General features: G+C 46.3%; 12 protein-coding genes, 2 long non-coding RNA genes, 1 other non-coding gene and 4 pseudogenes across 40 annotated transcripts; 14 read left to right on the forward strand and 5 right to left on the reverse strand.

The window, feature by feature from the left end:
* The first annotated feature begins 62,782 nt into the window (after positions 1-62,782).
* On the forward strand, positions 62,783-64,023 carry LOC139183891 (protein SET-like; annotated as a pseudogene).
* A 1,142-nt stretch (positions 64,024-65,165) lies between these two features.
* Positions 65,166-135,934, forward strand: LOC139184057 (adhesion G protein-coupled receptor E2-like). 3 transcript variants are annotated; one of them, XM_070792653.1, is made up of 18 exons: positions 65,166-65,500; positions 79,797-79,850; positions 80,163-80,282; positions 80,822-80,977; positions 85,996-86,142; positions 86,229-86,275; positions 86,389-86,466; positions 86,866-87,043; positions 89,114-89,221; positions 89,404-89,624; positions 89,815-89,994; positions 91,608-91,805; positions 92,080-92,315; positions 116,527-116,593; positions 116,865-116,956; positions 117,847-118,015; positions 118,097-118,207; positions 125,795-135,934. In XM_070792653.1, the coding sequence occupies exons 1-18, from the start codon at positions 65,470-65,472 to the stop codon at positions 125,798-125,800; spliced, it is 2,199 nt and encodes a 732-aa protein (XP_070648754.1). In that variant the 5' UTR covers positions 65,166-65,469; the 3' UTR covers positions 125,801-135,934. The 3 variants fall into 3 exon arrangements, with proteins under 3 accessions (XP_070648754.1, XP_070648753.1, XP_070648752.1); XM_070792652.1 differs by having other exon boundaries at positions 132,115-135,934; XM_070792651.1 differs by having other exon boundaries at positions 134,815-135,934.
* Positions 135,935-162,746: 26,812 nt separating this feature from the next.
* Positions 162,747-193,896, reverse strand: ZNF333 (zinc finger protein 333). 7 transcript variants are annotated; one of them, XM_070792648.1, is made up of 12 exons: positions 193,287-193,895; positions 185,973-186,016; positions 184,815-184,938; positions 183,743-183,841; positions 178,308-178,390; positions 176,983-177,162; positions 175,472-175,559; positions 170,673-170,761; positions 169,798-169,924; positions 169,281-169,376; positions 168,506-168,582; positions 162,747-167,356 (listed from the first exon to the last, which is right to left on the reverse strand). In XM_070792648.1, exons 2-12 carry the CDS (start codon positions 185,973-185,975, stop codon positions 166,238-166,240), a joined length of 2,085 nt encoding a protein of 694 aa, XP_070648749.1. In that variant the 5' UTR covers positions 185,976-186,016; positions 193,287-193,895; the 3' UTR covers positions 162,747-166,237. The 7 variants fall into 7 exon arrangements, with proteins under 7 accessions (XP_070648749.1, XP_070648748.1, XP_070648751.1 ...); XM_070792647.1 differs by having other exon boundaries at positions 183,743-183,844; XM_070792650.1 differs by lacking the exon at positions 185,973-186,016 and having other exon boundaries at positions 193,287-193,896.
* Positions 171,082-171,519, forward strand: LOC139183865 (large ribosomal subunit protein uL15-like; annotated as a pseudogene).
* Positions 188,919-188,991, forward strand: TRNAG-CCC (transfer RNA glycine (anticodon CCC)). The gene has a single exon. It is a non-coding gene; the product is annotated as a tRNA-Gly (tRNA).
* Positions 193,897-208,129: 14,233 nt separating the features above from the next.
* ADGRE3 (adhesion G protein-coupled receptor E3) lies at positions 208,130-272,584 on the forward strand. 4 transcript variants are annotated; one of them, XM_070792655.1, is made up of 16 exons: positions 208,130-208,195; positions 219,350-219,400; positions 221,430-221,552; positions 224,796-224,951; positions 229,003-229,040; positions 237,475-237,652; positions 242,553-242,669; positions 253,893-254,077; positions 258,827-258,994; positions 260,405-260,602; positions 260,872-261,107; positions 261,819-261,885; positions 262,301-262,392; positions 265,010-265,178; positions 267,210-267,305; positions 272,383-272,584. In XM_070792655.1, exons 1-16 carry the CDS (start codon positions 208,183-208,185, stop codon positions 272,389-272,391), a joined length of 1,896 nt encoding a protein of 631 aa, XP_070648756.1. In that variant the 5' UTR covers positions 208,130-208,182; the 3' UTR covers positions 272,392-272,584. The 4 variants fall into 4 exon arrangements, with proteins under 4 accessions (XP_070648756.1, XP_070648758.1, XP_070648755.1 ...); XM_070792654.1 differs by lacking the exon at positions 208,130-208,195 and adding an exon at positions 210,109-210,432; XM_070792657.1 differs by lacking the exons at positions 208,130-208,195; positions 260,405-260,602 and adding an exon at positions 210,107-210,432.
* A 2,928-nt stretch (positions 272,585-275,512) lies between these two features.
* Positions 275,513-277,051, forward strand: LOC139183892 (thyroid receptor-interacting protein 6 pseudogene; annotated as a pseudogene).
* A 3,063-nt stretch (positions 277,052-280,114) lies between these two features.
* CLEC17A (C-type lectin domain containing 17A) lies at positions 280,115-307,102 on the reverse strand. The gene is made up of 12 exons (XM_070792658.1): positions 306,986-307,102; positions 306,769-306,846; positions 303,827-303,859; positions 303,694-303,744; positions 303,569-303,610; positions 302,972-303,013; positions 301,621-301,758; positions 301,377-301,439; positions 299,053-299,148; positions 298,675-298,826; positions 292,558-292,667; positions 280,115-287,299 (listed from the first exon to the last, which is right to left on the reverse strand). Exons 1-12 carry the CDS (start codon positions 307,026-307,028, stop codon positions 287,164-287,166), a joined length of 984 nt encoding a protein of 327 aa, XP_070648759.1. The 5' UTR covers positions 307,029-307,102; the 3' UTR covers positions 280,115-287,163.
* An 11,698-nt stretch (positions 307,103-318,800) lies between these two features.
* Positions 318,801-323,273, forward strand: NDUFB7 (NADH:ubiquinone oxidoreductase subunit B7). The gene is made up of 3 exons (XM_019963997.2): positions 318,801-319,017; positions 322,555-322,723; positions 323,078-323,273. The coding sequence occupies exons 1-3, from the start codon at positions 318,906-318,908 to the stop codon at positions 323,208-323,210; spliced, it is 414 nt and encodes a 137-aa protein (XP_019819556.2). The 5' UTR covers positions 318,801-318,905; the 3' UTR covers positions 323,211-323,273.
* Positions 323,274-323,339: 66 nt separating this feature from the next.
* On the reverse strand, positions 323,340-350,931 carry TECR (trans-2,3-enoyl-CoA reductase). 2 transcript variants are annotated; one of them, XM_019963990.2, is made up of 13 exons: positions 350,793-350,931; positions 326,352-326,402; positions 325,613-325,664; positions 325,265-325,309; positions 325,067-325,170; positions 324,877-324,992; positions 324,691-324,796; positions 324,509-324,581; positions 324,346-324,389; positions 324,192-324,249; positions 324,024-324,112; positions 323,680-323,725; positions 323,340-323,589 (listed from the first exon to the last, which is right to left on the reverse strand). In XM_019963990.2, the coding sequence occupies exons 1-13, from the start codon at positions 350,805-350,807 to the stop codon at positions 323,462-323,464; spliced, it is 927 nt and encodes a 308-aa protein (XP_019819549.1). In that variant the 5' UTR covers positions 350,808-350,931; the 3' UTR covers positions 323,340-323,461. The 2 variants fall into 2 exon arrangements, with proteins under 2 accessions (XP_019819549.1, XP_019819548.1); XM_019963989.2 differs by lacking the exon at positions 350,793-350,931 and having other exon boundaries at positions 326,352-326,585.
* Positions 350,932-350,937: 6 nt separating this feature from the next.
* DNAJB1 (DnaJ heat shock protein family (Hsp40) member B1) lies at positions 350,938-364,092 on the forward strand. 4 transcript variants are annotated; one of them, XM_019963995.2, is made up of 4 exons: positions 350,938-351,294; positions 352,122-352,189; positions 361,806-362,386; positions 362,685-364,092. In XM_019963995.2, the coding sequence occupies exons 3-4, from the start codon at positions 361,895-361,897 to the stop codon at positions 362,913-362,915; spliced, it is 723 nt and encodes a 240-aa protein (XP_019819554.1). In that variant the 5' UTR covers positions 350,938-351,294; positions 352,122-352,189; positions 361,806-361,894; the 3' UTR covers positions 362,916-364,092. The 4 variants fall into 4 exon arrangements, with proteins under 4 accessions (XP_019819554.1, XP_019819551.1, XP_070648760.1 ...); XM_019963992.2 differs by lacking the exons at positions 350,938-351,294; positions 352,122-352,189 and adding an exon at positions 360,381-360,659; XM_070792659.1 differs by lacking the exons at positions 350,938-351,294; positions 352,122-352,189 and adding an exon at positions 360,705-360,874.
* LOC109560894 (small EDRK-rich factor 1 pseudogene) lies at positions 358,043-359,575 on the forward strand (annotated as a pseudogene).
* A 12,072-nt stretch (positions 364,093-376,164) lies between the features above and the next one.
* Positions 376,165-389,278, forward strand: GIPC1 (GIPC PDZ domain containing family member 1). Of its 5 annotated transcripts, none has more exons than XM_070792663.1 (10): positions 376,176-376,318; positions 376,877-377,001; positions 380,080-380,134; positions 381,677-381,761; positions 385,331-385,651; positions 386,500-386,685; positions 386,789-386,969; positions 387,738-387,850; positions 388,197-388,278; positions 388,422-389,278. In XM_070792663.1, the coding sequence occupies exons 5-10, from the start codon at positions 385,364-385,366 to the stop codon at positions 388,571-388,573; spliced, it is 1,002 nt and encodes a 333-aa protein (XP_070648764.1). In that variant the 5' UTR covers positions 376,176-376,318; positions 376,877-377,001; positions 380,080-380,134; positions 381,677-381,761; positions 385,331-385,363; the 3' UTR covers positions 388,574-389,278. The 5 variants fall into 5 exon arrangements, with proteins under 5 accessions (XP_070648763.1, XP_019819547.2, XP_070648764.1 ...); XM_019963987.2 differs by having other exon boundaries at positions 376,877-376,931; XM_019963988.2 differs by lacking the exon at positions 376,877-377,001 and having other exon boundaries at positions 376,170-376,318.
* Positions 389,279-391,955: 2,677 nt separating this feature from the next.
* PTGER1 (prostaglandin E receptor 1) lies at positions 391,956-398,813 on the forward strand. The gene is made up of 3 exons (XM_019963356.2): positions 391,956-392,079; positions 393,073-394,049; positions 394,948-398,813. Exons 2-3 carry the CDS (start codon positions 393,093-393,095, stop codon positions 395,212-395,214), a joined length of 1,224 nt encoding a protein of 407 aa, XP_019818915.2. The 5' UTR covers positions 391,956-392,079; positions 393,073-393,092; the 3' UTR covers positions 395,215-398,813.
* PKN1 (protein kinase N1) lies at positions 395,864-424,542 on the reverse strand. 3 transcript variants are annotated; one of them, XM_070792661.1, is made up of 22 exons: positions 424,378-424,542; positions 419,389-419,692; positions 416,744-416,895; positions 414,509-414,644; positions 410,237-410,382; positions 409,835-410,048; positions 408,645-408,839; positions 406,210-406,319; positions 405,978-406,121; positions 402,057-402,132; positions 401,825-401,966; positions 401,638-401,731; positions 399,957-400,036; positions 399,806-399,881; positions 399,613-399,704; positions 398,044-398,220; positions 397,843-397,905; positions 397,623-397,699; positions 397,287-397,429; positions 396,693-396,800; positions 396,522-396,602; positions 395,864-396,144 (listed from the first exon to the last, which is right to left on the reverse strand). In XM_070792661.1, the coding sequence occupies exons 1-22, from the start codon at positions 424,396-424,398 to the stop codon at positions 395,941-395,943; spliced, it is 2,835 nt and encodes a 944-aa protein (XP_070648762.1). In that variant the 5' UTR covers positions 424,399-424,542; the 3' UTR covers positions 395,864-395,940. The 3 variants fall into 3 exon arrangements, with proteins under 3 accessions (XP_070648762.1, XP_019819544.2, XP_019819545.2); XM_019963985.2 differs by lacking the exon at positions 424,378-424,542 and adding an exon at positions 420,938-421,062; XM_019963986.2 differs by lacking the exons at positions 416,744-416,895; positions 424,378-424,542 and having other exon boundaries at positions 419,389-419,579.
* Positions 424,543-438,154: 13,612 nt separating this feature from the next.
* Positions 438,155-444,398, forward strand: DDX39A (DExD-box helicase 39A). 2 transcript variants are annotated; one of them, XM_019963983.2, is made up of 10 exons: positions 438,164-440,099; positions 440,228-440,355; positions 441,533-441,625; positions 441,989-442,172; positions 442,844-442,962; positions 443,292-443,423; positions 443,519-443,628; positions 443,729-443,873; positions 443,985-444,132; positions 444,248-444,398. In XM_019963983.2, exons 1-10 carry the CDS (start codon positions 439,445-439,447, stop codon positions 444,262-444,264), a joined length of 1,731 nt encoding a protein of 576 aa, XP_019819542.2. In that variant the 5' UTR covers positions 438,164-439,444; the 3' UTR covers positions 444,265-444,398. The 2 variants fall into 2 exon arrangements, with proteins under 2 accessions (XP_019819540.2, XP_019819542.2); XM_019963981.2 differs by having other exon boundaries at positions 438,155-440,099; positions 443,729-444,132.
* Positions 444,399-444,501: 103 nt separating this feature from the next.
* ADGRE5 (adhesion G protein-coupled receptor E5) lies at positions 444,502-462,417 on the reverse strand. Of its 4 annotated transcripts, XM_019963979.2 has the most exons (20): positions 462,272-462,417; positions 457,792-457,842; positions 457,454-457,573; positions 456,748-456,903; positions 453,384-453,515; positions 452,697-452,843; positions 451,687-451,833; positions 451,553-451,599; positions 451,345-451,422; positions 449,180-449,357; positions 448,988-449,095; positions 448,365-448,579; positions 447,635-447,817; positions 446,470-446,661; positions 446,029-446,255; positions 445,859-445,925; positions 445,631-445,722; positions 445,379-445,547; positions 445,184-445,288; positions 444,502-445,094 (listed from the first exon to the last, which is right to left on the reverse strand). In XM_019963979.2, exons 1-20 carry the CDS (start codon positions 462,309-462,311, stop codon positions 445,065-445,067), a joined length of 2,484 nt encoding a protein of 827 aa, XP_019819538.2. In that variant the 5' UTR covers positions 462,312-462,417; the 3' UTR covers positions 444,502-445,064. The 4 variants fall into 4 exon arrangements, with proteins under 4 accessions (XP_019819538.2, XP_070648766.1, XP_070648767.1 ...); XM_070792665.1 differs by lacking the exon at positions 453,384-453,515; XM_070792666.1 differs by lacking the exon at positions 452,697-452,843.
* Positions 451,739-452,389, forward strand: LOC139184060 (uncharacterized). The gene is made up of 2 exons (XR_011567487.1): positions 451,739-451,853; positions 452,072-452,389. It is a non-coding gene; the product is annotated as an uncharacterized lncRNA (long non-coding RNA).
* Positions 462,418-462,428: 11 nt separating the features above from the next.
* On the forward strand, positions 462,429-463,062 carry LOC109561486 (uncharacterized). The gene is made up of 2 exons (XR_002181053.2): positions 462,429-462,550; positions 462,816-463,062. It is a non-coding gene; the product is annotated as an uncharacterized lncRNA (long non-coding RNA).
* The last annotated feature ends 101,065 nt before the right edge of the window (positions 463,063-564,127 follow it).

Genomic DNA, 564,127 nt, shown 5'->3' on the forward strand with positions numbered 1-564,127 from the left:
ATCATAAACCACTCCAAACATGAGAAAACATCAGACTACTTCCTGTCAATGAATGTTTTATAAAATACCTGATCAGTTCAGTTTAGTCACTCAGTCGTATTCAACTCTTCGTGACCCCATGAATTGCAGCACGCCAGGCCTCCCTGTCTATCACCAACTCCTGGAGCTCCCCCAAACTCATGTCCAACGAGTCAGTGATGCCATCTAGCCATCTCATCCTCTGTCACCCACTTCTCCTCCTGCCCTCAATCCCTCCCAGGATCAGGGTCTTTCCAATGAGTCAACTCTTCAAATGAGGTGGCCAAAGTATTAGACTGACAGCTTTAGTGTCAGTCCTTCCAAAGAACACCCAGGACTGATCTCCTTTAGAATGGACTGGTTGGATCTCCTTGCAGTCCAAGGGACTCTCAAGAGTCTTCTCCAACACCACAGTTCAAAAGCATCAATTCTTCGGCACTCAGCTTTCTTCAGAGTCCAATTCTCAACCCATACATGACTACTGGAAAAACCATAGCCTTGACTAGACGGACTTCTGTTGGCAAAGTAACGTCTCTGCTTTTGAATATGCTATCTAGGTTGGTCATAACTTTCCTTCCAAAGAGTAAGCGCCTTTTAATTTCATGGCTGCAATCACCAATTGCCTGATCAGTACTCCTCAAAATTTAATTCATTGAAAACAAGGGAAATCTGAGAAACTGTCACTGGCAAGAAGAATCAAGAAGAAAGAAATGTCTAAATGTAATGTGGTATCCTAGACAGAGGCTACAAATAAGGGAAACTGGGTATGGAGTTTATGAAAACTCTGTGTGCTATCTTTACAATTTTTCTTAAGTCTAAAGCTGTTTAACAAATAATGTTTATTTAAAATTTTAGTGAAATGTAAGCACCTTGGAAACAGCAGGTTCCGAATTCGACTCCAGAGTCTAATACTTGCCTTGGACAAGCAATATCACTGCAGTGAGTGTCACATTCTTTACCCATAAAATTGGAATAATGACATCCAATTCTATAACGTTATTGCAAGAAAAGGGCTTCCCAGGTGGCTCAGTGGGTAAAGAATCTGCCTGCCAATGCAGGAGATGCAGGAGACATGGGTTCCATCCCTTGGTCAAGAAGACTCCCTAGAGGAGGGCATGGCAACCCACTGCAGTATGCTTGCCTGGAGAATACCATGAACAGAAGAACCCAGTGGACCACAGTCTGTAGAGTTGCAAAGAGTTGGACATTAATGAAGCAACTGAGCACTGCAAGATATAAATAAAACAACTAATATAAATGCCCTTGTATGACTACTATTAATCAGTGAATTTTCAGACATACTGTTTCAATCACTCACAGATCTGTTTCCCACCTCACAATCTTACATCCATTTTTCTATTTCCACTCATCATCTATATATATAGCTTTGACAGCCTCAGTACTCTGTTGCTTACATTGACCTGAGTGATCTTTACACAGAGTGAGCTGATCATGAGCACCACCCACTATAAATCTTGCCCTGACTCCCCTAACTTCAGAATTATCAGGACTGGCTTCCCAGGTGGCTCCAGTGGTAAAAAAAAAAAAAAAAAAAAAAAAAAAACCACCTACCAATGCAGGAGATGTAAGAGATGCAGGTTCAATCTCTGAGTCAGAAAGATTCCCCTGGAGAAGGGCATGACAACCCACTCTAGTATTCTTGCCTGAGAAATCCCATGGACAGAGAAGCCTGACAAAGTATCAAACATAACTAAAGCAACTTAACATGCCCTGATGGTCCAGTGGTTAAGATTCTGGGCTGCCAGCGCAGGGCCATGGGGTTCCATCCCTGGCCAGGGACCTAAGATCTCACATGCCATCCAGCAAAAAAAAAAAAAAAAAAAATTAATTAAAAAAAGAATTAAGTATCGATTCAATAATGAAAATATAAGGTCTCTATTATCAGCCTGCTGCTTCACTGGCCCAACTCATGCTTTCAGTTTTCTTTCCCGGCCCTCTTTATTGGTCCAGTATTAAGAACTATTTGCAATTTCCTCCAGTACTTTGGCCACCTCATGCAAAGAGTTGACTCATTGGAAAAGACTCTAATGCTGGGAGGGATTGGGGGCAAGAGGAGAAGGGGACGACAGAGGATGAGATGGTTGGATGGCATCACTGACTTGATGGACGTGAGTCTCAGTGAACTCCAGGAGTTGATGATGGAGAGGGAGGCCTGGCGTACTGCAATTCATGGGGTCGCAAAGAGTCAGACACGACTGAGTGACTGATCTGATCTGATCTGATCTGAAAACACTTTACAATTTAAGTAATCTCCACATTTTCCCCCTGACACCTCACACCCTTTCCCCACTGGAAGAATTCAAGTCCTACTTTAAAGTTCAGTAAAAGTATTTGCTTGCTTGTGAAGCCTTCACTAATTTCCTCAGAAAAAGTCAAACACTCACATCCACTGAACCAGGATTGCAGCACTGGCTTAGGGTATAACTTTCTTTTCATGTCTCTTACCCCTGTTTCAGCTGTAAGCTCCTTGAGAGAAAAAGCAATGTTTTCATTGTTTCCTTCAACTCTAGAATACAGCTTGGCGCCTAATATAGAGTAATTACTAAATAAAAATTTGTTGAACATCTGAAAGGACAAGTAGTGGAATGAGATTAGATGTATATTTCCATCAGTGAGGGAGAAGAAGAAGCAGTGAGGCCAGAGGAAATATTCTGAGGGAGAACCAGCAACCAGAGGAGACAGATTGAAGAAAAAGGTTATTTTAGTGCATATGGAATCTCTATCTGGAATCAGGGCCAGTAGCGCCACAGGGCTTTGTATCATCAAGGTTTTACTTGTCTCTGTGGATTACCCCCAAGGTTACTACCAAGAAAAGGAGTCCCTCGTGCTATGCCACACCCCCAACACCTGTGAAAATTCTGTACCTCACCCAGAAATTATCAGGTAACAGCCTGAATTCAGTGATCCAGTTTCTCTCTTGGATGATGGCTGAGGTTGGTGGCTCTACACTTAGCAAGGGCAGCAAGATGGACCCACTCATAAGCTCCTGGAGCTTATGAGTGTTGAGTTTTCTCACCATCTGATATTAGTAAAGTAGTCCTAAGGGAATGTAGCAGAAACATTTACAGTTTCTGTAACTTTAGGGGATGAATTCTCAAGAGTTTCAATAATGAGGTGTGTTTTTTGTTGTTGTTGTTGTTTTGTTTTTTATCTTCTACTCTCTGAGAGACCTGGTTCTCTGGAGGAAATAACTATAGAATACATACTTGTGACAGTTTTGAACCTTGGTATATATCTTTGGAACTCATGTGCATTTCTTATCCCATTGGGCTCTTCCCTCCAAAGAGGAAGTTACTTTTCTTTAGGTGTGATCTCTAATATGCAGAGTACTCCATGATTGCCCTATCCAACTCTGAGGAGCATTTCCTTCTCCAAAGATCTAAAGAATAACGTTGGACATCTCAATGTTGTGGAAAATATACACTGACAAAAGAATGTCCATCCAAATGTCTAGCCAAATATCTAACAGTTAATACATCATTAAAGAAAAGTTGGTATATCCATATGATGAAATATTATCAACAGTAAAAAAATAAAGTGCTGATAACACACTGTTCTTCAGTTGCTAAGTTGTGTCTGACTCTGTGACCTTATGGACTGCAGCATGTTAGGCTTCCCTGTCCTTCATTATCTCCTGGAGTTTCAGTCACATTCATGTCCATTAAATTAATGATGCTATCTAACCATCTCATCCTCTAACATCCCCTTCTGTTTTTGCCTCCAATCTTTCCCAGCATCGGGGTCTTTTCCAGTGAGTCAGCTCTTCACATCAAGTGGCCAAAGTATTGGAGCTTCAGCTTCAGCATCAGTCCTTCCAGTGAATATTCAGGTTTTTTTTTTTTTTTTCCTTTAGCATTGACTTGTTTGAGCTCCTTGCTGTCCAAGGGACTCGAAAGAGTCTTCTCCAGCATCACAGTTCAAAAGTATCAAATCATAGGTGCTCAGGCTTCTTTATGGTCCAACCCTCACATCCATATGTGACTATTGGAAAAACCATATGTTCCACAACATGGGCAAATCTCAAACACATCATGTTAAGTGAAAAAAGCCAGAAACGAACATAATATTGTGTGATTATACTTATAGGAAATTCCCTGAAGAGGCAGATGCATAGTGACAAAAAGAAAATTAGTTATTTTCAGAGGCTGGGAGAATGTGAAAATTAAAAAGGAAAGCTATTGTGTACTGAGTTTTCTTGAGGGTGATAAAAATATTTTGGACTAGATAGACATGAGGTTGAACATTATGAATGTACTGTCACTGGGTTGTATACTTTTAAATGCTTAATTTTATGTTTTGTGAAATAAATGGCATCACTCTGTATATATGATTCAGAAAATTGTTTTGTTTTTCACTCATACTTTCAAGATGTATCTATATTCTTATAGTTAACTGTAGATCATAGGCTGGAACACTGCAGTGTATGGGTCAAATTGAGCCCACTGCCGTCCCCTCCACCAAACCCTTGGTAACATTCTCTAAAAGAACATTGATGGATTATTGGAATCTCTAGGTGGGCTTTTGGTTGTTTAAAAATTAGAACAGAACATAGAGGTCAAGTGATTTAGTGATTTACATCTTGTGTGGAAAACATTATTTAATTGCCACTAAAATAAGACTAGTCATATTTAGCAGAATCAGAATTATTTAAATGTACCTCCAGTAGATTGAGGTTTTCATTTTCTTTTTAATCTGAAGACACTGGACTACTAGAAGCAAAGAGGTGATGAAACTTGGCTGTCTTTTTTTTTAATTTAAATTTATTTATTTTAATTGGAGGCTAATTACTTTACAATATTGTATTGGTGTTGTCTTAACTTTATCTTTAAGGGAGTATTAAAGAAAATATTCCACCATAATGGGGCTATATCAAAGAAACATAGAAGCAGTCTTAACTTTAACTTAATTTTACCTTTAAAGTTGACAAGTGTGACTCACTGATAGATTAAAGTTCAGAAATATAGTCTAGCCAAACTTAGGGGTAATAATTTCATCAGAGTTAGAATAGCAGGATCTACAGTTAGACTGTTTTTATTGTTGTTAAGTCGCTAAGACCTCTCTGACTCTTTGTGACCCCATCGAATACAGTCCTTTAGGCTCCTCTGTCCATGAGATTTTCCAGGCAAGAATACTTGAGTGGGTTGCCACTTCCTCCTCCAGGAGATCTTCTCCACCCATGGATCAAACCCTAGTCTCCTGCATCTCCTGCATTGGCAGGCAGATTCTTTACCACTGAGCCACCAGGGAACTGTTTTCTCTGGAAAGTCCAAATCAGCAAAGGATGTGGCTTTTCAAATGACATATCGGTCAAGAATCCACCCACAAATCAGGGGATGCAGGAGACTCAGGTTCTAATCCTCAGTCTGTAAGATCCCCTGGAGGAGGAAATGACAACCCCTCCAGTTTTCTTGCCTGAAAAATCCCATGGACAGAGGAGCTTGCTTGACTATAGTCCGTAGGGTCACAAAGAGTCAGGCACGACTGAGCAATTAAGCAGGAGCACATGGAAAAAGTAAAGAAGTGAGTTGAATTCTTTAATTCAACTCAGAGAATTCTTCAATTCTTCTGAGTGCCGAAGAATTGATGCTTTTGAACTGTGGTGTTGGAGCAGACTCTTGAGAGTCCCTTGGACTGCAAGGAGATCCAGCCAGTTCATTCTAAAGGAGATCAGCCTTGGGTGTTTTTTGGAAGGAATGATGCTAAAGCTGAAACTCCAGTACTTTGGCTACCACATGCGAAGAGTTGACTCATTGGAAAAGACTCCGATGCTGGGAGAGATTGGGAGCAGAAAGAAAAGGGGACGACAGAGGATGAGATGGCTTGGTGGCATCACCGACTCGATGGACGTGAGTTTGAGTGAACTCCGAAAGTTGGTGATGGACAGGGAGGCCTGGCGTGCTGTGATTCATGGGGTCACAAAAAGTCGGACATGACTGAGTGACTGAACTGAACTGAACTGAGGTTAGTCATAACTTTCCTTCCAAGGAGTAAGTGTCTTTTAATTTCATGGCTGCAATAACCATCTTCAATGACCAACCTAGACAGCATATTGAAAAGCAGAGACATTACTTTGCTAACAAAGGTCCATCTAGTCAAGGCTATGGTTTTTCCAGTGGTCATGTATGGATGTGAGAGTTGGACTGTGAAGAAAGCTGGAGTGCCAAACAATTGATGCTTTTGAACTGCGGTGTTGGAGCCCCAAAAAACAAAGTCAGCCACTGTTTCCACTGTTTCCCCATTTATTTGCCATGAAGTTATGGGACCGGATGCCATGATCTTAGTTTTCTGAATATTGAGCTTTCAGCCAACTCTTTCACTCTCCTCCCTCACTTTCATCAAGAGGCTCTTTAGTTCTTCTTCACTTTCTGCCATAAGGGTGGTGTCATCCACATATCTGAGGTTATTGATATTTCTCCCAGCAATCTTGATTGTAGCTTGTGCTTCTCCCAGCCCAGCGTTTCTCAGGATGTACTCTGCATATAAGTTAAATAAGCAGGGTGACAATATACAGCCTTGGCGTACTCTTTTTCTTATTTGGAACCAGTCTGTTTTTCCATGTCCAGTTCTAACTGTTGCTTTGCGAACTGCATTGTAAATAATCTATATATTTAAGTAAATATATATATATATATATGTGTGTGTATATATATATGTGTATATATATATATATGTGTGTATATATATGTATATATATACACACACACATCCAAATTAAAAACAATGTTTTGGGGAGTTCTCTGAGGACTCTAAATTTTAGTAGTCTCAAAAAAAATAATAATAATCCGACCTCAATGCTTGATAAGATTGGAAAGTTCTTGCAGTGTAGCCTGTTTGCTAATAATTGAAGTTCCTACAGTTTGTAGAAAAGGATGCTCTATCAAATGTAAAAAATCAGAATTGTTTACAGTTCGTTGTACTTTCCAATTACTTAGATTCTTACTTTTTTAACTAAAATAATTCTCAATTTGTTTTAAATATTCAAGCTGCTGCTGCTGCTGAGTCACTTCAGTCATGTCCAACTCTGTGAGACCCCATAGATGGCAGCCCACCAGGATGCCCCGTCCCTGGGATTCTTCAGGCAAGAACACTGGAGTGGGTTGCCATTTCCTTCTCCAATGCATGAAAGTGAAAAGTGAAATTGAAGTCTCTCAGTCATGTCCAACCCTCAGCGACCCCATGGACTGCAGCCTTCCAGGCTTCTCCACCCATGGGATTTTCCAGGCAAGAGTACTGGAGTGGGGTGCCATTGCCTTCTCCGAAATATTCAAGCATCCATTCATTTAAAATTGTCAAAATACATTAGGATATATCTCTATGAATAAAAAAGAATAAAATGCATATATCTGTGACATAGCTTCTATAAAGACAAGAAAAGGTCTTCAATATACCTAGCTGAGTCTAAAATAAAGCAATTTGAAATACAATGTGCACAGTATTGTTCAGTTAATTTTGTATAAAGTGTAAAATATTCTATTTTTACAGGTGCAAAGTAAAAACCTTAACTTTGGGGCAGTGATTAGAGGCATGTCAACTTTTGCAATGTCCGAGATGTTTCAGCAAGAATATACTTTACTGATATGATTAACAGGTTATGTATTAAAAAGCAGAGACATCACTTTACAGACAAAAGTCCCAATAGTCAAAGCTATGGTTTTTCCAGTAATCACATACAGATGTGAAAGTCCTCTATAAAGAAGGCTGAGTGCTGAAGAACCGATGCCTTCAAATTGTTGGTCTGGAGAAGACTGTTGAGAGTCCCTTGGACAGCCAGGAGATCAAACCAGTCAACCCTAAAGGAAATCAACCCTGAATATTCATTGAATGATCTGATGCTGAAACTGAAGCTCCAATATTTTTGCCACCTGATGTGAAGAACCGACTCATTGGAAAAGACCCTGATGCTGGGAATGATTGAAGGCAAAAGAAGAGGGCTGTAGAGGAGAGTTAGTTAGATAGCATCACTGACTCAATGGACCAAATTCCAACAGACAGTGAAGGACAGGGAATCCTGGTGTCCATGGGATCACAAAGAGTCAGACACAAGTTAGCAATTGAACAACAGAGCAACAAATTTTGTCTTAAGCTTATAAGATAGAATACACATTCTAGCTGTAAAGGATAAAAATTATGCTGTAGGTCCTGGGATTGGAACAGTGTTCAAGAAGCAGTTTGGAACAATTTCTCAGTTCTAGTAAGTTATTTAAAATTACAACATAAGCACTTAGTGCCTGTGTGAAGTGAAACTGTTAATCACTCAGTCATGTCGAACTCTTCATGACCTCATGAACGTAGCCTGCAAGGCTTCTGTATCCAAGGGATTCTCCAGACAATAATATTAGAGTAGGTAGGGGAACTTCCCAACCCAGGAATTGAACCTGGGTTTCCTGAATTGCAGGAAGATTCTTTACAATCTGAGCCACCAGGGAAGTCCTAGTGCTCGTGTACTTTACAATCAACAGAGTGTAAAGAACAAGAGATATCTTCTGAGTGTTTGCATAAATAGTTCAAGTATTCTCCTGACTACTGATGTTTTGACATAAAGATCAAAGAGAAAAGATATATATATGCTAAAATATATAAGGAAGAGCAGTACACTGGGAACACAGACATCTCTGGCGTACCAGGTTTATCTGTGTGGTTGTAGACAGCCACAATTCTCAACTAAGTGTGGGAGTTGTGATGCTCTGGGCAGGGGGAACCATAAGATAATGTTGCTGAAAGGAGTGTGGGGGGAAGCCCTGGCTGTTCGTCACTCAAAAGCCAATAAACAGGCCAGATTGGTGGAAAGGAAAGTTTGCTTTATTTCAGATGCAGCAACTGGTTGGGGGAAGGTGGCAAACATCTGTTCAAAGGCTGACTCCTCCCCACCCTATTACTAGCATGAAGTGAGAGCTTCTATAGACAAATGTGGGGGTGGGGGTACATGCAGAAAGAGCACAGTCACCTCTAAGAGTCATCTTCAATTTGGTCATCACTGGTCTTACCAGCATCATTTTGAATGTTTTATGTACAGTTCATCTTCAGTTCCAGGGTCCATTTGTTCCCATTTCTTTGTGGTCAGTTCCTGGAATTGTGGTAGCTCATGTCCTGGATAGAGTCTGGTCATCATGTAGTTAACTTTTCCATCTGAGGTTTTAGTATCTATAAGACAGCTCACAGGATATGGTTCAGAATATTATCTACAGCACTTGAGAAAGAACTAATTGTCTTGACAATGCTTAATGACTACATTATTATAATTTAGTCTCCTTTAACTGTTTTCCCTTGTTTGAGAATCTCTCACTTCTCTGATTAAACTTATTATTTGACTGAAGTCTTCCACAAGCAAAACGAAGGCATAGAACATGGTGAGGGGGGGGACAGGGCAAGGACTAGACGGTCCTGCTATGTTTCAATAACAGTGTCCATAGGATCACCCTCTCCCTGCTCCCTAAGGAGATTACTCTCCTGAGCGATTCAACTTTTCCTGCCTTCCAATACATTCAGAAAACTAAGATCATGGCATCCGGTCCCACCACTTCATGGCAAATAGATGGGGAAACAGTGAAAACAGTGGCTGACTTTTATGTTGAGGGGCTCCAAAATCACTGCAAAATCAATAAACTGTGGGAAATTCTGAAAGACATGGGAATACCAGACCACCTGACCTGCCTCTTGAGAAATCTGTATGCAGGTCAGGAAGCAACAGTTAGAACTGGACATGGAACAACAGCCTGATTCCAAATAGGAAAAGGAGTTCGTCAAGGCTGTATATTGTCACCCTGCTTATTTAACTTATATGCAGAGTACATCATGAGAAATGCTGGATTGAAGAAACACAAGCTGGAATCAAGATTGCCAGGAGAAATATCAATAACATCAGATATGCAGATGACACCACCCTGATGGCAGAAAGTGAAGAGGAACTCAAAAGCCTCTTGATGAAAGTGAAAGTGGAGAGTGAAAAAGTTGGCTTAAAGCTCAACATTCAGAAAACAAAGATCATGGCATCTGGTCCCATCACTTCATGGGAAATAGATGGGGAAACAGTGTCAGACTTTATGTTTTTGGGCTCCAAAATCACTGCAGATGGTGACTGCAGCCATGAAATTAAAAGACACTTACTCCTTGGTAGGAAAGTTATGACCAACCTAGATAACATATTGAAAAGCAGAGACATTACTTTGCCAACGAAGGTTCGTCTAGTCAAGGCTGTGGTTTTTCTGTGGCCATGTATGGATGTGAGAGTTGGACTGTGAAGAAGGCTAAGCGCTGAAGAATTGATGCTTTTAAACTGTGGTGTTGGAGAAGACTCTTGAGAGTCTCTTAGACTGGAAGGAGATCCAACCAGTCCATTCTGAAGGAGATCAGCCATGGGATTTCTTTGGAAGGAATGATGCTAAAGCTGAAACTCCAGCACTTTGGACACCTCATGCAAAGAGTTGACTCATTGGAAAAGACTCTGATGCTGGGAGGGATTTGGGGCAGGAGGAGAAGGGGATGACAGAGGATGAGATGGCTGGATGGTATCACTGACTCGATGGACGTGAGTCTGAGTGAACCCCGGGAGTTGGTGATGGACAGGGAGGCCTGACGTCCTGCGATTCATGGGGTCGCAAAGAGTTGGACACGACTGAGCGACTGAACTGAACTGAATTGAACTGAACTGAACAGAAAATCACTGCTGACGGTGATTGCAGCCATGAAATTAAAAGACGCTTACTCCTTGGAAGGAAAGTTATGACCAACCTGGACAGCATATTAAAAAGCAGAGACATTACTTTGCCAACAAAGGTTCGTCTAGTCAAGGCTATGGTTTTTCCTGTGGTCATGTATGGATGTGAGAGTTGGACTGTGAAGAAGGCTGAGCACCAAAGGATTGATGCTTTTGAACTGTGGTGTTGGAGAAGACTCTTGAGAGTCCCTTGGACTGCAAGGAGAACTAACCATTCCATCCTTAAGGAAATCAGTCCTGGGTGTTCATTGGAAGGACTGACGTTGAAGCTGAGACTCCAATATTTTGGCCACCTGATGCGAAGAGCTGACTCATTTGAAAAGACCCTGATGTTGGGAAGGGTTGAAGGCAGGAGGAGGATGGGACGACAGAGGATGAGATAGTTATATGGCATCACCAACTCAATGGACATGAGTTTGGGTAAACTCTGGGAGCATATCTGAGGTTATTGATATTTCTCCCGGCAATCTTGATTCCAGTTTGTGTTTCTTCCAGTCCAGGGTTTCTCATGATGTACTCTGCATATAGGGTAAATAAGCAGAGTGACAATATACAGGCCTGGAGTGCTACAGTTCATGGGGTCACAAAGAGTCGAACAAGACTGAGCAACTGAACGGATACTGATACTGAATACTGAAGCCCTGTATTTCTACAGTTGATCATGGGCCTTTTTTTTTTTTTTTTTTTTTTTGCCTATCTTTGTAAAAGCTCAAGGATTTCACAGACAGATATGGGGTCTTTGTCCTCCTCCACGCTGATATCATGTCCATATCAAATCTGCATCTGCCTGAAATGTGTAACTCTCGTTTAAAATTAAACATTTGCTAAAAAGGCAGAGTTAAATCAGAGTTCAATTATAATGTGCTTAGTTGCTTAGTCATGTCTGACTCTTTGTGACACCATGGACTGTAGCTCACCTGGCTCCTCTGCCCATGGGATTTTTCAGGCAAGAATACTGGATTGGGTTGCCATGCCCTCCTCCAGGGGATCTTCCCAACCCAGGGACTGAACCCAGGTCTCCCACATTACAGGTGGATTCTCTATTATCTGAGCCACCAGGGATGTAATAGGAAAAGATATACAGATAGGAATAAAAATCAAAGGCATGTATACATAAAAGGAATATTTTTGTTATTGTTGTTCTTGTTTCACTTTATTTTTTTAATTTATTTATTTTAATTAGGGGCTAATTACTTTACAATATTGTATTGGTTTTGCCATACATCAACATGAATCCACCACGGGTGTACATGTGTTCCCTATCCTGAACCCCCGTCCCACCTCCCTCCCCATACCATCCCTCTGGGTCATCCCAGTGCACCAGCCCAAGCATCCTGTATCCTGCATCAAACCTGGACTGGCAATTCACTTCTTATACGATAGTATACATGTTTCAATGCCATTCTCCCAAATCATCCACTACCTCCCTCTCCCACAGAGTCCAAAAAACTGTTCTATACATCTGTGTCTCTTTTGCTGTCTCGCATACAGGGTTATCGTTACCATCTTTCTAAATTCCATATATATGCGTTAGCATACTGTAATGGTGTTTTTCTTTCTGGCTTACTTCACTTTGTATAATCGGCTCCTGTTTCAACCACCTCATTAGAACTGATTCAAATGTATTCTTTTTAATGGCTGAGTAATACTCCATTGTGTATATGTACCACAGCCTTCTTATCCATTCATGTGCTGATGGACATCTAGGTTTCTTCCATGTCCTGGCTATTATAAACAGTGCTGCGATGAACATTGGGGTACACGTGTCTCTTTCAATTCTGGTTTCCTCGGTGTGTATGTCCAGCAGTCGGATTGCTGGGTAAAAGGAATATTTTTATGTGAAAAATGCTAGTTACATACTCTTATGTATCATATCAGATCAGTCGCTCAGTCGTGTCTGACTCTTTCTGACCCCATGAGTCGCAGCATGCCAGGCCTCCCTGTCCATCACCAACTCCCGGAGTTCAATGAGACTCAGGTCCATCGAGTCAGTGATGCCATCCAGCCATCTCATCCTCTGTCGTCCCCTTCTCCTCCTGCCCCCAATCCCTCCAAGCATCAGAGTATTTTCCAATGAGTCAACTCTTCGCATGAGGTGTCCAAAGTGCTGGAGTTTCAGCTTTAGCATCATTCCTTCCAAAGAAATCCCATGGCTGATCTCCTTCAGAATGGACTGGTTGGATCTCCTTGCAATCCAAGGGATTCTCTAGAGTCTTCTCCAACACCACAGTTTAAAAGCATCAATTCTTTGGCACTCAGCCTTCTTCACACTCCAACTCTGACATCCATACATGACCACAGGAAAAACCATAGCCTTGACTAGACGAACCTTCGTTGGCAAAGTAATGTCTCTGCTTTTCAATATGCTATCCAAGTTGGTCATAACTTTCCTTCCAAGGACTAAGCATCTTTTAACTTCATGGCGCAGTCACCATCTGCAGTGATTTTGGAGCCCAGAAAAATAAAGTATGACACTGTTTCTGCTGTTTCACCATCTATTTCCCATAAAGTGGTGGGACCAGATGCCATGATCTTGGTTTTCTGAATGTTGAGCTTTAAGCCAACTTTTTCACTCTCCTCTTTCACTTTCATCAAGAGGCTTTTGAGTTCCTCTTCACTTTCTGCCATAAGGGTGGTGTCATCTGCATATCTGAGGTTATTGATATTTCTCCCAGCAATCTTGATTCCAGTTTGTGTTTCTTCCAGTCCAGCATTTCTCATGATGTATTCTGCATATAGGATAAATAAGCAGGGTGACAATATACAGCCTTGACGAACTCCTTTTCCTATTTGGAACCAGGATGTTGTTCCATGTCCAGTTCTAACTGGTGCTTCCTGACCTGCATACAAATTTCTCAAGAGGCAGATCAGGTGGTCTGGTATTCCCATCTCTTTCAGAATTTTCCACAGTTTATTGTGATCCACAGAGTCAAAGGCTTTGGCATAGTCAATAAAGCAGAAATGGATGTTTTTCTGGAACTCTCTTGCTTTTTCTATGATCCAGCGGATGTTGGCAATTTGATCTCTGGTTCCTCTGCCTTTTCTAAAACCAGCTTGAACATCAGGAAGTTCACGGTTCACATATTGCTGAGGCCTGGCTTGGAGAATTTTGAGCATTACTTTACTAATGTATGAGATGAGTGCAATTGTGGGGTAGTTTGAGCATTCTTTGCCACTGCCTTTCTTTGTGATTGGAATGAAAACTGACCTTTTCCAGTCCTGTGGCCACTGCTGAGTTTTCCAAATTTGCTGGCATATTGACTGCAGCACTTTCACAGCATCATCTTTCAGGATTTGGAATAGCTCAACTGTTATTCCATCACCTCCACTAGCTTTGATCTTGGTGATGCTTTCTAAGGCCCACTTGACTTCACATTCCAGGATGTCTGGCTCTAGGTCAGTGATCACACCATCGTGATTATCTGGGTCATGAAGATGTTTTTTGTACAGTTCATTTGTGCATTCTTGCCATCTCTTCTTAATATCGTCTGCTTCTGTTAGGTCCATACCATTTCTGTCCTTTATCGAGCCCATCTTTGCATGAAATGTTCCTTTGGTATCTCTGATTTTCTTGAAGAGATCCCTAGTCTTTCCCAGTCTGTTGTTTTCCTCTATTTCTTTATTTTTTTTTAATTGTATTTTTTTAATTATATTTTTTTAAGTAAAATAAATTTTTTTTAATTTTATTTTATTTTTAAACTTTACATAATTGCACTAGTTTTGCCAAATATCAAAATGAATCCACCACAAGCATACATGTGTTCCCCATCCTGAACCCTCCTCCCTCCTCCCTCCCCACACCATCCCTCTGGGTCGTCCCAGTGCACCAGCCCCAAGCATCCAGTATCGCGCATCGAACCTGGACTGGCAACTCTTTTCTTACATGATATTCTACATGTTTCAATGTCACTCTCCCAAATATGCTTTTCTGGAGTTTAGCAAAGACACACACAAAAAGGCAGGAGCCTCTAAATTAGATTTTATTTTTAAACTTTACAATATTGTATTGGTATTGCCATATATCAAAATGAATCTGCCACAGGCATACACGTGTTCCCCATCCTGAACCCTCCTCCATCCTCCCTCCTCCCTCCCCATACCATCCCTCTGGGTCGTCCCAGTGGACCAGCCCCAAGCATCCAATATTGTGCATCAAACCTGGACTGGCGACTCGTTTCATATATCATATTATACATATTTCAATGCCATTCTCCCAAATCTTCTCACCCTCTCCCTCTCCCACAGAGTCCAAAAGACTGTTCTATACATCAGTGTCTCTTTTGCTGTCTCATATACAGGGTTATTGTTACCATCTTTCTAAATTCCATATATATGCATTAGTATACGGTATTGATGTTTTTCTTTCTGGCTTACTTCACTCTGTATAATAGGCTCCAGTTTCATCCACCTCATTAGAACTGACTCAAATGTATTCTTTTTAATGGCTGAGTAATACTCCATTGTGTATGTGTACCATTGCTTTCTTATCCATGCATCTGCTTATGGACATCTAGGATGCTTCCATGTCCTGGCTATTATAAACAGTGCTGCAATGAACATTGGGGTACACGTGTCTCTTGCAATTCTGGTTTCCTCCGTGTGTATGCCCAGAAGTGGGATTGCTGGATCATAAGGCAGTTCTATTTCCAGTTTTTTAAGGAATCTCCACACTGTTCTCCATAGTGGCTGTACTAGTTTGCATTCCCACCAACAGTGTAAAGGGTTCCCTTTTCTCCACATCCTCTCCAGCATTTATTACTTGTAGACTTTTGGATCGCAGCCATTCTGACTGGTGGGAAATGGTACCTCGTAGTGGTTTTGATTTGCATTTCTCTGATAATGAATGATGTTGAGCATCTTTTCATGTGTTTGTTAGCCATCTGTATGTCTTCTTTGGAGAAATGTCTGTTTAGTTCTTTGGCCCATTTTTTGATTGGGTCATTTATTTTTCTGGAGTTGAGCTGTAGGAGTTGCTTGTATATTTTTGAGATTAGTTGTTTGTCAGTTGCTTCATTTGCTATTATTTTCTCCCATTCTGAAGGCTGTATTTTCACCTTGCTTATAGTTTCCTTTGTTGTGCAGAAACTTTTAAGTTTTTCTTTTTCTTTTTTTTTCATTTATTTATTTATTTATTTACTTTTTTGTTGTTGTTCAAGTTTTATATTTTCATATTTATTTTTTTTAATAATTTTTAACATTTTTAAATTTCAGGTATACACATGCTCCCCATCCTGAACCCTCCTCCCTCCCCCCTCCCCATACCATCCCCCTGGGCCGTCCCAGCGCACCAGCCCCAAGCATCCAGCATCGAGCACTGAACCTGGACTGGCATCTCGTTTCATACATGACATTTCACATGTTTCAATGCCATTCTCCCAAATCTTCCCACCCTCTCCCTCTCCCACAGAGTCCATAAGACTGTTCTATACATCAGTGTCTCTTTTGCTGTCTCGTACACCGGGTTATTGTTACCATCTTTCTAAATTCCATATATATGCGTTAGTATACTGTATTTATGTTTTTCCTTCTGGCTTACTTCACTCTGTATAATGGGCTCCAGTTTCATCCACCTCATTAGAACTGATTCAAATGTATTCTTTTTAATGGCTGAGTAATACTCCATTGTGTATATGTACCACAGCTTTCTTATCCATTCATCTGCTGATGGACATCTAGGTTGCTTCCATGTCCTGGCTATTATAAACAGTGCTGCAATCAGATAAAATAGACTTTAAAACAAAGGCTGTGAAAAGAGACAAAGAAGGTCACTACATAATGATCAAAGGATCAATCCAAGAAGAAGATATAACAATTATAAATATATATGCACCCAACACGGGAGCACCGCAGTATGTAAGACAAATGCTAACAAGTATGAAAGGAGAAATTAACAATAACACAATAATAGTGGGAGACTTTAATACCCCACTCACACCTATGGATAGATTAACTAAACAGAAAATTAACAAGGAAACACAAACTTTAAACGATACAATAGACCAGTTAGACCTAATTGATATCTATAGGACATTTCATCCCAAAACAATGAATTTCACCTTTTTCTCAAGCGCACACGGAACTTTCTCCAGGATAGAACTTTTAAGTTTAATTAGGTCCCATTTGTTTATTTTTGTTTTTATTTCCAATATTCTCGGAGGTGGGTCATAGAGGATCCTGCTGTGATGTATGTTGGAGAGTGTTTTGCCTGTGTTCTCCTCGAGGAGTTGTATAGTTTCTGGTCTTACATTCATATCTTTAATCCATTTGGAGTTTATTTTTGTGTATGGTGTTAGAAAATGGTCTAGTTTCATTCTTTTACAAGTGGTTGATCAGTTTTCCCAGCACCATTTGTTAAAGAGATTGTCTTTAATCCATTGTATATTCTTGCCTCCTTTGTCAAAGATAAGGTCTCCATATGTGCATGAATTTATCTCTGGGCTTTCTATTTTGTTCCATTGATCTATATTTCTGTCTTTGTGCCAGTTCCATACTGTCTTGATGACTGTGGCTTTGTAGTAGAGCCTGAAGTCAGGCAAGTTGATTCCTGCAGTTCCATTCTTCTTTCTCAAGATAGCTTTGGCTATTCAAGGTTTTTTTGTATTTCCATACAAATTGTGAAATTATTTGTTCTAGCTCTGTGAAGAATACCGTTGGTAGCTTGACAGGGATTGCATTGAATCTATAAATTGCTTTGGGTAGTATACTCATTTTCACTATATTGATTCTTCCAATCCATGAACATGGTATATTTCTCCATCTATTAGTGTCCTCTTTGATTTCTTTCACCAGTGTTTTATAGTTTTCTATATATAGGTCTTATTTTCTTTAGGTAGATATATTCCTAAGTATTTTATTCTTTTCGTTGCAATGGTGGATGGAATTGTTTACTTAATTCCTCCTTCTGTTTTCTCATTATTAGTGTATGGGAATGCAAGGGATTTCTGTGTGTTGATTTTATATCCTGCAACTTTACTATAATCATTTAGTTCTAGTAATTTTCTGGTGGAGTCTTTAGGGTTTTCTATGTAGAGGATCATGTCATCTGCAAACAGTGAGAGTTTTACTTCTTCTTTTCCAATCTGGATTCCTTTTATTTCTTTTTCTGCTCTGATTGTTGTGGACAAAACTTCCAAAACTATGTTGAATAGTAATGGTGAAAGTGGGCACCCTTGTCTTGTTCCTGACTTTAGAGGAAATGCTTTCAATTTTTCACCATTGAGGATAATGTTTGCTGTGGGTTTGTCATATATAGCTTTTATTATGTTGAGGTATGTTCCTTCTATTCCTGCTTTCTGGAGAGTTTTTATCATAAATGGATGTTGAATTTTGTCAAAGGCTTTCTCTGCATCTATTGAGATAATCATATGGTTTTTATTTTTCAATTTGTTAATGTGGTGTATTACATTGATTGATTTGTGGATATTGAAGAATCCTTGTATCCCTGGGATAAAGCCCACTTGGTCATGGTGTATGATCTTTTTAATGTGTTGTTGGATTCTGATTGCTAGAATTTTGTTAAGGATTTTTGCATCTATGTTCATCAGTGATATTGGCCTGTAGTTTTCTTTTTTTGTGGGATCTTTGTCAGGTTTTGGTATTAGGGTGATGGTGGCCTCATAGAATGAGTTTGGAAGGTTACCTTCCTCTGCAATTTTCTGGAAGAGTTTGAGCAGGATAGGTGTTAGCTCTTCTCTAAATTTTTGGTAGAATTCAGCTGTGAAGCCGTCTGGACCTGGGCTTTTGTTTGCTGGAAGATTTTTGATTACAGTTTCAATTTCCGTGCTTGTGATGGGTCTGTTAAGATTTTCTATTTCCTCCTGGTCCAGTTTTGGAAAGTTGTACTTCTCTAAGAATTTGTCCATTTCTTCCACGTTGTCCATTTTATTGGCATATATTTGCTGATAGTAATCTCTTATGATCCTTTGTATTTCTGTGTTGTCTGTTGTGATCTCTCCATTTTCATTTCTAATTTTATTGATTTGATTTTTCTCCCTTTGTTTCTTGATGAGTCTGGCTAATGGCTTGTCAATTTTATTTATCCTTTCAAAGAACCAGCTTTTGGCTTTGTTGATTTTTGCTATGGTCTCTTTTGTTTCTTTTGCATTTATTTCTGCCCTAATTTTTAAGATTTCTTTCCTTCTACTAACCCTGGGGTTCTTCATTTCTTCCTTTTCTTGTTGCTTTAGGTGTAGAGTTAGGTTATTTATTTGACTTTTTTCTTTGAGGTATGCCTGTATTGCTATGAACTTTCCCCTTAGCAGTGCTTTTACACTGTCCCACAGGTTTTGGGTTGTTGTGTTTTCATTTTCATTCGTTTCTATGCAAATTTTGATTTCTTTTTTGATTTCTTCTGTGATTTGTTGGTTATTCAGCAGCGTGTTGTTCAGCCTCCATATGTTGGAATTTTTAATAGTTTTTCTCCTGTGATTGAGATATAATCTTACTGCATTGTGGTCAGAAAGGATGCTTGGAATGATTTCAATTTTTTTGAATTTTCCAAGGCTAGATTTATGGCTCAGGATGTGATCTATCCTGGAGAAGGTTCCATGTGCACTTGAGAAAAAGGTGAAATTCATTGTTCTGGGATGAAATGTCCTATAGATATCAATTAGGTCTAACTGGTCTATTGTATCATTTAACGTTTGTGTTTCCTTGTTAATTTTCTGTTTAGTTGATCTATCCATAGGTGTGAGTGGGGTATTAAAGTCTCTCACTATTATTGTGTTATTGTTAATTTCTCCTTTCATACTTGTTAGCATTTGCCTTACGTATTGCAGTGCTCCTGTGTTGGGTGCATATATATTTATAATTGTTATATCTTCTTCTTGGGTTGATCCTTTGATCATTATGTAGTGACCATCTTTGTCTCTTTTCACAGCCTTTGTTTTAAAGTCTATTTTGTCTGATATGAGTATTGCTACTCCTGCTTTCTTTTGGTCCCTATTTGCATGGAAAATCTTTTTCCAGCCCTTCACTTTCAGTCTGTATGTGTCCCCTGTTTTGAGGTGGGTCTCCTGTAGACAGCATATGTAGGGGTCTTGTTTTAGTATCCATTCAGCCAGTCTTTGTCTTTTGGCTGGGGCATTCAACCCATTTACGTTTAAGGTAATTATTGATAAGTATGATCCCATTGCCATTTACTTTATTATTTTGGGTTCAAATTTATACACCGTTTTTTGTGTTTCCTGTCTAGAGAATATCCTTTAGTATTTGTTGAAGAGCTGGTTTGGTGGTGCTGAATTCTCTCAGCTTTTGCTTGTCTGTAAAGCCTTTGATTTCTCCTCCACATTTGAATGAGATCCTTGCTGGCTACAATAATCTGGGCTGTAGGTTATTTTCTTTCATTGCTTTAAGTATGTCTTGCCATTCCCTCCTGGCTTGAAGAGTTTCTACTGAAAGATCAGCTGTTATCCTTATGGGAATTCCCTTGTGTGTTATGTGTTGTTTTCCCCTTGCTGCTTTTAATATTTGTTCTTTGTGTTTGATCTTTGTTAATTTGATTAATATGTGTCTTGGGGTGTTTTGCCTTGGGTTTATCCTGTTTGGGACTCTCTGGGTTTCTTGGACTTGAGTGATTATTTCCTTCCCCATTTTAGGGAAGTTTGCAACTATTATCTCCTCAAGTATTTTCTCATGGTCTTTCTTTTTGTCTTCTTCTTCTGGGACCCCTATGATTCGAATGTTGGAGCGTTTAATATTGTCCTGGAGGTCTCTGAGATTGTCCTCATTTCTTTTAATTCATTTTTCTTTTTTCCTCTCTGATTCATTTATTTCTACCATTCTATCTTCTAATTCACTACTCCTATATTCTGCCTCTGTTATTCTACTATTTGTTGCCTCCAGAGTGTTTTTAGTTTCATTTATTGCATTATTCATTATATATTAACTCTTTTTTATTTCTTCTAAGTCCTTGTTAAACCTTTCTTGCATTTTCTCAATCCTTGACTCCAGGCTATTAATCTGTGATTCCATTTTGATTTCAAGATTTTGGATCAATTTCACTATCATTATTCAGAATTCTTTATCAGGTAGATTCCCTATCTCTTCCTATTTTGTTTGATTTGATGGACATTTATCCTGTTCCTTTACCTGCTGGGTATTGCTCTGTCTCTTCTTCTGGTTAAATTGCTGAGCTTGGGGTGTCCTTTCTGTATTCTGGCAGTTTGTGGAGTTCTCTTTATTGTGGCATTTCCTCACTGTGTGTTGGTTTGTACAGGTGGCTTGTCAAGGTTTCTTGGGTAGGGAAGCTTGTGTCAGTGTTCTGGTGGGTGGAGCTGTATTTCTTCTCTCTGGAGTGCAATTAAGTGTCCAGTAATGAGTTATGAGATGTCTATGGTTTTGGGGTGACTTTGTGCAGCCTGTATCTTGGAGCTCAGGGCTGTGTTCCTTTGTTGCTGGAGAATTTGCTTGGTATGTCTTGCCCTGGAACTTGTTGGCCCTTGTGTGGTGCTTGGTTTCAGTGTAGGTATAGAGGCATTTGATGAGCTCCTGTCAATTAATGTTCCTTGGAGTCAGGAGTTCCCTGGAGTCAGGGTTTGGACTTAAGCCTCCTGCTTCCAGTTATCGGTCTTATTTTTACAGTAGTTTCAAAACTTCTCCTTCTATACAGCACCATTGATAAAACGTCTACTTTAAAGATGAAAAGTTTCTCCACCATGAGGGCCACCCAGAGAGGTTCACAGCATTACATGGAGAAGAGAAGAGGGAGGAGGGAGTTAGAGCTGACCCGAATGAGATGAGGTGGAATCAATAGAGGAGAGAGCAGGCTAGCCAGTAATCACTTCCTATGTGCACTCCACAATTGGACCGCTCAGGATGTTCACAGAATTATAAAGAGAAGAGAAGGAGGAAGGATATAGAGGTGACCAGGAGGATAAAAGGGGGAATGAAAAGGAGGGAGACAGATCCAGCCAGTAATCAGTTCCCTAAGTGTTCTCCACCATCTGGAACACATAGAAATTCGCAGAGTTGCATAGATTAGAGAGGAGTTAGGGAGGAGACACAGGCGACCTGGTGGAGAAAAAGGAGACTCCAAAGAGGGAGAGAGCAGTCAAGCCAGTAATCTCGCTCCCTAGTGAAAAATGGGTACTGAAGATTGGGTTCTTAAAGGTACAAAATCGGTAACAAATACATAAAAGCAAAAGTTAAAAATCTAGAGTAGAGTCTGGAATTTGAAAAATACAATGTTAAAAAAAAAAGGAAGAAGAAAAAGAAAGAGAGAAAAAAAACAAAAACAAAAACAAACCAAATCGCAAAATTATAAAGAAAATATAGGTACAAAATTGATAACAAATACCAAAAAGCAAAAGTTAAAAATCCTGAATAGAGTCTGGAATTTCAAAAATACAATGCTAAAAAAAAAAGAAGAAGAAGAAGAAAAAGAAAGAGAGAAAAAACAAACAAAAACAAACTAAGTCACAAAAATTATAAAGAAAATATAGGGACAAAATTGATAACAAATACCAAAAAGCATAAATTAAAAATCTAGAGTAGAGTTTGGAATTTCAGATATACAATGTTATATAAAAGAAGAAGAGAAAGAAAGAGAGAGAAAAAAAGTTACAAAAATTATTTTAAAATATATATATATAGGTATAAAATTGATAACAAATACCAAAAAGCTAAAATTAAAAATCTAGAGTAGAGTTTGGAATTTCAAAAATACAATGTTAAAGAAAAGAAGAAAAAAAAAAAAACAAGATCACAAAAATTATAAAATATATATATATATGTTTGCTTTTAAAAAACAATAGGGTCTTTTTTTTTTTTGCAAAGTAATAGTAGGTTTTAAAAGTGAAAATTAAAGGAATAATAGAGGACTTAAAATTTTTTTTTAATTAAAAAAAAAGAAAGAATGATCATAAACATAGTAAAAATATATCTAGGACTTTCTCTGGTTTTGTTTTGGGTACTGTGGGGTCAGTTCATTTTCAGCTAGTTCCTTGGTCCGACTTATATTTCTCAAGATCTATAGGCCCCTTCCTATGTGTTCCGTTCTAACCACAGGGTTTTAATCTATTGCCTGTAGCTTCCAAGGCAGTTCCCTCTGTTATAGCTTCTTCTGTTTGCTGGTCTCTTCAGTGTCTGGTTTCCGCCCTGACACAAAGGGGACAGTGGTGGACACTTTTTTTTTTTTTTTTAGGCTCACTTGCTCAGTCACGCTGTGGGGAGGGAGGGATGCTGCAAACAAATAACACTGGTATGTGCTCGCAGTGCCTCAGCCACACTGGGGCCTATCTCTGCTCACAGCGCGTGTAGCCTCCCTGCCCACACTGCTCAGGCTCTAGGTTGCTCTGCCAGGAACCATCCGTGGCCGGCCCTGGGCTGCTTGCACCTCCCAGGTCTAAGCTGCTCAGGTTCAGGCACTCGGGTAGTCCTCAGAGGTGTGGACTTGGTTGGGCCAGCGTTTTGTGCCCTTCCCAGGTCCAAGCAGCTTGGTGATGAGGTGTTTGGCAAGCATGATTGCTGCGACTTATCACCTCCCCGCCACTTGGTTATCCAGGTGTACAACTGGCGCACCTTCTCAGGCGGATGTTGACCATCCAGACCCCCAAGAAGTTTTAGTTAGCAAAGAAGCCTGCTTACAGTTTTGTAGATAATGTCTCTCTGAGGCTGTGATTGCCCCCTTCAGGTTCTGGCTGCCTGCCACCAGAGGGGGATGGTCTGCAGCCGGCTATCTCTGTACAGTCCTTTGTTACATGCGCGGGCCTGGTGGTGTCTTAGGTTAGGGCTGGCTTTTCACGTGGTAGATATCCCACAGTCTGGTTTGCTAGCCCAAATTATTTTGCTCAGATAGCGCTCAGGGTATTCAGGCCAGATCCTTATTCTAAGTGATGCAGCCCGCGCCGCTCCTCCCTGCCCAGGCCCCGCTTGCTAATGGCGGATGCAGGCGTCTGCGCTGCTTCTCCACTGGGGGAGTTACCTTAGGGCTCGTAATCTGCGGGTTTTAATTGTTTATTTATTTTCCCTCCCTGTTATGTTGCCCTCTGTGCTTCCAAGGCTTGGCACAGATTCAGCAGTGAGAAGGTTTCCTGGTGTTTGGAAACTTCTCTCTTTTTAAGACTCCCTTCCCAGAACAGAGCTCTGTCCCTCCCTCTTGTGTCTCTTTTTTTGTCTTATATATTTTTTCCTACCTCCTTTCGAAGACATGGGTTGCTTTTCTGAGGACCTGATGTCCTCTGCCGGCATTCAGAAGTTGTTTTGTGGAATTTACTCGGCGTTTAAATGTTCTTTTGATGAATTTGTGGCAGAGAAAGTGTTCTCCCCGTCCTACTCCTCCGCCATCTTAGCTCCTCCGCCTCTATTTCTTTGCATTGATAGCTGAAGAAGGCTTTCTTATCTCTTCTTGCTATTCTTTGGAACTCTGCATTCAGAGGTTTATATCTTTCCTTTTCTCCTTTGCTTTTCACTTCTCTTCTTTTTACAGCTATTTGTAAGGCCTCCCCAGACAGCCATTGTGCTTTTTTGCATTTCTTTTCCATGGGGATAGTCTTGATCCCTGTCTCCTGTACAATGTCATGAACCTCATTCCATAGTTCATCAGGCACTCTATCTATCAGATCTAGGCCCTTAAATCTATTTCTCACTTCCACTGTATAGTCATAAGGGATTTGATTTAGGTCATACCTGAATGGTATAGTGGTTTTCCCCACTTTCTTCAATTTAAGTCTGAATTTGGCAATAAGGAGTTCATGGTCTGAGCCACAGTCAGCTCCTGGTCTTGTTTTTGCTGACCATATAGAGCTTCTCCATCTTTGGCTGCAAAGAATATAATCAATCTGATTTTGGTGTTGACCATCTGGTGATGTCCATGTATAGAGTCTTTGATACAAATTTTTAAAAATATAGATACGCAAATCCATGTAGATTAATATTTAGAAAAAGTAATGGAAAAAGCAAGCGAATTCCAGAAAAACATCTATTTCTGCTTTATTGATGATGCCAAAGCCTTTGACTGTGTGGATCACAATAAACTGTGGAAAATTCTGAAAGAGATGGGAATATCAGACCACCTGACCTGCCTCTTGAGAAACCTGTATGCAGGTCAGGAAACAACAGTTAGAACTGGACATGGAACAACAGACTGGTTTCAAATAGAAAAAGGAGTATGTCAAGGCTGTATATTGTCACCCTACTTATTTAAATTATATGCAGAGTACATCATGAGAAACGCTGGGCTGGAAGAAGCAGAAGCTGGAATCAGGATTTCCAGAAGAAATATCAATAACCTCAGATACGCAGATGACATCACCCTTATGGCAGAAAGTGAAGAGGAACTAAAAAGCCTCTTGATGAAAGTGAAAGAGGAGAGTGAAAAAGTTGGCTTAAAGCTCAACATTCAGATAACTAAGATCACTTACTCCTTGGAAGGAAAGTTATGACCAACCTAGTTAGCATATTGAAAAGCAGAGACATTACTTTGCCAACAAAGGTCCGTCTAGTCAAGGCTATGGTTTTTCCAGGGGTCATGTATGGATGTGAGAGTTGGACTGTGAAGAAAGCTGAGTGCTGAAGAATTGATGCTTTTGGACTGTGGTGATGGAGAAGACTCTTGAGAGTCCCTTGGACTGGAAGGAGATCCAACCAGTCCATTCTAAAGGAGATCAGCCCTACATGTTCATTGAAGGACTGATGCTAAAGCTGAAACTCCAATACTTTGGCCACCTCATGTGAAGAGTTGACTCATTGGAAAAAACCCTGATGCTGGGAGGGATTGGGGTCTGGAGGAGAAGGGAATGACAGAGGATGAGATGGCTGGATAGCATCACTGACTCGATGTACATGAGTTTGAGTGAACCCAGGAGTTGGTGATGGACAGGGGGGTCTGGCGTGCTGCAATTCATGGGGTCGTGAAGAGTCGAACACTACTGAGCAACTGAACTGAACTGAACTGAATGTGTTATTATGAAGTGTAAATCATAAGTACCTTCATAAGTGAGAAAGAAAATGCAAGTCCATTTGTGACTGTGTTTTGGACAGATTAGCAGTGTAAGGGATATTTTGTATCTTGTTGTCATCAGCTGTGTGTAAGATAGTTTTTTGTATTTTGCTGTATTGATACATATTTAACTTCTTTGAAAGAGAATATCCATATTTGTGGTATGACAAAATTGTTTATTGCTATCAAAGAAAAAGAAGCACATTTATCAATAACTTTCCACTTCTCAGTTTAATGTGTTCGCATCTAAGAACATATGTGTTTCATATCCACCAGGAGCAGAACTATTTCTTGGGTTCTCAGCATCCCCGAGGATCAAGCCTTAGATTCCTGAGTCATGCTTCTGGATTCCTGGAGGCCCAAGGCTGCAATTTCAATTCCCCTTAGTCTCAGGTTTCCATTTACAGGAAGTTACAGTACGTGGTTCCCAGTGTCCTCTACTCACAAACTCCTGGTTTCCGGATCCCTGAGAATACCAGCTTCTGGCAATCAGCAGAATAGATGTGAGATCTTAGAAAAGATCATTTTTATCTATCAGACAATAGGAAGTCTCTGCTCTCAACACTTCTAAACTAGGGAGCTCATGGAGAAGATTGGTTCATTGCAGCATTGTAAGAAGAAAACACAAACTACTCGAATGAACCATTAATAAACTATAGCAAAATGAAAAGTCATCTCAGTTTTAAGGAATACTGGCCCATGGACTCAAAGACTGTATTATTTCTACCTATATTGACATGGAACAATTTTCACGTACACTATAAAGAGAGTTCAAATTTTTGGGTGATTTTTCAGTAAAATACCTCATAATTCTAAAAGTATATATTATTAATACTTGAATATTTACAGACAATCTTATATAACTTTCAAGATGAAGATTAGATTCTATGTTTACCAGAACAAATTATAATTTTGTGATAGTAGATGATAACTATTTAAGAAAGCCTAGATCAAGGTAGTAATCAACCATATGTCTTTTGTGTTTTGGGTATATTTTTTTCAACCAATATTTACTCATGTTGTCGGTATCAAAAATGATTTTTTCAATTTTGATAAGGCAAGAATATAATTACTGAAAAACACCTTCTAAGGCATGACATATTCTGAGGCACAAACATATTCTGTTTGTGCTCTACCAACAAAACTTCTTGAAATTCCTCATGCATACAAAACATCTGATATATTTTCTTAAATTACAAAGCAATTGAGCTTTTATCATTGTTAGGAAGCAGGATTTATTGTGGTGAAACCTCATGGACCATATGATAAATGTTCATCTCAAAATATTTTGAACACTGACAATTGTGTTCACTCACAAATCTTTATTCCACCACAAAACGCACACACATGCAATGAAAGAAGAGAAGTACAAGTGCTTGAAAGAAATACACAAAATAGACACTATTTGTAGAAGGCATAGTTGTCTACAAAAGAAACTTCAGAGAGTTTATTGAAAAATATAGAGAGTTCTACGTCTATATCAGACTTCCCTGGTGGCTCAGACAGTAAAGCATCTGTCTACAATGCAGGAGACTCAGGTTCGATCCCTGGGTTAGGAAGAAGCCCTGGAGAAGGAAATGGCAATCCACTCCAGTACTATTGCCTGGAAAATCGCATGGACAGAGGAGCCTGTAGGCTACAGTCCATGGGGTTGCAAAGAGTCGGACATGACTGATGGACTTCACTTTCACTTTCACGTCTATACCAAGATAAACATGGAAAGCCCACTGGTTTTCCTATCAATGGAAAATCCAATTTTAATATAGGAAAATTATTTGAAATTTAAGAATAAAACTAGGAAGAATCCTCCGTTGTTGAAATGCTGTATTTCTCAAGGAGAAAACTATAAAGTGTAAGTAAAAGAAATCATATGCTTACATAGAGAGCTATACTGGTGGTGTTCGGAAATCTTAGTTTTATAAGGAATCAATTACGTTCAAATTAATCTACACAACCAGTTCAATCAAAATCAAAGTCCAAAGGACATTTTATGGAACTTATTAAACTTATTAAAGTTTCTAGAAGAAAAATGTGAAAGGGGAAATAGCACAGTTGTAAATAATGACATTGATTAATTGTTCATAACTGATATTTCTTACCCTCTGCCTTACCAGTGATCAAACTTGAAACAGGTGTTTCTCTTTCTTATAGGTCCCTGAACTAAGTTTATCCACAAGCCTGTGTAAGCACCAAAATAAAGTGGAACATGCCTTAATTTATAACTTCTCCTGGAAAATGGCTGACCACAGTAAAACGCATTTCCTGTCACAAACCAGGGGTAATTTCCCCTTATTTGTCCACCAGCCCCATAAAATTAAGTTTATTTTTGCCTGCTTCCTCATTTACCCTATTAAAAAAAAACAAAAATCTATTTTTCTGTATGATTTTGAGATGCTCACAGATTTCTGAGATCAGAGCATTCTCCCTATTGCAATAGACTTCTTGATGAAAGTCTCTTCTTATCCAACCAGATTTACAATAATTTAAAAGAAAATACACAAATTTGCCTCATAGCATCTATAAAAACAAAATTAAAGCATTTTAAGCATGATATTGGTCTGGAAATGGAAAAATGGATTCATGAAACAGAATCACAAATACATCATGTATAGAAATTTAATGTTTGGTAGATATAATATTTTAAATCTATGTTATGAAAGAGTACATGTGAAGTCAGGAAAGTCACAATAATTTCTCTAATAAATCACATCAAGACAGCAGGTTATTTATTCAGGAAAAAATTATTGATTGAACAAGTTCCAGGGGCACTAAAAACCTACCAAATAAACATTGGAAGATGAAGGACAATGTTCTAGGCAAGACTAAAGCAAAATCCATATAGTAAATAATTGAAAAACTAGACCAAAATAAAAGTCTGTAATGACATAACTGCCAATTTCATCTTATTACAATTGTAATAGGAATGATATTTACCCTGTTTGCTATCAACATGAGCATGGACATGCATCATCATCAACTGAGCCTGGTGTATCTAGATACTCCTGTGCATAGAGGTCAGAAAATGTGCAGTGAACAGAGTGTGAAAATCATCTTGGACCCACTGCACAGCATTCAAGTTTTGACTGGTTCATCCTCAGTATCTGTCTTTCCTGACAACATACTTACTGATTTCCATACCTGGAGATAGCTGTGAGCTAGAAAGGCCATTGGTAGTCATATCCCAATTTAGAAGGGTTGACTGGATTGTATCTGGTTGACTTGATTGTAATGCCTTTGTTCGAAAATTTCACAATTCGTATGGAAACAGAAAAGACCCCAAATAGCCAAAGCAGTCTTGAGAAATAAGAATGAATCTGGAGGAATCAACCCTCCTGACTTCAGACTATACTCCAAAGTTAAAGTCATCAAAACAGTATGTTTCTGGCACAAAAACAGAAATATAGACCAATGGAATAAGATGGAGAGACAAGAGATAAACCCATGCACCTACGGGTACCTTATTTTTGGCACAGGAGGCAAGAATATACAATGGGGCAAAGAAAGCCTCTTCAATAAGTGGTGCTGGGAAAACTGGACAGCTGTGTGCAAAAGAATGAAATTAGAACACTTCCTAACACCAGACACAAAGATTAACTCAAAAAGGATTAAACACCTAAATGTAAGACCAGAAACTATAAAACTCATAGAGGAAAACATAGGCAGAACACTCAATGACATAAATCAGAGCAAGATCTTCTATGACCCACCTCCTAATGTAATGGAAATAAAAACAAAAATAAAAAACTGGGACCTAATTAAACTTAAAAGCTTTTGCACAGCAAAGGAAACTACAAACAAGGTGAAAAGACAACCCTCAGAATGGGAGAAAATAATAGCAAATGAAACAACTGACAAAGAATTAATTTCCAAAATATACAAGCAGTTCATGCAACTTAATATCAGGAAAACAAACAACACAATCAAAAGGTGGAGGAAAGACCTAACAGATATTTCTCCAAAGAAGGCATACAGATGGTTAACAAACTGATTAAAAGATGCTCAGCATTGCTTATGATTAGAGAAGAGCAAATCAAAACTACAATGAGATACCACCTCACACCAGTCGGAATGGCCATATCAAAAAGTCTACAAACAATAAATGCTGGAAAAAGTGTGGAGAAAAGGAAACCCTCTTGCATTTCTGGTGGGGGTGTAAATTGATGTAGCCATTATGGATGGTGGATGGTACGGAGATGCCTTTAAAAACTAGGAATAAAACTAGCATATGACTCAGCAATTTCATTACTACTCATATACCCTGAGGAAACCGAAACTGAAAAGAGACACATGTACCCCAATGTTCATTGAAGCACTATTTACAATAGCCAGAAAATGAAAGCAACTTAGATGTCCATAGACAGATGAATGGATAAAGAGGCTGTGGTACATATGTACAATGAAATACTACTCAACCATAAAAAAGAATGCATATGAGTCCGTTCTAATGAGGTGGAGGAACCTAGAGCCTATTATACAGAGTGAATTAAGTCAGAAAGAGAAATATAAATATCGTATACTGGTGCATATACATGGAATCTAGAAAGATGGTACTGATGAATTTATTTTCAGGGGAGCAATGGAGAAACAGACATAGAAAACAGACATAAGGACATGGAGGAGAAAGAGGTTGAGACCCATGGAGACAGTAACATGGAAATTTATGATACCATATGTAAAATAGGCAACCAATGGAAATTTGCTGTATGACTCAAGGAGCTCAAACAGGGGCTCTGTGACAATCTAGAAGGATGGGGTGGGGAGGGAGATGGAAGGGAGGTTTCGGAGGGTGGGGACATGGGTGTACCTAAGGCTGATTCTTGTTGATGTATGACCAAAAAACACAAGATTCTGTAAAGCAAATGTCTTTCAATTAAAAACTAAATTGGCAAAAAAAAAAATTAAGAAAAAACTAATACCTTTTTTCTTCAGGCTCCTACTATGGGTAGGAGACCAACTGAATTCAGAGGAAATAGAACTATGACTTACACACATATTTTCATTAAAATAATCTGCATTTGAAAGAAGTAACCTGGTGCTAATTTCTGTGTTAAAACCCCATGTAGTGTTATTGAGCTTGCTTTTCTTCATTCTTTTATCTCAATGAAAATGGATCGTCTTGCTCTAGTCTCCAAAGATGATTCAGCATTCCCTTTACTGCTGAGAATATTCTTAGGGATTTAAAATGGTTGATACTTTTGCTTCCAACACAGCTGCCTCTCAAATTAAAGTGAATAGCTTCTCTCTTTTGTTTACTCTTCTCCAGGAATAAAACAGGTAACAAATTTTCAGGGAAAAAAAATATGGTAACAAAAGACACCACAATCAGAGTTTGAAGACGTGATACCGTTAAAAAATTTGCATTATGTTTTTTCCAAAAAAAGACATATACACACAGCATGCACATGTATATATTCTTAACAATGTAAGTAAATACAATGAATAAAATGGAGAGTTTGCAAAAGATATGAGTATATAATTCACAGAGTACCATGAAAATACAAAAATACATGAAAATTTCAACTATACTGGTAATCAAAGAAATACAAATTTTTCTGAGATTAAAATAAATTGTTTATCCATTAAATTGAGGGAGTTGAAACCATGTGATAATGTACAATATCAAGATTCCTAAGTCTCCTAATGTTTAAATGCAAGCCTTACAGAATATTATAAATGTAAAGTTGAAAGTTTCTCTACAAATTATCTAGACTGGTTCTTTACAAATTATATACTGCCATTCTGTTGAGGGGGTGGGGGAACTGTGCTCCTTCAGAGACAGTGGCTCATGAGCTTGAAGTTTTGACCTTTTTGTATCCACAGACATGTCGGGCCAGTTTATTTCTCTCACTTTGGTTCTTGTCTCCTCATAACAAAGATTAGTAATGACAGACTAATTACAGTTCAAGCAGGCATGATTTCTTGACTCTTGTCTGGTCATAGCAAGGACTCAAGACAATAGCCTACTTACAGCTGAACTAGGCAGGATTTGTTAAGAAGACAGCAGACTGCATTTTCAGGATTCTCCTCAAGGTTCTCCTCTCATCAACAGACTAGTTATACCACAAGTAGGCTAGTTATAACTCAAGTAGGCAGGCTTAATTAAGGAGGCTGCAGACAGTGTACCCTCAAGGTTCTTGTTTCATTGAAACAGAAGTTAAAGTTCTAGTAGGCTAGTTATAGCTCAAACAGGCAGCAGGCAGCAGATAGTAAACTCTTTAAGATGTGAGAACAGACAGACTCCATAGGAGAGCCTTGATCCCTCTTGCCTTCCACTTTTATACTTCTGTCTCCTCCTCCTCCAGTGTGATGCGTTCAGCATTACTCAAAATAGTGCTTGTCAGATCAGATCAGATCAGTCGCTCAGTCGTGTCCGACTCTTTGCGACCCCATGAATCGCAGCACGCCAGGCCTCCCTGTCTATCACCAACACCTGGGGTTCACTCAGACTCACGTCCATTGAGTTAGTGATGCCATCCAGCCATCTCATCCTCTGTCGTCCCCTTCTCCTCCTGCCCTCAGTCCCTCCCAGCATCAGAGTCTTTTCCAATGAGTCAACTCTTCGCATGAGGTGGCCAAAGTACTGGAGTTTCAGCTTTAGCATCATTCCTTCCAAAGAAATCCCAGGACTGATCTCCTTCAGAATGGACTGGTTGGGTCACCTTGCAGTCCAAGGGACTCTCAAGAGTCTTCTACAACACCACAGTTCAAAAGCGTCAATTCTTCGGTGCTCAGCCTTCTTCACAGACCAACTCTCACATCCATACATGACCACAGGAAAAACCATAGCCTTGACTAGACGAACCTTTGTTGGCAAAGTAATGTCTCTGCTTTTGAATATGCTATCTAGGTTGGTCATAACTTTCCTTCCAAGGAGTAAGCGTCTTTTAATTTCATGGCTGCAGTCACCATCTGCAGTGATTTTGGAGCCCAGAAAAGTAAAGTCTGACACTGTTTCCACTGTTTCCCCACCTATTTCCCATGAAGTGATGGGACCAGATGCCATGATCTTCGTTTTCTGAATGTTGAGCTTTAAGCCAACTTTTTCACTCTCCTCTTTCACTTTCATCAAGAGGCTTTTGAGTTCCCCTTCACTTTCTGCCATAAGGGTGGTGTCATCTGCATATCTGAGGTTACTGATATTTCTCCCTGCAATCTTAATTCCAGCTTGTGTTTCCTCCAGTCCAGCATTTCTCATGATGTACTCCGCATATAAGTTAAATAAACAGGGTCACAATATACAGTCTTGATGTACTCCTTTTTCTATTTGGAACCAGTCTGTTGTTCCATGGCCTGTTCTAACTGTTGCTTCCTGACCTGTATATAGGTTTCTCAAGAGGCAGATCAGGTGGTTTGGTATTCCCTTCTCTTTCAGAATTCTCCACAGTTTATTGTGATCCACACAGTCAAAGGATTTGGCATAGTCAATAAAGCAGAAATAGATGTTTTTCTGGAACTCTCTTGCTTTTTCCATGATCCAGTAGATGTTGGCAATTTGATCTCTGGTTCCTCTGCCTTTTCTAAAACCACCTTGAACATCTGGAAGTTCACAGTTCACATATTGCTGAAGCCTGGCTTGGAGAATTTTGAGCATTACTTTACTAGCGTGTGAGATGAGTGCAATTGTACGGTAGTTTGAGCATTCTTTGGCATTGACTTTCTTTGGGATTGGAATGAACACGGACCTTTTCCAGTCCTGTGGCCACTGCTGAGTTTTCCAAATTTGCTGGCATATTGAGTGCAGCACTTTCACAGCATCATCTTTTAGGATTTGGAATAGCTCAACTGGAATTCTATCACCTCCACTAGCTTTGTTCATAGTGATGCTTTCTAAGGCCCACTTGACTTCACATTCCAGGATGTCTGGCTCTCTGTCAGTGATCACACCATCATGATTATCTGGGTCCTGAAGATCTTTTTTGTGCAGTTCTCCTGTGTATTCTTGCCATCTCTTCTTAATATCTCCTGCTTCTGTTAGGTCCAGACCATTTCCGTCCTTTATCGAGCCCATCTTTGCATGAAATGTTCCTTTGGTATCTCTGATTTTCTTGAAGAGATCTCTAGTCTTTCCCATTCTGCTGTTTTCCTCTATTTCTTTGTATTGATTGGTGAAGAAGGCTTTCTTATCTCTTCTTGCTATTCTTTGGAACTCTGCATTCAGAGGTTTATATCTTTCCTTTTCTCCTTTGCTTTTTGCTTCTCTTCTTTTCACAGCTATTTGTAAGGCCTCCCAAACAGCCATTTTGCTTTTTTGCCTTTCTTTTCCATGGGGATGGTCTTGATCCCTGTCTCCTGTACAATGTCATGAACCTCATTCCATAGTTCATCAGGCACTCTATCTATCAGATTTAGGCCCTTAAATCTATTTCTCACTTCCACTGTATAATCATAAGGGATTTGATTTAGGTCATATACCTACCACCAATTAGGAAAGGGAATGCAAATGGGCATATACTCAAGGCCAACCAAAAAAATGGGATGTGCTCTGGGCGTGTTTTCCTACCACAGGTTCTCACCCCTATCCTCAGGCTCCTCTTTTACAGGCTTTTTTTCTTACTTGCTGTTTGCGTGACACTTTTAGCCACCATCTTGGACTCTTTTTTTCTATCTAATATATAATGAATACAACTTCCTAAAATTTTTAAGTTCCTCTATCTTAGTCTTCTATTCATTTTCTTCTAAAGGAGATAAATGGTGAAGTAGTACGTATAAGTCACTGAAGCCAAATGACAACAAAAATTTTTATATTAAGAATGAAAAGCGAAAGAAGTATATTAGCATAAGTTTTAACTGAATATAGGAAGTTGATTCTATCCTATAACACCTGGGTAATGCAGTACCATTAAATAGAAGACGTGTAGAATTTATCACAATGTAATATATATTTATATGCATATATATTTATATAGAGAGAGAAAGAGTAAATATATATATTTACTTATTTAACTTATATGTAGAGTACATAATGAGAAATAGAGGGCTACTTGAAGCACAAGCCGAATCAAGATTGCCAGGAGAAATATCAATAACCTTAGATATGCAGATGACACCACCCTTATGACAGAAAGTGAAGAAGAACTAAAGAGCCTCTTGATGAAAGTGAAAAAGGAGAGTGGAAAAGTTGGCTTAAAGCTCAACATTCAGAAAATGAAGCTCATGACATCCAGTCCCATCACTTCATGGAAAATAGATGGGAAACAGTGTCAGACTTTATTTTTCTGGGCTCCAAAATCACTGCAGATGGTGACTGCAGCCATGAAATTAAAAGACGCTTACTCCTTGGAAGGAAAGTTATGACCAACCTAGACCAACATAAAAAGCAGAGCCATTACTTTGCCAACAAAGGTCCAGCTAGTCAAGGCTATGGTTTTTCCAGGAGTTATGTATGGATGTGAGAGTTGGACTTTAAAGAATGCTGAGCACCAAAGAATTGATGCTTTTGGACTGTGTTGCTGGAGAAGACTCTTGAGAGTCCCTTGGACTGCAAGGAGGTCCAGCCAGTCCATCCTAAAGGAGATCAGTCCTGGGTGTTCATTGGAGGGACTGATGTTGAAGCTGAAACTCCAATACTTTGGCCACCTGATGCGAAGAGCTGACTCATTTGCAAAGACCCTGATGCTGGGAAAGATTGAGGGCAGGAGGAGAAGGGATGAGAGGATGAGATGGTTGGATGGCTTCACCGACACAATGGACATGGGTTCGGGTGAACTCCAGCAGTTGGTGATGGACAGGGAGGCCTAGTGTGCTGCAGTTCATGGGGTCGCAAAGAGTTGGACACAACTTAGCGACTAAACTGTACTCAACAACCCAAAGTTACAACTATATAATATCTATTCTATGGAAAACAACAAATGTTCTCCTAGTGCTACTTTTGAGACCTTCACTGCAGCATTATTGTATGGGCACAAAAAAATAGAGAACAGAAAAATATAATTTCTTCATATTGAATAATCTAGATATATGCAACAGCAGCCAAAAAGAAAAGTGTGGATTTACATTCAATGACATTAAATAACTCCCAAAAACTATCACTGACTAAAGGAACTTCAAGGACAAAGTTTATAGCATAAAAAAATTTTATTTTAAAACACAGAAATAGCTAAAATATGTACAAACATTTCATACATCAGACAAAAAGAAGGCTTTAAAAGGTGGAGAGAAGGAAGATAAGACCAAAAAAAAGCTTTTAAATACAGAGGACAGAGGCCAGGAAGGGGGAGTGGGTGCACTGGGTAAAAGGGATCAAGAAGTCATGCAGATAATAACGTGCAGTGAACTGACAATAGTTAATAATGCCGTATTGTAAATTTTCTAACAAAGTAAACCTCTCTTTTTTTTTATTTTAATGTTCCATTGTAAATCACTCTTATCTATGGACAGTAATCACAGTGATGGACTCTCTCTCTCTCTCTCCCTACTCCCCAGCTTAAGCAATAGGGAAATTTATTATCTTACATATTGGGAAGTTCTGAGGCCAAACAAGCTTCAGCACTGGGTGATTTAGCTGGTCAACAGTGTCATCTAGGTCCATTTTTCTGCTCTGCCTTTCTGACTGGACTGGTGCCACCTTCAGGCTGCTGGATGGAGCCTTTCCAGCATTGCATCCAGACATAAAAATGTCTAGAAAGGGAGGGGCTCTAAGTTTTTTCTTAGGAAGGCAGAATCTTACTAGAAGCCCCATGGATTTTTGTCCTCATTGCAAGAATGAGTCACCAGTCCTTTCTGAAACCAATCTCTGACTGGGGATGAGGCACCATAATTGTTTATGGTCAAACAGAATGTACCTTAGAAATGGTGCAGGAGATGGTGGTGGTTGTGCGTAACTAGAGATCTTGGACCTTGAGGACTAAGAAAATAAATGTGAGGGACATCAAAGAACACCTGCTTGTGAGTTAACTTGCCTAATTTAGTTAAGCTCTGGTAAAGAATTGGCCTGCAATGCAGGAGACCTGGGTTAAATCCCTGGGTTGGGAAGATCCCCTGGAGAAGGCAACAGCTACCCACTCCAGTATTCTGGCCTGGAGGAATCCGTGGACTATATAGTTCACAGGGTCACAAAGAGTCGGACATGACTGAGCAACTTTCACTTTCACCATGCAAATAGTTTAAAAATAAGACTGGAGTTTCTAAGAAGCTAATAAGAGGAGAGATCAGGGAGAAGAAAGAATCCAGATCAGCGTTTTCCTAAGTCAGCGCCTCCAGGGTGCAAGTTAGACTTAAAACAAGAAGCCTTTTCAATACACACAGACCAAGATCAGATGTCTTTCGTGGCTGGGCTTGCTGGTCTCTACAACACTAAAAATGCATGCATAAGATTGCTGCCAGATGTCCAGAAATATAACATGGGGGATAGACAAGTAAAACTGTCTGAGAACTGCCTATTCAGTCTGCAAATATTATCTCTTCTTTCTTTCTTCCTTGATATTTGACTTGCTTTCCCACTATCTCTATAAGGGAATAGAGAGTAGAAATTTTAAGAATATTAGCACATGTATAGCAAGTTTAACCAGTCCATTCTGAAGGAGATCAGCCCTGAGATTTCTTTGGAAGGAATGATGCTAAAGCTGAAATTCCAGTACTTTGGCCACCTCATGCGAAGAGTTGACTCATTGGAAAAGACTCTGATGCTGGGAGGGATTGGGGACAGGAGGAGAAGGGGACGACAGAGGATGAGATGGCTGGATGGCATCAGTGACTCAATGGACGTGAGTCTCAGTGAACTCCGGGAGTTGGTGATGGACAGGGAGGCCTGGCGTGCTGTGATTCATGGGGTCGCAAAGAGTTGGACACAACTGAGCGACTGATCTGATCTGATCTGATAGCAAGTTTCAAAGGAGAAAAATGGTGAAACTTACTTCTAGACAAATTGGAGACTTAAAGATTCCTCATTTTACCACAAGCATTAGTCCAGGTTCTCCTGATAAACAGACATCACTAGAATGTGTATAGAGAGGAAGAGAGAAAGGGATTTATTTAAGGGATTGGCTCATGGGATTGTGGAGACTGGAAAGTTGAAAATCTGCAGGGCAGAGAGGCAGGGATGACCTGATGCTGCTTCTCAAGTCCAAATGCAATCTGGAAGAAGAATTGCCTCTTCCTCGGTGAGGTCAATCTTTTTACTCTGTTTTTCAACTGCTTGAAAAAAGGATCACCTATATAACGGAAGGTAATCTGCATTACTCAAAGTCTATTGATTTAAATGCTGTGTGTGTGCATGTGTGCACAGTCCCTCAGTTGTGTTGGACTCTGGGACCCCGTGGACTGTAGCCCTCCAGGCTTCTCTGTCCATGGGATTTCCCATGCAAGAATATTCCAGCAAGTTTCCAATTCCTTCTTGAGGGGATCTTTCCAGCCCAGGGACTGAACCCACAACTCCTGCTTGGCAGGTGGATTCTTTACCACTAAGTGACATGGGAAGCTCTGATTTAAATGTTAATCTCATTTAAAACACACACACACACACACACACACACACACCCTCACAGCAACATCTAGGCTAATGTGTGACCAAACTTCTGATACTATGGCTGAGACAAGCTGATAAAATAGCTGTTTTGTTTTGTCTTGTTTTTCACAAGAGTAGGAAACCATACTATTTGAAAATTCTAATGGAATAAGAAAAATCAAGATTACATAGTCTATAGGCTTTATGTGGGATGGAATGATTTGAAGGAAACCAGTCCAGTATTCCTGCCTGGAGAATTCCATGGACAGAGGAGCCTAGCAGGCTACAGCCCATGGGGAGGCAAAGAATCGGACACAACTGAGAGACTAATACTTTCAACAGTGAATTGGTGAAAAAACTGTATCAGGTCAGCTTAATTCTGATGTGTCTTTATTTTTTTCACTGTTTAGAATAATTCCTTTTACCTAGTAAGTCATATTTTCTTGCTTGGCTGTAAATTGCTTCCTGGTTTTTATGAGAATAGCCATATTTCTTATCTTCTGATAAGTGGAACATTACATTTCTTAATGCTGGATACATTTGGGGGAAATCCTGTAAAGACTCACAAATTATAAGAGGTTTTCATAGGGTTCACTGGGTCATATGGATATGATGAAAGATTCTACCAAATGGTACACATATTGCCTCTAAGAATAAATTCTATTTATTTGCACCCATAGTTGTTTTCTTTCTATTTATTTCTTAAACTTTTTATTTTGTATTGTAGTAAAGCCAATTAACATTGTTGTGATAGTTTCAGGCGAACAGTGAAGGGACTCAGCCATACATATACATGTATCCATTCTCCCCTAAACTCCCTCCCATCCAGGATGCCACATAACATTGAGCAGACTTCCATGTGCTCTGCAGTAGGTCCTTGTTGGTTATGCATTTTAAATATGGCCATGCATACATGCCCATCCCCAACTCCCAAACAATCCCTTCCCTCCATCGTTCCCCCTGGAAACCATAAGTTCATCTCTACAAATATGAGATTTTGTGATTTATAAGTTAGCTCATTTGTACATTTCTGTTTAGATACCACATATAAGGGTTGTTTTCATAACAGAAACCTTGATCAGTAACTCATTTTCTCAGACTGAACTGGGAGATCAAGGAAAAAGGCTGTGCCCTGATGCACAGGACCAGGAACTCACTTGGAAAGAACCAGGGAGGTCATTGGACTTCTCTCATGGCTCAGATGGTAAAGAATGTCCTTGCAATGCAGGAGACCCAGGTTTGATCCCTAGGTTGGAAAGATCCCCTGGAGATAGTGGGAGGGTAACAGGCAGGAAGGCCAGGGATCTCCGAATGGAGGAAATAGGCTTCAAGTGTCAGACATTTTTTATCTCTCTCTTAAGCAGCAGGAAGAAACAAACTACAAGTGTCAGATTTTTTTCCTTCTCCATACAAAATTAAAAGAAGGTTTCTCTATGGAAATGTTTTTCTTAAGCTGTGTTAATGAAACTATGCATTTGCTTTGGAATTTGCCTTTCTTTAAAATGGTTCCACCTAAGACTAACTTTTTTCTTTTCTCAAACTTTGGACTAATAATAGCTCAACAAACCAGTATTCATATCAATTGTTTTATGGCTGGGAGATGGCAAACCTCGTGCCATCCTACCTCAAAAATGCATATTGTAGGAGAGGGGCCTGGTGAAACTCCTTCAGCCTTGAGGTGGCTCTCTTATCTGATTAATAGCTTTCTAACAGACATAAAACAGCTTGCTAAAACTAGCAGGGGGGGGCACTCTCCGCCCCCCTTCTGATGTCTATGTCAGATGCTTTCTCTGCCCCTTTTTATAATTTAATAAAACTCTGCTATACAAAAGTTCTTGAGTGATAAAGCCTGGTCCCTGGTCCCAAAGTTAAATCTTCTGTGGAGATCATGAATCTGACACCGTTACCATAAGCTATCAGTAGGAATGGCTACCCCCTCCAATATTCTTGCCTGAAGAATTTCATGGACAGAGGAGCCTGGTGGGTTACAGTCCATGGGGTCGCAAAGAGTTGGACATGACTGAGTGACTAACATTTTCTTTCAGTTTCATAGAAGTCATTTGTGCTATACATGGAGAAGCCACTTAACCAGGGGACAGTGACTATACCTTAGTTATTCTACCTTAGAAGTTGCCTTAGTTCTTACTTCTCACCTGTCCTCAACTCCCTGTCTCCTGATTCCAGGAGTCCATGCCCTGCTGACATAATTGGGAGCTCGAGCTCAAACTCAAGGCTGTTTCACTTCTACTGTCCATGCTCATCTTGTGTCATGTATCTTAACCTGAGGAAAGATCCTGGAAGAGAAATCTTCAGAGCAGATTGCTGCCATTGCCAGAGAACAAAGAACCTAGGTACACCAATCTAAAGAACTTTCTCCTCTACAGTCTAACACTTCCACTGGGAGAGGGTGGAATTTCTAAGATATGCTGCTGATATCAGCTATCAGTCTATGTATGCTCTATCCTTTACCTGTAGCATCTGAAGTTCTATGAGGACTGTGTCCATTGCTGACTGACTCCTCAGGGAGTCCCAAGAGTTGGAGGTGAAAGGCTGAGTTCTTGATTCTGAGTACAGTACAGGAGGATATGGGGTGCCATTGAAGAAGAAGGATGCAGGGCCCAAAGCCACCTCCCCAGGAGGCAATGGTTATAGGGACAGGAGGTGAAATTGTGTGTGACTCTACTATTTTTGTCCTCTTTCTGTTTATCTGTCCCAGGATTCTTGATGCTGCTGTTTTTGCAATTGGAATCCACATCCTCAAACAAGAAACATAAGTCTGCTCAGCCAGGCCCATTAGGGACATAAACTGTGACGTATTTGCTGGGGTCTACGTCCTCTTACCAACAAAGGAAGAGGAAGGTAGGACTATCCTGAATGTAAGGCTCAGACACAGTTTTATGAATGTAAGAGAAGTTATTCCTCCCCACCCCAACATGCTCCGAAGTTCTTGTCTCTTCCTATTCCAACAGAGGGCTTCCCAGGTGACTCAGTGATAGAGAATGTGCCTGCCAATGTAGGAGACACAGGTTTAATCCCTGGATAATGAAAAGCCCCCGGTAAAGGAAATGGCAACCCATGACAGTGTTCTTGCCAGGAGAATCCCATGGAGTCTGGCGGGCTAAAGTCCATGGGGTCACAAAGACTCAGACACGACTTAGTGACTAAACGACAACTTCTAATGGAAGTCACCCCATCCATTCCTTCCCTTCCTCTACTACTATATCACCAGCTTGAAGTGGGCTTTGTTCATTCCTTGACTTTCTGACTAAGTCTCCATCCCCACTGCTTCTTCCCTCACAGCCTGTGCTTGCTGGTGCCCTCCAAACCCTCCATGTGTCAACACTGATGCCTGCCACTGCATTCCAGGATTCAGCTCTGCATCTAAGGACAGCTTCACCAGCCCCTTGAAGAGTTGCCATGGTACAGAGCCTTGGGGTGGTGGAAATGCTCAGACATATTTGGGGAGAGGCTGTGGTACATCTAGAGCATTCAGCTCTGAGGACAGCACAGAATCACTTTGTTGAGAATAAAAAGGAGACACTTTAAGAAAGCATGAAGGAACTGAGCAGGCCCAGAGGGGCTGCAACTTTAATTGATACCAACAATGGAAAAAAGTCCTTTCCTCCACATCATCGCTAACACTTGTTCTTTCTTGTCTTTTTGATAATAGTTATTCTAACAAGTGTGAGGTGATATCTGATTCCGGTTTTTATTTCCCTTTCATTGATGATTGGTGATGTTGAACACATTTTCATGTACCTGTTGGCCAACTGGTAGTCTTCTTTGGAAAAATGTCTCTTCTGGTTATCTACCCATTTTTGACTCAATCACTTTGTTTATTTTGCCATTGATTTGTATGAGTTCTTTATATATTTTGGATATTAACCCCTTGTGTATATATGATTTGTAAATTATTCTCTGAAATTGTAGACTGCCTTTTTATTTTTTGATAGTTTTCTTTGCTGTACACAGCTTTGTAATTTGATGGAGTCCCACCTCCCTATTTTTGCTTCTCTTGTGTTTGCTGCTGCTGCTGCTGCTAAGCCGCTTCAGTCGTGTCTGACTCTGTGTGACCCCATAGACGGGAGCCCCCCAGTCTGCCCCATCCCTGGAATTCTCCAGGCAAGAACACTGGAGTGGGTTGCCATTTCCTTCTCCAATGCAAGAAAGTGAAAAGTGAAAGTGAAGTTGTTCAGTCGTGTCTGACTCTTAGCGACCCCATGGACTGCAGCCCACCAGGCTCCTCCGTCCATGGGATTTTCCAGGCAAGAGTACTGGAGTGGGGTGCCATTGCCTTCTCCTGTTGTGTTTGCATTTGCTGTCAAATAAAAAAAAAAGTTATTGCCAAGACCAGTGTCAAGGAGCTTACACATTTTGATTTTTTTTTTTAGAATTTTATGATTTCATGATAGTCTTGATTTGTAGTTATCAAATTCAGGCTCAAAGAGATTGACTGGTCCAAAGTTATATAACTAATAAGGTGGTAGAAACAGACCATGCTTAAAGCCAAGGAGTTTTTATTCTTCAACAAAATAGAATCAGAAAAGGAAATTATTAAACATAAATGTTAAGATGAAAACTTTTGCTATGGGCATTTTACCATAATTATTTTTTAAATGAGGGGGGGAAGTTATATGATTTTTCATTGTGAAGTACTCTTCATCTACTTAAAATAGTCTTTATTATTGGTAATAAAATAAATTATTCATAGTATATTTGAAACAATGAGTTACAAAAAAAAAAAAAAAAACCCTACAATATTCTAGGATACTAGACTTCTGGGTGATTTTTTTTTCCATTTTTTTTACTTTTTCTCTGTTTTCCAAGTATCCATGTATTATTTAAAATTGGGGAGAAAGTAAATTTTATAAAAGAAAAAAAAAGATGTTATGGTTACTGCACAGCCCTTACATGACCCTGGAGGTATCCTAAAGATTCCTTTGTGCACTTAGACAAAGTGTGTGTCTGTGTCTTACAGAGATATGCAGACTTTTGAACATGGAGAGGAAATCTGGCTGCTGCTGTAACTGGATTCCTGCTCCTTCCTTGGACTATGCTTGTCAGGTTGAGGAATCTCCCATCCTCATGTCTTCCCCTTCTGGCACTCATTCCCATATGCCCCCATTCACTCCTTTCTATCCCTCAGCCTTTAATACGGGTCTCCAGCTATTGCCATCATCTGAGAGAAGGAAGTTTCAGCGCTCAGATGGGGGCCGAACAGGAATTCCTCAGCATCCCTCCCACTTCCATTCATATCCTTATGTTAATACTACCCACAACCTGGACCTGGGGCCTTAGAAGGGAACATCAAGAGTCTGGATAAGAAATTCTGACCTGGGGAACACCAATTGTCTTCCCTGACTGATCATGACCCTGTGAGTCCTTCCAGGCTCCAAAAGTCTTTAGTCTCCTGACTGCAAGGAGCTCAAACATGTACAAAGGCCAAACATCCTATCCCTGCATTTTTACTAAGTTGTTGTTGTTCTTAGCATTGGTGTCTAACACTTGCTGTATGGTTTCCTGGCCTACTCCAAGGAGACCTGGGTCATGGGCACCTTTTTTCTTATGTTTAGGAACAGGAAGAGGTAAGATGCCAGAAAACACTCAAAACAACTCAGCTATGAGCATTCCTGTTGCTTCCTCATCTCCCATGCATAACAGGTTCTGATAAAATGGGATTTTTCCAGGAGTGGAGACAGCAAGACTCCCCCAGAGACTTCCTCAAGCATCTTGAGAAGTCTTAACATTGAGAACTGGGCAAGTGCCTGATGAGGATTTCAGGGTATTCTAGGGATTCTATAGCTAAAGGGGAGATGGAGGAGAGCAATGTGTAGGAGCCTGACCACCTAGATCTAACCTCAGTGCAAATGATTCATATTACTCTGGATAATCCCCAAGCCGTAACTTCCCTCCATTTCCTCAGCATCGTGGAAAGCCTTAAATGTCACTGTCACTCACACTTAGGACTGACTGGAGCTCATATTCAGGTCCCTGATGATGCAAACAGTACCAAGAGGATGGTCTGGAACAGAATCATGGCCTCTGTCTACCCCAAAAGGCCTACATTGGGGATGCAGGCTTCCTTCTAACCCCCATATGGGTGTCTGAATTGAGGTACACTCAGATACGACCAGAGAGCAGAGATGAATGGAATAGTAAGCCAGCTTTCTAGAGCAGCTGGTTCTAGCTCAGTCCAACTCCAGGAGAGCTATTGAGGAGCTGAGTCAGTTCAGTCCTTGTGTCAGGATCAGGATGGAGGCCAGAGCCATGTGAATTCACAATGGAATTCACACCTTTGTAAGGTGACCTTTCGTTCTGTGTGTTCCAGACATCAACAAGTGTGGAACATCATGGAAACTGTCCTGTGGAATTTATATAGACTGCCAGAACTTAAACAAGAGCTACCGTCAATGCAGAGAAAACAGATCTCTTTCTCAAGTAGTGTTTGAGAATGAGTGTACTAACACATGTTCTGGTAAAAAGGAATCCGTTCTTTCATTTCCTCTTTCATGAGATTTGGCCACTTACTCCAAGCCAGAGAGGTCTGTTCTCAGCATCTACTGGTATCCCCTCTCTCTCCAAACCCCAAGGGTCAGAACCTCTCACAGATTATCATTTCTGCAATTTTGGAATGCCCCCTTGACACTTGGCATCTTATTTTCTTAAAACAAACAGAGGGGTGGTATTAAAGACATTTCAGGAGTTGACCTCCAGTGCAATGAGCCCTAGGGCACTATCTGTGTTCTTCATCAATTGCCAAGATGAGACCATCCTGCACTGGATCCTATACAGGTTTGGGTAAGTCAGGGGTCCTTTCAGACTCTGCTGGGATGATGGACCCAAGAACTCTGTCTAGAAATGTGGGAAGGGGGATATTCAAGGTGGCCCCATGTTCCCCAGCCAGCCCTGTCCCTGGACAGCAACCACATCTGGCCCCTGGCCCAGTTCCTTGGCCACTCAGCCTTTGTTTATTTCTCCTGGCAAGGATCCGCCATGCCCCTGACCAATAATTTCAATTCACAGGCCTATGGGAAACTCAAATGACCTGGGAGGATGTTATGTCAGAATGGGTGTTCATGTCAGAATGACATGAACCACACCACACATACTCAAAGTGGCTCCCATCTGAAGCAGATGGAAAGAGAGAGTGTCACTGGGCTTCATTACCCTAGACCACTCTCTACTTAGGAATTCAACAAAGGCCCCATATTGACCCAGACCACTTGAGCCTTCTGCAGAAGGAGCCCACAAGTTTGCATCCTTAGTTGGATGCCCAGGGCTAAGAAAACAGAAGCACCAGCCACTCCTCATCCATCACCACCTGCTCCCTTGTTTGGCCACCCAGCCCTCACACAAAGCTGGCCTCACTCAGATGATGAGTCTTACCACTTCATTTCCATTCAAAAAAACCCCTGTAGTATAAGTTTTGGCTTGAATAACTGTTGAATAAAGTTCTTTGGGGCACATAATAGTGTTTAAAATTGCTTAGTGATGTGGTAGTTCTATTTTCAGCTTTTTGAGGAAACACAAAACTAGTTTCCCAAAGTGGTTATTTCTCCATTTTATATTTTCAACAGAAATGCACGAGGGTTTCAATTTCCTCATCCTCAGCAACACTTGTTACTTCCATTTTGCTTTCTTTTCCTTGTAGCCATTCTAGTGTGTGTCAGGTGATATCTCATGGTTTCATCTACATTTCCCTGTAACTAAAGATGTCAAAGCATCTTTTCATGTCATTGTTGAATCTGTCTATTTTTATTGGAGGAATATCTACTCAAGTATTTTTTTCTTTCTTTTCAAATTCAGTTATTTGGCATTTGGGTTTTTTTTTTTTTTTTTTTGGCATTTGGTTTTTAAGCTGTAGGAGATTTTTGTATATTCTAATAGTAGATCCTATCTGATATGTCTTAACAAATATGTTCTGTAGGTTGCCTTTTCACTTTTTTGTGATCTTTTCACTTTAAAAAATAAATGTTTCCATTTTGATGAAGGTCATATAATCTATTGGGACTTTTGCTGTTCTGCATATTTTTTCATATCTAATAATCCATTTCCTAACCCAAGGTCATATAGAGTTACCCCTGTGTTTGTGTCCTACTTGTTCTAGTTTTAACTTTTAAATGTAGATCTTCAATCTACTTTGAGTTAATTTTTTAAACATTTATTGTGTGAAGTAGGTCATTGAATTCCTTCATTTGCTTATGAAAAGCCAAATGTCTCAGTATCACTGTTGAACAGATTTTTCTTTGGCCATTGAAGGATCTTGTTATTGCTTCTTGAAGATCAACTGACCATAGATGAATGAATTTATTACTGGATCCTCAATTCTGTTTTACTGGTCTGTATTCAAATGGTAACTTCACACTGTTTTGAATACTGTGGGTTGGCAGTAAGTTTTGAAATCAGAAATTATAACTCCTCCAAATTTATTTTTCATTTTTAAGATTGCTTTGTTTTTCCAGGCCACTTGTAATCATTTATAGATTATAGGATGAACTTTCCATTTCTAACAAAAAATTAATTAAATGATGTCAGAATTTTGATACAGATTACATTGAATCTATAGATTATTTCAGGGACTTTTGAGATATATGATGGTTCCAATCCATAAATATAGGACGTCTTATGACTTATTTAGAGTTTCTAATTTCTTTCAACAGTCTTTTGTAGTTTTCAATATACAAATCTTGAGTTTCCTTGAATAAAAATTTTCCTTGTATTTTGATGACTATGTGTGTATCTATGTTCATAATAGATACTGGCTTTCTATTGAGATTTCTGTGATATATTATCTTGTTTTGTTCTTTGGTAATGATGGTCTCATAGAATTATTTAGGTAGTGCTCTTTCTCTTCTATTCTGTGGAAGAGTTTACAAAGAATTAGTGTTAATTCTTTTATGCATGGCTGGGAAAATTCACTGTAGAAGCCAGATGTCCTGGTCTTTTCATTTTGGAGAGGTTTGGATACTGATTCAATGTACTTACCTGTTACTGAATTGTTCTGATTTTCTAATTTATTAAGTCACTTTTTGGTATACCATGTCTCTAGGAATTTCTCCATTTTACCTAGGTTTCCTAACATGTTGTTGAATAATTGCTTATAATGTTCTCTTACAATCATTTGTAAATTCAAATGATATACACATATGCCATTATTATGTGTACTGAATGGTATTACTTATAATAAATAATACCATTATGTGTATATAAAATGCATTATGTAATATATAGCATGTTTACATATTTATAAAATTTTTATTTTTATGTATGCAAATAATGGAAGTATGTGTTCCACTATTGACACAATTACTAATTTAACTTCCTTCTATAACCTTCACAACTCTTAGAAATGTCACTGAAGGGACTGGATAAAGAAGATAAGAATGTCACCTTGATTCAGAATAACATAAAGATGATACTGATCTGGGATACAGTGCATGAATCTAATGACTCAGGTAATGGTTGTGGCAGGGTACAGGTTCCTAGGGATTCAAAGTAGGACACAATACTCAAAGAAGAAATAAACAGAAATGTATACTTTAAAGGGAACTATGGGTAATGGTGGGGCCACAGGGAAATGCTTCATTAAAAGAGGAGTCATGTTGGATACCCCAAGATATCAACCTTGCCCTTGTCCTGCAGGTCCCATTGTGGTGGGCCTTATCTCTACATCTGGGATTGAAAAGTTGCTGAATAAGCCCCCCAATCATGGGTGCTGAGGAACAGGCAGTTCCACATGGGACACACAAGGAAATGCTGCAGGAAATCCCCCCTACCCTGCTGTCTGATGTCATATCTGCCTTTATCAGCAACAGTAACACACAGAACCTCAGTTCTCCAAATTTGTCTTCAAACATCTGAGTCCTGGGGGGATGAAGCTGTGGGTGTGGGAGAGACCTGAGTCCTGAGCACAGCCTTTGTGCTTCAGGGATGTCCGTCACGGGTGCATCATATCCCAAGGAAAGTCCATCATGAGCTAGATTTGGGTCAGCATTTCTGAGCAACAGAACCACCAGCTCAAACCTACTTCCTGTTTCTACAGTCAAAAGGACCTCTGAAACAAAGGAGAAGGTGCACTGTGTCTTCTGGGAGCAGGGCCAGAATGGAAGTGGCTATTGGGCAACCAGAGGCTGCAGGACAATGGACAGCAGAGACGACAGCACCACCTGCCAGTGCACACACTTCAGCAGCTTTGCTGTCCTCATGGCCCACTACGATTGCAGATGACACCCCTCAGGGGGGTTGCATTCAATATCTTGATGTGGAACAAATTCTCACACATGTAAAACTTGAAAAAAATACTGTCTCCCAGTTATCGCAGGTCAGTGATCTGGCATGGTATAGCTGGATTGTCTGCTCAGGTTCTTCCAAGGCTGAAATCATTCTGTCAGCCTGGACTGCATTCTGATCTGAGGTTTGGGGTCCTCCTCTAACCCTTGAATTTTTGGCACAATTCAGTTCCTTGTGGTGGTAGGACTGAGGTCTCCTTGACTTCCTATCTGTCAGCAGGTCTCCATGTTTAGCTCTTAGGGCTACCTGCATTTCTTCCCATGTGAACCTCTCTTGGGAACTTTAGTACAGTACAAAAATTAGTTTTATGCAATAAGCCAAGTATTCTCAAAAGTTAAAGTGCGTCAGAATCATCTGGAGGGCTTGTTATTTATTTTTAAACATTTTATTCCTAAAAAAAAAAATTCAAACATAGAGACATGCTGCAAAAATAAATTTGGTGCTACCATACTCAATTGCTTTTTATCCAGAAGCACCTAATTTGCAGGTTTTAACATTCATTTTCTTCATCCTTTGTGCATCTATTTCTGCCTTTCTCTGTCTACCTACCCAGACTAGTAGTAAAAGGCAATTGGCAGGTATTTTTTCCTTGTCCTCAAGGACTTTGGATGATTTCCAAAAATAGGGGAGCTTCCCAGGTGGCTTAATAGTAAAGAATCCACCTACCAATGCAGAAGACGCAGGAGACTCAGGTTCAAAAACCTGGGTTGGGAAGATCCCCCAGGGGAGGATATGGCAACCCACTTCAGCATTCTTGGCTGGAAAATTCCATGGACAGAGGAGCCTGGCAGCTTATAGTCCATGAGGCTGTAAAGAGTCAGACACAGTTGAGAGACTGAGCATGCATCCAGGCCAAAAAGAGACAGACAATATGAATTTTAGGCTACCGCCATCATCTAAGTATAGTAGTTTTCCTCTTTTACCCAAGAATTTAGTTCTAAATCTGTAAGAATCAGTGGCCTATTTTACCAAAGAATTTAGTTCTAATTCTGCAAGGATTAGTGGCCAGCCATGAAGAAGTATTACAGGGATAAAGTGTGTTGAATTCAGAGTTAGGAGTTGATACTTGCACATCATGACTACAGGTGGTTTAGTTCAGTTCAGTCTCTCAATCGTGTCCAACTCTTTGAGACCCCATGGACTGCAGCATGCCAGGCCTCCCTGTCCATCACCAACACCCAGAGTTTACTCAAACTCATGTCCATTCAGTCAGTAATGCCAACACTTTTTTTTTTTTTTTTAATGCCATCCAACCAACTCATCCTCTGTCATCCCCTTCTCCTCCTGCCTTCAATCTTTCCCAACATCAGGGTCTTTTCAAATGAGTCAGCACTTCGCATCAAGTGGCCAAAGTACTGGAGTTTCAGCTTTAGCATCAGTCCTTCCAATGGACATTCAGGACTGATTTCCTTTAGGATGGACTGGTTGGATCTCCTTGCAGTCCAAGGGACTCTCAAGAGTCTTCTCCAGCACCACAGTTAAAAAACATCTATTCTTCAGCTCTCAGCTATCTTTATAGTCCAACTCTCACATCCATACATGACTCCTGGAAAAACCTTACTAGATGGACCTTTGTTGGCAAAGTAATGTCTCTGCTTTTCAATATGCTATCTAGGTTGGTCATAACTTTCCTTCCAAGGAGTAAGTGTCTTTTTATTTCATGGCTGCAATCACCATCTGCAGTGATTTTGGAGCCCAAAAAAAGAAAGTTTGACACTGTTTCCACTGTTTCTGCATCTATGTACCATGAAGTGATGCGACCAGATGCCGTGATCTTAGTTTTCTGAATGTTGAGCTTTAAGCCAACTTTTTCTCTCTCCTTTTTCACTTTCATCAAGAGGTTCTTTAGTTCTTCTTCATTTTCTGCCATAAGGGTGATGTCATCTGCATACCTGAGGTTATTGATATTTCTCCCGGCAATCTTGATTCCAGCTTGTGCTTCATCCAGCCCAGCACTTCACATGATGTACTCTGCATATAAGTTAAATAAGCACAGTGACAATATATAGCCTTGACATACTCCTTTTCCTATTTGGAACCAGTCTACTGTTACATGTCCAGTTCTAACTGTTGCTTCCTGACCTGCATACAAGTTTCTCAAGAGGCAGGTCAAGTGGTCTGGTATTCCCATCTCTTTCAGAATTTTCCACAGTTTATTGTGATCCACAGTCAAAGGCTTTGGCGTAGTCAATAAAGCAGAAATAGACCTTTTTTGGGAACTCTCTTGCTTTTTCAATTATCTAGTGGATGTTGGCAATTTGATCTCTGGTTCCTCTGCCTTTTCTAAGAATAGCTTGAACATCTGGTAGTTCATGGTTCACGTATTGTTAAAGCCTGGCTTGGAAATTTTTGAGCATTTCTTTGATAGTGTGTGAAATGAGTGCAATTGTGTGGTAGTTTGAGCATTCTTTGGCATTGCCTTTCTTTGGGATTGGGATGAAAACTGATCTTTTCCAGTCCTGTGCCACTGCTGAGTTTCCAAATTCGCTGGCATATTGAGTGCAGCACTTTCACAGCATCATCTTTCAGGATTTGAAATAGCTCAACTAGAATTCCATCACCCCCACCAGCTTTGTTCATAGTGATGCCTTCTATAGCTCAACTAGAATTCCATCACCCCCACCAGCTTTGTTCATAGTGATGCCTTCTAAGGCCCACTTGACTTCACATTCCAGGATATCTTCCACTAGGTGAGTGATCACACCATTGTGATCTGGGTCATGAAGATCTTTTTTGTATAGTTCTTCTGTGTATTCTTGCTACCTCTTCTTAATATCTTCTGCTTCTGTTAGGTCCATACCATTTCTGTCCTTTATCGAGCCCATCTTTGCATGAAATGTTCCCTTGGTATCTCTAATTTTCTTGAAGAGCTCGCTAGTCTTTCCCATTGTGTTGTTTTCCTCTATTTCTTTTCATTGATCACTGAGGAAGGCTTTCTTATCTCTCCCTGCTATTCTTTGGAACTCTGCATTTCACAAACCTTACCATCTAGTGGGAAGACAAATACAGTGGTATTTTATATTTGTTAATTATATTTGACAATAGTCAATTATATTTGTTAAATGGGAGATCCCTCTGCCCTTGTCCCTTCAATGATGTCCCTATCTTTTTCCTTTCCATGAATTGACCTAGACCATTCTTTGTTTAGATGATTCACTCTATGTAAATGAAAAGAAAGCAAAGGACATACCTAGCCTCTTAGAAGATGTGATATGTGGATATCAACCTGGTTTTACCAGGTGGTTTGTGAAATCAGAAATCTTCCCTTTGTTATTGTTTATGCACAGGGCCAGCACAAGACATCTACGGTAATATCAGTTGATTGAAACAGAATATTCATACAACATCGTATTACTGAAACTCACATTATGAAGTGTCACTACCAACTTCAATCCAAGATAAATGCCATTCTGAACCCAAAGAAACATTTAGAGAATCATTCACGGTAAAGATCAGAGTGGCTACAACCGAGTCAGAGACATCCAGCAGTAGAGAAGAAAAGGCCTTGATTGTGTTGCTCAGGGTGCATTGTGAGCCTCTTTTCTCCTCCTACGGATGCTGACATTTAAAGCCACAGTTCAGTTCTTCATCTTGGGATGCACGTGGTGGCTGGAAATCCTGCAGGTGGGACTGGTTGCCCACGTCATGGCCTACCTCTTCACCATCATCAACGGTCTGCAGGATGTCTTCATCTTCCTGATGCACTGCCTCCTCAGCCAGCAGGTACCACTATCTGACTCCACCCCAGGACTCATCCAATCCTCACTCCTCTCTGTGAGCTGATCCAGAGCATGATTTGCCTCTACAGGTGCAAAAGTAATACAAGATAAGGTTCAAAGTACACACTCTCCAGCAGGGCTATGTCAGAACCCTCTAAACACAGTGAGGTAAGATCATGCACTGTCCCCCAGAGCACTTCACTCACTGATCAATTGAGCAGCACATGCCTATTACACTGGACAATTGGGTATAAAGGGGGCGATACCCTATTATGACTCACAGTGGTTTATATCTAGGCTCACTCAGGACATTTCTCTGTCATGGAAAAAGGTCTTCCTCTACTTCTGCTTATTGTGTTTCTATGCTCATCTTAACCCTTGTACATAACTATCTTCTTATTCTCCGCCTGGGTTGAGCACCCATTTTCTGTAACATGCTGCATGGACTTTTTCATGCACAAAATATGTAAAAAAAAAAAAAAAAAAAAACACAGAGAATGTTCCTATGTTAGGCTCAACTTAAACAGTAACTCGATCTGAAGCAGAGATGCACAAGCAATCCAGAGACACTCATGTCAACCACGGTACCCCTCTATATGTGTGTGTTTCTGCCAAATCCCTTCAGTTGTGTCTGACTCTTTGCAACCCTATGGACCATAGACCATCAGGCTTCTCTTTCCATGGGATTCTCCAGTCATGTATACTGGAGTGGGTTGTCATGTCCTCCTCTAGGGAATCTTCCTGACCCAGATATCAAATGCTTGTCTCTGGCATCTGCCTGCATTGGTAGGTGTGTTCTTTACCACTAACACCACCTCTATATAGAAAACAGTAAATACGTGGTTTAGTCATAAAAGTAAGGTGACATAAGCATTACGTTAGACTGGAGAATTTCCTTCAAATTATGTAGTCATTCCTGGGATTTGCAACACACACAAACAATGCATAACAGGTTGATAATCACAGGGTGCATAGGAGAGATCCTGGCAAGGTGAATCTTACCAAGCAATTTTATTTTTGTGTTTAAAAAAACAGTTGTCATATTTTTGTTTTATATATTCTTCATATGACCACTTGAAGGTAAGGTAAGTATTATTATGTTTCCCTTTGATAGGGGAAAAAACTGAAACAATGGGGTCTATATAAATTGTGCAAGGACTTTAGCCCATCCTTCCTCCCAATATTGTTACTCTCTTGATGGTGTTCATTGATGCACAGAAGTTTTAATTTTTAACAAGTCCAGTTTCTCTATGTTCACTTCACCTTTGGCTGTCTTATTTTAAAGGCAATGACCTACCACAAGACCACAAAAATTTACACTTATGTTTCTTCCAAGACTTTAGTAGTTTTAGTAACTGCATATAGGCATATCCATTTGGAATTAACTTTTTATTGGTATGAGTTTCATAACTTTTTGTGAAGTCCACCTTCAGCATATGGTTATACAGTTGTCCCATCATCACTTGTTGAAAAGATTACTCTTTCCCCAGGGACTTGTACTGACATCCTTGTTAAAATAAGTTACTATCAATAAGTTTTTATGCCTGCATCCTTGGCTGTTACACTCATCTATCTTGAGTCATGTTGTTTTGTAGTAAATTTTACTTTGGAGAATTGACTCTACCAATTTGTTCTTGTCAAGATTTTTCAACTATTTTGGATCCCATGAAGTCCCATGTAAATTCAAAGATATGCCTGTCAATTTCTGAAAAAAATAACTGAGATATTGATAAGGATTGTATTGAATCTACAGGTCAATTTAGTGGAATGCTGCCATATTAACTGTATTATCTTCTGATCCATGAACATGGGATGTTTATCTATTACTTTGAGTCTTCCCTGGCTTCTTTTGGTGATCTTTTATAGTTTCCAGTGTAAAAGTCTACTACTTTCTAACAAGGTATTATTTTTCACACATTCCTTCTCAGAATTGGATTAACCAGTAAACCACATAATTTGCTGTCTTGGATGATGAGGAAAATTCTGAACCGTCATCTTTGTGGGAAAAAAAAGATACTTTTTCATGTTTTTTACAAGTGACTCTTCATGGAACCATTGTGGAAGAAAGCATGAAGGGAATGTCTGCTATTCAGATTGCTGGAGAATTTTAGTTTTCTGCTCCACATGGTATGCTCACTTCACTCCCAGCATAGTCAAGGAGTTACAACCCAATTTCCCAGTTTCCTTGGATTAAATCACCTGCTTCAATCTTTTTTCCTATAAAGTGCCTCTAATTGAAGATATATGACAAGGAAATTGAGCTTCAGAAGTCTATCTTAAAATGCAGTAAGAGAGGAAATAAGGTCAAACCCTACATGGAGGGTAAACAACTAACATGGTTTCCCAAGATTTTTCTGGATTATGTCCTAAAAAAAACTTGAGTCACACGCAACCTAGGGCAGTTGGTCTCCATACATGCATGCTTCAACTTCACTGTCCATTTCTAAAGATTACTAACATTTTCATTAGAAAAATATATTTTACTACTCATCATACACTGCACTAAATTGAGAGATTAGGATTCTAATTTCACAGAGCTTAAATGATAAATAAAATGCTTTATCAGAGTAAAATTGGAACCCTGTGATTCTTACATCTTATAAGCTGAGCTGGATAAAAAATATATATTGCTACAGCACAGTTTTGTTTTGTTTACTTATATAACATATTATTACATATATAATAAATTATTTCTTTCTCAGAATGTTACCTAAGCAAGATCTAAACCAAAAGATTTCACCTACAATGAATGCCCTACAAACAGCCACTGACCCCTTTGTATCTCTTTAAACCAAATGGAAAATGACTGGAAATGATCATAATATACTAAATTTAAAATTCCCTTCAGTTGCTGTTGTTTGTCACTAAGTCATGTTCAACTCTGTGGACTGCAGCCCACCAGGTTCTTCTGTCCATGGGATTTCCCAGGCAAGAATACTGGAGTGGGTTGCCATTTTCTTCTCTGGGAGATCTTCTCATCCCGGGGATCAAACCCATATCTCCTGCATTGGCAGGCAGATTTTTTATCACTGAGTTACCTGGGAAGCCTCATCAATGGGTATATGTTGTTCAGTTGATATGTCATGTCTGACTATTTGTGACCCCATTGACTGCAGCACACCTCACCATCTCCTGGAGTCAGAAGATGTCCCTCACCATCCTGTCCTTCACTATCTCCTGGAGTTTGCTTAAGTTCATATCCATTGAATTGGTGATGCCATCCAACCATCTCATCCTCTGTCTTCCTCTGCTCTGTCTGCCGTCAATCTTTCCCAGCATCAGGGTCTCTTCCAATGAGTCAGCTCTTCACATCAGGTGACCAAAGTGTTGGAGCTTCAGCTTCAGCATCAGTCCCTTCACCATCAGCATTCAGGGTTGATTTCCTTTAGGACTGACTAGTTTGATCTCCTTGCTTTCCAAGGGACTCTCAAGAGTCTTCTCCAGCACTATGGTTTGAAAGCATTAATTCTTTAGCACTCTGCCTTCTTTGTTGTCCAGTTCTCACATCAGTACATGACTACTGGAAAGACCATAGCCTTGACTATACACGCCTTTGATGGCAAAGTGAAGTCTTTGTTTTCAACACACTGTCTAGGTTTGTCATAGCTTTCCTGCCAAGTAGCAGTCATCTTCTAATTTCATGGCTGCAGTCACTATCCACAGTGATTTTAGAGCCTAAAAAGAGGAAATATGTCACTGCTTCCACCTTTTCCCCTTATATTTGCCATGAAGGGATAGGACCATATGCCATGATCTTAGTTTTTTAACATTAAATTTTAAGCCAGCTTTTTCACTCTCCTCCTTCACCCTCATCAAGAGACTCTTTAGTTCCTCTTTGCTTTCTGACATTAGAGTGGGTATCATCCACATATCTGAGGTTGTTGCTATTGAGTCATTTCCTAGGCAGATAAGAAGTCTAGGGGTCCCAAGGAGAGAGGGGTCTGGAATTCTCAAGGGGGAAGAAAGGACAAACTTTTTTTTTCCTTCTCTACATTCCTTAGGATTATATAACAATAATGTATCCTGCCTGAGGACAGTCTCTGGATTAAACCTTCTGGCTAATTCTATTATCTTAGAATGTAAATTATGGAAGTAGGTCTGGTAAGGTCTTTACAACCTCCAGACATTCTTTGGATTCATTGCAGAGTATGTATTCACCCTGCTTATTTAACTTCTATGCAGAGTACATCATGAGAAACGCTGGGCTGGAAGAAGCACAAGCTGGAATCAAGATTGCTGAGAGAAATATCAATAACCTCAGATATGCAGATGACACCACCCTTATGGCAGAAAGTGAAGAGGAACTCAAAAGCCTCTTGATGAAAGTGAAAGTGGAGAGTGAAAAAGTTGGCTTAAAGCTCAACATTCAGAAAACTAAGATCATGGCATCCGGTCCCATCACTTCATGGGAAATAGATGGAGAAACAGTGGAAACAGTGTCAGACTTCATTTTTCTGGGCTCCAAAATCACTGCAGATGCTGACTGCAGCCATGAAATTAAAAGATGCTTACTCCTTGGAAGGAAAGTTATGACCAACCTAGATAGCATACTGAAAAGCAGAGACATTACTTTGCCAACAAAGGTTTGTCTAGTCAAGGCTATGGTTTTTCCTGTGGTCATGTATGGATGTGAGAGTTGGACTGTGAAGAAGGCTGAGCGCCGAAGAATTGATGCTTTTGAACTGTGGTGTTGGAGAAGACTCTTGAGAGTCCCTTGGACTGCAAGGAGATCCAACCAGTCCATTCTGAAGGAGATCAGCCCTGGGATTTCTTTGGAAGGACTGATGCTAAAGCTGAAACTCCAGTACTTTGGCCACCTCATGCAAAGAGTTGACTCATTGGAAAAGACTCTGATGCTGGAGGGATTGGGGGCAGGAGGAGAAGGGGACGACAGAGGATGAGATGGCTGGATGGCATCACTGACTAGATGGATGTGAGTCTGAGTGCACTACAGGAGTTGGTGATGGACAGGGAGGCCTGGCATGCTGCAATTCATGGGGTCACAAAGAGTCGGACATGACTGAGCGACTGAACTGAACTGATATAACTTCATTGCTAACACTAGCAAGGGTGTACTCTTTCGGCCCCCTTCTGATGCCTATGTCAGAAGCTTTCTCTATCTCCTTTACACTTTAATAAAACTTTATTACATAAAAGCTCTGAGCGATCAAGCCTCGTCTCTGGCCCTGGATTGAATTCTTCTCTTCCGGGGGCCAAGAATCCCCATGTCTTCGCGTGATTCAACTACAACCTTTCACTATTTCTCCCCGAGAACTTAATTCCAGCTTATAACTCATCCAGCCTGGCATATAGCATGATGTGCTCTGTATATAAGTTGAGTAAACAGAGTGACAATAAACAGCCTTATAAAGTGTCGCAATCCTTTCTCAACCCTGAACTAGTCAATTGTTCCATACAGGGTTCTAACAGTTGCTTCTGGACCCATATTCAGGTTTCTCAGGAGACAGGTAAGATGGTCCCATATTCCCATCTCTTGAAGAGTTTTCCAGTTTGTTACAATCCACACAGTCAGGAGCATGGTCCATGAAATAGAGGTAGATGTTTTTCAGGAATTTCCTTGCTTTCTCTGTGATCCAGCAAATGTTGGTAATTTGATCTCTGGACACTCTGCCTTTTCTAAACCCAACTCAAACATATGGAAATTCTCAATTCATGTACTGCTGAAGCCTAGCTTGGAGGATAGATATTAGTAAAATACCTGCCAATAAATATAGAAAATATGACAGAACTAGATCATGATAACTTTTCGGTAGTAAATGCCCACTAAATGCACTGGGAGAAATTTTGTTGAAAGACAGGTCAATCCCACAAAATTTCCCAAGAGATTACTGATTAATTATGAGGAACAAAGTGTTGTTTGTTTTTTTTTTAAATAATGTTAGATCAGACAGCCACCAAATGAACTAATGATCAATCTCAACATTAAAAATATCAGTGTGACATTGAATATTTCCTGATAAGACATGAAGTAGAAGCATCTCGTTTGTGATAAATAAAGGATTGTGACAAATACATCTGTCCTAAAGCTAATCCAGCCTTTACCCCAAGGTTTGGCAAATTACAATTTTCAGGAAAAATCTGGAAATAAACTGCCTGTTTTTGTAAATAAACTCTGATTGGGTCCTAACCACACCATTCACTGGTTCATTGCCCATAGCTGCTTTCAGGTTACAATATCAAGTTGAGTGCTTGTGAAAGAGAATGCAAGAATACCAAGCCAAAAATATTTACCTTCTGGCTCATTCTAGAAAAAGCTTACAGGAACCTATTCTTTGAGACCAGGTTTTCAGTACACTTGAAATACAGGGGGAAAGCACACAAGTTAAATGACATCACGAGGAAACAATCAGGCAATTACAGAACATAGGAAACTCTTCTAATGTCAGTATCCTTGTAAAAAGTTCGTAAGGTTATTCTAGATCAAAGTGAGAAAAGTGACATGACAATCAAATTCAATGTCAATCTTAGTAGGACTCTGGTTTGGATATATGCTATAAAAATATTTTGGACACAGTTGGGATAATTTGAGTATGCCTCAGATATTTAAAGTTACTTATGAAACTATTGATTTTCTTGGGTGAAATAATAGTATTATAATTATGTAAAGCATATTCTATAAATTTTTCAATGTTTGATGAAGATGTATTAAAGAATAAAGTGTTGCAAAGTCTCCACTGAAAACCACTACGAGGTACCATTTCACACCAGTCAGAATGGCTGCGATCCAAAAGTCTACAAATAATAAATGCTGGAGAGGGTGTGGAGAAAAGGGAACCCTCTTACACTGTTGGTGGGAATGCAAACTAGTACACCCACTATGGAGAACAGTGTGGAGATTCCTTTAAAAACTGGAAATAGAACTGCCTTATGATCCAGCAATCCCACTGCTGGGCATACACACTGAGGAAACCAGAAGGGAAAGAGACACGTGTACCCCAATGTTCATCGCAGCACTGTTTATAATAGCCAGGACATGGAAGCAACCTAGATGTCCATCAGCAGATGAATGGATAAGAAAGCAGTGGTACATATACACAATGGAGTATTACTCAGCCATTAAAAAGAATACATTTGAACCAGTTCTAATGGGCTGGATGAAACTGGAGCCTATTATACAGAGTGAAGTAAGCCAGAAGGAAAAACATAAATACAGTATACTAACACATATATATGGAATTTAGAAAGATGGTAACAATAACCCGGTGTACGAGACAGCAAAAGAGACATTGATGTATAGAACAGTCTTATGGACTCTGTGGGAGAGGGAGAGGGTGGGAAAATTTGGGAGAATGACATTGAAACATGTAAAATATCATGTAAGAAACGAGTTGCCAGTCCAGGTTCGATACACGATACTGGATGCTTGGGGCTAGTGCACTGGGACGACCCAGAGGGATGGTATGGGGAGGGAGGAGGGAGGAGGGTTCAGGATGGGGAACACATGTATACCTGTGGCGGATTAATTTTGATATTTGGCAAAACTAATACAATTATGTAAAGTTTAAAAATAAAATAAAATTTAAAAAAAAGAAACAAAAGAAACAAATTTATAATCAGTTAATAATTCCTTAAAAACATGCATACTCATGAATTTTTAGGTAGACAAAAAAATGTCTTTTTTAATAAAAAACTAACTTAGTAAATAGATACCTTATAAATATATGAATTGGTATGGCTATGTGGTGATGATTTAAAGTTTAAAACTTAGAAATAAAATAAAATTATTAAAATATAGAAGAAAATAGAGAATACTTAGATTTCTGGCTAGAAAATGGAAACAGGTAACACCAAACTAGTAATGAGAAATATTCATAGAAACTACAAAGTCATGCCTTTCCTTGAACCCAGAGAGAGCTGATATACAACAAAGAAGCCTAAACTCTAAGAAAAGATCATCCACAAATATACCATCAGGAACACTGGCTCACACATACAGTGCACACACACACAAATGATATGACTGTTACAGAAATGATGAAGAGGATTCACCAAAATTTTCTTTTTTTTAATTTTATTTTATTTTTTAACTTTACAATATTGTATTGGTTTTGCCATATATCAACATGCATCTGCCACAGGTATACACGTGTTCCCCATCCTGAATCCTCCAAAATTTTCTTAATTAAAGAAAGTGCTCTCAGCTTTTCACTGTTGAGTATGATGCTAACTGTGGGTTTGTCTTAAATGGCATTTTTCACAAAACTAAAACAGAAAAAATGTAATTTGTATGAAATAGCAAAAGCAATCTTGAGAAAGAAAACAGAACTAGAGGGATGAGGGTCCCTGAAATCAGACTATACTAAAAATCTACAGTTATTCAAAGCAGTATGCTACTGGCACAAAAACAGAAATATACACCAATGGAACAGGATATAAAGTCCAGAAACAAACACATACACCTGTGGTTATGTACTCTATGACAAAGAAGGCAAAAATATACAATGGAGAAGAGACAGTCTCTTCATTAAATGGTGCTGAGAAACTGGACAGCCACATTAAAAAATAAATAAAATTAGAACATTCTCAAATACCATGCAGAAAAATAAACTCAAATGGTTTAAACACCTAAATTTAAGGCCAAATAGTATAAAGCTCTTAGAGGAAAACACAGGTAGAACACTCCTTGACATAAACTGTAACAACATCTTTTTTGGTCCCTGGTGGTCCACTGGTTAATGCTGGAGAAGTGGGTTCAATCCCTGGTTGGGGATCTGTGATTTCACATGCTGGGGGCAACTGAGCCCACATGCAACTACTGAGCCCACATTGCAATGAAATATCCCACATGATGCAATAAAGATCCCACATCCCACCACAATTTTAAGATCTGACATAGACAAATAAACAGACAAATAAACATTTTTCAAAAGAAAGACCATTTCAGAACTGGAGAAACTATTTTCCAAGTGCAGCTCAATACTAAAATAAAAGAAAACAAAAATGGGCAGAAGATCTACATAGATATTTCTCCAAAGAAGATATGTGTAGGTGTGTGCTCAGTCACTTCAGTTATGTAGGACTCTTTGCACCCCCATGGACTGCAGCCCACCAGCTTCTTCTATCCATGGAATTCTCCAGGCAATAATATGGCAATGGAATGCCCTCCTCCAGGGGATCTTCCCAAATCAGGGAGTGAACCTGGGTCGCCTGCATTGCAGGAGCATTCTTTTCCCACTGAGCCACCTGGGAAGCCTACCCCAAATACCCCACATCAGATCAGATCAGATCAGATGAGTCGCTCAGTCGTGTCCGACTCTTTGCGACCCCATGAATCGCAGCACGCCAGACCTCCCTGTCTATCACCAACTCCCGGAGTTCACTGAGACCCACATCCATCGAGTCAGTGATGCCATCCAGCCATCTCATCATCTGTCATCCCCTTCTCCTCCTACCCCCAATCCCTCCCAGCGTCAGAGTCTTTTCCAATGAGTCAACTCTTCGCATGAGGTGGCCAAAGTACTGGAGTTTCATGTTTAGCATCATTCCTTCCAAAGAAATCCCAGGGCTGATCTCTTTCAGAATGGCCTGGTGGGATCTCCTTGCAGTCCAAGGGACTCTCAAGAGTCTTCTCCAACAGCACAGTTCAAAAGCATCAATTCTTCGGTGCTCAGCCTTCTTTACAGTCCAACTCTCAAATCCATATATGACCACAGGAAAAACCACAGCCTTGACTAGACGGACCTTTGTTGGCAAAGTAACGTCTCTGCCTTTGAATATGCTATCTAGGTTGGTCATAACTTTCCTTCCAAGGAGTAAGCGTCTTTTAATTTCATGGTTGCAGTCACCATCTGTAGAGATGGGCAAAAGGGATATGAATGATGCTCAACATCACTAATTATTAGAGACATGCAAATCAAAACTGTAAAGAAGTATCACCTCACACTGGTCAGGATGGCCATCACCAAAATTCTACAAACAACAAGTGCTGGGAGGATGTGGGGAAAAGGGACCCCTCCTACATGTTGGTGGGAATGTAAACTGGTACAGCCACTATGGACAACAGTATCGAGATTTTGCGGTGTCAGTGACACTAAGGAGCAGCACAGAAGCACTTCATCAGGGGAATGGAGGCCAAGGGAAGAGTGAGGGAATAGGACACCGGTGTTGTCATGTCCAAGAGATGTAGCACGAAGAGCTCAAGCTTTAGAACTAGAGGACACCAGTGATCACTGCCTTTCCACATAGATGGGAAAGGGTCATATGAGGACACAGTGAGAACAGGGCCAGGTACAAGCCCAGAGAGGGCTTTCATCAGAAACCAAGCCTACCAGCACTTGATCTTGGGCATCCAGCCCCAGAATTGTGAGAAAATAAATTTCAGCTCTTTGAGACACTCATTCTATATTTTGCTGTGGCAGCTCTAGCAGAACTGATAATCATAGCCACATAGAAAACAGTAAAAGTTTAAAAATGCAAACAAAGAAAATTATCATAATTCCATTACACAGACTTCCAGAAAATTTGAGGGATATATTTTTCTTATCTTTAAAAACATACCAGGAATATTTTCTTTCATCATCAAATATGAATCTCAGACTCTGTTGAGCTTTGTTGAAGAATAAAATCCTGAGTTTTAGACCTGCCAAGGTTTAGGGATGCTGGGGTGGCATGAGGGAAATCTTTGTGGTGATGGAATATTGATGGATCTTGATTGTGTGACAATTGCAGGAATCTACATATGTGATAAAACGACATGGAGTTACACACACACATCGTACCAATGTCAGTTTCTTCATTTAAATATTGGACTATCATTATATAAAAATGTCATCTTTGTGGGAAAATGACTGAAGATTACACAAGACTGCTTGGTACTCTTTTGCAACTTCCTCTTAATCTATATTTCAAAATAAAAATTAAAAGGTCTGAGTTCTCTGAGCTTGCAGTACCGCTCTCCTCCCCTGGGAAGATTCTTGGCTTCTTTTTTTTTTTTTTTTTTCCCAGCATGGCCACCAAACACCAGTCTTCACTTCCACCCCAAGCGAAGAAACCAAAGAAAGCGAGGCCGACTCCTGCCTCCAGGCCAGACCAGGCATGTGCTTCTTCAACTTTGCTGAAGGAAGAAAAAGAATAGCAAGAAGCAATTGAACATATTGATGAAGTGCAAAATGAGATAGACTTAATGAACAAGCCAGTGAGGAGATTTTAAAAGTAGAATAGAAATATAACAAAATTCACCAACCATTTTTTCAAAAGAGGTCAGAATTGATGGCAAAAATCCCAAAATTTGGGGTAACAATATTTGATAACCACCCACAAGTGTCTGCACAGCTTGGGGAGGAGGATGAAGACGCACTACATTATTTGACAAGGGTCAAAGTGACAGAATTTGAAAACATTCAATCAGGCTTCAGAATAGATTTTTACTTTAATGAAAACCCTTACTTTGAAAACAAAATTCTCTCCAACCAATTTCATCTGAATGAGAGCGGTGACCCATCTTCAAAGTCCACTGAAATCAAATGGAAATCTGAAAAGGATTTGATGAAATAATCAGATCAAACACAGAATAAAGCCAGCAGGAAGAGACAGCATCAGGAACCAGAAAGCTTCTTCACCTGGTTTACTGATCATTCTGATGCAGGTACAGATGAGTTAGGAGAGGTCATCAAAGATGATATTTGCCAAATCCATTACAGTACTACTTGGTTCCTGACATGGATGATGAGGAAGGGGAAGGAGAAGAAGACAACAATGATAAAGAGGATGAAGGATTGGAAGATACTGATGAAAAAGGGAATGAGAATGAAGGTGAAGAAGATGAGGGGGAGGAAGGAGAGGAAGATGAAGGAGATAGATGACTAATGAAAGGAACGATGATGGATTCCAACCTTTTTTTAATTTTCTCCAGTCCCTGAGAGCAAGTAGCAGTCTTTTTTGTTCTCTCCTCTTGTTCTCAGTAGCCCTGCTTTTGAAGTCTCTTTTCTCTTTATACTATGGTTCAAACTTATTTGGGGGGTGGGGGGGGGGAATACCTTGAGCAGAATTCAGTGATGCTAGAAGAATACTAGATTCTTCAGTAAAGAATCTCTACCCATTTCTGTTCCAAATTCATTTTTATCCTTTCCTGTCTCAACAAAAATTTTATGGAATCAATACCACCATGCTCTGCGAGAAAAAAAAGAAAAACCTTCTGCTCTCTTAGCTCTGCTGGAAACTGGACGTTGCTAGGCCCCTGTGTAGTAGTGCATAGAATTCTAGCTTTTTTCCTCTCTTCTCTGTATATTGGGCTCAGAGAGTACACTGTGTCTCTATATGAATGTGGACAGTTAGCATTTACCAACATGTATCTGTCCACTTTCTCTTGTTTAAAAAAAAAGAAAAAATACTTTAAAAATGGGGTTTATAGAAGGTTAGCAAAGGGTGGGTTTCAGATGTTTGAGTGGTTTAAGTGGGCATTTTGACAACATGGCTTCTCCTTTGGCATGTTTAATTGTGATGTTTAATGGAAATCCTTGCAGTTTAAGATGACATTTTAAAATAAAATTCTCTCCTAATGATGACTTGAGCCCTGCTGCTTGCTGGGAGAATCAGCAGAACCTGTAGGATCTTATTTGCTATCAAAGTTCTCTATTGTAATTTTGCTCCTGTTTATTCTTAAACTTTTCTTTTTGTTTCACTGGAAAGTAAAGATAATGCTCAGTTTTAAACGTTAAAAGTGTACAAGTTGCTTGGTTACAATAAAACTAAATGTGTACACAAAAATATTTTTTAATCTGTTAATATATAGCAAATAAATAATTCTATTCACTCTGAACCAAGGTCCTCATACATGCAAAAAGACCAGTAAAATGAGTCTTCATGTTTGATATAGGTCTTCATATATCAAAACAATATAAAGACCACTTTTGAAGAGTCTTGCACTATAAATACCAGTAATGTTATGCAAATGCTTAGAAATTTCAGAGATGTAATCATCAGGCAAAACAGGAGGAAGAAACATCCAGGCCAGTGATTTCCTGTTAAGTAATGAAAAGCAGCATGCATGTGCGCTAAGTCGTTTCAGTCATCTCTGACTCTTTGTGACCCTATGGGCCGTAGCCTGCCAGGCTCCTCTGTCCACAAGATTCTCCAGGCAAGAATACTGGAGTGGATCACCATGCCCTCGTCCGGGGGATCTTCCCAACACAGCTATCAAACCCATGTCTCTTGAGTCTCCTGTATTGGCAGATAGGTTCTTTACCACTAGCGCCACGTGGATGAGCCCCATGAAAAGCAGAAGTCATACTGAAAGCCAGAAGTCCCTCCCCGACACACAGAGAAAGATAAGACATCTTCTGTGGCTGGGCTTTCTGCACTCTGCACCATGAGAAAAAAGTATCTAAGTTTGCTTCCAGGTAAGTAGAATTATAACGATGGATTTAGACAACTAAAGCTGTCCGAGACTCATTGTCCAGTTTGAGAATTTCCTCTATTCTTTACTTTTAAAAGCTTTTGCTTTATTTCTGGTTTTCCCACTATCTTTACAAAGGAAAGCAGGGAAGGAAATTTAAGAGGGTATTAACTCAATTATGTTAAGTTCTCAAAGGAAAAGGTTGGTGAAACTTTTAATTAGTTAGTTAATTTATATTTTTGGTTGTGCTGGGTCCTGCTGTTGTATGTGGGCTTTCTCTGTTTGCTGTGCATGGAGGCTCCTTTTGGTTGCAGTGCAAGGGCTTCTCATTTTTTTGGCAACTCCCTCTTTTATTTTTTTAATATAAATTTATTTACATTAATTGGAGGCTAATTAATTTACAATATTATAGTGGTTTTGCCATACATTGACATGAATCCACCATGGGTGTACATGTGTTCCACATCCTGAACACGCCTCCCACCTCCCTCCCCATCCCATCCCTCTGGGTCATCCCAGTACACCAGCCCCGAGCACCTTGTCTCATGCATTGAACCTGGACTGGCGATCCATTTCACATATGATAATATACATGTTTCAATGCCATTCTCGCAAATGATCCCACCCTCAACCTCTCCCACAGAGTCCAAAAGACTGCTCTATACATCTATGTCTCTTCTTCTGTCTCGCATACCGGGTTATCGTTACCACCTTTCTAAATTCCATTTATATGCATTAGTATACTGTATTGGTGTTTTTCTTTCTGCCTTACTTCACTCTGTATAATAGGCTCCAGTTTCATCCACCTCATTAGAACTGATTCAAATGTATTCTTTTTAATGGCTGAGTAATATTGCATTGTGTATATGTACCACAGTTTTCTTATCCATTCGTCTGCTGATGAACATCTAGGTTGCCTCCTTATCCTGGCTATTATAAACAGTGCTGTGATGAACATTGTGGTACATGTGCCTCTTTCAATTCTGGTTTCCTCGGTGTGTGTGCCCAGCAGTGGGATTGCTGGGTCATATGGTAGTTCTATTTCTAGTTTTTTAAGGAATCTCCACACTGTTCTCCATACTAGCCATACTAGTCTGGATTCCCACCAACAGTGTAAGAGGGTTCCCTTTTCTCCACTCCCTCTCCAGCATTATTGCTTGTAGACTTTTGGATAGCAGCCATTCTGACTGGCATGAAATGGTACCTCATTGTGGTTTTGATTTGCATTTCTCTGATAATGAGTGATGTTGAGCATCTTCTCATGTGTTTGTTAGTCATCTGTATTTCTTCTTTGGAGAGATGTCTGTTTAGTTCTTTGGCCCATTTTTTGATTGGATCATTTATTTTTCTGGAATTGAGCTGCAGGAGTTGCTTGTATATTTTTGAGATTAATTCTTTGTCCTGCAGAAGCTTTTAAGTTTAATTAGGTCCCATTTGTTTATTTTTGCTTTTATTTCCAATATTCTGGGAGGTGGGTCATAGAGGATCCTGCTGTGATGTATGTCGGAGAGTGTTTTGCCTATGTTCTCCTCTAGGAGTTGTATATTTTCTGGTCTTACATTCATATCTTTAATCCATTTTGAGTTTATTTTTGTGTATGGTGTTAGAAAGTCTTCTAGTTTCATTCTTTTACAAGTGGTTGACCAGTTTTCCCAGCACCACCTGTTAAAGAGATTGTCTTTAATCCATTGTATATTCTTGCCTCCTTTGTCAAAGATAAGGTGTCCATAGGTGTGTGGATTGATCTCTGGGCTTTCTATTTTGTTCCATTGATCTATATTTCTGTCTTTGTGCCAGTACCATACTGTCTTGATGACTGTGGCTTTGAAGTCAGGCAAGTTGATTCCTCCAGTTCCATTCTTCTTTCTCAAGATTGCTTTGGCTATTCGAGGTTTCTTGTATTTACATACAAATTGTGAAATTATTTGTTCTAGTTCTCTGAAAAATACCATTTGTAGCTTGATAAGGATTGCATAGAATCTACAGATTGCTTTGGGTAATATACTCATTTTCACTATGTTGATTCTTCTGATCCATGAACATGGTCTATTTCTCGATCTATTTATGTCCTATTTGATTTCTTTCACCAGTGTTTTATAGTTTTCTATACATAGATCTTTTATTTCTATAGATAGATATATTCCTAAGTATTTAATTCTTTTTGTTGCAATGGTGAATGGAATTGTTTCCTTAATTTCTCTTTCTGTTGTCTCATTGTTAGTGTATAGGAATGCAAGGGATTTTTGTGTGTTAGTTTTATATCCTGCAACTTTACTATATTCATTGATTAGCTCTAGTAATTTTCTGGTGGAGTCTTCAGGGTTCTCTATGTAAAGGATCATGTCATCTGAAAACAGTGAGAGTTTTACTTCTTCTTTTCCAGTTTGGATTCCTTCCATTTCTCTTTCTGCTCTGATTGCTGTGGCCAAAACTTCCAAAACTATGTTGAATAGTAGTGGTGAGAGTGGGCACCCTTGTTGTTTTCCTAACTTTAGGGGAAATGCTTACAGTTTTTCACCATTGAGGATAATGTTTGCTGTGGGTTTGTCATATATAGCTTTTATTATGTTGAGGTATGTTCTTTCTATTCCTGTTTTCTGGAGAGTTTTTATCATAAATGGATGTTGAATTTTGTCAAAGGCTTTCTTTGCATCTATTGAGATAATCATATGATTTTTATCTTACAATTAGTTAATGTGGTGTATTACATTCATTGATTTGCAGATATTAAACAATCCTTGTATCCCTGGGATAAAGCCCACTTGGTCATGATGTATGATCTTTTTCATATGTTGTTGAATTCTGATTGCTAGAATTTTGTTAAGGATTTTTGAATCTATGATCATCAGTGATATTGGCCTGTAGTTTTCTTTTTTGTGGCATCTTTGTCAAGTTTTGGTATTAGGGTGATGGTGGCCTAATAGAATGAGTTTGGAAGTGTACATTCCCCTGCAATTTTCTGGAAGAGTTTGAGTAGGATAGGTGTTCAGTTCAATTCAGTTCAGTTGCTCAGTCATGTCCGACTCTGCAATCCCATGAATCGCAGAAAGCCAGGCCTCCCTGTCCATCACCAACTGCCGGAGTTCACTCAAACTCATGTCCACTGAGTCGGTAATGCCATCCAGCTATCTCATCCTCTGTCGTCCCCTTCTCTTCTTGCCCCCAATCCCTCCCAGCATCAGAGTCTTTTCCAATGAGTCAATTCTTTGCATGAGGTGGCCAAAGTTCTGGAGTTTCAGCTTTAGCATCAGTCCTTCCAATGAACACCCAGGACTGATCTCCTTTAGAATGGACTGGTTGGATCTCCTTGCAGTCCCAGGGACTCTCAAGAGTCTTCTCCAGCACCACAGTTCAAAAGAATTAATTCTTCGGCCCTCAGCTTTCTTCACAATCCAACTCTCACATCCACACATGACCACTGGAAAAACCATAGCCTTGACTAGATGGACCTTTGTTGGCAAAGTAATGTCTCTGCATTTTAATATGCTATCTAGTTTGGTCATGATTTTCCTTCCAAGGAGTAAGCGTCTTTTAATTTCATGGCTGCAATCACCATCTGGAGTGATTTTGGAGCCCAAAAATTAAAGTCTGACACTGTTTCTTCTGTTTCCCCATCTATTTGCCATGAAGTGATGGGACCAGATGCCATGATCTTAGTTTTCTGAATGTTGAGCTTTAAGCCGACTTTTTCACTCTCCTCTTTCACTTTCATCAAGAGGCTTTTTAGTTCCTCTTCACTTTAACCCTTCCGTAAATTTTTGGTAAAATTCAGCTGTGAAGCCGTCTGGTCCTGGGCTTTTGTTTGCTGGAAGATTTCTGATTACAGTTTCAATTTCCGTGCTTGTGGTGCATCTGTTAAGATTTTTCTATTTCTTCCTGTTTCAGTTTTGGAAAGTTGTGCTTTTCTAAGAATTTGTCCATTTCTTCCAAGTTTTCCATTTTATTGGTATATAGTTGCTGATAGTATTCTCTTATGATCCTTTGTATTTTTGTGTTGTCTGTTATGATCTCTCCATTTTCATTTCTAATTTAGTTGATTTCACTCTTCTCCCTTTGTTTCTTGATGAGTCTGTCTAATGGTTTGTCAACTGTATTTATGCTCTCAAAGAACCAGCTTCAGATCAGATCAGTCACTCAGTCGTGTCCAACTCTTTGCGACCCCATGAATCGCAGCACGCCAGGCCTCCCTGTCCATCACCAACTCCCGGAGTTCACTCAGACTCACGTCCATCGAGTCAGTGATGCCTTCCAGCCATCTCATCCTCTGTTGTCCCCTTCTCCTCCTGCCCCAATCCCTCCCAGCATCAGAGTCTTTTCCAATGAGTCAACTCTTCGCATGAGGTGGCCAAAGTACTGGAGTTTCAGCTTTAGCATCATTCCTTCCAAAGAAATCCCAGGGCTGATCTCCTTCAGAATGGACTGGTTGGATCTCCTTGCAGTCCAAGGGACTCTCAAGACTCTTCTCCAACAGCACAGTTTAAAAGCATCAATTCTTCTGTGCTCAGCCTTCTTCACAGTCCAATTCTCACATCCATACATGACCACAGGAAAAACCATAGCCTTGACTAGATGAACCTTTGTTGGCAAAGTAATGTCTCTGATTTTGAATATGCTATCTAAGTTGGTCATAATTTTCCTTCCAAGGAGTAAGCGTCTTTTAATTTCATGGCTGCAGCCACCATCTGTAGTGATTTTGGAGCCCAGAAAAATAAAATCTGACCAGCTTGGCTTTGTTGATTTTTGCTGTGGTCTCCTTTGTTTCTTTTGCATTTATTTCTACCTTAGTTTTTAAGATTTCTTTCCTTCTACTAACCCTGGGGTTCTTCATTTCTTCCTTTTCTAATTACTTTAGGTGTAGAGCTAGGTTATTTGTTTGACTTTTTTCTTGTTTATTGAGGTAAGCTTGTATTGCTATGAACCTTCCCCTTAGCACTGCTTTTACAGTGTCCCATAGGTTTTGAGTTGTTGTGTTTTCATTTTCATTCATTTTTATCCATGTTTTGATTTCTCTTTTTATTTCTTCTGTGATTTGTTGGTTATTCAGCAGCGTGTTGTTCAGCCTCCATATGTTGGAATTTTTAATAACTTTTCCCCTGTAATTGACATTTAATCTTACTGCATTGTGGTCAGAAAAGATGCTTGGAATGATTGAATTTTTTAAATTTACCAAGGCTAGATTTATGGCCCAGGATGTCATCAATCCTGGAGAAGGTTCCATGTGCACTTAAGAAAAAGGTGAAATTCACTGTCTTGGGGTAAAATGTCCTATAGATATCAATTATGTCTAACTGGCTATTGTATCATTTAAAGTTTGTGTTTCCTTGTTAATTTTCTGTTCAGTTGATCTATCCATAGGTGTGAGTGGTGTATTAAAGTCTCCCACGATTATTGTGTTACTGTTAATTTCCCCCTTTTTACTTGTTAGCATTTCCCTTACATAATGTGATGCTCCTATGTTGGGTGCATATATATTTATAATTTTTATATATTCTTCTTGGATTGACCCTTTGATCATTATGTAGTATCCTTCTCTGTCTCTTTTCACAGCCTTTATTTCAAAGAGTATTTTATCTGATATGAGTGTTGCTGTTCCTGCTTTTTTTTTTTTTTTTTTTTTTTTTTTTTTGGTCTCCAATTGCATGAAATATCTTTTTTCAGCCTTTCACTTTCAGTCTGTATGTTTCCCTTGTTTTGAGGTGGGTCTCTTGTAGACAGCATATATAGGGGTCTTGTTTTTGTATCCATTTAGCCAGTCTTTGTCTTTTGGTTGGGGCATTCAACCACTTTATGTTTAAGGTAATTATTGATAAGTATGATCCAGTTGCCATTTACTTTGTTGTTTTGGGTTCGAGTTTATCCACTTTTCTGTGTTTTCTGTCTAGAGAAGATCCTTTAACATTTGTTGGAGAGCTGGTTTGGTGGTGCTGAATTCTCTCAGCTTCTGCTTGTCTGTAAAGCTTTTGATTTCTCCTTCATATTTGAATGAGATCCTTGCTGGGTACAGTAATTTGGGTTGTAGGTTTTTCTCTTTCATCACTTTAAGTATGTCCTGCCATTCCCTTCTGGCCTGAAGAGTTTCTATTGAAAGATCAGCTGTTATCCTTATGGGAATCCCCTTGTGTGTTATTTGTTGTTTTTCCCTTGCTGCTTTTAATATTTGTTCTTTATGTTTGATCTTTGTTAATTTGATTAACATGTGTTTTGGGATGTTTCATCTTGGGTTTATCCTGTTTGGGACTCTCTGGGTTTTTTGGACTTAGGTGATTATTTCCTTCCCCATTTTAGGGACGTTTTCAACTATTATCTCCTCAAGCATTTTCTCATGGTCTTTCTTTTCATCTTCTTCTTCTGGGACTCCTATGATTCGAATGTTGGGGCATTTAACATTGTCCTCGAGGTCTCTGAGATTGTCCTCATTTCTTTTAATTCTTTTTTCTTTTTTCCTCTCTGATTCATTTATTTCTCCCATTCTGTCTTCTACCTCACTTATCCTATCTTCTGCCTCTGTTATTCTACTTTTGGTTCCCTCCAGAGTGTTTTTGGTCTCATTATTGCATTATTCATTATATATTGACTCTTTTTTATTTCTTCTAGGCCCTTGTTAAACATTTCTTGCACCTTTTCAATCCTTGTCTCCAGGCTATTTATCTGTAACTACATTTTGTTTTCAAGATTTTGAATCATTTTTACTATCATCATTCAGAATTCTTTGTCAGGTAGATATCCTATCTCTTCCTCTTTTGTTTGGTTTGGTGGGCATTTATCCTGTTCCTTTACTTGCTGAGTATTTCTCTGCCTTTGCATCTTGTTTATATTGCTCTGTTTTGGGTGGCCTTTCCGTATTCTGGCAGTTTGTGGTTCCTCTTTATTGTGGAAGTTTCTTGCTGCGGGTGGGGCTGGAAGGGTGGCTTGTCAAGGTTTCTAGGTTAGGAAATCTTGTGTCGGTGTTCTGGTGGATGGAGCTGGATCTCTTCTCTCTGGAGTGCAATGAAGTGCCCAGTAATGAGTTTTGAGATATCTATGGGTTTGGTGTGACTTTGGGCAGCCTGTATATTGAAGTTCAGGGCTATGTCCCTGTGTTGCTGGAGAGCTTGCTTGGTATGTCTTGCTCTGGAACTGGTTGGCTCTTGGGTGATGCTTGGTTTCAGTGTAGGTATGGAGGCTTTTGATGAGCCCTTATCGATTAATGTTCCCTGGAGTCAGGAGTTCTCTGGTGTTCTCAGGTTTTGGACTTAAGCCTCCTGCCTCTGGTTTTCAGTCTTATTCTTACAGTAGCCTCAAGACTTCTCCATCTCTATAGCACCAATGATAAAACATCTTGGTTAATGGTGAAAAGTTTCTCCACAGTGAGGGCCACCCAGAGAGGTTCACAGTGTTACATGGAGAAGAGAAGAGGGAGGAGGGAGATAAAGGTGACCAGGAGAAGAAGATGGGGGATCAAAAGAGGAGAGAGCAATCTAGCTAGTAATCATTTCCCTATGTGCTCTCCACAGTCTGGGCTGCTTAGAGATGTTCATGGAGTTACACAGAGAAGAGACGAGGGAGAAAGGAGACAGAGGTGGCCAGGAGGATAAAAGGGAGAATCAAAAGGAGAGAGACAGATCCAGCCAGTAATCAGTTCCCTAAGTGTTCTCCACAGCCTGGAACACACAAAGAGATTCACAGAGTTGGGTAGAGAAGAAAAGGGGGAGGGAGGAGATAGAGGAAACCTGGTGGAGAAAAAGGAGAGTCAAAAGGGGGAGAGATCAGGCAAGCTAGTAATCTTGCTCCCAAGTAAAACTGGGTACTGAAGATTGGGTTCTTAAAGGTACAAAATTGATAACAAATACCGAAAAGCAAAGATTAAACATCTAGGGTAGAGGCTAGACTCTCAAAAATACAATATTAAAAAAACAGAACAAAGTCACAAAAATAATAAAATATATATGTGAAGTTTGCTTAAAAATAGGGTCTTTTTTTTTCAAGGTAATAGTAGGTTATAAAAATGAAAATTAAACGAGCAATAGAGACTTAAAATTTTTTAACATTTTTAATTTAAAAAATGATAATAGTAAAAATATATCTAGGAATTTCTCTGGAGCTGTTGCGGACAGTGTGGGGTCAATTCGTTTTCAGATAGTTCCTTGATCCAGCTTATACTTCTCAAGATCTATAGGCACCTTCTTATGTAGTCGGTGCTAACTACAGGGTTTTAATCTTTTGCACCTGTCACTTCCAAAGTGGTTCCCTCTGTTTATTTTAGCTTTTTCTGTTTGCTGGCCTCTTCAGTGTCTAATTTCTGCCCTGACACAAGGGGGCGATGGTGGTCACTTTTTTAGGCTCACTTGTTCAGTTGTGCTGTGGGGAGGGAGGAACACTGCAAACAAATATCACTGGCATGTGTGGGGAGTGCTCGCAGTGTCTCGGCCACACTGGGTTTGCCTCTGCTCACAGCGTGTGTGCTTTCATGGTCTACACTTCTCAGGCTCTAGATTTCTCTGCCGGGACTGTCTGAGGTGGGCCCTGGGTTGCGTGCACTTCCCAGGCTTAAGCCGCTCAGGTTCAGGTTCTCAGGTACTCCACAAAGGCACAGACTGGGTTGGGCCTGCATTCTGTGCCCTTCCCATGTCCAAGCAGCTCAGATGATCAGGTGCTTGGCAAGCACAGTCACCCCTAGGTGGGGGGTGCGTCTTATCCCCTCCCCCATCCCAGCCACTCAGTTTTCTGGGTGCACAATGGGTGCACCTTCTCAGGTGTGCCGTGTGTCTCTTCTGGGGAGCTGATCTCTGGCTATGACCCTCCTGGTGAATGTCAACCATCCAGAATCCCAAGAAGTCTTGGTTAGCAATGAAGCCTGCTTTCAGTTTGGTAGAGATGCCTCTTTGGAGCCAGGATTGCCCCCTTCCAGCTCTGGCTGCTCCCGCCTGCCTGTCTCCTGCGGGGGATGGGCCAGTCCACAGCTGGCTAGCTCTGCTCAGTCCTTTGTTCTGTGAGCAGGCCTGGCAGTGTCTTAGGTTAGAGCTTTTCATGGGATAGTTCTCTCTCTCTCTCTCTCTCTCTCTCTCTCTCTCTCTCTCTCTGGCTATCCCCCAGTCTGGGTTGATATCTTATGTTAGTTCCCTCAGATTGTCCTTGGGGCATTCAGGCCAGGTCCTTACCCTAAGCAATGCAGTCCTCGCCTCCCTGCCCAGCCCCCGCTTGCTAGCGGTGGATGCTAGCATCTGGGCTGCTTTTCCACTGGAAGTTGCCGTTAGGCACGGAATCTGTGGGGTTTAATTAGGTATTTATTTAGTTTTCCTTGCACTTATGTTGCCCTATGAGATTCCAAGACTTGCCACAGACCCGCAGGTGAGAGTGTTTCCTGGTGTTTGGAAATTTCTCTCTTTTTTAAGACTCCCTTCCTGGGACAGATCTCCGTCCCTACCTCTCTTGTCTCTCATATCTTTTATATTTCATCCCATCTCCTTTCAAAGACAATGGGCTGCCTTTCTGGTGACTGATGTCCTCTACAAGCATTCAGAAGTTGTTTTGTGGAACTTGCTCAGTCTTCAAATGTTCTTTCCATGAATTTGTGGGGGGGAAAGTGGTCTCGCTGTCCTATTCCTCCACCATCTTAGGACCGCCCCCAACTCTCTCTTTTAAAAAAAACTTTGTATTACATATTGGCATATAGCTGATTAAGGGATAGGCTAGCTACTCCAATATTCTTGGGCTTCCATTGTGGTTCAGCTGGTAAAGAATCGCAAGCAATGTGGGAGACCTGGGTTTGATCCCTAGGTTGGGAAGATTCCCGGGAAAAGGGAAAGGCTACCCACTCTACTATTCTGGCCTGAACAATTCCATGGACTGTATAGTCCATGGGGTCCAAAGAGCTGGACACAACTGAGCGACTTTCACTTTTACTTTTCATAGCCTATTAACAATGTTATGATAGTTTCAGGTGGGCAGCAAAGGGACTCAGCCATACATCTATATGAACCCATTCTCCTCCAAACTCTGGTGGCTTCTCATTGCAGAGCACGGGCTCTATGTGTGTGGCTGTGGCTCATGGGGTTAAGTTGTTCTGCAGCATGTGGGACCATCCAGACCAGGAATTGAATTTGTGTCCCCTGCATTGGCAGGCAGATTCCTGCCCACTGGACTACCAGGAAAGTCCCAAGTTGGTGAAATACATTCCTAGTGAAACTTAACTAAGATTTCTCATTTTACCACCTATATTAGCCCAGGTTCTCAAGAGGAACAGAACCAATAGGATGAATCTATAGAGGTGAGAAAGGATTTTATTTAAGAAACTGATTCATGAAGTTGTGGAGGTTGGAAAGTCCAAAAATCTCAAGAACCAGCAGCACACTGGAAACCCAGGATGATCTGATGTTGCATCTCACATTCGAGGGTCACCAGAAGCTTTTTTTTCTTCTTCAAGGAGGTCAATTTTCTTTTTCCTCTTAGGCCTTCAACTGATTGGATGAGGTTCACCTAAATTATGGAGGGTAATGTGGTTTATTCAGAGTCTACTGATGTAAATCTTAAATCAGAAACAGACTCACTGACTTAGAAAATAAGCTTATGATTACAGGGGGGAAGTGAGGGATGAGAGATAGATTGGGAGTTTGGGATTCACATGTACCCACTTCTATATTTAAAATAGATAATCAACAAGCACCTATTGCATAGCACAGGGAACTCTATTCAATATCCTGTAATAACCTAAATGCAAAAACAATTTGGAAAAGAATAGATATATGTATATGTATAATGAAGAGAAGCGAAAAGCAAAGGAGAAAAGGAAAGATATAAACATCTGAATGCAGAGTTCCAAAGAATAGCAGTAAGAGATAAGAAAGCCTTCTTCAGCGATCAATGCAAAGAAATAGAGGAAAACAACACAACGGGAAAGACTAGAGATCTCTTCAAGAAAATCAGAGATACCAAAGGAACATTTCATGTAAAGATGAGCTCGATAAACAACAGGAAATGGTATGTACCTAACAGAAGCAGAAGATATTAAGAAGAGATGGCAAGAATACACAGAAGAACTGTACAAAAAGACCTTCACGACCCAGATAATCATGATGGTGTGATCACTGACCTAGAGCCAGACATTCTGGAATGTGAAGTCAAGTGGGCCTTAGAAAGCATCACTACGAACAAAGCTAGTGAAGGTGATGGAATTCCAGTTGAGCTATTCCAAATCCTGAAAGATGATGCTATGAAAGTCCTGCACTCAATATGCCAGCAAATTTGGGAAACTCAGCAGTGGCCACAGGACTGGAAAAGGTCAGTTTGCATTCCAATCCCAAAGGCAATGCCAAAGAATGCTCAAACTACCGCACAATTGCACTCATCTCACATGCTAGTAAAGTAATGCTCAAAATTCTCCAAGCCAGGCTTCAGCAATATATGCACCGTGAACTTCCTGATGTTCAAGCTGGTTTTAGAAAAGGCTGAGGAACCAGAGATCAAATTGCCAACATCTGCTGGATCATGGAAAAAGCAAGAAAGTTCCAGAAAAACATCCATTTCTGCTTTACTGACTATGCCAAAGCCTTTGACTGTGTGGATCACAATAAAATGTGGAAAATTCTGAAAGAGATGGGAATACCAGACCACCTGATCGGCCTGTTGAGCAATTTGTATGCAGGTCAGGAAGCAACAGTTAGAACTGGACATGGAACAACAGACTGGTTCCAATAGGAAAAGGAGTAGGTCAAGGCTGTATATGGTCACCCTGTTTATTTAACTTATATGCAGAGTACATCATGAGAAACACTGGACTGGAATAAACACAAGCTGGAATCAAGATTGCCGGGAGAAATCTCAATAACCTCAGATATGCAGATGACACTACCCTTATGACAGAAAGTGAAGAGGAACTAAAAAGCCTCTTGAGAAAATGAAAGTGGAGAGTGAAAAAGTTTGCTTAAAGCTCACATTCAGAAAACGAAGATCATCGCATCCGGTCCCATCACTTCATGGGAAATAGATGGGGAAACAGTGAAAACAGTGTCAGATTTCATTTTTCTGGGCTCCAAAATCACTGCAGATGGTGACTGCAGCCATGAAATTAAAAGACGCTTACTCCTTGGAAGGAAAGTTATGACCAACCTAGATAGCATATTCAAAAGCAGAGACATTACTTTGCCAACAAAGGTTCGTCTAGTCAAGGCTATGGTTTTTCCTGTGGTCATGTATGGATGTGAGAGTTGGACTGTGAAGAAGGCTGAGCGCTGAAGAATTGATGCTTTTGAACTGTGGTGTTGGAGAAGACTCTTGAGAGTCCCTTGGACTGCAAGGAGATCCAACCAGTCCATTCTGAAGGAGATCAGCCCTGGGATTTCTTTGGAAGGAATGATGCTAAAGCTGAAACTCCAGTACTTTGGCCACCTCATGCAAAGAGTTGACTCATTGGAAAAGACTCTGATGCTGGGAGGGATTGAGGGCAGGAGAAGGGGACGACAGAGGATGAGATGGCTGGATGGCATCACTGACTCGATAGACGTAAGTCTGAGTGAACTCCAGGAGTTGATGATGGACAGGAAGGCCTGGCGTGCTGCGATTCATGAGGTCGCAGAGAGTCGGACACGACTGAGCGACTGATCTGATCTGATCTAATCCGATAATTGAATCTCTTTGCTATACATCTGAAACTAACACAAAATTGTTAATCAACTGTGATCCACTATAAGATAAAGATGAAAGAAATTATTTTTCCTGCCAAACAATGCTAGTTCATGTAAAACCTTCACAGCAATATCTGGAATAGTGTGAGACCAAATATGTGGGTACAGCGGCCCAGCCACATTGATACATAAAATTAACCATAATATCAACTAAACCTTATTAGTCTTCAGTCATCTACAACTGAAATAAAGCTCATGCTATTATGCTATTACTACCATTGCACTCATTTGATCAAACCAGTCAGTTCTAAAGAATATCAACTCTGAATATTCTTTGAAAGGACTGATGCTGAAGCTGAAGCTCCAATACTTAGGCTACCTGATGCAAAGAGCTGACACACTGGGGAAAAAAATGCTGATGCTGGGGAAAATCGAGGGCATGAGGAGAAGGCGGCAATAGAAGAGGAGATGTTTGGATAGCATCATTGACTCAAGGGACATGAGCTTGAGCAAAATCTGGGAGGTAGTGGAGGACAGAGAAGCCTGATGTGCTGCAGTCTATGGGGCCACAAAGAGTTGGACACGACTTAACAACTGAAGAACAACTCATTTTGCATTGGGGAAATTGTGCTCCAAAGGACAGGTGACATTTCCAAAGACAAGTGGCCACCAAGTGAAAGTTTGTATGCAGACTTGGGTCTTCAAATCCATTCTCCACCAGGATCCTCTGTCACATAACAGTGTTGAAGTGGCAGTACAGCCTGGAGGAGGAATTCTTTTTTATCTTTCCTAAGAAGAAAGATCCTGTAAGGCACACAGCTCTGAAAAGATTTTCTTAGGGTTCAATTTCTCACTTGGATGGGATGACAGACTGGGTACTGTTTGTAGGTAGACTTGATCCCTTTACACCCACAGTGGTTTCATATCACAAAGCCTACTGCTGTCAGTGATTCATTTCAGGCCTGGACTGAGATCAAGGAGAGGAGCTGTGCCCTCAGTGCACTACAGAAAGGCCAGGAGCTCATCTGCAGGGAACCATAGCAGCCACAGCTGCTGAACCTAGAGAGGCCACTTATCCAGGGCAGACTGGATCTACCTGCAGATACCTTAGTTCTCATATCTACCTGTCCTCACCCTCTCCTGATCCCAGGGTTCCATGTCCTACTGACATCATCATGAGGTAGGGCTTGGACTGTGTAACTCCAAACTTGGACCGCAATATCCATGCTCTTCCTATGTGTCCTGAAACATGTAACTTCAACAGAAGAAACCATCCTGGAGAGAAATCCAGAGAGATTTCGGCCACTGCCAGAGGACCAAGAACCTGAGTATGGGCAAAGGCACCAATCTGAGGACTTTCTTCCTCCTTCAAATATGCACCTTCATTTGGGAGAGTTTGGGGTTTCTAAGATGTGTCCTTGTCATCAGCTCTCTGTGTATACTCTGTCCCTTTACATCTAGCACCTGAGGTTCCATGAGGGCTGTGCCTGTCAGTAACTGATTCCTTGGGGAGTCCCAGGAGATGCAGGGGAAAGGCAGAGTCCTCAGTTCTGTGCAAAGCACAGGAACCTTGGGGAGGCTGCTGGAAAGTGGTGGGCAGCGGAGACACCACCATCTCCCCAGGAGGCAGGGGCCACATGGAAAGGCTTGAAATTGAAGCTCCATTTTCCTATGTTTGTCATCTCTGTCTTTCTGCCCCAGGACTCTTGGTGCTGCTGCTGTTTCCAATGGGACCTACAGCCCAGAACAGTAAAGGTGAGTCTAGGGAAAATGGAGAATGCATGCCAGGGTCTGGGTTCTCTCACCGACAAGGGAGAGAAGGAAACTTATTTTTCAAGTGAGGTTCAGAAATGGTTTTCTGGGAACAAGAGAAGTTGTTTCTTCTACCCAAATGCCCAGAGTGTTCTGAGCTCTTCCCCTTGGATAGCATTGTCTCTTCCCCTTCCTCCCTCCCTTCCTCCCATTCATGCTTCCTTCCATTCTGCCCATGGACCCCCAGATGATAGCTTTCTTTCATTCTCTGGAACTTCTGATGACGGTCTCCATCCCCACTTCTTCCCCCCACAGCCTGCGCTCTGCAATGCCCTCCAAACTCCTCATGTGTCAATGGTACCACCTGCCGCTGCACTCCAGGATTCATTTCTGTTTCTGGGGAGATCTTCACGGACCCCTTGGAGAGCTGTTATGGTATGAAGACTTGGGGTGGTGGCAGGACATGCAGAGAATGTGGAGTACAGCCCAGTACCCATGGGAGACATGGATATTTGGTGGGTGCCTCAGGCTTTGTCCTCAGAACTGTCAAGCACAGAAAAAAGAAAAACAAAATGATACAAAGGTGGAGAGACGAGACATGAATAATCCTGGCTTCCTGGAGAGGAGCTGGGTCTTCAGGAGTCTGGAGTCTGAGCCTCAGTTTGTCCTTTCAGGACTGAGGAGGGAGATGCAGAACATCTACCCACTCCCCACTTCAGCACTGCCCACTGTGTCCCTATCTGGGCTGCCAGTCAGAGGGCTAGGAAGATCAGAGCTGACTGCACAAGCTTCAGGGATGGCTTGTTCCAGCTGCATCCTAGACTCAGCAGTATTGACCAAGAGTCTAAATTGTTCCAAAAAGACATGGATTACATATCAGGCCTAGTGCTGCAGAGTCAGGTAGGGGATGGGGATCTCTGTCTTGAGGGGACACACATCTTTGGGAGGTGACCCTTTGCCCTGTTGTGTTCCAGACATCAATGAGTGTGGACCGCCCTCACCAGTGTACTGTGGAATTTCAGCAGACTGCCAGAACCTGGAAGGAGGCTACTACTGCACATGCAGCCCAGGATATGAGCCTGTTTCTGGGGCAACAATCTTCAGGAATGAGAGTGAGAACACATGTCGAGGTAAGAATGAGGCTGCATTTCCTGCCTCTCATTTTTGACGTTTCAGGGCCGAAATGCTGAGTCATTTCTGAAGCATCCAGGGGACAGGACCTTGGTTACAGGTGTAGCACCCAGGTCTGAGTTGGGACAGTTTATGGGTACCTGTCCCACCCGCACAGAGAGGCAGATGGTACGAGCCAGGGACCCAGGTCCCGGCTTTGCCACCTGAGAGCTGCATGTGTGACACTGGCCAGGACTCTTTTTCAGAAATCACTGTTAACATGGGAGATGTGATAATATTATTGTGATTTTCTGTTTTCTTTTAAGTACCCCTATCTTGCACAAATAAAAACAAAAGCAACTTTGCCAAGATCACTACGTGACCTTGGACAAGTTAATTCACCTCTCTCTGTGCCCCAGCTTACCTGACTATAAAAAATGGGGGCAGGAGGAATTATGATGTTTACCTCATAGAATTGCTGGAAAGGTATATGAGGTCAAAAAGCACAAAACACTGATGGCTGTTGGGATTTTAAATTATAGTCATCATGATCTAACATACCCTTTCCATCATGGGCATCCCTGAGGGCTCTGCCCCAGGTGGGTGCTCAGGAGCAGCTGTCCTGCCCACTCCCTCACCAGGACCAGGAGGAGCATGGCCTCCACACATCACCAGGCTTTGCCCCACTTCCAGGGGGAGCAGGCAGGTAGGGAAAGGGGCAAGGGGCCAGCAGTGGGTCAGACAGGACTCCAGAGAGGGGTCCATGAAGAGGGGTACACCTGAATACTGAGGGTGAGGAGGGGAGGAGAGAGAAGGTGGGAGGTGAGAAGAATGCTGAGCTCAGGGTACAGAGGACTCTGAAGAGGGTTCTTTGACCACCCTGCTACAGGGAGAAGAGCCAGCGACTGTGGGCCCAGTCCCTTCCTTCCTGCCCTGCAGACAGAGGGCAGCAAAGCCTCCCCAGTGGGAGGGAAGAGGGGACCTGCATCTGTGTGGAGTCCCTGCTAGCCTATAGCAGCCTCGGTGGGTGGCTGTTGTGCTTGAACTCATGACCTGGTCAGAAGACAGAGCCTTCAGTAAATTAGTAATGGTCCCTCATCTCCAGGCCTACTGTGTGTTTGGGGAATGGAGACTGAGTTGACTTTCCACCCTCAATTTGCCTCATTGGCCAGATACTCTTGTGCAGTAAGCAACCTGCACAACTGCACATGGTGATCATTGATCACACTCAGTATGTCTGCACTAAGGGGGCTGCTCACCCATTGTTGTGAGACCCTCCAGAGACAGAGATGTAGAAGACTGATGTGGGAGGGGACCTCAACAGACCTCAAGGTGGATGACAGGGAGAGAGCCACCTGCTGGTTTGCATCAAAACCTTCTGCCTGAAGACCTAGATCTGTGACAGGCTCAGCTGGATTGTCTTACACTCCCCACCTCAGCATTCTAGCCCTCACTGCACCCAAGTACATCTCCATCCATGTTCAGGCCATGAGGTCTGCCATGAGAAGAAGACCTGGGCTGGGTCCCTGGGCTCCTTGTTCAACTTTTCCAGGCATCAGATGGCTGTCCTGTGTGCCTGTCTAGTCTCCCAACCCTCTCTGAACCCCAAGACTCAGAACCTCTGCAAAGGGTCTCTTCTGGATGTTCAGAACATCCCACTGTCACATGGCCTCTTATCTTCTTAAAACAAAAGAGGGAGTGACATTCAAGATATTCAGTGTGGTCACAGCACCGTGTGTTTCATAACACTATCTGTCCTCATTGCCACTGTTAGTGCTGTCTGGGAGAAGACCTGCGCCCACTGGGGCTTCTGAGACCCTGGGTCATGGTGGACTCTGGGGCCCCATCCAGAAATGTGAGAGGAGGAAGACTCAAGGAATGCTCCCCATTCCTTGAGTCCCCACCCATCACTGACCCTGCCGGCAAACTGCCTGGAGAAGATGTCTCCTGGCACCCTGATGCAACATCTCAACTGCTCAGCTTCCATTTATTTCCCCACACAAGGTTCCACCTGACCCTCTCCCATAATTTCAGTTCATGGGCCTGAGGTAGCTCTGATGACTGCGGCCTGGGAGGATGTTGTGTCAGGGGTGTGGCAGGATGACATCAACCCCCAACTCACTGGAAGAATCAGGTAAATGAAGAGGTTTTCCATCTGGTCTCAGTGATAAGCTGTCACCAGGGACCATTTCCTCCGGTCTGACCCTCTACTAAGGAGGTCAACCCAGACTGCACAATGACCCAGACCATGTGAGGACAGAAGGTGGAGGCTGAGCCCCACCCAGCAGTGTGCACATGTCCACATCTCTAGTGGGAGGCCAAGTGTCAAGATGGCAGAAACACCTGCCACCCTTCACCCATGAGCACCTTCTCCCTGCTCCAGCCACCCAGCCCTCGCCCATCATGAGCCTTGCTCAGCTGTGGATTCTCATCACTTCCTGCAAGTCTGGGGTATGCCTTCATGGGAATCAGATAAAGGCACCTTCACAGCCCTAAAGCTGACTATCCAGACAACAAACCCAATGTCCAGCACAGCCTGGTGCCCACTGAGCTTCCCTGGTAGCTCAGAGGTTAAAGCATCTGCCTGCAATGCAGGAGACCTGGGTTTGATCCCTGGGTTGGGAAAATCCCCTGGAGAAGGAAATGGCAACCCACTCCAGTATTCTTGCCTGGAGAATCCCATGGACAGAGGGGCCTGGTGGGCTAGTCCACAGGGTCGCAAAGAGTCGGACATGACTGAACGACTTCACTTTCACTTTCATTTTCTATGCAACTGCCCACAAGCCTCATCATTGAGCTGCATGACTCAGGGGTGGGTCTTCATCCATGTCCACAGAGCTGGAGTCTCAGAGTTAGCATGAATGGAAAAGCGCTGTCCTGCCAGGGTCAGCAGGATCCAAGGAGAACTCAGTGGCAGCATTGCCCTGGGGAAGTCAGAACAAAGTGCATCACTGGGAACCAAGATGGGCCCTGCTCAAGGAACAAAGCTGTACTCAGTTACGAAGAAGACCCACCCAGGCCTTTGTCCAAATCTTTAGCCTTGGACACGGGCAGCTGTGATGCCCCCATCCCAGCTGGGTTATTCCCCGGGAGGCTCACGAAGTCAGAGATAGCAGATTGGGTAACTGGGCCACTTACGGTCACTTCTAGACAACAGAACTTCCGGGTCACCATGCTCATCCATAGCATAATTCAATCTGAATGAGGAGAGGCCCCCACTCACCAAAGAAGAGAGAGCAGGCCCTTCTAGATGCTTCTATGCTGAGAAACGTGGCTGACATCCAGACCAGAAGGCTGTCCACAGCAGCAGGTATCCATCACACTCTCCTTCCCCTTGCAGACGTGGACGAATGTCAGCACAGACCCCGAGTCTGTAAAGACCTCAGCGTCTGCATCAACACCGAGGGCAGCTACACCTGCCAGCGCCCACCCGGCTTGGAGTTCACCCCAGAGGACCAGAGGCATTGCACATGTAGACCCTCGGAAGACAGTGTGAGGCAGGCCTGGAGCTGGGGAAGGAGCTGAGGTGGTTCAGGGACCCCAAGAATGATGGAGACGAGACTCAGGCTCCTGTGACACCAAGGGCCTGCTGGGGCCCTGTCCAAGGATCACCTCCTCAAATGGTCCCACCACAGACCAGGGAGACAGCAGAGCCTTCTGGGCCTGGGGTTTCTTTGTAGAGTTCCCTGCCCCCCAAGAACATCCCCAGACCTCACCCCTTCCGCATCTGCTACATTCGAGCAGAGGGAGGTGTCACCTCTGGTTTTTAGAGGGGGAACCTCGGTCCAGGACTAAAGAGAATGTGAGTAAGAGCCTTGATGGGGAAGTCGAGCTTCCATGACTCAGTTTCTATCTTCGCCTCATTTTTCTTCTTAAAAATAGGAACAATGTCCCAGCTGGAGTCATCTTAAGGGAAGCTGCCATGACAAACTTTGGCAATGAAGAGGCAGCAGCACTATGAGGAGAGCTGTGTCCTCAGCACAGTGAGGAGCTAGGAGACCTGGGCTGCACAGGACTGGTCCTCTGGGTTCTGTTCTAATAAAGGCAGGGATGCAGCTCTAGATGGCAGTGGTGCCTCCCCCTCACCCACCACATCACACGTGGTCATGATCAGTGCTACAACCTCCCTGGTTAGAAGCCCACAGAGCCTCCTGCACCAGACATGAAAGGATTCAGCTTGGTCTGAGATTACACCCGCACCCACAAAGTTGTCCCCATCCACCCTGCAGGGAAGATCTGAGCTTATGGAACTTTTGCATTAGAAAATGCTATCACACATTTGTAACCCAGCAGGCCAAGTAACTTGCAGACAGAGGGTGTCCTCAGAGCGCAGTGCTAAGAAATCTGAGAAGGGGCTTGAAGAATGGGTGCAGTGAGTGAAGGTGGGTAGCTCTGATCTGGGTTTTTCCTCAGATGTGAATGAATGCACGTCTGGGAGAAACCCATGCCACAGCTCCGCCCACTGCCTCAACTCCATGGGCAGCTTTGAGTGCTGCTGTCGCACTGGCTGGAAGCCGATCCAATGGCCCAAACAGCACAGTCTGTTTAGATTGTTTAAAGGTTTAGAGCTCAGGGGCTACACTCTTGGAGACCCTCACTCAAAACATCTAATTATATACTCATTGGTACCCACACAAACCAAACAGAAAGATCACTGGGGGTCCCCTGCTGTGTAAGGTGTTATGCATTTTGAGGCTAAATGTGAAAAGATCTTGGAGGGGTGTGGGGGTCCTAGAGAAGGAGCTGGGATACCAAGCAGAAGGCTCCCAGGGACCCCAGGCAACAGCGAATTACCAACTGGAAAGAGGATATGTCAGTATTTTCACAAGCTGTACTTGTCTCATCTGCTGTCTGTCAGAACTCTACACACTTCCTATATATATTTTCACAGCATCCACTACTCAAGGATGTGCTGTCCTTGATTCTAGGAGGTGGCGTCACCTCCTGGGGAACTAATATGGGAAAAAAGAGGGGCACAAGGAAGACAGGGGCCTCACAGGACTGAGGCAAAGTCTGACCCCCTCCTTCTTGTCCCCAGATGTGGATGAGTGCAGCTCCGGGCAGCATCAGTGTCACAACTCCACCGTCTGTGTCAACACTGTGGGTTCATACAGGTGCCACTGCCGGCAAGGTTGGGAGCCTAAACCTGGATTATGGTATAAGCAAATGAACACCATCTGTAAAGGTACCTGTCCTGCCCTGATCTAAGACCCACCCACAGCAAACACAGACACTGCCACACCTAATGAGTTGCTCACCTGTCCCCTGCAGAGATCTCCTTCCCCACCTGGACTGCTCCCTCTGGAATCAAGAGCCAGGTGAGTGGCCCCAAAGGGACAGGCAGCAGGAAATCTCTTTGCAAAGCCCATTCATTTCCCCCAAGCTCCCACACTCACATGAGGCTCTCTGACCACCTTGTCTTCTCCCCTAGGCGCTCTCTCACTTCTTGAACAGAATCCAGGATCTGGGCAGAAACTTCAGTTCAGCCTCTGTCCTGAACACTGTTGGGGTAAGGGCCAGACCCAAGGGAGGCAGGCAGAAGCATCCCATAGAAGCCTTGGGAAAATTTGATCTGGAAAGGGACACCCCAGCAACAATGGTGCACTCTCCCACAGGGTGGGTGGGAACAGTGGACACGTGTAGTGACTACTGAACACCATGGCACATCTACTAATGCCCTTTCCTTTCCCTATTTCTGGATATTGGGTTTACATCATCCTTGACACTAATGAAAAAGTTTGACCTCTGAGTGGCTGGATTGAAGGGGCAAAAATCACCCAGGGAATCCCATCCAGTACCACCTGTATCACCCAGACAGTCTCTTTAGTCTGTTCTCTGTGACTGGGTCATAACTTCATACGGCCTCTCAGATGCATGGGCTACTGGCTTTGTGTCCCCATCCCCCCAGGACCTCGTACAGGAGACGGGTGATTTGCTGGAGACCCCCGGGGACCTGAAAACCCTGCCCTTCTCAGAGCAGCACTTTGTGGTCCCTAACCTGCTCTTTGGCCTGGAAAATGTCCTGAGAGGGGTGAGCAAGGCACTGCCTAAAGGGTCATTTACCTTCAATTCATCTGCAGGCATAGGTAAGTCAGTACCTGAGTCTGACCGCAGGTTCCTGCTTCGCTTGTTCCCTGCCTCCTTGCTCTCCCAATCCCACTAGAGCAAAGTGACCATGCCTATATCTCCCTTTAATGTCATAAACAAATTAAAATAAAAGGTTAAGGGCAAAATCGTTGAGAGGGATTAATAGGTACAAACTTGTAGTTGTGAAATAAATAAAAGGATGTAAGGTACAGAATCTGGGGAAGGAAATGGCAACCTGCTCCAGTATTCTTGCATGGGGAATCCATGGACAGAAGACCCTGGAGGGCTACAGTCCAGGGGTTTGCAGAAGTCAGACATGACGTAGTGACTAAACCACCACCAATGATGTTCAGCATAGGGAATGTAGTCAATAATATATGGAAATGAGTGGTAACTAGAGTTAGTGTGCTGATCATGTTGTAATGTATGATAATATCAAATCATTGTATCATACACCTGAAACTATTATAATATTCTAGTTCAATTGCACTTCAGTGAAAAACAGAGAGAAAAAGAGGTTAAAAATAAATGAAAAACTAAACTTTCATTGTAAAATGAAGTGTCAGCAAAGGAAATAATTATACTGAAGAATTTATGATAAAATATAAATGGCTTCAAAACAAGACCACCTGCTGTCTCAGATGGTAAAGAATCTGCCTGCAATGCAGGATACCTGGGTTCAATCCCTGGGTCAGTAATATCCCCTAAAGAAGGAAGAGGCAATCCACTCCCAGTACTCCTGCCTGGAGAATTCCAAGGACAGAAGAGTCTGGTGGGCTACAGTCCATGGGATTGCGAAGAGTCAGACAAGAGTCACTAATACTTTCACTGTCTTTTCAAAAGAAAACAAGGTATTAAATTTGGAAGTGTATAAATTTAGTATTATTTGCTATTTAAGTCTGATTTGTTTTATTAAGTTGAAATGCACTTAATATAAATTCACCATTTTAACCAGAGTGTACAATTTGGAGACATGTAGTAGTGTATTCACAGAGGTGTATAACCTTCACCTCTATTTCTAAAACATTTTCATAATCGCAAAGGTATTCTCTGTCCACTAAACAGTCACAAATTTCTCCTTTCCTTCAGCCCTGGCAATCAGTTATTGGTTTTCTGTCCCTATGGATTTCCATCCTGGATAGTTCCTATAAATAGAAATATATATATTATATTTCCTATAAATATTTGGGTTGTTTCTACCTTTTGACTATTGTGAACAGTGTTACTGTGCATATTGATGTATAGGTATTGGCTTGAACATCTATTTTAATTCATTTGAGTCACAAATGAATTAAAAGCTAGGAGTGGTATTGCTGAGTTATGCAGTAGTTCTACTTTCAACTTTTTGAGAAACTACCTATTTTTGCAAAGCGGCTATTTTTCCATTTTCCATTGTCAACAGCAAGGTACAAGAGTTCCAGTCTCCTTATTGTCAGTGACACCTGTTGCTTCCTTTTTTTTTTTTTTTTTTCTGTCATTATAGCCATTCTAGTAGCTGTCAGGAGAGATTGCATCACGGTTTAATCTGCATTTCTCTAGTACCTAAGGATGTTTAATTTTTTTTTTATGTCATTGTTGAGCATTTTTGTACCTTTCTTGGAAATATGTCTATCTACTCAAGTCCTTTTGCCTATTTTTTTTTTCTTTTGGCCATGGCATGCAGCATGCAGGATCTTAATTCCCTGACCAGGGACTGAACCCAGGTCACCACAGTGAAAGCCCAAGTTCTAACCACTAAATGGCCAAGAATTCTCCATCATAATAATTAAACAGATATACTATATAAACACATATAGTATATCTGTGTCTCATTGAAAAAGACCCTGATGCTGGGACAGATTCAAAGCAAAAGGAGAAAGAGGCAGCACAGCATGAGATGGTTAGATAGAAATCACTGACTCAATGGACATGAATTTGATCAAACTCCATGGGTTAGTGAAGCACTGGGAGCCTGACATGAAACAGTCCACGAGGTTGCAAAGAGTTGGACACGACTTAGCAACTGAACAGCATGGTGTTATAGTCATCAAAACAATCACAATTACTAATCTAACTCCCACAATTCATAGAACTGTCACTGGAGGTGCAGGCGCCAAGCTACAGGAATATCACCTTGATTCAGAAACAGACAAAGATGATGCTGACCTGGGATGCAGTGCGTGATTCTGGTGACTCAGGTAATGGCTGAGACAGTGGGTAAGTCTTCACTGTGTGTCAAGATGCCCAAGGATATGACAAATGGGATATTGAAGTTTAAAGGGAATTATGGGGTATGGTGGGGCAAAAGGAAAGAGTCCATCTGTAGAAGAAGAGGTCCTTTCAGACACTGCAAGATGTCAACCTTAGCCTTGTCCTGCAGGTCTTGCTGTGGTGGGCCTCCTGTCCACTCCAGGGATGGACAGATTCCTGGCGGAGGCCCCTCTGGTCCTGGATGCTGAGGAACTGACAACTCTACATGAGACACACAGGGGTTTGCTGCAGGAAACCTCCCACATCCTGCTGTCGGATGTCATATCTGCCTTTATCACCAACAAGGACACTGAGAACCTCAGGTCCCCAGTCACCTTTGTCTTCCAACATGTGAGTCCGGATGGGATGGAGTGGTGGGTGTGGAACAGGCCTGAGTCCTGGGCCCAGCCTTGGGCTTCAGGGGGCTGTGCCATGGGTGCATAAACTGTTTAGGAAAGCCCTTCACAAGCTAGCTTTGGGTCAGCATTTCTGAGCAACAGAACCCCGAACTCACACCCACTTCCTCTTCCTGTTAACACAGTCAGTGACCCCTGGGCCAAGAGAGAAGGTGCACTGTGTGTATTGGGAGCATGGCCAGAATGGAAGTGGTCATTGGGACACCAGAGGCTGCTGGGTGACCAGAACCAGAGACAACAGCACCACCTGCCAGTGCAGCCACCTCAGCATCTTTGCTGTCCTCATGGCCCACTACAGTGTTCAGGTGAGAACCCTCAGACAGGCAGCATCCAAGGGCTACTGCTGTGTAACAAATTCCCCCACACACAGCAGCTTTAGAAACATAGATTTATTACTATCTCATAGTTTCTGCAAGTTAGCAAATAGCCGTGGTTCAGATGAGCTTTCTGTTCAGGTTCCTACAAGTCTTATAAACCTTTCATCAGAAAATTGGGGTCGTCCCTTAACTCCCTGATTTATGGCAGATTTCAGTTCCTGGTGTTAGTAGGATTGAGGTAGTGTTTTCTTTATCTCTGGCAGCAGAGAACCAGGCTCAGTTCCCATGGCTGCCTGCATTCCTTCTCATCTGTTGCTGTTGTTCAGTTGCTAAGTCATGTCCCACACCTTGCGACCCCATATACTATAGCAGGACAGGTTCCCCTGTCCTTCAGTATCTCCCAGATTTTACTCAGATTCATATCCACTAAGGCATTGATGCCACCCAACCATCCCATCCTCTGCTGTCCCGTTCTCCTTTTGCCTTCATTCTTTCCCAGCATCAGGGTCTTCTCCAATGAGTGGACTCTGTGTGCATCAGGGGCCAAAGTATTGGAGCTTCAGCTCAGTCCTTCCAATGAATATTCAGGGTTGATTTCCTTTAGGACTGACTGGTTTGATCTCTTTGCTGTCCAAGGGACTCTCAGCAGTCTTCTACAGCACCACTATTCAAAAGCATCAATTCTTCAGTGCTCACCCTTCTTTCTGGTCCTAATTCTCCTCTGGGACCTCTCACAGTGCACCAGTGAATCTGTCTGGAGATCAGCAGCAGAAACTCCCTCATGTCAGAACTCTCTCAAACTCTGAATCATTTTATCCAAGAAGAGCCTACCTCTTCTGAAGGCTCTTCTGGTTACAACAGGTCCAACCAGGATAAACTCTCTAAGTCAGTTGATGGAGGGCTTGAATTTCACCTGCAACACTCTCTTCACAGCAGCACCTGGGTTGGCTCTTGACTGAACATAGAGCAGAAGATGGAGATGAGGCTGTGGTTGCCAAATTAAAATTCCGTTTACCCCAGGGGTCTTCACAACAGGGTGCTCAGGGGCTGCAGAAAATATGAATTTTATGCTACCACCATTGTCAAAATATAGTAGACGTCCTCCATAAAGGGTTCAGTTCTAATCTATAATCATTAGTTCCCTTCTAAGAATGGATATTTCAGGGATGGGTGAGTCGTGTCCAAGGCAGGTGGTTAATACCTGGACAGAGAGTCTCAGGTACAGACTCTATCACACACCATCACATGGTGGGGATGGAGGGTGGTGTTCAGCATGAAGTTTCATGCCTCTGTGTACCTACTGTGGTAACTGGGAGGCTGAGTCATGCACAAAAGTCTATAGGAAAATAAACCCTTGTGAGTTCCAGAGTTTGTTCTTGACTAAAGATTCTCCTGTCCCTCTGTCCTTCCAGGGACAGAATTCATCATTCAGATCCCATAAAATTCTAACATTCAGAAGCTGGAGAAAGCTATCCACAAATATACCAAGTCTATCTAGGTCTTCTATTCTGATTTTTCTATTTCTAAAAAGAAAAATGGTGGGAGGGTCATTACCCAGAGCAGGAAAGCGTGACTGTGGTCCCCTCTCTGCTGGGTCCCAGGAGGAGGATTCCGCACTGACTGTGATCACCTACATGGGGCTGAGCCTCTCTCTGCTCTGCCTCCTCCTGGCGGCCCTCACCTTCCTGCTGTGCAAAGCCATCCAGAACACCAGCACCTCGCTCCACCTGCAGCTCTCACTCTGCCTCTTCCTGGCCCACCTGCTCTTCCTCACAGCCATCGACAGAACTGAGAGCAAGGTTCGTATACTTTTCCAAAATACTCCTCCCCCAGGGGATTCTGAGTTTATGGAGCCACACTGCTTTGGACACTTTAATAAAATGACTTGGGTTTCAGGTAAGGTTAAATTGGTAAATAACCAGTCTCACATTGACTGCCATGACTAGAAGACAAACACTCTGTTGACAACTTCTTCATATACATCAAAGTTCTCCCTAGTGGAAAGTTATAGAAGTACCGGGGCCATGCTCCACCCTGACAGTCCCTCCTCGTGACACCTTCCTCCTCCCGCAGGTGCTGTGCGCCATCATTGCAGGTGCCTTACACTATCTCTACCTGGCCTCCTTCACCTGGATGCTGCTGGTGGGCCTGCACCTCTTCCTCTCTGCACGCAACCTGACGGTGGTCAACTACTCCGGTATCAACAGGTTCATGAAGAAGGCCATGTTCCCTGTTGGCTACGGAGTCCCTGCTGTGATTGTGGCCATTTCTGCAGCATCCAGGCCTCATCTTTATGGGACTTCCACCAGGTAAATTAACTTCCAACTGTTCTTATCTCTCCAGCACAATCATGTGTTGTAGAACAAATGTAGTATTTGACTATGACAGATCCCAATACATAGACACTAAGTAATAATCCCTAGGTCATCTTTGGTAGAGGATGATAATAATTAAGGAGAATGCCTTCAACCTCTGTTCGTGAAATAACAAAGAGGAAATCAAAAGAAGTGCTTAGGGCACCATTTAGAAAAATATAGCCTGCTTTTTTATCCTAATTCTATAGGATGTTTCAATTTTTCATTTGTAATAGTAGACACTGTAATTCACCCCACTTTACAGATAAGTAAACTGAAGCACAAATAGTTTAAGTAAATGCAGAAACGTGCACAGTTTAATTCAGTTTAGTAGGTAGCCAAGCTTAATTCAAATTCAGAGTCAAGATTCTTAGCTTACACTTTTATTTTCAGCTTTTAATACTAGACTTACTGTTTTTGCATTTTGTTGACATATGCTACATATATTGTAGGGCTTCCCCTGTGGCTCAGCTGGTAAAGAATCTGCCTGAGATGTGGGAGACCTGGGTTCGATCCCTGGGTTGGGAAGAAACCCTGGAGAAGGGAAAGGCTACCACTCCAGTATTCTGGCCAGGAGAATTCCATGGATTGAATAGTCCAGGGGGTCACAAAGAGTCAGACGTGACTGAGCAACTTTCAATTGCTCACTGCAAAATTCACCCTTTAAAAGTGTACAAATCAGTGGGTTTTAGAATAGCCACAGGGTACTGCAGCTATCATCACAGTCTAATTTTACAACATTTTCAACTCCCCAAAGAAACCTCATACACAATAAAATTCACTTCTCATTCCTTCTACCCACTCCTCTGCCCCAACCCCTGACAAATGCTTATCTACTTTCTGTCTCTATTGGATATTTCACATAAATGCAATTATGCATGTGTTCTTTTGTGGATGTTTTTACTTAGCCTGAAGTTTTCAAGGTTCATTCATATCGTAGTATGTATCATGACCTCACTTTTTGTTGTTGTTTTTGTTGCTATCATTTTGCAAATAATATTCCATTATATGGATATGTCACATTTTATTTATCCAACCATCAGCTGATAGACATTTAGCTTATTTACCTTTTTGTAAAGCTATTATGAATGAGATCACTACAAACATAAATGTACAAGTTTCATTTTTCCTAGTTATATATCTACTCTACAAGTAGAATCTTGGGGTCAAAGGGAAGATCTGGTTAGCCTTCTGACAAACCACCACTTGTTTTCCAAAGCTTCTGGACCATTTTACAAGCCAACTAGCAATATAAGAGGCTTTCAGTTTCTCCATGTCATTATCAATAGTTATATTCTATGTTTAAAAATTTAGCTATCCTAATGAGAATGGAGTCAAATTTCATTGTGGTTTCAATTTGTGATTTCTCCAATGACTATTGATGTTGAGCATCTTTTCACCTGCTTATTGACCATTTGCATATTTTCTTTGGAGAAACACATATTCAAATATTTTACCTTTTTTTGAAACTTTTGATTTTATTAATATTGCCATTGAAAATACCAGGTAATGCCTTTTCAGAAAAAAATGGCATTGGATTATCATAAAATCGTGACATGAATCCAACTCTCAAGGAAGAAATGTCTATAGGGTCAAGATGATACTACAAAGCAGAACAAAGCAGGATGTTATTGCAGTCAACAGGCAAAAAGTTAGTAACTTCTAGAATCCACTCCTTGGGCTCCTTAGAACTATGTACATATTTCTACACATATTTGAAGATATCCACATATCCATCATCAACAGCAATATAGTTTTTGTTTCTACCTTATGGGATGCAGTCATCCATCTTAAGTGAAAATGATTTTCACTCTTCTCAGAATAAAAAGTCACATCCTCCCAAAGGGTATTATATTAATTACTGGCCTATATTAAGTATTTCATTATTTCTTTGGTTTATTTTTAAACTGAAATATAGTTGATTTACAATGTCATGTTAATTTCTTCTGTACAACAGACTGATTCAGTTATATATGAACATATGCATATATATTATTTTCAATACTATTTTCAATTATGCATTTTTTAAAATTGGAGGATAATTGCTTTACAATGTTGTGCTGGTTTATGCCATACAACAGTGTGAATCAGCCATGATTACATATATATATACTCTGCCCCTTTGAGTCTCCCTCCCTTCCCACCATCCCACCCCTCCAGGTCATCACAGAGCACCAGGCTGGGCTCCCTGTATTAGACAACAACTTCTTATCAGCTATTTGTTGTACACATGGTGGTGTATATATGTCAATGTTATTTTCTCAGTTCATCCTACCTTGTTCTTCCCTCACTGTATCCACAATTCTATTCTCCACATCTGCATCTCCATTCATTCCCTGAAAATAGCTCCATCAGTATTATTTTTCTAGATGCTATATAACCACATTACTATATGATATTGGTTTTCTCTTTTTGACTTACTTCACTCTTGGTAACAGTCTCTAGGTTCATCCACCACACTACAACTAATTCAAATTTGTTCTTTTTTACAGCTGAGTAAGATTCCATTATATATTTATACCACAACTTCTTTATCTATTCATCTGTCAGTGGATATCTAGGTTGCTTCCATGTCCTGGCTATTGTAAATAGCACTGCAGTGAACACTGCAATGGCACCCCACTCCAGTACTCTTGCCTGGAAAATCCCATGGATGGAAGAGCCTGGAAGGCTGCAGTCCACGGGGTTGCTAAGAGTCAGACATGACTGAGCAACTTGACTTTCACTTTCACTTTCATGCATTGGAGAAGGAAACGGCAAGCCACTCCAGTGTTCTTGCCTGGAGAATCCCAGGGATGGGGGAGCCTGGTGGGCTGCCGTCTATGGGGTCGCACAGAGTCGGACATGACTGAAGCGACTTAGCAGCAGCAGAATACTGGGGTACATGTGTCTTTTTAAATTATGGTTTTCTCAGGGTAATTGCACAGTAGTGAGATTGCTGGGTCATATGTTTGTTTTAATTCTAGATTTTTAAGGAATCTCCATACCATTCTCCATAGTGTCTGTATCAATTTACATTCCCATCAACATGCACCCACACCCTCTCCAGCATTTTTGTTTGTACATTTTTTGATGATGGCTATGAATTTAACTCAGATGACCATTGTATCTACTACTGTGGACAGGAATCCCTTAGAAGAAATGGAGTAGCCATCATGGTCAACAAAAGAGTCTGAAATGCAGCACTTGGATGCAATCTCAAAAATGACAGAATGATCTCTGTTCGTTTCCAAGGCAAACCATTCAATACCACAGTAATCCAAGCCTATGTCCCAACCAGTAACGCTGAAGAAGCTGAAGTTGAACAGTTCTGTGAAGACCTATAAGACCTTTCAGAACTAACACCCAAAAAAGATGTCCTTTTCATTATAGGGGACTGGAATGCAAAAGTAGGAACTCAAGAAACACCTGGGATAACAGGCAAATTTGGCCTTTGATTACGGAATGAAGCAGGGCAAAGACTAATAGAGTTTTGCCAGGAGAACGCACAGGTCATAGCAAACACCCTCTTCCAACAACAAGAGAAGACTCTATGTATGGACATCACCAGATGGTCAACACCAAAATCAGATTGATTATATTCTTTGCAGCCACAGATGGAGAAGCTCTATACAGTCAGCAAAAACAAGATTGAGAGCTGACTGCGGCTCAGATCATGAACTTCTTATTGCCAAATTCAGACTTAAGTTGACGAAAGTGGGGAAAACCACTAGGCCATTCAGGAATGACCTAAATCAAATCCCTTATGATTATACAGTGGAAGTGAGAAATAGTTTTAAGGGACCAGATCTGATAGATAGAGTGCCTGATGAACTGTGGACGGAGGTTCATGACATTGTACAGGAGACAGGAATCAAGACCATCCCCAAGAAAAAGAAATGCAAAAAAGCAAAATGGCTGTCTGGGGAGGCCTTACAAATAGCTATGAAAAGAAGAGAAGCAAAAAGCAAAGGAGAAAAGGAAAGGTATAAGCATCTAAATGCAGAGTTCCAAAGAACAGCAAGGAGAGATAAGAAAGCCTTCCTCAGAGATCAATGCAAAGAAAGAGAGGAAAACAATAGAATGGGAAAGACTAGCTGCTACTGCTAAGTCGCTTCAGTCGTGTCCGACTCTGTGCGACCCCAGAGACGCAGCCCATCAGGCTTCAGCGTCCCTGGGATTCTCCAGGCAAGAACACTGAAGCGGGTTGCCATTTCCTTCTCCAATGCATGAAAGTGAAAAGTGAAAGTGAAGTCACTCAGTCGTGTCTGACTCTTAGCGACCCCATGGACTGGAGCCTATGAGGCTCCTCCATCCATGGGATTTTCCAGGCAAGAGTACTGGAGTGGGGTGCCATTACCTTCTCTGGGGAAAGACTAGAGATTTCTTCAAAAAAAATTAGAGATACCAAGGGAACATTTCATGCAAATATGGGCTCAATAAAGGACAGAAATGGTATGGACCTAACACAAGCAGAAGATATTAGGAAGAGGTGTCAAGAATACACAGAACTGTACAAGATCTTCACGACCAAGATAATCACGATGGTGTGATCACTGACCTGGAGCCAGACATCCTGGAATGTGAAGTCAAGTGGGCCTTAGAAAGCATCACTATGAACAAAGCTAGTGAAGGTGATGGAATTCCAGTTGAGCTATTTCAAATCCTGAAAGATGATGCTGTGAAAGTCCTGCACTCAATATGCCAACAAATTTGGGGAACTCAGCAGTGGCCACAGGACTGGAAATGGTCAGTTTTCATTCCAATCCCAAAGAAAGCAAATACCAAAGAATGCTCAAACTACCACACAATTGCACTCATCTCACACACTAGTAAAGTAATGCTCAAAATTCTCCGAGCCAGGCTTCAGCAATACATGAACCGTGAACTCCCAGATGTTCAAGCTGGTTTTAGAAAAGGCAGAGGAACCAGAGACCAAATTGCCAACATCTGCTGGATCATCGAAAAAGCAAGGGAGTTCCAGAAAAACATCTATTTCTGCTTTATTGACTACACCAATGTCTTTGACTGTGTGGATCACAGGAAACTGTGGGAAATTCTGAAAGAGATGGGAATACCAGACCACCTGACCTGCCTCTTGAGAAACCTATATGCAGGTCAGGAAGCAACAGTTAGAACTGGACATGGAACAACAGACTAGTTCCAAATAGGAAAAGGAGTACGTCAAGGCTGTATATTGTCACCCTGCTTATTTAACTTCTATGCAGAGTACATCATGAGAAACGCTGGACTGGAAGAAACACAAGTTGGAATCAAGATTGCCGAGAGAAATATCAATAACCTCAGATATGCAGATGACACCACCCTTATGGCAGAAAGTGAAGAGGAACTAAAAAACCTCTTGATGAAAGTGAAAGTGGAGAGTGAAAAAGTTGGCTTAAAGCTCAACATTCAGAAAACTAAGATCATGGCATCTGGTCCCATCACTTCATGGAAAATATATGGGGAAACGGTGGAAACTGGCTGACTTTATTTTGAGGGGCTCCAAAGTCACCGCAGATGGTGATTGTAGCCATGAAATTAAAAGATGCTTACTCCTTGGAAAGAAAGTTATGACCAACCTAGATAGCATATTAAAAAGCAGAGACATTACTTTCCCAACAAAAGTCTGTCTAGTCAAGGCTGTTTTTCCAGTGGCCATGTATGGATGTGAGAGTTGGACTGTGAAGAAAGCTGAGCACCAAAGAATTGATACTTTTGAACTGTGGTGTTGGAATAGACTCTTGAGAGCCCCTTGTACTGCAAGGAGATCCAACCAGTCCATTCTAAAGGAAATCTGTCCTAGGGTTCATTGGAAATCTGTCCTAGCTAAAGCTGAAACCCCAATACTTTGGCCACCTCATGGGAAGAGTTGACTCATTGGAAAAGAAACTGATGCTGGGAGGGATTCGGGGCAGGAGGAGAAGGGGACGACAGAGGATGAGATTTCTGGATGGCATCACTGACTCGATGGACATGAGTTTGAGTGAACTCCAGAAGTTGGTGATGGATTCCTGGTATGCTGTGAATCATGGGGTCACAAAGAGTCAGACACAACTGAGCGACTGAACTGAACTGAAGTGAACTGAATTCTGACTAGTGTGAGTTGATACCTCACTGTAGTTTTGATTTGCGTTTCTCTAATAATGAGAGATGTTGAGCATCTTTTCATATGTTTATGCTGATAAACATATGAAATCCAATATTCGATAGGATATTGAACAGAATTCTCTGTACTATGCAACAGGGCCTTGTTGTTTATCCATTCCACATGTAATCACAACCCCCTCCCCCTTGGCAACCACAAGTCTGGCCACTACGTCCATGAGTCTGTATCCATTTCATAGATAGATTCATTTGTGTCATATTTTAGATTTCATAGATAAGTGATGTCATATGGTATTTATCTTTCTCTGTCTGACTGACTTCTCTAGTGTGATAATTGCTAGTTGCAGCCATGTTGCTGCTAATGGCACATTTTCATTATATTTGTGGCAGGATAGTATTTCATTGTGTATATGTACCACATCCTCTTTATCTGTGCCTCTGAGAGACACTTCTCCTTTTTTTTTTCCTCTGTATGTAGCATATTTTCCTGTTTCTTTGTATGTTGCTTAGAAGTAAGTCTCAGTCATGTCCATCTCTTCGCAACCCCATGGACTATAGAATACATGGAATTCTCCAGGCCAGAATACTGGGGTGGGTAGCAGTTCACTTCTCCAGGGGATCTCTCCAACCCAGGTATTGAACCCAGGTCTCCCACATTGCAGGCAGATTCTTTACCAGCTGAGCCACCAGAAATATTATAATTATTGTTTAAAACTAGATGTTTTAGATAATACATTGTAACACTCCAGTTATCAGATCTCTCTGCCTTCGAAGATTTCTTGTTTTTAGTTTGCTGCTCTTTGTTTAATAGTTTAATGACATTCCTAGACTAGTTCTGTGTATTGATAATTGCCTGCAGTGTGTGGCCTTTGAGTTCTAGTTTAGGTTCTTGTTTTTAGTTTTTAGTTCTAGGTGCCTAGGATCTCATATTTGGTTCAGTATTATCTAGTGGCCAAACACTGGTTGGCCATAAGATTTCCTTTTTTTTTTTTTTTTAAATTGGAGATTTCCTTAAATGCTTTGCCTGTATGTTTTGCACACTTCCACAAAGGCATCTGTGTGAGAAGCCACATCTTCAGACTTCAGGAAGATTATTTAACAGTGTGGGCTTTCACTTCCTGACTGCACAAGCCTCAAGATCAGCCAGAGATGAGAGACTGTTGTCTTCTTTCTCAGGTCTTCACTGAGCATGGGCATATCCTTGTGCATCCATGGATTTCTGGGAATATTTCAGAACTTTTCAAAGTTCCCCATGTCCCTGATTTTCTCCAATACTTCCTTTTAAATTCACAATCTAGTTGACTCCACCTGAGATCATATCTTTGGGAAACTGGAGATGTGACAGTAATTTGTATTATTTTGGTAATGTCCTAAAGGTGGGCTTTTATTATGTCCCTCACTAAGATGAGCTGTCACCCAAATCAAAAAACCACCAAAGTTGGAGACTAAACAGTTCTCAAGGAGCCAAAATTGAAAAAAATAAATGTACCCCAATGTTCATTGCAGCACTATTTACAATAGCTAGAACATGGAAGCAATCTAGATGTCCATCAACAGATGAATGGACAAAGAAGCTGTGGTACATATACACAGTGGAATATTACTCAGTCATGATAAGGAATGTATTTGAGTCAGTGCTAGTGAGGTGGATGAACCTAGAACCCAGTATACAGAGTGAAGTAAGTCAGAGGAAATAAAAATCATATATTAACACATATACATGGAATCTAGAAAGGTGGTACCGCTGAACCTATTTTCAGGGCACCAATGGCTTCCCAGAATCTGCCTACCAATAAATGGGACACAGGTTCAATCACTGAGTCAGGGAGATCCCCCAGAGAAGGAAACTGCAACCCTTTCCAGTATTCTTGCCTTCTAAATTGCATGGACAGAGGAGCCTGGTGGGCTACAGTCCAGAGCATCACAAACAGTCAGACATGACTGAGTGACTAAACAGCAGTCGGGACACAGATACAGAGAACAGACTTATGGATGGTGTTGGGGGGAAGGAGGTGAGGATGGAATGTATGTAGAGTGCAATATGGAAACATACATTACCATATGTAAAATAGATACTCAGTGGGAATTGGCTGTGTGGCTCAGGGATCTCAAATCGGGGGTCTGTAACAACCTAGAAGGGTGGGATGTGGTGGGAGAGAGGTTCAAGAGGGAAGGGTCTTAGGTATACCTATGGCTGTGTCAACTACAAATCGGCACTTACCAAGAGCATTGCTAATGACTGAACAACAAAGGCATTTGCCATCTGCTTCTATGGAGATGGAACCCCATGCTGCTATAGTGTTGACCTTCAACAATCCCTGAGGGAGTTTAGGGTGGAGTGAGGCACTCTGTGCTCCAGGGAATCTGGTGGGACAGGTCTTTAGATAGTTGGATGTTTTTAGGAACAGATTTTATGATCTCAATCCTTGCATCTCCTTATTTAGTGCTTCTCCCTTCATGGTGACATCCTCATGACTAACAAAAGCCGTTTGTAAAATAAGTGCTTCATGGCGTTGAACTCCCCCTTCACCAAAACCTTATATATTGACTTTCCCCCACTGCCTCTTTGGAGCAGTCTCTCAGAGCTGTCTGAGATGCTGCCCCCACCCTCCTGGGCTGCAGTCCTCATTTTGCCCCAAATAAAACTAAACTCACAACTCTCAAGTTAAACATCTTTTTTTTTCAGTCGACAGCTGATTCATGTTGATATATGACAAAAACTAACACAATATTGTAAAGCAATTATCCTTCAATTAAAAATAAATTTAGTTAGTTTAAAAAAGAGTTCCCAGGGAGCTAAAGGGTCAGAAAAAGATATTGACTGTGCTCTGGGTATAATATGATGCTTTTAATGAAGCTCCAAAAACAGTCACACATCTTTACTGCCTGCAATGCTATTAGCGTTTGGCTGCTGCACCACTTAGCTGGGGAGAGATGGAATGGAAATAGTTCAAAGGGAAACATTACAGACTTTTTCCCCCCATCTTATTGGGGTTCCACAGTTTCTCTTGGATCAATGATTTTCAGTTTGTTCTGTGGCCTTGGATAACTGCCAGAGTTTTGAAATGGTTGGTTTTAGTTATTTTGCTTGTATTTTTGTTGTTTTCGGAGGAGTTCAAGTTTACCAAGGTCTTCAGTCTCCTTTTCAGGAAGTCATTCTCCCAGAACGTGCACCCTTAACCATACCATGCTGCTAAAGTTGATGCTTATCTGTGTCAACTGAGCTCTCTCCAGGAATCCTTGAACACTTCAGTTTTTTCAAGCTTAATGCAATGAAATGTACTTCACTTTTCTCAGTGGCTGCTATATTTTCCTGAAATGTCCTACCATGCTCTCTGTTATTCTAGAATGTCTCACTCTCTAGTCTACCATACTGTAAGACCAAGAGTGATTTCTATCTGCAAAACCTTGGGCAATAGACTTCAGTTCTCTATACTTCAGTTTCTAATCAGTTACTCGATAAGAGAACTTCTGTTTTTCACTGTTGTTAAAATTAAATTGAATAACTCAACAAGAAAAGACAAATAACTCAATTTAACAATGGACACAGCATTCGGGAGTTGGGAGAGGAGAAAGTCCTAAGACTTCATAATACCCTCCACTGCCAAGTCATGACTCTCTACCCACATTCACCACACAATCTTTCCCAGGATGGGATCACTCTCCAGGCTCATAGTGGGAACAGCCTCTCACTCCAGACTTGGCAGTGCTGGAACCTAAGACAAATTAATCCATTAGTCTCTGTGGACATGCTCATTTTTAAATTTTACTTATTTTAAATGAAAGAAACATTAATATTTTAATGATAAAAGGTACAATTCACAAAGACAGTAGACATCATAAACCATTAAACACCTTTTCAACAAAGACAAAGACACATAAAGCAAGAATCAAAAGAAATATAAAGAAAAAGAAAAAATATATAATTGTAGTGAAACATATTAATATTTCTCTGAGAATATTTTATCAATTGTGTAAAAAATAATAGAGGAGCATCTTGAATGATGTCTTAATAACTTAAATAGTTCAGTTCAGTTCAGTCACTCAGTCGTGTCCGACTCTCTGCAACCCCATGAACCGCAGCACGCCCAGCCTCCCTGTCCATCACCAACCCCCAGAGTTCACCCAAACCCATATTCATCAAGTCAATGATGTCATCCAACCATCTCATCCTCTGTTGTCCCCTTCTCCTCCTGTCCTCAATCTTTCCAAGCATCAGGGTCTTTTCCAATGAGTCAGCTCTTTGCATCCGGTGGCCAAAGTATGGAGTTTCAGCTTCAACATCAGTCCTTCCAATGAACACCCAGGACTGATCTCCTTCAGGATGGACTGGCTGGATCTCTTTGCAGTTCAAGGGACTCTCAAGAGTCTTCTCCAACACCACAGTTAAAAAGCATCAATTATTCAACACTCTAAAGCTTTCTTTATAGTCCAACTCTCACATCCATACATGACCACTGGAAAAACCATAGCTTTTTAATATACTATCTAGATTGGTCATAACTTTCCTTCCAAGGAGTAAGTATTTTTTAATTTCATTGCTGCAATCACTGTCTGCAGTGATTTGGGAGCCCAGAAAAATAAAGTCAGCCACTGTTTCCACATCTATCTACCATGAAGTGATGGGACCAGATGCCATGATCTTAGTTTTCTGAATGTTGAGCTTTAAGCCAACTTTTTCACTCTCCTCTTTCACTTTCATCAAGAGGCTCTTTAGTTCCTCTTCACTTTCTGCCATAAGGGTGGTGTCATCTGCATACCTGAGGTTATTGATATTTCTCCTGCAATCTTGATTCCAGCTTGTGCTTCCTCCAGCGCAGCGTTTCTCATGATGTACTCTGCATAGAAGTTAAATAAGCAGGGTGACAATATACAGCCTTGACGTACTCCTTTTCCTTTTTGGAACCAGTCTGTTGTTCCATGGTCAGTTCTAACTGTTGCTTCCTGAGCTGCATACAGATTTCTCAAGAAGCAGGTCAGGTGGTCTGGTATACCCATCTCTTTCAGAATTTTCCACAGTTTCCTGTGATCCACACAGTCAAAGATATTGGTGTAGTCAATAAAGCAGAAATAGATGTTTTCTGGAACTCTCTTGCTTTTTTGATGATCCATCAGATGTTGGCAATTTGATCTCTGGTTCCCCTGCCTTTTCTAAAACCAGATTGAACATCTGGAAGTTCATGGTTCACATATTGCTGAAGCCTGGCTTGGAGAATTTTGAGCATTACTTTACTAGCGTGTGAGATGAGTGCAATTGTGTGGTAGTTTGAGCGTTCTTTGGAATTGCCTTTCTTTGGGACTGGAGTAAAAACTGACCATTTCCAGTCCTGTGGCCACTGCTGAGTTTCCCAAATTTGCTGGCATATTGAGTGTAGCACTTTCACAGCATCATCTTTCAGGATTTGAAATAGCTCAACTGGAATTCCATCACCTCCACTAGCTTTGTTCGTAGTGATGCTTCCTAAGGCCCACTTTACTTCACATTCCAGGTTGTCTAGCTCTAGGTGAGTGATCACACCATCACGATTATCTTGGTCATAAAGATCTTTTTTGTACAGTTCTTCTGTGTATTCTTGGCACCTCTTCTTACTATCTTCTGCTTGTGTTAGGTCCATACCATTTCTGTCCTTTATTGAGCCCATCTTTGCATGAAATGTTCCCTTGGTATCTCTAATTTTCTTGAAGAGATCTCTAGTCTTTCCCTATTGTTTCTCTATTGTTTTCCTCTATTTTTTTCATTGATCACTGAGGAAAGCTTTCTTATCTCTTTTTACTATTCTTTGGAAATCTGCATTCAGATGGGTATACCTTTCCTTTTCTCCTTTGCTTTTCGCTTCCCGTCTTTTAACAGCTATTTGTAAGGCCTCCTCAGACAGCCATTTTGCTTTTATGCATTTCTTTTTCTTGGGGATGGTCTTGATTCCTGTCTCCTGTACAATGTCATGAACCTCCATCCATAGTTCATCAGGCACTCTATAATTCAGATCTACTCCCTTAAATCTATTTCTCATTTCCACTGTATAGTCATAAGGGATTTGATTTAGGTCATACCTGAATGGTCTAGTGGTTTTCTTCACTTTCTTCCATTTCAGTCTGAATTTGGCAATAAGGAGTTCATGATCCCAGCCATAGTCAGCTCCCAGTCTTGCTTTTGCTGACTGTGTAGAGCTTCTCCATCTTTGGCTGCAAAGAATATAATCAATCAGATTTTGGTGTCGACCTTCATATTTAATTCATTTATATTAAGCATATGCTACACACATATATTTAAAAGTTTGAATCTTATACGTTGTTCTTAGATGTCCATAGGACATTTAGAAAAACTGGCAAAAGGATAAACATTACTAAATTTCAAGAGTAGAATTCTTTTTTGTGTGTGTGATTCAGTTATACATGTACACATATAATATTTTTTAAATTATTTTCCATTATAGGTCATTATACAAGATATTGACTACAGTTCCCTGTGCTGTACAGTAAACCTTTGTTTCTTGTTGCATATCCTTTTTTTTAAATTAGAAACCTAGCATTCTCTTCATACTAAGTCAAGCAAGTGGAATCAAAATGTCATAAACTTTTTAGTTAGGCAAAAATTAATGTTTTTGAAAATATATATTACACATATTATTTATATGTGTATTGTTTATATGTGTATTATTTATATGTGTATGGGTTAGCTAAGAGTCAGACATGACTGAGTGACCTCACTTTCACTTTTCACTTTCATGGATTGGAAATGGCACCCCATTCCAGTGTTCTTGCCTGTAGAATCCCAGGGACGGGAGAGCCTGGTGGGCTGCCGTCTATAGGGTCACACAGAGTCAGACAGGACTGAAGTGAATTAGCAGCAGTAGCAGCATACCAAACCTTTTGAACTACACTTGATAAAGGCCTGAGAAAGAATGTCAAAAAAAGAAGAGATGAAGAAATTGGAAAACATAAACTAAATGAAATGGGAGCCATGAATATGAAATAGAAAAAGTGAAACAAAAGATAAAAGTAAAAGTTCCAGTTGTTTTTAAATGTGGCTGCTCATTAGAAACATATCTGGAGCTCTGGCCAAAAAAAAAGAAAGAAAGAAATGCAATACCTGGGAATTAGTATTTTCAAATATTCCAAGGTAATTCTGATATCAGTTCAGTTCATTTCAGTAGCTCAGTCGTGTTCGACTCTCTGCGATCCCACGGACTGCAGCCCACCAGGCTGCACGCCGGGCCTCCCTGTCCATCACCAACTCCCGGAGTTCACACAGACTCGCGTCCATTGAGTCAGTCATGCCATCCAGCCATCTCATCCTCTGTCGTCCCCTTCTCTTCCTGCCCCTAATCCCTCCTAGCATCAGAGTCTTTTCCAATGAGTCAACTCTTCATATGAGGTGGCCAAAGTACTGGAGTTTCAGCTTTAGCATCATTCCTTCCAAAGATATCCCAGGGCTGATCTCCTTCAGAATGGACTGGTTGGATCTCCTTGTAGTCCAAAGGACTCTCAAGAGTCTTCTCCAACACCACAGTTCAAAAGCATCAATTCTTTGGCGTTCAGCCTTCTTCACAATCCAACTTTCACATCCATACATGACTACAGGAAAAATCATAGCCTTGACTAGACGGACATTTGTTGGCAAAGTAATGTCTCTGCTTTTGAATATGCTATCTAGATTGATCATAACTTTTCTTCTAAGGAGTAAGTGTCTTTTAATTTCATGGCTGCAGTCACCATCTGCAGTGATTTTGGAGCCCAAAAAAATAAAGTCTGACACTGTTTCCACTGTTTCCCGATCTATTTCCCATGAACTGATGGGACCCGATGCCATGATCTTAGTTTTCTGAATGTTGAGCTTTAAGCCAACTTTTTCACTCTCCTCTTTCACTTTCATCAAGAGACTTTTTAGTTCTTCTTCACTTTCTGCCATAAGGGTGGTATCATCTGCATGCCTAAGGTTATTGATATTTCTCCCAGCAATCTTGATTCCAGCTTGTGCTTCTTCCAGCCCAGCTTTTCTCATGATGTACTCTGCATAGAAGTTAAATAAGCAGGGTGACAATGTACAACCTCGACATACTCCTTTTCCTATTTGGAACCAGTCTGTTGTTCCATGTCCAGTTCTAACTGTTGCTTCCTGATCTGCATACAGGTTTCTCAAAAGGCAGGTCGGGTGGTCTGGTATTCCCATCTCTTTCAGAATTTTCCACAGTTTATTGTGATCCACACAGTCAAAGGCTTTGGCATCATCAATAAAGCAGAAATAGATGTTTTTCTGGAACTCTCTTGCTTTTTCGATGATCCAACGGATGTTGGCAATTTGATCTCTGGTTCCTCTGCCTTTTCTAAAACCAGCTTGAACATCTGGAATTTCATGGTTCATGTATTGCTGAAGCCTGGCTTGGAGAATTTTGACCATTACTTTACTAGCATGTGAGATGAGTGCAATTGTGTGGTAGTTTGAGCATTCTTTGGCATTGCCTTTCTTTGGGATTGGAATGAAAACTGACCTTTTCCAGTCCTGTGGCCACTGCTGAGTTTTCTAAATTTGCTGGCATATTGAGTGCAGGACTTTCACAGCATCATCTTTCAGGATTTGAAATAGCTCAACTGGAATTCTATCAACTCCGCTAGCTTTGTTCATAGTGATGCTTTCTAAGGCCCACTTGACTTCTCATTCCAGGATGTCTGGCTCTAGGTCAGTGATCACACCATCATGATTATCTGGGTCGTGAAGATCTTTTTTGTGCAGTTCTTCTGTGTATTCTTGCCACCTCTTCTTACTATCTTCTGCTTGTGTTAGGTCCATACCATTTCTGTCCTTTATCGAGCCCGTCTTTGCATGAAATGTCCCCTTGGTGTCTCTAATTTTCTTGAAGAGATCTCTAGTCTTTCCCATTCTGTTGTTTTCCTCTGTTTCTTTGCATTGATCACTGGGGAAAGCTTTCTTATCTCTTCTTGCTATTCTTTGGAACTCTGCATTCAGATGCTTATGTCTTTCCTTTTCTCCTTTGCTTTTCACTTCTCTTCTTTTCACAGCTATTTGTAAGGCCTCCTCGGACAGCCATTTTGCTTTTTTGCATTTCTTTTCCATGGGGATGGTCTTGATCCCTGTGTCCTGTACAATGTCATGAACCTCAGTCCATAGTTCATCAAGCACTCTGTCTGATATACATATGGACTTTAAAAACTTATTACAGATTTTCTAATTAATACTAGTTTTGGTGATATAGAATTCTATAATTTTCTGTTGACCAATCATGATACAATAATACTAAGTGAGTAATCGTGTAGTTCAGTTCAGTCGCTCAGTCATGACTGACTCTGCACAACTTCAGGCTTCCTGTCCATCACCAACCCCTGGAGCTTGCTCAAATTCATGTCCATTGAGTCAGTGATGCCATTCAACTGTCTCATCCTCTGTCTTCCCCTTCTCTTCCTGCCTTCAATCTTTCCCAGCATCAGGGTCTTTTCCAATGAGTCAATTCTTAGCATCAGGTGGCCAAAGTATTGGAGTTTCAGCTTCAGCATCAGTCCTTCCAATGAATATTCAGCACTGATTTCCTTTAGGATGGACTCATTGGATCTCCTTGCTGTCCAAGGGACTCTCAAGAGTCTTCTCCAACACCACAGTACAAAAGAATCAGTTCTTTGGCGCTCAGGTTTCTTTATGGTCCAACACTCACATCTACACATGACTACTGGAAAAAGCATAGCTTTGACTAGAGGGACCTTTGTTGACAAAGTAATGTCTCTGTTTTTTAATATGCTGTCTAGGTTGGTCATAGCTTTTCTTCTAAGGAGCAAGTATCTTTTAATTTCATGGGTGCAGTCACATTCAGCAGTGGTTTTGAACCCTAGAAAATAAAGTCTGTCACTGTATCCATTGTTTTCCCACCTATTTGCAGTGAAGTGCTGGATCCAGATGCCATGATCTTAGTTTTTGAATGTTGAGTTTTAAGTCCGCTTTTCTCTCTCCTCTTTTCACTTTCATCAAGAGGCTCTTTAGCTCCCCCTTTGCCTTCTGCCTAAGGGTGGTGTCACCTGCATATCTGAGGTTATTGATTTCCCTGCAGTCTTGAATCCATCTTGTGCTTCATCCTGTCTGGCATTTCACTAGAGGTACTCTGCATATAAGTTAAATAAGCAAGGTGACAGTGTTCAGCCTTAAAATACTCCTTTTCCAACTTGGAACCAGTCAGTTGTACCATGTCTGGTTCTAACTGTTACTTCTTGACCTGCATACAGATTTTTCAGGAAGCAGGTAAGGTGGTCTGATAATCCCCTCTCTTTAAGAATTTTCCACAGTTTGTGTTGATCTACACAGTCAAAGGCTTTAGTGTAGTTAATGAAACAAAAGTAGATGTTTCTCTGGGATTCTCTTGTTTTTTCTATGATCCAACAGGTGTTGGCAATTTAATAGTTACAGAATCACAGAATGGATGCTCATAAGTTTTCACAATTGATAGCCAGACAAAAAATAAAAGATGATTACAATTGCAAACCATAGTGGGAACATGATTAATCTAACAATATAAAATAATTACATACAATTGGGGGGGGGGGTGTCAAGCAGAGTGATGTGGTAAATGGAAGTACATACCTGGACATGTTTTCATCTGCTCAGCCAGTCTATGTCTTTTGGTTGGTGCACTTAATCCATTTACCCTTAAGATAATTACCGATATATATGATCCTATTATCATTTTCATAATTGTTTGGGGTGCATTTTCTCTATGTAGGGCTTTTCCTTTTCTGTTTCCAGCCTACAGAAGTTCCTTTACCATTTGTTATATAGCTGGTTTGGTGGTGCTGAATTCTCTTAACTTTGGTTGTCTGGAAAGCATTTGACTTCATCAAATCTGAAGGAGAGTCTTGCTGGATAGAGTATTCTTGGTTATAGATTCTTCTCTTTCATCACTCTAAATACTTCATACCATTTGCTTCTGGCTTGTAGAGTTTCTGTTGAGAAATCAACTGATAGCCTGATGGAAGTTCCCTTGTATGTCATTTGCTATTTTTCCCTTGTTGCTTTTAATATTTTATCTCTGTCTTTAATTTTTGCCAATTTGATTACCATGTGTCTCAGTGGGTTCCTCCTTGGATTTACCCTGCCTGGACTCAATGTGCTTCTTGGACTTGGTTGACTATTTTCTTTCCCATGTTAGGGAAGTTTTTAGCTATTATCTCTTCAAATATGTTCTCAGGTCATTTATCTCTCTCTTCTCCTTCTGGGACCCCTATAATGTGACTGTTTGCGCATTTAATATCCCAGAATTCTCTTAGGCTGCCTGCATTTCTTTTCATTCTTTCTTCATTCTTTCATTCTTTCTGCCTATATTCTGTTCTATGGCAGTGATTTCTACCATTCTGTCCTCCAGGTCATTTATCTGCCTCAGTTATTCTGTTATGGATTCCTTCTAGGGTATTATTCATCTCTGCTTCTTTGTTCTTTAGTTCTTGTAGGCCTTTGGTAAACATTTCTTGTATCTTCTCAATCTTTGCCTCCGTACTTTTCCCAATATCCTGAATCATATTCATTATCATTATTCTGAACACTTTTTGTGGACTGTTGCCTACATCCACATCATTTAGCTGTTTTTCTGGGGTTTTATCGTGTCCCTTCATCTGAGATGTAACTTTCTGCTTTGTCATGCTGATTAACTCTGGTGTGGTTTTGTTTTGGTTGCTGTGGGATTGTGGTTCTTCTTGCTTCTTCTCTTTGTGTAAGCTTCCTAATGGCAGGGACTGGTGGTTGGAAAACCTGGGTCATGCTTTGGTGGGCAGGGCCTTACTCAATAAAGCTTTAATCCAATTATCTGCTGATGGATGGGGCTGCACTTCCTCTCTGGTAGTTTTTTGGCTGAGGTGACCCAACCCTCAGGTCTATGGGCTCTATGGTCACGTTAATTTCTCCAAGAGGGTTTCCACCAAAGGAGACATTACCAGACAGCTGCTGCCAGTCCCCTCTGTCCCTGTGATGAGCCCCTGCTGACCCATACCTCCACAGGATACCCTCCAACATTGCAGGTAGTTTTGGTTCAGTTTCCTGTGGAGTCACTGCTCTTTTCCTTTGAGTCTTGGTGCATGCAAGGTTTTGTTTGTGCCCTCCAAGAGTAGAGTCTCTGTTTCCCCCAGTTCTGTGGAAGTCTTGTAATCAAGTCCCACTAGCCTTCCCAGTCAGATTCCCTGAGGATTCCCAGTTCTTTTGTTGGGCTCCCAGGCTAGAAGTCTGACGTGCGGTTCCCAACCTTCACAATGGTGGGTGATCTTCTTTTGTATTATTGTTCTCCAGGTTGTGGGTTACCCACTCGGTGGGTATAGGATTTGATTTTATCGTGATTGTGCCCCTCCTACCATCTCCTGCCATTTCTTCTTTATCTTTGGGCGTGGAGTATCTTTCTTTGGTAGATTCCAGCGTCCTCCTGTCTGTGGTTGTTCAACAGCTAGTTGTGATTTTGGTGGTTTTGCAGGAGGAGATGAGAAGAATCCTTCTACTCCTCCATCTTGAACCAGAAGCCCTGGACATGCTCCCTTTCACTTGTAGGTCTCTTCTTGGTTGTGACTCAGAAAGGCCAAGTCCTCATTCCGTATGACTCCAGGTCTGTCTCTTCAATTTTTCTGCCTGTTTGCTAGTTATGATCCTCTCCTCAATCTGGTTAAGTATTCATGTCAAGTATTGTTCTTCTGAAAACAGAATTTCTGTCTCTAATACCAAGTTCAACAGTGATTCCTTGCCTGCTTGCTTAGTCACTAAGATGTATCCAACTCTTTGCAACCCCATGGACTGTAGCTTTCCAGGCTCCTCTGCCCATGGATTTCCCAGGCAAGAATATTGGAATGGGTTGGCATACCCAGGGAATCTGCCTGACCCTGGGTCAAATCTGAGTCACTTGCATCTCCTGCATTGGAAATCAGATTCTTTACCACTCACCACCATTCCCCAAAAAAGGACACTAATTTTAAATAAAGATTTCTCCAAAGATAAGTAAATGACAATAAGTGCATGAAAAGATGTTCAACATCATTAGTCATTATGAAAATACAAATCAAAACCCACAAAAGAACACGTCACTTCATACTCATTCACTTAAATGATTAAAGGAAATAAAGACTGACAATTAGAAAAATGAAAAGTTATGGAACAATTAGAACCCTCATATATTGCTTGCTGAAATGAAATTAGTGCAACCACTTGTAGAAAACAATTTCTCAAAAGTTTTGATATGTAGGTACCAAATGACCCAGCAATTCCACTCTTAGGCATATATCCTAAACACATGAAAATCCACACAAAAAATCACATCAGTGTTCATTGCAGCATTATTCAGAATACCCAAAGCCTGAGAATGACATATGTCCATCAGCTGATGAAGGCATACCAAAATGTAGCATAGCCACATAATAGAATATTATTCAGCTATGAAGAAAGACTAAAAATGAGTTTTCAGCCATAAAACCATGTTGCAACATGAATGAACCTTGAAAACATTAAGTGAAAGAATCTAGTCACAGAAGACCACGTACTGTATGATTCCATTTATGTGAGTATCCTGAACAGGCAGGTCCACAGTGACAGAAAGTTGATTAATGGTACCCGGGGGCTAGGATCAGGGTTGGATGCATGGAAGTGGGAATGAGGATTTCCTCATGCTATTGTGAATGCAGTTTCTGTTTGAGGAGTTGAAAGTGTTCTGAAGTTAGACTGTGGTGATGGTTGCACAACTCTGACTATCCAGAGATCACTCAACTGTACAGTTTTAATGGATAAATTTCATTGGATGTGAAATCATATCTCAATAAAACCATAATTTAAAAAAAAAAGCAGTGGATGAGTTTTACAGTAGACAAAAAATTAAATTGAATAATGCAAGAAAGGCTCTTAAAACTATGTTAGGTTCCGAGGACTCTCAAAAACTAACACATTTACAGACTTCCCTGCTTCAACCCTGATTATCTCAGAAACATCTATTCATCGGTCTTCTTTCTACTGAAACATGATTTCTTTGGGAATCTTCCTTAACCCATTCTATTTCCTTAGACCCAAAACTGAGCATTACATTCAAACATACATTGTCATAACCTCCCTTTTTTATCATTAAATTGTGTATCTCCTGCCAATACGGGATTTACATGTATAGTCTCTTCACCACTTTATTGTCAGAGAAAATCACAGAATCTATCAAAAAAGAGATGCTCAATACGTGTTGAATAAGGAGTGAATTATATAATTATTATAGATCCCTAAGGATAAATGCATTTTTTAAATTTTTTAAGGGAGTCACTTTTTAAATATCTGGGTCTTTTTATTTTTTATATATTATATTTTATTTTTTAACTTTACAATATTGTATTGGTTTTGCCATATATCAATATGAATCCACCACAGGTATACACGTGTTCCCCATCCTGAACCCTCCTCCCTCCTCCCTCCCCATACCATCCCACTGGGTCGTCCCAGTGCACCAGCCCCAAACATCCAGTATCGTGCATCAAACCTGGACTGGCGACTCATTTCATATATGATATTACACATGTTTCAATGCCATTCTCCCAAATCATCCCATCTTCTGCTTCTCCCACAGAGTCCAAAAGACTGTTCTATACATCTGCGTCTCTTTTGCTGTCTTGTATACATGGTTATTGTTACCATCTTTCTAAATTCCATATATATGCCTTAGTATACTGTATTGGTGTTTTTCTTTCTGGCTTACTTCACTGTGTATAATAGGCTCCAGTTTCATCCACCTAGTTAGAACTGATTCAAATGTATTCTTTTTAATGGCTGAGTAATACTCCATTGTGTATATGTACCACTGTTTTCTTATCCATTCATCTGCTGATGGACATCTAGGTTGCTTCCTTATCCTGGCTATTATAAACAGTGCTGCGATGAACATTGGGGTACATGTGTCTCTTTCAATTCTGGTTTCCTTAGTGTGTATGCCCAGCAGTTGGATTGCTGGATCATAAGGCAGTTCTATTTCCAGTTTTTTAAGGAATCTCCACACTGTTCTCCTTAGTGGCTGTACTAGTTTACATTCCCACCAACAGTGTAAGAGATTCCCTTTTCTCCACACCCTGTCCAGCATTTATTGCTTGGAGACTTTTGGATCGCAGCCATTCTGACTGGTGTGAAATGGTACCTCACAGTGGTTTTGATTTGCATTTCTCTGATAATGAGTGATGTTGAGCATCTTTACATGTGTTCGTTAGCCATCTGTATGTCTTCTTTGGAGAAATGTCTATTTAGTTCTTTGGCCCATTTTTTGATTGGGTCATTTATTTTTCTGGAATTGAGCTGTAGGAGTTGCTTGTATATTTTTGAGATTAGTTGTTTGTCAGTTGATTCATTTGCTATTATTTTCTCCCATTCTGAAGGCTGTCTTTTCACCTTGCTTATAGTTTCCTTTGTTGTGCAGAAGCTTTAAAGTTTAATTAGGTCCCATTTGTTTATTTTTGCTTTTATTTCCAATATTCTGGGAGGTGGGTCATAGAAGATCCTGCTGTGATGTATGTCGGAGAGTGTTTTGCCTATGTTCTCCTCTAGGAGTTCTATAGTTTCTGGTCTTACGTTTAGATCTTTAATCCATCTTGAGTTTATTTTTGTGTATGGTGTTAGAAAGTGTTCTAGTTTCATTCTTTTACAAGTTAAAGATCATACACCATGACCAAGTGGGCTTTATCCCAGGGATGCAAGGATTCTTCAATATCCACAAATCAATCAATGTAATACACCACATTAACAAATTGAAAAATAAAAACCATATGATTATCTCAATAGATGCAGAGAAAGCCTTTGACAAAATTCAACATCCATTTATGATAAAAACTCTCCATAAAGCAGGAATAGAAGGAACATACCTCAATATAATAAAAGCTATATATGACAAACCCACAGCAAACATTATCCTCAAGGGTGGAATATAGAAAGCATTTCCTCTAAAGTCAGGAACAAGACAAGGGTGCCCACTGTCACCATTATTATTCAACATAGTTTTGGAAGTTTTGGCCACAGCAATCAGAGCAGAAAAAGAAATAAAAGGAATCCAAAATGGAAAAGAAGAAGTAAAACTCTCACTGTTTGTAGATGACATGATCCTCTACATAGAAAACCCTAAAGACTCCACCAGAAAATTACTAGAACTAATCAATGAATATAGTAAAATTGCAGGATATAAAATCAACACACAGAAATCCCTTGCATTCCTATACACTAATAATGAGAAAACAGAAAGAGAAATTAAGGTAACAATTCCATTCACCATTGCAACGGAAAGAATAAAATACTTAGGAATATATCTACCTAAAGAAACTAAAGACCTATATATATAAAACTATAAAACACTAGGAGAAGGCAATGGCACCCCACTGCAGCACTCTCACCTGGAAAATCCCATGGACGGAGGAGCCTGGTGGGCCACAGTCCATGGGGTCGCTAAGAGTCAGACAAGACTCAGCGACTTCACTTTCACTTTTCACTTTCATGCATTGGAGAAGGAAATGGCAACCCACTCCAGTGTTCTTGCCTGGAGAATCCCAGGGATGGGGGAGCCTTGTGGGCTGCCGTCAGTGGGGTTGCACAGAGTCGGACAGGACTGAAGTGACTTAGCAGCAGCAGCAGCAGCATAAAACACTGGTGAAAGAAATCAAAGAGGACACTAATAGATGGAGAAATATACCATGTTCATGGATTGGAAGAATCAATATAGTGAAAATGAGTATACTACCCAAAGCAATTCATAGATTCAATGCAATCCCTATCAAGATACCAACAGTATTTTTCAGAGAGCTAGAACAAACAATTTCACTATTTGTATGGAAATACAAAAAACCTCGAATAGCCAAAGCGATCTTGAGAAAGAAGAATGGAATGGGAGGAATCAACCTGCTTGACTTCAGGCTCTACTACAAAGCCACAGTCATCAAGACAGTATGGTATTGGCACAAAGACAGAAATATTGATCAATGGAACAAAATAGAAAGCCCAGAGATAAATCCACGCACCTAGGGACACCTTATCTTTGACAAAGGAGGCAGGAATATACAATGGATTAAAGACAATCTCTTTAACAAGTGGTGCTGGGAAAACTGGTCAACCACTTGTTAAAAAAATGAAACTAAATATCTGTTTTTAATTGGAGGATAATTGCCTTGCAGTGTCCTATTTGTTTCTGCCATACAACAATGTGAATCACCCATAAATATGCATACATTTCCCCTTCTTGATACTCCCTCCCACCCACCCCCATCCCATGCCTCTAGGTTGTCACAGGGCATTGGGTTGAGTTCCCTGTGTTATGCAACAATTTCCCACTAACTATTTTACACATGGTAATGTACACGTTTCAATGCTGCTCTCTCAATTCACCCCACATTCTCCCCTCATTGTGTCCGCAAGTCTGTTCTCTATGTCTGTGCCTCTCTTCCTGATCTACAAATAAATTCACCAGTACCATTTTTCTAGATTCCATATATATGCACTAATATGCAATGCAAATTCACTTTTTTTTAAAACTTCACATAATTGTATTAGTTTTGCCAAATATCAAAATGAATCTGCCACAGGTATACATGTGTTCCTTCATTGGAATATAGTTGATTTACAATGTTGTGTTAGTTTTTGCTGTACAGCAAAGTGAATCAATTATCCATATACATATATTCAGCCCCTTTTCAGATTCTTTTTGCATATAGGTCATTACAAAGTATTGAGTACAGTACCATGAGCTCTATAGTAGGTACTTATTAGTTATCTGTTTTAAATATAATAGCGTGTATATGTCAATCCCAGTCACCCAATTTGTTCCCTCCTTTCCCCCTTTGTAACTATAAGCTTGTTTTCTACATCTGCGACTTTATTTCTGTTTTGTAAATAGGCTCGTTTATATACTTTTTTTAAGATACTGCATATAAGCAATATCATATGATATTTGTCTTTCTCTATCTGACTTACTTCACTTAGTATGACAATCTCTAGGTCCATTCATGTCACTGCAGATGGCATTATTTAGTTCCTTCTGACTGAGTAATATTCCACCGTAAATATGTACCACATCTTCTTGACCACAAATGCATTTTTTATTCTCTCCCTTCTCAGCTGCTGGCTCCACTCAGAAAAGGGATTTAAATGGGGTTTCCTTGGACCAGTCTGTGCCATCTTCTCTGTGAGTGATGACATCAAAGCATCTTTAATACTCAGCTTAAGCATCATTTAAAGAGAACTAAAAGTGGGGGGCATGGGTTGGTGACAGAGGTGACAAGAACAGGAGTGTTCCTGGGTTATCAAGGGTTTGGTTGCATTTTCTAAGACCATTCTTAAAACTTAACACACTAATATGGTTAAAAATAGAAACTACTTAAGTGTGGAAATGATGTTGGACAGGCTAGACAAGGGACTGAAATTTTACTCAATAAATCTTTTCTGGTTTCCTGAAGGTCAATTTAGCCTTCTTTCTGATGACCCTTTGGATTTTGAAAAGAAAACTCTGTTCCCTCAATAGTGAGGTGTCCACCCTCCAGAACACGAGGTAAGATGGAGAAGAGACTGACAGCCCTGCAGATGTGTGGTTGCAAAAGTGAAGGCATGTGCCTGAACAGGTCCTTGTGTCCATTCTCAGGTTTTCTAAGGAAAGCCAGAGTAAAATGAATGGAGGTGTCCTAAGGCAGCAAGTTCAGACCCAGTGGTGTTCTCTATCCATCTCTAATTCCAGTTTGTGACCTTGTGACTCCCTCAGCAACATTCTCTGGACTTTGTCAGCAGTCCTATGACAAATGTGCAGAGAACAATTATGTTCCCATGAAGCACTTAGAGGAATATGTGACCACTTCCACATATTCTAGTACACTTTCACACCCCACATTTCAAGCTCATTCTCACCTCTCTCCCACTCCTCTTCCTGGTAAAAATCCCAGTGAACATTAAATCTTCTAAGAGGTTTAGGCAGACCTTTGTTCCAGGAAATCTTGTGCATATCTGATGCTCTTTCTTTTGCATTTCTACCATTATCTTTTCTAAATTATGCATCTTACTGTTTTGTTGTATTAGTCATTTGAGTAGATCATGAGCTTTATGAAAATAGATATCTCGCCTTTGTGATGTTTAATGCCCAGGACCCAACACAGAGTGTGATGCATGGTACTTCCTCAGGAACATTGGTTGAATGAAATTAGGTATCTCCACAGAGGATCATAAAGATTTTGCAACTTATGAAGTGTCGCTTCCCTCTCCATCCAAATCAAAATGTCATTCTAGACCTCAGTGGCATTTCTATTGTGGAGCATCATTCACAGCAAAGAATAAAACCAATCACAACCCAGTCTGAGAAGTCATTACCAACAGGGAAAGGAAGGAGCATCCATGAGTGAAGATGAGAATGGCTCTGGTTGTATCAGGAACTTACTTTCTCCTCCTACTCAGGATGCTGACATTTAAAGCCACAGCTCAGCTCTTCATCTTGGGATGCACGTGGTTTCTGGGAATCCTGCAGGTGGGACTGGCTGCCCGCGTCATGGCCTACCTCTTCACCATCATCAACAGCCTGCAGGGCGTCTTCATCTTCCTGGTGTACTGCCTCCTCAGCCAGCAGGTACCACTGTCTTGACTCCCTGTCAGGACCCATCCCACCCTCACTCCTCTCAGGTGAGCTGACTCAGAGCATGCTTTGCAGGTCCGTGAGCAATACAGGAAGTGGTTGAAAAGAATCAGGAAAAGCAAAGCTGAGTCTGAGAAGTACACGCTCTCCAGCAGGACCATGTCTGAAGGTTGCAAACACAGTGAGGTAAGATCATGCACTGCCCCCAGAGCACTTCACTAACCAATTCATTGATCAGCACATGCCTAGCACACTGGACAGCTGCATATGAGCTGTTGCTGTCTTAGGATGGCTTACCCTTTGTTTACTGTTTCACTCATTCTCAAGTGGCATTGGTGGTAAAGAATCTGCCTGTCAATGCAGGAGATGCCAGATACCTGGGTTTGAACTCTGAGTCAGGAAGATCCCCTAGGTAGAAAATGGCAATGAACTCCAGAATTCTTGCCTGGAAAATTCCATGCACAAAGGAGCCTGGCAGGTACAGTCCATTGGGTTGCACACAATCGGACACTACTGAGCATGCACGCATGTGTGCATGCGCACACACACACACACACACACACTAACCATTAGCAGTGGTCTCAGTTTGTTTACAAAATGTATTTCACTTGTATTCCTTCGGGGAACTGTGTCCATCTTGACTCATATCAGTATTCCTAATGAAAACTTACTATGTGCCATGCATGGTCAACTAAATAAGCAACTAACAATGATCTGAAATGGTGAGGTACATTCTATTCAGAGTCACATTATCCTACCATTTTGCTGTACACCTGTCTCTGTGTAACACTCAGCAGCACCCCTCAAAAATGCAGAAAATGGGGGGAGATTATGTACTTATCTGTGCACCAAAGAGAAAGGTGTTAGCTGGAATTTTAGACTTTCTTAACAAGATTGCCTGATATTGGGGCACTCTCTGTGCTATGCTGTGCTGTGCTGTGCTGTGCTGTGCTCCATCGCTTCAGTTGTGTCTGATTCCGTGCCTTCCTATGGACTACAGCACGCCAGGATCCTCTGTCTATGGGATTCTCTAGCAAGAATACTGGAGTGGGTTGTCATGCACTCCTCCAAGGGATCTTCCCAATCCAGGGATCAAATGCAGGTCTCCTGCACAGCAGACAGATTCTTTACCCCTGAGACACTGGGAAAGCCCCTTGGTTCCCTCTACCCACCACAGAACCGAAAAAGATAAGCAGTAGTGACACAAGATAATTCATGAAAGTGATGACCAAGAAACAACACTTACTGGTTTAGACTTACAAACTTATTTTCCTTATATTTTCTGACCTCTTCCATCTTCTATTTAATGCCTTCAATCTTCCATCTCACTAAAAGGAAACTACTATTTGCCTGGAAGCCCTTCTGCATTTCTCACATTACCTGTCCCCCCAACTTCCATAAGCACTGATTCCACCATTGAATCTTCTACCACTTTGCCCTTTCTCAACAAATGTTCTCAGAACTTATTTCACAAAGAAAATCAACCTTGTCGTGATGATACTTTGTGAACTCTATGCCATAAAAACTATCAGTGTGCATCCTCTTATATCATTGAGACAATGAACCTTCTCCTCTCTGAAGACAATTATTCCACCTCTGCTTTGAATACCATTATTAACGCTTATCAATTTCCCTTATACTCTTTTTCACACATATTCTCTCATTCTCTCTTCCCCTTACCCTTCTTCCCTCACTCTTTCCTCTCATTTTCAACAGTATTTTCCCCGTAGCTGTGGATACATGTTTGGTTCTCTTCTGTCTTACAAACATGTACTACTTGGCCATCTTCTAGCTACCAGCCAAGAGTTGACATTTCTGTCTTTATTTCCCTGCCTTAAACTCATGCCTTCAGCCTACCGGGGCCCAGCCCTGGTTGGATCCAGGGATTCCCTCGGGAGGACAGCGTTGGCAAAAGAATAGCAAAAGGGGAGAGACAAAGGCTTGATCTAACTGATTTACCCAGAAAGCCAATAAAACCTGTGACATCAGGTTTGCACTGACCACGGAGGCCACAGGCGCCCTCTCAAATCGTGGAAAGTGCCCCACCTTAGGCACCTTCTCGAGTGGGTCTTAGAAGCCCGGGCAAATAAGTGGTCTCAGAGGGCCCCCACGCTCCAAGTTAGTCATCCTGAAGGAAGAACAGAGAAGAAAACGAGAGAAAAGGAAACAAGAAAGAATGACACAGGGAGACCAAGCCTGATGAGCAAGGCCCACAACTTTATTTTCCAAAGTAGCTTTTATACCTTAAGTTGTGCACAGAGGATAATAGAGGGTAGAGAGTCATGCAAGGTCAGCAGTCCTTGACCCTTATTGAAGCCAGGCTTTCTTTCTGCAAACTTATCATATGGCTTTAGATGATTTACATCATCTTCTGGCCAGGAGGCCTGTTAACATTTTATGACCCTTTCTTCTGAATAATGGTTAGTCAATCAGAAAACTTATTTTCTCTAAAGGTGATTATTCTGAAGTCAGGCGCCACCCTCCGGAAGCATTAAAGTTGCATTCTTATAGGGCAAAGAGTGGTGGGCTATAACAATAAAAGAATTAACTCAAGGGTCCAAGGTTATTAACACCAAGGTTACTATTTATTTTCCCTATATACCAACTATATCAATTAATATACTCCCAAGGACACAATACAGGGGATGTGGAAACTTGGCAGCAAGTATTGGCTCAACAATAAAACCCTCCACCAGTGCTATTCTAATAATTTCTTAACTCTCCAAGAAGCTCTGCATTGTTAGAATATCTTAAGCTTCCCGTGCCAATCACATTCGTAGCTGCAGGAATCTGAACAAACCTGTCAGGCAAGCTAAAAAGTCATCAGAGGGGTTTGAATTGGAACACACCTATTATACCTTGGAGATTTATTAGCTAGAACTCTAAGTTTATTTTCTTCAGAGAAATGGTGGTCGGGGATAGCCCCCACCCCCACCCCCACCCCCGTTAATGTCAGAAAAGTTGGTGAAAGTCATGAAATAGTAAAACAGACAGATTTTGGTTTGGGGGTAGATGCTTGGGCAGGTCCAGGCGGCCTCTCGAGTCCTGATTCACCTTTGCATGTCAGGTCCTCTCCGCATGACCTTTGTCATGGGTGGGAACTCCCGTGCTGGCTCCCATGCAAATTATAGTTTCTTTCCCCTATAGTTCACCAAAACAAATATCTCTTAGATTTACAATGATCTCCATCTCCCAGAAAGTCTTTCACAATTTCTGATCATTCTCTGCTGTTTTCTCATAAAACACTCCATCCTTATCCTCACTAGATTCTACTTACACATTCCTCTTTGTCTTTCTTCCATTCTCTCTTGCTAATCTCTGTCTCCTTTGTAGTTCCATACAAGTGATTGGTTCCAGAACAACTTTAATTCCTGTTTTATTCTTTTCTCCTAGACAACATTTATTCCTTAGATTCAGTCACAATAGCTGCAAATGGTGACCATTAGTTTCTTTATCTCTTACTTCTCCTCTTAAATCTAAAGGAGTATGGAGTATTTGACATTTTTGGTATCTCAAAGTCTTCATCAACTCAGCTTTCCAATTTAAGGCTTGCAGTCTTTACCCTAATCCAGTTCTTTCTCATGGTGTCCTTCTCAATCTTCATGATACCACATTCATCCTTTGGCACAAGTTTGGATCCTGAAAGTTACTCTCAACAGCTATCTTATTACCATCACAACATACCACCTTTGATCTTTTTGTTCTTATCTTTTCAATATGTCCACAATCTCTCCTGCTATCTCAACTTCCATCACCTCCTCCTTAGCCAGGCTGCCAGCTTGCCTAAACACCTGCTATGCTCACCTCACTGATTATTCTTTCCATCCTTGTCACCTCCCAATACATCCTTTACCCAGAAATCAGAAAGATCTTTTCAAAACACAAATAAAATCATTGCACTCTTTGGTAAAAACATTACATATAGGGTCAAAACCAAGAGCCATACATCAGTGAGAATTTGTTTGATTCATCTCCTGCTTTCCTCTCCAGCTTCATATACCATGTACTCACCATTATTCCAGCCACATCAAATTTCTTTCAATTTTGAAAATTCAGTGTGCCTCTTTGGGACAAAGGCTTTGCACATATTCCTTCTCTTTAAAACACTCTTTTTTATTCCTTGACTCAAAACTATGTACTCCTTCAGACATATCTCTATATGTTGATTCCTCCATGAAGCCTGTACCTGCTCAGGTTAGATCAGATTCTTCCATGTTTCTTTCCAATAGCCCCTAGAGAGTTTTGTCAGAGTCACTTTGCTCTTGATTTTCTCTATTAATTGATTTCTCTATTAATTGATTAATATCTGTTTCCTTCTAGATTTACCATCTGCAGGCACCATTTTGCTTTTCCTGTCTGTTATATCTTCAATATTTCACACAGTGCCAGACATGTAGAACTACTCAATGCATAATTGCTACATGATTGGTTAAATTAATGAGTGAATAATCTGCACCTGAAAGAAGGGGCAGAAACTGTATTATTCATCAATCTCTCTCTCCAGTGTTTAACATTTTCCAAATGATCAGAAATTACTTACTAAACAAAAATGAATGAATGAATAACTGATCATTAACGGGGTAAAATATCAGACAAAATTATTGATTATTTTATGGTGCCTCTTTCCTTTGGAAATATCAAGGTAATTCTCTCTCCTACTATATTTTTTTTTATTACTAACCATCCTGTCTACCAATTAAACCCAAGTATTTCCTTATGATCCCAGAGCATTGTGTAGATCCTAGTTCCCAGGCTGAAACAAATCTGGAATGAAATATTAGCTCAACCAAGTGTTTGCTGTGTGAGCTAGGTCAAATTGCTTTTCAAATTGTTTCAAAATTGTGAAACATTTAAACTCTCAGTTGCCTCATTTGTCTCCTCCCCCCAAATTAAGACCATTTTCTTAAATTAACTCAATCAGAACTAACCACATGCTTCCCTTTTCAGACTCTAAGTGGGTCAAGTCTTGGTGGGGGGCGGGAGGTGCTGAACATCCTCCTCACACTAAATTCTGATTCAGCCAAGGTTGCAGAGTGTAACCTAGCGGGAGTTAATGTGGCTTCCCTCATACAATTGATGCTGTCCACATGGGGAGGACCCCACAGATCTAAGAGATTCAATGACTTGCTCTACCACAGCCCTGTCCCACTCATGGATTACACTCATTCAGAGAGAATAGAACAAATAACTCATGAGTCTCTGCTTAAGGGAATGTAATGGTGTCTGACTCTCCATGTTCTTGAGTCAACTCAGCCTCATCAAGGGCATAACCCTGTCCCTGGGAGACACAGAACATAATCTGAGCTTCCCTCACTTTAGAATCCAAGAAAACTTACACTTCCATAGTGTAGTTTCCTACCGCTGCTGTAACAGGTTACCACACACTTGCTGCTAAAAACAAACAAATTTATCCTACAGATCTAGAGGTCAAAAGTTCAAAATGGATCTTATAGAACTAAAATTAAAATGTCTGTATCCCTTCTGGAGACTTTAGGGAAATACACATTTCTTCACCTTTTTTTAACTTCTTGGTGATGCCTGCATTCCATGGTTAGTGGCCTCGTAATTCACTCAATCTTCAAAGTCTGTTTAGTGTAGCTTTTCAGATCAGTCAGCTCACCTCTATCCTCCTCCTCCTTCTTCCCCTTCTTCTTTTCTTCCTCTTTCATCTCTCTCTCTCTCTCTCTCTCTCTCTCTCTCTCTCTTCCTCACCTCCATCATTATATCTTTTCCCGCGTCTTACTCTCTTATTTTCCTCTCCCCTTTATGAAGACCCAGATCATTACACTGGCTCATCAGGGTAATCCAGGATACATTTTCCACCTCAAGATCATAAAAATTCATTTTTCCATGTAAGCTCATATATTTGCAGCTTCCAGAGTTAAGATGTTGACATCTTTGTGGGATCATTATTCTGCTAGCACATCTATTGTATGTGGGTTAGGTTTATAGTTCAGTTCAGTTGTTCAGTCATGTCCAGCTCTTTGCAGCCCCATGGACTGCAGCACGCCAGGCCTCCCTGTCTATCACCAATTCCTGGAGTTTACTCAAACTCATCTCCATTGAGTCAGTGATGCCATCCAACCATCTCATCCTCTGTTGTCCCCTTCTCCTCCTGCCTTCAATCTTTCCCAGCATCAGGGTCTTTTCCAATGAGTCAGCTCCTCACATCAGGTGGCCAAAGTACTGGAGTTTTGGCTTCAACATCAGTCCCTCAGATGAACACTTAGGACTGATCTCCTTTAGGGTGGACTAGTTGGATCTCCTTGCTGTCCAAGGGACTCTCAAGAGTCTTCTCCAACACCACAGTTCAAAAGCATCAATTCTTTGGCGCTCAGCTTTCTTTATAGTCCAACTCTCACATGCATACATGACTACTGCAAAAACCATAGCTTTGAATAGACGGACCTTTGTTGGCAAAGTAATATCTCTGCTTTTTAATATGCTGTCTAGGTTAGTTGTAACCTTCCTTCCAAGGAGTAAGCATCTTTTAATCTCATGATTTATAGTAAAAATACTGAAATCTTCTTCATATGTGTGAAGTGTGTGAATAATGTGTGTGAATAAATATTTGCCACTGTCCCCTACTTCCTGCAGAGATGATATACATAGTGAAGAAACGAAATATACTTTCTCTATAGAGAAACACAGTAATGGCATCAGATAGCCATTGAAGGATTCTAAACTTCAAGTAATCTGGTCAGCTATTTCTACTATCTATGGGCAAAGGACCAAACAAATCCATGGCTTAATGAAATTACATCTTCTACTTTCTCCTAAAATTTGGTGTCTCTTGTGCTTAAAAGTGGAGAAGGCAATGGCAACCCACTCCAGTACTCTTGCCTGGAAAATCCCATGGACGGAGGGGCCTGGTGGGCTGCAGTCCATGGGGTCGCTAAGAGTCGGACACGACTGAGCAACTTCACTTTATTTTTTCACTTTCATGCACTGGAGAAGGAAATGGCAACCCACTCCAGTGTTCTTGCCTGGAGAATCCCAGGGATGGGGGAGCCTGGTGGGCTGCCGTCTATGGGGTCGCACAGAGTTGGACACGACTGAAGAGACTTAGCAGTAGCAGCAGTGCTTAAAAGTTAGGGATATCTTTCTTTCATTCTGGAATTTTCTTCTATGGCTTCCTGTCATCTTGTTCAAGAAAAACAAAATTTATCTGTGTTCCATTGTGCATAATTTCCTGGAGCACAATATTTGAAACCTTCTTGAGTGAAGTTGCCCATCCCAAACACCAGAATTTTCCCTGAGCTTTCTATAGACCTAGCAATACATAACTCATACTGGGGATGGTAAGGATTGTCCCAAAGGACTTCAGTGACTTTTCCTTTACATCTCAGGCAATTAACAACAGGTAACTTTTCTAGACTTTTATCAATTTTCAAACTGACATTTTATGACTCCATGAAGAAAACATTTCCTAAACTCTGATTAGAGGAATCAAGACATACAATTAGAAACAGATAGATTTTTTTTTTGAAGGACATTTAACTGTTATTATATTCTATAACTTCAGGGTTAGGAAACATAGGGAGATGGGACTTCTGAGAAAGACCAGGCTCAACCAAATTTCATCCAGTCTGATAGGTATTTTGATCTTATCCTGACAAGTCCATCTGACAAGGAGATTTTTTTTTTAACTAAAGAATTCTTAAATTTCTTTTCTTTCTTTCAAAGAAAATATTTATCTTTCTATGGTCTCATGTATCATTTCTAAAATATTACCTTTCCAAGTTACTTTAAAAGATCTTTGATTTTTCACAGAGCTAGGACAAATAATTTCACAATTTGTATGGAAACATAACAAACTTTGAGTAGCCAAAATAATCTTGAGAAAGAAGAATGGAACTGGAGGAATCAACCTTCCTGACTTCAGACTATGCTATAAAGCTACAGTCATCAACACAGTATGGTACTGGCACAAAGACAGAAATATAGATCAATGGAATAAAATAGAAAGCCCAGAGATAAATCCATTCACATATGGACACCTTATCTTTGACTAAGGAGGCAAAAATATATAATGGAGAAAAGACAATCTCTTTAACAAGTGGTGTTGGGAAAACTGGCTGACCACCCATACAAGAATGAAACTAGAGCACTTTCTAACACCGTGCACAAAAATAAACTCAAAATGGATTAAAGATCTAAACATAAGACCAGAAACTATAAAACTCTTAGAAGAAAACATAGGTAGAACAGTCTCTGACATAAATCACAGCAGGATCCTCTATGACCCACCTCCCAGAGTAAAGGAAATAAAAACAAAATAAACAAATTGGGCCTAATTAAACTTAAAAGCTTTCGCACAATGAAGGAAACTATAAACAAGGTGAAAAGGCAGCCTTCAGAATGGGAGAAAATAATAGCAAATGAAGCAACTGACAACAAAGAATTGAACTCCAAAATATACAAACAGCTCATACAGCTCAATACCAGAAAAACAAATGACCCAATCAAAAACTGGGCCAAAGAACTAAACAGACATTTCTCCAAAGAAGACCTATAGATGGTTAACAAACACAGGAAAAGATACTCAATATTGCTCATTATCAGAAAATGCTAATCAAAACCTCAATGAGATACCATCTCACACCTTTCAGCATGGCTGCCATCAGAAAGTCTACAAACAATAAGTGCTGGAGAGGGTGTGAAGAAAAGGGAACCCTCTTATACTGTTGGTGGAAATGCAAACTAGTATGGCCACTGTTCTCTATGGAGAACAGTGTGGAGATTCCTTAAAAAGCTGGAAATAGAACTGCCATATGACCCAGCATCCCACTGCTGGGCATACACACCAAAGAAACCAGAATTGAAAGAAACACGTGTACCCCAGTGTTCATTGCTGCACTGTTTACAATAGCTAGGGCATGGAAATAACCTAGATGTCCATTGGCAGATGAATGGATAAGGAAGTTGTGGTACATATACTGAATGGAAAATTACTCAGCTATAAAAAAGAATGCATTTGTGTCAGTTCTAATGAGGGGGATGAAGTTGGAGCCTATTATATAGAGTGAAATAAGTCAGAAAGAGAAACACCAATATAGGATATTAATGCATATATATAGAATGTAGTGGAGAAGGCAATGGCACCTCACTCCAGCACTCTTGCCTGGAAAATCCCATGGACAGAGGAGCCTGGTAGGCTGTAGTCCATGGGATCGCTAAGAGTCAGACACGACTGAGCGACTTCACTTTCACTTTTCACTTTCATGCATTGGAGAAGGAAATGGCAACCCACTCCAGTGTTCTTGCCTGGAAAATCCCAGGGACGGGGGAGCCTGGTAGGCTACCGTCTATGGGGTCACATAGAGTCGGACATGACTGAAGTGACTTAGCATAGCATAGCAGCATAGCATAGAATGTAGAAAGATGGTAATGATGACCCTATTTGCAAGACAGCTAAAGAGAGGCAGAGGTAAAGAACAGACTTTTGGACTATGTGGGAGAAGGTGAAAGTGGGGTGATTTGAGAGACGAGCATTGAAACATGTATATTACATATGTAAAATAGATGACCAGTGCAAGTCTGATGCATGAAACAGGCCACTCAGAACCAGTGCTCTGGGACAACCCAGAGGGATGTGGAAGGGAGACATGGGAGTGGGGTTCAGGATGGGGAGACCTATGTACATCCATGGCTGATTCATGTTAATGTATGGCAAAAGCCACCCCAATACTGTAAAGTGATTAGCCTCCAATTAAAATGAATTAATTAATTTTAAAAAGATCTTTGGAGGGATTCCCTGGCAGTCCAGTGGTTAAGACTTGGCACTTTCACTGCTCTGCGCCCAGCTTCAGTCCCTGCTCAGGAAATTAAGATCCCTCAAGCTGTGCAGAGTGGCAGGAAAAAAATCATTTGAACTGTATCTTCTTATTGCATGGAAAACCTGAAGTGTTATTCTTTGAGCCATTAAGTGAGAACAAAAGATACTTAGTTGTGTGTGTTTCAAGAAATTCATCATGTCATCAGTGTGAAAGAAGTCATGGTGGTGGACTTATTGGTTACTCAATTCCTGCAAATCCGGAATTTTACTGTGTCCCAAGGACTGATGTTGAAGCTGAAACTCCAATACTTTGGGCACCTGATGCGAAGAGCTGACTCATTTGAAAAGACCCTGATTCTAGGAAAGATTGAGAGCAGGAGAAGAAGGGGATGACCGAGGATAAGATAGTTGGATGGCATCACCGACTCAGTGGACATGGGTTTAGGTGGACTCCGGGAGTTGGAGATGGACAAGGAGGCCTGGCGTATTGCAGTTCATGAGGTCACAAAGAGTCGGACATGACTGAGCAACTGAACTGAACTGAACAGTGCATTCAAAAAAACTGTAAACACCTAAGACAAATCATAATGGAAAATAATATAAAAAGAATGTATATATGTGCATAACTCAGTCATCTTGCTGTATCTAATTATTAGAGAAACCTTGCCCCACTAAGAGCAGCCTTTTGTGGCCACTAACCATGAAACAAAATTAAAGTTTAAAAGGAATTGCAGGTTATGATGGGGCTACAAAGAAAGTCCATCTAAAAGAGGGGTCATGTTGGGCACTCCCAGATGTCAATCTTGTCCTTGTCCTGCAGGTCCTATGGTAGTAGGGCTTATCTCCACACCTGGGATGGGAAAGTTGCTGGATAAAGTCCCCCTGGTCCTGGATACTGAGGAACAGGCAATTGCACATGAGACATACAGGGGTTTGCTGTGGGAAGTCTCCCCCATCCTGATGTCAGATGGTATATCCACCTTTATCAGCAACAATAACACCCAGAACCTCAGCTCCCCTGTCACCTTGGTCTTCCAACATGTGAGTCCTGCTGGGATGGAACTGTGGATGTGGAAGAGTCCTGAGTCCTGGGCAGAGCCTTGGGTTTCAGAGGGCTCCCCCACAAGTGCATCATATCCCCAGGAAAGCCTAGCATAAGCTAGCTCTGGGTCAGCATTTCTGAGCAATAGACCCACCAGCTCACACCTACTTCCTGTCCCTATAGTCAGTGATCCTTGGGCCAAAGAAGAATGCATACTGCATCTTCTGGGAGTGTGGCCAGAATGTAAGTGGTCACCAGGCCACCAGAGGCTGCAAGATGGTGGGAACCACCTGCCAGTGCACCCACCTCAGCAGCTTTGCTGTCCTCATGGCCCACTATGATGTGCAGAGGAGAACCCTCAGAGTGGCTACATTCAATGTGTGCTGCTGGGTAACAAATTCCCACCCATGTAAAACAAGAAAAAATTAAATCTTGCATGGTACAACTGGGATGGATGCTCAGATTTTTACAATGCTGAAATCATTCTGTCCACCTGGACTGCATTCTTATTGAGGCTCGGAATCCTCATCCAACCCTCTGACTTCTGGCAAGGTTCAGTTCCCTGTGGTTGTTGGACTGAGGTCTCATTGTCTTCCTATCTGTCAGCAAGGGAGCTGGTATAGCTCTCAGGGCCTATATGTGTTCCTTCTCAGGTGGCCTCTCCTGGACCCTCTCACAGTGTCTCTATCTGGAAGCCACCAGGAGAAGCTCCCTTACATGAAAACTCTCTAAACTTTGAATGTTTTCTCCAAAAACAAAGAAAGCTCAGTTTGTGTTTTTGCTTTTTTTTTTTTGTAGAGGAAGTTCTTTTTTTGTTTGTTTGTTTGTTTGTTTTTCTCAAACTGGAGGATAATTGCTTTACAATGTTGTTTTGGCTTCAGTGATAAAACAATGTGAATTAGCCATGGTGGTTTAGTCTCTAAGTCATCTCCAACTCTTGCAACCCAATAGGCTGTAGCCCCCAAGACTGCTTTTCCATGGACTTTCCCAGGAAAGAATACTGGAGTGGGTAGCCATTCTCTTCTCCATGGGATCTTCCCAACCCTGGGATGAAACCTGTGTCTCATGTCTCCTGTGTTCTTTACTGCATTCTTTATCACCACCTTGGAAGCCCACCCAGATTCGCATTTGATTTCAAACCTGGAAGTGGTTATGTATACCACAGGGGACAGTGACATGGTTGTCAATAGAATTCTCAATACCATGAGAGTCTTCTGGAATTGAGTGCACAAGGGCTGTAGAAAGAAAGATTTGATGATGGCAGAGGTCAGAGGGGACCAGAGGAACCAGTGAGTACAGGTGAGTCAGGAGCAATCTTTGCCTCTTCACCTGACCAAGTGAGCTGCTTACTTTCTCTGGTTCATCAAAACCAACACTCTCTGGCAACCTGAAACAATGGGGAATTTACTGAAATACAAATGGCACTCACATGAACGTAAGCATGAAATGACTGTAGCACAAAATGCTTAAGAATCACAGGAGCCCCCAGAAGTTTGAACAACAATCCAAGGCCATGTTTCCTACAGCCATGTGACTAGATGTCAAAATATCCATACTTAATACACAATTTTACATTTATTGAAGAGTTAAAATATTGGGGCTTTGAATGCCAAGACAATAAGAAAGGAACCATCTCCATCTCACTTCGAACTCCAGACACTGAATTCCTCTTGGTCCAAAAACCAAAGTTGGCTTCTCCTGCACGTGTCAATAGATGTTTTACACAGTAAATACAATCTATGTATTTCTTATTTGATCCTTCTTTTTTCACACATCTGATAGATTATTCTCTTGAGTCTACAAAGAGATTCTCCATTATTTTTTGACCATGTGGCATTCTGTTGGATAAACTACATATCAAGGCTCTTATAGTGAGTGTTTTTGTTAGATCATTTGCTAATACAAATAATGTTGCAACTGTTTACACTTACTTCATTGATCTCATTTTTGATTATGCAGTTAGGTTGGATACTGCGTCAAATTCACAACTGCATGTTTGTAGATACTTCCATATTTCAACATCTTGAGGTCACTCCATCGACCCTGACAACAGTAGTATGTGTGTGTGTGCTCACTTTTGGTGAACTCTGTTGTGATTCCATGTACTGTAGCCTGCAAGCTCCTCTATCCATGGGATTTTCTGGGCAAGAACACTAGAGTGCATTGCCATGTCCACTTCCAGGATCTTGCCAACCTAGGGGTCAAACTCACATCTCTTGCATTTCTTGCATTGGCAGGCAGATTTTTTATCCTGAGCCACATATTTCCCTACAGCCTCACCACAAGGTTATTATCCAATTTTGTACTTTTACCCATCTGAGAGGAAAATAGCATATCTAGGGAAAGGTGTGTATCTTTGTATCCTTTTTATTATTAGTGAAAGGGAACATCTTTCTTTATGAGTCAGTAATATTTCAATCTCTGGAAACAATTTGTTCATATCCTTGGTATATTTTTCTATTAGCTTGTAGTACTTTTCTTATGGGTTGGGGGACACTCTTAAGATATGCTGTTGGTGAAACTAAAGACTCTCAAGTCTTACAGTACATCAAAAATCATCTGGAGGGCTTGTTATTTATTTGACATTTTACTGATAAATGTCATACCTAACCTAGGACCCAGCATACCAATTCATGCCCATATCTTTATTCATGAACTTCCCACTACCCTCATCCACACTACTGTACCTGGTGAAATCAGGTTCACTGATTTCAGGTTCACTGATTTCCACTTATCACATCTTTTAAGAAGCCAGGGAGGTCCTTTGTTTTCTTTTCATTAACACAGAGAGAATCATCTGGACAGAGAATGCTCTAGGTCATTTCATGGAGAGCAAAAAGATAGGGACATCATTGGAGGGACCAGGCCAGAGGGACCTCCCATTTCACAAATATAATTGACCATTTGTATTTGTCTTCCCACTAGATGGTAAGGTTTGTGAAATCAGAAATCTTGCCTGTGTTATTTTTAATGCACAGGGTCAGCACAAAGCCATGTGCACAAAACATCCACAGTAATATCAGTTGATTGAAACTGGGGATATTTATTCAACATCATAAGGTTACTGAGATGTTGATAAGGATTGCATTGAATCTATAGGTCAATTTGCTGCAATGCTACCATTTTAACAGTATTGTCTTCTGATCCATGAATGTGGCATGTTGATCCATTTCTTTGGGTCTTCTTTGACTTCTTTTGACAATCTTCTTTAGTTTTCGGTGTAAAAGTTTTGCAGTTTCTAACAAAGTGTCATTTTTACATATTCCTTCTCAGGAGACTTAAATTAACGGCTAAATCAGATGATCTTGTATCCTGTTCGGAAAGGAAAATTCTGAACCGTCATCTCTGGGCAAAACTTTTAAAATATGTTTTCATGTTTGTTAAAGGAACTCTTCACAGAACCATTGTGTAAGGAAGTATGATGGGAATTGTTGATATTTAGATTGCTGGGAGAATTTTGCTTTTCTACTCCATATGGTATGCTCACCTCACTCTTGGCATAGTCAAAGGGCTCTGATGTAATTCCCCAGTTGCCTTAGATTAAATCACCTGCTTCAACCTTTTTCTACAAAGTTCCTCAAGTTTGTAGGTATATGAAGATATTTGAAGGTATATGACAAGGAAAATGAGCTTCAGAAAACTGACTTAAAATACCATAAGACAGGAAAGTAAGATTCAAATATATACATGGAGGGTAAACAATTGCTATGGTGTCCCAAATTTTTCCTGGGTTATGTCCTAAAAACACTTGAGTTACAAGCAAGCAGGACAGTTGGTTTCAATACATACATGCTTCAACTTCTTCACCCTCAAACTTATGCATGAGAAAAATATATTTTACTACTCACCATATGTGTGGGTGTTTGTAAGTCGCTCCATAGTGTCTGACTCTTTGTGACCCCATAGTCCATAGCCCACCAGGCTCTTCTGCCCATGGAATTCTCCAGGCAAGAATACTGGAGTGGATAGCTATTCCTTTCTTCAGGGGATCTTCCTGACCCACGGATTGATGTCAGGCCTCCTGCATTGCAGGCAGATTCTTTACCATCTGAGCCACCATGGAAGCTCAGTACACACCATGTACTGCACTAAATTAAAAGATCTAGTTTCTAATTTCACAGAGCTTACATGTTAAAGAAAAGGTTTTGTTAAGAATGAAATCAGAATCCTGTAAATAAATAAAATCTCTACATCCTTACATTTGTAAGGTGTGCTGGATTAGAAAGAGTATATTGCTACTGCACATTTTTTAAGTTTTACTTACATGTATAACAAACTATTTCATTCTCAGAATGAGATCTTAGCAAGATCCAAGACAAGTGGGACATAGAAATGTCCCATGGACATCCACTGACCAGATTTGTATCAATTTAAACCAAATGGAAAATGACTTTAAATGATCATAACGTGTTAAATTTAAAATATCCATGAGTACATAATGATACTTAACATATTTGAAAATAAGTGTAGAAGATATGACAGAAGTAGATAATGACAATTTTTCAGTATCCAGTAAATCACCACTAAAAGCACTGGGGGAAATCTTGTTGAAAAACTGGCCAATCTCACAATGCTAAAGAATTCTCTTAAGTGATTATTGATTTATTACAAGGACCAAAGTGTATTTTTGTAATGTTAGATCAGATAGGCACCAAATGAACTTAATGATCAATCTTAACATCAATAATATCAGTCTAATGTTATATATTTCCTGATAAGACATGAACTGAAAACATCCCGTTTGTGCTAAATAAAGGTTTGTGTCCATATCATAAGTGTGTGTGTGTGTGTGTGTGTGTGTGTGTGTGTGTGTGTGCTGTTGCTTCAGTCATGTCCAGCCCTCCAGGCTCCTCTCCAGGCAAGAATACAGAGTGGGTTGCCTCTAGTATTGATCTCTTCCAGGGCATCTTTCTGATTGAGGGATCGAACCCTCATCTGCCTGTGTCTTCCTGCATTGCAGGCAGATTCTTTACCCACTAAGCCATTGGGGAAGCCCAGTCAATTTAACCTATATCTAATTGTCACGCGAGTGTATGTTCCTTGGTTCTTTGTCTCGTCACAACAAAGATTTGGAGCAATGGACATTAAAGCCCTCGGCGCATCACAGCTCTTGGGTCTTGGACAAACCGTGTTACAGCTCTTAGGCAAATCAGAGTTACAGCTCCATTTTATTTAGAAGATAGCAGGAGAATCCAAGACTCGAAGAGAAGGGAGTGGAGGAGTGCGTGGGGAGGGAGAAAGAGAGAGAGAGAAAGAGAGAGAGAGAAAAAGAGAGAGCGTGCGCATGCACGCGGGAGAGAGAGTCCTTGAGAAAGCTCTTTGGCTCCTCCTTTTATATGTTTTTTTCCTCCACCTGGGCCTGCCCTATGCAAATTGGGCTTAGCCAGGAGTGCTGTTTGTTCTGCCTGAAGTTTTCACTCTGGTCCTCAGACCTTCCTTTGACTGTCCTTGTCTTTTAGCCACCGCCATTTTGGACTCCTTTTCCCTATTCTACCTACCTAACATAATCTAACCTTTAGACCGAGGCTTAGCAAATCCAGGAAGCTGCCTGTCTTGAGTGCTTGTGAAACAGTCTGCATTGCGGGCTGATTCTTTACCCACTATGCCATCGGAGAAGCCCAATCAATTTAACCTATATCTAATCTAACCTTTAGACCGAGGCTTAGCAAATCCAGGAAGCTGCCTGTCTTGCAAATAAACTCTTACTGATTCAGAACCACACTGTTCACTGGTTTATTGTGCTTAGTTGCTTTCAGGCTACAGTGTGAAGTTGAGTGCTTGTGAAACAGTCTGAAAGACCACAAAGCCAAAATTGTTTACTATCTGGCCCGTTCTAGAAAAACCTTTCTGGTACCTGTTCTTTGAGACCAGACTTTCAGTACACATGAAACACAGGGGAAAGACACACAAGTTAAATAACCAGTCTGTTGTTCCATGTCCAGTTCTAACTGTTGCTTCCTGACCTGCATACAGATTTCTCAGGAGTTTTGCTAAGAAAATGCACTGGTCATAGCAAACACCCTCCTCCAACAACACAAGACAAGACTCTATACATGGACATCACCAGATGGTCAACACCGAAATCAGATTGATTATATTCTTTGCAGCCAAAGATGGAGAAGCTCTATACAGTCAACAAAAACAAGACCAGGAGCTGACTGTGGCTCAGATCATGAACTCCTTTTTACCAAATTCAGACTTAAATTGAAGAAAGTAGGGAAAACCACTAGACCATTCAGGTATGACCTAAATCAAGTCCCTTATGATTATACAGTGGAAGTGAGAAATAGATTTAAGTGCCTAAATCTGATAGATAGACTGCCTGATGAACTATGGAATGAGGTTCGTGACATCGTACAGGAGACAGGGATCAAGACCATCCCCATGGAAAAGAAATGCAAAAAAGCAAAATGGCTGTCTGGGGAGGCCTTACAAATAGCTGTGAAAAGACGAGAAGTGAAAAGCAAAGGAGAAAAGGAAAGATATAAGCATCTGAATGCAGAATTCCAAAGAATAGCAAGGAGAGATAAGAAAGCCTTCCTCAGCAATCAATGCAAGGAAATAGAGGAAAACAACAGAAGGGGAAAGACTAGAGATCTCTTCAAGAAAAATTAGAGATACCAAGGGAATATTTCATGCAAAGATGGGCTCGATAAAGGACAGAAATAGTATGGAACTAATACAAGCAGAAGTTATTAAGAAGAGATGGCAAGAATCCACAGGAGAACTGTACAAAAAAGATCTTCACGACCCAGATAGTCACGATGGTGTGATCACTGACCTAGAGCCAGACATCCTGGAATGTGAAGTCAAGTGGGCCTTAGAAAGCATCACTACGAACAAAGCTAGTGGAGGTGATGGAATTCCAGTTGAGCTATTTCAAATCCTGAAAGATGATGCTGTGAAAGTGCTGCACTCAATATGCCAGCAAATTTGGAAAACTCAGCAGTGGCCACAGGACTGGAAAAGGTCAGTTTTCAGTCCAATCCCAAAGAAAGGCAATAAAAAAAGAATGCTCAAACTACCGCACAATTGCTTCAGCAATACATGAACCATGAACTTCCTGATGTTCAAGCTGCTTTTAGAAAAGGCAGAGGAACCAGAGATCAAATTGCCAACATCTGCTGGATCATCGAAAAAGCAAGAGAGTTCCAGAAAAACATATATTTCTGCTTTATTGACTATAAAGCCTTTGACTGTGTGGATCACAGTAAACTGTGGAAAATTCTGAAAGAGATAGGAATACCAGACCACCTGACCTGCCTCTTGAGAAATCTGTATGCAGGTCAGAAATGCAAAGGATCATAAGAGACTACTGTCAGCAACTATATGCCAATAAAATGGACAACGTGGAAGAAGTGGACAAATTCTTAGAAAAGTACAACTTTCCAAAACTGGACCAGGAAGAAATAGAAAATCTTAACAGACCCATCACAAGCACGGAAATTGAAACTGTAATCAGAAATCTTCCAGCAAACAAAAGCCCAGGTCCAGACGGCTTCACAGTTGAATTCTACCAAAAATTTAGAGAAGAGCTAACACCTATCCTGCTCAAACTCTTCCAGAAAATTGCAGAGGAAGGTAAACTTCCAAACTCATTCTATGAGGCCACCATCACCCTAATACCAAAACCTGACAAAGATGCCACAAAAAAAGAAAACTACAGGCCAATATCACTGATGAACAAAATTCTAGCAATCAGAATCCAACAACACATTAAAAAGATCATACACCATGACCAAGTGGGCTTTATCCCAAGGATGCAAGTATTCTTCAATATCCACAAATCAAACAACACACCACATTAACAAATTGAAAAATAAAAACCATATGATTATCTCAATAGATGCAGAGAAAGCCTTTGACAAAATTCAACATCCATTTATGATAAAAACTCTCCATAAAGCAGGAATAGAAGAAATATACCTCAACATAATAAAAGCTATATATGACAAACCCACAACAAACATTATCCTCAAGGGTGAAAAATGGAAAGCATTTCCTCTAAAGTCAGGAACAAGACAAGGGTGCCCACTTTCACCATTACTATTCGACATAGTTTTGGAAGTTTTGGCCACAGTAATCAGAGCAGAAAAAGAAATAACAGGAATCCAAGTTGGAAAAGAAGGAGTAAAACTCTCACTGTTTGCAGATGACATGATCCTCTACATAGAGAACCCTAAAGACTCCACCAGAAAATTGTTAGAACTAATCAATGAATACAGTAAAGTTGCAGGATATAAAATCAACACACAGAAATCCCTTGCATTCCTATACACTAATAATGAGAAAATAGAAAGAGAAATTAAGGAAACAATTCCATTCACCATTGCATCGAAAAGAATAAAATACTTAGGAATGTATCTACCTAAAGAAACTAAAGACCTATACATGGAAAACTATAAAACACTGGTGAAAGAAATCAAAGAGGACACTAATAGATGGAGAAATATACCATGTTTATGGATCGGAAGAATTAATATAGTGAAAATGAGTATACTACCCAAAGCAATCTATATGTTCTATGCAATCCCTATCAAGCTACCAATGGTATTTTCCACAGAACTAGAACAAATAGAACAAAACTAGAACAAACTTCACAGTTTGTATGGAAATACAAAAAACCTCGAATAGCCAAAGCAATCTTGAGAAAGAAGAATGGAACTGGAGGAATCAACCTTCCTGACTTCAGGCTCTACTACAAAGCCACAGTCATTAAGACAGGATGCTACTGGCACAAAGACAGAAATATAGATCAATGGAACAAAATAGAAAGCCCAGAGATAAATCCATGCACATATGAACACCTTATCTTTGACAAAGGAGGCAAGAATATACAATGGATTAAAAACAATCTCTTTCACAAGTGGTGCTGGGAAAACTGGTCAACCACTTGTAAAAGAATGAAACTACAACACTTTCTAACACCATACACAAAAATAAACTCAAAATGGATTAAAGATCTAAACGTAAGACCAGAAACTATAGAACTCCTAGAGGAGAACACAGGCAAAACACTCTCCGACATACATCACAGCAGGATCCTCTATGACCCACCTCCCAGAATATTGGAAATAAAAGCAAAAATAAACAAATGGGACCTAATTAAACTTAAAAGCTTCTGCACAACAAAGGAAACTATAAGCAAGGTGAAAAGACAGCCTTCAGAATGGGAGAAAATAATAGCAAATGAATCAACTGACAAACAACTAATCTCAAAAATATACAAGCAACTCCTACAGCTCAATTCCAGAAAAATAAATGACCCAATCAAAAAATGGGCCAAAGAACTAAATAGACATTTCTCCAAAGAAGACATACAGATGGCTAACGAACACATGAAAAGAAGCTCAACATCACTCATTATCAGAGAAATGCAAATCAAAACCACTATGAGGTACCATTTCACGCCAGTCAGAATGGCTGCTATCCGAAAGTCTACAAGCAATAAATGCTGGACAGGGTGTGGAGAAAAGGGAATCCTCTTACACTGTTGGTGGGAACAAAAACTAGTACAGCCACTAAGGAGAACAGTGTGGAGATTCCTTAAAAAACTGGAAATAGAACTGCCTTGTGATCCAGCAATCCCACTGCTGGGCATACACACTGAGGAAACAAGAATTGAAAGAGACACATGTACCCCAATGTTCATCGCAGCACTGTTTATAATAGCCAGGATAAGGAAGCAACCTAGATGTCCATCAGCAGATGAATGGATAAGAAAACTGTGGTACATATACACAATGGAGTATTACTCAGCCATTAAAAAGAATACATTTGAACCAGTTCTAATGAGGTGGATGAAACTGGAGCCTATTATACAGAGTGAAGTAAGCCAGAAAGAAAAACACCAATACAGTATACTAACGCATATATATGGAATTTAGAAAGATGGTAACAATAACCCTGTATACGAGACAGGAAAAGAGACACTGATGTATAGAACAGTCTTTTGGACTCTGTGGGAGAGGGAGAGGGTGGGATGGTTTGGGAGAATGGCATTGAAACATGTATAATATCATATATGAAACAAGTCACCAGTCCAGGTTCGATGCACGATACTGGATGCTTGGGGCTGGTGCACTGGAACGACCCAGAGGGATGGTATGGGGAGGGAAGAGGGACGAGGGTTCAGGATGGGGAACACATGTATACCTGTGGCGGATTCATTTTGATATATGGCAAAACCAATACAATATTGTAAAGTTAAAAAATAAGATAAAATTTTTTTAAAAAGCATCAACTCTTCGGCGCTCAGTTTTCTTCAAAGTCCAACTTTCACATCCATACATCACCACTGGGAAAACCATAGCCTTGACTAGATGGACCTTTGTTGGCAAAGTAATGTCTCTGTAGATAACTACAGATAAATGCCTGTAGAAAGCAAAGCACTGAGTACCCAAGTATTTTCTGTCTTACAGCTTTTTAGTGAAAGAAGTGCATTGGGTTGGTGGGTTGCTTCTAAAGGCACAGGAGAACTTGGAGAAGGAAATATTGAACTCAGGATTTGAAATGCTTCAGTTCCCAGTTCAAGTTTCAGGCAAGGAAAATCAACAGTCTGTTACCAGAAGTATTTCATAAATTTGTTCTACTATCAAGTGCTTGTAAGGTGCAAAGGTATTGATTCTCTTCTGTACTGTGCTAATTCAATAGACAGATAAGGCAGAGAGTGATGTCAGCAACATGGTGGAGTGCAAAGCTGCCTTTGTCTTTCCCCATCAATCTACAACCAGTAAAACAAACACAGTTCAGCAAGTGTGCTCCAGCATACCAAGATGCTGGATTATTCCATGCATCTGTACATCTAGAGGTGGATAGACTGAAATATATAGAGGAGGTGAAACTGAGGGAATGATGGAGGCACTGCCTGCAACCCAAGCACCTGTCTGTGATAGCTGAACCTGCAGCCCCAGAGAACCTGGTAGGATTTAGGGGACGAGGAACACAAGACTCTGGCCTCCCAGCCACAAGGACACTTGTGGCCATTGATAACTGAGTAACAGTGGCAGTGGGCCCTTGGATCCTGTTCTTCCAACCAGTGAGGTGCCCATGACTGTGGACCCCCATCCCCACCTTGCAACAGTGGAGCTCATGAGCCTTAAAACACTAGGCACAGCAAGGGCACCTGCATGACCCCAGCTCCCCTGGGGTAGTAGTACCTGCAAATCATGCCATCCTGGATATGAAGGATGAACTCAACATCAGCGTGAACCAGGCAGCAATAAATGGTAGCAGCAAGGCACCAGCAACCTCAGAGACACAACAAATGATAATGAAGGCACAGAGCCACACCTTGCAGGCAGCATATAGTTGGGTCTTATTTTTAATCCATCTAACTCCTTGACAGAAGCAGTGCAGGATGGAAAGTGCAGTTTCTCAAATATAATCACAGGCAGCTCAGGTAAAAGAAATAAACAAACAAAATGCTATATTGCCACCTACTGGAAACAAAAGAGAGGTCTTCAAAGTCTGATGCATTGAATCATTAGAAACAAACAGAAAGGTGTTTCATACTTCAAATGTGCAGAAGTACAACTCATCACCACCCTTATGGCAGAAAGTGAAGAGGAACTAAAAAGACTCTTGATGAAAGTGAAAGTGGAGAGTGAAAAAGTTGGCTTAAAGCTCAACATTCAGAATATGAAGATCATGGCATCCGGTCCCCATCACTTCATGGGAAATAGATGGGGAAACAGTGGAAGCAGTGTCAGACTTTATTTTTCTGGGCTCCAAAATCATTGCAGATGGTGATTGCAGCCATGAAATTAAAAGACACTTACTCCTTGGAAGGAAAGTTATGACCAACCTAGATAGCATATTCAAAAGCAAAGACATTACTTTGTCAACAAAGGTCCGTTTAGTCAAGGCTATGGTTTTTCCAGTGGTCATGTATGGATGTGAGAGTTGGACTATAAAGAAAGCTGAGCGCTGAAGAATTGATGCTTTTGAACTGTGGTGTTGGAGAAGACTCTTGAGAGTCCCTGGGACTGCAAGGAGATCCAACCAGTCCATCCTAAAGGAGATCAGTCCTGGGTGTTCATTGGAAGGACTGATATTGAAGCTGACACTCCAATACTTTGGCCACCTGATGCAAAGAGCTGACTCATTTGAAAAGACCCTGATGCTGGGAAAATTTGAGGGCAGGAGGAAAAGGGGATGACAGAGGGTGAGATGGCTGGATGGCATCACCGACTCAATGGACGTGGATTTGGGTGGACTCCGGGAGTTGGTGATGGACAGGGAGGCCTGGCATGCTGTGGTTCATGGGGTCACAAAGAGTTGGACACAACCAAGAGACTGAACTGAACTGAACTGACAACTCATCAAGCACTATGAAGAACCAGAATAATGTTATCACAGAAAGAAAATTATAATCCTCTAGAAACCAAGCTTAAAGTCACAGAGTATAGAGACTGAACTGACAGAGGATTCAAACAGCTGCCATGAAGAAACTCAACCAACTATGAGAAAATTCAGAAAGGTAGTTTAATGAGCTCAGAAATAAAATTAATGAACAAAAGGAATACTTCAAAAAAAAAAGATTGAACCTCTAAAAAAGAACCAAACATAAAGTTTGGAGCTTAGGAACTCAATAAACAAGGTAAAGAATGCACTAGACAGCATTGGAGATTGAGCAAGGTGATAAACACAGAATCAGGGAACTGCAACTCTTTATCAGCATAGGTTTATAACAATTTAATACAGCATAAAGGCTAAAGGGGGAAATAAAGCAGGAAAATAACTATAGTTACCTCAACTTGGTAACAAATTCACAATATAAAATCAGATAATTTGAGACAACCAGAACACAAAATAAAAAAGATGGAATCCATGTAGGTAGGTGTAGATAAGATGTTATCAACAGAAAAAAAGAACTATTTAATCTGAGACACTGTATACAAACCTCATGACAACCACAAAACATAAATCTAAGTCAGAGAAGCAAAACATTAAAAAAAGAGGAAACTGAGAAAAACATCTAAGAAAATCACCAAACCAAAATTGGCATACAAAAATACTTGGAAAAAGGAACAATGAATATATAGAACAACCAGAAAACAAAAGATAAAATGGCACTACTAATTCTTTTATCTACCAATAATCATCCTAAATGTAAATAGATTGAATTCATCCAAAAAACAGAGAGTAGCTAGATTGATTAGAAACAAGAGGCGGTGGGGCGGTGGGGGGGTAGGGGGGTTGGGGGGGTGGGGGCATGGTCCTAAGATGGCAGAGGAATAGGACGGGGAGATGACTTTCTCCCCCACAAATTCTTCAAAAGAACATTTTAACTCTGAGCAAATTCCACAAAACAACTTCTGAATCCTGGCAGAGGACATCAGGCACCCAGAAAGGCAGCCCATTGTCTTCAAAAATATAAAAGATAAAAAGAGAGGCAAAAGAGGTAGGGATGGAGATCTGTCCTGGGAAGGGAGTCTTAAAAAAGAGAAAAGTTTCCAAACACCAGGAAACACTCTCACCAGAGGGTCTGTGGTGAGTCTTGGAATCTCAGAGGACAACATAACCGGGAGGAAAGATAAATAAATAAATAAAACCTACAGATTACGTGCCTAACAGCAACTCCCAGCAGAGAAGCAGCGCAGACACTCGCTTTTGCCACCAGCAAGCAGGGGCTGGACAGGGAGGCAAAGGCTGCATTGCTTAGGGTAAGGACCAGGCCTGAATGCCCAAGGACAATCTGAGTGAACTAAGAGATATCAACCCAGACTGGGGGATAGCACAGAAAGAGGAAAAAAAAGAGAGAGAGAGGAAACTATCCTGCGAAAAGCCCTAACCTAAGACACCACCCGGCCCGTTCACAGAACAAAGGACTGAGCAGAGCTAGCCAGCTGCGGACCGGCCCATCCCCCACCGGAGACAGGCATGCGAGGGCAGCGAAAGCCAGAAGGGGGCAATCACGGCCCCAGTGAGGCATCATCTACCAAACTGCAAGGACACTTTCTTGCTAATCAAGACTTCTTGGGATTCTGAACGGTTGACATCCGCCGGGAGGGTCGCAGCCAGAGATCAGCTCCCCAGAAGGGACACATAGCACACCTGAGAAGGCATGCCCATTGTACACCCAGAAAACCAAGTGCCTGGGATGGGGGAAGCAATAAGACGTACCCCCCAACTGCAGGTGGCTACACTCGCCAAGCACCCGGTCACCTGAGCTGCTTGGACCTGGGAAGGGCACAAAACGCAGGCCCAACCAAGTCTGCGCCTTTGTAGAGTACCCAAGAACCTGAACCTGAGCGGCTTAGACCTGGGAAGTGCATGCAACCCAGGGCCCGCCTCAGACAGTTCCCAGCAGAGTAACCTAGAGCCTGAGAAGTGTAGACTGTGAAAGCACACACACCGAGCGGGGGCAAACCCAGTGCGGCTGAAACACTGTGAGCACTCCCCACACACGCCACTGATATTTGTTTGCAGTGTTCCTCGCTCCCCATAGCGCGACTGAACAAGTGAGCCTAAAAAAAGTGACCACCATTGCCCCCTTGTGTCAGGGCAGAAATTAGACACCAAAAAGACCAGCAAACAGAAGAAGCTAAAATAAACACAGGGAACCGCTTTGGAAATGACAGGTGCAATAGATTAAAACCCTGTAGTTAGCACCGACTACATAGGAAGGGACCTATAGATCTTGAGAGGTATAAGCCAGATCAAGGAACTATCTGAAAGTGAACTGACCCCACACTGTCCACAAAAACACCAGAGAAAGTCCTAGATATATATTTACTATTATCATTCTTTAAATTTTTTTAAAAAAATTTATTTTTATTTTTAAGTCCTCTATTACTCCTTTAATTTTCATTTGTATAACCTACTATTACCTTGCAAAACAAAAAAAAAGACCCCATTTTAAAGCAAACTTCATATATATTCTTTATAATTTTTGTGACTTTGTTTTGTTTTTTGAATATTGTATTTTTGAGAATCTAACCTCTACTCTAGATTTTTAATCTTTGCTTTTTGGTATTTATCAATTTTGTACCTTTAAGATCCCAATCTTCAGTACCCATTTTTACTTGGGAGTGAGATTACTGGCTTGACTGCTCTCTCCCCCTTTTGATTCTCCTTTTTCTCCACCAGGTCGCTTCCATCTCCCCTCTCCCCCTTTTCTTCTCTACCCAACTCTGAATCTCTTTGTCTGTTCCAGACTGTGGATAGCACTTAGGGAAGTCATTACTGGCTGGATCTGTCTCTCTCCTTTTGATTCCCCTCTTCTCCTCCTGGTCACCTCTATCTCCCTCCTCCCTCTTCTCTTCTCCATGTAACTCTGTGAACCTCTCTGGGTGTCCCTCACTGTGGAGAAACTTTTCATTATTAACCTAGATGTTTGATCATCAGTGCTGTATAGATGGAGAAGTCTTGAGGCTACTGTAAGAATAAGACTGAAAACCAAAGGCAGGCGGCTTAAGTCCAAAACCTGAGAACACCAGAGAACTCCTGACTCCAGGGAACATTAATCGGTAAGAGCTCATCAAAAGCCTCCATACCTACACTGAAACCAAGAACCACCCAAAAGCCAACCAGCTCCAGAGCAAGACATACCACACAAACTCTCCAGCAACACAGGGACATAGTCCTGAGTTTGAATATACAGGCTGCCCAAAGTCACACTAAACCCACTGACATGTCAAAACTCACTACTGGACACCTCATTGCACTCCAAGGAGAAGAAATCCAGCTCCACCCACCAGAACACCGACGCAAGCTTCCCTAACCAGCAAACCTAGACAAGCCACTCGTCCAACCCCACCCACAGCAAGGAACCTCCACAATAAAGAGAACTCCACAAACTGCCAGAATATGGAAAGCTCACCCCAAATACAGCAATATAAGCAAGACAAAAAGGCAGAGAAATATTCAGCAGGTAAAGAAACACAATAATTAACCATCAAACCAAACAAAAGAGGAAGAGATAGGGGATCTACCTGATAAAGAATTCAGAATAATGATAGTAAAAATTATCCAAAAGCTTGAAAACAAAATGGAGTTACAGATAAATAGCCTGGAAACAAGGATTGAGAAGATGCAGCAAATGTTTTAAAAGGATCTAGAAGAAATTTTAGAAGAGTCAATATATAATGAATAATGCAATAAATGAGATTAGGAACACTCTGGGGGGAATCAACAGTAGAATAATAGAGGCAGCAGATAGGATAAGTGAGGCAGAAGATAGAATGGTAAAAATAAATGAAGCAGAGAGGAAAAAAGAAAAAAGAATTAAAAGAAATGAGGACAACCTTAGAGACCGCTGCTGCTGCTGCTGCTGCTGCTGCTGTTGCTAAGTCACTTCAGTCATGTCTGACTCTGTGCGACCCCATAGATGGCAGCCCACCAGGCTCCCCCGTCCCTGGGATTTTCCAGGCAAGAACGTTGGAGTGGGTTGCCATTTCCTTCGCCAATGCATGAAAGTGAAAAGTGAAAGTCAAGTCGCTCAGTCGTGTCTGACTCTTAGCGACCCCACAGACTGCAGCCTACCAGGCTCCTCTGTCCATGGGATTTTCCAGGCAAGAGTATTGGAGTGGGGTGCCATTGGGATGATGTTAAATGCCCCAACATTCGAATCATAGGAGTCCCAGAAGATGAAGACAGAAAGAAAGACCATGAGAAAATACTGGAGGAGATAATAATTGAAAATTTCCCTAAAATGGGGAAGGAAATAGTCACCTAAGTCCAAGAAACCCAGAGAATCCCAAACAGGATAAACCCAAGGCGAAACACCCCAAGACACATATTAATCAAATTAACAAAGATCAAACACAAAGAACAAATATTAAAAGCAGCAAGGGAAAAACAACAAATAACACGCAATGAGATTCCCATAAGGATAACAGCTGATCTTTCAATAGAAACCCTTCACACCAGAAGGGAATGGCAGGACATACTTAAAGTGATGATAAAGAAAAAACTACAACCCAGATTACTGTACCCAGCAAGGATCTCATTCAAATATGGAGGAGAAATTAAAAGTGTAACAGAAAAGCAAAAGCTGAGAGAATTCAGCACCACCAAACCAGCTCTCCAATGAATGCTAAAGGATCTTCTCTAGACAGGAAACACAGAAAGGGTGTATAAACTCGAACCCAAAACAACAAAGTAAATGGCAATGGGATCATATTTATCAATAATTATTTTAAATGTAAATGGGTTGAATGCCCCAACCAAAAGACAAAGACTGGCTGGATGGATACAAAAACAAGACCCCTACATATGTTGTCTACAAAAGACCCACCTCAAAACAAGGGACACATACTGAAGAAAGTGAAGGACTGGGGAAAGGTATTCCACACAAATAGAGACCAAAAGAAAGCAGGAGTAGCAATACTCATATCAGATAAAATAGACTTTAAAATAAAGGCTGTGAAAAGAGACAAAGAAGGACACTACATAATGATCAAAGGATCAATCCAAGAAGAAGATATAACAATTATAAATATATGTGCACTCAACATAGGAGCACCGCGATATGTAAGGCAAATGCTAACAAGTATGGAAGCGGAAATTAACAATAACACAATAATAGTGGGAGACTTTAATACCCCACTCACACCTATAGATAGATCAACTAAACAGAAAACTGACAAGGAAACACAAACTTTAAATGATACAGTAGACCTGTTAGACCTAATTGATGTCTATAGGACATTTCACCCCAAAACAATGAATTTCACCTTTTTCTCAAGTGGACATGGAACCTTCTCCAGGATAGATGACATCCTGGGCCATAAACTTACACTTCGTAAATTCAAAAAAATTGAATTCACTCCAAGAATCTTTTCTGATCACAATGCAGTAAGATTAGATGTCAATTACAGGAGAAAAACTATTAAAAATTCCAAAATATGGAGGCTTAAAAACACGCTGCTGAATAACCAACAAATCACAGAAGAAATCAAAATATGCATAGAAATGAATGAAAATGAAAACACAACAACCCAAAACCTATCAGATCAGATCAGATCAGTCGTTCAGTCATGTCCAACTTTTTGCGACCCCATGAATCGCAGCACACCAGGCTTCCCTGTCCAACACCAACTCCCAGAGTTCACTGAGACTCACGTCCATCAAGTCAGTGATGCCATCCAGCCATCTCATCCTCTGTCGTCCCCTTCTCCTCCTGCCCCCAATCCCTCCCAGCATCAGGGTCTTTTCCAATGAATCAACTCTTCGCATGAGGTGGCCAAAGTACTGGAGTTTCAGCTTTAGCATCATTCCTTCCAAAGATATCCCAGGGCTGATCTCCTTCAGAAAGGACTGGTTGGATCTCCTTGCAGTCCAAGGGACTCTCAAGAGTCTTCTCCAACACCACAGTTCAAGAGCATCAATTCTTCGGTGCTCAGCTTTCTTCACAGTCCAACTCTCACATCCATACATGACCACAGGAAAAACCATAGCCTTGACTAGATGAACCTTTGTTGGCAAAGTAATGTCTCTGCTTTTGAATATGCTATCTAGGTTGGTTATAACTTTCCTCCCAAGGAGTAAGCGTCTTTTAATTTCATGGCTGCAGTCACCATCTGCAGTGATTTTAGAGCCCAAAAAAATAAAGTCTGACACTGTTTCCACTGTTTCCCCATCTATTTCCCATGAAGTGGTGGGACCGGATGCCATGATCTTCGTTTTCTGAGTGTTGAGCTTTAAGCCAACTTTTTCACTCTCCACTTTCACTTTCATCAAGAGTCTTTTTAGTTCCTCTTCACTTTCTGCCATAAGGGTGGTGTCATCTGCATATCTGAGGTTATTGATACTTCTCCCAGCGATCTTGATTCCAGTTTGTGTTTCTTCCAGTCCAACGTTTCTCATGATGTACTCTGCATATAAGTTAAATAAACAGGGTGACAATATACAGCCTTGACGAACTCCTTTTCCTATTTGGAACCAGTCTGTTGTTCCATGTCCAGTTCTAACTGTTGCTTCCTGACCTGCAAAACCTATGGGACACTGTAAAAGCAGTGCTAAGGGGAAGGTTCATAGCAATACAGGCTTACCTCAAGAAACAAGAAAAAAGTCAAATAAATAACCTAACTCTACACCTAAAGCAGCTAGAAAAGGAATAAATGAAGAACCCCAGGGTTAGTAGAAGGAAAGAAATCTTAAAAATTAGGGCAGAAATAAATGTAAAAGAAACAAAAGAGACCATAGCAAAAATCAGCAAAGCCAAAGCTGGTTCTTTGAGAAGATAAATAAAATTGAGAAACCATTAGCCAGGCTCATCAAGAAACAAAGGGAGAAGAACCAAATCAACAAAATTAGAAATGAAAATGGAAAAATCACAACAGACAACATAGAAATACAAAGGATCATAAGAGACTACTGTCAGCAACTATATGCCAATAAAATGGACAACTTGGAAGAAATGGACAAATTCTTAGAATAGTACAACTTTCCAAACTGAACCGGGAAGAAATAGAAAATCTTAACAGACCCATCACAAGCAGGGAAATTGAAACTGTAATCAGAAATCTTCCAGCAAACAAAAACCCAGGACCAGATGGCTTCACAGCTGAATTCTACCAAAAATTTAGAGAAAAGCTAACACCTATCCTACTCAAACTCTTCCAAAAAAATTGTAGAGGAAGGTAAACTTCCAAACTCACTCTATGAGGCCACCATGACCCTAATACCAAAACCTGACAAAGATGCCACACAAAAAAAACAAAACTACAGGCCAATATCACTGATGAACATAGATGCAAAAATCCTTAACCAAATTCTAGCAAACAGAATCCAACAACATATTTAAAAGATCATACATCATAACCAAGTGGACTTTATCACAGGGATGCAAGGATTCTTCAATATCTGCAAATCAATTGATGCTATATACCACATTAACAAATTGAAAGATAAAAACCATATGATTATCTCAATAGATGCAGAGAAAGCCTTTGACAAAATTCAACATCCATTTATGATAAAAAAAAAAAAACCCTCCATAAAGCAGGAATATAAGGAACATACCTCAACATAATAAAAGCTATATATGACAAACCCACAACAAACATTATCCTCAAGGGTGAAAAATGGAAAGCATTTCCCCTGAAGTCAGGAACACGACAAGGGTGCCCACTCTCACCACTACTATTCAACATAGTTTTGGAAGTTTTGGCCACAGCAATCAGAGCAGAAAAAGAAATAAAAGGAATCCAGATTGGAAAAGAAGAAGTAAAACTCTCACTGTTCACAGATGACATGATCCTCTACATAGAAAACCCTAAAGACTCCACCAGAAAATTACTAGAGCTAATCAATGAATATAGTAAAGTTGCAGGATATGAAATTAACACAGAGAAATCCCTTGCATTCCTATACACTACCAATGAGAAAACAGAAAGAGAAATTAAGGAAACAATTCCATTCACCATTGCAACGAAAAGAATAAAATACTTAGGAATATATTTACCTAAAGAAACAAAAGACCTATGTATAGAAAACTATAAAACACTGGTGAAAGAAATCAAAGAGGACACAAATAGATGGAGAAATATACCATGTTCATGGATCGGAAGAATCAATATAGTGAAAATGAGCATACTACCCAAAGCAATCTAGATTCAATGCAAACCCTATCAAACTACCAATGGTATTTTCCACAGAACTAGAACAAATAATTTCACAATTTGTATGGAAATACAAAAAAACCTCGAATAGCCAAAGCAATCTTGAGAAAGAAGAATGGAACTGGAGCAATCAACCTGCCTGACTTCAGGCTCTAATACAAAGCTACAGTCATCAAGACAGTATGGTACTGGCACAAACACAGAAATATAGATCAATGGAACAAAATAGAAAGCCCAGAGATAAATCCACACACCTATGGACAACTTATCTTCAACAAAGGAGGCAAAAATACACAATGGAGAAAAGACAATCTCTTTAACAAGTGGTGCTGGGAAAACTGGTCAACCACTTGTAAAAGAATGAAACTAGAACACTTTCTAACACCATACACAAAAATAAATTCAAAATGGATTAAAGATCTAAATGTAAGACCAGAAAATATAAAACTCCTAGAGGAAAACATAGGCAAAACACTCTCCGACATACATCACAGCAGGATCCTCTATGACCCACCTCCCAGAATATTGGAAATAAAAGCAAAAATAAACAAATGGGACCTAATTAAACTTAAAAGCTTTTGCACAACAAAGGAAATTATAAGCAAGGTGAAAAGATAGCCTTCAGAATGGGAGAAAATAATTAATTATTCTTTCTGAGAAAGAATTAATCTCAAGAATATACAAGCAACTCCTGCAGCTCAATTCCAGAAAAATAAACGACCCAGTGAAAAAATGGGCCAAAGAACTAAACAGACATTTCTCCGAAGAACACATACAGATGGCTAACAAACACATGAAAAGACGCTCAACATCACTCATTATCAGAGAAATGCAAATCAAAACCACAATGAGGTACCATTTCACGCCAGTCAGAATGGCTGCGATCCGAAAGTCTACAAGCAATAAATGCTGGAGAGGGTGTGGAGGAAAGGGAACCCTCTTACACTGTTGGTGGGAATGTAAACTAGTACAGCCACTATGGAGAACAATGTGCATATTCCTTTAAAAACTAGAAACAGAAATGCCATATGACCCAGCAATCCCACTGCTGGGCATACACACTAAGGAAACCAGAATTGAAAGAGACACATGTACCCCAATGTTCATCACAGCACTGTTTACAATAGCCAGGACATGGAAGCAACCTAGATGTCCATCAGCAGACAAATGGATAAGAAAGCTGTGGTACATGTACACAATGGAATGTTACTCAGCCATTAAAAAGAAAACATTTGAATCAGTTCTAATGAGGTGGATGAAACTAGAGCCTATTATACAGAGTGAAGTAAGCCAGAAAGAAAAACACCAATACAGTATACTAATGCATATATATGGAATTTAGAAAGATGGTAACAATAACGCTACATGCAAGACAGCAAAAGAGACACAGATGTATAGAACAGTCTTTTGGACTCTGTGGGAAAGGGCGAAGGTGGGATGATTTCGGAGAATGGCATTGAAACATGTATATTATCATATGTGAAATGGATCGCCAATCCAGGTTTGATGCATGATACAGGGTGTTTGGGGCTGGTGCACTGGGATGACCCAGAGGGATGGGATGGGATGGGATGGGAGGTGGGAGGGGGGTCAGGATGGGGAACACATGTACACCCATGGTGGATCCATGTCAATGTATGGCAAAACCACTACAATATTGTAAAGTAATTAGCCTCCAATTAAAATAAATTAATTTATAATAAAAAAATAAAAACAAGACCCAACTATATGCTGCCTGTGGGAGACTCACTTCAGTTCCAAAGGACAATATAGGCTCAAAGTCAAGGGACAGGAGATGATACTTCAAGCAAATGATAGCCAAAAAAATGTGTGTGTAGCTATACTTATATCACACAAAATATACTTCAAGCCAAAAAGTAACAGGAGGTAAATACAGACAGTATATAATGATAAAAAGGACAATTCATCAAGAAGAAATGATTGTTATTAATATTAATATTTACAGACCTAATAAAGGAGCACCAAAGTATATTAAGCAATTATTCAGTTCAGTTCAGTTCAGTCGCTCAGTCATGTCTGAGTCTGCAACACCATGACCTGCAGCACACCAGGCCTCCTTGTCCATCACCAACCCCCGAAGTCCACCCAAATCCATGTCCATTGAGTCGGTGATGCCATCCAACCATCTCATCCTCTGTCATCCCCTTCTCCTCCTGCCCTCAATCTCCCCCAGCATCAGGGTCTTTTCAAATGAGTCAGCTCTTTGCATCAGGTGGCCAAAGTATTGGAGTTTCAGCTTCAACATCAGTCCTTCCAATGAACACCCAGGACTGATCTCCTTTAGGATGGACTGGTTGGATCTCCTTGAAGTCCAAGCAATTATTAAGAGTCCTTAAGAGAGAAAATGCCCTTTTTGCCACTCTTTTTTTACTTCTTCAATTTTTGAAATTATGAAAACACATTTACAGGAGATTTGGAAAATACAGAACAAACATACATATAGTTCCACTATATATTACAATTGTTTTTTAAGTAGATAAATTAAATTTTTACCACTATGAGCCAATTCAACATAATTAATATTTATACAATTTTCACACAACAGCAGGATACAAATTCTATTCAAGTTCCCATAGACTATAAGCCAGTAGACAATAGAACATTTCCAGGGACATAAAACAAGGTGTAAAATTTTCATGGTCCAAAGGTATTAAAATCATACAGAGTCTGTTCTTTTATCACAGGAATAATGTTAGAAATCAATATCAAAATATATTTGAAAATAATGCACATATTTTCAAGTGCTATGTGACATTTACCAAGAGAGATATTTTATTTGAATTTGAATTTGATTTTAATGATTGATACCCTCAATAAAGTTAAAAGACTGAAAAAAAACCGAGGATGATTGCAGAGAAGAAAGTATATAAATGAGAAAATTAATATCACAGCTACTTTAAAAACCACATGTATTTGGAAATTAAATGTCCACTTTTAAATGATAGGTATATCTAAGAAGCCATAACAAGGAAAATTAGAAAATATTTATAACAGAATAAAAATGAAAAGAATATAAACTTCAATTGAAGAAAGTGGGGAAAACCACTAGACCATTCCGGTATGACCTAAATCAAATCCCTTATGATTATACAATGGAAGTGAGAAATAGATTTAAGGGACTAGATCTGATAGAGAGTGCCTGATGAACTATGGAAGGAGGTTCATGACATTGTACCGGAGACAGGGATCAAGACCATCCCCATGGAAAAGAAATGCAAAAAAGCAAAATGGCTGTCTGAGGAGGCCTTACAAACAGCTGTGAAAGAATGGAAGTAAAAAGCAAAGGAGAAAAAGAAAGATATAAGCATCTGAATGCAGACTTCCAAAGAATAGCAAGGAGAGATAAGAAAGCCTTCCTCAGCGATCAATGCAAAGAAATGGAGGAAAACAACAGAATAGGAAAGACTAGAGATCTCTTCAAGAAAATTAGAGCTAGCAAGGGAACATTTCATGCAAAGATGGACTCGATAAGGACAGAAATGGTATGGACCTAAGAGAAGCAGAAGATATTAAGAAGAGGTGGCAAGAATACACAGAAGAACTGAACAAAAAAGATCTTTATGACCAAGATAATCACGATGGTGTGATCACTCACCTAGAGCCAGACATCCTGGAATGTGAAGTCAAGAGGGCTTTAGGAAGCATCACTACAAACAAAGCTAGTGGAGGTGATGGATTTCCAGTTGAGCTATTTCAAATCCTGAAAGATGATGCTGTGAAAGTGCTGCACTCAATATGCCAGCAAATTTGGAAAACTCAGCAGTGGCCACAGGACTGGAAAAGGTCAGTTTTCATTCCAATCCCAAAGAAAGGCAATGCCAAAGAATGCTCACACTACTGCACAATTGCACTCATCTCACATGCTAGTAAAGTAATGCTCAAAATTCTCGGAGCCAGGCTTCAGCAATACATGAACCATGTACTTCCAGATGTTCAAGCTGCTTTTAGGAAAGGCAGAGGAACCAGAGATCAAATTGCCAACATCCGCTGGATCATGGAAAAAGCAAGAGAGTTCCAGAAAAACATCTATTTCTGCTTTATTGACTATGCCAAAGCCTTTGACTGTGTGGATCACAATAACCTGTGGAAAATTCTGAAAGAGATAGGAATACCAGACCACCTGACCTGCCTCTTGAGAAACCTATATGCAGGTCAGGAAGCAACAATTAGAACTGGACATGGAACGACAGAGTGGTTCCAAATAGGAAAAGGAGTACGTCGAGGTTGTACATTGTCACCCTGCTTATTTAACTTATATGCAGAGTACATCGTGAGAAACACTGGGCTGGAAGAAGCACAAGCTGGAATCAAGATTGCCAGGAGAAATATCAATAACCTCAGATATGCAGATGATACCACCCTTATGGAAGAAAGTGAAGAGAAACTAAAAAGCCTCTTGATTAAAGTGAAAGTGGAGAGTTTAAAAGTTGGCTTAAATTCAACATTCAGAAAACGAAGATCATGGCATCTGGTCCCATCACTTCATGGCAAATAGATGGGGAAACAGTGGAAACAGTGTCAGACTTTATTTTGGGGGGCTCCAAAATCATTGCAGATGGTAATTGCAGCCATGAAATTAAAAGACGCTTACTCCTTGGAAGGAAAGTTATGACCAACCTAGATAGCATATTGAAAAGCAGAGACATTACTTTGCCAACAAAGGTCCATCTAGTCAGGGCTATGGTTTTACCTGTGGTCATGTATGGATGTGAGAGTGGGACTATAAAGAAAGCTGAGCGCTGAAGAATTGATGCTTTTGAACTGTGGTGTTGGAGAAGACTCTTGAGAGTCCCTTGGACTGCAAGCAGAGCCAACCAGTCCATCCTAAAGGAGATCAGTCCTAGGTGTTCATTGGAAGGAATGATGCTGAAGCTGAAACTCCAATACTTTGGCCACCTCGTGGGCATAGTTGACTCATTGGAAAAGACTCTGATACTGGGAGGGATTGGGGGCAGGAGGAGAAGGGGACGACAGAGGAAGAGATGGCTGGATGGCATCACCAATTGATGAACATGAGTTTGGGTAAACTCTGGGAGTTGGTGATGGTCAGGGAGGCCAGGCATGCTGCAATTCATGGGGTCACAAAGAGTCGGACACAACTGAGTGACTGAACTAAACTGAACTGAACTGAAGTTACTCAGTGCAACACAATGCAATATGAAAATCTTGAATAAGGTATGAAAACAAATAATGGATGCAACACTAGCAAAAAATACTGTGAAATTTGATCAAAATCTGTACTTTAGTCAATAATACTGTTTCACATGTTAATATCCTGGGTTTTTTTTTTTTACAGCCTAGCTTCTCTTTATATTCTCAGAAGTGGATCAGAAATTGCAAGCCTCATCAAATTTATTTTTAAAAAATCACTAAAATAATAAGCTTTCTAGATTTTTAGCAGTAATACTAGATGCCAGAACAAATGGAACTATACAAAGTTTTGGATGAATATAAGTTAGAAAACTAGCATTCTATTCATATTTAGTCAAAGTGTGAAGCCAAAATGTCATATTTTTTAACTAAGCAAAAATTTGTAGGTTTTCTAAAATATGGATATTATATATATAATATAAATGTTTTTTATACACACACACACACACACACACACACACACACACACACATATTTGTTGTTCATTCACTAAGTCACATTCTGCTCTTTGCAACCCCATGGACTGCAGCATGCCTGGCTTCCCTTCCTTCACTATCTCCCAGAGTCTGCTCAAACTCATGTCCATTGAGTCGGTGGTGTTATCTAACCATCTTATTCTCTGTCGCCCCCTTCTTCTCCTGCCTTCAGTCTTTCCCAGCATCACAGCCTTTTCCAGTGAGTCAGCTCTTTACATGAGGTGGCCAAAATATTGGAGCTTCAGCTTCAGTCCTTCCAATGACTATTCAGGGTTGATCTCCTTTAGGATTGACTGGCTTGCTCTCCTTGCAGTCCAAGGGACTCTCAAGAGTCTTCTCCAGCACCACAATTCAAAAGTATCAATTCTTTGGCACTCAGCCTTCTTTGTGGTCCAACTCTCACATCTGGACATGACTATTGGAAAAACGATAGCTTTAACTATACAGACATTTGTTGGCAAAGTAATGTCTCTGCTTTTTAATACACTGTCTAGTTTTGTCATAGCTTTTCCTCCAACGAGCAACGTCTTTAATTTCATGGTTGCAGTCACCATTCACAGTGACTTTGGAGCCCAAGAAAATAAAATCTGTCACTGTTTCCACCTTTTTTTCCAACCCAGCTAAGCCAGCTTACCGGATCCCTGACACAGAGAAAGTCATATAATAAATTTGTGTTGTCTTAAGCTGGTAAGTTTGGGGGGTAATTTGTGATAAAGCCATTAAAAACTAATACACCCCATAAGAGAATTCTCCTTGATGAGGCTTGACATTATCTTCTCAGCCTTATCTTCCCCTCCACACTAGACAGTGCTCCTCTGACACCTGAATGTTGGAAGGCCAGGTTTTATCTTACACTGTTCCTGTCTCAAGGAGCCTCCAACTCCATCTAAGAAATGATCCTTTCTGTGTATTGTACAAATGGGTAATATAGCTAATATTCTGTAATAACTGTAAATGGACTGTAACCTTTAAAATTGTATTAAATGTTTTACATTTTTATGAATTAAAAATTATATAGACTTATGGATTGAATAGATTTATAATGCTGTGTTAGTTTCAGGTGTAAGGCAAAGTGAATCAGTTATTCAGTTATGTGTATAGATATAGATATATATTCATTCTTTTTCAGATTATTCTCCCATACAGGTTACTACAGAATATTGAGTAGAATTCCTGTGCTAAACACTATGTCCTTATTAGCTATCTATTTTATGTATAGTAGTGTATATGTCAATCCAAATCTCCTAATTTATTACTTCTCCCCATGTTTCCCCTTGGGTACATTTGTTAAGTTTGGTTTTTATCTTTTATAATTTTTGGGGGGTTATAGTTGATTGTGTTTCCCTGGTGGCTCAGAGGTTAAAAAAAAGAACCCCACTTGTCAGTGTAGGAGATGTGGGTTTGATCCCTGTGTCAGGAAGATCCCCTTGAGAAGGAAATAGCAACTCACTCCAGTATTCTTTCCTAGAGAATCCCATGGACAGAGGAGCCTGGTGGGCTGCTGTCCATAGGGTCGCACAGAGTCAGACATGACTGAAGCAACTTAGTATGCATGCATACATTGGAGAAGGAAATGACAACCCACTCCAGTACTCTTGCCTGGAAAATCCCAAGGACAGAGGAGCCTGGTGGGCTGCTGTCTATGGGGTCGCATAGAGTTGGACATGACTGAAGCGACTTAGCAGCAGCAGCAGCAGCCAGTATTCTTGCCTGGGAAATCCCATGAATAGAAAGAGCCAGGTGGGCTACAGTGCAAGGGGTCATGAAGTAGTCAGACATGACTAAGTGAATAAACAACAACAATAGTTGACTTACAATGTTATGTTCGTTTCAGTATACAGCAAAGTGAATCTGATTTTTTTAATTTTTTTAACCGATGACCATAGTGGTGCCCAGGACCTCAGCTGCAGTGAGGTATCTGTCTGCACTTCCATGACAAGCCTCTATTTTTAGAGTTCATAACTCAATGATAGAAATATGCTTTGCAATGAACAACAACAACAAAAAAAAATCCTTTCTAACCAAAGCCTACATGTCAGTCAGTTCAGTTCAGTTCAGTCGCTCAGTTGTATCCAACTCTTTGTAACCCCATGAACCGCAGCACGCCAGGCCTCCCTGTCCATCACCAACTGCCAGAGTCTACCCAAACCCATGTCCATTGAGTCGGTGATGCCATCCAACCATCTCATCCTCTGTCATCACTTTCTCCCCTTACCCTCAATCTTCCCCAGCATCAGGGTCTTTTCAAATGAGTCAGCTCTTTGCATCAGGTGGCCAAAATATTGGAGTTTCAGCTTCAACATCAGTCCTTCCAATGAACACCCAGGACTGATCTTCTTTAGGATGAACTGGTTGGATCTCCTTGCAGTCCCAGGGACTCTCAAGAGTCTTCTCCAACACCACAGTTCAAAAGCATCAATTCTTGAGCGCTCAGCTTTCTTTATAGTCCAACTCTCACATCCATACATGACCACTGGAAAAACCATAGCCTTGACTAGATGGACTTTTGTTGACAAAGTAATGTCTCTGCTTTTCAATATGCTGTCTAGGTTGGTCATAACTTTCCTTCCAAGGAGTAAACGTCTTTTAATTTCATGGCTGCAGTCACCATCTGCAGTGATCTTGGAGCCCAAAAAAAAAAAATAAAGTCAGCCACTGTTTCCACTGTTTCCCCATCTATTTGCCATGAAGTGGCAAATATATTAACGCATATATATGGAATTTAGAAAGATGGTAATGATGACCCTATATGCAAGACAGCAAAAGAGACACAGATGTAAAGAACAGACTTTCGGACTCTGTGGGAGCAGGCAAGGGTGGGATGATTTGAGAGAATAGCACTGAGACATGAATATTACCATATGTGAAACAGATCGCCAGTCCAGGTTCGATGCGTGAGACAGGGTGCTCAGGGCTGGTGCACTGGGATGACCCTGAGGGATGGGATGGGGAGGGAGATGGAAGGGGGATTCAGGGTGGGGAACACATGTACACCCATGGCAGATTCATATCAGTGTATGACAAAAACCACTACAATATTGTAAAGTAATTAGCCTCTAATTAAAATAAATACATATTTAAAAAAAAAAGAACCTGAACTTAAACTAGGTCTGTGATCTCAGTTGGAAGACCATGGGTTTTAGCTGGGTTTGAATCCCAGCCACGTGGGTGAGAGTCCCAAACAGCGTTTTGGCTGGGTTTGAGTCCCAACACACAGTTTCAAGTCCCAATCTGAGGTAAATTGTTTCACTCTCACCATTGATTCCTTTTTCCTGTTCTTAAACATTCCCAAGTAGTTTGAAATGGACCATACATGTGATTATAATCCTACGGATTCTTTACCAGCTGAGCTAGCAGGGAGACCCAAGCTTCCTGGGAGAAATGGTAAATAGCCACTCCTTAGGGTGCATGAATTGGAGAAGGAAATGGCAACCCACTCCAGTGTTCTTGCCTGGAGAATTCCAGGGACGGGGGAGCCTGGTGGGCTGCCGTCTATGGAGTCGCACAGAGTCGGACACGACTGACGTGACTTAGCAGCAGCAGCACGGTGCACGAGCTCTCAAGCTCAGCTGTGGAGAAATTTCTGCTTTTGATTTTAAGTGATAAAAATACTTCTTATTAAAATAAATCACATGAGAATTTACATGTATGTGTCCGTAGATGAACTGACAGGAAATATCTAGCATACATGCTTTCTTCCTCATGGTTTATTATGAGACCCACAGTTCTGCTTTTTTTATTCCTGGTATTACCAGCAAAAGTACAGCCTGCCTACTTGGTGGTGGTTCAAGTTTCCTACTAATAAGGGAGCTAAGGATGCAACTGCCCCCAGCTCACCCGCAAAAGAAAGTTTTGTGAATATCTCACTAAAGGATTCCCTCAACTCTGAAACTGGCATCAATCTACTGGTCATTCAATGAGGAGACAGGTCTGATATCACAAAACTAGTGACTGGCAGGGCCAAGCATCAGATTCTGTTTAATGGCAAAGCTTGTGCTCTTTCTACTAAATTGCTCTCTTGTCTAACTAACATAACTGGAGTGGATGCAAAGAAAAACAAAAAAATGAAAATGAAAACGGCTGGGATAGAAAACCTAGCTTGGTGCCTGGCAATGCACAGGAATGGTCATCACATGTGAGCTTTACGGCATTATTTGTAAATGAGGCCTGAGGGGTGGATAGGCAGTAGGCACTGCAGGCTGAGGGATAACAGGATGGAGCATCTCAGGGGTGGATTGTTTTCCAGATAAGTAACTGGGATCATGGAACTACGATTCTTCAGGGCTAGGCTAGGAAATGTGAACCTCTTTCTGAGAGCAGTAGAGATCTATAAAAGAATCTTAGGGGACAGATGTTTGAAAGCCCAGAATCTATGGGAAGCAGTGGGACAGTCAGTTGGAGTCAGCACAAGCACCAGAATGCTCTAGGATGAAGTACAAGAGTCTAGTTGGCATTCACCCTAAATTAGGAAACTCCCTAGGCAAGTCTATTCCTACATAGAAATCAAACAGGCACCCAAATGCCAAAAAAGGGGGGGCTTCTTTGTTAAGCTACCAACATTGGGGTGGTCATGACAGCATCATTTGCATCTCTCCAGTTACTAGGTACAGTTGTCAAGCAGCAAGCTGATGTAGGAGAAACACAGTCTCTACTTGCCCTCTTCCAAGGAGTCACAGCATTGCACATACATCCTCCATTTAGGAGCATTTGTCCATGTGAATTCATGTAGACTTAATGAGTATGTTTAAAGTTTATTTTCTGTCAGGCACGGTGCTAGACTTAAAGGAAGTGATACTGAACAGGCTCCACGTGATCTCTAATCTCAGGGACCTTACAGAAAGGAGGAAGATAAAGTCCAGTAAACAATTCCCAAAAGCAGTGTGATTTAGGAAGTAAAGAACCTCGTTTCTGACTTCCATCATGGATAGAGAAAACTGGTACACTTTGCTGCTACCACAGCAACAAGAAAAGCCTGAATAATTGGCAGAAACATAAATTTCTTGGAGGGAAGGGATTGTTAGGGAGTTTAGGACAGACATGTACACATTGCTATATTTTAAATGGATAGGACTTCCCTGGTGGTCCATGGGTTAAGAATCTGCCTGCCAACATAGGGAACATGGGTTCAATCCCTGGTCCAGGAAGAGTCCACACGTCACGGGGCAACTAAGACCATGAGCCACAACTACTGAGCCTGCGCTCTAAAGCCAGTGCTCTGCAACAAGAGAAGCCACCACAATGCGACGCCCGTGCCCCTGCTCATCGCAATTAGAGAAAGCCCACATGCAGCAACAAAGAACTGCCTCAGCCAAAACTAAATAAAAATTTTATTAGAATAAATTAAAAATGAGGTGGATAACCAAGGACCTACTGTATAGCACAGGGAACTCTGCTCAATGTTATGTGGCAGCCTGGATGGGAGGAGAGTTAGAGGGAGAATGGATACACGTATACATATGGCTGAGTCCCTTCCCTGTTCACCTGAAACTATCACAATATTGTTCATTTTCTATACCCCAATATAAAATTAAGTGTAAATAAAATATAAAAAGAAACACACACACACAAAAAAAAAAACTCACATAACTTTCTTGAACCCAGAAAGTGTAACCAACTAACCTGAAATCTAGGGGATGAGATATGGACAGAGATATGGATATGACCACTGGCTCACCCATAGCACAGGATGAAGACAAGAGAGTAAGATGCGTGCTAGAATTTGTAATCAAGTGCTAAATGCCAGACATGTGTCTGATAGAGACTCTGGAAGCTTCACACACAAGGCAAGTTCTAACCCACTCAAGATTCTTCTTGCACCACCAGGCACTCATAAGGAAGATTATGGAGAGGGCCAGAGATGGGGAGAAAGTGTCCCTCCTCAGCCAGATCCACAGAATCACTAGGACATGTTCTATCTTCTAAGTTACTACAGACAACATTACCACCAGTGGTTTCCCTACCACATAACCACAAAGCCTTTTCCTAACCTCTAGCGGCAGTTTTCTCACCATATTTATAGCCATTAAGTTTCCTCACCCTTCTCATCTGCTTACTTGCTGCAAAGTTCTAAAGTCAATGCCACACTTTAAGCTTTTGTTTCAGCCACATCCTATTTCTGATACAAACGTCTGCGTCAGTTATGTATTGCTGCCTAACCAGCTTATATGCTCACAATTCTTTGAGTCGGCATTTGAGATGAACTCAGCTGGGCAGTTCTGATACCCAGGGTCATTCATGAGACTTAAGTCACCTGATGGCTTGTCTGGAGTCAGATGGTCTAAGAAGGCCTCACTCACCTGTCTGAGGATTGTTGCTGACCATCAGCAAATCCTCTCTCTCTATGTGGAGTCTACTCCTAGAGGAGGCTGGCCCAGGCTTCATCATGCTGCCAAGAATCTAATCTTGAGCTAAAAGATGGCAAAGGCTAATGTGTTTTTCTTCTTTTTTTAATCATTTACATTTGGCTGCACTGGGTCTTCGTTGCTTACTCTCATTGCAGTAAGCAGGGGCTCCTCTCTAGTGCAGTGCACAGGCTTCTCATTGCAGTGGGTTCTCTTTGTTGCAGAGCACAGGCTCTATAGGATGGGCAGTTTTCAGTTAACTGCAGCTCCCAGGCTCTAGAGCACAGACTCAATAGTTGTAGCTCACAGAGTTGCCCCATGGCCTGTGGGATCTTTCTGGACCAGGGATCAAACCAGTGTCCCCTACACTGGCAGGTGGATTCTCAACCATTGGACCACCAGGGAAGTCCCCCAATGTGTTTTTCTAGTTTCTATTTCTATCATGTTTGATAACGTTTCACTGACCAAAGAAAGTCATGTGATCAAGTTCATCTTCAAAGGGTAGAGAAATAAACTCCACCTCTTGATACAAGGAGCATCAAAGTCACACTGAAGAGAGGTGTGCATAAGAGAATGGATGAAATTACCATGTAGCAATCTACAACATCGCTATTCACACACACAAAATAAAGCAAGACAAAACATAAGAAATTACTCACCCACTAATACAGCTATAAGCAAATTGACAGTAGCATGTGCTGTCCAGGATATGAAGCAAATGAAACTTTACTGATGTGGTGGTTGGTTACTTGCTGAGTCATATCCAACACTTTCTCAACCCCACGGACTGTACCCTGCCAGACTCCTCTGTCTATGGGATCTCCCAGGCAAGAATACTGGAGTGAGTTGCCATTCCCTTCACCAGGGGATCTTCCCAGCCCAGGAACTGAACTGCCATCTCCTCCTGGTGGCTCAGAGGTTAAAGCGTCTGCCTCCAATGCGGGAGACCCGGGTTTGATCTCTGGGTGGGGAAGATCCCCTGGAGAAGGAAATGGCAACCCACTCCAGTGTTCTTGCCTGGAGAATCCCATGGACGGAGAAGCCTGGTAGGCTACAGTCCACGGGGTTGCAAAGAGTCAGACATGACTGAGCGACTTCACTTTCTTTCTTTCTTTTTCTTTCTTTCTTTCTCTTTCCCATTGAAGGTGGTTTGCTCCTTTACCATTTAACCACTGAGTCACCAGGGATTCCCAATTGTTGATGGAAGTACGAACTGTTTCAACCACTCTGGAAAACTGTTTAGCAATATCTACTGAAGCTAAAAATATGCCTATGCAATGACCCAGAAATTCCACGTCTAGGTTTTATACCCAAGAGAAATAAGAAGATATGTTCACAATAAGATGTACACAAGAATACTCATAGCAGCTTTATTCATAACAGCATTGGGAAAGAACCCAGATGTCCATGAACAGAGTGAAATTTTTTAACTGTAGTGTATTCAGACAATGGAATATTACACAGCAATTTTAAAAGAGCTCTACTGATAATGTGACAAAGAAAGTTCATAGGCACTATATTAAGTGAAAACATCAGACACAAGAAGGCGTACTGTGTGGTTCTATTTTTCTGAACAAGAAAAACAAATCTATGGTGCTAGAAGTCAGAATACTGGTTAACTCTGGAGATGGGGCTTATCGACCTGGGCTGGGCCCAAGAGGACTTTCTGGAAAGATAGAATATTTTCTTTTTGATGTGGGTGGTATGAAAGTGTCACTCAATCGTGTCCAACTTTGTGACCCTATGAACTGTAGGCTACCAGGCTCTCTGTCCATGGACTTCTCCAGGCAAGAATACTGCAGTGGGTAGCCACTCCCTTCTCTAGAGTGGTATAGATATAGATATAAAATTCACTGAGGTGAACACTGAGACTTATGGACTTTTACATAAGTTATGTCTCAATTAAAGAACTTTAAGGGAATTCCCTGGCAGTCCAGTGGTTAGGACTCTGCACTTTCACTGCCAAGGGTGTGGGTTCAATCCTTTGTCAGGGAACTGAGATCCCACAAAGCCTTTCAGTGTGGGGGAAAAAAAAAAAAAAACTTTGAAACACAAAAACAGAACTTTGAGTACAGGGGAAAATGGAGAACAGCTCCCTGCAGTGAAGTTCTGTAGAGACAGCCAAACTGTCACTTACCACCTGCAGGACCTCAGTTAACTCATCAGGCCTCAGTTTCCTCATCTGTGAATTGGGTATAATAACAGTACCTTCCTCAAAGTGTCATTGTAAGGACTAAATAACTTAAAAGATACAAAGTTTAGGGTAGTAGCTATAATACTATCTAGCAATAATAAGCACAAATAATCATTTGCTATTATGATGACGAATGGCTAAATATTCATTGCTAGGGAGAAAGATGGCCACTATAAGAATAAAAGGAACAATTAACTGAAAGCTTACAAGATGTCAAAAATCTTTTAATTCCATTGCTTCAAAATATATGAAATTTAAAATGAACAGAATTAAAAGACTCACTCAGCAATTCATATGTATGGTGGGAGAGTTTAACCTTCTCAGTAAATGACAGACTGGAAACTGCTAAGGACTAAATGTTGGTGCTCCCAGGAGTTGACATGCTGAAGCCTAACTCCCAAGGGGATGGTGTTAGGAGGTGAGGCCCTTGGGAGGTGATTAGGTCATAGGGATGGAGCCCTCATGAATGGGATCAGTGCCCTTACAAAAGAGACCCCAGGGAGCTCTCTTGCTCTCCTTCTGCCATGTGAGACATGGCAGGAAGATGGCCATTTATGAACCAGGAAGTGGGGCCTCCCCAGACATCAAATCTGCCAGCCGTGATCTTGGACTTCCTATCTCTAGGAACTGTGAGAAATAAATTTCTGTTGTTTGTAAGCCACCCAGTATTTTTGTTATAGCAGCCTGAGCTAAGACAGAAACCAGTATTTTAAAATGTGTAAAAGACTTTTATACACAAAGAGCATGCTCCATCTAGTGGACATCTGTAGGATACAATACATTGACTTCCACTGTTCAAGAAGCATTTCTAAAAATGAATCATATATTAAGTGCATCAGTTAGAGACTGCATTCAGCCACAATAAACCCATCCCTGCCCTCCCCCAGATTCCCCTCCCCCCAAAAAAGACAATGTCATGTACCAGTAAGAAGTGCATCTTTTTCGTGTAAACAAGATGTCCAGAAACAAACAACCCAGGGCTGGTACACCCTCACGAGGGTACCAACCGGGGAACCAGGATGGTTGTAGCTCTGGCCACAATCTATTATTTTTTAATCTATTATTTTTATATGTTTAATTTGGCAGCACCATACAGTTGTGGGATCTTAGTTCCCTGACCAGGGTCAAACCCTCAGCCCTGTATTGGAAGCTCAAAGTCCTAACCACTGGACCACTAGGGAAGTCCCCCACACTCTAGACTGTGGCTTTCGCCCTTGTGGTCACAGGATGCCTCCTCTAGCACCAGATATGGTGCCCGCTTGTACAAAAGGCAAGAAGGAGAGAAAGTGAAAGCGTTAGTCGCTCAGTCGTGTCTGAAGACTCTTTGTGACCCCATGGACTGTAGTCCGCCAGACTCCTCTGTTCGTGGAATTCTCCAGGCAAGAATACTGGAGTAGGTAGCCACCCTTCTCCAGGGGATCTTCCTGACCCAGGGATTGAAGCTGGGTCTCCCGCATTGTGGGCAGATTTTTCACCGTCCGAGCCACCAGGAAAGGAGGAGGGGGATCTGGCTAAATGAAACCATTCCTTTGTGACATCTTCCCCAGGACTCACACTCAATGATGTCTCCTGCTGGCCAGGACTGGAGAAGTGGCCTCCCCTGCCAGCAAGAAGCACAGGGAGGTGGAAGTATTTTAGTCATGCACATTCCCTGATGGTGTAGTGGTTTGAATGTGGCCCCGACCACCACCATCACCAAAAGACATGCCCACCCAGAAACTCTGGTGGTGAACTCAGTTGGAAAAGAGTCTTTGTAGATGTCATTAAATTAAAGATCTTGAGATGAGGCCATCCTGGGTATCTGGGTAGACCCTAAATCCGATGATGTGTCCTTATAAGAGACACTTAGGAGACACAGGAGAGGACACTGACACACAGAGGAGAAGGCCGTATGAAGATGGAGGCAGCGACGGGGACGACGCTGCTACAAGGCAAGGCACACCTGCGGCCACCAAAAGTGGCAAGAGGCAAAGAAGCCTCCTCTCCTAGAGACTTTAGAGGGGACGTGGCCCTGCAGACACCTTGATTCAACTTGTGCCCTCCACAAGTGTGAGAGAATAAAATTCTCTTGCTTTAAGCCACAAAATATATATATATACATTGCATAGTCTCAAACTGAACAAATAAAACCTAGGTGCTTTTGCAAGTAAGAAGGGGCAGTTTTGGCAGGCAACTACCGAGACATGCCATTTTCCAGGCAAGAGTACTGGAGTGGGTTGCTTTTTCCTTCTCCAGGGGATCTTCCCAACCCAGGGATCAAACCCAGGTCTCCCGCATTGCAGGCAGACACTTTACCGCCTGAGCCATCAGGGAAGCCCTAGCCCTAAAAGCAAATCTCCACAAATACTTAACATTCAACAACATAAAGATCACACACTCTGCTTGTGGTGTGTTATGTGTGTGTGTACACATGCTCAGTGGTGTCTGAGTCTTTGTGACCCCAGGGACTGCAGCCTACCAGGATCCATGGGATTTCCCAGGCAAGAATACTGAAGTGGGTTGCCATTTCCTTCTCCAGGGGATCTTCCCAACCCAGGGATACACCCCTCCTCTCCTACATTGGCAGGCGATTCTTCACCACTGAGCCACCATATAGGATGTCACTAAAGGAGTACTATGGGAGATGATTACGGCCCCAGATGTTTAGTCTGTAGAAACAGGAAGTTCATCAGCAAGGGGCCCTTCCATGGGAAGAGACACAGATAAAGGAAGGTTGTCAGTCCTGACGTTTTCTCCCCTGGCGTGAATCCTCTTGTGCACGCTGAGTGAAGAGCTGTGTCGGAAGGCTTTGTCACACTGAGTGCATTCGTAGGGTCTCCCCGTGGTGTGGGTTCTCACATGGACGATGAGGTGCGAGGACTGGCCGAAGGCTCGCCCGCACTGCGGACAGACGTAGGGCTTCTTGCCGGTGTGGGTCCTCGCGTGTTTCCTGAGGGATGAGGGCTCCCCGAAGGCTCGTCCGCACTCTGGGCACGGGTAGGGCTTCTCTCCGGTGTGGATCCGCATGTGACTCTTGAGGGTGGAGAGCCGACTCAGGACCTGCCCGCAGGTGGCGCACTCGTACAGCTTCTCACCAGTGTGGATCCTCTTGTGCACGTTCAGGTTGGTGCTCGTGCGGAAGGGCTTCCCGCAGTGGTTGCACTGGTAGGGCTTCTCTCTGGTGTGGGTGCGCACGTGCGTCTTCAGCGACGAATGCTCCCGGAAGGTCTTCCCACAGTGGCCGCATTCGAAGGGCTTCTCTCCGGTGTGGGTCCTCATGTGGCTCCTCAGGGAGGATGGCTGGGTGAAAGCCTTCCCACAGTCCTTGCATGAGTAGGGCTTCTCACCCATGTGGTTCCTCTGGTGCAGGATCAGGTTGAAGTTCCTCGTGAAGGTCTTCCCGCACTGGCTGCACTCGAAGGGCTTCTCGCCGCCGTGGGTCTTCAGGTGGCGCCGCAAGTTGGAGAAGTACTTGAAGGCCTGCCGGCACTCCTGACACTCGAAGCACTTCTCCGCGGTGTGCGTCTTCTCGTGACGGATGAGCTCGGAGCTGTACCTGAAGGATCTTGCACATTTGTCGCACGTGTAGGTTTTATCCCCGCTGGGGACTTTCTCGGGCACGATGAGGCGGGTGGTCCGGAGGAAGGATTTTCGGCTCTCTCGGCCTTCAAAGGGGTTTCCTTCAGTAGGAAATCCCGGGTACTGAAAAAGCGGTTTGATGCTGTCAAAGGGCTTCCCAAGCTCATCGTATTTATAGAGGTTTTCTCCGACCTGAGGTGGCTCCTGTCAATTGAGGAAAATGGGAAGACCAGAGGCTTTACTGCAGTCACAGGTATTCTCCCACAAGCAAACTGTGTGTAGGAGAGAGGCAGTCCTATAGCTCAAACTTTTACCGACCTAGTGTATCTCTGCCATTGCTACCCTGAGTTCCTTCAAGAGGATACTCTGCCACAAAGAGCCATCATTTTCATTACCTTCATGGGACTTCTTAGAAGAAGATTTTTTTTTTAATTGTTAAAGGCTAAATTAAGTCTTGAATGTTCTACATCTATGTCAGATTTACAAAAATGGTAAACTTTGCACTGTTTACAACAGCCAAGACATGGAAGCAACCTAAATGTACATCGACAGAGGGATGGATAAATTAGATAAAGTAATGGACTACTACTCAGCCATTAAAAAGAATGAAATAATGCCATTTGCAGCAACACGGATGGACCTAGAGATGGTCACATCTGGGTCAGAGAAGGAGAACTATCGTATGACGTCCATTGTACATGGAATCTAAAAAGAAATGATATAAATGACCTCACTTGCAAAACAGAAACAGACTCACAGACTTAACAGTACAAACTTTGGATGGTTGCTGGCCCGGGGTGGGGGGAGGTGGGGGTGGGGGGGGCGGAGGGGGAGGAAGCAGGGGGTGGGGACAGAAAGGGACAGTTAGGGAGTAGGGAATTTGGGTTGCGATGGACATGATGGACATGTACACACTGCTATATCTAAAATGGATATACAGACCTACTGTATAGCACAGGAAACTCTGCTCAATGTTATGTGGCAGCCTGGATGGGAGGGGAGTGTGGGAGAGAATGGAGACATGCATATGTATGGCTGAGTCCCTTCACTGTTCACCTGAAACTGAACATTCTCCTGAAACACAATACTGTTAACCGGCTATACCCCAACACAACATACAAAGGTTTTAAAAACGGCTAGCTTTGGGGACTCTGTTAAGATACATCTTGATCTACATTTAGAGTTTTTTCCCCCAATTCATGACATTCATAGACTCTCTCCCAACAAACTGCTTTCTCCTAGGTGAGTACCACTGGCCTTGAGTCTCTCTCTGAGCTTCTTGAGTTTCTAGCCTCCAGCAATCCCAGGCTTTTCCTACTGTAGAGGACCAAGAATAATCCCTTTATGCCTTACCCTTTTCATGCCAATGGATGGAATTGCCGCCAAAATATCTTGATTAGGAATTGACTCTTGGTGTTGAAAGTGAGGACCTGGAATGAATTAAGGGGGAGGAAATATCAAGTGCACAGGGAAGGAAACTCTGGGATAAAAAGGACCAGTAAGCTAGATACATGCACATTTTTTTAAAATATTAATCCTAAATATGTGAAGAAACTGAATAAGAGGAATATATCAGGACTTCCCTGGTCCAGTGGTTAAGACACCACACTTCCAATGCAAGGGGTCCAGGTTTGATCTCTGGTTGGGGAACTAAGATCTCACATGCCACATGATGTAGCCAAAAAATAAAAATATTTTTTTTTAAAAAAAGGAAAATATTAAGGAGCAAAAACAATTTTTAAGGTGTTTGGCTATGTGAAGAGTTAAGAAGTAATCACAGGAACAAGGAGTGGAAATCGTAGATAATTTTCTAAGAAAAGATTCCATGAAGACTGAGCCTGATGTTGAGAGAAAGTCTTAGTTAAAAACAGAGTGGGGAGGAACTGGATGAAATATACACATGAAAGTGCTAAATGTAAATAGGAGGTAGGATAATTTACTATGTTCTATGAAACCAGAGTAAAGTATTAGAGGTAAAAAGGCAAGGGAAAGAGGAAAGAAAGTGAAATTTACTGAGGAAGCTCAACCCAACAGCCTTCCCCATCAAGGATTCTGAAAGTGTTTCTAAATCTAACACACTCATCTTAGCGACCAGAGCAGGTGCTCCCCTCGCCTGCCTGGTGCTCACCTAAGTGGGCTCCTGGGAAGATCCCTCTCTCGGTGACGCACAGCTCTTCTCTTTGCTCCAAATGGGAAGACATCCTGGTTTTACAGAGTTGATCACCTGCTCATGGGAAAAGATACAGGGTGTGAGCAGACTGTGCCTGCCACGCAACTGGGGCTGATACTCTAAAGTCTTCAGGGTCAATGCAGATGGGAACAGCAAAAAGGGCACGCCTACATTCTGATGTAGGCTTCCTTCACAAAGGAACTAAAGTGCAAGCTCCCTCACTGGGTCCCGAAGAACAGTAGGGCTCTCTAATCCCCACAACCCAGGGCCTGGCTCAAGGAGGCACTTAAGGAGCCCAGGGAGAGCAGACAGGCCTTCATTTCCATAAGGAAGCCACAAGACCATAATGAGCACCATGAGGTGCTATCTCTTCACCCGTATGTCTCTTCACCTCTGGATTCCCCAGACCAGCACAGTTCTGGGAACCCCCAGTGGCTGCAAGAATGTGTGCATGAAGCAGCAAGGCTGGCCTTACCCACAGAGGCCAGGTTCCTGTAGTTCTCCAGCATCACGTCTCTGTAGAGGCTTTTCTGGGCAGAGTCTAGAAACAGCCATTCTTCCGGTGTGAACAGCACAGCCACATCCGCGAAGGTGACTGGCTCCTAAAATGTACATCCAGGGGTTCAGCCAGAGGCCAGGGGTTCAGCCAGAGGCCAGCGCCCCCAGGACTCGAGAGGACAGTGAGGGGCTTGCAGGCCTGGGGAAGGGAGACTCCCACACACAGGATGTTCAGATATGGTTCTAAGGTCCCTCAGCTCAGGCCTCAGAACTGGAACTTTTCTCCATCTATTCTTCCCTCCAAAAATGAGAGCATCCCGAAGTGTGGCAGCCAAGGACCTCAACTTCATGACATGACTTAGCTACTAACAACTAGCCAGGACTTCCCTGGTGGCATAGTGGGTAAAAATCTGCCTGCCAATGCAGGGGACACAGGTTCAATTCCTGGTCCGAGAAGATCCCACATGCCACAGACTAAGCCCACGTGCCACAACTACTGAAGCCCATGCACCCAGAGCCCATGCGCCACAAGAAGAGAAGCCAGTGCAATGAGAAGCCCGTGCACTGCAACAAAGAGTGGCCCTTGCTCGCTGCAACTAGAGAAAGCCTGAGCGCAGCTACAAAGACCCAGTGCAGGCAAAAATAAATAAATGATTTAAAATAAAACAACAACTAGCCTGGAAATCCTTGCCCCTAACCCCAGGGTCCAGCAAGTGAAGTCACTGCTCACCCACCACTAGAGGCCCAGTGCCTGGAAGCCTAGACACCAGCCCTGTGGGGTTGAGAAGCTCCCAGACACGGGGAGGGGACAAGGAGGCAAAGCAGCAAGAAGAGCAAGGACTTCTTGCTTACCTGTGGATAGGTGGTCAGTCCCCCAGGAGTCATGGCTTCTTCTTCTATGCTCCCCTTCTGGAGCCAGGCAGGGCCTTGAGCGGACAGAGCTGCAGGAGAATAGGAGAGCCATGAGGGTCTCAGCAGCAGGGCTGAGGCTGCCCACCTTGACTGTGAGTGACCACAGGTGCACACACTCCCTTGGACAAACACACACACGTACTGTACACTGAGACAAGCATGCACATACGCTTGCAAACACCCACAGCTACTTGGGCACGTGGGCACACTCACCCACACCAGTACACACACATGCATACACTACGTGCAGAGACACATACACAGAGACGCACCACACATACACAAGCACACATACAAACACACAGAAATATACAGAAACACACACAGCTCTTTCATCTCAGACACCAATATGCCATCCAGACTAAGGAAGACCCGAAAACTTAGGGGCCACATGAGCCACGCCCGCATCATGGGAAACACCCAGGAAGCTGAGCTAACACTGGTGGCCTGCTTCACCACAGGATCAACTTGGATGAATATCATGCAGGAGACTTTGGGAAAGTCGGTACAAGGCATTACCACTTAAAGAGGAACTAGAGCCTCTGTCCAACTGTCAAACTTGATAAACTGTTAACCTTGGTCGGTGAGAAGATCCAGATAAGTACTGTTGAGAACAAGACTGAAGCTGTCCCTATCACTGATGTGGTGTGATCAGAAAGATCTGGGGGAAAAAAAACTCCCAAAGCAGCCTGTCATCATGAAGGCCAAATTCTACAGCAGAAGAGCTGAGAAGAAGACTATGGGTGTGGGAGGGGCTTGCAGAGAAGGAAATGGCAACTCACTTTAGTATTCTTGCCTGGGAAATCCCAGGGACAGAGGAGCCTGGCGGGCTACAGTCCATAAGGTCAAAAGGGGTTGGACATGACTTAGCAACTGAACACCACCACACCAGCTTGAAGCCACATGGTGGGAAATTCATTAAATGTCATCAAATGCTCCCGCATGGAACTCTGTTCAATGTTATGTGGCAGCCCAGATGGGAGGGGAGTTTGGGGGAGAATAGATACATGTATACGTATGGCTGAGTCCTATATGTATATGACTCAGCTTCACTGTTCACCTGAAACTATCACATCATTAACTGTCTATACCCCAATAAAAACTAAAACGTTTTTAATGTTAACGAGTACTTTAAAAAAAAGAAAAGAAACACACACACATTTCCTCCATTCCAAATTTCTGAAGCCACAGTCTCGATTCACCAACAGACTCTGAAGTTTCTAAAGCGCTCCTTTCTCCCCCTTGACTCAGCCCTGGGTCAGCCGTTCCTCCCTGACTGCAGGGCCCCTTCCTCTGTCCTGACTCTGCAGGGTTGGTACCGCCCAGGACTTACCACAAGCCGAGCACAGAGAAACCACCACTTCCCTGGGAGCCTGCCTGAGAAGGAAGTGTCCTTCCCTTCCTGTCTTCAGATCGATAACATTCCTCCCCCACACCAGGCTCCTCACTCTGGCCTGCCACAGAGGAGAAGTGATGCCCGCCATCCCATCTCCCTATACCCCCACTTCCTCTCTCAGTGGGACTTTTCCCTCAGTCATTAAATCTGAACCATGTCCAATCCTGATCCCATGTTATCAGTTTCCCAGGGCAGCTATTAAAAAAATAATAATAATACCACAACTGGGTGGCTTAGAACAACAGAATTGTATTCTCTCAGGGTTCTGGCAGCCAGAAGTCCAGGATCGAGCCGTCAGCAGGGCCAAACTCCCTCTGAAACTCCGGCTGAGTCATTCCTTGCCTTTTCTTGGCTTAAGGTTGTTGTCGTTATCCTTAAGTCGTATCTGACTCTTTGCAACCCCATGGACTGCAGCATACCAAGTTCCCCTGTCCTTCACTACCTCCCGGAGTTTGCTCAGACTCATGTCCATTGAGTTGGTGATGCCATCCAACCATCTCATCTTCTGTCATCCCCTTCTCCTCCTGCTCTCAATCGTTCCCGGCATCAGGGTCTTTTCCAGTGAGTCAGCTCTTTGCATCAGGTGGCCAAAGTATTGGAGCAACAGCTTCAGCATCAGTCCTTCCAGTGAATATTCAGGACTGATTTCCTTTAGGGTTGACTGGTTTGATCTCCGTGCAGTTGAAGGGACTCTCAAGAGTCTCCTCCAGCACCACAATTCAAAAGCATCAATTCTTTGGCACTCAACTTTCTTTATGGTCCAACTCTCACATCCATACATGACCACTGGAAAAACTTTGGCTTCTGGTAGTGAAGGTCAATCCTGGGCTTATAACTGTGTCCCTCAAATCACTGCCTCTGTTATCATGTGACCTTCTCCCCCACGTGTCTCTGTTTTCACAAGGCATCTTCCCCTTCTTAAAATGGCACAATTCATATGGGATTAGGGTCACGACCTCATCTTAACCTGATGTCATCTGCAAAGACCCTATTTCCAAACAAGGTCACGTTCACAGGTAACAAGGGTTAGAACTTCAATATAGTCTGGTGGGAGGGGGGCCCACAATACAGCTCTAATACTCCACCTTTCCCTCTGGCTACTGTTTTATCTCTTTGTTCCCCATCATGGGCAATCTTTGTACTCATTCCCTCACCTTGTATTCAGTTCCAAAACACTACCATTCAACAACCAGCACCTCACTAGGGTCCCCTGTGACCTCCATCTACAGGGAGGATCTAGTAGAAATGTTCAGTCATCCAATCCCTCTATCTTAAAACCCACCACCCCAGGCTTCGGAGGGCTTCCCTGGTGGCTCAATTGGTAAAGAATATGCCTGCAATGGGGGAGACCTGAGTCAGGAAGATCTCCCTGGAGAAGAAAATGGCAACCCACTCTAGTATTCTTGCCTGAAAAATCCCATGTACAGAGCCTGGCAGGCTACAGTCCCTGGGGTCACAAAGAGTCGGACCTGAATGAGTAACTAAACACTTCCACTTTGCCAGGCTTCGGCACCTAACTCCCAGCCTCCTACTCCACTCCTGTTCAAATTCCTGCCCCATCACTTGCTGGTGTCCCATAGGGATGCCAGCATGCTTCTCCTGCATTGGCAGGTGGGTTCTTTAATGCTGAGCCACCAGGGAAGCCCCCAGTTCCCCTCCCATAAGTGCCCCAAATTGGTAAATGAATGTATACATAACCCACCAAACTATCTCAACTTGACCTCCTGAATACATTTTACATAGTTCCATGCTTCCCTACTGTGCAGACAAAAGTTAACATAGCCCTCCTGACTGCTCTCCTTAGCAAAGCCAGCTGGCAAGGCTGGCCCTTAGCTGGCCGCACAGCATGTGGGATCTTAGTTCCCCAACCAGGGATCGAACCCATGCCCCCTACATTGGAAGCATGGGGTCTTAACCACTGGACCACCAGGGAAGTCCCAGAACTTGGATTTCGAGACAGTTCCCCTGACCCTAACTGATAAGAGGGGCTCACTCTGCTTAAACTGTCTGTACAAATAACGCAGTCCATGTTGGATGCCTGCTTTCTTTCCAGAAGCCTGGAGTTTAGATATGTGCTGGGCAGATGGTGCCTACATGACCAGCCCCCAGGGAAAACCCTGGGCTCTGAGTCTATAATGAACCTCGGTGTAAATTTCACTGTGCACGTGTTGTCACAACTTGCTGCTGAAGGAATTAAGCGTGTCCTGTGTGACTCCACTGGGAGAGGACTCCGAAAGCTTGTGCCTGGGTTCCTCCAGGCATCACCCCAAAAGCCTTTTCCCTTTGCTGGTTTTGCTTTGCATTCCTTCACTGGACTAAATCAGAGCCATGAGTACAACTGTAAGCTGAGTTTGGGGCGTGGCCTTAGGGACCCCTGACATGCCTACCCCATACTCACTCCCCAGACTGCAAGGCCCCAGGGGGAAGGTGTCAGGGGTTTGTCTGCAATTGCTTCCCAGTGTCCTTCTCACCACAGGATGACAGTCTAGAGCCCTTCCAGGGTAATTTAAGAGCAAAGAGTACTCCAAGTACTCCACGAGTACTTTATAGCACAGATGGCCAAAAAGCACGTAAAAAGATGCTCAGCATCGCTGGTCATTAGAGACATGCAGATCAAAACTACAGTGAAGTTATCACCTTGTACCTGTCAGAATGGCCATCATCAAAAAATCTACAAACAATAAATGCTGGACAGGGTGTGGAGAAAAGGGGACCCTCCTTCACTGTTGGTGGGAACGCAAATTGATACAGTCACTATGGAGAACAGTATGGAGGTGCCTTAAGAAACTAAAAATAGAACTACCATATGGCTCAGCAATCCCTCTCCTGGACATATACATGGAGAAAATCATAATTCAAAAAGATACATGCACTCCAACGTTCACTGCAGCACTTATTTACAATAGCCAGGATACCGAACCAACCTAAATGTCCATTGAGAGAGAAACGGATAAAGAAGACATATGTACGATGGAACACTGTTTGTGCTACATTTCCAGACGTGTCCAACTTTTGCAACTCCACAGCCTGTGGCATGCCAGGCTCCTCTGTCCACGGGATACTCTAGGCTAGAATACTGGAGTGGGTTGTCATGCCCTCCTCCAGGGGATCTTCCCAATCCAGGGATCAAACCCACATCTCTTTTGTCTCCTGCATTAGCAGGCAGGTTCTTTACCACAAGTGCCACCTGGGGAGCCCATAAAAAATAAGATGACTTTATATATTCTCTCCCTAAGACAACGACTGCAGTCAGAAGAAAGGAAGGTGGATCCAAGTTCCCAGACACAACAGAACACAACACAGGAGGGCCCTCGGGCTGTAATTCCACCAGGCTCTTACTCACCAGCACCCCCAGCCCTCCACAGTCTGGGAAGGCGCAGCGCAGGCTCCGGCGTGGCCACCCTCTGCATCTGCACAGCCACCTTCAGCCCCTGGACAAAGTGACAGGAACAGATTGTAGAGTCACAGCGTGGGTGGGATCCGCTCACACCTGTTCACCCACACTGAACTGGTGTGACTGGCCCTGCTTTGGGAAACATGCTAAGAGGAGGGACAAGGCTCGTTCACCACGTCCAGGTTTACAACTCCTCAACACAAAGCTAATCAGTGTCATGGAATTTCAAGTCCAAGACAGGACAGAGAGAGGGGGCCCAGGTAGGGAAGGCCTCATCTAAGCAGCCTCTGGGCAGGGTGGGGGGTTGATTCTGGGGCACAGAGAAGCAGTAGATGGCCAGTAGACTGAGGGGTGAGGCAGGAGGCATGGGTGGAGCCCTGCAAATGAGGGGGTGTTAGTAAACTATTCCCAAGGGGAAAATCCCTGCTGTGGGAGAAGGGACGGGAACCCTCCTATACCAACGGCCACTCCCTCGGGAAAGGCGTTTGAACCAACTTGTATATATTTTTTTTTTAATTTCTATTTATGTTTGGCTGTGCTGGGTCTTCGTTGCTGCGCCTGGGCTTTCTCTAGTTCTGGTGTGCAGCACTCTCTAGTTGTGGTGAGGGGATTCTCACTATAGTGGCTTCTCTTTTTGCAGAAAACAGGCTCAATAGTTGTGGCTCTTAGGCTCTAGAGCTAGGGCTCAATAGTTGTGGTACACGGTCTTAGTTGCCCCGTGGCACATGGAATCTTTCTGGACCAGGGATCGAACCCATGTGCCCTGCATTGGCAAGTGGATTCTTAAACCACTGGGCCACCAGGAAAGCCTCTGACTTGCTTTCTATAGGATGTCTCTGGCCTCCATGTCCAGCAGAAGGCTGGGTCCAGGAGAACTAACAGTGGCTCTAGGTAAGGTGGTGGCACCAGGGCCAGGAGGAGCAGTCAGAGGCAAGTTTATATTTTGGAGGAAAAGCTGGCAGGACTTGGTGAAGGTTGGGAAGCAAATGTGGCTGGTTCCTCAGGGCAGGTGATGGGTAGGAGACAGGGGAGAATAGGCCCCTTCTCAGGGCAGGGCTCCAAGCACACCTTAAAGTATCCTTCTCTGTAACTCTCTCCACCTCAGAACCAAAACATAAGGCCCTGAGCCCAGAGCATGATTACCAGCCTGAACACTCTCCACACAGCCCTTGGGTCACAGGACCTGCTCATTCCTGCAGGTTTCCTGGCCATGGAAAGGATGGAAGGATTGAAGAAGGAAATCTGGACCCAGAGAGGCAAGACCTGGATCCTGGGTGCCACCCCCTCCCCTAGGACTGCCCTGGGCATGACATCACGCTGGGGATATTTACACTCAGTGCAGAAACACCAAGGCCTGTTCAGTAGTTCTCACCAGGAGCTAAGCTTGGGTCTCCAGCATGTTCCCAATTTCCTATCTAGTTGGCCTTCCATTCCTCCCTCCCTCCTGCCTCCCCACTTACAGACATATCCTGAACCTTGGGCCTTCTTGGCAGGGGCTGGGGCCCTCCTGGCAGACCACTTCCCAGGCCTACTGCACATTCAGAAGACTGCTGGAGAGCTGACCAGTCCTCTGGAGCTGGAGGCATCACCTCCTCTTCCATCTCAGACTTGATCTCTATCTTCAGGTCCAGCTCTGGCCCCTGGGAAAAGGAGTAGAGGGTGCTAAGCAGGAAGAGGTGGTATGGAGGCTGTCCTCACCCTAAGAGACCCAAAGTTTGGGGGTAGTACCATCAGAATTTGGGGTCCATGGGACTTCCTTGGCAGTCCAGTGGCTAAGACTCTGCACTCCCAATGCAGTAGGCCTGGGTTCTATCCCTGGTCAGGGAACTAGATCCCACTTGTCACAACTAAAGTGTTAATTGCTCAGTCATGTCTGACTCTTTGAGACCCCACGGACTGTAGTACGCCAGGTTCCTCTACCCGTGATTCTCTAGCCAAGAACGCTGAATGGGTTGCCATTCTCTGCCCCAGGGGGATCTTCCTGACCCATGAATTGAACCTAGGTCGGTCCCACATTGCAGGCAGATTCTTGACTGTCTGAGCGACAGGGAAGCCCATGTCGCAACTAAGACCCAGCCAAATTAATTAATTAAGAAAAGAATTTGGGCAATGCGGGTCTGGCAGTTTCAGACCTGGAAACTCCCCTACTTCACTGTGGGCACCAACCACCAAGGGTCTCTGAGGACCGACTGAACCAGGGACTTGGACGCACACACCTGACCCTTTTCTGGTTCTGGGGGGCCCGTGGCTGGAGGGTAGACCACCAACCCTCAGAGGCACTGCGAGATATTTTACTAGAAAGGTTTTTGCTTTGTTCCGGGCAGCACTGCACAGCTTGTGAGATCTTCTTAATCCGACCAGGGATTAAACTTGAGACCCTGGCAGTGAAACTGCAGAGTCCTAACCACTAGACTGCCAGGGGAGTCCCTAAAAAGGTTTTTATAGAAAAGTTGGGAGCACTTAGTTCTGAATATGAACACACTGTTCTGTGTTTTCCTAGGTTCTGTATCTGCCTACCTGGTATCTGTCAATCACAGGGCCATAGTTAGTTATCCACATCTCTGCCCACACTCTGAACCGCCTCCTTTATGGAGTTCTCACACACCAAGCCAATACTCCCCCCACCCTAAATCACCCAAAATGGGTGCTCCCTCTAGATACTTCATGTCCTGGAGGAAACACCTTGGCTCAAGTGTCTGCCTGGCCCTGGTGTGCGCATCCAACTCAGCTACTCCTCACCTTCTCCTATGAAAGGGAATGAAGAATCGTCCCACATGAATCTTACCATCTGCAAATTATAGGATGAGTTTTCTTCTGAAATATCCTGCAGAGAAGTAGGCTCTTTGGGTGTAAATTGAGATTCCCAGTCTAAAATGAATGGGGAAAAAAAAATTACCTTATTTCAGAAAGAAGTCATAGTATGAAACTGACACACACCTTTTTTATTTTTAATACTGACCCTAAACTTGGGACAATACTGAAAGGTAGAAGGTATCAATGAGCAAGGTATCAATGTGCTGTGTGCTCAGTCATGTCCAACTCTTTGTGACCCCATGGACCCCGCCAGGTTGCTGTGTCCATGGGATTCCTCAGGCAAGAATTCTGGAGTGGGTTGCCATTTCCTCCTCCAGGGGATCTTCCCGATCCTTGAGAGTCTCTTGTGTCTCCTGCATTGGCAGGCGGATTCTTTACCACTGCAGTGAGCAAAGGGAGATTCTAAAGATTAGGGCCGTGTGTAGAGTTGGGCAGTGATGGGATGAGGTGGAAACCAGAGGCCTTTCCTGGTAAAAGAATTCATGGAGACTTCTTTTAATATTTATTTATTTTTGGCTGTGCTGGGTCTTCACTGCGGCATGCGGGATCTTTCGCTGCAGTGCGTGTGCCTCTCTAGTTGTGGTCCACAGGCACATGGGCTCTGTAGTTGCAGCTCAAGGGCTCTCCAGTTATGGCACTGGGGCTTAGTTGCCCTAGCTATGTGGGATCTCAGGTCCCTGACCATGTATGGAGCCCGCGTCTCATGCACTGGAAGGTGGATTCTTAACCACTGGAAGTCCCCTCCATGGAGATTTAGACTGATATTGCCAAAAAGTGTGTTATCAGAGAAACAAGAAGCAATCAAACAAGAAATATACATAGAAATGTTCAATATAAAGATTAACTTGGTTATACCCCAATACAAAATAAAAAGTTTGAAGAAGAGAAAAAAAAAAAAAGACAAACTTGTGACTTCCCTGGTGGTCCAGCGGTTAAGCCTCCACACACCCAATGCAAGGGACCCGGGTTCAATCCCTAGTGAAGGAACTAAGATCCCATACACCACTGCAAGTAAAGACCCTTTGTGCTGCAACTAAGACCTGCCACAACCAAATAAATAAATAAATATTTTCAAATTAAAAAAAAAAAACTAAACAAAAAGTGTGTATACGACATGGAGAAATCAGAATCCTCACCCACCACTGGGGGAAAGGTAAATTAGTGTCCTTAATCTCAAAAGAGGGCAACAGAGGATCAGACAGTTGGATGGCATCACCAAAACCACAGACATGGACTTGGGCAAACTCTGGGAGATGGTGAAGGACAGAGAAGCCTGGCATGCTACAGTCCATGGGGTCACAAAGAGTCGGACATGACTTGGCGACTAAACAAGAACAACAAATCTCAAAAGCAGTTTGACTGAAATTGAAGCTGTGATCAAAAATCTCCCAAAAAACAAAAGCCCATGACCAGATGGCTTCACAGAATTCTATCAAACATTTAGAGAAGAGATAATGGCTGTCCTTCTAAAACTCTTTCAAAAAACTACAGAGGAAAGAACATTTCCAAACTCATTCTACGAGGCCACCATCACCCTGATACCAAAACTAGACAAAGACAACATTAAAAAAAAGAAAACTACAGGCCAATGTCACTGATGAACATAGATGCAAAAATCCTCAACAAAATTTTAGCAAACAGAATTCAGCAACACATCAAAAAGACAAACTTGTGACTTCCCTGGTCAAGTTGGGTTTATTCCAAGAATGCAAGGATTCTTCAATATATGCAAATCAATCAATGTGATACACCATATTAACAAATTGAAAGATAAAACCATATGATCATCTCAATAGATGCAGAAAAAGCCTTTGACAAAATTCAGCAGCCATTTATGATTAAAACTCTTCAAAAAATGGGCACAGAAGGAACCTACTTCAACATAGTAAAGGTCATATATGATAAGCCTACAGCAAACATTATTCTCCATGGTGAAAAACTGAAAGCATTTACTCTAAGATCAGGAACAAAACAAGGGTGTCCACTTTCACCACTATTATTCAACATAGTTCTGGAAGTCCCAGCTACAGCAATCAGAAAAGAAAAAGAAATAAGAGGAATCCAGATCAGAAAAGAAGAAGTAAAGCTCTCACTGTTTGCAGATGACATGATACTGTACGCAGAAAACCCTAAAGATAGTATCAGAAAATTACTAGAGCTAATCAGTGAATTTAGCAAGGTTGGAGGATACAAAATCAATGTACAGAAATCACTTGCATTTCTATATACTAACAATGAAAAACCAGAGAAATTAAGGAATCAATCCCATTTACCATTGCAACAAGAATTAAAAACCTAGGAATAAACTTACCTAAGGAAACAAAAGAACTGTACACAGAAAATTATAAGACACTGATGAAAGAAATCAAAGACAACATAAACAGATGGAGAGATATTCTATGTTCCTGGGTAGGAAGAATCAATATTGTGAAAATGACTCTATTACCACATGCAATCTACAGATTCAATGTGATCCCTATCAAACTACCAATGGCCTTTTTCACAGAACTAGAACAAAAAATTTCACAATTCATATGGAAACACAAAAGACACCAAACAGCCAAAGCAGTCTTGAGAAAGAAGAATGGAGCTGGAGAAATCAACCTTCCTGACTTCAGATTATTCTATAAAGCTACAGTCATCAAGACAGTGTGCTACTGGCACAAAAACAGAAATATAGACCAATGGAATGAGATAGAAAGCCCAAAAATAAACCCATGCACCTACTGGCACCTTATTTTTGACAAAGGAGGCAAGAATATACAATGGGGCAAAGATAGCCTCTTCAATAAACAGTGCTGGGAAAACTGGACAGCTACATGTAAAAGAATGAAATTAGAACACTTCCTAACACCACACACAAAGATAAACTCAAAATGGATGAAAGACCTAAGTAAGACCAGAAAGTATAAAACCCTTAGAGGAAAACATAGGCAGAACACTCTCTGACATAAAGTAAGTTCCTCCATGACCCACCTCCGAGAGTAATGGAAATAAAAACAAGAGTAAACAAGTAGGACTTGATTAAACTTAAAAGCTTTTGCACAGCAAAAGAACTTATAAGCAAGGTGAAAAGACAACCCTCAGAATGGGGAAAATAATAGCAAATGAAAGAACTGACAAAGGATTAATTTCCAAAATATATAAGCAGCTCATACAACTCAATACCAGAAAAACAAACAATCCAATCAAAAAGTGGGAAAAATACCTAAACAGACATTTCTCCAAAGAAGACATACAGATGGCTAACAAACACATGAAAAGATGCTCAACATCACTCATTATTAGAGAAATGCAAACCAAACCACAATGAGATATCACCTCACACCAGTCAGAATGGCCATCAAAAAGTCTACAAACAATAAATGCTGGAGAAGGTGTGGAGAAAAGGGAACACTCTGTACTGCTGGTGGGAATGTAAATTGATACAGCCTCTATGAAAGATGGTAAGGAGATTCCTTAAAAAACTAGGAATAAAACCACCATATGATCCAGCAATCCCACTCTTAGGCATATACCCTGAGGAAACCAAAATCGAAAAAGACACATGTATCCCACTGTTCATTGCAGCACTATTTACAATAGCTAGAACATGAAGCAACCTAGATGTCCATCGACAGATGAATGGATAAAGAACTTGTGGTACATATACACAATGGAAAATTACTCAGCCATAAAAAGGAACTCATTTGAGTCAGTTCTGATGAGGTGGATGGACCTAGAATCTATTATACAGAGTGAAGTAGGTCAGAAAGAGAAAGATAAATATCATATTCTAATGCACATATATGCAATCTAGAAAATGGTACTGAATAATTTATTTACAGGGCAGCAATGGAGAAACAGACATAGAGAACAATCTTATGGACATGGGGAGAGGGAAGGAGCGGGTGAGATGCATGGAAAGAGTAACATGGAAACTTACATTACCATATGTAAAATAGATAGCCAACAGGAATTTGCTGTATGGCTCAGGAAACTCAAACAGGGGCTCTGTATCAACCTAGAGGGGTGGGTTGAGGAGGGAGATGGGAGGGAGGTTCAAAAGGGAGGGGATACATGTATACCTATGGCTGATTCATGCTGAGGTTTGACAGAAAACAACAAAATTCTCTAAAGCAATTATCCTTCAATAAAAAAATAAAAAGAAAAAATAAATTTTTTAAAGCAATTTGGCAGTTCTTCAGAAAGTGTAACAAAATGACCCAGCAATTCCACACCTAAGTGGAATTCTCACACTCAAGGCAAACGAAAACACATCCACAAAACTTCTTGCACACAAATATTCAGAGTAGCACTACTCACAGTCACCAAAAGTAAAAACAAACACCCACCACCTGATGAATGGATCAACAGAATGTGGTCCTTCCACAAGGAGGACGGCCATTCGGCCTTAAAATGCAATGAAGCCTCTCATGCTATGACATGAAGGAGCCTCAAAAAACACGATGCTGAGTGAAAGAAGACAGATACGGATGTATGAGTCCATCTGTATGAAATGTCCAGGACAGGCAAATCCACAGAGACAGAAGGTGGATTAGCGGTTGCTGGGGGCTGCGGGAGGAGGGATGGGAAGTGACCGCTAATCAGTACAGGGTTTCTTTTTGAGGTGATGGAAGTGTTCCAGAGCTGGATAGTGGTGATGGTTGCACAACTTTGTGAACATACTAAAAACCGGTGAACTGTACACTTTAAAAGGGTGAAGTTTACAGTGTGTGAATATCTCAATTAAAAAAAAAAAAAGACAAGTTGATTTGCAGGGCAGGAATAGAGACACAGATATAGAGAACAGACTTGTGTACACAGCAGGGGAAGGAGAGGGTGGGATGAATTGAGAGAGGAGCACTGAAACATATACACTACCGTATGTAAAACAGATAGCTACTGGGAAGTTCTGTGTAACACAGGGAGCTCAACCAGTGCTCTGCGACAACCTAGAGTGGTGGGATGGGGTCGGGGGGTGGGAGGGAGCTTCAAGAGAGAGCAGGTGTGTGTATACTTGTGGCTGATTCATTTGTGGAAGAGCAGAAGCCAACACAACACTAAAGCGATTATCCTCCAATTTTAAAAACAGTATACACTTTAAAAAAAAAAAAAAAAAACCTTAAAAAAAAGAAACTGAAACAGATCTTTTTTAAATTTTTTTAATTTATTTTTAATTGGAGGATAACGGCTTTACAATGTTGTGCTGGTTTCTGCCATACATCAACGTGAATCTGAAACCAACAATTAGAGGAGAGTTAGAAAGTGAAAAAGAGAAGTTAAAGGAACTCACCCCCAAACAGTCTTATTTCCCCTCAGAATACAGAATCTTACAAATACTCTCAAATGGACACTTCCCAGCAGCACCCACCCCTCAACGTCAGTCTGGGTGGGTCACGACACCCTCTGCCCCCGGGTACTTACCCACACCCGTGGCACAGAGAACACCGTGCTCTGCTGCTTTCAGCTCTTCTCTTGGCTCCACCTGGGAGACGAGACTGGCTTTGCATGGTGGAGTCCCTGCTGCTGGAGAAGGACATATGGGCCGAGGGGGAAGGGCTTGCAGAGGAAAATAAATGCTTCCCCAGCCTGCCCACTCTCCACCTGGGCCTTAGCTCCTGAAGCCAAGCAAGTAGGCGGGGACCTAAGCAATCACATTCAATTTTTTTTTTAATGAATTCAATGAGGTTCCTTTACAAGGGCCCAAACCACAAACACTCTCCTCTCTGTCCTTCTGAACTGAGGTTCTCTAAGTTCCAAGGCCAAACTCAAGGAGACCTATGCAGGTCCTGACCATGGAGAAAGTATTAGTCACTCAGTCGTGTCCAACTCTTTGCAACCTCTATGAACTGTAGCCCGCTAGGCTCCTCTGTAGTTTCTATGTCCATGGAATTCTCCAGGCAAGAATACTGAGTGGGTAGCCATTCCCTCCTCCAGAGGATCTTCCTGACCCAGTGACTGACCCTGAGTCTCCCACAATGCAGGCAGATTCTTTACCATCTGAGCCACCAGGGAAGCCCTGACTATAGAGAGAATGAAGTCCACTCAATGCATGCAGCTGTTATCCTATGAAAGCCCATGAATGACAAACCTTCTGAAACCCACACTGCATCACTGTGGCCATGTGGCAAGCACTTAAAGGGCATTTGCAGGGCTTCCCCACCTACCAATGCAGGAGACGTGGTGGGTTCAATCTCCGGTCCAGGAAGATCACTCATGCTGTGGGGCCACTAAGCCCATGCACCACAACTACTGAGCCAGTGCTCTAGAGCCAGGGAGCCACAACTACTGAAGCCTGCGCATCCCAGAGCTTGTACTCCATAACAAGAGAAGTCGCTGCAGTGAGAAACCCGCGCACCGCAACCAGAGAGTAGGTCCCCCTCGCCCCAAGTAAAGAAAGACCCAGCACAGCCATAAATAAATAAATAAGTAATTTTTAAAAAAAGAAAAAAAGAGCATCTGCATACAGGAAGAACCAGAGTAGCAAAAGCCTTACCCCTGGGCGCCGGGGTCCTGCAGTTGTCCTGCAGCACGTGTCTGCACAGGTTCCTCCCAGCATCGTCCAGCAACGTCCACTCCTGGATGAGCTCCATCGCCACATCCTCTAAGGTGACTGATTCCTAAGGCAGTGCATGTATTTCGGCTCAGCAAGGACCACCCCCACCATTCTACAGAATGAGGGTTTATCCCTTGGGGAAGGCAGACCCAGTGCGAGAATATTCAGTGTTCTCTGCAAAGCTGGGCTCAGCAAACCTGGCCTGCCTCCTGTTTGTCTAAATAAAGTTTTATTGGCACATGGCCACACCCATCTGTTCATCTCTGTGGTTGTCACTGTGCTACTAGGGCAGAACTGAAGAGTTGCTGGGACAGAGCTCATATGGCGTACCCAACCAAAAATAATTACTTTCTTTTAACATTTGAACAAATCTGAAAGTATAAGCATTGGCTCTCTGCTGCTCCAGTATCCAGTGATGACAGAGACTGTTCTCAGCTTTACTGAGTTTTTCCTGAACTCCTTATTCAAGGCATCAGAAGTTTGAGCTTGCTCTTTTCATTTTCATGAAGTCCCTAGGATGAGTCATTGTTTTATACCTGTTAAAACTGGACTTCCACTGCATCTGAGAAACGTGCTGGCCTTTTAATCTCGGAATTCTCTAGAACAGCACTGACTGGTAAAGCTCTCTGTCATGAATGGAATGTTCTATGCCTGCACTTTCCAAAAACAGGCAGCCACCAGCACGTGTGGCTCCTGAGCACTTGAGAAATGTGGTTTGGTAACTGAGAAGCTGAGGTTTAAATTTTGTTGGATTTTAATTAACCTTAATTTTTAGAGCCACGTGTGTTTTCGGTAGGTCTCACAAGCGATGGCAGGGATGGCCGTGGAGGAGTTCTGTGGCTGCCGGCTCAATCTGAGCCCCCTCACTGCCATTAGACTCCGGAATTAGGTACCAAACCCCAGGGTTGCTTTGGGAACCCTCCATCCAAGCCAGTTCCCTCCAGAACTGTAGGTCATGCACTGAAAGAGGCTAAAAAGTCCCAGGGACGGGGCTAAAGATGCTCCACACTTCCCTCCTGTTTCCGAGAGAGCAGACAGGGTCCCGAGTACAAGATTATCCCACCCCCACAACCATCCAGACTCAGTCTTCCCCCTCACCATGATACCAGCGCCAGGGTTTAAAGTTTCAGTGTGTGTCCTTCCTGCAATAAGAAAGACGGAGGTAAGAGGAGAAACGAGAGTGGAAGCAGAACACCAAGCCGGGGTTTGGCCTGGGTAATTAATTCCATTTCTGTGGACCATGAGCAGGGCGCCAATCCAAACAGCCAAATTACTCGGAAATTTACTTCAATACGCAACATATTGGGCTCCTCATCGGCTTTCACACCACAGGCCCTGACCATTTCCACTGACTCCTCTCACGTAATAAAAGGACCACATCTCCTCTTTGTTGTTGTTGTTGTGCGGTCACTAAGTTATGTCTGACTCTGTGACACCATGGACTGTGGCCCACCAGGCTCCTCTTGTCCATGGGATTTCCCAGGCAAGAATACTGGAATGGGTTACCATTTCCTTCAAACTTGAGTCTCCTGCATTAACAGGCAGATTCTTTACCACTGAGCCACCTAGGAAGCTCCCTTAAAACACAAGGGACTTCCCTGGCAGTCTGGTAATTAAGACTTCGCCCTTCAATGCAGGGGGTTTGAGTTCTATCTCTGGTCAGGCAGCTAAGATCCCACATGCCTCATGGCCAAGAAACCAAAACAAAACAGAAACATCATTTTAACAGATTAAATGATTATAAAAAGTCCACATCAACAACAACAACAAAATTTTTTAAACAAAAAAACCTCTAACACTTTCTACTTTTCCTCCATTACTTTTATCAAGTTGGGATTTTTATATGTATTTGTTTAGGTGAGTTTGCCTCTCTCTCTCCAACCACGACGTAAACCCTCCAAGTACAGAACTGTGTCCCTCACCTTATCTTTGACAAAGGAGGCAAGAATATACAGTGGAGAAAAGACAATCTCTTTAACAAGTGGTGCTGGGAAAACTGGTCAACCACTTGTAAAAGAATGAAACTAGAACACTTTCTAACACCATACACAAAAATAAACTCAAAATGGATTAAAGATCTAAACGTAAGACCAGAAACTATAAAACTCCTAGAGAAGAACATAGGCAAAACACTCTCCGACATACATCACAGCAGGATCCTCTATGACCCACCTCCCAGAATACTGGAAATAAAAGTAAAAATAAACGGGACATAATTAAACTTAAAAGCTTCTGCACAACAAAGGAAACTATAAGCAAGGTGAAAAGACAGCCTTCAGAATGGGAGAAAATAATAGCAAATGAAGCAACTGACAAACAACTAATCTCAAAAATATACAAGCAACTCCTACAGCTCAATTCCAGAAAAATAAATGACCCAATCAAAAAATGGGCCAAAAAACTAAATAGACATTTCTCCAAAGAAGACATACAGATGGCTAACAAACACATGAAAAGATGCTCAACATCACTCATTATCAGAGAAATGCAAATCAAAACCACTATGAGGTACCATTTCATGCCAGTCAGAATGGCTGCGATCCATAAGTCTACAAGCAATAAATGCTGGAGAGGGTGTGGAGAAAAGGGAACCCTCTTATACTGTTGGTGGGAATGCAAACTAGTACAGCCACTATGGAGAACAATGTGGAGATCCCTTAAAAAACTGGAAATAGAACTGCCTTATGATCCAGCAATCCCACTGCTGGGCATACACACTGAGGAAACCAGAATTGAAAGAGACACATGTACCCCAATGTTCATCGCAGCACTGTTTATAATAGCCAGGACATGGAAGCAACCTAGATGTCCATCAACAGATGAATGGATAAGAAAGCTGTGGTACATATACACAATGGAGTATTACTCAGCCATTAAAAAGAATACATTTGAACCAGTTCTAATGAGGTGGATGAAACTGGAGCCTATTATACAGAGTGAAGTAAGCCAGAAAGAAAAACACCAATACAGTATACTAAGGCATATATATGGAATTTAGAAAGATGGTAACAATAACCCTGTATACGAGACAGCAAAAGAGACACTGATGTATAGAACAGTCTTTCGGACTCTGTGGGAGAGGGAGAGGGTGGGATGATTTGGGAGAATGGCATTGAAATACGTATAATATCATATATGGAACGAGTCGCCAGATCAGGTTCGATGCACAATACTGGATGCTTGGGGCTGGTGCACTGGGATGACCCAGAGGGATGGTATGGGGAGGGAGGAGGGAGGAGGGTTCAGGATGGGGAACATATGTATACCTGTGGCAGATTCATTTCGATATTTGGCAAAACCAATACAATATTGTAAAGTTTAAAAATAAAATTAAATTTTAAAAAAAAAGAACTGTGTCCCTAAAATTAAAAGACACTTGCTCCTTGAAAGAAAAGCTGTTACAAACCTAGACAGTGACCTAAAAAGCACAGACATCACTTTGCTGACAAAGGCCCGTGCAGTCAAAGCTATGGTTTTTCCAGTAGTCATGTACAGATGTGAGAGCGGGACCATAAGGAAGGCTGCGCACTGAAGAATTGATGCTTTCGAGCTGTGGTGTTGTAGAAGACTACTGAGAGTCCCTTGGACAGCAAAGAGATCAAACCAGTCAATCCTAAAAAAATTCAACTCTGAATAATCATTGGAAGGACTGATACTGAAGCTGATTCTCTAATACTTTGGCCACCTGATGTGAAGAGCTGACTCACTGGAAAAGACCCTGATCCTGGGAAAGATTGAGGGCAGGAGGAGAAGGGGGTGACAGAGAATGAGATGACTGGATGGCATCACTGACTCAATCAATGGACATGAGTTTGAACAAACTCCAGGATACGGTGAACGACAGGGAAGCCTGGGGTGCTGCAGTGCATAGAGTCACAAAGAGTCGGTCATGACTTAGCGACTGATCAACAACCACTTTCTTCAGGACTCCAAATCCTGCCACCAGCAAGGCACTTGATGTGTACTTTATGTGTTAGAGGTTGGCAAACTTTTTGTATAGACAGCTAGATAGTAAATAGCTTAGGATTTGTGGGCCACAGGACTTCCCTGGTGGTCCAGTGGCTAAGACTCTGCACTCCCAATGCAGGGGGCCCAGGTCTGATCCCTGGTCAGGGAACTATATCCTACATGCCACAACTAAGAGTTCACCTGGTGGGCTTCCCTGGGGGCTCATGGTAAAGAATACACCTGCCAATGCAGGAGACACAGATTCGATCCGTGATCAGGGAAGGTCCCACTTGGCTCACAGCAACTAAGCCTGTGCACCACAACTACTGAGCCTATGCTCTAGAGCCTGGGAACTGCAACTACTAAGCCCACGTGCTACAACTCTGAAGCTCACATGCCTAGAGCCTGTGCTCTGCAACAAGAGAAGCCACCACAATGAGAAGCCCGTGCACCGCAACTAGAGAGTAGCCCTACTTGCCACAACTAGAGGAAAGTCTGTGCAGCAACAAAGACCCAGCACAGTTAAAAATAATAAATAAATAATGAAATCAGGAAATTGAGGGGAAAAAGTCTGTGAGCCACATGTATGGCAACTATTTAATTGTGATTGTAGCACAGAAACAGCCATAGGGAGCATATAAACACATGTGTTCCAATGAGTGAATGAGTGAGTCACTCAGTCGTGTCCAACTCTTTGTGACCCCGTGGACTGTAGCTTGCCAGGCTCCTCTGTCCACAGAATTCTCCAGGCAAGAATATTGTGTTTTATCCTGTTCAAATAAAACTTTATTAATAGAAACTAGCACTGGAGCAGTTTTGGCTCACAGGTCACAGTTTGCCAATCCCTACTCTGTATCATGGGCTTCCCTGGTGGTTCAGATAGTAAAGAATCTGCCTGCAATGCGGGAGACCCAGGTTCAAAACCTGAGTTGGCAAGATCCCCTGGAGAAGGGAATGGCAACCCACTCCAGTATTCTTGCCTGAAGAATTCCATGGACAGAGGAGCCTGGCGGGCTCCAGTCCATGGGTCACAAAGAGTCAGACACGACTGAGCAACTAACTTATACACTTACTCTACATCATGTGGTAGAGAGAATACACCAAACACCAAATACTCTAATTCTACCTCCTACACATCTTAAACATCCAAGCTTTTCCAATTTCACCATCATCACCAAACCCCAACTTTTTCAGCTCCAAAATCATCTGAGTTCTGAACTTACCCAAACTTCTACATGTGTGGACTCTGCATTCATTTTTATTCATCCTAAACTCCATGCTGAATCCAGAAGCTAGTGTTTTGTTTAAATCATCAACAAAATCATATTACTCTGTATTTAAAACTCTGATTCAATGGCTTCCAAATGGCCTTAGAACAAGGTCCAAAGCTTACCATGATCTTCCATGCCCTCCCTCCTCTCCACCCAACTCTTTCACTCCACACTTGGTTTTCTGTTTTAACTATCCCCATCTTTTCTCAGCTCCTGGAACACACCAGGCTTTGTACTGCCTAAGAGATTATGCTTCTATGGTTCTTTCAAATCTCCTCCCTACTCCGATTCCATAGCCTGACTCTTTGTCTAGCTATATACAACGCATCTTTCAGGTTCAAACGTTTGTCCCTTTTAAGATACTTTTCCTGACTTTCTTACGTTCTCCCCCTCTGTGTTTTCTATTGGTTTGGCCAAAAAGTTCAAATGGAATTTTGTGTGACATCTTACAGGTGTGTCAACTACAACTGGCACTTGTCAAGGGCATCAGCCATCTGCCTCTCCTGGGACTGTATCCTGTGATGCTGCTGGGGCTGCCACTGACCTTTGACGGGCCCTGAAGAGAGTTCAGGGTGGAGAATACGAATGAGGAAATATGCCTCAGGGAAACTGGTGGAACAGGTCTTCAGATAGATATTTTTAGGAACTGGTTTTATGAACCCAATCTTTTCATCTCCTCATATCTAGAAAAGCACTAACTCCCTTCATGGTGACATCAGCTTCTCATGACTAGCAGACAACTTTCTGTAAAGTAAGTACCTGGTTGCATTGAACTCCCCCTTCACCAAAATCTTATATATTGACCTTCCTCCCCTACCTCTTGGGAACAGTTTCTCAGAACTATCTGAGGTGCTGTCTCCTGGGCTGCGGTCCTCATTTTGCCCCAAATAAAACAACGCACAACTCTCAAGTTGTGCAATTTTTCACATTGTGCAATATTTTTAAGTTGCCACACATATCACCCTTATTGTTAATTTAAAATCTGTCTTCCCAGCTAGACTAAAACCTCCACAGGGGCAAGCGCTAAATCTATTTTAGTCACATTGTTTCCCCTGTTCAGGTCCAGTTCATTAAACATCGGCCCCCCTCCAATGAAAATGTGCCCACAAAATCAACTCAAGAATAAATCAGCACAGCTAGATTAAAAAGGCACATGCCTACATAAATACATACACACACACACACACACACACACACACACATAACACCACCACCACCACAAAAGTCAAAAATAAAAATAATTTTAAATGTCTGATATAAAATCACAACACCAGATTTCAGGTATCTTTAAGAAACATTGATTCTTTCTAAAAAGACACAGTGGGACATGAATTCTCTGAAAAGAAATACCTCACTCATTAAATCAAAATCTGACATTTAACTTTCCTCCAGTATTAGTTTCTTCCTCATTTCTTATTAGAAGTGAGTCTTAAATGCAAATCAAAACCACAATGAGGTACCATCTCATGCAGGTCAGAACGGCTGCCATCTACAAACAAAAGTCTACAAACAAATGCTGGAGAGGGTGTGAAGAAAAGGGAACCCTCTTACACTGTTGGTGGGAATGCAAACTAGTACAGCCAGTATGGAGAACAGCATGGATTCTCTAAAAAACTGAAAACAGAACTGCCATACAACCCAGCAATCCCACTGCTGGGCATACACACCAAGGAAACCAGAATGAAACAGACACATGTACCCCAATGTTCATCCCAGCACTGTTTACAATAGCCAGGACATGGAAGCAACCTAGATGTCCATCGGCAGATAAATGGATAAGAAAGCTGTGGTACATATACACAATGGATTAGCCATTAAAAAGAGCACATTTGAGTCAGTTCTAATGAGGTGGATGAAACTAGAGCCTATTATACAGAGTGAAGTAAATCAGAAAGAAAAACACCAATACAGTATATTAACACATATATATGGAATTTAGAAAGATGATAGCGATGATCCCATGTGCAAGACAGCAAAAGAGACACGGATATAAAAAACAGACTTTAGGACTCTGTGGGAGAAGATGAGGGTGGGATGATTTGAGAGAATGGCATTGAAACATGTATATTACCATATGTGAAACAGATCACCAGTTCAAGTTCAATGCATAAAACAGGGCGCTTAAAACTGGTGCACTGGGACAACCCAGAGGGATGGGATGGAGAGGGAGGTGGGAGGGGGGTGTTGGGACAGCGGAAACATGTACACCTGTGGCTGATTCATGTCAATGTATGGCAAAAACCACAATATTGTAATTAGCCTCCAGTTAAAATAAATTAATAAAAAGAAGTGAGTCTTAACCCTATTATTTTAAAAAGACATTCAATTTACTGCCAACTCAACTTCAGTTCCCAGTACTAACAAACTTATGTTCTTTTTCCTGGAGTCGCAAGTTTTGAAGCCTTCTGGTGATTTACAGGCTGGAGCCAACTTGAAAAGAACTAAATAACCTTACTTTTCATTGATGTTAGTAAGACTTGTGACATAAGTGAAAAATAGCTTTTATTAAGACTGGCTTCCCTTGCAGTAAGTAAAATTGATACAAAGTAAAAGTCACAAATTTAAAGCGCTTTTTAAGGAAAGAAAGGAAAGAAGGAAGAAGGAGAAAGAAAACCAAAGGGAAAGGAAAACTAACAGGTCCTAAGCTAAGGAACTGCAAATTGTCAGTCGCAAAAAAAAAAAAAAAAAAAAAAATCATCTAATTCATCCCTCGATAGAAAGTACATTCCATTTTTCAAATCCACATGCCAAGTCACTCAAACGAATCTGCACACGTAGACTCAGCCCTAAATTTCCTTGAGCAGAGCTGGATAATCTGAAACGCAATATGCAACAAAACGTGATTTATTAATAAAAAAATTATCCTGCATAAAAGAGATACAGTAGGCCTACAAATCCGGAAGGACAAGTGAATGCTGGAGCCAGCTGGTGCACCACTCCTTCGCTGCGGGACCTGGACTATACTTCGTGATTTCCCGCGCAATAAGTGGATGACAGTCCTGTCTCCCCAAACAAGGAGTACCTGAGCGCGACAGACTGGAGAGGGGGAGCTCAGCTGCACAGCCAAGCTGTGCGGTAGCCGCCCCAGACCCAGGCGGACAGCGGGGAGGAAGTCCCTTGGCCAGCTAATCCATTCTAGGCCCTCAGACCCCTCCCCGCTCCCGCCGAGCATTCCCGAGGGGATGGGCCGCACCTGCAGACTGGCCGGAGACACTCCCACCGCAAGGCGCCGCGCGGTCCAGCACAGCCACCTCCGTCCGCGGCCGCGGCGCACTTCCGCTTCCGGTGTCAGGGACCCCAGCAGCGGAAGTGGCCGAGACACTGGCTTTCAGGGCCGAAGGAGCTGCGGACTGTGGCGGGAAGGCTAACTCCTCTTTATATGACTTTGGAGGAGAAATTCTGGGTTCTTTCCCCCGGTTGGGGGTAAGGTTAAGGTCTGGGGTGGGGTCTGACCGGACCTAGAGGGTGGAGTTAGGGGCGGGGCGTATGCCACATGGTCCGGGCTAGTTGTTATTGTTTGTTCAGTTGCTAAGTCGTATCCGACTCTGTGACCCCATGGACTGCAGCGCGCCAGGTTTCCTGTCCTTCGCTATTTTCCAGAGTTTGCACAAATCCACTTCCATTGAGTCGGTGATGCTATCTAACCATTTCATCCTCTGCCGGCCTTCCTTCTTCTTTTGCCCTCAGTCTTTTCCAGCATCGGGGTCTTTTTCCAATGAGTCGGCTCTTCGCATCCGGTGGCCCAAGTATTGACGCTTCAACAACAGTCCTTCCAATGTCTGTTCTCGGATGAACTTAAGCCTGTGGAGTGGGGATTGGGGCGGGACCTAGACTTGGTGGGTGGGGCGGCGCTTCGCTGGCACTTTGGGATGCTCAGTGTTTGACTTTCCTCTCCTCTTTCCTTCCGCCCCCCACCCCTCGCCTGCCCCGCCCTGCCTTTCTCCTTTGTTTTTGGTTGGGTTTAGGGGTTCGACGGGGGGCGGTTGTTGTTTTCTTTTTGGCTTTTTTAGAAGAGAATAGAGTTTTTTAGACCAGGAGAGGATGTAAGAAGGGAGAGCCGACCTTTTTCGCTGGATAGTAGCCAATTGTTTGGGGTTGGGTTTTTTTATGTTTTGATGCCTTATACACAGGAATGATATATTTTACAAACTAGTCAGTTGCAACATTAGCCTGTAAAATCAAAAACATTTCTTAATATGTCTCAAAGGAAAAGGGAACTTTATAATGACACGCTTTCACATTAACCAGTATGACAAATTATAAGAAACTTAACACCATGTTCAAAATAAAATATACAGAACAAGCATTTTGAAGTCAACTATTGTGTGTAACTCACAGTTAATATAGGAGAAGGCAGTGGCACCCCACTCCAGTACTCTTGCCTGGAAAATCCCATGGACGGAAGAGCTTGGTAGGCTGCAGTCCATGGGGTCGCTAAGAGTCGGACACGACTGAGCGATTTCACTTTCACTTTTCACTTTCATGCATTGGAGAAGGAAATGGCAACCCGCTCCAGTGTTCTTGCCTGGAGAATCCCAGGGACGGTGGAGCCTGATGGGCTGCCCTCTATGGGGTCGCACAGAGTCAGACAGGACTGAAGTGACTTAGCAGCAGTAGCAGCACAGTTAATATTATGTGTACACTTCTCATTATTTCCTCCAAGGTTATCAACCAATGAAGCAAATATTCCTTTGATACAGAAGCACAAACACATATTTGTTTTTTAGTTGAGCAAGTTTTATTGAGTCTCATCACTAGAATTTGGTATCTAAATATATATATTTGCCTTTTTTTTCCCTCCACATTACAAAAGAAAAACAGACTAACTGAAAAAAAACTTGTGAAAAAAAAACCCAAACTATGTATTATAATCACTTAATACCTGTTTTGAATTGTATCATTTCTTCCAAAGCAATTTTGGCTTACTAGCAAAAATCGTTTATTGTTTTCTTAACTTCAATTCTTTTAGTTTTTTTTAACCTTTTTATTGATCTGTAACATACATATAGAAAATTGCTTTGCAGTGTACATACAGAAACATACAGGAATATACAGAAATCGACATAGCTCAAAGAATTTTCACAAAGTGAACACACTCAGAAAGTTCCCTCATGTCTGTTTCATTTACTGTCTGCTTCCTCAAAGGAAAATCACTATCCTGATTTCTACTACTATAGGTTGGCTTTGTCTATTTTAATATTTTATATAAATAAACTCACTCTGTATGAATTCTTTTTTCTTTGATTTCTTTGGCTCAACATGTTTGTAATCTTTGTTCATGTTATTGCACATTGAATAAATAATTCCATACAGTGCAATGTGGTGAAGTCATTAAAGTTTAAGTAGTATATAGTTTACAATAGCTACTCAAAATATGTCAGTGTTATGAGTTAACTACACAACAACATCTTTATTTTAATCCCCTGGTGTTTATCTATTCCCAAATTTAATCTGAACCATCTGATTTTATTGCCTAGAATTATTTGCATGAAAAAAATATTTTTTAACAAAATCAAATTTTGTTAGTGCCATAAACATTTCTTTCCGCTAAAGAGTAAATGATTTGGCAAGATTAACCTCACTTGAAATGTGATAAAATTGAGAGTGAATAAAATCAACCACCTTGACATAAAATCACTGAGCACAGAGAAGGTATTTCTTAACCATTTGTTGGATGGATAAGAAGAAGATGGGTGAATGGATGGGCAGGTGGGTAAATGATGCATGGACAGATAGGTGGGTGGGTTATGGATGAGTGGATGATGCATGGATGGATGGATGGATGAATGATGAGGGATCATCATGGAGGGATAAATTAATGTGATGACCAGATTCCTAAATCCCATTTTAATGCACTTGTTACAAAAATTAGCTTATTAATGAGTATCCTTAGTCCTGGATTTTCAAGGGCAATAAGAATATATTAGCAGATTTAAATGATGTGAAAGTCGCTCAGTCATATCTGACTCTTTACAGCCCCAAGGACTGTAGCCCACCAGGCTCCTCTGTCCTTGGGATTCTCCAGGCCAAAATACTGGAGTTGGTAGCCATTTCCTTCGCCAAGGGATCTTCCCAATCCAAGGATTGAACCCAGGTCTCCCGCATTGCAGGAGCATTCTTTGCCATCTGAGCTACCAGGGAAACCCAAAGGAACCAGTTAATATATCTGTAGGATTTTCTTCAGTTCCTTATACCCCAAGATTTAGATCTTTCATACCTCAATCCTGCTTCATAAACCCAGCTGCTTTGAATTTCTTATTCCTTAGTTTCCCCAGAAGATGGCAGTAGGGTGTAAAGACTAAGTGGGCTTCTCTAGTGGCTCAGACTAAAGAATCTTAAGTATTAATGTCCAAATAGGATTCAACCATCATTCTTATCAATAAAATAATATTAATAACAAGGGAGGGTTTTCCCAGGTGGCTCAGTGGTAAATAATCTGTCTGCCAATGCAAGAGACATGGGTTCAACCCCTGGGTTGGGAAGATCCCTTAGAGGAGGAAATGGCAACCCACTCCAGTATTCTTGCCTGGAAAATTCCACAGACAGAGGAGCCTGGCAGACTCCATGGTGGTGGCAAAGAGTCTGATATGACTTAGCGACTGAACACATACACAGATAACAAGGGATCTTATTTGCACCCTGCCGTAATCCAAGTACAGTATTTCTTTTTTCCAGGCATAAATGTATATTAAAATTTTTACAGTAAATAAACTGACTTCCTTTTTTGGAAGGCAGTCAAATTCTATTTTTGGAGTTCCCTGATAGCTCATTTGGTAAGGAATCCACCTGCAATGCAGGAGACTCCAGTTCGATTCCTGGGTCAGGAAGATCCCCTGGAGAAGCGATAGGCTACCCACTCCAGTGTTCTTGGGCTTCCCTTGTGGCTCAGCTGGTAAAGAATCCGCCTGCAATGTGGGAGACCTGGGTTCAATCCCAGGGTTGGGAAGATTTCCTGGAGAAGGGAAAGGCTACCCTCTCCAGTATTCTGGCCTGGAGAATTCCATGGATTGTATAGTCCATGGAAAGTTATGACCAACCTAGATAGCATTTTCAAAAGCAGAGACATTACTTTGCCAACAAAGGTCCGTCTAGTCAAGGCTATGGTTTTTCCTGTGGTCATGTATGAATGTAAGAGTTGGACTGTGAAGAAAGCTGAGAGCTGAAGAATTGATGCTTTTGAACTGTGGTGTTCCAACCAGTCCATTCTAAAGGAGATCAGTCCTGGGATTTCTTTGGAAGGAATGATGCTAAAGCTGAAACTCCAGTACTTTGGCCACCTCATGCGAAGAGTTGACTCATTGGGAAAGACTCTGATGCTGGGAGGGATTGGGGGCAGGAGGAGAAGGGGACAACAGAGGACGAGATGGCTGGATGGCATCACCGACTCAATGGACATGAGTTTAGGTGAACTCCGGGAGTTGGTGATGGACAGGGAGGCCTGGTGTGCTGCGATTCATGGGGTCACAAAGAGTCAGACACTACTGAGCGACTGAACTGAACTGAACTGATAGTCCATGGGGTCACAAAGAGTGGGACACAACTGAGTGATTTTCACTAAATTCTATTTTATTTGATCTTTTTTCTTTTTTTTTTTTTTTTTGGCCTTGCTACATGGCATGTGGGATCTCAGTTCCCCAACCAAGGATCAAACTTGCACCCCCTGCATTGGAAGCATGGAGTCTCCACTGGTCCACCAGGGAAGTCCCCTGTTGGGACTTCTAAGTGAAGTCACATACTTCTAAGTGAAGGTTCCCCCATACTTCCAAAATAAGATAATGTTGAAGATACCTTATAATGAATTTCACATTTGACCTTATTTTTTTTTGTAACAACAGTTGTGAAAATTGAGTTACAGTCTTAAAAAAAAAAAAAATTCCTCCCTTAACATGCACCTTTTCTGAAGCTTGTCAAGACAATTAGACACATTACGACAGCAATATTCAGAAAGATAACCTTTTTTTTTCTTGAGTTTGAAGTTTTAATGTCAAAATAAAGTCTTAAAATAACCCTTTCACAAAAAATAAGGTAGGTTTATGCTGTAAAAACATTAGTTCTTTGTCAAAGATTATGTTCATCTGTTTTCATGTATATTCTGCTGTCACCACCTGTCAGCATCATCTTTAATTTTTATGTATTTATTTATTTATTTGACCACCTTGGTCTTAATTGCAGCACATAGGGTTTTGGGTTTTTTGGGGTTTTTTTTCCCCCACATGTGAACTCTTAGTTGCAGCATGTGGGATTGAGTTCCCCTACCAGGGATCAAAGCCAGGCCCCCAGCACCAGGAGTCTTAGCCACTGAACCACCAGGGAAGTCCCTAGCATCTTCTTTAAAGATCTTTTTTTCTTTTGTATGGAGAGCTACATGGAGGCTCCTTGGCTATCCAGGTATGCTTTGCAGCCTAAATGTATAACACTGACAGTGAAGAGGTCAACTGTGGTTTCATTCACATGCTGAGTTGGTCCCAGTGTTGTCTGCACATCTCAACAGATCTTGAAGGAAAAATACTGGTACTCCTCATCACAGTCCTTTTTAATTTTGCCACAAATCCCATAGCACCTGCCACATTGGCTGCAGCACTTTGTCCGGGAAGGAAAGCTAATATTCAGATGGACACCAAACAGTGAAGAGCCAAACCCATTTAGCGGGGAGGATTTATCATCATAACACGGGAAAGGCTTAGATCCATCCCCTCATTTATACTTGGAAAGCTGGTGCTCACCTCCCAGGAAGTTCAAGATGGCGTTCAGACGTTTGTCTGTCTTGTGAATTCCCTTCTAGTTAGTCTGCAAGGTAGCCCTCCAGTCAGTAGCCTGGGCCTGCTCCTGGCACCTGAAAGCTGTGGTCAGGAGAGGGATGAGGAGGGTGGGAGGCAAAGGCCATCGGTGGAGCATGGAATCCCACGGGTCCCCAGAGCCTGCAAGGTGGGTGCCCCTCCCCGGAGCCCCCAGGCCGCCCTCAGTAGCAGCCCCAAACCGCGTTCAATGACCTTGTGCATGCGTGCCAAGTCACTTCAGTCATTTCTGACTGTTTGCAACCCTATGGATCATAGCCTGCCAGTTTCCTTTGTCCAGGAGATTCTCCAGGCATGAATGCTAGAGTGGGTTGCCATGCCCTTCTCCAGGAGATCTTCAGAACCAGGGATCGAACCCAGGTCTCTTATGTCTCCTGCAGTGGCATGCAGGATCTTTGATCCACATCCATGTGTCCTTCCTGGCTGGAGGCTGGTCCTCACCGCCTCCACTGGGCTTCCACCAGGGAGGCGATCTCACTGTACAGTATTTCTAAATCTTGTTTCAGAATAAAACCAGAAAGAGCTGGAAACTTTGAATTCTGTTTTCCTGCTTTGATGACATAACCAAATAAGGGAGAGATTGTATTAGGTCAGGTTCCTGTAGTGGGGGGCTGAGTGGTTGGGATTTGTTGGGAATGCTACCAGGAGACGGAGAGAAGGAAAACAGGATGAAGGAATGGAGCAAAGATGTAGGTTCAGCCAGAGTCAAAATCACCCTGTGGCTTCCCTGGTGGCTCGGTGATAAAGAATCCACCTGTCAACGCAGGAGACACAAATTTGATCCCTCTTCTTGGAAGATACCACATGCTGTGGAGCAACTAAGCCGGAGCACCCACAACTACTGAGCCTGTGCTCTGCACAAGAGAAGTCACTGCAGTGAGAAGCCTGCACACCACAATTAGAGAAAGCCTGTGCACAGCAATGGAGACTGAGCACAGCTAAAAATAAATAAATGAATACACAGACCAATTTTTTCAAAAAAATTTTTTAATTTAAATGTAATGAAAGGGGAAATGACATTCATATTCTGTGTAGCAACTTTTGAGGCAGTGGGCAAACATAACCAGACAAAGGTTTGATCAGAGTAGTGGACACCCTTGATGCTCTGCCCAGATCCCATCCATCACTTTCCCTGTCAGGTTATGTCCCCACCCCACCCCAGGGGCAGTCCACGGTCAATGACTGACACAGGGGGATAAAAAGGCCCCACCTCAAGAAAGATCATCTCCATGGTATTCAGTACATACTCCAGAGCTCCCCCACAGAATTAGCTGCGGTGACCTCTAGCCTCCCTAAAAAAAAAAATGTACATCCCAACCCCTCCTCCCCCGAACAAACCATATAATCCCAAAATACCCTCAACAAATTATTTGCATGCTAACCATTACTCCCCTCAACACAGCATATGCATTCTAATCCTTACTCAAAAACAACAAAAAAAGATCATTTGTATGCCAACACTTAACCGTCCAACAAATTATGTCGTCCTAACCCTTACTACCCCAACAAGTCATGTGATCACAACCCTAGCACCTCTGACAAATTATGTACATCCGAGCTCTTAACCTCCCTCCCCCAACAAAGCATGGGCCTCTTAATTCCTGTATCAAGATCTGCTGAAAGGCAACTGGCCTAAGATGACCACCTTATGAAAGGATTTCTACCAATTAGCAGAGGCTACTTTGGGAGCTATTACGAAGGCTTCCTGAGAGGAAATATCTTTCCTGGGTCTGAGAGTTGGAAGGGGAGTTGGAAGAGAGAGAAACGGAATTTCAGATAGTGGGAATATCATGTACAAAAAGACTCCATGAGAATGGGGGACTTTGTCTGTTCAGTTTTATCCCTTGGACCTGAGAATGGAGAGTGTCCTCTAGGGTGAGGCTGGAGGTTGAGCCTAGACTGTACGATATGTAGATGCCCAGAGATCCACATTGTTGGGAGTTACTGGCCCCTACCACCAGGAGACCTCTCAGGAGCTAGACTTCTCTGAAGCAGCTGATAACTACTTTATGCAAATCTTTATGTTCATGCATTCATTTAAATAAATATTTATTGAACACCTACTGTGTGCTAGACCCCATGGGAGGTGCAAAGATTATAGCAATGCATAAGCTAAACAAAAACCCTTGCACTGTGGAATTGGCATTCCAGTAGTGGAGAGAGACAATAAACAAAATAAATCAAGTAAGAAACTTCCCTGGTGGTCCAGTGGCTAAGATTCTTCATTCCCAATGAAGGGAGCCCAGGCTTGATTCCTGGTCAGGGAACTATATCCCACTTGCAGCAATTAAGAGTTTGCATGCTGCAACTGAATATCCTACATGCCACAACTTAAGACCTGGCACAGCCAAATAAATAAATATTTACTTATTCATTCATAAATAAATAAAGTAAATAAGCAGATTGCTCTGTATATTAGGCTTTCCTGATAGCTCAGTCGGTAAAGACTCCACTTGCAATGCAGGAGACCCCAGTTCAATTCCTGGGTCAGGAAGATCTGCTGGAGAAGGGATAGGCTACTCACTCCAGTATTGTTGGGCTTCCCTTGTGGCTCAGCTGGTAAAGAATCCACCTGTAAAGCGGGAGACTTGGGTTCCTTTTCATATATGCAAAAGTGATATATTATAAAACCTTATTTCTGAATAAATCTATAATAGCTTGTTCAGTAAGAATAAAATGAAAACTATAAAGAATGAGAAAGGCATCATGTCATAGTTTAAATATTACGTTTGGTGGTATGTAAAATAATGGTGGCTTCCCTGGTGGTTCAGATGGTAAAGAATACACCTGCAATGCTAGAAACCTGGGTTCGATCCCTGAGTCAGGAAGATCCCCTGGAGAAGGGAATGGCAACCCACTCCAGTATTCTTGCCTGGAGAATTCTATGAACAGAGGAGCCTGGTGGGCTACAGTCCATGGGGTCACAAAGAGTCTGACATGACTTAGTGACCGAACAACAAAATAATGGTGCCCCTTAAAGTTGATAATGCTTTGGGTTTGCTTACATATAGAATGCATAGAGAGGGGAAATGTTAACTCTACCTTAGAGTAGGGAAGAGGGCAGAGTAGAGCTCTGGGGGATCTACTTTGGGAGTCAAGGAAGGATATATAAAAAAAAATGCACACATGGAAGTTGTGGCCATGGGCAGAGCAGTGGAGGAAAAAGGGAAATTCCAGGTGGAGGTGACCATACAGAGGCTGGACCACGAACGTGTGTACAGAGGGTACCTAAGCAAAGTTTCTCAGGAAAGGTGGGCAGCCTGAGGGAGAAGACTGGGAAATGAGGCTGGAGAGGTGAACTGGGGCCAGACTGAGTGGGACTTACATGCCTATGATGCACATTTAGCCTGCAAAGTATCTGTGGGGCTGTGAGGCAGGGTTGTGATGGGCTCAGATTCATGTTTCTGAAAGCTCTCTCAGCTGCAGGACAAAGAATGGGATGAAAGAACAACCATTCTGAAGACTGTTAAAGTTATTCCAGATCAGAGATGTCTGAGGGACAGAAAAATGGAGTAATTTTCCCGAAGTCACATAGCTAGTAACTGGCCAAGCCAAGATTTGAAACTAGACAGTCTGACTCTAGAACTACCACTCTGCAACAACATTGGTCTGACCATTAGGTGGCGCTGTCTGTCCTTCTTGATCAACTCTTACCTCCGACTCTCTCTCCACCTCCAGAGGGCCACTAGGAGAAAGATCAAGAAGGCCCACCTCATGGCTGCTGGGCCAGTGAGACATTGAGAACCCAACAGTCGTACTGTGCAAGATTCACGGCCTTGTCGACCCCAAGTGAAAAAGTGAAAGTGTTAGTCACTCAGTCATGTCCAACTCTTTATCACTCCAGGGACTGCCACCAGCCAGGCTCCTCCATCCATGGGATTCTTCAGGCAAGAATACTGGAGTCAGTAGCCCTTCCCTTCTCCAGGGGATCTTCCTGACCCAGGGATCTAACCCAGGTCTCCTGCATTGCAGGCAGATTCTTTATTATCCGAGCCACCAGGGAAGTCAACCCCAAGAGCTGGCTAATTCCACCAAGCTCCAACCACCCAAGGAAGTCCCTCTCCATCTTCTCTCATTCACACACTAGTCTCCAACTCTCTCTAGAGTTAATGTTGACTGTACTTGGTGTCTCCACTTCTTCACCTTCCATTTTTTCCTCAATCTACTCCATTCTGGCCTCCATCATCACCTCCATCACCATGATCTCTGCCACCAACCTCCACTGTTATCAGTACCATCACCATCACAACCACCACCTTTACTGAAATGAAGCAGGACCCCATGGTCCTTACCCTCCCCCCAACATGTCCTCTCCCTGCCTTTTGTCTGTGATAAACTTTAGTCAAAGAATATGTTTAATTAGAGAAGTGAGAAATGTGGAAACAAAGGAAAACAGTCAAAGGAGACTAAATAATAATAATGTAGTCATTAAGTACAGTCAATGACCTTTTGTTCTTTCTCAAGGGCTGTAGATAATATTCTGAGCAATATCCTGTGAGCGATATCAGTGTCTTATAGATACTGAAACACGAGGTGGAGAAGTTAACTACATGATGACCAGACTGTACCCAGGACTTGAGCTGCCACAATTCTGAGAACTGACTGCAAAGTACCCTGGAACTGAAGATAACTATATGTAAAACAACCAAGATGATGCTGGTCAGACCAACTGATGACCAATTTAAAGATAACTGTTAGAGATTACTATGCTGTTTCTGCATGGAGCCACCACCCCCCACCACCCCTGGACACTATAATGCTCTCACTCCCTGCTTCTCAGCATGGGTGGGACAGGCCTTTGGAGAGATGTCGGCCATCCTCCCCCCGGCCCCAGTGGCCAGCATCTGAAATAAAGCAAACTTCCCTTTCCACCAACCTGGCCTGTTTATTGGCTTTTAAGCAGCGAGCAGCTGGACCCACACACTCCTTTCAGTAACATTATCACCACCAGCACCACCAATACAACTGTCCCCGCTGCCACCATCACCTCCGCCACCACCTGTACTATCTTTCTCCACCAGTATCCTCGTCACCACTATCATCCTAACCACCAGAGCTGCTCTTCCCAAGAATAGAACAGCCTCCTTACTGCTCTGTGCTGTGAATGCTTTCAGTCAATTCACTTTGGTCTCTTTCTTTGGTCCTCCATGAAACTGTACTCTACTCATCTCTCCCCATCTATCTGGCCATTCTTGCCCTGTTTTCTCTATTAACAGCTCCTCCACTCCCTGATTTTTGGGGAGAGGGGGCTGTGGCTGAGCTGGATCTTCATCACTGCTTGCAGACTTTCTCTAGTTGCAGAGAGCAGTGGCTATTCTTCATTTCAGCACCCAGGGTTCTCACTGTGGTGGCTTTTCTTGTTATGGAGCACAGCCTCCAGAGCACAAGGGCTTCAGTACTTAAAACACAGCATGTGGGATCCTTCCCGGCCAGAGATTGAACCTGGGTCCCCTGCTTTGGCAGGCAGATTCTTAACCACTGAACCACCTGGGAAGTCCCTTCACTCCTTGATTTTTAAAATGCTCAGGACTCTATTCTCAGTCTACAGTCACTCTCTCAATGATTTAATCTATTATCATGGTTATAATTGGGCTTCCCTGGTGGCTCAGTCGATAAAGAATCTGCCTGCAATTCGGGAGACCTGGGTTCAATCCCTGGGTTGGGAAGATCCTCTGGAGGAGAGCCTGGCAGACCACTTCAATATTCTTGCCTGGAGAATCCATGGACAGAGGAGCCTGGAGGGCTACAGTCCATGAGGTGGCAAAGAGTCCGACACAACTGAGCGACTAACACTTTCACTTTCATGGTTATAATTACCATCTATTGGCCAGGAGTGGAAGGGGAAAACTCTCCATTTTGTGATCTAGACTACATATACAATGTATATTGAAATCACAACACCTCAAAATCAACTTATCCAAAGCTCAATTCTACCTCTCCCCCCAAACCTGCTTTTCCTCAAATGTATCCTTTCTCTATAGTTCTATATAGAAATTATTGTGCTAATTTTGTTCACTGCTATATCCCTAGAAAGTAGCACAGATCCTGACATTCAATAATATTCATCTTAGGCATTTCCTTGGTGGTCCAGCGGCTAAGACTCCACTCTCTCCCTGCAGGGAGCCAGGGTTCAATGCCTAATCAGGGAACTAGATTCTCCAGGCCCCAACTAAAGATCCAAGACCCGGCACAGACAAACAAATAAAAAATAATAAAAATATTCATCTTAATAAACATTTGCTGAGAGAGGGAATGATTCCCAAATCCTACATTGGTCTAGACAGCCCCAAAAGACCAAATAATTCATCACCTTCTACTATACTTTGAGACTCCAGCCAGATCTGATGAGTGCTGTCATCTGAGGGAGAAGGGGAATCCTCAGATTGTAAAGAAAAAGAAAAAAAAAAAAAGACTCTTCCACCAGATTTCCCTCTGGCACAATTTCACTTCTGTCTAAGAAACTTCCTCCTTTAATTTTTTTTCGTGGATCTCTGTGATCAACTAATTTTAGTTTTTCTTTATAAGGATACATCTTTGTTTAACCTTCATTCCTCAATGATATTTTCACCAGATATAAAATTCTGAGTTGACAGTCTCTTCTTTCATCATTTAAAAATACTGTTCTACTCTGTTGTGTGTTATGTCGCAGCCTGGATGGAAGGGCAGGCTGAGAGGAAATGGATACATGTATATGTATTGCTGAGTCCATTTGCTGTCCACATGAAAGTATCACAACACTGTTAATCAGCTATACTCCAATATAAAGTTTTTTTAAATAATTAAAAAATTTAAAAATGACTCTTCCAAATCAGTATTATGAAAATGACTATACTACCCAATCTACAGATTCAATCAGTTTCTATAAAATTACTGAAGACATTTTTCACAAAACTAGAACAAAAAATTTTACAATTTGTATTGAAACCCAAAAGATGCCAAATAGCTAAAGTAATCTTGAGAAAGAAGAATGTAGCTGGAAGAATCAACCTTCCTGACTTAAGACTATACTGCAAAGCTACAGTAATCAAGTACAATACTGGCACAAAAATAGAAATATAGATCAGTGGAACAAGACAGAAAGCACAAAGATAAACCCACACACCTTTGGGCACCTTATCTTTGACAAAGGAGAAAAGAATATACAATGGAGAAAAGACAGCCTCTTCAGTAAGTGGTGCTGGGAAATCTGGACAGCTACATGTAAAAAAATGAATTTAGAACACTTTCTAACATCATGTTTATAGATAAGTTCAAATGGATTAAAGACCTAAATATAAGACCAGAAACTATAAAAATTCTTAGAGGAAAACAAAGGTAGAACATTTTGGACATAAATCACAGTAAGATCCTCTTTGATCTACTTCCTGGGTCATTTGTTTTAATGGAAGTAAAAACAAAAATAGACAAATGAGACCTAATTAAGCTTAAAAGCTTTCACGGTGCAAAAGGAAACTAAAACAAGACGAAAAGACAACCCTCAGAATGGAAGAAAACAACTGCAAACTAAGTAACTGACAAAGGATTCATCTCCAAAATATACAAGCAGTTCATGCAGCTCAGTATCAGAAAAACAAAGACCCAATCAAAAAATGGGCAGAACACCTAAACAGACATTTCTCCAAAGAAAACATACAGATGGCTAGTAAATATAAGAAGAGATGCTAAACGTCAGTGATTGTTAGAGAAATGCAAATTAAAACTACAATGAAGTAACGTGACACAGCAGTCAGAACAGCCACCATCTGCAAACGGAACGGACAATGACTAGTGGTGTGTCTAGGCCTCCTGGGGCCAGGTTGACCACAGCAAGGAAAGCACCACAAGGCCCACCAGAAATCTACAGGGATACAGCGTTCCCATCCCTGCAGTCCACTGCCAGGCATGTAGAAAGCAGAAAATACCGAGACTTCGTAAGGGCTGACTACCTCAGATTTGCTGCACTCGTGGGTTTCATGTGGATCACAACTTCTGGATAAAAAGATTGCAGATATTAAGTGTCAATGTGAAACTAGAAATCAGCTCTATTGAATTCCTATCAGAAATCTTGCAGAAAGTATGCCATTTGGGTTCTGATCTGCTATAAAAGATGAAGATTTAAGTGACCATAATTAACCTGTCCTGTGCCCCATCCATAAGAAATTCTCTGTAGTAGGTTGTGGCTGGATTAGGCTTCCTGGAACATTCCACTCTCAAAAGAACTGATGTGCTTGGATAATCTGTGGAGGGTTCCGACTTATAATTTAAACTTTGAGTTGTATCCTGAGGTAACCACAAATTGAATTCAACCAAACTGGGGTCATCAAGTGGCGAAAGGCATAGGAGGGAATAATCTTATTTCTTTTAGTAATATTTTATTTGGGTAGTGCTTCTTCTGTGTTCCATATTAAAGTGTTTTGTTTTTGTGTGTGTTTTTTTGTTTGTTTGTTTGTTTTGGCTGTCACTTGGAATAGTTCTTTGACAGAGCATATCGCTTAGCTAAATAACCTGAAGTATGCATTGGAATTATGAAATGTCTCATGAATTTGCAGATCCCTAGAGAGGAAGTGGCAGCCCACTCCAGTGTTCTCGCCTGGAGAACCCCAGGGACGGCAGAGCCTGGTGGGCTGCTGTCTATGGGGTTGCACAGAGTCGGACACGACTGAAGCGATATAGCAGCAGCAGCAGCAGCAGAGAGGAACCAAATGGCTTTAACATAAAGGGCAGTAAATGAAGGGGGCTCTAGTTCAGGTGCTGCTAAATCTCCCCTAATCAGGTCTAAACTGCATAGGAAACTGGTGCAAAGAGTTTGTATAGCTTCTGCTCAGGCCAAAGGAACACACTGACCTTTGTTCAAATTCAAAACAGTGAGAGCAGAACCTCAACTTAAAACACACTTAAGTTTCACAGATCTTGAATGATCTTTGACAAGAATTCCGGATGCATTTATACCCAAACATTTACGGTATTAGGTATTCTGTAGATGCAGTGGTTGTCCCAGACTAGCTTTGTTATCAACTTTCTGGGGTGTCTTTACATAGTTCATTTGGAGAATCAGGGGTGAAAGGCAGGTGATGTAGCACTTCTGTCTTTAATAATCACAGCTTCAACTATCCAGTAATTTTTAGTCCTGAAAAGGGACACCAGGACACTGCCCAGGATTACTGAAAAGCTTTCTATCTGGTAATTTCCTGGTTTCATATCTTCAGTTCAGTAGAAACATTTCAAACTGGCATGTGACCACTTGATGCAGAGTCTGGGTTTCTCTAAAGAAACCCTTTGCTAAACGTAGGAGTTGCCAACTGGCTACTAGCAAGCATGAAGCAGATGGGTGAGTAAAACTATCCTGATGTGGGAGTATCTCCCTCTAGGAGTTGAGTCTTGATAAAAGTGTCAATGCAGGAATCCTACTCCTGGGAGGCTTACGGAATCACCTGATGGGACCTGCAAACTGTATCTGAGCAACAATGTTGGGGTTATTTGAGGTGGCGGGCAGATGTCTACGTTCTGATGTGCTTGGGTGAGTAGTAGAGCGTGTCAAGCCAAGGAGAAGTCAGATGATTGAGAAACAAAGGATTCTTGGTTAATCTAAAGACTTAATTTGGAAACCAGAACTCTTTTAACAAATAATCTCTTGGATCTTGAGCCACATATTTCCCCTGAAAAGTGCATTTCTTTTCCAGCAAAATTTTGTCAGGGATTATTTCATTAAAGAACTGAGATGAATATGTTATTTAATGGCATAAAAATCTGAAGACCTGCAGGAGACTTAAAAATTCCAACCCTTGTTATAACTTTTTTAAAGAGTGTAGAATTATCAAAATGCATACGAATCAAGTTTCAAGGTGCTGTATGATGGGTGGATGAGGCTGTCCATTGTACTATTTCTTTGAATTCTTAGGCATGGTTTGGCAGTGCAAATTCTGTCATTAACAAATTCAATAAAAAGTAAATAAATGGAAACATCTGCAAACAATTAGTGCTGGAGAGGGTGTAGAAAAAAAAGAAAACCCTCTTGCACTATTGGTGGGATTGCATATTGATACAACCACTATCAAGAACATGGTGATGTTCTTGGAGATTCCTTAAAAATCTAGGAATAAAAATACCATATGACCCAGCAATCCCACTATTGGGTATATACCCTGAGTTAACCATAATTCAAAAAGACACATGTACCCCAATGCTCATCGCAGCACTACTTACAATGCAACCTAGTTGTCCATCAACAGATGAATGGACAAAGAATTTGTGATACATATATACAATGAAATATTACTCGACCATAAAAGGAACAAATCTGAGTCAGTTAAACTGAAGTAGATGAACCTAGAGCCTATTATACAGAATGAAGTAAGTCAGAAATAGAACAACAAATATGGTGTATTAATGTGTATACATAAATATATATGAAATCTAGAAAAATGGTACTGATGAACCTATTTGCAGGGCAGGAGTAAAGATACAGAGAGAGAACAGAGTTGTGGACACAACGGGGGAAGAAGAGGTGGGACAAACTGAGAGAGTAGCGTGCAAACATACACACTACCATATGTAAAATAGATAGCCAGTGGGGAGTTACTATGTAACACAGGGACCTCAACCTGGTGCTTTGTGATGACCTAGAGGTGTGGGACCACTCCAGTACTCTTGCCTGGAAAATCCCATGGACGGAGGAGCCTGGTAGGCTGCAATCCATGGGGTGACTAAGAGTAGGACACAACTGAGCAGCTTCACTTTCACTTTTCACCTTCATGCATTGGAGAAGGAAATGGCAACCCACTCCAGTGTTCTTGCCTGGAGAATCCCAGGGACGGGGGAGCCTGGTGGGCTGCTGTCTATGAGGTCGCACAGAGTAGGACACAACTGAAGCAACTTAGCAGCAGCAGCAACAGAAGGGTGGGATCGGGGGATGGGAGGGAAGTTTAACAAGGAGGAGATATATGTATACTTATGGCTGATTTCACATTGTTATACAGCAGAAACCAAGACAACACTGTAAAGCAATTCCTCCAACTTAAATTAAAAAAAAAAAAGAAATACACTTTAGCTGCATTAAGCTAGGAAAAAATGACTCAGAAACTTCAGATAACAATAGAGACACTCTAAATTCTGGTTTATCCAGCTCAAAACCACAGGGTTATTTAAAGTTTATTTTGACATCAAAGTCACTTCCTGCTCCTCAGATGATGCTCTGTAACTAAAGGGCATTCCTTTCCTAGAGTCAGTTGATTCTGTAATCCCAAAGATGATTAACAATAGCTAGGAAAAACTACTACACAGAGAGCATATGAAAATGTATATAAAGGTGAAGAAAAGGTATATAAAATAAACAGATGAAAAGCAGAACCATGAGTCTGATGGTGAAAGACAGAAGAAGTTCACTTTTCTGATAGTGGTTTCCTAAGTCAGCTGACATGAGATATGTGTCAAGACTCATGAAATTTCCTTGAAATAGGAAAAGTATCGAGAGCCCAGTAGGGAACTTCGAGAGCCCAGTAGGGAACTTCGAGAGCCGTGGTGAGGGTTACCTGCACACGGGAATGCGAGGGTCATCGCTTCTTCCAGGTATATGTAACCTTGACAATGACCGTACCTTAACCTGCCCCATATCAGGGGCTCTTTAGTAGAATAATTAGTTGTCTTTTCCTTCTCCTTTATCTTCTGTTCTCTTTGAACACTCTTCTTTCCCCCTTAGATTATGGTTTTCTTCTTCACCACCCTATTCAAACTATACTCTAAAATATCCCTAAAATTTTCCTTATGGTCCAGTCCAGTGAATTGCTCATCTTCCTCTTCATGGGTCTTACTTTCTAACTGATATCCTCTCCTCCTTCATAAGTTAAATAAACAGGTGACAATATACAGCCTTGACATGCTGCTTTCCTAATTTGGAACCAGTCCCTTGTTCCATGTCCAGTTCTAACTGTTGCTTCCTGACCTGCATAGAGGTTTCTCAGGAGGCAGGTAAGGTGGTCTAGTATTTCCATCTCTTTAAGAATTTTCCACAGTTTTTTGTGATCCACACAGTCAAAGGCTTTAGTATAGTCAATGAAGCCGAAGTAGATGCTTTTCTGGAATTCTCTTGCTTTCTCTATGATCCAGTGAATTCTGGCAATTTGATCCTTGGTTCCTCTGCTTTTTCTAAATCCAGCTTGTACATCTGGAAGTTCTCTGTTCCCATACTATTGAAATCTAGTTTGAAGGATTCAACGTGACCTTACTAGCATGTGAAATGAGTGCAATTGTGCAGTAGTTTGAACATTCTTTGGCATTGCCTTTCTTTGGGATTGAAAGAAAACTGACCTCTTCCAGTCCTGTGGCCACTGCTGAGTTTTCCAAATTTGCTGGCATATTGAGTGCAGCATTTTCACAGCATCATCTTTCAGGATTTGAAATAGCTCAACTGGAATTCCATCACCTCCACTAGCTTTGTTCGTAGTGATGCATTCTAAGGTCCACTTGACTTCACACTCTAGGATGTCTGGCTCTAGGTGAGTGATCACACCATTGTGGTTATCCTGGTCATTTAAAATCTTTTTGTGTGTAGTTCTTTTGTGTATTCTTGCCACCTCTTCTTAATATCTTCTGCTTCTGTTAGGTCCATACCATTTTTGTCCTTTATTGTGCCCATCTTTGTATGAAATGTTCCCTTGGTATCTCTAATTTTCTTGAAGAGATCTCTAGTCTTTCCCATTCTATTGTTTTCCTCTATTTCTTTGCACTGACCACTGAGGAAGGCTTTCTTATCTCTCCCTGCTATTCTTTGGAACTCTGCATTCAATGGGTATATCTTTCCTTTTCTCCTTTGCCTTTTGCTTCTCTTCTTTTCTCAGCTATTTGTAATGCCTCTCCAGACAGCCATTTTGTCTTTTTGCATCTTTTTCTTGGAGATGGTTTTGATCACCACCCCCTGTACAATGTCACGAACCTCCATCCATAGTTCTTCAGGCACTCTATCAGATCTAATCCCGTGAATCTATTTGTCACTTGCACTGTATAATTGTAAGGGATTTGATTTAGGTCATATCTGAAAGGCCTAGTAGTTTTCCTTACTTTCTTCAATTTAAGTCTGAATTTGGCAACAAGAAGTTCATGATCTGAGCCACAGTCAGCTCCTGGTCTTGTTTTTGCTGACTGTATAGAGCTTCTCCACCTTTGGCTGCAAAGAAAATAATCAATTTGATTTCGGTATTGACCATCTGGTGATGTTCATGTATAGAGTTGTCTCTTGTATTGCTGGAAAATGGTGTTTCCTATGACCAGTGTGTTCTCTTGGCAAAACTCTGTTAGCCTTTGCCCTGCTTCATTTTGTACTCCAAGGTCAAACTTGCCTGTTACTCCAGGTATCTCTTGACTTCCTACTTTTGGAGAACTCTGGAGGATGGTGAAGGACAAGAAAGCCTGGCATGCTGCAGTCCATGGGGTCACAAAGAGTCGGACACAACTGAGCAACTGAACAACAATAGCCTCCTTGATAGGGCATTCCAGGTGGTTCATTGGAAAGAATCCTCCTGCCAATGCAGGAGACCCAAGTTCAATCCCTGGGCCAGGAAGATTCCCTGGAGCAGGAAATGACAACCCACTCTAGTATTCTTGTCTGGGAAATCCCATGGACAGAGGAGCATGGCAGGCTATAGTCCATGAGGTTGCAAAAGAGTTGGACGTGACTTAGCAACTAAACAACAACAACCACCACCTCCGTGATAATTTCTGTGACCCAGCACTGCCCTGACATTTCCTCTGCCTCTCCTGGTATTCTTTTTCCCTCCTCCTTTTCCCTTTTCCTGAATATTAACAATAATAACCAACATTTTCAAGTATTCACTATGTACCCATTAACCCCCCTAATGGGCTTATTAGGTGAATACTAATATTATTTCCATCTTGTGGATAAGAAAACTGGAGCACAGAGAGGTTATGGTAATTGTCCAATGTCACACAGCTTGTAAATGACAGAACTAGGTTTTGAGTCCAAGCCACCTCACTCCAGATTTTGTTATTATGCCTTTGGTTGTTTTTTTTCTCTCTCTCGTTTTCTACTCCTTCTCTCTAGAGGTATCTCAATACTCCTTGACTTCACCTCTGCAGATGGTTCTCCAACTTCAAATAAAAATATCAATAGCTGCAATATCAGCCCAAACTAACATATATTTGAGCACCTACTTTAGGCTGGTATCAGGCTACCATTGTTCTTTATTCATTATCAGACAGGACCTCCATATTATACATACAAAGTGGTACCACGGGGAGGTTGCTCAAAATCTCAGTTATTTAGTTTCGGAGGCAGGTAACAGACCATAGAGTCTATCAAAATAGTATAATATTAATATAAGCCACTTGAAGGGAAATGTCAGGCCTCCTTACCCTTGCAGCCCCTTCTGCACCATCTTCCACGTAAGAGGTATCTGGTATATATCTGTGGAGTCAAATTTAAGTGAAAGAGTGTGCAGTTTTTTATATATCAATTATGCCTGCATGCATGCTTCCTAAGTTGTTTCAGTCACGTCTGACTCTTGGCGGCCCCATGGACTGTAGCCAGCGAACCTCCTCTGTTCATGGCATTCTCCAGACAAGAATACTAGAGTGGGTTGCCATTTCCTCCTCCAGGCGCTCATCCCAATCCACATATCAAACTCGAGTCTCCTAAGGCTCTTGTATTTCAGAAGGATCCTTTACCACTAGCACCACCTGGGAAGCCCATCAATTATGCCTAGAAAAGTTTAAAAGTTATTTTAATGAGAGAAGTTCAAACAAGGTGTTTCCTGCTTTGCAGCAACTGCAGGCAGAGTTCTGGAAACTCCTGAGATGGATCATTTGTGAATGTCAGTTATCCATGAACTCTCTGCCCTCATCCTTAGATGAAACAGGCAGGGTAATAGAATGAGCAGCAAGTGAAGAATTAAAAAGAATTCTGCATTTACAGTTACCAGGGGGAAGGATGGGGGGAATTGGGTAGTTGGGGAGTTTGGAATGGACATGTACACACTGTTATAACAGGGTCCTACTGTACAACACAGGAAACTCTGCTCAGTGTTGTGTGGCAGCCTGGATGGGAGCGGAGTTTGGGGGAGAATGGACACATGTATATGTTTGGCTGAGTCCCTTTGCTGTCCACCTGAAACTGTCACAATGTTGTTAATCAACTCTGCTCCTATATAAAATAAAAAGGTCAGAAATAGAAATCTATTGCAAATAAAATGGCAATGGAGGCAGCTAGCCTTTATGGAGTGATTTCAGCCAAACATTGAGCTTTACACACTCCCTCATTTATGTCCTCACCCCAAGCCCAGGAGACAGGCAACACTGTCACCCTGTTCCATATATGGAATCTTAGAGAAGTTAAACAACTTGCTCAAATTTGCACAACTGGTGTCAGAAGTACTTGACCCCTAGGGGACCTGTTTCTTCATGAACAGAAAGAGTCAGCTGAAGATTTCTTAAGTCTCCTAGAATTCTGGGATTCTGACATGCTAACAGCTCTTTGAGAACTCTAAGTCTCGTGGGCATATTATTGAGCATAGGATTGCGGGCGGGGCTGAAAGGAGACCCTTGAAGACTAGTCTTGAGGAAACTTGATGGTGCCCAGACTGCCTGCGTTTGAGGAACCAGGAAATACTGTCCAGCCACGTGTTTGACTAGCTGCCTCTGCAAGCTATAGTCACCACCGGGGCAGATGTGACGTTAGTGTTGTTGTTGTGAATGGGAGCTACTCTCTAGTTACAGCGCACAGGCTTCTCACTGCTGGTGGCTTCTCTTGTGGCAGAGCACAGGCTCTAGGCACGCGAGCTTCAGTAGCTGCGGCTCACGGGCTCCAGAGCATGAGTTCCTAGTTGTGGTGCATGGGCTTCGTTGCTCTGCGGCATGTGGGATCTTCCCAGACCAGGGATCGAACCTGTGTCCCCAGCATTGGCAGGCAGATTCTTAACCACTGAACCACCAAGGAAGTCCTAAAACGTTCATTATGTTCTTTGGTGGAAATGTTTTTCTTTTCTTCTTTCTTTTTTTTAAGAATGATTAACATGAGATCTATCCTTTTAGCATATTTTAAATATGTTATTCTGTGTACCACACTGAATTTTAAAATGTACAAAACTGGGAATGTTATGTTTTACAGCATATCTCTAGAACGTGTTCATCTTGTATAGCAAAAGCAGTGTACCTATAGAAAAACAATTCCCTGATAACCACCTTTGTATCATCTGCTTCTGTGAATTTGACTACTTCAGATACTTCATATAAGTGAAATCACACAGTATGTATTATGCTTAATTTCACTTAGCATGATATCCTCTAGGTTCATCTATGTTGTGGCAAATGGCAGGACTGCCTTATTTTTAAGGTTGAATAACATTCCAGTGTGTGCATATCATGTATGTGTATATATATGCATGTTTGTGTGTGTGTTTACCATCTTTTATCCATTAATCTGCAGGACCCACTTTCTTAGGGGATAACTAAAGTTGCCAATAAAGTTACTAGTCACTGGACCTGAATTTTTTTATTATTATTATTTAAAAATTTTTTAAGTGAACCATTTTTAAAGTCTTTATTGAATTTGTTGCAATATTGCTGCTGCTTTATTTTTTTGTTTTCTTGGTCATGAGGCGTATGGGATCCTAGCTCCACAACCAAGGATCAAACCTACACCTCCTGCATCGGAAAGTGAAGTCTTAACTTTTAGACCACCAGGGAAGTCCTGGGACTTGAATTTTAGCAAGTGCACACTAGAAGAGCCACACTGGTTGTTCATATTGAAATGTCTCCACATCATTTATAAATAATCATGTCCCCAGACCAACTCCCAGGACACTCTTATCAGCCCAGAACATACCCTGCTGCTGCTGCTGCTAAGTCGCTTCAGTCGTGTTCGACTCTGTGCGACCCCATAGACGGTAGCCCGCCAGGCTCCCCAGTCCCTGGGATTCTCCAGGCAAGAACACTGGAGTGGGTTGCCATTTCCTTCTCCAGTGCATGAAAGTGAAAGTGAAGTCGCTCAGTCGTGCCCGACTCCCAGCGACCCCATGGACTGCAGCCTACCAGGCTCCTCCATCCATGGGATTTTCCAGGCAAGAGTACTGGAGTGGGGTGCCATTGTCCTCTCCGAACATGCCCTGGGAACCCATCAAATGCCTCATAGTTCAGCAGCTGAAAGATTGACACCTGCTGTCTCAGAGAGAGTCTCCAATGTCCATTCTACTTGGTTGGTTTCTGAACCGTTGTTATTTTTGTTTAGTCACTAAGTCTTTGCAATCCCATGGACTGCAGCACATTAGGCTTCCCTGTCCATCACTATCTCCCAGAGTTTGCTCAAACTCATGTCCATTGTGTAGGTAATACCATCCAGCCATCTCATCCTCTGTCATCCCCTTCTCCTCCTGCCCTCAATCTTTTTCAACATGAGGGTCTTTTCCAATGAGTCACCTCTTCCCACCAGATAGCCAGACTATGGGAGCTTCAGCTTCAGCATCAGTCCTTCCAATTCAGGGTTGATTTCTTTTAGGATTGACTGGTTTGATCTCCTTGAAATTCAAGGGACTCTCAAGAGTTTTCTCCAACACCACAATTCAAAAGCATCAATTCTTCGGTGCTCAGCCTTCTTTATGATCCAATTCTCACATCCATACATGACTATGGGGAAAATCATAGCTTTGACTATACGGACCTTTGTCAGCAAAGTGATGTCTCTGCTTTTTAATATTCTGTCTAGGTTTGCCACAGCTTTTCTTCCAAGGAGCAAGCATTTTTTAATTTCATGGCTACAGTCACTGTCCACAGTGATTTTGGAGACTAAGAAAATAAAATCTGTCACTGTTTCTACTTTTCCCCCTTCTATTTGCCATGAAGTGATGGGACTGGATCCCATGATCTTAGTTTTTTGAATGTTGAGTTTTAAGCCAGTTTTTTCACTCTCCTCTTTTACCTTTATCAAAGGGGTTTTTAGTTCTTCTTTAATTTCTGCCATTAGAGTGGTATCATCTGCATATCTGAGGTTGATATTTCTCCTGGCAATCTTTATTCCAACTTGTGATTCATCCAGCCTGGCATTTTGCATGATGTACTCTGCATGTAAGTTAAATAAGCAGGTGACAATATAAAGCCTTGATGTATTCCCAGTTAAAAAAAAAAAAAAACAGTAAGTTTTTTTTTTTTCCATGTCCATTTCTAACTGCTGTTTCTTGACCTGCACACAGGTTTCTTAGGAGACAGGTAAGGTGGTCTGGTATTCCCATCCCTTTAAGAATTTTCCACAGTTCTTTGTGATCCACACAGTCCAGGGTTTTTGCATAGTCAATGAACCAGAAGTAGATGCTTTTCTAGAATTCCCTTGCTTTTTCTATGATCTAACAAATGTTGACAATTTGATCTCTGGTATCTCTACCTTTTCTATATCCAGCTTGTACATCTTGAAGTTCTTGGTTCACATACTACTGAAGCCCAGCTTGAAGGATTTTGAGTACTGCTTTGCTAGCATATGAAATGAGAGCAATTGAATGGTAGTTTGAACATTCTTTGGCATTGCCTTTGTTTGGTATTGAAATGAAAACTTACCTTTTCCAGTCATACCAGTTGTTAAATATATTGTACTTGCAAATGGAAAATTATTCTAGACATTAGTATATGATAAGAGAATGAAAAGGAGGTAAGGGGAGAACTAACGATGAGAATGGTGTAAGATTTATTAAGAAAGGAAGAAAAAACCCGCCTAGCCATCCAGTTCCTTCAGGTCTTTGCAGAAGCAGGAACATGACTGATGACACCACCAGATGCTGGGAAGGTTTGGGGAAGAAAAAACTGCACTTTAGCAGCCACAGTAGAAGCAGACTTCACATAGAAGCAGCCTTTGTTTTCCAAACAGGCAGAAACAACACTTCCCTTTCAAGATACAGTTCTGGAATCTTGCCAATCCTCCATCAAAAGGAAGACTCTGATTCTGGTCCACAGGAATCTGGGTGGGCATATGGCTTGCTTGTAACCAAGAGAATATGGTGGAATGGAGCTGCATGACTTTCTGGACTGAATCTTGAGAGGATATGAGCTCTCATGCTTAGAGCGCTGAAGCACCATGGGAGCTGCCCAACCAACGCTGCCACAATGGGAGGAAGCCCAACTATCCCAGGCCCTGAGATTACAAGAAGGGACAGCAATCCTCTGCCAGTTCCCAGCTGCTTCAACCCATTCACAGTCTAGCAGCAACTGCCTAAAAAACCTCAAGCTACAAACGCTCAGCTGAGTCTTTCCCAGATTCCCAAATCACAGAAATCATGAGAGATAATAGAATAAATGTTGCCTTTTATATACATTCTTTGCTTAATATTCTTTGCCATTATGGTTTATCATAGGATATTTTTTTTAATTGGAGGACAGTTGCTTTACTGTCCTATTGTGTTAGTTTCTGCCATACAATAATGTGACTCAACTATGCAAGCATGCTAAGTTGCTTCAGTTACGTCCGACTCTTTGCAACCCTTGGACTATAGCCCTCCAGGTTCCTATGTCCATGAGATTCTCCAGGCAAGAATAATAGAGGGAATTTCAATGCCCTCCTCCAGGGGATCTTCCTGACCCAAAGATGGAACGCATGGCCCCTGCATTGCAGGCAGATTCTTTACCACTAAGCCATTGGGGAAGACCTGAATCAGCTATATGTATACATATATCCCTTCCCTCTTGAGCCTCCCTCTCAGTCCTTGCATTTGACCCTCCTAGGTCATCACGGAGCACCAGCTGAGCTCTCTGTGTACACAGCATCTTCCCACACGCTATCTATTTTACACATGGTAGTGTATATATATCAATGCTACTTTCTCAGTTTATCCTCCCTTTTCTTTCCCCTGCTGTGTCCACAAGTCCATTCTGTCAGTCAGCACCTCTATTCCTGCCCTGCAAACAGGTTCATCAGTACCATTTTTTAAGATTCCATATATATGTGTTAATATACAATATTTTTCTCTTTTTGTCTTACTTCACTCTGTATAACAGACTCTAGGTTCATCCACATCACTACAAAAGACCCAATTTCATTCCTTTTTATGGATGAGTAATATTCCATTGTATATATGTACCACAACTTCTTTATCCATTCATTTGTTGATGGACTTCTAGGTTAATTCCATGCCCTGGCTTTTGTAAACACTACTGCAATGAACTTTGATGTACATGTGACTTTTGAATTATGGTTTTGTTCAGGGTGGGGTTTCTGGGTCATACAGTAAATTTATTCCTAGTTTTCTAAGGAATCTCCCTACTGTTCTCCATACTGACTATATCCATTTACATTACCACCAACAGTGCAAAAGTGTTCCCTTTCTCCACATCCTCTCCATCATTTAATGTTCATAGTTTTTTGATGATGAGAATGTTGTTTTTTAAAGAAATAATTATCATTATTCAGCAATCGATAACTGATACCCAGCCCTTGGGGAATATCCTGGAATCTTTCCTCAACCATTTCACGTGTCTCCCTTCTGTTTCACTGTTCCAGGACTCTGCTTTCTGCTAAGCCTTTCAGGAGTCGTGGCTCAGAAAACCAAAGGTGAGTGCTCGAAGCCTTACTTTTCCATAGCCAGAGACCACTGAGTGTGCATACCAATGATGCACCCGAGGCCACTCACATCTTCCGTCAGGATAGAGAAAGGGGGCTGCTTCTGGGAACAGAACTGGGAGGCTCACTCCTGTAACTCTTTTTAATTCAACATTTCATCAAACTTAGGTATCTTTTTTTGGCTGCACTGGGTCTTCATTGCTGCCCAAGAGCTTTCTCAAGTCGTGGTGAGCAGGAGCTGCTCTCTAGTTGTGATGTGTGGGCTTCTCATTGTAGTGGCTTCTCTTGTTGCAGAGCACGAGCTTCAGCAGATGTGGCTCCTGAGCTCTAGAGTAGTTGTAGTACGTGGGCTTCGTTGCTCTGTAGCATGTGGAAGCTTCCCAGACCAGGGATCAAACCCGGGTCCCCTGCGTTGACAAGTGGATTCTTAACCACTAAACCACCAGGGAAGTCCTCAGTTACCTTTTTTATTTTACTACTATGTGCCCAAGGTAGAAGTAGAACAGTGAATCAAACACACAAGTCTCATGAAGTGAACATTCTGGTGGGGAGAGACAGAGCATGATAATAATCATTTCATCCCATTCATAAGCAAGTCAACAAAAAATGAGCAAGGTCGTTTCGGGTTAACTTTAATCCCTAGGCCGACTCCCTAGATTCTGAGTCACCAAGTCTAGGGTGGGGCCTGAGATTCTGCATTTCTAGCCAAAAGACAGAGGATGCATTCTGAGCAAAGACTCTGCATGTTGTCCTCTGTCATATTCCCAGCCTCCACTCCCCATGAACCCTGGCAAGCTCCCAGATTTCTCCACTAGACCTACAGCTTCCTCAGCTCCATTATTCCCATTCATTTTCTTTTTTTAAGATCTTTTTCTTTTTTAAAAATAATTATTGTATTCATTTTTGGCTGTGCTGGGTCTTTGTTGCTGCACACGCTTTTCTCTAGTTACGGCCAGTGGGGATTACTGTCAAGTTGTAGGTACGCGGGCTTCTCGTTGCAGTGGCTTCTCTTGTTGCAGAGCACGGGCTCTAAGTCCTTCAGTAGTTGTGGCTCACAGGCTCTAGGGCCCAGGCTCAGTAGTTGTGTCACAGGACTTAGTCGCTCCTCAGCATATGGGATCTTCCCAGACCAGGGATTGAACCCGTATCTCCTGCATTGACAGGTGGATTCTTTACCACTGAGCCACTAGGAAAGCCCCCTCCACTCATTTTCAATGGGCCACAAATAAGATCCTTAGCCATCTCCATCTAAATGAAGTTATACATAGCGTTACAAATATAACTTATCAGAATATACCTTCTGTGGTACCCTACAAATTCAAATTTTTGTAATCACAGCTGACACCGGTCATGTGCCAGGCACTGCCCAAAACATTTTATATGGATTAATCCCCACAATAACCCATTTTACAGATGAGGAAATTGAGGCACAGAGAGGTTAGGACACTTGTGCAAAGACACACAGGTAGGAAGAGGTGGAGCCAGAATCAAATCCATTGTCCAAGCTCTTAACCAGCTCATCTCCCTTTTCTATATTCTGCAATGATCTTGAGAATAGCATAGTCATATTGCACTGAAACGTTTGTGTCAAAAATTAACTGGTTTAATGCCAACCCCAGTCCTTTATCATGCACAAGAATCACATGTGCATAGTTTGCGTTTGGTGTCTTTCATTCTTTAATGTACTAGCATTTCACAAAAGGAAAAGGGTGCAGCTTCCTCGCCCTTGAGAGGCCCTGGCTCAAATAAAAAACCAAATAATAACAGGAGGGGTTTTGACTCAAAACATAGTTCAGTTGCTCAGTCATGTCTAACTCTTTTGCGACCCCATGGATTGTAGCACTCCAGGCCTCCCTGTCCATCACCAACTTCCAGAGCTTGCTCAAACTCATGTCCATCAAGTTGGTGATGCCATCCAACCATCTCATCCTCTGTTGTCTCCTTCTCCTCCTGCCTTCAATCTTTCCCAGCATCAGATTTGACTCAAATGACATCTGACCTAACTCTCTTTTCCTTGCAGGGACCTGTACCCATTGCCCCCAGAATGCTTTCTGTGTCAATGCTACTCACTGTACCTGCAACCATGGATACCGTTCTGAATCCAAGGAGAAATACTTCAGCTACCGCTTTGAGAGATGTGAAGGTAAAGGAGTAATTTTCTTTTCTTTGTTGTTTTTTGTTTGTTTGTTTTTTGGCTGTGCTGGGCCTTAATTGCAACAGGCAGAACTTTTTAGTTGCAGAATGCAAACTCTTAGTTCCCTGACCAGGGGTCAAACCCAGACCTCCTGCACTGGGAGCTCAGAGTCTTAGTCACTGGACTACCAGGGAACCCCAAGGGTAATTTTCAAATCATCCAGAGGTGGATGTGGAAGCATAAAGGCTGTGAGAAAGTAACTATAATACGCAATGCTGAAAACTCTGCCAACTCAACCTTCACCAAGAAAAATGCTTTCATGGTGTCAAAAGTGGGCTTTTCCAGAACTTGCATGTGTCTGACTCTTTGTGACCTCAAGGACTATAGCCTGCCAGGCTCCTCTGTCCACGGGATTTTCCAGCAAGAATACTGCAGTGAGTTGCCATTTCTTCCTCCAGGGAATACTCTTGACCCAGGGATCAAACCTGCGTCTCCTATAGCTCCTGCATTGCAGGCGGATTCTTTACTGCTGAGCCACCAGAGAAGCCCCCTTCCACAGTTTAACTAGGTCTCACTTTTTTCCTCCATATTGTGTGGATAATAATGCTGACCTCATGAGGGTGGAAGGGGAATTGAATAAGGTACTTAATGTGACCATACTTCATGAATTACAAAGCACAGTTCAATTTTTTGTGCAATTTTTAAAATATTTTCTTGGCTGCCCAGCACAGCATGTGGGATATTAGTTCCCCAACCAGAGATCAAACCTGCACCCAGCTTTTTTACCACTGAGCCATCAGGAAAGCCCTTGTTTTCTATTTTATTGATTTCAGCTCTAGTATCTCCCTAATTTCTTTTTTCCAAGCTCTTAAAATAAATACCTAGGCACTTTATTTTTCATCTTTCTTCAAAATAAAGACATTTAAGACCATAACTTTTCCTGTGGTACAGGTTCAGATATATTCTACAGGAAGAAATATTATTTTTATTAATCTGTGAACAGTTTGTAATTTCCTTTTGATGTTTTGTCACTCCAAGAATTATATGGGAGGTGCTTCCTAATTTCCAAACAGTTAAGACTTTTCATACATGTTTTAATTATGTATTCTTAATTTTAAAATTTTTATTTTTATTGACTTACAATGTTGTATCACAAAAAGATACAATGTTGTGTTACTTTCTGTTGTACAGCAAAGTGAATCAGTCTCGCATATACATATAGCCACTCTTTTCTATATTCTTTTCCCATATAGGTCATTACAGAGTACTGAGTAGAGGTCCCTGTGCTACACAGCAGGTATTTATTAGTTATCTACTTTATATCTAGTAATTAGATAACTAATAAAAACCTGCTGTGTATTAAAAGACGCTTACTCCTTGGAAGAAAAATTATGACCAACCTAGATAGCATATTGAAAAGCAGAGACATTACTTTGCCAACAAAGGTCCATCTGGTCAAGGCTATGGTTTTTCCAGTGGTTATGTATGGATGTGAGAGTTGGACTGTGAAGAAAGCTGAGCACCAAAGAATTGATGCTTTTGAATTGTGGTGTTGAAGAAGACTCTTGAGAGTCCCTTGGACTGCAAGGAGATCCAACCAGTCCATTCTGAAGGAGATCAGTCCTGGGATTTCTTGGGAAGGACTGATGCTAAAGCTGAAACTCCAATATTTTGGCCACCTCAGGCGAAGAGTTGACTCATTGGAAAAGACTCTAATGCTGGGAGGGATTGCGGGCAGGAGGAGAAGGGGACGACAGAGGATGAGATGGCTGGATGGCATCACTGACTCGATGGACGTGAGTCTGAGTGAACTCCGGGAGTTGGTGATGTACAGGGAGGCCTGGCGTGCTGCGATTCATGGGGTCGCAAAGAGTCGGACACGACTGAGTGACTGAACTGAACTGAACTGAATGCGTACATATCAATCCCAGTCTCCCAATTTACCCCTCCCCTCCCTATCCTCTGGTAACCATAAGCTTGTTTTCTACATTCATGACTCTACTTCTGTTTTGTAGATAAGAATACATTTTTTTTAGATTTTAAATACCATTTTTTAGATTCCACATATAAACAATATCATATGGTACTTGTCTTTCTGTGTCTGATTTACTTCAACTCAGTATGACAATCTCTAGGTCCATCCATGTTTCTGCAAGTGGCATTATTTTGTTCTTTTTTATGACTAATATTCCATTATATGTATGTACCACATTTTTTATCCATTCCTCTGTGTTTCCATGTCCTCCCAAGAGGCCCCATGTCCAAATACAGCCACAGTTGGAGTTAGGGCTTCAGCATATGAACTGGCCAGGGCAGGCTGCTGGGTGGTGCAAACACAGTCAGTATCCCATTTAATGTCCTTGGCATTTTCCATTCCTTTGTACACGAAGTCTGAGGCTTTCTCTGGCTCCTGGAGACCACTCAGTCCACACTCAGGACAAATAGAAGTAATGGGGAGTTTATACCACCTGTAAACATTCCTCCACCAACACGTGATAAAATTAAGTGGATAAATACCCCGGTTCCCTCACCTCTCTTTCATTCTGAAGGAGAGCAGCCCTGGGATTTCTTTGGAAGGAATGATGATAAAGTTGAAACTCCAGTACTTTGGCCACCTCATGTGAAGAGTTGACTCATTGGAAAAGACTCTGATGCTGGGAGGGATTGGGGGCAGGAGGAGAAGGGGACGACAGAGGATGAGATGGCTGAATGGCATCACTGACTCGATGGACGTGAGTCTGAGTGAACTCTGGGAGTTGGTGATGGAGAAGGAGGCCTGGTGTGCTGCGATTCATGGGGTCACAAAGAGTCAGACACAACTGAGCGACTGAACTGAACTGAACTAAACTCCCTCACCTCTCAGTGTCACTTGAAGTGCCTGCTCTACATTGCCTCCCAGAGGTTCCCAGAGGAATTGAGCCTCAGTTGTCCACAGTAGAAATTTGCTAGATAATACCCCCTTTATTTTCTGCCTTCCCCTCTCTGTTTCATTTCACCATTTCCCTTCCAGTGATTTCTAGGATCATTTCCTAAATAAAATACTTGCACTAGAATCCTTGTCTCAAAGTCCACTTCCTGGAGAACCCAACCAAAGTCAGCAAAGAAAGGAAAGAACAAAGACAAGCATTACCTTAACCAAGTTGTTTTGAAAAGCCAGGATAGACTGGTGGAAAGGATACAGCTTCTGACACATATTAGATGCTCAATAAATCTTTATCAAACAAATTACCAGCTTTCTCCTATGTGTTCCAGATGTTGATGAATGTAAACCACCCATTAGTGTATATTGTGGAGTGAATGCTGAGTGTCAGAACATCATTGGAAGTTTCTACTGTCACTGTATTGATGGATATAAACTCCTCTCTGGGAAAGCACAATTCAACAATTCCAATGAGAACACTTGTCAGAGTAAGAAAAATTTTTGTTTTCTTATCTCCCCTCCTAATTTTTAAGTGAGTCTAACACGAGCATGTGTGTGCTCAGTCATTTCTAATTTTTTGTGACCCCATGGATTATAGCCCACCAGGCTCCTCTGTCCATCGAATTTTCCAGGCAAGAATACTAGAGACAGTTGCCACTTCCTCCTCCAGGGGATCTTCCCAACCCAGAGATCGAACCCGAGTCTTTTGCATTTCCTGCATTGGCAGCCGGATTTTTTTTTTACCAGTGTACCACCTGGGAAGTCCGAAAATATATATTTGTGGTGGGGCCAGTGAATATCTATTCTCTGGAAGGAAATGGATGATGTAAAGAGGAGGTAAAAAGAAAAGTAGGAAATTTAGATAAATGATGGGGTTAAGAATGCAAGTGAACTTTGGAGGTGATGTCACAGGTCACAGGATGATGGTTGAGAAAGGATTCTTTGAATTGCAAAATAGAGAAACCCACTCAGGTTAACTTAAGGGAAAATATGAGTTTATGATAAGATTCAGGGGCTTTCCTAATGGCTCAGTGGTAAAGAATCCATCTGCCAGTGCAGGAGACACGGGTTCAGTCCTTGGGTCGGGAAGATCATCTGGAGGAGGAAATGGCAACCCACTCCAGTATTCTTGCCTGGAGAATTCCATGGACAGAGGAGCCTGACAGACTACAGTCCATGGGTGTCACAAAAAGTTGGACGTGACAGACCACTGAGCACGCACACACACGTGTGATGAGATGCATGGATATGTCTTGGGTAAGAATACAGCTGGGTACTGGAATGAACTGAAGTTGGGGACCCAACACTGTCACGGCACCCCCGTCTCTCATACTCTGAATCCGCTTCTTCTCTTCCCCTTGCAAACTGGTTTCTCTGCTTCCTAGTCCACAGGATAGGAAATATGGCCACCAACAGATCCAAACCTTACCATTGCTACTGATCCAACCATCAAAAAAATGGTAACTGATTCTCTCTCTTAAATATAATTGCATATTCTTTGGAAATGTAAAAATTGACACAGTTTGAATCATATGCCTACCCTTGGATCTGTGATCTTGGATAAGCATGGTAACTGTCATAGAAATCATATAGGTAGAGAAAGTCTATACATAAGAAATACAGGACTTGGCAGAGTATCCATGAGGTACTGGCTACAGTTGAAGTCGTAAGAGAGAGAGTCTCTAAATCTGAATGCTAGGAAACTGATTCATGGAGAAACAATAATGCTGATTGACATGTATATATATATACACTCATACATGGGTGCTTAGGCATGTCTGACTCTTTGCAACCCCATAGACTATAGCCCACCATGCTCCTCTGTACCTGGAATTTTCTAGCCAATAATACTGGAGTGAGTTGCCATTTCCTACTCCAGGGGATCTTTCTGACCCAGGGATTGAACCTGCCTCTCTTGTGCCTCCTGCATTGCAGGCAAATTCTTTACCACTGATCCACCAAGCAATAATACTGATGCTGCTGCTAAGTCACTTCAGTCATGTCCGACTCTGTGTGACCCCATAGACGGCAGCCTACCAGGCTCCCCCGTCCCTGGGATTCTCCAGACAAGAACAGTGGAGTGGGTTGCCATTTTCTTCTCTGAGGCATGAAAGTGAAAGGTGAAAGTGAAGTTACTCAGTCGTGTCCAACTCTTAGCGACCCCATGGACTGCAGCCTACCAGGCTCCTCCGTCCGTGGGATTCTCCAAGCACGAGTACTGGAGTGGGGTGCCATTGCCTTCTCCAAATAATACTGATAGACAATATTTATTTCAACTGTACGATGTGCCAGAACGGAAGAGCCTGACGGGCTACAGTCCATGGGGTCACAAAGGGTCAGACACAACTGAGCACAAACACACATGTACCAGGTACTGCACTAAGTACTTTACATTCTTTATTCCATTTACAATAATTGCATGAGGTAAGCACTGTTATTACAGATAAAGAAACCGAAGCACCCAAGATTTAAGTAACTTGTGCTCCTGCCCATCCAGCATTAAAGCCATGAGGTTGCAGACTCCACAGTAGAAAGAGCTTAGTGGAAGACTAACAAGGGTCATTGTATCCCACTCACCCCACAAGATCCCCTAAGGAGCTCGGGGTCATGAGAAGCACAAGCCTTCAGCTTTGATATCAGGAAATCTCATATCAGAATTATCAGGTCATCTTTATACCAATAGGATTCATACCAGGTCAGTTCTGAGATTCCTTCCAATGGGAGAGTCCGGGACCCCACGATCCTTCCACAAAACTGAGTCTCAGAACAAAAAGGAACAATTATGCCAAAGGGAAGCAAGCTACAACTGCCGAAGCCCACTCGCCCTAGAGCCTGTGCTCCGCAACAAGAGAAGCACCACGAGAAGACTGCGCTCTGCCATAACTAGAGAAAGCCCCCGTGCAACAACAAAGACCCGGCACAGACAAACACTAATAAATAAATTAATTAATTCTTTAAAAAGGGGAGCAGGACTATTCAGGGACCTAAGACCCAAACTCCCTTTAAAAAGATTAAAACATGATTCCAAGATCAAACTGGAAAGGAACGGTGGTACAAAGGCCCCCACAGGTACAGAGATGACTTTTCCAGAGACCAGCACTGAATTACAGAGGCTTGGCTATTCCACATCAGGGTTCTTAGGTAGCGAAGGGGCCACAGGCCGTCTTCATCAAGGGTGCCTGTGAATGACTGAACTTGCTTACACCTCCTTCCGATTCTTGTGTGTGCAGTCTCTGCACATGTGAAGTGGTACAAGCTTTGCTTCCCCCTTGCCTCAGCATTAAAAATCCACCTGCAATGAAAGAAATGCAGATTTGATCCCTGGGTCGGGAAGATCCCCTGGAGAAGGAAATGGCAACGCACTCCATATTCTTGCCTGGAGAATTCCATGGACTGAGGAACCTGGCGGACTATAGTCCATGGAACCACAAAGAGTCGGACACAACTTAGCAACTAAAAAACAGCCACCACAATGAGCCTTGCACTTAGACAAGTATGGATTTAAATCTGGGCTCTACTGCTTACCCCCTCATGACTACAGACATTTCCTTAACAACCTGTGCCTATTTCCTCACCTGCTTAAATAACAGAACCTGACTCATGGAATTATTTCAAGGATTAAATGAAATGATGCATATGAGGAGGCATTCAGCAAGTGGTAGCTGTGATTTTTGTGCATGGTGCATTTTTCTGCCAGATGCAGCCACATCTTCAAGAGACAATAGAGCAGAATGGTTAAGAATACTTTCCAGGTGGACTTCCGTGGTAGTCCAGTGGTTAAGAATCTTCCTGCCAATGCAGGGGACATGGGTTCAATCCCTGGTTGGGGAACTAAGATCCCACGTGCAACAACCACAAGTTCTCATGCTGCAACTAAAAAGATTCCACATGCTGCAAGGAATTTCGAAGATCCTGCATGCCACAACTAAGATCTAGTGCAGCCAAATACATAAATAAATACTTATTTTAAAAAACAGCTGATGGTTATAAACTGACATTCCTGTCTCAGTTATAATTCCCAGCCAGACTGAATTTTAAAACCTAAAGTATCTAGTCTTCTGTTTGCTCAGCCATTTCAGTTATAATGCCCAGCCAGAGCCAGATCTGAATGAAAGAGCTTGGAGCTTACAATTTTCTGCTTCTTCTATGCCATGGTATCTCTATCACAGCAATATTGACACTTGGGGTCCCAAAATTATTTGTGGTCAGAAGCTGTCCTCTGCATTAAAGGCATTGAGCAGCATCCACCCACTAGATCCCAGTAGCATCCCCACTCAAGGCCATGAGTGACCTCCAGAAATGTCTCCAGCCATTGCCAGTGTCCCCAGGAGGCAAAACCACCCTAAGTCGATAAACACTGCTCTCCATGACAACAAGGAATTTGGACTCTGATCCCCCTAAAGAGCAAATGAACTCATCAGAGAACATGAAGTGTATGATTTCAGACCTTCTAGATGCAAAGTTACCCACCTTACCTGCCGACTTCTCCACACTTTCATTCTTGGTTCCAACAATAACTTCTCTTTATGTCTTTTTCAGAAATCACCCCCTCAAAGACAACCAACAGCACAAAAGAGGTGAGTGGAAGCTGAGTCCTGGAACCTAGACAGGTAACAAATATTTACAAATCTCAAAGCTAGCAAATGGAGGTGAATACTATATATGTGTGCTATATGTCATATATCATATGCTTGATAATATAAAATACTTGATATGATTATGACAAATATTGTGAAGTGAAGTGAAGTGAAGTGAAGTCGCTCAGTCGTGTCCAACTCTTTGCGACCCCATGGACTCCAGGCTCCATCCATGAGATTTTCCAGGCAAGAATACTGGAGTGGGTTGCCATTTCCTTCTCCAGAGGATCTTCCCGACCCAGGGATCAAACCCGGGTCTCCCGCATTGCAGGCAGACAATTTACCGTCTGAGCCACCAGGTATTAAACTATTATATTTTGATATATAATATGTATTGTATAACTGTGATATATATATATATATCATTATGTTTATCACTATATATCTCACTATAGAGATAAATGATAGATCAATACAGTGTGTATGTATATATGGGGGTGTGTGTATGATTGTGGGTGTGTGTGTGAGTGTGTGTGTGTGTGTGTGTGTGTGTACTACCCCCTGAAGACAGGATCTATCCCAGACCAAGAAAGAGACTAAGTAAGACTGTATTGGATTCGCTGAGCTGCTGCAACAAAGAGACCCAAATATCCAATGGCTTTAAAAATATGGATATTTATTACTTTCTGAGTTATTAGTCCAGAGGTGAGCAATCCAGGCTGGTGAAGGAATTCTGCTCCATAAGGTCATTCGGGTACCCACGTTCTTTCCATACTGCTGCTCCAGCATCCCCTGGCATCTTGTCCTCAACTGCATAGTCAAAGCTGGGTTGCTGCATGCTGTATTCATACTGGTGGGTAGAAGGGAGGGGGAATCCAGGGCAAGCTCTCTGTTGTACAAGGTGAAGGGGGAGAGTGGAGAGAGGGCCTCTCTCCTCATCTACTCACTATACAAAGTGCTAATAAGGTCAGGAGAACTTCTTTGGAAACATGTCTTACGGTGACAATCCAGAAGTTGCATATATCACAGTAAAATCTAGCTGCAAAGGAAGCTGGGACAATACTATCTATGATTGGGTGGCACAGCCCAGATAAAATTTGAGAAATTTATTCAATTATTAAAAATAGGAGGACAGAACTTCCCTGGTGGTCCAGTGGTTAAGAGTCTACCTGCCAATGTAGGAAACATGGCTTCTATCCCTGGTCTGGGGAGATTCCACATGCTGTGGGACAACTAAGCTTGCATGCCTTAGAGCCCGTTCTCAGCAGCAAGAGAAGTGACCCCCAATGAGAAGCCCGCACACTGAAACTAGAGTGTAGCCCCCCACTTGCTACAACTAGAGAAAACCCAGGTCAGCAATGAAGACCTAGTATAGCAAAAAAAAAAAAAAAAAAAGCACAGGAAGGGAAAATGGATATTGTAGGATAATTAAGAGAGACCAAGAAAATGATTATAGGTAGTAATCATTAGTGTCTGTAAATTGACTCTGAACTTTAGCAAAGAGAATGATACATGTCTCTCAGGATCTATTGTCTAACAGAATGAGCTCATCCCTCCCTCTGGCCACTCCCCAACTTCACCCTTCTCTACTCCCAAGGGACTCTTCATGCCTTGCCCTCCCAAGCTCCACGTCTCAGATACACACCATTCTCTCTACCTAAAACTCCTCTTTCCAGTTCCTCACCTGGCTGCCTCCTTCCACTCTTCTTTACTCAAGACCCAGTTCAGGTGTCACCTCCTTCTGGATGGCCTCCATCACTCCCTCCATCTGAGTTAATATTCCCCCAATATGTTCTTATTTATTTATTTATTTGGCTGCACTGGCAAGAAATGGCAACCCACTCCAGTATTCTTGCCTGGAAAATTCCATGGACAGAGGAGGCCAATGGGCCAGTTCATGGGGTCACAAAGCGTCAGACACAACTGAGCAGCTGAGCACACACACACCGGGTCTTAGTTGCGGCCGCTGGGATCTTTAGTGGTGGTGTGTGAAGTCTTAGTTGAGAGAACTCTTGGTTGCAGCGTGTGCGATCTAGTTCCCTAATCAAGGATCAAACCCAGACCCTCTGCACTGGGTGAGCAGAGTCTTAGCCACTGGACCACCAGGGAAGTCCCCACCAGACTATGCTCTTATGGTAGGGATTTCAAATCCTAATACTGCAGTGGCAAGTGACTTGGGCAAGATGATGACCTCACAGCATTAGGGTTCTCCAGAGAAACAGAACCAATAGAAGATAAGCTATAAAGAGAGCTGTTATAAAGAATTGGCTGACAGGTCCCAAAATCTGCAGTCAACAGGCTGGAGACCCAGAACAGTTGACAATATAGTTCCAATTTGAATCCAGAGATCTGAGACCAACCCAGGAAGAGCTGATGTTTCAGTGTGAGTTTGAAGGAAAACAAGAATGTCCCAAAATTGGGTCATTTGTAGAGATGCAGATGGACTTAAAGAGTCATACAGAGTGAAGTAAGTCAGAAAGAGCAAAACAAATATTCATGTATTATATGTGGAATCTTAAAAAAAATGATACCGATGAATCTATTTGCAGGGCAGGAATAGAGACATAAATGTAGAGAACAGACGTTCAGACATAGTGGGGTAAGGGGTGGGTGGGATGAATTGGGAGATTAGGTTTGACATAAATACACTACCATGTGTAAAATAGATAGCTAGTGGGAAGTTGCTATACAGCACAGGGAGCTCAGCTTGGTGCTCTGTGATAACCTACAGGTAGGTTGGATGGGCAGAGGGAGGTTCAAGAGGGAAAGGATATATGTTAGAAATAGCTGATTCACTTCATTGCACAGCAGCAACTAACAACATTGTAAAGCAATCACACTCCAATAAAATTTAAAAACAATGTCCAATTAAAATAAATAAATTTTTTAAAAAATAAAGCTAAAAAGCAGTGTCCCAGCTCAAGGCTGGCACAGGCAGTCAGGCAGGAGGAAATTCCCCCTTACTCAGACTTCTTGTTCTAATCAGACCCCCAAACTGACTGGATAAGCCCCAACCACATCAGGAAGGGCAAGCCGCTTTACTTCCTCCATCCATTCAGATGTTAATTTTATGTCAGACCCAGAATGACGCTTGGCCAAACATCTAGGTAACCCATGACTCAGTCTAGCTGACACATAAAATTAACCATCACACTTTTTAAGAACAATTTACTCATCTTTAAGATGAGGGTGGTGATGACACCCTTGGATAATGAGCAGGTTAAATGAGATAATACATGTATATATTCAGCACAGTGCTGAGTCCAGAGTACACATTCCATCCATGTTATCTATTGTTTTTTTTCTTTTTTTTTCTTTCTTTATTTATTTTTTTTAATTTTATTTTATTTTTAAACTTTACATAATTGTATTAGTTTTGCCAAATATCAAAATGAATCCGCCACAGGTATACATGTGTTCCCCATCCTGAACCCTCCTCCCTCCTCCCTCTATGTTATCTATTGTTATCTCCTCCAGACTGATGACATTTAAGTGGTGTGCTGTCACTCGCTAGACAGGGAGCTTCTTGAGGAGGGGAATCAGACCAAGCAAGCCTTGGGAGTTCAACATCTGTTCATTGCAGTAATGAACAAATAATCGTGTTATCAAAAGGAACATTTATTTCATTATAAAAGTCACTGTCAGGGTTCTCAAAAAATTAAACATAAAATTATCAGGTGACTCTACAATTATCTGAGCTTCCCTGGTGGCTCAGACGGTAAAGCGTCTATCTGCAATACAGGAGACCCGGGTTCCATCCCTGGGTTATGAAGATCCCCTGGAGAAGGAAACGGCAGCCCACTCCAGTAGTCTTACCTGAAAAATCCCATGGACGGAGGAACCTGGTGGGCTACAGTCCATGGGGTCGCATAGAGTCGGACACGACTGAGCGACTTCACTTTCTTTCACTTTCTACAATTCTACTTCTAGGAATAAACCCAAGTGAATTGAAAGCAGGGACCCAAACATATACCTGGACAAAAGTAGAATTCAAAAAGATACATGCATCCCTATATTCATAGCAGAACTCTTCACAATAGCCAAGACATGGTAACAACCTAAATGTCCATTGACAGATGAATAGATAAAGAAGATGTGGTACATGTATATGATGGACTATTACTAAGTCACTTTAGTTGTGTCTGACTCTGTGTGACTCAGTGGATTGTAGCCTGCCAGGCTCCTCTGTCCATGGGATTCTCCAGGCAAGAATACTGGAATTGGTTGCCATGCCTTCCTCCAGGGGATCTTCCCAACCCAGGGACTGAACCCTCATTTTTTATGTCTCCTGCATTAGTAAGCAGGTTCTTTACCACTAGCACCACCTGGGAAGCCCAATGAGATATTATTCAGGCATAAAAAATGTTGAAATAATGTCATTTGCAGCAACATGGATGAAGCTCAAGATTATCATACTAAGTGAAGTAAGTCAGAAAGTGAAAGACACGTGCCATATGATGTTGTGTATGTGAAATCTAAAATATGACACAAGTGAACTTAGTTACAAAACAGAAACAGGCTCACAGACGTAGAGAACAGACTTGTAATTGCCAAGGGGTCAGGGGTCAGGGAGGATTAGACTGGGAGTTTGGGATTAGCAGATGTGAACTATTATATGTAGACTAGATAAACAACAAGGTCCTACTTATAGCACAGGAAGTTACATTCAATATCCTGTGATGATGAAAAAAATATGAAAATGTGTATATAAAACTGAATCACTTTGCTGTACAGCAGAAATCAATACAACACTGTAAATCAACTCTACTTCAGTAAAATAAATTTTTTAAAAAAGAGAGAGAGAACAGGGACCCAAATATATACTTGTACAACTATGCTCTTGGCAGTCCTATTCACAATAGCCAAAAGACAGAAACAGCCCAAATGTCCACTAATTGATGACAGGATGAATAAAATGTGGTATACCTATACAGTGGAATATTATTCAGCCATAAAAAATGAAGTTCTGATTTCCAGTACAATATGGATGAACCTCAAAAACATTATGCTCGGTGAAACAAGTCAGACACAAAAGATTACACTTTATATGATTCCACTTACATAAAATGTCCAAAACAGGCAAATCCAGGGAAACAGAAAGCAGATTTGTGCTTTCCAGAGGCTGGGGGAGTGGAGAATGGGAAGTAACTGTTTAATGGGTTTTATTTGGAAATGATGGAAATGTTATACAACATTATGGACATTCTAAATTATTACTGACTTGTATACTTTAAAAGGATGAGGAACTTCCCTGAGGTTAGGACTCCATTCTTCCAACTGCAGGGGGTGTGGGTTTGATCCCTGGTTGGAGAACTAAGATCCCACATCCTATGTGGCCAAAAAAAAAAAAAAACTACTTTAAAAAAAGGATGTATTTTATTTTACTTGAATTTCACTTCAAAAAAACAAAATGCGTTGCCAAAGAAAGACAGGTACAAAGTCATCACGTTAGATCAGACACTAAAACAGCAATTCTGACGACCCAATACTCTGGCACCTACTCTGTACAAATGAGTTTAAACCAAGAAGACTTCTGCTGCCATTTAGAAGAGAGAGAGGCGTTTTACATCAGGTGTGGCTGAGGAGGGGGCTGCCCTTTCACTAGAAAACTCAGCTCAGAATTTCCACTAACACTGGTTAGACTGAAAGAATAGACCATTAAAAAGGCTTATTTGAACCTGATTCTGAAAGTCCCTCCAATCCTTCTTTGCATATTACTCTGCTTATAACTCTTTAGCATGATATTTTCCTATTAAAAACATCCATTTAACCCATGAACACTTACTGAGCCCCTGCTATTCACCAAAGGGGCTTCCCAGGTGGCACAGTGGTAAAGAATCCGCCTGCAATGCAGGAGAGACAGGAGATGCTGGTTCAATCCCTGGGTCAGGAAAATCCCCTGGAGGAGGGCATGGCAACCCACTGTAATATTCTTGCCTGGAGAATCCCACGGACAGAGGAGCCTGGTGGACTGTAGTCCATAGAGTCGCAAAGAGTCAGAAACGACTGAAGCCTATTCATCAAGGACTGTTCTAGGTGCTAGGAAATAGCCGTGAAGACAAAACTCCTATCCCAATGGGACTTACTGTCTAGTACTTTGTGTGCTGTGCTTAGTCATTCAGTCGTGTCTGACTCTTTGCAACCCCATGGACTGTAGCCTGCCAGGCTCCTCAGTCCATGGGGATTCTCCAGGCAAGAATACTGGAGTGGGTTGCCATGCCCTCCTCCAGGGGATCTTCCCAACCCAGGGATCAAACCCAGGTCTCCCACATTACAGGCAGATTGTTTACCATCTGAACCACTAGGGAAGCCTATGAATACAGGAAAGGGTAGTCAATCTTCTCAAGGGGATCTTCCCCACCCAGGAATCAAATTGGGGTCTCCTGCATTGCAGGCAGATTCTTTACCACCTGAGCTACCAGGAAAGCCCCCTAGTACTTTGCTGCTGCTGCTGCTAAGTCGCTTCAGTCATGTCCGACTCTGTGCAACCTCATAGATGGCAGCCCACCAGGCTCCCCCATCCCTGGGATTCTCAAGGCAAGAACACTGGAGTGGGTTGCCATTTCCTTCTCTAATGCATGAAAGGGAAAATTGAAAGTGAAGTCGCTCGGTCATGTCCGACTCCTAGCGACCCCATGGACTGCAGCCCTCCAGGCTCCTCCATCCATGGGATTTTCCAGGCAAGAGTACTGGAGTGGGTGCCATTGCCTTCTCCACCCTAGTACTTTAACATACCACAAATCCCTTAGAAGCTTGTTAAAGTGCAGGTTTGGATTCAGAATATGTGGACCGGGACCTAAGAGTCTGAATTCCTAATAAGCTCCCATGTGATGCTGATACTTCTTGTCTGAGGACTATACTTTGAGTAAAAGCATGTAGAGATCAAAATAATAATTTTTCAAATCACATATACTACAGTTTTTATTGAAGCATAGTTTTTTTTAATTAGAGTGTAATTGCTTTACAATGTTGTGTTAGTTTCTGCTGTACAACAGCGTGAATCAGCTATGAGTATACGTATACCCCCTCCCTCTTACCGCTTCTTCCCTCATACCGCCCCCATCCAACCCCTCTAGGTCATCACGGGGCACCAAGCTGAGCTACCTGTGCTACACAGCAGCTTCCCACTAGCCATCTATTTTACACGGGGTAGTGTATATATGTCAGTGATACTCTCGCAATTTGACGTACAGTTATTTTACTGTTTCAGGTGTACAGCAAAGTGATTCAGTTATGTATAATCTTTTTCAGATTTTTCCATTATAGTTTATTACAAGATATGGGAATATACATTCCTGTGCTATACCGTAGGTCTCTGTTGTTTACCTATTTTATATATAGTAATGTGCATCTGTTAATCCCATATTTCTAATTAATCCCTCCTTGCCCTTTCTCTCTATGGTAACCATGAATTTGTTTTCTATAACAACAGTTTTAAAACTTCACCTTGACCCTTCAGTCTTCTTCAGCCACTGGCCCATCTTTTTTGCTATTTTTCATAGAACCACTATATTGTATGGCTGAAACTAACATAGTATTGTAAATCAACTATACTTCAGTAAATCGGTAAGATGGATAGATAGATAAAATGAGTTTAATATAGCATTTAAAAAAACATACATTTCTTGATACAAAAAGGCCAGTTAGAGTTCCTTCTGAGCTATGATACTACTAAATGATTTCTCAACTTTGGCCCTATTGACATTTGAGACTGTGTCATTCTCTGCTGTGGGGGCTGTCACATGCATTATACGATGTTGAGTAACATATCTGGCCTAATTATCAGTAGAAATAGCAATCCACAGTGGTGACAATCCAAATGTCTTCCCATCTGGGGAACGAAAATTGCCCCCAGCTGAGAACCACTGGTCTATTTCTAGAAATCTTACTACTTTCCTGTTGGTAAAAGATGCTCACAGTAACTAACACTTATATGATGTTTGAGCTTGCCTGGTGGCTCAGTGGTAAAGAATCTGCCTGCAATGCAAGAGACCCAGGTTCAATCCCTGGGTCAGGAAGATCCCCTGAAGAAGGAAATGGCAACCCACTCCAGTATTCTTGCTTGGAGAATCCCATGGACAGAGGATCCTTGTGGGCTACAGTTCATGGGTCGCAAAGAGTCAGACACAACTGAGCGACTAACGTTTCTGTGGTGTTTACCAGGCTAACACTGTTCTAAAAATAAAATGTCTCTTCATTCATTTAATCTTCCCCCAAACTTTATGGGGTCTTAGTACCATCCTCATCCTAAATGGAGAACCTGAAGCACAGAGTGACTGAGTGACTTTCCCAAGGTTGCTCAGCCAGTGAGAGGTGGAGTCAGTATTTGAACCAGTCGTCTGACCCCACCGCCTTCTTTCTTGGGTTTTCTTCTGACCCTTGGGATGTGGGACCTATTGATTGGATTTTTTCTTAATTCTTTCTCTCTTCAAAGATGCAACAGGTTGTTGAGGATATCGAATCTCATCTCACCGGTAAGACTGTATTGGGAGTGGAGAGAAACTTCACATCCACGGTCACAGCCTTTCTCCAGAAAGTGGAATCAGATGTTCTAAAAACTGCCTTGAAAGCCCCAGACCAGAAAATCCAGAAAGTCCAATACAGCACCGTGGGTAAGAAGACAGTAAAACCTGAGACACACAGTGGGGTGGTTACTAACTGGGGTCCACGTGAAGCAATGAGAGAAGTAAATAAGGACTGTGTTTGTCCCATTTATAGGGCTTCCCAGGTGGCACTAGTGGTAAAGAACCCGCCTGCCAATGCAGGAGACATAAGAGACGTGGGTTCAATCCCTGAGTCGAGAAGACCCCCTGGAGGCGGGTATGGCAACCCACTCCAATATTCTTGCCTGGAGAATCCCCATGGATAGAGGAGCCTGGGGGGCTACAGTCCTTAGGATCACCAAGAGTCAGACATGACCGAAATGACTGAACGCACATGAACACATCCATTTATATAAAATTCTAGAAAATGCAAACTAATTTCTAGTGACACAGAGGGTAGAGTCAGTGAAGGGATGGAAAAGGGATGTAAGAAAATCTGGATAAATTGTTGGTGGTGACAGAAATGTTGTCTACCTTGACTGTGATGGTGGTTTTACAGAGGTACACACGCGATGAAACCCATCCAGTTGTACACTTTAATATGTGAGATTTGCTGTACCTCAATTACACCTGCATAGAGCTATTTTTAAAAATTGCCAATGGGGGAATTCCCTAGTGGTCCAGTGGTTAGGACTTGGCATTTTCACTGCTGAGGTCTGAGCGTGTCCGGGAACTGATAATATTCCACAAGCCTCCTGGTGTGACCAAAAAATTTTTTTTAATAAAAATGATGTTTTGTTGTTGTTCAGTCACTCAGTCATGTCCCACTCTTTGCAACCCCATGGACAGCAGCATGCCAGGCTTCCCTGTCCTTCACCATCTCCCAGAGCTTGCTCAAACTCATGTCCATTGAGTCAGTAATGAAATCCATTGAACCATCTCATCCTCTGTCATCCCCTTCTCCTCCTGCCTTCAAATCTTTCCCAGTCTCTGGGTCTTTTCTTATGAGTCAGCTTTTTTAATCAGGTGACCAAAATGTTTGAGCTTCAGCTTCAGCATCAGTCCTTCCAATGAATATTCAGGATTGATTTCCTTTAGGACTTATTGGTTTGATCTTCTTGCAGTCTAAGGGACTCTCGAGAGTCTTCTCCAACACCACAGTTCAAAAGCATCAGTTCTTCGGCAATCAACTTTCTTTAAGGTCCACACTCACATCTATACATGACTACTGGAAAAGCCATAGCTTTGACTAGGTGGACCTTTGTTGGCAAAATAATGTCTCTGCTTTTTAATATGCTGTCTAGATTTGTCATAGCTTTTCTTCCAAGGAGCAAGCGTCTTCTAATTTCATGGGTGAAGTCACCATCTGCAGTGATTTTGGAGCCCAAGAAAATTAGTCTGTCACTGTTTCTATTGTTTCCCCATCTATTTACCATGAGGGGATGGAACTGGCATGCTGCAATCCATGGGGTCGCAAAGAGTCAGACACAATTGAGCAACTGAACTGAACTGAACTGATGGGACTGGATGCCATGATCTTAGTTTTTTGAATGCTGAGTTTTAAGCCAGTGTTTTCACTCTCCTCTTTCACTTTCATCAAGAGGCTCTTTAGTTCCTCTTCACTTTTTGCCATAAGGGTGGTGTCATCTGCATATCTGAGGTTATTGATATTTCTCCTGGCAATCATGATTCCAGTTTGTGCTTCACCCAGCCCAGCATTTCTCATGAGGTACTCTGCATAAAAGTTATATAAGCAGGGTGACAATATACAGCCTTGTCATACTCCTTTCCCAATTTGGAACCAGTCAGTTGTTTCATGTCCAGTTCTAACCGTTGCTTCTTGACCTGCATACAGGTTTCTCAGGGGGCAGGTCAGGTGGTCTGGTATTCCCAACTCTTGGAGAGTTTTCCACAGTTTGTTGTGATAATATTTAGAATTAAATAAATACCTGCATGCTAAGTCACTTCAGTCATGTCTGACTCTTTGTCACCCTATGGACTGTAGCCCTCCAGGCTTCTCTGTCCATGGGATTCTCCAGGCAAGAATACTGGAGTGGGTTGCCATGCCCTCCTCCAGGGGAATTTCCCAACCCAGGGATCAAATCCACATCTCTCATGGCAGGTGGGTTCTTTACCACCAGTGCCACCTGGAAAGCCCAAATAAATACATGAATAAACAAAAATTGTCAATGGTTTCTAATCCTGAGTCTAGGATTCTGGCTTAAAGGTAGTTTTATTTTTTTCTTTTTTTTTAAATGATTCAGTGCTCACGGAACCTAACAGCACATGTCACGGTGATGTGACTTAAACCACCCCAGAAGGAACATCTTACTACATATTTTTTAAGTAGAAATACTTTTTTTTAAGGAACTGAAAGCAAACTTTTATTTAAAGACTTCTTCGGGTCATGGTCATTTGGACTCATGGCCTCAATTTGCTGCTCAACTCTCTGGTGATTCAGATAGTAAAGAATCTGCCCGAGACTCAGGTTCAATTCCTAGGTCCAGAAGACCCCATGGAGAAGGGAATGGCAACCCATTTCAGCATTCTTGCTTGGAGAATTCCATGGACAGAGGACCCTGGGGAACTATAGGCTGTGGGGTCACAAATAGTTGGACATGACTGAGTGACTTTCACTTTTGCTAGCAGAGCTCTGGCAACAGTGAAACAAACGTGCTGAATTCTTTCTAAAACAGAAATAATTTTATTAAGGAATCCCCTAGCTGTCCAGTGGTTGATGCTCAGCACTTTCACTGCCTTGGGTCTGGGTTCAGTTCCTGGTTGGGGAACTAAGATCTCACAAGCCACGTGGCATAGCCATCCCCCCCAAAAAATTTTATTATACCTGTCATATATAGTCATTATATATCCGTGTGCTGCAGATATGTCAGTTAGCTTGACTGCAGTAATCATTTAACTATGTATATGTGTGTCAGACACAACTGAGCAACTGAGCACACACACACATGCACACATGTGTCAAGTCTTCATATTGGACACCTTAAATATATTTACTTTTTGTTTTTGAAAATAAAAAATAAAATGCCATAGCAAAGCCAAGTATTAAATTTTTAATTAGGAAAAAACACATACACAAAACTAAACTGAGTCCAGCAAAATCTGCCACAATTCAGTGCTCCAATCCCATACCCATGTAGGTACATGTCTGATGAAGAAACACATATTTGTTAGGTATGTTACACTTATATATGCATGCCAAATTGCTTTCTCACTCATTACGTGACTAACATCTTTCCATGTACGTCATATATATCATCAGCTATGTTATTGTCTTCAATGGTTTATATAGTTGCCTTGAACATATAATTTATTTACACGATAATTTATTTCCCTATTCTGAGAAATGTGGGTAGTTACAAAACAACCCTGTGACAAAGACCATTAAAGTTTTATCTGTATCTATTCGTTAAATGTTTTCTTAGGATAAATTCATAGAAGAGGAATTGTTAGATCAAAAGGAAGAAAGCATTCTATGAACTTTTGATACATATCACTATTTTGGCCTCCAGAAATGCTGTTTACTGTGCTTTTTATTAGTATTCAGCTCAGAGATGCTAATGTATTTGTGTGTGCCTAACTAATCATTTCATTTTACCAACTTTCATGATAAAATACTTCATAAAAATAATCATTTTTTATAGTCTTTAATAAGATAAAATCCAGTGCCTAAACTTCTCAGGAAACCAGAATCTGGACACTTTTATTTAAAATTAAACCACATTACAAGTAATTTTTATATTTTCTGATTTGGCCAATTCCTAATTGATTTTTTGGTTTGGTTTGGTTTGGTTTTTGGCCAAGCCAGGAGTCATGTGGGATGTTAGTTCCCTGACCAGGGGTCAAACCTGCAGCCCCTGCATTGGAAGGGCACAGTCTTAACCACTGGACTACCAGGGAAGTCCCCCTCATTGTTTAATCAATGATATAAAGTACCCTTTCCTCAGTGAGCTTTCATCACCTCACCTGTAAAACGAGATCGTAATGCTGCACTCAACGCACTTAGAACCAAGGCTGGTAATTGTCATAACTTTCTGCTCTTTATAACTGCTTTCTTTAATTTTTTTAACACACTCAAAAGGAGACATAATAAGACTACTGCACCCCTCACCTACCTTCAATAATTTCCAACTCATGACCAGTCTCATATCTTCTGATTTTTAAGATAAATATTTTCATGAACTTATTGTTTGTTATTCTGTGACTTCATTTTTACTGGAAGCACGGTTCCCCATTATAGAGATAAACCATAAGTCATTTAACCAATTTCTTCTTAAACTTTAGGTCACTTCACCTTTATCATCTTTCCTGCCATGGACTTTCTCGTAGCCAATTCTGCCCTCTTAGTCATTATTGTTTTCCAAGAATAAATTCCTAGAAACAGAATCGTTGCTTCAAAGACAATGTGCTAAAGAATGTTAGTTAAGAATACGGTTTCAGGGGATGTTCTTGGCAGTCCAGTGGTTAAGACTTCACCTTCCAATGCAGGGGCTGTGGGTTCAATCCCTGGTCAGGAAACTAAGATATCACATGCCTCTCAGCCAAAAAACAAAAACACAAAAAACAGAATCAATATTGTAATAAATTCAATAAAGAATTTTAAAATGGTCCACAGTAAAAAAGAAGTCTTTAAAAAAAGAACACAGAGTTCAGTAAGTTCCTACTCTTTGCCACCCCCATGGAGCCTGCCAGGCTCCTCTGTCATGAGATTTTCTCAGCAAGTATACAGGAGTTAGAGTCCTACTTAAATTCTGAATTTCAGTTTGCTTTTCTGACAGGTCCTTCATTGTGTTACATGAGGCTGCTATAAGATGGCAATGTATCAATGTAAGGCTCTTAGCCCAGTGCCTGGCACATTCTAGACCCTCAGTAAAGTTAAGCTGTTCATGTAACTACGCACATTTTTAAAACTTATAATAATGGCAAGTTTGCCCTTTGTTTTTCTTACCAGCTGTTGAAACTCAAGTTGTTACAGACAACTGCACCAAGGAAGTCACCTTAAGCTTGAACGCCCAAGTGAACTCCATGAAAATCCATTGCAGTGATGTCATCCAGAGAAACATAAAAGGTACGTGGGGTGGCTGCTTTCAGAATCCCTAAGACATGCAGAGCAGCATCACTGTGTGAGTAGTGAGGAAAATGTCCCCCAGTAGGCTTCTCTCTAATGGGTCTGTTACCCTAATGTTACTGAACCCAGGTCCAGCTACTCGCTGCTCAAAAGTCATTAAAGAGGCTAGGTTAGTGGAAAGGAAAGTTTGCTTTATTTTGGATGCTAGTGACCAGGGAGGAGGGTCACTAGCATCCAAACCTGTCCAAAGGCCAACAGCCCCCACCGCAACAACCCGGGGGCTAGAGCTTTTATAGACAGAGAGAGAGGGCTACATGCAGAAACAGCACAGTAGCTCAGACAGTCATCTTGAAATTGGTCACTGGTGGTCAGTTCTAAGCACAGTTAGTCTTGGTTCCAGGGTTGGTTTGTTCCCATTTCCTTGAGGCCAGTTCTTGGAACTACGACAGTTTACGTCATGGCTACAGTCTGGTAATCACGTAGTTAATTTTTCCACCTGGTGGGGGTCTCTATCTATAAGACAGCTCAAAGGATATGGCTCAGAATATTACCTACAGCCCTTGAGAAGGAACTAAAGGTCCTTGACTTTGCTTACTGACTAAACTATTATCATTTGATCTCCTTTAACTATATTCCTTTGTTTCTTTATGTTCTCACTTCTCTGATTGAACTAACTTTTGGCTAAAGTTTTCCCACAGACAAAAGGTGGGCTGAGGACTTGGGAAACAAGAACTATAGGGTTCTGCTCCATTTCACTAAGACTGTGCCATTTGAGTCTTTCCTTAAAAAAAAAAAAAAAAAATTTTTTTTAATTACAAAAAAGACATATTCCTACCTAAAATGGAGGTTTTTTGTTCTTCAGCATGAAAGAGAGACTTCTTTGTAATTTAGGGGTTGTTCTATCTGGTTCTCAGTTTGGGTTCCCTTAGAAGTAGTGCATGGATAAGTGTAAGGGGAACAAGAGTGATGATTTTATATGGGAGATGATCCCAGAAAGAATCAGTAAGCGTATTAATCGGGATTCTCCAGAGAAACAGAACCAATAGGCTGTGTATATGTAGAGAAAGAGAAACAGAGATAGAGAGAGATGGGCAGGGACAGAGAGAGATTTAAGAAGAATTTTGCTCATGCGATTGTGGAGGGCAGCAAATCTAAAATCTAGCCAGCAAGCTGAAAGACCCAGGGAAAAGCTGTTGCTGCCTGAGTCCAAAGGCAGTCTCTTCCTCAGGGGGAGCTCAGTCTTTTTCTTAACACCTTCCACTCATTAGATGAGGCCCACCAACATTAGGAACTGTAATCTGCTTTATTCAAAATCTACTGATTTAAATTTAATCTCATCTAAAAATATCCTCACAGCAATATCCAGACTGGTCTTTGACCAAATATCTGGGTCCTAAAGCCTATCCAAGTTGACACATAAAATTAATCATCCCAACAGGGAAAACAGGAAGTGAGACAAGGAAGAGAGGGCAGCCCATACAGGGATTATTATGTTAGTGAGCAGGTTACTGCTGGTGGTGACTGGGGTTCAATCCCACTAAGTTACCCCATTCAAAGAGAAGTAGCCAGAGGACTTCCCTGGCGGTCCAGTGGTTAAGATTCTGCACTTCCAATGCAGGGGGAAGGGGTTCAGTCCCTGGTCAGGGAACTAAGATCCCACATGCCACTTGACATGGTTCAAAAAAAATTTTTTTTATAATAAAGGGGGCTTCCCTTGTGGCCCAGTGGCTACGACTCTGCACTACTAATACAGGAGACCTGGATTCGATACCTAGTCAGGGAACTAGATCTCACATGCTGCAGTGAAGATCCTGAATTCCAAAACTAAAATAATAATAACAGGGAGAGGGAGCTGAGCTGAGCTCTTTATCCACCTGCTCTGATCCATCACTGGTTAAGAGCCCTTCTGGGAGTTGCAGGCAGAAGTGAACGTCTAAGCTTTTACAGCCTGCCCTGTGTACAGATCAAACATGTTCACTCCAGGGAAAGCTCCCAGACAGAGAGTCGCAGCTGCTTGCAGTAGAATCCATCAGCATGTTAAAAAAAAAAAAAAAAAAAACAGAAGTGCCAAAGGAATAAAGCTATGCTGCCTACAGCATCTGCTACAGCCTGTGTAGAAAGAGAAATTGTTACTATTAACTATCCCAGCATTGCCAGACTGTCTGATTTTTCAAGAGAAACCAAACTTTGGGTTGCCTGCATGAACACCTCCAATATTTTTTTTCATTTGGCAGGAAGACTTCTGTTATAACTGCCATATGTTACAATTGCTGTAGCACAATAAATGAGGGCCTTAAAATCCAATTACATGAATGTGGGGTCTGTACAGACAGCTGGTCTGTGCTATCACCCAAAGTTCCAAAGAAAAGATGATAAAATGCAGGCAACTAAGCACATGCTGAACTGAGAAAGTCTCATGTGGCAATTAGTTTCTCACTTCCTCTCCTCCCCCAAGATGAGAACTTGAATCTGCCTTCACTGGAGGATGGGCCAGGAGGAGGATGGAAGCCAAATTCCAACCCTGTGATTTCATGCTTGCGTGCTCACCAGGTTCCCCCATTACTCACAGTGTGGAGAGGGAGACTGCAAGCTTCCAAACGTATCTGCAGTCCAGTTTGTTCCTTGGTCACATTCTGGGGTACTAGGGATTAGGAAGTCAACAATTTTTTTTTTATTTTTTTATCAGGATGTAATTGCTTTACAATGTTGTGTTAGTCTCTGCTGTACAACATCATGAACCAGCTGTATACATATGCCTCCTCCCTCTGAAGCCTCCCACCCACCACCCCGCATCCCACCCGTCTTGGTCATCACAGAGCACTGAGCTGAGCTCCCTGTGCTATACAGCAGCTTCCCACTACTTACACATATGGTGATGTATATGCTTCAGTGCTATTCTCTCAATTTGTCCCATCCTCTCCTTCACTCTGTGTTCACACATCTCTTCTCTATTTCTGTGCCTCTATTCCTGCCCTGCAAAACGGTTCATCTGTACCATTTTTCTAGACTTCATATATATGCTTTAATATGCAATATCTGTTTTTCTTTTTCTGACTTGCCTCACTCTGTATGACAGGCTCTAGTTTCATCTACAAAGAGGTATGACCTCATGCGGGCCAGAATGGCCATAACCAAAAAATCTGCAAACAACAGATGCTGGAGAGGGTGTGGAGAAAAGGGAACTCTCTTACACTGTTTGTGGTAATGTACATTGGTACAGACACTCTGGAGAACAGTATGGAGGTTCCTTAAAAAAACTAAACGTAGAACTGCCATCTGACCCAGCAATTCCATGACTGGACATACACACTGAGAAAACCATAACTGAACATATGAATTTGAGGAGAACAGAACTCAGTCCATAACAACTGTCTAGGCTGAATTGTCTACAGGAACTGCACACCTCATAATGTAAATGCATGTGTCTCGGGGAGCACTTGGCATAGACATGCCCGTGCATTCGTGCATGCTCAGTGGTGTCTGACTCTGTGACCCTATAGCCCACAAGCCTCCTCTGTCCATGGAATTTCCTAGGCAAGAATACTGGAGTGGGTTGCCATTTCCTCCTCCAGGGGATCATCCAGGCCCAGGGTTAAAATCTGCATCTCCTGCGTTGGCAGGCAGATTCTTTACCACTGAGCCACCAGGGAAGCACCATAGACATGCCCAGCAGCAGACTATTTATCTTTCCTAATGACCCTTGCGGTTTCATCTTGAAGCATTGCACTGGCTGTCCCTCTGCCAGTAATGTTAACCAACACTCCACAGGGTGGACTTTTATTCTTTCAACACAGCTCAACTTTTTCCTCCTCCATGAAGCCTCCCAGGACTGCCTATTTCCATCACAGCACTAGAGTCAGGCTTTCCCTCTCCTGTGCTCCTCCAGCACTTTGAACTTACCTTATCCTGGCATCTAATGTGTTAACATCTGTTCATCGACATGTCCCCTCCCCCACCTCGCCTCCCCCCCAGGGAGGTAAATTAGTACTTTACCAGCAGAGAATTGGAGAACAGAAATGGTCATCGAATTAAATCCACATCTAGGTTGAGGACTGAACATTCCTAAAGAAAGAAAAGAACACATTGATGGATTCATGACGAACTCATAAAGGGACATTTTTGTGTCCCTCAGGTTCTGTCTTGGACTGGATCATTCTTCATTGTAGGGAGTCATCCTGTGCCCAGTAGGATGTTGAACAACATCCCTGGCCTTAGACTAGACGTCTATAGCAGTTCCCCAGTTGTGACAACCAAAACTTCCTCCAGACACCACCCAGTGTCAGCTGAGGTGAGAGAGCAGGATAGCCTGCAGTTGAGAACCTCTGGTCTAAAGCAACCTTATAATTTATCTCCAAAAGGTGGATAATTTTAATACCAGAAGGGATCCTATTAAGTTACACCATGACACCAGGTGTGAACTGGGACTGTCACAGGTAACCCAAGACATAGAATCACATGATTCCTCTCCCTATAAACTATCTCAGAGAGCAAACCCTGGCCACAGAGGTCAACCTTGGAAACCTCAATAACCATTCTTTTCTTTTCTACTTGTGATTTGCTCTTACACCAGAATATTTCAGCTCAAAAACAAGCAATTTCCGAGCATCAGATCAGGTAGGCTGATCACCTGCTGATGCCTTCCAACCACCCACCTTTGTTTCTTTCTGATGAACAGAAACTGCCATCAACTCAGAGAAGCAGAAGTGAATCTCCTACTTCTCATCCCTCGAGAGAAGCCAGAAAAACCTGGTTAGAGACACCTGCTAGGGGATTTATTCCAGTAGGATGAACCACACAGCTTGTTTCTTATTGTTGTTCAGTCGCTAAATTGTGCTCTTTGTGACCCCCATGGACTGTAGCCCTCCAGACTCCTCTGTCCATGGGAATTCTCCAGGCAAGAATACTGGAGTGAGTTGCCATGCCCTCCTCCAGGGAATCTTCCCAACCCAGGATCGAACCCAGGTCTCCTGCATTGCAGGCGGATTCTTTACCAGCTAAGCTACCAGGGAAGCCCATGTTATATGCTAGGCTGTCATAAAATACCAGACTGGTGGCTTAAACAATAGAAATTTATTTTCCCACAGTTATAGAGGCTAGAGATACAAGATGAAGATGTTGGCCAGATTGGTCTCTCCAGAGGCCTCTCTCCTTGGCTTGAACATGGCCATCTTCACACTATGTCCTCATACGGCCTTTCCTCTGTGTGCATGGGTCCCTAGTCTCTTTTCATGCGTCCAAATTTCCTCTTATATGGACACCAGGGAGGCTGGATAAGGCCCACCCTAACATTCTCATTTTAACTTCATCACCTCTTTGAAAGCCCTATCTTCGAATACAGTCACACTGGGAAGTACCATTAAGACTTCAACATACGAATTTTGGGGAGGAACACAATTCAGCCCATAACACTATTGATATAGAAAATGTCTGCTACATATAAATCTTCAAGGTGGGAACCTGCATTCCACCAGCATCAGGCAGGAGTGAAACTGCAGCTCGTTCTCCAGCTCCTATTGCTGAAGATCCTTCAGCTCCATCATCTCACTTCCTCTCCCTCCTCCAGTCAGTAACTCTTCTTGCCTGTTCACTCGATGCCAGCCCCTGCATGTCAGCTATTGTCTTGTACTACTCTACTTTTCGAGGTACTATACTGTAAGATTTAAAATGTTTCTTTTATTTTCTGTTTGTTTTTTATATATTATTCATGTGAAAAGTATTAGAAACTTATTACAGTATGACGCAGCTGATCGTGTTAGTTGGGTAGCTAGGCTAATCTTGTTGGACTTAGGAACAAATCGGACTTGCAAACATGCTCTCCGAACAGAACTTGTTTATATGTAGGGGACTTACTGTAAGTTATGTGCATGCCTTAATATGTAATAAAATTATAAATGTATAATATAAACATATCATGTGCATATATATTTTTAGCCTATCAAACTGTTAAATTATGCCATTCCCTTGCTTAAAACCCTCCAACAGTTTTCCCACTGGCTTAAAATAAAAGCAAAATTCTCCCCCAGGCCCTACAAGGTCAACCCCCACCATGCCCTCACTTCCTCCCACTGCCCCCTCACTCACTCTGCTTCAGCCATACTGGCCTCCTTGCTGATGGGCACAGTCATGTCTCTGGGGGGGTTTTCTCTGCTATTTTCTCTTCCTAGAGCACTCTCCTCTCAGATATCCTCCTTCCTTTCACCCTGCTGCCAGAAAACTGTCTAAAATAGCATCCTCCACCTCTTGCTGTCCCCTAGCATGAGTGCTAAGTCACTTCAATCGTGTCTGACTCTTTGCAACCCCATAGACTGTAGCCCACCAGGCTCCTCTGTTCATGGGATTTTCCAGGCAAGAATAATGGAGCAGATTGCCATGTCCTCCTCCAGGGGATCTTCCTGACCCAGGGATCAAACCCACATCTCCTGCACTGGCAGGCAGCTTCTTTACCACTAGGGCCACCTGGGAAGCCCCACTGTCCCCTACTTTACTTAATTTTCTCCATAGAATTGAGCACTAATCCTATATCAGAGCAAGGTGTCTTTGATATATACCTTTGTTGAGTGGGCTCCCAACACTTGGAAATGAATTGTCCAAGGAGACCTGTGCTTGGACAGCAAGAGACTTTATTGGAAAGTGGTCCCCAGGCAGAGAGCAGCAGGAAAAGTGCTTTGCCACATGGCTCACTGTCTCAGGCTTTATGGTAATGCGATTAGTTTCTAGGTTGTCTCTGGTCAGTCATCACCCCTGGCCCATAGTCTGAGTCAGGGTCCTTCCTGGTGGCCCGAGCATCTCTCAGCCAAGACGGATTCCAGTGCAAAGGATTCTGGGAGGATGGTTGTCCCCTCCCTCTTTTGGCCCCTCCCAAATTCTCCCGGTTAGTTTTCAGGTGGTAGTACCAAGTTCCTCATTGGGACCTCCTGTTGTGAGACAACTCACCCAAGTGGTTATCATCATGCCTGGCCAAGGTGGGCGGCTTCAGTCGACGATTATCTAACACCTTTATTTGCTTATTTATGTTTGTTTCCTGCACCAGAAAGTAAGATCAATAAGAAGAGAAATTCAGGCTATTTTGTCCCCCACTGTATCCCCAGAATAATGTCTGGACACAGTAGGCACTAGAAAAAGATGGATAGGTAGATAAATAGATAGATAGAGGGCTTCCCTGATGGCTCAGCAGGTAAAGAATCTGCCTGCAATGCAGGGGACACAGGTTCAATCCCAGGGTGGGGAAGAGCCCCTGGAGGAGGAAATGGCAACCCACGCCAGTATTCTTGCCTGGGAAATCCCATGGACAGAGCAGCCTGGAGGGTTACAGTCCATAGGGTCGCCAAGAGTTGGACACAACAGAGCGAGTAAGCACATAGGTAATGATTTCCGTATATGTTATCTATATCTGGTTTATACTATATAATATATACCAGTTCAGTTCAGTCGCTCAGTCATGTCCAACTCTTTGAAACCCCATGGACTGCAGAGCATGCCAGGCTTCCCCATCCATCACTAACTCCCAGAGCTTGCTCAAATTCATGTCCATTAAGTCAATGATGCCATCCAACCATCTCATTCTCTGCCGTCCCCTTCTCCTCTTGTAACTTTATTATATATATAATATATATGGAAAAGAAATAATTAGATTTCTATCTAAAGAGATTGAAATACTTGTACCAACTACAAATGGATTTCCTTGGGTCCAGCCTCAACATTTTGTTTCATGCAAAAGAAACACAAAACCAGTTCTAAAGGTCTTGCAAAACAAGTTAGTCATTACTGAAGTCTTCAAGAGACAGCAGAGGAAGTGGAATGATATCACACAAGACTTACCCAATTTCCTTTTATAGCTGTCCTTTAGTCTCCAAGAGGGATTGGTTCCTGGACCCTCCAGACATGAAAATCCACGAACGCTCAAGTCCCTATATAAAATGGTTTATCAATAGTATTTGACATAGATGTGCATATAACCTTATGCACATGCTCCCTTATATTTTATTTTTTTTTCCCCTTATATTTTAAATCATCTCTAGATTATTTATAATACTTAATACAATGCAAAAGCTAAGAAAATAGTTGCGGATGCAAAGCAAATTCAAGTTTTGCTTTCTGAGACTTTCTCGAATTTTTTATGTTTATTTATTTATTTGGCTGCACTGGGTCTTAGTTGTGGCACGTGGGATCTAGTTCCCTGACCAGGGATTGAACCTGGGCCCCCTGCCTTGAGAACGCAGAGTCTTAGCAACTGAAGCACCCTGGGATTCCCTGGGAAGTCCCTGGGATTTTTAAAAATATTTTCAATCCAAGGTTCATAGAATCTGTGGATACAGAACCTGCAGATATAGACGGTTAACTTTACTTTCCTTTTCCTCTTTATGGCTGACCCAGTCTCTTTCCTCTCCTTCCAAATTCCACCTGCCTCTTCTCTGCCCCTCCCTCCCAATTGTTATACTGTTCATGGAGTTCCCCGGGCAGGAATACTGGAGTGGATTGCCATTTCCTCCTCCAGATAGTGGAGATAGTGGAGGACAGAGGAGCCTGGAGTGCTGTAGTCCATGGGGTCGCAGAGAGTCAAACAGCACTTAGCGGCTGAAAAACAACAATAACACAATTTTTTTTTATTTAAGTATAATTGCTTTACAGTATTGCATTGGTTTCTACCAAATATCAACAGGAATCAGCCATAGACAGCCCAGCCTTTATATCTTTTTCTCCTAAGGGTAGATTTATATCCCTTCTTATGTAAATCAGTTTAGCCTCTCTTAGTTTTTCCAGTTTCTCTTGTCTCTCTAGTCTTACCCTATTCAATACAACAAAGGATTCAGGTCCAGAAATACTTTGTATGCCTCAGAATATGAGAGGAGACACTGAAATCTTTTATTTTGACCCTCATATATGCGAGTAAGCGTGCCTATGTGCGTGTATATACGTTTGTGTTTTTGTGTGTGTATGTGTATACATCTATACCATTTTCAAAGAGATACATAATGAAAAGGTAAATACCATTTTCAAATATAAATGAAGGTACATCAAAGATCATATGAACTCCTAGGACATCCCTGGTGGTCCAGCGGTTAAGACTTCACCTTCCAATGCAGGGGGTGCAGATTCCATCCCTGGTCTGTGAGCTGAGATCCCACATGCCTTGGGATGGCCAAAAGACCAAAACATAAAAAACAGAAACAGTGTTGTAACAAATTCAATAAAGGCTTTTTCAAAGTCATGAAAAAAATTCCATCAGCTCATTAATTGATGAGGGAATCTATGAAATGTTAAGACATGCTCAGAGGCAATTCAAAGAGCAGATACACATGTATACAAACATATTGCTATATAAATCAGTCACAAATTCTGAAATGATATGCTAACTAATGCAAAAGCTGGTTAATATGCTATAGGGCGATACTACAATGCAATGTTCAGAACTATATTTTCTATAACAGAAAACTACATGTCTACCAGACAAAATGCATCTTTGTCTAGGGAAAGAGCCATTTCCACTACTATCAAGTTTCTTCATGTTATCTTCTATGCCTACAGAGTTGTGAAATTGCTTGGCAATAGAAAGTCCATAAAAGGTGAATCGCAACGCCCCATAGAATCAGATAATCCTTGATACTTAGCTCTCCATAAAAGGAAACTCGGTCACATTGTTACTGAGTCCAGGCTCGCTCTGCTTACCACACAACCAGCCAATAAATTTGAGAGATGAGGTGTTGAGACAAGGAAAATCACTTTATTTGAAAGCTGGTTTATTGAGAAAATGGCACACTGATGTCTCAAAATAACTATCAGGGTCTAGATTCCAGGTTCCTTTATAGAATAGAGATGTCGGATGGGGGTAAGGAAGCAAAGAAGAAAGCCCATTGCGTGTGTGTCTGCTCAGTGCAGGCTCCTCTATCCATGGGATTTCCCAGGCAAGAACACCAGAGTGGGTTGCCATTTCCTCCTTCAGGGGATCTTCGCAACCCAGGCATCGAAGCAATGTCTCCTGCAATGCAGGCAGAGTCTTTTACCACTGAGCCATCAGGGAAGCCCTACAAAGTCCATTACTCTGACAAATATCTCCTGGAGGATGTCTGTAGCCATCCACAGGTGGACAAGGTCTTGAACAAAGGACACTTTAGTTTAATATTCAGGCAGTAGGGCAGGGTTCCCTGTGGCAGGCCATTATGTACAAGCAGTGAACAAAAGCAACAGGAAGCAAAGGTTAAAGTAACAGATCCAACCTGGAGTCAGAATGGGCTCTTCCTTGCAACATTTTGTCCATTAACAAATCTTGGACATGAGGTGTATTTGGATGCAATATATATATACCTAGAAAAAAAATCCGTAACTTAAACAGCAGTTATCTCTAGGTGTGTATTTTTATTAAAATTTCACTTTCTTTTTTGTCCTTTTCTCATCAAAATTGCATCATTTATGTTTCCAAGAAATAAATTGTGGCATTGTTGCAGAAACCAGTACTCGAGAAACCAAGCACCACACTCGGAGAGTTGGAGAGCTCAGGTTTATTACGCTGGCGGGCCCAGAGGAGTTAACACTCCAAGCTCTGAGCCCCGAACAAAGGGATTACAGAGTTTTTATAGACAGACTATAGTGGGAAACACTAGCTGTTAATAGGCTGGTTTAAACCAAGGGGTTTTGTGTACTCAGGAACATTGGTCACGATGGGGAGGGGGATGCCTGACCTGGACAGGCATGATTAAGCAGGTTTGCAGGGGCTGGGCAACTGCAAAGAGCAGGACAAGGGTGAGTGAGACAAACTCCAGCTCCTAGTATTGCCAGTCCCCACTTTCTGAGACTATGTGACCTACGTGACCTAGACTTTGCAAGGGGCAAGCTGAGTTACAGAGGCAGAAGGAGCAGGAGGTTACGTCAAAATTTAACTTTTCCTCTTCAGCATAACATATAACGTGATGCTCGACATCACATTAATTGAATTCAACAAACTAAATATATATGTATTAATATGACTAAGGGCTTCCCTGGTGGCTCAGTGGTAAAGAACCTGCCTATAATGCAGGAGACACAGGTTCAATCCCTAGGTCAGGAAGATCCCCTGGAGAAGGAAATGGCAACCCACTCCAGTATTCTTGCCTGGAAAATCCCACGGACAGAGGAGCCTGGTGGGCTACAGTCCATGGGGTCACAAAGAATCAGACACAGATGAGCGACTGAGCCTGCACCACGAGTGTGTATATGTCAATCCCAATCTCCATTATTCTGTTTCCTCAGGTACTAGTGCAGTTGCCTTCGTTTCATACTCTTCTCTTGGAAACATCATAAATGCAACTTTTTTTGAAGAGATGAATGAGAAAGATCAAGTTTACCTGAACTCACATGTAGTAAGTGCTGCTATTGAACCCAAAAAGAACACACCTCTCTCCCAGCCTGTGATTCTAAATTTTCAGCACATGAAGGTGAGTCAAAGCTGCAATTTGTACTTGCTTGGGTTTCATGGATGTTAGGCCAAACAATTGCATATACTCCCTGTCGATGGTTCTGGACCTGCACTGTCCAGTGTCATAACCAGGAGCCAACTAGATTTATTGAGCATTTGAAGTATGTGAGTCTGAATTGAGATTTTTGAAGGGTTAGCATTTCCAGATTTAGAATTAGTATTTCCAGACTTTGAAGACTTTGTAAGAAAAACAATGTGTTAAGCATCTCAATAATTTTATAGTGATTACATATGTTGATTTATATTGACACATTCAGTTCAGTTCAGTCGCTCAGTTGTGTCCGACTCTTTACGACCCCATTAACTGCAGCACTCGGGCCTCCCTGTCCATCACTAACTCCTGGAGTCCACCCAAACCCATGTCCATTGAGTCAGTGATGCCATCCAACCATCTCATCCTCTGTTGTCCCCTTCTCCTCCTGCCCTCAATCTTTCCCAGCATCAGGGTCTTTTCAAATGAGTCAGCTCTTTGCATCAGGTGGCAGAAGTATTGGAGTATCAGCTTCAACATCAGTCCTTCCAATGAACACCCAGGACTGATCACCTTTAGGATGGACTGGTTGGATCTCCTTTCAGTCCAAGGGACTCTCAAGAGTCTTCTCCAACACCACAGTTCAAAAGCATCAATTTTTCGGCGCTCAGCTTTCTTTATAGTCCAACTCTCACATCCATACATGACCACTGGGAAAACCACTGACTAGACGGACCTTTGTTGGCAAAGTAATGTTTCTGCTTTTTAATATGCTGTCTAGGTTGGTCATAACTTTGCTTCCAAGGAGCAAGCATCTTTTAATTTCATGGCTGCAGTCACCATCTGCAGTGATTTTGGAGCCCCCAAAAATAAAGTCTGACACTGTTTCCACTGTTTCCCCATCTATTTGCCATGAATTGATGGGACCAGATGCCATGATCTTAGTTTTCTGAATGTTGAGCTTTAAGCCAACTTTTTCACTCTCCTCTTTCACTTTCATCAAGAGGCTCTTTAGTTCTGACACATTCAGTTCAGTTCAGTTCAGTCGCTCAGTCGTGTCCGACTCTTTGCGACCCCATGAATCGCAGCACACCAGGCCTCCCTGTCCATCACCAACTCCCGGAGTTCACTCAGACTCACGTCCATCGAGTCAGTGATGCCATCCAGCCATCTCATCCTCTGTCGTCCCCTTCTCCTCCTGCCCCCAATCCCTCCCAGCATCAGAGTCTTTTCCAGTGAGTCAACTCTTCACATGAGGTGGCCAAAGTACTGGAGTATCAGCTTTAACATCAGTCCCTCCAATGAACACCCAGTACTGATCACCTTTAGGATGGACTGATTGGATCTCCTTTCAGTCCAAGGGACTCTCAAGAGTCTTCTCCAACACCACAGTTCAAAAGCATCAATTCTTCAGCGCTCAGCCTTCTTCACAGTCCAACTCTCACATCCATACATGACCACAGGAAAAACCATAGCCTTGACTAGATGAACCTTTGTTGGCAAAGTAATGTCTCTGCTTTTCAATATGCTATCTAGGTTGGTCATAACTTTCCTTCCAAGGAGTAAGCGTCTTTTAATTTCATGGCTGCAGTCACCATCTGCAGTGATTTTAGAGCCCAAAAAAATAAAGTCTGACACTGTTTCCACTGTTTCCCCATCTATTTTCCATGAAGTGATGGGACCGGATGCCATGATCTTCATTTTCTGAATGTTGAGCTTTAAGCCAACTTGTTCACTCTCCACTTTCACTTTCATCTAGAGGCTTTTTAGTTCCTCTTCACTTTCTGCCATAAGGGTGCTATCATCTGCATATCTGAGGTTACTGATATTTCTCCCAGCAATCTTGATTCCAGCTTGTGTTTCTTCCAGTCCAGCGTTTCTCGTGATGTACTCTGCATATAAGTTAAATAAGCAGGGTGACAATATACAGCTTTGACGTACTCCTTTTCCTATTTGGAACCAGTCTGTTGTTCCATGTCCAGTTCTAACTGTTGCTTCCAAAATGATATTATTTTGAATATGCATACATGCATGCTAAGTCACTTCAGTCATGTCTGACTGTTTGTGACACTATGGACTGTATCCCTCCAGGCTCCTCTGTCAATGGGATTCTCCAGGCAAGTATACTGGAGTGGGTTGCCATGCCCTCCTTCAGGGGATCTTCCCGACCCAGGGATCGAACCTATGTCTCTTTTGTCTCCTGCATTGGCAGGCAGGTTCTTTACCACTAGTGAAACCTGGAAAGCCCTATTTTGAATATAGGGGGCTAAATAAAATAGGTTCCTAAAATTGATTTGATCTGTTTCTTTTCCTTTTTTAATGTGGTAGAAAATTTCAAGTTATTAATACATAAGTGATTTACATGATATTTCTCTTGTGCAGTGTCATTTTAGTACATGGAATTATTTTAGTTGCAGGTACCTCCTACATCTGTGAAATCTGAATTGAGACATAGTGTTTATTCTTGCATAGACACATGGAATTAATTACTAAGACTACATAATTCAATTAGAAGGAAAATTTTTATATAATCCATTGCCTTCTTGCATTCCCTGCCCAAACTCTTAAAGGAAGGAGGGTTAATAGCCAGACATAGCCACCTCCATTTAGAAAGTAAGAGTTGCAAGAAATCCTGCCATTGTTTCACAACATAGATGAACCTTGAGGGCATTATGGCTAACTGAAGTAAGTCAGACACAGAAAGAAATATCAAATGATCTCATCTATACGTGGAATCTGAGAAAACCAAGCTCACAGAAACAAAGGACAGATTGGTGGTTGCCAGGGATGGCAGGTGGGAGAAACAGGTAAAAATGATCAAAGGTTACAGCTTCCAGTTATAGATGAATGAGTTCTGGGGATGTGATGGAGAGAAGGATGACTCCAATTTAACAATACTGTATTGTATATTTGAAAGTTGCTGACAGAGTAGCTTTTAAAAGTTCTCACCACAAAATGCAAATTGTAATTATGTGAAGTGATGGACATTAACTACCTTATTGCAATAATTATTTTGCAGTAGATACATATATCAATCATTACATTGTATACCTTAAACTTATACAATGCTATATACCAAATCACAATAAAACTAGAAAAAATAATATTTTTTACATTTTAAGAAAACAAGAATGAAGTGAGGGAAGATGAAGAAACATAGGTTTTCTCCATCTGATGCATGAAATCTAGGTATGAAATTTTTGATGTAGGGCATGGGACAGCAGGCATGGAGTGAGATATCTAGGGATGGTCTGGCGGATTATCAAAGGAGATATGGCCCCCAAACAGGAGAACATCTAGCTCATCTCCTTGGCCCAATTAAATGATGCTCTGGACATCCTTGAGACCAAAAAAAGAGAGAGAGAAACTTAAGGCTGACTTTCTTCTCTCTCCTGGTGATGTCTCTTCCCTACACTAGCCCTGTCATCGCAAGAGCAATTACTGTGTTGTAAGAGGTCAAGGCAGAATTGATATAGAAATCAAGGAAATTTGACTTAGAGAGTACTTGGAAGAAAACTTTCAGTTCAGTTCAGTTCAGCCGCTCAGTCATGTCCGACTCTTTGCAACCCTATGAATCGCAGTACGCCAGGCCTCCCTGTCCATCACCAACTCCTGGAGTTCACTCAGACTCACGTCCATTGAGTCAGTGATGCCATCCAGCCATCTCATCCTCTGTCGTCCCCTTCTCCTCCTGCCCCCAATCCCTCCCAGCATCAGAGTCTTTTCCAATGAGTCAACTCTTCACATGAGGTGGCCAAAGTACTGGAGTTTCAGCTTTAGCATCATTCCTTCCAAAGAAATCCCAGGGCTGATCTCCTTAAGAATGGATTGGTTGGGTCTCTTTGCAGTCCAAGGGACTCTCAAGAGTCTTCTCCAACACCACAGTTCAAAAGCATCAATTCTTCAGCACTCAGCCTTCTTCACAGTCCAACTCTCACATCCATACATGACCACAGGAAAAACCATAGCCTTGACTAGATGAACCTTTGTTGGCAAAGTAATGTCTCTGCTTTTCAATATGCTATCTAGGTTGGTCATAACTTTCCTTCCAAGGAGTAAGTGTCTTTTAATTTCATGGCTGCAGTCACCATCTGCAGTGATTTTAGAGCCCAAAAAAATAAAGTCTGACACTGTTTCCACTGTTTCCCCATCTATTTTCCATGAAGTGATGGGACCGGATGCCATGATCTTCATTTTCTGAATGTTGAGCTTTAAGCCAACTTGTTCACTCTCCACTTTCACTTTCATCAAGAGGCTTTTTAGTTCCTCTTCACTTTCTGCCATAAGGGTGGTGTCATCTGCATATCTGAGGTTATTGATATTTCTCCTGGCAATCTTGATTCCAGCTTGTGCTTCTTCCAGCCCAGCATTTCTCATGATGTACTCTGCATATAAGTTAAATAAGCAGGGTGACAATATACAGCCTTGACGAACTCCTTTTCCTATTTGTGTGGGTCTTATACTCTTTTTTCTATTTGACCCCCATGGTGGAGGACAAAGTCCTGAAACCAGTAACATCTTGCAAAATTCTGACTCCCAGAGAGAGAGATGAGCTTGTTTTCTGTTATGTGGAATCCCAGTAGAACTGGGATTCTGGGGGCAGGTATATGGTGGTCATCTTCTTCACTTAAAATAGAAATCAGCTGATCCTCTTTAACCCATGGTGTCACCAGCCAAGGCTGACATGTAGAGTTGTCCGTCCCAAGGAACGACATGAGGAGCCTGTTCTATTTTCAGGTGAAGCCCGGGGTCAAGAAGATCTTCTGCGTCTACTGGAAAGACACAAAGGAGGGCGGCCACTGGTCCAAGGATGGCTGTGCTCTGGAACAAGCGAACAAGACTCACACGATATGCAGCTCCACTCACCTGTCCAGTTTCGCTGTTCTCATGGCCTTGCATGGCCAGGTAGGATGTAACTATTGAATTCCTCTCGCTAACCCCTTTTGAGGCCCTGCTAGGTGGCCCTATGGTAAAGAACCTGCCTGCCAGTGCAGGAGATGTAACAGACGTGGGTTTGATCCCTGGGTTGGGAAGATCCCCTAGAGAAGGAAATGGCAACCCACTCCAATTCTTGCCTGGAAAACCCTATGGACAGAGGAGCCTGGCGGGCTACAGTCCACAGGATCACAAAGAGTCAGACACAGCTGAGCAACTCACACTACTACACTACTGGGTGGCCATCACTGCTATAAAGAAAAGTTTAACAGATCAAGTCTGGAGTGATAGGAGAAGCATACTGCTTTAGACAGAGTGATCGGAGGAGAATGAGCTATTCAAGCTGAAATCTGAATATTAAGTCAGCAGTGTTACAACGTGGATGAATCTCAAAAATACCACGCTGAGTGAAAGATGTTAGACACAAAGGACCATATACTGTAGCGTTCCACTTACATGAAATGTCTAGGATAGGCAAATCTGGCCTTCCCTGGTGGTCAGTGGTTAAGGATCTGCCTTATACAAGGGACACCCTTGGGTATAAGACATTCTTACACAGGGTTTGATCCCTGGTCTGGGAGGATCCCACATGCTGAGGAGCAACTGAGCTTGTGCTCTGGAGCCTACTAGCCGCAACTACTGAGCCCACGTGTCACGAGTACTAAAGCCGACTCGCCCTAGAGCCTGTGCTCTGCAATAAGGGAAGCCGCCACAGTAAGAAGCCCTCACACAGCAACAAGAGAGTCGCCCCCACCCGCCACAACTAGAGAAAGCCCACAAGCAGCAATGAAGACCCAGCACAGCCAAATATAAAATAAACTTTAAAAATAAATATTTGGAATAGGAAATCCATGAGACAGAGCACACAAACCCAGTGGGTTCTAGAAAGAATAGAGTGAATGAGAGGGAAGTGGGAAAAGTCAGGTTTGGAGAGAAGGGAGCAGAGGAAAAGTGTCAGACCACAAATGCCATAGTCAGGAGTTTAGATTTCATTCAAATTGCAGTGGAGAGACAATAGAGGATGTGCATCAGGGATGCTACAGATTTATGTTATTAGAAAGTATCTCTGGCTCCTGAGTCAAGAATGGTCAGCAGTGCAGCAGAAGTAGCCCGGCAGAGAGATGATGGTGCTCAGGATTTGGATGGCAGCTGCAGAGTTGGTGGGAAAAGGTCACCTATATATATATATCCTAAAGGTGGGTTCAGAGGACTTATTGATGACATCGGCTGGGTGACAGCACACAGGAAGTCTGCACCCCTCCCCTCATTGCAGAGATATAGGTGGTCTGCCTATTTTGGGATGCCAAATTCCAAGGGGTGGGAGAATATAATCCCAGGGCAGGAAAGCATGACTGTGGTCCCCTCTCTGCTGGGTCCCAGGAGGAGGATCCCGCACTGACTGTGATCACCTACGTGGGGCTGAGCCTCTCCCTGCTCTGCCTCCTCCTGGCGGCCCTCACCTTCTTGCTGTGCAAAGCCATCCAGAACACCAGCACCTCGCTCCACCTGCAGCTCTCGCTCTGCCTCTTCCTGGCCCACCTGCTCTTCCTCACAGCCATCGACAGAACTGAGAACAAGGTACTTATACTGTCCCAGAATGTGCCTGCCTCAGGGGATCCTGAATTCATGGGGCCATGCTGCCTCGGACCCCTCAATAAAATAGCCTAGGGTCCTAGATGGAGGATGCATGGTGAGGTGAGCAGTGCTGGCATTATCAACCATCTTTACTTTCAACGACCATGATCTAATAGCAGTGCTTCTGAACTCAATGCCAGTATTAAGGAGAGGTCCTGGGGCCATTCTCCACCCTAACAGACCCTCCTGGTGACACCTTCCTCCTCCCCCAGGTGCTGTGCGCCATCATCGCAGGTGCCTTACACTATCTCTACCTGGCCTCCTTCACCTGGATGCTGCTGGAGGGTCTGCACCTCTTCCTCACTGCACGCAACCTGACGGTGGTCAACTACTCCAGTATCAACAGACTCATGAAGTGGCTTATGTTCCCAGTGGGCTATGGAGTCCCAGCTGTGATTGTGGCCATTTCTGCAGCCTCCAGGCCTCATCTTTATGGAACACCTGATCGGTAAGATTGACTCTCACCCTCTGCCATGGACAGATTTGAGGGCAGTGTTATTGGCAATGATTCGGATAAACACAACAAATGCACTCTACTTTCCCTTTGAGTGTAAGGGCTCTAACTTCTTTCCCAGTGAGGCAGGGAAAGATGATGTGGAAAATTTTGCAGTTAGGTCCCAGCTTTATCCTTCCCATAATTTGTGACCTCAAGTCCTCAAGTCTCATGCTCAGTTGCTAAGTCATGTCCAACTCTGTGATCCCATGAACTGTAGCCTGCCAGGCTCCTCTGTCCATGGCATTTCCCAAGCAGCAATACTGGAGTGGGTTGGCATTTTCTCCTTCAGGGGATCTTCCCAACCCAGGGATCAAACCCATGGCTTCTGCCATGTATCCTGCATTGCAGGCGGATTCTTTACCCCTGGGCCACCTGGAAAGCCCCCTCGAGTCTCAGTGCCCTTGTTACTGAAACGGGGATAATAGTCATCTCCATGGTTCACCACCCTCGAAATACTGGTATTAAAATTCAACAGGTCTGTGCTTGTAAACTGTTTCATGTAGCAGTAACACATGGAAGCAAACAATCAAAGCCTGCATTGTCATCAGCTGACATTTTCAAGAAACATTGGGAAAGTTCTCTGTTATAAAAAGATGTCATTTCGTGTCCATTTCATGTGCTTTCTTTGATCTCCCTTCGTGTTCCTTTTCCCATTGTTCCCAGATGCTGGCTTCACCTGGACCAGAAATTCATCTGGGCTTTCCTTGGACCTGTCTGTGCCATTATCTGTGTGAGTGAATACGTGGCTCCAGTGTTCCTGACCTAAGCAGAAGCACCAGACATGCTGGGTGCAGAATAGAACAGGGACACGCATTTTCTCAATTATATGGTTTGATTTTTCCACCTGCTACCAATTCAAACCCATGTGCTGGGAGGTAGGGGTCGTGTGCAATCTACAGCAGACATGGTACATTTTGTTTAATGGCTTTTCAATTTTTTTTCAGTATAGTTGTTTTACAATGTTTTGTTAACTTCTACTGCACAGCAAAAGGAATCAGCCATACATATATGTATATATGTCCCTTCCATTTTGGGTTTCCCTCCCATTTAGAAGACCACATTGTGCTCTACAGTATGTTACCACAAATTGAATAGACACAGTACATTTTAACTTGTATTCTCCATGGTCTGTGTCACTCTTGCAGGTGAATTTTGTATTTTTTGTCATGGTTTTTTGGATTTTGAAAAGAAAACTTTCCTCTCTCAACAGTGAAGTGTCAACCATCCGGAACGTAAAGTAAGTTAAGGTATTTTCTAAATAAAATGGTATTTTCTAACCCCCTTTTCTTCTACTCACTTCTTACTGGTCCCTCCTACATATCCACAGAGACATAGATGCACAGTCAGCCTCTAGGAACTAGCAAGATCACTGCCGCCTTCCACTGCCACAATGAGAAGCTATATTCAATTACCGGGACTCAAAAAAAGAAAGTGAGATAGATATTATACATGTTATAAAATTTTTAAAAAATTAATTAAAAAAAAAAGTGAGATAGAAGTTTATATTACTCTCATGCCACAGAACAGAGCTCCACAGAGCGATCCAGGACTCAAGCTCTTTCTATTTTTGTTCCTCCGCCAGCCCGTAGGATGTTATATCCCATCCATGGGAAGGAAGTGACATGCAATTTGCCAAGTTCCATATTTACTCATACCCCATTGGTTAGACTTTGGTCATGTGGTGACACCTAGCTGCAAAGGAGGCTGGGAAATGTAGTTCCTAACTGGGCATGCATGTGTCCTTGATGAATCTCAGAAAGGAAAGAGATCTAACACTAAAAACAAGAGGAGGGACTTCCCTGCTGCAAAACACAAGAGGCAATAGTTCAGGAAAGATTTAGGTTAAAATATATTTTGTATAATACTGTTTCCAAAAATTGGGGACTATGAGTATTTTTTTTATTTTGCAGCATCCATCTTTTTTTTAATTTATTTTTAAGTGGAGACAATTGCTCTTCAGTGTTGTGTTGCTTTCTTCCATACAACAATGTGAATCAGCCATGAATATACATATATCCCTCCCTCTTGAACCTCCCTCAACCCCCCGCATCCCACCTCTCTAGGTCATCACATTGAGCTGATCTCCCTGTGCTATACAACAGCTTCCCATTAACTATCTTACCCATGGTAATGTATATGTTTCAATGCTACTCTCTCATTTGTCCCACCCTCTCTCTCCTTCCCCTGCTGTGTCCACAGATCTATTCTCTATGTCTCTGTCTCTATTCCTGCCTAGCAAATAGGTTCATCAGCACCATTTTTCTAGATTCTATATATATGCCTTAATATATGATATTTATTTATTTGTTTGTTTTTCCCTTTCTGACTTACTTCACTCTGTATAACAGGCTCTAGGTTCATCCACTTCAGTTCAGCTGACTCTCATTTGTTCCTTTTTCTTGCTGAGTAATATTTCATTGTACTTTTGTTATGTATGTACCACAAATTGTTTATCTATCCATCTGTCAACAGGTTGCTTCCATGTCCTGGCTATTGTAAATAGTGTGCACCATCCGTCTTAATTTGAACTTGTAGTTTGCTGAGGTTTTCATTGTAATCACAAAAACAGCACATTTGTTACTTGTTTATTATTTGTCAAAAGTTTTCAAAATATATAAAGTTAAAAGTGACAGCCCCTTGCTCCCAGTTTTCCTACTACTTTACCTACCAGAAAATCCAGAGGTAAGAAACTGTATGATATGATGTATCTGATATTTTCCCAGGCCTTTTTCTGTGCATTTTCTATAGAACAGAGCATACATACAATAGCATCACACTACACAAATTGTTCCTCAACTAGCTTTTCTCAGTTACATACTATATTTTAAAATTAGAGATATATAGATATATAAATAAGGTGACCTTGCATCTCAGTTTTCCTGGAATGGTCCCAGTTTATGTTTGCTGATGCATTATGTTTTAATAACATCCCTTTTTTATTGAAGCATAGTTAATTTAAAATGTTCTGTTAGTTTCATGTGTACCACAAAATGATTTGGTTGCACACACACACATATATATTATATATTCTTTTTCAGATTCTTTTCTATTATAGCTTGTTACAAGATAATGAATATAGTTCCCCTGAATTGCACCCCTTGTGATCTCAAAAGCCTTCCTGCTTGAATAACAAACTATAAGACCTTCCCATCTATAAGTGATATAGACAGAATGAGACAAAGAACTTTATAGTTTTAGAATGTTCTGCATGTGTATGGTACTAATTTGGGTGGCGCTAGTGGTAAAGAACCCACCTGCCAATGCAGGAGACACAGGTGATGCGGATTCGATCCCTGTGTCAGGAAGATCCCCTGGAATAGGAAATGGTAACCCACTCCAATATTCTTGCCTAGAGAATCCCATGGACAGAGGAGCCTGATGGGCTACAGTCCATGGGGTTACAAAGAGTCGGACATGACTGAAGCAACTTTGCATGCACAATTTTGTTCTACGTGCTGTCCTAAATATGTCCCATATGTTAAGTCTCAATATTTTCAGCAACCCTATGAAATAGGACTATTACAAATATTAGAGAACTGAGTTACAGGAAAGTAGGAAAATTCCCCCGCAGTGCAGGGGTTAGGACTCATCGCTTTCACTGCGATGGCCCAGCTTTGACCCCTGATCAGGGAACTAAGATCTCCCAAGCTGCATGATATGGCCAAAAAAAAGGTGGGAGGGGTGGAAAGAAAGCCAGAAAGTAACTTTCCCAAGGTCACAAAGTTAGTTAGTGCTGGCTTGGATTTAAAACACAGGCATTTTAGCTCCAGAGTTGCTCACCATTAACAACTATGTTGTAGGAATGGTCACAATCATTATCAGGTTTCTTTACATTATCAATTATTCCTACCCAGGATGCTGACACTCAAAGCCACAGCTCAGCTCTTCATCTTGGGATGCACGTGGTTTCTGGGACTCCTGCAGGTGGGACCGGCTGCCCGCGTCATGGCTTACCTCTTCACCATCATCAACAGCCTGCAGGGCGTCTTCATCTTCCTGGTGTACTGCCTCCTCAGCCAGCAGGTAAACAGTGGCCTCTTTCTTTGTATATATATAAATTAGTTCTGTCTGTTCATTTTTCTAAGTCTATTTATTTTTGGCTGCATTGGGTCTTCACTGCTTTGTGTGTATGGGTGTGTGCGGGCTTTCTCTAGTTGCAGAGAGCTGGGCACACTCTACACTGGAGGAGTTCCTCATCACGGTGGCGTCTCTCATTGTGGAGCACAGGCTCTAGGGTGCTCGGGCTTCAGTACTTGCAGTACGTCGGCTCAGTCGCTCCATGGCACGTGGAATCTTCCCAGACCAGGAACTGAACTGATGTCCCCTGTATGGGCAGGTGGATTCCCATCCACTGTACCACCAGGGAAGTCCAGCAGATGCTGCTGATGGCCCCCTCATAGCCCTTTGGCATTCTATTCTACATGCCCATGATTGTTTATTATAAACACCTGTGCCAGTGCCAGTGGGCTTCTTACTGCCCACAAGACATGCCTGGTTCATGTGCAGGGAAAACTGGTATTTTCAGAGAATAGTGACCCTTGAAAGCAGCCTCAACCAATGACTGATGGGTGCTAGTAGACGGATGCCCCAGCTCCCTTGTCTCTGAGGTGAATAACCCTGAAGTATGTCCTATGCTCTCTCCAGAACCCCACCCCCCCCGTGACACTGAACCCCAGCTGTCCACAGTGGAAACACAGAATGAAGGGTTATACATCTTTTATTAGCTGTCTTTCTTTCCCTGTCTCACTTTTGCACAGATCTACTGGTGTTTCTTGGGTGTACCTGTGTGCTCAGTTGTTCAGTTGTGTCTGACTCTTTGCAACCCCATGGACAGTAGCCCACCAAGTTCCTCTGTCCATGGGATTATCCCAGCAAGAATACTGGAGTGGGTTGCTATCTACTCCTCCAGCAGATCTCCCAACCCAGGTATCAAACCTGCATTGACAGGTGGATTCTTTACCACTTAGCCACCTGGGAAGCTCCTCTGGGTGTTCGTGTTCATGTTCAGTTGTTCAGCTGTGTCTGACTCTTTGGAACCCTATGGACTGTAGCCTACCAGGCTCTTCTGTCCATAGGATTTTCCAGGCAAGAATACTAGAGCACGTTGCCATTTCCTACTCCAGGGGATCTTCCCAATCCAGGAATCAAACCCGTGACTCTAGTGTCTCCTGCATCGGCAGGTAGATTCTTTACCACTAGTGCCATCTGAGAAGCCCTGAGAGCTAGATTGAGGAATTTTCTTCCTCAATTTTCTTCTATCTTATTCCTTTGCATATGCACATTTTGTTAATTTTCTATGACAAATGTGTATCCTGTAATATGAAAAAAATTATTGTGGTAAATTATACATAACAAAATTTGTCATTTTAACCTTGTTAATTGTACAGATCAGTAGCATTAGGTACATTGACATTGTCATGCAACCATCACCACCATCCATTCTAGAACTTTTTGATCATCCCAAACTGAAACCTCGTATCCCTTAAACAATAATGCTGTATTCTCCCCTGCCAAGCTCCTGGTAACCACTACTCTACTTTCTATCCCAGTTAATTTGACTATTACAGGTTCTCAACATGTGGAATCATACAGTAGTTGTCCTTTGGTGTCTGGCTTATATATTTCCTGATGGCTCAAATGATAAAGAATCTGCCCTCAGTGCAGAAGACCTGGGTTCAACCCGTGAGTTGGGAAGATCCCCTGGAGAAGGAAATGGCTACCTACTCCAGTATTCTTGCCTGGAAAATCCCGTGGACAGAGGAGACTGGCGAGCTACAGTCCATGCGGTCTCAAAGAGTCAGACACAACTGAGTGACTAACAGTTTTTTTAACACATACATTTCACTCAGTGTAATGTCTCCAAGGTTTATCCATGTTGTAGCCTGTTTCAGAATTTTATTCCTTTTTAAGGCTAAATTACATTCCATTGTATGCATATATCACATTTTGTAGGAAAAGGTTTTTCATAATGTTCCCATCCTCTTCCTAACTCACTGACTTTTCTCTTCTCCAACATTAACAAAAATAATCCTGGTATTTTCTTCGATGTTCCAGGTCCAAAAGTGGTTTGGTGAGATCATCAAATCTAAATCTGAGTCTGAGGCTTACACACTTTCCAGCAGGTTTGGTGCTGACTCAAAACCCAGTGAGGTAAGACTTGGGGTTTATTCTAATGTGCCACGCCTTGACACACCAAACTTCCTTTCCCTTGTCTTAGAACAAGCTCCCTTTCATGCCGAGTGTGGGGAGGAGTCCTTTTCCTGATGACTTGGTTTGCATTCCTCATTCCCATCATATTGTTTCTCACTGTTTCTTTCTTGCTCACTAATAGTGCCTAACCTGGCTGTTGTATGAATATATATTCTCATCATTCCAAGTGGGGGATAGTTAGGGAATTTGAGACTGACATGTACACACTGCTGTATTTAAAATGGATAACTAACAAGGATCTACTTATTATACAGGGAACTCTGATCGATGTTATGTAATAACCTAAATGGGAAAATGATTTGAAAAAGAATAGATACATTCATATATGTAACTGAATCACTTTGTTGTACCCCCGAAACTAACACAGCATTGCCAATCAACTATGGTAGTGGTGGTGGTTTAGGGGCTAAGTCATGTCCGACCCTTTGTGGCCCCTTGAACTCTAGACTGCCAGGCTCCCCTGTCCATGGGATTTCCTAGGCAAGAATACTGGAGTGGATTGCCCTTTCCTTCTCCAGTTGATCTTCCCAACCCAAGGATTGAACCTGTGTCTCCTGCTTGGCAGGTGAATTCTTTACCACTGAGCTGCCTGGGAAGCCCCAATATAAAAATAAAAGCTTTTTAAAAAATAAATAAAATAGATAACTAATAAGAACCTGCTGTATAGCACAAGGAACTCTACCCAATACTCTGTAATGATTTATGGGAATAGAATCTAAAACAGTGGATACAGGGACTTCCCTGGCGGTCCAGTGGTTAAGACTCCATGTTTCCAATGCAGGGGCCATAGATTCGATCCCTGGTCAAAGAACTAAGATCCTGCATGCCGCATGGCATGGCCAAATTTTTTTTTTAAGTGGATATGCTGAACAGGACAAATAAACACAACATTGTAAATGAACTATAGTCCAATAAAAATTAATTTTTTTTAAAGTATGGGTAAAACATATCACCAGCACCACTACCATCTAAAGTAGACTCCTTTAGGGGGAGACTTACAATCACAGACATAGCAGAGTGGTCATCATCCCTCGAAATATGGCTGTTTCAAAAAGAGGTGGACTTGAGCCCCATGGAAGTAGTGGATACTACAGAAAGGGATCCAGAAGAGGAAGCCCACCCCAAATGTTCTACATAATTATAGAGGAGGAGTGCATGTAATAATGGGACCTTCCTGGGAGAGGAAATGGTCCTGTTAGAAAGAGAACCTCTCTGGAACTTGGTTGTTGGTTTTGTTTGTTCTTTCATTGAGCTAACTCAGGATTGATGGCATCAAGGAATGCGCTCCAAGTACTACCTGAGACTTCTCTCCACAGTTGTCCCCTAACTGATCTTTTATAGAAATGAGAGGACATACTTGTAAGAAGGTATGTCACTAGACAGGCTCCAAAGATTCTAATCCATAAAAATTCTCCCAATCTCATTTGGCTTTATGTCTTCCATGTACATGCCTACCACATCTGCTAACCAAAAAGCCTTAGAATGTGTTACTTTTAAGCGAACCAAAATTGAGAAATTTCTGAAACACTGTTTCTACATTTCTTGAGAAAATATGGAATTTTCTTCAGCAGTGGAAATATTGAGGTCACTGAAGAAACAGTGACCTCCAAATTCTTTCTTGGGGGAAGGGAAGGGGAATTCATTCTAAACCTTTCCAAAAGGACCAAGAAGAAAATGGAACCAGGAAAAAGTGTTAGGGCAGGCATGTCAAATGATCAGAACATTTCTTTTTGGAAAAATTTTTTATAAATATTAAGCTTACAGAGAATAGAGCCAATCAAGTCATAAGAAAAAATATTAAGTTTAATATTCTCAATAAGAGTAAAATTGTTATAGCTGCTAACCACTGGCTGTGACCTTTGAAATGTTTCCCAGATAACCCAAAAGAATTCCTAAAGCTGCCAGCACTCCAACTACTAGTTTCCCACAATGAATAAGGATACGTTGTTGTTATTATTATTATTGCTTAACACTATGGAAATTGAATGAGTGTATCTTTAAAAAAGAAAGGATACATGATATATTTACATATTATATATTTATGATATATTTTATATGTAGCTACATTTAAGAAATATAATTGCTTTAATTAGAAGAATTTCTGAAGTTTTTCCTTTTTTTATGCAGAGAGTATGAGTAAAAAGCTAACAAAACCCTTTGTCCTTTATAGACAAACTTGATCTTGGGTTAACTTTCTAGCTCTGCTCCCCACAAACTTGATAACATTGGAAGGTCGGTTGTATAACCAGGGAATACTGCTTATGGGAAAGTCTTGCTCAAGCACAAGAAATTCTGCAAATGAACAATAAATACCAGGAGGGAAGGCATAGCTTTGGACTTCCTGTAATAACAATCAGGAATCCTATCTTCGTGGGCAGCTGTAGGGAGATACTTGTGGAGCCTGAAACTTCTAAACCAAGCTACAACTTGTAGGCGGCAAAGAGAATATTTATTGAGTTCTAGAATATGTCCAACAGTAAAGGAGAAAAGGAAAGATATAAACATCTGAATGCAGAGTTCCAAAGAACAGCAAGAAGAGATAAGAAAGCCTTCTTCAGTGATCAATGCAAAGAAATAGAGGAAAACAACAGAATGGGAAAGACTAGAGATCTCTTCAAGAAAATCAGATATACCAAAGGAACATTTCATGCAAAGATGGGCTCGATAAAGGACAGAAATGGTATGGACCTGACAGAAGCAGAAGATATTAAGAAGAGATGGCAAGAATACACAGAATAACTGTACAAAAAAGATCTTCATGACCCAGATAATCATGATGGTGTGATCACTGACCTAAAGCCAGACATCCCGGAATGTGAAGTCAGGTGGGCCTTAGAAAGCATCACTATGAACAAAGCTAGTGGAGATGACAAAAGTCCAGTTGAGCTATTCCAAATCCTGAAAGATGATGCTGTGAATATGCCAGCAAATTTGGAAAACTCAGCAGTGGCCACAGGACTGGAAAAGGTCAGTTTTCATTCCAATCCCAAAGAAAGGCAATGCCAAAGAATGCTCAAACTACCGTACAATTGCACTCATCTCACACGCTAGTAAAGTAATGCTTAAAATTCTCCAAGCCAGGCTTCAGCAATATGTGAACTGTGAACTACCTGATGTTCAAGTTGGTTTTAGAAAAGGCAGAGGAACCAGAGATCAAATTGCCAACATCTGCTGAATCATCGAAAAAGCAAGAGAGTTCCAGAAAAACATCTATTTCTGCTTTATTAACTAAGCCAAAGCCTTTGACTATGTGGATCACAATAAACTGTGGAAAATTCTGAAAGAGATGGGAATACCAGACCACCTGATCTGCCTCTTGAGAAATTTGTATGCAGGTCAGGAAGCAACAGTTAGAACTGGACATGGAGCAACAGACTGGTTCCAAATAGGAAAAGGAGTTCGTCAAGGATGTATATTGTCACCCTGTTTATTTAACTTACATGCAGAGTACATCATGAGAAACGCTGGACTGGAAGAAACATAAGCTGGAATCAAGATTGCCAGGAGAAATATCAATAACCTCAGATATGCAGATGACACCACTCTTATGGCAGAAAGTGAAGAGGAACTAAAAAGCCTCTTGAGGAAAGTGAAAGTGGAGAGTGAACAAGTTGGCTTAAAGCTCAACATTCAGAAAATGAAGATCATGGCATCCGGTCCCATCACTTCATGGGAAATAGATGGGGAAACAGTGTCAGACTTTATTTTGGGGGGCTCCAAAATCACTGCAGATAGTGACTGCAGCCATGAAATTAAAAGACGCTTACTCCTTGGAAGGAAAGTTATAACCAACCTAGATAGCATATTGAAAAGCAGAGACATTACTTTGCCAACAAAGGTTCATCTAGTCAAGGCTATGGTTTTTCCTGTGGTCATGTATGGATGTGAGAGTTGGACTGTGAAGAAGGCTGAGCACCAAAGAATTGATGCTTTTGAACTGTGGTGTTGGAGAAGACTCTTGAGAGTCCCTTGGACTGCAAGGAGATTCAACCAGTCCTTTCTGAAGGAGATCAGCCCTGGGATTTCTTTGGAAGGAATGATGCTAAAGCTGAAACTCCAGTACTCTGGCCACCTCATGCGAAGAGTTGACTCATTGGAAAAGACTCTGATGCTGGGAGGGATTGGGGGCAAGAGGAGAAGAGGACGACAGAGGATGAGATGGCTGGATGGCATCATTGACTCGATGGATCTGAGTCTGAGTGAACTCCGGGAGTTGGTGATGGACAGGGAGGCCTGGCGTGCTGTGATTCACGGGGTCACAAAGAGTCAGACACGACTGAGCGACTGATCTGATCTGATGGTAAGCCAGGAACATACAAAATTCAACAATACCAACACAGTAGCTGCCTTCAAGGAACTTAGAGTCTAGCCCTTCTTTATGGACAAAAAAACCAACATCCCAGGGGTTGAAATTCTAGAGTGGGATACTATAGCCACACTTTTTTTTTTCCAAAAAAAGAATTCTTCATCCTGTAGAAGGGGAATCTAGGGGAGAATGGATACATGTATATGTGTGGCTGAATCTCTTCACTGTTCTCTGGAAACTATCACAACATTTTTAATCAGCTATACCCCAATACAAAATGAAAAGTTAAAATTAAAAAAAAAAATAGTAAGTGAATCTGGGTAAAAGATTTTATTTTTTTTTAGCCCCGGCCCGGCCCCCGCGCCCGCCCCCGCGGCCCGGCCGGGGACCCCGCCCCGCGCTTCCGGGAGGGGTAGGAGGCTCGCGGCCGCCCGGAGCCCTAGGCCGCAGCCGCCCTCGCCGCCGGCCGGGCCGGGTGGAGGTAAAAGATTTTAAAAAAGAATTCTTCACCCTGGATTTTTGAGAAGTCCTCCCACTATAATCTAAAGACGTGCAAAATGCTAGGATTTCAAGCCATCCTTGCCTGCTGAATGGAGCTTTCTGGCTTTAACCCACTCCAACTGTTCCTGTCTGTTTTGTTGTTCATTTCTTTGTTTTTTATCCTGACACCTAGCTTTAATCTAAACATCTTTGGGGTGGGATGTTTTCTAGGCCAAGTGAAGAGAAAATACTATAAGTGGAACATTCAGCTCTACACGTCATGCATGTGGATCTGGTTGGTATCATGAAGAATGAAGGTGCAGACAAGGAGAATCATTATACATGTCATTCCTGGAGAGGAAAAGTTTGACCTTTACTTCCTGAAGTGTTTGTTCTGCATAATGGAATCTCAATAAATGTGCATTCAATTGGATTTCTCTTCACTACTGTTTTCAATCAATGCTTATTCCTGGATACCCAAATCATGACCATTGCAAATACTCCATGGACTTTTTGTGAATGAGGGAGCCCTTGTCAAGGCCTTTTTCTCAAGTTCTTTCTCTTATCCTAAACGTGCTTTTTAAACTCAAACCATCAGCTTCTTCCGAACCATCACCTCTACCTCCTTTCTTATCCAGGCTAAATCTCATGATCACCCAAGTCGAATGATTCTCCCTCATACTTTCAACACCTTTGCTTCCTCATTCTGATTCCTTACTTAGTTTTGCTATTCAGTCCCCAAGTGGTGTCTGACTTTTTGCAACCCCATGACTGCAGCACTCTAGGCTCCTCTGTCCTCCACTGTCTCCTGGAGTTTGCTCAAATTCATGTCCATTGAGTTGGTGATGCTATTGAACCATCTCATTCTCTGTCACCCCCTTCTCCATTTGTCTTCAATCTTTCCCAGCACCAGGGTCTTTTCCAATGAGTCAGCTCTTCACATCAAGTGGCCAAAGTATTGGAGCTTCATCATCAGTCCTTACAATGAATATCCAGGGTTTATTTCTTTTAGGATTGACTGGTTCGATCTCCATGTAGTCGAAGAGACTCTCATGAGTCTTCTCTAGCACCATAGTTCAAAAGCACCAATTTTTCAGCACTCAGCTTTCTTTATGGTCCAACTCTCATATCCATACATGACTACTGGAAAAACCATAGCTTTGACTATATGTACCTTTGTCAGTAATGTGATGTCTCTGGTTTTTAACACACTGTCTAAAGAATGTTCAAACTACCAGACAATTGCACTCACTTCCCATGATGGTAAAGTTATGGTCAAAATCCTTCTAGCTAGGTCTCAGCAGTAGATGAACCAAGAACTTTTAGATATACAAGCTGGGTTTAGAAAAGGCAGAATAACCAAATTACCAATATTCGCTGAATCATAGAGAAAGCAAGGGAATTCCAGAAAAACATCTACCTCTGTGCAAAAGCCTTTGACTGTGTGGCTCATAATAAACTGTGGAAAACTGTTAAAGAGATGGGAATACCAGACCATCTTACCTGTCTCCTGAGAAACCTATATGCTAGTCAAGAAGCAACAGTTAGAATCTTATATGGGACAACTGACTGGTTCAAAATTGAGAAAGGAGTATGACAAGGCTGTATGCTGTCATTTTGTTTATTTAAACTTATACAAGGAACACATCATGCAAAATGCTAGGCTGGATGAGCTACAAGCTGGAATCAAGATTGCCAGGATAAATATCAACAACCTTAGATATGCAGATGATACCACACTAATGGTGGAAAGCAAAGAGGAACTAAAGAGCCTCTTGATGAGGATGAAAAAGGAGAGTGAGAAAGCTGACTTAAAACTCAATATTAAAAACTTAGATCATGGCATCCTGTCCCATAACTTCATGGCAAATAGAAGGGGGAAAGGTGGAAGTGACAGATTTCCTCTTCTGGGGCTCTAAAATCACTGCAGATAGTGACTGCAGCCTTGAAATTAGAAGACAATTGCTTCTTGGAAGGAAAGCTATGACAAACCTAGACTGTGCTAAAAAGCAAAGACTTCACCTTACCGACAAAGGTCCACATAGTCAAGTCTATGGTCTTTCCAGTAGTCATGTACGGATGTGAGAGTTGGACCATAAAGGAGGCAGAGTACTGAAGAATTGATGTTTTCAAACTGTGGTGCTGGAGAAAACTATTGAGAGCTCCTTGAACAGCAAGATCAAACCTGTCCATCTAAAAGGAAATCAACCCTCAATACTTTTTCAAAGGACTGTCGCTGAAGCTGAAACCCTAATACTTTGGCTACCCGATGCGAACAGTCAACTCATTATAAAAGACCCTGAAGCTGGTAAAGATTGAAGGCAGAAGGAGAAGAGAGCAACAGAGGGTGAGATGGTTGGATGGCATCACCTATTCAATGGACATGAACTTGGGCAAACTCTGGGAGATAGTGAGGGACAGGGAGGCCTGGTGTGCTGCAGTCCGTGGGGTCACAAAGAGTTGGATACGCCTTGGCAACTAAACAACAACTAGTTTTGTCATAGCTTTCCTTCCAAGGAGCAAACATCTTTTAATTTCGTGGGTGCAGTCACCATCTGCAGTGATTTTGGAGCACAAGAAAATAAAATCTGTCACTACTGCCACTTTTTTCCCTTCTATTTGCCATGAAGTAATGGGACCAGATGCTATGATCTTAGTTTTTTAGTGTTGAGTTTCAAGTCAGCTTTTTCACTCTCCTCTTTCACCCTCATCAAGAGACAATTTTCTCTTCACTTTCTGCCATAAGGATGCTGTCATCTGCACCCAGGACTGATCCAATCATAGGAGGCACTGTGGATTATTGCCATCATTACATGTTCCTTTTTAATAGAACCTTGATTATTTTAATATTTAGGACAGCAACATACCTGGTCCCAAGGGTCAGTAGAGATTGATTTCAGCCCAGTGATTCTGAACTGGAGATGATTTATCCCCACCATTAGCGACATATGGCAATGTCTGGAGACATTTTTGATTGCAGTAACTTGGGCAAGGGGGGATGATACCGGCATCTAAGCAATAGATGTCAGGGATGCTGCTAAACAGCTGCTAGACAGCACTCACATACACAGCAGAGTTATCCATCCCTAAATATCAGTAGTGATGAGGTTGAGAAACCCTAGTATAAACTAGCCATAGTGATGTCCTTCCCATTTGCTAGAAATTGGTTTAGGACCATTTGGACCAGTTCTAGCCACTGAAATGTAAGAGACACCTACTGGAACATACTTTTTCTCCTTGATAAAAAACAGACACTTTCCTGGAGTCCCAAGCAAGGTGTGGGAAGGAAGAAGGGATCCAAGTCAGAGCCCCGGGGCTCCGTGGGGCCCGACCCACTGTCTGGAGTCCGCCTTTCCAGACCATGTCCGGGCCCACCTGGCTCCCCCTGAAGCAGCCGGAGCCAGCTCGAACCCCTCTGGGAGAGCACTCCCTCGAGGGGCCGAGGGGCCTCCCCCGCCCACCGAGCAGTGCTCCAGCCCCACCCCTGGGTCAGTTTTTGCCCCCTCCCATCTGAGCAGTGTTACCAGACCCCCGGGGGACCGGAGGACCGGGGGCTGGCCTGGCTGGGGTGCCACGGAGCACCCCAGCACTCGCAGGGCCTCCTCCCAGACAGGGGAGGCTTGCGCCCGGGAAGTCTGGATGCTGAGATAGACTCCCTGACCAGCATGCTGGCTGAGTTGGACGGGGGTCGAGGTCACGCCCGTGGCAGCCTGAACGGCAGGCTTACGAGCCCCCTGAACCCCCTGCCTACCGCTCAGGGTCAGGCCCCTTGAGGCCGAATGGAGGGGCGCTTCCTCCCCCGCCGCTCCCAGGGTCCCCCTATGGGGGCCCCACTCCGGCCTCCTATGCTACGGCCAGCACCCCCGCCGGCCCTGCCTTCCCTGTGCAAGTCAAAGTGGCACAACCCCTGAGAGGCTGCGGCCCTCCCAGGCGGGGGGCCTCTCAGGCCTCCGGGCCCTCCCCGGGCCCCCATTTTCCTCTCCCAGGCCGAGGTGAAGTCTGGGGGGCTGGCTACAAGAGCCACCGCGAGCCAGGGCGGGGGGTTAAGGAGGAGGCCCCGGGGGTCTCCGGCCCTGCAGGCGAAAGAGGAGGCTGGTATGGGTCCCAGGTCCCTCTGAGCCAGCCTCCCGAGAAGGAGCTTGAGAGGCTGACCAAGAAGCTGGTGCACGACATGAACCACCCGCCCAGCTGGGAGTACTTCGGCCGCTGTGGTGGCTGCGGAGAAGACGTGGTCGGGGACGGGGTCGGGGCCGTGGCCCTGGATCGCGTCTTCCACGTGGGCTGCTTTGTGTGTTCTGCGTGCGGGGCCCAGCTCCGGGGCCAGCATTTCTACGCCGTGGAGAGGAGGGCGTATTGTGAGAGCTGCTATGTGGCCACCCTGGAGAAGTGCTCCACGTGCTCCCAGCCCATCCTGGACCAGATTCTGCGGGCTATGGGGAAGGCCTACCACCCGGGCTGCTTCACCTGTGTGGTGTGACACCGCGGCTTGGACGGCATTCCTTTCACTGTGGATGCCACGAGCCAGATCCACTGCATCGAGGACTTCCACAGGAAGTTTGCCCCAAGATGCTCAGTATGTGGTGGGGCCGTCATGCCTGAGCCAGGTCAGGAGGAGACCCTGCGAATCGTAGCTCTGGATCTCAGTTTTCACATTGGCTGTTACAAGTGTGAGGAGGGTGGGCTGCTGCTGTCCTCTGAGGGTGAGTGTCAGGGCTGCTACCCACTGGATGGGCACATCTTGTGCAAGACCTGCACTGCCTGGCAGATCCAGGAGCTCTCGGCCACCGTCACCACCGACTGCTGAGTCTCCCCAGGAGCACCTGCTGTGCCCTCCCTTCCCATCCACCACCTTCCCCAACAACTACCTTTATAACTTTGTCACCAAATGTTGTCTCCTCGTTCTGCAGTCATGAAATAACAACCCTGCCAGAGTTTACAAAAAAAAAGACAAATTCAAGGAGAGCTTGCCAATTACTACCTAGTTTTAGCTGCTATCATATAATAATATGATGCTTACAAAGGAGATAGCATGGAAATCCTAAGGATGGAAGAGTGGAAAGTCAGAATTAAGTTGGGCCTTATGATGTTGTTAGGTTATGACTGTAACCAACCCTTGAACTTTTCAATATGTAAGACAAATGAACTCCTTTTGTTAAGTCACTTTGGGTCAGGTAATCTGTTACTTGTAGCCTAAAGCATTTTTCCTTATGAACCAACCATTTTTCTTCTCCACTCTCCATCAAAGCAGTGAGATCCCAGAATCATTCATCTAGGAGCCATTACAAATGTGTGCTTTCTGGGCTAAACGAGACCTCTCAGGCTACCTGGAACTCACTCTTCCTATCCCTCGTCAACTTCCCCATGTGTGGAGTTCCAGTTTTTCAGTTCTTTCTTCAATCTGCATCCCCTTTCTCTATATAAGGTTAGAGACCTCATTTCCTACTTCTCAGAGAAAATAAACAACAGCTGATGGAAATTCCCTCAGCCTTCTGACATCTCTTACAGATATACCTACATCCATACTCATCTTTGATTCCTTCCCCCATTGATGCTCATCATCTCCTCTCTTCTTCCACAATGGCAGAGGGGTCCCTCCTCTTGTTTAAAACTAACCTCCCCCTCTGTGCTTTGGATCTTGTTCCCCTGATGCCTCTTTGGGAACCTCTCTCCACCGATTATCTCCCCCCTCTCCTGAGTCTTTCACCTTTCTCACATCCTCACCTTCCTCGGGTGAGGAAAGATGCTCTTTGCTCATGCTAAAGATGGATGAGCAAACTTTTTCTAGATTTTTCAGGCTAAATCCAGTGATAGATAGATGATATACTTGTGCTCTGTTGCTTCAGTCTTGTCTGACTCTTTGCAACCCTATGGACTGTAGCCCGCCAGGCTCCTCTGTCCATGGAATTTTCTAGACAAGAATACTGGAGAGGGTTGCCATGCCCTCCTCCAGGAGATCTTCTCGACCCAGGGAAGAGACCTGTGTCTCTTGCGTCTCCTGCATTGCAGGCGGGTTCTTTACCACTGAGCCACTGGGGGATCCCAGAGGATAGCATAGACAGTCACAGATCCATTTGTGTGATGTATGTATAAAGGGTTATATGTGTACATCTCTTTAGAAACGCAAAGACTTTCTCTAGCTCAATGACCATATAAAAACAGGTTGTGGGAAGGATTTGACAGCCCCATCCCAAGCTATGGGCTTCCCTGGTGGCTCAGACGGTAAAGAATCTGCCTGAAATGCAGGAGACCTGGGTTCAATCCCTGAGTCAGAAAGATCCCTGAAGAAGGGCTGCTGCTGCTAAGTCACTTCAGTCGTGCCTGACTCTTAGTGACCTCATGGACCCCAGCCTACCAGGCTTCTCCATCCATGGGATTTTCCAGGCAAGAGTACTGGAGTGGGGTGCCATCGCCTTCTCTGCTGGAGAAGGGAATGGCAACCAATTTCAGTACTCTTGCCTGGAGAATCCCATGGACAGAGGCTACAGTCCATGGGGTCACAAAGAATCAGACATGACTGAGTGATGAATGTTTTCACTTTCACACTTTCCCAGGCTATAGCTTGCTGGACCCCATGATAAAGAGAGAAAGATGGCAAATTATAGGAAAATGGCCACCTGCACCTGTCTCAGTTCCCCTTCACTCTCTACCTTAATATATCTGCCTCTTTGAACCCAAAATCTGCTGGGACCCATAGCAGATGGGTGGGCATGAGAGAGATATCTCGGGGGGAAGCCCCAAAGGGAAATCTGGGGTTGAAATGTCTTCCCCATGCACCAGGTGGAAAGTTTCAAGATAAACTGAAGAGAACTCTGGGTGAAAATTAGACATAGTTCATCCTATGAAGAGTTTGACTCCTCAGGGTCCATGAACCTCCTGGATAAGGTCAGCATCATTCGTGTGTGTGTGTGTGTGTGTGTGTGTGTGTATCTCTGATCCATCTGGATCCCAAGAACTTCAAGAGGAGCTCTGCTCCTGAATCTAGAAGCAAGCAAGGAGATTGGGGAGCATGGAGGCGCCTCTGCACACCTGCCTAGTATACATATGGACCCCCTTGGGTGAAGAATCCATCTTCTTTCATCACTTGGGAAACTGTCACCACTCAGAGTTCTCAATTCCCAAGTCTGAGTCCCTAAGAAAAATGACAGCCCTTGAAAAGACTCAATAGGTGGAAAGAGTATGGTCAACATAATTGTCACCCAGCAAAGTTGAGCTGCTGGAGTAGACAGAAAACAACTTTAAAAAATAATAATAGGGCTTCCCTAGTAGTTCAGTGGAGAAGGCAACGGCACCCCACTCCAGTACTCTTGCCTGGAAAATCCCATGGATGGAGGAGCCTGGAAGGCTGCAGTCCATGGGGTCGCTGAGGGTCAGACACGACTGAGCGACTTCACTTTGACTTTTCACTTTCATGCATTGGAGAAGGAAATGGCAACCCACTCCAGTGTTCTTGCCTGGAGAATCCCAGGAATGGGGGAGCCTGGTGGGCTGCCGTCTATGGGGTCACACAGAGTCGGACACGACTGAAGTGACTTGGCAGCAGCAGTAGTTCAGTGGTAAAGAATCCACCTGCCAATTAGGGAGACACAGGTTTGATACCTGACCCGGGAGGCCCATGTGCCGCAGAGCAACTAAGCCGGAGCACCACAACTCCTGAGCCTGTGCCCTAGAGCCTAGGCCCATACTCCACAGAGGAGAAGCCTCTGCAATGGAAGCCCATACACCACAACTGGAGAGAAGCCCCCACTCCCCACAACTAGAGAAAAGTCTGAGCAGCAACAAAGACCCAGCACAGGCAAAAATAAAATATGTAAGTGAATCAAATTTTTTTTTAAAGAATGATAAAAAAGAAGGATGCAAAGAGATTCAAGTTCAGCACCAAATGTTCTATGGAAATAAATAGAATAAATAAAAAGAGTCATTTTACTGGATGAATCAAAGAAGATGATCACTGTTAAGAGACAAATTAATGAGTTAAAAGACCATGTGGAAGAAGCATTTCAAAAAAAAAACAGAGCACAATTCCAAAAGATGAAAACCATGAAGGGAAAAAATCAGCCTTGAAGACCCAGGAGATCTGCTACGGGAATAAGTGGGGGTAGGGGCTGGAAGAGTATGGAGCACCCATGTTCAGGTCTCTTCTACCCCCAGAAGTTCTCTCTGCTACAATAACATTCTAGTTCTCTTCATAGCCAAAATTGTAGAAAAACTGTTTACACACTGCTGTCCCCACTTCCTCCTACCCCCTCACTGCTCAGCCCACTGTAGTCGGATTTCTGTCCCCAATACATCCAAGAATGGCTCAATGTCCCAAATGCTCCTTCAGTACCAAGTCCACTGACTGCTTCTCAATTTTTCTAACTTGACCTTTGGGTCACATCTCACTCTGTTCACCCTCATTTCTACTTTCTTTTTTGACAACCAAATATTTTAGGGGTTTTTTCCAGCTTTATTGAGATTTACTTAACAAATAAAATTTGTATATATTTAAGATGTACAATATGATGTTTTATCTATATATGCATTATCCCCTTTCTTTTTTTTTTTTTTGTTTTTTGTTTTTGCTTTTGTTTGTGGCTGTGCTGGATTGTTGTTGCTGCCCACAGGCTTTCTCTAGTTGCAACGAGTGTGGGCTACTCTCTCGTTGCGGTGCATGAGCTTCTCATTTCAGTGGCTTCCCTTGGTACAGGTCACAGGCTCTAGGTGCACAGGCTTCAGTAATTAATTGTGCCTCTTGAGCTGTAGAGCTTGGGCTGAGTAGTTGTGACACACCAATTTAGTTGCCCCACAGCTTGTGGGATCCTACTTCCCAGACCAGGGATCAAACCCATGTCCCCTGCATTGGCAGGCAGATTCCTGACCACTGGACCACCAGGGAAGTCCCCCCTTTCCTTCTGGAAGCACTCTCTTCTCTTGGCTTCCCAAACACGACGGTGGTCAACCTATCCCAGCTTGCCCAGGACTTCGCCACCTCTGGCACAGAAAGTCCTGCATCCCACGAAGCACTCAGTTCCAGGAAAACCAGAAACATGTTGCAAACTCATCTTTCTCCTTTCCCATGGTGTCTTAGTTTGGGCTCTCCCAAGAGAAAACTCTGAGACGAGGATTCTAGTGCAAGTAATTTATTTTGGAGGTGATCCTGGGAAATACCAGCAGGGGTGCAAAGAAGTGGATCAGGGGCAAAAAGACAGCAGGTACAAGGTGGGGGCTTAATCCCAGCAGGGACCGCTGGGCAATAACTGGGACAAGGATCTCAGAGTCATCTCACCTGAGAGGTGAGGGAGCTGGGACATGTGTACACCAAGTTCAAGGTTTTGGTTGAGGGTTGTTCCAGGAAGCGTTTTCCCCCAACACTTCTCACCTGCCATCTGCCAAATAAGGACTCCAGTGGCAGCTGCTGGCCATCGGAAGTCACTGAAAATGTGAGGACCAAGGATGTAAGTTGGATGTGACCACACCTGCTACACACAGGATTGTATCCTTGGGGTTTCCCTGGTGTCTCAGTGGTAGAGAATCCCCCCACTGATGCAGGAGATGTAGGCTCCATCCCTGGTCCCCGAAGGTCCCACAAGCCCTGGAGCAGCTCAGCCTGTGCTCTAGATCCAGGGAGCTGAAACTGCAGAGCCCATGTGCCACAACTACTGAAGCCTGAGCCCCCTAAAGTCCATGCTCCACAACAAGAAACACCACCATGAGAAAAGCACATGACAGTTAGAGAGTAACCCCTGCTCTCTGCAACTAGAGAAGAGCCCTCACAGCAACAAAGATCCAGCACAGCCACAGAAATAAATATCTAAATAAAAAAAATTTTTTTAAGATTCTACCCTTGACCCAAGAGAGGTTCTTAGAATCTGGCAGAAGTTCACAAACCACCTAAATGTAAATGTGTTGTTTGCATGAGCATTTTTTCTTCCCCATCTCTAGTAACAGTAACTCCTTCTTTTCCATGATTTGAGCGGAAAACCTTGGAGTCATTCTTCACCCTGCTCTTTCTCTCACACCGAGCGTACAGTTCATCAGCAATCCCACTAGCTGTATCTTCAGATGTAGAGTTCTTCCTGCTTTTGCCATTAGCTCCCGGGTCCCCATCACCCCTCACCCGCATTATTATAACAGCCCCAGAAGGGCCACAGAGGACCATCAACAGAGCCAGAGCCCAGTTCCTTTTCTCCTACCCCAATCCAGGATGTCTGTTCTACCACATCACATTGTTCCTTTCCTAGAACTGCAGTCTGAGGCAAGAGCTACAAGGTTAGAGTTTTCAGGGATAATTCAGGTTTGTAGACAGCCCTTTGAAAGGCAGAAAGTGATATAGAAAAAAATCAACCATGCAAGGCACATTGCTTTGCCAACAAAGGTCCGTCTAGTCAAAGCTATAGTTTTTCCAGTAGTCATGTATGGATATGAGAGTTGGACCATAAAGAAAGCTAAGCACTGAAAAATTGATGCTTTCGAACTGTGGTGCTAGAGAAGACTCATGAGAGTCTCTTTGACTACACGGAGATCAAACCAGTCAATCCTAAAAGAAATCAACCCTGGATATTCATTGGAAGGACTGACGCTGAAGCTGAAGCTCCAATACTTTGGCCACCTGATTCGAAGATCTGACTCACTGGAAAAGACCCTGATGCTGGGAAAGATTGAAGGCGGGAGGAGAAGGAGACAACAGAGGATGAGACGGTTAGATGGCATCACAGACTTAATGAACATGAATCTGATCAAACTCTGGGAGATAGTTGAAGGACAGAAAGCCTGGCATGCTGCAGTATATGGGGTTGTAAAGAGTCGGACATGACTGAGTGACTGAACAACAACAAGAAATGCAGAATCCAAATCCCAGCTCTGCTCCTTATCCACTAAATGACGATTGACAAGCCATGAGCCCCCTCTGAGCCTCAGTTTTCCCAGCTATAAAATAGGGCTGGTGATTATTCCAAACTCAAAGAACCATCATGAAGATTAAATGAAAGCTACTCCATCTATCTAGTGCACAATATATGCTTGATAAATCATGGCTTTTTTATGGCTGGTTTGCTTTTTTATGGCTGGTTTGCATTTTTGTGTGGCAGAAACCAACACAATACTATGAAGCAATTTGCCTCCAATTAAAACCTATGGCTTATTCATGTTGATGTTTGGCAGAAAACAACAAAATTCTGTAAAGCAATTATCCTTCAATTTTAAAATAAATAATTTTATTTTAATTGTGGCTTTTTTTTAACCACCAAGAATGCCCAACCTTTGGTCCCCTGGACCCAAAGTGTTAAAGAAGACCTCCTTCATGTTGTCCTCACTACCTGAAATTGGACAATGGTGAGAGATGCAGAAGGGAGATAGTTCCACTGTGAACCACTCCCCAACAGTGTGACTCAGAAAAGTGACCACAGCCCCCTTGTTTCCCCATTTCTCAACACACGTTTTGGAAGAAACTGGACCTTCCTCTTCTGAGATGGGCGAACTTTCCCTGACCCCAGGTAAACAGTTGCTTGGGCCAATGGTCCCCTGGGTGGAGAGCTTAGAACAGGATGCCCACCCACTCTGAAGTCCTGGGCTGTTGTTGTTCAGTCGCTAAGGTGTGTCCGACTCTTTACAACCCCATGGACTACAGCACGCCAGCTTTCCCTGTCCTCCACTGTCTCCTGGAGTTCAAGTTCATGTCCACTGAGTTGGTGATGCTATCTAACCATCTCATCCTCTCCCGCCCTCTTTTCCTTTTGTCTTCAGTCTTTCCCTACATCGGGGTCTTTTCCAATAAGTCACTTTTCGAATCAGGTGGCCAACGTATTGGAGCTTCAGCTTCAGCAACAGTCCTTCCAATGAATATTCCTTTAGGATTGACTGGTTTGATCTCCTTGCAGTCCAAGGGACTCTCAAGAGTCTTCTCCAGCCTCAGAGTTCGAAAGTATCAATTCTTTGGCGCTCAGCCTTTTTAATGGTCCAACTCTAAGGGCTGTGTAGAGCATTAATTTTGATACTGATGAGCTAGGGGCAGGTGTGAAAATGGGAGGAGACAAGTACAGAGGGAATAGGAAGTGAAGTGAATGCCAGTCCCCTACCCGCTACTTCCCCTGCTCAGAATCTGCTTGCCTTAATCACTTGCTCTTAGTCATAACAGGAATGATTGTGCTAACTCAGGGCACTTGTTGACCAATACATTGATTGGTTTATACCCACCCCGATACAGGGACTATCTGAAGAGATTGATGTATTGAGCTGTGCTCAGCTAGGGGTAGTACCAGCTCTCTGGGGGAGGGGGGCTGATTGCCACAGTGACTAGGAGGGGCACCTCTGGAATTTAATGGGTGTCACAGGCTGAATTGGGTCACCCCGAATTCACTTGTTAAAGTCCCAACCCCCGACATCTCAGAATGTTAAAACATTGGAGATAGTGTTCAAAGAGATAATTAAATTAAAAGAAGTCATCAGGGTGTGTTCTAATCCAGTATGACTGGGGTCCTTAAAGGAAGAAGAGATTATGACACAGAATTTATAAAGGGAAGACCTCCTGTAGACATAAAAGACAGCCACAGACCAGCCATGGAGAGAGGGCTCACCAGAAATCAACCATGCCAACACCTTGATCTCAGACTTCCAGCCTCCACAACCGTGGAACTTCCCTGGTGGTCCAGTGGTTAAGAATCCACCTTCCAATGCAGGAGACTCGGGTTCAATCCCTGGTCAGGGAACTAAGATCCCACGTGCCTCTGGGCTACTAAGTCTGACTGCAGCTACAGAGCCTGTACACTCTAGAGCTGGTACATTGCAACAAGAGAGATGCCCACGTTCAGCAACGAAGACCCAGTGCAGCCAAAGATTTTTAAAAATAAAAATACATTTCTGTTGTTTAAGTCAGTTTATGACACTTTATTATGACAGTCCCAGCAAACTGACACAGTAGGCAAGGACCTCACAATGAACCGATAGTTTGAAAAGATCTAACACTGCAAGAGGGCTTCCCTGGTGACTCAATGGGAAAGAATCCACCTGCCAATGCAGAAGATTCGGGTTCAATCCCTGGATAGGGAAGGTTCCCTGGAGAAGGAAATGGCAACCCACTCCAGTATTTCTTGGGAAATCCCATGGACAGAGGAGCCTGGCGGCCTACAATCCATAGGGTCACAAAGAGTCAGAGATGACTTAGCAACTAAACAAAAACATTGCAAGAGCTATTGGAGACAGTAGCATGGAAACATATATATTCCCATATGTAAAATATGTCAGCGGGAATTTGCTGTATGATGCTGGTGCTCTGTGACAACAGAGGGGTGGGATGAGGTAGGAGGTGGGAGGGAGGGCCATGAAGGAGGGGAAATATATATGCCTATGGCTGATTCATGCTGATATATGGCAGAAACCAATACAATATTATAAAGCAATTATCCTTCAATTAAAAATAAATAATTTTTTTAAAGAGATAATAGTCCAAGAAGATCCATCCATAGTAAAATGAATTACTTCATCAAAGAGCTTCACAAACCACCTAAAGGCACAAGAGGGTAGGAAGATGTCTCCATTATTGTCCTGAGGATCTCACAAAGTCATGGCCTGGCCTGGGTGAGGAATTTTGACTTTCAGCTGGTCTGCCTTTCTAGAAGTTCCACAGCTCAAGTCTTGGCAGAGGTCTGATTCCACCAACTAGGTTGGGCAAACCTCACTCAGGACATGGAAACAGCTGCATGTCAGGAATTATTGCCCTTATGCTTCCTAGAGGGAAATGGTAAACCAGTCCAGTACTCTTGCCTGGAGAATCCCATGGACAGGGGATTCTGCAGAGTCAGACACGACTGAGCATTGAGCATGGCACAGCTTCCCAGAAGTTGGTTCACATCAGGTAGACAGCAAAGGGTCCGAGTCCCATCACATTATGATCATGGTCCAAAGGAGCCATAGTGCTTTCAGTCCCAGCTCAAATAATGTCAGACCTGGAGCTCCTGAAGTCCATACGGTTTCCTAAGAGCCATGATCAGGGACCCAGTGAGTGTCCTCCAGACCCCAGAACTGAGAGACCATTACTAAGACCTGGTGTCGCTCCTGCTCATCTACTCTGGACGGAGTTGTGTCCCACCAACCCCGCCCCCCCCAAAAAAAAACTTCCATGTTAAATCCCAAACCCCAATGTGATGCTATTAGGAGGTAGGGCCTTAGGGGTGATTAGGTCTTGGGGTAGGTGGAGCCTTCATGAAAGGGATTAGTGTCTTTAAAAAAGGGACCTCAATATGATTATGACAGCCCTTGTATGCAGAATCTAATAAGAAATGATGCAAATGAACTTACAGAACAGGAAGAGACTCACAGACTTAGAGAATGACCTTAAGGCTGCCTGGGAGAAGGATGCAGGGGAGGGAGAGTTAGGGAGTTTGGGATGGACGTGTACACTCTGCTCTATTTAAAATGGATAACCAACAAGGACCTACTGTAGAGCACAGGGAACTCTGCTCAATGTTATGTGGCAGCCTGGATGGGAGGGGAGTTTGGGGGAGAATGGATACAAGTGTATGTATGGCTGAGTCCCTTCGCTGTTCACCTGAAACTATCACAGCATTGTTAATCGGCTATACCCCAATACAAAGTAAAAAGTCTTTAAAAAATAAAAATGGACCCCAGAGAGTTCTCACCCCTCCCAGCATGTGAGGACACAGTGAGAAGATGACATCCATGAGCCAGGAAGCAGGTCATCACTAAACACTGTATCTCCCTGAGCCTTGATCCTGGGCTTGTCAGCTTCCAAAACTTTGAGAAAAAAAAATGTCTGTTATGTATAAGCCCTCCAGTGTACAATATTTTGTAACAGCAGCCTGAACAGACTAACACAATGCGACTGAACACGCCCCCAAGTCCTCACCCCAGAAATGATCTGACTTGCACCCCAGAGACCTTGCTGCATCCAGGCTGCTGATTCCACCTTTGGTGCTGTCAGTTCCCACTGTTCGCATCAGAAGGGCAGGAGGTTCTCACCTCCAAGAGCCGAGGGGCATGGGGTACGGATGGACCTCCACCCAGCCTCAACTCTGGGGTTCAACAGGAACATTTCCGCTCACAAATCCAATATGTAGTTTTGTCACAGGAGAGGTCATTCCAGGTGCCACCTTTGTTCATGCTGGCACAGTTCTCATTATTATAGAGGTTGTTGGGTTCCTGTGGGTCCCAAAAGCTGGATAAAGGAGAAAGTGGATATAGGGTGAGGTGAATAAATGGAGCACAGCGGATTTTTCAAGGCAGTGAAACTACAGTTCTATATAATACTGTGATGGTAGATACATGACATCATGAGTTTGTCAAAACCCATAGAATTTTGGGAAGGTCCGATGGCTCAGCAGGTAAAGAATCCACCGGCAGTGCAGGAGCTGCAGGAGACATGGGTTCGATCCCTGAGTCAGGAAAATTCCTTGGAGGGGTATGGGCAACCCACTCCAGTATTCTTGCCTGAAAAATGCCATGGACAGAGGAGACTGGTGGGCTACAGTCCAGAGGGTTCCAAAGAGTCGGACACTACTAAGCAAGCATAGTATTTTACAGCACTAAGTGTGAACCTTAATCTGACCTATGGACTTAGGTTCATAATAATGTGTCTATATTGGTTCATCAATTGTAACAAAACTATGCTAATGCAAGATGTTAATAATGGGGGGAAAATGTGTGCAGGAGAAAAGGGATGTGGGAAACAGCGCTCTGCACCTTCTGCTCAATTTTTCTAAAAAATAACGCACTACTCAGCCATAAAAAGAATGAAATTTTGCCATTTGCAACCACACGGGTGGACTTGGAGGATATTATGCTAAGTGAAGTAAGTCAGAGAAAGACAAAGACTATACGATATCACTTAATGTGGAATCTGAAAAATACAACAAAATAGTGACTACAGCAACAAAGAGGCAGACTCACAGCTGTAGAGCACAAACTAGCGGTTACCAGTGGGGAGAGGAAGGGAGAGAGGGGCGATATAGGATTAGGCGGGAAAGTGGTGAAAAGTATTAAGTATAAAATAAGGTACAAGGTCCTTGTTGGTAGCACAGGGACCTCTCCTCAATATTCTGTAATAATCTAAATGAGAAAAGAATTTAAAAAAGAATAGGTATACTTATATGTATAACTGAACCACTTTGTGATACACCTGGAAAGCAAATGTAAAGCAACTATACTCCAATATAAAATAAAAGTTATTGGGGACTTCCCTGGCAGTCCAGTGGTTAAGACTTCACCTTCCAATTCAGGGAGTGTGGGTTCGATCCCTGGTCAGGAAGCTAAGACACCACATGCCTCAGTGGCCAAAACACAAATCAGAAGCAATATTGTAACAAGTTCAATAAAGACTTCAAAAATGATCCACACCAAAAAAAAAAAAAAAATCTTTAAAATTAAATAAAAATTACTTTTTAAAAGTAAACAATTTTTAAAATAATAAAATTTAAAAATAGCTTTAAGGATATATTGTACAACATAGGGAATATATCCAAGATTTTATAACTTTAAATGGAGTATAACTTTAATAATTGCAAATCACTATGTTGTACGCCTGTGACATATAATACTGTTTATCAACTATACTTCAACTTAAAAATAGCGATAAAAGGAAACATAAAGTCTATTAATTTAAAAAATATATATCAGAAAAAAGAACAAGAAAAGCCTTAATGGCTCAGGGCTCTTTCTTCCACCGAATCATTCCTTCAGCCTTTCAGAATTACATGAAAATGCTGTGCTGTCCCCGTAACCCCAGCAGCTTGTCTGTGCTAACTCAGCCCCATCTTCCTGTTCACCAGGAATTCTCCAGGTTCCTGAATCAGTTTCCTGCATCTGGTCAGTTTCTGTTCTCTTCCAAAAAACATTTTTGTGAAACCACGTCCCTCTCAACCTTCCAAGTAATGTAGTGTTTTAGGTCATGTTCCCTTTTTTTTTTAATTGGAGTATGATTGCTTTACAGTGCTGTGTTGTTTCTGCTGTACAGTGAAGTCAATCAGTTATATGTACACATATATCCCCTCCCTCTTGGACCTTCCTCCCACGCTATCCCCCGTCCCACTCGTTCAGGTCATCAGAGGGCACACAGCAGAGCTTCCTGTGCTTTATAGCAAGTTCCCACTAGCTATCTGTTTTACACGTGCCAGTGTATACATGTCATTTGTTTGGTTTGTTTTGTTCTGCTTTTATCTCACAATTTGTTCCACCCTCCCCTTCCCCTCAACCACCACTGTGTCCACAGAGCCAAATTTGGCAATTCAGGTGCATGGGATTTATTAAAGGGTGTTCTCAGGAGAGGGGGATGGAAAGAAGAAGGATGAGGCAGGGGATAGAAGTGAGCAAGGGTATGGGTTTAGCCTGGTCTAGACTCCGCCTGAACCCACAGGGAGCTCTGGAATTTAAATAGCACAACAGAGTTTTTCCAACTTGAAACAAGGGGTCCAGGCAGCTCTTAGCCTGTCATTGTCTGTGGCATGACTTCAGTGGGAGTGGAGTAACCTTCTAGCTGAACAGGCTTCCATTCAGCTGAGGTCACCTCTCTGGAGAAAGTGTAACTGTGAGCCTTTAGCAGCCAATGCCCCCTGCTGGGGGGTGCCTGCACCAGCCCCCAAAAGGGATCTGAGCTGAGGACCTGCAGTGACACACCATCCCATGCCATCTCTATTTACAGAATTCTACCCCGCTCCAGGAATCTTCAATAAAAAAATAAAACCCACAGACAAAACACTAATATCTCTAATATATAAAGAGTTCCCCGAAATCAATAAGAAAAAGACCAAAACTCCAATATAAAAAACACACAAAAATCTTTCCATGTGCTGCAAGGAAAGATCCCATGTGCCACAACTAAGACTCAACAAAGACCAATAAATAAATATTTATTTAAAATACACAAAAGATATGAATAGATAATTCACAGAAAAGGTAATACATATGGCTATCAAACATATGAAAAGACACTCAACCTCAAGCATAACAGAAATGCAAATTAATACTACATTGGCCTCTCAGTACCCTGTAATGACCAATATGGGAAAAGAATCTTAAAAAGAGTTAATATACATAAATGTATAACTGATTCACTTGCTGTACAGCAGAAACTAACACAACATTGTAAATCAACTATACTCCAATAAAAATTAATTTTAAAAAATACTGCATTAGTATTCCATTTTTCACCTATGATTAAAACAACAAAATTCCAAAAGTTTGATGAGCGTGTGGGGAAAAAAAAAAAATGTAAGTCAAGCTGGTGAGAGAATAAATTGGTATAATCATATGGGGGACAATTTGTTAATATTTACTTAAAATACAAATACAGACATGGCTGTATTTATATTTTAAATAAATACAAATTTAATACATACAGTATAAATAAATACAAATTTTCCCTGGTGGCTCAGTGGTAAAGAATCTGCTTGCCAGTGAAGGACACATGGGTTCGGTCCCTGGTCTAGAAAGATCCCATATGTTGGGGAGCAGCTAAGCCCGTGCACCACGCCTACTGAGCCTGTGTTCTAGAGCCCAGGAGCCACAACTACTGAAGCCCTCACCCCCAGAGCCTGTGCTCCGAAACGAAAGAAGCCAGTACAATAAGAAGCAGGCGGACTGCAACTAGAGAATAGCCCCCACTTGCCACAACTAGAGAAATCCCGCAGGCAGCAACAAAGACCCAGCACAGCCAAAAATTAATTTGTTAATCAATTAAATTATTTTAATAAATAAAATTAAGTACAAATACATATTCTCCTTAAGAAGATAAAGCATGATGGCTGACAGCATGGACTCTGAAGCCCGGGTGCGTGGCACTACCACCTGCCAGGTGTCTGACCTTGGGACGATCACGTAACCTGTCTGTGCCTCTGTTTCCATGTCTTTAAATGGAGAGGATAACAGTACTTTCCTTATAGAATTACTAAGAAAATTAAATAAATCAGTTAATATAAAGAATGCTTCCACAAATGAGATCCTGCTCATTCTTTTGGCAAATCAAAAATCTTCCTCTTGGGACTTCTCCAGTGGTCAAGACTCTGAGCTTCCACTGCAGGGAGCACGGGTTTGGTCCTTGGCCAGGGAACTAAGACTCCAAATGCCATGTGGCATAGCCAAAAATAAATAAATGAAAGATCTTTAAAATAAAATTAAAAAGCATGCATCTTTAAAAAAAATAATCTTCCTCTTCCTCTTGTCCTATAGCCATGGCATGTTTTCTCTCTTTTTTTCCCCTCAACCATTGGTCTGGGGACTCGATATGTTTGAGCAGTTGTGCTAAAAGGCTGAGATGTTTTAAGGAGGAAAAAAATGTTCAGGCACCAGAAACCCTACCAGAAAAAAAGCACCCTTGTGCTTCCCTTGTCCAGCTGTGCCTGGGATGTGTGTGTGTGTGTGTGTGTGTGTGATTGCTTTTGTTTACTGTTTTAATTTTTAAATTTATTTTTAATTGGAGGATAATTGCTTTACAATATTGTGTTGGTCTCTGCCATATATCAGCATGAATAAGCCACAGGCATACATATGTCCCCTCCCTCTTGAACCTCCCTCCCACCTCCCGCCCCATCCCACTCCTCTAGGTTGTCACAGGGCACCAGGTCTGAGTTCCCTGAGTCACAGAGCAAATTCCCACTGGCTAGCTATCTTACATACGGTAATGTATATGTTTCTACACTGCTTTCTCAGTTCATCCCACCCTCTCCATCCCCCACTGCCTCCTCAAGTCTGTTCCCTATGTCTGCATCTCCATTGCCGCCCTGCAGATAGGTTCATCAGTTCCATCTCTCTAGATTCCATATATATGCATTGATACATGAAATTTGGTTTTCTCTTTCTGACTTACTTCACTAGGTATAACAGACTCTAGGTTCATCCACCTCATTAGGACTGGCTCAGATGTGTCCTTTCTTATGGCTGAGTAATATTCCACTGTGTATATGTACCACAATTTTTATTGAGTGTAGTTACTTTACAATGTGTTAATTTCTACTGTACAGCAAAATACATCAGCTATACATATACATATATCCCCACTTTTTTGGATTTCTTTCCCATGAGGTCACCACAGAGCACTGAGTTCCCTGTACTGTGAAGTAGGTTCTCATTAGTTATCGATGTTATACATAATATCAATCCCAATCTCCCAGTTCATCCCACGACCCCTTTCCCCCTTGGTATCTGTACATTTGTTCTCTACATTTGTGTCTCTATTTCTGCTCTGTAAAATAAGATCATCTATATTAAGTTTTTCAGATTCCACATAAATGCGTTAACATATGAATTTGTTTTTCTCTTTCTGATTTACTTCACTCTGTATGACAGTCTCTAGGTCCATCCACATCTCTACAAATGACCCAATTTCGTTCCTTTTTATTCAACCTGGGATTCTAAAGAATCTGCTGGTTTAGACTTCACAAAGACCTACAAGGAAGAGAGACCCAATAAGCCCTGGATACTTGCCTCAGTGTGACAGGTGACCCATCCAGCCACCTCCAGTCCCCTTCGACATTTCTGTCATTCAGCCCCAGCCAGTACACCCGTGGAGATCCGTGAGCCTTGGCCACAAAGTCCTGCAAGTACAAATAGCATTCAGCTGTCAGTTCTTCTACGTATACCCTGCTTGTCTCACATATATTCAGGGCTTGTGAATGCCACCCCAGTACCCATCCCAAATCCCCATGGCATACAGAACAAGATCAAAACCTTCCTCCCACTTGAGCACCTGCAGTGGGAATAGTCATGCTGCTTTTTTGAAAAACCTATGAGCCACTCTGTGCCTCAGTTTCCGCCTCGGTAAAATGGGATAATAGTAGCTACCTCCTTATAGAGTTATTGAGAGGATTGAATGGATTAATATGCATAAAGAATTCAAAACAGTGTCTGACATGCTGCAAGTCCTGTGACATCTTATTTCATGGGAGTATAGTAGATTTTCAACGTTGTGTTAGTTTCTCCTGTACAACAGTGAATCAGCTATATGTATACATATATCCCTTCCCTCTTGAGCCTCCCTCCCACCACCTCCATCCCACCCTTCACAGAGCAGTGAGCTGAGCCCCCTGGGCTCCCTGTGCTGTACAGCAGCTTCCCACTAGCTAGCTGTTTTACACACGGGGGTGTATATATGTCAATGCTACGTTCTCAGTTCATTGCACCCTCTCCTCCCCACCCTGTGACCGCAAGTCCGTTCTCTATGTCTGCATCTCTATTCTTGCCCTGCAAATAGGTTTGTCACTACTATTTTTCTGTATTCCATACAGTACTGCAACATCTTAACATTTAACATATATTTAAGGAACAATTCTAATAATAATAACTGATATCTTGGATTTCCTGGTACTTTCACACTCCCAACCCCTGCAGTCCTAAGCGACATCCAGGCAGAAAAGGAATTCATTGCTTCAGAAAAAGAACGTGGAGGAGGGGAGAAATAGGAGATTCCCAGCTTTTGTATTTCATAAGCCCAGGCCTTTGGGAAGAAAGGACGGACTTGGATCAAAGACGAGAAGAAAACATCATGATTTAAAGCAACTCCTGGAGTTCCCTGATGGTACAGTGGGTAAGAACCCGCCTGCCAACATAAGGGACATAGTTCGATCCCCGGTCCAGGAAGACCCCCACCTGCCGCAGAGCAGCTAAAGTCCATGTGCCACAACTACTGAGCCTGCATACTGCAACTACAGAAACCCGCGCACACAGAGCCCGTGCTCCACAACAAGAGAAGCTCCCGCGATGAGAAGCCCCCGCGCACACAGAGCCCGTGCTCCACAACTAGACGCTCTCGCGATGAGAAGCCCAAACGTCACAACGAAGAGTGGCCCCTGCTCGCTGAAACCAGAGAAACCCCACATGCTGCCATTTGCTGGAACGTGAATGGACCTAGAGAGTGTCATACTGAGTGAAGTCAGACAGAAAAGGAGCAAGATCGTATGACATCTCTTATACATGGAATCCGTAAAGAAATGATACAAATGAACTTACAAAACTAGAGACTCACAGACTTAGAAAAGGAACTTATGGTTGCCAAAGGGAAGTGACAGTTCAGGAGTTTGGGAAGGTGATGTATACCCTGCTATATTTAAAGTGGTCATCAACAAGGACCTACTGTATAGCACAGGGAACTCTACTCGATGTCATGTGCCAGCCTGGATGGAAGAGGGGCTTGGGGGAGAATGGACACATGTATACGTATGGCTGAGTCCTCTCACTGTTCCTTGCACCTGAAATTATCATGCCATTGCTAATCGGTTATACCCCAATACAAAATAAAAAATTAAAAGTTTGAAATAAATCCATAAATTTTTTTAAGAGAACCAACATAGCCAAAAATAAATAAATAAAAGTTGAAAAATAAAGCAACTCCTCTCCAGGCAAACTGATCTATGGTAAGGAAACCAGATGTGTCATTTCCTGGGATAGGCGGGGGTGACTGGAAGATGGCATGAGAGAACTCCCTGGGCTGTGGAAACATTCTAAATCTTGGCTGGGTTGACAGTTACACAGATGCCTACATATGCCAAAACTCAGTGAATGTACACTTAAGATCTGTGCATTTTACTCCATGCAAATCATATCTCACTCACTCAATCTTATTCAAGACCAAGATTTCCTAAAAGGTAAAGACAAAAGATGGCAATGGGAAAGAAGCTATGGAGATGTAGGCGTGGTGGGTGCCAGGAAGAGGGCTCTGCATTTCATTCTCTGGTAGAGCCCGAGGTGATGGCCAAAACCCCAGATGGATATGAAAACTCTAAAAATTAGAGGGACTCTGGACCTTGTTTCTTGGGTAAAACCCCAGAGAAGTATCAGGAAATCAGAAAGAGCAAAGTGCTGCTCAGCCCATCAAATCATCATAGTGCCCTGAAGCTGAAATTCCAATACTTTGGCCACCTGATGTGAAGAGCCAGCTCTTTGAAAAAGACCTGATGCTGGGAAGGATTGAGGGCAAGGGGAGAAGCAAGCAGCAGGAGGTGAGATGGTTGGATGGCATCACTGACTCAATGCACATGAGTTTGAGTAAACTCCGGGAGGTAGTGGAGGACAGAGGAGCCTGGCGTGCTGCAGTCCATGAGGTCACAAAGAGTCGGACGTGACTTAGTGACAAGATAACAACGACAACTAGCACATAGGAGGTGTTCAAGAAATGTTGATTGAAATAACAAGTTAATAAGTGACCTACACAGGCTCCCCAGGTGGCTCAGCAGTAAAGAATCCACCTGCAAATGCAGGAAACACAGATTCAATCCCTAAGTCAAGAAGATATCCTGGAAAAGGAAATGGCAACTCTCTCCAGTATTCTTGCCTGGAAAATCCCATAGACAAAGGAACCTGGTGGGCTACAATCCATGGGGTCACAAAAGAGTCGGACATGACTTAATGACTAAAAAATGAGCTACACACTTTGTATAGGTCATCTCATTTGATCTTCATGGTAACCCACTGAAGCAAGGATTGTTAACCCCATTTTACAGATGGGAAAATTGAGGCACAGAGCAGTTAAGTAATTTGTCCAGGATCATTCACCCAGTGGATGTCCCAGTGGATACCAGCTTGGAACAAAGATGTTGAGGACCAGATATGCACTCCCCTCCACCTTGACCCCATATAAGCCATCCCTACTCAGAAGAAAAACAGATAATCCCAACTGATTGAGATGAAATCTCCACCACCTTGGTATAATAGGAGCTCAAAGAGGAAGGAAATGAGTTATTTAAAGCAAAGTTATATTTCTTAACTACCTGAGTTTAGTTGTTGTTTAGTTGGAATATGACTTACACCTGCCCCATTCACATCATCTAATCTAATCTCCAAAAAAAAACCCTGTATTTATTCAATACAAATGATGCTATGAAACAGAAGGATTTTTTTAAAACAGAGAAGATACAGAGGGAAAAAATAAGATGGTAGCCTAAATCCAACCAAATCAATAATTACATTAAATGTAAATGATCTTTTGCTGGGTCATAGAGAGTTGGACTGTGAAGAAGGCTGAGTGCCGAAGAATTGATGCTTTTGAACTGTGGTGTTGGAGAAGACTCTTGAGAGTCCCTTGGACTGCAAGGAGATCCAACCAGTCCATTCTGAATATCAGCCCCGGGATTTCTTTGGAAGGAATGATGCTAAAGCTGAAGCTCCAGTACTTTGGCCACCTCATGTGAAGAGTTGACTCATTGGAAAAGACTCTGATACTGGGAGGGATTGGGGGTAGGAGGAGAAGGGGATGACAGAGGATGAGATGGCTGGATGGCATCAGTGACTCCATGGACGTGAGTCTGAGTGAACTCCAAGAGTTGGTGATGGACAGGTAGGCCTGGCATGCTGCGATTCATGGGGTCGCAAAGAGTCGGACACGACTGAGCGACTGAACTGAACTGACTGATGGCAGTTTTTCCTTTTTTTCTCTTTTTTTAATATTTAATATTTTTATTTATTTATTTGGCTGTGCCAGATCACAGTTGTGGCATGTGGGAATCTCCAGTTGCAGCATGTAGGATTCAGTTCCCAAACCAGGGCTTGAACCCAGGCCCGTTGCATTGATAGCATGGAGGTACCACCAGGAAAGTGAAAGTCACTCAGTCATGTCTGACTCTTTGCCACCCCATGGACTATACAGTCCGTGGAATTCTCCAGGCCAGAATACTGGAGTGGTAGCCTTTCCCTTCTCCAGGGGATCTTCCCAACCCAGAGATCAAACCCAGGTCTCCCTCTTTGCAGTCAGATTCTTTACCAGCTGAGCCACCTGGGAAGCCCAAGAATACTGGAGTGGGTAGAAGTTCCCATATGGTAGTTTTAGTCCTAGTTTTTTAAGGACTTGCCACGTGTGTGAATGCTCAGGCATGTCCAACTCTTTGCAACCCCATGGACTATAGACTGCCAGGCTCCTCTGCCCATGGGATTTCCCACGCAAGAATATTGGAACAGGTTGCCGTTTCCTACTCCAGGGGATCTTCCCGACCCATGGATCAAACCTTCGTCTCCTATGCCTCCTGCATTGGCAGGCGGATTTTTTTTTTTTAATTTAAATTAAATTTAAATTTTAATTTAAATTAAATGAATTTAAATTTAATTTAAATTTTAATTTAAAATTCCCACTGAGCCACCTGGGAATTGCCATACTATTCTCCATAGTGGTTGTATCAGTTTACACTCGCATCAATATTGTAGATAAATGGATAAAGACAATGTGGTACATATGTACAATAGAATATTACTCAGCCATAAAAAGAATGAATTTGAGTCAGTTGCAGTGAGGTGGATGAACAAAGAGTGAAGTAAGTCAGAAAGAGAAAAACAAATATCATATATTAATGCATATATATGGACTCTAGAAAAATGGTACTGATGAACGTATTTGCAAGGAAGGAATGGAGACATAAATGTAGAGAATGGACTGTGGACACAGCTGGGGAGCAGAGGGTAGGACAAACAGAGAAGGTAGCATTGACATATATACACTATCGCACGTAAGACAGTGAGAAGTTGCTGTGTAACACAGGGAGCCCAACCTAGAGCTCTGTGACAACCGAGAGGGGTAGGATGGGAAGGGAGAGCGAGGCCCAAGAGGGAGGGATATATTCATATAGTTATGACTGATCTGGGCTGCCCTGATAGCTCAGTCGGTAAAGAATACGCCTGCAATGCGGGAGACCTGGGTTCAATCCCTACAGAACCAACACAACATTGTAAGGCAATTATCTTCTAATTAACAAATTTTTTAATATCTGTAAATGATCTTATAATACCAATTAAAAGCCAGAGATTCAAAGATTGAATTAAAAAAAAAATAAGACCCCACTATATGCTGTCAACAAGAAATCTTAAAATAATGACATAGGTTGAAATTAAAAGGATAGGGGAAAATAAACCTGGCAAACACTAATAATCAAATAGTGCTGTGAGTTTTATGGTCAAGAACAAAACTAGCTTCCTGGGCTCCAACCCCAGCTCTGACATTTACTAGTTGTAACACGCAAGCTGCTTGAGTGAAACAAGCCTCAGCTTTGTTCTCTGTGAAGTGCTGATAGGTAATGATATGCACAGCTTTGGTAGTATTAAGTCATTAAAGTTATCTACACTTATTTCAATTCTCCTCGTACATACACACAGATGAAACTGTCTCTTTCTATAACTTTAAAACATAACAGTGCCCATCTGACTTTCTTTGTGAGTGCGTGTAGGTAGAAATTTTGCCTCATACACTTCCACCATTGAGCTATAGGGACTGGCTGTCATTTTAACGTAACATAGCCTCTCCTGACCCTCACCTAATTTATAGGTCTGTTGTTAGAATTATGTTAATGCGTGTAAAATATCTGGAATACAGCCTAGAGAATAGAAAGTGCTACCAAAGAGATAGCCATTATTATACCTCCATGTAAGAGAGGAAACTGAGGCTCAGATTGGATAAGTCAACACAATCGGGATTTGAACTCAAGCAGTAACCTCAGTACTAAAAGTTCTAGTGATTCAAAAGCAATTCCAGTTTCTTTACATTCAGGCCAGGGAAGGATGTGTAAATCCTAGGAGAGAGGCAGGCTGGCCCTGCTGGTTCTCAAGGGTGTGGAGGGGACAGCTCACCTGTTCATCAGAGTTACTGATGATGACCAAGTGAGAGTAATTCTCCTGGCAGAACTTCCGGGCTTCATCCCATGACTTGGTGCTTGGAGAGAAGTAGTAACACTTACCCTGAAAAGGGAGCCAGCCTTCAGGACAGGTGACCCTGGTACAGTCTGGGGACAGGATAGGATTCTGTCAGAGTGGCCCCAGAACCAGAGTAATGTACATGGTATGCCATGTACAGGTGTTCAGGCTGGGCACTGCTCAACTCTAGCGGGGGTTGGGAAGGAACCATTCACATAGATTGCACTGAGAATCACTCCCAAGGATTTGTGCTCTGTACCGGCTCCACCATGCTCCCCCCCCCCAACTCAGGGAAGTTCCCCAAGTCCCACTTACCTAATAAGCCCCGAAGTTCTAGCAGGGACTGGTTGGTGTCAGCTCTTATGCGCTCAATGTCCTTCTTCAGGCCAGCTAACCCCATCATGCCAGTCACTGTTAGCAGGAATGGGCTGAACGGTTAGAGACCCAAACCCCCATCTACCCACCTACCAATCACTGACTGCAGACACACCAGACAGAGGCAAGAGTTGTGCTCCCCACCACACCCATGTTCTAGTGGGTGAAACTCAAAAACAACATGGTCAGTGCCCAAGAGGAGTCCTAGAGTTACTCAGAGGAGAGATTAATTCCTGAGGCTTGAGGGAGAGTAGAGATGGTGGACTTCCTGGAGCAGATGGGTTTTAAAGGGAAATGGTGGTTCTGTATTAGTGAGGAGGCTCAATAGTCAGGGGTCACCTTGCCACCTTGGAAGCAAAGATCCAGAGGCAAGCATGTTGAGAAAGGCTTGTACAGTAAAAGTCAAGGAGAATCTCACAGGAGCTTGAGCTCCAAGTGCAACGAGGTCTGGCATCTGGGTCCTTGAATGCCAAGCCAAAAGTTTTGCATTGGACTCTGGGCAGTGAGAAGCTGATGGTTTCTGAGTGTAAGAGTGGCTTGGTCTGAAGTGTGGGGTTAGGGAGTGTGGAATGGAGCAATTTTCAGACATCACCAATCATAGTGAAGGCCTCTTCTACAACTACTGTGTTCCCACTACTCTCAACAAATTGGCCCTCCGCCAATACTCCCCAGGGCCATCAACAGATGATGCTTCAATTAGACAAAATAGAAATATTAGATAGATAACTCAATAGGTAGGTAGATAGATGATCTATAGATGATTGATAGATAGGTAATAGATAGATGCTGCTGCTGCTAAGTCGCTTCAGTCGTGTCCGACTCTGTGCGACCCAATAGACGGCAGCCCACCAGGCTTCCCCGTCCCTGGGATTCTCCAGGCAGGAACACTGGAGTGGGGTGCCATTTCCTTCTCCAATAATCTATCTGTCAATCATCTATCTATTATCTATTTATCAATTGTCTATCATCTACCTATCTAGTTTTCTATCATCAATTATCTATTTCTTCATCATCAATAGATAGATGATTGATGAAGAAATAGATAATTGACAATAGAAAACTAGATAAGTAGATGATAGACAATTGATAAATAGATAATAGATAGATGATTGACAGATAGATAATAGTAGACAGATAGATAACATATATGTTATCCTTGACACTCTTTCCTCGCACCCACCACCATTCCCACTCACCCATCCCCAGGGTCAGTCAATTTTACCTCCTAAACCTTTCTACTCTACCTACTTCTCTTCAACCCCACAACCACAACCCTCAGCTAAGCAACCATTCTCTCTCAACTACCCACCCTCCTCCCTGTACTTAAATGTTGCCTCCTACTACAGGACCTCTGCATATGCCTGAGATTCTCAACTCCTTACCTAGTTAATTCCGTATTTCCTGAGTCTAACGGATTCACTGCATTCCCTGCCCTCATTGGCCATAAGGTTCCTGATGAAGCAGACAGTTCATCACATAACTGACTTATGATAAATGTCATGAAACAGAAATTCAAGAGGAAGGAGAGACCATAACAGGGTCTGAGCCTCAACTGGAGGTGTGGAAAGGCTGCCCTCGCTATGGTAAGTTAAAGACGGCTGCAAATTCTTTGCCCTTCCCCCAAGGAGTGACAGGATTACCTACCCTCCTTCTGAATCTAGGCTGGTCCTGTGACTAATTCTGACCAACAGAGTGCAGTGGACCTGTGGCTGTGTAATTTCTGAAGCTGAGCCCTAACACCACCATGCTATGAGGAAGCTCAAGTTACACATGTGGGTAGAGGCACAGCCAGGCACCAGCCACATGAGTTAAGCTTTCTGGGACCTTCCAGCCCAGCCCAGCTACCCAGTGACCCCAGCTCACCCCACAAAGAGTGGATGTACCATGCTGAGCTGTTCTGAATTCCTTCCTTGTAGATTTGCTGGGACTATAAGTGACAACGCTGGGAGGAAATAAAATCCAAGTTTCTTTGCAACCACCCCCCAGAAAAATGACCACATTTCCAGCACTTGACAACCACAGTGACTCCTGGCCACCATATTGGAAAACAGTGGAGGTCTAGATACACGCATGTACACGCACACACACACACTCCACAGGGACAGGGACTCTGTCTGTTGTGTTCACCCCCCTATGTACCCATCCCCCACCCTGGGACCTAGCACAGTGCCTGGCAAACATGGGGTTGGGGTTGGTGATGAAGCTGGATTTGACAGTCATGTTGGTGCTCAACGTGGCTTGAAGGGATGATTGACACCACTCACCATTCGCTCGCCATGCCATCTGCTGAAAGGTCAACATCCTCAGCTCTTCCACCACCTCCTGGTCTATGAGAAGGAGTCCAGCTTGAGCCCAAGTTGGACTACATATCCTCCCATTTGTTGTTGTTGTTCTTGTTTAGTCACTAAATCATGTCCGACTCTTTTGCGACCCCATGGACTGTGGCCCCCAGGTCCTCCCATACCCCTTTCCCAGTTTCTCTGCAAGCCCCTTTCTCGCCTTACTCACACTTGATCAGGGTCACAACCAGACCGGTGCAGCCCATGAGCAGTGACACCACCACCAGCAGACACAGGCACACCATCAGTCTCTCCTGGTAACACCTAAGACCTCCGAACTTCTGACTGATCCAGGGCACTGGAGTTGCTGTGGGGTGGAGACGGGGACAGGGACACTGACGCTGATACTTCAGTGAGGAAAGGACCCTTGAACTTTTCTCCAAGAGTGGGGATGGGGTGGAAGGGGGCAAAAGATTAGGGTCATGGCTATATCATCAGGTGGGGTCAGCAAGAGAATGTCAAACACAGCAAACCCTGAAGAAGCCCGGAACGTTTGTGGAATACAGTCTATGGGCCCAGCATTCTGTCACACCCTTACTATCTTCTTGAATCCTCACCCTTATGACAGAGCTTTAATTGCTCCCAGTAAACTGAAGGCTTAGAGAGGTTGTGCATAACCTGGACCCAGTTCTCTTTTTCATCCTTTTTTTAAATTGGGGTATAACTGCTTTACAATGTTGTGTTAGTTTTCTGCTGTACAGTGAAGTGAATCGGCTATACACACAGATCAGTATATGTACAGTATATACATCTCCCTTCTCTTGAGCACCCCCCACCCCCCATCCCCACCCCTCTAGGTCATCACAGAGCACCGGGCCGAGATCCCAGTGCTATACAGCAGCTTCCCACTAGCTGTCTATTTACACAGGGTAGTGTATACACGGCAGTGCTATCGCTCAATTCATCCCACCCTCTCCTTCCTCCACTGTGTCCACGTGTCCATCTTCTACACCTGCGTCTTTATTCCTGCCCTGCATATATCTGTACCATTTTTCTAGATTCCATGTATATGTGTTAATATGCAGTATTTGTCCTTCTCTTTCTGATTTACTTCACTCTGTATGACAGACCCTAGCTCCACCCACATCACTACAGATGACCCAGTTTCATTCCTTTTTATGGCTAAGTAATATTCCAGGATATATATGTACCACACCTGCATTATCCATTCATCTGTTGATGGACATTTAGGTTGCTTCCATGTCCTGGCTATTGTAAATAGTACCCAGCTCTTCTCTTTAACATTTAGGATGTATCGTCTTTTATGCTCCAGCAGCCCCCCACCCAAGTTGCTCTGCAGGGGCCCAAACTATGGACACTTGCATCCCCTAACTTACATGCAAACAGGAGGTAGGGCTCGAGGAGTAACTGGTAGCCATCCTGGGTCCCTATGGGTCTGGTCTAGACTTAAAAAGGCGGAGCTTCAGAGAGGAAATGTTTCTCTCCCAGGGTCTAACTCCAGAGCTCACACACACTGGCCACCGTGGGAGGGGAGACAGAGGCACACCCAAAGGACTTACTGGCTACGGGCGGCTGGGATGCAGGATGCATCAGATCAGTGCCTAGGAGAAAGGCAAGAGACGTTTATTCAGAAGTTACTGAAAGACTTTGTCTTCCAAGATTAACAACCTCCCCCAAGCCCTCTGATTTGCTCTTTGGTTAGAATTGGGGAATGGAGGGGACTTCCCTGGTGGCACAGTGGTTGAGAATCCGGCTGCCAACGCAGGGGACATCGGTTCTATCCCTGGTCTGGGAAGATCCCACATGCCTCGGAACAACTAAGCCCGTGCACCACAACTACTGAGCCCATCTCTAGAGCCCAGGAGCCACAACTATTGAGTCCGAGTGTGCCAGCTCCTGAAGCCCACGCACCCTGGAGCCCATGCTCCAGGGCAACAAGGGAAGCCCACCCATCTCAACTAGAGAGTAGCGCCCGCTCGCGACAACTAGAGAAAAGCCTGGGCAGCAAAGAAGACCCAGCTGAAAGACTTTGTCTCCCAAGATCAACAGCCTCCCCGCCAAGCCCTCTGATCTGTTCTCTGGTCAGAATTGGGGGCTGGAGTAAGGACTTCCAAGTGCCCCTCTAGGACATCGTAATGGGTATTCCTATGGCTTACCCAGATGAGGAGTCAAGCTGGTGACAGGGGTGACGTTCAGGCCTGGAAGGGATCAGAAAGACAGCAGTCAGGCATATCAGGACCTCAGCCAAGGGAACAGGATGCTCCCGGCCCTGGATCCTCACCCGTGTTCTTCGGGAGCTTACAGGGAAGTGGGGGTCTCTCCGATTTCTTTCCTGAGGAGGGAGGAACGGTTGCTCAGGCTCAGAGCAGGACCAAGCCAGCACTGGGTCTCTGATACCCCCAGCCCCAGCTCACCTGCCCTGGGAGGTCTTGGTGGAGCCATCCAACCTGGAGAAGAGAAGCTCAGAGTCAGGGCTGGTCCAAGGATGGGAATGGGGTGGAAGTCAGTGATGCAAACAGGAGTGAGATTGCAGTGGAGGGTTAGGGATGGGGTTGTGCATGAGAATGGCTCTGGACTTAGGGATGGGGACAGGGTTAAGATGCAGTGACCAGGGACTTCCTTTGTGGTTCTCCCAATGCAGGGGGCCCGGGTTCGATTCCTGGTCAGGAAACTAGATCCCATAAAAGAAAGAAAAAGGTGAAAGTGTTAGTTGATCAGTCATGTCTGACTCTTGAGACCCCATGGACTGTAGCCCACCAGGCTCTTCTGTCCATGGAATTCTCCAGGCAAGAATACTGGAGTGGGTAGCCATCCCCTTCCCCAGGGGATCTTCCTGACCAAGGGATTGAACTCGAGTCTCCTACATTGAAGGCGAATTCTTTACTGTCTGAGGCACCAGGGGAACCCACAAAGATTTGGCTTGATGAAACTAAAGAAAGATCCCCTGTGCCACAATTAAGACCTGGTGGAGCCAAAAAAAAAGAAAAAGATACAATGACCAGCCATTCTGAATTACTAGGATGTTCCTAATTTTAAAGCTGGAAGTCCCAGATTCCAGGAAATCTTTCATCCCTGGATAAACTGGGACAAACTTGATTACTCTAAGTTATAGACACAGGTGAGGTTGAATATGGGAATAGAGTAAGGTTAAGGTTGGGGGTCTTCCTTGGTGGTCCAACAGCTAAGACTCCATGCTGCCAATGCAGGGGGCCAAGGTTCAATCCCTGGTCCGGGAACTAGATCCTGCATGCCACAGCTAACTGTCACATGCCGAAACTAAAGATCCCATGTGCTGCAACTAAGACCTACTGCAGCCAAATAGATAAATAATTCTTTTTTTTTAAGGTTAGGGGACTTCCCTGGAGGTCCAGTGGTTGAGAATCTGCCTCCCAATGCAGGGGATACAGGTTAGATCCCTGGTCAGGGAACTGAGATCCCACATGGGGCAGCTAAGCCCACAGACTCTAGAGCCTGAGCACCACAAGGAAGAGACCCGCATGCCTCAACTAAGACCCAACTTGGCCAAATAAATTAATTAAAAAAAAAAAAAGGTTAGGATTGAGATGAGGGTTTGGATTGAAATGAGGATGGGGCTGAAAGAAGGCTCATGGGAGTAGGGTGATCATGATTCAGGATGTGGTTGGGGGGAAGAATGCAGTTGTAGCTGCATTTGGGTAGGGGAGAAGCTGAAGCTGGTTTGTAGTTGTGTGGGGACTGGTGACAGCTTTGGATCTGGACATAGAGATGGGACGGAGCCAGGCCTGATTTTGGAGATGATGGGGTCTAAATCTGGGGAAGAGGTGACCCTGAAGACAAGGATGGGGGACTTCCCTGGCAGTCCATTGACTGTGATTCTGCACTTCCACTGCAGGGGGTGAGGGTTCAATCCCTGGTCAGGGAACTAAGACCCCCCTATGCCACATGGCACAGCCAAAACAAATAAATGCATTTTTTAATTAAAAAAAAGACAGGTATGGGTTGGGGGGCATGGAGTTGGGCTTGGAGATCATCTTGGGACCAGGCTGGAGTTGAAGACGGACAGTAAAGAGCCAAGCCCAGGGCACCTCCCAACTCCTACTGAGCCCATGGTGCTCTGGGACCTCCCAGGCTGACTGCCCTCTGGACTCATAAGTGGGGGACGTGGATCCACCTGGAATGCCAGCCGACCCCCACCCCATCCAAGGACATTCAGGGGCCCTGGTAGGAGTTGCTTCAGGGAAACCTCAAAGCCTCCACTTCATTTTTTTTTTTTTTTTTTTGACTGCACTACGTAGCCTTCAGGGCTTCCCTGGTGGCTCATCGGTAAAGAATTCATCTGCCAATGCAGGAGATGCAGGTTCAATCCCTGAGTTGAGAAGATACCTTAGAGAAGGAAATGGCAACCCTCCTCAGTATTCTTGCCTGGGAAAATACATGGACAGAGGAGCCTGGCAGGCTACAGTCTGTGGGGTCACACAGAGTCAGACACGACTAAGCGACTGAGCACACGTACGCGTAGCTTTCAGGATCTTAGTTTCCCAACCAGGAATTGAACCCAGGCCAAAGCACCAAGTCCTTACCACCACACTGCCAGGGCCTAAAGCCTCCACTTTTATATACACTTATCAGACTCTTATTGAATCCCCAGCCGGGTGTGGATCACTCAAGTCTAATTTGGGTCCTGGGTGTGAATGCAAAGAGATTGGAAAAATACTGGTCCCTGCACAGCTTCTAAAACCCTGGCACTCATGTCTCAGGGCTTTGCATCCACCAGTTCTTTTGGGAGCTTCTTTCCTTAACAAACTCCTATTCACTCCTCAAGTCTCACTCCAATGACCCTCGTCTGACCCCCAATCCTCCCACTAATGCAGGCAGAGCCCTCAGTTACCCTCAGGATTTCCCCAATTTCCTACTCCCTCCCCTCTCTGACTTGCTCACCGAAGACTGTACACAGAACTGAGGGTGTGTGTGTTAGTTGCTCAGTCGTGTCTGACTCTCAGCGACCCCATGGACTGTAGCCCACCAGGCTCCTCTGTCCATGGAATTCTCCAGGCAAGAATACTGGAGAGGGTTGCCATTCCCTTCTTCAGGGGATCTTCCTCGCCCAGGGATAGAACCCAGGTCTCCCGCACTGCAGGCAGATTCTTTACCATCTGAGCCACCAGGGAGACCCCTGTGCACAGAACTGCCTCCCCTGTCAGACTGAGAGACCCTCAAGATGGAGGCATGGACGCTCCCACCATTGCGGTGCCCAGCGTGAACAGGCTGACTGTGTGTGTCTGCTATGCCCAGCTAACTTCCCCTGGGGAGTCTGCTCCTCGCGCTTCATCCCTCAGGCTGCACATCTCTTCAGCCGGCCTCAGAGAGGTCCTCTTACCTGGCTTGGGAGGAAGGTCCTTGTAGGGTGGCGTCATGTTCTCATAGTCATCGTCATCATCTTCTTCCCTGGACCCTTCTAGAGGAAAGGCACGTGAGAGCCCAGCCCACCCTCTCCTCTGTCCCTCACACCCTGGTCTCCAGCCCCAAGGTGGGGACACTGCAACCTGGGTCCTGACCACCCCCGGCCCCCACTCCACGCCTGGCCAGGGCCCTACCTGGCAGGTCCCGGCACCCGGCGTTAGTATACAGGGCGCACATGGCTGCAGCTAGCGCCAGGAGCCTGACGGAGCAGGCAAAGCCTGACAGCTTCTGCTCCTTGTGTCCCCAGATCAGGTGTCTGGGGCTTTTCTCAGTTCCTTTTTTCTTTTTCTTTAATAGTCAAGAACATGCAAATCCATCTGGAGGGAAACACCCCAGACCACACACACACACACACACATACACACACACACTTGTATTTCCCCCCAGTTTGAATTCATGCATAGAAGTAACAATGACAACAGCCCCTGCATTTGAGTTCCCACAGAGCACCAAGCCCTGGGTGAAAAAGATGGAGAAGCTCCTTTCTACATGGAACCATCAGTTGAGACAGGAAAGACGATACACCTGTAAAGAAATACAGAAATAAGCGATACAGTTTGTTTTTTCATTTTATTTCCAGTAGTAATAAAGTATTATTTTAACATAACATAAAATAGGGTCAAGGGATGGGATGGGGGCTAAAGTAGAGAGGTGATCAGGGAAGGCCTCCCGGAAGCAGTGACATTTGCAACAAGATGTTAAAGTGATCGGTGCTAAGTACTCCCACATTCCACAGTGAAGTTCTAGGCTCCCTATTGCTACAAAAGACATAACCCCAAAACTTCATGACTGGGCTTCCCTGGTGACTCAGTGGAATCCACCTGCCAATGCAGGAGACACAGGTTCGATCCCTGGTCTGAGAAGATCCTACATGATGGGGAGCAACTAAGCCCGTGTACCACAGCTACTGAGCCCGCATGCCCTAGAGCCCATGCTCCGCAACAAGAGAAACCCTTAAACAGCAACTAGGGTACCCCCCATTTGCCACAACTAGAGAAAGCCCAGCTCAGCAATGAAGACCCAACACAGCCAAAAATAAATAATTTTTTTTGAAAAGCAAAAAAAAAAAAAAAGAAAAAGATGTCCCCACTGAAGCCTCAGACAGACAGTGGTCCTGCTGACCCCTTGGTCTCAGCCACATGAACCAATTTTGAACTTCTGACCTCCAGAACTATAAAAGAATTCATTTTCATTGTTTTAAACCACTACATTTGTGATGATTTGTTTCAGTAGGCATAGCATATTACATACCCCAGAGGGCAAGACCCCAATTCCTCTTTTGAGGGGCTTTCCACTAAAAGTTAAAGGAAATGCAACTCAGATTGGCTTAAACAATAAGGAAACCCCGTCGGTCACATCCTTGTACATGTTAGGATATTGGGCTGGGTGGTCATAACAAAGATTCAGAACAAAAAGGTGACTTAAATGAGGTGGAATTTACTTCTCACCTCACGGTCTCAGAATAAGCAATTCACAGTCTCCGCCAGCGGAAACTCTTCACCGGCACATGCCCAGGGGGATGGCCCCAGCCCTACTTGAGGTGGGAAGGCGGCAGCCGACCGGACCCCCTCTCCAAAGAAAGCTCACCCCAGGGGCTGGACTTTCCCCTGTTTCCATGATGTCACACACAGAACCTCTCCCATCTACCTGAGGTGTAGGTGGGCTGTTCCCATTCTATGGATGGGGAAATGGAGGTTCACATGAGAAGGAAGACCCTGTCTGCCCAGCAAATACCCACTGAGCAATGAGTATCAGATTCCAGATGGATATGGGGGGTCAGGGTGGAGGGGTAAGGAAGGGATGGGCTGGAGGCACCAGCCAAGAGGACAGCGAGGATCTCTGGCCATCAAGAGCATCCTTTAAGGAGTGTGAGCCTGGGGAAGGTAAATAAGGTGAAGGCCAGATGGTCTCACTATGCGAGGGTGATGTCCACACAGCCAAGGTCCTGCCTTGAGACTTGACACACAGCAGATATGCAGGAACTGGTAGTGAAATCCAGTCCTATCAACTGGGTATAATGTAAAGCCATGGGCTCAGGCTGACCCAGCTCTGTCCCTCTTGCTGTGTGACTTCAGGGGAGTAGAACAACATCTCTGAGCAAAGGTCTCCTGATATGTCCAATGGAAATTGGGAACATTTATCCATTCAACGTTTATCCATTCATTTATCCGTTCAACAGATGTGTATTGACCACCTACTACATGTTAGGCTCTGTTCTAGGAACTAGGGAGACATTGGTGAACAACAATAACAACAAAAATCCCTACCTTTGGGAGTAGTTGTTGTTGTTCTGACTCTTTGTGACCCCGTGGACTGTGGGACGCCAGGCTTCCCTGTCCTTCTCTATCTCCCAGAGTTTGCTCAAACTCATGTCCATTGAGTTGGTAAATGTAGGGTAAGGGAGTTAGAGAAGACAAGGTTCGGAAAAAGAACGAGACCGGCACTTTACAGGAACAGATCACCTTTAATGAGGCGAGAAGGGGCAGCAGTCAGATTAGTGAGCTGTTGCACTAACCCAAGAAAAGAGTAAGTATATATAGGCATATACGTGGAAAGCTACTGTCTTAAGGGAGCCTGTTCTTCTCCAAGGTTGTTCGGAGTAGTTATCTCTTAAAGGGCTGGGGCAAGGAATTCTGGACATCGGCCAGAGGCTGGACTGGCTGGGAGCTGGGTGTAATCAACCTTAAAGTCCTTTTTTTTTTTTCTTCCTTCGGGTGAGAGAGGTCTTTGTTTTGCTTAGAATGGTGGGGAGGACCTGGAGGGGAGTTTCAGCTCCAGGCTATTTCGAGCCATGTAACTTCCCTTCAGTGATGCCATCCAACCATCTCATCCTCTGCCACCCCCTTCTCTTCCTGCCTTCAACCTTTCCCAGCATGTCAGTAAGTCAGCTCACTGACTTAAGCTGGGAGTCATAAATCAGTGAGTCATCTCTTCGAATCATGTGGCCAAAGTATTGGAGTTTCAGCTTCAGCAACAGTCCTTCCAATGAATATTCAGGGTTGATTTCTTAGGGGACTGATTGGTTTGATCTCCTTGCAGTCCAAGGGACTCTCAAGAGTCTTGGGAGTAGAGATAATGAATAAAATAAATTAATAAGATATCTTGTATCAAGAACAAACTAGTGGTCACCAGCAGGGAGAAGGAAGAGAAGAGGGTCAAGATAGGGATAGGCGATTAAGAAATAGAAACTACTATGAATAAAATAAATAAGCAACAAGTATATATTGTACAGCAACAGGAAATATAGCCAGTATTTTGTCTTTTTTTTTTTTTTGGCTGCACTGAATCTTTGTTGTTGCTTGAACTTTTCTCTAATGACAGCGAGCAGGGGCTACTCTTCCTTGTGGTTCGCAGGCTTCTCATTGCGGTGACTTCTCTTGTGACGCACAGGCTCTAGGCGCACGGACTTCAGTAGTTGCGGAGCCTGGGCTCAGGAGCGGCAGCTCAAGGGCTCTAGAGCTCAGGCTCAGTAGTGTGGCACACGGGCTTAGTGGCCCCGAGACATGTGGGATCTTACCAGACCAGGGATCGAACCTATGTCCCCGGCATTGGTAGGCGAATTCTTGGCCACTGGACCACCAGGGAAGTTCTGTTATAACTTTAAATGGAGTATAATCTATAAAAATGTTGAGTCACTATGTTGCACACTTGAAGTTAGTATAATATTGTGAACCATCTATACTTCAATAAAAAATATATCTTAGAAATGTTGTTAGATAGGCATAAGCAGAAAAAAGAAGAAAAATAAAGCAGGCAAGAGGAATCGAGTGTGCATAGTGGTGGGGTGCATGGCAATAGTAAGGAAGATCACAGAATATAGATCACACAAAACATGGTCTTGGACCACAACCAAACTACACTAGAAATCACAGAACAAGAACTGGAAAATCCACAAGTAGGTGGAAATTAAATCTCACCCACAGAGTCAAACAGAAAGTCAAAACTTGAAAATATCTTTAATTAAATAAAAGTGAAAACATACCATACAAAAATATGTGGGGTGTAACTAAAGCAGTGCTAAGGGAAAGGTAGGGAATTATACACGTTTAAGGTGTTCCTTCTTAATCAGGGGCGTTCCCTGGCAGTCCAGTGGTTAGGACTCCAACTGCCATGGCCGAAGTTCAATCTCTGGTCAGGGAACAAAGATCCCACAAGGTGCATGGCACAGAAAAAAGGAGAAGAAGAAAGAAGCAGAAGGTGGTGACTGGGTATATCTGAAAGTTGGTAAAAGAGTAGATGTTTTTTCTTTTCTTTTTTTCCTCAAGTAACACTCATAGGAACATCTTTTTTTTTCACCTGCATTTCTAGACATTTCTCTACATGCGTTACAGAATTATCTACATATCCATTCACTAAAGTAAAACTGTTCACAACTGGATGAGCAAGGAACACTCAAAAAAACATGGTTTTTGATTCTTTGTTTTTGGACACACCATATGGCATGTGGGATCTTAGTTCCCTCACCAGGGATCGAACTTGTGCCTCCCGCATTGGAAGTTTGCAGTCTTAACCACTGGTCCACCAGGAAAGTCCCCCCCAAATACATTTTTATACATGAGTTTTTAAATATACTTCTACAAGCAATGGGCTTCCCTGGTGGCTCAGAAGATAAAGAATCCATCTGCAATGCAGGAGACCTGGGTTTGATTCCTGTGACAGGAAGATCCACTGCAGAAGGGAATGGCTACCCACTCCAGTATTCTTGTCTGGAAAATTCCATGGACAGAGGAGCCTGGTGGGCTACAGTCCATGGGGTCTCAAAGAGTCAGGCATGATGAGTGACTTTTTTTTTTCACTGTATTTCTCCATGCAATAAAAAATGGTCAGCACATCATTTACTGATGTAATGCCCTTCTAATCTTGCTGAACAATTAGCACTCTTAGAACCACATTTTTTACGTGTCTATATGTGTATTACAGTATAGCACATCCATGCCTTGAAATAATATCACTTTCATTGAGTAAGCAGTTCTTATTACAAGAAATGTACAAGTATTGAGAACAAGAAAGTTCTCATTACAAGAAAATAAGAAGTGTAGCTATGTGCTGTTATGGATGGATGTTAATTAGACTTTATGCAGTGATCATTTCACAGTATATACATATATCACATCATTATGTTTATACAAAAAACTAATATACTATCATATGTCAATTACATGTGCATGCTCAATCGCTCATTTGTGTTGGGCTCTTTAAGACCCTACGGACTATAGCCCACCAGGCTCCTCTGTCCATGGGATTATCCCAGGCAAGAATACTGGAGTGGGTTGCCATTTCCTTCTATAGGTGAGCTTCCCAAGCCAGGGATCAAATCCCTGTCTCCTGTGTCTCCAGCAATGGCGGGCAGATTCTTCACCACTTCACCACCTGGGAAGCCCATGTCAATTATATCTCAGTTTATAAAGAAGAAGAAGGGAGGAGGGGGAGGAGAAAGAGGAGGAGGAAGTGGTGAGAAGGAGGGGAAGAGAAGCTGATCAGGAAACACCTGACAATTGAAATCCACAGAAGGAGGTGGGGGGAAGGCCCTGTAAATATATGGAGAAAAAGCATTCAAGTCTGTGCAAAGGCCCTGAGGACAGCAAGCTTCTGGTGTCCTGCAGAAACTGGAAGTCTGAGATCCAATGTCTCCCTCTCAGTGAGACTTTATAAAACTCAAGTTGCAAGACTGCCCTTTTCCATACACTCCACTCATTATGTTTTTCCTCAACAGGTATCACCATCTTGTCACACATTAGGTGTCCAATAAGATGACTGTTGAATGAATGAGTGACCGTCCAGCCTACCAAACCCTGACTAAAGTCAGGCCCCTCCGGGCTCACTGATTCCTCCACTACCAGCCAGCCTCCTTCCACGTAGGCGACAGAATTCCAGGGCAGCTCATGCTACAACTGTTGTTGATGTTCAGTCCCTAAGTCGGGTCTGACTCTTTGCAATCCCATGCACTGTAGCACGCCAGGTTCCTCTGTCCCTCCACTGTCTTACGGAGTTTGCTCAAACCCATGCTCATTGAGTCAGTGATGCCATCCAACCATCTCATCCTCCATCGCCCTCTTCTCCTCCTTCCCTCAATCCTTCACAGCATCAGGGTCTTTTCCACTGAGTTGGCTCTTCTAATCAGGTGGCCTAAGTATTGGAGTTTCAGCTTCAGCATGAGTCCTTCCAATGAATATTCAGGGTTAATTTCCTTTAGGACTGGCTGGTTGGATTTCCTTGCTGTCCAAGTTACCCTCAAGAGTCTTCTCCAGCACCACAGTTCGAAAGCATCAATTTTTCAGCATTCAGCCTTCTTTATTGTCCAATTCTCACATCCATACATGACTACTGGAAAAACAATAGCTTTGACTACACGGATTTTTGTCAACAAAGTGATGTCTCTGCATTAAATACGCTGTCTAGGTTTGTCATAGCTTTTCTTACAAGGAGCAAGTGTCTTTTAATTTTGTGGTTGCAGTCACCATCCACAGTGATTTTGGAGCCCAAGAAAGTAAAATCTGTCACTGTTTCCACTTTTCCCCCGTCTATTTGCCATGAAGTGATGGGGAGCGATGGGACCGGATGCTCTGCCCTTATTTGGCTACAATTACAGGCGCCCATCTGGTCGGTCTTGGGCGTCTCCTCGGTGCCTGGCAGGAAGCGCTTTTCACGCACCCATCAAACTGAGGCGAGGTCTTCCCCAGGGACTGTCTGGGACACGCTGACTTATTTCGCCTCCTCCTCCGGAACTGAATTACCCAGAGCTTCCGAACTCCCATCCAGCGGACCGAGGCGAGGCTCAGACTCCACCCAGAATTTTCTCCCCATTCTTGGCCCCACCTGGGGCCTCTGAGGCCGACCTGCCCACAGTTCTAATACAGCCCTGCCTGGTGCCGAGTGGGCGGGGTGGCTAGCGCCGCCGCTGAGGAGGCAGGAGGGGCGGGGAAGCTGTGCGCTCTGATGCAGGGAACACGGGCGAGGAACACCGGAAACTCTCCTCGTCAGATGGCTGGTAGAGAAAAAATAACAGGAAGGCTGTGGGGCACGGGTGACTGAGGCCCGGCCCCTCCCTCACCCCTTAATACCGCAGTCACTCTAATATGATCCCCCCCAGGTCTCCAACTCTGCGTATAGACAAACCGGGCTGAAACATTTGAGTCCTGGGCCTGCAGGACAGAATGGTCCAGAGTCACCGCCCCCCCACCTCCCCCACCGCCTCACTAGGACCTCCTCATTCTCTAGTGAGACGACTGGTCGTGTGAAGTGAAGTCTCTCAGTCGTGTCCGATTCTTTGCGACTCCGTGGACTGTAGCCTACCAGGCTCCCCCGTCCATGGGATTCTCCAGGCAAGAGTACTGGAATGGGTTGCCATTTCCTTCTCCAGGGGATCGTCCCGATTCAGGGATCAAACCCGGGTCTCCCGCATTGCAGGCAGACGCTTTAACCTCTGAGCCACCAGGGAAGCCTAGTGGCTTAGTTAGAGAGTGAGCGCCAAATTAAAATAATAAGAATGATAGAACTTCCCTGGAGGTCCAGTGGTTAAGACTCCGCACTTCCAACGCGGGGAGGCGGGGAGTGCGCTTAGAACAACCAAAAAAAAAAAATGTTTTAAATAGAAAAAGTTAATAAACACTTTGATAGATAATAGTAGTGAGCGTGTTTGGGGCACATCCTAGATGCCTGACAGGAAACTTTCCACACGGCCATCAAACTGACTCCTCCATACGACCCTGTTCATGTATTCCTGTGTTGGTTTTGACAACTACTTACTAAGCACCTACTGTGTGTCTGTTCCATTCCTGTGTTCCAGGAATATAGCAGTGAACAAATCAGATGAAATTCCCTGCTCCTCAGAGCCGATATTCAAGAGAAGAGAACAACAGGAAACGAGATAAATAAGTCAAATGGATCTCAGGTTAGAGGGTGCTAAGTGCTAACAAGGAAAATAATCATGAAGTGGGGAGGAGCTGTTTAGTAGGGACCCATTTTTCAGGAGAGTAAACTGCATCTTTGAAAGGGAAGTCACTTCCCAAGATCACACAGGGAGAGTGAGCTGGGCATGTGATTTGCCCCTCTGGGTCTCCTTCCTGCTCTGGCCGCTGAATGAGCAGAGAAAGGGAGTCAGAGGAGACACATGGAACCGGACGGCCTGGTACAGCTGTGGAGGCTGTGCACTGCACAACTCCAGGAGTGCCATTCACGAAGACCGGAGTGGGAATGCTGCCCCCTGGCGTCAGGAAGTGCACGGAATCACAAATCTATGCCATGTTCTGGAGACAGGGCACAGGTGGCCCTGGAAAGGAAGTCTCAGTCACCCATTGGACTCTCCTCTATAGTTTGTGTTCTGTACTAGGTTTGTCGGCCTGACACACAGCAAGCCAAGCCTGAAACACCAAGATTTGTAGCAGAGAAAGGGTTTGCTCACAAGGCAGCTAAGCAAGGAGAAGGGGGAGCAAATCTCAAACCCACCTCCCTGAAGGTGAGGGGCTCAGGATATTTATAAGAAACAGCTGAGGCTTGGGGAGCGAGGGAAAAGGGATCTGAGATTTTTTTCATATTTATTTATTTATTTGGTTGCACTTGGTCTTAGTTGAGACCATGTGAATCCTTACTTATGGCATGTGGGATCTAGTTGCTTGACCAGAGATGGAACCCAGGCCCCCTGCATTGGGAGCACAGACTCTTAGCCACTGGACCACCAGGGAAGTCCCTGGAGCCAAAGAATTAAATTAAATTAATCCAAGACAATCTCATCTCAAGATCCTTAATTACATTTGCAAAGGAATGTTTTCCAAATAAGATCACATTCACAGGTTTCCAAGATTAGGGTATGGACATACCTTTTGGGGCACCATGATTCAACCTGCTGAAGGTCGTATTTAAAGCCCCACATAGGACTGAGTGTGCATGGAGATAGACGCCATCCAGCCCCACTCTGATCTTCTTGTTCACCTCTGTGTCCTCAAGGTCTGATGCAGCTGTTCATAAAAGAAAGATGTAGTAGTAATAAGTAACACTTATCTAATGCTTTGCCAAGAACTGGGCTTCCCTCATGGCTCAATGGTAAAGAATCTGCCTGCCAATGCAGGAGACACAGGTTTGATCCCTGGGAGGGGAAGATCCCCTGGAGAAGGAAAGGCAACCCACTCCAGTATTCTTGCCTGGGAAATCCCATGGACAGAGGAGTCTGGCAGGCTACAGTCCGCGGGATTGAAAAAGAGTCGGACACAACTGAGCGACTAAACAACATGCCAAGAACTGCTGTAAGTACTTCACATAATTAACATTCAATGTTGCAACATAAAAATTGATATTTCATCTTACAAAAAAGCTAAATAAACTCAACCAGGCCACACAACTAGAATTCTAATCCAGGACACCTGTTTTCTCAAATAGAGGAAAGCCCCTTGGCCAAGTGGAGGGATCTGGCTTGCGTTAGAGAACCACACATATTACAAACACAAAGTAAACTTACTGAAGGATGCATGATGCTGCTGTCACCTGAGATCTTGCAAAGGAACCTGCATAGAACAACCATAAGTCTAAACATGACATCTATGGGAATTCCCTGATGGTCCAGTAGTTAAGACTCTGTGCTTCCACTGCATGGGACACAGGTTTGATCCCTGGTCAGGGAACTAAGACCCTGCATGCCTCGGTGTGGCCAAAAAACAAAACAAACAAATAAAAAACACATGACGTGTCTTGGTATCAATGTCACTCAGGCCCCAGGAGGGCCCTCCTGGGTGTGAGTGTGGTTCTGCATCTGCCAATGCTGGAAACAGGCTGCTTAGGAATGTGAGGAGGATTTAGGCACTAGACAAGTTTAGGTGTTAAGTTTCTCTGATGGCTCAGTTGGTAGAGAATCTGCCTGCAATGCAAGAGCCGTGGGTTCGATCCCCAGGTCAGGAAGATCCCCTGGCGAAGGAAATGGCAACCCACTCTAGTATTCTTGCCTGGAGAATCCCAGGACCAGAGGCACCTGGTGGGCTACAGTCCATGGGGTCGCAAGAGTCAGATATGATTTAGCAACTAAACCAACAAACCAAGTTTAGGTAAGAGAAAAGACAAATGATTGTGTGTCTCCATGTTCTAAGGCTGCCATAACAGGGTACCACAAAGCAGGTGACTTAAAACAAGAAAAAATTACAGTCTCACAGTTCTGGAGGCTGAAAGTCCAAAACAAGGTGTGAGCAGGGCCGTGCTCACTCCCAAGGCTCTGGGGGAAGAGCCTTCCTGGCGTGGGATCCTTGGTGTCCTAGGCTTGTAGATGCATCACTCCAGCCTCTGCCTCCAGCATCACATGATGTTCTGGGTGTATGTCTGCTTCCACATTTCACTCTCAGGGCTTCCCTGGTGGCTCAGTAGTAAAGAATCCCCGTGTCAAGCAGGAGACGTGGGTTCGATCCCTGGTCCAGGAAGATCCCACATGCTGAGGAACAACTAAGCCCATATGCCACAACTACTGAACCTGTGCTCTAGAGGCTTAGGGCTGCAACTATTGAAGCCCGTGCCCCCTACAGCCTGTGCTCTGAAACAAGAGAAGCCGCTGCAATGAGAAGTCGGTGCGCCACAACTGCTGCAACTAGAGAAAAAGCCCACAGCAAGGAAGACCCTGCACAGCCAGAAATAAATACACAAAATTACAATTTAAAACATTTCCCTCTTATAAGAAGGGCAACAGTCATTAGATTGGGACCCACCCGAGTCTGCCATGACCACATCTTAACTTGATTACATCTGCAAAACCCTGTTTTCAAGTAAGATCACATTCGCAGCTTCTTGGTGGTTAAGACTTCAACGTGTATTTGACAGGAGGTCGGGGATCAGAGGGTGGAAGATAGTTCAACCCACAGCACCTTGTCAAATGAAATCTAATCTTGCACAGCCAAGTATCATTTCCCAACACTGACAAGCATCCAGTGAAAATTTTTTCTTTTGTGTTCCAATCCTGTGCTGAGATTCCAGAGATAGTAACAAATTAACACATCATTTGCATTTGTTACTGCTGCACATGGAGGCAGGATTTGGCCGAGAAGTATTAAGCAATATATATGTGTGTGTGTATATTGGAGAAGGAAATGGCAACCCACTCCAGTGTTCTTGCCTGGAGAATCCCAGGGACGGGGAAGCCTGGTGGGCTGCCGTCTCTGGGGTCGCACAGAGTCGGACACGACTGAAGCGACTTAGCAGCAGCAGCATATATATATATATATATATATATATATATACAAAAAATATATGTTTGTATATTTAAAATACTTTTAATCTGTTAGGTTAACACTTCTATATGTGCTAACCTAACAGATGTGAAATGTAATACCAATTCTTTACAGTGGCAAGTAGAGGAATACTAGAATCACAACTTGCTTCATTTTTACAAAGTATTCAGTAGGATTTATTTAAAAGCTCAGTTTAATAGGAACTTCCCTGATGGTCCAGTGGCTAAGATTCTGTGTTCCCAATGCAGGGGCCCTGGGTTTGTTCCCTGGTCAGGGAACTAGATCCCACATGCTGCAATTAGGACCTGGCACAGCCAAATAAATAAAAGTATTAAAAAAAAAAACTCAGTTTATAAATAGTGTATTGATAAATAACTTTTATTTGCTTATTTAAATTAAAATATTTAAGTAATTTTATTTAAACCTTTTATATTCACTAATATCAGCAACTGTGCAAGCGCTTATGAAAACTTTGAATGTTTTAGAATAAAACTTTTTAAAATTATGATATAAAATATATTTTTCCTTCGTACTCTAGCTTCAGTAGACCAGTGGAGCCCAGGGAGGGTGAGAGGAGACCCCAGGCTCCTGTCGTCCACCCTTCCCGAGCCAAGATATATTTTCCGAGGCAGGGAGGCTCCCTCTGGCGGTAGCCAGAGTAGGGGGTACGCGCCTTGCTGTCCTCTCCTGGCCGCTAGGCGGCGTCAGAGTTACATGAACCCCTCTGGAGTCATTCATCTCTATTATCCCTGCGGCGGCGCAAGCAACCCGGAAGCCGTAGCTGGCCTAGGGGGAATGCTTCCGGGTAGGAATTAGGTGACCCCGGCTGCCGCTGGAACCTGCGGTGACAGCAGCCATGGGGGCTCACCTGGCCCGGAGATACCTGGGCGATGCATCGGTGGAGCCCGATCCCCTGCGGATGCCCACTTTCCCGCCCGACTACGGCTTCCCCGAGCGCAAGGAACGCGGTGAGGCCCAGTGCGCAGGAGCGGCCGGCGGGAGTGGGGCACGGGTGCGGGAACCCCTGAAACTCGGAGTCTCCACTGCTGGGCTCGAGCATCGTGCGCTGTGTCTGGGTTCAGCCCTGACTTCGGCCCGGAGAAATTCAGAGGACGTTCGTGACCTTGCCGGAGTGTGGAGGCATTGCAAGCAGAGGGGGCTTGTTGTTTGAACAAAAAGCCTAGGGAGCAAGAGAGCAGAGATACGGGGCTAATGAGGCGATCGAACCTGGGCTTAGTCCTGGAGTGAGTGGGGAGCCATGGGAGAATTTAACACGGAAGAGATGTGCTCACTGTACCTCTGGGTAGATGTCACTGCTCTTTTTAGGTATGCCCGGGAAAACAGAAGGGGGGTGGCGGGCGAGCGGCGGGGGTACTCAGGTCGCACAAGCTGTCCTGCACTTTGCTTTTTTTAATGAGTTAATATCACAGACATATCGGGCGCCAATCCTGGACCAAGCCAGTTTGGGCACAGAAGACACAGCAGGCACTGACTGAAGAGAACTCACTGTCCTGTAGGGGAGACCGTGGAACCTGGGGGGTCTTCATGATGGTGCCTGGGAGTATCATGGCGGGCTTCCAGGGTGGGGAGCTATAACTGGAAGCTAGACGTGAGGGAGTTGCAAAAGAGCTGACCACACCGAGACTAAGGAGAGGGGCTCTCCCCTTAGTGCTTCGTGCTTCTAAGCTGAGGAGCCATGCGACCTGATTTGTTTTGTCAAAAGGTCACGTTGTTGGCTGCCTGGTGGGCGATGATGACTTGGAGACAGGGAGACCCCTAAGGGAACGTGCGTGGTGCAGAGAAGTTGGGATTTAGGACAACGTTGAAGGGTACACTCCTCTCGATTCCTGGTAGTCCCTTCAGCCCCACCAGAACCTGTAGTCCATCAGTACGCCCACCTCCATGTCAGTCTTTCCCACTGCTCCATACACCCTTCTTTCCCTTGATGTTTTGCAGACACCCAGAGCCACCCCCACTCTGCTCTCTCTGGCTTAACAAGAGCCCTGGTTAAGGCCAGCTCTCCTCCTTGGCTCCTGTCCCTCTGCAGCTGAACATCACGGGAGAAAAACACTCAGCCTCCCTGACGTCTCCTGATTGCTCCCCTACTTGTTCCCTAATGCTACTGGTTTTCTTGTCACATTCCCTGGCCTCTGTTCTCTCTTGCTCCCCCCTCGACCACAGTGTCAGGCCGTCTCTCTCAGACTCCAGCATCTCCTTTCAGCTTGTCACTTGGCATCCTCTTAAGAAAACAGATGCAGGGACTTCTCTGACATGCCAGCAGTTAAGACTCTGCACTTCTAATGCAGGGAACGAAGGTTCAATCCCTGGTTGGGGATCTAAAAATTTTAAGAAAACAGATGCAGCCAAAACTCTCTTGGGCTCCCTTCATCTCTGCTTCCTGCTGGACTCCACCTTCTCTCCCGTTACTCAATCTGCCCCAGCTTCAGCTAAACCTCTGCTCCAGTTGAACTCTGATGCCCTTCATCCCATCCTCTCACCCACCCAAGCACTGTCCCAACCAGTCTCTCCTCGTTGGACATTGGTTTTCCCATCAGCATGCAAATACACTGTTATTTCTGCTGTTTTTAAAATATTCTCCTGCCCCGCCTCCCCATCCAGCTGTCTCCCCCCACTTCAATGACCGGGCTCTGGTCAGGCTTCCTCCCCACCACCACTCTACTGTATTGCCAAAACCCATTGTCAGATTCTTAGTTTTAACTCCATTACAGCGGCAGCAGACACAGCCCTTCCTGGGGGCTCTCTTCACATGGTTCCAAGACCCAACAACTCCGTCCCAACTCCCTGCCTTGTAAATGCCCAATATAAATCCACACTGCCTTCTGTCTCCACTCACTCTCACCCCTCCCTGGGGGTCTCTGCTCATCCCCTGGTTTCAAAGGGCTTTTGTGAGGGCTGGAGTTTTTGCTTTGTTTTTAATTGGAGGATAATTGCTGTACAGTGTTGGTTTCTGCTGTACAACGTGAATCAGCCATAAGCGTACATATGTCCAGGCTACCCAGGTGGCACTGGTGGTAAAGAACCTGCCTGCCGACGCAGGAGACATGAGAAATGGGTTATTCCCAATCCCTGGGAAGATCCCCTGGAAGAGGGCATGGCAGCCGAATCTGGTGTTCTTGCGTGGAGAATCCCACGGACAGAGGAGTCCTTGGGGTCACAGTCAGGCACAGCTGAGCATGCATGCCCACGTGCAGTACTGAGCATTGCCAAGCATCTTACAGCATTTCTACCTGTTTGTTCAGTGTCTCCCTCCCAGAGCAGGATCCATTCTTGCATAGCATGTTCCCCTGTGGGTCCCCAGCACCTAGCACCCAGTGGGTGCCCCAGAAATTCTGGCTGCTGACCGATTATGCCGAAGCATCTGGTATGAGTGCCAGCACACTGACGTGGAAACCATCCAGGGCTGCAGATGGACACGAGGCCTGGGGCTCAGACAAGTTGAGGGTGGAGGGCCCAAGATGGGGTCTAGGTTACAGATTGGAGACCAAAGCCATGAATTAGAATGAGCAGAGAGATCTTAGCAGGAACCACCAGAAGCCATCGCTTCAGGTTTGGGCATAAAATGTATGGACAGCCATAGAGATGGGAGGAAACCTGGGGAGAATATGGTGGAGATGAGGGCCACGGGAAAAGAATGTTCGAGAAAGAAGCAAGAGGCTGAGGAAGCATGGTGCCCTGGGGTCCCGAGTGGCTCTGGAAAGAACCAGCGTGTGGGCATTGCTGGGGTAGAGTGTGGACGCTGGTGGGTTACAGACTCTGGGCCAGAGTGAGACAGAAACTCGGCTGGGAAGCAGAGGGGAGAGGAGCCAGTGGAAGTGGATTGCAGGTAAGCAGTGGACACTACTGCTTGTAGTGATGCTACTTGTGAGGAGACCTTCTGAGACAACAAAGATGCTGGTGTAAGCTGGGAGAGTGGTTCCCTTGATGCAGGAAGGCTGGTCCTGAGCGCCCCCTGCCAGAGGGCGCAGCTCGGGATCACCCGCACAGCGGGCACAGGCAGGGGTGTGCGCCTACTGTTTCTTAGGGCCCAAACCAGCCCCAGTTGAATGAAGGTTTATTTCATCCAGGTCAGGTTTTCCGGGTGGGTGGGGCAGCAGGACCTGAGGGTTATTAGTTCAGCTCTCCAAGAGGCGGGCACTTCAGCACTTTACATGTAGTTGCTCAGCTCACTTCGGAGCCAAGTCTATGCAGTAGGGGAAGAAGCTGAGGCTCTGAGAAGTTACAGCTCCAACAAGGGCGGAGCTGGGATTCAAGTCCCACAGGCAGCCTGCCCGCCACCCTCCCCACACACACCGGGTTGTGCCCAGCAGAGGGGAGTGCAGGCTTTGCTGGTAGGACTGTCTGCAGAGTGACCCTGGGGGTGGAGCGGCAAGAATCTCGTGTGGGTGTTGAGGGCAGGAGAGGGACTCTGCCCTTGTTGCTTTTGTGTACATCAGAAGGATCCTCCCACCCTGGCTGAGCCTCCCTGGTTCCCCCTCCACCCGCAGAGATGGTGGCCACTCAGCAGGAGATGAATGACGCCCAGCTGGTGCTCCAGCAACGCGACTACTGCGCCCACTACCTCATCCGGTTTCTCAAGTGCAAGCGCGACAGCTTCCCCAACTTCCTGGCCTGCAAGCACGAGCGGCACGACTGGGACTACTGCGAGCACCTCGAGTGAGCCCCAGCCCGCCCCACACCCCCACCCGGCGGGGCCCTGGGCCCACGACTCCGGAGGCAGAGGACCATGAGCTCACACTGAGTTTCTAGCCATGCCCCCCTTAGTAGAAAGAGGAGGCCGAGGGGGCTGTTGGGTGGGCGGGGCTGGAGGAGTGGCCCAGCCCGGTTCCAGGTGGGAGCCCAGTCCTTGCTCTTGGCTCAGTGGTGTCAAGGTGGGGGGTGAACCCCAGACCTAAACCGCTGGCACATGGGTCTTCCCTACTTGGGGAGAGTCCCCCCGCCCCAGGCCCATCAGCTCCCGGACCACAGGACGGTTGTGTCCTGACATCCCTCCTTGTGCTGTGCCTGCAGCTATGTGAAGCGCATGAAGGAGTTTGAGCGCGAGCGGCGGCTGCTCCAGCGGAAGAAGAGACGGGAGCAGAGGGAGGCGGACATGGCCAAAGGCCTGGGGCCCGGCGAGGTGGCCCCCGAGGTGGCCCTGTAGCGAACCTGCCCACCACTCTGTGGACCAGTCAAGAAATAAAAGCCTCCAGGCCCCTCGGCCCAAGTTCCGCCTGCCTGTGGTGTGCTGGTCCCTGAACCAACCCCCCAAAGAAACACGGCCGAGTCCGAGTCCAGCCGGGCAGGCAGCTTTTATTCCAGACCCTGGAGAGCAGTGGTCCCCACTCTTCCTCCAGGAGTGGGGGGTGGGACGGGAGCCGGACCTGGCTGGGCCCAGGTGTGGGGAGCCGCTGTTCAGAGCAGGAAGGGGATAATGGGCATGCGCAGGGGCGGGTAGTCCCGGAACTCCTTCAGGTAGCTGCGGTGCTTGCCTTTAGCCCAGATGGTCATCTGGGTGAAGCCCACCAGGGAGAAGAGGGCCACTGTGGGGCGGAACCGGGAAGTCAGGAAGAGCGGGCTGCACACGGAAGGGACCAGGGGGACCCCAGAGAAGGACGGGGCCAGGGGCTCACCTGGGAGACACTGGGTCATGATGGCAAAGCCAATCCAGGACCCCACCTGTGGGCAGAACGGCCAGGTGAGGGCGGGCAGGGGTGTTCTTTTGAGGCCTCGCCCACCCTCGGGGCCACTGGGGATGGCAACCGACCTCCAGTGCTGGAGCAGCCAGCAGTGAAGTGGGGGCTGCACGGTGAAGCTGCCCAGCCTGACAACCGCCCACCCTAGGCCCCAAAAGGCCACAGTCTCCCTCGCCAAATGTTAAAGTTCAAACTGCAAAAGCAGCTACAGAGCCAGGCAGCACGCCCCCCACCAAAGGTAGCCCTCCCCAGGGAACCCCAAGCCCAGCACAGACCCTCACCTCATAGGTGTAGTTGGGGCAGGACACCAGCAGGAAGAGCCAGGTGAAGGGGTTCCTGGTGGGGTACGGGATCTTCCTGGTCTTAGACCCTGGGAAGACAAGGCAGGAGCAATGAGCCCCCGAGGGCCTGCTCCGGCGGCCACACCCCTGCCCGCGCCGGCCACTCACCAGCCGGTCGAAGGTCCCGCAGAGCCATGTGGATGGAGAAGTTGCCAAGCTGGCAGATCTGAGAGAGAGGCCGGGTCAGCTCAGAGCACCCCCCCACCCTGCCCCCCTGCCCCGCGACTCCCCCCAACCCCGCTGTCCATCCTGGCCTACTTACCACAAAGATGGCGAGCGCCAGTTTAACCTGCTGAGCTCCGTACGCTGAAGAGGAAGCCGAGAGGAGAGGCCCGTGAGGGGAGAGCCTGGGGGGGAGTGTGTGTGGGGGGGGGGGGGGGCGGGGGGCGGTGTTCACAGCGGGAGCAGGGTCCCCGGCCACTTACTGGGGGGTGTGTAGAGAGGGTGGTTGATGTAATAGGCCATCCACGCAGCGAAGCCCCAGTAGTAGGTGCAGTTCTGAAAAAGTGGGGCGGGATGGAGGCCCCGTGGAGGGCAGGACCCAGGCGAGGGGCACCAGGGAGGGCGGGGCGGAAGGGCCTGGGCCGATGTGCAGCTGGGGGCTCACCTTGAAGATGTTTCGCAAGGGCATGGTGCCGTGGGAGAAGCGGTGCACGAAGAGCGTCTCCAGCAGGCGCTTGATGTAGTGGAATGAGTGGCAGATGCAGGCGAGGCTGGGGGCGGGGAGCCAGCTCAGCGCAGGCGGGTCCGGCGGGCCCCCCACCCCACACCTCCTCCCACCGGCCCCACTCACTGCACCACCGTGTGCCGACTGGACGTGAAGTCGTATTTGCGGCCGTAGATGAAGGGCACCCGGAAGTAGAAGAGCAGGTAGATAAAGAGGGGCCCGGCGTACTCTGTCAGGAAGACCTGGGGTGGGGAGGGCGAGTCACCCGCGGGGCACCGGGAGGCAAGACTGCAGGGGAGGAGGGCTCGGCACTCACCGTCACCCAGCTGATCTGGGCCCCCAGGTCCCGGAAGTAGAGTGTGGCCGTGGTGCCCACGGGCAGCTTCTGCAGGACATCCTCATCCTTCAGGGACTTGCCCTCTGAGGAGAGTTGGGCCAGGGCTCAGGGGCTGCTGGGCCTTCGCCCACAGCCACCCTGGAGCCCGGGGGCAGCCCAGCAGACAGCTGTACTCACTGGGGTCCAGGCGGAGGGACTGGCGGGCGGGGTACCACTGTGGGTCTGTAGGGAGAGTGGGGTGTCATGGCACACAGCCTGGTGGGCTCCTCTGGGCCCCGGTGTGGCTCCGGGACACGGACCGGAAGCGCAGGAATAGCGGGATGTTGTCCTTCCGGAAGCCCTGCAAGGGCGTTCCTGCGGGTGGCCACAGGGGGGCGGCGGCCCCAGGCCAGCCCCGAGAGGCTTGGGCCACACCAGGGGCATCTCTGCAGGGCCTTGAGGGAGAGGCAGGCAGGATGGGGTCCCACCTGGAGGCCCCTGCCCAGAGGGGTCACAGGGGGCCGTGTGTCTGGGCCCTGGACTTACGGGTCTTGGTGAAAAGGTTCTTGATCTCGGCAATGGTGGCTTGGGGCTCCACCTGGGGGAAGCACAGGCCGGAGACAAGTCAGCTGTGGCAGGGAGTTTGGAGGGCCAGGGGCCCAGGATCTCTCTTGGTGAGGTGGGATGGACTGGGGTCCTAGGCAACTGCTATGGGAGGGGGAGGGTTGGAGACCAGGCCCCCCAACCCATCCAGCCGACACCACAGCCATGGGCCGGAAGGCCATTTTAACCAGGCAGCCAGGACGCCTCTGGACCAGCTGGGGGATGGTGTGAGCATGGAAGCCAAGCCTGCTTTGCCCCTCCTCTCCACCCCACCCACAGCTCCTCCCAGAGTGAAGGCCCTCAGTCTGTTCCAGCCCTCCCTGGGATGGGACCACCCCCCTCCCCTGGCCTGGCCTCAGAAAGGGGCAGGTCTCAGGACCCCACCTCCTTCCCAGGCCCCAGAGCCCTGCAGGGTCCACTGAAGCTGCACGGCCTCCTCATGCACCATGAGCTCCAGACCACACCCAGGGAACAGGGCGCTCTGCCCCCAAGGGCCAGGCGGCAGGGGCAGGCCCAGGCACAGGGACACACCCGTCCTGCACACCCTGAAGGGCAGGGGGTGGGTGTCAGGACACAGATGGAGGGGCATATGCATCTCCCTGGGGGCCAAGAGCTCAGGAAAGGAGGGGTCCCAGGCCCAGCACCCTCGGGCCCACGAAGCTGGCGCCATGGCTGGTCCTACCTTGTCCAGGAAGCACAGCTTCTCCCGGGTCTTGGCGTCCAGAATCTCCACCTCAAAGAAGAGAACGGCCTTTTTAGGTTTCTTGGTCGCTTTGGGGGGCGCAGGCCGGGGGAGGCCGTTGAGGCCAAAGCCGGGGCTGAGGCCCTGGCTGCTGTCCCTGGCCGCCAGGCTCACGCTCAGGTCCATGCTGCCCCGCTCTGCCCGCAGCAGCCAGAGTCCCCAGCTGCCGGCCGTCAGCCCCCACCACAGACCTCCCCACGCGAGGCGCTCTGGGCCGGGCCAGCGCGATCAAATTCTGCCGCGGTGCTGGAAGGAAGCCCGTGCCTGCCCTGGCACTGCCAGCTTCTGTGCAGATGTAACCTGAGTGGCCCAGCAGCCACGGCCCAGCTAAATATAAAACTGCCCCACACGGAGTCCCCCAGGAGCCACGCCGCAGACCTCCTGGGGAGGAGGGACCTGGGAGCAGCACCCCCCCCAGGCCTGGGGGGCTCCAACTGTAAGACTTTCCAGTGGACATGGACCCCCAACAGCACGGTGGGGAGATGCCCAGGATGGGCACCGAGGCGGGTCCCAGCCCAGTGCAGAGCAAGGGCCAGTCCACCAGGAGGAGGGGGAGAGGTCAGCGGGCAGCCCAGGGCCCAGCACAGCCCTCAGCGCTCCCTGGGCTTGGAGAAATCCCAGCTATTCTGAGAATCTGTGAGATAGATCATCCATTTCCCCTTCTGAGCTGCAAGGGACACTATGGATTAGTTTCCTCGTGCGTTCGTGTTCCCAGGGAAGGTGACAGATTCCAGGGTTCCCGGTGCAGAGAGCCTCGCTCTAAGTGTGGCAAGGGTCTGGAAATGCAGAAGCTTCCAGCAAGCACCCCCAGCCAATACTGAGACCTTGACCCCCACCTCCCTGGCCCCCCTCTCCACCTACTTCTCATTAGGTCCACCCAGGCCTCATTCAAAGCCACCACCAGGGCAGTCCTTCCACCATGCCAGCCCAACACGGCATCTTTGTCCAGGCTCTGAGCCCCCAGAGCCCAGAGCAGACATCCCAGGCACCCCCCAGTCTCTGAGCCCCAGGCAGGGGTGCACGGGGGCAATGCTGGGAGAGGCAGGGCTCCGAGGGGGTCTGACCCAGCCACCCTAAGCAGGCAGGCAGGAGAAGGCATGCCAGCCAGCAGTGAAGGGTGCAAACTTGGGGGAGCTGGAGTGAGGCCTAGTGGCCCCAGCCCGTCATGAAAGGTCTGAGGGCCCCAGGGCAGGGCTTGGTGCGGATCTTCATCAGGCACCGGATGCGGCAGGCAGGACTGGGTCTGACCCCGTCAGCCCTTCCCACCTGGTAGGCCCTCGTCGGAGGCAGCATGGAGAAAAGGAGTAGGACGTGGAACCCAGGGCAGGGCCCTGGACGAGGCTCTCTGAGGGCACACCCACCCACCCAGAGACCCCCACCCAGGGAAAGGGTTTCTCTCTGACACCCCCCACTGCCAGTAGGAGAGGCAGGGGGCACAGCAGGCGGCACACAGGGCTGATCCCAGGCTTCTCTCTCGGTCCCAGCCTGGGGGCTGGTAGGAAGGTGTGTGCCTTGAGGGGCTGGCATGGTGCCTGACAGACCAGACATACCCCAAAACCTCAGGACGTGAGGAGACCCTGAGGGCCTGCAAAGAGGGAAAGGGGATGGGCCTGGGTTCAGGTCCCAGCTCCCCGTGCCAGCCAGGGGTGGCTGTAGGCCTGTGAGCCATCCATGCTCCACCTGTCCCTCGTCACGGAGCCAGGGCAGGAGAGTCCAGAGCCCAAGAAGTGCTGGCCAACATTCTTGTTACCATGCTAGAGCAGGAGCCTGCCATCACCTGGGGCACGTTACTGAATGCCTTGGAGTCACACAGATGACACAATCAGACAGAAGGGCCAGGAGGAGGGGGCTGGTTGTGCCCCCCAAGCATCTAGCCCCACCCAGGGGACTCCCGGCAAAGGGGAGGGGCACAGGCGAAATGTGCCAGAAAGGGCACTGACAGCAGGTCCCCGGGCGGGCAGAGGGCCCGCAGCCCCGGGGCTGCAGACATATTAATAGTTGCCGGGTCCCCGGCGGGCAACACCCACATGTCTTTGGGACCCGTGTGGTCTGCAGGACGGCTGCACCACGTCTCCTTGGAGAGCAGGCCTCCAAGTTCCTGCTGAACCACTCAACAGCTTAAAATACAACCAGCCCCTCTCCCGGCCGGCCAGCTGCTGGGGGAGGGCTGAAATCCTACCCTCTCCCCAAACCCGGGCACCAGACCAGGACCCAGGAGGAGACAGTGGGCTGTAGAAGCCCCAACTGGCTGCTGGGAAAGGAAGCAGGGCAGCAGGAGGGGGCAGCGGGGACAGGGGCCACCCCTCCCAGCGGCCGCCGCTGCAGCTGCCGCCACCACTGCCACCGCAGCGACCGCACCCAGGCTGCAAGGAGCAGCGGCGCCCTCGCGGAGGTAAGCCCGCCCGGGGCGGGGGGTGGCGGGGGGGCAGCAAGCAAGGCCCCTGGCCTGCTGGGGAGGGGGCGGCCCCAGCTCAGGGCCACTGTGGCTGGTTGTGTCCTCCTTTCTCATGTCCTGTCCCCAAACCTCCACCCCAGAGAGGTCTGCAAGGCTCTGGGAGGGTGGGCGGGGGCTGGAGGGGTGGGTACCTATTTTGCAACTGTCTGTGCCTCTGCAATTACTTCAAGAAAGGTAAATTTTTAAAGTTTAAAAGCCAGGTAGGAGAATACACACACACACACATGCACACACACGTATGCCAGGTAGAATACAGACACACACACACACGCATGCGCACACACACACGCACACACACGTGTGCCAGGTAGAATACACACACACACACGCCAGGTGAAAAAAGCCAGATACAAAGGGGTCGCCTGTCCTGTGAAATGTCCAGAACAGGTAAACGGAAGCAGACACACAACAGAACGGTGGGAGGGGGAGGGGAACGTCAGCTGATGGGGACCTGTCTCTTTCTGGGGTGACGAGAAAGCTGTGGAATGAGACAGAGGCTGCCCAACACTGTGAATGTACTGAATGCTGCCAAACCACTTACTTTTTAATGGTTTACTGCATATTATGCGAAATTCACCTCAATAAAGTAGGGTTTTTTTGGGGGGTGGGTGTATAAACCAGTTCTAATTACCCAGAAAAAGAAAAGGTAAGAGACAAGGAGCAGCAAAGGCTCCCCACGACCCCGCCTCACCCAGACTGAGGGCCTAAATGTGGTGAACCCCACCATGCACTTCCAATCTTCAGCCCTGAGTTACCCCCCACTGCACCCCTCCCCACCCTCTGCTCTGTGCCAAGCACGCACTCACCCCCATGCTTGTCACATACACACCCCAGTGCCCGGGCCTGAAGCCAGCCTGGGTGGGGGCCCAGGACTGGGGTGAGGTGACCCGGGCGGCTGCCGAGCAGAGATCCTGAGCACGGAAGAGAAGGCTGCAGGCTCAGGACGCTCCCCGCCAAGGGAGAAGGCAGGCTAGGGACAGGGAGGAGTGAGTGGCAGAAGTTCCTGAAGGGGTGGCGTCTCCTTCTGTCCCCCATGGAGGGAAGGGACTGGGGGGACGTGGAGCAGGGCAAGAGCTTGGAGGATGAATGAAACAAAGCCCATCAGGCTAACCTGAAGTCTGGGCACTGGTGAGGCGGAGGGTGTGGCCCCAAAGCCTCGGGCACCATGGCCAGGCAGAGGACAAGGGCAGGGCAGGAGTCTGGCCTGGGGCACAGGGGACAGCTCAGCGATGGCGTCACCCAGCCCAGGAGGATTTCTCGCTCGGAGGCCCCAGGCTCTGGGCTCCAGCCAACAGCGACTCATGGGAGCACAAGGTCAGGGCTGGTGGGAGGGCAGGGTCGGACAAGGGGCAGGGTGCTGCCCACCCTGCAGGAGGGGTGGGGGGGGCGGGCTGCAGACTTGCCCCACCCCAGGGGAGTACCCAGAGACACTGCCAGGCAGTGGGGCCCGCCATTTTCCCCGCCTTCGTGGAAATGGGCAGATGCCGCTGATCAAGGCTCCATTGTAGAAAGGGGCACCCACTCCTTGAGCACCTGTTTCAAGCTAGCTCGAGGACCATAGCCTCAGGGAGGCAAGGCTCCCGGGGTGATCCCCACGTGGCAGATGAGGGAACCGGGCTTGAGAGCAGGACAGACTCGGGGCCTTTGCACATGCAGCTCTCAGTACCGGCGCTGCTCTCCCCCAGACCCCACAGGGCTCTCCCTCGCCACCTCAGCAAGGTCCCTCCTGACCATCACCTTAAAATAGCAACGCAGACATTTACCGTCTGCCTCCCACTGGATGGTCAGCTCCAGGGGGCGGAGACTGTCCTGTCCTCGGCCCTTCCCTGGCACCTAGAACACAGCCCGGGAAGAGCCGTGCTCCAGAAACACCTGCGGGAGGCCCCCTGCCCAAGGCCACGGAGCTGGGGCATAAAGCCCCTTCCCCACCAGCCTCTGAGCCAAGGCCTTTCCCTCACCCCTCCGTCACCATACTGGGGGGCTGGGGGGCCTGCCCACCACGCCAGACCCCAGAGCAGGAGCTGCTGCGGGGAGCTTTCCCCAGCCTCGTTCCAAGGAGGCCTCTGTGAGGCCTGCAGGCCACGGCCCAGCTCCGGCGACCCTGCGGGGCCCAGCATTCTGGCCGCCAGACCCTCCTCCCAGGCCCTGGGGCACCACTGACTGAAGCAAAGGGTCAGCAATGAGCCTGCTTTGGCTCCAAGGGAACCCTCTATTTTCCTTCACCAGCACCCCCAACACAGAAGGGGTTCCCCGCTGACAGGCTCCACACACCCTGCCTGCAGGCAGCACCACAGGCCCAGCAGCCCCTGACAAGGAGGCGCTGAGGTCAAAAAGACTCACCTATTTTCGGGCTGTGTGGCGCTGGGCAAGTTACCCAACCTCTCTGAGCCTCCATTTTCTCAGCTACCAAGTGGGCCGCCCTCACCTGCTATCTCACAGGATTACTTTAAGACTTACAGATAATCAGCACCACCATTCTAGTCTGTATGTGCTTGTGGGGGGGCGGTGAGGGGCGGGGGGGGGGGACAGACAACAGTGGCAAAGTTTATAACAAGAGATAAGGGGAAAACAGAGAACCGGGGATCAGGAGTGGGGAGGACAGCCATTTTAGACAGAGCGGTCAGGGAAGGCCTCCCTGAGAAAGCACACAAACATGTCCGGTCTAGAATAACTCTCACAGAAAAGTAAATGTTATCAGACCGATACTACCAAAATACAAGTGGCAGACACACGGGGTGCCAGGTCTCTTTCCTGCAAAACCTGACGATGACCCTGAAGGGGCCCGACCACACCAAGGTCAGAGGGGTGGTGCGAGGAGCTGGTGACATTGAGCCCGAACCCTAACAATAGCAAGACACGTGCTGATGGCGGAGGCGGGGCGGCACCAAGCGTCCCTGCTCTAGCTCAGCACCAGCGCTCGAGTCAGCAGCCGCGGACGCTGCCGCGCTCTCCACTGCCCCCTTGCGGCCACGGCCCGAAGGGTGCGCACAGCGGCCGGCGCTCCAGGTGAATGACCAGCGTACCTCCGTCCACGGCAGGATGAGATCAGGAGAATGTGCACTAACTGTTCTCCCACTCACCAGCCAGGCGGCCTTGGGGAGCCACTATCTCACGCTCATTCCTTCATTCGCGTATCCTTTCCCGCCTCCCCACTTCCCGCGGGCACTGCCATGACCTGCATGCGTTCTGGCGAGGGCAGGGGACAGGGAGACAGATGGTCAATAGTGGCATGTTTTAAACCAAGAGTTGTGGAGAAAAACAGAAAGGAGGCGGGGTGGGGGAGTCAGGAGCGGGGAGGATGGCCACTTCAGAGTTGTCAGGAGGCCGGCCAGTGGAAGTGGGAACACACCATGCACATGGCCACGTAGACAAGCGTTCCAGGCAGCGGGAGCAGCAAGTGCAAAGGCCCTGAGACTGCACCAGCATGTTTAACTCATTGCTGACCGAGGGGGTTTTGCAGAAACTAACGCCTGTGGCTGGTGACCTGTTATGTAAGTGATACTCATCTGTCTCTGATCAATAACAGGCAACAAAAGCCATATTAATATGTCCCTGACCAATATAATGCAAGCAGCAGACCCGGTGTGGCAGAAGCAGTGTGTGGAGGGGGAGAGCAGGAAGGCACAAATGGGGAGTGAGGGGGCTGATCACAGCGGGGGAGGGAAGGCGCAGGCACTGTGTGCCACAGGAGGGACTCTGGCTATTACTGATGCAGGTGGGAGCCACGGAGGGTTCTTGAGCAGGGGAGGGGTGTGACCTGATTCAGTTGTTCAGAGGCACCCCCTGCAAAGTGAAAGACCAGGGCAGAGGCACCAGTGGGGGCAGGAGCAGGGAGGTGACCATGGAGTAAGAAGTGGACAGACTGCGAAGACGGAAGTGACCAGATGTGCTGAGGGTCTGGATGTGGAGGTGAGAAGGGAGGGACTCTGAGGTTCTGACCTGGGCCTCAGAAGGGAGAAGCACCAAGCAGGAGGGTGGCAGGAAGGGGAGGCACCACCTAAGCCCGGGCTGGACGAGTCTGCAACTGCTGCTTTACCCCGTGGGAGCTGCCACACAGGGCCCAGGCGCCAGTTCCCAGGAGGGCTCCCGAGCCAGAAGCCAGACCCCACTCCAGCTTCCATTTCCCCATTTTCACTCACACAGCCGGGCCCAGTGTCCCTCTGGCCCCTCCTGGATGTAAACAAGACCCAGGGGCCCCAGGGCAGTCTACATCCCAGGCCCAGGCCTGAGAGTCAGCGTGGACTCCAGGTCACCTTTATCACCACCCAGTTCTGTGTGTCCTACAAGGGAACCCTCCCAACAGGAGAGGGTAAGAACTGCAGCTGTTACCCAGACACCTCTCCTCACCCCCCTTTATAGTCCCCAAGGCGGCCGAGGGAGCAGGCGCCATTAACTCCATCTCACAGATGGGGAAGCCGAGTTCCGAGGGGTGCTCCCAGCTCATGCAGCAGTAAACTGACCCCAGACTGCCCACCACACAGACTTCTAGAGCTGTGCCCCCAGCAGGCACATGCCCTGGGGAGACCCCCAGGCAGCAATGGCACAGGCCCCCTGTCTAGAGCAGGCTCTCGGGGACCCCACAGGGGCTGCCTGCCAGAGAAGGGCCCTTCGACCAGGCTGCCTTGTGCTGGGCAGCCTGGCACATCGCAGCCGGTGCCAGTGCCTGCACCAGGCAGGACTGTCGGGGTTGGCGGTGGAGGGCTCCTGAGGCTGGGGTGCAAGAGGCCTGTGGTGGGCGCAAGCCCTGCTCAGTGCAACCTCAACTCCGGATAAAGGGGCAGAGGGCCCCATGGGTCCCTCAGCCACTGACCTGGGCTCTCCCGGCCCCTACAGGCCCCACACAGGGCACAAGGGCAGCCACACTCACAGGATGGATGGAGGCCTGGCCCTGAGCAGTGTGGGCCCAACCGGCTCACCCCATTCACTAATGCAGAGTCTTCAGCACGTTCATCTAGACTCGGCAGCTCAGCGCTTTCGGCTCCCTCTCCCTTCCACTTTCCAGAAATGTCGAAGTCACACTACTCCTGCCAGGGCAGCTGAGAAAACCTTGGGCTCAGCTGCCAGGAAGCCAGCACAGGCCGCACCTGCTGGGCCAGAAATACCTCCTTCCCAGGTGGCTTCAGCTCTTGACCCCATTTCTCCAAGGTGCCTGGGGGCACTGCACAGCCTCCCTGAAGTGCTGCAGTGGGGAGGCGGGGAATGTCACCCAGGGTAGGAAAGGCAGAGACTGACCACCCACTCCTAGGGCCTCAAGCGGCCAGACGTCCCACCCCTGCTGGCCAGACGATTAATGGCAGGGTCTGAATGCCAATGTCCCTGGGCTCTGGGATCCAAGGCCAGAAGCTGGTGGAGCCCCCCCACAGGCCAGTAGTAGCCAGCCTTGCAGGGCATTCTCTGGGCACCCAGGTGCCCTGGCTGGTTGCTATGACCACGGAAGGCCCAAGATGAAGGAGCTGGAGCAACACAGCAAGACTCTGGGTCTGGGGCCCAAGAGGGCCACCACACTCTTTGACCAGCAGCCCACTGGTTCCCATGGCTCAGACCCCTCCCTGGGCAGTTACAGGCCTCCGGGGCCTCCAGAGGGCGCTGTCCTGGACACAGCTGCACCGTGAAGGCCCATTTCATTGGCAGTGCCGCCTCTAGTATGGTTTATCAAATGCATGCTTACGTTGTGCTGAGATCTTTACCTGCACAATCACCTGGGCCTGTACACTAAAGACTGCAACCCCAGCTAAGCAGCCCAGAAAACCAGGGCTGGGAAAAGAGGTTGCTCTTGCCTGAGGCACAGAACTAGGTCAGAGCCAGCCAACTTGGGCCGAAAGAATCCCACTGCCCACCCTCACACACACACACACAAAAACCACTTGCATTCTGGAGAACAGGACTAAACGCTAAATAAAGAAAGGGGGAACAAAGCCTGGACCTGATTATCTGGAAAGCACCCAGCTCCTTGCTGATGTTAAGTTCCAGAGGTTTGGATTCTGCATAACAAGTCACCTCCCCAGGGAGTGTCCTTGGGAGGCTTATCTGTTCAACTCCGGGCCCCCGTTGAACCAGGCCATGCCAAGGGCAAAGGGCCTGTCACCCCAACACCACCCAGAGGGGCGCAGGCAGGGTCAGCAGCTGTTTTGCTGTTTTCTGCCACAGGCTAAAGCCACCAATGAGCTTGGAAAACCAGTGCCATGGGGGCAGAGAGCTGCAGAGACCACAGCCAGACCAGCCTCTGTTCCTGCCCGCGCCCTGACACGGGAATGCTCGCAAGAGGGCCTGACAGAGCGCATCCCCGTGGGAGGTGTGGCAAAGGGCCCCGCCCAATGACCCTGAATCCTGCCCACCTACAAAGCCCACCTCAAGAGCCCTGACCTGGACAATGCAGATGAGAAAATAGGGACCTCTGATGGAGTCAGGCACCCACAGCTTCGAAGTTCCCAGCGACAGATGGAGGTGGCCAACTCACCCTGGGCTGCCGTCCTCAAATAGGCTCTTGCCCTTTGGACAATGCTCCAAATCCTTATCATGACAGACAGACTGCCTGACTGACTGACATGCCCTCGGTGAAACTCTCAGCCAACCCCCCTGCCCCAGTCGCTCCCTACCCAGTCCCTGCCCCCTCCCTCAGCCGTCAAGCAGGGTGCCAGCACCCAGCCTCCACCAGCTCGAGCTGGCCTTGTCACCCCACTTTACAAACAAGGCAGCGGAGGCTCAGGAGTCACAGGCTCCAGGGGCAGGGCCCCACCTGTTTTTGCTCCGTAGAACTGAATGCTCGTCCTCCAGAACCGTCCCTGACCCCAGACTCTGGGAGGACGGCCCAGACCTGCAACCCTGCACACCCTGGCCAGGTCAAGGTTGGTGATCACATCTGGTCTCTCTGCATCTCTGGCAGGAAAGCGCTGTCGGGCCAGGGAGCTGGAAGAAGGGACGCTGGAGCCCTGTGGACACAGGCTGACAACACGCTGACAACAGGCTGACCAGCAGGGGGCGCTCGTCCAGGCTGACTCCCGACCCGCGCACAGCACGCCCAGCTCCACGTGCAGCAGGAAGGTCAGTTTTGCGCGCGACAGCCCAGTCTGAGACCCATGTGGCCGGCCTTAATGCCCACAGCAGCAACAACAGCTAACACCTCCTGTATACTCCCAACGTGCAGGCGGGGAGGCAGGTCCTGACACAAATTATCTCCTTTACTATTACTCCCCTCTTCCAGGTGAGGACACTGAGACTCATTCCACTGTAAAAGCAGTGACTGAATAGTGACTAAATACCTACTACATGCCAGGCACTGTTAGGGACTCTGGGGAGTTCAGCCCTGGAAGGACAGCCCGGAATCCTTGCCCGTGTGGAACTGCCACTTTAGCAGGGAACACAGACCATAAAATAGTTATAGGGACTTCCTTGACCTCCAGAGGTTTAGACTCCATGCATACACTGTAGGAGACATGGGCTTGATCCCTGGTAAGGCAATGGCATCCCACTCCAGTACTCTTGCCTGGAAAATCCCATGGACGGAGGAGCCTGGTGGGCCGCAGCCCACGGGGTCACTGGGAGTCAGACATGACAGAGCAACTTCACTTTCACTTTTCACTCTCATGCATTGGAGAAGGAAAGGGCAACCCACTCCAGTGTTCTTGCCTGGAGAATCCCAGGGATGGGGGAGCCTGGTGGGCTGCTGTCTATGGGGTCGCACAGAGTCGGACACGACTGACGTGACTTAGCAGCAGCAGCAGCAAGGGAACTAAGATCCTACATGCTCTGTAGCATGTCAATAAATAAATAAAACGGGACAGGGAGTGGCAGGTGAAGGGAGCCGGCAGTTTCACATAAAGTGGTCAAGAAAGATCTCCCCCGAAAGGATGTTGAGCCAAGCCCTGAAGGTGATTAAGGAAAGGGCAGTTGAGAGATCGGAGGAGAGCGTCCACGCAGAGGAATGCCCTGTGCAAGGGTCCTGAGGTGCCGCCTGCTCGGTGTGCTTAAGCAACAGAGCCAAGGCTTCTGTGGCTGGGGATCAGGGTAGTGGGGGGAGGAGAGGAGGTGAGGACAGGGAGCTGATGGGTCATGCAGGGTCTCCCAAGCCCGGTGAGGACTATGGCTTCTACTCTGACTGAAGTGGGAGCCATGGGGGTTCTGGGCACCAGAGGGATGTGACATGACGACTTCTTAAAGGACCCCTCTGAACTATATATGGGAGAATAAGGATGGAACCCGGAAGACCAATAAGAAGTTATCAAGATAAAAAAAAAAAAAAAAAAAAGAAGTTATCAAGATAAAGGATGGCTTAAACCAAGAGGCCAGCAAACTATGGCCCACAGGTTAATTCTGGCCCACCACCTGTTTTTGTACAAGCTAAGATGATTTCTACACTTTTAAGTGGTTAAGAAAAAAATCAGAAGCCTATTGCATGGCACATGGGAATTATATGAAATTCAAATTTCAGTATCCACAAAGTTCACTGGAACGCAGCCATGCTCCCGGGTTGACAGATCGTCCAGGGCTGCTTCTGTGACAGCCGCAGGGTTGAGAAGCCGTCAAGAGGCTGTATGGCCAGAAAAGCCTTGGGCTTTACCATCTGGCCCTTCCCAGGTAGAGTCTGCCAATCCCTGGCCTGGGCCTCATGATGGCAGCAGGGTTGATGAGAAGCAGTTATATTCCACAGGTATTCCCAAGGCAGAGGTACATTATTTGCCAATTCCGGGACATGAGGCGTGAGGGAAAGAGGTGAGTCAAACAGCCTGGGGCCTGGTGATGAGAAGACTGGAACTGCCATTAACTGGCAGGCGTGGGTGTGGGGAAGTGGGAGTCACGCAGATCATGCAGGCTGAGGTTGGGGTGGGGGGTGGGGGGGAATCCAGGCTCAGTTTTGGACATGTTAAGTCTGAAATGCTGACTGAACACCCCAAAGAGATTCAGCTCACTGAGAAACACCACTCCTCCTTCCTGTAATCACATGGAAGCATCTGTGAGCAATCTGGGTGCTCTATGAACACGGGTCATGTATGTGGCTTCCCAGGTGGCTCAGTGGTAAGGAACCCGCCTGCCAATGCAGGAGTCCCAGGAGACGTGGGTGAATCACTGGGTTAGGAAGATCCCCTGAAGGAGGAAATGGCAACCCATTCCAGTATTCTTGCCTGGGAAAATTTCATGGACAGAGGAGCCTGGCAGGCTACAGTTCAAAGAGACTATGACTGAGTAAATGAGCACGCACACATATCCCTAAAATAATTTTGCTGATTGAATGTATCCCCCAACACATTTTTAAGTTGACAATACTTTTTCACCTGAGCTTGAACAGTTGCAAAAGATGTCATTTCTGGCCTACTGCAGATATTGCAAATTCTATATAAAATTTATGGGGCTCTGTTAAATCTCACCAGGGTCTAAATACCTAAGTAGCTTCCTATCTACCATCATTCCACTTAAAAAAAAAAGGCTATAAACAAGCTCCTTAATATTTGCTCCTTTTTTGCCTTGAAGTTGAATTCTATTCGCTACCCTCCTGCATTGAATTTTATTCAAATACAGGATCGTGATTGAAGGTTTGTGGGGTGTTTTTTTTTGGCTGTGCTGGGTCTTCATTGTGACTCACTAGTTATCTCCAGTTGCAGAGCACAGCAGCTACGCTTCGTGGTGCTCGGGCTTCTCACTGCAGCGGCTTCTCCTGTTTCGGAGCACGGGCTCTAAAGTACGTGGGCTTCAGGAGTTGCAGCACATGCGCTTCCTTGCCCCCAAGGCATGTGGGATATTCCCAGACCAGCGATGGAATCTGTGTCCCCTGCATGGCAGGCTGATTCTTAACCACTGGACCACCAGGGAAGTCCCTGATTGAAGGTTATTACTGAGCATCATATCTACTGCTCAAATTGAAATTTCTTACGAACATTTTCATGACCTAAGGTTCTAAGTGTAAAGAGAAAATCCTTCAGGATGAGTTATCATTACATTATCAGCTAAACATAAACTATGAATCAACAACCATCACTAAACATTAACCATAAACAGCAGGTTATCAGCACTGCATCTCTAGATGGCATGGATGTACCATTTTCCCAATCAGGTCATGTAGCCAAGGTGACTATTTCTTATTGCTAGAATGAGATAGAGCTTTTATTCTGACATTTCTTTATTCAAGTAAACACTAAGAAGCCATATTCACATAAATAAGCAGATGAGTATAGACAGGGTCTTGTTAAAGCAAAAAAGTCCCCAATTCTGTGAACTCCTTCTGAGTTACTGGCCCAAAGTCTCACGGTGACCTAGTCTCAGAAATATCTGTAAGGTCTTCCAGCTACCGTTAGGCACCACTCCACTGTTTTTCTGAAAGCAGTGACTCGTGACCCGGTCCCAGGGCCTGGCGTTGCTCACTTTCTCAGCCCCGCGCAGGTCCCCAAGAACACACAGTACGGCAGCCACTGCCCAGTCAGGGTGTGAAAGAAAGAGTCCGTATCCCAGTCCAGTCTCAGCCCCAGGAGCTGCCCAGCTCCCAGGCAACACGTGGCCCAGAGGAGCTCCGAGCAAGCCCATCAAACCTTCCCATACATAAGCCAGAGGGCTCTGCCCCACAGCGATCCCGCTCCCTGTGCTCCTTGCAGACGCCTGGCCCAGGCCAGGGAGCCCACAGAGCCCTGGACCCTGTGTCCAGTGCCCAAGCAGAGCAGGAAGGGGTTCCTACACAGAGACCTGCGAAGGGCTCAGCCACATATGGAGGGCATCTCAAACCCCCAAGAACCCCTTCTGCTGGCTGAGAAGTTCCCGTTCTTCATCTGCTCAGGCAACACTGACTGAGACCCTCACTGCGCCAGGCCTGTGCAGGGTGCTAAGCTCGATGATGAACAGAAAGACCTGTGTGCAGCATGCCAGGCACTGGCCCAGATGCTCGGATACCATGGCCAAGTGCCCCCTCACCCCCCGCCCCAGCCCACTGGGTCTGCTCAGGCTCAAGGGGAATATGGGCAAAGAATCTATTACATAACACGAGGTCAGGATGAACCAGCTGCTGGGAAGAAAAGAGCTGGGCAGGGAGCCCAGAGGACCACAGGAGGCGGTCAGGAAAGGCTTCTCTAAGGATGTGAGACTTGAGCCAAAGTGATGGCCAGCATGAGGCTCCCGGAGGAAACTGCAAAGGCCCTGGGGCAGCACACAGGTCGGCAAGGCTCGGGAACATCCAAAGACTGGATGCAGCCCAGTGTGCTCAAAGGCACGCAGCTGCGGAGCAGCCTTGGAGTGGAGGCCGAGACGAGTCCTCCAAGTGTGAGTCCCGGGAGCGGCAGTGGCTCAAGTGCCACAACCCGGTTTGGTTTGAGAAGGAACCCTCTTGCTGCTCGGGACAAGCGTGGAAGCAGTGACCGTCTTGCAGACAGCCCAGGCCAGAGACCCTGGCGGCTTTGATGAGAGCATGAAGGTGGCAAGCACTGAGAAAAACGCCCTAATTCCTGGATCCTTAAGTGTCACTGACTCAAAACAAGCTGCTCTTTTTTTTTTTTTTTTTTTTTGAGGGGGGACACATATGCCAACATTAGATAAATGGGTGGACAGATACAAATCATAAGATGCATCCCAACTTCAGGAACATGAAAATGCTGAGGGGAAAGATGTACATCGTGGAACAAAGAGAGGAGAGTAACTACCAAGTGAAAGAAGACTCTGACGGAGGAGGGCAGGGTTTCTGGAATACTGAACAGGCCTAGCCACGTCCATAAAGGGAAAGGTAGTTTAACAGAAAATACTCAGCTACAGCTATTGCAGGAGGGGCGCTGGAAGCTGCCCTTGGTTGCCTGCCCCCGTCCAGTGCTGCCTCTGAGCAGCTTCACAGGTCAAGACCCTCAGAGCCTCCCCCAACCCCACAGGGCTCGGCCAGCTCGGCTCCAGCAGAGAGAGTGAAATGAAGCAAGAGGAAATGAGCCCCGGAGTCTTCAGACACCGCTCCCCACGCTTTCTCCCCAGATGGTGCAGGTTCGCAGGCCCAGCTGGAGAGACGGGAAATGCTGCAATCTACCGAGGCCCCCGGGGAGCCCGGATGCAGTGCTCAGAATGCGTAGTCGCGGGGCCCACTTCTCAGATGGCGCCTGGAGGAGCCTGGCAGGAAACATTACTGGGGCCTGCCCGTCACGGTTAGTGCTTCCTGTAGAATTTCCATGTCATCCCTACATGAACATTCAGAGTTCAAGCAACTTAGAGTCAAAAACAGGGGGGCAGAAATGGCCAAGTTCCAAAGTACCAAAAGATAAGCAGGCGCCCACACTAACGCACCAGAGCTACAAGTGCCCTCAGTTAAATCCACCAGTTCCAGGGAACTGCCAGGCACCCCGCAAGCTGGAGGGTCCTCCTGATCGCTGGATGTGGGACAGTTTGGGGGGAGGCATGGACGATGCAGCTAACTGCCTGAGCCCGCCCAGCCTGTTCCCGTGGGTCTCTAACAGGCAGGGACACAATCACTTGATCCACAGCGGGTGTGACAGAGGACAGCCTCACACTAACAGCTCTCTGAAGCTGCTAAGTGCCACTCGGAGAACCAAAACAGGAGCAGCGAGAAGGTGACAAGTGTGGCCTGGGTGGCTCAGAGGGAGCCTTTCGGAGGAAGTGACATTCAAGTTGAGACCTGAATGATGGGATGTGAGGATGGGACGAGCAGAGCTACCTCTCTGGAATCTGGCCCAGCACTGGGATTTCCCGGCTCAACCCCAGCCTGTCCCTCTGTGGATGCCACCTCCAGCCAGGAGACTGCAGGAGATCTGATTCTCCAGAGTGGACTCAACAACACACTGTTCCAGGCTATACGTATCTTCCCGAGAATTCTGCTGTTACCCTCACCACCCCCCACCAGAGACACGCTCTGCCAACCGCACCTCCTGAGAAGCATCAATTCGGCAACTCCCCCAACCCACCCCTCTTCTTCTAGATTAGCTTCCTGAGGTGTCCTGGGAGACAGCTTCTCCTAACAAGAAGACCAGAAGCTACAGCTCTCGGACCCGCTCCAGTTCAGCCTGCCTCCGGTTACTCTATGAAGCCCCAGCTGCTAGTGTTAAACTGTGTGTGTGCTCAGTCTGACTCTTCAACCCCATGGACTGCAGCCTGCCAGGCTCCTCAGTCCATGAGATTTTCCAGGCAAGAACACCAGAGGGGGTTGCCATTTCCTCCTCCAGGAGATCTTCCCGATTCAGGGATCAAATCTGCGTCTCCCATGTGATTGGCAAGCAGATTGTTTACCACTGCCCTCCCCACCAGCTTGAAAGGCCCACTCACACCCAAAGGCCAGGTAACGTTCCCTCAGGCCCCTCACACAATGGGCATGGTCCCCAGCCATTGCTCCCTGGTCCTTTTAAAGAGGAAAACAAGAATTCAGAAGGCCCTGAGACCAAGAACTCTGCAGTCTCCCGGGGTACCTGAATGGCCCATGAGCTCTGCTTACATAAGAGACTGGTTCGAGCAGGGACAGGGCAGGGAGAGGGCTATGCCAGCCTGCCAGTCACCACAGGCTACTGAGAGGCCCTTTATCCCCCAGAGGACTGAGAGGCTCGTGGCCCATCTCTAACCACTGGACTGGGGGTGGGAGCAGGGAGTGCTGAATACCACCCACAACACAGTTGTCAGTAATAAGGAACAACTACTCTCACATGTTTATATAACACACACCACAGTGGGAGCACTCTCCAAGGACTCAATAAACTGCTCTCTGAAAGTTAAGCTTTTGGGCAACATCAACAGGAAAAAGGACCTCCATCGCCAGTGAGTCCACAGATATCGTTGCAAAGCCTGGCCTGATCAGCCCCATCACTCATCATACAACCACTTAGCCTGGCCTCCAGACCTCTGCCCAAGCTGAGCTCCTCCCTTCCCGGAAGACTTCTTTCAGGCTTCGGCTTAGACGAAGAGACCCTGAAGGTAGAGTCCACTTTCCTGGCATACAATAGGTACAGAGAAGAAAAAAAAAAAAAATGTCAGAAGGAATGAACTAGTAAATAGACAATGGAGGACTTCTCTTGTGGTCCAGTGGTTAAGAATCCACTTTCCAATGCCCGGGACCTGGGTTCAGAAAATAAGACCCCACATGGCTCGGGGCAACCAAGCCCACTCACTGCATCTACAGAGCCCGGGTGACACAACAAAGACCCAGGACAGCCAAGGGGGAAAGAAAAGGGAGATGGGCTGGAGAACAGGTGATTGGAGCCTGCACGGCAAAGTGTCCAGACCAGCAGGAGCTGCTAGCAACCTGTGCCAAGACGAGGAGCAGGCCCACAGGCCGGCTTGGCAGGTCCTGGGCTCGTCATGCCCAGGTTCCAGGAGGAGGGGGACAACAGGAAACAGTGGCCAGGGTGGACCCAGGGCTTAAAACCACCTGTAAAGCCAACTTCCCTTGGTAGGAACCATTAAGAATGGGTCACACGGGGCCACCTCAGCCCAATACACGCAACACTGGACTCATCCAGTGCAGCAAGAACCCACTCGCCCTTCTACACCCGGTGGGCCTGACCCCAGGCAGAAGATACATTCACCCACCCGTTCACAAACCTCCCTCAATCGTCCAGGTGCCAGGGAAGCTGCAGGAACAAGACACCAACAGCCCCTCCCCTCATGGAGCTCACTCTGTCCAGGTAGGAAGGCCATCAAGTTCCCAAATGAAACCACAACCACAGCCCAGGGAGGGCCAGAGGAGAGGAACAGGCTGCAGCGGTCCCTCTCCAGCAGGACAGTCAAGGAAGGCCTCTATGATGACAATGAAGGTAAGCTCTCAATGAGAAGAAAGCAGGCACAGGAAAAACAGAGGGAAGAGCATTTCTGGCCGGGAGAAGGGCTTATGTGCAAGGCAGGAATGTGGCGGTATATGTTCAAGATGAAACCAGCCCAGCAATGAGTGAGGTCAGCAGAGGGCAGAGGACAAGAAGCTCTGAGGGTGGTGTTCTGAGGTGCAGAGTGCTACGATCCTCCCTGCCCCAGAGACCCTCTGGCTGCTGCTGGGCGAGGGCCAAGAACAGACACAGTGGTGCGCCTGTAAGGAAGGAGGTTGTGACAGGCATCAGAGGGGACCAGGCCCACTCTGGGCACCTGTTTCCTGGAATGGTTCTTTCTCTCGATGTTAGAAAGTGGGTTCTGACTGTGCTGTGACTTCACTGACAGTCCTCCCACAGAGAAGGACAGAACAGCTCATTCCAAAACGTGGCTTCAAGGTGTGTGACATCAGAACCATCATGGGCTTCTGGGCTTCTTCCTCCATCTCTGGGCATACTGTTTGGCACAACTCCATCTCCAGGAGCCCGCTGGGTCTTGTTCATTAACACATCTGGAGATGTTCTAGAAAGAACGCATGCAGAAAGTATTCCAGGTAGCCTCACTGATACAGCTCTGTCCTTGACCACCTAATGATCTGGACCTTGACCCCGGACCAGTGTGCTGACACTTCAGATGGCCCAGGGGCTCCATGAGACAGGTGTCTTTTTAGTGGGGGAAAAAAAATATTTATTTATTTAGCCATTCTGGGTCTTAGCTGCAGTACACAGGATTGATGATCTTTGTTGCGGCATGCAGGATCTTTGGTTATAGCAGGTAGGATCTAGTTCCAGACCAGGGATGGAACCCGGGCCCCCTGCATTGGAAGCATAGAGTCTTACCCACTGGACCACCAGGGATGTCCCAAGACAGGTGTCTTTACCCTGGCTTCACGGATGAGACAACTGAAATGTTCCAAGACAGTCAAGTAACTGTCCTGAGGGTAGAGCTGGTGGCCTGCCTTTAAAGGTCACGGCCACTGAGCCACACTTCATTCCTTCCGCAACGCGTGGTCGCTTGGGCCCACCCACAGCAAAGCCCACTTTGGGTCTAGTAGAATCCAGGCCCTGCCATTCACCAGCTGTGAATTCACACTGCTTCCCTACTCTGGGTCCCAGTTTCCCCATCTCTCAAATAAGGGTAAGAGTACCAGCTTCACAGGTTCATTTTGAGGAGTCGATAGATAAAAAGCACTTAGAGTAAGCACTGTATCAGTAGTGACTTTCCTCACAATGCTCTGGCTGTGGCCAGGTATTAAAACATTCTCAGCTGCCACTGTCAATATCAGCAGGAGGGTGTTAAGATCTAGCTTGAACTTGACCAACCAGCCCAAGGTCTCCGGGCCTTTCTCATCTGGCCAAGCCTGTCAATCAAAGTACAGGGCTCCCCACCAAACTCAATTGCATTAACAATGTTACCACACGCACAGCTGTCAACTCTCCACCTTTCTCACTGCTCAGGAACCAGTTACTCAAGAGGCTCTGCCAGGCTCAGGGTTCCCCATCCCCACTCGAGCCCCTCACCATTCTCTCCAACAGCTGTCCCACCCTGCGCCCAGCTGCCCACCCACCACCACCCGCCACCCGTACTGCCACCCTTACCACTTTGGTTCTTCCCACCCACCTCCTCACCTCAGCCCCGCCTCCTCCCCCAGGCCCCGCCTCCTTCCCCCAGGCCGCGCCTCCTCTCCCTCTCTCAGGCCTTAGGACCACGGTGTAGTTCAGCTGCTGCTAAGTTGCTTCAGTCATGTCTGACTCTGTGCGACCCCATAGACAGCAGCCCACCAGGCTTCCCCGTCCCTGGGATTCTCCAGGCAAGAACACTGGAGCAGGTTGCCATTTCCTTCTCCAATGCACGAAAGTGAAAAGTGAAAGTGAAGTCGCTCAGTCGTGTCCGACTCTTAGCAACTCCATGGACTGCAGCCTACTAGGCTCCTCCATCCATGGGATTTTCCAGACAAGAGTACTGCGAGTGGGGTGCCATTGCCTTCTCCGGTGTAGTTCAGTAGAACTAGTTAAATGTTAGCTGCTGTGCTGCACCTATCTAATGCTCACCAGAGCAGTAATTCCTTGAAGGGATAACCTGTGAGGTAGGGCCCATGGTGCCCAGCGGTGTGCAGGTCATGAGTAACTTGGGACTGGAGAAGAGGGAGGGTCTGCCTGTAGCATCTGCCTCAGTCCATGGTGTAAATACAACCCCTACCCACACCCTCTGCTGATTTCAAGCTTAGCAACCTGATGTCCCTGAAGGCAAGGTTGGGAAGAATGGAGCCAAAGTCAGCCACCGAGGGCACACCACCACCAGGATCCCCATTTTATAGATGAGAAAATTGGCTCGAGAGGCTACAGAATCTACGGGCTCCATACTTCGTGCCGGGCAGTTATGGATCTGAACCTAGCCCTGACCCAAAGCTTGGTAGGCTTTTCTGTCTTCCCAGGGAGGATACCACCCCACCCTGTGTGGCTCTGGGGAAGCACCCCTTATCTGAGAGTTCTAGAACTCACTGAGGCCTGGGGGCAATGAGATTCCAAGAAGCAAGGGGGTGAGTAGCTGAAGTGTAGAGCCACAATTCTAATGGTCAGAGAAAGGGGCTCACCAGGAGAATCGCCAGTGTAAGCCTCCACCTGCTCAGAGCCTGCAGGGCATAGAAAAGCCTAAAAACCACCCCAACCCCACAGGCTCCTGGTCTGACACACGCTAACACAAGAAAGGTCCCAAAAGCTCACCATGATCTGAAGCTACCCCATCCCATCTAATTCACCTCCGGAACTCCAAGGGGCAGCCCATCCAACGTGAGGGCAGAGGGGCTCTGTCTGTCAGAGGACCCCACAGGGGCCCTCCCATCCTCCCTCCAGGGATGCTGGGTACTCAGAACAGCACAGCACAGCCACCAACCCAACTAGCATCAGCAGGGAATCATCACAGGGACAGAAACTGGAGCCAGGCAAACAAGAGACCAAGGCCCAGCACCACTGCTTGCTGGTTCCGTGACCTTGAGCAACTTAACTGACTTCTCTGGACCTCAGTTTCCTTCCCTGTTAAGTAGAAGTAACACTAATGCCCACCTGATCAGGTGCTCACAGGCCTCAGCAACCACCGGTGGCTCTTACTACCAGCACTGCCAGCATCCCCAACATTACCATGGCTCTGGCTCTTCTACAGACAAACCTAGGTCTGGATCCTGTCTCCACCACGATGTGACCTTGGACAAGCTCCTTCACCTTTCCAAGCCTCAGGTTCTTTATCCACAAAACGGAGGAAGGAGGAGTATCCAACTCTCAGGGGTTTTGCAAGGACACAAGAAATGTGACCTGCCCCTGGTATCCGGCAACAAAAAGGAGCCCAGGGGCTTCCCTGGTGGCTCCGTGGTAAAGAATCCACCTGCCAACGCAGGGAACACAAGTTTGATCCCTGATCTGCGAAGATTTCACATGCGCTGGAGCACCCATTGAGCCCGCATGCTGCAACTACTTAAGCACAGGCAGAGCCTCTGGTCTGCCACAAGAGAAGCCACTGCAATGAGAAGCCTGTGTGCCACAACTTGAGAAAGTCTGTGAGCAGCAATGAAGACCCAGCACAGCCAAATAAAAAGGAAAAAAAAAGTGACCCAGAAAGAGGCGGATCATAACCAGGCTCCCCCCCCCCCCCCCCCCCCGCCCCCGTCTGTAATTAAACAATCAATCCCAAAAGCGTTTTCGGAAGGCCTGCTGGATGCAGCACACAGCAGGGTGTGAGTGAAGAGATCAAGCAGGCCCCATCTCAGAACACAATGCTGCTGCTGCTGCTGCTAAGTCGCTTCAGTCGTGTCCCATAGACGGCAGCCCACCAGGCTCCTCCGTCCGTGGGATTCTCCAGGCAAGAGTACTGGAGTGGGTCGCCACTGCCTTCTCCATCAAAACACAATACCTTCCTACAAACAGGCACCAAATTTAATGTGCAGAAGTCAGAAACCTGCATGTTAACACAGCACTTGATGGCTACAAAAACCCAAATTATCCCTCACCTTCTACTTCAAAGGGACCCAAGGATTCAGAAGGAAAAAAGTACATGAGACAGCAGACACTTAAGATCCCACCTCCCAGGTTAAACAGATTTATATTTCACTCTATTTATTACAACAAATTCCTTAAAAAAAGAAAAAGACATATCTGAAGCCCTCACTATGCCTTTTCCTCCCGTTCCATCCCTCCCCAAGCAATGGTTCCTCTTACTGTGTAATTCCCATACATTTCTAACCTCATATTACAATTTATCCTTTAATTAGGTGTCTATCCACAAAAAAAACACATATAAATCTCATTTGGTATGTTTTTTTAAATTTAAAAAACCTTTTGCTATTTGCTTTTTTCTACTCAACATGATGTCTGGAGATTTATTAAAAGTGAAGTGAAGTCGCTCAGTAGTGTCCGACTCTTTGCGACCCCATGGACTGTGGCCCACCAGGCTCCTGAGTCCGTGGGATTCTCCAGGCAGGAGTACTGGAGTGGGTTGCCATTTCCTTCTCCAGGAGATCTTCCCAACCCAGGGATAGAACCCAGGTCTCCCACATTGCAGGCAGGCACTTTACCATCTGAGCCATCAGGGAAGTTTAAAGGACCAAGTAAATCAAACTAAATTGCTTTTCATGTGAAGAAATCATGCACAACAGTTAAAATAAATGAACCAGTGCTGTGTGCAGCACTCCTCTTTTATAAACACCCCTTATGATATAGTTCCAACAATTTCATAATGTTATTATTGGCCTTTTCTGTCACAATTATTTTGCTCCGAGGAGCTCAGAGAGATTAAGTAATCTGCCCTAGGCTAGTTATTTAGTGAGTGGCAAAAATCGCCCCTCCAGCCGGAATCCTAGCTGCCTCAAACATCAGATATCAACCCTCATTCACTTCACTGTGTCACTGAGCGAGTCCCGAACCTTTCTGAGCATCAACTCTCTCTCTTGTAAATTACACTCCATAGTCTCCAAGGGCTCTATCCCAGTCAAAAAGGTCTTTCTGGTGGGTGTTAATCACCCAGTGGTTTAGGGGTTGCTTTGTTGGGGGGGGGGGGGGGGCGGGGCGTTGGGCAGGTGGAGGGATGTGGAAGAACACACTTAGTCCCAAATAGAAATACAGTCTTTCTCAAGGTGTTAAATGTGAAGGAAAGAATCTCTGCTATTTTTATTGATCTGCAACAAACACCTGTAATAGAGTTGATCAGCCTGCTGTGCAAACTGGGCTGAGAGATATTTTACCCTTGTACAGCAACCCTGGAGCTACCACCTCAGTGCTTATGTGTCAAATGTCAGCAGAGAATGATAACACAGAACATGGAAATATAACAACTTTATTTTTTTCCTCCAAGGTCACTTTGAACAGTGGGTTTGAAGCTTCTACTTCCAGGAGGGGCAGGGTTTGAGTGTCCTCCTGATCAAGCCATGACCCTAAGGCTGTGACAAGCTTGCAGAACAAAAGTGTCCACCCCAAGGATCCTTAGGGGCCTACCTTATCTGCCTGCCAACTACTAAAACTAACTCCATTTTGTCAAAGGCCACATGTATCTCCCATCCTCCGTCTTTCAAACTGAATGTGGTTTTTTCTCCAGGGTTACAGAGAGGCTTTGAAAGGTAAAACTGTATTAGAAGAACTGTATTAGAAGAATTTCACTCTACAATCATAAAGTTGAAAGAGGCATAAGAGATTACTAAATTCTACCTCCTCATTTTTGTGCCACGTCAAAAAATCATTAACAACTTCTGGGTTAAAGGTTTCAAAAGATTCTGGGTAAATTACCACAGAAAGTAATAACAGTAATAGTAGCAGTAGTAAAGGGAGTGGGCAGAAGCAGTGGTATTTCACTAGCAAACAAAAATCAGACTGTCTCCTTACACTTATATGAACCACCTAACATGATTAAATTCAAAGAGACAGAAAGTAGGATGACAGTTGCCAGGGGCTGGGCAGAGGAGAGAAGGGGGTTAGTGTTTAATGGGTAGGATTTCTGTTACGCAAGATGAAAACAACAGAGTTCTGGAGGTGGATGTGGATGGTGGTTATGGTGGCACAACAGTGTGAATGTACTTAATGCCATTGAACTGCACCCTTTAAAATGATTAAGACGGTAAATTTTATGTGTATTTTAACACACTTTTTTAAACCCGGGAAGGGGAAAAAAAAGTTTCTCACCTGGCTAATTTTCATTTGGGGACCAGTATGGCAAAGTGGTTAGCAACTGACACTCTGGAGTCCTGAGTTTTTCTCTGTCCTGCATTTACTAACTAGCTGGGGACCTTTGAGCAAGTCATTTGACATCTCTGAGACTGTTTCTTCATATACAGAAACAATAATAAGTCTCCTATCTCACAAGGCTGTGAGGCTAAGAAAACAAGGTAACAGACACTCACTGGCAGAAACGTAACACTCTCTAAATTATTATTATGAACTTTAATAATAAATTAATCATTTAATGCTACTTATAAGCCAGCAATAATGAAATTATTAATATTATATTATCAGCTAGGTTGATAAGTTCATCAGAACACTTCGTTTTAAGGGTAAAAGAGGCCCCAGTTAGGAGTCAGAAGCCCTGAACCTCAAAAGTGGCTGTGGGTGTGAGATTCCTCCTCGGTGACACGCAGGACTTGACGGAGATGATCTCTTAGATTAACAGAAAGCAAAGATCAGCTTTGCTGTTCAGCAGGAGCCAGCATTGCAGCTACACCTCCTTCACCGCCTAAGCCGCTCAGGGAGCCGTCCCGGGCGAGGGAAGGGGTCCAAAGGTCATGCCAGAGAGGACAGACTGCAAAGCCCCTTTCTAAGCCCGAGGCGAAGGCACGGTGCAAGGTTTGTGCAAGACACCCTCAAGAGTGAGAGCAAGGGTTCCACACCCTCGTTCCTCCCCTACCTACAATTCATCCTGCATGGGGAGCTGCGAGGAACCTGCAAGCTTCCCAGGTCCTGCAGAGACCCCAAGAAAAGGCACCCCCAAAACAGCCAGGGTTGCAGAATTATAAATACCTCCCCCGCACATGCGCACTGAAATTTACGAGTGGTCCTGGGCACAACGCGTGCCTACTGCGCCTGCGCCGTCCGGCTCCTTTTCTGGGCACAGGACGTAAAACGGGGAGCCGATTGTCTCACGAAATCGAAAAATAAGGTCTGCGGCAGTCGCTCAATCCCCGTTTTCTCTTTTCTTACCTCATAGTGCTTCATGGCTCCCCCGCACGGCAGCTGCTTCTCCTGCTACCTGCGCACGCTACACCACAGAGTACCTCACGCGGTGACGACCGCCGCGCGAGACTAACCGCGGACCCGCATCCGCCCCGCCCCTCCCTGCCGCTCGCGCCCCTCCAGCCAATCAGTGCGCAAGGCGCCCACCTTCGTCCCCGCCCCGCAGAGCCGGTCTGCGCAGGAACTAGCCGCTCTCGCCACGGGGCTAGCCAATCAGCTTCCGGGACCCACCGTTGGGGGCGGAGCACGGGCAAGAGGGAGGAGGATGGAGGAAAAAGAAGGGTCTTGGCTATCCACCAATCAAAGAGGGCCTCCGGTCGCACGAGCCCGTTGCCCCGCCCCTTAGTGGCGTCTCTGTGGAAACCAAGGGAAGCGACGGTTATTGCAAGACTGGGGGAGGGAGCTAGCAGTTGAGTGACAGGGAAGGCAACATCAACAGGGCCCGCAGCTCGACTGGGTGAATTCGGAGGTGGGCGGCCCCCGGGGAGTACCGGGGAGCAACGGGAGATAGCAAGGGGTTGGGGGCATGGGCTGGGGCACCTGGATGGAGAGGCTGCTCCGGCGAGGGAACCCCTGTCACGAATGGGAGGAAAGTAAAGGGGAAGGAGGTGGGGAAAGCTCTCAGGCACACACCCCGCGACTTACATGTAACCTGAGCTCTCTCATTATTCTGGGGGTGTCTTCACTGCCCTTTCTAATGCACGCCCCCGGCCCACCTTGCTAGACCCCATAGGCAGGGAGCCCACTTTTGTCTCTACCTGTACTGCCCGGTATGGTCACCTCTGGCCACATGTGGCTACTGAGTCCTTGAAACGTGGCTGATCAAAATTGAGATGTGCTGTAAAGGTGAAACACACAGAGACTTAGTATAAAAAGGAAGATGTAAAAAAAAAAAAACCTCATTAATCAACTTTTATGTTGATTAGTGCTATTATTACTGATGATATTATCAACAATAATATTATTAGTTATGTAACTAATGGTATGCTGAAATATTATTTTGCATATATTAGGTAAAAATACATTATTAAAATTAAATTCCTGTTTCTTTTTACTTCTTTGATATGCCTATTGGAACATTTAAAATCAGACACAGCTTGGATGTGGCTGGCCTGGCAGTTGTGTGTCTCACACTGGACAGTGCTGGTTTGGGGTCATGTCATGCTTTTGTTCCATTGATTGTTATAAGCAGGCTGGGGAGGTTGGTTGCCACTACACACACATACAGACTCAAGCAGACACTTAAAACAGGACTTGGCACCCCTCCTTACCTTATCTCCTTTCTCCTGGTTCCAGACCCCACCCCTGAGCCTTCTTCAACTGTTGAGCGCTCCAGAACTCAGAGGCCTGGCATCAGAGACATGGTGAGAAGTCCTCAAAGACAGATTGTTGGTTCACAGGAGAGCAGGGCGGGGAGAAGGTGAGTCAGTGCTCAGCACTTACTCATCCAGGTTAGGCTCTAGAAATTTCTAAAGCTACAACTTTTGGGGACCCCTGTCTCAGAATAAAGGAAGCTAGGTCATTACCTTTTTCTGGACTTCCTTGGTGGTCCAGTAATTAAGACACTCTGCTTCCACTGCAGCAGGCCCAGGGTTCAATCCCTGGTTACTGAAATAAGACCCCAAGAAATTAATTACCTTTTTCCTCGGGCCTATCTGGGCAAAACAGAAGGATTTTTTTTTGTCTTGGCTGCGTGGGTCTTCGTTGCTTTGTGCGGGCTCTCTCCAGTTGCAGTGAGTCGGGGCTACTCTTTGTTGTAGTGCTCAGGCTTCTCACTGTGATGGCTTCTCTTGTTGTGGGGCATGGGCTCTAGGTGCATGGGCTTCAGTAGTTGTGGCACACAGGCTCAGTAGTTGTGATGCACGGACTTAGTTGCCCTGAAGCATGTAGGATCTTCCCTGATCAGGGATCAAACCCGTGTCCCCTGCATTGGCAGTTGGATTCTTATCCACTGCGGGAAGTGTTTTATACCTGTACTTTCCAAAGCACAGATCTTTTCCTGTTGGCAATTGTGGAGCTCATAGTATCAGGAGAGCCTTTGTGTACCAACAGGCCTTGTTTCCTGGCTTCATGGAGAAGGGTAGGAGATTACTCACTCAGAAGCCACAAGTTTAGCGACTTCCCTGGTGGTCCAGTGGCTAAGACTCCATGCTTCCAATGCAGGGGACCTGGGTTCCAATCCCTGGTCAGGGAACTAGATCTTACATACTGCAACTGAGGCCCAGTGAAGCCAAATAAATAAATGTTAAAAAAAAAAAAAAAAAAAGAACAAGCCACAAGTTAAAATCCTACCAGGTTGAGTTACTTGAAGCATCTACTTCTGAGATGTTGAGGGGGGAGGGTTGAACCCCTAAAATCTAGCCACGTTTTGCTAGCAATTTCCAGGTTCTCCAGTGTGGTCTGAGTAGGTATGTCTTCCCTACGGCTGGGTTCCAGCTAGGTAAGGCATATGGTGTCCAAAAGGATGTCATTTTTGGAGATTCCACACACATTCCTACAGGCTTGGGACATTCTGGAATTTCCCTTTGGAGGCTGCTTTCCTGAGCCCTGAACTCACTCAACAGGCACCAAATAATTTTGTGAACTGTGTGCCAGCTGGGGCATATGAATAGTTTCCACCCGCCTCCTCACCTACAAGAAACTGATAGAAAGGCATGATCCAGCCTGCAGAGGGGAAGTCCTCTTTGGTTTTGATGGGTATTACAGGTGGAGGGGTGGATTTCCCAGGTGGCTCAGTGGTAAAGAATCTGCCTGTCAGTGCAGGAGACGTAGGAGACTCAGGTTCAATCCTTGGGTTGGGAAAATCCCCAGAGGAGGAAATTGCAACCCACTCCAGTATTCTTACCTGGGAAATCCCATGGACAGAGGAGCCTGGTGGGCTACAGTCCATGGCGTCATAAAGAGTCAGACATGACTGAGTTCCTGAACACACAACAAGTGTGAGGACCCCTTGTTGGCCTCATCTGGCTTCCAGTAATCAGGCTGCCAGCACGAACAGAATTCATCCTCGGAACAAAGCCTGACCACTTTGTTGACACCATACCATGGCTCTGTCTGTACCTGTTGATAGGGACAGCTAGTTTCCCCAGCACACTGGCTGATTCCTAATGGTGACAAGTAAATACGTTTGGTATTTGCTGAGCCAAATGTAACAGGCCCCTTAAAGCAGTTTCCAAAGGGGGAATTCCAGAAAGGTCTTATGCTGTGGCACTGTTGAAGAGTGAGCAGGGCCTCCTTAGGTCTCAGATTCAGGCGAACCCATGATCGTTTGGAGCTGGAAGATCTGGTGTGTTTGGTTGTGTCAGTCTCACAAATTCTTTTTCTTTTTTTTAATTCCAGAGTAACTGCTTTACAATGTTGTGCAGGTTTCTACTGTACAACAATGTGAATCAGCTAAAAGTATACATATATCTCCTCCCTCTTGAACCTTCCCCATAACCCCCATCCCAGCCTTCTAAGTCATCACAGAGCACCAAGACAAGCTCTTTTTCTATTTCCCAGGTGCAAGTAAGATAGGATCTTGATTCTTCCAGAAACCTGGCTTGGCTTGTTTTGGGGTTTGTGATCAAACTGGTTCAGAGCTGTGTGAGGGAAGGTAGAGCCTACAGTAGACAAGCCAGGGCTGATTTGCAACTTTCCCCTGTGTCAGGAGCCCCGGAGAGAAGTTTCCCAACCTTTCTGCCTTTTGAATTTTTAAATTCATGGGATGGATTTTCTTTCTTTTTATTAAGATATAGTTTACATCCAGTAAAAATCACCTTTTCTGCTGTACAATTCTGAATAAATACAGACATGTAACCACCATCGCAGTCAAGATGTGGAACATTTCTATCATCCCCCCAAATTCCCCTGTCTCCCTTTGTCAAAGATCCCAGCCCCTGGCAACCACTGATCCAGTTTCTGCATCAATACTTTAACCTTTCCCAGAAGTACCTTAAAATGGAATCACACAGTGCACAGACTTTTGAAACTGGCTTCTTAATATAATGCATTTGAGGTTCCTCTGCATTGCTTCCTATGTCAATAGCTCAATCCTTTTTTATGACTGAATAGTATTCAGTTTGTTTACATTTCACCCATGGAGGGACATTCAGGTTTTAATGGCTGTTGGTAATGACAAATAAAGCCTTGATAAGTATTTGCTCACTGGTTTTTATGTGAACATAGGTTTTTATTTCACATGGGCATTCTACCAGGGCAGATTGTTAGCTTATATGACTGTAATGCTTTTGAAGTTCTTTTTGATGAAGAGAAGAAGAGTTGAAAAGAGTGGTGATGCTTTAAAAAAAAAAAAATTAAGGCTTTATCATCATCTGAATCACATCTTACACAAGATTACCATAAACACTCAATATGCTAAACAGTTTACACCTCAGCATTTTATTCACTAAGTGGCCTCAGGCAAGTCACATAACCTCTCAGAGCCTTGGTTTCCCTACCTGTAAAACGAGGTAATGACAGGCCAACCTCATAGGATTATTTTTTTAAATGAAGTTCTTTTTGGCTATGCTGGGTCTTCATTGCTGCACTTGGGCTGTCTCTAGTTGCAGAGCTTTGGCTTCTCATTGAGGTGGCTTTTCTTGTTGCAGAGCATGGGCTTTAGGCACAAAGGCTTCAGTAGTTATGGCTCTCGGGCTTAGTTGCCCCACGCACGTGAGATCTTCCCGGACCAGGGATGGAACCCATATTCCCTGCACTGGCAAGCAGATTCTTAACCACTGGACTACCAGTGAAGCCCGTCACAGGATTATTGTCAGGATTAAATGAGTTCATACACATTGAATGTCTGGAACCGATTTGACACAGAGTAGGACCTTGTCAGTGTTAGCTATTATTATAAGGTTTATTGCCTGGGCCCTCTCAAATTCACATAGCAACCCTGGGAGGTAAGATCTACTCTTATCCCAATTTTATGGAAGACATACTTAGCAATTACAGAGAACAAGTTGTGCAAGAGCACATGGGCAGTAAATAAGCAAACAGCAGGTCCAGGTTTTCAACTAAGGCTGACTGACTCCAGACTGACCTGCTTAGTTCTTATATTCTTATATTCTTAGTTCTTAGTTCTACCAATGAAACGGAAGCAATAGGATATATGTGTTTGTGAGTGTGTCTGTGTATTAAGAGACTTGTTTCAGGCATTGGCTCTCACAGTTGTGAGGGCTGGCAAGACAAGTGTGAAATCTGTAGGGCAGACCAGCAGGTCTTGGCCAGGAACTAATGCTTCATTCTCAGGCAGACCTCCATATTTGCTTTTAAGGTCTTTCAGTGTTTGCTTTTAAAGCCTTTCAAGTGACTGAATGAGGTCTACCCACAAAATCAAGGGTCATCTCCTGTACTTAAACCCAACTGATTATAGATGTTAACCTAACCACATCTGCAAAACACCTTCACAGCAGCAGTTAGATTAGTGTTTAATTGAATAACTGGGTACTATTGCCTAGCCAAGTCTGTGTATACAACTACCCATCACATCGTCTCCTCTTCTCTGAGTTGATAGCTCAAACCTCTGCCAAGTTTCTGTGAAAGTCACTTTTCCAGTAACATTCCAACGTGCCTGGTGAGGGAATTCCCTGGAAGTCCAGTGGCTAGGACTCTGCACTTCCATTGCTCAGGCACAATCCCTGGTCAGGGAACTAAGATTCCACAAGCCACTCAGCCTGGCTGGAAAAAATAAAACAACAGTGCCCAGTGAGTATGTGTCCAGGTCAAAGAGCATAATAAGAGAAGTTGAGTTTGGGCTCTTTTTTTTTTTTTTTTTTTGGTGGGGGTTGGGGGTTAAACAATTAAAACTTCTGAGTATGATCCAGGCTTACTCAAGGAAGAGAGATTTCCCAGCCCTAAGGTTGCCCCCAAATACAAGGACACCCCTTGCATGATGTTTTTGGTCCACCAGAGCTATGTGAAGACCTTTAGAGGCCTCCACATCTATTAACTTTTTTTTTTAGGGTGGGTTTATTAGTGGCATGTGGGATCTTAGTTCCCCGACTAGGGATCAAACCCACGCCCCCTGAAGTGGAAGCAGGGAGCCTTAACCACTGGACCACCAGAAAAGTCCCCACATCTGTAACTCCCTTTTTTTTTTTTTTTTTAATTTTTGGCCACACAGCATGTGGGATCTTAGTTCCCTGACCAAGTACTGAACCCATACCCCCTGCATTAGAAGCAGAATCCTAACCACTGGACTGCCAAGGAAGTCCCCACATCTGTAACCCTTAAATTTATAAGTGTGAAGAAATCCACAAGCTCTGGGTTTTTTCCCCCATTATGACTCCCCCACTATCTCTTTATGTAACTTTATATAAAAAAAAAAAATCAAACTCCCTCCCCTCCATGATTAGTTCAGGACCCCTGCAGTGCTGTGCCCCTGGGTATCCAGCCTAGACTCATCCTCCCAGGTTGGCTGGTGTGTGTGGCTTAGTCCAGAGTCCTTTGATGGTGGTGGTTTAGTCACTAAGTTCTGTCTGACTCTTTTTGACCCCATGGACTGTAGCCCACCAGGATCCTCTGTCCATAGGATTTTCCAGGCAAGAGTACTGGAGTGGGTTGCCATTCCCTTCTCCAGGAGATCTTCCTGACCCAAGGATCGAACCTGGTTCTCCTACACTGCAGGCAGATTCTTTCCAAATGAGCTACCACGGAATCCCTTCCTGACACGGTTACACTGGGGTCAGGGAGTGGCCAGGGATGGCCGGAAGGCCATGGCGTCTTTCTCAAGAGTTCCAGTTTGCACAAGGACAGTGGTTACCAGAAATGTTTTGTTGTGTCCTGCCAGGAAGGGGGATCCTCAGCAGCCCACCATTCAACTGGATGGTTAGTCACCCCTTTGACAGAACTTCCTCTAAGCTAGGTCTGTCCCAGGCACTTTACAAATGTTGACTCAATGCCAACTTCAAAGCCCTATGAGGCTGGTACAACTACTACCCCCATTGTACAGATGAGGACGCTAAAGGCCCTAGAAGGCTCAGTAACCAGCCCAAGATCACACAGCCACAAAGTGCTAGAACCAAGAATGAAACGTGACTATTTGGCTCCAGCACCAGTGTCACACCGCCCAGACTTCCCAAGCAGTTCTTCCAAGAACCTTTCCCCACTGTAGGCCGCCACCACCTACTCCCCTCTTCCCTTCTCAGGTGGTACCTCTTTCTGAGCCTCCTTTCCACGTCAGCCCTGTCCTTGACCACAGACACACCAGACTATAGGAGCCAAAAGGGATCATGTTGCCCAGAGATGAAGATACTGAGGCCCTGAGAGGTGTATTGCATGCCCATGTCTCCCCCACATCATGAACGTAGTGGGGCGGGGGTAAAGAACCAGGTGCATTAAAAACAGCCAGGACTTTTTAGTCTGCGGAGGGAGAGGGGCAATTGAGTCTGGCCTGGCCTGAAAGGTCGGGCAGGTGGAAATCAACGAGAACTTGCCCGCCAGAAAAACATGAAGAAATCCCAGGAAATTAGTAAGGGAAAAAGAAAAGAGGATAGCCTGACTACCTCTCAGAGGAAGCAGCGGGACTCTGAGATCATGCAAGAAAAGCAGAAGGCAGCCAATGATAAGAGTCTATGCAAACAAGAGAGAAATAATGACTATGTGGAAAACCTGGGTGCTACTGCAAACTAGTTGTATCATAAGCTCTATGATCAAGATTTTGTAGAGTGAACAGTCAGTACTTGCTATGCTAAGTCACTTCAGTCGTGTCCGACTCTGTGCGACCCCATAGACGGCAGCCCACCAGGCTCCCCCATCCCTGGGACTCTCCAGGCAAGATCACTGGAGTGGGTTGCCATTTCCTTCTTCAATGCATGAAAGTGAAAAGTGAAAGTGAAGTCGCTCAGTCGTGACTGACTCTTAGCGACCCCATGGATTTCAGCCTAACAGGCTCCTCCGTCCATGGGATTTTCCAAGCAAGAGTACTGGAGTGGGGTGCCATTGCCTTCTCCGATGTTATACCTTATAAAACTATTTTAAACTTTTCCTTTCAACCTGACTTAGTCTGATGTTTCAGAACCATTCTTCAAAGAATAAAACACTAACCATACATTTGAAAAAAAATAAAAACAGCCAGGAATATTTATGAAGCTTTGGTTCCAGACACTTCCTGGCACTGGAGACTCAGCAGTGACAGGACCCAGTCCCTGACCTTATGGTGATTCCAGGCTAGGAGTGGGGGAGACATTTAACATGAAAACCAAGGAACAATTTCAGATTTCAGTGGCAGGTGTTCTTGAGAAAACGGTAAAGTGAGAGGCTTGAAGGGCTGGACTGAGAAGACCTCTGCAGGGAGGTGAGCTTTGGCTCCCGGTGCTCACCTCACTTTGCAGGGTCCTTTATGACTGAGGACGCAGATAATACTGGAGCTCCCACCTGCATTCTGCTCGCAAAGAGTTGGATATGACTGAGCATACACACACAGCTGGTAGAACAGGGCGGGTGACTATTTTTATTTCCAGAAGGAAGCGGGTATCTGGGGCTGGGGAAAATTAGGCAACTCCTGGAGACACCTGGCAATAACTCATTCCTGGCCCTGTGAGATAGGGGCGGGCATATTTGCATCTGCTAGTGAAGGGGCTAATAGATGGGGAAACAATGGAAACAGTGAGAGACTTTATTTTCTTGGGCTCTAAAAATCACTACAAATGGTGACTGCAGCCATGAAATTAAAAGATGCTTGCTCCTTGGAAGAAAAGCTATTACCTACCTAGACAGCACATTAAAAAGCAGACACATTACTTTGCACACAAACGTGCATCTAGTCAAAACTATGGTTTTTCCAGTAGTCATGTATGGATGTGAGAGTTGGACCATAAAGAAGTTGAGCACGGAAGAACTGATGCTTTTGAACTGTCGTGTTGGAGAAAACTCGAGAGTCCCTTGGACTGCAAGAAGATCAAACCAGTCAATCCTAAAGAAAATTGGTCCTGAATATTCATTGGAAGGACTGATGCTGAAGCTGAGGCTCCAATACTTTGGCCACCTGATGCGAAGAACTGACCACTGGAAAAGACCCTGATGCTGGGAACGATTGAAGGCAGGAGGAGAAGGGGACAACGGAGAATGAGATGGTTGGATGGCATCAACCACTCGATGGGACATGAGTCAGAGCAAGCTTCGGGAGTTGGTGATGGACAGGGAAGCCTGGCGCGCTGCAGTGAGGTCGCACAGAATGGGACACGAATGAGCGGCTGAACTGAACAGTGAAGGGGCGGTGTCTTCCCCAGACCCGCCCCTTCCTGGAGTAGCGCGTCGTAACCTATTGACCCAAACAGGAGGCGGGCCGCAAGGCCGGCCTGGTTGCAGGAAGCAATAAAACATGGTCGCTATTGGTGCCCGCTGAGGGTGGGCGGGGCCTCCGTCGCCCGGGGTGCGCGCCGCTGAGAAGCGTTGCCCGGGAGGGGGCGGGGCCGCGCGCAGGCGGCCGTTGGCGGCACGACCCCGCCCCGGATGTCGCGCGTCGCAGCCTGGACGACGGGGATTGGCCAAAGCCGCGTGGGGGGCGGGGCGGAAGGTTCTGGAGGGGGCTGGCGGGCTCTGGAAGCTTCCGCCGGACGGGTATATAGAGTCCGGGACGGGGCGGTGGCGGAGCCGGGGGACGGCGACAGCTGGGTGGCGGGCCGCAGGCGGGGGCAATGGGAAAGGACTATTACCAGACGCTGGGCCTGGCCCGCGGTGCGTCGGACGAGGAGATCAAGAGGGCCTACCGCCGTCAGGCGCTGCGTTACCACCCGGACAAGAACAAGGAGCCCGGCGCTGAGGAGAAGTTCAAGGAGATCGCCGAGGCCTACGACGTGCTCAGCGACCCGCGCAAGCGCGAGATCTTCGACCGCTACGGGGAGGAAGGTGCGTGCGCGCGCGCAGCCGGGGGCGCGCCCTCGCCGTTTGACAGGCGGAGAAACCGAGGCAGGGCGGCCTCGCTGCAGCATCTCCGGGGGGCGTTTCGGACGCAGGGGTTGAAGCAGCCACCGTCCTCTGGCCACAAGGGCCTCCGCCCTCGGATTGGCGGCCGCCCGATGGGAGGAGGGGCCCTGGCCGCGCTGCTTGTTCAGAAGCTTCTAGTATGTCTGGGGCTGCCCCTCCCTGGGCGCTCGCCTCCACCCACGTCCGAGATCGGTCCGGGGGTGCGGGTGCGGAAGGAGAGGATTCGGAGGCCTAGCTTGGCTGCTGGCGTTGCGGGCCTGGGCTCACCTGGGCGAGGTGGGAGGCTCTGCCACCCCGGGGTTCAGGGCAGGGCCTCTGGCTGAACCCTGGGCACAGGCTGCGAGTAGTGAGCCTGCAAATGAGGTGCCAATTAGCGCCGAGCGACCTTCCGCGCCTCTCCGAGGGTGGAGTGAGGTAATCCTTGTAAAGTGCTTACCTAGTCGGCCGTCAAGGTGCAAGGAACAGTGGGGCCAGCCCTCTTCAGGGTAAAAGAAAGAAGCTTTCTTGTCCTGTCTCCCATTAATGACTCAGGCAGGTTGCTGGGCTTAGTCCTCAGGAAGAAGCGGCTTATTATATGAGAAAGGGGGCAGTTAGTGCCAGGGTGCGAGAATTTGAAAGGCTGCATTTTGCAGTTTAACGTTCCTTTTACTCTCCCACAAGTCTCTAGCAGTAGGGGATTTAAGAGTAAGCATTTAGTGAAAACTGATCGGGGGTTAAGCATTTTTTTCATTGGATCTCTTAGTGAGTTTTTCGTACTCATTGTAACAGTGCAAGGGGAATGAGTTACTCAGATGTGAGGACCTGAGTGGCCCCAAGAGATGCCTGTCTCAGAGCTTGAACCCTTCACCGCTGTCTTGCCACAGTGGACTACCTGCCATAAGTGGGTGGGGGTTCTGTTTCTGCTGCTGCAAGTGGGAGGTAAAAGCTTGGAGTTCTTCCTTGTTCTTCCCTGACAGGCTAAAAAAAATTTCTCCCCCAATGGCTCCTTAGCTTTTTTCCTTGAAGGAAAGTTCCTGGAGAGTTAAGTTCCCAGCCCGCCATCTGATTTCTTCTGCTTTTGCTCCTCAGGCCTGAAGGGCAGTGGCCCCAGCGGTGGGAGCAGCGGCGGTACTAACGGTACCTCCTTCAGCTACACATTCCATGGAGACCCTCATGCCATGTTTGCTGAGTTCTTCGGTGGCCGAAATCCCTTTGACAACTTTTTTGGGCAGCGCAACGGGGAGGAAGGCATGGACATCGATGACCCGTTCTCTGGCTTCCCCATGGGCATGGGTGGCTTCACCAACATGAACTTTGGCCGCTCCCGCCCTGCCCAAGAGCCCACCCGAAAGAAACAAGATCCCCCCGTCACCCATGACCTTAGGGTCTCACTTGAAGAGATCTACAGCGGCTGTACCAAGAAGATGAAAATCTCTCATAAGCGGCTGAACCCCGACGGAAAGAGCATTCGCAATGAAGACAAAATCTTGACCATCGAAGTGAAGCGGGGGTGGAAAGAAGGGACCAAAATCACCTTCCCCAAGGAAGGAGACCAGACTTCCAACAACATTCCAGCCGATATTGTCTTTGTTTTAAAGGACAAGCCACACAATATCTTTAAGAGAGATGGCTCTGATGTCATTTATCCAGCCAGGATCAGCCTTCGGGAGGTAAGGCACTAGGCAGGGCAGCGTCTGGGGAGGGAGAAGCTGTTTTGTGATGCCGTTCAGTGTTTGCCTGACAGATGTTTCTGGGCATTTGGTGCGGCCAGGCTTGGACAGTGCAATGGCGACAAGACCGTCCAGGGCTCTGTTTTTACGGAGCTTCTGTGCTGGTGACCTGGGTAGATCTTAAGGCAGGGTCTTAGCTGCAGAGGCCTGATGGCGCTTACCCTCCAGTCAGCAGCCTCTGGGCAAGATGTGAGCTTCCTAAGCTACTCTTTCTAATGCTGTCCCTTTGCTTTCCAAGGCTCTGTGTGGCTGTACAGTGAATGTCCCCACTCTGGACGGCAGGACCATACCCGTTGTGTTCAAAGATGTCATCAGGCCTGGCATGCGGCGAAAAGTTCCTGGAGAAGGCCTTCCTCTCCCCAAAACACCCGAGAAACGCGGGGACCTCATTATTGAGTTTGAAGTGATCTTCCCTGAAAGGATTCCCCAGACGTCAAGAACCGTTCTTGAGCAGGTTCTTCCGATATAGTCAACCCGTGTTCCCCAAGGACTGACCAGGGACCTTTCCAGAGCTCAAGGATTTCCGGACCGTTCCACCAACTGTGGACCCGCGAGAGGGCGGGAGGGCCCAGGGAGGGCTTTCATACTGCTGAATGTTTTCCAGAGAATATATTACAATCTTTCAAAGTCGTGCACTAGACTAAAGTTGTTTTTCGAGCGGTAGGGCGGCAGGTGGTGGGGACAGCAAGCAAAGGCAATGCAGTCTGCCCCACTGGGTCCTTGCAGCCCTCCTGGGTGGGCAGCACCCGCCTCCTCCCTCTCCAGGCCCTGCCCAGAGGGAGAGGCAGACCGCAGACCCACAGTTGGACTTGATCCCCGTGTTGTAGTCCCTCCGCTTGTAGACGTCCTGTGGTGTGGACCTGCCTTCATGGTTACCAGACCCTGTACACTCCTCAGTTTCTATTGTGTGATCAGTTTGTGTTTTATTTTGTATTTGTCTCCCCCATCTTGCCCTTCTCCTAAGAAACCCTGTCTTCTCTTTTGCCATCTCAAATTGAGAATCTCAACTCTGGTTGCTGAACTGCCTGGCCAGCTCCCACAAGCAATACCTCCCTTGTTCCAGCAGGACCAAGGGAGCCGGCCTTCACTGAGTGAGTAACTTGTGCAACTGCCTCTCCCTCAAGGGTCGGGGACCTTGGCTGGAGTCCTGACCCTGGGCTCCCAGACAGAGATCTTCGCCTTCCTTTGCTGTGAGGCAATCTTTTGGCACACCTGGGATTTCCCCATGACCCAGGTCATTTTTTTTTTGTTCAACGGACTCTGGACTCTCAAAAGGATCTGATCCTTTTGAATTTTGCACAGCCCTAGCTATAATCCCTTTTGATAAAAGGGTCTTTGCTTCTGATTACAGGAGCACTGTGGAACGTCTGTAAATATGTTTTTATAATTCTGTGTAAAGTTGGTGTGCAGTCAGACGAAACCGGTCCACAGCAGCTGCTGCTCTCTGTATAGGGCCATGATGGAACTGAGAAAGAACCTGGGGGCGGGGGGGTGGGGGGATGTTGGAACAAGTGTTTGTTCCTTGCAGGTCAGTCTGGTGCTCAGACTTTTAGACTCATTGTAAGTTGCCACTGCCAACACAAGACCAAAGTGTGTGACTTGTCAATGTGCAGCGTGACAGCATTAAAGACTGATGCTAAACCTCAGGGGAGCAGTCCTGCGACTCTGTTTGAGGGTTCTGCTGACGGGATGGGGTGGGGTCCGGGCAGCCCTCCAGAGGCTGCCAGGGTGGGTGGGAGGGAGGGGCAGGCAGGAGGTAGGAGTCCTCTGCAATGGAAAGAGAAGTTGCCCTCCTGAGCTAAATGTGGGGTGAACAAGAGAAACCCGCCGGACTGGATCTGGGCATCAGAAGAGCCCAGTGGATTCAGAGCTTGTTTTTTGGTGAAGGTTGGGGCCAAAGTTAAACAGATCCCTTCCCAGTCTTGTAAGATCTGGTTGCTAGGGCCAAGGAGATGTGTGTGCCCTACTCTCTTAATCTCCACCCACCCCCCAACCCCTGCTTTCTTGCTAGAACAAGCTGGTGTCAGGCAGGCCCTGGCCAAACCAGATTAGGATTCCAGCCCAGGGCCACCCCACCCTGGTTAGGACCTATTTCCTGCCCTCCCTTTATTTACAGGCCACTGAAACTGCTTTTACTTTGTAACTTTTTTTTAAGGAACTGGTTTTATTATAAGGTAAGTAATTACACAGGCCAAAAACCGCATTGCTATTTTGCTACAAGATAATCTGGGTGTAGAAACTTAAATAACTATATTTAACATAACCTTGGAGGGCTTTCCCTTCCCACTGAAACAGTTTAACCACTGGAAGCAATCTAAGTCCAGTGCTGTCCCAGAGAACCTTCTTCAGGGATGGAAATATTCTTTTTAAAACAAATTCTTTAAGATTCAACAGAACACAAGTTGCTTAGTAGCTACAGGCACATTTCAAGTGCTCAGCACCCACCCCTGGTGGCTAGCAGTGACTATTGGACAGCACAGATCTTAGACGGCTTTTCACCCAAACCTAAGCCATGGGTCTCTTAGAGGAGTAGCTGCTTCAAGCCCAGAGAGGCCATCCTCGTTCGGAGGTGACCCCTGGAGTATTAGAGCCAAAAGGAACCCTATCACCACTTCCAGGATGAGGAATGATATTTACTGCAGAATTGGCCCTGGCCTCAACTGGGGTCACAGACCGCCTTGAGCTGCCATCCGCCTGCCCCAGCCTCCCTCATTAACATAGCTGGTCTGTATGGGGTTCTTACCCAAGGGCTGTGGGCACAGATGAGCACAAAGCTTCAGTGTGTCACACGCAATCCTGGTAAGTTGGAGAAATAACCTTCCTGTGGTGGTGGATGGGACAGTGTCACTCTTGAGGAAAATGACAAGGACCCTAGTAAACAGGCCTGTCCCTCGGATGCACAGCCTTTGCCGACACAACTTTGCTGCACATGGGTGTCACGTGTTTGGTTTCTCTGCAAGCTGGCTTCTCCCCTCGCTCCCTTAGCTCCCCTTTTAATGGATTTATTTTCCCACGATGCCTATCTGACCACATTTCGTAGTTTGCTCCTTCCACAACAGTGTGAGGGGAGCTGCCTCTGTTTTGCACCCACCTCATGGGGTCGCAAAGAGTTGGACACGACTGAGCAACTAAGCACAGTATCTTTATCCATCACACCAGGAGCGCTGCATTTTTCCCTGATTCAAACAATAGAAAACAAAAATTCACATTCAGCCTGTGGTGAGTAGTTTCCTCAGGACCACTGTAGACAAGCCATGGCATTAGAATTTTTTTTTCCTCTTTTAAAAATGTTTTTTTTGTGCAGCCTCCTAGAGACAATCTGCTTATATAAGCATAAACATAATTTCTAAATTTTCAGTTTCGATTTTTGGCTATATAATCACAGTACTGAATTTGTAAGGGCATATAGAGTTAAAAATTCTCCTTCCCATGCTGCTTTTGGGTCCACCGCCAGGAAAATTTCCCCAGTTTTCTCCTGTGCCTTTCCTTCTGCGATGTTGCATGAAGACATTTTTCTTTTTTTACACAAGTGGTACATACTGTATGCTCTGCCCGCCCCCTTTTTCTCTTCTCACATATGGAAATAGCTTCTTCTCTTCTGTTTTTCCATATGTTGATTCTACCAGACACGTGCAGGTGGATGTGAAAATCTAGTTTCATGTTTGGTGGCTTCTATCTCTCCTCTATCATTGCTCCTGCTTCCAGGTTTGAATCTCAACCACTTTGTAGCTGTGTGATCTTGAGCAAGTGACTTGACTAATCTGTACCTCAGTTTTTTCAACTGTAGAATAAGCACAAAAATTGTACTTCTACAGTCGTGAGGATTTTCAGGTATAGATACATAGAGGCACACAGCAGAGCCTGACACAGAACAAGTGCTGTGTGTCAGTTACTGTACCCTAATGTGAAAACACCCCTCAGCCCACTCCAAAGAAACCTCTGAGTTGTGTCCACGGTCTTTCGGGTCTGTGTTCCTGGCTAAGCTCCAGGAACCAAACCCCGAGGCAAGCCCCTGAGACCCACAACTCCACCCTGGTCTTCACCCCATTTGAGAAGGCTCACTCCGGGAATTCTCTGCCGGTCCAGTGGTTTGGGCTCTGTGCTCTCACTGCCAAGGACCTGGGTTCAATACCTGGTCGGAACTAAAATCCCACAAGCCATGCAATGCAGCCAAAAAGAAAAAGCAGGCTCACTCCCATACTGTTTGGTCACAACCTGTTCACTTGACACCAGCAGTGGAACAACAGGCCCTAGGACTGAGCAGCCTGGGTTTGAGTCCCGGCTCTGTCACTCAGCTGCTGTGTGTGTTCTCGGGCAAGTGACTTCGCTTCTGTGAGTCTCAGTGGCCACCTTTGAAAACAGGGGGACTGAAGTTACAGACTTCATAGAGGTATTGTGAAAACTGGGCAAGGTAGGGCACTGGGGAGGCAAAAGAACATGGCATTAAGAACTTGGTTTCCCAAGACTTCCTGGTAGTCCAGTGGCTAAGACTCTGAACTCCCAACTGAGGGGGCCTGGGTTCCATCCCTGGTCAGGGAACTAGATCCCATATGTGACAAGACCAGGTGCAGACAAATATTTAAACAAAGAACTTGGCTTCTGAACAGTGACCGTGCTGAGTTCAAGTTCTGCTCACTGCATTCCCCTGGACAAATGAGAAACCTCTCAGCCACTGTTTCCTCTTATGTGAAACAAGACTAAGCATAGCCACTCCCACCTTCTCACAACCCCAGGGCCACAACTCAGAAAGCTAACCCCTGCCTGAGAATTTGACACAGGCCCAGCACAGGACAATTGTGAATTAACATGAGGAAAGAAATACTAAGGAACTTGGGGAAAAATTTGCCCCAGGTCTCCTTCAATATTGGTTATTCTCATTAGCTGTTAATTATTGAAAAACACAGTATAATGCCTGATACGTAATAAGCATTGTCCATTCAATAAACATTTATTGAATGCCTCCAGTGTGTCCAGTCCTGTTCTTTTTTTATTATTTTTTTCTTTTTTGGCCATACCCTGAGGCATGTGGGACCTTATTACCCCGACTGGGGATTGAACCTGCACCCCCTGAAATGGGAGGTGGATTCCCAACCACTGGACCACTTAGGGAAGTCCCCTGTTCAGTACTGCTCCTGATGCTGAGGAGACAGTATTAGACAAAACTGGCAAAAATTCCTGCCTTTGCAGAGCTGACAGTCATGTGGGGTGAGAAAGAATAAAACCAAAAATAAATGGTGGTGCTAGTGGTAAACAGGGCTTCCCTGGTGGCTCAGACAGTAAAGAATGTGCCTGCAGTGTGGGAGACCGGGGTTCGATCACTGGGTCAGGAAGATCCCCTCTAGGAGGAAATGGCAACATACTCCAGTATTCTTGCCTGGGTAATCCCATGGACAGAGGAGCCTAGTGGGCTATCCATGGGGTCGCGAAGAGTTGGACATGACTGAGCAGCAGCAGCGGCGGCAGAGAGTGATGGAGAAATATGGAACAAGTAGGTAGAGAGTGTTGTGCTGTGTGCTTAGTTGCTCAGTTGTGTCCGACTCTTTGTGACCCCATGGACTGCAGCCCACTAGGCTCCTCTGTCCATGGGTGTTGGGTGCAGTTTTAAGTGACACGGTCAGTGAATGCCTCACCCTGAAGGCAACATTTGAACAAAGAGTTGAAGGAAATAAGAGGAGAGCCACGTGAATACTGAGGGAAGGACTTTTCAGGCAGAGGAAACAGCCTGTGCAAAGGCGCTGAAGCAGGAGCCTGAGTTTAAGGAACAGCCAGGGGACTTCTAATGCAGGGGGTCTGGGTTCCATCCCTGGTGAGGGAATTAGATCCCACATACCACGATAACAACAACAAAAGATCCCACATGCTGCAACTAAGATCCTGCACAGCCAAATAATTTTTTTTTAAGGAACAGCTGGGAGTCCAATGAGGCTGGACAAGAGTAAATGAGGGGTGCTGCTGCTGCTGCTAAGTCACTTCAGTCGTGTCCGACTCTGTGTGACCCCATAGATGGCAGCCCACCAGGCTCCCCCGTCCCTGGGATTCTCCAGGCAAGAACACTGGAGTGGGTTGCCCTTTCCTTCTCCAATGCATGAAAGTAAAAAGTGAAAAGTGAAAGGGAAGTCGCTCAGTCAAGTCTGACTCTTTGCAATCCCATGGACTGAAGCCCACCAGACTCCTCTGTCCACGGGATTTTCCAGGCAAGAGTACTGGAGTGGGGTGCCATTGCCTTCAAGTGGGAGGCAAAGGCAGACAGTACAGGGCCCATGGGCCACTGGAGACTTTTGACTTTTCCTGAGTGAGGCAGGAGCTTGCAAAGATTTGGGGTTTTGTTCTGTCTTAATATTCCTTCCGGAGGTGGGGGTGGGAAGGGGAGAGAGTCATTTGATTATATAACAACTAAAAGTACCTGAGCTATATATATGATCAGTCTCTTGAAATTTCAATGCACCAACCTATTTCCAACTAGCATAACACAAGCAATAAGCATCTATTTTCTATTAAAATCTACTCCTTAAAGTACATGTTCCCCCCACACAACCTGAGAATTCTTTCACAGTCTGCTGATTCCATGCTTGGTGGCGGAGAGGAGTGTGGTGGTGTCTGATTTCTTCTGAGTTCTGAAACTCTCTTGATTACTCAGATGATTTCCTCTTTGTCATGAAGAGAGGAGAGAGCCTCAGGAACACTTCAGAAGATTCTCCTCCTGAGCAACCCCAGTTTCCTTGAGGTTACTGGGTCTGACTCTTTGTGACCCCAAAGAGGTCACTCTTTGTGACTGCCAGGCTCCTCTAGGGGTTTTCTAGGAAAGAATACTGAAGTGGGTTGCCATTTCCTTCTCCAGAACATCATCCCTACGCAGGGATGGAACCCATGTCTCCTGCATTTACAGGTGGATTCTTTACCACTGAGCCACCTGGAGAGTCCAAGGTCACCTACCATGCCCTAATAATTGTCGCATCACTGGTATCCAGGGTAACACTTGACCCAGAGCTGCCCCTCTGAATGTTTGTTGAAAGAGTAATTGAGTGACAAAGTGATTCAGACAAGAGGACCTGCAACATTTGCCCTGTCACCGCTCATGTCAGGGAGTGTGCCAAGGAAGAACAACCCAGCCTTGAGGTCTGCTGGTGGTTCCCCCAAGAAAGGGGTCCCCCACACCCCACTGCCTCCAACTCCCACCTGGGAGAAATGGATATTCTGTCTGGCTCCAGGAAAGGCCCTCTTTCCTAGGATTCTGTTCCTACAACACAATTCATGCATCAGTCATTGGGCACAGTTCCTGAGGGCCAGCTCACTAGCCCCAGGAGATCCAGCTAGAGGCAAACAAAGCAGTTGGGGAGGAACTCGTGGAGCTCATAGTCTGCCAGGAAACAGAGACTTCTGTTTTAGTTTCCTGCGGCTGCTGTGACAAAGTACAACGAACTGGGAGGCCTAAATCAACAGGATTTATTCTCTTGCAGTTCAGGCAACCACAGGGCCAAAACTAAGGTCTCAGTAGGGTTGGCTTCTGCTTTAGGCTCTGAAGGAGCCTAAAGTGAGTTCCACACACCTCTCCCAGTTTCTGGGGGCTGCCAACAATCCTTGGCCTTCCTTAGCTTGTAGCTACCTCACTCCAATCTCTGCCTCTATCTTCACAAGAAGCCATCTCCCCTTCCTGTCTCTGTGTTTTCTTTTTTTTTTTTAATTTTATTTATTTATTTATGGCTGCTCTGAGTCTTCATTGCTGCTCATTGGCTTTCTCTAGTTGCAGCAAGAGGGGGCTACTCTCTAGTTGCAGCAAGCATGGGCTTTCCATTGCAGTGGCTTCTCTTGTTGTGGAGCTCAAACTTTGGGACATGCAGGCTTAGTTGCTCCTCGGTATGTGGAATCTTCCCAAACGAGGGATCGAACCCGTGTCCCCTGCATTGGCAGGCAGACTCCTAACCACTGGACCACCAGGAAAGTCCTCTGTATCTTCTTTTCTGTCTCTTTAAAAGGACACATTGCATTCAGGGCCCATTTAAATCCAGGATGATCTCATCTTGAGATCCTCAATTTATTTAATTACTTCTGCAAGACCCTGATGCCAAATAAGGTTATAGTCGCAGATTCAGGCACACGGGCATGTCTTCTAAGGGTCCACTATGCAACCTGTAGTGGGCAAAGTATGGTACTTCCCATCACCAGAGAGCTTGGAGAGAGGACGCATACGTGGCAGGTCCTGGGCATACCATCCAAGGTACAGGAACTTGTCAGGGCTCAGAGACAGGCCATTGGAGCAGCAGCCCCATGGATAAAGCTCCAAGGAAGACCAGGGGCATGCATAAAGCAGTTCTGAGCTGAAGAACATGAGGCCCTGGAGGCCTGGTGTGGGTGGAGCAGAGACAGCAGAAGAGAGTAACGTGGGGTGTGCCCAGGAATGAGACAGGCCCAGAGTCAGGGCCCTGCTGAGACAGGCCCACATGCCTGAGGCAGAAGAGAAGCCAGTTGAAAGAGTTTGAGTCAGGAGGGACATGACATGATCTGCTTTTACCCAGAAATTTGAGTTGAGGTCTGGGTGGTTTGTCTCAATGCGGGCCCAACTTTCCTTGGGAAAATAATGCTGGACATCAGTGTGGCTGGGCCTGACTCCAGATGAAATATTTCACTGAAGTATTTCAAGGGCACATGGCCTCTTGGTGTGGGGGTCATCAGCAGCGAAAGAATGGGAGCAGACTTGGGTGCTCACAGGTGCCCCCTGGCTGCCAGTGGGGGGAATAGATTGGGGCGGGGGCGGGGGGCAGGGCGGCGGTAATCCAGGGTGGAGCTGGGAGATCAGGGAGAAATTGGTTGGGGCTGGACCAGGTGGGGGTCAAGGAAGAGATGGGTAGTGACTGAATATGTATTTTGAAAGGAGACCTGCTCATTGTCCCTCCAGAAAGTAGCCCTACTGTTTTAGGAGTTGTCGTTTATTTCTAAAATATTTATTTATTTATAAACCCATTGGAAGTTTGCCTTTGGGGATGGGAGGGGAGTAGAAGTATTCGTTTCAGGTATTTATTTTTAAAATTTCAAAGCTAGGGCTTCCCAGTGGTCTAGTGGTTAAGAATCTGCCTTGCAACGCAAGGGATGACACAGTTTGATCCCTGATCCAGGAAGATCCCAAATGCTGACGGGAAACTAAGCTCGTGGACCATAACTACTAAGCCTGCACTCTAGAGCCCTCGAGCCACAACTACTGAAGCCCACGTGCCCTACAGCCGATGCTCCGCAACAAGAGAGGCCACTGCAATGAGAAGCCTGTGCTGTGCTTATTCACTCAGTCGTGTCTGACTCTTTGCAACCCCATGGACTGAAGCCTGAGTATCACAAATAGAGTAGCCCCCACTTGCCACAACTAGAGAAAGCCCGTGCACAGCAACAAGACCCAGTGCAGCCAAAAATAAATATATATATATATATATATATATTTTTTATTTTTTTTTTTTTTTTTAATTTCAAAGCTTAGAAAACTTACAGGAATAGTAAAGTGATACCCATATTCCACTCTCCTGGATTCAGCAGCAATTGTTATTATTTTGTTACATTTGTTTTCTCTATCTCCCTATATGTTCATAGGGATGTATACAATATTATAATATGGTATATAAAATGTTTTATACGTGTATAATTTTTTCTGAACCACGTGACAGTTGCGGGCATCGTGACTTTAACACTTAGTAATTCAGTGTTTGGACTTCCCAGGTGGTGCTAGCAGTACAAAATCTGCCTGCCGATGAAGGAGATGTAAGAGTCCCAGTTTCAATCCCTGGGTTGGGAAGATCCCCTGGAGGAGGGCACGGAAATTCACTCTACTATTCTTGCCTGGAGAATCCCATGGACAGAGCAGCCTGGCGGGCCACAGTTCATGGGGTTGCAAAGAGTTGGACACGACTGAAGCGACTTAGCACACAAGCAAATCAGTGTGTATGTCCTAAGAGTAAGAATATTCTCTTGTGTAACCCAGAGAAGGCAATGGGACCCCACTCCAGTACTCTTGCCTGGAAAATCCCATGGATGGAGGAGCCTGGTGGGCTGCAGTCCATGTGGTCACTAAGAGTCGGACATGACTGAGCAACTTCACTTTCACTTTTCACTTTCATGCATTGGAGAAGGAAATGGCAACCCACTCCAGTGTTCTTGCCTGGAGAATCCCAAGGATGGCGGAGCCTGGTGGGCTGCCGTCTATGGGGTCGCACAGAGTCGGACACAACTGACGCGACTTAGCAGCAGCAGCAGCTTGTGCAACCACAACACAACACTCACACTTAGGAAATTTAACGTGGATATGGTATTATTGTCTAATATTCAGGCAACATTCAAATATCCTGGATTATCCCAAGAATATCCATCATAACTTTTACCATTCTTTGAAATTCTTATCAAGGATCCAATCAAGAATCAAAGACTGATTTTTGTTGTCTTCTATCTTTTATCTCCTTCAATCTAGAACCATTTACCAGTCATTTATTCATTTAATTAATGGATTGATTTTGCCTTTCATGACATGAATCTGTTTGAAGAGTCCAGACCATTTTGTTTTTGTTTTTTAAAGAATGTCCCTCCATCAGGTTGTGTCTGTTGTTGTTGTTTTTTTCCCTAGTAATTAATTTGAGCAAACTCCAGGAGAAGGTGAAGGACAGGGAAGCCTGGCATGCTGCAATCCAGGGAGTTGCAAAGAGTCGGACACAACTGAGTGACTGAACAACAACAATCAGATTCAGGTTAAACACTTTGGGCAGGACCAAGTTCTTCGAAGGTGATGTGTCTTTCTGAGTAATACATCACAGCAGTAATAGTGAGACAGCCTATTCTATCAGAGGTCATATCTTTTTATCACTTGGTTACAGTGGTGACTGCCAGCTTTCTCCACTGCACCTTTTCCAAGGTAACTTTTTCACCACTGAAATTAACAAGTGATATGCGGGCTGGTTCTTTGACAGTGAATATCTACTGCCCCATTTAACAAAGAACTGTCTGAATCAATCATTCCTCTGGTAGATGAAAAATGGTGTTTTTCTAACCTGATCTTTCCTTCTGCATCTATTAGTTGGCATTCCAGAACTCCACCCCCAACTCCCCACACACAAGGGTAGAGGTAGCATTCAAATCTGAGCTCCTGACAAGGGCGTGGGGGACGAATTGAGAGAGAAACACGGAAACATTTACAGTATCATGTGTAAAACAGATGGCCAGTGGGAAGCAGCTATATAGTACAGGGAGCTCAGCTCAGTGCTCTGTGATGACCTCGATGGGTGGGATGGGGGTGGGTGGGAGGGAGGCTCAGAGGGGGATAATATATGTATACTTACAGCTGATTGTTGGACAGCAGAAACCAACACAACATTGTAAAGCAATTATCTTCCAATTTAAAAATAAATATTAAAAAAAAAAATCTGAGCTCCTCGCCAGCTGGGCCTCCCAACCTCTTGAGCTATAAAATCAAGAAGGAAGGAGATACCCAGTATTGCTCTGTGCCCTTGGGCAACCTGCTCACCCCTCCCTGGGCACTTCCTCATCAGTCAACAGGTGGCTTCAGGTGGATTCTGCTCAGGACTCTGTTATCCCCATGTCTCACATACCGTCTCTCCAGATGTGTAGAAGGAAGCAGCTCAGATGTCAGGCACAAGCAGCACAATGGAGACAGTCCCACAGAGGGCACTGGCCTAGCCAGAGGCAATTGATAGCTCAGTGGGGGTGGCAGAGGTCAGCAGAACAGGAAGAGAAGGACAATAGCTGTGCCCGCTGCCACAGCAGTTTCAGTATTTGCCAGCTGGGTGGGGCTGGCCAGGCAGCCCTCAGCAACAGCCCAGGGCCCACTCTCCCCTTCACTTTACCACTCTGCAGGCCCTAGCCCAGCTGGAATGTGCAGCAGCTCACCCAGGGAACTGCAAAGACTCATTCCATGAGGCTTGAACAGTTGAAGTCTCCAAGAACTACAACTCCCAGAACACACAGTGAATCCTTGATCTGGCCCCAGCTGTCCGAGTGGCTGTTGTTCCTAGAACAAGGAAATGTCATCTGTCCTGGGAACTGACAGTCCTGGCCTATTGTTGTTCAGTCACTAAATAGTAGCTGACTCCTTGCAACCCCATGAACTGCAGCACGCCAGGCTTCCCTGTCCTTCACTCTCTCCCAATAGTGAGATAATCAAAATCATGATTTGCTCAAAATCATGTCCACTGAGTTGGTGATGCCATCTAACCATCTCATGTTCTGTCGCTCCCTTCTCCTCATGCCCTCAGTCTTCCCCAGTGTCAGGGTCTTTTCCAGTGAATCGGCTGTTTGCATCAGGTGGCCAAAGGTGGAGCTTCAGTATCAGTCCTTGCAATGAGTATTCAGGGTTGATTTCCTTTAGAATTGACTGGTTCAATCTCCTTGCTGTCCAATGGACTTTCAAGAGTCTTCTCCAGGACCACAGTTCGAAAGCATCACTTATTCGGTGCTCAGCCTTCTTTATGGCCCAACTTTCACATCTCTACATGACAACTGGAAAAATCACAGCTTTGACTATACAGACCTTTGTTGGCAAAGTGATGTCCTTGCTTTTTTTAAATATGCTGTCTAGGTTTGTCCTGGCCTGGGAAGGGTGCATTTGTGTCTTTGTTTCTTGTACCTGCTTCTGCCTAAGAAATTCCAGTTACAAGCCAAACCTGGAGATGGTGAGATTACCTAGTTCTTTCATCCACGTATGTATACGGAAATCCCGCTCTGTGCCATTCTCAGGACTGGAGGGTGGGGGACGGAGGGCCAACAGAGATGAAGGAGACAGACTCGTGAATGTCAGCTCCCTGAGGGCTGAGACTTGGGTTGGCTGGCTATCCTTTGCAATCTAGCACAAAATATGTGCTCAATAAATATTCGCTGGTCAACCAGCAAGCGAACAGACCGTTTTGCCCTTGTCTTTCGTACCACTGCAACCTAAAGATGCTTTGGTAGCTGCTTTGCAAGCTCCTTCGCTATTGCCCTCTTCTAAAGTGTGCTGTATCTCTCTGTCCGCCCTCCAAGCCTTTGCATGCCCTGTTTCCTTTACCAAGAGCACATTCATTCAGCTTACTCGTAGACGTATCTGTTGAGATAGGACAGAGCCTGGCACGGAGCAGGAGCGCCTTAAATAGTTGATGAGTAAATGAATGAATGAATGAATGTCCTTGTCCATTGTCCATCCAGGACGCCGGACACGCGGGACCCTCCCTATTCATCTCAGTCCCCCGCCCTCCCGCCCAGAATGAATACATCTTTTTATCCGCCCTGAGGATGGCCGAGCTGGGGCATGGGCAGGCCGAGTGGAGGACTGGATTAGGGACAGCCCTTGGCTTCCTCCGGGTATCCGAAAGGGTTCCATTTTCTGGACTTTGGAAGTTTGTATCCTTACCCCCCCCCCACCCACCCACCCCCAAACTCAGTATCGGTCACCTGACTTCCACGACTGGTCCCCCGCCTCTTAGCACCCACAGCACCCTACACGGACACTTAGCCAAGAACACGTGGTCCGGGGCCCCCAGCTTCCCATTGGCCGCTGGCCTCCTTCCTCCCAGAGATTGGCTCGGGCTCGGCCTCAGCTCCCCCTTCCGCAGCCTCGCGGTGGTACAGCCCGCCGCGGCTTAGGAGGGGCGGGAAGGTCCAACGCTTCGCGGCGCGGGGGAGGTGTCATGAAGAATCGAGTGAAGCGCAGGGATCCCTCTGGAATGTTTCCTTCGGGTTCCACCCGAAGGGGGGCGGCGTGGAGTGGATTGGCCGCGAGCGCCGGGCGGCCGCTTCTGATTGGCCAGATGTGGGCGCCAGCCCCGCCCGCTGGCGGTGGCTGCCGGAGAGGCCCGGGCCAGAGTTTGCGGAGAGAAGAGGTGGGCGAGCTGGGCGGCGGCTAAGGAAGCTCAGGTGAGTATACCCTGCAAGGCGGCGGGGAGGAGAGTCCATCGCGGCCGCTCGCGGGGACCCCGGAGCAGACCCGCGAGATCGCGGACCCGCGGGGATTCGGCCTATCCTGCGGGGTGGGGCCGGCCCCATGGACGCAGCTGGAGGTCTAGGCTGAGTGGGGTGGAGGGGCGGGACGCGGGGAAACGTCCGAGTCCCATTCCGGGAGGGCCGCCTGCCTTCCGTCTAGGGTCAGGGGTGAACGCCTCCCGGCGCCGGGATGGCGTCTCCAGCCGCACCCCAGCCCCCTGCACCTCTGGAGAGTACCCGTCCCGGTGGGGACAGGCGCAGAGTCGGTATTTCGGGCAAGTCCCCGAAGCTGGCCTTGTCCCAGAAGCTGGCCTTGTCCCAGTCGTCCAGGGCCTGGGGAGGGGGTGGGGTGCGCCTTGGGAGGATCGAGGTCCCGATTGTAATAATGAAAAAAATCACCCGGGCTAGCATTCATTGAACACTTCCGTGTCAGGTATTTACCATGCGGATCATTGAATCACCCCTCATGGAAGTTGCTGTTACTTCTTTCAGAGGTGAAGCAGCAGACCCAGAGAGGTGGAGTGTCTTGCCTAAGGTCACACAGCGAGTAAGTGGCAGATCTGGGACTCAAACCCATGCCTCGGAGTCCAGAACTGGAATCTCCGCCACTAGACTAGGTATCCAGTGGCTTCAGGGCTCAGGTGTTTCTGACCAGCTCCTCCCACTCCATTCCCTCCAACCAGACAGCCATCTGGGGCACACCTGCTGGTCTTTGCTTTCACCAGCTGCTCAGACAGGAAGCTGCCCCCATGTCCCTTTTCCCCAAAGCTGGAAAAGCAAGACCAGAATACTGGCTCCTGAGAAGAGAGTGACATCTGTGGGAGAGATAGGTGGGTGGTGGGGACCCCTGGGGTCCTGTGGCTGCTGGGCCCCTGGGGAGGCCTGGGCCCCGGACAGTAGGCGTTCTCCCTGGAAACACCCATGAGCCGGTTTTTCAAGACTGATTCAGAGGCCTCCCGCCCTCCTCTTCCAAGCAATACACTGCTGAAAAGGGGAGCATGGGCGTGGTGTCCCCTTCCCTATCTTGCGTGAGCTCTCAGGAACCCCCTTCCCCATTTCCTGCTCCTCCCATTGCAACTCTGTGTGGCTGTAGGCTTGTTAAGTTCCAGGCCCTTCCCAGTGAAGAGAGGGTAGGGATGTGGGATTCCAGCCAACCTGCTCAGTGCCACTAGCTGACTTGAAGCTCATTTCCTCCATACCTATGTTCAAGTTTAAGAGGAGACTGGGAGTGTGGTAGGGAGGTGGCAGTTTGAAACTGTACAGTAGGCATGTTCTGAGGATAGGGGGGCTCGGAGAGTAGTCAGAATGAGGGCATAAGACACATTATTCATTCGTTCTGTACATATTTATTAAGTATCTACTATGTGCCAGGTGGGCTTCCCTGGTGGTTCAGTGGTAAAGAATCCTCCCGCCAGTTCAGGAGACACAGGTTTGATCCCTGGGTCGAGAAGATCCCCTGGAGAAGGAAATGGCAACCCACTCCAGTATTCTTGCCTGGAAATCCCATGGACAGAGGAGCCTGGTGGCCGTCGCAAGAGTTGGACACAACTTAGCAACTAAACCACCACCACCACCACCACAGGCCAGGTACTGTTCCTGGCATAGAGGGTACAGTAGTGACCACAAGAGAAATCCCTGCTCTTGGGCAGCTGCCATTCTATTGGGGGGTGAACAGGCAACAAACAAGTTGTTCAGTTCAGTTCAGTTCAGTCGCTCAGTCGTGTCCGACTCTTTCTGACCCCATGAATCGCAGCCCACCAGGCCTCCCTGTCCATCACAAACTCCTGGAGTTCACTCAGACTCAAGTCCATCGAGTCAGTGATGCCATCCAGCCATCTCATCCTCTGTCGTCCTCTTCTCCTCCTGCCCCCAATCCCTCCTAGCATCAGAGTCTTTTCCAATGAGTATGAGGTGGCCAAAGTACTGGAGTTTCAGCTTCAGCATCATTCCCTCCAAAGAAATCCCAGGGCTGATCTCCTTCAGAATGGACTGGTTGGATCTCCTTGCAGTCCAAGGGACTCTCAAGAGTCTTCTCCAGCACTGCAGTTCAAAAGCATCAATTCTTTGGCGCTCAGCCTTCTTCACAGTCCAACTCTCACATCCATACATGACCACAGGAAAAACCATAGCCTTGACTAGACGGACCTTTGTTGGCAAAGTAATGTCTCTGCTTTTGAATATGCTATCTAGGTTGGTCATAACTTTCCTTCCAAGGAGTAAGCGTCTTTTAATTTCATGGCTGCAGTCACCAACTGCAGTGATTTTGGAGCCCCAAAAAATAAAGTCTGACACTGTTTCCCCATCTATTTCCCATGAAGTGATGGGACCAGATGTCATGGTCTTCGTTTTCTGAGTATTGAGCTTTAAGCCAACTTTTTCACTCTGCACTTTCACTTTCATCAAGAGGCTTTTTAGTTCCTCTTCACTTTCTGTCATAAGGGTGGTGTCATCTGCATATCTGAGGTTATTGATATTTCTCCCGGCAATCTTGATTCCAGCTTGTGTTTCTTCCAGTCCAGCATTTCTCATGATGTACTCTGCATAGAAGTTAAATAAGCAGGGTGACAATATACAGCCTTGACGTACTCCTTTTCCTATTTGGAGCTAGTCTGTTGCTCCATGTCCAGTTCTAACTGTTGCTTCCTGACCTGCATACAAATTTCTCAAGAGGCAGGTCAGGTGTTCTGGTATTCCCATCTCTTTCAGAATTTTCCACAGTTTATTGTGATCTACACAGTCAAAGGCTTTGGCATAGTCAATAAAGCAGAAATAGATGTTTTTTTGGAACTCGCTTGCTTTTTCCAGGATCCAGCAGATGTTGGCAATTTGATCTCTGGTTCCTCTGCCTTTTCTAAAACCAGCTTGAACATCAGGAAGTTCACGGTTCACATATTGCTGAAGCCTGGCTTGAAGAATTTTGAGCATTACTTTACTAGCATGTGAGATGAGTGCAATTGTGCGGTAGTTTGAGCATTCTTTGGCATTGTTAATAACAAGTAAATAAAGAAAACACTTACAGAGGTTGATAAATGCTATGAATAAAATATGAGGGAGTGGCATGGTAGAATCTGTAAGAAGGGGGATCTCAGAAGAGGTAACTTTGGAGCCAAGATCTAAATGACAAAAAGAAGCCAGCTTTCTAAGGATCAGGTAGGGGGCACAGCCAAGGCAAAGGCTCTGAGGCTGGGCCAAGCTTGGCATGGTATGTCTGGGGCAGGAGAGAACCCAGAATGTGATTCTGTGGGGATCTGTGGGTCACATTAAGGAGTTTAGAGCTTTTCTTCTATCATGTGGGAAACCGATGTAAGACTTGAGGCTGGGGAGCAACACAATCTGGTTTATGTTTTAAAATAGAGACATGAATTTAAATAACAGCCTAAGACTGGAAGACAAGAATTCTGCCAGAACAGCATGTAATTAAGTCCATGGTCCTGAGTTGTCTGGACCACAGGGGTGGTTGTAACAGGCAGGGACAAGCGGAGGAGGCTGCTTGGAGGAGGTGGCCAGGAGTAAGCCTTGACAGGCAGAGAGGACTGGGATGTTCCTGGGCAGGGCAAGGGAAGAGGCAGTAATAACAGTGAGAGTAATAATTTTCTTAAATCAAATTTCAGGCAAAGTGCTAATTGAGTTACTTGCATAAACTCTTTGGATTCCCATAAGCACTCTGAGAGACAGTAATTCTGCCCATTTTTCAGATGAGGAAACTGAAGCCCCATCAAGTGAAGTGACTTGCCCACAGCCACTCAGCTGGTAAGTGACGGGTGGGATTTGAAGCCAGGCCACTCTGCCTCTTCTGGCCTGGAAAACAAATTCATAAACCACCCACTTACCACCATTATTTCCCTGTCCTGGGTAAGACATGAAGCCAGCCTGAACCAGGGCATCAAGTGTAGGCAGAGTAAGGAAGTTGGGAGTTGGTGAGCAGGATGTAGGGGCCCTAGAAAAAGAGGGAGTTTGAATCTTGGCAGCTGACTAAAGATGATACAGACAGAAATAGTAGTAATTGTCACCAGCATTTGTGGAACTCTTACTGAGTCCCAGGAACTGTTCCAAACACATGTATGATTTCTTTGGAACTCAGAAAGGTTAAGACATTTGCTCAAGGTTGCACAACTAATAAGTGGCGAATCCAGGTTTAATATTTATGTTCTTTGCATTCTGCTAAGATGTACAGGGAGTGGTAGGAGGGGAGCCAGGGGAGGTGATGATGTAGGGGGTTTTGTTGTTTTTGGTAGCATCATTAAGGGAGTCAAGTGAAATAACTTGACAGAGCAGTACCAGTTTATTCATTCAGAATGTATTTTATTTCTAGTATCTAGAATATATAAAGAGTTCCCACAAATCAATAAGGAAAAAGACTAGGCATTGCAATTAAAAACAGACTATGCAGTTTTAGAGAATTCCCTGGTGGTTCAGTGATTAGGACTCTGCTCATTGACTGTTGAGGGCCAGGATTCAATCTCTGGTCAGGGAACTAAGATCCCATGAGCCACATGGCATAGCAAGAAAAAAAATTGTGGTTTTTAAAAATGGGCAAAGACTTAAGTAGTTTACAAAAGGGCAAATCCAAATGGTTTCAAATGTTTTAAAGGTTGTTTAGTATCACTGATTAGAAGGGGAGTAAAAAACAAAATCTCACTGTCTTCATGGTTAGATGAAGCACCTACTTTGTGTCCAGAATTATGCTGGGAAGCAAGGAATAAGGGACCCCAGAGGTAGGACTTATACTGTTGCTGGGGAGACAAGATCCTACTGAGGGCAGATGCTACGGCCTGTGCTTTTTTGTCTCCCCAGAACTGGGCATAGAGACCGGTGGGCTGGTGACTATTAGATTCATTAATCCATCCACTGATTAATTCCCCAAGTATTTAGTAAGCAGCTGCCCTGTGCCAGGCCCTGTGTTCTCTGAGCTAATAGAGGAATGAGTAAGACAGGCAAAGTTCCCTGCCCTTTTTGGAAAACAGACAATGAACAAGCTAAATGAATGAAGTATGGATTCCACCTGAAAGAGGTAAGAGAGTGAGTTGGGTGGCTACCAGAGGGCACAGCCAGTGCAAAGGCCCTGAGGTTGAACTTCATCCAGTGTGTTGAAAGACCAGGGAGGAGGCCCTTGTGTCTGCAGGGAATGAGCAAGGGGGGACAGAGGCAGGGAGTGAGGGCATATGGCTGATGTGGGCTGGTCATTTGGGGCCCATAGGCCAAGGGGAGGACATTGACTTTTATTCCAAGTGAGGTAGAAGCCCTGGGAGGGGTTGGAGCGAGGACAAATGTGACCTGACTTATGTTTTACAGGATCACTCTGGCTGCTGTCTTGAGAGACCATTGAGGGCAAGGGCAGAAGCTGGGAGACTCAGAGAAGGCAGCTGCAGTGGTCTAGGTGAGTTGTTTTTGCTTTTAAGATTTATTTATTTATGGTTGCTCTGGGTCTTCGTTGCTGCACTGGGGCCTTCTCTAGTTGTAGTGTACAGGCTTCTCATCGCAATGTTTTCTGTTGTGGAGCATGGGCTCTAGGACATTTGGGCTTCGGTAGTTGTGACGCATGGGCTGAGTTGCTCCATGGCATGTGGGATCTTCTGAGCCCAGGGATCAAACCCATGTATCCTGCATTGGCAGGGGACTTCTTTACCACTGAGCCACCTGAGAAGCTCTAGGTGAGTGTTGATAGGACTGGACCAGGTGATGTTAGAGGAGGTGTTGGAGAACAGATGGATGAATGAAAATGGGTACAGCTCAGGGGCTCTACTGAATCCAGGAAAGCCCTAGGGAAGAGGTGATCTGAAAGGAGGGAGCAAGAAGTCCCCCTTACATAGAAAAATATAATTTGGCATAATCTGATCCTTACCACAACCTGGCCAGGTGGATGGAATGTCCCCATTTACAGGTGAGGCATCTGAGGCCCAGGGAGACTGAATCATCTAGGGGACAGCATCACTGTGATGAACTTGGGCTTGGGAGTCAGACCTGAGGGCTGGGGCCAGTTTCTGTGACTTTGGACTTAAACATGAACTCTTTGCTTGTCTATAAAGGCCTATACAGTTGACCTCCATTGCTGCTTCTTCTTTTTTTTTTTTTTCTTTTTTAATATTTATTCATTTGGCTGCACCAGGTCTTAGTTGGGCATGCAAACTCTTAGTTGCAGCCTGTGGGATCTATTTGCCTGACTGGGGATCGAACCTGGGCCCCCTGCATTGGGAGCGTGAAGTCTTAGCCACTGGACCACCAGGGAAGTCCCTCTTCATCACCTCTTTTACCTGCCCTCTTCGTGTTCTTCCATTGCTCACTCCACTCTAGCCACACTGGTCGCTCGCTTAATTGTGAATCTGCTCAGAATCTCCCATGACTGCCATTTCACTCAGATAAAAAGCCCAAGTTCAGCCTCTGGCCAACAGGGTCCTGCACAGTCTGCCTGTTACCTCTCTCAGTTCAGTTCAGTTCAGTTGCTCAGTTGTATCTGACTCTTTGCAACCCCATGGACTGCAGCATGCCAGGCTTCCCTGTCCATCACCAGCTCCCAGAGCTTACTGAAACGCATGTCCATCGAGTCAGTGATGCCATCTAACCATCTCATCCTCTGTCGTCCCCTTCTTCCCCTGCCTTCAGTCTTTCCCAGCAACAGGGTCTTTTCCAGTGAGTCATTTCTTTGCATCAGGTGGCCAAAGTATTGGAGTTTCAGCTTAAGCATCAGTCCTTCCAGTGAATATTCAGGACTGATTCCCTTTAGGATTGACCGGTTTGATCTCCTTGCAGTCCAACGGACTCTCAAGAGTCTTCACCAACACCACAGTTCAAAAGCATCAGTTTTTTGGTGCTCAGCTTTCTTTATGATCCAACTCTCACATCCGTACATGACTACTGGAAAAACCATAGCTTTGACTAGACGGACCTTTGTCAGCAAAGTAATGTCTTTTCTTTTTACATCTCTGCCCTCACCTTTTCCCACTGTCCCTCTTACTTGGGGATCCAACCACACAGGCCTCCTTGCTGATCCTCAAACATGTCAAGGAAATCCCTACCTCAGGGCCTTTGCGCTAGCTGTTCTCACTGCCTGATGTTCTTGCCTCATATCCTCCTATGGATATTTCCTGCTGTCTTTCAAGTCTCAGCTTCGCCTGCCCAGAGAGGCAGGTCCTCTGTGACCTTGTCTGTAAAACTTGTTTTATTGTCTTTATAGCACTCTTAGAAATTATATTGAATATTTACACATTTGCTTGCTCACTGTACAGCTTCTCTGAACTGTATGCTTCTGGACAGCATGGACGGAGCCCCAGCTAGCTCACCTCTGCAGCAACTAGGAGTGAATTCGAAAAATGCAACCCCGGGTCTGGTGCTTTGGCACAGTGAACAACCTGTGTAACTGCTCATGATGGCCCTAGTCAGGGACCTTACTGCTTGTCTTTTTTTTTTTTTTAAAGAATTGAAGTTATTTTAATATTTGCAGCATACATTTTGCTCAGTGGTTCAGTAATGTGCTTGAGTCATTCACAGAGATTTTCTCTTACCTTCACAGGTATACTGTTTAGCAAACTTTTATGAAATTATTAATTACAGCTTTGAATTATTAAATAAAGCATTTTTTTTTTTGACTGCACCACATGCTTGTGGGATCTTAGTTACCCAACCAGGGATTGAACCCATGCTGGGTCTTAACCACTGGACTGCCAGGGAATTCCCTAACTAAAGCTTTTAAAAACATACACACACACACACACACACACACATGCATGTATCCACTTAAACACATACACCCATGGTGTATACACACACACACACACATACATATGTGTGTGTATTTGTAAACTCTTAGAATTTACCCATATAAGATTGTTTTCTTCATCCATTAACCCTTCATCACAGGCTCCTTATTTACTCTGGGTCAGGAAATGTGGGACCTTGCTTATCTTATTGAAGGCAATATCTACAGTGGTGCATGGAATATAGTTAGTGCCCAAAACATATTTGTTTGAAGGGAGGGAGGGAGGAAGAGAGAGATAGAAAAATAGAGTGGAGGGAGAGGAAAGAAAAAACGTGTATCAGTCAGGATAAGTTTTGCTGCAGTAACAAGCATCCCCCAGAATCTTAGCAGTCATAATCTACAATGGTTTATTTTTTGTTCCTGCTACATGTCCAGTGCAGCTTAGCAGGGGGGTTTCATTCATTGTAGTCACTCAGAGCCTGGCCTGGTGGGGCTGCCACCACATCAAATGTGGCTGGTCACCCTACCGGGAAAATTAGATCTGTGGAGGTTCTTGCTCCAGTAATTAAATGCTTCAGCCCAGAAATGTCACGTGTCACTTCCTCTCACAACTCATTGTCCAGAACTGGTCGTATGCTTACCCAGTCATAAAGAGGCCAGGAATGCCATCTGCTTACATGCTTGGAAAGGGAAGAGTCAGAAATTTTTTTGTGCACAGCACTAATGATTGCAACCAATAGAAAAATAGAGAAACGTAGGCCGTGAGCCTCCATTTTCTCATCTATTAAATGGGCATAATCACATATTATGGTACATCATGTAATCACATCAGGACAATAATATGGTCCCCATGATTGATGTAGGGATAAAGTAAGATCACAGAGCAGTTAGCAGTTATGGTAGATATTAGCTGATATTATTTCTGTGCAGTTGTGTAAGTGCTAGGACCAGGTTTTTTGTGTTTTTTTTTTTTAAGTGAAACAAAGTGTTTATTAGGAGGGAAAAGAGTGTGAATAGGCACACATGAGGGACTTAGAGTGTCATGCCCTCGTGGTAGTTTGAATCACTTATATGAGGCATTTTTCCCAGGTTCCCTTTGGCCAGTCATCTGGCTGGGTGATTGCCTGGCTCTGAGCTGGCACCCGATTTTGAACTGAGGCCAGCCTGTTCTCTGATTAATTTCATTGGGCCTGTAGGGGCAAGGCGGCGTGAGGCTTCAACGCAGGCCCTGAACACCTTTTCCTGTCCTGCAGATTTCCTGGGCGCACCCCCTCCTCTCACTGCTCATGCCACTAGGACTGGGGCGGCGGAAAAAGGCGCCACCTCTGGTGGAAAATGAGGAGGCTGAGCCAGGCCGTGGTGGGCTGGGCGTGGGGGAGCCGGGGCCCCTGGGCGGAGGTGGGGCGGGGGGCCCCCAAATGGGCTTGCCCCCCCCTCCCCCCGCCCTGCGGCCCCGCCTCGTTTTCCACACCCAGCTGGCCCATGGCAGTCCCACTGGCCGCATCGAGGGATTCACCAACGTCAAGGAGTTGTATGGCAAGATTGCTGAAGCCTTCCGGCTGCCAGCTGCTGAGGTACCTACTGGGGAGCTGGGCACTGGGGTTCCCTGATGGTGAGCTAGAGAGAGGCCGGAATGTGCATCCTGTTTGTGAGCTGTGGCTTAGGTGCTGAAGCTGCAAATACTGAGGCTTTACCCCAGTGAATTATGGGGAACTGGAGGCAGGGCTGGATGCTGAGGTTCATCAGGCATTGGGAGGCCTGTGCCCCAGTGGATTATGGGGGCTGGTAGCCACAGCTGGATACTGAGTTCCAGTCAGGCATGCATTAGGAGACCTGCAGCCCAATGTATTGTGGGTAACTGGAGACCAGAACTGGGTGCTGAGTTCCCGTCAGCACTGGGAGGCCTCAGCCCCAGTGGATTGTGGGAATGGACAGCCAGGGGTGGATGCTACATTCCCATCTTACATTGAGGGGTTTGTAGCTCAGCGGATTGTGGGAGCTGGAGGTCAGATGCAAGATCACCCTGCTGTGATTCTTTGGGAGGTCCGACCCTAAGGATTTCAGGGGCCAAAGGAATGGAGGAAGCAAGGAAGGTGACAGTGAGATCTTGCAGGAAGTAGATGCAGGGGTCTCAGTAGGCAGGATGGGTATCTGTGCCCCTTCATTCATTCCAAAAGCATTTTCTGATCACCCACTGCATGCCAGGCTCTATGCCCTGGAACCAGTAGGGAGTTTTTTCTAGGACAGAAACCCAGCCCTAGCAGAGCTGACATCCTAGTGGGGACCTTGACTGAGCTCGGGGTGGTCAGGCACTGGGGGGATACCTCCAAGCCCTTCTCAGCACCCCTTCCTTCCCCCTCAGGTAGCAGTTGGCAAAGGGCATGGGAGAAAGGTGAGGGTTTAACGTTTCCCACTCCTGCAGGTGATGTTCTGCACCCTCAACACCCACAAAGTGGACATGGACAAGCTCCTGGGGGGGCAGATCGGGCTGGAGGACTTCATCTTTGCCCACGTCAAGGGGCAGCGCAAGGAAGTGGAGGTGTTCAAGTCGGAGGAGGCCTTGGGGCTCACCATCACAGACAATGGGGCTGGCTATGCCTTCATCAAGGTACCTGGGGGTGGGGCACCCAGAGTCTGGAGGGTAAGGCCTAGCCTATGATGGTAGGACCCAAGGGTGGCGCCACAGGGGCTGACAGCTCCCTTCCCCACAGCGCATTAAGGAGGGCAGCGTGATCGACCACATCCAGCTCATCAGTGTGGGTGACATGATCGAGGCCATCAACGGACAGAGCCTGCTGGGCTGCCGGCACTACGAGGTGGCCCGGCTGCTCAAGGAGCTACCCCGAGGCCGCACCTTCACATTGAAGCTCACAGAGCCTCGAAAAGCCTTTGGTGAGGGGCTGCTGCCTACCCCCTTGCCAGCCGCCACCCCCCACCCCACGCCTGCTCCCGCATGCAGTACCAAAGGCCACCAGCAGGTGGTGCCCAAAGCCCAGCTAGGTGGTAACCGTGAGAAAGGGGGTGGGGCAGCCCCACCCTTTCTGCGGGGAGACAGGGAGAGGGTGTTGGCTTTCTGCCCAGCTCAGGAGGAGGATGGAGGCAAGGAGGAAGTTGCCCCCACACCCAGCTTCCAGGAGCCATTAGCCTAGCCAAGCGCCCCCAACCTGGCCAACCCCTTAGCCCCAAGAAGCCAGGCTTGGCTGCCCTATGCCTGCCCCTCTACTTTTCTGTCCAGCTTCATTAACTCTCAGGAATGGGCTCAAGGTCCCTGGCGTGGGGGTGGGGGACTCTAAAACACTTCCCCAGGCAGATGGGGTTGGTCTGCTGCCCAGCAGCTAAACCCCCTTGGCCTTGGGGAAAGTAGCTAGAGACGCAGGACCCATTACCTTCCCGTCCCTCCGGCCCCGGGGACAGGAGTGGTCCCCTCCAGCCTCCCAGCCCTTTTCCATTCCTAGCTCCTAGCTGTGCCTCCTACACCCCGGCCAAGCCAGAGTCAGGAGACCTGCCTCCTGGGGTCACCTCAGTCCCCAGTGCCCCCAAAGCCTACAGAAGCTTGGAGAAGGTGGAGGGCGGTCTGAGGCCGGGATGTCTGGGTTTCTGCCCAGAACATGCTGGAACTGGGCTCCTCCAGTCCTCACCCCTTCCCCCTATCTCCCACAGACATGATCAGCGTGCGTTCAGGGGGTGGCCGCCCTGGCTCCGGTCCCCAGCTGGGCACCGGCCGAGGGACCCTCCGGCTCCGATCCCGGGGTCCAGCCACAGTAGAGGATCTGGTGAGTGTTCGAGCTGAGCCTGAGTCCCTCCCCACTCCCCCCGCAACCACCACTTTCCTGTGAAATAGGTGGCAGCATCACTCTTAGCTGAGGGCCTCTGGGCACTGGATGTCCGTCCACCTCTGCCACCTCCCAGCTCTGGGACCTTTCTTGAGCAAGTGGACCTCAGTTTCCTAATCTGTGAAATGGGGCTAATTATACTGCCACTTTTGGGTTTGTCATGAGGAAGAACCATGGGTTTCTATACCAAAAGTGGTATTAAAAAAAAAAACTGCGCCCAGCGCTCAGTATAATTACAGGTATATTCACATTATCATAATGTCATCGTCCCTCTTCCCACCCCCAGCCTTCAGCCTTTGAGGAGAAGGCCATTGAGAAGGTGGATGACCTGTTGGAGAGTTACATGGGCATCAGGGACACAGAGTTGGGTAAGTGAGGAGGGGGTCATCAGGGTCTGGGGATGGGTGGGAGTGTGGGAGAAAGGGGCTTGTAGGTCCTGTGGGGCCGAGTCTGCCCTGAGCCCCTCTGTCATCTGTGCCTCCATTCTGCTCCCCCGTCCTTCCCCCTCCAGCGGCCACCATGGTGGAGCTTGGAAAGGACAAAAGGAACCCGGATGAGCTGGCTGAGGCCCTGGATGAACGGCTGGGTGACTTCGCCTTCCCGGATGAGTTTGTCTTTGACGTCTGGGGGGCCATCGGGGACGCCAAGGTTGGCCGCTACTAGGCCTTCCGCTGGACCTCAAGATGACTTGGGCCAGTGGGCCAGGCCCGGTGGGAGCCTCTGGGGCGGAGACACCATAGCCCGGACCCCAGCGTCTGGCTCAGGCCCAGCTCAGTAGCCCGGAGATGATGCGGAGCGGAGGTGGGGCCGGGCCTCTGCCTCTCCTCCAATCGGTACCACCCCTCGTCAGTTCCCAGCCTGGCTGGGGAGCCCAGCCCTCTGCCCCCGCCCTTCTCCCCACCTACCTCAGCCAGGGTCAGGCACAGCGGCGGAGAGGGACCAGCCAGATTGGGTGGCCACCCCCACCTCCCCGCCCCCAATACTTTCCGCCTCAGCTGCCAAACTGGTCCCTCCTATCTCCCTGGGGCCTCGGGTTCTGTTTGGGGGTCATGACCTCCCTAGTTTCCTGATGCAGGGAATGCAGGAGGGGGTGTGTCCCCCCTCAGCAAATGCAATAATACCCTCCTCTTCCACTCCCCACCCCCCACCCCCATCTCCCCAGAGGAGCCCCCTCACTGTGGAGTCTGTTACCTCCGCATTTGAAACACTAGTCTGCTGTGAAACCTCCCCAAACTCCCTCGCTCCCCAGCCCACCTCATGTCTCCCTCAGCTCAGCCCCAGACTGAAGGGGCAGGAGGGAGGGATGATGGTGGTGGGCTTTTGTACCTGAATTTGCTGTCTGGAACATAAAGAATCTATCTGCTGTTGGATCTGTGTGGTGGCTTCGGGGTGGGAGAGGAGGGTGGGTCGGGGCTGGGAAAGAATGTAGCAGCTGAAATCCATCTTCTTCGGGCTCCAAATTGAATTAAGAGCTGGCCCCAGCCACCCACCCCCTCCCACCCGTTCCGCCTGATGAGGCTCTTGGCTGCAAGCCACCAGGCTTCCAGGCAAGGCCGGAGCTTCTTCTCCTACTCAGGGTGCAAATCTTGCTCCCTTTTGAACAAAGCTTCCCGCCACCCTCTGGCCTGATGTAAACAGTGGGCAAGAGGCAGTGGGCCCTTGTCTGTTCCGACCCAGTGGCCTGGAGAGCCCCCAGGCCAGAAAGTGAAAGTGTTACTCGCTCAGTCCTGTCCGCCTCATTGTGACCCCGTGGACTGTATAGCCCGCCAGACTCCTCTGTCCATGGAATTCCCCGGGCAGGAATACTGGAGTGGGTTGCCGACCCAGGGATCGAACCCCAGTCTTCTGCATTGCAGGCAGATTCTTTGCTGTGTGGGCCAGAAGGTATGGAGAAAGAAAGATGAGGTGGGCTTCAGATGGGGTCTCAGCCTGCCCCAGTCAGTGCTGATGGGGAGGAGCCCACCCCAAGGCTCGGCGTTGGGGGGTAGCAGTCACGATGCACCCTCACTCACCCCACGCCCCCTGCTCCGCCTAGGCTGACTGGATGTGTGGGGTCTGCCAGCGTCCAGGGCACACCATACTTCTGTGCTGGATGTAATAAACCTGGAGTGCTTGTTTTGACAACCCACTTCATCCTTGAGGATTGAGGGGGGACCAGGGCAGGGGTGGGTGGGACCCTCACCAGACCTGGAGGGAAGAGCAAGGATTGAAGCAAAGGGAACCCAGCCAGAGGTCCCCACAGGAATGTCTGGAGGCGAGCTGAGAGGCAAGGTGTGAGCCTGCCTGCTCCCCACTTCCAACATGCAGGCAATGGGTCCTGGGAGGGGGGCACGGGGACAGAGGTTACTCCAGGATTCCCCGGGCACCTGTGCGCACTTTGCATGTCTGTGTTAATTGCTCAGGTTGTGAAAGGGTGAGGCTCTGAGTCTGGGTGTTGAGAGGGGTAGGACTGTCTCTCGGTGGTGGTGGTTTGTACTGTGTTGAGGGAATAGGGTGTGACAGCTGTCTTTACGTTCCAGGGTGTTTGTAACTGGCAGGGCTTGTGTGTGGAGTGTGGCTTTGTGACCATCTTGGGGTGTCCAGTGCCGTAAGCAGGCTTCTCTGGGTGTTGCTGTTACTAGGGGTGTGACCGGCTAGATCTCGGAGTATCTAGGCAGTTACCATCCTTATGTCTCAGGCATATACAGTGTGTAACCTGTGGGGCCTGTCTTGGACTGTTAGGGGGCATCTCTGGATGATTTGGGGTGTGGCTGGGGGGCTCTGTCAGTGTTAGCGGTTGTGAGCACTGCTCAAGGTGCTGGGTCAGACTTGGACTTCCCAGGTGGCTCAGTAAAGAAACCACCTCCAATATAGGAGTCGGGGGTTTGATCCCTGGGTCCAGAAGATGCCATGGAGAAAGAAATGGCAACCCACTCTAGTATTCTTGCCTGGGAAATCCCATGGACAGAGGAGCCTGGAGGGCTACAGTCCGTAGGGTTGCAAAAGAGTCAGACACAACTTAGTGACTCAGGAACAAGGGGTGTAATGGTCCCTTTCTCAGGGGCCTGTATTTCAGGCTGTTGGGAGTCTGTAACTATGGGTGTATCTGGTGTTGGGGGTGACACTGTCTCAGGGTGACAGAGGCTGACGCCAAGGGTCTGAGGAATGTGGCTGCTGCTGGGCTGGAAACAGGCCATGATGGTGGCGGGGTCTTGGAATGTTAAGGGATACAATTGTGTATGTTTGAGTGTGAGACCATTGTGTGTGCGCGCGCGCATGCATGCACACACATGCCCCTGCAGGATGTGATTCTAATTCTTGGGGCAGGAGGTGAGGATGCAGCTGTGTGCCCACAGGTGTGGCTGTGTGTGACTTGGGACCACGTCCTAGAGCAGGATCTAGGAGACCGCCTACCAGTCACCACACCTCCTGGTCCCCCTGCCCCGCTTCGGCCTCCTCCTCCCTCTCCCTTCCTGGGGGATGACTGGCTGCACGCCTGGGCTTTAAGCCCCTGTGTAAATAATGGGCGGATCTCCTAGGCTGGCTGGACCTCATCCAAACTGGTCCACCCAAGGCTCTGCCCACCACCACCCACCCAGCATCCAGGAAGGCTCTGGCAGGGCAAGGGGCTGCCACTGGCCCCACTCAGGGCTCGCTCTCCCACCTCACAGCCCTGCTGGGGGTAGCGGCAGCCCCCCTAAGCCGCTCCCGCCTGCCCTGGGCGACACTCACATTTTCCAGTGTTTAGATTTTATCCGCTTTATTAATGAGGCAGGCAAGAGGCCCACGCCTGGGGGGCGGGGAAGGGGGCTGCTCCCGTCCCACCAGGGGAAGAGGGTCACAGGGCAGGGAGGACAGGCCAACTTCCTGGAGGCCCCCACTTCCTCAGGAGGGGAGCTAAGGTCTGGGAGTGGTCCCTGACCATTGCCAGGAGTGCGGGGGGGTGGTGGTCCCTGCCAACCCAGGTCCCCTGAAGGCATACACCGAGTGGAACGGCCCCTGGAGGCTGGAGTGGGTAGCGGGAGGAGGCAGGGAGCGGAGGAGCCGCCCCAGGAGGGAGGGAGGGGGGAGGGAGCGGCCTGCCGGAGAGCTCGGGCGCAGCAGGCTGGGGTGCAGCTGGGCAGCAGAGCAGCGGGGCAGCAGGGGCCAAACGGCAGGCGATGGGGACCCTGCGTCCGAGGCAGCACTGGGTAAGAAGGCTTGGGCCTGAGGACTGTTAGTGGGGGAGGCAGGCATGGAAGGATGGGGTACCCCCAGCCTGTGCTTCCTGTGTTCTTTGACTCTCAGCCCATCTGTCTGTCCCAGTTGATCTTATCCTCTGTCCGGCCTCTCTTTCCAGAAGACCTAGCAGTTCTGCCCTCTCAGCCCTCACCAGGGGGTATCAAGGAAGGGATGGTGATGGGTCAGCCTTGAGGCCTCTGGGGCAGGGGGTGGGGAGCCAGCAGGAGGAAACTGGGCAGCCAAGGGGTGGCAGCAGTGGTCAGAGGTAGGGCCTGGGTGGGAGACAGCAGGGGAGCTCAGAGGTGGGAGTGTGGGGCGCAGGGCTGGGGCTCTGAGGACAGGCCAGAGGTGCCGAAGGGGCAGGTCTGTGGGCACAGAGATGGGGCCTTGAGGACAGAGATGGAGCGATGGGGACAAAGATGGGGGCTGAAGGGACAGGGAATTGGCCCGGGGGGAAGTGTGGGGGGAAGTGATGTGCCCATGGTGGGAGAGGTGGGCTGTGAGCATGTAGGGTGGGGCCAGAGTAAAGGGTGATGGTCAGAGATGGGGCAGTGAGGTCAGGTGGGGCCCTGGGTTCAGAAATGGGTTAATGGTTACCAGAGAGGGCTGGGGTCCCAGGAATTTGTGGTGGTGTCAGAATGGAAGGTGGGTGTCAGGTGTGTGGGTAAGGCTCAGAAGTGGGGTTGGAGACAGGTGGATTGAAGCCAGGTGAGCCCTGATGATCAGAGAAGGGGTGCAGTGGGGGCCGACTGGGGCCGGGAGCGAGAGATCGGCCGATTCGGGGCAGCGGAGGAGAACTGGATCAGGCGTGGGGCAGCCAGAGTCATTTAGAGTTGCCATGGGTACAGGGTCCCTAAGAGAACTCTTATAAAGTCAAATGGGTCGGGATGATCTGGGAGGGGAAAACCAGCTGGTCCAGGCCAACGGCAGGACTTCACCTTCTTCTCCTCTCCTCTTCCCAGCCCCACCCCCAGCACCTGACATGAGCCCTTGCGGGCCCCTCAACCTGAGCCTGGCGGGCGAGGCGACCACGTGCACGGCACCCGGGGCCCCCAACACGTCCGCCGGACCACCGTTGGGCCTGGCGGGCGCATCGCCCGCGCTGCCCATCTTCTCCATGACGCTGGGCGCCGTGTCCAACGTGCTGGCGCTGGGGCTTCTGGCGCAGGCCGCGGGCCGTCTGCGGCGCCGCCGCTCAGCAGCCACCTTCCTGCTGTTCGTCGCCAGCCTGCTGGCCACCGACCTGGCGGGCCACGTGATCCCGGGTGCGCTGGTGCTGCGCCTGTACGCGGCGGGGCGCGCGCCTGCCGGCGGCGCCTGCCACTTCCTGGGCGGCTGCATGGTCTTCTTCGGCCTGTGCCCGCTGCTGCTGGGCTGCGGCATGGCCGTGGAGCGCTGCGTGGGCGTCACGCGGCCGCTGTTGCACGCAGCCCGCGTTTCGGTGGCCCGTGCGCGGCTGGCTCTGGCAGCGCTGGCCGCCGTGGCCTTGGCCGTGGCGCTGCTGCCGCTGGCGCGCGTAGGCCGCTATGAGCTGCAGTACCCCGGCACGTGGTGCTTCATCGGACTGGGCCCGGCGGGAGGCTGGCGCCAGGCGCTGCTCGCCGGCCTCTTCGCCGGCCTTGGCTTGGCTTCGTTGCTCGCCGCGCTCCTGTGCAACACGCTCAGCGGCCTGGCCCTGCTGCGCGCCCGTTGGCGGCGCCGCCGCTCTCGACGACACTTCCCAGCCGGAGGAGGCCCCGACAGCCGCCGTCACTGGGGAGGGCGTGGACCCCGCTCGGCCTCCGCTTCGTCCGCCTCGTCCGTCGCTTCGGCCTCCGCCGCCCCGGGCGGCTCTCCGAGCCGTGGCTCCTCACGCAAAGCCCGCGCCCACGACGTGGAAATGGTCGGCCAGCTCGTAGGCATCATGGTGGTGTCGTGTATCTGCTGGAGTCCCTTGCTGGTGAGGGGCGCACAGGTCCACTCCAACCCTGCTCCTTCCCACGCCCTCCGTGACCCCTCCCACCCTTTTCCATTCTGTGTCCTTTCTCCCTGACCCAGCCAGGGCTCTGCCCTTTTGCCCCCACCTGCCAGAGTCCACCCTTTGCTCTCTCCCTCTGACGTCCCACTCTTTCCAGGCCCCTTGTCTTTCTCCTTCCTGGGGTCTGTATAGGTCACCAGATCCAGGCAAGCCTCCCCTTCCAACCCCACCCTCCTAAGTGCCTTCATTCCCTAGCTCCCTTCTAGCATCACCACCTCTTTCCTTTTTTTCCCCTATTTTATTTTTGGCCGTGCTGGCTGTTAGCTGCTTCTCGGGCTTTTTCTCTCGTGGTGCGCGGGCTTCTCTTTTGCCCAGTGTCTTATTGCCTGGTGCGGGCTCTAGGATGCATGGGCTTCAGTAGAAGAGGCATGTGGGCTCAACAGTTGCAGCTTCCAGGCTCCAGAGCACAGGCTCAGGGGTTGTGGTGCTCTGGCTTAGCCTCCCAGCTGGCATGTGGGAAATCTTTCCAGACCAGGGATTGAACCCGTGTCTCCTGCATTGGCAAGCAGATTCTTTACCACTGAGGCACCAGGGAAGCCTTTTCTTCCATCCTCTGTCCTTTGGGGTATCTGGGACTTCTTTCTCGCCTGAGCGCACACCCAATGAAGGCCTTTGCTTCTGCCATGCTCTGTAAGGCCCTGCTTGCCCCCACCCCCGCTCTCCACAGCTCCTTCCCAATTCGACTCCCACTTACTTTTACATTGCGTCCCTCCTCACAGCCCCCTTACTTCCCAGGCACACTCCCACCCATCCCAACCCTACCCTTCCCCAGACCCCTTTTCTTACACCGCCCCACCGCTCACACCACCTTTTCCCGCAGGTGGTGGTGGTGCTGGCTGTCGCAGGCTGGGGCTCCAGCTCCCTGCAGCGGCCGCTGTTTTTGGCCGTGCGCCTCGCCTCGTGGAACCAGATTCTGGACCCCTGGGTGTACATCTTGCTGCGCCAAGCAGTGCTTCGCCAACTGCTTCGCCTGCTGCCTTCAAGGGCAGGCGCCAAGGGCAGCCATGGAGGGCTAGGCCTAAACAAGAGCACTTGGGAGGCCAGCTCGCTGCGCAGTTCTCGGCACAGTGGCCTCAGTTCTTTTTAGGCACACCCGGCGTCTAAGCCAGACCATCCGGGACCGGTCTCAGGTCCGCAGGGCAAAGACTTCGGGGAATGAAATCTTTTTGCCGACAAGCCCAGGGCGGTGGGTCCTGTCTGGGCTGCGGCACCCTGGTGGCCGCGCGGAGGCGGCAGAGGCGCTGTGTACGTCTCCGGGGTGTGCAGTTCTTGAACTTGCCACGCGGGGGCATAGAGATGCAGAGCGGGAGTCGCGGGAGCATGCGCGAAACGCCATGGTCGCAGTCCTGGGGGGAGCTCCGCTGGGAGCAGAGCAAGAGGGTCTGGGGACGCTAGTCGCCCCTGTCGCCATCAGGAATGACTCCCACAACCATTCGCTCATCGTAGCCCTGAGGTCCCCCAACACAACCCCAAGTCCCTAGCCACAAGCCACGCCCCATCACGGGACTCTCTACACAACTCTGAAGCTTCTCCCATCGCAGCCCACCTAGGCTCTCCACCAGTTACAGGCCTGAATCTCCACCATCCCTTGACCCCTCTTCATATGACCCCCCACCAGTGCATCTCCCCATCACTCCCTACACCGCCAGCCACCCATTGCTTCCCTTCCCAACTCTTCCCACCGCCAAGCATTCCTCCCCGCCCCCATCATCACTGTGCACAAAAAAAAAACAGGATGCATGGATGGGGCAAACCCCAAAGGCCTTTTTAAAAACTACTAACAGCTCGGTGCGGGCAGGGGTGGGGGAGGGGGCTAGCAGCTCCCAGCCACAAAGTCGAAGTCCCGGAAGGCCGCCTGTTCGGTGGCTGTGAGGGGCCGTGCGTCGCGGGGTGGGCTCAGCGTGGGGGCCTCCCCTGTGAATTCCTCGTCAAAGTTGCTGACATCAGTGCGGCCGGCCAGCGTGGGTACGAAAGGCGGCGGCAGGCGCCGGGCCAGCAGGGCATCCCAGCCCAGGGTCTGCGGGGCGAGGAGGGGGAAAGGTCACCAGGGGAGGCTCGGGGCAGACCACAGGAGGGTCTGCTCCTTGCGACCTAAGTCTGGGTCTTTGAGAATCAACATAGAGTCACACGACAGAGGTGGGAGCGGGGGGGCATGCTGGGAGCTCAGGAAGGGTTACAGCATGAGTGAATGGGGAGGGCCGGCAGCTGGGCTCCTACACAGCAGTGCTCCCAACAGGCCAGCCTGCAGTTAACTTGGGTGGGTGTAGGAAGGTCAGTGGAGGTAAATGGGAGGAAGCAAAGGCAGGTGGGTGTTGAGGGGAGGTAACAAGGCTGGAAGTGAAGCCACTAGGTCTTGGGCATGGGGGAATGGGTCCTGGGGGTGGGAGACTTCACCCTGAAGAAAGGCTGTTTTTTCACATCCTCAGCATCCCTCTCGCTGGATCCCAACCTCCGCTCTGGATTCCTCCGCAGGAGCTGGGTGGAGGGAGTTCCATGTCAGTGTTTCCCTTCCCAGCCCCAGGGTCACTTCCCCTGGCTCACCCCAAGTTGGGCGGGGGTCCTTACCCTGCGCATGATGCCAATGGCTTCAGCTGACAGGAAGCGGGGGTAGCGAACCTCATCGTTGACGATGCTGTCAAATACCTCCTCCTCATCATCCCCTGGGAATGGGGACTGGGACAAGGAGAGCTTGGATGAATTAGGCCCCTCTGACCATACCACACCTGGTTCCATTCACCCAGGGGTCCAGCTGTACTTTGACATGGCTCACTTGAGAGGGGAAGGACCCCAATTTACGGATGCAGAAACTGAGGCCAAGGAGGCAGAGCTACTTGTCCTCAATCAGCCAGCCCATAGTGGAGGGTGAATCTGACACCCTCCTCCTACTGGCCCCCCTGCTGGATCAGCAGCAAAGAACCCGCCTGCCAATGCAGGAGATGCAAGTTTTTGATCTCTAGGTCAGAAGATTCCCTGGAGAAGGAAATGGCAACCCACTCCGGTGTTCTTGCCTGGAAAATCCCATGGGCAGAGGAGCTTGGCAGGGTACAGTCCACAGTGTCACAGAGTTGGGCATGACTTAGTGATTAAACAACCCTCCCACCTCACCAGCACACACGCAGGTTACCAGGGACAGGCAGGGTGGAGCGCATGGGATCTCACCTCACCAACCAGCATTTCATAGAGCAACACGCCCAGTCCCCACCAGTCCACCGCACGAGTGTACGACGTGTCCGTCAGCACCTCAGGTGCCAGGAACTCTGGGGTCCCACAGAAAGTGCTGGTCCGGTCTCCATAGCCCATCCCTGGGGGGGTGGCAAGGCCACGTGAGGTTATGGGGGAGGTCACAGCTCTAGCCCAGCCCAGCATGGGGTGGTCTAGACAGCCAGCCCTAGGAACCCAGTAAGGTAAGCCAGGTGGGGCTGGGGGGCTCCATTACCTCCCCACTCTGTCTGAACCCCAGAAGTCAGCCCCGCAGATCCGAACCCCGCCCCTCACCCTCCTTGCAGAGGCCAAAGTCTGCAATCTTGACATAGCCCTCGGTGTCCAGAAGCAAATTGTCCAACTTCAGGTCCCTGTGAGAGGGGGTGGAAGAATGTAAAGAGGGATGAGTGGGGAAGTGGGTTCTGCCTGAAGCCTGAGAGCCCCCCAGTGGGCAAAGCGGGTATGTGCATGTATGCACAAGCCCACAGGCGTGAACCTGCACACGCACACACACCTGTAGACAATCTTGTGTTCGTGGAGAAACTGCAGCCCCAGCACCACACAGGCCGAATAAAAGCTGCAGAGAGAGGCTGGTATGAGGGAGCCAGGTCTCCAGGCAAGGTAGGAGGGTCACAGAAGGCTCCCACATCGTCAAAAGCCCCCCGCAGTCCCCCGTAACTCCAGGAGGTGTGGGGAGGCAGGGTGCCAGGCTCACACAGCACGGGGCTCCGAGAACACATCACTGTGGATGTGCAGCATCAGGTCCCCGCCAGCTGAGTACTCCATCACGAAGCACACATGCTCTGGTGTCTGGAAACAGCCAAACAGGTTCACCAGAAAGGGGTGTCCCGCATTGGTCACAGCTGCCAAGATCCGCTTCTCACACATCAGGCTGGGCAGGGCAGGGGGGAGGGGGATGGGGGTCAGAGAACACAGCAGCTCACTACCCCTGACTCCCGTCATTCCCTAGTCTTCAATCATCAGATGTTTGCTCAAGGGCCTTGAATGGCTGTGCACACTTGGGCAAGTTGCTTAATGCGTCTGAACCTGCTCAAGAGGCACCCAGAATCCATCCATTGTCCTAGTAACAGTCCCCTAACTTCCTTTTGGGAAACCACCAGGGGAACTGTTACTTCCCTTCAGAGCACCCCATCTCCCAGGCCAGGAATTGGTTCATGAACGGGCAAGCCAAGCCAATGGGTTCAAACTCAAGATTTCTGCTGGAATGAATAAGGGAGAAGAGCCAAAGCTGGCAGATGAGCCCTAAAGTGCTAAAGCAGGAGGTATCGCTGACCCTCTGAGGGGAGTACAAGCAAAGCCCACACAGATAAAAGCAGAAGTGAGAGACGTCAACTGAGCACCTGGATACAGCCATGCCTGAAGGTAGTCCACCCCTGGACTTTTCTGATCCAGAGCAATAAATTCCTCTATTTGCTTAAGCCTGTCTAAGTCGGATTCCTGGTTAATAAAGGGATGTCAAGAAGACTGGGACTATCTCAGTGCCTCTACTGGGCATTTACAGGGCGCAAGGCACTCTGCAGAATGATCTAGAGGCATCCTCCCATTCAATCCACCCAGCAACCCTGCAAGAAAGGATTACTCCCCTTTTATAGATGGGGAGGCTGAGGTTCAGAGGGTAAAGTGAACACTCTAAGGTTTCTATGCACATCTGTAGCAGAGGCAGGATTTGAGCTCAGGGTCCTGACCCCAAAGCAGAGTCAGTACATGGCACCATTAATAGCACAGGCTTCAGAACCCAAGTCCCTAAGTTCAAATCCCAGACCTACTGCTTACTGGCTATGTGACCTTGGGCAACTGGCTCAATTTCTCTGTGCCATCAGAACTGGGACCATAACAGTGTTGACCTCTTAGAGCTGTTGTGAGGAAGGAGTTACTGAATGTAAAGGACATGATGGGTGCTTGCTAAGAGTCATTAAATACTGGTGGCTCAGTCGGTAAAAGAATATGCCTGCAATGCAAGAGACTACCTGCAATGCAGGAGACCCGGGTTCGATCCCTGGGTCGGGAAGATCCCCTGGAGAAGGAAGTGGCAACCCACTCCAGTATTCTTGCCTGGGAAATCCCATGGACAGAGGAGCCTGGTGGGCTACACGGGGTTGCAAAAGAGTCAGATACAACTTAGCAACTCAATGACAACTAGCTTAGTAAGTAGGAATGATTGTTATGAATCATTCTCACAGAACTCCCAGGAAGGGAGTGCTCTGTCTCCCACTTCCCAGAAGAGAAGACTGACGTTCTCAGAGGGCATGAGCAGGCTCCCCACCTCTCCACCTCGTCTCGGGCCACAATGTCCCCTTTCTTCAAAGCCTTGATGGCGAACAGCTCCCCACTGGGCCGGAATTCAGAGAGCAGCACCTGAAACCACAGTGGTCACAGGGGTGGCCTTAGTGGCCAGTCTAAGGACCTGGGGTGTGGACCCCCAGCCCCCCAACTCCTTACCCCACCCCATACCTCACCTTCCCAAAGTGACCCCGGCCCAGCACTGCCAGGAACTTGAAATCCTCGAGGGTCAGGGGTGACTTCCTCAGAGGGCTGCAGAAAGACGGGACTGGTGGGGAAGGGACAGTGGGCAGGGGTGGTGGGTGGTGGCCAAGGGAGGGGTGTCACCTGCACAGCGTGGGGCCTGGTGTCTCCTGGGTCTCCGAAGGCAGCTCGGGAGTGGTAGTAGTTGCCTGGATCGGAGAACTCTGTGACAGAGAGAGGAGGTCAGAGTACAATAACCCATAACCACAATGGATATGACCCATCTCCAGTCTGACCTCTCATCTCCGTAAAGTCAAAGCTATGTGTTTTCCAAGAGTCATGTACAGATGTGAGAGCTGGACCATAAGGAAGGCTGAGCGCTGAATAACTGATGCCTTTGAATTGTGGTGCTAGAAAAGACTCTTGAGAGTCCCTTGGACAGCAAGGAGATCAAACCAGTCAATCCTAAAGGAAACCAACCCTGAACAGTCATTGGGAGGACTGTTGCTGAAGCTCTAATACTTCTAACCTATTGCCTTTATTGGTAACAGCCTTATGGAACAACCTAATTCTTTACATCATATGAATATATAATGAAGAATCAAAATTAAAAATTTAAGTTGGAGAAAATTTACTTACTAGTCCATCATTCCCACTATAGAGATAGTTTTAAAAGCTCAACCAGTGCAAACAGGTAAACAATAGGAAATACAGTTTTTCCTGCCCCAGCTGCTCTCCCCAGAGCCAGCTGCTGTTAATGATATCGTGAGTACCTTTCTAGATGTATTTTATACTCATTCAAGCATTTTTGTGTGCATGTGTGTGCACGGCCATCACAGATGTCCAGGAGTGGAACATCTAGGTCAAGATAACACCCATTTTTATCTCAACCAGCTTGCCCTCCCAAGAAGATGTAGTGATTCACATGCCTCCCACTGACTGCCTGCCTGTTCTCCCGCATCCTCTCCAGCATTCAGTGTTATTCAACTTCTGGATTTTTTTCTTTTTTTTTTTTTTTTTGCCAAATTCATCTATTTAATGATCTCATTTAATGCCATGAAGCATATAATATTATTGCTGCCATTTTTTAGAAAATAAGGTATAAAATGCATTCAGTGGGGTGGGTAATGGGACCAGCTCTTACATATGTGTCTACCCAGATGCCTGTAAGCTATACCAGGGGTTGGTAAACTCCGTATTTTGTACAGTCTGTAAGCTAAGAATCATTTTTATGTTTTTAAAGGGTTGAGGAGAAAACTCAAAAGAAGAAAAATAGTTTATGATTCCTGAAAGGGATGTGACACTCAGTAAGGCTTTCCAGTGCATAGCCACACCCCTTCGTGTCTATATCACATTTTGCTGCTTTCTATGAGAGTGGTATTGACGAGACATCACTGTGACCCGTCTGACCCACAAAGCTTAAGATACTGACGATATGGTCCTTTCCAGAAAAAGTGTACTTGCCCTCTGACCTAGATCAAGCTTCAGAACATTTTCATCATGCTGGCAGGCTCTCCTGAGTCCACCCTCCTGTCAATAAACTGCCTGGAGGAAACCACTAACTTGACTCCTGTCATCGACATGAGTTTTAAACTTGATCATTTTACAGGGTGGTGTGCTAACCGCCAAGAGGTGAAGCGGCTTGGCGTGGGTCACACAGACAAGCAACAGAGCAGGAGTGGGGCCCAAGTGGCCTGGCTCCCGAGCTCATGTGTTTGTCTGGGATAGAAAATGAGACCCCAGCTCTGGCAGAGATGAGCTGTGTGACCAAGGAAGTTCCTGGTGAGAGCTTGGAACTTGAGCTGGGCCAAGGTGGGGTGCTCACCAGACTGGATGGGCTGGAAGGAGGACCCAGAGGGCTCTTCTGGGGTGAGCTGTCTGTCTCAGTCCCAAGGTTCAGCTTCTCCACAGATATGTCACTGCGGCACAAAGAAGGAGGGCGCATCTAAGACCTGGCACCCGGGAAAGCAGCCAGGGGCAGCGGGCCTCCCAGAGCCCTGCCCCCCGCTTACCCTGTGGACCGAGCCTCAGGTCCTGGTGAAGCCCCCGGGCTGAAGGTACCAGTGGCTGTGGCGTTGGGGATGAGCCTGCGGAGCAGCCGTACCCAGGTGGCGACGTCGATGTTCATCTGCCTAGCGCGCTGAAATGCCTTCCCTGGGGAGGGGCGAGGGAGGGGGTGGACATTAGCCTCCATGACACGCGCGGCACCTCTGGTCTCTGCGCTGCCCCGGTTCACCTCCTCACCTTGCTGCTTGGAGAAGATCTTCTTCTGTCGTCGGAGCCGGGGGATCCTCTCAATGACAGGGTTGCGGAAGGTGACCTGAGGGGAGGGGCTGGCGTGAGGACCCTGGCCCTCCTCTAGCATCTTGCTGGGGGAAGCCTCAGGGTCATAGTGTGCACACCCGTACATTTCCAGGGTTCCAGTCACTGTGGCATCGCATCCAACCACAGAGTACCATGCAGCGTATTAAGGGGTCACAAAGCCAATCCATCCTTTGACAGGACCACCTCTTGAAAGCCACTCTGGAAAAGCAAGAAGCAGGCAGGCAAGCAGGCCCTCTTCTAGGGGTGGGGAGCAGCTCTGATCCAACAAGACCTACGGATGACTCCAACAAATGGGAACTACCCTTCCTCTGGTGTCCTGCCTCCCCACCTGTGCTCACAGACCAGCATCACCAGCATCACCTGGGAACCTGCTGGAAAGGGAGATTCTCAGCACCTCCACCCACCCCGGACCCACTAAATCAGAAACCCTGGGGGTGGAGCCCAGCAGTGTGTGTTCCAGCAAGCCTTCCAGGTGATGATGCTGGTATCCACTCATGTGGGGAAACCACTGGTTTCGTGGAATTCTCCCAACTGCATCACATCTTCTGGAAGGTGCTGAAGTCATAGAACTGTGTGACTTTATGGGTGTCCCCGATCTGGTCACCTCTAGCCACGTGTGGCTACTGAAATGAAGTAAAATGTAAGCTGACTGAAAACATCAGTCCCCCAGTCACACTAGCCAGACTTCAAGTGGCTAGCGGCTACTATATAGGAGGACGCAGACACGGAACAATTCCATCTACGATAGAACTCAACTATTGTAGGTTCATCGACAACAGAACTGCAGAAGGTTCTACAGGATGGTGCTTTGGGGAGAACAAAATAGAATGTTATAAGTAAACCCTGGGGGCTTCTCTGGTGGTAAAGAGTCCGCCTGCCAATGCCGGAGACACAGCTGATCCAGGCAGATCCCACATGCCGCCGAGCAGCTAAGCCCGTGAGCCACAACTTCTGAGCCTGTGCTCCAGAGCCCGTGCTCCATCACTAGAGAAGCCACAGCAATGAGAAGCCCGCCCACCACAACTAGAGAAGAGCCCCAGCAGCAACAAAGACTCAGCCAAGACAAAAATAAAAATAAGTAACATTTTTTTAAAAAGAAACAATCTTTATTAAAAAAAAATAGTAAGTAAATCTTGAAGACAAGCAGGACTGCCTCAGTACTCTCACCCCTGGCCACCCACCACTACTGTCCACTTGGGTTTTGGACAGTCTTCCTAACAGAAGAATAATTTCATGGCCCTGCCGTGTGAAGTCAGCTCTTCTCTGCTCCTTTCCTTCTGTGGATTGCGAGATCATGTAAGAATTTTTACCCAGATAGTAAGATAGCCCTTGACTATTTCAAGAATTTTTCTAGATATTTTTAGGAATTAGTAAATTAGTTAGAAATTAGTGAAAAGTGACTAATGTTGTGAAATTCTGAAAGCATTTTCTAGTGAAAACTTAAGAGTAATATAGATTTTTGGTCTCTATAGGCTTCCCTGGTAGCTCAGCTGCTAAAGAATCCACCTGTCATGCAGGAGACCTTGGGTGGGGAAGAGTCACTGGAGAAGGGATAGGCTACCCACTCCAGTATTCTGGCCTGGAGAATTCCATGGACTGCATAGTCCATGGGGTCGCAGAGAGACACAAGTGAACAACTTTCACGGCCAAGGAAAAGCTTCTTTCAGGTTAATCTTTAAACTCACTTGAACCCAATGACTCTCTTGATATTTATCCCATTCCTGAAAGCAGAGTTAATTATACAGCTGTTTTTTTTTTTAATACTGTGCACTGGGAATTTTTTATACTAGGGTTTCCCAGGTTGAGCTAGTGGTAAAGAACCCGTCTGCCAATGCCAGAGACATAAGAGATGCAGGTTTGATCCCTGGGTCAGGAAGATTCTCTGGAGGAGGGCATGGCAATACACTCCAATATTCTTGCCTGGAGAATCCAATGGACAGAGGAGTCTGGTGGGCTAGAGTCCATAGCATTGCAAAGAGTAGGATATGATTGAAGTGACTTAGCATGCATACACTGGGAATTCTGTTTCTTTTTCACATTTCTGATCTTTTTCACATGGTCTGATCTTTTTGCAAAGAAAACTGGTATTTAAAAATCTAAGCAAGTGGTGGGGACTTTCCTGGTGGTCCAGTGGATAAGACTCCACACTCTCAATGCAGGGGGCCCAGGTTTGAGCCCTGGTCAGGAAACAAAGATCCCACATACAGCAATCAAGTCTACAAATTACAACTGAACCCAAGCACTCTAGAGCCCAGGCGTCACAACTAGAGAAGCCCGAGAGCTGCAATGAAGACCCAGCACAGCCAAAATAAATAATAAATTAAAAAAAAAAAATCTAAGCAAGTAGCAAAATGAAAAAAAAGAATTTTCCCCTAGGGTTAAGGACATGGGGAGATATATCTACACATACATACATACATATATGTATACACACACACACATGTGAAATGAAAGTGTTAGTCACTCAGTCGTGTCTGACTCTTTGTGACCCATGGACTGTAACCCACAAGGCTCCTCTACCCATAGAACTCTCCAGGCAAGAATACTGGAATGGGTTGCCATTTTTTCCCCCAGGGGATCTTTCCAACCCAGGGATTGAACCCAGGTCTCCTGCATTGCAGGCGGATTCTTTACCATCAGAGCTACCAGGGAAGCAATTTATATACGTGTGTGTGTGTATGTGTATTGGATTGGCCAAAAAGTTTTTATGAGTTTCTATAAGATCTTATGACAAAACCCAAACGAACTTCCTGTTCAGCCCAATACATAAAACAGGGTACATTAGTATTTTAGGGGCAAATTTAAAGAATTTCTGAGAATAATTCTGGCTAAACGAGGGGGCCAGTGACTTTCTCTGTGTCTCAGTTTCCTCCTCTGTCAAACGTAACTAGTAACGGTCCCTCTTGCATGGGTTCTTGTGAGGATTTATAAGTCAGTGCCAGCAGAGCACTTTGGACAGGGCTTGGCCATGCAACAAGGGGTCAGCTAGGAATGTCATTTAGACTATGGGCTCTCAATCAGGGGCCTGGCCATGTCTGGAGGCATTTTTAGTTGTCATAACTTGTGCGGGGTTGCTACTGGCATCCCGTGGGTGGGGGCCAGGGATGTGACTCAGCACCCTACAGTACATAGGACAGTCCTGCAACCAAGACTTGCCCAGCCCAAATGTCCATAGTGCCGAGGGTCGTGGGTGGGCTCCCCTGATGAGGACCCTCACCCGACAGCACTGGGGAAGGAATCTCTCTGCTCAACTGTGGCTCTCATAGCAATCCCCATAATACGTTGCTTGGTTTTGCTTTTCTTTTCTGGCTTGACAACATTTTGCTATTTCTTCTTCTTTTTTTAATATCTTGTTTTAGAATGAAACCAATCCCAACTTTAGTCATACATCATGGGACTAATTAAATGTACTTTCCTATCAAGGTTCAGAGACTAAGGGGAAAACACATCTTCCCCTTCTAGAAAACCAGGAGAAAGAGACACAAAAAGCATTTTTCTGGGCTTTCCTGGTGGCTTGGCGGTGAAGAATCCGCCTGCCAAGGCAGGAGACAGGTGTTTGATCCCTGGTCCGGGAAGATCCCACGTGCTGCAGAGCAACTAAGCCCATGTGCCACAACTGCTAAGCCTGAGCTCTGGAGCCCAGGAGCTATAACTATTGAGCCCATATCCTGCAATTACTGAAGCCCATGCACCCTAGAACCCGTGTTCCACAAGAAAAGCCAACGCAATTAGAAATCCACACGTGCCGCAACGCAAGACTAGCCTGAGCAGCAACGAAGACCGGGCACATCCAAAAAAAAAAAAAGCATTTTCTCAGGGTGGGGGTCAGGCTGTATGTACCTCAGCCACCAGGCAGCCCTGAGGTTCCATGTCCAGCTGCACCTCATGCCTCTCGTTGTCCAAGAAATCCTCCAACTTCAGGAATTTGAGGGCACACAGGCCCCGATGGTCCCGCCAGAACACAGCCAACTCCAATTCCCGTGCCTCAGGGAAGAAGAGGGCTGTCACTTGGGATGCCTGAGGCCCCAGGCCCCTCCTCCTCCCAGCCCTCTCACTCGCCCACCTAACTCACCCTCTCCAGTTCCAGGGTAAAGCTCTGGTCCCAGGCGTTGGGGCCACACGGCTTCCAGGATGTCTGTCCCACCACTGTGTTATCCAGCTTGAGCACAGTGCTCACCTCATCTGAAACAGGGGTGGAGGGAGGGTGTCAGGAGATTCTGGGGAGGAGGGTAATCTCTTATATCTTATTAATAAAGAAATCCTCTCTTCCCCTATAATATTCTGCTATGCTATCTGACCAAGCTCTACAGTCCTGCCTTTCACATTAAGCCCTTCAATCCATCTCCAGTTGATTTTGATGTGTGGTGTGAGGCAGGGATCCAAATTCACTTTTATTCTATATATATATAAATTCTAGCAATATATTCCTAAGTATTCAATCTAAAAAAATGCCAGCAAGTATACATTGGGAGATGCATAAATATGCTTACATAACAGCTCGAAACTAGAAACATCTGCCTATGAATTAACATATACATGGTAATATAGGGTTATTAGCTAAACCATGAAATCTCTTACAGTCAACTATTTTTTATCTAAAAAAAAAAAAAAAAGACAGCAATTTGATATGGCTCAATCTAAGACAATTAAACCGGGCTAAAAATGAATGAAGTATAATTTCATGCAACGGTATGAATAAATCTCCCACACAATGTTGAAGAAAAGAAGCTGTTACCATGGAATACATTCTGTATGATTCCACATATATGCAGTTCAAACACAGGCAAATTAAACTGCATTGCTTTGAGATGGTACATGGGCGCTAAAACTACAAAGAAAAGCGAGGAAATGACAGCGGTAAGAGTGAGGAGAGTAGCTACCTCTAGGACAGAGGAAGGGGCTGGAATTGAGGAGGGGGCATGAGAGGGCTTCCAGAGAATTCTATTTCTTGACCTGGGTGGTGGTAACATAGGCGGTTACTCTATTGTCATATTCTTGTATCCATACTTTTATACGTGTGCATTCGTTTCTTTTCACATTGTGGCAAAATTCACATAAAATTTACCATCATTATAATTTTCAAGTATACAGCTCAGTGGTACCAAGTACGTTGATACTGTTGTGTAATCATCACCACCGTCATCTCCAGAACTCTTCATCTTTCCCAACTGAAACTCTGTCCCCCCAGGTAAACAATAACTCTCCATTTCCATCCGCCCCCCCAACCACTAGCAACCACTATTCTTTCCATCTCTATGAATGTAACCAACGTAGATACTTCGTATAAGTAGAATCCTATACTACTTGTTGGCTTCCCAGGTGGCTCAGTGGTAAAGGATTTGCCGGCCAATGCAGGAGGCGCAGGCACATGGGTTGAACACAGGGATTCAATCCCTGGGTGGGGAAGATCCCTCGGAGAAGGAAATAGCAACTCGATCCAGTTTTCTTGCCTGGGAAATCCCACGGACCGAGGAGTCTGGAGGGTTACAGTTCATGGGGTCACAAAAGAGTCGGACACAACTTAGTGACTAAACAACAAAAAGACAAGAAGTACCCCTCATGTTCAGCTGCTAAGTCATATCTGACTCTTTTGTGACCCCATGGACTGTAGCCCACCAGGCTTCTCTGTCCATGGGATTTCCCAGCCAAGGATACTGGAGTGGGTTGTCATTTTCTTCTCAGGGGAATCTTCCCGACTCCGGGATCAAACTCGTGTCTCCTGCACTGGCAGGTGGATTCTCTACCACTGAGCCACCAGGGAAGCCCACCTGTCATTTTACAACTGGTTTATTTCACTCAGGTACTCAAGTTCATCCATGTTGTAGCATGTTTCAGAATGTCCTTTTTTAAGGCTGAAAAATCCAGAGAATTCTATTTCTTGACCTTGGTGGTGGTAACATAGGCAGTTACTTTAGTGTTATTCTTCTTCTACTCATACTTTTAAACGTGTGTATTCGCTTCTTTTCACATTGTGGTAAAACTCGTAACATAAAATTTACCCTCGTTATAGATGTATTTGTACAGAATAGAATCCATTTCTACAGAATAGACTTCTCTGGAATCCACTGTGTGGATGGACCACAATTTTTTAATCCGTTCATCCATCACCAGACACTGGGCTGCTTCTGCCTTTTGACCACTGTGAATAACGCTGCTATGAACATGGGTGTATACCAAAATTTCTTTGAGATCCGGCTTCCAACTCTTTTGAGTATTCATCCAGAAGCAGGACACTGGATCTATGGTAGTTCTATGTTTCATTATTTGAGGACCTGCCATGCTGCTTTCCATGGTGGCCACACAATTTTACATTCCCACCAACGGTGTAGAAGCCTTCCAGCTTCTCCATATCCTCCCTAACACCTGTTAGTTTATCTTGTTCTATTTTACAGTATCCATCCTAATGAGTGTGATGAACGACTTTTTCAGAATGTTACCAATGTGGGAAATCAGGGACCACCCCCAGCCTACCCCACCTCATTCCTCCCGGACATTAGTGCCACTCACTGGTGTTCTCAGCTTCCGCTTTGAGGCTGCTCCTGCCACTGAGGCTTCCGGTTCGGCTGTAAAGACCTCGGGCTGGGCGGCTCAGGAAGGGGGTGCGGCTGTCAGGGGTCCCAGGTCCCCCCACCGAAGGTGAAGGGTTCCAAGGGATGGTCTCTGGAAGGTCTCTGCAGCCCACCACACGCACCTCCAGGGTCCCTGAGAGAGGGTCAGGCTCATGGGGTGGGTTACATCTGGGGCAGGACAAGGGCTGCAGGTGAAGTGGGCATGTGCAGAAGTGGCCAGCGTGCAAATGGGAGTTGGTGAGGGACAATCGGGGTGAGGCAGGGGGTCTGCTGCAGAGATGGCTGTGCCCAGAAGAGAGAAACAGGGGACAAGGTGGAAGGGTGGGGCAGTCTGGGGAAGGGCTCTAGATGCTGAGGTTCAGTGACAGAAGAGCAGTTCAGAGTGCAGGCCGGAGGTCCAGGCGGGGGTGAGCCAGGTAGGACTGGGGGCGTCCAGGGTAGGATTCGGTAGGCTAGTCTGAGGTCTGACACTGGGGCTGCGGTCTATGGTAGGACTGGTCTGGGGAGGTAGTGGCTGACGGATCTAAGAAGGGAGGGGCTGGCTAGTTTGGGGGTGGAGGGTCAGAGGTTCAGGACTGAGGATTCTGAGAGTGAGGGACTATGAGACTGAAATCGGGGACTCTGGCTGGAGAGAGAAGACAGGGCCCTTCAGGGAGGGGTGGGGAAAGTGAGGATGGGACCGTTGTTGCTGCTGTTGTTTAGTCTCTCAGTTGTGTCTGACTCTTTTGCGACCTCATGGACTACAGACTACCAGGCTCCTCTGTCCATGGAATTTCCCAGGCAAGAATACTAGAGTGGGTTGCCATTTCCATCTCCAGGGAATCTTCCCCACCCAGGGATCAAGGATGGGGAGATGAGGGCACGAGTCTCTGGGAGGGCAAGGTGGGGTGGGAAGTCTAGGGTCCATGGGTCTGTCTGGCGTGGGGAAATGGGGCGCAGGGCTACAGGGTTGGGGTGAATGGAAAAGGGAGAGGACAGTGGGATGGGAGTCCAGGACTGGGGAGAATGAAGATCCCAGTTGCAGGTTTGGGGCTTGGGGGCTCAGAGGGGCAGGAGTCTAGAGCCAGGAGGGTGGGGTCCTGATTTGGGGCGGAAGCAGGGGAGGACAGGGGAGGTGTCGGGACCCACCTGTGAGTGGTGCAGGCTTGCTCAGGGTGCTGTAGTGCGTGGCGGGGAACGGCCCGGCCAGGCGGGCGCTAAAGGCTGCGGACGAAGCCGCGGCGAGCTCTTCGCGCAGCAGCCGCCCCTTCGGGTGGTCAGCAGGGAGCTCCCCAAGCCGCCGCTCCAGCGCCTCCCGAAGCAGCCCCAGCTTCTGGTTGGACTCGGTCAGCTTTTCCTGGGCCTGAGGTGGGAGAAGCCTGGCCGGGCTGGGGGCGGGATCCGGCACGCCCCTCCCCCAGGCTGGCTAAGTCCCACCTGGAGCTCCTCCCCAGAAGCCCGAGCCCTCAAATCATCTGGGTCCGACTTGACACATGAGTCCCCATCCCATGCTGAAGCCCCACCTCTCCGGGTCGATGCCCCGCCCCTCACCTCGCTGACCGCTTTGCGGTCCGGAGCCTTAGCGGCGCTGAGCAGGCGCAGCACATTCTTGGCGCCCTCGGCCACCGCGTGCTCCACTCGGAAGTGGTGACGCAGCTCCTCGATGCGCAGCTCCACTGCCCCCAAGTCCGGACTCCCTGTGGGCGTGAGACACGAGGCAGTGAGGCCAGCTTGAGCCCCGGCTCCAACCATCCTGGTTCTAGAGACATGCACCCATCTGTAGGAAACAGGCACTGGCCAGGGACAGATAGCCGTCAACAAGCATCACTCCCTCCCAAGGTAGGGGGTCATGGGGACAGTCACACTGTCACCCACGGGCAGACAGCCGCACATGGACCCGGATACTGTCACTCTTTCATCCAGACACCATCACCCACAGAGCCAGTCCCAGGGATGTAGTTAAGCTGCCACCCAGAGGCAGACTTATATACAGACACACAATTAACACATACTTAGGGAACTTCCCTGGTGGCCCAGCAGTTAAGAATCTGCCTTCCACTGCAGTGGATGAAGGTTCGATCCCTGGTGAGGGAACTAAGATCCCACATGCTCCGGAGCAACTAAGCCCACGTCCCTGCAACTACCAAGCCTGCGCACCACAACTGGAGAGTCTGTGCACCGCAAGGAAAGATCCCGCATGATGCAATGAAGATCCTGGGTGCCACAACTAAGACTCGATGCAGCCAAATAAATAAAAATAAAACACACACTTAAGAACAGATACGTTGCTGATGGGAACACAACTTGCTTTCCAATGGAGGCAGTTTGGCGATTTCTGTCAGAATTATAAATGTATCTACCTTTTGATTTAGCAATCCCAGTTCAGGTACTTTATCCCATAGAAACAACTTTGCACTTGATATATGTTGTTTTTGTTTTTGTTTGGCCATACCATGCAGCATGTGGGATCTTAGCTCCCTGACTAGGAATTGAATTGCACCCTCTCTCCCCTGCAGTGGAAGTACAGCATCCTAACCACTGGACTGCCAGGAAATTTCCCTTGATACATGTATTATACGTGGTTATTCATAGCCTTTTTTTTTAAGAGCAAAAGATTGGAAGATACCTCATTTCCTCTAGTAGGGGTCTGAGTAAATGAATGGTGACCACCCACACCGTGAAATATAACGTAGTTGGAGGAACAGGAATGGTGTCAGATAGATGTCATCAGACTGTCACTCAGACGGTGACAATGGCATTGTCACTTTGTCACTAGTGTAGGCCTAAGCACACACATACCCACACACTCTAACAAAGATGCCATCACACTGCCACACATGGGTAAGACCGATATTACAGACACAGATATACACCTTGTCTGTGCTGTGCTACGTGCTACCATTTCAGTCGTGTCTGACTCTTTGCAACCCCATGGACTGTAGCCCACCAGGTTCCTCTGTCCATGGGATTCTCCAGGCAAGAATACTAGAGTGGGGTGCCATTCCCTTCTCCAGGGGATCTTCCCAACCTAGGAATCGAACCTGTAGTTCTTATGTCTCCCGCATTGGCAGGTGGGTTCTTTACCACTAGCGCCACCTGGGAAGCCCTATGCTGCTGCTGCTGCTGCTAAGTCGCTTCAGTTGTGTCCAACTCTGTGAGACCCCATAGACAGCAGCCAGACTCCCCCGTCCCTGGGATTCTCCAGGCAAGAACACTTGAGTGGGTTGCCATTTCCTTCTCCAATGCATGAAAGTGAAAAGTGAAGTCACTCAGTCGTGTCCGACTCTTAGTGACCCCATGGACTGCAGCCTACCAGGCTCCTCCATCCATGGGATTTTTCAGCCAAGAGTACTGGAGTGGGGTGCCCCTGCCTTCTCCAGGAAGCCCTATACACCTTGTCAACTCCCAGCAAAAGGACAGTGTCACAGGGACAGAGGGAAAGTCACAAAACATAAACACCCTAATGGGACAGAATCAGTCAGTTCAGTCACTCAGTCGTGTCCGACTCTTTGCGACCTCATGAACCGCAGCGTGCCAGGCCTCCCTGTCCATCACCAACTCCTGGAGTTCACCCAAACTCATGTCCACTGAGTCGGGACAGAGTCACACAATGGCAAAACTCCCAGGGCTCTAACTCCAGCCCAGGGAGGATCACGGCAATACAGGCACACTGCCACACAGATAAGGCACAGGGACAGGCAAAGAAATGCCAGCACGGGACTTGTCTGGCAGTCCAGTGGTTAGGACTTCGCCTTCCGGTGCAGGCAGTACAGATTTGATCCCTGGTTGGGGGGTGAAGTTCCCACATGCCTCACAGCCGGGGAATCAAGGCATGGAATGGAGGCAGTGTGGTAGCAAATTCAGTGAGGACTTGTGGACACAGTGGGGGAAGGAAAGGGTGGGACGGATAGAGAGAGTAGCACTGACATATATACACCAGCACGTGTAGCACAGACAGCCAGTGGGAATTTGCTGTATGGCGCAGGCAGCTCAAACCAGTGCTCTATGACAACCTAGAGGGGTGGGATGGGGTAGGAGAGAAGGTTCAAGAGGGAGAAGACATATGTATATACTTATGGCTGATTCATGCTGATGTATGGCAGAAACCAACACAATATTGTAAAGCAAGTATCCTCCAATTAAAAATATTTTTTTTTTGAAGAACAAAAAAAATGGTCCACATTGAAAACAAATCTTTAAAAGAAATGCTGTCATGATGTCATACAGTCAGGGCAGCATGAGCAATAATCATAGACACACAGACCCAATGTCACAGGGAAACAGGCTGGCTTCACACTCAGAATGAAGTCCCAGGGATGCAGCCACAGCCCAACAGAGGACACAGCCACAGTCGCCCAATGGAACAGGGAGTAGGCGCAAGGACACACTGTCACCTAGGGGCAGGAAACCTGTCACCCACAGGCACAAGGTCACAGTCGTGCTTATCCACGGCTGCAGATTTCAAGGACAGTCTTGCGGTCCCACATGATGACCTAGACTCACACTCAAGCATTCCTACAGTCACACTCGCCCACAGCTGTACGGCACCCACCAAGACTTTTGTCACATGTGCCCAGGTGGTTGTCAAGACTTTTACACTTACAGGGGCAAGATTAGGCTGTCACCAAAAGTTACAACACGAGGACACAGTAAGGAGGCAGCCATCTATGAATCTGGAAGAGGGCTCTCACCAGACGCTGTATCCGCCAGCGCCTTGATCTTGGACTTTCAGCCCCCAGCACAGTGAGAGATAAATGTCTGTTGTTTACATGCCCCCTCATCCCCAGTCCGTGGTACTGTGGTGGAGCAGCCCGAACACACTAACACCCACCAACAGCTGACACACTCTCATGGTGATACAGGAACTCTCATAGTTATGGGGCATGTGTACAAACTCTGGTCCCCAGGGCAAATACCACCTTAACACTGGTGAACGTCACTAGTGCAGTCACCCCTGCAGGTGAAACCTGGAGAGCTGATGCCTACAGTACAGTCCGTCTCAAATTCAGGATGACAATTGGGTTGAGACGGCCTCAGGCATTCAGACACTGAGATACATAGGAAACACACACACACGCTGTGGACACCCACAGTTTCATATTACAGGGGCCAACACAGCAAGGCAACTGCCGAGCCCAGGGGTCCACACATTTTCTCCATCAAGAGCCAAAGGGTAGGACCTCCCTGGTGGTCTAGTGGTTAAGAGGCTGCCTGCCAATACAGGGGACGTGGATTCAACCCTGGTCCAGGGAGAATCCATATGCCGCAGGGCAAACTACACGCCTGCTGCACAACTACTGAGCCTGCGACCCAGAGCCCGTGAGCTGCAGCTACCGAAGCCCAAGAGCCCATGCTCGACAATAAAAGGAGCCACTGCAATGAGAGGCCTTCACACAACAACGAAGACCCAGCACAGCCAAAACTGAATTAACTACTTTTTTAAAGAGCCAAAGGGTAAATATTTTTGTCTTTGTGGACCACAAGCTCTGTTGCCACTACTTGGCCCCACTGTCACAGTGCACAAGCAGTCGTAGGCGACAGTAAACGAACAGGCATGGCTGGGTCTTCAGTATTTCCAAAACAAACAAAAAGAGGCAGTAGCAGATTTGGTCCAAGAGCTGTAGTTTGCCAATAACTGATCACGTGCAAATCTCGAGCGGGACAGAATGGGAAACTGGGGCCCAGAGAGGGTCAGGAACGCATTCTAGCATGGTGAGTCACAGCACCCACCTCCCTGCCTTAGAAAGGGACCCCTTGTGGGGCTGGGAGCTGAACTCTGCAAGGTGGAATGCAGGGCAGGCTGTCTCAGGGTGATGGACTCACCTTGAGCCTCGTCTGGGGCCGCCTGGCTCTCCAGCTGGCAGGCCTGCAGTGCCCGGTGCAGTTGCATGCGGATGATATCTATCTTGGTCTTACTGTCTTGCAGCATCTGCTGGGCTGTCAGCAGCAGCTTCCGGTCCTGATGGCAGAGACAGGCCGTGAGAGGAAAACTGGGCAGGTGGGGGCCTGACCACCCGTCCTGGTGTCTACCCCAGGCAGGCTCTGGGTGACAGAGCATTCATGTGTGGGTGTGAAAGACTGTGTTCCTGGGTGTTGAAGGGAGACGGAGCCTTGGCATGTGAATCCTGACAGCTGCCACCTAACAGCTGTGTGACTTTGGACAAGCTGCTCAACCGCTCTGGGTCTGTCTGCTCATCTGAGGGAAGGGGAGTGTACTAACAGCACCAACCACCACTGGGCTGAGGATTAAAGGAGGTAATCTGTGTGTAGGGCTCACAACTGTACCTGGCACCAGCAGGCACTCTATTTGTGTCAGCTGTTAGAATGGCGTATGTGTGTGTGTTCCCCATGGTGGGCATAGCCTTGCCTGTAGCCACATGGGTGAGTCCAGGGGTGACTGGGTGTGAGACAGTTGTAGACAGTTGCAGGATCCTGATGGTGGTGTGTGCAATTCAAGCTACAGGGTTGACTGGACATAGCCAAGGACCCTATGTGGGTACAAGTGCCAGGAACTGGTAGTGGATTTTTCCATTGACTTGGTGCTATGTTCAAAACCAGGCACTGACAGACTTCCCTAGTGGTCCAGTGGTTAAGAATCCACCTGCCAATGCAAGGGACACAGGTTCGATCCCTGGTCCGGGAAGATTCCACGTGCAGCTGGGCAACTAAGCCCATGTGCCACAACTACTGAGCATGCGCACCCTAGAGCCTGTGCTCCATGACAAGAGAAGCCCATGCCCTGCAACTAGAGAGTGGCCCCCTACGCTCCACAACTACAGAAAGCCTGAGCACAGCAATGAAATCCCAGAGCAGCCAAAAATAAAAATAAATAAAATAAATTTTTAAAAAGCCAGGCACTGCCAATCTGTGATGAAAGAAGACTGGGTATTGACTGAAGGGGGCAGGAGGGCACTTCTGGGTGACAGGAAAGGTTCAGTAAGGGCGGTGGGTACCTAGATAAAGATTCACTGGCTGTACACTTAGGTTTTCTGCACTTGACGTCCATCTGTTACACCTCAATAAAAGGTTAAGAAAAATGCTGCACGGTCTGTGTCCTCCTGTGCAATATTCACGTTTGTGTGTGCACTCACAGGCATGGATGCTCTCTGGGTCTCTAGCTGTAGGTCTAACTCTGCCCGTGGGTGTAACTGTCTCTGGGTGTTACTGTGTACTTGATGTTGGTACAACGGGGGGTATGTCTGTGTGACAACTCTGATCTCTGGGTGTGAAAAACTGATGATGTGTGTGTCTGTGCGTCTAGGTGTCCTGTTGGCCTGAGCTGTGTGTCCTGGGTGTTCTATGATGGTATGTGTCTCTGTGTGTCTAGAGGTGACTGTTGTGTTTTTGTCCACGTGCTTCTGAGAGTTGTTACTGCTGTGAATCTAGATGTTATGACGGTATATGTGTGTGTCACAGTGGTGATATGCCACTGTGTGTCTCTAGATGCTGTTATGACCATGGGTGTGTCTCTAGATATTATGATGATACTATATACATCTGGGCTTCTCTGGTGGCTCAGTGGTAAAGAACCTGCCTATCAATGCAGGAGACATGAGTTCAATCCCTGGGTTGGGAAGATCCCCTGGAGGAGGAAATGACAACCCACTCCAGTATTCTTGCCTAAAAAACCCTATGGACAGAGGAGCCTGGTGGGCTACAGTCCACAGGGGTGCAAAGAGTCGGACACGACTGAGCCACTAAACAGTCACGTGTGCATCTAGGCGTTGATCTGTGTGTACATGGCAGAGATGCCACCAGCAGTGAGAGGCTGCATGTTGCCCCGTCTCTGGGGGTAACTGAGTATGGGGGGGAGTCTCTGCCGTGTGTCGACCTGACATCACCCACAGTCATCCAGTTTCCTCTCTGCCCCCACCCAAGCTGCCCACACTCCAATCCTGCTGCAGAGTCACTCAACAGCCCTCTGTCCCCAACCCAGAGCACCCCAGCCTCCTGGGAGGCAGATGGAGGTACCACCCTGGCCCCACCGCAGGCTCCAGCCTGTGATGCGCCCACAGGTGTACATGCACACGGGGGGGTGTGCACACACGCTGCTCCCACCTTGGTGCTGCCGTTGCTGTATGTCTGGATCATGTTCTCTGCCCCCTGCTTCACCTTCAGCTCGATGGCCAGCTGCTTCTCCAGACCGGCCACGCGGCTCAGGTTGGTGGCTGAGCAGGCAGAGTCGCCTGTGCCAGGGGACTGGGGGGCATCTGGAGGGGTAGATGGGGCACAGTCACCACAGCCCTCCTCTCCAACTGCCCAGGTGCTTTTGCGCCAGCTGAGAGGATCCACCCCTGGGCCTGGGAGGAGGAAGAGCTGGGGGCCAGGGGCCACAGGGCCCACTCCCCACCAGCCCTCATAGGGAAACCCTTTCAGGGCTGGGGCGGGACCAGTGTGAATGAACACAGGTGTATGTGAGTCCTTGGTGTGACCGTATATACCTTTGTAGAGAAGGTATATACACCCCAACGATGTACACGGTTGTGTAGGCGTCAGCAGGTGTGGCTGTGGTTAAGTCTGTGACCTTCAGGGTGTTGGCATAACTGAGTGTGTGTCTCCCCAGGTGCTAGTTTAACTGCGAGATGTGAGGTGTTAGAATGACTTTGTGAGATTCTGGGTGATGGGGATGACTCTGTGCACATGTTTGCGACTGTCAGCACAACTGTGCAATCAGATCTCCTGGCACTGGTGTGACAGCGTCCGAGTGTTGGAACAGCTGGACATGTGTGTCTCTGGAGGTTGGCACAGCTCTGTGTGAATCTCCAGAGAGTGGTATGACCATCAGAGGAACTCTAGGTACAGCTGTGACGGGACGAGGTTTTTGAGCATTGGCTGAACTCTTTTTCATCATCTGCAAGTGTTGATCTGATAGTGTTGCTGCTGCTGCTGCTGCTGCTAAGTCACTTCAGTCGTGTCCGACTCTGTGCGACCCCACAGATGGCAGCCCACCAGGCTTCCCCGTCCCTGGGATTCTCCAGGCAAGAACACTGGAGTGGGTTGCCATTTCCTTCTCCAATGCATGAAAGTAGAAAGTGAAAAGTGAAAAGTGAAGTCGTGTCCAACTCTTCGAGACCCCATGGACTGCAGCCCACCAGGCTCCTCCGTCCATGGGATTTTCCAGGCAAGAGTACTGAAGTGGGGTGCCATTGCCTTCTCCGTCTGTTAGCCTCCAGCTATTGACACAACAAAGAGGTGTGTGGGTGTTGGGCTAAGTGGTGCTGAGTCTCAGGTCTTGTCCAGTTGTGTGTGTAAGTCTCAGGCTGTTTATGGGTTGGTAAACACCTGTGACAGCAGCTCTGTGTGTCTGAATATCTGGGGGTTGGTGTGAGCATGTGCAAGTCCTTAGGTTTTGTGTATGTGTTGGTGTGATGGAGTGTGCATTTAACTGGGTCCTGGTTGGCAGCATGGAAGTCTCTGGGTATTCACAGAATAATGCTGCTATTTAGTCACTCAGTCATGTCTGACTCTTTAGCAACCCATGGAGTGTAGACGGCCAAGGCTCCTCTGTCCATGAGATTTCCCAGGCCAAGAATACTGGAGTGGGTTGCCATTCCCTTCTCCAGGGGATCTTCTCGACTCAGGGATCGAACCCACATCTCCTGCACTGCAGGCAGATTCTTTACCGCTGAGCCACAGGGTAGGCCCTTAGAGTTGTCTGGGTGCTGGCGCAACTGTGTGTGAGGGTCTCTGGCTACTGATGTGATGTGTGTTACATCTTTGTTTTTAGTTGTAAGATGAAAAGTTCTGCAGATTCCTTGCACAAAAATGTGAAAATACTCAATACCACTGAGCTGTATGCTCAAAAATGATAAGTTTTCTGTAACATGTTTTTTTCCAAAACATTTTATTTTATATTGGAATATAGGTGATTAAGGGACTTCCCTGATGGCTCAGTGGTAAAGAATATGCCTCTTAAGCAGGAGATGCAGGTTCAATCCCTGGGTTGGGAAGATACACTGGAGAAAGAAATGGCAACCTATTCCACTATTCTTGCTGAAAAATCCCATGGACAGAGGGGCCTAGCAGGCTGCAGTCCATGGGGTCACAAACATGGGGTCTAAACAGAAGCAATAACAATAGCCAGCTAACAACACTGTTATACTTTCAGGTGCTGTTATGTGTTTTTTAATCACAATTAAACATTTTTTTAAATCAGCTGGAGCCTTTAGGTGTTGTCCAGGTGTGGGTGTGACTGTGAGTCTGGATATTTGTGTGATACCATGTAAGCCCTTTGGTGTTGTCCGGGTGTGGGTGTGAGTATGTGTACCCTTCTCTGGGTGTTGGTTTTGGCCTTTGGTCTGCCTGTATTTGGGCCTCCCAGGTGGCACCACTGTAAAGAATCCGCCTGCCAATGCAGCAGACGCAAGAGATGCAGGTTCAATCCCTGGGTCGTGAAGATCCCCTGGAGAAGGAAATGGCAATCCACTCCAGTATTCTTGCCTGGGGAATTCCACTGGACAGAGGAGCCTGGCCGGCTACAGTCCATGGGGTCACACAGAGTTGGACACAACTGAGCACTTGCAGCAGTAATAGCAGCCGCCTGCATTTTCAGGTTGGAAGCTGCCGTGACCGAGTGTGTCTCCCTGAGGGTCAGTGGCAATGGGCTGGCTGGCCTCACTCTGGGACACAGTGGGTGAGCCCTGGGCAGTGGAGGCCCCCAATCCCGCATCCCCCACCCCCTACCCCAGGGAAGCCTGGCTTACCGTGCACGCCCACCGCAGGGTCGGGCAGCACCACGTGGGCATGCAGCTCCTGCAGCTGCTGGTGCAGCAGGGCAAGCCTGCGTGAGGAGCCTCGCAGCACCAGCTCCACAGGGCCCAGGTTACGGCCCAGGTCGGTGGTGGCTCGCCGCAGGTTCTCTGCACCCTCTTTCAGCTTCAGCTCCTTGCGGATCTCCCGCCGCAGACGCTCCCGCTCCAGCTCCAGCTGCTGCTGTACCCCAGGGGCTGCCAGGTCGGCACCCGCCAGGCCCAGCTGCTCCAGCAGGGACCAGCTGCGCGGCTCACTCTGCGGGGGACGAAGCAGGGTCAGTGGGGCCAGGGCGGCTCTGGGGGTGCAGATCACGTTCAGCCGGCCTGGCCCGGCCTCCTCCTGGGGGGCACTCCTGACACAGGGCCTGGTTCATGGCCTCCGACGGTCCCCCAAAACTGGGAGGTGAGACAAGGCCCTGTGCCTGCTTCCTGACACCTCCAAACTGTGAGGTCTCAAGGGCAGGGCCTTCTCCTTGCCGTCCCCTCAGACAAGAAGACCATAGGTACAGTTCAGTCTCGCCCCCTGTCCTCATGCAGTGGGATCCTGCAGGGCAGATTGCACTGCCCCATCACTGGGTCCCCACCGCTCGGGGTCCCCAAGGTCAGGCCCTATCTCTCCTTCCACTGTCCTCCCAAATTAGGGGGGCCCAAGAACAGGCTTTGTCTCCCTTTGTTGCCCGCAAATGACCAGGTCCTGAGGGGAGACCCCCTCTCCCCTCTGCTGCCCCCCTAAACTAGGAGGTCCCAAAGGCACGCCCCATCTCTGCTCCCTTATGCCCCACATTAGGAGGGCCTGAGGGCAGCTTTCCTTCTGCTGCTCCCCAAATGAGGAAGTATCAAGGGCAGGCCTGTGATGCCCCCCAAACCACAAGGTTGGGGTTCCAAGAGCAGGTTCCTTCTCCTCATGGCTGTACCCTTGAACCAGGAGGACCCAGGGACAGGCCTTGTCTATTTCCTGCTGCACCCTCAAACTAGGAGGACCCAGCGACAGGCCTCATCTATTCCCTGCTGTACCCCAAAAGTAGGAGGGTGTGGAGAAAAGCTTTGTCTATTCCCTGCTGTACCTCCAAACTAAGAAGACCCAGAGACAGGTCTCATCTATTCCCTACTGTAACCCCAAACTAGGAGGATCCAGGGACAGGCCTCGTCTATTCCCTGCTGTAACCCCAAACTAGGAGGGCCTGGAGACAGGTTTTGTCTATTCCCTGCTATACCCCCAAACTTGGAGATCCTGGAGCCAAGCGCCATCTCCCCTCCTTTTGTTGTCTACAACTGGGACCCTAAAGAAAAGAGCACTGTTCCCTTCCTCCTCTATTTCCCCAATCTGGAAGCCCAAAGGGCCCCAAACAGTTTCATCTTTCAAACAGAAAACTCCAAAGCCAGCACCCCACCTCCTCCCCTCAGTCCAAAACCGAGAGGTCCCAAGGGCAGGGCCCCTCTGTCCTGTGCCACTTGGGGTCCTCTTCTGCTGCCCCTCCCCCACAAGGACCCCAGCCCCCACCTCCAGCTCCCGGTCCAAAGGGGGATCAGCCTCCGCCATCCTGGGTCCCGGCTGAGGGCCCCGCCCTCTTCCTGAACCTCAGCCCTGCCAGGGCCTCTCGCCTGCTACTTCCTCTTTCCTGCTGGCTCCCAGCAACCCCTGCGAAGGCCAGCTCTGGGGCTCTGGGGCATCAAGAGGACCTTCCTCTCAGCCCCGACTCGAGGGCTGAGCCTGCTTCTCTGGGGTCATCCCAGGGGTGGCCCCTCTGCTCCCTGTCCTGAGGATGCCCAAGGTGTACACAGCAGGCACACACACACGGGCCCGCTAGTGTGGACATGAAGAGCACCCTTCCCCACATATACAGCTTCCCTACAACACACTCTTATACACCTACAGGCATGTGCAGGTATCACAGGCTGGCCAGTGTGTGCCCACCCCCCACCCCCTGTATATACTTATAAACACCAACACCCACAAGTGCTTACATGGGCGGCCCAGCCCCCTTCCTGTCCCAACTTCCGGCTTCTTCTCAGCTCCGTTACCTGCTGCTGCTGACCACAGCTTGGAGGCCTGGGGGCCCGGCCGGCCCTGCGGTACCTCCCTGAGGCCTACATCATGAGGAGACAGCTCTGCAGGGCTGGGGTGCGAGTGTCTCCACTCAAGCTCAAATATGATTATTAAGAACCATGGTGGTTACTACAAGCTGCATGCCAGGTCAACTAATGCCATTCCAGGAGGTGCTGTTATCACTCCGTTTCCCAGATGAGGAAACCGAGACCTGGGGCGGTGACCCAACTTGCCCAAAGTCCCACAGCCAACAGGAGACAGAACTGAGATTTCCTACAAGAGTGCCCAGAATCGGAGCTAGTTGTCAGCCAGGCAGGAAGAGCCCCACGTATATTATTTGCCGCCACGGTGAGACCCGATTTTAGAGATGAGGAAAGTCAGGGTTTGCTCTCGATCAACTTCAAGGGCAGCTGCCCCCAGGGAAGATTTACTTCAGGCCTAAAGTATCACTCCCATGATCCTACTGACCCCTCAATTTTATCCTGAGCAGCTGCCATATTTCCCCTCCCACTTTACAGGTGAGGAGACTGAGGCTCAGAGGGATGGCAGCAGCAGTTCTCGACGGCAGAGGGGACTGCCAACACTCCCACCTCACTTCTAGGGGCAGTTGGCAATATCCAGAGCCATTCTGGGTTCGTTGTCATAACTGGGGCTGCTACTAGGCTCTATGGGGTTGAGTTCATGGAAACTGCTTGACATTCCACTGTAAACACGAGAGTCTCCACCTCCAAGAACGATTCAGCCCCAAATGTCAATAGTGCTGAGCTTTAGAAACCCTGGATTAAAGGACACAGACTCACACCCTGAACTGCTGACCATGACCACTGGTAAGGATTTCACAGCAGCCCCACCTGCAAGGGGCTGACCTGGTCTACATCCTTCCTCACCGTGAAAACCCTCTGAGCTACATTTTTTTTTTCAATTTTGACGGCAAAAACCAAGGCTCAAAGAAGGAATGGCGCTGGGCCTAGGACACACCGTGAGGAAGTGACAGCTCTGGAATTTACACCCAGGGTCACCTCCTACCACCTGCTATCAACCAGGTCCCACCAGCCACCCAGCCCCACCCTGTCCCCAGCAGGCAGAGCATTGGTGCAGCCAGGAGCAGGGCCAGCTCGAATGAGGGGAGTCCGGGTGGTGGGGAGGAGCAGGATCCCTCAGCCCCACCTCCTCCAGCAGCTGAGGGCTGAGAATATGCAGAGGGAGAGAGGGAGGCTGGGCCTCCCTGGTTCTCCTTCCTTGGGTGACTCACTCTTATCCAGGGCAGAGGTCACCTGAGGGCCAACAAGATGAACCCATGAATCAGGAGCCTGGCCTGGCCTTGGGGAATCCCCAACACCCTCCAAGAAGCAGAAAACGCCTCCCCCGCCCCAGGTCCAGAGGGTCCACTTCCCAGAAATTCCCTCTTCCTAGAGTGACCAGGGATCTAGACCCCATGTCCGGAGATTTCAATGCGTTGGGCGTTTCTGGAATCCGGACAGGACATCCGTTTGCCGGACACAGAACAGACAGGCACACACACTGGGACAGACAGAGGGACAGGGGTAGCAGATCCAAGCAGCCACGAGAGAGGAATGACCAGGACAGGGTGGGGGTGGGGGTGGGGTAGGGAGAAGAGAGCAGGCAGAAGACGGGAAAGGGGACCAGGGCGCAGGTCCAGCCTCGTTCCAGGAATCACAGTCTCCGTCCGGGCCATGTCTGCTACATGCCAAACGCATGCATGTGCCAGGGGAGTCCTACACTGTCCTCCCAGGGCTGATGGGGTAGAGGCAGGGACCCAGGCCCTCCCCAGCCCCCAAGGTCTGACCTTATGTGATCGGCAACACCAGATACGCCCAGCTCCTCGGCAAGGCTGGCAGGCCATCAGCAGGACTGGGGCGGGGGACAGGGGGTCACCGGGGAGACACAAAGGGGATGTGGGGGCAGGTGCAGAAGGAGATGAGAACCCAGTTACACAGCAACCACAGGACGACGGAGAGCTGATGAGGCACTGTGGGGGCACCGGAGGTACAGGACATGTCTCAGATTTGGGTCACTGACCCAAAGAGGTTTCAGCAGTCACTCCGGCCCTGCTCACCACAGGCAGGGAAGGTGAGTTCCAGGCTGTGATGTCCACAAGATGGCACAAGGAGAACCTGGGTGGGTGGCACTTCGGTGTCAGTCACCTGTGCCTCTGTGTGTGTTGATGTGTGGGTTGTTGGGTGACCCGGTCCAGGCAGGATTCCAGGTAAAAGAGAATCCCCAGTTCATTGACATGGACACTCCCCATCTGGAATCCTGGGATAAGGTTCCACCTGGCAGCCGAGTGGCTGGCTGTGTGGGTCCCTGGTCCCCAGACCTAAAGAGGTGACTCTGGCACTTCCGCCAACAGGTGCCAATCTGCAGCGTCGCGACCATCGTAAAGCTCAGTCCGGAGGTGGGGGTGCCGCCGGAGCTTTGTTGTGCGTGGGGGAGGGTGGGGGAAACGGGGCTAGTGGCCTGCGCCCTTCCTGGGGCATCGCGCCAGGCACCTGCTCAGGTGGAGCGGCACCTGCCGGAGAACCGAACGCTGAGGAGAGGGAGCGAGCGGCAGGGTCGACTGGCACCGAGATGCCCAGCTAGCCACAGACACCCGAAGTCGAGCCTTCGCTGAGCCCTCTCTAATTCTCAGAGAAGGGCGGAGCTGGGAATGCTGTAGGACCCTCCTCGCTCCCACACCCTCCCCCGCGCGTACCTCCACCTGCCGAGGAGACTGCGCTGGCTCCACAGTGCCGGCCCAGGGAGGGGGCGCCTAGCGCTCGGGGGAGGTGGGGACCCGCCCTGGCCGCCCCGATCCCGGGAGCTCCGGCGGTGCGCGGGAGGGGGTCCCCAGCGCCGGCTGGCCGCTGGGCGGCTGCAAACGCAGGTGCGCCTACCTGCACAGCGTCGCTGGCCATGTCCACACGCAGCCCGCCAGGGGTCCCCGCGCGGAGGGAGGGGCGCTGAGAGGAGCGCGCGTGCGCCCCGCACGGGGCGGGGCGGGGGGCGGGCGCGGCGCGACGCCCCCCACAAGGCGCAGGGCCGGCTCCGGCCTGCTCGGCTCGGGCCGCGCCTGGCCTGGCCGCCGAGTCCGCGCGCCGCGCCCTCCGGCCCCAGCGGCCGCCGGGCCCGGTCACGTGACCACCGAGGTCGGCGCCCGGGGAGGGGGCGGGGCCGAGGGGCGGGGCTCCCGACGGCCCCCGGGGCTGCGGGGTCCTGGCCGCCGTGCGCCCCGCTCCGGAGCGGAAGCTGCCGGGTCTGTTTCGCTCGCCTTTCCTTCTTTCGGATTTCTCCCTTTTCCCACGGGTCACCCGATTGAGCGCGCGGGAATCCAAAGGAAAAGAGGGAGCCACGTTAAAGCGGAGAGCTGTGGAGGCCTTTGGACCTCCCGGGACCTCCTCTCAAAAAAACAAAAACAACTCATTTTCTCCCTGTGTTTGCAAGTTCAGGCTTTCTTGGAACAGTCTGTCATTCAAGGGCACCTTGAGACAAGCTCTGAGCAGACTTGTGTTCAAATTCCAGCACCCTATGCCTTGGGGGAGTCCCCCAAACCTAACAGCCCCTTATTTGTAAAAAAAAAAGAAAAGAAAAAGAAGAAGAAGGATTGACCTACCCACCCTTGGAGGTGTTGACAAATGAAATGAGACAATGCATGCCAAGTGCAGTGAACGCAGTAAGCGCTGGACAAAGGTTAGCTGCTGTGATTTTTAGTGTTTTTGCCGTTATGTAAAGAGATTTGACCCCTAAATCCGTCACGGACTCGCTGTGGGCCCTGTAGCGTCTAATCCTCAGTTTTCGCCTCTGTAAGATGGGGACACGCCTCTTCTTCGGGGCTGCTGCGTGCAGGTGGCGCTCCACGGTGCAGACTCGTGCTGGGTCGGAGGCAGAAGGTGGAGACATCTGAGGAGCTTCTCCAGGGTCTCCGGAGTCCCTGGAGCATGCAGCCTGGCTCGTGGCAGACCGGGCACTACTTTTCAAACCCAGTGACTGAACCAAGCTGCGGTCCCTTGGGCGCGGGGCAGAGAGCGCTCCTCCTCCTTGGCGCCCTCCTGGGACCCTCCAGAGCGCGGGAGGCTACCTTGGTTACCCGCAGCTTTGCATGGTATACACGGTCCCAGAGATCGGGGCGGGGTGTTTTCTCTTTCCCTTTGGGCGACTCTTTGGGGCTGGGTAGTGGTGGTGGTGGTGGTGAACAGAGAAAGAGGAAGAGGAAGAAGAGAAATTACACCAATCTACAATCTGCCCACTTCTCCCTCCCCTCCACTGTCTCCACCAAGTCCATCTTCATCATCGTTCACCTGGACCAGTGCAATCGCCTCCTGTCAGGTCCCTGGGTTCCTCCCTTGACCCCATAGTCTCTTTTCCCCACAACAACCCAGGGATGCCTAGGAATGTCTAAGTCAGGTAATGTCCCACCTCTGCCTAGATCCCTCTTTGACTCCCAACTTCCCCAGAGGAAAAGACAAAGTCCTACCAGAAACCCACAAGGCCCTTCACCTTCCTTCTCTCCTCTTCTCCCACCTCTTCACCTTGCTCACTCTTTGCAGCCACACCTGTTTCCTGGTGGTTCCTCAAATATTTATCCATTGAATTAAAGAAACCTTTGAGCCAGCTCTTTTGCTTTTAATTTAAATATGAGGAAACTCAGGCCCCTCACCCTCAATGAGCTTCCCAGGTGGTGCTAGTGGGAAAGAACCCGACTGTCAATGCAGGAGACTCAAGAGACGCAGGCTCCATGCCTGGGTCGGAAAGATCCCCTGGAGGAGGGCATGGCCACCCATTCCGGTATCCTTGCCTGGAGAATCCCAGGGACAGAGGAGTTGGGAGAGGGGACTACAGTCCACAAGGTCATGAAGAATCAGACATGACTGAAGCGACTTAGCACCAATTATAAAGTCAAGATTTATGGTCCTTGCTGCGTCTTCCTCTAATTCTCCAGCCCACCCATTTTACAGATGGGGATGATGGGGCCAAGCAAGGCTGAGAGCCAGTCTACCATCTTATCCAGGGAAGGGCCCTCTGCTGCCTGACAGGTCTCCAGGCTGCTTCCCTGGATAGAGCTGGGGAACCCTGCCAAAGTCTCACTCCAACCTCCTGGCATTCATTTACTCAGTGAATATTTATCGGCACCCACTGGGGACTTCGGTAGCACTGGAAACAAAATTTCACTCTGGGCTTGAAACACCAAGGACTTATTGTATAAACTCAGCCAAATATGATAACTGCACCAACACCTCCCTGTGCCTCCTCTGGCCTCTTTCCAGTCCTCTCCAGGGCCTTAGAAGCCCGAAATCACCCCCAACATAACCCACCACTGCCTGCTGGAAAACCTGTTTCTGGCAGTCTGGAGCTCTTAGGAAAAACACCACTCCTCGCCTGGCCTGCAAGGTAGTCCAGTCCAGCCTCTGCCCACCCATCCAGCCACAGCCCCCTCCACTTCCCTCACCCCCATCTAACAAAACTGGCCTTCTCTCCGTTCCTCAGATATTCTCACCTTACTTCCAACCACAGGGCCTTTGCACTGGCTGTCCCCAGTCTGTAATGCCCTTCCCTCACATCTCCCCAAGGCTGGCCTCTTCTGATCATTTAGGTCTCTGTTCGTATGTCATCTCCTCTGAGAAATCTTCCCAGAGCACCTCCATATCCTGTCATCTCTGGCCCATGGCTCTGCTTTTTTTTTTTTTTTTTAAGATTTTTTTTTTTTTTAATGTGGACCATTTTTAAAGTCTTTGTTGAATTTGTTACAATACTGCTTCCATTTTATGTTTTGTTTTTTGGCCACCAGGCATATGGGATGTTAGCTGCCGGATCATACCCACAACCTGCTGTGTTGGAAGATGAAGTCTTAACTGCTGAACCGCCAGGGAAGCCTGTTTTCTTTCTTTTAAATATCACTTGTCTCTGAAATTTCCCAGTAACTGGCCTAAGCTCACTCAGTCTTTGTGGAAGGAGTAAATGCACTGAGTGTGAGCTGTCAGGAGAAAGGTAACCCAGCCAGTGAATGCCTTGGGAGGACAGCTGCCCAAGAGGAGGCAGAAGGGCTGGCACTAAGGGACAAATTAGGAAATTGCCAAATAGATAGAGAAGAAAAGGGTGTGTGGTGGAAGGAACAGCAGAAGCAAAAAGGCCCAGAGGTGGGTGAGGTAGAACCTGGTATATCCTTCTTCCTCTGCCCTCGTCTCCCACCCACATCCCGTCACTCATTCCACTCTGGCTGCATAGCCTCCTCACCCATGCTGATTCTTACCTCAGGGCCTTTGCACTAGCTGTTCTCACTGCCTGCAATGCTTTTCCTTCTCATCTTGGCATTCTCTCTTTCTCACTTCATGCCCATTTTTGTCTAAATGTCACCTTCTTAAGGAAGTCTTCCCTGACTGCATCTCCACCCAGAACAAGGCCCACCCCATCACTACCAAACTCCAACCCTCACGTACTTTTTTTATCCTTGAAAAATTTTAATAAATTTGACGACTATATTCTTTCTTGTCAGACTTTACCAGAAAGATGTCAGTTCCCAGAGGGCAGGAGGGGCTTCCCTAGTGGCTCAGTGATAAAGAATCCACCTGCCAAGCAGGAGACATGGGTTCGATCCCTGGGTCGGGAAGATCCTCTGGAAGAGGAAATGGCAACCGACTCCAGTATTCTTGACTTGAGAATCCCATGAACAGGGGAGCCTGGCAGCTGCAGTCCACGGAGTCACAAAGAGTTGGACACAACCTAGAGACTAAACAACGACAAAATAGGATAGGGATTTTTGTCCTGTTCACTGCTGGGTCTCTGGCTCCTTGTTGTTGTTCAGTCCCTAAGTGGTGACTGACTCTTTGTGACCCCATGCACTGCAGCACCTCAGGCTTCCTTGTCCTTCATCATCTCCTGGAGTTTGTTTAAACTCATGTCCATTGAGTTACTGATGCCATCCAATCATTTCATTCTCTGTTGTCCCCTTCTCCTCCTGCCTTCCATCTTTCCCAGCATCAGGATCTTTTCCAGTGAGACGGCTCTTCCCATCAGGTGGCCAAAGTATTGGAGCTTCAGCTTCAGCATCAGTCCTTCCAATGAATATCAGGGTTGATTTCCTTTAGGATTGACTGGTTTGATCTCCTTGCTGTCCAAGGGACTTTCAAGAGTCTTCTCCAGCACCACGATTCAAAAGCATCAATTCTTTGGCGCTCAGCCTTCTTTATGGTCCAACTTTCACATCTGTACGTGACTACTCTTGCTCCTAGAACAGGGATTAGCACACAGAAGGTACTCAAAAAACAGCTGCTGGATGAAAAGATGAACAAACCAGGTATCATGAAAACATGGCTGGAGTTGGTTCTTTTTTTTTTTTTGCTGATGAACCTGGAGTAGAGAAAACACTCCAGATGTTGCCCAGAGTGGGAGTGGAATTCAGACCTGACCCTGAGGACTGTGGGAACCACTGGTAGATTCTTAGCAGGGGAAGAACTGAATAAGGATTATTTCTCAAAAGATAAGGCTCTTTGCAAAGCAGGTCTTCACCAGCGGGGGAGTGTATGGGGCCTGAGAAAAGAAATGGGAGTAGATTCATTTGCCACCAGAAGAACTACATGTATCAACAAGGCTAAACTCAAAAACATCATGTGGAAGGAGGGGATAAAGAAGCAAGGTTAAAAAATGATAGTTTGCTATTATTTATATAAATTACAAAAAAATCCAGAAAGGGATATTATGTATCAAGTTTGTGGAGCAGTTCAGAGTAGTGGGCAGTATGCCTGGCATCCTGGCTGAGGTTTGCCAGGCTGCATGCGTGCTAAGCTGCTTCAGTTGCATCCGAGTTTTTGTGACCCTGTGGACTGTAGCCCGCCAGGCTCCTCTGTCCATGGGATTCTCCAGGCCAGAATACTGGAGTGGGTTGCTATTCACTTCTCCAGGGGATCTTCCCTACCCAAGGACGAACTCACATCTCTCATGCCTCCTGCACTGGCAGGCGTATTCTTTAGCACTGGTGCCACCTGGGAAGCCATCTGGGTCCAAATTCTGGCACCACTGCACAGGGACGGTGAGACCCTGGGCAAGTTTCTTTCTTTTTTTTTTTTAAATTATTTTTATTTATTGAATGAATTTATTTGGCTGTACCAGGTCTTAGTTGTGGCATATGGGATCTTAGTTCCCTGACCAGGGATCGAGCCCAGGCACCCGGCATTGGGAGCATGGAGTCCTAGCCACTCAGCCACCAGGGAAGTCCCTGGGAAAGTTTCTTCACTGCTCTGTGCCTCAGTTTTTTCATCTGTAAAAAGGGATGATCATAGTGCCATCTCCCTCATAGGGTTGCTGGGAAGTTTAAATGAATTAATTCTCATAAAGCTTAGCATGTGTGTGCATGCTCAGCTGCTGAGTCGTGTCCAACTCTTGGCATCTCCATGGACTGTGGTCCACCAGGCTTCCCTGTTCATGGGGTTTTTCAGGCAAGAATACTGGAGTGGGTTGTCATTTCCTACTCCAAAAGCAAGGAATAGGGCTGCAGTCATTGTTCACTTATTTTTACTGAGGCTGTTTCTGTAGTGGGGGAGGGGAATGGAGTTGGGGGTGTAAATAGAAATGACTTTCACTTTAACAATAATGTTATGTCTTTTACTTTAAATTATTGATTATTTTGATTGAGGTGCAACTTACATATGGTAAAGTACACAGATCTTTTGGCGTGTAGCAACATGAATGTGTATATATGCACCTACCCCTGTGGCCCCCACTCCCCTGTTGCATAAGTTTTACTTGTGCTCTTTCCCTGGCAAGCTCCTCATGTAGATTCTATGTAAATTAACTTTACCTGTTCTTGAGCTTCATACTTCATGGAATCATTTTATGATTTTTTTAAATGGCTAGAGTTCTTTTCTCTTTAAGTTTTTTTTTTTTTAAATACAGACTATTTTTAAAGTCTTTATTGAATTTGTTACAATATTGTTTCTGTTTTATGTTTTGGCTTTTTGGCCACAAGCATGTGGGATCTTAGCTCCCAAAGCAGGGATTGAACCCACACTCCCTGCATTGGAAGGTGAAGTCTTAACCACTGGGTCACCAGGGGAGTCCCCAAATGTCTGGATTCTTTCCCTTAATATGTATTTTGTTTTCTATTAATGTAAAATTCACCCTTTTAAAGTGTACAATCCAACATACACTAGATTGTACACTGTACAGTGTATGTTTGCAAAGAACATGATGTTTTTAATATTTATCCGTCATGTTGTGGATAGCAATCATTCATTCCTTTTTATTTCTAGGGGTATTCCATGGTGTGAATGGACCACAGTTTCTTTCTTCATTCATTTGTTGATGGACATTTGGTTGTTTCCAGTCTGGATCTGTTATGTATAAAGATAACTTTTTGACCACACCGTGGAGCGTGTGGGAACTTAGTTCCTGGACCAGGGATCAAGCCCACACCCCTGCATTGGAAGCATGGAGTCTTACCCACTGAACCACTAGGGAAAGTGAAAGAGTAAAAGTGAAGTCGTTCAGTCATGTCCAACTCTTTGGGACCCCATGGACTATAACCTACCAGGCTCCTCAGTCCGTGGGATTTTCCAGGCCAGAATATTGGAGTGGGGTGCCATTTCCTTCTCCAGGGGATCTTCCTGACTCAGGGATCAAACCCGGGTCTCTGGCATTGTAGGCAGACGCTTTACCATCTGAGCTACCAGGGATTGCGCTGAACCACCGGGGAAGTCCCGTTCATATCTTTTTGTGGACACAAAAAAAGTTTCCTTGGACTTCTCTGGTGGTGCAATGGATAAGAATTCACTTGCCAATGCAGGGGACACGGGTTCAACCTCTGGTCTGGGAAGATTCCACATGTCAAGCAGCAACTGTGTCTGTGCGCCTTAACTACTGAGCCCATGCTCTAGAGCCCACGAGCCACAGTTACTGAAACCTGCACGCTCTAAGACCCGCAAGACACAACTAATGATCTACTAATCAGTCGCTCCTGTGCTGCAGCTACTGAAGCCTGAACACCTAGAGCCTGTGCTCGGAAACAAGAGAAACCACCGCAATGAGAAGCCTGCACACAGCAACTAGAGAGTAGCCCCCACTTGCCGCAACTAGAGAAAGTCTGCGTGCAGCAATGAAGATCCTGTGCAGCCAAAAATTGAAAAAATAATAAGTGTGTATATGTCAAAAAAATTTTTTTAATGTTTCATTGATTGGTATGAGGACAGCTTAGTCATGACATAGGTGCCTGTTCAATGCAATGGGTCTGATTGGAAATGATTTTTTCTGTCTTCGGTGGGTGGGGGTGGACATTAGCAATGTCTGGAGGCATTTCTGGTTTGGAGACATTGAGGCATGGGTGTTACTGGCATCGAGAGGCCAAGAATGCTCCTAAACATCCTACAAGGCACGGGATGGCTCCCACTGCAAAGAAGGATCTGGCTCAGATGTCAAGAGTGTTGGGCTTGAGGTTCCCTAGTTAACCTTATTACAAACTGCCAAATCATTTTCCAAAGTGGTCTTCTCATTTCTGGTTCCTCCACAGCCCCTCCTCCAACCTCGGTACTGTAAGTCTTTTCCTTTTTAGCTATTTGGGTGGGTGTTTAAAAATCTTTCCTATCTTAAAATAATTCTGAACTGAATCAGGCCAATATGACAAATGTGAACATTTTTTCATCTTGGGTGGTGGATATACTTTAGCTGGCTCTAATCTTTTCCGGATTTAAAGTTTGTGGGATTTTTGTTTGTTTCTTGTGGCTTTCTTGTTGCTTGTTTTGAATAGTAGAAGCTCCCCCTGGCTGCATAGATGGTGAATGCCGTTTTTTTCTTTTCTTCCCCCTTGTTTTCCAAGACTTCTTTACTGGACTCAACTGGCTCCAGTCTCCTCCTTCTCCGGCATCATCTCAGATAATCTAATTCCTCCAAGGTCACCTTTCACCTGCTTTCCTGGAGCTCCTCTTCTTTCCCCAGGAACTGGTTTTCTCCAGCTTTCCAACTTACCTGGCTTTGGCCTCTATCTCAACCTATAGACGTTCTGTTGTTCCATTGCTAAGGTGTGCCCAACTCTTTGTGAGATAGAGGTTTTGGCTAATAAAGAGAGCTGGCTTTGTCTTGAATTCCTGCCAGCAGTGTGACTTTGGGACCGAGATTAACTCTCTCTGGAGCTCAGGTCAACCACCTGACAATAGATATGAACGATGGATGTGCTAATACACACAGCTCATCTATTCCAGGTGAGAGTTAATCTGTTGCTATATTTAGATTTCTCAGAACAAGGCTGAGCACCAGGACAATGGGGTGAAAAGTAGGGGAGGCACTTGCCTCCAACACAGCATTTAAGGGGGTGCCCCCAAATTAAATATAAACATGTTTTATGTGTTTTTTATGTGCAATTTTCGGAGAAGGCAATGGCACCCCACTCCAGTACTCTTGCCTGGAAAATCCCATGGACAGAAGAGCCTGGTAGGCTGCAGTCCATGGGGTCGCTAGAGTCGGACACGACTGAGTGACTTCCCTTTCACTTTTCACTTTCATGCATTGGAGAAGGAAATGGCAACCCACTCCAGTGTTTTTGCCTGGAGAATCCCAGGGGCAGGGGAGCCTGGTGGGCTGCTGTCTCTGGGGTCGCACAGAGTGGGACACGACTGAAGTGACTTAGCAGCAGCAGCAGCATGTGCAATTTTTAAAAAATCAAAAGTAATGCAAAAACAAAAATCCAAATAAAGACAGGATCAGGGCTTCCCTGCTGGCTCAGTGGTAAAGTATCCACCTTTCATTGCAGGAGACACAGGTTCAATCCCTAATCTGCAAAGATCCCGCATACCTCAGAGCAACTAAGCCTGAGTGCCATGACTGTTGAGCCTGTGCTCTGGAGCCCCAGAGCCACAACTACTGAGCCTACATGCTGCAACTACTGAAGCCCGCAAGCCCCAGCGCCTGTGCTCTGCAGCAAGAGAATCCAACGAAATGAGAAGCCCTCTCATCACTACTAGAGAGCAGTCCCCGCTTGCCACGACTACGTTGCCCACACAGCAAAGTAGACCCAGCACAGTCAATAATAAACAAGTAAATAAAATCATTATTATTTTTTTAAAAAGACAGGATCAGTAGTTCTGAACGTTTCCTTTTGCAGGTGCCAATATGGCTTGACGTGGCACTGTTATGGCAACCCACTCCAGTGTTCTTGCCTGGAGAATCCCAAGGACGTGGGAGCCTGGTGGACTGCCATCTATGGGGTCGCACAGAGTCGGACACGACTGAAGTGACTTAGCAGCAGCAGCAGCAGCACTGTTACTGACCCTGTCTTTACTTAAAATTTTGATATTTTGCTCATCAGATATTTTAGCGAGATTTTAAACATTAATTTCTTTAAAATACTGCATTCAAATATTATTTATCTTGATGACTCAGTTTTTTAAGATTAAAAAAATTATTTTTTTATTTTTGGCTCTGCTGGGTCTTCGTTGCTATGAGTGGGCTCTCTCTAGTTGCGGAGAGCACTACTCACCGTTGTGCGTGTTTCTCATTGCAGTGGCTTCTCTTGTGGAGCACAGGCTCCAGGTGCACGGGGTTCAGTAGTTGCAGCACTTGGCCTCAGTAGCTGTGGCTCTCGGGCTTAGTTGCTGCACTGAATGTAGGATCTTCCCGGAACAGGGATGGAACCCACGTCCCGTACATATTGCAAGGCAGATTCTTAACCACTGAACCACCAGGGAAGTCTCATGAGTCTTTTGCTTTGTTTGGTTTGGTGTTTGGTGCCCCCCTTTAAGTTTGCATGCGTCACCCTCATTCTGTCCCCGCTTCCCCACTTCCGGGTATAGAGGAAGTGCTCTATAAGTGTTCTGATGTAATTATTACACACAATATCTACCTTATGTCATGTAAAGCCTCCCTCTGGATTGACTGGTTTCTCTTCATTGGGCTTTTTGACTGAAGTTATACCTGTGATGACTTTAGCTCTGAATTTGTCTCAGACATGGACCCTGCGGTAGCCTTATACTAAATGAAAACTGAAATGCCTGAACCTCTTTGGAAAACTGTGGAGAAAGATTTAATTGTGTCAAGGGCTTAGGGAGACTGGAAAGCTGGAGCAGGCTTATGGAGTTTGCCCTACTTACTTTCCTTCCTCCTTCCCACCCCCCAAATCTCCCATAGCTGAGAAAAGACTGACAGTACCAGGTATGGCAAGAATTAAGAATCACTGGAACTTTCACAGGGTGCTAGTGACAATGTAAAGTGGAACAACCACTTAGAAAACTGCCAGGATCTACTAAAGCTGAACACTCACATGACCTTCCACTCACCATTTCACTCCCAGGTATTTGCCCAAGAGAAGTAAATTCGTTTTCACAAAAATACTTGTATATGATTTATTAATAATGGCCAAATATTGGAGAAAAAATGTCTATCTATAGGTGAATGGAGAAACTACATTGGCTATATTGTGGAATAGCCACACAGTGGAATACTACTCAGGAGTAAAAAAGCAATATGCTGTACATATTGCTATGTACAGCAATGTGGAAAATCTCAAAACATTTTGTTGAGCAGAAGCCAGACACAAAAGACAATCTACTGCATGATTCTGTTTATATTAAATTCAAGAACAGACAAGATTATAGTGATAGAAATAAACATAGTGGTTGCCTGGTTGGGGCAGGAGGGAGGAAAGGGGTGTGGCTGACTTGAGAGGGACACAACAGAACTTTCTGTGGTGATGGAAATGTTCTATAACTGCACCAGGCAATTGTCACTCGGGTATCAATCATCAGAACTCATGGGAACGCTCAACTCGGTAAAGCACTAGCGGGATAAAAAGGCTAGGAAATTTTCATACAAAGAAAAACTAAAAGTAACAACAACAACAAAAGTTTTATAACGAAAACATCGTGGTTTTGGTTTTTTCGGCCTGAACCTACATGGCCACTCGCCGTGTCTGACTCGACTTTCAGCAAACAGGAATTGTGGCTTAGGACCATTTCTCTCACTCCCATGCCCTGAGGGGCCCCTTCTCTACTGAAGGTGCAAAATGTCCCTCCACGCTGGCATCATTCCAAGCTCCCTAGCCTTTTCAGAACCTCTACGTTGCAGGACCACTTCAAAAACTTTCTTCGGCGTAGAGGCCATATTTCATAAGGGCGAGACACTCACCCTAGACCCACATCACGGCTTCGATTGCCCGTACTAAATATGGTGGCACACGAGCCAGTTACAACCTCGACCACGTGACGGTACGCTCGCAGACGCCCGCTTCGGTCAGCCCACTCCGGCGCCTACTTTTAGATTGACCAATGAATCGGACGTATGAGGCACGCCCCTTTCCCCTCTCCACCAATAGCCTCCAGACACCTTCCGCAAAATCCAATAATCGCTTCCGCCTCTCTTGAATGAAAAGCGAGCGGTCCAGTGAGCTGAGCCTCAGTCGGACGCAGGAGACAGGAAGCGCAACAGCGCGTGTCGGGGCTCGAGAACGGTAACCGGAGTCGGGTGGCTCTCTTCGCAGCACGGGGAAGCGAACGAGGAATCAGGTGAGCAGCTGGCCCAGGCGCGGGGCCGCGGTGCGGAGACGTCGGATCTGCGGGCGAGCGGGAGATAAGAGACGCCAGGGGTTGAGGGAAGGAGTCCGGGCGCGAGACAAGGGGAGGCGGGGCGGTTGGGGTGTCCCGAGCGCGCGTTGGCGGCCGTTGGGCGTTAGGGCGCATGCGCGAGGGGTAGACCGGCCGTTGGAACGCGGGTACGAGTCCGCTTCCGGGAGGGGCTGTCATGGCCGCCTGCAGGCTGAACCCCACCTTGGGGCAGAGTCTGCCTGTTCTTGGAAGCCCGAGGCGATTTGGGGAAGGGTCAGGAGGCGACCCGGGGGTCTGGGGCCGCGGAGCGCGAAGCCGGAGCTTGTAGACGTGACGATCTTCAAGATCGAAAGACTCTTCCTCCGTTCTTGCTTTGCGTTTCAGGGGGTGGATTCGTAGTTCCAGAGATTTAGGGCAAAAAAATGATGTTCCAGTAAGGAACAAAGTCTTAAATGAAAATTCTCTTTGGGGGCACTTCAGTACGCGAAAGGGTCTGAGTTGTTACTTAGTCGTCTGTAAGCTTTCAAGTTGATCAGCTCCTGGGGCCTCTGCCACCTTCTCTGGGTGGAGCAAACAGCGCCAAATCCTTTCCTGATCTAATTTGTTTTGATTTTTAGGTTCTCCCTAGCCAGTCCCTAGAAATTTTTGTGTGTCAAGCCTAGTCTGTCATTAAATTTGTCTCCCCATTAAAACAAAAAGAGTTTCTTCGAACTCTTCTCCTAATTTTTGGAATGCACATCTCTTTCCGGATTTGAAGCCCAGAGTAGACAACGCTGCCTGTTTTTATGTCCAAGGCTCCCCCAAGGGTTGGTCCTCCTCTGTAGGGTGATCCATCCTCTTTTCTCTCTTTAACAACACTCCCACCGTGGTTAACCCCCTTTCATTTGGTGTCTGGTTTTCCCTGCTGCTGGTCCCTTAACTTAGTCCATCTTCTCTGGAGTAACTCGGTCTTGAGCAAATCCTGATTGAGTCACAACTAAAAACCTAATCAGCGATTTCTTATTGTTCAGCGAATTAAGTATGAATGCTCTGGGCCTAACCATCTTGGTTTTCTGCCTCTTGCTTCAAGCAGCCAGTTCTTTCCAACCCCTGAAAGGGTTTGGACTAGTGGTTTCTGGACTGCCCTTTGCTGGCACCTTTTTTCCTCTTTGATGCTTGAAGTGAGCCTTCTTGTTTTCACCAGTAGGAATCCTCAGTACTTGGATTGCCTCTTTCAAGAATCCGATAAGGATACTTGCTTAGCCCCTAAACTCTGCCTTGAGGCCCCGATTCTGATTCCATTCATTCAGCCATTTGCTCTTGAGTGCTTACCTGTTATGTACTAGGTCCTGTTCTGGGTGCTGGGCTGGCATGACTGGAGGGGGTGTTTTTTTAGTTGGACCCAACTTTAGAATATGCCTTTTTGGAACAACAGAACAGCTTCCCTGATGTTCAGTGGGTAAAGAATCTGCCTGCAGTGCAGGAGACACAGAGATGGGGGTTTGATCCATGGGTCAGGAACATACCCTGGAGGAGAAAATGGCAATTCACTCCAGTATTTTTGCCTGAAAAATCCCATGGACAGAGGAGCCTGGTGGGCTACAGTCCATGGTGTCAATAAGAGTTGGAAACGACAAGGTGACTAAACAATGGGAAATGCCTTTTTGAAACAACAGAGGTCTGAAAAAAGTGGGGAAAACAAGTTGAAAGGTGCTGAGGCATGTTTGAGGCTCAGCAGCAAGGCCTGTGTGTGAGGGTGACGGGGGTGACACACTGCATGTAGAGGGAGTCAGGTTGTGCCGGGCTTGATAGGCTGTGGTGAGGACTCTGGTTTACTCTGAACACAGTGGGATCCTGTGGACCGGTGTTGAGCAGAGGAGTGGCTTTCTCTGACTTAGCTTTTTTAGGCTCCCTTCAGCAGCTGAGCGGCATTGAAGGGGGAGTGGGAGATGGAAAGCAAGGAGCCCAACAAGGTGGCTTTTGACATAATCCAGGCAAGAGGTGACAGTGCCCAAGTGCCTATCAGTTGACAATGGCTAAAACAAACTGTAGTATTCCAGTAAAAAGGAATATTCATCAGCCACAAAAAGGAATGGTGTACTGATACACGGCCACAATGTAGAAGAACCTTGAAAAATAACGTGAGTAAAAGACGTCAGACTGTCACATGTTGTATGATTCCATTATATGAAATGTTCCAAATAGGCAAATTCATAAAAAGAAAGTAGATTAGTGATTGCCAAAGGGAGTTGGGGGACACAGAATGGTAGCCTAAGGATTCAGTCTTATTGACATGAGGAAATGTGTGCTAAAGATGATTGTGGCAGCAGTTGAAAGTATTTGTGACTGCACAAGAAACCAATAAAATGTACCTTTTAAACAGTGCCTTGTATGACATGTGAATGTGTCCATAAAGCTGCTCTAATCTAAAAAGAAAGGTGATGACAGCCTGAGAACCAGTGACGTAGCAGGGGTGAGAAGTGGCCTGATTGACCTGCTTGACTTTATTGGCTGGAGGGACAGGAAAAGAGAAAAGACAGAACAGTTCAGAGAATGGAGTTGCCTTTTCTCAGATGCGGGTTGAGGGGAGAGGTTGTCCATAGAGAGGCTGCACAGAGGTGGTTAAGGCCCTGGGGCTGCATACTCACAGAGGATGAGTGGCAAAAGGGCCACAAACTGGGCCTGGGACCATCAAAATCCATCTCAGGAAGAGGGACTGTTTTTAGCACTTCCACCCCCTACACTGGGCTTCCCTTATGGCTGAATGGTAAAGAACCCGCCTCCCAATGCGGGAGACGTGGGTTCAGTCCCTGTGTCGGGAAGATCCCCTAGTAGAGGGCTTGGCAACCCACTCTAGTATTCTTGCCTGGGAAATCCCATGGACAGAGGAACCTGGCCGGCTACAGTTCATGTGGTTACAAAGGGAAACGACTTAGCAACTAAATGACAGCAACAACCACCCCCTTGACTGGAGGCTGGGGTGCAACAGGGAGGACAAAAGACAGTATTCTCATGTTTGGGTCCCTTGTAGCCTGCACCCACTAGGTGCTCTGTGTGTCGGAATTAAATGAAGCCAGGAAGTGATCGCACTTTGTATTAATTCTTTTTACCATCTTGGCTGTATTCTTACTGGCTCCAGGCCCAATGGGAGGTCTTTTCATGAGAGCACTTAATTATTCCCTTGTGCAAACCACAAATAGCAGGAGCAGCTGGGGCTGGGTAGACACTGGCGAGCTCACAAGCTCCCATCTCTCCAGCATCCTGACAGTTGCATCTCCAGGCTCAGGGTGGGGTCCTTGGGGAGTGAAGGGGGAGGGGAGTCCTTGAGACTAGGTGGTCTGAGGCTATTCAGTAGAGCTGAGACTTTGAAGCTGAGAAGGAGGCATGTATTTGTTCAGAGACCAGAAGTAATGCAGCAGAGCCATGCCTGTGGGGCTGGGGTAGAGGCTCAGTGAGTATCAGCAGCCAAATGAGGCTGGGGGTGGCATGGAATGGGGTGAGCAGGGGCCAGAGAGGGAGGTTGCAATTGGAAAGGAATTGGGGTTTCACTTGGTGCACCTGTGGTTGTGGCCTGAAGGGTCCCAGTAGAGGTGAGGCAGCTTGGTGGAGGGTGGTGGAGATGTGGGAACAACAGGTGGAAGCTGGGAAGTGCTACACAGGTAGAGTAGTGGGACCTGCTGTTGGAGTCAGTGGTGGAGGTGAGTTAAAGAGAAATCAGAGAATGATGTCCAGTCTTGGCTTCAGTGGCTGGGCGGCCAGACCTGACCCCAGGACCTCACCCACCTTGGACTTGTGTCTGCAGCTCACAGCTTCTGTGCAGCCGGCTCCCTCTTCCCCCTCTGGGAATTTTCCCGCCTGCGTCAGTCACCATTATTGCTTCTCTGAGCCCTGTTCCCCCTCCTCTGTTCGCAGCAGCATGGCGGAACAGGATGTGGAAAACGAGCTTCTGGATTATGAGGAAGATGAAGAGCCCCAGGCACCTCCAGAGAGCGCTCCACCTCCCCCCAAGAAAGACGTTAAGGGTTCCTATGTTTCCATCCACAGCTCTGGCTTCCGGGACTTTCTGTTGAAGCCGGAGCTCCTGAGGGCCATAGTGGACTGTGGCTTTGAGCATCCATCAGAGGGTACGCATCCCTGGGTCCTCCCTTCCTCGGCTCTCCTCACTGCTTCAGCGTGGTCCCCTCAGGTGAGGGGCCTGCACAGAGGGAACGTCCGTCCAGTTTCTGATAGCTCATGTGCTCTCTTCCCTCAGTCCAGCACGAGTGTATTCCACAAGCCATCCTGGGCATGGACATCTTGTGCCAGGCCAAGTCAGGGATGGGCAAGACAGCAGTTTTTGTGTTGGCCACTCTGCAGCAGATCGAGCCCGTCAACGGACAGGTGGGTGGACACCCTCCCTGCTAGGCCCCAGCTTCCTGATGCAGCAGGAATCATGGGTCGTCTTGTTAAAAATCCTTGTTCCTGCATCCTCTTTGTGGACTTTTAAAATTAACTACGGTAATTAGTTCTACTGGAGTAGGAGATGGCAACCCACTCTAGTATTCTTGCTTGGAAAATCTCATGAACAGAGGAACCTCACAGGCTACAGTCCATGGCGTCACAAAGAGTCAGATGCAAGTGAGCAACTTAGCACACACACACTTAGTTGTTACCAGTATCACCCCCAAAATGATAAGCCAAGAGGAAAAACTGAAAAGTGCCCATTCTGACCACCCGGCAAGATGGCTGTTATTTCCAATGTGCTTTTCTGGATCGTTCACATACAGGAAGGTGGTCTTTTTTTTTTTTTTTTTTTTAGGAAGGTGGTCTTACACCGAACACGGTTTTGTTACTGCTTTTATTGCCAACAGAACACAATTGTCTTCTCATGCCTTGAATGTTGTAGTTCACTACTTGGAGGGGATAATTGCGGTCCTTGCAGGTGTTCTGTTCTTGACATGCTGGGGCACACCTCCCTGGGTGGTGTGTGGGTGCATGAGCCCTTGTTACTGACCTTAGGATGGGTGGTCTCGGAGGGAAGGTTTCATGGGAGGCCATGGTGTGGTCTCAGTCCTTGGCATTGTGGGCCAGGAAGGTGTGGTAGCCTTCCCCTGGTGGTCATAGGCCAGCCAGAGGGCAGGCTCGGGAAGCTGTTAGCGTGGAGGGTGTCACCAGCTAGGGGTCTCCCTGGCCTAGGGGGACACACCTGAGTAGCTATAAGGAGACGTAGGGAGGGCTTTCCTGGTGGCTCCAGTGCAGGAGATGCAGGTTGAGTCCCTGGGTTAGGAAGATCCCTTAGAGGAGGAAATGGCAACCATGGACAGAGGAGCCTGATGGGCTACAGTCCATTGGGTCAAAGAGTCAGACATGACTGAGGGACTAAACAAAAACAACAGTAAGCCTTATTACCTGCTAGGGAAAAAATAAGAATATACAGGGAGTGAGCAGCAGCTGATAGACTGGGAGAAGCTGGGGCCACGTGGACTGGACCTTCCAGGGGACCAGCACCAGGGTGGGCTCTGGCCAGGGGAGGACTTCAGACATTGCCTTAAGGGTCTGTGCCCCACCTGCCCCACAGGTGACAGTCCTAGTGATGTGCCACACTCGAGAGCTGGCCTTCCAGATCAGCAAGGAGTATGAGCGCTTCTCCAAATACATGCCCAGCGTCAAGGTGAGTCCCCAGACCGAGTGGGGCGTCACGTGACCCTCTGTAGCCTTGCTGGCCGTGGTGCTGGCCCAGCCGGCATTAACCAGGCTTGGCTGCAGTGGCTGCCTTTGAGGTCTGTGGTGGTTTACGCTCCTTAAAAGCCTGATGAATTATGAATGGCCCCCAGAGGCCTGTGCCAGTCTCAGTCCTGGGGCTGCTTTTCAGTGGAGCTGGGGCCAGGCTCTGAGGCCTCTCCTGTCCCCAGGCACCAGGTCTGGCGTGTCGGTGGGGGCTTTGCAGGGTCATGAACTGCGTGGCCGCAGTCACTGGAGTTGGGTGTGAGCTTTTGGCCACCAGATGGTTGACGGCAGCTTTCTGCCCACATAGGTGTCTGTGTTCTTTGGGGGCCTGTCCATCAAGAAAGATGAGGAGGTGTTGAAGAGAAACTGTCCCCACGTGGTGGTGGGGACACCGGGCCGGATCCTGGCACTTGTGCGCAATAGGAGCCTCAACCTGAGGAATGTGAAGCACTTCGTGTTGGATGAGTGCGACAAGATGCTGGAGCAGCTGGGTGAGTGTCTGCGCCGGGTCTGCGGGCTGTGGAGGCCCCTCGCAGCATCCCCCAGACTTCAGAGCCAGGCCCTGACAGGGCAGGCCAGAGGTTTCCCCAGAGTGGGGTCGTGTGGGTGGCCAGCAGTCAGGTCTCCTGGAAACAGATTTGCGGGCAAATCCTGGCATTTGGCAGAGTGAACTGCGGCTTCAGAGCTAGATCTTGGAGTGGGACCACATGGCCCAAGATAAGCCGTGTCTGGGCACATGTCCATGTTAGCCGAGGACTGTGGCCTTGCCACCTGCTGGTTTAGCTCTAGGCCCCCGCCTGTGCTCAGGGAGCCCTGACAGGGCTGGTGGGAACTGGGGCTTGTGCCTGGGAAGCGGCTGCAGCTCTCACTCCAGCGGCTATCTCTGCCTCAGGCTCCCCACCCTGAAGCGTGGCTGGAGGTGCGCTGGCACGGCTGCTCCGCTCTGGCAGCGTGTAAGTGGATTGCCGCTCCTCCCGCGCCTGTGCTTATTACCCTAAGTCCGGGCCCTCAGGCACCTGGGGCTCCCCCCCTCCGGCCAGTCTGCACTCACACCGCCCTTGTCATGGGGCCAGCGGCTCCCTGGCACAGGTTGGGAGGGACTGGATCCAGTCTTGGGTGGGCGTCATGGTCTGGCAGGCGCTCACGCCCCATTTCTTGCCAGATATGCGGCGGGACGTGCAGGAAATCTTCCGCCTGACCCCCCACGAGAAGCAGTGCATGATGTTCAGCGCCACCTTGAGCAAGGAGATCCGACCTGTGTGCAGGAAGTTCATGCAAGATGTGAGTAATGGCGGAGAGCTCAGTGCGGTAGCTTCAGCCTCCGAGGGTGCAGGCTCTTGCCGCTCGCCAACATCCACGCTGCCCTCATGGCACAAGCATGCTGGAAGGCCGGCGGAGCCTCTTCCTCTCTTGTCAAACTGGGAGCTGAGAGCTTGGTCTACACCTGAACCGGGCCGGACCTTAGATCCAGCTATTGGGAGACAAGTATTGGGGGTACAGAGGCCTCTTTGAAGTATTGCAGCCACGGAGTCACTTTTGGAAGGTTCTGGGCAGGCAGAAGGCCCAGAAGTAAGCCCCGCCTGGCTCTTCCTGCTCTCCTCCCTGCACAGCCCATGGAGGTGTTTGTGGACGACGAGACCAAGCTCACGCTGCACGGGCTACAGCAGTACTATGTGAAACTCAAGGACAGTGAGAAGAACCGCAAGCTCTTCGACCTCCTGGATGTGTTGGAGTTTAACCAGGTGATGCTTCTGCACTCCTGTGGCCTGTGCTGGGGTTCCCTGCCTCGGGGAGGGACTCTGGCCCTGACCCAGGTCTGCCCCTCCCTCCCTCGCAGGTTGTGATCTTTGTGAAGTCAGTGCAGCGCTGCATGGCCTTGGCCCAGCTCCTGGTAGAACAGAACTTCCCAGCTATTGCCATCCACAGGGGCATGGCCCAGGAAGAGCGGTGAGTGTGGGCCGCCCTCAGCCCCTGGCAGGCCCCGTGGAGGGGATGCCACCCAGGGTCCCCGTATCTGATGGCCACCCCTTGTTCTTCTCGCACCTAGCCTGTCGCGCTATCAGCAGTTCAAGGACTTCCAGCGGCGGATCCTTGTCGCCACCAATCTGTTCGGCCGAGGCATGGACATTGAGCGCGTCAACATCGTCTTCAATTATGACATGCCTGAGGACTCGGACACTTACCTCCACCGTGTGAGTGGCCCATGGGGGTGTCCCTTCCCCTCCTGCCCCTTTCTCAGGGTTGGTGTTGGATGGGGACCTCTGTCTGTTCTCAGCCTGACCCTTGCTCCTGTCTCCCTGCAGGTGGCCCGTGCGGGTCGCTTCGGTACCAAAGGCCTGGCCGTTACTTTCGTGTCTGACGAGAACGATGCCAAAATCCTCAATGATGTCCAGGACCGGTTTGAAGTGAATGTGGCAGAGCTTCCAGAAGAAATTGACATCTCCACATACAGTAAGTGGCTCAGACAGGGCTGGGGTGCCGGGGGAGGTGGGGGACAGTGGTGGGGCCTTCTGTCCCCACGCCCCCTCCTCACTGGCTTCCCCCGTCCCCCGTGTGTGTCTTACAGTTGAGCAGAGCCGGTAACCGCATGCCCTGACGACCAGAGCCACTCTACTTCCCACGTGCTGCTTCAAGTCCTCTTTCTAGGCGACACTGGGCCTTTCATTTTACTGTTTAAAAGCTGTAGATTTGTGCAAGAATAAGTTTGTATTATGGAAGTCTGGCTCCCACAGTGTCTGTTTCTGTCAGCTCACTGCATTTCATGGACACCAGGGGCCCATGGCCTGGTCAGTGAGCCTCTGGCCAGCAAGACATGCCACCTTCTGTGTCAACATGAGATTTAATTCTTGAAGTGTCAACACTGAAAGGTTTATACAGATTTTAAAAAAACAGGCAATGTCCACAGCCTTCACATCTTTTGAACCCTCTGCCCTGGGGCAGATGGGCCTTAGTACCACGAGCTTTCTTCGGCAAGGAGCTGAGAAGGGCCCTGCCCCTCTCCCACCCAGCCTCAGTCTTAGCTTAACCTAAAAGCAAAGTCTCAGCACCTTGGCCTCTTGTTCTGTAGCAAAGACAGATGACGGGAAAGGGCCAGGCTGGGCACGAGTCCTCATTCTGTCCCGGCCTGGTGTACTTGAGGGGGCTGCCCCTACCCTGGGTGCTGACTGGGGTGGAGCTGAGAGGCAGCAGGAAGTAGGTCCGACCCTCCACCCTTGCTGGGTGTTCAGGGGTTCGGTACCAGACGGTGGCTGTCACCCTCCTCTCCGTGGTGCGTGTGGGGCCCGAGGCAGGAGGGAGCAGAGCATAGAGGGAGGAGAGGAGGTCATCTGTGTGTGCAAAAGCTGCTGAGGCCACAGGAGATGCTGTTGGCCAGATCTGCGCCTTCACATGCCAGACTCTGAGGGCCTGAGGGCCTGGAGAGAAAGGAGCACAGCGTGAGAACGGAGCCCAGAGACCTGGGGGCCTTCTGTCCTGCACCCCTGACCCCAGGCTCAGCCCTTACCTGAGTCTGATTGTGGCTAGAGCCAGACCCAGAGGTGGTTGTGGCAAACTCGGAGTACTTGTTCCCAGCAACCATGCAGGCCCACTTGCGGTACTCCTCTCTCACCTGTGGGGCACAGGGGCCAGGTCAGGGGAGGACAGGCCCCAGGACAGGAGGAGGGGCCCAGCTCCGCCCGCAGCCTGGCCTGCAGCCCACCTTCTTGTTAAGGAGGCAGTACAGCACGAAGAGGAAGAAGCCCTGCAGGCAGTTGAGGATGCTGAAGATGTAGGACAGCACCCAGCTCTCCGGGTCGAAGAGGAGCAGGCCGAAGACCCAGGTGCAGCCCAACACGAAGAGCTGGGCGATGGCCGTGATAGTCAACACCCTGCAGAGAGGCAGCCAGTTGCAGCTGGGGGCCCCACCTCACACACCCACCTCTTCTGTCAGCCCTCCTGTCTGTCTGCTCACCTGGCTTTCTTTAATTTCTTTATGTCAGGGTTGATTTCAGAAAACTTCTGAGTGAGTTTCCAGACAGTAATCACAAAGATGATAGCATTGCCCTGGGCAGGGAGCACAGAATTCAGATTAGGGGGTATCCTTGGAACTTGCAGGGAGAAAGCTGGTACAGGGGCTCAATGTGGAGCCGAGTGCTTCAGATTTTCAAGGGTGTGGGGTGGGGCGAGGTGAGACAGTTACCAAAACGATGAAGGTCACAGGTCCCACAAAACTCCAGAGGAAGCCACCCTCGAAATTCAACCAGCAGCTGGGCAAGAAGGGAGGGTCTGGTCAGCACCCAGTAAGCCCAGAGGGGAGCAAGGGCTCCATGCAACCCCCAAGCCCTGGCCCTCCCACCACCTCGCGCTCACAATTTCTCGCGGCCATAGCCCTTGCTGTAGGCGCCTGCTGAGATGCCCACGATGATCAGAGGCACGCCGTAACCGATCAGGCAGAGCCAGAGCTTTCTCAGGCCTTGGCCCTGGAACACGCGCACCACGAGGAAGTAGAGCTCCACGCCCTCGAGGCTCATCCAGCAGAAGGCGGCCAGGAAGCAGTAGTGCAGCAGCACGGCCACCAGGCGGCAGCGCGTCCCCACCTGCGGGGGCAAGGGCGGAGGGACGGGGCGGTGACGTCAGCGGTGGGCGGGTCCGGGACGACTCAGAAGCAGTGAATGGGCGGGGCCGTATGCTTCCGCTGAGGGGAGGCCGACCACCCTACCCAGCTGGGAGTAGGCGCAGCTATTCCACTCCAGGCCCTCGCAGGTCTAGCGCCCAGGTGAGAGTGGGGCGCTCCACGGGGCGGGGCCTCACCTCGCCGCCTTCATTCTCGATGCCCGCCAGGAAGATGGCAGAGCCCACGAAGAGGCAGATGCAGAGGTGCAGGTGCACCGTGGTGCGCGAGCCCTGGATGGGCCGCACCAGCAGGAAGGTGAGGATGCACAGCAGCAGGCAGGCCAGCGACAGCGCCAGTCCCACCTTGGTGATCAAGGCCAGCTTCGGGTCCTAGATGCAGGATGGGGCGGGTGGGACTCCATCAGTACCCTGAGGCCTTCCTGCCCTCCTTGTGGGCCCCACCACCCACACCCACCTGGGACCTGGCCTGCAGGACTCTGATCAGGTGGCTCATCTCCCTCCACCTCCTCTACCATCAACATCTGAATAAACTTACTATGTCTCTCTCACCCTAAACACCACCACCCCTGCACCCATGGGTGCAGCAGGTATCCCCAATTCTTCTGGATGAGTGCCCCACCACACACCCAGACAGTTCTTAGAAGGTCCCCCGTGTATCCTCAATGGCTGCAACCTTCTTTCCCTACACTGATGAGCCCACCTCTCTGACCCTCATCTTCATCTCATCTCTTGCCTCTCCAACACCTCGCTGCAACTATGAGCTCATCAAAACCCACATTTGTGTCCTTCCTGGGCCTTGGGCCTGGACCACCAGCCTCCCCTACTCTGCCTGACCCATTCCAGGTATTCACATGGCCTAGTGTATCTATGGATCCCTCAGGAGCTGTTAGCGATATTTAACAACTTGATGGAGCTTCCCCAGTGGCTCAGTGGTAAAGATTCCACCTGCCAATCCACTAGGAGATGCTGATTTTATCTCTGGGTCAGGAAGATCCCCTGGAAGAGGAAAAGGTAGTATTCTTGCCAGGAGAATCTCATGGATAGAGGAGCCTGGCGGTCTACAGTCTGTGGGGTCCTGAAAGAGTTGGACACGACTTAATGACTGAACAACTTGTTAGGGGTGGGCCATCAGAGGGGCACTGGCTGAAGTAAGGCCCGCAGTGCCAGGCCACTCTGTTCAGTTGCTGAGTCATGTGGAGGTCTAGGGCTCCCAAGCAAGGGGCTGCATCTGGTCTGTGCAACCATGTGGAACCTCTTGGACCATTCCACTGAAACCAGCTGTCTGTTCTGCCTGAGCCAGCCATGCCACAGTGGGTTTCTGAGGATGGCCCCGTCTGCTCACCTCCACGTCGTAGTGGGCCATGAGGATAGCAAAGCTGCTTAGGTGGCTGCACTGGCAAGTGATGCTTCCATTGCCCCTGCCCATCTTCCAGCAGCCTGTGGTGGCCCAGGACCCGTTCCCATTGCTGTCTTTCTTCCAGAAGGCACAGATCAGCTCCTGCCGAGGCTTGAGCTCCGGCTGTTCCTAGGGAGAGGCGGTCATAGAAGTTAGCCTGGAACCCTCTCGTGGGTACTGGGCTTGGGTGGACCCCAAAGAGGGCTGCTTCTCCTTTGACACTTGTCTACTGAGCACCGATTGTGTGTGCCAGGCCAGGGGACCCGGGAGTGAACTGGGGAGACAGAAATCCCTGTCCTTCTGGGCTGACATTCTAGTGGGGGAGACAGATAGAAAATAATACACCTAATAAGTAAACTAGATAGTGTGTTAGCAGGTGCTGAATGCGAAAGAAAAGAGCAAAGGGGAAAGGTGGGGTGTGATTAGATTGTAATTTAAACAAGCAGGTCCAGGAAGGCCTAGACAAGTAGGTGACATGTGAACAAGTTGACAGGTAAAGGACTGAATCGTGGCGGAAAGGTGCCCCAGGCAGAGGGCACGTGTCAAGGCCCTGAGGCACGTGTGAGGAAGCAGCACAGTGGATGGCGTGGGGGAACGAAGGCTGCTAAGAGACCACAGGGACCTTGGCTATGGGGTGAGCAGTGTGGCTGATTGCCCTCCCCACCCCAGGACTCACATGGAGGGCGAAGGCAAAGGAGACATTGGAGTCGAGTTTCTCAGTGTTCGTGTTGCTCAGAAAGACAGAGCTGACCGCTGAGAGAAGCGTGACCTTGGCACCTCGGACAGGACTCTTGTAGGTCTCTTTCAGCTTCTCGGAGTCCAGTTTCAAAGAGGCATTGGCCAGCAATTTTTTCATGTTCTGACTGGAGAGGATGCCCACCACGGTGGGGCCTGGGGGACAGACATGCTGGCTACCTTCTGCTCTGCTTGCTTCCGTGCCCCATCCTTCCTCTGAAGATGTCTACTTCAAGCTCGCTAGTCTGCCATGATGCCCAGAGTCCCGCCCCAAGGCTCGGTTTCCTGTGGCTGCACATTCTGAAGCTGTGTTGCTGTTGTTCAGTCCCTCAGTCCTGTCCGACTCTTTGCAATCCCATGGACTGCAGCACGCCAGGCTTCCCCGTCTTTCACCATCCCCCGGAGCTTGCTCAGACTCACACCCATTGAGTCAGTGATGCCATTCAACCATCTCATCCTCTGTCGCCCCCTTTCCTCTTTCCCTCAATCCTTCCTGTATCCTAGCCATATCCTAGCTTCTCCCTCCCTTTCCCTGGAGTGCCCGCTCTGGGCGCCTGCCATTACCCGACTCCTCAGCTGCAGCTGCCACGGCCCAGTCCAGCAGCATCCGTGCGTGGCTCTGGCCCACGGTGACGTTTCCTTTCCCCTGCTCCTGGACCACCAGGGACAGCTCTGAGAAGAGAGGGGGCAGTGACCGGGGGCTCCGGGTGTGGGAGGGGGTCCTGGGGGGCTGGGCTGGGGAGGACGTGGTCTCACCTGTGTTGTCAAGCGAACGGTAGGTGAAGGAGCCTTTAGGCATGGCTTTGGCCAGTGTCCTCAGGATCTGTTCAAGGCCTGAGAGCAGGTGAGTGACTGTGACGTGCTTGGAAGACTGATCCAGTGACTCCAGGTCTCCTGAGTTTTTCAACAGGTCATCCACTGACCCGACAAGGTCCTGTGGGTAACGAGTGACAGCTCCTGGGTTACTGTACCACAAGGGCGGCCCGAAGGACCCTGCTATCTCACATCCCCTCACCCCACCCCCACAACTGGGGTACACACTGGAGAACCACCTGGGTTGCCTAGGGGACAGAACCAGGGGAATCATCAAGACAGGGCAGTAGCCAGAAGATGAGTAAGGGGGTTGAGCATGTGCCTGTGTGCACGTATTATAACAGCAACAGTGCTTAACATTTATCACGCACTGGCATTATGTCAGGCCCTGTTCTGACATAGAAAGTCTGCGGCTTTTCTGGTGGCTCAGTGGTAAAGAACCCACCTGCCAATGCAGGAGACGCAGGTTCAATCCCTGGGTCAGGAAGATCCCCCAGAGAAGGCAATGGCTACCCACGTCAGTATTCTTGCCTGGAGAATCCCACAGACAGAGGAGCCTGGCAGGCTACAGTCCACGGGTCGCAAAGAGTCGGACATGACTGAGCGACTGAGCACGCATGCAGGCACTTTCTAAGTCTGCACTGCCCGAAACAGCTGCCCTGAGCCCCAGATGTCACTTGAAATATGGCTCCACGTTGAAATGATAATAGTTTTAATCTATGGGGTTAAATGCAATTTTCACCTTAATTTCACTTACTTCTTTTTTTAAAAAATTAATTTTTTAATTGAAGGGTAATTGCTTTATAGAATTTTGTTGTTTTCTAGCAAACCTCACACTGAATCAGCTGTAGGCATACATATATCCCCTCACTTTTGAACCTCCCTCCTATCTCCCTACACATCCCACCCCTCTAGGTTGATACGGAGCCCCTGTTTGAGTTTCTCTATGTCTGCTTCTCCATTGCTGCCCTACCGTTTTTCTAGATTCCATGCAGGTTAGTATGTGATATGTATCTTTCTCTTTCTGACTTACTTTATTCTGTATAATAGGCTTTAGTTTCATCCACCTCATTAGAACTGACTCAAATGCGCCCCTTCTTAGGGCTGAGTAATATTCCATTGTGTATATGTACCACAACTTATCCATTCATCTGCCGACGGACATCTAGGTTGCTTCCATGTTCTAGCTATTGTAAATAGTGCTGCAGTGAACAATGGGATACATGTGTCTTTTTCAGTTTTGGTTTCCTCAAGGTATATGTCTAGGGGTGGAATTGCTGGGTCATATGGTGGTTTTATTCCTAGTTTTTTAAGGAATCTCCATACCATCTTCCATAGTGGCTGGATCAATTTACATTCCCACCAACAGTGCAAGAGGGTTCCCTTTTCTCCACACCCTCTCCAGCATTTATACTTCTACTCTTTAAATTTATTCTTAACCTTTATATTTTAAAAATGCAGCTATTGGAAAAATCCAAATGACATAAAGGGCTCACATATTTCTCTTTTAAAAAGTTTATTATTATAATCTTTTTAGAGGCTCAATATTTCTACCAGGCCAAGCACATATGACATATAGTATTTATATTGTATGCCAGGCACTTTTCTTTGAGACTCACTCCTATCAGTTCATTTAAAGCTTTCCCAAGTGAACTGAGGTTCAGAGAGGGGGAGTCACTTGCCTGAGGTCACACAGCAAGAACTGGCAGTGGGTGGGATGAGGGGTATTTGAACTCTGTGGCCTTGCTCCAAAGGTGAATTCTCAACTGCTCCATTTCATTGACATTATATTCCTCTCAAACATGTGTGTTTGTGTGTGTGTGTGTGTGTGGGCTTCCCTGGTGGATCAGTGGTAAAGAATCCACCTGCCAATGCAGAAGACACAGCTTGGGTCAGGAAGATCCCCTGGAGAAGGAAATGGCAACCAACTCCAGTCTTCTTGCCTAGAGAATTCCATGGACAGAGGAGCCTAGAGGGACTGAGCAACTAAATAATAGCAATCCGTGACTTTTGTATACAGATGTATGCGTTTGACCAGAGGCCTCTGCTTGGGCATCTCCATTCACACTGAAACATCCTCCAGCCATCCCACACTGTCCTGCCCTTACCTGCATGGATTTCTTGGCCATGGCTGGTTTGAAGTCTCTGCTCATTTTCTGGACTCTTTCAAAGAAGGCAGAGAGACTCTGGAGAGAGGGGAAAGGTGGGGAAGTCAGAGAGTTTCATCCTGGGTGGGGGAGCTTCGGGGAAAATGAGTGATCAGGGTGAGCTGGTTGGAGGGACTTTTTGTCGCTGGTCCCCACTGGGGCCACTTACCCGGCTTTTGATTCCAGGGGGAGCAGTCCAGGCGGGGAAGGAGATCTCTGCAGGGGACAGGACAGCAGTTCATTAGCTGTGGCAGTGTCTGTGTTTGCTGTGGGCGGGGCCTGGGGTCAGGGCAGGACAGGTACCTTTACAGATGGTGTCCGTTTGCTTATTCTTGAGTCCATGTTTAGGCTCCCAGCCTTCGCGGCAGTGGCATGTGTATGAACCCACAGTGTTGAAGCAGACGGTGGAGTTGTGACACTGATGCTGCCCAGAGCTGCACTCATCCACATCTGGGGACAAGAAGGAGGAGGTCAGGCTCTGCCCCAGCCCTGTGAGGCCCCTGTCCTCCTTGTGCCCCACTTTTTTCCCATATTAGTCCCCCAGGAGGTGACGCCACCCGGTGTCCGCACATCGAGTGGTGGACACTAAGGTTATTTATGGGAAGTGTGCGGAGTTCTGACACACAGCAGATGAGCCCCACAGATAGGCAAGTTGTGAAAATACTGAAGTATCTTTTCTCGTGATTAGAAAAGACCCTGATGCTGGCAAGAGGAGAAGCGGACGACAGAGGATGACATCACCTACTCAATGGACATGAGTTTGAGCAAACTCCGGGTGATAGTGAAGGACAGAGAAGCCTGGCGTGCTGCAGTCCATGAGTTGGCAAAGAGTCCGACAGGACTTAGCAACTGAACAACAATTAGTTGCTGCCCAGAGTCCCTGGGAGCCTTCCCCTTCGTACCCCAGCTCCTTCTCCAGGACCCCCCAGATCTCACATTTAATTAACACATTAATCACATTTAATTAACAAGAATTAGTGCCTGGCATAGCAGGACACCTCCAGCATTCATTCTGTTTGGTTTGTGCGGGTGCCACTGAATATGTGATTGGATGTTTTGAGTGTGGGTCTCCAAGAGTGTGGGCTTCCTAGGTGGCTCAGTGGTAAAGGCTCTGTCTGCCAGTTCAGGAGCCCCAGGAGATGTGGGTTTAATCCCTGGGTCGGGAAGATCCCCTGGAAGAGCAAATGGTAACCCACTCCAGTATTCTTGCTGGGATAATGCCATGGACTATAGTCCATGGGGTCGCAAAGAGTCGGACAAGACGAATTGAGCATGCACGCACACTCCAAGAGTGTAGCATCTGAGCTCCGAACCTTCACAGACAGTGTTGTTTGGGCCATTGGGGGATCCAGCAATAGGCTTCCAGCCGGGGCGGCAGCGGCATTCATAGCTGCCCACAGAGTTGAGGCAGTGGGTGGAGCTGTGGCATGGCTTTTTCCCTGAGGTGCATTCATTCACATCTGAGGACAAAGCCAGAAGGTCAGCGCCACCGCCACTTCCGCTTCTCACTGCCCAGTACCAAGGACCCCACTGTGACTGCACGTGTCAGCACCTGGTGACCTGCAACTTGACTCTTAAAACACCTGTAAGATGGGCGTGGTAGGGGCCATGGTCCTCAGTTTATAGGCAGAAAAACTAGGAGTGAAACTGAGTCACAGGGGCTGGACTTCCAGACCAAGGATTCTTGCCTCTGGGGCCCTGGACCAAGGTTCCCCTTCTAGGAACCGGAAGTGAGAGCTTCCTCTGCTCGAATGTGGCAGATGTGGAAGGGGTGAGGTCTGGGAGATGTTCACAGAGCCAAGTTTGGGGCCCGAAGTCTCTGCTGTCTCCCTGGTCTGTGGTGGGACCATTCGGGGAGGCGATCCGCAGGCAGGGCCCTGGCAGACCCTTGTCATCACAGGAACCCGAGTCTCTTCTCTCTGCTGCTTGGGCTCTGGGAACTGCCTCGGCTCCTTCCCCAGCTCCAGGCCTGCCTCACCCTTTCTTCCTGGGGTCTCTACCTGTGCAATGCCTCGGGTCCTCTGGGCTGAACTCCAAGCCAGGTGGGCACTGGCAGGTGTAGTTACCCTCAGTGTTGATGCAGACGCTGCGGCCTTTACAGACTCGGGGTCTGTGCTGACATTCGTCCACGTCTGCAAGGGGAAGGAGAGCGTGATGGATACCTGCTGCTGTGGACAGCCTTCGAGCATGGAGTTTGGCCACGTTTTCTGGTATAGAAGGATCCAGAAGGGCCCACTCTCTCTCCCCTGGTGAGTGGGGGCCTTTCCTCATTCACACGGAGGCATCCTATGGTGAGCATGGTGGCCCACATGTTCTGTTGTCCAGATGTGGCCCAAGTCCTACCCGTCTGCCAGCTCTGGCTCCCTTAGGCTCCCTGGGAAGCTCCCAGCTTGGATGGGAACATCACAGCTGCCTGTGTCCCAGTCTGAGGATTTGGACGAAGGACTGGGTGGGTCTTCCTGGAAGCCGAGCGCAGCTGTGTTCCCTCAGCAGGGCCCATCTTGGCTTCTAGTGATGGACTTTGTCCTGACTCCCCCAGGGCGAGTGCTGCCATCAGAGTTCTCCTTAGATCCTGCTGACTCCGGCAGGACAGCACTCTCCTGTCTGTGCTAACTCTGAGGCTCCAGCTCCATGAAGATGGACCAAGATCCACCCCTGAGTCAGGCTGCTCAATGACAATGTTTTGGGGCAGTGGCATGGAAAATGAGGATGACAGAAAAAGGTCAGGGCCACCCGGGCAGTGGGCACCAGGCCGTGTTCGACAGTGGGGCTGATGTCTGGCCAGGCAGCCTTGGGGCTACGAAGGTACCTTTTTCTGATTCCCATGAAGGCTTCCCCCAGACTGGCAGGAAGTGGTAAGAATCCATATCTGAGCAAAGTTCACAATGAGCAAAGGCTGGATGGCTGGAGCAAGGAGCAGGTGCCCTTGGGTGAAGGGTGGCAGGTGTTTCTGCTATCTTGGCACTTGGCCTCCCACTAGAGACGTAGGCCTGTGCATCCTGCTGGGTGGGGCTCAGCCTCCACCTTCTCTCCCGACATGGTCTGGGTCACTGTGGGGCCTGGATTGGTCTCCTCAGTAAAGGGTCAGGCCAGGGGCAGTGGTCTTTGACGACGTCTCATCATCTGGTCCAGATGGAAGCCTCTTTGTTCGACTGACTCTTGCAGTGGGTTGGGGGTTGATGTCACCCTGGGACACCCCTGACACAACATCCTCCCGGGCCTCGGTCATCAGAACTGCCTCAGGTCTGTGAACCGGAATTACTGGGGAGGGTCAGGGTGGAGCCTTGGGTGGGGCGGGGAAATAGATGGAGGCTGAGAAGCTGAGATGTGGGGTCAGGGTGACAGAAGGCGTCTTCTCCAGGCAGGTTGCTGGGCCAGGGGCGTGGCCAGCCAGGTACAGTGAACTGTTCCTTGAATCTCCTCCTTCAGCATTTCTAGACAGGTCCCCAGAGTCCACCACAACCCAGGGTGGACTCACCCTGGGTCAGAGGCCCCAGTGGGAGCAGGTCTCCTTCCAGCAGTCATTAACAATGGCGAAGAGGACAGATACGGTTCTGGGACACATGGTGCTGTGACCGCACTGAGTACCTTGAATGTCACCCCCATGGCAGTGGGGTGGATATTCTAAACATTGAGAAGAGCCCCTCTGCAGAGGTTCTGAGCCTTGGGGTTCAGAGAGGGCTGGGAGACCAGGTAGATGCACAGGATGGCCCTCTGATGCCAGAGAAAGTGGGATGAGGAAGCCAGGGAGCAGCCCCGGTCTTCTGCCCATAGCAGACCCCACGGCCTGGACACGGATGACACGTGCTCAGGTGCAGCAAAGGCTGGAATGCTGAGACGGGGTTGCACAGACAGTCCAGCTGAGCCCGCCAGAGAGCTAGGTCTTCAGGCGGCAGGCTTTAGTCCCAGTCAGTAGGCTGCTCTCTGCCTGGCACCCTCCTTGAGGCCCTTGGAGGTCCCTCTCCCAACTCGCTCTTGTTCATGCCTGTCTCTAGAGGAACTCACAACAGTGGGTGGGCGGCACACCCAGTCCAGATACTGAGTGGGATCCACGACCACCACGTACTGTTGTGCAGGCTGGTCACTGCACAAGGGTATCCAGCCAAGGAGGCAGGTGAAAACCAGCTCACACTCCATTCCCCAAACACACGGTTCAATGGGATGACAGGGAACTTTTCCCTATTCGTGTGAAGGCTCTGGCCAGGCCACATGTTTCAAGCACAACATCCACCCACAGAGGACCCTGTGAACCAGCAGAGACCCCACAGATGCAGGACCCCTCTTCCCTGTGAGGCTGTGCCTCCCTCTATCTGCAGGGCAGGAGGGAAGGGGCTGGGACCAAGGTTGCGGGCTCTTCTCTGTGCAGCAGAGTGGGTCAAAGGACCCTCCTCAGAGTCCTCTGGATCCTGGGCTCAGCCCCTTCTCACCTCCCACCTTCCCTTTCCTCCCCTCCCCATCCTCTGTATTCAGGTCTAACCATCTTCATGGAGCCCTCTCTGGAGTCCTGTCTGCCCACTGCTGGTCTCCTCTGCCCCTTCCCCTGCCTATCTTCTCCCACTGGAAAGGGGGCAAAGCCTAGTGATGTATGGAGGCCAGGCTCCTCCTGGGTCCCTGGTGAGGGAGTGGACAGGACAGCTGCTCCTGAGCACCCACCCTGGGGCACAGCCCCCAGGGATGCCCATCCTGGAGAGGGTGAGTTAGATCATGATGACCATAATTTAAAATGCCAACGGCCCTCACTGTTTTGTGCCTTGTTATTCTTATTATTATTATTTATACCCCAGCAACTCTATGAGGTAAACACCACTGTCACCCCCTTTTTACAGATGGGTAAACTGAGGGACAGGGCAGTGAAGTAACTTGTCCAAGATCACACAGTTAGTAAAAGGCAAAGCTACTTTTGTTGTTATCTGTAAAAGACACTCTTTTTGTTTGTTTGTTTAAAGCATAAACTCACAATTACATTGTCACATCTCACATGTTAATGACTCCTTTTTTTTTTTTTTTTGGCTGAGCTGTGCAGCATATGGGATCTTAGTTCCCTGGCCAAGGATTGAACCCACGTCCTGTGTATTGCAAGGTGGATTCTTAACCACTGAACCACCAGGGAAGTCCCAAACAGTGATTTCTGAATCAGTGTCCTGGCTAGTGTCACACACAGAGCGATCAGGGGCAAAGCCAGGACCTGGGCCCCTGGTTCATCATGCCACCCCGCCTCTCCGTGCAAGTGGCACAGGCGTAGGTACACCTTTCCTAACGCAGACCTGGGTGCCACACCTGTAACCAGGATGCTGCAGGAAGGACTCAGCATTTGAGGCCCCAAACCTCAAGAATGAGAGGCGGGAAGCGCAGCCTCATTCTTACCTCGACATGTGTTCTCACTCTCATTCCGGAAGATCATTGCCCCAGAAACAGGCTCATAGCCTGGGCTGCACGTGCAGTAGTAGCCCCCTTCCGTGTTCTGGCAGTCTGCTGAACTTCCACAGTCCACTGGTGAGGGTGGGCCACACTCGTTGATGTCTGGAACACAACAGGGCAAAGGGTCACCTCCCAAAGACACGAGTTTGGTCAGTGCAGAGATTCCCAACCCCTACCTGACTCCCCAGCTTTGGGCCTCAAGTTTAATCAGTATACTTTTAGAAAGAATTAGACTCTCTTAGGCCATACTGCTGAGACTGGGCTGTGGCTGGAGCAAGCCATTCCTAAAGCTTGTGCAATCAGCTCTGTTCTTCTTGGCCCTCTGGCTGTCACCCCGGATTGAGACACAGTGGGAAGTGCTGAACTGGGGTGTGGGTAGAAGCCCTGTGTCCCCCTCCTCAGTCCTGAAAGGACAAACTGAGGCACAGACTCCAGACTCCTGGAGACCCAGCTGTGCTCTCTCTAGGAAGCCATGTGTATTCATGTCTCGTCTGTCCATCTTCATATCTTTTCCTTTCTCTTTTTTTCTGTCCTTGATGATGGACCTGAGGACAAAGGCTGAGGCCCCCAAGCAACACCCATGTCCCCCAGAAACACTGGACTGTACCCCACAATCTCTGCATGTCACACCATCACCCCCAAGCTGCCATACCGTCACAACTCTCCAAGGGGTCGGTGAAGATCTCCCCAGAAAAAGAAATGAATCCTGGAGCGCAGCGGCAGGCAGCGCCATTGACACATGAGGAGTTTGGAGGGCACGGCAGAGCGCAGGCTGTGGGGATGGAGACCTTGGTCAGAAGGTGAGGGCAGAGCCAGGGGCTGGGGACGGGGACAGGATCAACTCCAGGAGACGGGGTGTTGGGGAGGCGTGACCCTGGCCTTCCCCCTGTAACGGGTTTGTCTCCTGCTTGGGCTGAGCGGTGCGGGTGGAAGTCTAGGGCCCCTTCCCCAGGCTCCAGCTGTGGACCACGTTGCTCCCAGCAGACTCACCCTTGCTGTTCTGGGATCCAACTTCCGACAGAGTCAGCAAGAAGCACAACACTGGAACAGAGAGGGCGGGGCGTCAGAGGGGCCACCGGCAGGGAAGGGCAGATGCAGTCCCCAGAGTAACGCAAACGAGGAAGAGAGGGCTCTCAGCCCCTCCCAGGCTTGGGCTCTGTGTCTCTGTCTGTTGCTCAAGGAGAAAGTGGGTACGTGGCATCTGCCTGCGAATGAACACCCATGGCCAGGGGATCTGCCACCTGTCACCTGGAGGTGGGTTTCAGAAACTGAGGGATGGCAGGCTTCCCTCGTAGCTCAGTGATAAAGAATCCACCTGCCAATGCTGGAGACATGGGTTCAATCCCTGGTCTGGGAAGAACCCATATGCCACGCAGCAACTGAGCCCATGTGCCACAACTACAGAAGCCCGAGAACTCTAGAGCCTGTGCTCCACAAGAGAAGCCGCCACCATGAGAAGCCCACAAACCCCAGCTAGAGAGCAGTTCCCGTGAGCCACCACTAGGGAAAGCCTGTGCCCAGCAACACAGACGAAGCACAGCCAAAGAGAAAGAAACTGAGGGATGAGGAAGAGTTCCAAGCACCAGGGGGTCCCAGCTCCCGGGGACCGGTGTGGGCAGCAGCTCAGTAATCAGACTGGAGCCAGGCAGCCCCAGGTCTCAGACTGTGGTCAGGCGACCTCATCTCTCAGAGCCTCAGCTTCCCTTTCTGTGGAGTGGGGATGATGACAGGACCCATTTCCTAGAATACTGTGAGAATTAAGCCTGCAGATATCGCCTGGTGCACCAAAGTGTACTGTCATCAACGTTTCTTTTCTTTAAGTCATATTGGAGTACAGTTGATTTATAGTGTTGGGTTAATTGCAGGTGAACAGCAAAGTGATTCAGTTATACGTGTACATATATTCATTCTTTTTCAGATTCTTTTCCCATAGAGGTTATCACAGAATGTTGAGTACAGTTCCCTGGATAACGTTTCTTTATGTAAGGAGAGGGCTGGATCAGGCAGTTTTCTCAGATTCCACCCCCAACACTGAATCTAAGATCCTCCAGCTCCCATACCCTTCCTCAGGGACACAGGTTCACCCACCCCACACCCGTGTCGGTCAGTCCTGATGGCTTTCTTGGGACCCAGTGGCGACATTTAACCCTGGGCTGCCCCTGCCCCCACCCCAGTGCACAGGAAGATGCTGTGGGTTCACACTGGGGGTGTTGCTGGAAGGGGGTCCTCTCTGGCTGTACTTACCACCCAGGGGCACCCCATTCTCAGGGCCTCTTCAAGTCATCAGGGCCTTTAGAGATGGGGATCTCCTTACGATTCACCAAAGAGAGACCGACAAGAAGACATGGAGAAAAAATAGAGATGAGAGAGAGGGAGAAAGAGAGAGATGGAGACAGAAGAGGAGAGACAAATGGAGAGAAACACAAAGGCAGAAGTTCAGGCAGTGATAGAGATGGTCAATCCTAAAGGAAGTCAACCTTGCCTACTCATTGGAAGGACTGAAGCTGAAGCTCCAGGAACTTTGGCCACTTGAGGGGAAGAGCCGACTCATTGGAAAAGACTCTGATGTTGGGACAGACTGAGTGCAGGAGAAGAGGGTGACAGAGGATGAGATGGTAAGATAGCATCACCAACTCAATGAACATAGATTTGAGCAAACTCCGGGAGACTCTAGAGGACAGAGGAGCCTGGCGTGCTATAGTTCATGGGGTCACAAAGCGTGGGACACGACTTAGTGACTGTGCAACAACAGAGAGATGGACAGAGAAATAGGGAACTCCGCAAGAGAGAAACAGACGTGGCTGAGATTGGACAAAGAAACACAGAGATGTGGAGACTGAGAGGGAGACAGGGAAACAATTAGGAGGCGGGGATGGAAACAAAGGGGGAGGGAGGGGGAGGACAGTTCAGCCGCAGGGGGAAGCATGGAGGGCTTGGGGGAGGCACCCAGTCCCTGCCCACCTGAGAATGCCGTAGGAGGCAACACAGACCCCAACAATCCAGGGAGACCCAGAAGAGGGCAGTGGGCGGACGGATAGGGCAGGAGGAAGGGCAGGAATGAGTCACTTCCTGGGCCAAGGGAAAGCATGACTCACACACAGCTCGTTGCCCCTGGAGCGAGCTTCCAGGGGAATTCTGGGGTCTGTCATTGTGAGCCCGGCTTGAAGGGCTGTGAGGGGTCAGCAGACTGGAGGGTCCCCTGGCCACTCAGTCCCTAGGTCCAAACTTGATACCCTTAGGTTGGCGGTGGGCATGGAGTCCCTCCCAGAAGCCCTCTCAGCAAGGGTAAACTGAGGTTGGGATGCCCTTCCCCTTCCTCGTTTGAGGATTTCTCTCGTCCTCCTCTCAGGTCACAGGGCTTGGCTAGCTCCCCCCTCTGCTGGGACTCAGTTCCTCTTTGCAGGACAGACCCAAAATTATTGCCGCACCGCCCCTCCCCTTCCCCACCGCAGCAGGATTATGCAGCCTGGGCTGATTTGCCCCCATTTCCCAACTTCCTGCTCACAACTGCCCTGTTTGTGTCCATTCTGCAGATGGACAGATTGAGGCCTGGAGCCCAGAAAAGGCTCAGGAAGAATCTGGTGAACAGAGGAGCTTGGGAAAGGTGGGACTGGGGCTTTCCTGGTGGTTCAGTGATAAAGAATACACCTGCCAGTGCAGGAGACATGGTTTTGATCCTGAACTGGGAAGATCCCACATGACGAGGAGCAACTAAGTGCGCCACAACCTCTGAGCTTGTGCCCTAGAGCCCGGGAGGTACAATTACTGAGCCCGCGTGCCTCGAAGAGCAGCCACTGCAATGAGAAGCCCGTGCACCGCGACGAGAGAGTAGCCCCGGCTGACAGCAGCTAGACAAAAGTCCTCGCAGCAGTGAGGACCCAGCAGAGCCAAAAATAAATAAAAAACAAAAAGTGACAACACTTAAACAGAAAAGGTGGAATGGGGTCAAGTTTCCCAGACCCTGCATGGGGGTGGGACAGCTCTTCTGAGCCCCGTGCCCTCCGCCAGGGCGGGGTTGGGCTCTGCTCCCCCACCACAGAGGCTCCCAGGCCACAATTTCTCCATCTGGGTCCTTGGAGGTCGCCCAAACAGGAGCTGGGAGAGGCGCTGCTGGTCATCTGTGCCCAGTCCCATCTGGTTTGCATTCCCCCTGGCGAGCCCTGAGCGGTTACATTCCTAGGGTGGGGGCAGGACAGGCAGCCTCTCTTTGCTCCTCCTCAGACCCTCCAGTCTCCCCCCAGACCAGCCAGTGAAATAATAACGTGCGTGTGCTCAGTCGTTTCAGTAGTGTCTGAACCCTATAGACTGCAGCCCACCGGGCTCCTCTGTCCATGGGATTCTCCAGGCAAGAGTACTGGAGTGGGTTACCATGCCCTCCTGCAGGGAATCTTCCAGACCCAGGGATCCAACCCACATCTCCTGCATCGCAGGTGGAATCTTTACCGCTGAGCCAATAAAAATATTGTTTACTTAATTCTTTCTGTAAACTAGGAATAGTTTGCTTTGGAACTCACTTAACACAGCCCAATAAGGTGAAGATCGGTCTTACCCCATTTTACAGATGTGCAAAGTGAGGCTCAGAGGCAGTGAGATTCAGCTCCAGTGACACACCGCTTTCCCCTCCATCAGGTGTGCCCCACACAGACTCCTCTTTCTAGCTTCCCCGCCCGGGAGCCACTGAGCTTATGCCTGCCAACCTGGGCCAGCACGGGGAATCCCGTCCCAGGGCGACCTGGGAAGCCGGGGTTGGTACCCCAAGGGCCATTTCTTCATTCTCTTTGTTGCTTGGTTGCTTAGGCAACCAGCTGCCCAGATAACCGTTAGAGCCACCCTGGGTGGGGCGGGAAGGGAGGCCCTGGGGAAGTCACAGCAAAAGTTCAAACCTGCCACCAGCGCCGGTAAAACCTTTTCCACCCACCTGCAGCTGAATCCCAGCTGGATCCGGGGGAGCGAGAACGAGGGTCTCTGGGGCTGATTTTGCCACTGAGACAGTGTGGGACATGTTGGGGGTACCCCCACCTGGCAGTGAAGAGGTCCCGCCCCCCAGTCCTCCAACCCCCTAGGATCTCCCTACAACCTGTGTTAAGAGCCGCCACCTGTGTGTGTGAGAGAGAGAGAGACAGAGATAGAGAGGGTCTCAGCGCTCCTTTTTGCCCCTCCTCCTTCCCCAAACCTGTCTCCCACTTTGGGAGCAGTTCAGAAAGCTCAGAGATTTCTCTGGGAGACAGGGACAGGCTCTAGAAAATGCCGGGGGATCCTGCCACCGTGTAGGGGTGCCTGGCCCCTGGCCCCAGGCCCCCTCAGCACCCGCCCCCACGCCCGGCCATGTGACTCCCTTCCAGGCTGGCCCCATAGCTGCCAGCTGCACCTCGCATTTCTCCAGGGAAAAGAGGGCGCGGGGGCACCACATGGTGCTGCCGGGGGCTCCCTGGCCGCTTGCCCCGACCCCTCAGGGCCCCAGAGCGCTCACCGTGAAAGAGAAGAAAGGGGCCGCCGTGGGGGCCTCCCATGGTCCGAGCTGCCGCAGGGGAAGCAGAAGATGGGGCAGGGCTGTTTCTGCCGCCGAGCTGGGCAGCTGTGCAAGCTTTCCCAAGGCCCGCCTGGCCTTTATAAAGGGGGGCGGGGGAGCAGCCGCGGGCCCAGGGCCCTCCCCGGAACTGGCGGGGCAGCTGGAAACCAACAGGAAAGTGGAGCGAAAACACAGACCCAGGGGCGCCGCACCCGCGGGCGCGCACACACACACTTTAAGGTACAACCTGCCCTTTGGGTGTCTGCACTTTGTGGCCCCTGTGTAAAACGGCTGGCGGATCCCAGGGGCTAGGGGACGGGGAAGAGTCTTGCCAGGACCTGCTTGCCTTGTTTGGCCGGAGGCGTGTAGGCTGGGGAGGGGCCGCGTTCAGAAATAACTCGGGGCTCCCACGTTGCGGGGACCACCCTGTGTTGGCTGCCTTGTCTTGCTGAATCTCCAACGCCAGTTTCCCGCGCTAACAGAAACTTCCTCTTTTGTTTTCCAGATGAGGAAACTGAGGCCCAGAGAGGCCAGAGTCCACATGAGAGCTGTGCGGGGGGTGGGGCACAAAGGAGCCCTTCGTGGAAGCCAGGCTGGCTGGCGCCAAGAAAGCGGAACTGCGGGGCCCCAGGGCCGTGGAGGTCCGAGGTCCAGGAGCTGGCCTTTTCTGGGCCAGCGTTTCACCTGGTGGGAAACATATTTCAGGGATTCATGGACACTGCGTTAATCAATAGAGAAATCATATCATAGGAGAGTTGTTTCCTTTTCTAATTAATCATGTGACTGACTTGTCTCTGAAACCATCTCATCATTTAAAACAAACAAACAAAAAAACCACACTATTATTTGTAAAGCACTTAATCTGAGCCAGGCCAGATTCACCTAGAGAAGGTGAAAGAAAGTGTTAGTCGCTCAGTTGTGTAGCTATAGCCCGCCAGGCTCCTCTGTCCATGGAATTCTCCAGGCAAGAATGCTGGAGTGCCCATTCCCTTCTCCAGGGGATCTTCCCGACCCAGGGATTGAACCCAGGTCTCCTGCATTGCAGGAAGGTTCTTTACCGTCTGAGCCATCATGGAAGCCCTCTAGAAGATTCAACTAGAGTTATCTATTTTAATTCACTGACTCCTCAAAATACCTTTGAGGCAGATGTTGCTATGATCCCCATTTTGCAGAAGAGGAAAGTTGAGGCACAATTTACAAGTAGCTAAACAGAGATCCACAGGCAGGCAGCAGGGTCCCCAAGTGTCTGCAAGGAGCCCAAGCTCCAGCAGAAAGTCTCAGTTGGGTGCTAATGTGTCTTTAACACCCTGGTAGCCCTGAAGTTTTTCCAGCTAGAATCCATAGCTTTATGTTCCTTGTGTTATTATATATTTGTTAAGCTTCCAGACTATCTGAGGCAATGAGAAGGGTTTTTTAATTAGGACATCAAAATAAAAGATTCTTTTAAAGGAATGGATTCAAGAATGCAGTAGCATAGACAATTAAATAAAACATTAAGTGCATAATAGTCTAAAAGGGTAGGATTGTAGTCATGGAAAAAAAAGGTCACCCTCGGCCAAAGACAGACAAACATTATCCCAGGGGTGGTGGAGCGCCCCAAGTTGTAAACTTAACCCATTCCTGCCCTTGCTGTCCTTTTGATCTGGACAGGGTATGGGAAGGGGGCCCCATCAGGGAAACTGGGGCCTTTCTGGACCTCAGTTTCCTCAGGGGGAGGGGAGTGGATATGAGAGGAGACTGGGAGGGGAGAGGGCCAGACCAGGCCCAAAGTGGATTTTTGGCTTTTTTCCCTTAAAACTGGAAACGCCAGGGCTGGACATCCTCCCCTCCCCAACAGGTCTGACAGCTGGTGCTTACAAAAGCTGGGGGTGGGTGGGGGTGGGGGTTCCAGCCTAGGGAGCCACTGCCCTCCCCCCAACCCAGGGCTGTGTCTTGGGCCCTTGGAGCAGGTGTAACCAGCTCAGGACTCAATTTTCCTTTCTGGAGAATGGGACTATAATGCCTGTCTACTGGCTTCACAGAGCAGATTGAGTGATATGAGAGAGAAGGCTTGGGGAAGGCATGAAGGGGGACATTACACTCCCCACCCCGACCCTGGCTCCTCCCCCGCCACCCCCTCCATAATCTGGCATAATCAGCAAGTCCTACAGCTCTGCCTTGAGATAGACCCAGACTCTTTCTACTTCTCCTTCTTATTGGACCCCACCCTGGTCCAGCCATGTTATCTCCTGGGTCTGTGTTCCAGCTTCTGCCCCACCAACCCCCACTCCTTTCCCCTCCGAGAGGCCCAAGGATGCCTGAGTCAGGTCTCATCTCTCCTCTGCTCAAGAGCACTCCATGGCTCCCTCTTTCCTCGGAGTAAATCTGCACGTCCTCTTTCAGCCCATAAGACCCTGCCTGCTCTGCTGGGCCACCTCCCTGCCCTCACCTCCTCCCACTCTCACTTGGCTACAGTTTTTCTTTTGGAAAACACTGGGAGTGACTGCAGGGCCTTTACACAGGCAGTTGTCTCTGCCTGGAGCACTCTTACCCAGAGAACCAGATAACCTCTGTCTCCTCTCCCTCCTTGCCCAAACATTCCCTGATCTAACCTCCACCCAGGCCTCCATGTCATAAATATAATTCTCTGGATACTCCCTGCTTTCTGAGTCTGTCACAGTTCACCATCCCCCCATCATAAAATCTACCTTCTTAATTTGTCTACTGTCAGACCCCCACCCCCACCCCCCACTAGACTGTCAGCCTGGAGGGCAGAGCTTTGGTTCATTTGCCTTTCTTCAGAAGCAGAGCTTCTAGGGTAAAGAATCCACCTGCCAATGCAGGAGATACAGGTTTGATCCCTGGGTGGGGAAGATCCCCTCGAGAAAGAAATGGCAACCCACTCCAATATTCTTGCCTGGGAAATCCTATGGATAGAGGAGCCTGGTGGGTTACAGTCCATGGGGTCAACTTAACAACTAAACAAGATACAGAGCAGAGCCTGCACCCAGCAGGGCTCCACTGAAGGAAGTCCCCTGCAGCCTTCCTGATCGGGCCCCTGCTGAGGTGTCCCTGTGTTTCTCCCCCACCCTCTGCCCTGAAGTCCCAGCCCCAGTGCCCCTGGACAATCTCATGACCTCTGGTCCACAACTGTGTGGGGCAAAGAGGGAACATGGGTCCCTGTTGGTCAGCTGGAAAACCAGCATGTGGGTGAGGTGGGGTGGGGTGTGATCGGGCCACTGGCCTGCGATTCCTCAGCTAGGAAGTAACTGATCCAGGACTAGTCAACCAATCAGAATGATAGCTGAATATATTATATTTTTAGTATTGTAGCTGCCATGAAACACGTCATTGGGCTTCCCAGGTGGGGCTCAGTGGTACAGAACCTGCCTGCCATGCAGGAGATGCGGGTTCTATCCCTGGGTCAGGAAGATCCCCTGGGGTTGGAAATGACAACCTACTCTAGTATTCTTGCCTGGGAAATCCCACAGACAGAGGAGGAAAATGATGGGCACAGTCACAGGGCACCCCAATCTTCTATCGGAGGTCCGGGGCAAACCCAGTCTCTTCCGCTTTTCGACTGTGTGGTCTCGGGTGGGTGATGTGGCCATTCTGGGCCTCAGTTTCCCCATCTATGAAATGGTCGGAATCTTGCAGCAGGGCTGATGGGAATCATAACGGAGTGAGTGAATTGTAGGGATGTAGCTGACAGTAGGGACTTCCCAGGTGGCTCAGTGGTAAAGAACCTGTCTATCAACGCAGGAGATAAGGGTTCCAATCCTGGGTTGGGAAGATCCCCTGGGGGAGGGTATGGAAACCCACTCCAGTATTCTTGCCCGGAGAATCCCATGGACAAAAGAGCCTGGCCAGCTACAGTCCATGGGGTTGCAAAGAGTCGGACACGACTTAGTGGCTAAACAGAGGCAGCAGCAGCAGCTGAGGTTATACAGTTAGTGAGTACATCAGGAGCTGTTAGGATGATTCCCTTCTCTTTGGTACTGTCTGGGGTGGGGAGGCAGGGGGGACCCCAATATCCTGCCCCCTGGCTTTTGGCGTCACCAGCCCATGCCCAGCCACACTTGCAAGCCTGGGCTCAGGCAGGGGGTCAGATGGGGTCTTTGGGCGGAGAGGGGCATAACAGGAAGCCCCCTGTTAGGGAGACAATGGCAGAGGAAGGGGCGGGCCAGCCCCCACACAGATGAGCCCAGCTGCCGGCTCCAGGAGGGCGGCACAGCTATTGTGAGGCCAGACAGCTGTCCCTGCACCAGGAAACCCCAGGGAGCAAGGGAAGGGGGTGGGAGGCTGAAGGCTGAGGGCCAACCCTGACCCTCGACCCAGGGGAAAGAAAGGCCCAACGATGGGTCCATTGTCTCCTCCTGCAGGCTGGACACCTGGGTTCCCTTGAGGCCAGCCCTCCAGAATCCACCTGACCAGGGATTCCTGGCACAGACCCTAGCCAGCCCCAGCTGGCATCTTCCTAACCCCTGGCCCCCACCCGGCCTAGCCCATGGTGTTGGGAGCTAGCAACTGAGCTGGGCTGTATTTATAGTTCCCTGGCACTGCTGAGCAAACCCCTAAATATAGAAGCTGAGCTATTTGGGGCCACGGCCCTGGGGCAGAGTTGGGCGGGGGGGCCACGGCACATGTGCCTTTTTAGCCTGGACCCCCAGGACTGCCCAGGCCTCTCAGTCTCCTAGGACTGGGGTATGGGGGCGGGGTCTCAGGGGTCTCTGTTGTGTCCCATTTGAGTGGGGGTCAGAGAGAGATGTGGTGGAGGAGCTCCAAGCCAAAGAGGGGTGAAGCGAGGGGCTGTGATGCCTCAGAGAGGCCCATCAGGGGCTCAGGAGCGGGTATGGGGTTCCCAGAGCCCTGTTCCACCTCCTCTCTCACCCCAAACCAAAAAGTGGGTTGAGCTGTTGCTTCAGTGTTCTCAGCTTCTAGGAAATGAATGTCTACAGGAAACTGCAGGGGCACATTCAAACCCCAAACAAACCCCAGAGCTTAGCAACCTCTTCCCCTTCCCCATTAGCACTGAGCTCACTGGTGGCCCCAGGGTGGCAGGGGCTGGTGACGTGGGCTGGGGGAGGTGGGGCTATAAATAGCTGATTTATAAGCAGCTGCAGGGACATCAGGGCAGGGGTTGGCCATGGATCCAGGAGCGCTCTTCAGGGTAGCTAGACCCCAAAGTGTCTCCTATGTCACCCCCCTACCCCCAGCAGCCAGCAATCCCCAAGATTTGGGGAAGAAGAAGGAACAGAGGGGTGAGCTGCTTGAACAACGCCAGTGGTTCGTTAAAGGCAGCCCATTATCACAATGGCTTTTAAGAGATTCCACAGCAGGAGGCACCATTTCGATCCCCAATCAGGGAACTGAAATCCCATATGCCTCGCAGAGTGACCAAAATAAATAAATAAATAAATAAAAGAAATAAAATACTGTAATGGAACATTAATGCTTACTCGGCAGCAACTGGAAAAACAGTGGAATATTACACAGCTGTGACAAAGAGCCCCAGAAGGGTTGCTGCCAGTGGCTGGGTCTTGGCAACACATTCTTTCCTTCTTAAAAATTGAGTGCAGTGTGCCATGCTGTGTGTGCTGCGCTTAGTTGCTCAGTCGTGTCTGACTCTTTGCTGTCCCATGGACTGTATCCCGCCACGCTCCTCTGTCCATGGGGATTCTCCAGGCAAGAATACTGGAGTGGGTTGCCATGCCCCTCTCCAGGGATCTGAGTGCAGTGTAGATCTTAACTTGCAGCTGGGCAGATTTCATAGTAGAATCTTTAATCTCTGCCCCCACCCCAGCTTTATTGAGGTATGACTGACAAAACTGTAATATATTTAAAGCCTATGACTGGATGATTTGATCCTAGCCGAATCTTCAGCTCGGAAGAAAAGCTGTCACCAATGTCGAATGCATATTAAAAAGCAGAGACATTACTTTGCCAACAAAGGTCCGTCTAGTTAGGGCTATGGTTTTTCCAGTGGTCATGTATGGATGTGAGAGTTGGACTATAAAGAAAGCTGAGCGCCAAAAAATTGATGCTTTTGAACCGTGGTGTTGGAGAAGACTCTTGAGAGTCCCTTGGATTGCAAGGAAATCTAACCAGTCAATCCTAAAGGAAATCAGTCCTGAATATTCCCTGGAAGGACTGATGCTGAAGCTGAAACTCCAATACTTTGGCCACCTCATGCGAAGAGTTGACTCATTAAAAAGACCCTGATGCTGGGGAAGATTGAAGGTAGGAGGAGAAGGGGACGACAGTGGATGAGATGGTTGGATGGCATCACAGACTCGATGGACATGGGTTTGGGTGAACTCCGGGAGCTGGTGATCGACAGGGAGGCCTGGTGTGCTGCAGTCCATGGGGTCGCAAAGAGTCGACACGACTGAGCGACTGAACTGAGCTGAACTGAATCTTGAGCAAAAAAGAAGTCCCCAAAGCCTATACAGAAACCACTCGCATCATAGAGCTCAGACAGAAAATGAAACAAGTTTTCAGATGTGTAAGAAAACAAAAAAAATAAAGGAGGAGTGAGAGAGTAAGAAACAGAATTCGGAATGGTGGAGGGAGGGAACAGGGCCATCTCCTACTTCTTATTGGGGGTTTGTGGGTATACCTAGCAAAAAAATTTTTTAAATTAATGAATAAAGTAAAGTAAAACCGGTCATGGATAGACCCGTGATCATGAGAATGACATTTCATCACTTCTGTGAACTCGTCCCCATCAACAGTTTTATGAAATTGAAAAATATTTAAAGGATTTCACGAGAAGCAGTTAGAAGAAGCAAAGAAAAGAGAGACGACCAGAGGTGGCCAGAGGTGGGGAGACCCAACTGGGAAAGGGGCACAGCTGGAGGTGGGGGGTGGTGGTCGGGGAAGGGGAACTGGTAGCCGCCAAGCGGAAGCTCTGCAGTCTAGAGCTGGGAACACCGCTTAACTCCTGCTGGTGTTTCTGCCTCTTGCTCTCAGCTCTCAGCTTCTTCCCCATTCTGCGAGGGCTCTGGGAGCCCCAAGCTGGGGGCTGACAATGCCCAGTGAGGGTGGACACCAGCCTTCCAGGGGCTCTGCAAGGGGGTCCCAGAATGTGGGGCGGGGGAGGGGAAGGAAAGGGGTTTAGGCTGAGGGCCCTCGTCCATCTCTCCCCCAGCCTCAGTTTCCCTATCTGGGCGCCCGCATGACAGGTTTCCAGGGTCCTGGGTAGTCAGGCCATGGTGCTGCTGATGATCATGACCAGTGCTAGAAAGAAGTGCTGTATTCTGGGCCAGGGGTTTTGGGAGAAACAAACCCATCTCCAGGACTCTATCAGACTTAGTCGCTAAGTCATCTCTGACTCTTTGGGACCCCATGGACTGTAGCCCGCCAGGCTCCTCTGTCCATGGATTTCCCAGGCAAGAGTACTAGAGTGGGTTGCCATTCCCATCTCCAGGGGATCTTCCAACCCAGGGATCGAGCCCACGTTTCCAGGATTGGCAGAGTTCTTTACCACTGAACCACCAGGGAAGCCCATTCTATCACCTATGGGTCTGCTTTCCACAGTTGTGGAAAATAGTCTGGCAGTTCCTCAAAAAGTTAAGTATAGAGCTGTGTTATGAACAAACAATTCTTCTTTTAGGTCGATACACACAAAAAAATGGAAAGCAGAAACTCCAACACACACTTGGACACCCACATTCATAACAATGTGATTAGAAACTGCCAAGAGGTGGAAACTACCCAGGTGTCCATGGACAGATGAATGGATTAACAAAGTGTCCATCAGCGTGCTGGAATATCATTCAGCCATAAAGGAGAATGTATTTCTGAGATGTCTACAACACGACTGGAGGTGGTGATCGAACAGCATTGTTGAATGCTGTTCTACATGTCATGTACTACATGACACTGGGTTATTCATTTGCAAATTGTTGTTGTCCTTCAGTCTCTAAGTCATGTCAGACTCTGCGACCCCATGGACTGCAGCAAGCCAGGCTTCCCAGTCCTTCACTGTCTTCACTATCTTCACTTGCTCAAACTCATGTCCATTGAATCTGTGATGCCGTCCAACCATCTCATCCTCTCTTGCCCCCTTCTTCACTTGTCCTCAATTTTCCCCAGCATCAGGGTCTCTTCCATTGAGTCGGTTCTTGGCATCATGTGGCCAAAGTGTTGGAGCTTCAGCTTCAGCATCGTTTGCAAATAATTAACTTTATATCATGTGAATCTCACTCCAATTTTAAAAAATTCTGAGTGGGTCACAGCAGTGTCCCCCAACCCAACTGTGGTCATCTCTCCTTTCACTTTCCTTTGGGGCTCATAGGTCTCTCCTTACTTCATCTTTCCACTGCCCTGAGATGAGTTAGGCATTGTCTTCTTCCTTTTATGTATTTGACAGTCATACATTCACTCAACAAACATAGCATGCCAGGAATTCCCCAGTGGTCCAGTGGTTAAGACTCCATGCTTTCAGTGCCGAGGGCCTGGGTTCAATCCCTGGTCAGGGAACTAAGATTCCATAAGCCGAGTGGCGAGACATAATTAATTAATTAATTAAAAAGAAAACACAGCATGCCAGTCACTGTTCTAACACTGGGGAGCCAGGTCGTGGTGGTGGTGGAGATGTGAACAAGCTGGACTGTCTGTCTTATGAGGCTGATATTTCATGGCAGGTGAACCCTGTGAATATGATAAATAAGAACATTGCAGAGAATGTTAAGAATGGGAATATTAAGCAAGTTAATGAAAGAGGTCCCATCGCTTCATGGCAAATAGATGGGGTGGGGGGAATGGAAATAGCGACAGATTTTATTTTCTTGAGCTCCAAAATCACTGTGGATGGTGACCGCAGCCATGAAATTAAAAGATGCTTGCTCCTGGGAAGAAAGGCTATGACCAACCTAGACAGCATATTAAAAAGCAGAGACATTACTTTCCTGACAAAGGTCCATACAGTCAAAGCTATAGTTTTTCCAGTAGTCATGTACGGATGTGAGAGTTGGACCATAAAGAAAGCTGAGCACCAAAGAGTTGATGCTTTCAAACTGTAGGTACTGGAGAAGACTCTTAAGAATCCCTTGGACAGCAAGGAGATCAAACCAGTCAATCCTAAAGGAAATCAACCCTGAATATTCATTGGAAGGACTGATGCTGAAGCTGAAACTCCAATACTTTGGCCAACTGATGTGAAGAGCCGACTCATTGGAAAAGATCCTGATGCTGGGAAAGATTGAAGGTGGGAGGAGAAGAGGGTGACAGAGGATGAGATGGTTGGATGGCATCACTGACTCAGTGAGTATGAGTTTGAGCAACTTGGGGAGATGGTGAAGGACAGGGAAGCCTGGTGTGCTGCAGTCCATGGGGTCACAAAGAGTCTGACATGACTTAGCAAGTGAACAACAATGAAAGAGAGGGAGATGGGTGGTGGGGAGGTTGCTGAACTGAACAGGGCAGTCAGGGAAGGCCCTTCAGAGAAGTTTTTTGAGAAGAGACTTGAAGGAGGTGAGGAGGGCGGAACTATGGGGAGATCTGGGGAAGAACCTTCCAGGCAGAGGGAACAGCCTGTGCAAAGGCCCTGAGGCTGGTGTGGAAGAGCAAGGAGGCCTGTGTGGCTGAAGCCGAGTGAACAGTGGGGAGAGAAGCAGGAGAGAAGGCCAGAGAAAAAGCGTGGGATGAGATTGTGTGCAGCCGCTAGAAACTCAGAGGTGACATTTAAAATACGTTTTAACACCTAACAAGTGTGGAGGCCAGCTAGTGAGAACAGAGTTAGCCCCATGTGGGTGCTCTCCTGTTCCCCTTATCTCTGAGGGCCTGGGGGCACCGGAATCCTCCATGGGTTGTATCCATCATGCACTGTCCACGTCCCTCCAGCACACGTGCTGCGGTCAAGGCCATGTCCCTGTATCTCACAGAGCGCGTGCTCCATGGCTGTGCTCAGTAATGGCTGCCAGGATGAAGGTGTATGTCTGAATTTATTGTGGCTGTATCTTGACACTTTTCCCCCTTTCTTTCTTAAAAATTGAACTGTATTTGATTTACAATATTGTGTTAGTTTCAGGGATACAGCAAAGTGAGTCAGTTATACATACATACGTATGTATGTATTCTTTTTCAGATTTTTTACCATTGTAGGTTCTTATAAAATGGTGAGTATTGTTCTCTGTGCTATACAGTAGGTGCTTGTTGTTTACCAGTTTTATATATAGTAACATTGGACATGACTGAAGTGACTTAGCAGCAGCAGCAGCAGTGTGTATATCGGAGAAGGCAATGGTACCCCACTCCAGTGCTCTTGCCTGGGAAATCCCATGGACAGAGGAGCCTGGTAGGCTACAGTCTGTGGGGTCACAAAGAGTCAGACACGACTGAGCAACTTCACTTTCACTTTTCACTTTCATGCATTGGAGAAGGAAATGGCAACCCACTCCAGTGTTCTTGCCTGGAGAATCCCAGGGACAGGGGAGCCTGGTGGGCTGCCATCTGTGGGGTCGCACAGAGTCGGACACGACTGACGCGACTTAGCAGCAGTAGCAGCAGCAGCAGTGTGTATATGTTAATCCCAAACTCCTAATTTATCCCTCTGCCTCCCCCTTTCTCCTCAGGTAACTATAATTTTGTTTTTCTATGTCTGTGGATCTGTTTTTGTTTTGTAAAAAAGCTCATTTGTATAATTTTTTATTAAGTGATATCACGTGATATTTGTTTTTCTCTGTCTGGCTTATTTCTCTTAATGTGATCATCTCTAGGTCCATCCCTGTTGTTGCAAATAGCACTATTTCTTTTTTTATGGCCAAGTAATAGTCCACTGTCTGTATTTAAACACCACATCTTCTTTACTCATTCATCTGTCAATGGATATTTGAGTTGTTCCATGTCTTGGCTATTGTAAATAATGCTGCAGTAAACACTGGGGTGCATGTATCCTTTTGAATTATGGTTTTCTCCAGGTATATGCCCAGGAATGGGATAGCTGTATCATATGGTAACTCTATTTTTAGCTTTTCGAGGCACCTCCGTTCTATTCTCTATAGTGATTGCTCCACTCTACATTCCCACCAACAGTGTAGGAAGGCTTTGTTTCCCCCACACCCTCTCCAGAATGTATTGTTTGTATGCTTTGGATGGCGATGACCATTCCGACTGTTATGAGGTGGTACCTCACTGCTGTCTTGATTTGCATTTCTCTAATTAGTGATGCTGAGCATCCTTTCATGTCTGTGGGCTGTCTCTATGTCTTCTTTGGAGAAATGTCTATTTGGATCTTCTACCCATTTTTTGATTGAGTTGTTTGGTTCTTTGATTTTGAGATGCATGAGCTGTTTTTGACATCTTTCAACACCTCAGTAACCTCTTTCCATTTTCCTTTATTGTCTTTTTTTTTTTTTTTTAAAGAAAGGAAACAGTCTTTGATTCATGGCTGGACTGTAGGATGAGGTCAAGGCTCTCAGGCCCCTGGGAGTGAGGCCTAGCCCTGAGAGCCAGCAGCCTTTTAAATTTTGCTCCTGAGTGCCTCACTCTCCTCACCCTATTCCCAGCTCTGAGTCTTAAGAAGGCAGTGGCATTAGCTGATTTAATATGGCTTCTCCACTGTCCCTACCAATGTTGTTCTTTTTTCTGCTGTCCTCCACTATGAAAATGGCCTTATTTTCCTTTAGTGGCAGTGGCATCAAGGTTCTTTTTCTTTAATTATTTTTTATTGGAGTATAGTTGACTTACAATGTTGTGTTAGTTTCTTCTATACAGCAAAAGTTTCCTTTCAAGATAAATTCACTCAAGAATTAAAAAAAGGTGGTGGTCCAATGGCTAAGACTCTGAGCTCCCAATGCGGGGGACCTGGGTTCCATCCCTGTTCAGGAAACTGGGTCCCACACGCCACAACTAAGAGCCGACGCTGCCAAATAAACAAACAAACAAAAATTAATTTGAAAAATATCTTTTAAAAAGGATTAAAAAAAGGAAAAATTGCTTGAAGGAAGACTCTGTGGGCAATGGAGAGAGGAATGAATGGTGTTTGGGAGCTGTCAATTAACTCCATGCTGCAGGAGGTGAGGGTAGGGCAGCAGACCTGGATCCCGTGATGTTGCCTCGGCCAAAAGTGTCTTGTAGGTGATGCTACTCTGAGACAGGGTGAGAGAGGGGCAGAGGGCCCCCTGTGGGCAGACAACATACTTTTCTGAGTGGTCGGAGAAATGACTTTTCTGAGATAATTTCCTGTTGGCATCCCCGTGTCTGGGGCCAAGGGTGTCCCTGGGATTTCCAGGGTGCCAAGTGACAAAGTTCAGCAGGACTTCCTTTGTGGCTATGCCACCACAATGTCTGCCTCTTGCCCCTAATTTCTGTCTGGCTCAAGGAGCCAGCCCTGGGCACCTCACAGGCTGCCTGATGCCCATGAGACCGGGAAGCTCTGGCATTGACAAGGAGACTGGCACCCATGCCCTGAGCTTTCTTTGAAACTGACTCATTAAAATCCCTGGTGGGAGACTTCCCTGGTGGCACAGTGGATAAGAATCCACCTGCCAATGCGGGGCACACCAGTTCCATCCCTGGTCGGGGAGGATCATGCCTCAGAGCAATTAAGTCCGTATGCTACAAGTACTGAGCCCATGTGCTGCAGCTGCGTAAGCCTCCATGCCTAGAGCCTGTGCTTCAAAACAAGAGATGCCACCACCATGAGAAACTGGCGCACTGAAGTTGGAGAGCAGCCTCCGCTCTCCACTAGAGAAAGCCCAAGCGCAGCAATGAAGACCCAGTGCAACCAAAAAAAAAAAAAGAAAATCTCTGGTGGGGTAAATGACCATTAAAAGATGCTCAGGATCACTAATCATCAAGGAAATGTGAATCAAAACCACAGTGAGATACCACCTCCCACCCATTAGGATGACTACTATCAAAACAGAAAATAACAAGTGTTGGCAAGGATGTGGGGAAATTGGAACCCTCATGTACCATTAGTGGGAACGTAAAATTGCACAGATGCTGTGGAAAACAGTATGGCAGTTCCTTTAAAAATTAAACAGAATTAGCATACCACTTCTGGGTGTATAACTTCCCCAAACTGAAAGCAAGGTCTCAAAAAGATATCTGTACATCCATTTTCATAACAGCGTTATTCATAATAGTCCCAAAGGGGAAGCAACCCAGTTTCTATAAGTGGACGAATGCTTAAACAAAACATGCTTCGTTCACGCAATGGAATATGATCCAGCTTTTAAGAGGAAGGAAATTATAATACACGGGTGAAGACATAACACTAAGTGAAATAAGCTAGTCACAAAAGGACAAAAATCCCATGATTCTACTCACATGAAGTGGTCAGATTTGTAGAAGAATGTCACTGCTTGCTGAGGGCTGAGGGCAGGAGGAGGGGAGTTGTTTAGGGGGTACAGAGTGTCACTTTTGCAAGATGTAAAAGTTCTAGTGGCTGATTGTACCCCAGTGAGGGTTACTTAACATTCACTGAATGAATACTTAACACTGCTGAGCTGTACACAAAATGGTTACGATGGTAAATTTTATGTTATTTGTTTTTAACACTTAAAATTTTTTAAAAAAGGAAATATATTTAAACACATAGTACAGTTTGGATGAAACTTGAGGACATTATGCCAAGTGAAATAAGCCTAGCACAAAAAGACAAATACTGTATGATTCCACGGGTTCGCTCTCTGGTCCAAGAGGATTCCACACTCCCTGAAGCAGCTAGAAGCACATAGCAATATGGAAGAGTCAAAATCTTGCAGAAAGAAGAAAGGTGGGTGCCAGGGGCTCGGGGAGTGAAGAATAGGGAGTTATTAATGGGGACCAAATCAGTTTGGGATGAGGCAAAGGTTTCTGGAGATGGATAGTGGTCATGGTTGTACAACACTGTGAATGTACGTCATGCCACTGAACTGGTCACCAAAGATGGTTAAAATGGTAAATTTTGTTATGTGTATTTTGTCACATTAGTTAAAAACTCAGGGTGGGAGGTTAAGATGGGACTAAGACTGGACCCGCCAGCCCATGAGGCTGTTGGACAGATGATGGACCCCCTATGAAGTCGATACCAATTATATCCTGAAGCCTCATGTGTTTCTGTTCCCATGTGGACCTTCCAACCTAGATTCAAACACCCAGCTCCTCCTCAATCTCGCCTGGGGCTGCTACAGTGGCCACTGGGGTCTGTCACTACCATTCCAGCTTCTCTACTTCCAGGTAGAAGGGAAGAAGGAGCTGCCCTGCCCACTCATGTAGTCATATGACTTGGTTTGCCCAATGAACAGTGAGCAGTTATGACACGTGTCATTTCATGGTGGAAGCTTTAAGCGCTGGGGCTGGCCCTGCTGTGTTTCCTTTGCTTCTGCAATGGGAAGCCTGCAATGTGCCAGATGGTGGCCAAGTGTGAAGCAAGATCTGTGATGTCTTAAATCCCTGAGATGTGGGGCTCACATGTTACTGCAGCAGAACTGAGGTTGCCCTGACTGACACAGCGACTGGCATTTGAGTCATCTCCTCTGTGTGCTGATGGCCTTTGACCATGAACCCCAGGGCTGGAACTAGGGTGAGAAGTGAGGCTTTCACCACAGATAGCAAAATGTAAGGGGATGACAAAGAACTCTATTGTCAAGATGAATATTTTTTAAAACTTTATTTTTATTATTATCATTTTTTCTTTTGGCTGCACCATGCAGCATGCATTAACCAGGGATCAAACCCAGGCCCTCTCCATGGAGTCTTAACCGCTGGACCACCAGGGAAGTCCCAAGGTGAATATTACTTCAATGCAATGTTCTGAATAATTGAAATGAATGCAAAACATTTATGATGAATAAAAAGGTAAAATTTTAAATGAAGATGGGATCTGTCCAAGTGATACGCCAAGACATATTGAAGCTTATCGTTGTTGGTTAGTTGTTAAGTCATGTCTAAATCTTTTGCAATCCCATGGACTATAGCGCACCAGGCTCCTCTGTCCGTGGGATTTCCCAGGCAAGAATACTGAAGTGGGTTGCCATTTCCTTCTCCAGGGGATCTTCCCAACCCAGGGATCAAACCAGAATCCCCTGCATTGGCAGGTGGATTCTTTATCACTGAGCCACCAGGCAAGCCACCAGAGAAGAGGAAGAGGGGAAAATCAACCTGTGCACCTCACTCACCTTACTCTAGTCCCAGCCCTGATAAACACCCAGGATGCTCTGCCTGGGAGCTTTCTCCACAGGTTTCTCCATGGACCACGGGTCTGGACTGATAGGACGTTAACATGCCTGGGAATAATCCTTCATCACTTTGGGTGGATCGGTACACCAGCTCCCTCACCCCTCATATGGGATAACTAAAGTGTGTGTTCTACACACTCTGTCAGAGATGCCCCACAGGGACTGAGTCCCAGGTGTACAGAGCAAAAATGTGCTCATTCAGACTTTCAGCATTTCCTGTCCGCCCCTCCGTATCTCACTTCCCTTTTTCTCCACTCATGCTCTCCAGGATCCCCTTCTAACGAAGCACCTGCACTCAACTCTTTGTCTCAGGCTCTGCAACTGGGAGAGGCCAGTGATAATTTTTTCCAACATGGCAAGCACTATAATTCCTGGTTCCCCTTCTAACTTCTGGCAGAACCAGTTGCTTGTTTTTCCGTTGCTCAGTCGTGTCCGACTCTTTGCGAACCCATGGACTGCAGCATGCCAGGCTTCCCTGTTCATCACCAACTCGCGGAGCTTGCTCAAACTCATGTCCATGGAGTCAGTGATGCCATCCAACCATCTCATCCTCTGTCACCCTCTTCTCCTCCTGCCCTCAATCTTTCCTAGCTCCACGGTCTTTTCCAATGAATCTGACACCGAGGCTGGGGTGAGTTTCCCTGGTTGGCCATACTCCATGCATGTTGTCCCACATCCTTACTGGCAGAACCGAGAGCTGTCAGCATGACCCAGAAGGGACAACTGGAAACTTGTGTCTAGTCTCTCGAGACACTGACCCATGCACCGCTGTTTCTTGCTGATGTTAATCTCGATCTTTTTTTCCTGCAATAAACTGCAACTGCGAGTGTAACAACTTTTCTGAGCTCTGTGAGTCCTCCTGAATCACTTACTCCAAGAGAGGTCTGTTTTGTGTTTTTGTTTAATATTTATTTATTCGGCTGCATTGGGTTTTAGTTACCACACACAGTATCTTCATTGTGTCATGCGGAATCTTTTGTTGAAGCATGTGAATTCTCTAGTCAAGGCCCGGGGGCTTAGTTGCTCCATGGCATGTGGGATCTTAGTTCCCTGACCAGGGATCAAACTCACATCCCTTGCATTGCAAGGCGGATTCTTTTTGAAAAGAAATTTATTTATTTTTTGGCTGTGCTAGGTCTTCGTTGCTGTGCGGGCTTTCTCTAGTTGTGGCACACAGACTTCTCACTGCAGTGGCTTCTTTTGCTGCGGAACAGGGGCCCTAGGGGGCTTCCCTGGTGGCTCAGAGGTTAAAGCGTCTGCCTGCAATGAAGGAGACCTGGGTTCGATCCCTGGGTCGGGAAGATCCCCTGGAGAAGGAAATGGCAACCCACTCCAATATTCTTGCCTGGAGAATCCCATGGACGGAGGAGCCTGGTGGGCTACAGTCCATGGGGTCCCAAAGAGTGGGACACGACTGAACGACTTCACTTCCACTTCCACTTCCAGGGGCTCTAAGACGCCTGGGCTCAGTAGTTGAGGCTCCTGGGCTCTAGAGTGTTAGCTCCATCGTGGTGGCACATGGGCTTAGTTGTTCAGCAGCATATGAGATCCTCCTGGATCAGGAATCAATTAACAGTGTCTCCTGAACTGGCAGGCAGATTCTTTACCACTGAGCCACCAGGGAAGCCCAAGAGGTGGATTCTTAACCACTTGACCACCAGGGAAGTTCCCCCGAGGGTGGTCTTGGGGGAATCTCCAACCCAAGCCTCCATTCCCCAACCAGCTGTCCTCTTTGAGATCTTCATCACCCTTGTCACTGAAGGATATTCTTGCTCACTTGCTATTTCCTGTCTCTCTCGCCTGGACTGAGAGCTCCTGGAAGGTCAAGACCTCAGTTGTGGTCAAGAGATCGTCCCAGCTCAGCCACTTTGTGGCACTGTGACCCTGGGCAAGCAACATCTCCTCCCTGCGTGTAAACGGGAACAGGAACCCATCTTGCTCCTTCTTAGAGTTGTCGGGAGATGGATGGGCTGATCTAATAATGGCCAGAAAGGCCTCTTTACAAGTATTAGCTTCTAAGCGTCGGCCAGTCTGTCTCCCCCATTATAAGAGCTCAGTTTGGCGGCTTAGTGGTCAGCAAAGGGGCAATGAATTAAAGCGACCTCTCCAAAGCCTTTGACATGGAGAGGGAGGAGGGGACCAGAGATCCCCAAGTGGTGGGGAGGAGAAGAGAACACAGAGGTCAGAAGATGGGGGAGGGTGTGATCCCTGCCTTGTGGCTCTGGCCACATAATGGCCCTGCCACAGCTATTTGGGGCTGCTTGGGGAGCCAGGCCCACTGTGGCCACCAGGGAGGCAGCATAAGGAAGTGGCAGAGCTGCGTAGAGACAGAGAGGGTGGGGGAACCAAATCCCATAGTCATGGCTCTTAGGAGGAAATACGTGGGAGGCATGGGGGGAAGATCTGGGCAATTGGAGCCAGGGCTGTGGGCCAGTCCCCAAAGAAAGCATGTGCTGGGCGGCAGTCGGTCTGGCCCAGCCTGGGAAGATGCCTCCTTTACTGCTGGATGCCCGGGAGATGCCTCTGGGCTGCTGGACACAGCCCTGACCATCCCCCACTCCCCGGGAGGAATGTGCCCCCTCCCCTGCCACTGCCTCTACACTCTTCCACATAAGGCTTTCGGGGGGCGGCGGGCGGGGCGGGGTGCTCACACCATATGAGTTCAGGACAAAGGAATCAGAAGCACACGGACTGGATTCCCCAGGGAGGAGAAATTCTGGAAAGAAGACTGAAATGAAGAGAGTAGAGCCTGAAGGGGTGCTAGGATGGGGACCTGGGAGGAAGCAGGGGAAGGTGCCTGGCTCTGCCCGCAGTGATACACACACCCCCAGGGCTCTCAAATCAGCCTCACCTGGGGATGAGGTCCGCCCTGGACCCTTGTGCAACCTGCCCCATCCCCTACCTCTCTGAGCCTCAGTTTTCTTCTTAGTGGCCCAGAGGCTCAGGTCAAAATTTTGGAAGTCATCCATATCTCTCTGGGCTATTTTCATCTTCTTCTCTTTTTTCTTCTTCTTGCTCCACGCGCCGCACCTCCCCCCACCCCCCGCCACCCCACCACCTTCTTCCTCCTTTCCCCTTCTCCCCCTTCTCTCTCTCTCTCCTGCATCAGCAAACCCAGTGGTCCAGGGGTTGCTGACCACCAACTCCCAATTATGCATAATTCAATCACCTTTCACCTCCTTCCCAGCCTCAGTCATCTCCCACTTGGACCAGTGCTACCACCTCTGCCTGTATCTTCCAACTCAGACTCTCACCTCTCTACAGGCTGCTCCCCCAACAGTGGCCAGAGGACACCCTCCCCTGCTCAAGAACCCTGCTTGGCTCCCACTTCACTCAGAGCAAAAGCCAAAGTCTTCCCCAGGACCACCAGGCTCTGCACACTCTGCCCTGTCCCCTCCCTGCCCTCACCTCCTCCACTCTCCCCCTGGCTATTCCTTCTGCCCCCCACTGGTTTCTTCACTGATCCTGGCATGCTCCCACCACAGGGCCTCTGCACCTGCCATTCCCACTGCCTAGTACCTTTCTACCCTAGATTTCTGCACGACTTTCTCTTCACCTCCTTCAGGTCTTTCCTCAAACATCACCTCCTCAGAGAGCCTTCCCTGACCCCCCACTTAAAATCGCATAATTTTTCATAACACATCAGCATCTGACAACTCTGTAGATTTTCATTTCTGATCTTGCTTCCTGTCTCCTCGTGAGAACATCAGTTTCACACAGGCAGGGTTGTTTTTTTTTTTTTTTGGTTTGTTTTCTTCCCCACTGTGCTCCCAGTGTGAAGAGTAGCTACTTGTTGATCTGACTGAATGATGACAATCCCATCTGAAGATGGTTGGGGCAAGTTTTTTTCCTAACTTTCTTGAAGTCTAATTTATATTTTGTTTAATTCACCTGGTATCTGCAGTCAGGTGATTTTTAGTAAGTTCAGGGTGTTATGCAACCACCACCACAATCTGGTGTTTGGGAACACTTTCGACAGTTCAAAAGTTCTCTCCTTCCCTTTTGGGTTTGTTTTGTTTTGTTTTCTTAAATTTTATCTATTTGGCCACACGCCTGGTCTTAGTTGCAGCATGTGAAATCTTAGTTCCCAGACCAGGGATTGAACCTGGGCCCCGTGCATTGGGAGTGCAAAATCTTAGCCACTGGACCACCAGGAAAGGCCCCTCTCTCATTCCCCTTTATAGTCTTGTCTCCACTGCCCCTGGTTTAGGCAACCACTGGTCTGTGTTCAGTCTTTTAAGCTTTGCCTCTTCTAGAAATTTCTCAAAAATGGAATCATACAAAATGTAGTATTTTGTATCTGGCTTCTGTCACTTGGGGTAATATTGTTGGGGATCCATCCATGTCAGTGTGCTTATCAATTCTTTGTTCTTTTTCATTGCCGAGTAGTATTCCATTGTATGGATCTACCACATTCTTTTTATTCATTATCAGACTGTATATCTGATAAAAGTCTTGTATCCATAATATATAAAAAGCTCTCAAAACTCAATAATGTCTCAATATCCACTCATATTTAAAACTCTAAGCAAGGTAAAAAATAGACGGGAACTTCTAAACCCTGACACGAGGTGCCTACCAAAAGCTCATAGACATTTCGGTCATTGCCACCGTTGGGCTATTACAGATAAGGCTGCTCTGGAGACTCGTATGCAAGTTTTGTGCAGAGTCTGCTTTCATTTCTGGATCATATGGGACACAAATGTTTAACTTTTTAAGACACTGCCAGATGATTTTCCAAAGCGATGGTACTATTTTACTTCAACACCAGAAGCAATGGAGGGTTCCAGTACCTCCATATCCTAATACTAGGCATTATCAGTCTTTTTTATTTTACCTTTCCCAAATGGTGTGTGTGGTGGTATCTCATCATGGTGGTTTTAATTTGCACTTCTCTAACCACTAATGATCTTGAGTATCTTCTATTTTTATTTGCCATCCAAATATCCTCTTTGCTGAATTGTCTGTTTAAAACCATTAAAAATTGTTTTAAAAAACATTTATGTATTTGGCTGCACCAGGTCTTGGTCGCAGCACACAGGATCTTCTACCTTTATTGTGGCGTGCAACATATTTTAGCTGCAGCACTCGAGATCTTTAGTTGAGGCATGTGAACTCTTAGTTGCAGGATGTGGGATCTAGTTCCCTGACCAAGGATCGGACCGGGGGCTCTCTGCATTGGGAGCACGGAGTCTTAGCCATTGGAGCACCTGTTGTTGTTCAGTTGCCCAGTCGTGTCTGACTCTTCATGAGCCCATGACTGCAGCACGCCAGGCTTCCCTGTCCCTCACCATCTCCTAGAGTTTGCCCAAGTTCATGTTCATTGCATCAGTGATGTCACGCAGCCATCTTATCCTCTGTCGCCCTCTTCTCCTTTTTACTCTTAGTCACCATCCAGTAGTTTCCCGGAGCTGCAACTTCTGTTTTTTTTTTTCTTTTCTGACTGTGCTGCATCGCATGTAGGATCCCAGTTCCCTGACCAGGAATTGAACCCACATCTTCTGCATTGGAAGCTTGGAGTCCCAACCACTGAACCACCAGAGAAGTTCCTTAATTGAGTTTTTAAATATTTTATTGAGCTTTTTTTGTGTATGGAGAGGTTTTGTTGTGGTTTTGGTTTTTTGGCCATGCTCCACAGTTCGTGGAATCTTAGTTCTCCAACCAGGGATTGAACCCAAGCTGCAGCTGTGAAAGTGCTGAGTTCTAATCACTGGATCACGGGGAAGTTCCCTGTTTTTGTTTTTTATTGAAGTATAGTTTCTGTACAATATTATTTGTTAGAGGTATACTATGTAGTGATTTATAATTTTAAGGTTATACTACATTATAGTTATTATAAAATCTTGCCTCTATTCCCCGTGTTGTACAGTATCTTATTATTTAGTTTTTTATTTTATTTTTTTTTTAAGTGTTTTTTTTTTTTTTGATAGTCTCTGCATGAGTCCACATTAGTAATTATAGATTTTTTTAAAGCAATTTCAGAGTATTCCATTATATAATTATGCCATATCCAGGCTTCTCTGGCCATGGGATTTTCCAGGCAAGTGTACTGGAGTAGGTTGCCATTTCTTTCTCCATATTTAGTTTTTTAAAAAGTTATTTTTCAATACCTTGTTGCTGATATATAGAAATAGAATTTATTTTAAAGTATTGACCTTTATTCCAATAAAAATTAGTTATTAAAAAAATTGACCTTGTATCCAGGGATTTTGTTAAAGTCACTCAGTTCTATTAGTTTAGCAGTAGATTTTTTTTTTTAGGCATTTTTATTTTACTTTTTTTGGGCTGTGCTGAGTCTCTGTTGCAGCATTCAGGCTTCTCTAATCACGGTGCCAGGGTGACATGTGGGATCTAGTTCCCTGACCAGGGAGTGAACCTGGACCCCCTGCATTGGGAGTGCAGAGTCTTAGCAACTGGACCAGGGAAGCCCCTAGCAGTAGATTTTATTGTATATGCAATGTACATAATAGTGTCATTCACTAACAGTGAAGGTTTTAGTTACTGCATTTCAATCTTTATGGACTTCGCTGGTGGCTCAGATGATAAAGAATCTGCCTGCTAATGCAGGAGACCCAAGTTCGATCCCTGGGTCAAGAAGATCCCCTGGAGGACAGAATGGCTACCCACTCCGGTATTCTTATCTGGAGAATCCCATGGACAGAGGAGCCTGGCAGGCTACAGTCCCTGGCTTTGCAAAGAATCACACACAACTGACACTTTCACTTTTCAATCTTTAAATCTTCTATATTCTTTTTTTATTACCTTGGCTAGGTCCCCTATTGCAATGTTGAAGACGAGTGGTGATAGGGGCCATTTTTTCTTGTTCTAATCTCAGAGGGAAATCTTTCACTATTTCACAACCAAGTTTGATATTTGCTGTGAGGTTTTGGTAGGTAACTTATATCAGAGTTTAGAAAATCTCGTCTATTTTTACCTTGTTTAGAGCCTTAAACATGAGTGGACATTGAGACTTATTATTGAGTTTTGAGAGCTTTTTACATATTATGGATACAAGTCTTTTATCACATATGTGATTTGCACATACTTCCTCCTGGTCTGTGACTTGTCTTTTCATTTTCCAAACATTTCACTTAAATGAGGTCCAAGTTATTCAGATTTTCTTTTACAAAACATGCTTTTGGAGAAATAGCGCTAAAATTTTTTTGCCTAAGCCAAGGTCACAAAGATTGCCCCGTTTATTTTCTCCCAGAACTTTTATAGTTTAAGGGGAATTTTTGTTTTTGTTTTCTTTTGGATTTTTTAAAATTTTTGTTTGTTTGTTCTGGTTGCACTGTGCGGCTTGTGGGATCTTAGTTCCCCAATCAGGCCCAACAGTGAAAGCACTGAACGTCCTAACCTACTAGATCTCCAAGGAATTCCCTAGAGTTTTAGGTTTTATATTTAGGTCTATGGTTTACTTCTCAGGTGGCTCAGTGGTAAAGAACCTGCCTGACAATGCAGGAGATGCAGGAGACCTGGGTTTGATCCCTGGGTGGGAAGATGCCCTAGAGAGGAAATGGCAACCCATTCCAGTATTCTTGCCTGAAAAATCCCCTGCATAGAGGAGCCTGGCGGGCTACGGTCCATGGGGTCGCAAAGAGTTGGACATGACGGAGCGCACATGCATGCTCTGGTCTATTTAGAATGACTTTTTGTGTAGAACAGGAAATAGAGTGTAAGAGCTTCCCCCCATCCACTCTTCTTCTCCTTCCTCTTCCTTTTGCATGTGTATATCCTATTCTTTGGACAATTCAAATGGGGGTTATTTTGGTTTCTGGTTGAGTGGGTACTTGGCTCCTGCTTGCCTGTCTGTAATTCTCCCACCAGGGTCAGGGCAGGACTGCAGGAGAGAAAACCATAGACAGGATGCCCAAACAGGATGTTGCCCAACCTCTCAGGGCTGAAATCCAGCTCAAGGGTCCTTATCAGCCCTTCCATCAACAGCTCTACTCGAGCCACACCACAGGGCTTGCCACCTTCCTACAGCCCCTGGCTTGAGATCCAAACAGAGCCCGGTGCCAGCAAAGCCTGAAATAACCTCCGGACCCCTGTGCCTTCTCCGAGGGGGCAGACCCTGTGTCCGTAGGACTTCCTGGGTTATGTTGGCTTCTCAGTGATCAGCTTCCTTCCCTCTTGCCCTGCTCCAGTCAAGCTAGGTCATGTGCCCTTGTTCCCCGAGCCACTCCTGTTCCCACCAACCTGCAAAAGGCAGAAAGCAAACACTTTCCCAGAAGCCTTGCCCAAGTGCCCTGGATCAGGGTGGGGCTGGGGGCTTCCGGGAATGAGAAGCCCGAGGTATTATATTGTCCTCCCAGCCCTTCACCCCACCCGTACCTCCCCCTGTGGGTCATGGGAGAAGGTCACAAACCCAACTGAAACCAGTCGCCTCTGATTGGGACCTGAACCCACATGGCCGGGGCTCAAACCTGGCCAAAATCCACAGTCTTTCAGTTGAGATCACACAGCTGGTTTTGGGACCTAATGGAACTCAGGTTCTTGATGTCTCATTGTAGAAAGAATTCAGTGAGAGACAAAGTGATAGGTAAGAAGTTGATTTATTTAGAATGAAACATGCTCCACAGAATGTGGAATGTCACAGAGGGCAAGTGCAGCCTCGAAATGTGGTAATTTCACAGGCTAATGAGTGGGAAGACTGTGCACTCAGCTGTTCAGTCATGTCTGACTTTTTTAAACCCCATGAACTTTAGCTCGCCAGGCTCCTCTGTCCATGAGATTTCCCAGGCAAGAATACTGGAGTGGGTTGCCATTTCCTCCCCCAGGGAATCTTCCTGACTCAGGGATTGAACCCGAGTCTCTCGGCAGGCAGATTCTTTACTATAGGCACCTGGCGGGAGGATTATTCATCTATTTTGAGGAAGGGGTGGTGACTTCCAAGAATTGGGCCACCCCCAACTCTTGGGTCTTTGAAGGTCAGCCTTGGAAGTGCCATGGCACCTGTGGGTGTGTCACTTAGCTTGCTGATGTGTTACAATGAGCATATACTGAAGTTTAAGGTCTAGTGGAAGTCCACTTGTCTGCCATCTTGGACCCATTTGGTTCCAATCGGTTTATGTTGAGGTCTTGGGCTACATCGTTCTTTTCAGCGTTCTGCCTTGCCTTCTTCCCTCCTGTTTCAGAACCTCAGGGAAACACGGGGAGAGGATGGTAGTGGGCAGATTAGCGGGGATCACAGTGGGTAGAGACCCAGCCTCTCTGTGTGTGTCTATGACAGCTGCTTTGTGGGTCTGACCATCTATTCTTTCCGTGAGTCTGGTCAGGTCCCATCTCTCCTCTGTTCAGAACCCTCTGTGGACCCCATCTCACTCAGGCCAAAATCCAAAGTCCTCGTGGCCCACAAGGCCCTGAACAATTGGCCTCAATGCCTCCTACCCTCCTCCTCACACATTTCCTCCAGCCACACAGGCCTCCTCACCGTTCCTCAAACACACCCAGACACAGTCCAGCCTCGGGGCCTTTGCACAGGCCGTTCCCTCTGCCTTCCCCAAATATTTTTACTCCTTTTGCTTCAAGTCTTTGTTCACATACCATCTCCTGTTTAAAAAGATCTCAGCTCCTTAGGACTTCTCTGGTGGTCCAGTGGCTAAGACTCCCCGTTCCCAGTGCAAGGGGCTGGGGTTTGATCCCTGACCAGGGAACTAGGTCCCAAGTGCCCCAACTAAGGATTCACATGCCTCAAATAAAATCTGGTGCATACTAACTATACATTAGTGTATAGTTTAATAAAGAAAAATAAGGTGTGGTATAGAGAAAATTAAAGCAGGGGGAAAGGATAGAGACATTTGAGGAAAGGGAACTGAGTGCTTTTTATTTTTTAAAATTTATTTATTTATTTGCCTGCACCAGATTTTAGTTGAGGCATGTGAATCCTTAGTTGGGGCACTTGGGACCTAGCTCCCTGACCAGGGATCAAACCCCAGCCCCTTGCATTGGGAACGGGGAGTCTTAGCCCCTGGAGCACTACCAGTCGGGTGAGGAACAGTGAGGAGGCCTGTGTGGCTGGAGGAAATGCGTGAGGAGGAGGGTGGGAGGCATTGGGGCCAATTGTTCAGGGCCTTGTGGGCCACGAGGACTTTGGATTTTGGCCTGAGTGCGATGGGGTCCACAGAGGGTTCTGAGCAGAGGAGAGGCGGGACCTGACCAGACTCGGGAATTTATTATTTTGGCTGTGTTGGGTCTTTGTTGTGGTGCACGGGCTCTCTAGCTGTGGCATGTGGGATCTTAGTTGCCCGACCAGAGATCAAACCCACGTCCTCTGCCTTGGAAGTGGATTCTTAACCACTGGACCGCCAGGGAAGTCCCTCTGTACCACACCTTCTACTGTCATTATAATTCACGTCTTTACCTGGAGTAGTAACTCCATGAGCGCGAGGGGTGTTTCTGGTATATTTCCAGCACCTAAAGCACAACCAGGCATACAGTAGGTGCTCAATAAATTCATTGAGTACGTTGTCTCTTTCTTATTCACGCTTTGTCCACTTACGCCTGGTGGGGCCAGGCCCACCCCCATCACCAGGAGCAAGCACAAGATCAGACCTGGTTCGTGGACACACTCCACTTTTTTCTGGCTACTGTGATTGATTCCTAAATGACACGGATCCCAGTCTGTCCAAGGACAGGCAGCCCCAGGACTTTTGCCAGAGCTATTGTCAAAGTAGCTGTCTTCCCTAGAGTTTCAGGGCTGATAAGATATAAACCAGGGATTGTGAGGCCATTTAAACCCCATGGAAAATGGCTGTCTGAGTGTGAAGCTCACTAGAGGACAGCTCATTTGAGAGAAGGGCTTCCCTGGTGGCTCAGACAGTTAAGAATCTGCCTGCAATGTGGGAGACCGGTGTTCAGTCCCTGGTTTGGGAAGATCCTCTGGAGAAGGCAACGGCAACCCACTCCAGTATACTTGCCTGGAGAATTCCATGGACAGGGTCCATGGGGTCGCAAAGAGTTGGACATGACTGAGCAACTAACACACACACACACATTTGAGAGGGGAACATTACTTTGTTTAAGCCCCTGGATCCAGTTGTGCCTGAAGCCAACATACCTTAGACTTTTCAGCTGTATGAACCATTAAAGTATTAATATTTTTTGTCCTTAAGTCAATCTGGGTTTGAATTTTCACTTGCCACTGATATAGTTCTGACCAGTTCCTTCTCCCTGCTCCCTCTTTCCATTCCTTTCCTCTCCACTTCCTTTTTTCTCTTTTTTCTCCCTTCCCTTCTTCATCTTTCTCTCTGTCCCTCCATCTCTTTCTTTCTCCCTCCTTCCCTTTTTCCCTTCTTCCCTCCTATCCCTAATTTAATCCTTACCCCATTCTGGTCTAAACCATCATTCTTGCCACCCCTCCCGCAACGCAGCTGACACAACTGAGTCAAACTGCACTTTTTACCTTCCCTCCTAACACCCCTCCTCCCATCACCGCCTCCCCAGCCTCACCCCTCCCTAATTCAGTGCCTGTGTGTTAGTCACTCAGCCGTGTCCAGTTCTTTGCAACCCCACAGACTGTCTGTACTCCACCAGGCTCCTCGGTTCATGGAATTCTCCAGGCAAGAATACTGGAGTGGGTAGCTATTCCCTTATCCAGGGGATCTTCCTGATCCAGGGATCGAACCTGGGTCTCTCTCATTACAGGCAGATTCTTTACCATCTGAACCACCAGGGAAGTCCCTATGGGACTCTGCCAAATGTGGGTCTGAAATCCAGCTCTCCCACTAGAGGGCTTTGTGCCCTGGGTAACTTCCACCTCCTTAAGCACCAGTTTCCCCACCTGTAAAACAGGTGAAAACAGCCTGATCATCGTTCTCAGGTCTGCCTCCTTCCTAACTTCTTCTAACTGCTCACCCGAACTTCACTTCGCCTGCCCTCAACTCACTACCCTTGAGCATTGCTCAGAATCTTCATCTCCTGGGACCCTGCAGAAGGATGTCCCAAATCACCCTGAGCCCTGGGGGTCACCACAGTCATGGTCCAAGACTCTGATGGGACTGCTGACGTCATCCCTACTTTACAGATGAGGAAACGGAGCCCCGGGTCACCCAGCCTGCGTATAAACAAGGCAGTTTCTCAGAGGAGTAAAGCATGCTAGCCTGGAGAACTCCAGGGAAAGGAGCGGTGCCTGGGGAGACAGGGGTCAGGGAGGGTTTCCTGGAAGAGATGACATTTTGGGGTCAGAACTTCCCAGACACAGCATCATGGTGGGGGGCGGGGGAAAGGAAGCCAGGTAGAGGGACCTGCCAGGGCCTGAGTGGGAAGCAGTGGGTGTGTCTAGGGGCCTGGGAGGGGGGCAGTCCTTCATCTCCCGAGCCCAGCAGAGGGCTCTGGGAGGAACAGAGCGGCCCCAGGTGCTGAGTGAGCCCCCACTGATGGAGCCCCCTCTGGGCCCACTGGGTCTCTTTTTTGCCCAGAAAGTGGATTCTCTGCCAGCAGACTGGTGGTTTCAGACCCTCCCTGTCCCACCGCTCTGATCTGCCCAGCCTGCCCCGCATCTCCATGCAAGGAAATTGAGAAGATTCGAAGTAGAGGGGGGGCTTCTGGGAGGGGAAATATTTGGATTCTCCGAAGGCATGAGAATTGCCTGATTCCCAACCGATTAGGGGTAATTAACCCTTCGCAAGGCAGTAATTAAGTCTGTGCCTCTGAAACCGTAATTAGGAGCTCCAAGAGGCTCCGCTCCCCTCCCCAAGAGGCAGACAATCCCCAGTGCTGAGGCCAGCTGGGACTGGGGGCAGGGCTCTCTTTCCCTGGCAGGGTTGAGGGGTACTCACAGCCTCCCAGCCTCCCTCAGCACCACCCCATCCCATCCCATCCCAAAGCAGGGATGCAGGGACCAGCGCCCATGGAACCCAGGCATTTTCCTTTTGGGGTTATCAGGCTACACAAGGAGACTTTGCTTTTGTGGGGCATGAAGTCAGGGAGATGAGGCTGGGCAAGGGGCCTGGGGTGTGGGGCTGGCAATAACCCTTAAGGGTTTTTCTCTCTGGCCAAGGGGAGCGAAGCAGAGATCCCAAATCAAAGTGGGTGAGGACCCCATGGACACGGGCTGGCCACAGGGAGGATGGGGGCAGTCTTAGGGGGCTCAGTGAGAACAGGAGATGCCTGCTCACCACGGCCAAGAGGCATTGGCCTCAGGGGTCAGGCTGACTGTGTGCTCTCCGGGTCTCCCAGGGAGGTGGCCAGGAGACGAGGAGCAGAGATGCAGAGTTCCTGGTGTGGGGCAACTGGTGCACAATGACCCCTGGGACACGCAGGTCCACAGAGACCCCCTGCTTTGCCCCTGCCCCATCCATCTAGCCCCCGGCATCCACCAAGGAGACTTCTTTTTAAAAATAATTATGAATTTAAGCTGTCTTGGGTCTTAGATGTGGCATGCAGGAACTTTGATCATTGCAGCTTGCAGGATCTTGGTTCCCTGATAGTGATTGAACTCAGGACCCCTGCATTGGAAGCACGGAGTCTTAGCCACTGGACCACCAGGGAAGTCCCCCTCAGCAAGCTTTCCGAGGCCAACTCTAGGTCCCCGCGTAGAGTCCCATTCCTCTCCACTACACATGCCCTTTGGTGGTATAACTGGAGTCATTATCCTCAGAGGCAAACACCTGGGAGAGAGAGGCAGGTCACATGGTCTGGGGTTTTTTCTCTGGTGTGTGTGGGGAGGTGGAGGGGCACTTGCTCACAGGTGTTCATGGTGGGTTGGGAGGATGGTATCTACGTGGAGCTGAGTGGTGATAGAGGGCTTTCAGCTCAGTCTGAGGTTTATTCTTTTCTTCTCCAGCTCTTAGGAGACGACACCTCAAGGAGGGGCACGGAAGCAGGGAGACCTATGGGATAGGGAGTGTAGGGTGGGATTTGTCTCCAAAAGAGTATATGACATCCCACCAGACCTCTCCCTCCACTGCTCAGCTCTGGCCACCCTGATCCTTTCTTGTCCAGTACCTCAAGCTCCTTTCTCTCTGCCCCAGGACCTTTGCACCAGCTATGTCCTCCACAGATGCCTTGCCCCGGTCTTGGGGTGGCTGGGGCTTTATCCCTCTCAGTGCGTGCTTAGTTGCTTTGGTCCTGTCTGACTCTTTGGGACCCTATGAGCTGTAGCCTGCCAGGCTCCTCTGTCCATGAGAATACTCAACTGGGTTGTCATGCCCTCCTCCAGGGGATCTTCAAGACCCAGGGATTGAAACCAGGTCTCTTATGTCTCCCACGTTGGCAGGTGGGTTCTTTACCACTAGCGCCAGCCACCTGAGAAGCCCATATCCCTCTCAGGCCTCAGTGCAAACGTTGCCGCCTCCGAGAGCCCCCGCTACTCCGCTTGTTCAGAGCAAGCTTCCTGTCCTCTTACATCCTTCTGTTCACTTTCACCTTCAGAACACTCATCCCAACCAGGAATGGGCTCCTGGGTGGCTCTCCCCTTCCTCATCTGTGTTCCCCCAGACCGAATGTTTCAGAATAGCAGGGAGTTTTACCTATTATGTTCCTTCTGTGTCCTCTGAACCCAGAACAGAGTCCGGTACAGGTAAGTGCTGATAACTGCTGGTGATGGGAAGTAAATGGGCGACAAGATTACAATGTGGAAACAGCGGCTGGGAAAAGCGGAACGTGGAGGAGAATTTTGTAGACGGACGGCAGGGGCTGCATCCAAAACTGTTGAGCGGCCTCCCACCCCACAAGTCCTGGGTGGGGAGAGATGGGAGGGGCGACCCACTTTCCGGGTAGTCGGACGCACCTCCCTCCGGTGGCCCACAGGTGGCGCTCGCTCCGCGCACTTTTAGCGGCGGGAAGCACAGGTGGGAAAACCTGAGCTTTTGGTGGCTGAAGAGGCACCTGCTGATTTAATCCCCGCCCCTATCTTCCTGGGGTCAGCCCCTGGCCGCAATTTGGACGCCACCAGGGGTCTCAACTTCTGGGGGTGTCGGAGGCACGGGGACGGTGGGGCTGAGAGGAGCTGAGGGCTCCGCCCCACGTTTGCTCTTGCTCACGCATAACGAGTTAAGCAGCCTCATGCCTGAGGAAGGGTACCTTGAGGGTAGGGGAAGTGCTTGCTCTGCGCATGTCCTGTCTTAACCCTTTATAAACTGGATCTGGGTTCCGTGCTTGGCCTTGGTGGGTCCTCAGAGTCTACTTGTTGAATACTGAATGGAGGGATCCCCACTTTACAGAAGGAAAAACTGAGGCTCCAGGAGGCCCAGGTTCACAGAGTTGGAAAATGGTGAGGCTGAGGTTAGAGCCCTGCTGCTGCTGCTAAGTTGCTTTAGTCGTGTCCGACTCTGTGCGACCCCATGGACGGCAACCCACCAGGCTCCCCTGTCCCTGGGATTCTCCAGGCAAGAACACTGGAGTCGGTTGCTGTTTCCTTCTCCAATGCAGGAAAGGGAAAAGTGAAAGTGAAGTCGCTCAGTCATGTGTCCAAACTCCAGCATCAGATGGTCAAAAAAAAAAAAAAAATTAAAGAATGGATTTGTTAGTTACCCACAGGGATACAGGAATCCCTTTAGAAAGTCGAAATCTTCCCTGAACCTCATCTCAGGCCCCAGATGGTGATGGGGAAGGTTCCCTCCCACCTTGTTTTCTGTCCTCACAGGTGCCTACACATACCACCCGGGGCCCCTATATTTCTAGCTGGGGCCCCGGGCATAAACTCCTCTCTCAGGACCTCAGTATCCTCACCTGTAAAATGGGCTTAATTGTCAGGGTTTTGTGTTGTTTTTGTGTGTGTGTCGGGGGGGGGGTTATTTTACTTTCTTTTTTTTTTTTTTGCTGAGCTGTGTCTTCATCGCAGTGCATCAGCTTGGTTGCCCTGTGGCATGTGAGATCTTAGTTCCCTGACCAGGGATTGAACCTGAGTCCCCTGCACTGGAAGATGGATTCTTAAACACTGAACATCAGGGAAGTCCCAGCTTAAATGGTCACTGACCTATCTCCCCAGATGGCTGTGAGTGTCCAGTGGATTATTCCCATGAAAAGCTCTCAGAGCAGTGCTTGGCACGTGGGCTGCGTCCAGACTGTGCAGGTCCCCTTTGGCGATGCACAGGGGACCTGTGCGTCCTGTTGCCTAACTCATCATTCTTGAATGTTCCTGCTATTTGCCTACTATGAGGGCCTGGTGCCTAGTGCATCTCTGTGGTCTGAGGCTGCCTGTGAACCCCAGTGCTGTCTGCATTGGATATGTGTGCATTCAGCTGCTTCTACATGGAGGTCAGTTCTACGTGGATGCTAAGGTATGCAAGGCAGTTGGGTTCCCATGGACTAGAATTTCTCAATCTCAGCACTCTTGACACAGGGGCTGGATCCTGCTTCGCTGTGGGGGAGGGGCTGTCCCGTGCACTGTAGGGTAAGCGGCTTCATGTGCCTTGACCCACTAGATGCCAGTAGCACCTCCTCAGTTGTGACAACCGAAAATGTCTGCAGGCTCTGCTGAACATCCCCTGAGGGGCGCAACCACCCCCATTGAGACCTACAGCTGTATACCCTTCTGGTAGGTACCCACCCAGTCAGTGTACAGATGTGCATTTCTGCTTCTCTGTGAGTGCCTTGGGCTGGCTTCCCTCAAAAGCAGACTGTGACACAAGAGGGGGAAGGCACAGGGCTTGTTTGGGAGATAAAATGGATGCTTGTCTTCCTGCCAAATTTCTATGTTGAAATCCTAACACTGAATGTGATGGTATTAGGAGGTGTGGCCTTTGGGAGAGATTAAGTCATGAGGGTGGAGCCATCATATAAAAGGGACTCAGAATGGACATGAGCACACTGCTATATTTAAAATGGATAACCAACAAAGACCTATCATATAGCACATGGAACTCTGCTCAGTGTTATGGGGCAGCCTGGATGGGAGGGGAGTTTGGGGGAGAATGGAGACATGTATATGCATGACTGAGTCCCTTTGCTGTCCACCTGAAACTATCAAAATATTGTTCATCGGCTAGACACCAATACAAAATAAAAAGTTTTTTAAAAGGCACCCAGAGAGGACCCTCTTCCTCTTTCTGCCACGGGAGGACAGAGCATGAAGTTGGCCTTGTTTGAACCTCAAAGGGAGCTCTCACCAGAACTCCACCATAATCTCGGTCATCCAGTTTCGAAAACTGTGAGAAGGAAATTTCTGCTGTTACAAGCCACCCAGTCTAGGTATTTTTGTTAGAGCAGCCAGAACAGATGAAGACAGGAGATGAGGGGAAAAACTTGAGGGGGTGGATAGAGCGCGGAGGGGTGGGGAGACAGGCCTTGCAGATGCTCCAGGGGCGCCTGGAGGCCCACGGACCATGTAGCTGCGAGGAGAGGGAGCAGAGGTATTTATCCGCTAGCTCCCTTCCCGCTTGGACTAAGGCCTGGTTGCTGGGGGCGCGCATCGGCGCACGTCTGGCTCCTGGCCACAAGCACTGCACTGGTCAGGGGCCTGGAAGTGGGCCAGGCTTGGCAGCATCTGCGTGGGGGTGGGGGGTGGGGTTTCTTTACCTTCCCGTGTGGCCGTTCCTGGGGGAGGGTGTGGGCTGCGGGCTGACTGGAGCCGGGCTGTGCCAGCCCACCCCGAGTTCGGCAGCCGGCTGTGTGTATATTTGGTGTGCCAGTGTGTGTTTATCTGCCGTGCATGTGTTTGCGTCTGTATTTATCTGGCGGCGAGTGTGCGACGTCTTTGTTTTCCCTTCTGCTCCATCTCTGCGAACGTGGGGGAGACTTCTGTTTTTAATCAGGGGCCAGGGAACCATATCGTCGCCACATCTGTGATGGCGATATTAATTTAAGGCCGATTGGAAGCGATCTTTCTGAGTCTTCGGTGAAGTGGGACCCTACCCTGGGAGCCTTCTAAAGGGAGGGGCAGCAGAGGGGAATCTTCCCTGCTCTTTGTGTGCAGAAGAGGGGAAACTGAGGCACGTGGCTGCAGAAATCCTCTCCCTAGGCATCCAAGGAAAGGAAGTTTGCAAGCAAACCATTTTACAGGCATAAAATCTCCTTTTTTAAATTAATTTATTTATTTTTGGCTGCATTGTCTTCCTTGCTGTGGCACAGGCTTTCTCTGGTTGCAGCAAGTGGAGGCTACTCTTCCTTGCCCTTGGTTAGCTTCTTCTTACTGTGGCTTCTTTTAGTCTAAAGCACAGGCTGTAGGCGATTGGGCTTCAATAGTTGTGGCTCGAAGGAGCTTCGTTGCTCTGGAGCATGTAGAATATTCCTGGACTAGGGATCGAACCTGTGTCCTCTGCATTGGCAGGCAGATTCTCATTCACTTTACCACCAGAGAAGTCCAACATGCATACTCCTTGCATGTAGAAGAAAAAAAGACTATTGGCCCCATTTACAGATGATAAATGGAGAAGGAAATGGCAACCCACTCCAGTGTTCTTGCTGGGAGAATCCCATGGACAGAGAAGCCTGGTGGGCTATAGTCCATGGGGTCACAAACAATCGAACATGACTGAAGTGACTTAGCACGCATGCACAGATGAGAAAACTGAAGCTCAAGGGATGGGACCCAGAGCTCACATGAAGCCAGAGGCTCTTGGCCTCTTGCCAAGGCTGGTTGTGTTCTTTCAAATGAAGGGACTTCCTCGGTGGTCCAATGGTTAAGACTCTGCCTTCCAATGCAGGGGTGTGCGGGTTTGATTCCTGGTGGGGGAACTAAGATCCCATGTACCACGGGATGCAGACAAAAAATAAAAGAGAAAACAAAACAAATGGCAAATCCCTTCTGAAGCTGTCCAGGGCTGCTTGCTCTTCACCTGCGCCTCTGTTTCCCTGCTGGTCACCATGAACCCTTCCCTGCCTGCCTGCCCTTGGCAGGCTGAATAATCCCCATTTCTAGAAAAGGTGCCAGCTTTCTCATACTTCTCTTCCTTGGATGCTCCAGGCCCAGAGGCCTGGATGGCTCTGTGAACACAGATATTACTTAGCATTAATTAATTACCCCTTGTGGGGTGAGGGTGGTGCCTGTGGATGCCCAAGCTCTGAGACACCTAGAGGTTGACTTGGGTCCCTGGTATGGGTGCTCTAAGTCTGGGGTGGGAAAGGGCTGCCCGTCCCAAGATGCTCCAAGTTGTTGTTGAGTCACTAAGTCATGTTTGACTCTTTTGCGACCCCATGGACTGTAGCCCACCAGGCTCCTCTGTCCATGGGGATTCTTCCAGGCAAGAATTCTGGAGTGGGTTGTCATTTCCTCCTCCAGGGAATCTTCCCGACCCAAGGATTGAACCTGCATCTCCTGCATTGGCAGGTGGATTCTCTACCACTGTGCCACTAGGGAAGCCCATACCAAAAACAAAACCAAAGCAAACTAAACTAAACTAAAACAGCCTAGTGATGCCACATTCTAGTGGAAACAGAGCTTCTGTGTCAGGGAGAGCTGCCGAAGCTTTCTTCACCCATCCCCTGGGTGCTGAGGACTGAAGTGATTCTCTCAGGGATCTGGTTTCCCTGGATCCTAAGGAGGCTGGGAGATCCAGGTTGTGGTTGATCTGGAAGGTGACCCCAGGAAGCAAGGTTAGGGGAGAGGCTGAATAAGGGAGGGAAGGCATTGGATGAAAGTGTCTTCGCAACCGAATCTCCACTGCGGGCAACTTCGGCTCAGTCCTGCCAGGAAATGCTGAGACACCAAGTAGAACACACCTCTCAGAGTTTCCCCACCCGGGGCCGTGGGAGCTGGGGTATTTGCCCCCCACTCTTCCCCCATCACTGGGCAGGGACTGGTCCAGCAGTGTGCTTGCTCTCCATCACCTTCTGCCCAGCCTGGCAATAGTGCAGCAGCCGGGGGTGGGTTGTCGGAAGCTGTGGGGTCAGTGTGCCCAGAAGTGGAGTCCGTTGGGGATACAGATGGGCGCTGATGTTCCAAGGGAACAGAGAGAAACAATAAACAGAACAAGTTAATGTCAGGGCATGCTTGGAGGGGTATGAGCTGGAGAGAAGAGGGGCAATGAGGACTTCCCTGATGGTCCAGTGTTTAAGAACTTGCCTGCCAACGCAGGGGACACAGGTTTGATCACTGGTCCGGGAAGATTCCACATGCCATGGAGCCACTAAACCCATGCGCCACAACTACCGAGCCTGCGCCCTAGGGCCCACGCTCTGCAACAAGAGAAGCCACGGCAATGAGAAGCCTGCACTGCAATTAGAGAGTAGCCCCGACTCGACACAACCAGAGAAAGCCCAGGCGCAGCAATGAAGACCCAGCACAGCCAAAGATAAATAACTACAATTTAAAAGGGGGGAGAGTGCAATGAGGTAGAGCAAACCGAAGTCAAGGATGCTGTGGGTGTAAGTTACTGACTCCGAGCTCGGCCTCCCATCAGTTCAGTGCAGTCGCTCAGTCATGTCTGACTCTTGCAACCCCACGGACTGCAGCATGCCAGGCTTCCTTGTCCATCACCAACTCCTGGCATCCCATTGGTGACTAATAAATGTTCTGTGATTCTGTCTAGTCCGTGGAGATGGAGAGAGAGGGGAAAGGGTGAGGGAGAGAAGCTGGTGTGGAATAGGCACCTGGGCAGGGTGGGAAGGGAGGGAGGGAGAGGCTGGTAATGATGTGAAAAGTAATCGGCCCTTCTCTCTGGGAGGCGGTGAAACTCTAATTAGAATGAAAATGTGGTTTAATGAGGATGAAAACGGTAATTGTGCTGGGCAGCACTGTAGTCCCCACGGTGCCACTTTCCCAGGGGGCCCTTTCTGGGCCTCTGAAGACAGAGATGTGGATGAGGGGGCTCGGGGCTGCGGAGGGGTGTAGTTGGGACCCCATCCCCACTCCCAGAGGGTCCTCCCAGGTGACACCAGATAAAGACACCATGCAGAGCCCTACCTGCCCCCGGGGCTGGTTCCAGGTGCCCTGGGCCCTGCTTTTCCATCTAGCCCCTTATCCTCAGTGGTGGGCTTCCCTGGTGGCTAGACAGTAAAGAATCTCCCTGCAGCGCCAGAGACCAGGGTTCGATCCCTGGGTCGGGAATATCCTCTGGAGAAGGAAATAGCAACGCACTCCAGTATTCTTGCCTGGAAAATTCCACGGACAGAGGAGCCTGGAGGGCTCCAGTCCATGGAGTCACAAAGAGTCGGACACGACTGAGCGACTAACACTTTAACACTATCCTCAGTGGTAACACAGTGGAACTGAGAAACAGTGATGTTGTTTATTGAAGACCTACTACGTGCCATGCACCGTTCCAATCCCTTTACAGATGCCGACTCATAGGATCCTTAAAATTCTCTCCATTTTACAGATGGCAATACTGAGGCACAGAAAGGGACTTCCCTGGTGGTCCAGTGTTTAAGAACCTGTCTTGCAAGGAAGGGGAGGCGGGTTTGATCCCTGGTCAGGTAACTAGGATCCCACACTCCGCAGGGTATGCCACAATGACAGACCCGCATGATGCAGCTAAGACCTGATGCAGCTAAGACCTGGTGCAGCCAAATAAATATTTAAAAAAAACAAAACAAAACAAAAGAGGCACATATAAGAATATACTGAAGAGTGGTCGGTTCAAGCAGCCAAGGCCATTCTTTCTTCCTTAACCAGATGTTTTCTGGGGGCGCCAAGGGATTGACTGCCATCAGGGTCAAGGGACCCGTCCTGCCTGCCTCCTTCCTTGTACAGTTTTTCCATAACTATGTTTGAGGGACAGCCATTTCTATTTTGGGGCTTCCCAGGCGGTGCTAGTGGTAAAGAAGCTGACTCCCAGTACAGGAGACTTAAGAGATGTGGATTCAAACCCTGGGTGGGGAAGATCCCCTGGAGGAGGGCATGGACACCCACTCCAGTATTCTTGCCTGGAGAATCCCATGGACAGAGGAGCCTGGTGGGCTATATTCCATGGGGTCGCAGACCTAGCACCCATTTCTGTTTATCTGCTGCTTCGACTCTACTAGAGGAGATGGACGCGGCTGAAGAGGGAGACTTTGTGTTCAATGGGCGTGGCTTGGTGGAGAGGTGGGTGTGGCTGGATTTACCAATCACTGGGAGCCCAGAGGGTAAAACTGCTGCTGCTGCTGCTGCTGCTGCTGCTGCTGCTGCTGCTGCGTCACTTCAGTCGTGTCCGACTCTGTGCGACCCCACTCTGGCAGCCCACCAGGCTCCCCCATCCCTGGGAGTCTCCAGGCAAGAACACTGGAGTGGGTTGCCATTTCCTTCTCCAATACATGAAAGTGAAAAGTGAAAGTGAAGTCGCTCAGTCGTGTCTGACTCTTAGCGACCCCATGGACTGCAGCCTACCAGGCTCCTCCATCCATGGGATTTTCCAGTCAAGAGTGCTGGAGTGGGGTGCTGTTGCCTTCTCCATTTGCCTGCAATGCAGGAGGCACGGATTTGATCCCTGGGTCGGGAAGATCCCTTGGAGAAGGAAATGGCAACCCACTCCAGTATATTTGCCTGGAGAATTCCATCGACAGTGGAGACTGGTGGGCTACAGTCCATGGGGTCACAAAGAGTCAGACATGATTCAGGGACTAACACTTTGATGTTCCTACTTTCCAAACTCGGAAGAAGCAGAAGCTGAAAATTGCACTGTAGAATCTGGACAAAAAGCTGGGGGTCCTGACTCCGAGACCTGAACTTTCTTGCCACGAAAAAAGCCAAGAGGTTTTTCAGATGTTGGTCTGAATAAAGACTGAGGTTTGTAAGATCTCACTGGTCCCCACTTTTGCTTCTGAAGACATCACCAATACAGTACTGCCTCTTATGAGGTCTTGTTGGAAAGAAACCTTGGAGCTTCGCTGGTGGCTCAGTGGTGAAGAATCCCCCTGCCAGTGCAGGAGACACGGGTTCGATCCTTGATCCAAGAGGCTCATACATGCCACGTAGCAGCTAGGCCCCTCATGCCCACAGCTGTTGAGCCTGTGCTCTGGAGTCTGGGAGCCCTGAAGCCTGTGCTCTGCAACAGGAGAGGCCACCGCAATGAGAAGCCCCTGCATGGCAACTAGAGAGTAGGTTCCGCTCACTGCAACTAGAGAGTAGCCCTTATTTACCACAAGTAAAGACCGAGTAGCAACGAAGACCCAGCACAGCCAAAAATAAATAAAGTAAAAACAGAAACATTTATTGAGGCCAGAAGTGCAATACAAACAGACTTGTGTGGCTTTTCAAAATCATCCCAGGTCAAGGGAAATTAGGTTTTTGACCACATGTATGGCAGACAAAGCATTAACAGCCTTAATATATAAAGAATCCTTATGGTTCAATAAGAAAAAGACAAATGTCCCAGATATGATATTGGCATAGGGCTCACAAAGGAATGAAAAAAATTCAATAAACCTCTGTAAAGATGTGTCACCTGATCATTTATCAGTTAAAGGATCTCTTTTACTTGTCAAGCTTACCAGCATGTGTGAAATTTTGAGAAGACACACTGGTGCACTCTCACGGGAGTGTAAAGTGATACACTGGAGGCCAGTGCAGATATTTGTGGTAAACATTTAAGTCTGTAAAACTCTCTGACCCAGGAAGTCCATGTCTAGGGATATGCCAAGATCCATAAAGAGGAATGCAGAGTGGTTAAGTGCCCCAGAGTCAGATGGCCATTGTTGCATTCCTGGTTCCTCAACCTACAAGCTATGTGACCTCAGGCAAATGACTTGATGTCACAGAGCATATCATGAAGATTCCATGAGGTAATGTGTGCAAAATTCTCCTACTAAGCACATGATAGGTGCTTGCTATTATTATCATTATTGCAAAACCTTTAAGCAAAGCTATTAAACTGTGGAAGAGTCTGTGCCTAGAAAGTTGCCCACATATTGGGTTGGCCAAAAAATTTGAGATTTTCTATAATGTATGGGAATGGGAAAGACTAGAGATCTCTTCAAGAAAATTAGAGATACCAAGGGGACATTTCATGCAAAGATAGGCTTGATAAAGGACAGAAATGGTATGGACTTAACAGAAGCAGAAGATATTAAGAAGAGGTGGCAAGAATACACAGAAGAACTGTACAAAAAAGAGCTTCACGACCCAGATAATCACAATGGTATGATCACTCACCTAGAGCCAGACATCCTGGAATGTGAGGTCAAGTGGGCCTTAGAAAGCATCACTATGAATAAAGCTAGTGGAGGTGATGGAATTCCAGTTGAGCTATTTCAAATCCTGAAAGATGATGCTGTGAAAGTGCTGCACTCAATATGCCAGCAAATTTGGAAAACTCAGCAGTGGCCACAGGACTGGAAAAGGTCAGTTTTCATTCCAATCCCAAAGAAAGGCAATGCCAAAGAATGCTCAAACTACCACACAATTGCACTCATCTCACACGCTAGTAAAGTAATGCTCAAAATTCTCCAAGCCAGGCTTCAGCAATACGTGAACCGTGAACTTCCAGATATTCAAGCTGGTTTTGGAAAAGGCAGAAGAACCAGAGATCAAATTGCCAACATCCGCTGGATCATCAAAAAAGGGAGAGAGTTCCAGAAAAACATCTTTTTCTGCTTTATTTACTATACCAAAGCCTTTGACTGTCTGGATCACAATAAACTGTGGAAAATTCTGAAAGAGATGGGAATACCAGACCACCTGACCTGCCTCTTGAGAAACCTATATGCAGGTCAGGAAGGAACAGTTAGAACTGGACATGGAACAACAGACTTATTCCAAATAGGAAAAGGAGTACATCAAGGCTGTATATTGTCACCCTGCTTATTTAACTTATATGCAGAATACATCATGAGAAATGCTGGGCTGGAAGAAGCACAAGCTGGAATCAAGATTGCTGGGAGAAATATCAATAACCTCAGATATGCAGATGACACCACCCTTATGGCAGAAAGTGAAGAGGAACTAAAAAGCCTCTTGATAAAAGTGAATGAGGAGAGTGAAAAAGTTGGCTTAAAGCTCAACATTCAGAAAACTAAGATCATGGCATCTGGTCCCATCACTTCATGGGAAATAGATGGGAAAACAGTGGAAACAGTGTCAGACTTTATTTTTGGGGGCTCCAAAATCACTGCAGATGGTGATTGCAGCCATGAAATTAAAAGAGGCTTACTCCTTAGAAGGAAAGTTATGACCAACCTAGATAGTATCTTGAAAAGCAGAGATATTACTTTGCCAACAAAGGTCCGTCTAGTCAAGGCTATGGTTTTTCCAGAGGTCATGTATGGATGTGAGAGTTGGACTGTGAAGAAAGCTGAGCACCAAAGAATTGATGCTTTTGAACTGTGGTGTTGGAGAAGACTCTTGAGAGTCCTTTGGACTGCAAGGAGATCAAAACAGTCAATCCTAAAGGAGATCAGTCTTGGGTGTTCATTGGAAGGACTGATGCTGAAGCTGAAACTCCAATTCTTTGGCCACCTCATGTGAAGAGTTGACTCATTGATGCTGGGAGGGATTGGGGGCAGGAGGAGAAGGGGACGACAGAGGATGAGAGGGCTGGATGGCATCACCGACTCTATGGACATGAGTCTGAGTGAACTCCGGGAGTTGGTGATGGACAGGGAGGCCTGGCATGCTGTAATTCATGGGGTCGCAAAGAGTCGGACACGACTGAGTGACTGAACTGAACTGATGATGTTATGGGAAAACCCAAATGAAGTTTTTGGTCAACCCAGTACATGGTAGAAAATGAAAATGATCAAACCTATATTTATTGGCACCACATGACCACTGCAATATATTCACTGAACAAGAAAACAGGTATCACATGGTGTGTGTGCTGTGCTAAGTCACTTCAGCCATGTCCAGCTCTGTGTGACCCTATGGACTGTTGGCAGCAGACTCTTCTGTCCGTGGGCTTCTCCAGGCAAGAATACCGGAATGGGTTGCTATTTCCTTCTCCAGGGAATCTCCCCCACCCAGGGATTAAACCTCTCTTACATCTCCTGCATTGACAGAAGGGTTCTTTATACTAGCGCCCCCTAGGAAGGTGGCTTTTTTGATCAGGGGTCAAGGAATTAATTTGTCACTTTGCAATGTCATCTACCCAGGTTCAGAACTGACAGGAAAAGTTTATGAAGTACTGTTTGTCCTTTCTCTATGCAGTGGGTTCTTTTTAAAAACTCTTTATTTCGCTGCCCCAGCTCATAGTTGGGTCACGCGGGATCTTTAGTTTCAGGATACAAACTCTAGTTCTATGAGAGAACAAACTCCTGTTGTTTAAGTCGCCCCAGTTTGTGGTCATTTGTCACAGCAGCCATAGGAAACAAATAACATCAATTTTTCTATATTTTAGCTTAAATGTTGTCAAATGTAAAGACAACTTGAAAGACTTGTCCAGTGAATACATACCCACCACCTAGAGTCTACAAGGGACATCTGGCTCCATTTGTCATGATCTGTCTTTCTATCCATCTATCCACCCACCTTTTTTTCTTTTCCATTTCAGTTTGTTACAGAACATTGAATATAGTTCCCTGCACTATGCAGTAGGTATACATATTGTTGCTTATCTGTTTTATACACAGTAGTTTGTATCTGTTAATTTCAAACTCCTAATTCATCTACCCCCCACCCCCTTTCCACTTTGGTAACCACAAATTTGTTTTCTATGTCTGGGAGTCTGTTTCTGTTTTTATAAATAATTTCACTTGTGTCATGATTTAGATTCCATATATAAGTGATACCATACGCTATTTGTCTTTCTGACTTCAACCACCTCTGTGAATTTTTTTTTTCTAATTAATAATTTATTTTTTTAGAGGGATTTTAGGTTCACAGCAACATTGTGGGGAAGGTACAGAGGTTTCTCATATACTTCCTGCCCCCGTCCCCAGCATGCATAGCCTGCTCTACTTTCAGCATCCCCACCAGCATGGTGCAATTGTTACAACTGATGAACCACCTCTTGGTGCTATACATTCTGTGGGTTTGGACAAATGTATAATAACATGAATCCACCATTACAGTCTCATGCAGAATCGTTTTCTTGCCCTAAAAATTCCCCGTGCTCCACCTACTCGTTCCTCCCTGCCCCTCATCTTTTTACTGTCTCCATAGTTTTGCTTCTCCCAGAAAGTCATAGAGTTGGAATTATAATGTTTGTAGTCATCACATATTGCCTTATGTTACTTAGTAATATGCATTTACGTTTTCTCGATGTCTCTTCATGGCTTGCTAGCTCATTTCTTTCTAGCACTGAATAATATTCCATGTTGTGGATGCACCATAATTTATTTGCCCATCCATCTACTGAAGGCTATCTACCTCACTTTGTAATGCATTTCAAGGTAAGACCCCGCTTCCTCCCCATTCATTTTAGCACAGCACCCAAAGCGATCTTGTAACAAATCAAGTACCTGTCCTGTTCAAAATCTTCCTGGGGTCCTCGTCTCACTTGAGTGAAACCTGCACGACTCCCTGTGCTCCCAGGGTCCCCTTATCCCTTTCGCCTGGTCCCCACCATCCTCTCGTGCTACATCAGCCCACATGGTCACCATTAGCCACATATGCTTCCTCAGCCCTTGAAAATGACTGATACAACCTAAGTGCGCATCAACAGGTGAACGGATAAAGAAGATGTGGTATACACATACATTGTTGTTCGGGTGCCAAGTCGTGTCTTACTCTTTGTGACCCCATGAACTGTAGCCTGCCAGGCTCCTCTGTTCGTGGGATTTCCCAGGCAGCAATACTGAAGTGGGTTGCCATTTCCTCCTCCAGGGGATCTTCCTGACCCAGGGATCAAACCCGTGTCTCCTTCATTGGCAGGAGGATTGTTTCACTGAGCCTTATACACCACGGAACACTACTCAGCCATAAAAAGAATGAAATCTTGCTATTTGGACATGGGTGGACTTGAAGGGTATTAGGCTAAGTGAAATGTGTCAGAGAAAGACAAATACTGTATGATATCACTTATACGTGCGATCAAAAAATACAACAAACTAATGAATATACCTAAAAAAAAAAATTCACAGATATAGAGAACAAACTACAAGTTATCAGTGGGAAAAGGGAAGGGGAGGGGCAATACAGGGGTAAAGGATTAAGAGGTACAAACTATTACGCAGGAAATAATTCACAAGGATATATTGTACAACAAATGGAATATAGCCAACATTTTATAATAACTATAAAGGAGTGTAACCTTTACAAATTGAGAATCACCATACTGTGCTTTACAGTGCTTAATCGCTCAGTCATGTCCAACTCTTTGTGACCATGAGATTCTCCAGGTAAGAATCCTGGAGTGGCTAGCCTTCTCCAGGGGATCTTCCCGACCCAGGAATTAAACCAGGATCTCCTGCATTGCAGGTGGATTCTTTACCAGCTGAGCCACCAGGGAAGCCCTTCACTATACTGTACACTTTTAAATTATATAATAGTGTACGTCAATTGTATTTAAAAAAAAAAAAAAGTCCCTGGGAATTCCCTGGAGGTCCCTGGTTAGGATTCGGCACTTTCACTGCCAGGGCTCTGGTTCACTTTTTGGTCGGGGAACCAAGAATGCCAGTGAGGAACAGCAAAAGCAAACGAACAAACAAAACCATTCCAAATTGAGGTATGCTATAACTGAAAACGTACAGGATTTCAAAGTACTTAGTACTGGGGAAAGGATGTAAAATACCTCATGATTTTAATATTGATTATATGTTGGAATAATATTTTGGCTGTATTGGGTTAAATAAGATATATGATGACAATTCATTTCATCTATTTCTTGTTGACTTTTTAAAGAATGTGGCTACTGGAAAATTTTAAATTACCTATGTGTCCTCCTCATTTGTGGCTTCATCATTTGCTATTCCGGCAAGCTCCGGGAGTTGATGATGGACGGGGAAGCCTGGCATGCTGCAGTCCGTCGGGTCGCAAAGAGTTGGACATGACTGAGCGACTGAACTGATTCCCGTTGTGGGCTCCAGGAGAGGAGGTGATGCTGGTTTTGATCTTTAGAGTTCTTAGACACTCAGTCAGTACTTGTTGAATGAATGAATGCATGCATGCGCGAAGGAAAGAACAGGAGCCTGAATGACATAAAAGAGGTGGGTCTACGTCAAGATTGATTGGCGGCTCCCATAAGGAAGACCTTACCTTTCACCTTTCACGGGGCCACCCGGGCTCTCTGTGCCTCTAGTGAGTGGAGCGGGGATTAGGCGTAGGGGCGCAGGCAGGCTCATTGCAGTGCAGCCCGCAAGGGTGGCTGCCTGGGTGACCCTCTCCAGTAACTGGACGAGATCAAGTCACCGTGGCTGGGACTTCTGGGGCTAGAGAAGGAGGGGCGTGTGAGGAGGGGGACCTGAGTCAGACGTGGGGCTGGGCGGAGCAGGCTCCACCCCAGCCCAGGTCCCTTCCCCGGAGCTGGGCTGGCGGGAAGGGGTTGGGCTGCCAGGCAGGCGGGAAGGAGCCGGGGTGTCTGCTATCGACCGCCTGGGCCTCTGCAGAGAAGCTTTTAGACCCGCCAGCGCATCCCACCCGGGAAGGGGGGGTAAGGTGGGGGGAAGGGAGGCCTGGGCTTCCCCATCTCCTCAAGGGCCCCAGATCCTGCCCACCAGAAAGGCTTGCAGGCCTTGCCTTGGAACTGAGTAGGAAATCCCATTTGCTTCTCACCCCATTGCTATCACACCAGGGTTGCAATTATTCCCCACCCACCCCTCCCTCCCCTCCTACCCCCTGCCCTTTATCGAGAGATTATGTACATCCTGTAAGGTCGGATGACCGCTGCATCTCTCGTGCCTCTGGCCCCTGGGCCCCCACTGCATGGAAGTATGGAACATTCTCATCCAGATGGTCCCACAATTTTCACATCCCCCTCATCCCCAATCCTAATCACTGTTCTCCTTTCTGTCAACATGAGTTAACCTAGCCTTTTGGAGAATTTCATACAAATGGAACCACACGGGGAGGCCTCTTTTGTCTGGTTGCTTCTCCTCAGTATCTAACATCCTGAGATCTTTATCCACTTCCCTTACAAATTATAAGTAGTTTGTTCCTTTTTATTGCAGCAGAGTATTCCATGGTGGGCTTCCCAGGTGGCTTGGTGGTAAAGAATCCACTTGCAATGCAGGAGACATGGGTTCCATTCTTGGGTTGGGAAGATCCCCTGGAGGGGGAAGTGGCAATGCACTCCAGTATTCTTCCCTGGGAAATCCCATGGACAGAGGAATCTGGCGGGCTATAGTCCATGGGGTCCCAAAAGAATCATTCACAACTTAACAACTAAACAACAATGACATTCCATGCTATGAATGGACCTCAATTTGGTTTTGTTTTTCTTGCATTTTACTTTGTATTTATTTATTTGGCTGCACCAGCTCTTAGTTGCAACATGCAGTATCTTTTTAGTTGTGGCATGCAAATTCTCAGTTGTGGCATGTGGGATCTAGTTCCTCAATCAGGGAACCCACACCCCCTGTACTGGGATCTCAGAGTCTTGGCCCCTGGAGCACCAGGAAAGTCCCCAGACCTCAATTTGTTTATCCATTCTCTTGTCCTAGACATTTGGGTTGTTTCCAGTTTTTTGGCAATAACAAAAAAAGCTGCTGTGAACATTTGCCAACAGATCTTTGCACCAACGTATGTTTTCACTTCTGTTGGGTAAATACCTAAGAATTGAATTTCTGGGCTGGATGGTAACTGTGTAACTTTATAAACAAACAAAAACAAACCTGGCATCTGCTCTGACACGCTGGCTGAGGATGAGCGTTCCAGTTCCTCCCCGTCTTATCAACACTCGGTATCATCAGCCTCTAATATTGGCCAACGTGTTGATGGCTTGTAGCTTGGACCATTGCAGTCACCTCTGTCTCAAACCTCTGCTTCTCCCCCCACCCTCCCACAGTTTGTTGACCCCTCAGAAACCTGATACATGGTCTGTTGTTAATATTTCCCTTTTTATTATAGAAAAATTTCACACATGTGCTAAAGTAGAGAGAAGAGTATGAAGAGCCCATATGGTCCTGTCCCTGACTTTTATGATAATCCACATTTTGCCCATCTTGTTTCATCTCTCACCCCCCACCCCAATGTGTTTTTAAGGGAGTCTTTTAAAATCTCTTTTTTAAAACTGAAGTGCAGCTGATTTACAATGTTGTGTTAATTACCGCTGTATAGCTAAGTGATTCAGTTTATACATATATGTATACATTCTTTTTCATTTTCTTTTCCAGTTTGGTTTACCACTGGATATTGAATATAGTTCCCTGTGCTACACAATAAGACCTTGTTGTTTATCCAGTTTCTGTATACCAATTTGCATCTGCTAATTAAGGGAGTACTTTAAAGCAAACCCCAGGTACCATATTACTTCCACAAGTATCATAGGAATCGCCACAAAATATGAATTAGATGACCCATGCCTTGCCTTGGAATTGGCTGGTGGTTTCTCAATGCTTTCAGAAAAAAATTTCCGATTTCTTCTCATGTCCCTCAGGATGGCTGCTGGCCTCTCTGCCTTCATGCTGGGTCCTTTCCCCTTACTTAGTCCCTGCTCCAGGCACATTGTCCTTTTTCTCCCAACCACAGTCCAAGCTTGTTCCTGCCTCAGCACTTCTGCACATGCTGTTCCTTCTGCCTTGTATATTATTCCCAGATATCCACATGAATCCTATAGTAGGCAGTGTCAATGAGATGGTCTTCCATGGTCCCTGACCTTCCATAATTTTTTTCATCTTTAGTGTCGACTGAACTGCTCACTTCTAATCAGTAGAAGATGGCCAAAGTGACGGAGTGTTACATCCATGATTAGGTTTTAAGGCTGACTCCCCCTCTTGCTAGCACTCTTCTCTCTCTCTGATGAAACCAATAACCAGGATGTGTGCCATCCTATGGAGAGATCTGCTGGATGGAGAGTAGCCTTCAACCAATCCCTGGTGGGGAATTGAACTCTGCCAACAGTCTTGTGTGTGCTTTTCCCCATTTGAACCTTGAGATGACCATATAACATCAGTGGCTGCCTTGACTGCAGCCTCATGAGCCAGAGGACCATCTAAGTGGTACCCAGATTCCCGACTCCCAAATCACAGTCATCCATGTTGTTGTTGTTGTTGTTTATTTTTAAATGGTTGAATGCAGTATTTTTTTTTTTTTTTTTTTTGGTTGCACTGAGTCTTTGTCGCTACATACAGGCTTTCTCTCGCTGCAGTGGTCGGAGGCTACTAAGTAGCAGTGCACAGACTTCTCATTGTGGTGGCTTCTCTTGTTGCAGGGCACGGGCTCTAGGGCCCATGGGCTCAGCAGTTGTGGCACTCAGCTTAGTTGTCTGGCAGGATGTGGAATCTTCCTGACCCAGGGATTGAAACCACATCCCCTGCATTGGCAGGCAGATTCGTAACCCCTGGACCACGAGGGAAGTCCTATGTTGTCCAGAGCCGTTAGATTTTGGAGTGATTTGTTCAGATCAGTTCAGTTCAGTTCAGTCACTCAGTCGTGTCTGACACTTTGCCACCCCATGAACCGCAGCACGCCAGGCCTCCCTGTCCATCACCAACTCCCAGAGTCCACCCAAACCCACGTCCATTGTGTGGGTGATGCCATCCAGCCAGCTCATCCTCTATCCTCCCCTCTTCCTCCTGCCTTCAATCTTTCCCACCATCAGTGTCTTTTCAAATGAGTCAGCTCTCCACTTCAGGTGGCCAAAGTATTGGAGATTCAGCTTCAACATCAGTCCCTCCAATGCACACCCAGGACTAATCTCCTTTAGGATGGGCTGGTTGGATTTCCTTGCAGTGCAAGGGACTCTCAAGAGTCTTCTCCAACATCACAGTTCAAAAGCATCAATTCTTCGGCACTCAGCTTTCTTTATACTCCAACTCTCACATCCATACATGACCACAGGAAAAACCATAGCCTTGACTAGACGGACCTTTGTTGTATTGACTTTTGTTGTAATGACCAAGTAATGTCTCTACTTTTTAATATGTTGTCTAGGTTGGTCATAACTTTTCTTCCAAGGAGTAAGCATCTTTTAATTTCATGGCTGCAGTCACCGTCTGCAGTGACTTTGGAGCCCAGAAAAATAAAGTCAGCCACTGTTTCCACTGTTTCCCCAACTATTTCCCATGAAGTGATGGGACCAGATGCCATGATCTTAGTTTTCTGAATGTTGAGCTTTAAGCCAACTCTTTCACTCTCTGCTTTCACTTTCATCAAGAGGCTCTTTAGTTCTTCTTCACTTTCTGCCATAAGGGTGGTGTCTTCTGCATATCTGAGGTTATTGATATTTCTCCCAGCAATCTTGATTCCAGCTTGTGCTTCTTCCAGCCCAGCATTTCTCATGATGTATTCTGCATATAAGTTAAATAAGCAGGGTGACAATATACAGCCTTGACGTACTCCTTTTCGTATTTGGAATAAGTCTGTTGTTCCATGTCCAGTTCTAACTGTTCCTTCCTGACCTGCATATAGGTCTCTCAAGAGGCAGGTCAGGTGGTCTGGTATTCCCATCTCTTTCAGAATTGTCCACAGTTTATTGTGATCCACACAGGCAAAGGCTTTGGCATAGTCAATAAAGCAGAAATAGATGTTTTTCTGGAACTCTCTCCCTTTCTCAATGATCCAGCGGATGTTGGCAATTTGATCTCTGGTTCTTCTGCCTTTTCTAAAACCAGCTTGAATATCTGGAAGTTCACGGTTCACGTATTGCTGAAGCCTGGCTTGGAGAATTTTGAGCATTACTTTACTAGCGTGTGAGATGAGTACAATTGTGCGGTAGTTTGAGCATTCTTTGGCATTGCCTTTCTTTGGGATTGGAATGAAAACTGACCTTTTCCAGTCCTGTGGCCACTGCTGAGTTTTCCAAATTTGCTGGCATATTGAGTGCAGCACTTTCACAGCATCATCTTTCAGGATTTGAAATAGCTCAACTGGAATTCCATCACCTCCACTATTTGTTATGTAGCACTATATAACTTAAATGGCTCTCTCACCTCCTTCAACTCTTTGCTCAAAAGTCAACTTCTCCATGAGATCTTCCCTGGCCACCTGATTAAAATCGTAACCCATTCCTGGCACTCCTCATTCCTCTTTTCTGCTTTACTTTCCTTCCAGAACGTATCACCTTCTGTATTTTTAAAAATATTTATTTACTTATTTGGCTGTACTGAGTCTTAGTTGTGGCACGCAGGATCTTTGATCTTTGTTGCAGCATGCGAGATCTTTAGTTTCCACATATGAGTTCTTAGTTGCAGCATGTGGGATCCAGTTCCCTGACCGGGAAATGAACCTGGGCTCCCTGAATTGGAAGCATGGAGTCTTAGCCACTGGACTGCCAGGGAAGTCCCATCACCTTCTATTTTATTTAACTAATTCATTGCCTCCCTCTCTGTTGGAACATGGACTCTGGGAGGACAAGGGCCTCTATTTGTTTTGTTCATTGCTGCATCTCCAGTCCTCGAATACTGCTGGGCACATAGTAGGTCTTGCTGGATCTAAAGACATACTTACTACTGACCCAGCAAACCCACTTCTGGGTGTATACCCAGAAGAATAGAAAGCAGCCCAAAGAGATATTTGTGTACACATGTTCCTAGCAGCATTATTCATAGTAAAAGTGTTAACCCATCAGTCATATCTGACTCTTTGTGACCCCATGGACTGTAGCCCACCAGGCTTCTCTGTCTATGGAATTTATCAGGCAAGAATACTGGAGTGGGCAGACATTCCTTTCTCCAGGGGATGAGGGGATCTTCCTGACCCAGGGATCTAACCTGGGTCTCCTACGTTGCAGGCAGATTCTTTACCATCTGAGCCACTAGGGAAACCATAGTAGCTAAACCATGAAAGCAACCCAAGTGTCCATCAAGTGATGAATGGATAAATATACCAAATGTGATGTATTCATACAATGAGATTTTATTTGGCCTTAAAAAGGAAGCTTTGCAGTATGCTACAACATGGATGAAACTTGAGGACATTATGCTCAGGGATAATCCAGCCACACAAATATTGTATGATTCCACTTAGGTGAGGATCTTTGATTAGTCAACATCAGAAAGACAGACGGTAGAGTGCTGGTTGCCAAGGTCTGGGAAAGAGGGAGTGGGGATTTATTATTTAATGGGTGTACAATTTCAGATTTACAAGATAAAAAGACTTATGGGGATGGATGGTGGTGATGGTTGTACCAGAGTGTGAATGTACTTCATACCACTGAACTGTATGCTTAAAAACAGTTAAGATTAAAAATGGGAAGTGTAGGACTTCCCTGGTGGTTCAGTGATTAAGACTCCATGCTTCTAATGTAGGGGGTGTGGGAGGATTCCATGGTTGGGGAACTAAGATCCCACATGCTTTGCAACACGGCCAAAAAACCTGGTACATGCTATGTTACATGTATCTTAACACGCATACACACAGGCTTCCCAGGTGGTGCCGGGTAAACAACCTGCCTGCCAATGCAGGAGATACAGGAGACCCAGGTGCAATCCCTGGGTCAGGAAGGTCTGCTGGAGAAGGAAATGACAACCCACTCCAGTATTCTTGCCTGGAAAATTCCATGGACAGAGGAGCCTGGTGGGCTAGCGTCCATGGGGTTGCAAAGTGTTGGACACAACTGAGAGTGCACACACACACACAGATACACTTATACATTCTGTCCCCCTGGGGGTGGGGCTTGATTTCCAGCTTCAGGTTTTATAGTCAGGTGTCACAGGTTGGGGTCCTGGGTCTCCCCTCCTCCCTCTGTTGAGCTGAGCAGTGTGTGTGTCTTTCCTGCCTCCCATCAGCTCTGCATGCCTTTTATGTCTTCCCAGGTTCTCTGGAATGTTTTAGGGATGGGAAATCCCCTTCCTGCCCAAATATAGAACCAGAAAGCATCCATCTATGTCTACTGAATGTGAACTTGGAAAGCTGGAGACCTTGGCTTGGGCCCCATGTTTTGTCCGCTCTGCAGCTGCCTCCGACCAGCCTTGATGAGCAGAGGGGTCTGAGAACCCGTGTGTGTGTGCATGTGTGGGGTCATCAGCTCTGGGGACACTGTCCTGCATGGATCACACTTTGGAGGGGGCTTTGACAGCCTCCCCTCATGCCCCATCTGTGGATGCATCAGCCACTGCAGGGCCCAGCGAGCCCCACTCAGTCTTCCTGCTCTTTATCAACAGCCCAGATTCACAGAGTGGCTGCAAGCCCAGCACCAAAATCTCTGGGAGCTCAGAGTCTGGCTCCATGCTGGATACTCCTCCATTTATCTTCTTATGGACTGGATTATGTCCCTCCCAAATTAATATGTTGGAGCCCTATCCCCCCACTGTGACTGGATGAGGAGACAGAGCCTTTAAGGAGGTAATTGAAGTTAAATAAGGGTTTCCCCAGTGGCTCAGTGGTAAAGAATCTGCCTGTCCTTGCTGGAAGCGCGGGTTTCATCCCTGGGTCAGGAAGAAGCCCTGGTAAAGGAAATGGTTATCCACTCCACCTGGGAAATCCCATGGACAGAGGAGCCTGGCGGGCTACAGTTCATGGGATTGTGAAGAGTTGGACACGACTTGGCACCTAAAAACAACAACAGCAGCATAATTTTAAAGGAGGGAGTTTCCTGGTGGTCTCAGGATTTGGTGCTTTCACTGCCAAGGCCCTGGGTTCAATCCCTGATCAGGAAACAGATCCCACAAGTTGTGCAGTGTGGCAAAAAAAAAAAAAAAGGTTAAATAAGGTCATAGTTGTTGTTTAGTCACTCAGTCATGTTCAACTCTTTGGGACACCATGGACTATATAGCCCACCAGGCACCTCCTCCTCCTCTGTCCATGGAATTTTCCAGGCAAGATTACTCGAGGTCACAAGGGTGAAGCCTGATGATCTGATATGACTGGTGTCCTTATAAGAAGAAGAGGCTGCAGAGACCTTTCTCTCTCAACGCACACACAGAGGAAAGGCCACACGAGGACACAGTGAGAATGCAGCTGTCTGCAAGCCAAGAAGAGAGGCCTCATCAGAAACCAGCCCTGGGACTTCACTGGTGGTCCAGTGGCTAAGATTCTGCATGCCCAATGCAGGGGGCCTGGGTTCAACCTCTGGTCAGGGAACAAGATCCCCATGCCGCAACTAAAGACTGTGCATATTGCAAATGAAGATCCATAAGCCACAACCAAGACCTTTGTTGTTCAGTAACTCAGTTTCTAACTCTGTGACCCCATGGACTGTAGCCCACCAGGCTCCCCTGCCCTTCACTATCTCCCAGAACTTGCTCCAACTCATGTCCACTGAGTTGGTGATGCCATCCTACCATCTCATCCCCTTCTCCTCCTGCCTTCAATCTTTCCCAGCATCAGGGTCTTTTCCAGTGAGTCAGTTCTTCGCATCAGGTGGCCAAAGTATTGGAGCTTCAGCTTCAGCATCAGTTCTTCCAATGAATATTCAGAGTTGATTTCCTTTAGGATTGACTGGTTTGATCTCTTTGCAGTCCAAGGGACTCTTAAAAGTCTTCTCTAGCACCACAGTTTGAAAGCCTGACATAGCCAGATAAATAAGTTAAAAAATATTGAAAAAAAGAAAGAAAGAAAAAGAAACCAACCATGCTGGCACCTTGATCTTGGACTTTCAGCCTCCAGAACTGAGAAAATAAATGTCTGTCACTTAAGCAATCTGCTCTGTGTTATAGCAGCCTGAGCCTAAGACAGGGTAACAACAGCTCCCAGCTCCTGGCAGCCCTGGGTACATCACCACCTCCTGTTGATTTCCCTGGATGTGGCCCACACCTTCACTGAGACCTCCTCTATGGCCCATTTTGGGTGCATCACCTGTCTCCTGCTGCTGGTCTCAACCTTAGACGCCCACTGGGTTCACCTGTGGAGTTTAACAATGCTCATGGGACTCCCCAGGTGGTCCATTGGTTAAGTGTCTGACCTCCAATGCAGAGGCCACAAGTTTGATCCCTGCTTGTGGAACTAAGACCCCACATGCTGAGGGGCAACGAAGCCAGCACAACTGGCAGCTACAAAACCCACATGCCGAGACCAGAGAGAAGCCTGAGTGAGTCCACAAAATATCCCTCCTGCCACAACTGAGACCTGATGCAGCCAAAAATAAAATAAATAATTAAAGCAACATCAACAAAAAACCCAAACAAACAGAATGAACAATGTTGACCTGTGACCTCACCCTCGGAGACTGTAAGGCAATTAGGTGCGGCTGGCTTTAGGAAGCTTTCAGACTCTTGCTGCTGCTAAGTCGCTTCAGTCGTGTCCAACTCTGTACGACCCCATGGACTACAGCCTACCAGCTCCATCTATGGGATTTTCCAGGCAAGAGTTCAGACTCTTAGGTGAATCTAATATGCAGACAGGGTGAAGAAATCGCTGACCTAGAACAGAGTTTCTCAACCAGAGGGGATTCTGCCCATGCCTGACACCAGGAGGCATTTGGCAATATCTGGAAACATTTTTGGTTGTCACACTTAGGGTGTACCTGCGTGTGTGTGTGCATGCTAAGTTGCTTCAGTCATGTCCGACTCTGTGTGACCCTATGGACTGTAGCCTGCCAGTCTACTCTGTCCACGGGATTCTCCAGGCAGGAATACTGAAGTGGGTTGTCATGCCCTGCTTCCCGACCCAGGCATCGAACCCGCGTCTTTTACATTTCCTGCATTGGGAAGCGGGTTCTTTACTATGCTGCAGCTTCCCTGGTGGCTCAGACAGTAAAGCGTCTGCTTGCAATGCGGGAGACCTGGGTTTAATCTCTGGGTCAGGAAGATCCCTTGGAGAAGGAAAGGGCAACACACTCCAGAACTCTTGCCTGGAAAATCACATGAACGGGGGAGCCTGGTGGGCTGCAGTCCATGGGGTTTGCAAAGCGCTGGACACAACTGAGCAACTTCACTTTCTTTCTTTACTATGAGTGCCCTCTGGGAAGCCCCACTTAGGGTGTGGGTGCTACCAACTTGTAGCGGGTAGAGGTTGGGAATGCTGCTAAACATCGGTATTGCCAAAGTCCAGAAACCCTGCTTTAGAAGTCCATGAGCCAAGTGTTCTTCCTCTTTTTTAAAAAAGATTTGTTTATTTATTTATTGACTGTGGTGGGTCTTCGTTGGCTTCTTTGGTGGCTCAGACGGTAAAGAATCTGCCTGCAAAGCAGGAGATCTAGATTCAATTCCTGGATTGGGATGATCCCCTGGAGAAGGGAATGGCAACCCACTCCAGTATTCTTGCCTGGAAAATCCTATGGACAGAGGAGCCTGGAGGGCTACAGTCCATGGGGTTGCAAAGAGTCGGACACAACTGAGGGACTAAGCACGCATGCGTGCACAGGCCTTTGCTGCTGCACGCAGGCTTCCTCTAGTTGCAGCATGTGGGGGCTATTCTTCAATGTGGTGTGCAGGCTTCTCACTGCAGTGACTTCTCTGGTTGCAGCCCACAGGCTCTAGCTGTGCAGGCTTCAGTGGATTCAGCTCGAGGGTTCTAGAGTGCTGGTTTAGTGGTTGTGGTGGATGGGCTTAGTTGCTCTGTGGGATCTTAGTTGCTCATGTGGGATCTTCCTGGACCAGGGATTGAAGTGATGTCCCCCGGTGCATTGCAGGGAGGATTCTTAACCACTGGACTACCAGGGAAACCACTCAAGTATTCCCTTCATGAAGGTTCATGAGACCACGTCGGGGGTAAGTTCTATTATATACCCATTTTGCAGAAGGGAAATCAGGCTCAGAAAGAGGAAGTGACTTGGCCATGCTCAGAGAGCAGAGCTGGTGCTCACACTGGCCTCTAGCAGACAAAGCAGGAAAACATGCCCACAAGGTACTGCAGAGGAGATTAAGCTGGGCAGTAATAAAGCCCAATCGTTGCGTGAACAGATTCAGCAGCCAGTCTATTACTCTCTGGTTCTGTGCCTCCAGCTCAGTGCTTTACCTCCCAGTGTCTCAGAGATCCCACTCATCAAATACGGATGTGGCAGTAATGACATCTGCATGGTTAGCCACCGCAGGGGGCTCAGAAGGTACTGGACTGCTTAGAGGGCAGGGCTGTCAGGAGGATGGGATGGGGTTTGCTCAGAGTGAAGTTGTTATTCAGTCATTAAGTCATGTCTAACTCTTTGTGACCCCACAGACTGCAGCACGCCAGGCTCCTCAGTTCTCCACTATCTCCCGGAATCGCTCAAATTCATGTCCACTGAGTTGGTGAAGTGAAGTGAAGTGAAGTCACTCAGTTGTGTCTGACTCTTTGTGACCCTATTGACTGTAGCCCGCCAGGCTCCTCCATCCATGGGATTTTCCCAGCAAGAATACTAGAATAGGTTGCTATTCCCTTCTTGGTGATGCTATCTAACTATCACATCTTCTGTCGCCTCCTTCTCCTTTTGCCTTCAATCTTTCCCAGCATCAGGGGCTGCTCCAATGAGTCAGTTCTTTGCATCAGGTGGCCAAAGAATTGGCGTTTCAGTTTCAGCATCAGTCGTTCCAATGAATATTCAGGGTTGATTTCCCTTAGCATTGACTGGTTTGACCTCCTTGCAGTCCAAGGGACTCTCAAGAGTCTTCTGTAGCACCACAGTTCGAAAGCACTCAACTTTCGTTATGGTGCAACTCTCACATCTGTACATGATCACAGGAAAAACACAGCTTTGACTCTGGGGAAGTTATGGTAGGGAGGACTCAGTTACTATTTGGAGAAAAATCATGCCAGGCCAGGGAACAGTGAGTGCAATGGCCCTGGGATGGAAGGAAGGCAGGGTACCTGCTTCACCTTCCTCCTTTTCCTTGAGCCAAAATTGCAAAAGGGCTAATTCCAGGGCAGGAGATGACACCCAGTGATGTAGCCCGGTTGGATCAAACTGGCTCACAAGAGACATTTGCATCCGTCTTTTCCCAGCTCGTGGCTCAGGGACATCATATTCACAGCTTGAAATCTGCCAAGTTTGGCCATGGGCAAACACTATAAGGCATGTGCCTTCCCCCCAGCTGGTTTACAAGCACACTGTAGCTTATGCCCACCTAGCGACCCCCTCAGACTCCTGTCTGAGTCCACTGGGGCTGTTATAACAAAATGCCATAGACTGGGTGGCTTATAAACAATAAAAACTGATTTCCTACAATTCTGGAGGCTGAAAGTCCAAGATCAAGACCCGGGCAGATTCATGTCTGGTGAGAGCTCTCTTCTGTTTCATAAATGGCATTTTCTTACTGTGTCCTTACATGGTGGAAGGGGTAACTCTCTGGATCTCTTTGATAATCCCATTCATGGGAACTCTGCCCTCATGGCCCCATACCTTCCCAAAGATCTTACCTCCAAATATGATCAACTTGGGGATTAAGATTTCAATATGTGAAATATTTTTGTTGGTTTTTTTTTTTTCAATTTTTGACCACATCCTGTTGGGACCTTAATTCCCCAACCAGGGATTGAACCCACACCCCCTGCATTGAAAGGTGAAGTCTTAACCGCTGGACTGCCAGGGAAATCTCTCAACATGTGAATTTGGGGGGGGTAATAAACAGTCAGGTCCATCTAGTCAAAGCTATGGTTTTTCCAGTAGTCATGTATGGATGTGAGAGTTGGACTATAAAGAAAGCTGAGTGCCAAAGAATTGATGCTTTTGAACTGTGGTGTGAGAAGACTCTTGAGAAGCCCCTGGACTGCAAGGCGATCAAACTACTCATCCTAAAAGAAATCAGTCCTGAATATTCATTGGAAGGACTGATGCTGAAGCTGAAGCTCCAATACGTTGGCCACCTGATGCAAAGAACCAACTCATTGGAAAAGATCCTGATGCTGGGAAAAATTGAAGGCGGGAGGAGAAGGAGACGACAGAGGATGAGATGGCTGGATGGCATCACCAACTCGATGGACATGAGTTTGAGCAAGCTCCGGGAGTTGGTGATGGACAGGGAAGCCTGGCATGGTGCAGTCCGTGGGTTCACAAAGAGTTGGACATGACTGAGTGACTAAACTGAAGTGAATAGCACCTCCTTCTTCTCCTCAGAGACAGCACTTTCACAGCTTGAAATTGACAGAGGTGGGAAAATCTACATCCTGGAAATTGGCAAACATTATAAATCCCAACTGGTTTACTAGTACACCATTGCTTACATCCTGAGGACAACTGCCCTAGCTAATACCTTCCCACCCACCTTTCAAGACAGGCAAAACCCCTTACTCTCATGTGGGGCAAGGTAGGAGGCCAGCCTGGTGAAGGGAGCAGATGACACATAAGTATCATGTCAGAGAGTGACAGAAGAAAGGACATGAATTCAACTATGATGGGTAGAGAGAAAGTGAGGGACAGGAGCTGCTGTGTTGTTGTTTTTTTTCCTGCCCATGTAGCATGCAGGATCGTATCCCCTGACCAGGGATGGAACCTGTGCCTTCTGTGTTAGGAGCCTGGAGTCTTAACCATTGGACCACCAGGGAGGTCCCAGGGGCTGCTGTTTTAGATTGGGCACCCTTCTCTGCCCTCTTTAGGCTTCTCTGGTAGCTCAGCTGGTAAAGAATCCACCTGCAATGCAGGAGACCCTGGTTTGATTCCTGGATTGGGAAGATCTCCTGGAGAAGGGATAGGCTACCCATTCCAGTATTCTTGGGCTTCCCTGATGGCTCAGATGGTAAAAATCTGCCCGCAGTGCGGGATACCTGGGTTGGATCCCTGGGTTGGGAAGATCCCCTGGAGGAGGGCATGGCAACCCACTCCAGTATTTATTGCCTGGAGAATCCTCATGGACAGAGGAGCCTAGTGGGCTACAGTCTATGGGGTAGCAAAGAGTCAGACAGGATTGAGTGACTAAGCACTATCTTTGCCCTTTATGTAGCTCCCCCACCTCTCAGTCTCGCATCTTCCAGCACCCACCCCTCCTCCATCAGCCACTTGGGTACCACACATGACTTTGCATGCCCTGAATCTTTCCTTTTAGCCCTTCCACCCTCTCCCCATCCTGGGTCCTTCTTAAAGCCCTTACCCAGATGCCCTGAGTCTGTCCTGCTCCCTGGAATATTCATCACACAGAAATTTGTCAGGTCCAAGCCCATTTCTGCCCAAAGAACTCATCTTCACTCGAAATTGGCTTTGCTGCCTGTTCTGGGAAGGCTCTTTGCTCCTATTTGAATGGACGAACATGGCAGTGATGAGAGGGTCACTCTGCCCTTTTGCAAGCTACGTGGTCATTGCCTTACTCCATCACCAACATCATAGCCACTAAAGGGGCTCCTTAAACTGGTGGTAGCCCCCTTTTTCCAACAACCACTGGGCAGACTCAAGGATGATTTGTGAATGAGAGTAGTTTAGGGAGAGCATCAAGTACACACTCTATGATCCTGGCTTCCTTGCCTTTCCCAGCCTGTTACCAATCTGCTCATCCCAGCCTCTCCGGGAGGAGGCTTTGCAGAAGGATTCCCAGACACACAAGGATAAGGCAATACCACCTCTCCACTGTTCCTCCTCATGACAGTGTGGGCCTCTCAAGACGGCCTAGGGGATCAGAGAATTGTATGTTTAGGGTTTTTTTTTTCTTATACCCTTTGACTTGAAGAATCTTAGTTCCCTGACCACAGATTGAACCCCAGCCCTTGGCAGTGAGAGTATGGAGTCTTAACCACTGGACCACCAGGGAATTCCTGAATTAGGGAATTCTGGGTCTTTCTCAGATCCACTGTTATCAATCTGGGCACCCAAATGGTGGCAATTCCTGCTGAGCTTTGACCCGACTGCTCCCATCTTCCCAGCAGCTGGGAATCCTCCAAAATCTTAGAAGCCCAGCTGAGCCCCCTTCTCTGGCTGTGCCCACCCTGAACCCCCAAAATCTCGCAGCTGAAGCCAGATCTTCTGTTTATAGATCAGTGAGGGGGGAGGGGGTGCTGGCAAGTTTTAAAAGCTCATTAAGGCCTGAATTCTTTTTATAGATGAGGTTTCCTGCGCCTTTCCTTTCCTCCTCCCCCCACTCTGCCCCTCCCGGCCTTCCAAACGCTGTATTTATTTGAGTTAGAAAAATAATGAGGTCCCTGAGGTCGTACACAACACATCAGCTCTCTAATCAAAGTATTGCTGTGGAATTAAAAACATATAGAAATCTCTATGTGTTGGCTCGCGGGCCGCCAGCCGTGGACGCAGGGCACAGTCACCCAGTGCCAGCCTAGCCCCAGGAGACTGGCTTCAGGGTACAGACATAATTAGCTGTTTTCCAGCAAAGTCTCTGGGAGTGGAGAATGGGGTGGAAATGCCCAGGGGGCCAAGGGATGGAGTGTAACCCACTCGGAAGGCATCAGGGCCGAAAGGAAGAAAGATCAAGGTGCTGGATCCCACCAGGCTGGAAGTGGTTTGAGTTGGGGCCTCAGGGGACAGGAGTCCCAAGGGTGGGGCGGAGGCCAGATTGGGTGCAAAAGGAAAGGAGATTGTCAGAGAGGGAGATCACCCAGGGGTGCATCTAGCCTGAGAGGCCGAGGGACCCCACTGTTAAACTCCAGGGTATCAGATTGAATCTGGTTTCTCTCCTGCCCAAATTCCCGTCCAAAAGGAACCTCAGAATGCGACCTTATTTGGGGGCTTCCTTGTTGGCTCAATGGTAAAGAATCCACCTGCCAATGCCAGAGACTCAGGTTCGATCCCTGATCCAGGAAGATCCCACATGCCGCAGAACAGCGAAGCCGGTACGTCACAGCTACTGAACCTGTGCTCTAGAGCCCAGGAGCCGAAGCTACAGAAGCCCAAGTGCCTAGAACCTGTGCTCTGCAACAAGAAGCTCCCGCCATGAGAAGCCTGCACACAACTAGAGAGTAGTCCCTGCTCACCACAATTAGAGAAAAGCCCACACAGCAACGAAGATCCAGTACAGCCCAAAATAAATAAATAAAATTTTAAAATAAAAAAAAGAAACAAATGTGGTTTTATTTGGAAATAGGGTCTTTTTTTTTGGCTGCCTTTGGTCTTCGTTCAGCCAGGAGGCTCAGTAGTTGCTGTGCTCAGGCTTAGTTGCTCCACCACGTAGGGGAACTTAGTTCCCTGACGAGGGATTGAACCCACGTTCCCTGCAGTGAAAGGCAGATTCTTTTTTTGTTTTGTTATTTAAAATGTTTTTATTCATTTATTTGGCTGTGCCAGGTCTTAGTTCTGGCATGCAGGATCTTTAGTTGTAGCATGGAAACTCTTAACTGTGCAGCATGTGGGATCTAGTTCCCTGACCAGGGATTGAACCTGTGCCCTCTGCATTGGGAGAGTGGAGTCTTAGCCACTGGACCACCAGGGAAGTCCCTGGAAGGCAGATTCTTAACCACTGGACTGCCAGGGAAGTCCCAGAAACAGGGTTTTTGCAGATAAAATCAGCCAAGGATCTAGAGATGATCCATTCTTGAGCAATGGGCCCTAATTCCAGTGACAGGTGTATTTAGAGAAATGAGAGGAGTATTTGGACGTAGAGAGACACAGAGAGGAGGCCGTGTGAGGCCCAGACAGGGACTTGAAGGATGGGGCCACGAACCGAAGGCATCTGCAGCCACTGGAAGCTGAAAGAGGCCAGGAAGGACCCTCCCCTGGAACCTTCAGAGGGAGCATGGCCCTGCCCACACCTTGAACTTGGACTTCCGCCTTTCAGAACTGTGAGAGGATACATTTCCGTTGTTGTAAACCACATAGTTTGTGGTCATTTGTTACAGCAGCCACAGGCCATAAAAACCCAGCTAGAACCCTAAAGCCCTCCACAGACCCAGATCACTTGGAATTAAACGCTGACCCCCAGCAGTGGGTCCCCTACCCATCCCGAAGCAGGTGGCTTCTGCCTTCTGCCTCCTCTGCTCCAGACAGGTGGGTTTCCCTGCTGGCCACTTGGACCCCCTCCTCTTGGCCTTTGCCTGTGCCGCTTCCTCTGCTCCTCCCTGGCCCTCCTCACTCAAATCTCAGCCTACAGATCTGGCCTTCCCTCCACCACGGTCCATTCCAGCTTTATTTTCCTCTAATATGCCTTATCGCGACCTCACACACACACGTGTTTGTTTAGTGTCTACCTCTCCGGGACGTCGGCCCCAGTCAGGCAGGGATTTTTATCTTGTTCACCTGGGTGCCCCCAGAGCACAGCGCAGGGTCAGACAGAGGAGACGCTCAATCAAATATGCAAAGTGAATCCGGGAAGGAACAATGACAAAGGAACTCAGTCGTCCTCTTCGTGGCCCGACGCCCTCCAGCCCATGGGGCTGGTCCTTCTTCCAGCCATAGCCTGAGGCCCGTGAGGTACCGGGATTGGCCAGTTCTGGTTACAGAAAGGTGGCTCTCTCTCTCTCTCTAAATCTGCCCAGTCCTTAAGCAGAGGGGTCTGGTGGGGAGCTGAGGGCATCAGGACTCAGCTCACTATTCGCCTCCCACCCTGGCCTCCCCTCAGCCTGCCTGGGCCAGAGCATCACAGCCGGTGACATTTACAGAGTCTTAGGGTGGCTTTGGTGGAGGGGAGGGGGGCTCAGGCAGGGGAAACCACAAGTGTTTGTAGAGCCTGTGTGTGTGTGTGTGTGTGTGTATACACACAAGCCTGTGAGGATGTGTGAGTGTGTGCAACTGCTGTGACTGCGGGTGGTTGCATGAACAGGAGGTGTGAGAATTTGAGGGTGTGTGAGCTTTTGCATATTTGGCTGAGCACTTCCTGTGTATCTGACCCAGTTCTGGGGACTAGACTGAACAAGATAAATCCCTGTCTGGGGTTTTGCTGGTGGCGCAGTGGATAGGAGTCCACCTGCCAATGCGGGGGACAACAGGTTCGATTCCTGATCTGGGAAGATCCCGCATGCTACGTGGCAACTAAGCCGATGCACCGCAACTATGAAGCTTGCATGCCTAGAGCCTGTGCCCCGCAACAAGAGAAATAACTGCAGCGAGAAGCCTGCACACCGCAGCAAAGAGTAGCCCCAGCTCGCCACAACTAGAGGAAGACTATTTGCAGCAACAAAGAACCAGTGCAGCCAAAAATAAATAAGTGAACATTCTGCTTGCATTGGGTTGATGTCCTGGAGACAGACAAGAACCATACAATTGTGCGTGCGTGCATGCGTGTGTGTCTGTGTGTGAAGTTGACATAAGAGGACTGTGTGAGTGGGATTGTGTAAGAGTATGTGTGTGTGAATGTGTGTGAGTAAATAAGAATCTGTGTGAGAATTCGAGGTGTGAGAGTGTGTATGGGAATGTGTGTGAGTATGTGTGAAGATGTGTGTGGACGTGTGACAGTGTATAATTTGAGAGGGTGATTATGTGTGTGAGAATTTACATGAGCATGTGTCTGTGTGAATGTGAGTAAATAACTGTGAGAGTGACTATGAGCTTGTGAGGGTGTGAGGAGATGAACCTGTGTGAGTGTGTGAGGGTTTGTGTGTGTGAATGTGTGTGGCTGTGAGTGAATCTGTGTGAGTGTGTGTGTGTGGATGTGTGTGAGTGTATCACTGGTCATGTGTGACTTATGAGAATTTGAGGTGTGGGAGGGTGTGTCATTGAGGGTGCAATGTGTAAGTGTGTGGGGCTGTATGGGAACTTGAAGGAGGGGGTGTGAAGGTGTGAGCACGTGACTGGGTGGTGGTGGAGTGTGTGTGTTTGAGGGGCAAGGTGATCTGCTTGCCCTGGACGCACATGGACACTGGGCCTGGGCCTCCCTGGACAGACCCACAGGGCTCACTCCATTTCCACCCCTCTCTCATCACATCCATCCCTTTCTCCTTGGGGCTTAGTTCCTCCGTCCCCTCAGCCTCTATTCCCGTCTTATAATTTCAGCACCCACACTTCACACTTAGAGTTTGTCTCCCCTGTCCGCCACCTCCATGCACCTCAGGAGGGTCAGGAGGCCAGACCCCTGTACCCAAGGAAGTCTGGGGACCAGGGAGGTGGAAGGAGACCCTGGCCCAGGCCAGCATCTGTGTGGGGCTGTTTCTCCACACAGATTCTTCCTGGCCCTTTGCTAACAGACTTGAGAGCCCTGTAGAGGAAAGAGGGAGAGAGGCCTGAAAACCAACCCTCCCCACGTGGTTCTTGGCTGCACATTAGCAGCATCAGGGGGGCTTTTGAAATGTCGCTGGTGTAGTGTTGGCCCTCCACCCGGCTGTGCCCCAGTGGGAAGGCTGCACCCTGAGTCTGGGAGTAGAGTCTCACTCTGGGAACTGCTGACAGTTGGGACCAGATCATTCTTTGCTGGGATCCCTTGCCCTGGAACGTGTTTAGCAGCATCTTGGACTCCACCCACTAGCTGTGGGGTAGCAACACCCTCCTCCTTGAGTTGTGACAACCAAATAGGGCTCCAGACATGGCCAAGTTGTCCCCAGAGGGGCAGAATTGACCCCTGTGAGCCCCTCTGGGTTGGGGGGACAGGAGGGTCTTGGATGGTGCCCAAACACAGTACCCCCAGAAAACTCTGGTCCTTGCTTGGTGTGGGGATGGGGGGAGGGGGGAAAAGTTGGGGGGGACAGGATTCTTCTTGCCACATCCTCCCTCAAAGCCCCTGGGTCAGGAGAGTAAGTGAGTGAACAGAGAATAAGCAGGACCCGGCTTGGCAGGGGCTGTGGGCCCAGCACTGCGAGAAACGGGGGGTGGGGGCTCCCCCTCAGATGCCCTTAGCGCCGGCTGGCACTGAAGGAAATGATTTCCACCTGCCTTCTCAGCAGCGCTGCCCCAAGGCTGCAGATTAAGAATCAATTAAGAGCGGGAAGGAGGATTTGCCAGGCGGAGGTGGGTGGTGAGAGCTGGGGGCTCTGGGCTGCAAGATGGATGGGGGTGACTGGCAGCGGTGGGAGTGGGGGGGCTCAGTGGGCCCCAGGTGGTGAGGAGAGGGTCCCTGAGACTGCGGTCTTGAGTGGTGGTGAAAACAGTGCTTGTTTTGTAAGTTGCTGTGAAGATTTAAATGTGTACAGATCTTAGATCGGTGCCTGGCATGCTAAAAGATGAGAGATAAGTATTTGATAAACGAAAATGAGATAAATGATGGGGCTAAGCTGCTCACTCCCTCTGCTGGCTATAAATGGCTGACAGCCATTTCCGGAGACATTGCTGGTGTCCCCACCCAAACTAGATTCCCTTTTCTGGGTCAGCACACCCCTCTCCTTCCTGCTTTGGTGCTGGCTGCGAATGGCTGTCACCCGGCCCTTTTATGGGGACTATCTTGTGCTTGTGAAAGCCCCCTTCTCTGGAGATGCGGTGCAACCCACACCACCACCACTGGCTGTCCGACTGAGGGGTGCTAAGGGCCAGTGCCCTTGCCTCAAGTTGAACCAACTCTATGGGGCAGTTCACACCAGGCTGTCCCTCCACCCCATGGAGCTGGACCACATCCTTCCTGCCTCTCTCACCCTCTCTCTCTCTCTCCTGAGAGTCCTTCCCCCACAGAATTACAGGTGTCTGAGTCCCCATTCAGGATCTGCTTCTAGGCAGGTGCTTTGGGCTGGACCGTATGTATGTGTCCCTCCATCAAATTCACACATCACTGTCTATTACTACCGGGATGAATTACCGCCAAACATAGCAGCTTAAAACAAACAGTTATTATCTCACAGTCTCTGAGGACCAGGGATGTGAGAGTGACTTAGCTCCGGGTTTCTCATGAGGTTGCTGTCAGGATGTGGTGGGGACTAGTCATCTGAAGGCTGGAGTGAAGTTGGAGGGTCCTTTTCCAAGATGGCACACCCACATGGCTGTTGGTAGGAGGCCTCCGTTCCTCACCATGTGGGCATCTCCAAAGGGCTGCTTGAGTGTCATCACAGCATGGCCAGTGGCTTTCCCTAGTGATCCAAGAGAGAGGCTGAAACTGTCACGTGTCACTCTATTCATTAGAAGACGGTCACTCAGTCCAGCCAATACTCAAGACGGGATTGGAGGGCTTGGATGAGGTTTCATTTGTTTATTTGTTTGATTAATTAGTTAATTTTTGACTGCTCCGAGTCTTCATGGCTGTGCTCAGGCTCTCTTTAGTTGCTGTGGCTGTTCTTCATTGAGGTGAGCGGGCTTCTCACAGCAGTGGCTTCTCTTGTTTCTGAGCACAGGCTCTAAGCTCACAGGCTTCAGTATTTGTGGCACACAGGCTTAGTTGCCTATTGGCATATGGGATCTTCCTGGACCAGGGATTGAACCCATGTCCCCTGCAATGGCATGCAGATTCTTAACCACTAGACCATCAAGGAAGTCCTGTTGTTGTTTTGTCATTTTGGCTTCTCCCTGTGACTTGAAGAATCTTAGTTCTCCTCCCAGAAGTTGAACCCAGGCCCATGGCAGTGAAAATGCCAAGTCCTAACCACTGGCCCAACAGGGAATTCCCAGGGGCTCCAGTTTTTGAAAGGAAGAGTATCAGAGAATTTGTGGGTATATTTTATTTACTTATTTGTTTTAACTGTTTTTTAATTAATATATAATTGACATATAACATTATAATAGCTTCGGGTGTACATACAACTTTTTTCCAGTAGCCATGTATGGATGTGAGAGTTGGACCATAAAGAAAGCTCAGCAGTGAAGAATTGATGCTTTTGAACTGTGGTGTTGGAGAAGACTCTTGAGAGTCCCTTGGACTGCAAGGAGATCCAACCAGTCAATCCTAAAGGAAACCAGTCCTGAATATTTATTGGAAGAACTGATGTTGAAGCTGAAACTCCAATACTTTGGTCACCTGATTCAAAGAACCAACTCATTGGAAAAGACCCTGATGCTGGGAAAGACTGAAGACAGGAGGAGAAGGGGATGACAGAGGTTGAGATGGCTGGGTGGCATCACCGACTCAATGGCATGAGTTTGAGCAAGCCCCGGGAGTTGGTGATGGACAGGGAAGCCTGGTGTGCTGCAGTCCATAGGGTCGAAAAGGGTCGGACACAACCGAGTGACTGAACTGACTGATATGTACAACTTAATGATTTGATATATGTATATTCTACAAAATGATCACAACAGTAACTTAGTTAACATCCATTACCACACAAGTTACAATTTTGTGTTTATGTGTGAGGGGAAACTTCTAGAATCTACTCTCAGCAACTTGCAAATATACGGTATGTGATTGCTGACTATGGTCACCACGCTGCACACTCTATCCTTGGGCCTTATTTATATTATAACTAGAAGTTTATACCTCTGACTACCTTCACTCATGGGTGAAATGGAAGTAGGGGGACATATTTTAGACACAGACGTAGAGAACAGACTTCTGGACAAGGGGGTAGGGTAGGAAGGAAAGAGTGGGATGAATGAAGAGAGTAGCATGGAAGCATATACACTAACATATGCAAAATAGATCGCCAGTAGGAATTTGCTGTGTGACTCAGGGAACTCAAACTGGGGCTCTGTGACAACCTAGAGGGGTGGGAGGTAGGAGGTGAGAGGGAGACTCAAGAGGGAGGGGACATAATGTATGTCTATGGTTGATTCATGTTGATGTATGGCAGAAACCAACACAATATTGTAATTATCCCTCAATTAAAACAAATAAATTAAAAAAATTACAAAAACTCCAAAAAACCCACCAGGACTTTCCTGGTGATCCAGTGTTTAAGAATGTCTTTCAATGCAGGGGATGGGGGTTCAATCCCCGGTTAGGGAACTAAGATTCCTCATGCCTCAGAGCAATTAAGCCCGTGCTCCACAGTACTAAGAAGGTACACCCCAGCTAGAGAGCCTGTGCGCCACAATGAAAGATCCTGAGCGCTGCAACTGAGGCCTGATGCAGACAAAGAGACGAATATTTTTTAAAAAAACAAAACCCCACACCCAGGAATTTGTTGGTAGTTCAGTGATTAGGACCCTGTGCTCTCACCGCCGATGGCCTAGGTTTGATCTAGGTTGGGGAACTAAAATCGCACGAGCCACATGGTACTCCTTAAAAAAAAAAATACAAAAAGCCCACCACATCCTATTGTATTTTAATTCTCTTTCCATATAGACACCTAAAATTTTGCCTATATATAAAATTTTATATATACACATACATACATAAAGATAGCTAGATGATAGCTAGCTGGCTAGCTAACATTCATTTCCTTATTTGTGGCTATCTCATCTGCAGCTGCCATGTAAGGTCCCCAAGAACAGAAACTGTCCTCTTTGTTCTCCAGCACAGAACACCTGCTTAATAACCAGGTTTTAATCCAGATTTCTCAGAGCAGAGTCTAAGATAGTGGTTCAGAGGCAAGTAGTTTATCTAGGCGGTGACCCCAGGAAACATCCATCAGGGAGAAAGGAAGGAAGGAGCTGGTGATGGGTGTGTCCTCAAGCCAGTTACCGCTGTGACAGAGCCCTCCGGGAGGTAGTGAAGGACACTGCCCGGAGCGGATCGCGGTGGTCCATTTGACCGCCTACTCCCATTCTATGGAGAGGCACTCCTGGGGTAGGGAGATCCCCGCCTGGCGCTTTCAGCCTGCCGTGCTCAGGGCAGAGAAGTCTTCAAAAGCTTTGGAGAGAGCCCTCCGGCCAAAAGCTGCTGCCGACAGCGGCAGCTGGACCACAGCAGGAGCCTGTCGAAATGGTGAGGCCAGAGGGATGTGAATTGGGCATCAATAGCTTCTGCTACAAACTATTAGTTGAATAACTGAATAAAAATTTCTCAATTGTTCCCCATAGCCTAAAGGACAAAATCCACACTTCTGAGCTGGCACATAAAGCCACTGTGACCCAGCTTTATGTCCCAATGCTACATCAGGTATGGCAAACTCAAACATCTGCAGAAGCCACTAGGCAGGAAAGACAAAGGATAAAGCCAGTTGAGGGTGAGAAGCACATGTGCTAGTTGCTCAGTGGTGTCTGATTCTTTGTGACCCTAGGGACTGTAGCCCTCCAGGCTCCTCTGTCCGAGGAATTCTCCAGGCCAGAATACTGGAGTGGGTTGTCATTTCCTGAGAAACATGTAGTTCTCCTGGATTTTAAAAAATCTCCCCTTTTAAATTTGTATGTTTATTTAGGCTGTGCTGGGTCTTTGTTACGTTCTCTAATTGCTGTGTGCAGGCTTCGCGTTGCAGTGGCTTCTCTGGTTGCAGAGCACAGGCTCTAGGCGTGCAGGCTTCATTAGTCATGGCTCACGTACTCAGTTGCCCCATGGCATGTGGAATCTTCCCAGACAAGGGATAGAACCTGTGTCCCCTGCATTGGCAGGCGGACTCTTAGCCACTGAACCACCAGGGAAGCCCTCCGTTTTTACATGGAGACATGAGTATGGCTAGTCTTGCTCTAGGGAAGGCAGCCAGAGCTGTGAATAAGATGGTAACATGGTAATGGGGCCTTCACCACCGTGTTGGGAGGCAAAGGACTGGTGGGGACTGTGGGAAATTGGAAAACGCATTTTCATCATGCCTTGTGGGAATGAAGGCCCAGAGTTACCAGATTTTCTGATTTTTGTAGAAAAACCAGGAATCTAGATTTTTATACAAAATCATTAAATGTTTAGATCTTGGCAATCAATGTGTTTCTTAAAACAAAGAACATCCATGGGCTGGTTTTGACCAGTTCACATCCTCTACACTAAACCTATTTTACAGCTCGGAAACCTGCCATACCCTTTAAAAACTCCAAGTCTTTATATGTGCTGTTCCCTCTGCCTGGTCTGCCTTCCTACTCTCACGGTAAACCCCTATTCATCCTGCAAAACTCTACTCAGAAATTACCCAGGGCGTCCCCGGTGGCTCAGTGATGAAGAGTCTGCCTGCCAATCCAGGGGTCACCGGTTTGATCCCTGGTCCAGGAGGATCCCACATGCCTCAGAGCAGCTAAGCCCCTGTGCCACAGCTCTTGAGCCTGTGCTCTGGAGCCCAGGGGAGTCCTCGGACTACTGAGTCCTCGTGCCATGCCTGCTGAAGCCTGTGCGCCCTAGAGCCCATGTTCTGCAGCAAGGGGGCAGCCACAGGGGGAAGCCTGCACACTGCAACCAGAGAGAGATCACCACTCGCCACAGCCGGAGAAAGCCTGGGCAGCGACGAACACCCAGCACAACCAAAAATAAAACAAACAAACAAATAAATAAATCATTTATTTTTTAAAATAGAAATTACCCAAAGCAAGAACTCTTCTGGGACTTGTATTGAGTATTTTATTTTGCTGAGGAGATTTATTTGTCTCTTTCCCCCAACAATGTATGAGCTCTGTGGTGACCATCTCTGTGATACGAGTGGAAGAGGCATCTTAAAGTGTAAATTGAACCAAAGGCCTTTATGACTCCCTGTGGCTTTTAGAATAAAGTCCAAACCAGCATGCCTGTTGGCCTCTGTTGGCCTTTCCCATCTCCGCTCTGGCCACTGTCCCTTGCTCACGGGTCTCGGGCCCTTTTCACATTAGCCCACCTCCAGGCCTTCTACTCAATGTCTCTCCCTTGAAGGCTACACCCTCCATTCTGTGTTTTTAAAATGATTTTATTTATTTATTTATTTTTGGCTGTGCTGGATCTTCGTTGCTACGTGGGCTTTTTCTCTACTTTCAGCGAGTGAGGGCTACTCTCGCAGCACATGGGCTCAGGAATTGCAGCCCCCAGGTTCTAGAGCACAGGCTCAGTAGTTGTGGCTCACGGGCTTACTTGTTGCTCCACAGCACGTGGGATCTTCCTGGACCAGGGATCAAATCCATGTCTCCTGCATTGGCAGGCAGATTCTTTACCACTGAGCCAGCAAGGAAGCCCTTACACCCTCCATTCTTCACCAGCTAACTTCTACCTCCCCTTCACTCAGCTCCAATGCAAAGTATTGAAGACATTCCCAACTTCCCTCCCAATCTAAATTAGCCCCTGGGGCTATTCTCCTAGCTCCCTGTCCTTTTGCTCTGAGGCATTTATCACAACTGAGTAGCGACAAATTTGTGTAATTTAGGTATTTATTCCATCAATGTCTAGTTATCAGTCATGTTCTATTTCTTAACCAGGGTTGCAGGTATGTAAGTGCTTGTCTATCAAGTTATACATTTTAAAATATGTTGAACACATATATCGCCCTTAACTCTCTGTTAATCTAATCAGTTTCAAATATGAAGTCCTTTAGTTTAGGTGAATTCATTTCACTTTTCAATTATTAGTGAGATGAATGAATTAATTTCAATTTTCAAGTATTAATTCATTTCACTGGATCTTTGAAATAGTCTTATGAAGTAGAGTCTATTATCCTATTTCATAGATAAGGATATAGAGGTACAGAGACAGTATCTTCTTCCCAACCTCAGAGGCTCAGTGTCCTCTCCTGCATCCTTCACATCTGATTGGCTAACTCATGATGAGAGGGTCCTATCCTAGACACAGAGCAGTCACTTTCTCTGTATCTTGTTGACCAGAACTCAGCCATATGACCTGCTTAGCCACAAAGGAAGTTGGGAAATATAGTCTACCTATGTGTACAGGAAGAGGAGACAGGTTTGGTGAGACCATGATTTTGTGGTTGCCATATTTCATGAGAACCTATTAAGTGCCAGGCATCTTATCCATGATATCCTGCTCGGTGATGGTCAATACATGAATAAATAAAGGGACAAATAAGCAAATCCATAATAATAAGTCATTTAAAAATAAAAACATAAGTAAATTTTGAAATAAATTATAATAAAGTAATTACATAATTTGCATGTGTGGAGTGGAGAATCGGGGGTTATGCACTGGGGATGATCTCGTCCGTCTACATGGGGCCAGTGGTCCCATATGGCAGATCCCAGTCCCGGATGGAAGAGATTCACCCAGCAAGGTGAACACTGTTCATAGTTGCCCCCAGCATTCATTCTCCTCTTTCCTTTTAGTATTAGAGTGTTCTGAGTTTTACCTGGGCACATCGCTTCCTTCCTAGAGACTGGATTTCCAAGTCTCCCTTATAGCTAGATTTGGTCATGTGATTAAGTTCTAGCTTATGGGGTGTGAGCATAAGTGATTTGTGCCGCTTCCAGGTATGTCCTTCAAAGGAAGCTTTGCCCTCCACTTCCTTTTTCCTGGTTGCTCTGGGATGTGAGTGGCAAAGCTGTCCCACAACGCCTAATACCTACATGAGTAAGAAATAAACTCTCAAACACTGTATTCTCAGTGACCATTTCTACATTTACAAAACAGAAATTGAGTCACAGATGTAGCAAGCAAACTTATGGTTACCAGGGGGAAAGCAGCGAGTAATGGGAAGGATAAATTGGGAGATTGGGATTGACATATACATACTACTATAGCTAACATAGATAACTAAGAAGGACCTGCTGTACAGCACAGGGAACTCTTCTCAATACTCTGTAATGACCTATAGGGGAAAGATCTAAAAAAGAGTAGATACATGTATAACTGATTCACTTTGCTGTACAATAGAAAATAAAACAATAGTGTAAATCAACTATAGTCCAACAATTTTTTTCTTAAAGAAACTTTTATCTTGTTGTAGTCACTGAATTTTGGGGCCTCTTTGTTACAGCATCTCGGCTTGTGCCAGACTAATGTGACATCAGTCCTCCCCTCCAGACTAGTCCCTTGGGCCCTGACCAAGCTCCTAGAGTCCTAGCTCCTAGAGTCCTAGCCCCACAGTATCTAACTCCCTCTCTCTGACTCTGATGTCCTGAACAATAATGCACAAATCTTCCTAGACCATGTTCTGTGTAAATATCATTATGTAAGAGACAAGAGTCAGACAGAGAGGTTATGTCTAGATTTCATTTGTTCAAGGTCATAATGCTCTGGGCTGATTGCAACTTTCAGTTTCAATTACCAACCTACACTGAATCTAGGCTCATAGAAGTCTGATGCTTTTGCTTCTCTGGCATCTCATTCTTTTTCTACAAGTTTCCTTTGATGAACCACCTCTAAAATCACTTTTGGTCGACGTGGAACACCATGGCAGCGTTGGATTCCCTTCACTTCTATTAGCAAATGTGTGGTCCAAGATGGGTCAGTCGTAACATTCTCTCCCTCTTGATTGGTTCAAGGATGGGCCTGTGACCCAAGAAGGGTGGATGAGAGTCAGCCCTTACACTTTTTACTGCAACTGTTGGGAAGGAGATGTTTTCTGTCTGCTAAGGTTTGCAAGTTACAATCTCTAGTCAGGACAAGGGGGACTATCCTGCCACCACTTGTTGAGAGCTTGTCTGAGAGAGAGTCTAACATGGGAAATCTGAGTTAAGAGATGGACAGAACTGGACTCCTGGTGACATCATCTAAGCACTTGGATCCAGCCATGCCTGAAGTCATACTACTGTTGTGCTTTTCAGCTGTATGACCCAACAATGCCTTCTCCTTTTAAAATTAATTATGACAATTAAGGGTTCTGTCATATGCAAACTGCACTTTTGGCTACTGAAAAGATTTCTCCTCGAACCTCGCCTAACCAGAAGGGTGATAGCCCATTGTTTACCCCAATAGAGTCATCATGCCCCTCCCACTCCAGACCTCACCCTCTATCAGAAAGGAAGAAGAAAACCCACTGCTCAAGCCAACATAAACAATAATAGTCACTATCTAGTTGAACAACAAATTCAGAGTCAGGGCAGTTCCTGGGTTGGTTGTTCAGTCACCTGACGACATTATCAACTCAGGTTCTTTCTACCTTCTCTTCATGTCAACTTTGTCCTAAGGTTGGCTCTCCTGATGGTGCCAAGACAGCTTCCCAAACTCCAGGCAACACGTGCAGAAATAACAGATTCCAGTGGAAGAAGAGATCATGTCTTACATATGGCTTTTTTCAAGGGACCCTTTCCTGGTTCTCTCTAGCCTGAAATTTGCCACATTCTGTCTGAGTTTGGAGTCCTCCAGAAGTACACTTGGAGGTATGAATTTGAGTGCAAGCAGTTTATCTGGGAAGTGACTCCAGGAAACACTAACCTCCAGATGGGAAGTGAGATGAAAGAGGGAGGCCAATGAATGCAAAGTGTAAATGTGGATATACTGCTGAGGGCAACGATGGCTCAGTCCCTCTGGGGTATGCTGCAGAGAACAGGTAGGACACACAGCTCAGGAGTGTTCCACCCAAGTGGAGAGGGAGCTGGGAAATGTGTCCTTCTGTTCCCATCCATTATAAACAAAAGGGCCATTTCCGACCTATCCCACCTGTGAGGCAGAAGAATGCTCCCAGGTGGAGAGTTACAGGTAATTAAAAATCCCGTCATGGAGACTTCCCCTGGTGGTCTAGTGGTTAAGACTCTGCCTTGTAATGCAGGGAACACGGGTCTGATCTCTGGTCAGGAAACTATCATTCCACATTCCTCACAGCAAGTTAACCCAAGCACCAAACTAGAGTCTGTGCACCGCAGCCAAAAGATACACATGATGTGAGGAAGATTCTTCGCACTGCAACGAAGATCCGATGAGGCCAAATAAATAAATAAATAAATAAAAATTTTAAAAGAATGCTGTCAGCATAAACTTGCCCAGCGGTGAACAAACTCTGTAAAGGTCCAGACAGTAAAGATTTTCAGCTCTTCTAGGGTTGGACAGCCTCTGTTGCAACTATTCAACTCTGCTATGTAGTTGTAACAGGGCAAAAGCAACCATAGACAATTTAAAAATGAACATATGTTCATGTTTGAAACATGTTTTGCACACATGAGTGCCAATAAAACTTTATTTGCAAAGAGGATACTTTGCCCAGCCTTGTGCTAGAACAGTTCGGAGTGGAGTCTACAGCTCCTGCTGCTGTGCCTGACCAATCATCAGCCAAGGCGAGAGAATGCGGGATGGATCTGTACCAATCAGCACCAGCCCTTAAATCAGTCGTGTCCGACTCTTTGCGACCCCATGGATTGTATAGTCCATGGAATTCTCCAGGCCAGAATACTGGAGTGGGTAGCCTTTCCCTTCTCCAGGGGATCTTCCCAGCCCAGGGATCGAACCCAGGTTTCCCACATTGCGGGCTGATTCTTTACCAGCTGAGCCACTAGGGAAGCCCAAGCATACTGGAGTAGGTAGCCTATCCCTTCTCCCCGACCAGGAATCTTCCCTACCCAGGAATTGAACCGGGGTCTCTTGCATTGCAGGCGGATTCTTTACCAACTGAGCTATGAGGGAAGCCCCCTCTAAATCACCTGACTACTCAAAACGGAAATGGATCGACCTCCCACACCTCCCTAGGTTGTGCTGGGTGTGCAAGGCCCGGGAAAGAAACCAACTGCCCATGGTAATGATCACGTCCACAGAGCCGGCACTTGGCTCTGGGATTTGGTTTGGCTTTTTTTCTCTATGGACTGTCAGCGGCTGGAGCAGGAGCCTGAAATCCTCTCACTCTGACTTAGATACAACCTGTTTGTCCCTGCTGTGGTCAGACTGGCCAAAGACCATGCAGGTTTCCAGGAATTGGAAACAAGAGGAATTGGAGTGTGGTCTCCCATCTCATTAGTTCAGGTCTGGGACTTCCAGGCAGAACATTCCAGAAAAGTCTTTTTTCTTCTAGTTCTTCTTTTTAAGCACATCTTCCAATGCTCTGCAGCCATTAAGCAGAATGAGGCGGGTTTGGATGTGCTAATTTGGGGAGGGTGTCCAAGGTATGTAATTAACTGGAGAAAAAGCAAGTGAGGAACAGTGCATCTGCAACGATCCCCATTTGTGAAAGGAAAAGAATATTTTCATACAGATGCTGGCGTGTGAATACAAGACGTCTGAGTGGATACAACGGGCGGGACTTAGCAGGGCTATATCAAGGTGAAGGGAGCGGCATAGAGGCAGACTCAGCACGCCCCCTTAATTCAATCAGAATCGAGTACCTTTTTGTTTTATCATGAGCGTGTATTGCCTTTCTGAGAAAAATTCTGTTCATTCTCTCACTTATGCTTTGTTGCTACAAGTGTAGGAAAGAGGTTATAGTGGGAATCCCGTAGGTCTTAGGCTAAGTTCCCCTAAGGCAAACCCTGAGGCAGCCACTGAGGTGCAAGAAGTTTAATCTGCAAGGTGATTCCAAGAAACAACGCCGTTAGGAGAGAGGGGAAGGGAAGGCAGCCAGTACAGGGTATGTTGTTGAGCGGATGCAGTTCCACCGAGGACCTCTGGGAGGCAGCGGAGAGCACATACTGCGAAGACATCCCACCTGTAGGCGAAGAAACTGAGGTATTTATCCTCCAAAATTCTGTCTCTTGTTAGTAACATATCTGTGAATGACAGCTCCAAGCACTTCCTGCCTGCAAGACCCATAAAAACTCTCAGGCAGAGAAACGCACAGTAATAGAAAATAAAGTTAGTAGCTGAGGAGATGTGAGGTTAATTTTATGTGTCAACTTGGCTGGGCCATGATGCCCAGATATTTCATCAAACATTATTTGGGATGTTTCTATGAGGGTGTTTATTAGAATGAGTTGTTGTTCAGTTGCTCAGTCGCGTCTGAGTCTTTGTGACCCCATGGACTGCAGCACACCAGGCTTCCCTGTCCTTCACCATCTCCCGGAGCTTGCTCAAACTCATGTCCACTGAGTCGGTGATGCCATCCAACCATTTTGTCCTCTGTCATCCCCTTCTTCTGTCTTCAATCTTTCCCAGCATCAGGATCTTTTCTGATGAGTTGGCTCTTTGCATCAGGTGGCCAAAGTATTGGAGCTTCAGCATCAGTCCTTCCAATGAATCAGTTCAGTTCAGTTGCTCAGTCGTGTCTGACTCTTTGCGACCCCGTGGACTGCAGCATGCCAGGCCTCCCTGTCCATCACCCACTCCCGGAGTTTACCCAAACTCATGTCCATTGAGTCAGCGATGCCATCCAACTGTCTCATCCTCTGTCGTCCCCTTCTCCTCCTGCCTTCAATCTTTCCCAGCATCAAGGTCTTTTCAAATGAGTTAGCTCTTCACATCAGGTCGCCAAAGTATTGGAGTTTCAGCTTCAACATCAGTCCTTCCAATGAACACCCAGGGCTGATCTCCTTTAAGATGGACTGGTTGGGTCTCCTTGCAGTCCAAGGGACTCTCAAGAGTCTTCTCCAACACCACAGTTCAAAAGCATCAATTCTTCAACGCTCAGCTTTCTTTATAGTCCAACTCTCACATCCATACATGACTACTGGAAAAACCATAGCCTGGACTAGATGGACCTTTGTTGGCAAAGTAATGTCTCTGCTTTTTAATATGCTGTCTAGGTTGGTCATAACTTTCCTTCCAAGGAGTAAACGTCTTTTAACATGGCTGCAGTCACCATCTGCAGTGATTTTGGAGCCCCAAACACTAAAGTCTGACACTGTTTCCACTGTTTCCCCATCTATTTCCCATGAAGTGATGGGACCGGATGCCATGATCTTAGTTTTCTGAATGTTGAGTTTTAAGCCAACTTTTTCTCTCTCCTCTTTCACTTTCATCAAGAGGCTTTTTAATTCCTCTTCACTTTCTGCCATAAGGGTGGTGTCATCTGCATATCTGAGGTTGTTGATATTTCTCCTGGCAATCTTGATTCCAGCTTGTGCTTCATTCAGCCCAGCATTTCTCATGATGTACTCTGCATAAAAGTTAAATAAGCAGGGTGACAATATACAGCCTTGACATACTCCTTTTCCTATTTGGAACCAGTCTGTTGTTCCATGTCCAGTTCTAACTGTTGCTTCCTGACCTGCATACAGATTTCTCAAGAGACAGGTCAGGTGGTCTGGTATTCCCATTTCTTTCAGAATTTTCCACAGTTTATTGTGACCCACACAGTCAAAGACTTTGGCGTAGTCAATAAAACAGAAATAGATGTTTTTCTGGAACTTTCTTGCTTTTTCAATGATCCAGCAGATGTTGACAATTTGATCTCTGGTTCCAATGAATATTCAGGGTTGATTTCCTTTAGGACTGACTGATTTGATCTCCTTTCACTCCAAGGGACTCTTTAGAGTCCTCTCCAACACTGCAGTTAGAGAGCATCAACTCTTTGGTGCTCAGCCTTCTTTATGGTCCAACTCTTACATCCATACATGACTACTGGAAAAACCATACCTTTGATTATATGGACTTTTGTGGGCGAAGTAATGCCTCTGCTTTTTAATACACTGATTAACATTTAAATCAGTGGACTTTGTGGAAATCAAATTACCCACCATAATGTGGGTGGGCCTTGTCCAATCAGTTGAAGATCTTAACAGACCAAAGACTGATGTTCCCTGAACAAGAAGGAATTCTGCCAGCATGCTGCCTTTGGACTTGAGCTGCAGCTCTCCCTGCATCTCCAGCCTACTGGCCTACCCTAGGGAGTTTGGACTTGACAGCCTCCACAATTGCGTGAGCCAGTTTCTTCAAATCAACCTCTCTACACACACACACACACACACACACACACACACACACACACATACACACATCCTGTTGATTCTGTTTCTCTGCGGAACCATACTGTAGCGGAACTTTATAAATTGTCTCTCTGGTCTACATCTACCCACTACCCCTACTTTATGGATGACAAAATTGAGGCCCATAGAAGGGAATGATTGCTCAAGGCTTCCAGAGACACTGTCTGTCCCTAGGAAGAGTTTGACAACATTCTAGCTTTCATTATATCTATTTTACACTTTTAATATATTCATGACCACTCATGGTGGTTCTTTCTTTTTAAAAAAAAATATTTATTTATTTTTGACTGTGCTAGGTCTTCACTGCTACACATATGCTTTCTCTAGCTGTGGAGAGTGGGAGCTACTGTCTAGTTGCAGTGCGTGGGCTTATCATTGCAGTGGCTTTTCTTGTTGCAGAGCACAGGCTCTAGGGCATGCAGACTCAGTAGTGGTGGCACACAGGCTTAGCCGTCCTGTGACATGTGGGATCTTCTTGGACCAGGGATCAAACAGCTGTCCCCTGTATTGCAAGGCAGATTCTCAACCCCTGGACCACCAGGGAAGTCGCCATGGTGGTTTTCTATTCATGGCCCTGAAAGTTCCTTTCATGAGTGAATTAGTTTCAACTTAAAACACAGTAAAGTCGATTTTGTAAATAAAATTTAAAAAATGTGAAGAGGCATTCCTTCTTGCCCAGGAAACATCATCTCTGTTTGCTTAAGGCCTTCAACTGATTGGATAAGGCCCACTCACATTATGAAGGGTAAACCTCTTTCCTTAAAGTCCACCAATTTAAATAAATGTTAACCTGGTTCAAGATGCACCCTCCCAGAAGCATCCCCAATAATGTTTGACAAAATATCTGAGCACCATGGCCCAACCACACTGACACATAAAAAGCAGCGTGTCTCCACCATGGCATGTGGGTGACTTTGCACTTATTCCCACAGACCACGCCAGCAAAGGCTTGAATCTCAGTGAATCAGCCTTCTGTTTCGTTCTTACTTCTTTTATTCTGGAGTGTGGGACGGGCTATCAGGGGACTTCTCCTCCTTTCACCATTCATGTAAACAATAAGAACAGAATTTTAAAATGACTTCTTGTGTTTTTACCAGGTGAATCCATCAGGTTGTGCCCGTTGGGTGCTTGACAAGATGGTGTGCAGAAAGTGGAGGTGAGTGGCTGAACTTTGGGGGATGCTGGGGTGCCCACCTGGGCTACTTTAACCTCACACCTACTCCTGCTCTTTATCCCAATCTATTTCTGTCCAGTGTGGGTGGACATAGCCTTTAAATGCTTTGCATTCAGGCTTCCAAAATTTCCCACCCCTTCCTCTCTCCGCGTGTTCTCTTTGCCTTTGTTACCTCCAGGCTGTACAGAAAAGGTCACATGGAAGGTTGTTGTTGTTGTTTTTATCACACTTCAAAGCATATGGGATCTTGGTTCCCTGACCAGGGATCAAACCCACACCCCCTGCATTAGAAGTACAGGATCCTATCCACTGGACTGCCAGGGAAGTCCCCACATGGAAGGTTCTGAGGTGTAAGAAGGAGGTGGTACCACAGTCCACAGGAAGGCGAGGTTTGCAAGTGGACAGAGTCACCTGCCACGTGAGTGAGAAATAAGCCTGGAGTGTAAGTGGCTGGGATTTGGAGATTACTTGTTACAGCCACTGGGGTGTACTTATTCTGACTAATGCCATATTTGAACTTGCTTAATCCTCAAAACAGCCCTCCAAGGGAAATGCCACGGTAATCCCTGGCCAACAGACAAGAAATTGAGGCCCAGAGAAGGTCAGCTATATACTTGAGGTCATACAGGAGGTGCGAAAGCTAGAATTCTAACCTGGACTCACTGACCCATCACAGTAACCAGACAGTACAACTCAGAACAAAGAAATTTCTCTTCCCTGGTCCCTGCAGTCTCTCCCCTTACAGTGGATGTCCTGTTTCTGTAGGGGTGCAGCCCTAGCCTCCAGCCTTGTCCTTCCTGTTGTATCAATGTGCAAAGGTGCTTTGACCTGCTCTTCTAAAAGGAACCCACCTTGATCTGATGTGGGTGGGGGCCTCGTGCAGTGCTGGTGAACAATAAACTCTCAATAAGTATCTGAGATTATTAATATCATTGACAGTGGCAGGGCATTGACCGGGTAACTCAGTGCTTAAGCCGGAGGAACTGGATTCAAATCCCATCTCCATCATTTGCTAGCTGTGTGACCTTGAGTAAGTTGCTCAGCCTCTCTGTGCTTGTTTTGGCAATGGAGATGATGATGTTTTCTGTTTCACAGGTTGTTGCAAGGATTAAGATATAAAATGCCCCAACAGTGCCTGCCACTGATATTTTAGGTTTTACTATCATTCTAACATTTCCCCTATTCAGTCTCATCTCCCAGGTCCCCAGGCATGGCAACAGCTGGTTCGGTGACCAGGGCCTCCCCAGACTGCCCACTCCCAGACTCCCCTGCCTCCCTCCTTCCTTGGCTCCTGGGCACCCCTGTCCCCAGCCTAGGTTCCAACACCATCTCTTCCCCTCTCATTTGCCCCTCAGCCTCGGGGTGACCAGAACCCCTGCCTCGTGGGACAGCTTTCCAGCACTTTCCCCCTTTTAAGAGATTGACTGCAATTTCTATAATAACATCACATTAGCAAGAAATTAATGTCCTCATTAAGACAGCAATTAGGCACATTAGCACAGCAATAAAAGAGAAGCTTATGAAATAATTGCTGGTTCCAAAATGCCTTTAATTTAGTATTTTATATTGTGCTGTGTTATTAATTTTTTCCCTCGGCAGAAGATAATAAGAGAAACATTTGAATTGTGGGGAGGTTTAGACATTTTTTTTAAATGTTTAAAGGAAAGCAATGTTGATACCTGGGCTTCCCAGGTGGCACAGTGCTAAAGAATCCATCTGCCAATGCTGGAGACATGGGAGACTAGGTTTCAGTCCCGGGGTTGGGAAGATCCCCTGGAGTAGGAAATAGCAACTCACTCCAGTATTCTTGCCTGGAAAATGTCATGGACAGAGAAGCCTGGTGGGCTACAGTCCATAGGGTCACAAAGAGTTGGACACGACCAAGCGACTGAGCATGAACACACACAATGTTGATACCTATAGACAGACGATATTTTTTCTCCCAAAATCCCCCTTCAGTTCCCGAGGCTGTGTCCTGGGACTTTGGGCCAAGCCTGGAGTTCAGAGGAGGCTAGAGTTGGGTAGCCTTGGATCCCAGAAGCAGGAGTGGCACCACGTTTCTTTGCCTTAAACAATGAATATCTATTTGATTTTTTTTTTTCCCAATGGGCTCCATCTTCTGAATTCAAATTCTTTCAGCCAATGTTTCCTTGGTATCTGGTGGCTCTATCTCTGGCAATGTGAGGTTTCCAGCCTAATGAAGAAGACAGATGCATCAATGGGGAAATGCACCGATAGACTGGAAATAGCAGTTTTGCAACTGAAAATGAAATCATGGGTCTGGGACATGATCATCCATGGATGGTGACATCACTGGGGAAAGGCAGATGAAGAACATATTCCTGGTGGGCTCTTTTGCCCCCATGGGAAGCCCGGGGTTGACCTTAGCATCCCTAAGTATGATATGACTGGAGGTGAACTGGCTTCCAGTAGGATCAACAGATGGTACCCAGGACTACTGGGTGTCCTTGACCCAAATCTAGAATCTTCTTTAGCTGTCTTGGATTGGTTAGGATAACTTTGAGACAAGGATTTGAGGGCAAGTATTTTGTTTAGGAATTGACCAGAAAGTGCATGGTGAAGTGAGACAGGAAGGGGAAGGAAATAATTTCAGGTAGTGTTAAGTTCTGGACTTCTCAGGTGGTGCTAGTGGTAAAGAACCCGCCTGCCAATGCAGGAGACATAAGAGACATGGGTTCGATCCCTGGGTTGGGAAGATCCCCTGCAGGAGGGCATGGCAACTTACTCCAGTATTCCTTCCTGGAGAATCCTATGGACAGAGGAACCTGGAGGGCTATAGTTCATGGGGTCACAAAGAGTCGGATGCAACTGAAGCGATAGCACATACACACACTCAGTGTTAAGTGGTGTCAAAACAAAAATTAAAGGAGAGGGTGGAATTTCCCTGGTGGTTCAGTGGCTAAGATGCTCCCAATGCAGGGGTTCTGGGTTCGATCCCTGGTCAGGGAACTTAACTCTGTACGTCACAACTAAAAGATCCTGCCTGCTACAAATTAAGATCCTGATCCTGCATGCTGCAACAAAGATGGAAGATCTCATGTGCTGCAACTAAGACCCAGGGCAGCCAAATGATTTTTTTTTTTTTTTAAAGGAAAGAACTGGGGGAGGATCAGAATACAGCATACTTTTCTGAGTGAGGAAGGTTCTCTCAGTGGAGTGGACAGAGGAGGGACCCATGTGAAACTCTGAAGAAAGAGGGTTCCAGGCAGGGAAGCAGCAGGTGCAAAGGCCCTTGGGGTGGAAACAAGTTTGGCAAGTGTGAGAAGGTTGATGTGTCTGAATGGAAGTGAGAGAGGGAGGGGATGCAATCAGAGAGATGTCAAGTAATGAAAGAAGCGGGAAGAATTCCTAGCGGATATGCAGATAATGGCAACCAAAACAAGAGTTCCCCAGGATGTGAGTCCAGCGCTTTCCTGAGGAGGGACAAGTTGTGCCCAATGAACCTGTCAGTTCCCTATTGGCCACTGTGCTGTGTAACAAACAACCCCCAAATTTGGTGGCTTAGACAATCAACAGTAATTACAGTTCCACAGCCCACGGGTGAGCTGGACCATTTCTCTGGTCTTGGCTGGGCTCCTTCATGAGTCTTGGGTCAGCTGTGAGCCAGGGAGGCACATTCTGTTTACCCGTGTTGGGCTCTCCACATGTTTGGGGTTTGGCTGGTCTAGAATGGCTCAGCTGGTGTAACAGGTTTCTCCCCCCTGTCCCTCCTCCACCAGCAAGCTAACTCCAGCTTTGCTCATGCGGCAGAGGCAACATTTTTGTTTGGTTGGTTGGTTTCTAAGCAGCTAGTAGAAACATGCAGCATCACTTGAGACCCAGATTCAGGACCGCCCTCATACTTCTGTGGCATTTGATTGGTCAAAGCGGGTCACAAGACCAGCTCAGATTCCAGGGTGGAGATAGACTCCTCCTCCCGATGGGAGGAGCTACCCAATGAGGAGGCAGAGAGCAACGATGTTGCGAGTTTAGAACTGGGTGCATTTAGCTGTCAATCCACGCCAGCTCTGTTTTGTCTCTGGGGGCTTTTAATATTCACTCCCTGTCCTTCCTTCTTCAGCCTAAGTCAGTCTACAGTCCTTGACGCCAACCTTGTCCGTTTTAGAAGTTACTCCTGCACATGTTTGCTCGCTAAGATCCTGAAGGATCTGTAGCTTGTGTCGTTCAAAACCCCAATGCTGTCAAGTCTTCTCTTCCTCCTCAGTTTTGGGGTGTGACCAGAAACGGATTTTTAAAAAAATTTATTTATTTATTTGGCTGTGCCGCATCTTAGTTGCACCATGTGGGATCTAGTTCCCTGACCAGGGGTTGAACCCTGGCCCCCTGTATTGGGAGCATGGAATCTTAGCCACTGGACTGTCAGGGAAGCCCGGAATTTTTTATTGACATAGTTGGCTGTCTTAATAGTAAACTCTAGAGTCGGTGTCACCTAGGATAGGGCAGAGGTTAGTTCATAGGGTGCTCCCGAGCAAAAGAGAAATGGGCACTCGTAGCATGGCTTGAGCTCACACACGCAACCTGCACAACCATACCAACCCACCTGATTAGGGGATTGAGGAGGTAAAGAGAAAAGAAAAAGAAGGGAAAGGAAATTCCACTGGGAAACCGGGGCACTATTTAACTTTAGCCCTCTGGCCAAATAAAGGACCTTCCTCAAACTCATGAGGGACCACGAGGGACTCCGGAGGAACCACAACCCAGCAACCCATCCAGATAGGCTGCCTGGCCTCCATGGAACAAGGCTGGCTCAAGCCCTTCGGGGAGGGGCGGGGGACCAAGGGGAGGAAGGAGTAGGGTAGAAAGGTCCCAGCTAAGAGGAACCTCGTCTGTTTCCCATTCCCCACGCCCCCACCCCATCCTGTATCCCAAGGAAATAAAGTGCAGCTGGGTTCTTGGTTGCCATGGAGACTGACACAAAGAATTTGGGGGGGGAAACACCCCGGGGGCATGAAGAAGCAATTTGCTCTCGGCTCTGGGAGGCAGGGGATTGGTGGGGAATAAGGATCAGCATTTCTTGAGGAGGAAAACAGCGGTGAGAGAAAGCCGGACCAGGGTACGTGGTGTCCAGAAGCAGCCTGGAACGTTCCGTGGCCTCCGCCACCAGCCACCCAAGGGACAGAGGGCCCGGGGCTGCTTCGGCTTTGGCGTGGAGGTTTTTGAATTTAAGCTCTCACTTCCGAGGCTCACCAGGGCAGCCGCAAGCTCCCCACCCTAAGCCTTCTATAATACACGCCTCTACCCGGGAGCGGGAGCGGGGCAAGGGCGGGACCTCCATACAGATTTCTTTCTTTTTTAATTTGCAATTCCGCCTTGGGATAGGGTACTGACTAGGGGACTGCACAAGCCTGATATCCATCAAATTCCCCCAAATCCGGCAAGGGACCCCAACGTCTCTCCCCAGCCCCTCCTCTCCCCCTTCAGGTTACGATGGAAAGGTCCAGACATCCTCGGATGTAGGGAGGAGGGAGAATTTTTAAACCCCCAGAGGGAACCTGCAGCCTACTTCTCCCTTCTTCTAGTTTCCCTAAACCTCCAAGAAAACAGTGTGGTGGCAGCTGTGGGTTTTTTTTTTTTTTAATCTGTTAATAAAACGCAAGTGAATCAAATCAGCTTCGAGGGAAAGGCGGAGGGGGGCAGCGAGGCAGGGGCCTTGGTGTTTGCAGAAGTTGGAAATTTAATAAGAAGGAAAAATAAAAATAGCCACTGTGCTGGAGAGACAAGAGAGGGTTGGAAGGAGTAGGCGGATGTGGGACTCCAGGCTAGGTGGAGATGCAGGCAGAGGGGAGAGGAAATGAGAGGCTGGGGACAATGAGGGGCCCCAGAGTCTGGAGGGGCAAGGAAGGTATAGCTGAAGGCAACAGGAAAGGAGAGTTTGGGGCACCACCCAGCGTGGCCCAGTTCCCTGACAGATTTTCCCCAGGGGCTAGCTGGGCACAGAGATTGGGGATTGGTCATCTGAAAGCCTAGGCGAGGGGGTACTGCTCCTGATTTCTTGGTCTTCACAGTGCCCCTTACCTCCCCCACCGTTCAGATGAGGCACCACACAGACAGGGTTGCCATGAACAGCTGTGTAGTTTGTGCACTGCACAAGAGTGCCTGATAGGAACTTCCCTGGTGGTCCAATGGCTAAGACTCCATGCTCCCAATGCAGGAGCCCAGGGTTCAATCCCTGGTCAGAAAACTAGATTCCACATGCTGCAATTAAAGATCCCGGATGCTGCAAAGAAGACCAACTATCCCATTTACCACAACTAAGATCTAGCACAACCAAATAGATCATTTTTTTTTAAAGAGTGTCTGACAGAAGCCTGAGCAAGGGCTGATACCATCTATTCCCCTTATGTCCCCAGAGAAAGGGGTGCCTTTTAAGATCCACACAATAAAGGTGGAAATAACCCAAACATCCATTAACAGATGAACTGATAAGTTCATGTGGTCCATCCAGACAGTAGAATATTATTCAGCCATAAAAAAGGAATGATGTACCAACACATGCTACAATGTGGGTAAAACTTGAAAACATCATGCTGAGGGAAAAGAGCCAGGCATAGAAGATTGAATGTTATTTGATTCCATTTGTATGCAATGTCCAGAATAAGTAAATCCATGGAGACAGAAAGCAGACTGCTGGTTGCCTGGGACTGGGAATGGGGGAGGGGAAGATTGGGGAGTGACTGCTTTCATGGATACAAGTTTCCTTTAGCGGTGATGAAAAATTCTGGAAGTAGGTAGAGGTAATGGTTTCACAACATTGTGAAGGTACTAAATGTCACTGAGTTGTGTAGTTGTATAGTCCAATGGTTAAGACTCTGCACTCCCAATGCAGGGGGCCCAGGTTCGATCCCTGGTCAGAGAACTAAGATTCCACATGCTGTAACTAAGACCCAGTGCAGCCAAATGAATATTTTTTTTTTAATTCTGTTTTTAAAACAGTTGTAAGGATGATAAAGCTTAAGAAAATAATAAAATGGTTGATTTTACGTTAGGTGAATTTCACCACCTGCCCCCAGCCAAAAAAAAAAAAAGAAATATCCATGCAAAGATGGAGGACATATGGCTGATTACACCCACCCCTCACCCCTAGAAAACCCAGGATTGCTGACAGGCCCAAGCAGCCTTGGGGGCCCTCTGGGAATAGCTAAGTGGAATTCATTCATTCATTCACTCCACAGATATTTACTGAATTATTTCATGCCAGGTGCTATGCTGGGTGGTGAATGAATAAACCTGTGCCCTGGGGCTGATCCTCCAGTGGGGCAGACAGACAGACCCAACAAACACAGCCTATAGTACCTGTAGTGGTGGTGTGTACTATAAAGAAAAATATTGCTGTAGAGAGAAATATTCCATAACATCTCATGGAAAAATGCAAATGACCTTTTAGGCCAACCCAATAAAAGCTGCAGGGGTATAAGCAGGCAGGGGTACTGCCTGCAGCTTTAACTGGCTGAACTCACTGAGGAGGTGGCATTTGAGCACCCAAAGTGGGCTAAAAAGAGTCAGTCACATGACTATGTGAGGGAAGAGCATTCCAGGCAGAGGGAACAGCCCGTGCAAAGCACTGAACATTGTTACCTGAAATAAGCGCCTCGAAATGTGAGTTGGGCTTCCTTGGTGGCTCAGTGAAATCCATCTGCCAATGCAGGAGACCCTGGGTCAGGAAGATCCCCTGGAGAAGAAAATGGCAACCCACTCCAGTATTCTTACCTGGAAAATCCCATGGACAGAAGAGCCTGGCAGGCTACCATCCATGGGGTCTCAAAAGAGTCAGACCCGACTTAGCAACTAAACAACAAACAACAAATGTGGGTTATTTAATCATAATTGAGGTTCCATTAGGACTTTAAAATTTTTTATCCAATTTTTAAAGTTAATTAAGTCATTTATTTATTTTTGGCTGCTCTGGGTCTTCATTGCTGTGCACAGGCTTTCTCTAGTCGCGGCGAGCAGGGGGATGCTCTCCAGTTGCAGTGCGCAGCTTCTCATTGCAGTAGCTTCTCTTGTTATGGAGCACAGGCTCCAGGTGCATGGACTTCAGTTCTTGCGGTGCACAGACTTAGTTGCCCCGAGGCACGTGGAATCTTCCCAGACCAGGGGTCGAACCCATGCCTCCTGCACTGGCAGGCAGATTCCCAACCATGGGACCACCAGGGAAGTTCAAAAAATGTTCAATTCTGACTTGGATGAGGCACCAGCAGGGAGATGGCACAGGCATGACCGCCATCAAATCTCCTGGAAAGCCAAAAGCCTTGCATTTCTACCCCCAGCGGATGACCCACGTCTATGCCAGGACCAGAACAAAAGTCACAGCAGCAAATCATAGGTAAGACGTACTGTCCTATCTGCCTCTGTATTTACTCACTTAACCTTCACAGGGAACTTCAGTGACGTCAAAAATGTTATCTCCGTTTTTGAAGTGCAGAAATGGACTTGAAACTGAGAGATGAATTGTCTCACCCAAGCTGACAAGAGCTCTGGATTCGAACCCAGGACTCCTGTCTGCAGATCCAGATGGGTGAGGTCTGTGCGTTTCTTCTAAGGCCGGACCTTGATGGGGTCCCCAGGCCTCCAGTCTTGCTTTGGAGCTGCCTCTGGGTCCTGGGGCTCACAGATGGGCCAAGCTCGGCAGAGGGTCCCCAGCGCGAGGGAGTTAGCGTGGGCGGGTGATTGATGGTTTAATATCTCACGCTGCGACCCGGGCCCCTCAGAGAGGCAGCGATGGGATAATTCAGTTACGGAAAAGAGAACGAAAATTCCAGAGAGAGAGAGAAGCGTGCACACCAGGAGCGAGCTGGGAACTGGTTTGGCTGGGCTCACAAGAGAGGGAGGAGGCAGGTCCCCGATCCTTTTGGGGGATGGAGTCTCCCAGGCCGCCCCCCCCCCCCCACGCGCCCCCCCCAACCCCGTCCCTCTGCCACCTTCATCTGACTTCCGGTCTTGAAGAGAGCGGATGTGATGAGTGAGAGGCCTTGAGACAGGATCAAAGGCCCAGAGGAGAAGGCAGAATATGGCCTCCACTTGAAAAGGCTAAATCAAGGCTGGGGGGACAAGGAGGGGAGTCGGGTGCTGGTGGAGCTGGGAACAGGAGGGAGCTGGGGGTTCCAGACTCTCAGGTCAGAAGCCTCCAGTCAGCGTTGACTTGATTCCTTGCTGCAGGGGATCTTCCTGACCCAGGATCGAACCCAGGTCTCCTGTATTACAGGCAGATTCTTTACCATCTGAGCCACCAGGAAAGCCCCTCTCTCTCTGTCCACTCACATCCAAATCTTGGACTTCACGTTTCCCCACCTCCATGGCCCCGACCTGGTCCAGCCCAGCTTCCCTAACCTTGACAGCGCAGCCTCTCTGCCCTGGTCCCAGGCTCCTGCCCTCGCTCTGACGTCTACTTCTCCCGCAGCCCCCAGGGGGCGCCAGTGAACACCTGAGCCGGGTCGCATCCATCTCCTGCTCGGAACCTATCTGGTTCCCACCTGGTTTGAGTTTCCTGTTGCAGCCATTCTAATCCCCATAAATGTAGCAGCTTAAACAACACACACATGTATCATCTCACGCTCTGGAGGTTAGAAGTTTGGTTCAGGTCTCAGTGGGTTAAGATCCAGGTGTGGGTGACTGTGGGTGATCTAGGGAAGGATCCTGTTAACTGCCCTTTCAGGTATTGGCAGAATTCAGTTCCTTAGGGTTGTAGGACAGAGGTCTCTGCTTGCTTGCTGGTTGTCAGCTGAAGTGGTAGCCTGTTACTCACTGGCTGACGGCCCTTCCATCCATCTTCAAAAACAGCAAAGGGGAGTCTTTTTCATACGGCATCTCTCTGATCCCCCCTTCTGCCTCATTTTTCTTAAAAATTAATTTTTACTGGAGTGTAGTTGCTTTACACAGAGAAGGCAATGGCACCCCACTTCAGTACTCTTGCCTGGAAAATCCTATGGACGGAGGAGCCTGGTAGGCTGCAGTCCATGGGGTCTCGAAGAGTCGGACACGACTGAGCGACTTCACTTTCACTTTTCACTTTCATGCATTGCAGAAGGAAATGGCAACCCACTCCAGTGTTCTTGCCTGGAGAATCCCAGGGGTGGGGGAGCCTGGTGGGCTGCCGTCTATGGGGTCACACAGAGTCGGACACGACTGAAGCGATTTAGCAGCAGCAGCAGCAGCAGTTGCTTTACAATGTTGTGTTAGTTTCTGCTGTACAGCAAAGGGTATCGGCTATGTGTATACATACATCCCCCCTGTTTGTATTGCCTTCCCACTGAGGTCACCACACAGCACTGAGTTCCCTGTGCTATATGTAGGTACTCGTTAGTCATCTATTTCATACATAGTAGTATATGTATGTCAGAGAAGGCAATGGCAACCCATCCAGTACTCTTGCCTGGCAAATCCCATGGACGGAGGAGCCTGGTAGGCTGCAGTCCATGGGGCCGCTAGGAGTCGGACACAACTGAGCGACTTCACTTTCACTTTTCACTTTCATGCATTGGAGAAGGAAATGCCAATCCACTCCAGTGTTCTTGCCTGGAGAACCCCTGGGACGGGGGAAGCCTGGTGGGCTGCCATCTCTGGGGTTGCACAGAGTTGGACACGACTGAAGCGACTTAGCAGCAGCAGCAGCAGTATATGTATATAAGTCCCAGTCTCCCAGTTGACCCACTCTCCCCTTCCCCACCCCCTTGGTAACCATAAGTTTGTTCTCTACATCTGTGTCTCTGTTTCTGCCATGCAAGTAAGTTCATCTCTACCATTTTTCTAGACCCCACATACAAGCGATATTATTCGATATTTGTTTTTCTTTTTCTGACTTACTTCACGCTGTAAGTCAGTGTGATTGTTTAACAACATACATTACAATCACAAATCACATTACAATGTGATTGTAATGACAACAATCTCTAGGTCTGTTGTGTCTCTGCAAATGGCACTATTTCATTCCTTTGTATGGCTGAGTAATATTCCATTGTATATACGTACCTCATCTTCTTTATCCATTCCTCTGTTGATGGACATCTAGGTTGCTTCCATGTCCCGGCTATTGTAAATAGTGCTGCAATGAACATCAGGGTGCATGCTGCCTTGTGAATTATGGTTTCTCTGGATATATGCCTAGAAGTGTTATTTCTGGGTTGTATGGGAGCCCTATTTTAGTTTTTCAAGGAAGCTCCATACTGCTCTCCAGGCTTCCCAGGTGGTACTAGTGGTAAAGAACATGCTTGCCACTGCAAGAGACATGAGATGCGAGTTTGATCCCTGGGTCAGAAAGATCCTCTGGAGGAGGGCATGGCAACCCACTCCAGTATTCTTGCTTGGAGAATCCCCATGGACAGAGGAGCCTGGTGGGCTACAATTCATGGGGTCGCAAAGAGTCCGACACAGCTGAAGCGACTTAGCATAATACTAAGAGGAGTTTTACCAATTTACATCCCCACCAACAATGGGAGAGGGTTCTCTTTTCTCCACACCCTCTCTGGCATTTCCTGTTTGTAGAATTTTTGATGGTGGCCATCTGACCAGCTTGAGGTGATACCTCATTGTAGTTTTGATGTGTATTTATCTAATAATTAGTGATGCTGTGCATCTTTTCATGTGTTTCTTGGCCATCTGTCTGCTTCCTTCTGCCATACTTAAGGACTTGTGTGGTTAGATTGGGCCTGCCCTATAATGAGGATAACTTTGTCTGAAGATCCTTAATTACAAAGTTCCTTTTACCAGACAAAGTAACACATTCACAGGGCCCAGTGATTAGGACATCTTTTGAGGGCCATTATTTTGTCTACCAAGCTCCTCTCTCAGAGTGAAACTCCAGATCCTCACCAAGGCCATGAGATCCTGCACACTCTGCCCCCATTGCCTCCCTGCCCTCATTTCCCTTCACCTCCTCCCCTCTCTCCCTCCCTCCCGTCACAGGGGCCCACTCCACTGTTCTCCAACTCATCAGGCACATTCCTGCCTCAGGGCCTCTGCACAGGCTGTTCCCTCTGCCCGGATCAGCCTCTCACAGATATCTGCCTGCCTTCTCCCTCACCTCCTCCAAGTGTCCCCTCACCTGTCCCCTCCCCAGGGCAGTCTTCCCTGTTACACACAACTCCCCTTCCACTGATTTGCAACCATTACCAACCCCTATCACAGCTTTGTTTTTTCTGTATCACACTCACCACCTTGAGATACAGCCAAAGATGTTTACTTGTTGTTTGCCTTGTCTCTTGTCTGTCTCTCCCACCTATCAGAGGATATCAGCTCACCAGGGGAAGTACTGATCCATGGCCAGGGGTTGGGGAACACTGCTTTAACATATGAATGGTGGAGAAAGCACATTCAGTCCATAACACAGGATTACAGATCTACTGAGTGCTGGAGCTGAGATTCAAGCCCAAGCTCCTACCCACTGATTCTTATAGAGGATGGAGAAGCAGAAAGCTTGCAGAGGGAAGACAGAACAGATCAGAGAGCCAAGAGAATGCCCTGATCTCTGCCCAAGGAGCCAGGAGTTGGGGAAACCTGAGCCCACTTGGGGCCAAGACCACCCTAAGGTTTTGCAGTGTGCGTTGTTGCTTTAAACCCTAAATTGGACCTGGTCATTCTTTTGTGCAAAACCCTCCATTGGCTTCTCATCACTCTTAGAAAAAGTTATGGGCTCCTCCCCATGACCAATAAGCCCCTGTCCCCTCCCTGCTCTCATCTCTTGCCACTATCCTCCCTGACTTCACTCCAGCCCCCTTGATGTTTCTCAAACACATCCAGTGAGTGCGAGCCTCAGGGCCTTTGCACATGCTTTTGCTGGCATTTGCAGGGCTTGCTCTCTCTTCATTCAGGTTTCAGCTTCAGGCATAGACTGTTTCCTAAAATTCCTTTTTCCTTATTTTTTTTGGTAAGCAATTATTTTTCATTGTGATAAAATACCCATAGAAAAAGTTTAGTACATGAAGTATATTCGCAATGGTGTATACAACCATCACTATTGTCTAGTTCCAGAACTTTGTCATCACTCTCAGTGGAAACTCCATCCATGCTCATTATTCAGTCACTCCCCATCCCCCCTCCATTTTCCTTTTTTTGTGTTTTGTTTTTTATTTTTTCCTTTTTTTGTGTTTTGTTTTTTATTTGGCTGCACTACATCTTGATTGTGAGATCTTTAGTTGCAGCATGTGGGATCTAGTTCCCTGACCAGGAATCAAACCCAACCCCCCAGCACTGGAAGCGTGGTTTCTTAGCCACTGGACCACCAGGGAAGTCCCTGTGCTGGGTCTTTGTTGCTGCACTCAGGCTTTCTCTGGTTGCCCTGAGCGGGGACTACTCTGCGTTGCAGTGCACGGATGCCTCTCTGAGCTGGCTTCTCTTGTTGCAGAGCATGGGCTCTAGGCACTTGGGCTTCAGTAGTTGTGGTGCTCGGGCGTGTGGAATATTCCCAGGCCGGGGAGTGAGCCTGTGTCCTCTGCATTGGCAGGTGGGTTCTTAGCTACTGGACCATCAGGGAAGACCCTGTCTTTGCATTAATAGAACAATCCCATTTTTTAAGCTAGCTGCACAGCCATCCAAGAAAAAGACTACATTTCCCAGCCTCCTTGAAGCTACAGCAATGTGACTTCATTCTGACCAATAGCACGTGAGCAACTGGCAATGAGTGCAGCCTCTGGGCAATGCCCTTGAAGGGGAGGGGTGGAGCCTCCTCCTGACCTTTCCCTGTCCCGTTGGCTGGATGTGATGAGGGATCATCTTGTCCCACTTTAGAGGTAGTAGAACAGAAAGCAGAAAGAGCCTGTGTGGCTACCACAATGTTACCAACTATTCCAGCCCTGGACCATTTATACCTAGCTTAATAAGTGAATGCTTAACAGACCTATTTCTTATTTAAGCCACTGTAACCTTGGGTTTCTGTTCTAGTAGCCAAGATATGTTTTTGTTTGTTTTTAAAAATATATTTATTTGACTGCACTCAGTCTTAGCTTTGGCACGTGGAATCATCAGTCTTTGTTGCAGCATGCGGGATCTCTTAACTGTGGCATGTGGAATCTAGTTTCCTGACCAGGGGTCAAACCCAGGCCCACTGCATTGGGAGTAGGGGATGGTCTTAGCCACTGGGCCATCAAGGAAGTACCCAAAATGATATTGTAACTAATACAGAATTTGGTAGTAGAATCTAAACTATGTGGAATTTCCTTGGCAAGTGGGCAACTGGTGATGACTGAGATATGACAGGCGAGGAAATGCATGGCCTCTGTTATGCAGGGACAAAACATTTAGGAAGCCTACTGCTATAGACAGAATGTATGAGCCCCTCCAATTGAGAGATTGAAACCAAATCACCAATGTGATGGTATTAGGAGGTGGGGGCTTTTGGGAGGTGATTAACTCATGAGGGTGGAGCCCTTGTGAATGGGATTAGTGCCCTTATGAAGAAAACCCTGGAGAGCTCCTGGCCTCTTCCACCAAGTGAGGACATGGGAAGAAAACAGCCATCTATGAAGCAGGCCCTCACCAGACACCAAATCTGCCGGGACCTTGATCTTGGACTTTCAACTGGGATAAATAAATGTCTGTTGTTTATAAGCCACCTGGTCTGTAGGATTCTGTTATAGCTGCCCAAACAGACTAAGACACCTTCCATCTGTCCTATCCTTGAAGACAGCCTGTAGCTCTAGGGAGAGTGGTTGTCTTTCCAACACAAACCATGCACCAGTTATGACTATTATGTGAGTCAGAAACAAACTTGTATGTCCTTGAAGCCATGATAATGTTGTCCTCAGGCTTCCCTGGCTGCTCAGCAGTAAAGAATTCACCTGCCAATGCAGGAGACATTGGTTTGATCTCTGGATTGAGAAGATCCCCTGGAGAAGGAAATGACAACCCACTCTAGCATTCTTGCCTGGGAAATCCCATGGACAGAGGAGACTGCCAGACTTTACAGTCCATGGGGTTGCAAAGAGTCAGATAGGACTTATTGACTAAAGAACAACAACATTGCCCTTGCTCTCCATGTCCATTCAGCTTCTGAGTTCAGATGGCAAGAGTCTGGATGGCCAGGTCAGACAGTGATGGAGATTGCATTTTCCAAATAGCAGACTTCTGGGCAGTGAAGGGTACCTGCGTTTGGGGGCCTTGTTGTTATAGCAGCCTAACATTTGCCTTAACTAACACTCACTCACAAAATGGACTGCTTCCTTTATTGAGTATTACAAGGATTCAACGAGGGAATACACGCACAGCACTGTGTGCCAGGCACACAGTAGGTGCTCAGTAAATGGTCATTGGTTTTCCCCCACCATCATCACCTCTGGTTTAGGGAAAGAGATGTTCCTTCTCAAACTTCTGGGGAAGATGCTTTGGTATCTCTTGTTTTGAGACAAAAAGACTGGTCCCCAGACTGGCTTCCTCTCCAGCCACAGCTCCCCTCTGGCAGGCCCCCTCCCCACAGCTCATTCACTCTCCTCTCTCTTCTTCTAATAATGCTGTTCCCTCCCGGTACTCCTTCTTGCCTGATTATTTCCTTTCATCCTGCCCTTATTCCTTCCTTGAATTCCCCTCCACCAAAGCTGTAAGCTCACGGCCAGCAGCCAGCTGCACAGATGAGGGCCAGTTTCTCACAAAACTTTTTATGAACCTCCCTTGACTACTAAGTGGTTAAAAATATCCACTCCGCCCAGGCAATTTTGCTAAGCTGGTGTCAGGGGGAGAAAGGGAGACGCGGGAGAGCTCACAAATGAAGCAAATTGCTGAAAATCGGATTTTTACTGTCTTATCTAGGAGCCACATGAGAGGAGAGGAGATTGCAATTTCTGCCGGAACTTTCTCACATCCCCGTGTCTGAGGCGAGAAAGTGGCAGAGAGGAGGGGAGAGGCGAGTGAGAGAAGAAAGAACAGAAGGAGAGAGAGAGGCTAGGGATTTCCCTGGCAGCCCAGTGGTTAATGTTCCACACTCCCACTGTAGGGGGTGTGGGCTTGATCCCTAGTCAGAGAACTAAGATCCCACATGTCGTGTGGAGCAGTGGAGGAGAAAAAAAAAAAATTAGAGGCTAGAGAGAGAGAGCGAGAAGGTCTGGATGCCGCAACCCCAGCCTGGGGCACCTAATCGGGCTGCATCTCTCTCAATGGCTCAGCAGGTAGAGAATCCGCCTGCAATGCAGGAGACACAGGAGGTTGAATCCCTGGGTCAGGAAGATCCCCTGGAGAAGGAAATGGCCTTACCCGGAAAATTCTTAAGTATTTTCAGTAAAAAAAAAAAGTCAGTATTTTTTTTCAGTAAAAAGATTCAGTATTCTTGCCTGGAAAATTCCATGGATAGAGAGGAGCCTGGCGGGCTACAGTCTGTGGGGTCACAGGAGTCAGACACAAGTGGGCACACACACAGATCTCTCTCAAAGCCCCTTTGGTCACAGCATCCAATTTTTTTAAAACTTTATTAGTATTATTATTATTTTGGCTGCCTGGCATGTGGGGTCTTAGTTCCTCGACCAGGGATCAAACCTGTCCCCCTGCATTGGAAGTACAAAGTATTAAGCACTGGACCACCAGGGAAGTCCAGCATCCAGTTTTAACTGCTCAAGTTGGTGTAATAGGGAGGAACCACTCACCCACTTTACTGATGAGAATACTGAGGCTCAGAGAAGGAAGCCTTTGCTCAATCATAGAGCTGACTCACTCAATGACTAAATGAGAATCTAGAACAGGGGTGGGGAAGTTTTTTCTGTAAAGGATCAGAGTAAACATTTTCAGCTTTGGAGGCTACATAATCTCTATAGCAAAGACTCAACTCTGCCCTTTTATGGTGCCATAGACAACAAGTAAAGGAATGGGCATCTCTGTGTATCAATAAAGCTTTATTTACAAAGTCAAGTGGGGAGCTTCCCTGGCAGTCCAGTGGTTAGGGCACCATGCTTCCACTGTGAGGAACACAGGTTCAATCCCTTGTCAGGGAGCTAAAATCCTACGTGCCACTGGACGTGGCCAAAAAAATAAATAAAACAAAACCAAGTGGCCCACTGGATTTGGCCTGGGGCCTTAACTTGCAAACCTCTGGTCAAGTGCTGTACTGTCCAAGATGGTAGCCACTAGCCACCTGTGGCTACTTATACTTAAATTCATCTGAAGTAAACAAAATTAAACATTCAATCCCTCAATCATGCTAACCATGATTCAAGTGCTCAATGGCTGGACTTCCCTCGTGGCTCAGTGGTAAAGAATCTGCCTGCCAAGTCAGGGGACACAGGTTCAATCCCTAGTCTGGGAAGATTCCGCATGCCTCGGGGCAAACAAGCCAGTGCGGCACAATTACTGAGCCGGCGCTCTAGAGCCTGTGCAACAAGAGAAGCCTCCACTCGCTGCAACTGCAGAAAGTCTCATGTAGCAATGAAGACCCAGCGTGGTCAAAGAAATAAATAAACTTGGTAAGAACGGAACTCAAAGGCTGCGTGTGGCCATGCATCGGGGGTACTCTTAGATAGCCCAAAAGGGACCATTTCTATCATCACAGAAAGTTCTATTGCACAGTGCTGCTCCAGAGTTTCTGTCTCTAGATCAGGGGCTTCTCTGGTAGCTCAGTGGTAAAGAATCTGCCTGCCAATGCAGGAGATGCAGGAGGTGGGGCTTCAATCCCTGGGTCAGGAAGATCCCCTAGAGGAGGCAATGGCAACCCACTCCAGTATGCCTGCCTGGGAAATCCCGTGGACAGAGGAGACTGGCGGGCTACAGTCCAGGGGGTCACAGAAGAGTCAGAGACGACTGAGCACACACACAATGGGCTTTTTACTTTGCTTCCTCACCTCCCCACACATCTCTATTCTATAAAATAGACATGACTGAGCATGCATGCATGTGTTTTCTATTAATAGTAGTTGAAGAAATGATATTTGGGTCTGTGGAAAGGCCTTTATACTTTGATTTATTCAAACAACAAACATTTTGCCCACTGCTCTCTGAGTGCCAGACCCTGCTGTTGGTGCTGAGGGCACAGAGAAGATGGAGACAGGCCCATTCTGGATTCATTCATTGCTTTTTTGTCTCTCTGGATCACCTTCCACCCACATATCTGTGTGGCATCCTCTGATGCTTCATTCAGGTTTTCTCTCTTGCCACCTCCTCCAGGAAGGCTTTCCTGACCACAGAAGCTCAAAAGAGAGCCTCTTTCTCATGCTCTTTACTCTGCTTGATTTCTCTTCACAGCTCTCCCTGAAGCTGTGTTATATATCCACTTATCTGCTTATTTGTTTTCACCTTCTCCACCAGAACTGAAAATCCGTTAAAGCAGGAGTTTAGTTCTGCTTTCTCTTTGACAAGAATGGTGGCTGTGAGCCCAGGTTTTGGAACTGACTGCCTGAGTTTGCGTACTTCCCTCCCTTCTTGCAGGCTGTATGATGTTCAGCCAGATGCCTGGGCTCTGTCCATCTCCGTTTCCTCACCTATAAAATGGAGATAATAATAGTATGTTGAATGGTGACCCCCAAAAGACACACCCATATGCTAATGCCTGGACTCTATGAAGTGATCATATTTTGAAAAAGGATCTTTGCAGAGAATTCCCTGGTGGTCCTGTAGTTAGGACTCGGTGCTTCCACTGCAGTGGGCATGGGATCTATCCCTGCGAGGAACTAAGATCCAACATGCCTCATGGCACAGCCAAAAATAAGAAAAGAAAAGGGAACTCTGCAGATGTATTAAGTTAAGGATTCGAGATGAGGTCATTATCTTGGATTATCTAGGCAGTCTCTGAATCCAATGACAAATATTCTTATAAAAGAAGAGAAAGGGAGGCAGGTAAGGACATGATCCAACCCAGAAGTGACACACGTTGGTTCTGCTCAAAATTTATTGGCCAGAACTCATCATGTGGACCCAGTTAATTACAAGGGGGCCAGGAAATGTGATTCTGCCTGTAATGGGGAGAACTGGAAATATTTGGAGAACAGCAGTCATGACTTAAACACACAGCATGGAAGGGTGGTCTGTAGAGACAGGGAGAACCCCAAACCCAACATTTAGTGACTGGGTGGATAAGGACCCTGTAAAGGAGGTTATAAAGGTAGGGATGAGGTGGGCTCTGAGACTTTTCTGTGCGTTGTTCTGATGGCTGCTACAGGCAGAGGAAAGGTGACCCAAAAAAGGGCCAGGAACTGAGTGATGAGAGCACGTGAATGGCCAGGCTGGAGATCTTCCCTACAGTGGCCCAATAGTCCATCCTCCCCAGGATCCCACTGCATTGGATAGGCTCAGGCTAGGAAGACAGAATCCCCTCTAGGTATTACAACAGGAAGGGATTTAATGCTGGAAATCAGCCTGCAAAACAACTAGAAGGGTTAGAAGAAGACCTGCCAGCATCCAAGAAGGCAGAGCCTATAGGAACCAGGGAGAATCGTTGTTGTTCAGTTGCTAAGCCATGTCCGACTCTTTGCAACTACATGGACCGCAGCACGCCAGGCTCCTCTGTCCTCCGCTATCTCCCAGAGTTTGCTCAAATTCATGTCCATTGAGTTGGTGATGCTAAACATCTCATCTCTAAACATCTCATCCTCTGTTGCCCCCTTCTCCTCCTGTCTTCAATCTTTCCCAGCGTCAGGGTCTTTTCCAATGATTTGTCTCTTCACATCAGGTGGCCAAAATATTGGAACTTCAGCCTCAGTGACAGCCATTCCAATGAATATTCAGGGTTGGTTTCCTTGAGGGTTGACAGGTTTGATCTAGCAGTCCAAGCGACTCTCAAGAGTCTTCTCCAGCACCACAATTCAAAAGCGTCCATTCTTCAGCACTCAGCCTTCTTTATGGTCCAACTCTCACATCTGTGCATGACTTCTGGAAAAACCATAGTTTTGACTATACAAATCTTTGTCGACAAAGTGATCTCTCTGCTTTTTCATATGCTGTCTAGGTTTGTCATAGCTTTTCTTCCAAAGAGCAAGCGTCTTTTAATTTCATGGCTGCAGCCACTGTCTGCAGTGTTTTTGGAGCCCAAGAAAATAAATTCTGTCACTGTTTCCACTTTTTCCCCTTCTATTTGCCATGAAGTGATGGGACCGGCTGCCATGATCTTAGTTTTTTGAATGTCGAGTTTCAAGCCAGCTTTTTCAACTCCCAGCCTCAACATCAAAGCGGGTGTTTGCAGGATGATGCCCAGAAGAAACCTCACAACTGTCATTTGCAAGCCCTGAGTTACTGCTCAGAGCATCTCCAACCAGAGCAGGGATGGCTCCTGTTTCTCTCCTGTCTCACCAATCTTTCGTGAATGCCTCTTAATTGTAGACTGCATTCTCTAACCCTGCTGACAGTGGAGTTTTAGATGTGTAGTTCCCAGAGGTGCAGAGTTGCTAGCAGACACCCCAGCATACCCTAAAAAGGTGAAACATGGAGATGGTGATGAGGATTCAGAGCAAGAAGTTGGAAGTGATCCTGAGCCATGGTGGGGATCGGACCCCACTCCAAATGTCCAAGACAGCCTCCTTATTCCGTGAGGTTTTTCCTCCCCAGGTGTCTCTTACATTGGGGTCTTCCCTACAAAAGCAACAAACATTGGGCAACAAAGTAGAGCCCTGGTGATGAAGGAGATGTTTAAAAGTAAAGAATGGAGCCATATTCATTGGTCAAAAGAAATGACCTACTAGAGGACATGGAGGAAACTTAAACGTATTACTGAGTGAAAGGAGCCAGTCTAAAGAGGCTGCAGACTCTGATTCCAACTATATGATATTCTGGAAAAAGCAAAACTATAGAGGCAGTCCAGAGAAACTTGTTGCTGGGAGTTCTGGTGGAGCTGGGAGGAATGAATAGGTGGAGCACAGGAGGGTTTTCAGGGCAGTGAAACTATTCTGTATGAAACTTTCATGGTGGATCTGTGACATCTTGCAAGAGTGAAGCCTAATGTGAACTGTGGACTTTAGTTAGTAATCAATATTGGTTCATCAATTGCAACAAATGTACCACAGCAATGCAAGATGTTAATAATAGGAGAAATTGGCAGGAGAGATATGCAAACTGTCTGCACTATTCATCCAGTTGTCCTATAAATGTAAAACTGCTCTAAAAAATAAAATCTCCTAATTACAAAAAAAAAAAGTAGAGTGACTTCTTGGGGCTGAATCATGCTCCACTGTGCAGGTGTTCTCTGATGATCAGAAGGAGCCGATTGCTTGAGCTGCCATGAGTGTACTAAGCAGTGAGCTTCCAACCCACCAGCAGTCATGAACTACTCACCTTGAGCAGAGCTGAGGACTAGCCTGGCCTGCTTCTCTTATCCAACTCAGAGGTCTGTCTCCAGGCTCCCTTGGCAAGAACTATCTTGGTCTCTCCTATATTAGTAAGCAAACTGGACCTTAGTTTCACTGTCTGTAAGTGGAGCTATAATATGTAGTAGTCAGGACAGCCTAGGTTATGCTACATAACAAACAAGCCCAGATTGCTGAGCTATAAGGGGCTGTGTTTATAGGTTCCAGACACACTGTTTGTCAGTAGTCAAGAAAATGTGATTTTCAAAAAAGGATCCGTTATATACAGCAGGCCCAGGTTTGCAGCAGATAAGAGGGGCAGGGCAGATATTTCCGAGTTTCCACGGTAGAAACAGAAAACCCAGAGATGCAGACACTTTCATAAACGTGGCTGCCTGCCCCCTGCCTGGAGCCAAACAAGGAGACTGAACAGTTTCAAACTCAACCTCTCCCAGCATCCACTCTCCCAGTCCCAGAGCAAGCCCCATTCTGTTTTTCTCCCTGCCCCACATTCCTTCAGAGCTGGACGTTAATAAACTCATCACTGATGAGCAGGGAACACATCTGCTGAGGTTTTAATTACAGCAGTAAATTGGCCCAATTGGTATTTAATGTAGAGTAAGTACTGAGTTAACTGGTCAGGGCAGGAGTTACTGAGGTTTGCATGGAGGTGTCCTGAGCCCTGCCCGGCTAGGTATCCCTGGGAATCTCTGAGGGCAGGTGGGGGCATGGTTCTGGTTCTCTGGGGGCTTCAGGAGGACCTCGCAGGCCCTGGAAGAGGAAGGGAAGCAGGCTGGGTGAAGAGGTGAAAGGACATTTCTAAAACCTCAGCTCAGAGCTCTGCTCTCTGGCCTTGGGAATTTTCTCCCCTGTAATACTTGATCACCAGCTCGTACAGGCAGCAATAGAGGAAGGGTTGGGGATCCCACATGAAGGTGTAGGAGGTGGGGAAGGCAGTGGAGGTCTGCTAGGACTGGAAGGATTGGGCCCCCAGATGGTCAAGTTTATGCCAAATGAATTAAACTTTCTGAGTGAGGACTGGGGAGGAGAAAGCTCCCTGTCCTTTTACCCAGCTTCCTGTGTCTCCCCCAGAGGATGTGATAGAGCCAAACCTTCCAGGAGAGCTAGTGCTCATGAGAGAAAGAAATGAAAATCCCCAAACAATCAGAGGAAACAGGATAGGAGGAAACAACCCCACCCAGAATCCACTGTGGTTTATGAACTTTCCATACATTCCTGGTCCCCAGGATGACTGCATCTCACCCAGAGAGACAGTTTAGAAATCAGAGCAGAGTCCCTGGAGTCAGGTTGCCAAGACACTGTCTCTGACAGTGTCTCTTACCAGCTGTGTGACTGAGGGCAAGTGACTTAAACTTTGCCTCAGTTTTCTTACCTGTAAAATGGGGGTATAATTTCAAACCATTAGGCAAGACTAGGCCCAGCTGCAGAAACAAAAAAACCCAATGTCTCAGTGGCTGAAAATCACAAAGTTTATTTCTCACTCATGTTTTATGTCTATTTTGGGTCATTGAGGGGAGGCTTTGCACATCATAGTCATTAGTGGAGCATTCACATTCTGGAACATTTCTGGCTGTCACACCAGAAGGAAATAAGAGCTTTGGAAGTTCCTGCACAGGCAATTTGGAGAAGGCAATGGCACCCCACTCCAGTACTCTTGCCTGGAAAATCCCATGGATGGAGGAGCCTGGTAGGCTGCAGTCCATGGGGTCCCTAAGCTCTAGCATGGGAATAATATGTGTCAGTTTCACTCACAGCTCTTTGGTTAGAACTAGTCACATGACCTCACCCACAGGATGGGCAGGAAGCACCATTCTTGGCCAGCAGCACTGGCGGTTGTGAGTCCATAATGAGTGTGAAGTGCTGAGGATCAGGCCTGGCCTGTAGTGAGCACCCCGTGCGTGTTCCCAATTTTGTGTTTCAGCAGGAAAAGTGATTCCATTCAGATGCCTGTTGTCCTTCTGACACTGGTTGAGCAGGATCAAGATGGACTAGTGGCCGGAAGCCTGGAAGGTACGCTCCAGGTATGCACCAGGTGTATCCCAGGGATGTCCAATCACTGAGGTCCAGGCCAGGGCATACTTGTGCCTGATCCTGAACCTGGACAAGACCATAGAGTTCCATCATGTATTCTGGGCTGGGAAAGGTGAGCTGGAGCCTGCCCTGGGCCAACAGGCACCCCCCAACCCTACAGAGACGCACCCCACCCCACACCATCCATGCTCCCTGGGCAAGGGCAAGTGCTCCTGTCGGCAGCCCTGAACCTTTGGGAGAGTTAGGAGTCTGCCATACCCCGCATTGTCCTTCATGTATCTGCCGACTGACATCCTTTTCTCTTGATTCACTTGGAACCGAGTCCTTTCACTCACTCAGTTCTCAACCCA

The sequence above is a fragment of the Bos indicus genome, chromosome 7 (assembly GCF_029378745.1).
Source record: "Bos indicus isolate NIAB-ARS_2022 breed Sahiwal x Tharparkar chromosome 7, NIAB-ARS_B.indTharparkar_mat_pri_1.0, whole genome shotgun sequence".
NCBI classification, from domain to species: Eukaryota; Metazoa; Chordata; class Mammalia; order Artiodactyla; family Bovidae; genus Bos; species Bos indicus.

Bases quoted from the DNA above. Each gene is read 5' to 3' on its own strand.
- LOC139184057 (XM_070792651.1), top strand. From the start codon at position 65,470: ATGAGAAAAAAGTATCTAAGTTTGCTTCCAG. The intron at 89,995-91,607 runs GTGAGAACCCTC...GCTGGGTCCCAG, and splicing joins TGGCCCACTACAGTGTTCAG to GAGGAGGATTCCGCACTGAC. The intron at 91,806-92,079 runs GTTCGTATACTT...CTCCTCCCGCAG, and splicing joins TCGACAGAACTGAGAGCAAG to GTGCTGTGCGCCATCATTGC.
- ZNF333 (XM_070792644.1), bottom strand. From the start codon at position 186,116: ATGGTCCACAGAAATGGAATTAATTACCCAGGCCAAACCCCGGCTTGG. The intron at 177,163-178,307 runs GTAAGATTCATG...TCCTTTTCCCAG, and splicing joins CATCCTATAATTTGCAGATG to GGGCCAGAGCTGGACCTGAA. The intron at 168,583-169,280 runs GTGAGCACCAGG...AATTCATTCCAG, and splicing joins CTTCCCAGGAGCCCACTTAG to GTCCTCACTTTCAACACCAA.
- ADGRE3 (XM_070792654.1), top strand. From the start codon at position 210,408: ATGCGAGGGTCATCGCTTCTTCCAG. The intron at 242,670-253,892 runs GTACGTGGGGTG...CTGTTTCCTCAG, and splicing joins CATCCAGAGAAACATAAAAG to GTACTAGTGCAGTTGCCTTC. The intron at 261,108-261,818 runs GTAAGATTGACT...CATTGTTCCCAG, and splicing joins CTTTATGGAACACCTGATCG to ATGCTGGCTTCACCTGGACC.
- CLEC17A (XM_070792658.1), bottom strand. From the start codon at position 307,028: ATGTGCGCCCTGTATACTAACGCCGGGTGCCGGGACCTGCCAG. The intron at 303,860-306,768 runs GTAAGAGGACCT...TCTCTTCTCCAG, and splicing joins GGACCTTCCTCCCAAGCCAG to GTTGGATGGCTCCACCAAGA. The intron at 303,611-303,693 runs GTGAGGATCCAG...GATCCCTTCCAG, and splicing joins TAAGCTCCCGAAGAACACGG to GCCTGAACGTCACCCCTGTC.
- NDUFB7 (XM_019963997.2), top strand. From the start codon at position 318,906: ATGGGGGCTCACCTGGCCCGGAGATACCTGGGCGATGCATCGGTGGAG. The intron at 319,018-322,554 runs GTGAGGCCCAGT...CTCCACCCGCAG, and splicing joins CCCCGAGCGCAAGGAACGCG to AGATGGTGGCCACTCAGCAG. The intron at 322,724-323,077 runs GTGAGCCCCAGC...CTGTGCCTGCAG, and splicing joins GACTACTGCGAGCACCTCGA to CTATGTGAAGCGCATGAAGG.
- TECR (XM_019963989.2), bottom strand. From the start codon at position 326,537: ATGGACCTGAGCGTGAGCCTGGCGGCCAGGGACAGCAGCCAGGGCCTC. The intron at 324,993-325,066 runs GTGAGTGCCGAG...TCCCCACCCCAG, and splicing joins CCCAGATCAGCTGGGTGACG to GTCTTCCTGACAGAGTACGC. The intron at 323,590-323,679 runs GTGAGCCCCTGG...TCCGCCCCACAG, and splicing joins CATGACCCAGTGTCTCCCAG to TGGCCCTCTTCTCCCTGGTG.
- DNAJB1 (XM_019963992.2), top strand. From the start codon at position 360,449: ATGGGAAAGGACTATTACCAGACGCTGGGCCTGGCCCGCGGTGCGTCG. The intron at 360,660-361,805 runs GTGCGTGCGCGC...TTTGCTCCTCAG, and splicing joins CGACCGCTACGGGGAGGAAG to GCCTGAAGGGCAGTGGCCCC. The intron at 362,387-362,684 runs GTAAGGCACTAG...TTGCTTTCCAAG, and splicing joins CCAGGATCAGCCTTCGGGAG to GCTCTGTGTGGCTGTACAGT.
- GIPC1 (XM_070792662.1), top strand. From the start codon at position 376,827: ATGCGGATCATTGAATCACCCCTCATGGAAGTTGCTGTTACTTCTTTC. The intron at 376,932-385,330 runs GTAAGTGGCAGA...CCTGTCCTGCAG, and splicing joins TGCCTAAGGTCACACAGCGA to ATTTCCTGGGCGCACCCCCT. The intron at 387,851-388,196 runs GTGAGTGTTCGA...TCCCACCCCCAG, and splicing joins CAGCCACAGTAGAGGATCTG to CCTTCAGCCTTTGAGGAGAA.
- PTGER1 (XM_019963356.2), top strand. From the start codon at position 393,093: ATGAGCCCTTGCGGGCCCCTCAACCTGAGCCTGGCGGGCGAGGCGACC. The intron at 394,050-394,947 runs GTGAGGGGCGCA...CTTTTCCCGCAG, and splicing joins TCTGCTGGAGTCCCTTGCTG to GTGGTGGTGGTGCTGGCTGT.
- PKN1 (XM_019963985.2), bottom strand. From the start codon at position 420,976: ATGGCGGAGGCTGATCCCCCTTTGGACCGGGAGCTGGAG. The intron at 414,645-416,743 runs GTGGGAGCAGCG...CTCTGCCATCAG, and splicing joins ACAGCAACGGCAGCACCAAG to GACCGGAAGCTGCTGCTGAC. The intron at 406,122-406,209 runs GTGAGTTAGGTG...TTCTTCCCTGAG, and splicing joins TTACCCTGGAACTGGAGAGG to GCACGGGAATTGGAGTTGGC.
- DDX39A (XM_019963981.2), top strand. From the start codon at position 439,445: ATGAGGCTGGGGGTGGCATGGAATGGGGTGAGCAGGGGCCAGAGAGGG. The intron at 440,356-441,532 runs GTGGGTGGACAC...CCTGCCCCACAG, and splicing joins TCGAGCCCGTCAACGGACAG to GTGACAGTCCTAGTGATGTG. The intron at 441,626-441,988 runs GTGAGTCCCCAG...CTGCCCACATAG, and splicing joins AATACATGCCCAGCGTCAAG to GTGTCTGTGTTCTTTGGGGG.
- ADGRE5 (XM_019963979.2), bottom strand. From the start codon at position 462,311: ATGGGAGGCCCCCACGGCGGCCCCTTTCTTCTCTTTCACG. The intron at 457,574-457,791 runs GTGAGTCTGCTG...CCATCCCCACAG, and splicing joins TGGATCCCAGAACAGCAAGG to CCTGCGCTCTGCCGTGCCCT. The intron at 452,844-453,383 runs GTAGAGACCCCA...CTTTGTCCTCAG, and splicing joins GGACCCGAGGCATTGCACAG to ATGTGAATGAATGCACCTCA.